This window comes from Mesoplodon bidens, assembly GCF_964165515.1.
Source record: "Mesoplodon bidens genome assembly, chromosome: 5".
Classification (NCBI taxonomy): domain Eukaryota; kingdom Metazoa; phylum Chordata; class Mammalia; order Artiodactyla; family Ziphiidae; genus Mesoplodon; species Mesoplodon bidens.
In genome coordinates, this window is record NC_138161.1 from 88,474,007 (window position 1) to 89,050,722 (window position 576,716).

At 39.9% G+C, this 576,716-nt stretch overlaps 3 protein-coding genes and 1 pseudogene across 7 annotated transcripts in view; 1 reads left to right on the forward strand and 3 right to left on the reverse strand.

Moving 5' to 3' along the window:
* Window positions 1-93,739: 93,739 nt before the first annotated feature.
* On the forward strand, window positions 93,740-444,572 carry FNDC3B (fibronectin type III domain containing 3B; the record flags this gene model as incomplete). Of its 4 annotated transcripts, none has more annotated exons than XM_081235889.1 (26): window positions 93,740-93,957; window positions 162,023-162,161; window positions 194,517-194,592; window positions 279,895-279,971; window positions 299,837-300,080; window positions 303,452-303,739; window positions 341,069-341,127; window positions 349,002-349,153; window positions 353,832-353,891; window positions 367,273-367,411; window positions 370,459-370,512; window positions 383,349-383,473; window positions 384,742-384,916; window positions 386,754-386,840; window positions 388,034-388,172; window positions 390,001-390,072; window positions 392,173-392,291; window positions 394,423-394,528; window positions 395,428-395,600; window positions 397,808-397,921; window positions 398,241-398,390; window positions 404,141-404,421; window positions 416,554-416,766; window positions 428,683-428,849; window positions 431,358-431,485; window positions 441,046-444,572. In XM_081235889.1, the coding sequence occupies exons 2-26, from the start codon at window positions 162,051-162,053 to the stop codon at window positions 441,355-441,357; spliced, it is 3,621 nt and encodes a 1,206-aa protein (XP_081092015.1). In that variant the 5' UTR covers window positions 93,740-93,957; window positions 162,023-162,050. The 4 variants fall into 4 exon arrangements, with proteins under 4 accessions (XP_081092015.1, XP_081092018.1, XP_081092017.1 ...); XM_081235891.1 differs by lacking the exon at window positions 93,740-93,957 and adding an exon at window positions 94,780-94,860; XM_081235890.1 differs by lacking the exon at window positions 93,740-93,957 and adding an exon at window positions 95,028-95,995.
* A 5,522-nt stretch (window positions 444,573-450,094) lies between these two features.
* On the reverse strand, window positions 450,095-450,612 carry LOC308617283 (glycine cleavage system H protein, mitochondrial-like; annotated as a pseudogene). Its single transcript has one exon. The product of its transcript is annotated as a glycine cleavage system H protein, mitochondrial-like (transcript).
* Window positions 450,613-533,597: 82,985 nt separating this feature from the next.
* GHSR (growth hormone secretagogue receptor) lies at window positions 533,598-536,879 on the reverse strand (the record flags this gene model as incomplete). The annotated part of the gene is made up of 2 exons (XM_081235402.1): window positions 533,598-533,902; window positions 536,084-536,879. The coding sequence occupies 2 exons, from the start codon at window positions 536,877-536,879 to the stop codon at window positions 533,598-533,600; spliced, it is 1,101 nt and encodes a 366-aa protein (XP_081091528.1).
* A 26,364-nt stretch (window positions 536,880-563,243) lies between these two features.
* The window catches only part of TNFSF10 (TNF superfamily member 10), a 16,067-nt gene continuing 2,594 nt past the window's right edge, over window positions 563,244-576,716 (reverse strand). The window contains exons 2-5 of the mRNA XM_081234672.1: window positions 572,804-572,941; window positions 569,825-569,867; window positions 566,171-566,272; window positions 563,244-564,545 (exon numbers count right to left, since the gene is read on the reverse strand). Of these exons, the coding sequence (XP_081090798.1) occupies window positions 564,094-564,545; window positions 566,171-566,272; window positions 569,825-569,867; window positions 572,804-572,941 (735 nt within the window). The 3' untranslated portion in view covers window positions 563,244-564,093. The remainder of the gene's footprint in view (window positions 564,546-566,170; window positions 566,273-569,824; window positions 569,868-572,803; window positions 572,942-576,716) is intronic.

The following is a 576,716-nucleotide window of genomic DNA, read 5'->3' on the forward strand; positions in this document are numbered from 1 at the left end:
ATTTACAGTGTTTGTTAATTTTTATGGTATAAACTCCCACCATGGCTGGTTTCAAGCTGAGGATGTAAAGTCATTGAACTCAGAGGTGGGAAGAGATACCATAAGTGGCTCTTGGGACTCTGTAGGATATGGCTTCAGCCCTCACACTACTCAGTATAAAATGCACAAAATGGATCACCTCTTCACAAAACTGCTTTAAAAATGTTCCAGGTCCGATCTTATAGAATGATCGACATTCAGAAGAAAGGAATTCCAAGACATGTCTAAATATATAAAGCCCTTCTAGAATAATGGGGATGACATTTCATGGACATTTGGAAAATAAGTTCAAGACGTTAGCTTTGGTAGCAGAGGTAGATGCTATCATTTTCTGTGTGTGTGTGTGTGGTATGCGGGCCTCTCACTGTTGTGGCCTCTCCCGTTGCAGAGCACAGGCTCCGGACGCGCAGGCTCAGCGGCCATAGCTCACGGGCCCAGCCGCTCCGCGGCATGTGGGATCTTCCCGGACCTGGGCACGAACCCGTGTCCCCTGCATCGGCAGGCAGACTCTCAACCACTGCACCACCAGGGAAGCCCAGATGCTATCTTTTTTTTTTTCAAGATATTGTCATCTAATGTTATATGATTTTGATGGGTGAAACTTCACTAGAAATCTTAAGAACTAAAAAGTATTCGTTACTTTTTAAGAACTAAAAAATTCGTTATTGTCAGGGAATAAGTATCTTACAGGCACAATTTTTGAAAATTAACTAAAATTTATCCCTCTAATCAAAATGTTTGAATATTATTCTAATCATATTACCTTAAAGCTCGGGAAAGTGATAGCAATTCTCTGGCTTCCCAGAAAATGTATTACATTCCTAGTTCTTCATTTAGGACATTAAAAAAGACTTTAGACTGATCTGTGAAGCGCTGCAGTGCAGTAAGGAGTTATTTAAATAAATTGAGCTACAGGGGTCCCCTGCACACTGTTATGTGCTTGAGTATTTGGGTTGGCTTTTTATATTTCTCCCTTTGTTTCATCCATTTCTGCCTGCTGTGAACTGTCACTTGCCCTCTGAGTGAGGGTCTCTGGCTATTTCACTGCCTCCTCATTTCTAATTTGCTTCTTCTAACCTGCTGAGGGCTAGGGAGCAAAGCAGCTAGCCCACCTTCTTTGCCTTCTGAATAAAATAGACTCGGAGAGAGGGCCTGGGGGGGAATTAAAGGGCAACTATTTCAATCCATCAATTTTGACATCTCGTTTCCCTCCTGGAACTTCATCTGTACATTTCCTAAAACAAGGGAAAAAGGTACCTGTGTGACCATAATCCTGTACCATTGAAGCTGGGGCTGAGATCTCTATTGTCCACAAACTAAGATATTACTGTTGTCTCTCATCTTACAACACCTTGAAATATTGAGTGCCTTTTTTTCTATCTCAGGACATCTCAAAGAAGAGACCTGCTCTACTATTCAGAGTTGGATTCCTGACATGAAATCTGTTACCTTTGACTCCTCCTATTCAGGGTTCTCTATTGCCTCTAAATTGCCATCTATAGTCACACAAAGACAATTTCGCTTATAATTTGGTATTATCTTTCTTCCACAGCCTTTCCCCTCCCAACACCCATGGTGAAATTTACATACAGAAATGCACAGATCTTAAGTGTACAGTTCAATGAATTTTGATCAATGTATATACCCAAACATACACCACCTTAATCACAATATAAAATTCCATCACCCCAGAGAGTTGTATCATGCCACTTTCAATCAGTTCCTACCGCTCATAGACAGTACCTGTTCTGATTGCCTGTTCCTGAATTTTGTCTCTGACTTCTTGGGCTCCACATACGGTTTTGCGGATTTAGCTATCTCGTTATATGTATCAGTAGTTCGTTCCTTCTCATTGCTGAGTAGCACTCCAATATATAAATATAATACAATGAACAGCTGTTTCCCAATACCCAGCACCTAAACCTACCAGTAAAATTTTGCTAATTTGCTTAATCACATATCTATTCTCCCATTCATCCATCAATTCATTATATTTTTGGATGCGTTTCAGAGTCAGTTGCAGACATTAGTACACATTACTCCTAAACACTTTAACATGCATATCACTAACTAGAGTTAATATCTGTTTCTGTTTTTTTTTTTTTTGGTAAAATTTATATACAATGACGTGCATAAATCTTTTTTTTCTGCTTTATAACAAATTTAATCAGTTATACATATACATATGTTCCCATATCCCCTCCCTTTTGCATCTCCCTCCCACCCTCCCTATCCCACCCCTCCAGGCGGTCACAAAGCACCAACCTGATCTCCCTGTGCTATGCGGCTGCTTCCCACTAGCTATCTACCTTACATTTGGTAGTGTATATATGTCCATGCCGCTCTTTTGCTTTGTCACAGCTTACCCTTCCCCCTCCCCATATCCTCAAGTCCATCCTCTAGTAGGTCTGTGTCTTTATTCCTGTCTTATCCCTATGTTCTTCATGACATTTTTTTTCTTAAATTCCATATATATGTGTTAGCATATGGTATTTGTCTTTCTCTTCCTGACTTACTTCACTCTGTATGACAGACTCTAGGTCCATCCACCTCAGTACAAATAGCTCAATTTTGTTTCTTTTTATGGCTGAGTAATATTCCATTGTATATATGTGCCACATCTTCTTTATCCATTCATCCGATGATGGACACTTAGGTTGTTTCCATCTCTGAGCTATTGTAAATAGGGCTGCTGTGAACATTTTGGTACATGACTCTTTTTGAATTATGGTTTTCTCAGGGTATATGCCCAGTAGTGGGATTGCTGGGTCATATGGTAGTTCTATTTGTAGTTTTTTAAGGAACCTCCATACCATTCTCCATAGTGGCTGTACCAATTCACATTCCCACCAGCAGTGCAAGAGGGTTCCCTTTTCTCCACACCCTCTCCAGCATTTATTGTTTCTAGATTTTTTGATGATGGCCATTCTGACTGGTGTGAGATGATATCTCATTGTAGTTTTGATTTGCATTTCTTTAATGAGTAAAGATGTTGAACATCCTTTCATGTGTTTGTTGGCAGTCTGTATATCTTCTGTGAAGAAATGTCTATTTAGGTCTTCTGCCCATTTTTATATTGGGTTGTTTGTTTTTTTGTTATTGAGCTGCATGAGCTGTTTATAAATTTTGGATATTAATCCTTTGTCAGTTTCTTCATTTGCAAGTATTTTCTCCCATTCTGAGGGTTGTCTTTTGGTCTTGTTTATGGTTTCCTTTGCTGTGCAAAAGCTTTTAAGTTTCATTAGGTCCCATGTGTTTATTTTTGTTTTTACTTCCATTTCTCTAGGAGGTGGGTCAAAAAGGGTCTTGCTGTAATTTATGTCATAGAGTATTCTGCCTCTGTTTTCCTCTAAGAGTTTGATAGTGTCTGGCCTTACATTTAGGTCTTTAATCCATTCTGAGCTTATTTTTGTGTATGGTGTTAGGGAGTGATCTAATCTCATACTTTTGCACGTACCTGTCCAGTTTTCCCAGCACCACTTACTGAGAGACTGTCCTTTCTCCACTGTACATTCCTGCCTCCTTTATCAAAGATAAGGTGACCATATGTGCGTGGGTTTATCTCTGGGATTTCTATCCTGTTCCATTGATCTATCTTTCTCTTTTTGTGCCAGTACCATACTGTCTTGATTACTGTAGCTTTGTAGTATAGTCTGAAGTCGGGGAGCCTGATTCCTCCAGCTCCATTTTTCGTTCTCAAGATTGCTTTGGCTATTCAGGGTCTTTTGTGTTTCCATACAAATTGTGAAATTTTTTGTTCTAGTTCTGTGAAAAATGCCAGTGGTAGTTTGATAAGGATTGCATTGAATCTGTAGATTACTTTGGGTAGTAGAGTCATTTTCACAATGTTGATTCTTCCAATCCAAGAACATGGTACATCTCTCCATCTATTTGTATCATCTTTAATTTTTTTCATCAGTGTCTTATAATTTTCTGCATACAGGTCTTTTGTCTCCTTAGGTAGGTTTATTCCTAGGTATTTTATTCTTTTTGTTGCAATGGTAAATGGGAGTGTTTCCTTGATTTCACTTTCAGATTTTTCATCATTAGTATATAGGAATGCCAGAGATTTCTGTGCATTAATTTTGTATCCTGCTACTTTACCAAATTCATTGATTAGCTCTAGTAGTTTTCTGGTAGCATCTTTAGGATTCTCTATGTATAGTATCATGTCATCTGCAAACAGTGACAGCTTTACTTCTTCTTTCCGATTTGGATTCTTTTTATTTCCTTTTCTTCTCTGATTGCTGTGGCTAAAACTTCCACAACTATGTGGAATAAGAGTGGTGAGAGTGGGCAGCCTTGTCTTGTTCCTGATCTTAGAGGACATGGTTTCAGTTTTTCACCATTGAGGACGATGCTGGCTGTGGGTTTGTCATATATGGCCTTTATTATGTTGAGGAAAGTTCCCTCTATGCCTACTTTCTGCAGGGTTTTTATCATAAATGGGTGTTGAATTTTGTCGAAAGCTTTCTCTGCATCTCTTGAGATGATCATATGGTTTTTCTCCTTCAATTTGTTAATATGGTGTATCACGTTGATTGATTTGCATATATTGAAGAATCCTTGCATTCCTGGAATAAACCCCACTTGATCATGGTGTATGATCCTTTAAATGTACTGTTGGATTCTGTTTGCTAGTATTTTGTTGAGGATTTTTGCATCTATGTTCATCAGTGATACTGGCCTGTAGTTTTCTTTCTTTGTGACATCCTTGTCTGGTTTTGGTATCAAGGTGATGGTGGCCTCGTAGAATGAGTTTGGGAGTGTTCCTCCCTCTGCTATATTTTGGAAGAGTTTGAGAAGGATAGGTGTTAGCTCTTCTCTAAATGCTTGATAGAATTCGCCTGTGAAGCCATCTGGTCCTGGGCTTTTGTTTGTTGGAAGATTTTTAATCACAGTTTCAATTTCAGTGCTTGTGATTGGTCTGTTCATATTTTCTATTTCATCCTGATTCAGTCTTGGCAAGTTGTGCATTTCTAAGAATTTGTCCATTTCTTCCGGGTTGTCCATTTTATTGGCATAGAGTTGCTTGTAGTAATCTCTCATGATCTTTTGTATTTCTGCAGTGTCAGTTGTTACTTCTCCTTTTTCATTTCTAATTCTATTGATTTGAGTCTTCTCCCTTTTTTTCTTGATGAGTCTGGCTAATGGTTTATCAATTTTTTTTATCTTCTCAAAGAACCAGCTTTTAGTTTTCTTGATCTTTGCTATCGTTTCCTTCATTTGTTTTTCATTTATTTCTGATCTGATTTTTATGATTTCTTTCCTTCTGCTAACTTTGGGGGGTTTTTGTTCTTTGCTTTAGGTACAAGGTTAGGTTGTTTATTCAAGATGTTTCCTGTTTCTTAAGGTAGGATTGTATTGCTATAAACTTCCCTCTTAGAACTGCTTTTGCTGCATCCCATAGGTTTTGGGTCGTCGTGTCTCCATTTTCATTTGTTTCTAGGTATTTTTTAATTTCCTTTTTGATTTCTTCAGTGATCACTTCGTTATTAAGTAGTGTATTGTTTAGCCTCCATGTGTTTGTATTTTTTACAGCTCTTTTCCTGTAATTGATGTCTAGTCTCATAGCATTGTGGTCGGAAAAGATACTTGATACAATTTCAATTTTCTTAAATTTACCAAGGCTTGATTTGTGACCCAAGATATGATCTATCCTGGAGAATGTTCCATGAGCACTTGAGAAAAATGTGTATTCTGTTGTTTCTGGATGGAATGTCCTATAAATATCAATTAAGTCCATCTTGTTTAATGTATCATTTAAAGCTTGTGTTTCCTTATTTATTTTCATTCTGGATGATCTGTCCATTGGTGAAAGTGGGGTGTTAAAGTCCCCTACTATGATTGTGTTACTGTCGATTTCCCCTTTTATGGCTGTTAGTATTTGCCTTATGTATTGAGGTGCTCCTATGTTGGGTGCATAAATATTTACAATTGTTATATCTTCTTCTTGGATCGATCCCTTGATCATTATGTAGTGTCCTACTTTGTCTCTTCTAGTAGTCTTTATTTTAAAGTCTATTTTGTCTGATATGAGAAGTGCTACTCCAGCTTTCTTTTGGTTTCCATTTGCATGGAATATCTTTTTCCATCCCCTTACTTTCAGTCTGTATGTGTCTCTAGGTCTGAAGTGGGTCTCTTGTAGACAGCATATATATGGGTCTTGTTTTTGTATCCATTCAGCCAATCTGTATCTTTTGGTGGGAGTATTTAGTCCATTTACATTTAAGGTAATTATCGATATGTATGTTCCTATTCCCATTTTCTTAATTGTTTTGGGTTCGTTATTGTAGGTCTTTTCCTTCTGTTGTGTTTCTTGCCTAGAGAAGTTCCTTTAGCATTTGTTGTAAAGCTGGTTTGGTGGTGCTGAACTCTCTCAGCTTTTGCTTGTCTATAAATGTTTTAATTTCTCCATCAAATCTGAATGAGATCCTTGCTGGGTAGAGTAATCTTGGTTGCAGGTTTTTCTCCTTCATCACTTTAATTATGTCCTGCCACTCCCTTCTGGCTTGTAGAGTTTCTGCTGAGAGATCAGCTGTTATCGTGATGGGGATTCCCTTGTGTGTTATTTGTTGTTTTTACCTTGCTGCTTTTAATATGATTTCTTTGTGTTTAATTTTTGACAGTTTGATTAATATGTGTCTTGGCGTATTTCTCCTTGGATTTATTCTGTATGGGTCTCTCTGTGCCTCCTGGACTTGTTTAACTATTTCCTTTCCCATATTAGGGAAGTTTTCAACTATAATCTCTTCAAATATTTTCTCAGTCCCTTTCTTTTTCTCTTCTTCTTCTGGAACCCCTATAATTCGAATGTTGGTGCGTTTAATGTTCTCCCAGAGGTCTCTGAGACTGTCCTCTGTTCTTTTCATTCTTTTTGTTTATTTTGCTCTGCAGCAGTTATTTCCACTATTTTATCTTCCACCTCACTTATCCGTTCTTCTGCCTCAGTTATTCTGCTATTGATCCCATCTAGAGTATTTTTCATTTCATTTATTGTGTTTTTAATCGATGCTTGATTCATCTTTAGTTCTTCTAGGTCCTTGTTAACTGTTTCTTGCATTTTGTCTATTCTATTTCCAAGATTTTGGATCTTGGAAATAGAATCTTGGATCATCTTTATCATCATTATTCTGAATTCTTTTTCAGGTAGACTGCGTATTACCTCTTCATTTGTTAGGTCTGGTGGGTTTTTATCTTGCTCCTTCACCTGCTGTGTGTTTTTGTGTCTTCTCATTTTGCTTATCTTACTGTGTTTGGGGTCTCCTTTTTGCAGGCTGCAGGTTCGTAGTTCCCATTGTTTTTGGTGTCTGTCCCCAGTGGCTAAGGTTGGTTTAGTGGGTTGTGTAGGCTTCCTGGTGGAGGGGACTAGTGTCTGTATTCTGGTGGATGAGGCTGGATCTTGTCTTTCTGGTGGGCAGGTCCACGTCTGGTGGTGTGTTTTGCGGTGTCTGCGGACTTTTTATGATTTTAGGCAGCCTCTCTGCTAATGGGTGGCGTTGTGTTCCTGTCTTGCTAGTTGTTTGGCATAGGGTGTCCAGCACTGTAGCTTGCTGGTCGTTGAGTGAAGCTGGGTGTTGGTGTTGAGATGGAGATCTCTGGAAGATTTTCGCCGTTTGATATTATGTGGAGCTGGGAGGTCTCTTGTGGACCAGTGTTTTGAAGTTGGCTCTCCCACCTCATAGGCACAGCACTGACTCCTGGCTCCTCAATTTGGGATGATTTGTTGTCTATTCATGTATTCCACAGATTTAGGGTACATCAAGTTGATTTTGGAGCTTTAATCTGCTGCTTCTGAGGCTGCTGGGAAAGATTTCCCTTTCTCTTCTTTGTTCTCACAGCTCCCGGGTCTCAGCTTTGGATTTGGCCCCGCCTCTGCATGTAGGTCGCCGGAGGGCATCTGTTTTTCGCTCAGACAGGACAGGGGTAAAGGAGCAGCCGCTTCGGGGACTCTGGCTCACTCAGTCCAGTGGGGAGGGAGGGGCACAGAGTGCTGGGCGAGCCTGCAGCGGCAGAGGCCAGCGTGACGTTGCACCAGCCCGAGGCACGCCATGCGTTCTACCAGGGAAGCCGTCCCTGGATCCCGGGACCCCGGCAGTAATGGGCTGCACAGGCTCCCAGAAGGGCGGCGTGGACAGTGACCTGCGCTCGCACACAGGCCTCTTGGCGGCGGCAGCAGCAGCCCCAGCGTCCCATGCCCATCTCTGGGCTCCGTGCTTTCAGCCGCGGCTTGCGCCCGTCTGTGGAGCTCCTTTAAGGAGCACTCTCAATCCCCTCTCCTCGCGCACCAGGAAACCAAGAGGGAAGAAAAAGTCTCTTGCCTCTTCGGCAGCTCCAGAGTTTTCCCGGACTCCCTCCCAGCTAGCTGTGGCACATTAGCCCCCTTCAGGCCGAGTTCTCGCCACCAGCCCCAGTCCTCTCCCTGCGCTCTGACTGAAGCCCGAGCCTCAGCTTCCAGCGCCGCCCGCCCTGGCAGGCGAGCAGACAAGCCTCTCAGGCTGGTGAGTGCCGGTCGGCACCGATCCTCTGTGTGGGAATCTCTCTGCTTTGCCCTACCCAGGTACGTGGGGAGTTTCTTGCCTTTTGGGAGGTCTGAGGTCTTCTCCCAGCGTTCAGTAGGTGTTCTGTAGGAGTTGTTCCACGTGTAGCTGTATTTCGTGCATAAATCTTAAGTGTAACTTTTGATGAATTCAGGTGAATGTAACCCAAACTTATACCAAGATATGGAGCATTTCCATTATGCCAGAAAGTTCCCAGTCAGTCCCTCCCTCCACTCACCATAGGCAACCATTGTTATGAACTTTTTATCATAAATTAGTTTTGCCTGTTCTAGAATTTTATGTAAATGGAGTCATATAGGATGTACTCACTCTTTGGTGAAAGGCTCCTTTGACTTGCCATGTTATTTCTGTTGTTTGTATAAGTAGTTGTTTTTTTTGTTGTTGTTGTTGAGTGTTTTCCATTGAATAGATATACCACTGTTGTTTAGCCATTCTCCTGTTCATGGGTTCATGGACACCTGGGCTGTTTTCAGTTTTTGATTGTTATCAATAAAGCTTCTATTAATTCTTATACTTTTTTTTGTTTTCCCTTCTCTTGGATAAATACCTAGGAAAGGAATTGCTAGGTCATAGGGTAGGTTTATGCTTAGTTTTACAAAAAATTGTCAGACTGTGTTTAAAGTGGTTGCTCCATTTTACACACCTACCAGCAGTGTATGAGTCCCCATTGCTCCACATCTTCACCAACACTTGGTGTAGTCAGTCTTTTAAAATTTAGCTATCCTAATGGGTGCAAAATGGTATCTTATTGTGTTTTTTATTTACATTTTCTTAATGACTGATGATATTGAGCATCTTTTTATGTTCTTTTTGGTCATCCATATATCTTCCTTTGTGAAGTGTTTGTTTGTGTATTTTGCCCGTTTAAAAAGTTAAGTATATTTATTGTTGGATTGTATGAGTTCTTTAAATATTCTGTCAGACATACATATTTAAATACTTTATCCCAGTCTGTGGCTTGCCTTTTTACTTTCTGAACAGTGCATTTTGATGTGCAGAGTTCTTATTTTGATGAAATCCAATTTATTACGTTTTTATGGTCAATGATTTTGGCGTTATGTTTAAGAAACCTTTTCCAATTCCAAGGTCGCAAAGATATTCTCTGTTTTCTTCTGGAAGCCTCATATTTTGAGCTATTACATTTAGCACAGGAATTTTAAAAGCATCTTCTGAAGTCCAGAAAACACTGCTAATATATGCATTGGTAGTATAGAAAAGTGAGAACCAACAGCTAACTTCATTATCTTAATTTTAAGTCTTCTTCTCTCTTGAACTATTTGTTTACATTTCTAAATGCTACTCAAATTGTTGTGTTGTAAATGACAGACAGGAAGGAAGCAATTTATCCTCATTCCCAATATGCCAGGAGAAAATCCATTTTGCAGTCTTGTCCATCTGTTGAATGAATGTTTCCTGGTTTGTGAGCTGACTAGGAACCAGACTCCTTTCTGGATTGGCCGCCATGCCCAGGGCACTCATGCAGTATGCTCAAATACAGGATGGGTTCAGGCACAGTGCTGTAAACAGTGCTGTATGAAGTTTGCCGACTTTGAGAGGCAAACTCAAATCTTGACTAAAACTGTCATTCAGACTCCTGGATCAGCTGTGTATCTTTAACAATATTGTCTTAAAGTTCAGAACTTCCAGAAAGTTTTGTTAACTGAAAATGATGACACTACACTATGGAATGTGTTTAGTAAACAGTGTATGCATTTGTGAGTGTGAGTGTGGGTATGTGTTCACAATAAAATGCACAGAGCATCTCTTCAGTGAGGTCTCCAGCCTTCCTCAGTGACAAATTGTGAAAGACCCTTGAGAATCTCAGGGAATTCTCTCTCAGGCAGATTTTTTTCCTTTCCCATCATGCCAGTCCTGCTTTTTCTGTTGATCCTTTTCTCAGGATCACGCACTAGTTGGTGCAGGAACAATTGCTTCTTTGTCTTTAGTCATTTAACACCAATTGCAGAGAGGGTTCTGCTGTTTGTGTGCATGTCTCAAAGCACAGGTTTTTCAAAATTTTTTTTGACTCTCACCAACCTCTTTTCCATAACCCTAACTAACCTTGTATTAATCTTACAGAGCAAAAGGAGGTTCCCTGTGCCTCCAGTACATTCCGTACAATTCCCGGCAATGACTGGTATTCTGGCCCCCAGAATAGCAGCTGGTTCTCGAGCAATTCTGCTTGTATCTTTACACTATGGCAAGGGGCAGGGTTATACACCTCACTTTGGCCTTTGATAGAAGACAGTTTCTGGATATTACAGATTGAACATGGTTTGAGAGAGTTCTTGGACTTCAGTGTTCTTGAGGGTCACTTTTGACATCCGCTTGATTCCAGTGGCTTTGCCCCTCATTGCACTTCAGTTAATTCCCTGAGTACACAGTCTGTATAGACTAGTATGATTTGCCTAAAAACAGAAAAATATTTAATTTAAAATATATCTTCATATTTTAAGATAAGAAATGGGATTCACATGATCAAATAATCAGCAGAACTGAAATGTTCACTTTTTAACAGTTGTTTTAGCTTTTTACCAACACAGCCTTTGCTGAGATTCTTACCACTTTAATTTATGCAAGTTTGTCATTCTCAAGCCACAACTGGTTTACTCTAAAAATATGGACATTTAATTATACAAAAGTCAGTAAATACAATAGTTTTTCTTTTTTAAGATTTATTTATTTTAATTTATTTTTTTGGCTGCGTCAGGTCTTAGTTGTGGCATGCAGTATCTTTTGTTGTGGTGTGTGGGCTTCTCTCTAGTTGTAGCATGCGTGTTTTCTCTAATTGTGGCACGCAGGCTCCAGAGTGCATGGGCTCCGTAGTTTGTGGCATGCAGGCTCTCTACTTGAGGCGCATGAGCTCAGTAGTTGTGGCACACAGGCTTAGTTGCCCCGTGGCATGTGGGATCTTAGTTCCCTGACCGGGATCGAACCCATGTCCCCTGCAGTGTAAGGTGGATTCTTTACCACTGGACCATCAGGGAAGTCCCAATACAATAGTTTTCTACATGAGAATTCCTGGGAAAACATTTTAACCATCTAAAATATAATTAATTTAAAAACTAATTAGACTAAATAATATTTGGCAAATTCCTACCCTAAAGATAAACCATTCATATATTTTAAAAAATTTGTTCATGCATGTTACCATGGAGACCGTGAATTCAAAACACACCAGCTAGTGCATTGTTCAGCTCTGCACTTCCTACTACAGATTTAAGTAATTCTGGCCTACTCATTTTGAGAGTTTGAGAACATAATATTGTTTCTTTAGTAAAAATCATGGTCAGCATTCAGGTGTGATCAATAAGGCAATAAGAATTAGATCTTACTTGTAATCTTTGCTCTTTCTAATGTGATAAAATTAGAAGAGGTAAATCACTTCCTGCAATTATTTATTTTTGTGGTAAACGTAATACCTCTGATTCATTCCTCGGAGTAACAGGGCTTGATCAGGGCTTCATCTTGTAAAAAGGCTGGAAAAAAAAATGTTTATTTGGTTAATTAGGCAGGTGTCCTTTTTGACTAAAGCACCAAATAAGGCAATTTTGGAGCTCATTTCCTTTGCAAATGTCTTGAATATTATTCTCCATCTTCCTGCTGTACAGAATAGTTAGAACAATAGAAAAATGCACCTCTTTTTCAATGAGGTATATTTGTTGGCCTTTAGGAGACCCGTTCATGGTGAGCTCTCTCATAATAATGTTGCTTCTCTCCCCACTGGGGATAAACCCACTGGGGTTTATCTAGAAAGTCAACATGGTTATTATTTCTCTGTTGCTTCTTTTACTCTGAAAACTGGCAGAATAGACATTCCTAACACTTTAATTCAACCTATTTCATAAAGGAATGATGTTACCAATAGCTAGAAAATATAGGTTCTGCATATGTGAGAACCCCTTCCCCAGCACTTTATGAGGACTTTGAAAGAGAAATGTCTTAGATTTGTTTTGTTTTGTTTTGTTTGTTTTTTAAATGAATTGTCTGAATCCCAGAGAATAGTCAGAGTCCATCCCATTCTGCGCTCCACCCAACACCATCAAAACAAAAGTGGTCCTTTTTAGGGAATCTCTATTTTTTTTTCTCTGCCTCCCAACACTCCTGTGGAAGTTTGAAGCTGACCAATCATAGCAATTGGGCTTCCTAGCAAGGTTTTTATTCAGTAATGGTCAAATCATTAAAACAGCGCAATAATTTTAGTTCTTGTATAAAAATGTTCCTGCCACAGCAAACAATGAAATTGTTTCATTGCAAGTACAGAAAAGACTGGCTCTTTAGGTTTTCCTGCTTGACTCTATATGGAAAATATTTCAATAATAGTTCATTAATATATTTCTTTCCAATAATTAAAATATGAATATTTAACCATATAATTACATCTCACCTCAGGAGAGAGATTATGTGTATACTTTCTTCACCGATTCTTAGAGAAGGGAACATTCTTTGCGATCTCAGAGATGATATTTCTTTCATGCACCTAACTTGGAGCATATACCATGTATTTCTGGTACATCTAGGCTGTAGTTAATCTGTAAATACCAACTTTGAGAGTGAGCTAATGGGAAAGGAGCTACCACTTTGAATCTGCCCCATAGATGGTCTGTTCCAGAGCACAGAGATGAAGTAGGCCTCCTTCCCCATTTTTGCTGGTTTGGACATGGAGGTTAGGGGACCATTTCTTTGCCTTCGGGAAGCCTCAGCCCTCCCCTCCAAGGAGAGCCAGGACAGATGGGCAGTGTATTTGACAAGAAACCCCGCATCCTTGCTTCAACGCCCTTCTACTCCACTTTAAAAGCAGTACTGTATTTTTCAAGTGTTGGAACTGGCAGCTCTGCCGGTCACTGGCTATGCTGAACAATCCTCCATTCAAATCAGGCAGCCCAAACCCAGAGTCAGTGGAAAGCTGTGATGGAGCACACAGAGGGAGGCCTCTCTGCCCTCCACTGTGTGGAGGGTGAGGGTTATGTCAGGCGCCCCGAAGATTCCAGAAGGGAGAATCCAGCAGAGTTCTTATACAGCATCTATTATACTAGTTTCACAAGGAGGGTTTACGAACTGGAAAAAAAAAAAAAAAGTTTACCTTAGTTGGCTTCCTTTCACTGGTGCCACCATGGTCTGAGCCTCCTGAAATCTCCAAGCAGGAGGCCTCAGTCTCTCACCCTCACTCTGAGGCCTCTTCAGCCATGCCAGACTGTGTAGTACTGACATTTCTAAGTAAACATCAGAATAAAATGTTCCTTTTAAAGGAGCCAATGCAGGGCTGCAGAGAGGCGGTAAGGGAGAGTTTAGAAGTTGCAGCAAGACAAGAAAAGGAGGAAGAAAGGATAGGTAGAATCTGCCAATGAGTTTAAGTCATTTTTGACAAATAGTGTCTGCTTAATTTCCTAAGACTCATACACTACCTGTCCGTGACATAAATTCCCTTCTAATACCATCACTGCACATACACACACATACACACCACACACCACACTCTTTCTCTGTGCCACCCACACAGCTCAACTTTGATCCTGTATTAGTTTCCTAGGACTTGCTATTCTAAAGTATCAGAAATAGGGTGGCTTAAAACAACAGATATTTATTGTCTCACAATTCTGGAGACTTAAAGTCCAAAATCAAGGTACTGGCAAGGCCTGGCTCTGTCTGACAGCTCTAGGAGAGAACCTTTTCTTGCTTCTAGTATCTGGTGTCTGCCAGCAATCCTTGGCGTTCTTTGGCTGATAGATGCATCACTGCAGTCACACAACCATCTTCTCCCCGTGTATCTTCATAGCATGTTCTCTATGTGTGTCTGTCTCTGTGTCCAAATTTCCCCTTTTTCTAAGGAAACCAGTCATATTGGATTATGGAACATCCTAATGACCTCATTTTAAATTGATTACTTCTGACCCCACTTTCACCAATGGACAGATCATCCAAAATGAAAATAAATAAAGAAACATAAGCTTTAAATGATACATTAAACAAGATGGACTTAATTGATATTTATAGGACATTCCATCCAAAAACAACAGAATACACTTTCTTCTCAAGTACATTCTCCAGGATAGATCATATCTTGGGTCACAAATCAAGCCTTGGTAAATTTAAGAAAATTGAAATCATATCAAGTGTCTTTTCTGACCACAACTCTATGAGACTAGATACCAGTTACAGGAAAAAATCTGTAAAAAATACAAACACACGGGGCTTCCCTGGTGGCACAGTGGTTGAGAGTCCGCCTGCCGACGCAGGAGACACGGGTTTGTGCCCCGGTCCGGGAAGATCCCACATGCCGCGGAGTGGCTGGGCCCATGAGCCATGGCTGCTGGACCTGTGCGTGCGGAGCCCGTGGTCCATGGCGGGGGGGTGTCACAGCAGTGAGAGGCCCGCGTACCGCAAAAAAAAAAAAAAAAAAAAAAAATCTTCCAACAAACAAAAGCCCAGGACCAGATGGCTTCACAGGGGAATTCTATCAAACATTTAGGGAAGAGCTAACACCTATCTTTCTCAAACTCTTCCAAAATATAGCAGAGGGAGGAACACTCCCAAACTCATTCTACAAGGCCACCATCACCCTGATACCAAAACCAGACAAGGATGTCACAAAGAAAGAAAACTACAGGCCAATATCACTGATGAACATAGATGCAAAAATCCTCAACAAAATACTAGCAAGGAGAATCCAACAGCACATTAAAAGGCTCATACATCATGATCAAGTGGGGTTTATCCCAGGAATGAAAGGATTCTTCAATATATGCAAATCAATCAATCTGATAAGCCATATAACAAATTGAAGGAGAAAAACCATATGATCTTCTCAATAGATGCAGAAAAAGCTTTCGACAAAACTCAAAACCCATTTATGATAAAAACCCTCCAGAAAATAGGCGTAGACGGAACTTACCTCAACATAATAAAGGCCATATATCACAAACCCACAGCCAACATCGTTCTCAATGGTAAAAAACTGAAATCATGTCCTCTAAGATCAGGAACAAGACAAGGTTGTCCACTCTCACCACTGTCATTCAACATAGTGTTGGAAGTTTTAGCCACAGCAATCAAAGAAGAAAAAGATGTAAAAGGAATCCAAATCAGAAAAGAAGTAAAGCTGTCACTGTTCGCAGATGACATGATACTGTACATAGAGAATCCTAAAGATGCTACCAGAAAACTGCTAGAACTAATCAACGAATTTGGTAAAGTAGCAGGATACAAAATTAATGCACAGAAATCTCTTGCATTCCTATACACTAATGATGAAAAATCTGAAAGAGAAATTAAGGAAACATCTCAGTTTACCATTGCAACAAAAAGAATAAAATACCTAGGAATAAACCTACCTAAGGAGACAAAAGACCTGTATGCAGAAAACTATAAGACATTGATGAAAGAAATTAAAGATGATACAAACAGATGGAGATATATACCATGTTCTTGGATTGGAAGAATCAACATTGTGAAAATGACAATACTACCCAAAGCAATCTACAGATTCAGTGCAATCCCTAACAAATCACCAACGGCATTTTTCACAGAACTAGAACAAAAAATTTCACAATTTGTGTGAAAACGCAAAAGAGCCAGAACAGCCAAAGCAATCTTGAGAAAGAAAAATGGAGCTGGAGGAATTAGGCTCCCTGACCTCAGACTATACTACAAAGCTACAGTAATCAGGACAATATGGTACTGGCACAAAAACCGAAATAAACATCAATGGAACAGGATAGAAAGCCCAGAGATAAACCCATACACATATGGTCACCTTATTTTTGATAAAGGAGGCAAGAATATACAATGGAGAAAAGACAGCCTCTTCAATAAGTGGTGCTGGGAAAACTGAACAGCTACATATAAAAGAATGAAATTAGAACACTCCCTAATACCATACACAAAAATGAACTCAAAATGGATTAAAGACCTAAATGTAAGGCCAACCACTATAAAACTCTTAAAGGAAAACATAGGCAGAACACTCTATGACATAAATCACAGCAAGACCCTTTTTGACCCACCTCCTAGAGAAATGGAAATAAAAACAAAAATAAACAAATGGGACCTAATGAAACTTAAAAGCTTCTGCACAGCAAAGGAAAACATAAACAAGACGAAAAGACAACCTTCAGAATGGTAGAAAATATTTGCAAATGAAGCAACTGACAAAGGATTAATCTCCAAAATTTATAAGCAGCTCATGCAGCTCAATATCAAAAAAACAAACAACCCAATCCAAAAATGGGCAGAAGACCTAAATAGACATTTCTCCAGAGAAGATATACAGGTTGCCAACGAACACATGAAAGGATGCTCAACATCATTAATAATTAGAGAAAGGCAAATCAAAACTACAATGAGGTATCACCTCACACCAGTCAGAATGGCCATCATCAAAAAAACTACAAACAGTAAATGCTGGAGAGCGTGTGGAGAAAAGAGAACCCTCTTGCACTGTTGGTGGGAACGTAAATTGATACAGCCACTGTGGAGAAAAGTATGGAGGTTCCTTAAAAAACTAAAAATAGAACTACCATAGGACCCAGCAATGCACTACTGGGCATATACTCTGAGAAAACCATAATTCAAAAAGAGTCATGTACCACAGTGTTCATTGCAGCTCTATTTACAATAGCCAGGACATGGAAGCAACCTAAGCATCCATAGACAGATGAATGGATAAAGAAGATATGGCACATATATACAATGGAATATTACTCAGCCATGAAAAGAAACGAAATTAAGTTATTTGTAGTGAGGTGGATGGACCTAGAGACTGTCCTACAGAGAAAAGTAAGACAGAAAGAGAAAAACAACGTATGTTAACACATATATATGGAATCTAAAAGAACAAACAAAAAGATGGTTCTGAAGAACCTAGGGGCAGGACAGGAATAAATATGCAGACATAGAGAATGGACTTGAGGACACGGGGATGGAGAAGGGTAAGCTGGGATGAAATGAGAGAGTGGCATGGACATATATACACTACCAAATCTAAAATAGATAGCTAGTGGGAAGCAGCCACATAGCACAGGGAGATCAGCTTGGTGCTTTGTGACCACCTAGAGAGGTGGGATAGGGAGGGTGGGAGAGAGATGCAAGAGAGAGGAGATATGGGGATATATGTATATATATAGCTGATTCACTTTGTTATAAAGCAGAAACTAACACACCATTGTAAAGCAATTATACTCCAATAAAGATGTTAAAAAATAAATTAATTAATTAAAATTGATTACGTCTGTAATGGCCCTGTTTTCAAATAAGGTCACATTCAGAAGTACCAGGGTTAGGACTGCAACGTACCTTTTTTTAGGTGACACAGTTCGGCCCATAACACCTCCCACTGCTTAGTACTCACCTCCTCTAAGATTGCCCACCGCAGTAGAGGAGGGAAGAGGAACTTCTCAAGGGAAATGAATCTCTAGATCAGGGTAGTGGGATAAACAGGGTAAGTCTGGTTTCCTTAGCACCCCAAGGTGTAGAAATAAAGGCATCAGGGAGAAATAGACCCTTCATCTCTTGAGGACTCTCTGTGCACAGGCCTGTGTTAGGTGCTTTCACAACCATCTTGTGTCTAAAAAGCTGGATCACTCAGTTCCTTTTCACTTTGCCTTTTCCTCAAACCCCTCCAGAGAATTTTTGCCCCATAGGAGACTATGGATATTAGTTAGAAATCACCCAGACCAAATTCTGAATTTTATAGATGAAGAAACTGATGGTCAGAGGGGCCAAATAATCTCTCCAGTGGTGCACAACTGTTTAGTGTCAGAACTAAGTCTAAAATCCAATTTTATTAACTCTCACTCCAGCAATCTCTGTTTCAATGTTACCTTCTGATTTGACTTGACATTATTTACAGAGGGGAAATAAATTTAACCTTATTTAACTCCTAGCCTTTGAGGGAGATGAAATCCCAAACAGAGTATATAGGAGGGTTGGCAGACCATGCTTGGAACTCTCCCTGGGGTCATGCCACTTCCTAGTTATTTGTCCACAGGGCAGGAGCAGATTGCCTATGACCAGAGTATAATATGTATGTCTTGCACCAAAATATCTCTGCCCTTGCCAGGACCTGTGTAGAAGATGGGAACTCATAGAGTAATGGATACAACCCCTGCCTTCAAGGAGCTCCTAGTCTTGTAGAAGATTCAGAAATTTAAGAAATTAATCCCACTCTAATGGCGTAAGCATCACAATAGAGATTTTAAACAAGTCTGGGTGGGAGTTCAACCATGCCTAACAGTTGAATGGTTCCCAAGGATGAGTTTACCAGGCACTATCAGTGGAGCTGGTGTGTCCAGGAAGAGAGCCTGCCATGGCATCTAGTATTCTGGAGACCAGCAAAGGTCTGCAGTGGCTGTCTGTGTAGGGTCCTTGGGGCAAACAAGTCACAAGAGTCAAGAAAAAAGAGAGGATAGGGACGTTGGAGCCAGTTTCTTAAGATTATTGCATTCTATATGCAATAATTCAGACTTTGTCCATGGGTAGCAAAGGCCCAAAGTTGGTTTTAAAGCAGGGGAATGACAGAAATCGGATTTCTTTCTCAGAAGACAGGGAGAAATTGTGGCTGGGACCAAGGAACCCTTGGAAGCACCAAACTTCACCTCCCTCATCAATGGCTAACACCAGCTCAGGACTTTCCACCTGAAGTAACTGACATCAGGTGACACCCCCAACCTCCAACTGGGTTCCAATCTCACCTTAGTGCCTCCAAGAAAAGCAGGAGCCCCTAGTGCACACTGAATGCCCAGTTTACCTGTGAGAAAACCCAGCTCCACTACCACGAAGAAAAGCCCCTGACAAGTTATTGGGAAAGAGTCAGCAGGAAGGGGTCCCTGACATCTCAGAAATCCCTTTCCCCTCTCTTTGTCCTTCTCAGTCCGTGTCATTAATTTCCAGGCCGTCTCCATAGCAGAGTCCAAAGAGCACCTTGGTATGTATGTGGGAGTGTTATCCGGTGGAGCCCTTTGGAGCCATAGGTATGTTTTGAGTTTGATACCCAAGCAAGCTCTGAGTGGTGGATGAAGCCGCTTTCCCCAAAGGTTAAAAGTAATAAGACCGTCTTTGTGCCCTTGTGGTTTGATTTTTCACAGGCTATTATGAAGGCTGTGGGGGGTGAGGGTTTATCCATATAATTTGCATGTTAATGTTTGGTCTAAAAATATGTGCTGAGAAAGGAAAAAACATACTTTAAAATATGCTTCAAGGGAACAGCACTCAACTATTATGATCCAAGTGCCTTTCAGTAAGTAAAAAGACATCAATTCATTTCATATTAATTTTATTTATTTCAGGCTTTAAGATGTCAGTAGTTACACAGAGTTCCAGTAAAACATTGTATTTATATGCTTATTAAACTCAGAGTAGGTTAAGGAAATTCAAGAAGAGATTCTTTGAGAGTTTTCAGTTTTTCTCCTCCCTTCCTCAACAAACATGTCTCAGCCACTTGCTGTGGGCCTCAGACTGTGCTGGATATTGGGGTTCCCCAACCTGTAGCTCCCCAAGATCTTTTTTTTTATCTAATAGATCTTTATTGGAATAAAATTGCTTCACAATACCGTGTTAGTTTCTGTTGCACAACAAAGCGAATCAGCCATATGCATACACATGTCCCCATATCCCCTCCCTCTTGAGCCTCCCTCCCACCCTCCCTATCCCACCCTTCTAGGTCACCGTGAGGCACCTATCCTAGCTGATCTCCCTGTGCTATGCTGCTGCTTCCCACCAGCCAACTATTTTACATTCTGTAGTGTATATATGTCCATGCCACTCTCACCTCACCCCAGCTTCACCCTCCCACCCCATGTCATCAAGTCCATTCTCTATGCCTACCTGTTTATTCCTGCCCTGCCACTAGGTTCATCAGTACCATTATTTTTTTTAGATTCCATATATATGTGTTAGCATACGGTATTTGTTTTTCTCTTTCTGACTTACTTCATGCTGTATGACAGACTCTGTTAAGTCCATCCACCTCACTAAAAATAACTCAATTTCGTTTCTTTTTAGAGCTGAGTAATATTCCATTGTATATATGTGTCACATCTTCTTTATCCATTTATCTGTCGATGGACATTTAGATTGGTTCCATGTCCTGGCTATTGTAAATAGTGCTGCAATGAACACTATGGTACATGTCTCTTTTTGAATTATGGTTTTCTCAGGGTATATGCCCAGTAGTGGGATTGCTGGGTCATATGGTAGTTCTATTTTTAGTTTTTTAAGGAACCTCCATACTGTTTTCCATAGTGGTTGTATCAATTTACATTCCCACCAACAGTGTAGGAAGGTTCCCTTTTCACCACACCCCTTCCAGCATTTATTGTTTCTAGCTTTTTTGATGATGGCCATTCTGACTGGCATGAGATGATACCTCATTTTAGTTTTGATTTGCTTTTCTCTAATAATTAGAGACGTTGAGCATCTTTTCATGTGCCTCTTGGCCATCTGTATGTCTTCCTTGGTGAAATGTCTGTTTAGGTCCTCTGCCCATTTTTTAACTGGATTGTTTGTTTTTTTGATATTGAGCTCCATGAGCTGTCTCTATATTTTGGAGATTAATCCTTTGTCTGTTGTTCCATTTGCAAATATTTTCTCCCATTCTGAGGGTTGTCTTTTTGTCTTGTTTATGGTTTCCTGCACCCCAGCATCTTATCAGGAGCTGAAATAAAGTTGGAATGGGCTTACTGCCAATCCTTTTCAAAATAAAAGAAAAGGAAACCATATTGCAGTGATCAAATTCATAAGGAATTTTCTGATTTGTGTGAATCAGGATATGAAATTTTTCTCCTAGAGGGGTAAACAGAGAATTCACCTTGAGGAAAATAGTATGTGCAACTAGGAGTTTGGGCTCTCTCCTCTGAAACTTGTCTGAGAGGGTGAGCCTCTTGGGCATTTCTGCAGGGTGGCTTGAGAGGAACTGCTGTTACCTGCTGAATCACCCTCCGCACATCCTGGCCCGCCTGCCTCCTCCCTGGGGGGTGTCTGCCCTTTTAGTAAAGGCCACAGTTGCGTAGAGAAAGATGAGATCACCACCTGCATGAGTTGCAGGGATGGCCAGAGAAAGGTCTCTTTAGATGAATTGTGTCCACCCTCAGGAGGTAGGAAGACTACCCTTTCCTGTGTACTTAACCTAGCCCTTTGGACAAATAATAAATGTAACTTGGAGGTTCTTCACAGCTTTCTTCACAATTTCCATTCCCTCAGTGTCTTGTGGAAAGAACTTTTCATGTCTCTGTCTTCATATATAAAATTTTGTGTGTGGGGGGGTTGTTAATGCATGAAGCTTTAACAATAACAATAAAAAATACAGTGAGAGTGAAAACGCCTGGGAAACATAGATCAGGAAATCTGGATTCTGGGTTTAGTTTTCACCTTCCTATGGGACCTGAGGAATATCATTTGAACTCTGTGAAATGTCCTTCTTCATAGGGATGTTGCATTAATCCATAGGGATATGCGTAGTTGATATGTGTAATAAAAAGAGAAAGGTCACCTAAAAATTTTTTTGATAGCAAACACAGAAATGGACTTAGGAACAGTTAGAGGTTGGGGAAGAAGTGAATCAGGTCGTGGACCAGTGTACAGAAGAGGAGTATGGATAATAAAAGGAACAGTCAGCACAGAACCAAAGGTAGGAAGCCCAACGCAGATTTGCCCCACCTTTATCCAGAATCAGAATAAGCAATATTTTTCTGCTGCTGGATCAAAGCATGAGAAGAAAACAAAACGTTTTTGGAAAGAAAAGATTTTTTTTTTAATGGACACACCAGGATGGTATAATAACATCTTTTTTGAAGCCATATTGACACATGTTCACTCAAGTAAGTTGAATCTTCATCTTGACAGATTCTTCTGGTGAGAACACATGTCAATCGAGAGCCCACACTAACCCATAGGGCCTCTTTAACTAAAGATATTTATGTATGTTGGATTTTCATCTTAAGAATCACTGAAAAGTGCTGAGCTTAGTTTCCTTCTTCCCTATTTAAGAGCAATGTGCATTACTGTCCTCACCAGGGGTTCTGAGTAATTTACATATGTCAGATATGACAGTGACAGATATTCAAGTCAGTAAATATTGATTGGGCAACTTTTAGTTTTGGAGATACAAAGAAAAATAAGACATGGGCCCTGCCCTCAGAAAACTCAGACATAAATAAGTTACGACACAGCATCCTAAATGCCATGACACACTATGACCAAAGCAGGAAGGAGAAGGAAGTGATTAACTCCTTCTGGGAAGACTTCACTGGGGGTAACAAAAGATAGGGGGGAGGGGAGATTGTGTTACACAGACTCCTGAATTATATATAGAAGTGTTGTTGTTTGTTTGTTTTTTAATGTGGGAATGAGACTTTTTCATGATCAGGTAACTTAAATAGGCCCTTTACTGTGAGATTTGCTTTTACTATTAGAGGTGTGATTTTAGGCAAGTTTCTTAATTTCTCCATACCTCCACTCCCTTATTTATAGGCTGGTGATAGTAAAACACACCTTATATAATTATTGTGATAACTGTAGGATACTGCTGTATCTATAGACATAGGTACCCGAGCACACACACACACACACACACGCCCCTCTAATAAGTGGTAGAACTTATGCCCATGCATCAGGAGATACCCAGTAACATAATAATTAGGGTTTGTGTGTGATGAAAAAGTACAAGAACAAAAGATGACAAAGGTTTTCCTAGCAGTGAAGTGGTGTCTGGAATTCTCTTATTTTCCACAGGGAAAGAGGAAATCACTAGAGAGAAAAGAATATCTTAGTGGTGTATATCAACTGGCAAAGACATATTAATATATATGTTAATATATATGAATGAATTTTAAATAGTCTTCTTCAAGATCAAATTCAAAGATGAAAGCAATAAATGCCTTCATTTGTTTATTTTTTATTAAAGTATAGTTGATTTACAATGTTGTGTTTCTGCTATACAGCAAAGTGATTCAGTTTTACATATATATATGTTCTTTTCCATATTCTTTTTCAAATTCTTTTCCATTATGGTTTATTCCAGGATATTGAATATAGTTCCCTGTGCTATACAGTAAGACCTTGTTGTTTATCTATTTTCTGTATAGTAGTTTTTAACTGCTAATCCCAAACTCCTACTTTATCCCTCCCCCAACCTCTTCTGATTTGGTAACCATAAGTTTGTTTTCTATGTCTGTGAGACTTTTCTGTTTTGTAAATAAGTACATTTGTATCATATTTTAGATTCCACATATATGTGATATCATATGGTATTTGTCTTTATCAAACTGACTTCACTTAGTGTGATAATCTCTAGGTCCATCCATGTTGCTGCAAATGGCAATAAATGCCTTCATTTGTATGACCAGATTGATAGATGAATGGGGATAAACAAATGACACTTTGCAGCGCTTTAGATACTGGGTATGATGTAAGCTTTACAAGTGGGGTAATTTATATTTTATCTTATAAGACCCTGAATGAAAAAGTGAGAACTGTTGACTGTACTTTGCAGAAATTCCCTTGAGTAAACTAAAGTTCCACCAAATCTTTAGAAATGAAACGTTGCTAGTTCTAATAGGACAGCATGGGCCTGCTCTAAAAGAGAGAGTGTAATACTAATAGCTTCCATTTATTGAAAGCGTAAGAGTTAAGAGCATTGGCTTTAGGGTCACATATGCCCAGGAGTTCAGATCCCAGCTTTCACTCTTGTAGGTGTGTGATTTTGGACAATTTCTCTCTCTGCTTGTGCCCTCATCTGTAAAATGCAGATAATAAAATTGACTTCACAAAAGATCATGTGAGGATTTAATGAGCTCACACATGTGAAGCACTTAGCATAGTATCTAGCACCCACAAAGTATCCAAAATTAGTTATTCTTGTAATTACTGTATTATATATTCTTGTGAGAGCAGAGTAGAAAAAAGGGTTGAGTCTTCCTGGGAAGAGAAAGAATCAGAGATGAAATCACAGAAGAAAAATATTTATGGTGCCCACTAGAACAGCTACAGTTTTTTCAAAAAGAAAATAACAAGCTGTTGATAAGAATGTGCAGAAATTGGAATCGTGTTTCTGGGGGGAATGTAAAATGTTGTAGCCACTTTGGAAACAGTTTGGAAGTTCCTCACAATGTTAAACATAGAGGTACCATATGATCCAGCAATTCCACTTCAAGGTATATACTCAAGAGAAATGAAAACATATGTCTACAATAAAGCTAGTACCTGTAATTAACAGTGTTATTCATAATAGTGAAAGAGTGGAAATAACCCAGATGTCCATTAATTGCTGAAAGTGAAAACAAAATGTGGTATAGCCATACAATAAAATATTATCCAGTCATAAAAAGGAATAAAGAACTGATAAATGCTACAACATGGGTGACCCTTGAAAAATTACACTAAGTGAAACAAGTCAGTCACAAAAGGCTACATATTATATGATTCCATTGATATGAAATTCCCAGAATAGAGAAATCCATACAGACAGAAAGTAGTGGTTGTCAGCAGCTGGGAGAAAGGGGGAGTAGAAAGTAACTGCTAATGGATACAGGGCTTCTGTTTTGGGTGACAAGAGTGTTCTGGTCGTGGTGATGGTTGCACAACATGTGGGTGTGCTAAAAACCACTGAATTTCACACGTTAAAGTGGTGAATGTTATGTTATATGAATTATTTCTCAAAAAAAAATTTTTAGGTGGGCCTTCAAAGACAAGTAGGGATAGGCCAGGCAAAGCAAGGGGAATGAGGACCCCCAGGCTGAGGGAACTCCTAGGGTCAAAGTTCAAAAGCAACAACAATCAAGCTTTGTTCAAAAAATGGTAAGAATCTGGTAGAATGGCTGTGCTACTCAAAGGCAGTCAGTGGGCTGTGGATTGTTTGTTATGTTCTGTGATGATACAAGCAAAGAAATCAGGAGAACGCTGTAGAAACATGAGCAACTTGACATTGCGTGATTGGTGGCCTCCAGTCCTTGGACAGGATACAGACCAAATGCGGTCACATTCGTGTGGTAGGTAGGTTGCCCAAGCTGCACACTAGTCCTGCAGAGTAGGACCACATAGCTGACCTCGACAGATGGGAAATGAAATCAGCGGGTTCTTCACTTTGTAAAATCTGAGATGTACTGTCATATGGGATGCATTATAAGGAGTAACAGGCTGGAGACATGGGTTGGGAACCGAGTGTGAAGAGCCTTATAAGTAAAATAGTTTGAAATCGCTTATTTGTCCAGAATTCTTTAACCAACTTGTGCTTAGTTATGTACCATGAGTGACACTGTGACACTTCTAAGCATGGATTATCTCTTAGGAGTTGAGAAAATAGAGGAATCAGCCAATTTCAGGGGAAAGAAAATCTTTAAAAACAAAACAAACACACCTGGGAACCAGTGAAGGCACATCTCTTCCAGTTTGGAGCCAACAAAAAGTACATGGAATCCTCACAAGGGGTTAAAAGAGGTGCATAACACACTAATTAAGACCCAAAGATTTGTTTATATTTATGGAATAAGAGAAACCAGAATAAGCCATCCCAGGAAGAGAAACTGAGTTGAGAGCTGGGTTAATGGTAGAGAGACAAATGAGGCAGGCAGAGGACAGGTAGGAAATCTCACAGCTCACACTCTCCCACAAAGGGAAAGAGCCAAGCCAGCCTGCTCCACGTGTGGGAAAATACTTGACCCCTCGGAAGAAGAGCCTATATTGATTCCAGACATTATTCCTGCATGCCGAGGTGGGGGAGGGGGACAAAGAAAGGAAGACAGAAAAAACAGTTTCTACTTTCTCAAATGTCTTAGATGTCACTATGAAGCAACCATAAGACTTCCCCTGTTGTCACATGTTGACTCATTCTTTCCCAAGCAAGGCCGTTTATTTAATGTCTAGTTTCGTTAAAGTCGATGAGATTTTGTTTCAGAATCCGGGGCAGTGCTAATGTAAATGCTTGTTTGTCTGGCGTTGAGCAGAACGAAGCAAGATCATGCTCTGCACAAGTAAAGCAATGTGTCATGTCATATTGCCAAAAGGTTGCATCATTTCTAAACTTTCCAGAAGACTGGATGGATGAGAGGTCATCTATGTTTATTTTGTGAAGTTTGGCCTACCAGGAAATGTGTGGGTACAAGAGATATTTTAGGCCCATGAGACTCTCACTTTAGATGCTTAGTCCAGCAGCATGTGTTATAAGCTGCAGTCTCTAACTAAATCTTTGAAAAGAGTGGCAAGTTGTGAAGTATGCAAGGTTTCTGGCTGCATTAACAGAGCCACGTATAAAATCCGGTTGCCAAACAGAGACTAGAACCAGATGACAAAGACTGAAAACACTCCATATATTGACTTTCTCTATAAAATACTCATTATAACCTAATCCAGTAATATTTATTTCTAGGAAAATTGTATAATCACTCGCCAATCCATATTAATTAAGGCATAAGTTGAACTTGAAGGAAGATTTTTAAACAGAATTTTTTATGTCAGTTTTCTTTAAGAGTACAATAGAATTACTTCACAACAAAGAAGGGAAAAATGTTTTAAGGAAGTAATTTTTAATATACCATTTAACAGATGTGATCATTAATGGCCCACCAGCAACCCTCACATCCTTCATGATCCAGAAGATAACAATATTCCCTTCCCTAGAATAAACTGCTTTTCTCTACTTTTTCATGTGGTTCTGGGGGGCGAGGGGGCTGCCAAAGAAAATATCACTCACACAAACACACTCCCAACACGCACACACTCCTTCCTACCCCCGTCACACACATAAAGCAAAAGGAAACCCAGAAATAGGAGATAATGTTACTAACACCCAGAGGAAGGCAATGCCCAGAGAGGGAAACAGAGGCCAGCTCTGTCCCCAGAATGCACTGGAGCAAGCCAATACATCACCTCTATTGTTTAAGCTCTTTGAGTTGATTTTCTGTTTGAAACCAAAAGAATCCTAACACCAAAACCCAAGATGTTCATCTCCCAAGTAGACAGTATTCCTCACTGTACTATTTCAGGGAGTTGGAGGGGCATTCTGGAATGGTGCAGTGGAGCATACTGGCTAGGTGACTGTCACTCCCTGGAGCACAGCCCCATTTACACAAGCTACATGTGAGTGGTGCCCCCTAGAGTTGTGCAGTGTGAAATATGAAGGTTATCATAAACCCCCCCTTGCTGTACTAATCAGCACCATCAGTCTCTCCACATACCTTGGGTAAGCCAGCTTCCTCTAGAACTTCCTGCCTAACTCTGCTATTCCTGCCACCACCATTCCCATTTTTCATGAAATGCCTCCCAGAGAATGTTTCTCCACTGTCTCCTTTCCCTGGGTCCTCACAATGCAGGTACCACTTTTTCCATGGAGAATCTTTTAGCTCAACCCCCAAGTGGAACAAGGCCACTTCGCATAGCCGATGGATGCCAATTATTTCTTTCTAATTCCTGACTCCATAATTCTTGGCCCTAGAATTCCTTGTATTCCTACTTTCCTAGAGGCTACAAATTCATTTCTCAAAAATCAACCTCAAGTCACATGTCCTTTCATCTTTTCCAGTTCTCTGATGAAGTTTCTTCTTTGACCTTCCCTCTCCTTCCATATCAGATTTGGAATCCATGCTTCCTCTCTGCTTTTAGTATAATAGGAACTCGGAAAATGTACCACCTCTTTTAAAAAAAATATTTCGAGTCTTGGAAGCAGTATTTACCAAAACTGGAGAGTTTCTTTACATGTAAGAATTTGCAACCAGCCAAGCCCTAGATTCTTTTCTTACTGATTGTAGATAAACCTTTTCAACTCATGGTACACGTCTCCAGGGGTCCTGATAATTTACCAATGGTAGAGGGAAAGGGTCTCCAATCTAGAAAGCACTCTTGATGAAAATGAAAAACAGACTTCATTGCCAAGCCTTTAACCAAAAACCATAAAACAAAACAACAAATGGACAATGACAACAACAACAATGAATCATTATAAAGAAAGAGTCATCTTTTAAAGGCATACAGTGCAAGTGCAAAAGAAAATAAGTTGATATATGGGAAGCTAGTCCAGCCATGTGTTAAATATTCTTCCTGGGACCAAGCTGGAAACTCTCCTCTGAGCATCTCAAGGCTTCTGCCTCCCACCTGTTTCTGCATCAGTCATTTTTCAATATCAATTCTTTTTCCACCTGAGTCATCTGTTCATTCAACATATGTTTTATCAAATCCCAGCTGTGGGCCAGGAACCATTGTAGGCACCAGGAAGGCAGCAAAGAAGGGAAGAGACAAGGTCCCTGCTCTCATGGAGTTTGTATCTAGTGAAGGAGAAAGACCATAGTCACATGAACGCATGAACAAGGTAATTCCAAATTGTGGCAGGTATCACAAAGACGGTAAAGCAGGATCATCTTGATCGAAATTTTATAAATTCCCTCAGCTATGCCCTACTTAAGATCCTCATTCCTTCTTAGCTAGCTGATTACAGTCATCTCTTACCGGTCTTCCCATTCCCTGCTTGCTGTCTGATGCATAGCTGATTGTATTATTTCTCAGCTCAGAAATCTCAAAATGTGCCACAGTACCGTCCACGTGAAATACTAGCCCTTCCCCTGCCACTGAAGACACTCATGTTGTGATCCCAAACCCCCTTCCAGGGCCATCTCCCACCATGCCCCTTGCACATTCTGTGTTTTAGGCAAACTAGACAACTCCTGGGGCCTAGACATTCCACGGGCTTTCCTGGCTTCCTTCCCTACCGGGCAAACTCTGTATGGCTCATCCCAGAGGATATCTACCTGTTGAATCTCCTCTCCATGCTCTCCCTTCCTTTCTCCCCCCAAATACAAAAAATATCCTTTCCTTCCTTGGGCTCCCAAAAGATTGTATTTGTCCATGGGACTTTATCTTTAGAGTTACTGCTGCCCTATCTAATCACTCCTGAGAATAGGGATGGTGTCTCCATAATTTCTGTATTCCTATTGCTTGACACTGTGCTTGATAAATAGTAGCGTCTTGATAATATTTATTATGAAAGTGATTTAGAATGAATTGAGTGACTAACAGTAACTTTTGATGATATGAATTATTCCATCATGGCTGCATCTAGTCCCTCTAGATTGAAGTTTAGTGATGCATTTTGCTAAAAGTGAGTCTTACAACACTTTACAGTTAGTGTACAAAACACTTTTGTTGGATTGGTAGCTCATGTTAGGAAGAGAACAAGAACTAATTATTGATCACATACTTATGAGTCAGATATTATACTAGACACCTCACATATAGCATCCTTCGTTGAAGCAAGATCACCTTCATGGCAAAAAGCAGGCATCTCAGTGTACAAATTTATCTTTCAAAATTCAGGACAATTTCATTTAACAAATTCTATATTTACTTGTTTATTGTTTTTTTTTTAATATTGTCCATCTTCACTTATCTCCTTCCCCAGTTAGAGATTTGTCTCTTTCTTCTACTTCTTCTTCTTCTTCTTTTTCTTTCCCCCCTACTTCTGTATTCCCAAGCACCTAAATAGAATAGTGCTGGGGAACCAGAGTAGGCACTCAAAAATTATTTAACAATTAGATAATTTGACCTTTATGGGTTTTTTTTATATCCCTAGTAGGTCTTGCAGTTGGTCCCTGAGAACAAAATGACCATTTTGAACATTTGTATGTGAAGATCACATTCTTCTCTGCTGTAAATAAAACTCAAACATTTGTCCCAAGTGACCCAGCTTCACAGGTGTACATCCTGAGAACCAGAAACATCTGGGTGAAGAGGGAGGGGAAAAACCTGCAATGTTCCAATCCCACAAAACTTTTTAGAAGACAAAATGAGAGAAAGCTTTAAGAACAGCCAAAGCCTTTTGCAAAAAGAATTCCCTTGTGGAATGAGGGAAAATTTTGGAACAGAGGTTTCCCTGGGGCTGGAAGTGTTACTGGCCTCAAGACTGATCTGAAGCAACAGCACTGCTTGAGTCAGTGTGGATTCCAAGTTCAGCGCCTGCCAAATCCAGGATTTCTCCTCCTCAGTTCTGAAGACAAACCAGAGAGAAATTAAATCTGTTGGAGATCTGAGGTGCAAGGGGAAGTACATGTGGCTACAACGAAGAGAAGGAGTCATTTCTATTTATTTTTTAATACCAGGCTGCTCTTTAGTTGGTGTTCCTCAGATTCTTGCATAATAGTGTTTCATTTACTTATGTGTGGGTGTTGCTAGTAACTGTACACTCTTTTCTTCAATAAATAAGGCAGGTGGGACATTGCCATTAGAAAATCTATTGATTTGCCTTTTTTTGAACTTGCAGGATAAAGACTAAGCCTGTTTGTTTCAAGATATCCACCTAAATAAACACTAAAAATACTAAACAGTAAATATTTCTTAAACTTCAGCCCAGAAAACTGCTGCATTTTTAGAGTATTTTCTCCTCTATTTGAGTCCTTACTTCTTTTGCACCTGAACTGTGAAAAGAAAGAAAAAACAATTATTCTTCCCATCCTGGCACAGCCTTTGTTGTTGTTTTTTTTTTTTTGCGGTACGCGGGCCTCTCACTCTTGTGGCCTCTCCCGTTGCGGATCACAGACTTGGGACGCGCAGGCCCGGCAGCCATGGCCCACGGGTCCAGCCGCTCCGCGGCACGTGGGATCCTCCCAGACCGGGGCACGAACCCGTGTCCCCTGCACTGGCAGGTGGACTCCCAACCACTGAGCCACCAGGGAAGCCCCAGCCTTTGTTTTTAATACCATCTTTGAAATGGCAATACCAAGGTCAACAGTGGCTTCTCTAAGTGGCAAATGATTTCCTCTTGCCAAAGGAGATAAAGGGTGAGGATGAAGGAACGTCTGGGGACTTCCCTGGTGGTTCAGTGGTAAAGAATCCACCTTCCAATGCAGGGGACGCAGGTTCAGTCCCTGGTCGGGGAACGACGATCCCACATGCCGCAGGGCAACTAAGCCCGCGCACCACAGCTAAAGAAGAGAAAACCTGCACGCCATAACTAGAGAGAAGCCCGTATGCTGCAACGAGTGCCGCAACAAACATCCCGCGTGCCGTAACGAAGACCCGACGCAGCCAAATAAAAATAAATTTTAAAAAAAGGAACATCTGGCTTTCTGGCCCAAACACATGATACCAGGAGGATTATCTCTTTGATTCTTTATCCCCTTTAAATTCATCTCTTATCTCTCTAATATTCCCCTCCCTCAAAGTTCAGATTCAATCAATATTTACGTGTCCATCATAAGCCATTCATGTGATACATATTAATAGAGTGATTTACTCCTTTATTTAATAGTTAATTATTGAGCTCCTAATATGCACCATGCCCTATCTAGACTCTAAGGTTAAAACCACAAAAAAGAAAGGGTCTTTTCCCTAAAGTCTAAGGATGAACAATTAAAGCATGATTGGTGCTGTGATAGAGGCAAACACAAAGTAACATGATAGAAGAAGGGAAGAACATCTAACTCTGTTACAAGAAGACCATAGACTACATCATGGAAAAAGTGATGAATAGGAGTAAACCCACAAGAGGGAAAGAACAGAGAAAAGCATATGCAAAAGTCCAGAGGCAAGACACAGCAAGCAACCTTATGAAACTACAAATAGTTCAGTGTAGTTGAAGGGTACTTTGCAGGGAGTGGTGGTCAGACACAGTGTGGGAGAGACCAGACCATGAAAAAGCTTTATATCCTGCAGACCAGAGGGAGTCAGTAAAGAATGTTAAACAGGGTTGAGGGAAGGGGCATGATTATAGATTCAGAAAGATCACTGTGGGTTCAATGTGAAGACTGGAAACCAAGAGACCTGTTGGGAGGTTACCATGGTAATCCAAAGAGAAAAGGACACCCAAACTCAGCTAGTGACAGTGCAAGTGGAAAGGCACTGAGCTGAGGAATGTTTGGGGAAGGTAGAATGTTGAGAATCTGGCTACTGATTGGATGTAGGGGTCAGGGCGAAGGAAGAGTCAAGGACAATGCCCAGGAGAAGGAGCAGGTTTGAGAGGAGAAGTGAAGAGAAGAATTCAACTGTGGCCTGACTGAGTGGAGATGCCTGTGGGGCATCCAGGTGTAAACACCTAGAAGACCTTGTGAAAATAGATCTGAGACTCGAGAGAGGCTTCTGGACCACTGGCATGGTTTCAAGGATCATTATTATGTAAATATTCATTGTAGCTATGAGAATGGATGGAATCACCTAGGTAGAGTATGTAATGGAAGGGAAGAGAACCAAGGTCAGAGACTTGAGGACACTGAGTTACAAGAAGGACAAGGGAAACAGTGTCAAAAAGGGGACTGAGAAGGGGCAGCCACAGGTATAGGAGGGAAAGTAGGAGAATGTGGTTGAATAGAAGGCAAAGGAAGAGGACATTCCAACAGAGAAGGGAGAGGTGGACGGTGTCAAATGCTGAGAGGTCAAGTCAGGTAAGAAATGAGAATGTTCATGAAATTTAGCAAAAAGGAGACTGTTTGTGACTTGAGTGAGAGCAGGTTCAGAGGAGAGTTGTGGGCAGAAGCAGACTATAGTCAGTTGAGAAGGAAGGGAGGTATGGAAGCCGCAGCCAATGTGAAGAGTTATTTCAAGAACTTGCGCTGTGAGGGGGAAGAGAGGGATAAGAGAAAAATGGGTGGGGGAGGGAAAGGAGAGTTGGAGGGAGGATTTTTTTTTTTAAGGTTAAAGAGACTTGAGAAGTCTTTAAATGGGAAGGATTTAATGAAAATGTCAATGTTGAAATATAGAGACAGGGTAATTGTTGGAGGAAAGTGCCTGAGGAGGTCCAAGGTGATGAGAACCTAGGTACAGGTAGAGAGGTTAGTCTTAGGGGAAGGTATGCACAGGTATAGAGACAGGTGGCATGGACGGAGGGGTGGCAGGAAGGTGTGGGCATTCTTGTCTGTGGCTTACATGTTTCTGGGAAGTAGCAGGCAAGGTTATCTGAGGTCTGGGTGAGGTAGAAGTATGAAGGGGTGGAGTAGAAGGTTTCAGGTAAATGGAGGAAAAGGCTTATAAAGATGCCGTGGAGACTGAAGGAACAAAGCTGACCAGGGAAGCAGGAGTCCTGGGGCAGTGCTGATGGCCCAGGTGCTGTGGGAGTGAATTGGGAGTACAGCCCTCCCAAGGGTTGGGTGATCTTCTCCAGCAGTGCCCCCAGCCCTGAGCACGGAGAAGGTAGACAGCTGTGAGTGGAAGAGTTTTGCCTGAAATTCCTGATGGAAAGACAACTTGAGAAGGCTGCAGGGGGAGCACAAAGTTCAGGAGTGAGCCAGCTTTCCAGGAAGTGGGGGTAGTGCCCATTATTTTTTGAAAATGATAGACTGATATATTTTTACTCTAACTCCCAAAGCGTAGGTCCTCCTGGCTCACATACAAGATAGGCTGTCAACCAGGCATGAATACAAGCCATGTTGAAAATATTGAGGGGGGCACTTTTGATTATGACTGATTATGAAGTGCTGCTGGCATTTACTGGGTGAAGGTCAGGGATGTTAAATGTCCAACCATGCCTGGGACCGTCCCACCCAACCAAGAACTGTCCTACCACATATGGCAGTGCTGCTCCCGTTGAGGAACACTGGCAGAAAACGTGGTGGCCAGCCTCCAAACCAAGCCCCCATTGATCCCTGTCTCCTGGTGCTCACATGCTTGTCCTGTCCCCGCACTCCCAACGTTGTACCGGGCTCGGTCTGTGTGGTGGACAGAATGTGGCAGAAGTGAGTAACTCCTGGGATTAGCTTATATAAGACTGCAGTTCCTATCTTGGTCATTCTTTCTCGAATCACTCACTCTGGGGGAAGCCCTGTTGTGAGCAGCCCCGCGGAAAGGCCCTCTTGTGAGGAACTGAAGCCTCCTTCCGGCAGCCACATGACTGAGCTTGGAAACACACCCTCTAGTTCCAGAGACTGTAGTCCTGGGCAAGAGCTGGAGGGCAACCCACCCAGCTAAGCCACTTCTGGATTCCTGACCCTCAGAAACCATGTGAGATTCTAAACATTTGTTGTCTTAAGTTGCTCCATCTGGGGAGTAATTTAGTTCAGGGCAAGACTAGACTTGTTGGTCAGACACAGCAGACTCAGTCCATAGAGTTCTAACGTGAGTCATGGGAATGGTAACTCAGGATATGACATAAAGGAAGTTTGTGTCTACTTAAAGAGAAAGAGGAAGTAGCAGCTCTTTGGGGGAGGAGGTGAGAAGATAAGGGAAGGAGAAGAAAAGGAAGCATTCAGGCACCTGGGTCCTAGGTTCTGCCTCACAGGCCACTCTAAGTGTTTGTGCAGCTTGTTTGCTGCCTATGGGTGCCTGGCCAAGGAGCCAAGTGGTCAGTTTGAAACCGAAAGGTATTAAAATCTCTTTAACTGACAAGTTTATGCCCCATCCTACCTGCTCAGGGAATAGACTAGAGAGCTACAGGAAATAGTTTATAGAGAAATTTGTTAAAGCTTTTTTGTTTTTACATTTTCCAATTTGTAATGTATTTCATTTTTGCCCCCACTGAACCATCAGTGCAGTAATTACAGTAATTACCTGATTCTTTTCCCCTGAAATTAAAAAAAAAGGAAGCATTAAATGCAAATACCCCATTCACTTGCCTTTAGATCAAATTCCCAGTGCACTCGGCCACCCCAAAGCATAGTATCTAAATGGCAAAATGAGCAATATTGTATATTCTAGACTTCAAGTAACCTGACCATTGACTATTGTGGATCTCTAGAAAAAATGCCTCTTAATAAAATGTGAGAAAGATCTCAAAGATTAATAAATGTGCTAGCATGGAGGGGGTTGAGGCTCTAAGTGCCTACAAAATTGTCTTCCTCTCCATAGTAGAATGCAAAAAGGAAGGAAGAAGAAGAGGAAAACCAAAGAGGAAGATAATTCCACTTCTTAGCATTTATCCTCATTTTTACTTTGCTCCCTCATTCTTCATTTATATATTATATTCTCCCACCTTATCTTGAAGGAAATAATCTTTCTCAAACTGAAGTCAACAGGCTATCTAGATTTTCAAGTTGTTCTTGGTGTCAAGTCTTTAGAGAAGTGGGGAGGTATTGTACTGGGTCAATGAACAACCAAAGAAAAATAAATCTATGGATGTGTAGGGACCTAGGGAGGCTCCCAAAAGATGAATAATTCATCTTCCTACTGGACTTGGAGTTACAATTAGGAACCAGCAGCTGTTCCCAGGGTTAAGTCAATACTAAGGACTCTATGTCATCAGTAACAAAGTTCTACATCAAACACAGACACCCCCAGGACAGATCAGATGACAGGAGAGAATAGATCCCCACTAGCTAAGGCTTATCAACAATTCCTTAGTGAGAATGAACTGAAGGGTGACAGCAAAACTTTTGTTACGAACTCTTATTACCTTTAGACCCTTGCTACTCGAAGTGTGATCCATGGACCAACCATAGCAGCATCACCCGGGAGCTTGTTGGAAACATCGCATCTCAAGTTCTGCCTCAGACATGCTGAAACGGAATCTGCAAACAGGTGAATAATATGCACATTAGTTTAAGAAGCATTGTTTTGGAGTTCCCTGAACAGAAGCATGTAAGATAATGCGCATGCAGTTCTCAGCACTTTTGAGTGTTCATAGATTTCTGATTAAAGAATCCCTCTAGGTATGGTTACTCATAGAAATCTCATCCAGGTGAACTTTACCTGGCCATTACTGTCGAGATTTTGATATGCAGATGAGCAAAAACAGATAAGCCAACACCCTCTGGAGATTTAGGTTTTAATAAATGTCTACCTGTGTCTGAGGGATGCTGCATGCTGCAAGACTACCTATTAAATACCACCTGGGGAGGGGTGGGATAGGGAGGGTGGGAGGGAGATGCGAGAGGGAGGGGATATGGGGATATATGTATATGTATAGCTGATTCACTTTGTTATACAGCAGAATCTAACACACCATAGTAAAGCAATTATACTCCAATAAAGATGTTAAAAAAATAATACTGTAGTAACAAGTTAGTATTTGTATATTGAACATTCATCCAAAAATCACTCATTGGACATGTACTGTGGGCAGGGATCTAGTCTTAGAACACTGACCAAACCTGAAGTAAGTAATCTTTTTTTTCCAACCTAAACTACAACTCATAAAAGTCAAGATCTACACATAATTGAAAAGGTTAAGGAAATTTAAAAAATTTTACTCTCCTGTTTTTAACACAGTCAATAGGAAAATAAATTTTCTGTAGGGAAAATATTAGAAACCATAAAATATACACTTGAAATACACTTTCTGGTCAGTTCACATGAAACACCTGGGACCAGGAAAAGAAGAAAAATACACAAAACAAGGGAAAAAGCAGGAAGGCTCAAAGAAAGCAGATTAAGAATGTGATAGAGATGAACAGAAGAGAGACAGAAGTATAAATAGAGTGAGGCAGACACGGGTGCAATGGTATGTGAGGTATTAGGCACATTAGAGCTGCTTCTGTGATACCTGATACATCAATACATTTGAGTTCAGAGTAAGAGATCATTTCCTGTCACTTCTTTTTATAAAATTCTGTAACCGTCCACAGCTGATCTTATCAAATATTGTTAACTCTAGTACTGAGGGGATGCAGCAGCCCTTTTGTGCTTAGAGGTACTCAGGTATCACCTCCAATTATAATAGGATGGTTAATTAATTGTCAACATGGATAATTTGTAGAGTTCTAATATTTATTGTGCTCTGAAAGACTCCCTGTAAGGACCTTGTCATCTAACTATTAGTCATCAAAGCAATGATATAATTAGACTGCATCGGCATACTCTAATACCAGACTAGTAATCACCTATTCTTTTATAAAACATATCCAAGAATAGAGGTGACATCTCAGTAAATCCATGTAAAATCGACAGTTAAGATATTCTTCAGAAACCTAAAATTTATTTTAATAGAGGACCACATCAAACTGTCTGAGTGAAGAATAGTAGGACCCATTGGTTTTATTACCCCATGAGCATTAAAAATTTTTTTGTTTTGGGTTTTTTTTTCACTCTTAAGGTAGAAATTTATATGGGCTACAATCTTCTCAAGGCTTACATTGCTCTAGGATGAAGTGGCTCATAGAAGATGGGTGCATAAACCTACTCACCCCCAGATTACATTTCACGCATTGTAACAATAATGTGCAAGGAAGCAAAGAGGCTGGCAAGTTCATAAATATAGAGCAATTTGAGATTTCTCATGCAAGTTATTCTAGAAATGCCAAGTATCTTGTTTATGACAGCCCAAGAATTGAAATATAGGTTGTCATGTTCACTACTGCACAGACAGCGCAGAGTGAAAGGCTTTCATGTTTCAAATAAAACAAGTAGAGGGGGAAACAGGATTCATCTTGCTGAAGCTCTATAAGGCAAAGTTATTTGGTTCGTTGTGAATGGAAATAAAATATTCTATAGAAAGCAGAAAACATAGCTTTTAGGGAGATAGGCTGCTTTTTAAAAGATGAATCTGTGATTCCACAATGATATAAAAGCTGGAGTGTTATTTCCTAGTCCTCTTTACATTTTAACTGTCGCTGAAACTAAAGTAATGGAAAAATTATATTTGTATGTATAAAGTGACTATGAATTATCCATTCATTACAAGCGTTTTTTCCCTTATCTGTTTAGATACAGTTATAGCCTTGCTCTCCATCATTTCAGAAAACAGGATGCTGGTCGATAAAAATTCCAGTTAAGTAAGTACATATTCATTTTCTCTGAGTTAGTCTCTCTCTTATTTTGCCCTTCATTCTTTCCTCCCAAACTGGGCAGAAGATATGTGTCCCAGAGATCTAACTTTCCTTTCCAAAAATTAGCAGGAACAATAAATAACTCTTTAACTAAAATTTCCACTGTTTTTTAGTCTCTGACCTTGTCATTTAGTAAAGAGTTTTGTATGATAGATCACCAGATGTGTTGAATCTAGATAGATTAGTAAAATACTAGATAACAGCATTTGGCTATAACTGCACTTTTAAAAATATTGTTTATATATGCATATTTTATCCATGTGTGCTATATATGTATATTATTTTTATGAGATTGTCAGTTCCATAAGGATAGCGTCTGTCTTCTTCCTTCTGTATTCCTGGAACATAGCATAGTTTCTAGCATAGAGTAAATATGTGATACATTTATTTACTCATTGAGTAATTTTTATTGAGCACCTACTGTGTTCCAGGCACTGTTTCTAGATGTTGGGGATATAGGATTAAAGAAGAAAGAGAAAAAGTTTCTGCTCTTATGGTGTTATATTCTAGTAGGGAATAACCAGCAAACAAATAAGTAAAACACATAGTATATACCCTGAGGAAAAAATTAAGCTGCATAAAGGATGGAAAGTAATGCAAATGAGATGCTACCAGATACTGGGTGGTTATAATAGAAGCTGTGCTGTGCCACCCAGATCTCCCTTCAGCAAGAGACACTCATTCCCTCAGCTGCCATGAATGTTGGATGCTGAGGGTTCATAGCTGAGTCCTCCCTAGGAACTGCTCTTGATAGGAGGAAGCTGCCTTGCCCAAGGTTACCCTCCCCTCTGGGGGCAGCCTGCATCTGATAATGACTTCATGCAGTGGTACAGATCTCTCTTGCCGCAACTGGAACAGGTGTGAGAGTTCAGCTCCAGAGCTCACTATAAGATCAGCTGAGGCCTCTGTTGTAACCGCATCAACAGTCCAGCATCTTCCACTTTTCAATGTTGCTTCCTTCAACCTCAGCCATCACAGATATTGGTCCCATATATACTCCCCAATAAATCTCCTCATGTAAATCTCAGAGTCTCAGAGTGAGCAAGGGGATAACGGCATTTGGATTTTAATCCAAGTACAGTTGTCAAATAGGTACTTAATATGTCATTCTGGAGTTCAGGGAAGAAGTGAAGCTGAGGCTATGAATTTGGGAGTTGTCAGGGTAGCTAAAATAAAAATCACCTGGGGAGTAGGTGAAAGTAGAGAATAAAAGAGGTAGTAGGATGGATTTTGGAGCCTCCAATATTTACAGATCAGGAGGGATGGAAAGAAACAGCGAAGAAAATTGAAAAGAAGCAGCCATTGTGATAGCAGGACCATGGAATGGTGTCCTGGTAACCAAGAGGGAAAAATGCTTCAAGGTGGAGGGGATGATCAACTGTGTTAAATGCTACAGACAGATCTAACTGATGAAAACTGAATTGATCATTAGTTTTCACAGCATAGAGGTCATTGACTGTAGTTTCAGTGGAATGGTGGGAACAAGAGTATAATTTATTGAATGAGTGTAATACGTCTTATAAGTTAAGATTTATTAAATGCCTATTATATTAACAGGATATATTTGTACTTCTGTATTTGAGAAGGTCGGTGATCTGTATTCCCAGTGCCTAGAGCAGTGCCTGGCACGTGGTATATGCTGAATGCATATTTTATGAATGATGAATTACATGCTGCCACTTTTGGTGAGTACACACCATCACTGATCTAATGGTATAGAATTTTAAGCATAAAAGATTATAATTTTTCATCTTAATTCAACTACCCCTTTTTACAATCGTGCAAGCCATGGACTAAGGTGGTACCAGAATTTAAACATCCAAAGTTAAGTTCTTCATTTTATCTACTACAACATCCTGGCATATGAAACATTTGCTTGATGTAACTCTGTGAACCTAAAATCACCTTCAGTTCAAAGTTGAGAAAAATCAAAACATTTTTTCAGAATGTTCACTTTTTTTTAACATCTTTATTGGAGTATAATTGCTTTACAATGGTGTGTTAGTTTCTGCTTTATAACGAAGTGAATCAGCTATACATATACATATATCCCCATATCTCCTCCCTCTTGCATCTCCCTCCCACCCTCCCTATCCCACCCCTCTAGGTGGTCACAGAGCACCGAGCTGATCTCCCTGTGCTATGTGGCTGCTTCCCACTAGCTAGCTATTTTACATTTGGTAGTGTATATATGTCCCTGCCACTCTCTCACTTTGTCCCAGCTTACCCTTCCCCCTCCCTTTGTCCTCAAGTCCATTCTCTGTCTGTGTCTTTATTCCTGTCCTGCCCCTAGGTTCTTCAGAACCTTTTCTTTTTTTTTTTAGATTCCATATATATGTGTTAGCATACGGTATTTGTTTCTCCCTTTCTGACTTACTTCACTCTGTATGATGGTCTCTAGGTCCATCCACCTCACTACAAATAACTCAATTTCATTTCTTTTTATGGCTGAGTAATATTCCATTGTATATATGTGCCACATCTTCTTTATCCATTCATCTGTCGTTGGCCACTTAGGTTGCTTCCATGTCCTGGCTATTGTAAATAGAGCTGCAATGAACATTGTGGTACATGACTCTTTTTGAATTATGGTTTTCTCAGGGTATATGCCCAGTAGTGGGATTGCTGGGTCGTATGGTAGTTCTGTTTTTAGTTTTTTGAGGAACCTCCATACTGTTCTCCATAGAGGCTGTATCAATTTACATTCCCACCAACAGTACAAGAGGGTTCCCTTTTCTCCACACCCTCTGCAGCATTTGTTACTTGTAGAATGTTCAAATATTTATTCACCCAATCCCTCAATGAGACCTCTTAATGCTTCTAAATAGATTAAATTGTATGAAACTTTCTAATTAAAAGTTTACTTTTTAGCAGCAAGGTCCTACTGCATGGCACAGAGAACTATGTTCAATATCCTATGATAAACCATAATGGAAAAGAATATTTAAAAAAAACATATATATATGTATAGCTGAATCACTTTGCTCTGCAACAGTAATTAACACAACATTGTAAATCAAATATACTTCAATAAAAAATAAATTTAAAAAAGTTTACTTTTTGGGCTTCCCTGGTGGCTCAGTGGTTGAGAGTCCGCCTGCCGATGCAGGGGACACGGGTTCGTGCCCCGGTCTGGGAAGATCCCACATGCCGCAGAGCGGCTAGGCCCGTGAGCCATGGCTGCTGAGCCTGCGCATCCGGAGCCTGTGCTCTGCAAGGGGAGAGGCCACAACAGTGAGAGGCCCGCCTACCGCAAAAAAAAAAAAAAAAAAAAAAAAAAAAGTTTACTTTTTAATTCTATGTTTTCATTGGTAAAATACTAAGGAGTCTACATTGTGCTAAAAGTTTCCATTTTACTTAGAAAAGTAACTCTTTGAAATACAACAGTATGGGATTTAGGGCTTATTCTCCTCATCCCAAGCAAAAAGTTTCCTTGCTTGATTCTTTTCAGTTAAATCTTTTTTTTAAATTTATTTTTTATATAGCAAGTTCTTATTAGTTATCTATTTTATACATATCAGTGTGTACATGTCAATCCCAATCTCCCAGTTCATCCCACCACCACCACCCCCCTGCCACTTTCCCCCCTTAGTGTCCATACATTTGTTCTCTACATCTGTGTCTCTATTTCTGCCCTGCAAACTGGTTCAGTTAAATCTTTAATAGGGCAATAAAGCATAAACCTTATCATTTGAACAAACTTTAAAGCTCTTTTGTGTACATGGTAATTCTCTTGAAAAATGATTTTGGATGATGCAATTTGAACTGAGATAAATGTATGTTGTACTAGTCACTTGCACTCCAAAGAGTCTAGTTTATTTTTAAATAATCTAAGTATTTAACATCAAAAACCAGACAGTAAAAAATGCAATATTGTGAAATTTTCTTATTTATTTTATAGAGAGAGATTTTGAATGTTGTACTCATAAAAATACTAGTTGTGGCTAATATCACTGAACCAGCCTTGGCAGAAACTTCAAAAAGCAACTGTCAAGTGCAGAAAAATAGAGATTAGATTAATAAAATTTTATTCTGGTAAGTTTTACTAATCAATGCTGCTGATGCCGATGCCAAAATCAAAAGTGTAATTTACTTGTCTCATTGGCTAATATGTTATAATGTTTTTTTCTGGAAGTGTCAGTCTAAGAGAAAACAGAAAATGTCAGCTGTATTCAGTTTGGTCATGGAGACAATGAGCAATCATGATGTAAGCCTATTTATTTTAGGTCTACCCAGGCCAAGTTAAAGAGAAAGGAAGCCATTATGTAGATCATTCGGCCTTCAAAACTTGCTATGAAACAAAAACAGGGTTTTTATTTTATTTTATTTATTTTTATTTTTGGCTGCGTTGGGTCTTCGTTGCTGTACACGGGCTTTCTCTAGTTGCGGCGAGCGCGGGCTACTCATTGCCGGGGCTTCTCTTGTTGTGGAGCACGGGCTCTAGGCACGCAGGCTTCAGTAGTAAAACAGGGTTTTTTAAATGATTCGGTGTACTTCAACAAAGTTTATCTCAAATAATAAAAAAAGATTCATTTGCAACAACTCAGTGTAATAATTGAATTAGGCAAAGATGCAAAATCCACTGGATTAAAGGTAGTTGGAAAACAAGACATTCATTTGGCTTCAAAGACGCATCCTACATATTACTTATTAATTACAATGGGAAACAGTACTTTTATAATGGAAAGATGCTGTAGACACACACATACATGTTTATACACATATATGTATAAATACATAACTTCTTAAAAATTTACATACTTCTCTACAACTTGCTTTTATTTTTCTTTCTTTTTTTTGAAGTAAAATTGACATGTAACGTTGAATTAGTTTTAGGTATACAAAATAATGATGAGATATTTATATATATTGTGCAATGATCACCAAAACAAGTCTAGTTAACATGTCACAGTACATAGTTACAAAATTTTTTTCTTGTGATGAGAACTTTTAAGATCTACTCTTTTAGCAACTTTCAAATATGCAATACAGTATTAACTATAGTGGCCATGCTGTAGATTCCATCCCCATGACTTGTTTTATAACTGGAAGTTTGACCTTTTGACCCCTTTCACCAATTTTTCCCACCCCCTTCCCCCTTCTTCAACTTGCTTTTCTCAGGCAGTAATACCTGGTAGAATTTCCAGATCAACTAGTATTGCTCTTAATTTGCTGTCTTTAACTATTTCAGTGACTGGAAAACATTTCATGGTTGTGGATATAGTGTGACTTATTGAACCAATTCCTCCTTCAAGGTGCATTTACTTTCTCACCCCCAATTTGCCACCTCTATACTCAATGCTATAAAATAAGCATACTTGTGCATATATCATATGGCTGGTCCTTTTTATCAATGAAATTAATATCTAAGAGCAGATAAAAAGTTTTATCTGTATTAATACATATTACCAAATTACTTTTCAAATGAGATAACAGTTCACAGTATTTCCACAAGAAATATATGAGATTATTATTCTTCCTCAATCTTATACCCACCAACAGTAGGTAGGTATTATTGCTCTGTAATTTTCCGACTTTGATGGAGTAGAAAGAGATACTTTATCAGGGCTTTAATTTGCATTCTCTCATCATGCTTCAGTTTATGCATTTTAAATGTATATTTATTTATTATTTGTCTTTGCTCTTCATATTCTTTGCTAATTTTTCTACAGGATTTTTTTGCATTTCATTAATACCTAAGATTACCTTGTATTACTAGAAATATTCATGGTTTGTCATCTGCTGAAATTTTTCTTTAAATATATTATTTTCTCAGTTGATCTTACTTATGGCATCTTTGGCCATACAAGTTTTAAAATTTTATACATAAATATATGTCTCTATATAGAAATACACCTTACAATTTTCCGTCTTAGTTAAGAATGCCTCCTACACCCATAGAGGGAAAAAATTATTTACCAGTTTTCTTTGTATATGTTCTTTGCTTTCCTTATCCAATTTATTTCTAATTTTTTATATTTCAGTTTTTAATTTTTTAATAGTTTTATTGAGGTATAACATACATACCATAAAATATCCCAATGTAAATGTACAATTTAATGTTTTCAATGAATTTATATAGTTGGGCATCCATCGCCACAAAATTCGATTTTAGAACTTTTCCATCATGCCAAAATGTTTCCTCGTGGCTGTTTAGTCAATTCTTTCTCCCATCTCAGTCCCTGGCAACCACTGATCTGATTTCTGACTATAGATTTGCCTTTTCTGAAAAATTCATATCAATGAAATCATATATAAATAGAATCCTATAATGTGTAGCCTTTGGTTTCTAGCCTTATTTTCTTAGCTTAATGTTTTTGAGGTTGTATTAGTTTCCTGAGGTAATAACAAATTACCACAAAATGGGTAGCTTAAAACAACAGAAATTTATTGCCTCACAGTTCTGGGAGCCAGAGTCCAAAATCAGGGTGTTGGCAGTGCTACATATTCCCCTAGAAGGCTCTAGAGGGGAATCTAGCTTACTTCTTCCAACTTCTGGTGGCTGTCAGCATTCCTTGGCATTCTTGGCTTACGACCACATCACCACAATCTCTGCCTCTGTATTTACACAGCCTTTTGTGTGTGTATTTGTCTTTTCCTCTTCTGTCTCTCAGATCTCCTTCTACCCTTTCTATAAGGATAGTTGTCATAGAATTTAGGACCCACCTGAATAAATCAGGATGATCTCCTCATCTCAGGATTCTTAACTGAATTACAGGTGTAAAGACCCTTTTTGGCTCCAGAAATAAAGACATGAACAATCTTTTGGGGCCACCATTCAATCCACAACAGAGGTTCATCCATGGTGTAGCATGTATCAGTACTTCATTTCTTTTCATTGCCAAATAACATCCCACTGTATGGATATATCACATTTTTTTATCCACTCTTCAGCAGATGGATATTTGGGTTGTTTCTACTTTTTGGCTATTATGAACAATGCTGCTATGAACATTCACATGCAAATTTTTTTGTGTGAACGTATTTTCAGTTCTCTTCGGTGTTTATCTAAGATCTTGTAGAATTGCCGTCATATAGTTACTCTGTGTTTAACCTTTTTTAGATACTACCAAACTGTTTTCAAAGTGACTGTACCATTTTACACACCCATCAGGTTCCAGTTTCTCCATAACCTCTCCAACATTTGTTATCAGCTGTCTTTTTTATTACAGTCATTTTTTAAAGATTTATTTATTACTTATTTATTTATTTTGTTTATTTTTGGCTGTGTCAGGTCTTAGTTGTGGCACATGGGATCTCCGTTGAGGCATGCAGGATCTTTCGTTGTGGCACATGGGCTTCTAGTTGTGGTGTGCAGGTTTTCTCTTCTCTAGTTGTGGCACGCAGACTGGGCGGGTGGGCTCTGTAGTTTGCAGCACGCAGGCTCTGTAGTTGAGGTGCGCAAGCTCAGTAGTTATGGCACGCAAGCTTAGTTGCCCCGCAGCATGTGGGATCTTAGTTCCCTGACCAGGGATCGGACCAGTGTCCTCTGCATTGCAAGGCGGATTCTTTACCACTGGACCACCAGGGAAATCCCAATTACAGTCATTTTACTGGGCCCTAAAGTGCTTTTTGTGGTTTTAATTTGTGTATTAACTAGCTCTATCCACTTAGAGAGCCTGGAGCAGTGATATCTCAATAGCAATGAGCACAACTAGTGCCCAGATCTTGGTTTCTAAATACATTTTCTTTTAAGGTGAATCAAGCCTTCTTCTGGAAATGGCTGATTTCAAGGCCAAGGCAGGGAAAGTAAAAGATAAGCCTGGAACATCTTGCTGTGACAGAAAGTAAGGTCATAATCACAGAAAGATGGGGATCTACCGAAAGACATAGAAACAAGCTTTAGATGCGCCCACTGGCCAAAACATGGAAAAATTTGATCATCAAAATAAATAATAATAGGGCTTCCCTGGTGGCGCAGTGGTTGGGAGTCCGCCTGCCAATGCAGGGGACACGGGTTCGTGCCCCGGTCTGGGAAGATCCCACATGCCACGGAGCGGCTGGGCCTGTGAGCCATGGCCGCTAAGCCTGCACACCTGGAGCCTGTGCTCCACAATGGGAGAGGCCACAACAGTGAGAGCCCTGCGTACTGCAAAATAAATAAACAAACAAACAAACAAATAAATAAATAAATAAAAATAATAATAATAGTAAAGGATTTCAACCTATTGAATAAAATAGGAATGCTTTAGTCCATACTGATATAAATAAATAAATAAATAAATAAATGGAAAGTTTTTCCTTATGGTAGAATGCCAACCAACAAATGTAGAAGAAATTATGGAATTGGAAATTCTCCATTTAACAACCAGCATAGCAATAAACAATTTAGGCAAAAGCATTGCAAGAAACTAGGGAGTGAAAGTTGGACAGGGGACAGGATATTTACTATTGTCAAAGTATCTTGCCACAAAAATACTTATTAATTACAAAGGTAATAAGAGAAACTTTATAGTGGAGACATCTGGGCAATTCCACCTTACTCTAGTGAGCGAACTACCAGGCATGGGGCAAATCAACTTCAAGTGCCCCTCAAGGGGATGCAACATCACACATCGTTCTATGAATATGTGGTTCCTGCCCAATACACATAATCTTCATGTTATTGTGAAGACACATCAAACAAGCACAAACTGGGGGAGTCTACAAAATAACTGGCCTGTGATCTTTTGAAATATTAAGGTCATGAGAGTCAAGGGAGGGCTGAGGACCTGTTCCCAGAGACTAGACAAAGCTAGTTGCAGCACATGATCCTGGATGGATCCCTTTCCTAAAGAATGTTACTGGGAGAGTTGGCAAAACTTGAATAATGTCTCTGGGTAAAGGGTACATGAGTGTTCTTTGTACTGTTCTTGTACTGTTCTGTGAGTTTGACATGATTTCAAATGAAAAAGTATAAAAATTATGTTGTTAGAGTTCCTGAGAGTGTACTGTTGGAATAAACCCTATTCGGTCAAATGGATTACTGTTTGACATTCTCTTTGTTGCAATTTGGTATTAAAATTCTCCTAGTTTCATCAAATGAATTGGGGTGCTTCCTATTTTTTTCTAAGATCTTGCAATTATATACTTTAAGTTTTGTTAGAATTCAGATATGAAGACATTTGATCCTGCTGCCTTTGTAAATGCTAAATCTTAAATCACTTAAAACAAAAAAAACGCTTATATAGCAGTTTATTCAAGTTTCCTGTCTTTACTTGGATTGTTATACATATTGTTTGCTAGGAAATCATGTAGGTTTCAAGTTTATTATGAGTTGCACATAATGTTTTTTTTCTTTTGTTCTCTTTGGTATTTGTCTTTATGTACTCTTTCTCATTCACAATCTTGTATGCTTTTTACTCTCCCTGTTTTCCTTAATCTCAAATAAAAATGGTCTCTCTTTTTGTGTGTTATTCAGATGAAGTGATTTTTGAGCTTTTTATTTTTTATACTATTTTTGTTTTCTATTTCTTTAATTTCAGGATTTCCCTCTCTTAATTCCCCCTTCTTAGTTTTTTTTGTTGTTGTTCTAATTTTTGTGATTATAAAGCTTCTATATTTTAATATCTTTATTCCTTAATAATAAAGAATTTAAGGTTATAATTTTTTTCTGTGAATGTGGCTTTTACCAAATGCCATAAACTTTAGTAGGAAATGTTATTTTCATTGCTTTCTAGATAATTTTAATTTTTTCATTGCTTTTTTTGACGGTTTTTAACATTTCTTTAAATTCAGGAAATATATAGATATATACTTCTTGATTGCAATGTAGTTGAAGTTTTTGTATCCTTTTTATTTATTTTTAAATTTAGTGGGTTATGATCAGGAAATCATAATGAGGACTTCTTTAAGGAAAAACACATAAGTAACTTTTAGAAGTCTTCCATGGAATATATTTTAAAAAAAAGGAATTTCTTTGAGGAACTTAAAGTTCTCTCTAAATCTTAATACAGTTGGTTCTCATTATTCACAGTAGTTATGTCCTATAAAGACACTGTGAAGACTGAACCTTTGCTCCTGTGGGAGATACAGGGCTAGATTCCTGTGAACCTCTGGTTGCAACATCTTTGTCAACTGGTCAATACATAACCTTCCTTATGTGTTTCTGTTTAAAGACTCCTTATTTAATGTGTACTGGTGACTCATTAACATTGATTCCACAGCCAATATCACAGAAGCTCATGCCTAGATGAAGTTTATCTACCATATTTATCGCCTCTGCAAGGCACATCACAGCCTTCTTGCATGTAGGACCCCAGACAGCACTTTGGCACTTGGGGGACCAATCTAAACAGTGAAGTCACCAACAAAAACCACCCAAATGCCCAAATTCTGATATGAAATAGACTGGGAAGAGGACACTTCTATAATATGAGAGTTGAAATAAGAAGGCAGAGTGTCACCTTATTTGACCTTAAATTTTTCACTGCTCTACACGTGTCTGTGAGGGATGGAAAAGTTCTGTAAATATTGATCTGGGGGTTACAAACACATTTTCACAAAGGGGCAAATTCACAAATTCCGAATTTACAAACAATGAGGATGACTGTATCCATATAAAACAAGCTTTGTGGTTGTATTATTTAATTTCTGTATGTCTTTTTCTGTCTGTCTACCTATATCTACTTGTCTGTCTATCAGAATTGGCCAATTCTGATATTCAAGTCCTTTACTGTAATATTTTATTTAATAGTTCAGTTTCTAATAATTAAAAAAATTTTTTTAGCTTCTATGTTGTTTCATGTATAAAAACTTAGGACTGTTTTATTTTCTTCATAAATTATGCTTTTGTGTGTGTGTGTGTGGTACGCGGGTCTCTCACTGTTGTGGCCTCTCCCGTTGTGGAGCACAGGCTCCAGACGTGCAGGCTCAGCGGCCATGGCTCACGGGCCCAGCCGCTCCACGGCACGTGGGATCCTCCCGGACCGGGGCACGAACCCGTGTCCCCTGCATTGGCAGGTGGACTCTCAACCACTGCGCCACCAGGGAAACCCATAAATTATGCTTTTTATCATTACAAAGTGTCCCTCTTTTTTCTGTTTAGAGATTTGAAACTCAAATTCCATGTTCCATGGTATTAGTAACACCACGCCTGCTTTAAGATTTTGCTCTTCATTTACATTTCATTGTTACTTGTCCTTACCCAGCTGTCATAAAATCAGACAGATATTTCCCTAGTATTTCATGAAAAGAAGACACCAACTTTTCCCCAACTGAGAATTTCCACTACTCCATTATTGCTCTTCACCCATGATATTCAACCTGAAGAAGACTTCAGTTGCAATTTCCTCCTTACTCTCCTCCCAAGAGATGAAGCCTTTGGAATATTTTTGCTTCCTTCTTTCTCATGCCCCTCCTCACCACAATTCTTTAGTTTTCCTAAGGTGGTTTAGTTCTTTAAATTCCAGATTATTATTAGAAGTTTCCTTCTTAGTACATTTCTCTATTTCTAGAATCTTTATTTAGTTACACATTCCCCGTCTATCATTGTTCACCTATTTTTAATTAAATATCACAAGTCTGTTGCTCACTGTGGCTTTCTCTCTTCTTCAAGTCTCTGTTTTGTTAGTTTGTTTTTAATTAATAAAGTCTTTTTCTAGTATTTTTCCCAGATGAGTAATGAGATGTGTGACTTCTCTGAATCCTTATGTATCTGTAAACACCTTTCTTGTACCCTAACAGATGAAATACATTTTTTTTTTTTTTTTTTTTTTTGCGGTACGCGGGCCTCTCACTGCTGTGGCCTCTCCCGTTGCAGAGCACAGGCTCCGGACGCGCAGGCTCAGCGGCCATGGCTCATGGGCCCAGCCGCTCCGCGGCATGCGGGATCCTCCCGGACCGGGGCACGAACCCGTGTCCCCTGCATCGGCAGGCGGACTCTCAACCACTGTGCCACCAGGGAAGCCCGATGAAGTACATTTTTAAGTTGAAAATGTATTCCATTGTCTTCTAGCTTCCTAGTGTTGCAAAGGAGAATTTCATGACAGTCTAATCTTTTTCCTTTATAAGTAACTTACAGGGAGTTACCTGGTGGCACAGTGGTTAAGAATCTGCCTGCCAATGCAGAGGACACGGGTTCGATCCCTGGTCCGGGAAGATCCCACATGCTGCAGAGCAACTAAGCCTATGCGCCACAATTGCTGAGCCTGCGCTCTAGAGCCCGCAAGCCACAACTACTGAGCCTAGGTGCTGCAACTACTGAAGCCTGTGCACCTAGAGCTGGCTTCTAGGCTCCACAGCAAGAGAAGCCACTGCAATGAGAAGCCCGCGCACCGCAATGAAGAGTAGTCCCCACCCACTGCAACTAAAGAAGGCCTGCATGCGGCAATGAAGACCCAACGCAGCCAAAAATAAATAAATAACTTACAAACTTTTACACAGAAAGAATAAGACTTTATCTTTGGAGCTCACAATTTTTAGCAGGATATGTCTAGTCATATCTATGTGTATATACACATTTGAAGAAATATTAGATATGCATAAATAGGTATAGATAGATGTGTGTATATATCTATAGCTATATATATGATGACAAAGATAGATATAGACATAGACATAGGCATAGATATAATCTTTTCTCATCATTCCTGCCTGAAACTTGGTATCCTTCCTTCAATCCAGGGAAATATTTTTTGTTTGCATGCTTCATTTTGTTTTATTCAAATATGTCCTCTCCTTCATGTGCATCATCTTCCCTTTCTGGAACTCCAAACAGTCTCATGTCAGTGTCCTTAAACCTCCCTTCCATCTCTGTATTCATGATTTACATTTTTTTCCTCTGAGCTTTGTAATATTCTTGCATCCAGTTTACAGGCTACTAGTTGAATTTCAACAGTTACTATTTTCTTCACTAATGAATTTTAAGTTTAAAAATCATGTTTTTGGGGCTTCCCTGGTGGCGCAGTGGTTGAGAGTCCGCCTGCCGATGCAGGGGACACGGGTTCGTGACCCGTGTCCGGGTCCAGGAAGATCCCACATGCCGTGGAGCGGCTGGGCCCATGAGCCATGGCCGCTGAGCCTGCACCTCTGGAGCCCGTGCTCTGCAACGGGAGAGGCCACAACAGTGAGAGGCCCGCGTACCGCAAAAAAAAAAAAAAAAAAAAAAAAAAAAAATCATGTTTTTGTTGTTGTTTTTGTATCAAGAAAGTCTATTTTGTGTAGCCCTTGTATCTCTTTAGGTAGTTCTATTATCCTTTCTGTCCAAGTTTTAAGTTACGTTCTCTGCCCTCCAGCAACTGTAATTCATAGATAGCCTGTTCTGATTGTTCAGCTTGTTCCTCTCTCTGGCTGCATGGTCTTGAGTGATCTGTTTATCAGAGCTCAGCTCCAGCTGCTGGTATATGTCACGCAGTGACAGTTAAGTGAATGGTGGCCTGCCCAGAAGTCTCTACCCCTGAAGACCAATATGGTGACATCAGACAGGCTGTCTGTGCCCTATCTTCTCATGCTCTCCCAAGAGAGAGATGACTCAGACTACCTCCCTAGCCACACCTGAGAGCCAGGAAGAACATGCACACTTCCCTGGGTGGAGGGCAATCTCTCATGCCTAGCTTCACCCATTTTATCCTTTTGCTTGTGTGTATTTTCTTTGCTACAACTTTATTTGTATGTTTTTGAAAAAGTAATTTAATCTGAAATGCCCCTGTCCCTTTCTTTCTGCTTCTAAGCTCTCTTTTTCCTTAAGATAAGAACAGACGATACTAGAACTCGTCTGCTACCGACCCCCCTCCTTAGTGAACTTAAGGAGGGGAAGAAAAGTTCCTGGGGAAGAAGGAGGTTCTATGTGACATGAGGGCTTATCATTTAATTGAGAAATGTCAGATTTACATGAAGCTTCAGTAATATATTGGTTTAACATGTACATTAAAGAAAGATCGGGGCAGAATTTGAAAGTGGAGCTCAGAATGAACCTACAGTTCATGTAAGGACCTGTTTCTGGAAGAAAACATATGAAAATGATTATTGCCATGTTTACAAGTCTTGTTTTGAATAATGGATTAACATTTTAAATTGGCTTTTAGAAAAAATGAAGCCCAGATAGATTGTTTTGCTAGATTGTGGTCCTACCTACAACTCTGTTAGGAACATCAAGTTCTGTAGCCTCCAAGAAGTGCTAGGTCCTTAGAGGAAACACACGTTATTTCTTTTTCTTTTTCTTTTTTTTACTTTACTTTTTTATTGAGGTAAAATTCACACAACATAAAATTAATCACTTTAAAGTGAACAACTCAGTGGCATTTGCATTAAGTACCTTCCCAATGTTGTGTAACTACCACCTCCATCTAGTTCCAAAATATTTTCATCACCCGAAAATAAAACCCTGTATCCATTAAGCAGTTATTGTTAATTCTCTCCTTTCCTCAGCCCCTGGCAACCACCAAGCCGCTTTCTGTGTCTATAGATTTACCTACTCTGGATACTTCATATAAACAGAATGATACAATATGTGACTTTTGTGTCTGCTTTCTTTCACTTGCCATATTTTCAAGATTCATCCATGTTGTAGCATGTATCAGTACTTTATTCCTTCTTATGGCTGAGACTATCCCGTTGTATGTGTGTAGCACACTTTATTTATCCATTTATCCATTGCTGAACATTTGGATTGTTTCTACCTTTGAGCTATTGAAAACAGTGGTGCTATGAAAATTGGTATACAAGTACTTGTCTGAGTACCTGTTTTCAATATTTTCGGGTATTCAGAAGTGGAATTGATGAATCGTGGTAATTCTGTATTTGACTTTTTGAGGAATTCTATTTGGCTTTTATTTGCTTGGCTAGCGTGTGGCACTTAACCTCTGTTTATTTCTATTGGATCAATGAATCAACAGTTAGTGGTATGGGATTACTAGGAAACTAATGATATATATTCCTCACCACAGTTCGGCTCCTGGAGCATTTTCTCTTTCCCCATTTTCCCTAAAACTACCTAATAAAGAAGTAAAGATCCTAAGAAATCCCGCTGTTCCAAAGTATAGAATAGAAGTCAGATCTTCTGATACAGAACTGAGAAATTTGCTAATAACCAGCAAAGGATTGACAAACGCTTTGAGCTACAAAGTCTGGCATTGTATTAATTACCTAATAATTCCAAGGCTGGCAGGTAGAGAAGCAAATAGAATAAGGAAACATATACAATTTACATGAAATATTAAAATTTAATCCTTGAAGTCAGGGTAGTACCAGTTAATTTTAAATCCACACTCTTTGAAACATAAACAAATGAATGTTTCAGAGCACAGTTTTTAAGGAGAACACCTTTTTAAAATGTTTTTAACCCTTTTTGAATGTTTTTGAGAAAGACACACACATACACGTTAATATATACACATTCTCTGGCTCTTTTTCTTTTTAAGAGAGGGCCAGCATTCACAGACAATTTGGTTTATTTTAGAGGCATAACTTAGAAATTCTATTTCAATTTCCCTTTTCCTCTCCTGTCTCTCTCTTCTCTCTCTCTCTCTCTCTCTCTCTCTCTGGTTGTTTTGAATGACAAGGAAGAAGACAAATCAAGAGTTGTAAAGAGTGCTTCGGGGTAAACTCAGGGGATATAACCACCTAATTATGAATTTCCTGAATATGCAATTTGACCAGTAGCAACTGGACATGATTAGTACCGTGGGCCTCACCTCCAGCTGTTCTACAAAACAAATCAGTGAAGGATTTCCAAGACACATTTTCCTTTGGACCTGTTTTAACGATGCGAACAATGGAGTGTTGCTCTTTTTTTTTTTTAAATAGGTGACAGATTGAAAAGAAGCAAGAGTTTCCTACAACAAAAGAACTAACTATGGAGCATACATTTCTGCTTGAGGCAAACGTGTTTGAATCTGTGTAAGAAAATAAAACCTGCAAATCTGTCTCCTTGTATGTGGAACCAAAGCTGGAAATGTGTGCTCTAGAGGCAACTGTAAAATCATATTTCACTCTGGCATATGGGCCAGTGATTGTGCTGTGTGAGTAATGCATATATGTAATCCATGTGGTAAGTTTCGTGGACTGAGAAGAAGTCAGTGTTATTCACTGAGGTTTGGCAAGCAGGAACCATTTATTTTGAAAAATTTACATGGGCTGAAACAACGTGAAAAATGTACTGTCCATTTTATCAGCTTGTGAACACATAGTAAAGACCACAGCACTCCCATCAGCACGAAGACAGGGAAGAAAATCTCTTTTTGCTGTTTTATACTTACAGAAGAACGACTGCTCTTGTACAACAAGGGAATTTATGCTTAATGCATACTATCTTCCAGCAAATCAAGTCCAAATGAACCAGAGTTCCAAAAAAACTTTGACAGTACAATACACTAAGGGGAGAGCCAAAAACTTCATATATTGTTTTCTCATTGTGTTGTTCAGATCAATTTTTAATTGCTTTTAGCTATGGATTCTTGAGTTTTAAAGCAATTATAAAATATCTTCAGGGACTTCCCTGGCAGTCCAGTGGTTAGGACTCCTCGCTTCCACTGCAGGGGGCACAAGTTCGATCCCTGGTCAGGAAGCTAAGATCCCCATGCTGCACAGCGTGGCCAAAAAAAAAAAAAAATCTTCACTAAGTTCATAGCAGCGTAAGCTGTCAATAGAGGGGAAAAAACTGAAGACAAATGAACTTGGAGGACCCCACTAATCTTTGTGAACAGCAAGATATCATTTAGGCATTAATTTTTTTTTTTTTGATTCAAAGGCACTTAAAAAAATATTCTTGGGCTTCCCTGGTGGGAAAAAAATATATATATATATTCTTTAGGCCATAAAGGGGCCTCAGAAGTGCTCTAGAGCAGGCAGGGGAAGAGGTCCTGGGCAATTGGTGGGTAAAATTGGGAGTGGGGGTGGATGGTATTCAAAATGGTGTTATATATTTTTATTTTTTATTTATTTATTTTTTTGCGGTACGTGGGCCTCTCACTGTTGTGGCCTCTCCCGTTGCGGAGCACAGGCTCTGGACGCGCAGGCTCAGTGGCCATGGCTCATGGGCCCAGGCGCTCCGCGGCATGAGGGATCTTCCCGGACTGGGGCACGAACCCGTGTCCCCTGCATTGGCAGGCGGACTCTCAACCACTGCACCACCAGGGAAGCCCAATGGTGCTATATTTTGACTTCAGTTTCTAAAACCTCACAAACTGACCTCTGGTGTTTCAGTGTCATCTTTCACATTGCTTCCTCTAATGTCTTCTCCTCAGTCTTATCTGCCATGTCAATTTAATGGTTTTAAAATTTTTGAGAGGGGAATTTCCATTTCCACCTAGAAAGGATTAACTGCTAACAGTTAATAAACATAAACAACTAGAAACAACAACCCACCATAAACAACTAGAAAATCAGGCAAAGTTTCAGACATTAGACATCTGGCAGTGTAGAACTGGATTCCTGAAAGAATCCCTATGATTATCCCAGATTACTGCCTTTGGAAAGGCACAGCAGAGGGAAAAGGAACACAGCAACTTGCTGACTCGAGGAAACAGATCAGTTTGGGGAGGTCAGACAGCTATAATCTTAAGAGCAGAGTTCAAAAGAGAGAGAGAGCTCGGACTTCCCTGGTGGCGCAGTGGTTAAGAATCCGCCTGCCAATGCAGGGGACACAAGTTCAAGTCCTGGTCCAGGAAGATCCTACATGCCGTGGAGCAACTAAGCCCGTGCACCACAACTACTGAGCCTGCACTCTAGAGCCCCCGAGCCACGACTACTGAAGCCCACGTGCTTAGAGCCCGTGCTCTGCAACAAGAGAAGCCACCGCAATGAGAAGCCTGCGTACCACAACGAAGAGTAGCCCTCACTCGCCACAACTAGAGAAAGCCCGTGCACAGCAACGAAGACCCAACACAGCCAACTAAATAAATAAATAAAAATAAAATTTTTAAAAAAATGGCTTTAAAAAAAAGAGCTAAGCAGAGAAAGAGATATAGTAATCTGCATAGGAGTCCCCTTGAGTTTTTGCTGAATATCAATCTGCGTATGCATAAGGTAAAACCCTTGTTCTTGTCATGAAAATCTTCTGAGGAAAGACTAATTCCTACAAGAGGTAAGGTGAACAATTCCCAGAAGTCACATAGGACCATAAATGTTTGAATTCCCTTCATCCAGAGTGGAGAAATCTGGTTGAATATTTAGCCATGTAGTAGAGATCTTAGAAGGGCTCTGCCTTAGAAGTGAGGCTAAATTAACTTTAGAATTAAGGATATTCTAGAAGCTTCCTAAAAACGCTTTAAAATAAACCCTAATATGATAAAATCTAACCTGCAAGTAACCTTGCTGCCTACCAGAAGAAGTCTAACATTATTTAAAGGAATACAATAAAATCTAGCACCAAATAATCTAGAATTCATAATCTTTATCTAATTAAAATATCACCAGACATACGAGGAAACAGGAAAATGTGACACATAACCAGGTGAAAAAATAGTAAGTTGAAACAAATTCTGAAATAACAGAAAATGGAATTAGTGGACATGTATGCTAAAATAGCTATTATAAATATGCATTCACAAATTATAAATGTGTTCACAAAGATATGACAACATAAATATAGGAAGAAAAGACATATATGAATAAAGTCTCAGCTAGAACTTCCAGAGGTGAAAAATAGGATATATTTTTTAAAGTCTTTATTGGATTTGTTAAAATATTGCTTCTGTTTTATGTTCTTTGGTTTTTTTGTCTGTGAGGCATGTGGGATCTTAGCTCCCTGACCAGGGATCAAACCCGCACCCCCTGCATTGGAAGGCAAAGTCTCAACCACTGGACCACCAGGGAAGTCCCCAAAATATGATATTAAAACATTCTTTAAACTTACTTATTTCTGGCTGTTGTTGGGTCTTCGTTGCTGCACATGGGCTTTTCTCTGGTTGTGGTGAGCGGGGGCTACTCTTCGTTGTGGTGCACAGTCTTCTCATTGCAGTGGCTTCTATTGTGGAGCACAGGCTCTAGGTGCACAGGCTTCAGTAGTTGCAGCATGCAGGCTCAGTAGTTGTGGCGCACGGGCTTACTTGCTCCACAGCATGTGGGATCTTCCTGGACTGGGGCACGAACCCATATACCCTGCATCGGCAGGCGGACTCTCAACCACTGCGCCACCAGGGAAGCCCAGGAAGCCCCTTTTAAATAAAATTTTGTACTGAAAAAAAGAATCCTGAAGAAGTGGGGGAAAAGGAAGAAAGAAAAATGAAACAAATAGAAAACCAATAGAAAAATGATAGATTTAAATCCAACTATATAAATTATTACATTAAAGGTAAATGGTCGAAACATTCCAAGTAAAAAGCAGAGAATGTGGGATAGAATAGAAAAGCAAAATCCAACTGATATTTTAAAATGTGATATATTAGAATTCCCTCATGGTCCAGTGGTTAGGACTCGGCACTCTCACTGCAGGGGGCCCAGGTTCTATCCCTGGTCAGGGAACTGCGATCCCACAAGCTGCACAATGCAGACAAAAAAAAAAAAATGTGGTATATATATATATATATATATATATATATATATATATATATGCCATGGAATATTATTTAGCTATAAAAAGTAATGAAATTCTGATGCATGCTATAATGTGGATGAACCATGAAAACATTATGCTAAGTGAAAGAAGAAGACATAAAAGAACAAATATTCTACTTTTATGAGGTACCTAGAAGAGATGAATTCATAAAGACAAAAAGTAAAATAGGGACTGGGGGTTGCTGGGAGTGAGAAGTTACTGTTTAATAGGTACTACAGAATTTCTGTTTGGATTTGATTTTAAAATTCTGGAAATGGAAAGTGATGATTGCACAACATTATGGATGTAGTTAGTGCCACTGAAATGTATACTTTAAAAATGGTTAAAATGGTAGATTTTATGTTATGTACATTTTACTACATAATACCGTAATATTTTATGTTACTTATATTTTACATTAGAAATGAAAAAAGGGGCTTCCCTGGTGGTGCAATGGTTAAGAATCCACCTGCCAATGCAGGGGTCACGGGTTTCAGCCCTGGTCTGGGAGGATCCCACATGCTGCAGAGCAGCTAAGCCCATGCACCACAACTACTGAGCCTGCGCTCTAGAGCCCGCGAGCCACAACTACTGGGGCCTGCACGATTAGAGCCCGTGCTCCGCAACGAGAGAAGCTGCCGCAATGAGAGGCCATGGGCGCAATGAAGAGTGGCCCCCCGCTTGCCACAACTAAAAAAAAGGAAAGCCTGTGGGCAGCAATGAGGACCCAACACAGCCAAAAATAAAATAAATAAATAAATTTATTTTTTGAAAATGATAAAAGGCCCAACTATATGCCACCTATAATAAACCCAGTTTAAATATAAAGACACAGATAATTTTAAATAAAATAGTAATAAAACAATATACCATGCAACCATTAATCAAAAGATAGTTGAAATGGTTCTATTTCTATCTGATAAATTTGAATTCAGAACGGGATAAAGAAGACTGCTTCATAATTTTAATGGGGTCAATTCATTAGGAAGATATAACAATCTTAAATATTCATGAACCTTAAATATTCATGAACCTTAAAACAGATTCAAATTACATGAAGCAAAAATTGATAAAATGGAAGGGAAAAGCAAACAAATCTATAGTTACACAGGTTTACAGAGTTATTGTGGGTTTATTTCCAGACCACCACGATAAAGTAAATACTGCAATAAAGTTAGTCACACAGATTTTTTGGTTTCCCAGTGCATATAAAAGTTATGTTTATACTATAGTCTATCAAATGTGCAGTAGCATTATGTCTAAAAAATGTACATATCTTAATTTAAAAAAAAAATTTTAATCATCATCTGACAACACAGCGTTGCCACAAACCTTCAATTTGTAAAAGACCTGATATCTGTGAAGCTCAATAAAGCAAAGAGAAATAAAACCAGGCATGCCTGTAGTTGGGGAGTTCAACACTCCTCTCCCAGTAATATAACAAGTGGACAGCACTAACAGTACTAACAGCTTGAACACTAACATACTATGTAAACACTCCACCAAACAATAATAGAATACACCTTCCTTTCAAATGCCAATGGAACATTCACAGAGATCAACTATAGTTTGGATCTTAGAAGACATCTCAACAAATTTAAAAGCATTGAAAACATACAGTGTATATTCTCAATCACAATAAAATTAAATTAGAAATCAATAAGAAAAAAAATTTTTGGAACCCCCCCCAAATATTTAGTAATTGAGCAATACAGTTCTAAATTACTCAAGAAGGACTTCCCTGGTGGTCCAGTGTTTAAAACTCCACACTCCCCCTGCAGGGGGTGCAGGGTTGATACCTGGTCGGGGAACTAAGATCCCACATGCCACAACGTGGTGCGACCAAAAAAAAAATAAAAATAAATTACTCGAAGAAGTCACAAAGGAAAATTAGAATATATTTTTAACTGAGTGAAAATTAAAACACGATATATCAAAATTTATGGGAAAGAGCTAAAGCAGTGCGCAGAGGGAAATTTATAGTTTTAAATGCTTAAATAAATAATCTAAGCTTCTATTTTAAGAAACTAGAAAAAGAAGTAATTAAACCCAAAGTAAGCAGAACACAGTAATGGTAAAGCTAAGAGCAGGAGTCAATGAAATAAAATAAAGGAAATCAATGACACCAAAAAATGTTTCTTTTAAAAGAGTCAATAGAATTGATATATCTCTTGCCTGAATGACTAAGAAAGAAAGAAGACATAAAGTATCAATATATGGAATGAAATCAGGAATATCATCTAGATCCTCAGATAACAGAAAATAAGGGAATATTATAAACAAATTAAGGCCAATAAATTTGACAGCTTAAATAAAATGGGAAAATTCTTAGAAAAACACAAACTGCCAATATTCATTCAAGAAGAAATATCTAGATAATCTGTATCTATAAAGTAAATTGAATTTGTAGTTTAAAAACCTTCCCACAGGGGCTTCCCTGGTGGCGCAGTGGTTGAGAGTCCGCTTGCCGATGCAGGGGACACGGGTTCATGTCCCGGTCTGGGAAGATCCCACATGCCATGGAGCGGCTGGGCCCGTGAGCCATGGCCGCTGAGCCTGCGTGTCTGTAGCCTGTGCTCCGCAACGGGAGAGGCCACAACAGTGAGCGGTCCGCGTAATGCAAAAAAAAAAAAAACCTTCCCACAGAGAAATTCCAGGTTCAGATGCTTTCACAAGTGAATTTTACTAAACATTTAAAAAAGAAATAATTTCAATACAGTTGTTTTTGTGAAGCCAGTATTATGCTGAGGTTAAAACCAAAGGCACTGCAAAAAAAGACTACATATCAATAGACACAAAAACCTTTAACAACATTTTAGTGTATCAAATTAAAAATGATCATACGTTATATCCAAGCAATGTTTATTTCAGGGATGTAAAGTTGTATTTTGTTTTATTATTTTTGAATTGAAATATAATTCACATACCATGACATTCACTCATTTGAAGTGTACAGTGCAATGATGTTTAATAATTTAGTATACACATAAAGTTGTGTAACCATCACCACCATCTAATTTCAGAACATTTTTATCACCCTGAAAATGTATATTAATGTGTCCATTAGTATTCACTACCCAATCCTCTCTCCCCTGTCCCTGCAAAGCACTAATCTGCTGTCTCTGTATCCCTATTTGGGGCTTTCTGTATCAGTGGATTCATACAATATATGGCCTTTTATGCCTGGCTTCTTTCAACTGGCAGAATGCTTTCAAGGCTCATTCAGGTTGTAGCATGTATCAGTTCTTAATTCCTTTTTACAATCTAATATTTTTCCATTGTACAGATATACAATTGACCCTTGAACAATGCAAGGATTAATCTGCATATAATTTATAGTTGGTCCTCCATATCCGAGGTTCGTCCATATCCACGATTCAACCCAACACGGACCAAGTAGCACTGTACTATTTACTCTTGAAAAATACCTGCGTGTAAGTGGACCCATGCAGTTCAAACCGTGTTGCTCGAGGGTCAGCTGTACCACATTCTGCTTATTTATTCATCAGTTGATGGACATAGGAGTTGTCCAATTTTTGACTAACACTGCTATGATCATTCAAGTTTTCATGTGGACATATGCTTTCACTTGCTTTGAGCAAATACAGAGAACAGAATTTCTGGCTCACAGTGTTTAACTTTTTGAGGAACTGCCAAACTTTTTTCCAAAGTGACTGCACCATTGTACATTCCCTTCAGCAATGCAAGAGGGTTCCACCTTCTCCACATCTTCGTTGACTCTTACCATTGTCTCCCTTTTTGATTAAATGAGACATGGTAATAAGATTGGTTTACCAACTGAAAATCAATCATGTGATAATATACTTAAAAAGAAAAACCATATGATCATCTCAATAGATGTAGGAAAAGCATTTGACAAAACTCAATACTCATTCTTTATATAAAAATAAAAAACAAAAGGGGACTTCCTGGTGGTGCAGTGGTTAAGAATCTGCCTGCCAATGCAGGAGACACAGGTTCAATCCCTGGTCCGGGAAGATCCCACGTGCCGCGGAGCAACTAAGCCCATGCACCACAACTACTGAGCTTGCACTCTAGAGCCCGCAAGTGATGACTATTGAAGCCTGTGCGCCCTTGAGCCCATGTGCCACAACTGCTGAGCCCATGTGCTGCAACTACTGAAGCCCACACACCTAGAGCCTGTGCTCCACACTAAGAGAAGCCACCCAATGAGAAGCTGCACACTGCAACAAAGAGTAGCCCCCACTCGCTGCAACTGGAGAAAGCCTGTGTGCAGCAACAAAGACCCAACACAGGCAAAAATAAATAAAACTGAAAATAAAAACCAGAAAAACAAAATGGAACTCTAAGCAAACTACAAGTAGAAACTTCCACAACTTGAAGAGGGCATCCCTATAGCTCACATTTCCTATAGCTGACATCATGCTTAATGGTGAAAGATCGAATGCCTTTCTCTTAAGACTGGGTAAAAAGCAAGAATGCCTATGCCTTCCCCTTCTATTCAACATTGTACCGGGAGTCCTAATCAGTAAAGGAAGAAGTAAAGGAAGATTGTAAAGGAAGAAGTAAAATTGATTTACTCATAGAGAACATGATCATTCTATGGAAATGGTTATGAAATCTCCAAAACATTATAAGATCTTGCAAGTAAGCTTAGGAAAATTACAAGAAACAATGTCAGTATACAATAATCAATTGTTATACTAGCAACAAACAACTAGAAATTGAAAATTTTAAATACCATTTACAACAACATCAAAAACAACATACTTAAGGAAAGTTTAAACAAAAAATATACTAGACTTAAACACTGAAAACTAAAGACGACTACTAAGAAAATTAAGGAAGAGCTCCATAATTAAAGAGATATACTATGTTCAATATTTTTTATCAATATTAAGATGTCAATTTTCCCCAAATTTACCTATAGATTCCATGCAACACCAATCAAAACCCCAGAAGACTTTTTGTTTAGAAATGACAAGGTGATTATAAATTTTATATGGAAATGCAAAAAATCTAAGATAGGAAAAACAATTTTGAAAAAGAAAAAGTTGGAGGAGCTACACTACCTGTTTCAAGATTTACTCTAAAGCGACATTAATCAAGATTATGGTGCCAGTATAAGAATCAGATATAGAGCTCAAAGTGTAAGAGGTAAAATAATAAGACTTCGAAAGGAAAATCTTTGTGACCTTTAGTTAGACAAAGATTCTTTTAGATAGGATGCAAAAAGCATGCACCAAAAAAGAAAGAGCTTAAACTGTACTTCATCAAGATTAAATCTTTTTCTCTTAAAATGACACTGTTAAGAAAATAAAATTCAAGTCATGGTTTTTGATAAAATATTTGAAAAACATAATCCTGATAGGGAGGGTGGGAGGGAGCTGCAAGAGGGAGGAGATGTGGGGATATAGGTTTATGTATAGCTGATTCACTTTGTTATAAAGCAGACACTAACACACCATTGTAAAGCAATTATACTCCAATAAAGATGTTAAATTAAAAAAATCCTGATATAGGACTTCTATCCAGATAATATAAGGAATGTTACAACTCATGAACAACTCATGAAAAATGGGGAAAAGATTTAAACAGACACTTAACCAAAGAAGCTACGGGAACAACAAATAAACACATGAAAAAATGCTCATCCAAAATCATTAGTCATTAGGGAAGTGCAAGTTAAAACTGCGATGATACACACAGTAGGCCTATGAGAGGGCTCCAATTTAAAGACTTACAACACTAAATGTTGGCAAGGGTGTGGAGCATACTGGAAATCTCATACGTTGCTGGTAGGAATGTAAAATAGCACACCCATTTTCGCATGGAGCTTGGCAATTTCTTAAAAAGTTAAAAATGCACTGACCATGTAACCTAGAAATTTCACTCCTAAGTAATATTTACCCAAGAAAAATGAAAACAGATATCCACAAAAACACTTGCACATGAATGGTCATAGCAGCTTCAAGATAACAAACATTTGGAAACAAGGCAAATGTCCATCCACAAATGAATGGATGCACAAATTTGGTATATCTGTTCAATAGACTACTACCGAGAGGTATATAGAAATGAACAACAAATACATGCTTCAACAGTAATGAATCTCAAAAACATTGTGCTGAGTGAAAGAAGCCAGATATAAAATGTATGATTACATTATATGAAATTCTAGATTTAGTAACACAAATCAGATTAGTGGTAAGCTAGAGCTAGGGACAGGAGCAGGTGATTGGAATGGAGCAAAAGGGAACTTTGTGGGGTGATAGAGATGTGCTATATCTTGATTAGAGTAGTTACAAGTGTGCATTCATTTGTCAAAATTCATGAAAATGTACATTTAAAATAGATGCATTTTTACTATATGTAAACGATACCTCAAGAAAGTTGATTTTTAAAAAATTGTGCAGAAGGCAATCGTTTTGGAGAATGTTTCTGCAGTTGCTCTTCCCAACTACTTGGCTATCTCAGTCTTTCTTCCCTACTCTCATGACCAGTTTCTGCTCTTAAGCCACAGCCTTCTTTCATTTGCTGGCTCTCCAAATATTTGGAGAGGTCTCTATCAGTGGTTTCCTTCACCTACCCACCCACCCCCACTAAAGTCTCCTCTCCCCCAAGTTAAACATTGACAGTTCTTCAGTCATTCACATTTGATCAAGGTTAGAAACTATTCTAACCTTGATAAAAGTGGAACTGGAAAAGTTATATGGCTTGAGCCGGGAGGCAAGATCTGGAAGGGTCATGAATTCCCCCAAACTAAGGAGCGTAGTTGAAGGACTGGGCAACCAAAACAAAGCAAACAAAAATATAAGTGTTTACAGTGGAGAAGTGTACAGGGGCCCAAATCATGCAAGGCCACATAAGCCATGGTCAAGATTTTGTTTCCTCCTAAGCAGGTTTTAAAAGGAAGGAGAGGTGATCCACCCCAGAGCAGCCTCCAGGTGTTGGGCCCAGAGAATTCCCTTCAATTAGTTTCCCCTGCTGCACACTCCAGGGTACTAGCAATCTCAGTAGCTCCACCATCCTTGATACAATTTCTCTTTCAAATTTCCTGCACTCTAAAGTACAGTGCCTTTAAAACAGCATTTACAAGTGTTTTGTCTCCTGTGTTCCCTTCTATTTATTTATCAGCTCTTTTGGCTCAACTATGTGCAGGTTATTTAACTCAGACAGCTTATTCAACTTCTCTGTCTTCTCACCTGTAGTATAAGGATAGCCATTGTAATAGTTTCAAAGTGTTACTACAATGATTAAATGTATTAATATATGTGAGATGCTTTGAATATTTCCTGGTGCATAGTAAGCACTCTTTAAGTATTTTCTGTTGCTATTTGCCCAAGGATAAAGAGGAAAATCTTACAAGCTTCCAGACAGAATGAATAAGTTATCTGTAAAGGGTTGGGGGGAGGGGAAATAGGCTGGCAGTGAAATTCTCCTTTGCAACACTAGAAGGTAGAAGGCAGTGGAACGCATTTTCAAATTAAAAATCCTATGACCAGTTGCTATATATTTCACTTGTCAAAATGAAAGAAAGATATTATTACATGTGTAAAATGCATACCCTGCCACATAATAAGTGCTCTGTGAGGCTTTTCTGTTGTTATTATTATTACACAGGGCCACGATCTGAGACTTGAAATCTCCCTTCCTGGGTGATAACTATCTTCCACCTGCATTCCACACAGGCCATCGACTGCCACTTCTCACCTGATCCATCCTCCTCTCTGTTCTTTCCCCGCTTACATTTCAATTTTTCCAGCCCCAGGAAGCCAGGAAGGATCTCACATTCCATCTAAATTAATAGAGTATCTCTCCCAATTTTGCCGGTTTGTGTTAAATATCAACAGATTTCTATAAGGGGAACAAAAAAAAAAAAAAACAAGAATATACTTAATCTACTCAAAATCTTCAGAAATGTAAGAATCCTGGAAAATACCAGAACCAAAAAAGATTTTGCCTGTTTCATGAGGAAATCTCCCTTGCTTTTACTAAATTTTAAAGCTCCTAACTGTATTAAAAAGGATTTAATATAATTGGAAAGTTCATTATTTCATGATTTGTATTATTTTTCAGTAGTTACCCTGTTCTTTGATGTGACTGGCATTATTTCTTTAAAAACCAAATTGTTTCATTATTGCTAAATTTGAGATTGCTTACGAAAAAGGTAATTTGAAATTTTAAAATTCAGACTTTTTTGAAGAGGAGGAAAGGGTTATGAAACCATCTAAACCATATTTGCCAAGACTTTTATGTCTGAATTTTTATTCAGAGCAATGTAAGGGGGAAAGTAATTCTTATGTTTCTGATTCATTTGTGCTTGAATCATCAAATTGTTGTTTTTCTAAAAGCTATTTGATGTTCCACTAGCTTTTGAATCCTTTAAGACTTTTTAATGTCTTTTTTCCCCCTCGTTATAGACTTTCTACTCTCTGTGGGTTTTATCAGTCAAGTGTGTGCCTTGTATTTAACCCATACTTATCAAAATTGAACGATTTCATGAACAGACTCACTCTTACCTCGGGATCCTTGCACGGGTGCTTTTCTCTGCATGCAACATTCTTTCATGGTTATCTACTGTATTCCCTTTGTCTAAAAGTCATCTTTTCAGCAAGGCTTACACTGACCTCCCTATTTAAAACTACAAAACTAAAATTTAATCTGCGGCAACACACACAAGTAAACATGTAAATTAGCACAAAAACAACTTAGCTAAGTGAAACTTAGAATCAAAAAATATTGGCGGCACCTTGAAGTTTTCCTGGTCCAAATGTCTCATTTTACAGATGAAGCCTAGCGGAGTTAAGTGGCTTCCCTCAGATCAGACAACCCGTTAAATCCAGAAATCTAACAGACGTCTCACACTCACCATGCCCCAAACTGAACTCTTGTTTTCCCCTAAATCCTGTTCCCAGTCTTGGTTGATGGTAACACCATCCTTCCAGTTACTCAGGCCAAAAATCTTGGAATCATTCTTATCACCCTTTCTTTTACACCCCCATATCTAATCTATCAACAAATCCTGTTTGCTCTGCCTTCAGAATAGATACAGAATCCTCCCCCATCTACATCTACCACACTTGACCGTCATCTCACACCTAGATTACTGCAGTAGTGTCCTAACTGGTCTCCTTGCTTCTACTCGTGCTCCCAACAGGCTATACTCAAGCAGTTAGCCAGACTGACCTCTTTAAAGCCATCAGTTCTTGCTATTCTTGTGCTCTGTTCCAGATCCTGTAATAGCTCCCCATTTAAATAGTGCCTCCAGAACCCTCCATCATTTGGCCTCCCATGTCATCCACTCCTCTACCCCTTGCTTGCTGCCCTTTAAACATAGTGATCTCCTTGCTAGTCCTTGAACAATCCAGGCACGTTCCCACCTTATGGTCTTTCACTGGCTCTCTCTACTGCCTGGAACGCTTTTCTTCCACATATGTTTAAGGTATCTTCTTTGTTCAAAACACTTCATTTCAATGAGTCCATGTCGACCTTTTGGTTTCCTTTTCACTGTGGGTCCTCCCCTAACTTTGGACTTTGGCATGATTCTTATTCATACTTGAACCTTTCTTGTTGTACCTCTCCTCAAACCAACTCTTGTATCATTTGAAGAGTTCTTTAAACCATAAACCAAAAATCACCCCTCTGAAGTGGTGGCAGTGGGTGCCGGGAGAGAATGGCTACCTACTGTCTGGGTCAGTGGCATTGAAACAGTCGTCACCTCAGCTTGCTGTCGTTATATGTCCTTGTCTCGTCTCTGGTGACACATATCCCAGTAACACAGGCATATTTGTGAGTATGAAAAGCATTAATTTGTTAAGTGTAAATATGTAAAATAACCCACAATTTTTGTAAGCTGTTTTGCTATTCCTTAATTTTTAATATACCCAGATCCTCAGCAGATGAAAACACTCCTATAGTTAGCTAGGTTCCACCACCAGATGTTACTAGTCTGAAGACAAGCCTGATCTAAGGACTAGAGCTGCACCATTAGTTGGTGGGGAAACCACTGCACTAAAATGGTCCCCCATCCCACCTTCCTTTTTGCCATTGGCTTATGACCTGAGCAATGTTGTAAACATAATGAACTCACCGGCTCCTCTTTCACCCTACTTCTACCAAGAACTTTCATCTAAGGATGCCACTTGGGGAGAATGTTTCTGGGGATGGTCTATTGCTGTTGCTCCCCCTGGTTAAGACTCTGGTGCTTGAACCTCTCTCACCCTCTGGTAGGCCTTGTTTGGGAATCAGAAACCATTTCCATGGAGTGCTGAGAGGAAAGTCTGATTGCAGTAAATTGAGGCTGAGGAATGATTGTGATCCCAGAGACTGTGGTTCTGATGCATGTTCTTTGTTCTAAGAGCAAAATATGTTCTCTTTAGAAGGAGAAAACATAATCAGAAAAAATTGTTAGCTTGGCTCATTACATGGAAAATGTTCCTGTGTTATAACAATAAAAGATTTACTGCAGGCCTTTCTTAACATTCTCTCTATCATGCTCACTTCACGCTTTTCCTTTGCTTATCTATTACTGGAACACCCTCCCCATCCTCTCTGCTTACCTAATGTCTGTTGCCTCCATTCCTCTGTTTCTGGGAATATTTCACCACATTTCCTTTGAGAAGCCTCCTCGCCTGTTTCTGGTGAGATTGACTCCACTCTGAGCTCTAGAGGTGGGTCCAAACCGGTTTAAAGCAATCACTATATCCCTTTGCCCAGGCCACCATGATTGGCTTAAGAATTGACACATACCCTAACCAGAGCCAACGAGGTGCTAGGATGCATTTACTAGGGATATTGGAAAAAAGCCACTTCTTGCTTTCTCTTAGGGCCTACTGGAAAAGATTCTATCTTCTCCTGGACAATGTGATGCAAAGCTATGAGGTCTAGAACTGCTGTAGGCATTTTGCTGCCTGGAGGGAAACTAGCTAAAGAGTAAAGTCAACACTCTCTCAGTCTCTCTACCACAGACTTGGGTACTTTAGTACTAAATGAGATCATTAGAGAATGGACATAGTTATTTATAAATAGTATAATGATGATACTACTAAATAATGTCAATAAAGCACATGGCTAAAGGCCACTAAATTTTTTTAAAATTTATTTTTTGGCTGCATTAGGTCTTCGTTGCTGTGTGTGGCCTTCTGTAGTTGCTGCAAGCGAGCGTTACTCTTCGTTGCAGTGTGCGGGCTTCTCATTGCGGTGGCTTCTCTCGTTGCGGAGCACGGGCTCTAGGTGTACAAGCTTCAGTAGTTGTAGCTCGCCGGCTCTAGAGCGCAGGCTCAGTAGTTGTGGTGCACGGGCTTACTTGCTCCGCGGCATGTGGGCTCTTCCCGGACCAGGGCTCGAACCCGTGTCCCCTGCATTGGCAAGCGGATTCTTAACCACTGTGCCACCAGGGAAGTCCCAGGCCATTAGATGTAAATCCTGGAAAAGACACTTGCTAGGTGTATGACCTGAGGAAAATTCCCTAAATTCTCCATGTGTCTGTTTTCTCACCTGTGAAACAGGAATAATACAAGCATATTAGTTGCAGAGATTTTCACTTCCAGAAAATCAGTAGACAAAGCTAATGGTAAAAATCTACCACAAACACTGAAAAATACTGGATAAAATACAATAACAACAATAAAGAATAAAGTGGGTTTATTCTTTAGCGGGTTAAATGTTGATGTTCATGTACCTCTTTCAGTAACTGATATATCCAATAGAAGAAAATAAATAAGGATATAGAGGTTTCAAACACACTGTCAATGTTTTTGGTCTAATACATATTTGGAACCCTGTACCCAGTAATTAGATATATATTTTTTCTATATTTTCACTGTTAAAAGTTAATTTATCAAATACTAGCTCACAAAAAATTAAAAATCATTAGTAGATAAAATATCACTATATTTGGAAATTTCAAAATATATTTCTTAATAATTTGTATATTAATTAAGAAATAATAATGAAAATTGGAAAATCATTAGGTCTAAATTTCAATGAAATTGCTCTTTATCAAAACTTGTTAGATGCAACTAAAGCAATACTCATGGGGAAGTGTATAGGCCTAAATGAATGTTAGATAGTGATTTAATCAGAAGGTCTTTTCTTCTTTCCTTTTCATTACTTCTGCAAAGAATTTAGGATGTACCATAAGGATAAAGACTTTAAAACCCCCTTTTTTTTTGCGGTATGTGGGCCTCTCACTGTTGTGGCCTCTCCCGTTGCGGAGCACAGGCTCCGGACGCACAGGCTCAGCGGCCATGGCTCACGGGCCCAGCTGCTCCGCGGCATGTGGAATCCTCCTGGACCGGGGCACGAACCCGTGTCCCTGCATCGGCAGGCGGACTCTCAACCACTGCGCCACCAGGGAAGCCCTAAAAAACCCTTTTTGTTGAAATACAACACAGAGGAAAGTTCATAAACCACAGGCAAAAATATCTCTGTATAGATTTTATGTGGAAAACGATCAAATATGAATAAAATTTATAATGTTAAGATTATAGTCCACATCATTTTACATGCCAACAGTAAAAATAAACTATGTTTTCAACGTGTTATCATCATTGGCATATTCTACTTTCTAAGAATAGATATAAACCTGGCAAGCAAAGATGAGATAGCATCCCAACAGAAAATGTAATCTAATAAATAAGCAGAGGAAAAGACTTGTAAAAATAGTCATACCTGCTCTGTACCCCATGAAAGACCAGGGAATTACTAGATATCACCTAGAGTTCTAGCAGAAAACAGGTAGGAAGCAGAAGAGAGTTTAATGAAAGGAATATTTACAAAGTGTGGACAAGGTTAAGGAAAAGCAACGGGGTATGATGAAATACTTGAGAATCTGTTACCACTTCAGGCATCCTGACTGGAGTAGTTGCCTTTGATAGAAAAACACAGTTAAGGCCAGCCTGTGGCTTGACATAGAGGGAGCCTGGAAAATAAATACACAGCCACACAATCTTCCTGTCCTCCCATATCCATTTGTACTTCTTATGGTGAAACTCAACCAGAAGCTAGAGGGCAAGAAAGCCTGTTAATGTGAGCCCAGTGAATGAGGTTGGCCTTCGGAGGCACAGAGCAGGAGAGAGTAGATTTGGAGGGAAATATCCAACACAAGCATTAGCAAGAAATGAAATACAGTTGCTATCCTCTTCAAAATAACACGTTCAATTGGCTTGATTCTTGTTTTCTTGCAGTAAAACCAAAATACCTGGGAGGTCAGCTAGTTTGTTTTCAAAAATTCCAGTGACAGTAGCTAATGAAGTTCTTAATTTTCCATGTTGTGTTAATTTGGGTCCTCTGAGAGGCAGATGTGAACACAGGATTAGACATGCAAGAGGTTTATTGGGAGAGATTCCTGTGAAGAATAAAGGGGGAAAGAGCAGGTAGGTAAGGAAAGCCTCAGAGTTCAGTGCAGTTCTGATACCTGTGAAAGGAGGGGAGGAAGGAAGGAGGACTGGGTAAGAGGAGACTCAGAGACTAGACCTCAATTCTAACAAAGTTTTGGCCAGCCCAGTGAAGAGTCTTTGAGCCAAAGCCGTCCATTATAGGGCCCCATGTCCTGAAGGAATAAGCCTGCCTTCCTACGCCTGCCATATTCAATCACTCACTGGATCGTCTGAAGGAAATGTGGCCTCATAGAATGCGGTGGTGCATCCAGGGGCATGGCAGCTGGAGTTGTCAGTCCACTCTGCTCCTCACAGCAGGAGATCTGAGAGGCTTATTCTTCATGGTCACCACACATGTCATTTATCTCTTTGTGAATTTTAATGGTAAGAGGGAAAAAGTGGAAAGTGCTCATTGCAATTACTGCTATACAGGGAGGAGTCAAACACTAGGTAGACGGGATAATTTGAGGGGCACACAAGACCCTCTATGCTCTTGATTTCTACCATCCTGAAAATCTCTCTCCCTTAGGTCAAGGCTTTGAAGGCATATGTTATAGATCTTCATGGAAGAAAGATTGCTCTTTAGGGCATGCCTAGCCATATCGTCTTTTTGCTCAGAGCATAAACTCTAACCTCTGGCCTAACATGTGTCCCACTGCATGTGATCCTTAATTTACTTTGCTATCTTTCCCACCAGACTCTTAGAGGATAAGAATTATGTCTTATTTGATTTTATAACACTTCTGAACCTGGCACATTGTTGAGTTGTAAAGAAGTGGTGTTTGAGTGAAATGACTGAATGTGTGAATTAATGAGGGTTGGTCACTTAAGAGATCCCGAAGAAATGGGCTTTAGAGCAGACAGACTTAGGTTAGGGCTACAATGGATCCATTGTTGTTGGGTAGTGGAAGCTGGTAAATGCCTGGGAAGTGTGCAGAAGGAGGAGAGCCTTCATTAATAATGTTAGCTTCATAATATTCCTGTGGTTTGACTGTTGTTCAGTCAGCAACTAGTTGTCATGATGATACTTGACCCATTTTTCTCAACTTCCCCATTGCAGTTATGTCTGTTAGAGGTCAAAATAACTTGTCAACTCAATAATTCTAGTAAAAATAAGGAAACAATAATACTGTTAGGGGTAACAGAAGAGCAAACAACAGAATAACTGACTTTCAGCACTCACTTGATTGCTTTGGCACTGTGGAGCCAAAGTTAGTGTAGAAGGATAGATTTGTTAAGGAAAAGATCTTGAGACAAACTTTCTTCACCAGAACTCTGAGGTTGGTCTGAGTTGGAGCTCCTGTCCTGTAAGCTCCAGAGGGACTTGTAAAGAGCTTCCGTGCCGTTGGATTACTGCTTTAGAGGAAAAAGAGAAGCCTGTGGAATATAGCGTAGATAGTACCATTTAGAGTGATAACACCTAGATGCAGGTTGATATTCATCCAGGACATACCTACATGGTGTGAAGGCTGATGTTCGTTCTGATCTGTTGGTTTCAAAGTCATACCCAATGTTAAATATTTTGATTATCATTCTTGCCTGGATTCAAATTAGTTTCCTCAGCTACAAAATGGAGGCAATGATGACAATGATGATAACAGTTGCATTACAAGGTAACGTAAATGAAAGCACATAATAAGCCATAAATAACTAGAAATATGAGCAGTTATTATTGCTTATAATAGTAATTACTGGAGTGCTCCTACCGACCATGTGCATTACCTCTGATGTGCTGAGAGATAAGTACAACAATTATTGACTGAGTAATCATCTTTAAGATGACTTCCTTAAAGCTAGGGCCTTGGGTAGAATGTGAATTGAGAAAGATTTAAAGGCACCAGATTTCCACATAGCTGCCACTCTATTTGCAGTCTTTATGTGGAGGAGACAACTGTTCACATCTTGGTGTTTTCACATGTATTCAGCATCACTGATCATCAACAGTGCCAGCCTTGTTTAAAATTAAAGATAACAATACTTAAAATACTGACAAATGCATACAATGGCTTTTTGTTTGCATGAAGCCTTAGAATGCTACCTTGTACTAATAAAAATCATAATATCTGGGTGGACATTATATTTATTTTATGAATCATGCCATAAAATGAAACATATCTAAATTGTGCTACTTTCAGAAATATTTGGATTTCTAAATTTTTATTTACTTTTCTAAATGTGCAAACTCTGATTTCAAATACCATATATATTTTAAAATAAGGACAGTAAGGTAGGATAAAATCTCATAGACTTAATATATTTCCAATTTGGTAATTCAACAAATATTTACTGAGCATCTATTATTTTTGAGGCGGTGCTAGACATTTTGGGATAAACTCAGACCCATAAATAAGATATCAATTATACTCTTAGTCTAGTTTTACTTTAAAGTACATGTGATGATTTTTATTTGTCAACTTGGCTATTCCATGAAACCCAGATATTTGGTCAAACAATAGTCTAGATGTTGTGAAGGTATTTTTTAGATTAGTTCACATTTAAATCAGTAGACTTTGAGCAAAACAGATTACTCTTCATAATGTGAGTGGGCCTCTCCAATCAGTTGAAGGCCTTAAGACCCAAAAGATGACATCCCCCAAGGAAGGGAGAGTCAGCCTTCAGACTGCTCAGACTCAAGCTGCAACATCAACTCTTCCCTGGATCTCCAGTCTGTACCCCCATAATCACATGAGCCAATTTTTAAAAATCAATCTCTCTCTCTTTCTCAATATATATATATCAATGTGTGTGTGTGTGTGTGTGTGTGTGTATATCTCCCATTGGTTCTGATTAATCAAATACAGTTCATGATCAAGACAAGTATTATATGATATCGCTTATATGTGGAATCTAAAAGAAAACGGTACAAATGTACTTATTTAAAAAACAGAAGTAGAGTCACGGATGTAGAAAACAAACTTATGGTTACCAGGGGATGGGGGGAGGGTTAAATTGGGAGATTGGGACTGACTATATATAAGATAGATAACTAATAAGAACCTGCTGTATAGAACAGAGATCTCTACTCAATACTCTGTTATGGGGACTTCCCTGGTGGTGCAGTTGTTAAGAATCTACGTGCCAATGCAGGGGACACGGGTTCGAGCCCTGGTCTGGGAAGATCCCACATGCTGCGGAGCAACTAAGCCCGTGTGCCACAACTACGGAGCCTGCACTCTAGAGCCCACAAGCCACAACTACTGAGCCTGCATACCACAACTGAAGCCCACACACCCAAAGCCCATGCTCCACAAAAAGAGAAGCCACTGTAAGAAGCAGCCCGCACATTGCAACGAAGGGTAGCCCCTGCTCACCGCAACTAGAGAAAGCCCGTGCGCGGCAATGAAGACCCAACGCAGCCAAAAATAAAATAAATAAATAAATAAGTATTTTTTAAAAAAAAACAGACTAAAAAAATACTCTGTTATGGCCTATATTGGAAAAGAATCTAACAAATAGTGGATACATGCATATGTATAACTGATTCACTTTGCTATACACCTGAAACTAACACAACATTGTAAATTAAAAAATTTTTTTAAAAATACAGTTCATGATCAAACTGTACATTTATTTCTCAGTGTGTGACAATCTCACTTAGATTACAAATTCCTTAAGGAGAGGGTTGTTTAAATTTGTATTACCTTACTTAGAATAATTAATATAAAGCTGAACAGTAAACGTTGTTAGTTAATGTATGAACAGTAAGTGAAAGAATAATCCTAATAAGCATAAACAATGTATTCTTTGATCCATCACATAAAAACTATGGAATTTAAAAAATGATTACAGTTAGTTTCACTTGTATAAATGTTATTACAGGTTAGGAATTTTAAACCAGGTTTAGCATAAGCTGTTTCACTCTAACCCTGATATTTTTTCCCTCAATTTAGTTTGAATTGGTTTCATGTCACTTGAAACCAAAATAGTCCTAAATTTTATACCTACCTCCCATGAGGCTAGAACAGCATATAATAAAACAGAGATAAAATAGGTCCACTAAAATAAAGAAAAAATGAATATGAATTATGCAATGAAAAGGGAGGGAGAATTGTCTTACTAGAAATCCTAGGCTAAGGATAATTGCTATAATTTGGAACAAAATTTATCTCTGACTTCCTGAGCAGCCAGGGCAAAAAGAAATCTCAATAAATTACTTTATTCTCATTGTCAAATAAAGAAAGCCTATTCCTTCATCAAGAAAGATAGATTTTTGCTTGAGCCAAACTGCTGGAATAAGAGAAAGCTGTTAGGGATTTTCACGTAAGGGGCACTGAAATAGATGAAAATGAATGTATAGTTATTTATTGAATCTCTATTATAGGCAGAACGTCAATTTGTCCATTGAAGATCAGCCTCTCTTTACTTTATAGGTATCAGTGTAATTCACTCATAAACTAATACCTTTTTATTATATTGAGTATAATGTTCCAATAATGTTATTTTGACCTGTCTCTCATTTAAACTTTCATGTCGTGATCCTATGACTAATAACTCAAGGTGGCCTGATTCATAGTTAGATTGAATAGGGATGTTATAAATCAAAAGGAGATCAAATTAACTCCCCTTGATTTGTAATATCCCTAATACATGGCTATCTCCTCACAGGGCTAACCCTGTCGGTGCCATGTATAATTCTGATATAAGGTGTATGATAACATTTCCATTGAAAAACCTTCCTTATTTTCATAATGTCGTGAAATTTAGAGAGGTCTCCCAGTCTAACTTACTAAATAGTGCAGCAATCCCCTCTACAGCTCTAAACTATAGAATAATTTGCAGTTGGGCAGTGAGAGGAAATGAGCATGAATCACCAGGAGCCACATAAACTCATTCAAACAGAATATATCAGGTTAACCTTATTGATATGGTTAACAAACTAGCAGAGCAGTCTAGACACAAATGTTGTGATTTGGACAAAATAAGAATGTGTTTGGTCTATCAAAAATATTATACTAGTTAATTCATCCGATTCATCCATAGGATCACAGAAAGTTAGAGGTAAAATGACTTTAGATGTCATCTTATTCTATAGATATGTCGGCTAAGAAGCCTGAAACCCAAATAGGTAAAATTATTTTCCTGATATTACATAGCATGTCAAAGCAATAGTCAGGAACCTGGACTGCTCACCAGTGCTCTTCCTCATAGATAAGGTTAACAGCACCAGCTTTTACTTAATACTACCTTCAACTGAAGGTGGGTCATAAGTGGTAACTCCTAGGGCAACTATAACTTGTTCATTCCAGGGAGAGTTGTTTGGCATATAGACATGGGTCTAAGGTTGGGCTTGTGTCTGAGCCCCTCTGGTGTGTTGGTGTGCAGGTCCTCGGGGACTCTGGGAAAGATCTTATGCTCAGTGAAGGGATCTGTGCCAAGAGTCAGTTTGATAACACTGCCTCAGTCTGTAGAGGAGACTGAGAGGGGAGTAGAGACTATAAGCATGCCATGGCTGTGACTTGGATTCTTCCTTCTGGTGACTTTTAGGAATTTGTGTCTGTGTTCTAAGGGCACAGAGGAAAAGAAAGCAAAAATTGAAAAAGCTTTTTTTCTTTACTCCAAACTTTCCCTCACCTCCGATAACAAATTAGTGGGGTTTGTTAATCTTTACTGCCACCACTGTAGTTTGTGCCACCATCATCTCTCACTTGTAGTGGTCTGGTCCTCCTTGCACCGTGTCCATAAACCAGGATGAGAAATCATAGAAGTGAACCAGGTCTTACAAAAAGAAGAATGAACTAAGCCCAACATTAGCAGAAGGAAGGAAATAAAGATCAGAGCAGAAATAAATGGAATAGAGACTAGAAAAACAATAGAAAAGATCAAGAAAATTAAGAGCTGGTCTTTTGGAAAAAATAAACAAAATTAACAAACCTTTAGCTAAACTAAAAGAAAAAAGAGAGAGAGAAGACTCAAATAAATAAAATCAGAAATGAAGGAGGAGGGCTTCCCTGGTGGCGCATGGTTGAGAGTCCTCCTGCCGATGCAGGGGACATGGGTTCGTGCCCCGGTCCGGGAAGATCCCACATGCCACAGAGCGGCTGGGCCCATGAGCCATGGCCGCTGAGCCTGCGCGTGCAGAGCCTGTGCTCCGCAACGGGAGAGGCCACAGCAGTGAAAGGCCCACGTACCAAAAAAAAAAAAAAAAAAAAAAAGGAGGAGACATTACAGCTGATACTACAGAAATAACTACTATGAACTTGTTATATACTAACAAATTGGATAACAGAGAAGAAATGAATAAATTCCTAGAAACATACAACTTACTAAGATTGAATCATGAAGAAATAGAAAATCTGAACAGACCAATAAATAGTAAAGTAATTGAATCAGTCACCAAAATCTTCCAAGAACAACAACAAAAAAACCCAGGGTCATATGTTTTCCCTAGTGAATTCTACCAAACATTTAAGGAAGAATTAATCCTTCTCAAATTCTAGAAAAAAACTAAAGAGGAGGGAACATTCCCGAACTCATTTTGAGAGGCCAGAATTACCCTGATATGAAAGCCAAGTAAAGACGCTATAAGAAAAGAAAACTATAGGCCAATATCCCTGATGAATATAGACAAAAAAATTCTCAACAAAATATTAGAAAACTGAATTCAAGAGCACATTAAAGAAGGACGAGGGGAAGATGGCGGAAGAGTAAGACGCGGAGATCACCTTCCTCCCCACAGGTACACCAGAAATACACCAGAAATACATCTACACGTGGAACAACTCCTACAGAACACCTACTGAACGCTGGCAGAAGACCTCGGACCTCCCAAAAGGCAAGAAACTCCCCACGTACCTGGGTAGGGCAAAAGAAAAAAGAAAAAACAGAGACAAAAGAATAGGGACGGGACCTGCACCAGTGGGAGGGAGCTGTGAAGGAGGAAAGGTTTCCACACACAAGGAAGCCCCTTCGCGGGCGGAGACTGCGGGTGGAGGGGCGGGGAGCTTCGGGGCTGCAGAGGAGAACGCAGCAACAGGGGTGAGATGGGCAAAGCGGAGAGATTCCTGGACAGAGGGTCAGTGCCGACCGGCACTCACCAGCCCGAGAGGCTTGTCTGCTTACCCGCTGGGGTGGGCAGGGCTGGGAGCTGAGGCTTGGGCTTCAGTCGGTTCGCAGGGAGAGGATTGGGGTTGGCTGCATGAACACAGCCTGCAGGGGGCTAGTGCGCCACGGCTAGCCGGGAGGGAGTCTGGGGAAAAGTCTGGACCTGCCGAAGAGGCAAGAGACTTTTTCTTCCCTCTTTGTTTCCTGGTGCGGGAGGAGAAGGGAGTAAGAGCGCTGCTTAAAGGAGCTCCAGAGACAGGCGTGAGCCGCGGCTAAAAGCGCGGACCCCAGAGCCGGGCATGAGACGCTAAGGCTGCTGCTGCAGCCACCAAGAAGCCTGTGTGCGAGCACAGGTCACTATCCATACCCCTCTTCCGGGGAGCCTGTGCAGCCCGCCACTGCCAGGGTCCCGGGATCCAGTGACAACTTCCCCGGGAGAACGCATGGCACGCCTCAGGCTGGTGCAACGTCACACCGGCCTCTGCTGGCTCGCCCCGCACTCCGTACCCCTCCCTCCCCCCGGCCTGAGTGAGCCAGAGGCCCCGAGTCAGCTGCTCCTTTAACCCCGTCCTGTCTGAGAGAAGAACAGATGCCCTCAGGCGACCTACACGCAGAGGCGGGGCCAAATCCAAAGCTGAGCCCCAAGAGCTGTGAGAACAAAGAAGAGAAAGGGAAATCTCTCCCAGCAGCCTCAGAAGCAGCGGATTAAAGCTCCACAATCAACTTGATGTACCCTGCATCTGTGGAATACATGAACAGACAATGAATCATCCCAAATTGAGGAGGTGGACTTTGAGAGCAAGATTTATTATTTTTTCCCCTTTTCCTCTTTTTGTCAGTGTGTATGTGTATGCTTCTGTGTGAGATTTTGTCTGTATAGCTTTGCTTCCACCATTTGTCCTAGGGTTCTATCCGTCCATTGTTTTTCTTAAAAAAAATTTTTTTTCTTAATAATTACTTTTTATTTTAATAACTTTATTATGTTTTATCTTAATTTTATTTTACCTTATCTTCTTTCTTTTTTCCTTCCTTCCCTCCTTTCTTCCTTCCTTCCTCCCTCCCTCTCTCCTTTCTTTCTTTCTACTTCTAGAAATTCTTTCTTTCTACTTTTTCTCCCTTTTATTCTGAGCCGTGTGGATGAAAGCCTCTTGGTGCTGCAGCCAGGAGTCAGTGCTATGCCTCTGAGGTGGGAGAGCCAACTTCAGGACACTGGTCCACAAAAGACCTCCCAGCTCCACATAATATCAAATGGCGAAAATCTCCCAGAGAACTCCATCTCAACACCAGCACCCAGCTTCACTCAACGACCAGCAAGCTACAGTGCTGGACACCCTATGCCAAACAACTAGCAAGACAGGAACACAACCCCACCCATTAGCAGAGAGGCTGCCTGAAATCATAATAAGTCCACAGAAACCCCAAAACACACCACCAGACGTGGACCTGCCCACCAGAAAGACAATATCCAGCCTCATCCACCAGAACACAGGCACTAGTCCCCTCCACCAGGAAACCTACAAAACCCACTGAACCAACCTTAGCCACTGGGGACAGACACCAAAAACAACGGGAACTACGAACCTGCAGCGTGCAAAAAGGAGACCTCAAACACAGTAAGATAAGCAAAATGAGAAGACAGAAAAACACACAGCAGGTGAAAGAGCAAGATAAAAACCCACCAGACCTAACAAATGAGGAGGAAATAGGCAGTCTACCTGAAAAAGAATTCAGAATAATGGTAGTAAAGATGATCGAAAATCTTGGAAATAGAATAGAGAAAATGCAAGAAACATTTAACAAGGACCTAGAAGAACTAAAGAGGAAACAAGCAATGATGAACAACACAATAAATGAAATGAAAAATACTCTAGATGGGATCAATAGCAGAATAACTGAGGCAGAAGAAAGGATAAGTAACGTGGAAGATAAAATAGTGGAAATAACTACTGCAGAGCAGAATAAAGAAAAAAGAATGAAAAGAACTGAGGACAGTCTCAGAGACCTCTGGGAGAATATTAAATGCACCAACATTCGAATTATAGGGGTTCCAGAAGAAGAAGAGAAAAAGAAAGGGACTGAGAAAATATTTGAAGAGATTATAGTTGAAAACTTCCCTAATATGGGAAAGGAAATAGTTAATCAAGTCCAGGAATCACAGAGAATCCCATACAGAATAAATCCAAGGAGAAATATGCCAAGACACATATTAATCCAACTGTCAAAAATTAAATACAAAGAAAACATATTAAAAGCAGCAAGGCAAAAACAACAAATAACACACAAGGGAATCCCCATAAGGTTAGCAGCTGATCTTTCAGCAGAAACTCTGCAAGCCAGAAGGGACTGGCAGGACATATTTAAAGTGATGAAGGAGAAAAACCTGCAACCAAGATTACTCTACCCAGCAAGGATCTCATTCAGATTTGATGGAGAAATTAAAACCTTTACAGACAAGCAAAAGCTAAGAGAGTTCAGCACCACCAAACCAGCTTTACAACAAATGCTAAAGGAACTTCTCTAGGCAAGAAACACAACAGGGCTTCCCTGGTAGCGCAGTGGTTGAGAATCTGCCTGCCAATGCAGGGGACACGGGTTCGAGCCCTGGTTTGGGAAGATCCCACATGCCACGGAGCAACTAAGCCCATGCGCCACAACTACTTAGCCTGCGTGTCTGGAGCCTGTGCTCTGCAACAAGCGTAGGCCGCGACAGTGAGAGGCCCGCGTACCACGATGAAGAGTGGCCCCCGCTTGCTGCAACTAGAGAAAGCCCTCGCACAGAAACGAAGACCCAACACAGTCAAAAATAAATTAATTAATTAAAAAAAAAGAAACACAACAGAAAGAAAATACCTACAATAATGAACCCAAAACAATTAAGAAAATGGGAATAGGAACATACATATCGATAATTACCTTAAATGTAAATGGACTAAATACTCCCACCAAAAGACACAGATTGGCTGAATGGATACAAAAACAAGACCCATATATATGCTGTCTACAAGAGACCCACTTCAGACCTAGAGACACATACAGACTGAAAGTAAGGGGATGGAAAAAGATATTCCATGCAAATGGAAACCAAAAGAAAGCTGGAGTAGCAATTCTCATATCAGACAAAATAGACTTTAAAATAAAGACTATTACAAGAGACAAAAAAGGGCACTACATAATGATCAAGGGATCGATCCAAGAAGAAGATATAACAATTGTAAATATTTATGCACCCAACATAGGAGCACCTCAATACATAAGGCAAATAGTAACAGCCATAAAAGGGGAAATCGACAGTAACACATTAATAGTAGGGGACGTTAACACCCACTTTCACCAATGGACAGATCATCCAAAATGAAAATAAATAAGGAAACACAAGCTTTAAATGATACATTAAACAAGATGGACTTAACTGATATTTATAGGACATTCCATCCAAAAACAACAGAATACACATTTTTCTCAAGTGCTCATGGAACATTCTCCAGGATAGATCATATCTTGGGTCACAAATCAAGCCTTGGTAAATTTAAGAAAATTGAAATTGTATCAAGTATCTTTTCCGAACACAATGCTATGAGACTAGATATCAATTAGAGGAAAAGATCTGTAAAAAATACAAACACATGGAGGCTAAACAATACAGTACTTAAAAACGAAGTGATAACTGAAGAAATCAAAGAGGAAATTAAAAAATACCTAGAAAAAAATGACAATGGAGACACGACGACCAAAAACCTATGGGATGCAGCAAAAGCAGTTCTAAGAGGGAAGTTTATAGCAATACAATCCTACCTTAAGAAGCAGGAAACATCTCGATTAAACAACTTAACCTTGCACCTAAAGCAATTAGAGAAAGGAGAACAAAAACCCCCCAAAGTTAGCAGAAGGAAAGAAATCATAAAAATCAGATCAGAAATAAATGAAAAACAAATGAAGGAAACGATAGCAAAGATCAATAAAACTAAAAGCTGGTTCTTTGAGAAGATAAAAAAAATTGATAAACCATTAGCCAGACTCATCAAGAAAAAAAGGGAGAAGACTCAAATCAATAGAATTAGAAATGAAAAAGGAGAAGTAACAACTGACACTGCAGAAATACAAAAGATCATGAGAGATTACTACAAGCAACTCTATGCCAATAAAATGGACAACCTGGAAGAAATGGACAAATTCTTAGAAATGCACAACCTGCCAAGACTGAATCAGGAAGAAATAGAAAATATGAACAGATCAATCACAAGCACTGAAATTGAAACAGTGATAAAAAATCTTCCAACAAACAAAAGCCCAGGACCAGATGGCTTCACAGGCGAATTCTATCAAACATTTAGAGAAGAGCTAACACCTGTCCTTCTCAAACTCTTCCAAAATATAGCAGAGAGAGGAACACTCCCAAACTCATTCTACGAGGCCACGATGACCTTGATACCAAAACCAGACAAGGATGTCACAAAGAAAGAAAAGTACAGGCCAGTATCACTGATGAACATAGATGCAAAAATCCTCAACAAAATACTAGGAAACAGAATCCAACAGCACATTAAAAGGATCATACACCATGATCAAGTGGAGTTTATCCCAGGAATGCAAGGGTTCTTCAATATATGCAAATCAATCAATGTGATACACCATATTAACAAATTGAAGGAGAAAAACCATATGATCATCTCAATATATGCAGAGAAAGCTTTCAACAAAATTCCACACCAATTTATGATAAAAACCCTGGAGAAACTAGGCATAGAGGGAACTTTCCTCAACATAATAAAGGCCATATATGACAAACCCATAGCCAGCATCGTCCTCAATGGTGAAAAACTGAAACCATTTCCACTAAGATCAGGAACAAGACAAGGCTGCCCACTCTCACCACTCTTATTCCACATAGTTTTGGAAGTTTTAGCCACAGCAATCAGAGAAGAAAAGGAAATAAAAAGAATCCAAATTGGAAAAGAAGAAGTAAAGCTGTCACTGTTTGCAGATGACATGATACTATATAGAGAGAATCCTAAAGATGCTACCAGAAAACTACTAGAGCTAATCAATGACTTTGGTAAAGTAGCAGGATACAAAATTAATGCACAGAAATCTATGGCATTCCTATACACTAATGATGAAAAATCTGAAAATGAAATCAAGAAAACACTCCCACTTACCACTGCAACAAAAAGAATAAAATACCTAGGAATCAACCTACCTAAGGAGACAAAAGACCTGTATGCAGAAAATTGTAAGACACTGATGAAAAAAATTAAAGATGATACAAATAGATGGAGAGATGTACCATGTTCTTGGATTGGAAAAATCAACATTGTGAAAATGACTCTACTACCCAAAGCAATCTACAGATTCAATGCAATCCCTGTCAAACTACCACTGGCATTTTTCACAGAACTAGAACAAAAAATTTCACAATTTGTATGGAAACACAAAAGACCCCGAATAGCCAAAGCAATCTTGACAACGAAAAACGGAGCTGGAGGAATCAGGCTCCCTGACTTCAGACTATACTACAGAGCTACAGTAATCAAGACAGTATGGTACTGGCACGAAAACAGAAAGATAGATCAATAGAACAGAACAGAAAGCCTAGGGATAAACCCACGCATATATGGTCACCTTATCTTTGATAAAGGAGGCAGGAATGTACAGTGGAGAAAGGACAGCCTCTTCAATATGTGGTTCTGGGAAAACTGGACAGGTACATGCAAAAGTATGAGATTAGATCACTCCCTAACACCATACACAAAAATAAGCTCAGAATGGATTAAAGACCTAAATGTAAGGCTAGGAACTATCAAACTCTTAGAGGAAAACAGAGGCAGAATACTCTATGACATAAATTACAGCAAGACCCTTTTTGACCCACCTCCTAGAGAAATGGAAGTAAAAACAAAAATAAACACATGGGACCTAATGAAACTTAAAAGCTTTTGCATAGCAAAGGAAACCATAAACAAGACGAAAAGACAACCCTCCTAATGGGAGAAAACATTTGCAAATGAAGCAACTGACAAAGGATTAATCTCCAAAATGTATAAGCTGCTCATGCAGCTCAATAACAAAAAAACAAACAACCCAATCCAAAAATGGGCAGAAGACCTAAATAGACATTTCTCCAAAGAAGATATACAGACTGCCAACAAACACGTGAAAGAATGCTCAACATCATTAATCATTAGAGGAATGCAAGTCAAAACTACAATGAGATATCATCTCGCACCAGTCAGAATGGGCATCATCAAAAAATCTAGAAACAATAAATGCTGGAGAGGGTGTGGAGAAAAGGGAACACTCTTGCACTTCTGGTGGGAATGTGAATTGGTACAGCCACTATGGAGAACAGTATGGAGGTTCCTTAAAAAACTACAAATAGAACTACCATATGACCCAGCAATCCCACTACTGGGCATATACCCTGAGAAAACCATAATTCAAAAAGAGTCATGTACCAAAATGTTCATTGCAGCTCTATTTACAATAGCCTGGAGATGGATACAGCCTAAGTGTCCATCATCGGATGAATGGATTAAGAAGATGTGGCACATATATACAATGGAATATTACTCAGCCATAAAAAGAAACGAAATTGGGCTATTTGTAATGAGGTCGATAGACCTAGAGTCTGTCATATAGAGTGAAGTAAGTCAGAAAGAGAAAGACAAATATCGTATGCTAACACATATATATGGAATTTAAGAAAAAAATGTCATGAAGAACCTACGGGTGAGACAGCAATAAAGACACAGACCTACTTGAGAATGGACTTGAGGATATGGGGAGGGGGAAGGGTACGCTGTGACAAAGCAAGAGAGAGGCATGGACATATATACACTACCAAACGTAAGGTAGATAGCTAGTGGGAAGCATCCGCATAGCACAGGGAGATCAGCTCGGTGCTTTGTGACCGCCCGGAGGGGTGGGATAGGGAGGGTGGGAGGGAGGGAGATGGAAGAGGGAAGAGATATCGGAACATATGTATATGTATAACTGATTCTCTTTGTTATAAAGCAGAAACTAACACACCATTGTAAAGCAATTATACTCCAATAAAGATGTTAAAAGAAAACACACATTAAAAAAATCATACACCGTGATCAAGTGGGATTTATCCCTGGAATCCAAGGATGGTTCAACATATGTAAATCAATGAGTGTGATACACCACATTCATAGGATGAAAGATAAAAATTATATGATCATATCAATAGGTACAGAAAATGCACTTGAGAAAATTCAACATCTTTCATGATAAAATCTCTCAACAAATTGGGTATAGAAGGAATGTATCTCAACATAGTAAAGACCATGTATGACGAGCCCACAGCTAACATCATACATAATGGTTAAAGGTTGAAAGCTTTTTCTCTTAGATCAGGAATAAAACAAAGATGCACACTCTCACCACTCGTATTCAACATAGTGCAGTAAGTCCTAGCCAGAACAATTAGGCAAGAAAAAGAAGTAAAAGACATCCAAATTAGAAAGGAAGAAGAAAATTGTGTCTGTTAGCAGATGACATGATCTCATATAGAGAAAGTCCTAAAGACCACCAAAAATCTGTTAGAACTAATGAACAGATTCAATAAAGTTGCAGGATACAAAATCAACATACAGAAATCCACTGTGTTTCTATACAATAACAACAAAGCCTCTGAAAAAGAAATAAAGAAAACAATCCCATTCACAATAGCAACAAAAACAATAAAATACCAAAGAATAAATTTAATGAAAGAGGTGAAAGATCTGTACACTGAAAACTATAAGACTTGGTTTAAAATATTGAAGAAGAAACAATTAAATGGAAAGATAGCCCCTGTTCATGGATGGGAAGAATTAATATTGTTAAAATGTCCATATTACCCAAAGCAATCTACAGATTCAATAAAATCCCTATCAAAATTCCAGTGACGTTTTTCATAGAAATAGGAAAAACAGTCTTAAAGTTTGTCTGGAACCACAAAAGACCCTAAATAGCCAAAGCAATCCTGAGAAAGAAGAACAAAGGCGAAACCATCACAATTCCTAATTTCAAACTATAGTAATCAAACAGTATGGTACTGGCATAAATGTAGATATATAGGCCAAGAGAACAGGATTGAGAGCCCAGAATTAAACGCTTACTTATATGTTTAACTAGTATTTGACAAGGTAGCCAAGAATACTTAATGGGGAAAGGATAGTCTCTTCAACAAATGGTGTTAGGAAAACTGGATAATCACAGGCAGGAAAATAAAAATGGACCCCTATCTTACACCACTCTCAAAAATTAACTCTAAAAGGACAAAAGAGAAACATAAGACCTGAAACCATAAAACTCCTAGAAGAAAACGTGGGGGAAAACTCCTTGACATTGGTCTTGGCAATGATTTTTTGGATATGACATCAAAAGCTAAAGCAACAAAAGAAACAAAAAGCTGCACAACATCAAACTAAAAACCTGTACAACAGAAGAAACAATCAGCAAAATGAAAAATCAACCTATGGAATGGAAGAAAATACTTGCAAACCCTGTATCTGTTAAGGAGTTAATAGTCATAATATATAAGGAACTCATACAACTCAATAGCAAAAACACCAATTAATTAAAAAGTAGACAAAGGAACTTATTAGCCATTTTTCCAAAGAAGACATCAGATGGCCAACAATTAACATGAAAAGGTGCTCAACATCATTAATCGTCAGGGAAATGCAAATCAAAACCATAACAAGCTATTGTCTCACACCTGTTAGAACGGCTATTATCAGAAAGCAACAGAAAACAAGTGTATGTGGAGAAAAGGGAATCCTCATGCACTGTTGGTGGGAAGGTAAATTGGTGCAGCCACTATGAAACACATATGGAGGTTCCTCAAAAAAATAAAGGTAGACTACCATATGACCTAGCAATCCTACTTTTGGGTATATAGCCTAAAAAAATGAAATCAGAGTCTCAAAGAGATATTTGTGCTCCCACATTCATTGTAGCATTATTCACAACAACCAAGATATGGAAACAACCTAATTGTCTGTCTATAGATGAACTGATAAAGAAGATGTGATGTGTGTGTGTGTATATATATATATATATATATATATATATATACATACAATGGAATATTGTTGTTATGAGAAGGAAGGAAATTCTGCCATTTTTGACAACATGGATGGAACTTGAAGGCATTATGCTAAGTGAAATTAGTCAAACAGTGAAAGATAGATACTGTATGATTTTACTTATATGTGAAATGTAAAAAACCTCAAATGAACAAACATAACAAAACATAAACAGAGTTATAGATACAGAGAACCAACAGGAGTTTGCCAGAAGGGAAGGGTGTAGGGGGAGCAAAGAAATAGGTGAAGGAGATTACAATGTACAAACTTCCAGTTGATAAATAAATGAGTCATAGGTATGAAATATACAGTGTGGGGAATATAGTCAATAACTAAGTAATATCTTTTTGTGGTGACATATAGTAATTAGACTTATCCCGGTGATCAATTTGAAACAGTATAGAAATATCGAATTACTATGTTGTATAATGAGAACTAACATAGTATTGTAGGTCAATTACATTTTCAAAGCAAACTAACCAACTAACTCATAGAAAAAGAGATCAGATTCATGGTAACCAGAGGCAGGAGTGGTGGATGGGGGGAGGGGGAACTGGATGGAGGCAGTCAAGAGGGACAAACTTGCAACTGTAATATAAATACTAGGGATGTGATGTACAACATGATAAATATAATTAACCCTGTTGTATATGAAATATTGTACATGAGAGTTGTTAAGAGAGTAAATCCTGAGTTCTCATCACAAGAAAAAAATTTTCTTTTCTATTTCTTTAATTTTGTATTTATATGAGGTGATATATGGTCACCAAACTTATCCTGATAATCACTTCATGATGTATGTAAGTCAAATAATTATGCTGTATACCTTAAACTTATACAGTGCTGTATGTTAATTATATCTCACAGAGTTTGTCCAGAGACAGAGAGAAGTGAGTCTGTCCGAGGGAGGTGCTGGCCTTACAGGGTAACCAGGGTGGGCTCTCCATGGTTTTACCAACAGTAGGAGGCTCAGTACAGTGGGAAGTGCCATATTAGCTGCTCTGGCTGGGTTAACAAGTTACTGAAGCACTCTGAAAAAAACATGCTTGTAAACTCACAGGAGACTTCTAGAAAGAACCAGAAAGAGTACAAGGGTAGTGAGATGTCCTGAAATAATGGTGGCTGTCAGAGTCAGAGCAAGGGTATTAATGTAAATGTGATTTAACTCCCTGAATTACACTGAGTTCTGAGACACAGATTACGTGTGAAATACCAGTGAGTATGCTTCCAAGAACTAAAAGAAATACTGTGGTAACTACACAAAAGATGAGAAACAATTTCAAATATGATATCCAACTCTTCACAAACAGAATGGGCCCAGCTGGCTCTGCAATAAGTTTACTTTTTCCCAACTCATTGCTTTCTGGTCAAATCTCAGAATCTTTCCTTGACTAAAATGGTTTGTAGCTGAGGCATGTAGCCTGAGCTAAAGACATTTCTTTGCTTCATTTCTCTGTGAAAGACACATATATCTACATGTATTTCTATCCAGGGCAAATTTTGAATTTGTTTGAGGAAGATAATATTTAGCATACCTGGTGTGAAGAGACTCAAGTATCATACAAAAGTCTTGACATCTTAGGAAGAAAAAATGATCATAGGAGTAAATCAGGTATGAGAGTGGGCAAGAGTAATAAAAATGACTATGAAGAAAGTCAGACCCAACTTGCTCCACTATTGTGTGGGGTTCAGAGTAAGTCAGTGGGATGGACAAATTCAGAGCTTTTTAAATGACTTTACCTCAAATTTACCTTCAGTTGGAGAAAAATTACTAGTAGTTCTTGGCCTTGTCTTTTTTTGTGGTTTATTAGTGACTTGGATGGCAACATGGAAATCATGCTTGTCATACTTATCAATGTCACAAAGCTGGGAAAGGTTGTCCAGAAAGTACTAGGTAGGCTGGAATGTAAGAATGAAACTTAAAAATGAAATTTAATAAAATGAAATATTCAACTATTTAACAGTAATTAAAACCAATTAAAATAAAATCAGTTGTTTTCCTGATGTATGCCCAGCTTAACAACTTTTCATGGAAGAAGAAAGCATGAGTTAACAGAATGAAGAGCATGCTAAGAAAATTAACACAATATTAAACTGTAACGATACAAGCATTTTGTCCAAATTAAAGCAGCAAAGGGTACCACTCTGGCCGTGTGTTGATCATGCCTGAAATATTATGGACAGAATCTGAATACCCAGCTTTCAGAGCTGTTGAACAAGTAGGTACCTAGAGGTGGTGGAAGAAAAGGATGAAGAGAGATCTTGAAGCCATGTGATGAGATGAAGAGGTCAGCAAGTTAGAGATGTTTATCCAGGAAAAGAGAACAGGTGTGACTGGTAACGTCAATTCGCTGGAAGGGAAGTCATGTGGACGGCGACTGTTGTTACTTTATCTGCCTCCAGAGGGCAGAAAAAAGACCCCTAGGGGAAAGTTGCAAGGAGGCGGTTTTCAGAAGACTTGGTTTGGGTCTAGAGTTGTTGAAAAAAGGCTGTCTTGGAAAGAAGCATTTTCCCTTTTCCTGGTGGTGCTCAGTCTGAGGCTGGGTGCTTAGCTGTCATTGTCATGGGGCAAAGATGCTGCTTTGGGAGAGAGCAGGCGGAAAAACTTTAGCTCTCTATCAGCCCTGTGATTTTATGAGCCCTGACAGCTTATTCAGCTTCTACCTGAATAGTTCTGATAACTGTGGGACAGATATTCTTTTGGAAATGACATTAAATATATATATATGGCTACAATTTGCCCTTGTCTTGCATTGAACAATAGTAAGGAAGGTGAAACTATAGCTTGACTGGTTGAACTGTTCTGGAGAAAAGTGCAGTTGCAATGTTGCTCTTAGATTTTATTGTTGACTGAGCTGGCTAACCTTTACTCTAGTTCGTACTCTAGTGAATTCTAACACTCTTCAAAACAGGATTAATTGGTTTTTCATCAATATTCGTATTGAAGCTGGTATCAGATCTGGCTCAGTACATTAGAACAAGAAGTAGATGCAAAGAGTCAATGTCCTCTAAGGTCAAGATTGTGTTTCAAGATTAGAGAGGCAAGACTGAGCCTGCCTGTGAGAATCTAGCAACCACAGCTGCAGGCAGAGGTAGGATATGGAGACTGAGAACCTGGCTGGGTCTTCTAGATATTAGGTATTACTAGCTATAGTGATCTTTGAGAAAGAGGTTTGAATTTACAAATCTTAGGCTGAGAAGTATTACAGGTTTAATGGTTAGAGACCTTTTCAATGCTAGTTTCAAATATGCTAAATTTGCATTTCTTTTGTTATAAAGTAAGTTATCTAAAGTCAGGAAGTATAACTTTGAACCCGTTATTTATTTAAAAATTTTAACACAACTCAGCTTACATTGCATGGGCGATGGAAGGGTTTACAAGTCTGTATATTTTGTTATAGGTCTTAACTTCTAGGCATCTCAGTTGGATGTTAATTTCTGTACTAGAGCAAGTCCTAAGTTGCTTTTGGAGCAAAGTTATGACTGTGGTTCTATAACTTAGGACCTAGGGTGACAGATGACTTGGGTGTTGTCAATGCAAGACAATAATACTCATTGCCTTAAGTTGAAGCCCTCCTTCCTGTTTGCAGAACTACCTCTCTGGGCTAAGACTTCATCATCTCCCTCATAGGTTCAGGGCATGCCTTTCTGACATGAACCTTGTTTTAGATCCTGCTGCTAGGAGAATCAACTTTGAAACCCACTTCAGTCACTTCATTCCTTTATAATCCTACAGTGATTTCTCATTGTATGAAATTTAAATCTCTCAACACGTAGTTGGGAGCCTTCTTAAAAGTTTCTCGGGCTTCCCTGGTGGCGCAGTGGTTGAGAATCTGCCTGCCAATGCAGGGGACACGGGTTCGAGCCCTGGTCTGGGAAGATCCCACATGCCGCGGAGCAAGTAGGCCCGTGAGCCACAACTACTGAGCCTGCGCGTCTGGAGCCTGTGCTCCGCAACAAGAGAGGCCGCGATGGTGAGAGGCCCGCGCACCGTGATGAAGAGTGGCCCCCGCTTGCCACAACTAGAGAAAGCCCTCACACAGAAACGAAGACCCAACACAGCCCTAAATAAATAAATAAATAAATAAATTTAAAAAAAAAAAAAAAAAAAAAAAAAGTTTCTCTCTAGTAAAGGCATCTTCATTCATTCATTCATTCATTCAAGGAGGAACCAACCTTTATTTATTGAGTATCAGGTGCTTGAGGTTTTTATTCCTCACAATCTTAGCAGGAAGGTAATATCACCACTTAATAAATAAATGACCCAGGCTCAGAGAAATTTAAAAACTTGTCCAATGTCACTGGTTTTTGTCTGATTATAATTTCCGTGCTTCTTCCACTACACCATACTTCCTCTCACTTTGAAAACACTTATTGGGTTTCTTATTCTGTGCCAAAACTGATGTTAGGTGTTAGGATAAGAAGACAAATGAAACACTGAGATTATATATATGAAAATACATTTAAAAATTTAAGGCATTTTGTATCATTGATTCTCTTTTTATACATTTTTTAAAAAATGTGGACCATTTTTTTTAGTCTTTACTGAATTTGTTACAATATTGCTTCTGTTTTATGTTTTGGTTTTTTGGCTTCCAGGCACGTGGGATCTTAGCTCCCTGACCAGGCATCGAACCTGCACCCCCTACATTGGAAGGCAAAGTCTTAACCACTGGACCACCGGGGAAGTCCCAATTCTTCTCAATTGGAACAAATTCAGCCTAGTGGAAGAAACTGGAAGAAATAATTCTGTCTTCTGAATTTCTCTTGCCTACTTTTACCTCCTTTGCCAAGCCTGTCTTACTACACTTGAATTCAAACTTCCACCCTCTGAAGTTTGCCCATTTATCTAGTCATTCAGATTCTTAAAACATACTTTAAAATTAATTTATTCAACAAACACTTATAAGGTGGGTATTATGTTCAAAGCACAGTGCTAGGTTAATGCTGGGGATACAAAAATGAACAAGACCAGCCAAGTGGAAGAGATATACAGTAACTTCAGAGCAATGTGAGAAGAACTGAAAAGAATTATGAGATTGTGGGGAAAAGAGCTGTGAGGCTATGGGAAGGGAGGGGGTAATCAAAGATGACGAAATGATCCTTAGATAGGGTAGAGGAAGAAGTATGCTCCAGACAGAGTGAAAGGATGTGCAGAGGGAGAGAGGTGCTTGGAAGTCATGAGAGTTCAGCTGGGTAAGCCAGCTCAGGGGCAAGCCAGAGAAGCTGAGGCAGGAGCTGGGAGCCTCTGCTTTATCTTTTTTCCCTTCCAATACAGAACTATGGCCTAGGATTGGAACCATGTTCTAGAAAGATGGCTTCAAGAGACTCTTTGGGAACATTTGGGGAAAGAAGCCAGTTAGGAGGGAGGGCCCCATTTGCCCTCATCTCCAAAAAAGAATTGCAAATTCTACAAGAAAAGGAGCTATTTCTCAGTATTCTTTTATGTTCTTCGGGCTTTAATACAGTACTATGGGGCTTCCCTGGTGGTGCAGTGGTTGAGAGTCCGCCTGCCGATGCAGGGGACACGGGTTCGTGCCCCGGTCCGGGAGGATCCCACATGCCGCGGAGCGGCTGGGCCCGTGAGCCATGGCCGCTGAGCCTGCGCGTCCGGAGCCTGTGCTCTGCAACGGGAGAGGCCACAACAGTGAGAGGCCCGCGTACCGCAAACAAACAAAAAAAACCCCCAGTACTATGTACAGTAACTTTATCTGACAAATGGTTGTTATGTATTTTTTAGGTCAATGAAAGTAATACATTGCCTCTGGTTGCTACCTAGTACTGCTTTGTAGCCTAATAATTGAGGCTAATATAATTATTTAGAATACCTGGGAAGCTAAAAAGAGAAGTGGCCTCTCTGGGGTAATTTCTACTTTCTTGTCTCCCTGGATAATTTGAGGGGTGGGATGGGATGCACTTGGCTAACCATTTTTAGTCTGTACAACAGGATACATTACATTTGACTTGATTAATATAACTCAGCAATTATCTAATGAGTTCTACTGTGGCCTATGCATTATGCTATGTTTGATACAGAAATACAGATATGAGTAAGGAACACTCTCTGCTCTTGTGAGCTCATATTGGGTACTGTAGGGGGAAATAGACATTTTAACTTCGGTGTAATAAAATCTGTTCACGCTATGTTAACCATATGAACAAATTGCTGTGGGAAATAGAGAAAGGAGGTGACAAAATAGCTCACAAGGTTGTTGTGGGGATTTTTTAAAAAGTTAATATATGTGTAAATGAAAAATAATGTCATAGTCTTAGCTCTGATTATTACTCAGCAAACCCTGCATTTATATTGGTGTTGGCGATCGTTTGCAGAATATGCAGCCCTAGCCTTTCAGGAGTTGCTAATTCCTCTAAGCTTAAAACTTCTTTAGTCCGGCTGAACCAAAGAGTTTCCGGATAGTTATGCAGGTCTGGGAGGGAAAGGAGGATCCCACAGCGCCTGAGAATCTGAGCTTGTGGAGGCGGTTATACTCGGCAGATTACGGCAGTGGGCGGGCCCCAAATCCCCATGTGGTCCCGACATCATTGACATGGCGGAATCCCCCATCTAACCCTCCTGGTAGTTATTTGAGCGGCGGCGGCGGCCGGAGGACAAGGAGAGCGGCGGCTGCGGCAGCGGCGGGAGCTGCGAAGGGGCGGCAGGGATTCTCGGGGCTGGCGGCTGGGAAGGCGTGGGAGACCCGGTGTGTGGCGCGCCCGGAGCCCCGCGTTTCAGCCCGAGGGAAGGTAAGGCATGCAGGAGCGGGAGAATGGAGGGGACCCGGACCCCGAGTCTCAGACGCCGGGTCAGGGCGCGCTGGAAAGCCCCGACCGGACGCCGAGTCCGCCAAAGTGTGTGCCTGTCCCGGAGCGCTCCGGGCGCGCCGAGCTTCCCGAGGAAAACTTGGCGCCAGAGTGCTGGGGCGCCCCGCGCTCGTCTGGGCACCCCGGGAACACGGGGCCCGGGAGCGGCGGTCGGCCAACGCTTTGGGGCCGCGTCTTACTGGGCTCCGGGCCCCCGCTCGTCCCCCCAGCTGGCCAGGGCTTGGAGGAGGGAAAGAAACGGGTAGATTCTTCTTGATGGAAAAAAAAAATCTGGGCAGTGGTTCCCGGGTTCTCCCTCCCCCCCTCGCCCTCCCCCCTCGCCCTCCCAGGCCTTCCTAGCAGATTTTGTCCGTGGAATCCGCTCCCCCTCCCGGAATCTCCGCGGCAGGAACGCTGCCCGGGAGGGGGAGGGCGGGCGGAGGGGCCGAGGAATCTTCGACGTGTCACTTTCTGAGGCTGTAGATTTCCATATGGTGGAGGGAGGAGGGCGGGTGTGCGAAGTGGGGCTGGAAGTTGGGGCCGCCTCTCCGCGCCAGGCGGGGGCGGGCCGGGACCTCCGACCCGTGGATGCTCGCGGGGAGGGTCCCGAGCCCGCGCCGGCCCCCAGCCCAGGCCTCTCAGGGACACTCCCCGCCTCGCCGCTGGCCACCTCCGTGCGCGCCACGTCCTCCCTCCCCGTCCTGCCCCCCGGGCTCCCCCCGGGCTGGGGGCGGTAACCGGCGGCTGCGGCCGGACTCGGCGAGCAGGCGGCTGGAAGCTCGGGCGGGGGAGTGGGGCGCGGCGGGAAGGAGCGGGCGACCGGGTGTGTGGGCCAGCGTAGCTCCGGTCAGTCGGTCACCCCGAGGGGCGCCCGGGCCGGGGTGGGGCCGGCGGGCGGAATCCGCGCCCAGAGGCGGCCGGGAGGGGCCGCGCGGACCGTCTGGTGCCCGCGGCGGGGCGGGGGCCGGCCGGCCGGCGTGGGAAGGGCCTGTCACTCTGGGCGGAAAGTGGGGCCTCGGGCTGTGCCCGCGAACTTTCCCAAAGGCCCGGTCCCGGCGCCCCGTGGGAGCCCGAGCACCCGGGCCCGGTGTCTCTGGAGACTGGGTTGGGCCGCCCGGCGGCGCCGTTGGCCGGGAGGCTTCCAGGAGTGCGCGGTTGGAGTTGGAGCTTTTCGAACCTCAATTCCCACCCTTCTTTCCCTGACGAAGGGAAGCAATGGCATTTTATCCAGACAGTGCCGTTTGCGGACTTACTTAAAAGTTAAAACTTTTTATTTTTTATTTTCTCATCAGTCCAGCATGTTCTTGAAACAAAATTTGGAATTTGGCCGCGACGGGCCAGCGCTGGGGCCCCAGATCCACGCGTTTATCTCTCCATCGCTGTTGGTTTCTAGTCTTCCTCCCCATCTTCCATCCAGGGTTAATCATATTTTGGGACAGGCGAGGTCGTTTGTTCGGTGGGCACCCCCTGATTGCTTGTCTGTTTATTTTTTAATGTGCAGTTATTTGATTTGAACTTCCTCCAGTTTCCAGGCCCTGGTGGGGAAAGCTAAGGAAGAGGGAATACGCCACCTTTTTTTTTTTTTTTTTTGTGGAGAGAGGTGGGGCATTGGAAAAGGGGAGGCACGGTGGTTGTAGGCAGAGAGGGAGAGGGAGCAGACAGACCCGGAAGAAAAGGAATCTGCTCTGGAATAACACTTTTTTTTTTTTTTTTTTTGGAGGCTTCTGGCCTCGGGCAAAAATGCACCGCTCTGTTCTCATTTCTGCTGCCTGAGTTGCTCTTCACTCTCAAGTTAACTCTGTGACTCTGGGGCCCTGGACAACGCCCGGGGGAAGAGACCCGCAGCCACAGCCAAGAGCAGCCCGTGGCCCTGGTTTTGTGCCTTGCATGGGGGCCCGTGGTTCCCCCTGATTGGAAGCGGCCTCTGTGGAACCAGCGTTCAGTAAATTTCTTGGCTCCCGGGAAGCAGCTGTTAACGAGGGTAAAGTCTTTGGGCATGCTTCTGGTCCTGCAAGGGGACACCCCCTCATAAGGGTGTAATTCTCACTTTGTTTAGACGCTAGAGGGTCACCCACAAGCTGGCTAAGAATGAGGCATAGCTGGTAGAAAGAAAAAGTCTCTAAAAAATGGTACTTAGACTCGTATGTGCTTTTAAAGTGTTTTGGTTTAAATGCTTCTAAGAGAAAAAAATTCTACGTGAAGATAGCGTTCATTTTAAAAGAGATCTTAAAACTGCAAGATACTATATCATGGAATAGGAGTTTTTAGCTTCTAATTACAGTATGTACAATATCAGAAAGATATTCCAGTAACCTTTTAAGACAGACCTTATAAATAGCTCACATCAGACCATGGGCTGGCTGTATTGGAGAGCCAGTCTTCCGGGGTTTCTGGAGGAATGCTTGGGATCCGTTAGGAAGCTGGCTGCAGGAGCCTGAGTAGTAGTTTACTCAGTAGGAGTTTGTGCCCCTTTTGCTTAACACTTCATTTTACGTGGTAAAATTTGATAGCGTCCTTAGAACTGAAAACCTGAAGAACTTCCCAGCTTTTCAGTTTTAGGAAAATGAGGCCCAGGGAGGGGAAGTGACTTGTTTGCTGTTGGCGATCAGAGATTAAAATCCAATAAAGGATTGTATTAATAGCTACTCTTTTTTGGCTATCTAATGTGTACTAAGTACTGTGTATTGTGTTTTTTATATATTATCTCATTACAATTCTAATCTTTCAATTTAGGTGATGTTAAGGACATTTTATAGACAAGACATTGAGGTTCACAGAAATTTAGTAACTTGTGTAAGATTACATAGAATTTTCTTCTGTGATGCAAATGGTTTTATATCTGTGCTGTCCAGTATGGCAGCCACCAGGCACGTGTAGCTGTTGTACCGTTTAAAATGTGGCTAGTTCGATGGAGGAACTGCATTTTAAATTGTATTTACTTTTAATTATTTTAAACTGCTACTTGTGGCTAGCGGTTAGGTACCATATTGGGGATTGCAACGTAGAACTTTCTGACTCTCAAATCTATTCACGTTTAACTGGGTCCTATTGCTTTTAAGATCTTGTAATTCAGTTTTCTTTCTTCCATACCACCAGAGGAAGATTATATTCAACTCTTAAGTGGAATTTAAATACTGGATTACCTATAGCTCAAAAACAAGCAAAAAATGGTTTTTTAAAAATAATTGGATGTCATGGTAAAAACTGATAGAAAAAAACTTAGTGACATTTTCTGTTTGATTGAAATAACTGCCTATAGGAATTGCTGAGAAGGTAGTCAAAGCTTCTTGGTTATTTCAATGTAATAAAAATATAAGTAGGGGGCAGCATGAAAAATTACTGATGGGGAGTTGAAAAAAAATTACCCCCGATATCCATGGTTACCTGTTCATTTGGTGATTCTTTTCAAATGTCTTCATTCAGGTAAATAATATCGCCAAACTATCACTCACTTTTCCTTAACTAGCTGCACAATTAATCTGAAGAATTAAGATCATTGCTTTACTACCAGAGAATGAAATTCAAGTATAAAGCACTAGATCTGTCTGTGAATTGGGAAGAATATGTTTAAGATTGAAACAAACAGCAAGAAAGATTCTTTAGGTGGCATATGGTCAGATAGTTTTCTGATTAGTGGATTTAATTTAAATCTGTTACATTTTAGAATTTATTTGGTAGAAGGAATTTCAACAACTTTTTGATCTTATATGAAATAGTGAAAATTCCAACTCATGTTCAAGTAAGCATTCATTTATGTGGATTTCATCCATAAATATCCAGTAACTCAGTACCTTTTTCTTTCCGTTTTTTTTTTTTTTTTTTTGCATACTGCTTTCAGGAAAAGACAGATGATAAAATAAACTTTTTATTAGAATTTTAAGAGCAGTAACTTCCAGATTCATTATAAATATATCTGAATCTGCTGTATCTTTCATAGTTACTGTACTGCTTAGGGATAATTGCAGCTCATAATCCTGACCCTAGAGCGTTATATGATCCTGAAAGACCTACACAAGTAAGTCAGCTTTAAATTGTTCTGTATTATTTTAGTGTTATGTGAATTGCATGGCCTCCAGCTCTGAAAATTGTAAATTCAACTAAAGGTGAGGCATCAGTTAATTAGACAATCAGCTGAAAAACTCTTTCATACCCATTCCTGACTATTGGGATCATAGTTATTTTCAAGGAACCAACATAAGAACCATGTTATTGGATTATAGTGTTCTTGTGAGTGTGACAAATATTGGAAACATGATTTAACTCAGGATGTATGGTTCCATTTTTAGAACATCAAGGTGCTTAGTACAAATGAGACGTAATTTAAAAGATAAAGATATCGAAATGATTGGCAAAGATTAGAAATCTTATACCCCCTGGAGCAGGCCACATCTGAGTATCAGTTTGAAATCAGAATATCTAATGTGTCAAGGACTTAGTTTACTTCTTGGCTGTGTGTCCCTGTTAGACTACTGAACCTCTCAGTCTGGGTTTCCTCATTTTAGTATAAGGAGAAAACATCTCACCTGTACCATTTTTCAGGTGGTTGTCACAAGGAGTTAATGAGTCAGTGTATTGAAAAGTGTTTAGTAAAGCCTTATACAAACTCCATATTTCATTATATTCCAAAGTTTAAAAACTGAGCTGTTCTTACAGTATTACTTTGTATGTTTTCAGACACCTCCAAACTGTGTTTGGACACTTTGAAAAGTGGTTTATTTTTTCCTTTGTGACGAGTAAATAAAGTTTCAATCTTTAGATTGCAGTTTCATTTTCTCCCTACCCCTAATGTAATAGTTGATCTGTGACCTCTCAAAAGTTGTATTTCCTTACATGTGGTCCATAGCTGGTTAGCATTGCTGAAGTGGACAAGGCAGTCTGCTTGATTCAGGGTCATTCTTGAGGTGGAGGGGACAAAGTGCAATCTCTTATTAGAGGAACTTCCAAAAACAATGATAGAGGCATAGGCTTTAGTTCCTGTATATTATCTTAGTAAGCCTGTTATTTGAGCTTTCAATAATTATAGCTTAGAATGGGGGAAAAGAATCATTTTCTGTGTAGGGGAATCTTTGCATCCTACCTCTGTTTTCACTTCAGAAATCACAATTGCCTTTTCTTCACTTTAACAAGTTTAATCCATTCAATGAGAGTTTTTTGTGTTAAGACATTGTTTTCAAGTAAACCTTAATTCTCATCCTTACAGCTGTTGGGAATGCACTTAGGTGGTTGAGGAAAAGCTTTATTCTTTAGTTGACACTGAATGCCTTTGAATATAGGAAAATATTCATAAGCCCACACTTTTTTTTTACTTTAAAATACACAGTATGGTACAGTATTAATGTGTTTTTTAAACGGCAGAGAATGCTTCCATCACTGTGGCTAGACAGAGGCAGGTTTCTGTAGAAGCCAAATATAGGCTCACTTGGGAGGATGACTTGATGTTGGTACTTGAACTCTTTGCAAGGTACAGCCAATGAGAGGCTGATCTCTAGTCACAAGCTTACCCAGAGGGGAATTGTTTATGGCGCAGGTTTAGTGTCAAGGATGAGTCCTTGGAGACCAGAGGTGGAGACCAGAGGTATGTGGGGTTGGAATCGGGGGTTGGGAGGTTTTTAAACCACCAGGTATAAATCAGGTAAGATAGACTATAATGATCAGCTATTACAGGTGGGGAGGTTTCTCAGTTTAAAAATGGATCAGTCCTTGAATCTCTTTTTGTCCGTAGTTGAGATATGCAAGTTTAGCATTCTGAAACACCTGGATTGTAATTTCACTGGCTGATGAGATGTCTTTGGCAATACTCCCTTTCGGTTCAGTCACTGGCTCCTAATATATTTTGTTTCTATAATATTACAACTGCTTGTCAGTTTTTAAATAACTGGAGGGAGGAGATTTTAGTGAGATGGTGTTCAGCAAAAGCTAGCATTATTTGAGATTCTAGTAAGTATCTGTTTAAAATGTCCCTTGTGTTAAATGATTGTTTGATTTTAAAATGTAATTTTATTTCAATCACTTGTTTATTGACTCAGGAGGCACTTACTGAGTTCTAAACTAGGTTCTTAATGGAATATTCTTATGCTGTCTTAACTTTGGCAAATTCAAGACATTTTTCTGTTTACTTATAGGGGTATTTTGCTCATATTTTTGGAATGTAGTATAGAGAGCTGTGTCTACCACCAAACTCCTAGAGCAGGATAGTGATAACTTCAGTCCTTTGCTCCTTTTCTGAAATTTGAGAAATGTTAAAATTGGAGCACCTATAGGCTATGTTTAAAACTAAATTTATGTTAGAATTTTAGGCTTCCAATACATCTTTGTTTTGACTCTGGAAGATGAAGGTTTTTATAGTGGCAACCAGTTAGAAAAATTTGCTTAAACTAAGTTGATATAATACAAACTCATAGTGTTCAATTATGAAAAGCTTTCTGTTGAAATAATTATCCAGATAATTTTCTTCATACTTGATCAAATGTAGTATGTTTGAGAAATAATGGTAGATTCTAAAATCCCAGGAAATAACATGATTTAATTTATTCTTAAGGAGCTCAGTCAGATTCTCCACAGCTGGTGGAAGAGGGTCTCTGTTAAAAATAACTCCATTGTTCTGGATGTAACTAATTAGGAATTTGCAATTATCCAGGCAAGTCTAGGATAAAGTTTGGCTTCCTACTCTATATGAAAAGGTTTTACCGTGACAGAAGTTTAAATAGATCATGGAAGGAATATTTACCTAAGTAGGAGGACAGACCACTTTAAGCACCTTGGAAAAATCAGTTTACTTAAAAGCAATGTAAAACTGCAGTATGGGTTGAAGCTAGTTCTCCTAGTGCGCTTTTTCTTTTCTTTTTTTTTTTTCATTATTTTTTAGTTAGTGCGCTTTTTCATAGAGGTGCAGGACCGCCATGAAATAAATGTCAATTTATTCAGTGCTATCACATGAACTAGGAACAGTTTACCAGCAAAAGTTAGAACTATATTTTTGTATGCAAAATAACTCACAACAATAAACAAATATCCACCTCCCTATCTCACCCCACCCCCACCAATAGACTCCCAAATATGCCTGTTGATTTGTTTTGAAGGTTTTCTGTTGCCATTTGTTTTGCTACTTGCTGTCTCCTGTAAGCACTTGATGGCAGATTGGTGAGAGCAGGTGTTAAAGGTTTAAGAACATCATTATTGCTTTTAGCTGCCCATCTCCTCCTCCGTATGAGTTTGGGCAAAGTTGTGGAAACTACTGCCAGTGTGGTATTTAGGTAAGCTCATTACACATCCTCCTCTTCTGCATTTACTAAAGCAAGACCTTCTTGGACAGCTTAATTCCAGGCACTGTGTGAACTGACCCATAAGAAAGGTAAATTTCTTTTAAAATATCTCAAGTATTTACATCCACTTACTCAGACATGAGGTTTTCAAGTATATGACTTTTTAGGGTTCAGATTGACGAGTTCTTATGGTACAAGTTTTAAGTGTAGGATCCTTAATATATTTTTAGGGTATTCTCCTTTTTCTCTTATATTTTAAAGTGTTATTTTAAAACACATTTTATATTTTCTATCAAGTCATTTAAGAGGAAAATACTAAATGTCTGCAGATATTACTGTTCCTGATTTTTCTGTTGTGGTTTTTCTTGTGTCAGGAAAAAAATTTAATTTAGGGTAATAAAGGTAAACATTATTCTGAATTAGTGAATCAGAGAATACTTAAGAGTATATTGAATTGGAACACTAGTGTATTGTTGTTGGGAATGTAAAAAGGTACAGCTGCTGTGGAAAACAGTTTTGCGGTTTCTCAAAAAGTTAAATATACAATCACGTAGCAATTCCATTGTTAAGTATGTACCCAAAATAATTGAAAGCAGGGACTCAAACAGATACTTGTACACCAGTGTCTATAGCAGCATAATTTAGAATATCTAAAAGGTAGAAACAACCCAGGTGTCCATTCACAGATGAATGGATAAACAAAATTCGGTGTGTACATACAGTGGATTATTATTCAACCATAAAAAGGAATGAAATTCCAATACCTGCTACAAGATGGGTGAACCTTGAAAACATGCTGAGCGAAATAAGCCAGACACAAGGGGACAAATATTGCCTGTTTCTACTTATGTGAGGTACCTGGAATAGGCAAATTCATAGAGAAGAAAGTAGAATAGAGATTACCAGGAGCTGGGGAAAGAGGAATAGGTGTTATAGTTTAATGGGTACCGAGTTTCTGCTTGGGATAATGAAAAAGTTCTGGAAATGAATAGTGGCGATGGTTGTACAATATTGTGAATGTACTTAATGCCACTGAACTGTATGGCTAAAAATGGTTAAAATGGCAAATGTATGTATATTTTATCACAATAAAAAATTGAAAAAAATTGAAGGAGATTTATTCCACAGGATTTCAGCTTGCCTCTGTTTGCTCCTCCTTGGTCTGCTCCATGCTGGTGTGTCGATGTTTTCCCGCCCTCCCCACCTCCTATTGCAGAGTAAACAGAGATTCTCCTAGGCCAGTTTTGGAGGTCGTTTCCTTATTTTATTAACTGACTTGAATTTAAGAGGAGACTATTTAAAAGTAGGAGATCTCTGGAGGGAAAAAAAAGATATTTTAACATTTAGATGAGCCAGGTAGTTTATTAGTATCCACAGACCACATAGGCACATAAAGGTAATCTATCCTGAATTTCACTGTGAGTCATCCAGAAACCAGAGAGTAGGATGTACAATTAGATCTGTCATATTTTCTAACCTCTAAGCCTTTTTTCCCCCCCAATTTTGTCATCTTCAGTACTTTAGGGAAAACTCTGATTTCCACTTAGAGAAAGGGTCTAAGTCATCTCAGTACTAGTGTTGGAAAAGCATTAGGTGCTAACATTCTTCAATTTGTTAGACCAAAACTTATTGGGAGGGGATAGAGAGAAAGCAAGCAAGCATGTAGTATTGTTTTATTCATCTGAACTTGCCTCTAGCACCTAATAATTTCATAGTGGTGACTTTTCTCTGAGTGTCGGTGTTTTGTTTCTTTTTTTGCTTCTGAGGTATTGATGTTGAGTTTGTGCAGATCACTTATGAAAAGATGGGGCAGGATTTTTTTTTTTTTTTTTTTTGCGGTACGCGGGCCTCTCACTGTTGTGGCCTCTCCCATTGCAGAGCACAGGCTCCGGGCGCGCAGGCTCAGCGGCCATGGCTCACCGGCCCAGCCGCTCTGTGGCATGTGGGATCTTCCCGGACCGGGGCACGAACCCGTGTCCCCTGCATCGGCAGGCGGACTCTCAACCACTGTGCCACCAGGGAAGCCCGGGGCAAGATTTTTGTTAAGTGATTGGATATAAAGCTTAAACGTCAGATGTAAAGTGCATGTTAGGAATACTGAAAATATCACGTAAAAATTCAGATAGAAAGATTTCAGTTTACATACGAATAACAAGTTCAAGGAAAAATTATTCTATATACTGTGAAATATTTGCCATCCATAATAGTTCATTAATTCCTGAACTCCCAGAAAACAGTATAAAGTCGCAAGGGTATGATGCTAGTGTGTATGCATGCTTTGCCATCTATAAGGGTATATTTTCTTTGCTGTGTGTGTAAACGGCTTTCATACCATAGCAGGTCACTTTTGTGGCCTAGAAATTACTCTAGAGATAGGATCATTACGAACTGATTTCAAAAGGTACAGAGAGTCACAGTCTCTTTATATCTGATAGAGATATGAGGAATTACAACACCATGTTCACAGAGCGGTCTTCACTGATTTTTGACCTACTCAAAAGAAAAGAGTGTCATTCTATTTTGCATATCCTCATTTTGTTCCAGAGCCATGATTTCAGGTAATTTATCATTTTCTTTAATTTCTTCTGGCACTGTTTCTATACTTTTCAGAACACTTGTCCTTTTCTGTGTTGTCTGATTGTCTCCTTGTCACTCTTACTTGAGTGTAAGGATAATTACTGATTTAACTTAATGTGTTTGATGGTGAGTGCATAGTAAATGCTCATTGGATGGGTGGATGGAGAGATAGATGAATTCCTAGGTTGAATGTGCCATTTAAACTTAGTACCTCTTCTCAGGTGCTCAAGTCATTATTTCTTCTGCTGAAGTTGATTTCTTTGAAGCATGGGCCATGTTATAGGCATTTTTGTGTTTCCACAGTTTTCCTGAAAAATTTTTTTTTCTCATGGTAGGGATCTAATAAATATTAAAACAAAGGCATGAGTCACCTTCAGTGCAAACCTAGCCTTTCATTTACTGCTATTTTAAAGAAACAAAGTTCTCCAGAGAATACGTGGACTTTTTTCAGGTCTGTATCAGATCACTAATTGATTTTGAAAATACAAATAGAATAAATAGCTTATATTTCTATTCCCTAAAAATGTGGACTTCAATTATGTATGTTTTGCTTGTCTATTGGAGTCAGTTTGGGAATTATAAATTAAGAAAATTATTTTTTGAAAAAGGTGACTTTTCAGAGATCTGTGGTAGTTTAAAATGATCTTTTATAGGGAAATTCTAGAAGGGAGGCATTAAGGGACAGAAAAACAGCAAAAACAATAGCAACAACATATGTCTTGCTGAGATGGTGGGGGTCCAGCAGAGAGAGTTGATTCTGCTGCACTGGTGGCCAGAGTGTTCAGTGCTAAACTGAGCCCTGGAGAAAGGGTCAGAGGGCATGTCATGGAAACCTGAGGAGAATGACCTCAGCCACTTGAAGGTGGAAGTAAAGCACGCCTGGGAAGAGAAGAATCTCTTGGAGCATTATAGGGCTATGTGTATGGGGTGGAGGGTGCACGTGCTCTTATTTATTATGTCTGGGGTGGGATCAGAAATCTTTATTAGATGCTTCAGGTGAGTGATATGATCAGACAAGTTTGGGAAACCCAGTCTTGGGGACTCAGCCCTCTTGGTAATCTGTCCTTTTAAGGTTTTTGACCTGATGGCTGGAAAGAACTGAGGTGAGAGGAGTAATTAGGACACCAGAGGACTCTAGTTAGGACCTAGGGCAGAATCGAAGGGCTCCTCAGAAGAATTTAACATCGTATTCTTTAGGATAAAGTGATAACCAGCTCTTAGCAGTTCAATATAGAAACAAGGACACTTGTCATTTGTGCTCTAAACTTCCAAACATTCTAACTACAAGTCAGATGTAAAATATAACAGTGACCAGCAATTGTTGAGCACCTACCATGTGCCAGGCACTTGTATATATATATATATATATATATATATATATATATATATATATATTCATTCATTCTTCCATATTCATTAAACTATGAAAGGTAGATATTATTTCTGTTTTTCTATGTGTTTCCACCATCTACCACAGAAGCCAGAACATACCTGCTGCCCTATAAATAGTTGTTGAGTGAACTAAGACTAGAAGACATGCTCAAAAAGGTTAAAAAGATCACCTAGATTGACTCCAAAACTTTTTTCCAGCTGTATCACACTGCTGCTTTAATAGTTCACATTAAGTGTCTTAATTGTATATCCAGACTTGGAACAGTGTCTATTTGTGTTCCCAAGTAGCTGAATGCTAAGGCTAAGTATTCGTTGAATGCTTTCCATGTGTTCAACCTGTCTACGGTCCAGAAACCTAAAATTTTCTTTTGAAACAATAATAATAATCTGGACATCTCCCAAGAGGGAGATTTTCCTAGATTGTTTTCTGTAAAAGCAACTTAACCTTGGAATGAGAGAAACCAGAGAATAAAAGTATACTTCATAGACAGTAATATATAAGAAACTCAGTATAGTGAATGGGAAAAATCTAGAGCAGTTGGCTAAGAAATGGTAATGAAGTTTTACCTGACTGAGACATTTGAAAAATTCTATGAAAGAGAGTCCTTTTCACTCAGTGGCCATACAGTTTTGTTTATCTCGCATTCCCTCTCCTCAGTGCCTTCCATTTAAGTTCATTTATATAGGGTAAGATCCTGTACTTATAATTTGCACCTGGATAAGCAAGGCCTCCCATGCCTGATACTAATCCTTTCTGTCCTTTTAAGGCTAATAGTTTGTGGTGTTTGGGTTGCACCGAAGGCAGCCACGGGGACAGGATGAGCCCAGAACTGACTAGAACGTGTCTCATCTCTGCATGCGCAAAGAGCAGCTCCCGTGGTGAATAAGAGGTGACCTCAGGATTCATAGGAGCCCTGTGCTTTCCCAGACGGCCCGAGCTAAACCTGGGGAGCTGGCAGCCCTAAATGCTTCCTTTGTTAGAAATTATTGAGTTCCCTACTCCATCTTTAGAGAGTGAGTTCACTGAAGGTGAGTTAAGGACAAGGCTTTGAAGTGGGACCTGACTTGCTTTCTCTCCCTGTGTTTGTGAGGGGCGGTGTGAATGAAGACACCAATGAAGGCTCAGCGCCCAAGGCGGTATTACCTAAACACTGTTTGTCACTGCTTCACAAAAATGCTGCTCATGGTCTGGAGGAGCTGTGTGCTTGCTTCCCTGGGGATTGTGTTTCCACAGAATGGTGAGGGCTGTTAGAACAACTTTCTCTTGTTTCTCAAAACTTCTGCCCAGGAGGGAGGCTATAAATGGTAAAATGTTCACGACTGGCTGCCACCCCCGAGAAGGGCTCCCCAACACTGGGCTGCCCACGGCCCTCCCCTCGTTACAGCTGGGGGCCGGGAAGCCTTTGTCTTTGCCTTATAACCCGGCTTTCAGAGCTTGCTGGCGGTGATCTTCATGACACAGAGTACCATAGGATCTAACTATAAAAAATTAAAAAAAAATTTTTATTGAAGTATAGTTGATTTACAATGTTGTGTTAGTTTCAGGTATACAGCACAGTGGTTCAGTTATACATATGTATATATATCTATTCTTTTTCAGATTCTTTTCCCTTATAAGTTACTACAAAATATTGAGTATAGTTCCCTGTGCTATACAGTAGGTCCTTGTTGGTTATCTATTTTATGTATAGGAGTGTGTGTATGATCGAACTAACTTTTAAGAGCACTTAATTTTAAGACATCTATTTTATACCTTAAGATGTAAAGAAACTAGTTTTTTTTTTTTGTAAGCACTGTAAAAAAGGAATATGTTTTAATTTTAGGATTTGAGCATTTTAATTTGCTTAACTTTGGTTTAAATTGCTTGGATCCTCTTCTATCTAACCCTTCATACATTTTTACCATTATCACCTGAAGGTAGCGATTTACTTAACTTTGGATAAGAGATACTAAAATTGCCCATGTGTATACTCATGTTCAAGGAAATTATGAAATCAGTAGTTTTGAGCCTCCTATAAAGGAAGTAAGTTCAATTTTTCAAATACTGTCCTTTTAAAATTATGTATTTAACTATTTAATGAATATTCCTCATTATTTATACTTAGTGCATGAAAATACTGGAAATGGGCATCCTTGTTGTTGTGCCACAGGTAAAGACTGGTAATTTCCAAACCCCTAGCTATATCCCTGAGTTCTAGACCTGTATATTCAACTATAGATATCTTTTTTTTTGAAAGGGAACTTTATTTTTATTTATTTATTTATTTATTTATGGCTGCGTTGGGTCTTCGTTGCTGTGCGTGGGCTTCTCATTGCAGTGGCTTCTCTTGTTGGGGAGCATGGGCCCTAGGTGCCCAGGCTTCAGTTGTTCTGGCACAAGGGCTCAGTAGTTGTGGATCGTGGGCTCTAGAGCGCGGGCTCAGTAGTTGTGATGCACGGGCTTAGTTGCTCAGCAGCATGTGGGATCTTCCCAGACCAGGGCTCAAACCCGTGTCCCCTGCATTGGCAGGCGGATTCTTAACCACTGCGCCACCAGGGAAGCCCATCAACTACAGCTACCTTTACGTTACTTTCTCACAGGCATTTCAGACTCAATCTGCCTGCTGTCTTTTTTTTTTTAAAGAGAGTTATGGGAGGAGGGAGAAGAAATGGATAATAATTTTTAAGGCTTGTATTTTATTTCAGGCTTTAATTAACAACAGATATCTTTAATTTACCATAAAATTTCTTTATTAATGAAAGAGTTATTTCCAGGTTTATTTGATTTTGACATATTCTAATCTTGCTGTGTGGTCACTGTGCTGTAGCTTTAACTGTATCTTAATAATACTGGTGACACTGCTAATTTTAAAACATAGCCCTTTAGATTTTGCCATTTGCTCGTTATGTTAAATTTAAGCATGGAAACAATGTCACTTCCTATTTATGTTTTACTGTCTAATTCTCTTAGTTCAGTTTTCTCAGGAGTTCAAACCTATTAAGGCATAGCAGTTGGCTAGTAAGAGAAAATTGAGACTACAAATAAAGTTTTCACTAGATTACATTAGCTGCATTTTGTTTGGAGTAATTTTAGGCTCCAGGTGTTTGCCATTAACGTTCCAGTTTTGCAAGTTTTCCTTTCTTGCTTTTGTGAGAAACAGGGATTGTAGGAGGGAGTAGAGGATAGCAGGCCAGGGTTTGGGAAGGATGTAGTACCACAGAGGTGAGTGAGTTTGTTCCTATTACGTTTTACACGGGATGATAGGTTTTCCAAACTCTGGTTTCCACTAGGTTACCTGTGAATTCAGTAGAGGGGCAATTTTAGTCTGTCAGATGTTCTGCTTGGCAGATTAATGAGGAACCTCTTTTTTAAAGTGTTTTTTTTTTCTTTTAAACACAGATTGCTGTATTTGTATATCCTTAATAAGTGTGCATTTTGGCCAAGAGGTAACTTTTTCATACCATTTTTCATGAAAAAGCATAAATAATTTTCTAGAAAGTTTAATTGCAAACTTTGTCAGATTAAAAGGAAACATCGTTTTAGAGAAACCATTCTTTTTGGGAATTCTTTAGTCCTTGTCTGTAAATAATAGCAGATTATCACATACGGTTTTCATATTTGGGGGGCATGGGAAACTACTCACTTAACTTGGAACTAATATTTTTGGTAAGAAGGTAAATCTTTAGTCATCATTTATAGTGGGATGATTGAGCCCGTGTGCTCTGGAAACTGAGCCCTGAGTTTGAGAACCCAGATTTGTAACTGCAGATTTGAAACTCTGACTTTGGTTAATTACTGAATCTTGCTGGCTTTGTCTGTTAAAAGGAATTGTTAGGACTGTTTAGCTCCGTGTGGTGCTTCGTCAAGTGCTCAGCAAGTGAGAGCTGCTGTTTTATTATTTTATTTTATTCACTGATGACAGACATTTAATTGCTGGACATACTTCTTAATGGGGTGATAGTTATTTAAAAGCATTCCCCTGTTACTTTAAAAGTGTATATGAATGCAAGCCTTGCCACCGACTCCTTGAATGTTCTTGTTCAAGTGACATCTTTGTAGCTCATCTCCAAAGTCACACTTGAGCTGTTAACCTTAGTAAGGTAGTGTGGGCATAAAATGATAATATATGCAAGAGGCACTTTGAGCAGGGTGAGGGTGGGGAAGCATATCTGAATGCCAAGAAGTACTTAATTAAACAAGTGCTGCTTCTACCAGTATTTTTCTTCTTCCTTGCCCCCTCAAAGAAAGGTCGTCTCTTTTTTAGCAGGTATATGACAGCTCTGCTTCCTCTCCCAAGTCTAGGATCAAAGGAAAGTTGTAATAAAGGAGTCACTTGCTCCCATTCCCTCTCCCTTTTTTGTGGATGTTGTTCTAACCGTTTTTAAGAGGGAAGATCAGGCCTTGACTTTAGTGGGCGAAACCATGGGGGCTCCAAGACCTGCCTTTCATCTCTGGGTCATCACCTCGAATGATGTTCTTCATCTCTCTAGTAATGGCATAAAGACACCACTGCTGGGGAACAGCGCACTGCAGGCTAAGACCTTGCTGTCTTTCTGGAAATCTTAGCTACCTGTGCTGCTCACTGTTACGATGCTCATTTCTTTAGAATAGCATAGACTATTTGGCAGAGATGCCATGACTAGAGTAGTTTTCTCTGCTTTGGCAGTGCCGAAGTCTTACCAACTTCTTATAAATTGGAAGGCTAGCTCCAAAAAAGTAAAAGAAAAACAAAACTGAATTTTAGCTCGTTGTTTACTGGCAGGGTTGTTCTAGACATAAACACAGTTGAATGGGAAGGATAGTAGGGGTTGGAGCCTGTCTTGCTCCATGAGAGTGAATGAGCCAGTGTTAAACCTTAACGTTGGAGAAAAAAACAACATTCACTGTTTTAAAAAACAAAACAAAAACAAAAATTAGGCAGTCATTGCAGGCTAACCAATGAAAATTAAAGGTCACTTTCTTCTGTGCCGCACCTCAGTGCATGCCCCGGGCTGTGTTAATAATGGCAATCCTATTATTTTCTTGCAGTAGGCAGGAAATGCTGTCTACACCCATTAGATTTGTTTGAGTGGCCCCTGGCTGGAAATGAAGAAAATTTAATATTCTAACTCGCTAGGAGGAAAAAAAATCATGCAGTGCTGCATAGAGGTTGATTTGGGGGCTGGAATAAGAACAGTGTCATTTAAAAAAACTTGATGTTATTAATCTCTATGATAGGGATGTTTGACCCTTATCCACATTGAAATCATGAATGGACTTATATGCAAGTTATGTGTGTAGGAAACCTTTCTGAATATTGTCAGAACTGGCTCAATTCTGGACTTTTAACCACATGTTTGCAAACTGCCTAATTCCTCACATATCCCACTGGCTGCTGGAAACTTGCTTGAAGGAAGGCTTTGTCACAGGGTTTTTGGTTTTGTTTTTTTTTAGAAGATTAATTTGCTTTTCAAAAGCAGCATTCATTTTGGAGGAATTTGTGTATTCATTAGGGCAGTCAATTACTTTGTAGTTTCAATAGCAAGAAGAAAAAATTGCTATTAATTAATGTTACAGAGAAAGTATGTGAACCTGTCCTTGCCTTTCAGAGTTACACTGGTTAATCTTGGCTCACGTGGCTTCCACTACTTTGTGTCCTTTTATTCAAGAATGAAATCTTTTAAAAAATGTTTTTTTTTTAAAGCAGGTTGATATTCCTCTTACATCTTTACATTTTTTAAAGAGTCAAAAGATCTTTATTGCTATTTTGATGTTTGATTTATTGGGATGTTCTGTTACAGATTCTCAGTTGGTATATAATTCATTTTTCTAGGACAATATCAGGTTTTCCCATGAAATACATAATGAGAGAAGGATCTTAAGTTGAAGGGACTTGCTTAAAATCATAGGAGTATCCAATGCTAGAAGAAGCAAATGTTTCAGTCTTTGTGTGCAGAGGAGGAAAAAGAAACCATTCTATTTTAATGGATCTGTAATTCATATCGAATAGGACCTCTTGTGTTACTTCAGGTCATTGTGTTCGTTTTGCATTGACTATACACTTAGATATTTTTCTTTGTTTCCTGAAATGCTGCACTGGAAAGAAGTTTCTAACATCTTCATAGGAAAGACCAGTGAATCAAGGGAGTTTTTAGGAGTATTGTCCTTTCTTTTTGTCTTAATTCTTTTTTTTTTTTTTTTTTTTTTTTTTGTGGTATGTGGGCCTCTCACTGTTGTGGCCTCTCCCGTTGCGGAGCACAGGCTCCGGGCGCGCAGGCTCAGCAGCCATGGCTCACGGGCCCAGCCGCTCCGCGGCACGTGGGATCTTCCTGGACCGGGGCACAAACCCGTGTCCCCTGCGTTGGCAGGCGGACTCTCAACCACTGCGCCACCAGGGAAGCCCTGTCTTAATTCTTAAAACCTTTAGCAGTTTGCTTCTACTAGTGACCATTTTGCCTCTGACATTTTGCTTCTGGTTGTCATCATTGTGAACATTTTTCATAATGTTTCTTTTCCTCGTTTATTCATCACCATAAGTACAAGAAGAAGCAAAGCATGGGATTCTTGATTTTTGTAGTAACCGTATTATTATAATTATATGTGTGTTTTGTAAAATACATTTTGGCGATAGCACATGACATGGTACATACTTGGGGGGACTTTTTAAAATCCAAATTTATATTTCATTTATGAAGGAAATGGTACTTTCTAGCAGCCTTTTCTGTAGTAAGGGTCGCAGTGGATTTTTTTGACACCTCTGAGATTAGTCCTCCTTAAGGCTCCTGACGGGTAGTTGCACCCCATGGTGTGGGGAGTTTGAAACTTACATACAAAAACAGTTACAGGGCTTTGGAAAATTTCATGTGATATTGGGAGTCAGATGTTTTGACCTAAAAAATTGTTTGCTTGATTGGGAATCTAGGCTTGAAATGTTTGTACGGATTGTTAACTGGCTGGCTGGAATCTGTTATAGACTGGCTAACCTATTTGAAATATATCTGGTGTATTTAAGTTTGACAAGAAATCAGGGCAAAGATACAATTTAGGTGTTATTGTTTATTTTTCTAAGTCAGTAAGGCAATTCATGTTTTGCCATGGAAAAGTAATCATTGAAAACACTACACCTGATAGCCTGTATAAACTTGCTTAACCTTTATTTAGCATAACGATATTTTTTCCAGGATGCTGACCGGATGATTGCGTATAAGGATGTTTATCTATAGTCCAGTGAATTAAAACCTTTAGAGATATAGGGGGCATGTATCGTTTATTCCTAGCGTTGTTCTTTTGAATGATTTGGTTAGTCAGAGCCTTCATTTTGAAATGTTTCAAACCAATTAGGCATCTTTTGACCTAGATCTTCTAGCCTTCAGCTTTAAAGAATACATACTTGGATTTGCAAGAATGTGAAGATTTAGCTAGGTAGTCAGTTCCTATTAGCTGTGAGAGGGCTTAGGCCTCAACTGACTGGTGTTTATTAAATACTTGTTTTTTTGCAGAATGTTCTTCCATCATGAAGAGAAGACTCTCATAATGAAGCCTCATAGTGAACCAGTTTCACTAAATTCTCTAATGTTCTCTCACGATTCTCATGACTCAATCTTGTCATGAACCTCTGAATAAGTATAAGTAATGGAAGATGGTAGGTTTTAGTTTGAAATGATAGATTCTTCTTTTAGATGTTGGTTGGTCCACTTGCCCGGGGGTAGGGGGTGGTAGTGCTATGTTCACAGTTGTAGGTGCCTTCAGGTGAGAATTGGTGGTGGTGAAGGACAGGCAGAGGATCAAGCATGCTTATGAGTTGGATCCACACCCAGGCTTTCCCCTGAGTCCCCCAGGTGATGAGGCTGACTTCCTACTTTGGTGAGAGAAAACCCTAATGGCCCACTCCACACTTTTCATTTCTCCTTTAGAAGTAGAAGGTTGTAGGAACCAGTGAGTTGTATGAACCAGTATCTGAAGCTTAGGGAGCCTTCAATTCAATCAGAACTAGTTTTTGTTTGTGTCTAAGTGTAACGGTGTAGCAAGGAATGGAACAGGGAGACTTCTAATTCCTCTTCATCTTCTCCACTATTACAGAAATTCCATGAGGGCAGGGACCATGTCTTTCCTTTTCTCTTTATTCGGTGGTAAACAGTAAGTGCTCAGTAAGTGTTTATTGAGTACATGACTTAATGACTGAGCAAAGCATAATGTTTTGATACTGAGGTAACGTGTGTTTGAACCACGAGAAAACTTGTTTGATACCAGTTTTCAAGCTCTGTTCTAATTCTTGGAAGAAATACGGAATTTTCAATTTAAAATAACTGATACCTGAAAATAAGTGAAGACTGAAAAATTTTGGGTGTTCAAAGACAGTGAAGAACTATTTGCCTTGAAAGTAACAGAAATACTCAAACCAGCTTAAGCAAAAAAAGATTGGAATCAGTGGAAATGAGGGCAGTGTCCCTGGACCTTGTGAGGCCTTGGAACCCGCTCTGGGAAGTCACTGGGAGCCAAGGCTGCTTTTCTTCCTCTTTCCCTTCTTTTCTTCTTTGATACTTCTTCTTCTGTAGAGTCCATCTTCTATAAATGTTGGATGCTTCTAAACTCATAAAGTTTTTATCAGTTTTTATTTTTCCTTCCAAAATGCCAGTCCACACATTACTTTTTAGTAATGAATTGAAGGTATGGGTGGTAGAAAATCATAATTTATTTTACTTATCAGAATGGCTGCCTGTTAGGGATACTGAGAAAAGTGGGTGCATGAGGTCATCAGGCTGGTAGTCGAGATTTAGTCTGTGCAGTTTTACTTCCTTTAACAGTTTCTTATGCATGCAAAAAAAAGGAGGTGTCCTGAAGCTGGTGACCTGTTGGCATTACCGGGAAGAGCCAGCCTCTGTTCTCTCTCTTCCACATTCTCCCTTGCAGGCTGTTTGTAAATTTGCTCTTTTTCTTTTCTGGGGTTGGCAAGTTGCCACATTCTCCCGGATAATCTAATGCCTGTTACCTATTTCTTAGTACCCCAGTCATCTCCTACTTTTCTCCTTCCTGAAAGTGGGATTTTTCTCTTTATCACCATTTGATGATTCTTTAAGCATTATGATTGATAATTTGCAATTTGAGCAGAGCTGATTTTCTATATAGTACTTCTAAGTACTTTTCTGACTTTGCCTAACTGTTCATTCATTCATCTTCCTCTCATTTTGACTTTCCTGAAGCCTGTATATCACTGAGAGAAAATACAATCTTAAGTAAGGGAGTAACAATAGAGGTCAGATTGGAAGGAGAATGAATGGAGAATTAAGTGAATTTAGGCAGAATCAGAAAAGAGTTCCCCTCTTTAAAACATGAGCTGCCTGTGGTTCCTCTAAAAGAAGTGCAGTTTTGCTGTAGGAACTGCTGCTGCGCCATCACGTTTGCTCTCCTAGCTCCTTCAGATTCCTTTTTTGAATGACCCATTGCCATTCCTTGTTTGCTTGTATCTTTTGCTCTCTTCCTTGTTAGTTTCTTTGCTTGTTAAATACTTTGGAAGAAAGCCTTGATTTGTGTGTGTTTTCCCCATTTTTCTTCAAAGGTTCCGTAGTTCCTTAAAACTTAGTCTTTTCTTGCGGTCTGTTTTTCACCATTCACCAATCACCTCTGTCACCTCAAAATGTCTTCACAAAGTCCTGCTTTTCCTTGTACCTTTTCGTCTTGTTCAGAATCTTGCAGTTGATTCCTCTCCTCCTACTTCATTCCTCTCAGCAGTTTCCTTTGATGGTGATACTTGCCTTGGAATTTCTACTTGAGCCTCTTAAACTCTTTGGGAAAGGTAATTTTGTCAGCATTCACTTTTTTCTCTTCTATTCCAGAAGGTAAGGACAAGGAATCCTTCTTACGCGTTTCTGTGCTGAGGAATCTGCTCTAAGGTTTCTGCTATCATTTTCTTATCAGGGTCTGGATTCTCTGCGAAGGTGCCCGATAAGACCTCCCATCTCTTCCCTGGTCTCAGGGCAGGACACAAGGGTTGCATCTGGAATTGGCTCCAGACACTCAGATACCATGAATTTAGTAATGATTACATGATCCTTTGAAGGCAAACTAACAAAAGAGCTTCTTTAAGAGGTGAGCTGGGTAAAATCAGAATGGGATGATCTCTAATGACTTTTCTTGCTCTCTTATTACCAATCTGTCAATTTATCCTCAAGGAAGAGTTCATCAGAAGGAGAGAACCATCATTCTCCATTTTATATATTTTTTATTTGTAATCTATCTGCAGTTTAATTTTTATTACTATTTTAAAATTTATTTATTTTTGGCTGTTTTGCGTCTTTGTTGCTACATACGGGCTTTCTCTAGTTGGGGCGAGCAGGGGCTGCTCTTCATTGCGGTGCATGGCTTCTCTTGTTGTGGAGCACGAGCTCTAGGCACGCGGACTTCAGTAGTTGTGGCTCGCAGGCTCTAAAGCGCAGGCTCAGTAGTTGTGGCACACGGGCTTAGTTGCTCCGCGGCATGTGGGATCTTCCCGAACCAGGGCTCGAACCTGTGTCCCCTGCATTGGCAGGCAGACTACTAACCACTGTGCCACCAGGGAAGTCCTGCAGTTTAATTTTGTAATCAGTACTTAGCTACTGTTTACTCTGTAAAATTCCTTTTAACTTATCTTTGCAAGAACCAGTTTGCTACCAGATAAAATTTCAGATTGTTCAGTTTTAAAATGTTTTACTTAAAAGGATAAGATAGTTCTCCATTGGAAAGTGTGATTTCAGAGATAACTTTCATGTCTTTGAAATCTAGAAAAAAATTTTATTAAATTAAAATTTAATACATTAAACAAAGATTGAATATTTGTAGGAAGTCTATAGCCATTGCTGACATACCTTTCTACTTGTTGTGCACCAGAGGAAGATCACCAAATTTAAGCCTGTGAGCTTTCAAGTTGCTCTTTTTATCAGTGTCATATTACATGAAGTTGGAACTTTTAAGATTCATTATTTTTGGCAGAGATAATGAGAACTTTGATTTTCATTCACTGTCATCGTATGTACCTGGCACATAGTAGGCACTCCATTTGGTTTATTGGATGAATGAAGAAAGTGATTCTGCTGGTCAGTGGCATATAAAAAGCCTCTACCAAGATCACCGTTGATTGCCCCTGTTGCCCTGTGTATTATGCGACCCCAAGTTTATTGCAGCCTTACAGACATCTCAGTCCCTGCAGGTGACAGACTCTTAAAATTTCTGGTGGAGTCCCATGTCTCATTCTTGGCAAACTGAAGTATAAATCAACATATATAGATTTCACTCTAGTTCAGAAATGGCTCTTTTTAGTGAAACTTGCAAAAGGTCCTACTTCCTGCCTGAGAAATAGGGTAATAGGATCACACCCGAAAAAAATGCTGCCTTGTTCAGAAGTGACATGATCTCTGTTCAGTTTGGAATATTGATAAGTGGGCAGATTTATTTGGAAGCACTTTGTTTTTACTACATGTGTAAAACTCCAGGGAACTCTGAATAAGAGATGAGGTGCTCCCTTTTGGCTGTGCATTAGCAACGTGGCAGTTACTGATCTGTCATTTACTTTGAAAAGGAATTACAAAGTTTTGGCCTCCTGCCTGGAGTAGCTCCAGATGGTCAGAAAAGATTTTTGTACTGAAGTCAAAGAGTATATTGCAGTGATAGAATTGAGCTTGCCATGTTTGTATTAGAACAGGGACTTGCCACTTCATCCCTCTGCAGAGTTTTTCCTTTCATTTTTTTTTTTCCCTCCTGAGGGAGTAAGGGGAAGAAAATGCTGCTTTAGAGTTATGGAATCTAATATTTGGAATACCTTTGTTCTTGGTGATAGTGATGTAGAGGTATGGTATGTGGCCCATAGAATTGCTTTGTTAACCTCAGTACCCCTGGTACTCAGTATCTGCAAAGGACTCATGAAGAATTGTAACCTAGAGATACACCAAGACCATTCTAGCTGATTTGGAAATGGGGGTCAGAAGCTTCATTTGGGTCGCAGGTGCTTGTCTGATAAACTGGCTGTTAGCCCACAACTGTTATTTAGTGGCTTTCCTTTGTCAATTGGCACATCTCTCATGGGCGCTAGGCATTACTGCATCTTTCCTCATGTTTCCCCACGATTTTGTGGTTGATAGGGTAACGATGAAGTGTAGGTGTCCAGTATGGGTGGGAGGTGGGGCTCAGGGAGATGAGCAGTGAGGAGGTCATGGTATTCACCAACAATTCCAAGACTTTGCTCTTCTGGGCACTAGTGCTTAAGTTCCACACATGACCTTAGGTCAACCTTGGAAGGGGAATGATGCGATTCCTGTTTTCTAGGTAAGAAAGCTGAGATTCAGAGTGATAATAATCTGCCCAAGGTAATAACTAGGTAACGCTCTTTTGCCGCCTGCTCGCATACAATTTTGGAGAAATTTATTACAAGTTTCCTGCCCCTTCAGGTTAGAGGTGACTGCAGGCTTCAGGAAATAAAGCTCATTTTCCTCTGGGAAACTTGGGCCTTGTTCAAATTGAGCCTTTTAGTAAAGCTTGGTCACAAGGCTCAGATTAAGACCTAAATCTACAGGCTGCTGCTCCCACACTGCTTTTGGTTACTCTTGTGGTTATTGAGTAACTTGGTGAGTTTGAAGAACATTAACAAAGTTTTATATCTTTGAAGAAAATCCAACACATGGGGAAGTGACATTAAGTTGCATACCACAAAAAAGGAATTTTTATCTCTTTTGACGTATTGGTATATAAATTGAAAACAATGAAAAAATCCATAATTTTGACTCTTGTACTCTTAGTTGATTGTCTGGGTACTTAACACAGGTGGCTGTTTTAAAGCACTTTTATTGAAAAGTGTAAAGACTTGTGTTCTTCACAAATTGGTGCTTCTCTCTGCAGACCTACGACTTGGTCAGCAGTCTCCTCCCCAGACAGTCTTCCACAAACTACCAGAATCCTCCTCTAGGCTGTTATTCTGCTTCATTATTTTGTCTTCTTTTAAAATCTCCACTGTTTAGATAGTGTTCAGACAGTATTATTTTTCTGTATATATTATATGGCGCTGTAATTACTTCATGAGTTCTTTTGGGATTGCATCCTAAACCGCAGAACACCTTGTTCTGGTTGATGTGCTTTTTGAAGTCTTGCTACCTTTTTGATGAAAGTGGAGTGGAGGTGGGTCAGTCTGGCTTAGTATAAATCTGATCTCTGAGGCTTTTCCATATTCACAGAGGCACCAGAGTAGGGCTGCTCTTGTTACTTTATTACAATTATGAATGAAACTTTAATGCTATTATTTTATAAAAGATCATAAAATAAAGGTACATTTCTTAGTGTTTTCCATGTTTAAAAAAAAGGACAATCACCATGAGTCATAAAGCTACAATTACATCAAGAGTTTCTTATATGGGGCTTCCCTGGTGGCACAGTGGTTGAGAGTCTGCCTGCCGATGCAGGGGACACGGGTTCGTGCCCTGGTCCGGGAAGATCCCACATGCCGTGGAGCGGCTAGGCCCGTGAGCCGTGGCCACTGAGCCTGCGTGCCTGGAGCCTGTGCTCCACAACGGGAGAGGCCACAACAGTGAGAGGCCCGTGTACTGCAAAAAAAAAAAAAAAAAAAGAGTTTCTTATATGAAAGAGTCTCTAGTGGATTTTTGGTGCAGTCTTTGCCCCTGTATCAGGGGAGTGAAATGTCATCACCCTTGACAAAAACTTCTTCAGGCTGATTAAGAGCCTATAGAAGTTTGTATCTGCTTAGGGACTTATGGTCCCAGAGTTAGTACTACAGAACAGGCTCTTTCAGTCCTGGGATACCAGTAGTTTTCCCTACTACTTACCCTCACGACTTACTAAATACATTTTAGGGGTTTCCCTCTCCTTTTTGTTTTGAAGAGTCTTCCTCTGAGAATTAATGATAGAAAGCTCATTAATTGAAAAGATCATTTATTGAAAGATCTTCACACAGAGGGTGTGGTATTGCCACTGTTTCAGGTTGTGCTTTGTGGTATTACCCGAAGGCTCCTGAGAGCGGAGAATGTACAGGGCATCTTCTCCCACTGCCTTTGTGCCCACGTGCTCCAGGAACACCAGAAGGCATGCTGCTCAGCGTACGCGCCTACCTGCGTTCCCATTGCCTGGAGTGCCGCCTCTGCTCTTCCTCTGCTCCTCAGGTACAGGGCGACTGCTTAGGGTTTAGCTCTACCTTTCTTAATACTCGGACCCGTGGTGTTGGAACCCATCCCGCAGTCCCTGTTGCTCTTTCCAGGTGCTTCTTCTTTGTCATTAGCTCCCTGTCTGTTCCCCCACTGGACTCAGACTCTGGGCCCTTCTGGAGGGATTGTAGGTTCACCTTTTATATCTCCAGTGTCAGGGCTGATGCTGTGCTGACTGAGTAAGGAAGCACACGGAAGAAGAAAATAAGAAATTAGTAATTGACTGGCCTGAGCACAGCTCTCATACTTGCAGTACTCATCCCTTCTGTTTCCTCAAACACTTTACTTGAATTAGTATGTGATTCTGTCCTTTCGAACCACTGATCCAGTGTTTGGGCGACAATGTGTTTTGAGGAGTACTCATTTATAGCAAGAGTAAAAATGTTTTGTGAGGAAATTTAATAATACTAATAATATTGAATGCCTACTATGTGCACTCTTTTAAGTGCTTTAGTGCATTTCTTTTTTTTTTTTGTGGTACGCGGGCCTCTCACTGCTGTGGCCTCTCCCGTTGCGGAACACGGGCTCCGGACGCTCAGGCTCAGCAGCCATGGCTCACGGGCCCAGCCGCTCCGCGGCATGTGGGATCTTCCCGGACCGGGGCACGAACCCGTGTCCCCTGCATTGGCAGGCGGACTCTCAACCACTGCGCCACCAGGGAAGCCTGCTTTAGTGCATTTCTTGATTTAATCCTCACAGCTTCATGAGGTAGATACTTTATTATCATCTCCATTTTGTAAATGAAGAAACTGAGGCACAGAGAGAGCAAGCAACTTGCTTGAGGTTAAAAGCTAGTAAGTTGTGGAGTCAGGATTTGAACCCAGGCAGTTGTGGTAAAGTGTGTAGGATAGGTTTCAGGAGAGTTTCTCCCTGAAACTGCGTATTGCTTTGTAAATCTTTTCTGTGTTGCATATTACGTTATTCCTTATACAGTTATTTGGGGTCAACTTCTTGTGCTTTTGCTGAGAAACATCACTGTTGGCTTCCTTGACTTGGTAACTGCCTGTTATGATTTGCCATTGTGGGAGGGTAATGCTGGCCTTGCTGTTGGCTGCTCTTTACATTTGAAGTTTACAGTTTTGTATATCTTAATGTGACATTGAATCGAAATTTCCTTGCTATTTATTTGTTCATTTTATTTTACTAAGCAAAATGTTTTTCAAAATGTTTGCTGGCTTTTATGTGGCTAGCACGAGCAAATACAGGGTTAACACTATTAGGCAAAGGTTGATACCTTCAAAGAATTAGTGAATTTTAATAAGTCATTGTTATGTGCCTTTGATCTGATTGACCTGCCTTAGTTTCTGATCTTCAGACTCCCATTCATAGTACCTTGGCAGCCTCACCCAGTTGTGCCTAGATGCTGTGGCCAGGTGGTTCATGTTTCATCTTTACTGGAAGGAAGTTGTGGAATCTGGCTGACAGTTCCATTTAGTCCTCTTCATTTAACTGGCTGTTTTTTCCTTTCCCTTTCTAAGTAAGGGAATAGCCAGAAACCATTTTTAGAGGGGCTGCTAAAGTAGTTCACAAGCTGATGCCTTTTGTTTAAATAGCACTTTATTTAAAAAGCAGTTTTCTGTGTATTATGGAGTCATTCCCACAGGACCCTGTGACGTAAACAAAGTGAGGATTGTCTCAGAGATAAGAAAACCTAATCCGAAAGTGTGCACCTTTCCTAAGGGTGCCTCAGCTAATAAGGGGAAAAATCAGGCAACAGTTCTAATTGCTTGATTCCAGATCTCCCTCTCCTTTTTTTTTTTTTCCATTGCATTTTATTGTCTCAAAATTGGCTAACCTCTAACTGAAAATCTGTAGGTACACATCTTCTTCACTTATAATGATATGAACTTTAAAATATTTTCATCGTGCTAACATTTTCCCAGGCTCTTATTAGAGTATTTTTACATTCATTTTTATAAATGGAGAACAGAGTTAGAAATAACTCAATTACCATAATTGTGTAATTTTAGATGTTCTAGTACTAAACTGGGATCCATCAACAGAATGCAGCCTCTTGATAGCCTTAAAAAAAAAAAAAAAGGCACATCTTGGAGTCAAGAATAGTTATGTTAAAATAAGACCCTTGGCCATTTCTGGAGTGTGTTGGCTAATCAACCTTTTGGTTTTCTTTCCGTGGAATTGGTGAAGAAAGACAGACAAAATCCAAGTCACATGAAAAAATTAATACTCCTCTGGGCATACAGTTGTTTGGGATAATCATAAATTGTGCTGCCTGTAGTGACTGGTGAGGTGGGGGAAGAGCAGAATTGTGGCACTCTGGCTATGGACTGTGAAATGGGTGCACGTTTGTTATGACTTTTAACCTTTCCCTTTTACTGTAAGCCAAAAAACATTATACTTAGGTGAGTTTGTTTTTTAAATATGGTAATTATGAGAAATTTCAAACATATACTACAAAAGTAGAGAATAGTAATGGGTACCCATGTTCTTGTCAACCATCCTCAACATCCATCAACTCATGGTCAGACTTATTTAGTCCTTACCCCATTTCCCACTTCCTGCTATACTGTTTTGAAGCAAACCCCAGACCTCTTATCATTTAATCTCTAAACATTTCAGTATTTTGTTTTTCAGGTAGTTTCTTTCAGAAGTATATTTTCTTCTAGTTTAAAGTTTTCCAATTGAAATATTGGAATTTTTGCTATATAAATTGGCGATTGGTATTGTACAGTTTCTAACTAATTAGCACTTTTCAAGTTGACTTTGGTTTGGACTCACAAACCTTTTTTTTCCCTGAAACAGGGAAAAAGTTACTCATAATAACAGACAAATGAGTGTTTTGGTAGTGTTAAAAATTAACTTATTTTTCAGACTTAACTTTTTTTTTTAATTCAAAAAAATTTAGTATGTTTCAGAAACTTTCAAACTTTAGTGCGGGACCATAATGTTCTTCAGTTTTGTATGTTTTCAATGCTTATATTTCCCAGCTATTTCAAACAGCCTAAATTTTAGTGTACCATAAGCTTATGTGATCATTAATTTAGACTCTACTCGTTTGGAATTTTCATAAAGTTGGATATAACTTTAATAGCAGGTTTCTATTCATGGAACATATTTGCTAATTGTAGATGGTTGTCAAAGAGAATTCTCAAGGTCTTGTAGTTTAAGTGAGTGGATGAGTTATGGGCTCAATTATTTTTAAGTATATATATTTATATACCATAATGTTATGGATTTCACGTTATTTGGAAAAACTAACCTGGTTTATTTATACATATAATCAATTAATTGATTAATTAAATTTAATATAAGTAATGAAATCAGAATTAATCTTCTTTCAAGGTGAAGATCCTACTTTATGAAAAGTGGTCAAACATAAAAGGCAAATTTTGGCTAATGAATCTAATCTTTTAGCATGGAGACCGGCTGTTACAGGCAGTCACACATACTAAAAGGAACAAAATACTCCTTAACTGGAAAAGGCTATGAACATTTTTAAGGCCTTGAAGCATGCTTCGGGCTTAATAACAGCAAATATTTGCTTAGTGCTTGCTGTTCTGGGCACTTAACTAACTCACTTAATCCTTACCACAGTCCTATGGGGATATGTGTTGTAATTATCCTTGTTTTATAGCTAGGAAACTGAGGCATGGAGAGGCTAAGTAACTGGTCCCAATCCCAGAGCTAGTAAGTGGTTGAGCCTGGGTTCAAATTCAGTAGTTGGGCTCCAGAATGTTGGCTCTTAACAACTCTGCTCAAGTGCTTCACTTGGTGTATAAGGGGAAATATTAGTTTTATGCAAAAAACTTGTTCCTCGCCTTTTCATTGGTGTGGATATGGCATTTTAGAGAAGTGCTGCCCAATAGAATTTTGTGAAATGATGGAAATATTCTATCTACATTATCCAGTAGGATAACAACTAATCACATTGAACACTTGAAATGTGGCTAATGTGACTCAGGAACAAAATTTTAAATTCTATTTGTTTAATTAATTTAAATTTAAATAGTCACATGTAGCTTCAGTATTGGACATTGCAGTTTTAGAGTCCAAGAGACCTGGGAGAATTTATAGTTTGAGTTTTCCTGGGGTAATGACAACATCTTGACACTTGATGACTGTCAGTATCTCCACCTCTTCAGGGTTGTCAGTGGTTGTATCATTAAATAGTAACGATTTTAATGAGAGTGAAAATATTTTTACAAATGAGATAATTGAATGTTTAAAACCTTAATGCCTAACAACAAAATACTGTTAGATCACCAGCATAAGAGATCGTCAGCCTACCACATCTGGAGGCATCCTCTTGTTAATTGCTTTGTAGCTGAGCAAAACTTGCTTTGACATTTCCCTTTGCTTCTTAGCTTTGGAGGGGAGTTTTTGCTTCGTAATGAGTCCAGCTCCTTGGTCAAGCTTAGCATCAAGGAGTGATAATAAAATGGTAAAATGGCCTTTCTGGGCCAAAAGCAGCCCTTAAGAAGCAAGCATTCAGCTCATCTTTCTCCTCCGGCCTGCCTCAGTAGAATTGTGTTGACAGAGCTCCCATCTATGAAAATATAGCAAGAAAACCCAGTGGTAATTAAGCCAGGTTTCATTTCAAATGAGACCACATAAACTATGAGTTAGTTGATAAATCATGCCTCCTATAATGTGCTTTCATCTAAGCCTTTATGAGGCACTTAAACCTAATTGTTTTAATCTTTTCTTTATGTTGATGAAAAGGGCCAAAGTGGTTGTTTCCATCAGCAATGGTGGGGATATGAAATGCAGGCAAGCAGAGTCTCCAGATGGTGGCGGGTTTTGGACCTTAGCCACCTGGCAGACATAATTAAACATGTCTGCAGTCCCCTCATTTAGCAGTTCTAAAACAGACATTTTCTTTGTTTATGGGATTGAACTGTTATCATTAGCATTTAAGTGAAGGACTTGAAGTACTATAACCAGGTGCTAAAAGTCAGCCACTGTAGACATGGATCTGGAAGTCTGCTTTGAAAGGTTTGTATGGAGAGGTTTCCACCAAACATTGGGAATTAGCATGGCCATGAGGTGTTTTCAACAGGTCCTGTTGGCTCAGTTCTTATTTGTAATTCTCAAATGTAGCAGAGTTAGGATGTAGAGAACCCAGACTGGATGTGAAACTGGATTGGGACTTAATGTCTTAAGGTAAAAAGTATTGAATGACAGGTGAAACATACTGGGCTCCTGGCTTTAGCTTCTAACTGAAGTTGGGCAAATCATTTAGTTGCTGTGGACGTCGACTTCTCCACTTGGTACACTGCTTTCGGGTTGGGAAACCATGTATCACTAGAGAGTGATTTGACTTCTTGAAAGGAGAATTACGATTTAATTGTAGAATGAAAGGTAACTATGATGAGTGAGTTCCCCTATTTACCTGCCTCACTGCCAGTAAACTTTCCATTTACACTTTCAATGATGATTTAAGGAGCGGTTGAACATTACTTAAAGGCATCTGTGATGAGCTTTTCTCATGCAGATGACTGTACAATATGTTCTGTAGTTACCTTTTTCACTGAAGCTTTAGAACTGAGTTGGCCTTTTGATGGGTGAGTACTTTTATAGCTTAAGTAAGTTTGCTAACTGACTTTGCTTTGTGTCTTCTTCACTGAGAAACTCTTACTAATTTAGCCACAAAAGTAGAATTACCTTTCCTTTGTGCTTTTTCCCCCTGACCTCTTTCCTTACCACATGACCCATATGAACTGGAAGCCAGGCCTTCTGTCATGAATTTAGGATGATGCCGTACTGCATCTTCAAGCAAGGGTTGTAGCACAGGATGATGACTCTGGATGAAAACTTTCTCTGCTTAGGACCTTACAAACGTTGTATTGAAATACAGTTGTCTCCAATTTTGACATACATTGGACTCTGTTTTTCTGGTGATTTAATTGAAAGTATGCCTCTATCCTGAGAGATGCCTCTATATGTTTGATAATGTACTGGTGCTTAACCAAAGCTTGTGACTGTTGTGACTGGCACTGAGGTGGCCCTTCTGCTGTGCAGGAAGCAGCAGCGGTTCCAAAAGTCCACTGGGCCAGTATTCAGGTCTAGTTCTCTATTTACAAATCCTGCGGATCCCATAACTTAGAAACGCGTGTGTGTGCTCACATACATCAAATAAGTCTTGTGCACACACAGAGCAGCCTGTACCAAGGACTTGGAGTGACAATTGAGTCTTGAACTCTTCTTAAAAAGGAAAAATTAGCACAAAGTTAAAACTTTACTAATTTAAAGATGTCATATTAGTTCTGTTTAAGAGCAGCCCTTTATGCTTTTGCTTGTGAGTAACTTGTCTTTGAGTCGGTGAGATTTGTTGCTTGTGACTATGGAATCTTGTCTTCTGGCTATAAAGGATGATTTCATGGTGGAGGATGTCGCAGATATCTTAGTTTGCTGCTTTATAGCGTGAGGTATGCTTTAAGGGCTGGGAGAAAAAATTAGGTAATTTAAGTCTGTTTCGAGACACGTGGAAAGGAAGCTATTTCGTAACTAACTACGGGCATGTGAAACTTGGCAGGACTCAAGTCCATTAGTGACCACAGTCACATGATTGATTACCGGTTGGGGACCTGCAGTTAGCTTATTGCAGACCTACATCTGGCATAATTGATGTTGTCATCAGTATTAAACTACTCACCCTGTTTTGCCAACTTTTTTCCAATAACAAAAGTTTCTTGCTTTGCATGTGTGAAAGTTTTTGTGACTCTAGGTATGTGTATAGAATTAGAGAGTTTTAACCATGATCCAGTCACAACTATTTGAACTTCTTGATTTTAATAAAACATTAGAAAAACTGATGATTCCATTACTTCCCCACTCTCTCTCTTTGGGAAACCCGTGGGCTTCTTCTTACCAAGTTAGTTAAGAGGAAGAGGGAAAGATTGCCCCAAACCATGTTATTCTATATACCTAGTGCCTAAAAGAAATACAGGGACAGATAGGCCTCCAAACTTGGATAGTGACTTAAAAACATGAATTAATATATATTTTAAATGTTCATTGCTGTTTTTTTATGAAGTTAGTGGCTTGTTTTCTGAGGAGTTTGCTATAAGGAGTCATTTTGTTCTCTTATGAAAGGAGGGTGGAGGGTAGTGAAAATATGGGTGGGACTGGACTGGTGGGGAACTGTATGAGCATTTCTCATTAGTGCATCCTTTCTACTTTGCTACTGATACTTAAAGATTAGGAGTTAATTTTTCTCTATGGGGGAAAACATGGCAAGGAGCATTCCAATTTCAGAGATTTTTATTTTAAGTTTTGTAACATCTCAAGGTGGAATTTCTTCCTTTTAAGTTAAGGGTTATCTACTACTTTTTTTGTTAAAATGGTGCTTTTTCTTATCTTTGTGTCTTCTAAAACTTCAAAAGAAGAGGCCTTTGTTTTAATTTTTCCTTAATGGTTTTTATCATGTTTCAAGTCCTGAGCTCTATAAATAATGACATATATGTAAATAAAGTCCCCATTATCTCTTTATCCTGAAAATTTGTACATCTGATTGTCAAAAGATAAGTACAGTACTTATAGTTTTATGTCAAAGATTTTTAATCTGTAGGCACCAAGGAGGCCCTCTAATTCTCCATTCCAACCAGTGCCAAGACCCCCCTATGTGACATCTTGACACATGGTCACCAGCCTACGCTAGAGTCAAGGCAGTTGAACTAGGGGGCTCTGGAGACTGGCTTCCAGGCTTGGCTCTGCCCCTAACTACCAGTTTGGTTTTGGGTGTCTTTACCATTATGATAAATGAAATGAAAGAATTAGACCAGGTGATCACTAAGGTTTCTTTCAGTTCTTGATTTCTTTGAATATTCACTAACAAAGTTTCTTTAAGAAGTAATCAGTTAATTCTTTTTTTTTTTTGACATCTCTCATTTTTATATTGAGCCCAAATTGTCATGGTGAAAGATAGGCTTTCTGTACCACTGTTTTTCCACAAATTTTGACTGGCACGCACATTGAGACACATATTTTACGTTGTAGTCCAGTAAATACACATATACGAAAATTTTAAACATGTATACCTGGATCAAAATAAATCAATACTTGCCTTTATTCTTTGTGATCCAATTCTATGCTATTCAATTCTATCTAAAGGAATGCCAGTCAGTGACCCACTAAATTGATTATATGACCCATAGTTCAAAAAATACTACTCCACAGCAACCTAGAACAAGTTTGTTTCTTCTTTCATGTGACAACCCCTCAAACTCAACTCTAGCCAGCTTGTTTGCCTTTAGTCCTTCTCTTCTACAGGCTGCAGGTCCCCAGTGTTCAAAGCTTTTCCTTGTATGATTTGACATTTTGATTCAACACCATCCTGGTCAATTGCCCCTTAGATACTTGGAGTTTGTGTCACGCTTAAAGTAGTGGTGAGCAGCGGAAGTACAATCTAAAAATAAAATTTAGCTAGTCCCAGCCCTTTCTTCTACTTCCTTTCCTACTAATGTCTACTATGTGTTACACATTTTTTCTACAGATATTATTTCACACGTGTTTACTGAGCACTGCTATGTATTAGTACTGTTCTTAGGGCTTGGGGATACAGCAGAGAGCAAAACCCCAGTCTCTGCTTTTAGAGAGTGTAGGTTGTGGAGAATTATGCTGGCTGCTAGGGATGGCTGCTGTAAGGATGAATCACAGCCAGGCCCTTGCCCATAGAGCTCTCCTTCAGCGCCCAGCTGCACGTGGTCTTTTATGGCTCTGTGTTGCCTGCTTGTTAGGTATTTCCCCTCTGAATTGTGAGCTCTTCCTGCCTTTCCACTTGAGCGCACATCTCGGCAAAGTTGAAATGTCAACTTCTAGGGAGACAGTATATGTATGCAGCTTTAAAAAATGTTAATCCTCTAAAAAAATTAGGTGGAAATTAGAGAGTTTAAAAAAGTATCAGAGTACAAAGACATTAAATTATTTTTCATGAGTTTCAGAGTGGTTAAGGGAAGGTTGAAAGTTTCTTTAATGTTGATGAAAGTCTGTCAATTCCATTCAGGTCACAAGGGCATCAAGAGGGGTCTTTAATTTGGGAGGACAATGAAGTATACTTCTTAAATAAAATTATAACTGTTTCTAGAGTGACTTTGGCATGGATAAATTTGGACCAATGTTAATAGTTTTAGTTTATAGTTAAAAAGTTAATTCACTTAACTAAAATGTCTGCTGTATATAAAGTAATATATCGTGGGGTTGGCAGGGGAAAGCTTTGAGTGGATGAAATGAATAAAAAATTTGGTTCCTATCTTCAAAGTTTGTATTCGAATTAGAAAATCTACATACATGAAGTTATATAAACCGGTGATCAAGCCACATAAGTACAACTTGAATATGATTATAGGTAAGTAGAATTAATCAAGAATGATTAACTGGAGACCTAGAATTTGAAGTAGATGGGAATGGATTGGTAAAAAAGATCATGTCTGTTCTAAGTTGAATGTAACTTAAGGAATCAGGAGCATTAAAAAAACTGCTTAGGTGAAGTTGCAATTTATTTACCTTTTTTTAAAAAAGTCAGAATTTCTTCTCTCTATTTGAAAACTTAAAAATTAGGAATTTTTGTAGAAGATGTAAATACATTTCTAACATGAGAAACTAATGTTTAGAGAAAGAGCAGGGATGCAAGCCTTCAATATGATGTTATTCAGTCAGAATAGGATTGTATTGATCCAGGGGTGAGAAAATGTTTATGGGGTGGTGTTTTCACAGAGGCCTCTTCCTTTACTTTATTCTGAGCTACAGAAATATCAAGTAAAGCTTTCTAGTCCAAGTTAACAGATGGCGATGTATGCTGGATTTATAAACAAAGCCCTAGAACAATACTACACTTAATTGATGAATGCTCTCTCCCTTCTCTGAACAAAGGTTTTGGCCTCCTGTGTGCTTGTCTGAGAGAGAATTAATGAATTCTTTTCTGTGATCTCATGTAGAAAGACTCTCACTATAGAAATATATGATTTTTTTTTTCCCCAACAAGAAAACTTGAATACTTTTAAAGTTGCCTAGTAGTTTGAGTTCACAAAGGTGGACTGAAAAAGTATTTGGACAACTTGTATTAAAGTCACCTTAAAAAAAGATTCATATTTTTGTCTTCAGAGTAGAATGATGCCTCAAAACCAAAAATAGTAACCTAAATAAAATACCCAGGAAAGAACATGTCCAATTAGATGATTTCAGACAAACATGCAAATTCGATCTGTTTTAAACTCTTTTTCTGTGAACTTCCATTTGACATTCTTTAGCATGAAGTGACACTTTATACTGATTCTTAAAATGCACCCTCCCCGTGTATTTAAGATATGTGAAAGTAGCTATTTTGTAATATTGCTATGCAAATGGAATCTTGGGGTTTGGGAGGACGAGCACAGGTGTCCACGTCTAATGGAATGCAGGTCCCTGTGCATGAGAAGGCGAGAGGAGCCATTTGACCAGTATGACAGTGTCTGTAGAAAATATTCATTGTCATTTGTTTGGAAGTGGTAAATTTCAGATTGTGAAGAAGTCCACCTCGTCTCTTCATCCTGCCTTCTTTGAAACAAGCAACAGGTTGATTGAAGTAAATATTTAAATATACAGGAACATTTGGACTGTGGCAGATGAAAACACTGGTGCCTTTGGTTGAAGGCAATCTGTACAAAATGCTTTTGACTTTAATGATAGCTTTCTGCTGGCTGCCACCCAGGTGTCCTTCTTGTGCTCATTGGTTTGAGGAGCATTCCCTAAAATGAGGGAGGCAGTTCACATGAAAGTTCTGGAGGTTCCTGCCCAAGGCAACCTTTTATAGGGAGTTCTCCTGGTGGTGGGTGTCATATGATTGCCTTGGGAATGTGTTTACCTGACTGTCTCTTGACACACTGATACAGGAGATAAAGAACACACAGACCACCCTCCCCCCCCTTTTTGGTTAAGCTCTGATGTAGGTATTATTAGCAACCTTTGAGATAACCTATAGAAATTGTGTGTGGTAGGCTCTTGGCTGGGATTGACATTTGTATAAATCAGTATCTTCAGAATTAGGAAGACATGACATCAAAAATATGAATTCATAATTTCTTATGTCAAGTACTATAAATGTCATGCTGTTAAACTACACAGTTAGAATTTGAGACGAGGCCTCAGAATCCTTTGTCCTGTGCTGATTGGGGTAAAAGACTAAATGTGTATTGAGTTGTAGGAGTCTGCAAGGCCCTCACAACTGTCCAGTCTAGAGCTGGTCTCTGCCTTCCTCTAAAGCTTCCGTTCGCCTTTGATGGGTTTCTGTGTGGGGAGCTGCAGCTCCAGGTGCTCCTGCTAGTTTTATCGGAGGAGAGACCAGGAAGAAGAAACTGGCGAGGGATTTGGGCAGATAGTGATAGAAAAGACTTCAGATAATTGGAAAGAAATTTTGCGGTCAGGACATTTTTACCACCCAAAGATAGGCATCTTGGGAGTATTCCTGTGTTGCCATTGTCAAGGTCTTACTTTAGCACTCAGTTATGTAAACACTGAAATTTGTGGAGGTGGTACATAATGCCTAGGCAGCCAGAATCGGGGAAATTGTCGGTATCCGTTAAGATGAGGAAATTCAATTTCTAGTAAGGAAAGATACGACCTAGAGCATTTTTGAAAGTGAGGTGTTAGGTGAGGGAAGGGAGCGAGGCTGAGTTCTGATCAATGCTGCCCCTTGTTTTTCGGGTCTCTGCTTGTCATGAGAGAAGTATTGTTCCTGGAAATGGAAAGCATGGAGGCAAAAAATCTATTTCTTTAAAAAAAAAAAGATAGCGAGTGGATTTTTGCACTGCTGGACTAGCTGTTGATTTGGCAGCCTTGGTAATCGAAATCCTGTCTGTGTGCCTGTGCAAAATCTCAAATGCCTGGCTTTAAATCTGAAATCACAAACAGATCCTAAAAGGAAAGAATAACATTAAAATGATAGAGGGTAGAGAAAAAGACTGATATTAATAAATAGGTCAGTTATTATTTTTTAAAAACACGTATTAGGAATTTGTTTAAACCCTTAAATCAAGAAAACAGAGCTATGGAAAGATTCAAAACAGAAAAATAAAGTTTATCTTATAAAAAGTTCATACTTCACTCTTAGGCCTAGTTGCTAATGACATTCAATTACCTGAAAGAATTATTTAAAAGGGGGGAGGGGCTACCGTGTTCACTAATTGCCTTGCATCTAGGGCTTTGGAAGATTCGACATTTCCTGAGTTGACCATAGAAGTTGAAGTTGAGTGTGGTTCAGCCTGTTAGGCTGAGAGTTCCCACCCTTCAGGTTGAAGACATCTTTTAGAACCTTAGAGGTTTTGGCCATACCCTTGAAGGGATGGAACCTGCCCATCTGATGTTTCACATTGGCATAAAGCCAGAAGGCCTGGCTCTCATCTGTAATTTGATGATGGTTCACTGATATGCCCATCACAATTTCAAAGTTGATGTTTACTTAGAGCCACCTAGGCCCCAAAGAGGGTTTACACTATGAATCTCCTGTTGATTGTGTTTATTAAGGACACCCCATGGTTACACATAAAATGTATGCATCTGTTAGATTCTCTGCTAGGTGTTTTGAAGTGCTAACTCATTTTTCTTACAGTGACTTCCTTAGGAGTTAGAATCCATTGAGAACTTCAGTTGCTGAAGTTGACTCCCAGTGTTTGGAAATAGTTGATTAACATTCTTCTGAAATTTGATTAAGTGACCATCAGGGTGTCATTTTAATCTAAGGTTTTAGTTTAAAAATTGATATGTAAAGATTGAAAGTTGTGATTTATTATATTTTGCCAAAGATTTGTCTGTCTAAACAGTCAATTTTTTTTTTTATCCCTGTACTCCTTTCACAACTGATTCAAAGACACTGGTTGTTACTAGTAGTTTTCAGTTAATATTAGAAAATGTGGAGTAAGAATCAGATTACCTTTTGGATTCTCCCATTTAGGAACCACGTAAGTTTGCTTCTGTCTTACTTTACCTCTCCAGTCATCACCGTTTTCTCCGTTAATCAGAAATGTAACCCCAGTTTCTGTGGTATTCCTTTTGTCTCGTTAGCTTGCTTTCTTTGTTCTCTTTGTTTTTTCTTTATGTGGAGCAAAACTTATCGACTTTAGTCTGGACTTTTGAGGTAATGGTAATTATACTAATATTGTGGGGTTCTTTATATTTGTATATGGAAAGTGACGATATGTAAAGTGACTTCCTGAGTCTTACATTTTATAGGTTAAAAATCTAAGGATCTAATTCCATATATATACATTTCAACGTAGGGCATTTACTTGATAGGAAAGTTACTTTCTATCTTTTAAAACCTATATACTATATCGAGTACATTTTTAAAGACTTTATTTTTATTGGAGCAGTTTTAGGTTCACAGCAAAATTGAGAGGAAGGTAGAGACTTCCCTTCTAGCCCTTTGCCGCCACAGTGCACAGCCTCCTCCGTTATCAGCTTCCCCCCACAAGAGTGGTGCATTTGTCATAACTGACGAACCTCCATTGACACATCATTATCACCCAAAATCTGAATACATTTTTGAATTCGGAAAATAAAATTTTGAACAGTGTTATAAATTAGAAGACTGGCTGTGTTGGCAAGGTTAGTAATAGGTGACAGATTTTGTATTCATACCTGTTTGCCATTAGTCATGCCTTTTGTCAGTGGTTCCTCAGAGCAATTAGATTAGCACATTAAGTTTTTGGGTTTAAGAAATGAGCTTCAAAGGGTAAGGTGGTTAATGCTTACCTAATTGGCTAGGAAAAGTGTTTATTTCTTTTTAGGAAAATAATTTCCTCTTGTTTCATATTATCCAGCACACTGGTTGAGTGAAATTAATTGTTAACTTGAAACACATTTATTTTCTATGGATGTGAATATTCCCATAGTACATTTGACACTTTGGTAATACTTAATTGTGGATTAGGTTCATGGTTCCATGTGATATGTTGACATGCAAGTCGGAGGAGCCTATTACATTTACAAAAGTTCAATAACAAGAAACTCATCATTAACTAGAACTGCAGGAAATAAGGAAATAGTGTTTTGGCATTTGCGGTCTTTTATGTATGGGAATTCTTTTCTGTAATGGTCTTGTAAATTAATATGAAAGTCTGACCATATATTTTTTCTTTTATAAACATTTCTCCCACCCCAAAATAATTTGAATGAAATCAGCTTTATTCCTGTCTGCCGTAGTCATTTCTTTCTATGGATAAATAGTATTCCTTGTTATTTGCAAGGCTGATGTAACAACACAGCTGTTATGTGCTTGGCATTTCTGCTTCTGGTGAAATGCTATTTGTGCAGATTTATCTGATCCAGATGTGTGACCAGCAGGCTACATTTCTAATTATAAGGATAGCCAAATTCCATTATAAGCACATCATGGGATTATAGAGCCAGGAGGCATCTTGCGAGGACATCTAGTTCATTCTCCAGCTTTTCAGCAGGACCACACTTCATAAACCACTCCAGCACTGAACAAAGCAGCAAAGAATGTTCCACCCATGTATAGGCTGAAAGTAGAATCATCAGAATTACAACTGGAAAAAGAGATGAGTCCCTCTAGTCCAGCCCTCTTACTTTATGGGTAAACAGATTCAGGCCCAGAGAAGTTTGACATAATCTGGACTTTTAGGACTCTGCCTAAAACTTACTCTGCTTTCTTCTGAAGTGGCCTGTGCTGAGGGAGAGAAGGTGGAAGACTTGATTGGAAACGCCAGGTTCACATCCAGATGTAGCTCTCTAGTTCCTTCATTTAGAAGAGGTAATGAATTAGTGACAGCTGGATTCCATTGGAGTTTATTAACTATTTCTGAAACCTAATATGGGGTGAGATATTCTATTGTAGTATGTGTATATGTTTTGTGTATATCAGTGATTAAAGAACAAAGGAAATTTGACATGCATTTAGGGCCTGAGGATTTGCAAGTTTTGTATATAAGCTTACCAAGAATGACATATCTGAATAAATATGTGATTCTTCAACTCCATTTGACATTGTTGAGTCTGGGGTTTGATTTTGCCCTAAGCTAGTAGTGACCCTGTTACTGTGTCATCAGTGCTGGCAGAAGACAAGGGACTCTGGCACCACAGACAGGGGCATACCAAACAGTATGAGCACCAGCACTTGTATCAGTTCCTCCTTGCCCCCAAGTCCCATGGGGGTGATTTGGAGCATCCAGATGGAACTGTGTACACAGTGGGATTGTGTTTCTGCTGAGGGACACTAAACTCGGGGAATCCACTGCTTTTGCAGCATGCAGTGAGGGAACTTTCTCTTTGTCCAGAGGAGAGTCTTACCCCATCTGTCAAGGTAGTTCACTGTAAACAGAACTCTGAGAAATAGCCTGGATACCAAACGGTCAAGGCCTTGCCTTTTTAGCATACCTGGCAGGGCCTGTAAGAGCACAAGAGACCGACGGAGGGTGTCTCACAGCAATAATGTCCTGTAATTTCTGTCCATTTATGTGCCGTAAGGAAGAGATGATCAACTAAAATGCATTACTAGCAATTTCACAAAGAGTAAAAGACATTATGTAGCTGTTAGGAAGCAAATTCATAATAAGAGAAAATGGTAAGTGCTGGATAATCAGGAGAATGAAAATGGGAGGAAAATATGCAGAACTTTATTTCTTCTGTAAATTGACATTTGATTATGAAACTTAGGGATGTGGTCAATTCATATTAAGTATTATCACAACCAAAACATCAGGGATTATAAATATTGTTTCTACACTGTTAAATCTGTACATCTTTTGTGAAATGAAAGTGGTAGCCATGTGGACCCAGGCCTAGATTTAACTCTGTTTCTTCAGTGCATTTTAGCCTTAAGGGTTTAAAAAAAATTATTATTATTAGAAAAGTTATTCGTGTTGTTTGTTTAAAAAAACTGTTTTCCCCCCAAACAATAGGGTGGTATAAACAAGTAAAATCTTTCTCCTTTTCACCGCGTTGTAGCCCAGTCAAAGTTCATAGAGGTTGCCATAGTTCTGTGGCCTTTGGATCAGTCAACATTAGAAGGGAGAAGAAATGTTAATGATTTTAGTGGCTACTTTTTCCTTTTGAAGGATCAGAGTCTAATAAGTGCTTAGGACATTTAAGAGGTATTCTGAATGTCTAGAAGTGATCATAATACTGCATCATAAATCTAACACTAAAATATTATAAGTTCACTTTTCTCAAATAGTAATGAAAGATTATCTTACAATAATGGGCATTAGGTAGGTCAGGTAACAATATCTTTTTTTTTTTTTTTTTTTTTTTTGCGGTACGTGGGCCTCTCACTGCTGTGGCCCCTCCCGTTGCAGAGCACAGGCTCCAGACGCGCAGGCTCAGCAGCCACGGCCCACAGGCCCAGCCGCTCTGTGGCACGTGGGATCCTCCCGGACCGGGGCACGAACCCGTGTCCCCCCGCATTGGCAGGTGGACTCTCAACCACTGCGCCACCAGGGAAGCCCACAATATCTTTGTTTTATGGATAAGGAAACTGAGGCATGAAAGTTTGCCCATTGGTTATATGTGAGCTGTGTTGGGCTTCTTACTACTTAGAAAAGATTTTGGTTGCAACTAAAACCTTCAAAAGACATGAGACTAACTCTGTAGCACTCTTAATTCTACTTATCCTGTTCTTTTTTTCATGTTTTTTTTTTTAACATTAAGTATCACTTTCTTACGTACTACATAACTTCTTATGTTCATGGCTTGTTTCCCCTTACTAGAATGTAAACGCCACCAGAACAAGGGTTTTTTGTTGTTGTTGTTTCTCTTGTGCACCAGTGAATTACCAATCTCTGGAAGAGTATCTAACCCCTAGTAGGTCCTTGGTAAATTTGGTGATTAAGTGAATCAACATGTGGTATATTATATACCTAGTGCTATAAATTGATGAGACTCAGATTTTAGATATCTCCAGCTTTGGGCAAGTGATGGGACATCTCCAGATAACACTGATGGCCTCATCTGATAGGATGAGATTGAATTTGTAAACTGGGCTGGGGGATGTGGCCTATAGATTTTGTTTTTGGCTTTGCACAGTGTTTTTTAAAATTTGGAAGCAACTTTTGAAAATGAAGGGATTTCACATAAAACAACATTTCTGGTTTCTCTTGAAAACCTGGCAGTATGGACTGACGTTTCTGCAAGGTAGTGAAGGTCGTACGCTGAGTGCCAGCTCCCTGTTTAGAAGGGGTGTCTGCTCTGTCTGCAGCGGTCTCCACCCCTCTCTGTTGACTCCTAGATACTGAGGCTGCCTGTCAGTTGTTTTTTGCCATCATGTGCGTACTTCAATTTTTAAAATATGAAAAAAATTTAAATATGAAATATTTCTCTGTAGCCGTGTTTCTAAAACAGGAAGCAAGGAAGGTAGACTACTTTACTCGTTGACATTCCCTTCTTGGCTCTTGTAGGCATTTAGACATCACAGCCCCTTGATGTGATGATTATTTAAAACCTCTCCTCTTTCGGGTCTAGAGTTTTTATGATTTTAGTTATGAGTGCTGACAGTATGCAACAGGGAAGAGATAGCGGCTCAGACTTGGAGGAATGAACTTCAGTCCTTTGACTGTGGAAGTGGCAGCATGGAATGTGAGTCTGGGGGAAAAATGCTTTCTTTGTTGAACTGTTAATGCCTAATTGGTTCAGATGTTGAAAGTGCATGGCCCCATTGCTGAGTGCTCAGGTACAGCATTAGAAGGGCCCTAAAGGTGTGTGTTCGCTATTTGTACTGTTTCCTGTCTACTAAGGAGATTATATTTTTCTTTCTACTTGTAATAGTGGCAGGAAATGCGAAAGATGAGAAAACATCTTGTTGTTTGGAAAAAGTGATCTTTCATCCAGGAAAAGTGAATGTTTTAGATTTGTTGTTGCCTTAAAGACTTGAAAAATTGAGCTTTGGATTCCTTTTAATAGGAAGAAGAAATGGCATACCCTTCCTAGAGGAAATTTGTACAACTAGACAATTTCAAGCCATGTTTAATGTGGAAATGTGACTTATATTTTGACGTTATATGGGTGAATAAGGTTGTGCAGTCCTTTAGACTCATAAATTGTGTAGGGTTAACCATTGGATCCAATTTTCTTTGACTTTTTACCTAAAGATTGGGCTAAGTTCTCATGTGAAGAAACTAGGTGAAGTGCTCCTAACATATCATTAGATAATCTCTATAAAATAGAATTTCACATGATTTCATTAGGAGAGTTGAAAATAATTGAGTAGCTAGAGCAGTGTTATCAAAAGAGCATTATCTGATGAACACCAGCCCTTGGGAAAAGTTTGTGTTCAGAAAAGTTTGACCCTGGAGAGAATCTCGGTACGTATTAGTTCTTTGAAGTCCAGCATTAAAGAACCTCTAGCTATTCAGTCCAGAGTTTTCAGGTTTACTTGATATTAGAATTCTTTTTTCATATAAGACATATTAGCATGAAGCAGAATATTTGTTCCATGGCATATACTTTGGAAATTACACCTGGATGGATTTAGAAAAAACAAAGATATACCACATGTAGTTGGTTCCTGTTTCTGTATGGGTTTTTCTGTTTCCCCTCACTTTTTTTTTTTTTTTTTTGCGGTACGCGGGCCTCTCACTGTTGTGGCCTCTCCCGTTGCGGAGCACAGGCTCCGGACGCACAGGCTCAGCGGCCGTGGCTCACGGACCCAGCCGCTCTGCGGCATGTGGGATCCTCCCGGACCGGGGCACGAACTCGTGTCCCCTGCATCGGCAGGTGGACTCTCAACCACTGTGCCACCAGGGAAGCCCCTCCCCTCACTTTTACCTGAGTTTGCAATTACATTTCTTCCAGGCCACTCCCAGGGATGTCAGGCAGTGACATGGTTGAAACTTAGTGTAGAACCCAGATGGAATGTAGAGGATAGTTTTGAGTGGTCTTTCTTTTGTTTAGAAAACAAATAAATCTATATTGATTTCCGATTTTTTAGATCATATGCTTCTAATTAAGACACATGACTCACCATGGCTGTATTGTAAACGACCATATTAGGTGTGGACATCTTTTCCTTGTGCTGCCATTCTTTTGGAGACTTAGTGTTACTAATGTAGATAACACTTGTCTCCTCTGAGAGCCTCAGTAGTTGCCTGGTTTGGGACTTTGCAGAGAACCTGATAGACTAGGGGAAAGGCAGTGGGATAATTAACATTTTGGAATTTGATAAGTAAGAGTGGGTGTATATGTGTGTGGGTGTTGTAAAGATCATACAGCCTGGTTAGTTTTCCTTTATAAACTTAGGTAGAAAATATGCTTAGAAATTTGAAGTGATTTGAGAGGCAAGAGACCTTACTCTTCCATTAATCAGTGGTGTGACCTCTAAAAAATAAGGGATGGATAAGATTATCTTGAAAATGCTGTTGATTTAAAAAGAAAAACAAACTTTAAAAATTTCACTGCAAATTTTGAATGCTGAGGTTGTGTTTTTGAAATTAGTATAGGTTGTAACATGCTGGAAGGGAAATGAAACCCTTATGGTGGAAAAGTTTATGCTGATGTAAAAATATGATTTGGAATCTTTGGTATTTGCCAGGGGCTACAAGAATTAAATGGCTCTCCATTTGCAATCTTCTTGTACCACATGAGGGCTTCAGGAGAATTTGAGAGCCCCGGGCTGACCTCTTTGAGAGCTCCGCAGGACACAGTCCACGATAGCAGGAAGGAGTAGCATAGTGTATATATACTACTTCTGCCTTTGGATCTTGAACCTTTTGCCATGCATCACCTCTGCCATTCACATTTTCAGAGTAAGTAATGAGAAGCTTAGAACCAGGGAAGTGCTTGCCACGTCTTGTTCCTGAGAAGCCTGCAGCCTAAAAATGCTTATCATTCAAGGTGTGACATGAATGAGTGTTATATGGCTACTGTAATTTTTCTTTAAAGATATGTGGCTAAACACAGTACTTTCTAGGGAAAATATCTTTTAAGTAGAACTTTGTTTATGACTCTGATCCCAAATTAGTGAAATTGCTGTATTAGGATCACAGAATTTAGAATTGGAAGGAAATTTGCAGGTAATCTAGTCCAACCACATCATGTTGCAGATAAATGGAGGCTCGGAGAAACCTAAGTCACACAGCTGCTATTTGTAATAAAACAAATTAAACCAGGTCTCTGGATTGCCACTGAGATCCTCTTTCCTCACATCATGTAGATTTCAGGCGGTGTGTGCAGTGCTAGAATTCCCTGTGAAATGTTTTAAAAATTGAAATATAGTTCAAATACAGCAAATTTAACAAATCTGAATCTTCACAAGTATATTTTGAAGTGTAATTGATCATTTAGAAATCGTTTTAAAAATAAATCTACAAAGTAGAAGTACAATCTCATTAGCTGTGTTGACAGCATTCTCCTAAAAAATATGTGTTGCTTAAAATGATTAGCTTGTATGGAAGGTATAAAAAAGAGTTGTATTTTTATTCACTTATCCAGCAGTAAGACTTTTAAGACACATAGACAATGGCCAAATAATATTCAGTCTTCTGGTTTAAGTGATAGGGAAATTAGCTTTCTTATGGACAGAAAAGGCATTGAGAGAGAACTGACTTGTCATGGTGTAGGATTTCACAGAATTAGCTTTGAATAAATAGGATTTTCAGTGTGCTGTGAGCTTTTTAAAACTCACAGTGAGTAACTAATACCCGTAGAACTTTGCAAAGTAAAAATTAGTTCAGAACAGATTACTTCTTTTACTGATTCTCATTTCTGAATTAAATCTATGAATCAAGAATGTACGAAAACATCTTTTAGAATGTATGTTACAGGAGTACAATATAAGATTGGGGCAAGATGTTTTACTACAGGATTTTCTTAGACCCTGGAAAAAACCAGTACGAATTCATTTGTGAGTGTTGGAAACAGGAAGCAATGGGGCACAGCTGTCTGCAGAGGTTTGGAGGATTTCCCTGTGACAGTCAGTACTGAGTCATCAGTTGATTGAAGGTAGGGGGTAGATGGCAACACACACCACACACAAGTTGAATGTCGGATTTACTAAGCCCTCAGCAGTATGATGATTTTAGATTATAATTTCAGTCATAGCAATATCTTAATACCTTTGACAAAAGGATCTTGGAACATTAAAAAAAAAAGATTCCAATAAGACTGCCTTGTAAAGATCAAGGACGTGGAGATTTGAAAAATCTCACTCTCTGTTCATTATTGGAAGGTATTTTGAAATCTTAGCTCAATTGCAAAGTTAGCCAAATGTGCATAACTGGATTTCCAGTGTCTGTACAGTGCTAGGCACGTAAGATACCCAATAAATGTTTGAAAAACTGAGGGAATAAATTTCCAGATCTGTCTACTCAACTTTATCTGACTTCAATCACACATATGATTTCAACATGTATTATTCATTTGTAGTAGTGCTCTGGTTGTGGTCATCTGTCAGATGTGGTTGTCTGTTAAATGATTTGAGTAGGTGTGCTTAATTCTAATAATTATTAGGTGTTGATTAAGTTTTTTTAGCAATTAGTCAATTTTAAATTCTCAGACATTAATATTGTCTCTGAAATGCCGAACAAATTAGAGGTGGAGACCAGAGGTTTTGTCTCTACAACTCATCCAGCATCAGATGTATCTCCTCTTTTCTGCTACTTGCAGTTCTTGATTGACTGAGAATGATTGAGTAGAGGGGTCCTTGGTGCTTTTTCTAACCAGTGGTTGGCAAATATGTGACATGGATCTCCTCAATCCTTAATCTCACTACCTTGGCAGCCCTCTCTATCACTGAACTAGGGCAGTGAATCTTTCTCAACACTGTAATCCAGGCAGGTACCAGACCAGTTTGAGTGGGCATGTGAGAAAAAAGCCAGGACCCTCACCAAACAGCCCACGTTAAGGAGCTGGAGAGGAATTTGTGCTTAGAGCACAGAAAGAGTTCTTGGTGCAGTCAGAATAACCCAGGTTTCCTGATTCTCCAGTGTAGTATTCCTTATCACTTTGCTTTCTTGTGTAACAGGATAGGATTGTGAAAATAAACTGAAATGATATCCTTACTTAGGGTCCAGCTCACAAAACCAAAGCTAAATCATTATTTACCTTGTTTTATCTGGGTACTGAAGATAATATAGCTAATTTAAGTTTTCATCCTAGTAATCTCTTCAGTGGCTATGAAGAAGTTGGGAAATAATTTACTAAAATAAGACTGGGGTGGAGGACCTAGGGAGAAGGGAGTAGAATAAAATAAAACTCTGCTGAAGTACTTGGGAAAATATATATTTAAAAAATTTTTATTAGAGTATAGTTGTACAATGTTGTGTTAGTTTCAGGTGTACAGCAAAGTGAATCAGTTATACATATGCATGTATCCACTCTTTGTTAGATTCTTTTCCTATATAGGCCATAACAGGGTATTGAGTAGAGTTCCCTATGCTATACAGTAGGTCCTTGTTAGTTATCTATTTTATATAGAGTAGTGTGTATATGTCAATCCCAATCTTCCAATTTATCTCCTCCCCCAACCCCCTGGTAACCATAAGTTTGTTTTCTACATCTGTAACTCCATTTCTGTTTTGTAGATAAGTTCATTTGTACCCTTTTTTTAGATTCCACGTATAAGCGATGTCATATGATGTTTGTCTTTCTCTGTCTGATTTACTTCACTCACTATGACAATCTCTGGGTCCATCCATGGGAAAATATTGTTTTGAAGTAACAATAGTTAGAGGTACAAGTATGTCATATCTGTTAAGTAGAGCAGGTAGGAGTTACACTTGGCAATGCTATTGACAGTTTTAGCTGCATTTATATTTGTTGTTGCAGTTGCTTCTTTTCATATATATAGATGGGATTTTCCTCAATAATTTTGAATCACCAAGGTTTTTATCTATATAATATTAACATGTGAAAAGAACAGTACAGTTTGAAGATGAGGTGCACATTTTCCCTTAATTTGCAAACATCTGAAAAAAACTATTAGAAATTACAGGACTCTGATATTTTATAGATTTAGAAATGGGCATTATAGTATCAAGGGCTGTGTAATTTCCTAGTGTGTTTTCTGAGGAGTGTATATCTATGCATACATGTGTATATGTGTGTTTATGTATATGTGTTTTGGAGCATCTTAATTTCAGCTTTATGAAGCTTTGTCCTTACCAGTTGCTGGAAATATAAGAATGCATTTTTTTTTTTTATAAAGGTGTCACATTTTATTTATTATCTTTGGCTGTGTTGGGTCTTCGTTTCTGTGTGAGGGCTTTCTCTAGTTGTGGCGAGTGGGGTCCACTCTTCATCGCAGTGTGCAGGCCTCTCAGTGTTGTGGCCTCTCCTGTTGCGGAGCACAGGCTCCAGATGCACAGGCTCAGTAGTTGTGGCTCACGGGTCCAGTTGCTCCGTGGCATGTGGGATCTTCCCAGACCAGGGCTCGAACCCGCGTCCCCTGCATTAGCAGGCAGACTCTCAACCACTGCGCCACCAGGGAAGCCCCTAAGAATGCATTTTGCACCTATAAATTGTGATGCAAAAGTTATTAGCTTCTTCAAAAAATTGGCTTTTATTTTAACACATGTGGAATTTTTGTTTATTCATCTTGACACGAGTAGTCACCGAAGAGCAATTTTGAAAACCGTGTTGCTTCCAGGAACATCATCTGGAGTGCTGTGGCGTTTCACTGACCTTGCGTTGTGTACGCGGTGGGAGGCAGTGATGAATGGCTTTAGACTGCTTCAGAAAAGGAGACTGCAGATTGATCACAAGATGGGCCTGTTATTTTGTTCATCTCATGACCATGGAATGCACCTCTAACCTTAACAACTCTTCTTTCAACTGCTTTCATAAAGCCATCGTCACTGGCAGAAAAAACAACATATATTACAGGTCTCTTTGATAGGGGTTGGTAGTGTCTTCTTGGAAAAGAAGAACAGCTACCTTCATATGTCAAACAGAAGCAGTACAGAAGTGACAGGTCTCCCCCATGCAAAAGATCTCTGTAGATAACCTCAGCAAACCTAGAAGTCTGAATAGACTGTAGCTAAAGGAGTGACTTCTTAAGTATCAAGGAATTCATCAAATAGCTGAGCCACTACCACACGCCAGGGCCCTACAGCAGTATCCTGAGGACCTTTTTAACAGGTGCATATTCTCCAGCCTTAAAAAAAAATTCTTCCTCAAGTTATTTAACTTCCCCATACATCAAGTAGGGGAGAAAGTTGCACAAGAGGCATTATTTGGATGTAATAAGTGAATTGAATGGAGGAAAGTTTGCTTGCCTAGAGTGTCTCTTGAGTCTTCAGAGAGGCTCAGACTATCAGATATGGAAAAAGTTCAGCAGTCCATCACCCTCCTTTCACACTTGAGAACAGGAAGGCCCAAAGGGCTCTTAGTGGAGGTCATTGTAAACTGGAGTAATCTTGAGGTAGCTTTAAGCAACAGATAAGGCTTAGACAGAAGGTGGATGTCTTAGGAAAGAGGAGGGGAGTACCAGGAGCAGAGTAAGCAACAGATAAGGCTTAGACAGAAGGTGGATGTCTTAGGAAAGAGGAGGGGAGTACCAGGAGCAGAGTTTCAGCAGTCACATGCTTCTGGAGACTCGTGATGCTGGTAGGAGGGAAGAGTCATGACGCTGGTAGGAGGGAAGAGTCATGACGCTGGTAGGAGGGCGAGTCATGTGGGCAGAGTAGGAAATACATTTATATAGGCAGGGGACTGTGGAGGATCTGTTTGGCTTGAGAAATGTTTTTGAGCTACAGAATATACTATCTTGGGGGCTTCCCTGGTGGCGCAGTGGTTGAGAGTCCGCCTGCCGATGCAGGGGAAACGGGTTCGTGTCCCGGTCTGGGAAGATCCCACATGCCGCGGAGCGGCTGGGCCCGTGAGCCATGGCCGCTGGGCTTGTGCGTCCGGAGCCTGTGCTCCGCAATGGGAGAGGCCACAACAGTGAGAGGCCCACATACCGCAAAAAAAAAAAGAGTATACTATCTTGCCCACATATGTCATATTAGGAAAGATCTAAGACAGTGTTTAGTATTTTCACAGCTTTTCTGAAAATTCCCATCACCTGCCCTTGTCAGAGGAAAGATATCCAGGCCTCCCTCCAGAGATTCTGATTTGGTAGTTCTGAGGTGGAATTGAGGGATCCGTATTTTTTTTTTTTTTTTGCGGTACGCGGGCCTCTCACTGTTGTGGCCTCTCGCGTTGCAAAGCACAGGCTCCGGACGCGCAGGCTCAGCGGCCATGGCTCATGGGCCCAGCCGCTCCGCGGCACGTGGGATCCTCCCCGACCGGGGCACGAACCCACGTACGCTGCATCGGCAGGCGGACTCTCAACCACTGCGCCACCAGGGAAGCCCGGGATCCGTATTTTAAAAGTTTTATTGAGAAATAATTCACGTCATACAGTTTACTCATTTAAGATGTAAAATGCAATGTATATATTTTTAGCATATTGGCAAGGTTGTACAACCATAGCCAATATCAAATTCTAGAACATTTTGTACCTTCTGGAAGAAACCCTGTAGTACCTGTTAGCAGTTACTCTGCCCTGCCATCCCTCTACCCCTCCACCTCCGCCCCAAGCTCCAGGCAAACACCTCTCTGTCTCTCAAAATTCACCTGTTCTGGACATTTCATAAAAAGGAAGTCAGACAATATGTGGCCTTCTGTGGCTAACTTTTTCCACTTAGCATAATATTTTCAAGGTTTATCCATGTTCTGTCTTGTGTCAGTACTTCATTCCTTTTTATTGCCAAGTTCTTTTCCATTGTGTGGCTCTACCATATCTTATTTACTTATTCTAAAGTTGATAGATGTTTGGGTTGTTTCTCCTTTTTTGGCATTTATGAATAATGCTGCTGTGAACATTTGTGAGGAATCTGTGTTTCTAAGCAAGCACCCCACCTGATTCTGTTGCAGTAGTTCCTGCGTCACACCTGAAGAAACACTAACCGGAGCAGTTAGCTCAGTAGAACTCCCACTTGCACACGCGAAGTCCCTCATCCCGCATCTCATGAGAGCTGTTCTGGCCTCTGCTTGAAGAGTCCCTGGTTTGTGAGAGTGAGCGGTGGCCTAGTGGAGGTGACGTTTCACAATGAATTACATGGTCTGCATGTGCAGGGTAGAGTGGACAGAAGAGGGAGATGAGAGAGAGATGGTGGGCAGGATAAGTTGGTTCCAGATGGTTCCAGAATCTAGAAGTGATTTGATTTAATTCCTGAACTAGGGCACTGCTCCTCCTGCTGCTGGTAGTGGAAAGGAAGAGTCAGAGGAACAGACTTTTATTAAAGGAAGAATCCTTTCACTAGTGGTGATTTTAAAATATTCAACAGTTTATATTTTTAACTGACTGAGACATGGTTATGTCTAATTCTGACCTTATCTATTCCTATCATCCTGTTATTCTAAATAAACGTGTTTTTACCAAGTGTTTGAGAGAGGAAATCCGGGAAAACTAACTGAAGGATATAGTATAATAAAAAAAAATGCTGGGTTATGGTATTTTGAAGCCTCTGGTCAATTAGGGATGTTTAGATATTGTACAAGCCTGTGTCAGACTGAACTTTTCAAGGTTCCTTTTTAGATTCAGGTTCTATGATATATCTTGAAACTGAAAATAGTTTCTAGGAGCGGAGTCCTCACCATCACTGTGGGTCGGCCCACTGTGCCTAAGGTGAAGCAGAAACCACACCTGTGAGCTGCTGCACCGATTTAGAAGGTGGGGCTGCCACCATCAGTGACCCTTTTTAGGAAGTCATAGAGGTGTGTTTTGTATCACAGGATTCTCATTGATCAGATATCCATTATCTGTTTCTCATTTTTCCGTTGGATGATTTGACAAATATGGTGAGATTGCCCTTAAGATGCTCTGTGTTCTATATATTCAATACTTTTTTTTTCCCTAGCAAAAGCACCACTAAAAAAAAAAGTCAGAACATGTTGATGAAAAATTCTTCATTCTACCTACTGTGAACACTTTGGTGTATATTCTTTTATTTCTGTTCTCTTGTGAAAAATAAACATATTCCTAGTTTTGCAGAAATAAGACCACAGCGTAGACCTTCTGTTTGTTAACCTATTATTCCTCTATGTTGTTATTTCCCTATAAACAGCGTGTTGTGTGCATCTCTCTTCACTTACAGCATTTGAAATTGGCAGCATAGTCTTACATTGTGTGGATGAGATAGCTTCCAACTTTTCACTATTTTATGCTGAGATATACTTTATACTAAGAGATTTTAGGTCACATCATACACTTTGCCACTCTGGTTTTCTGTTAATAACTCTACTGGCAGCAATACACCTAGATGCTCAGGGTTAAGTTTTTTGGGTCAAAGTGCCATCAACGTTCATGATACGTCTGTTCTGCTGAGAAGATAGGGTAGGTTTATAGTTGTGAAGAAAGTATTATGAACAGTTAACAGAAAGCATCCTATGGCTCTTAGGAAACAGAAAGTAAACCTTTACTTTTTAGAAACTTACATATATGGAAACATAGAAACAAAAAATTGAATTTACAGTAATTTGTGGGGACCATTCACTTTATAATTCTATTTAAATATTTGCACACAATCTAAGTGTATTATGTCATTATAACCTGATATCATATAGGAATAGATTATGCCTTTGGGTACACACTGGTCATGTCAGTTGAATACCATGTATTCCCTAGCTTTGTGCCAAGGTCAAGGACCTGAAGAAGATTTTGCCACCTTCTCTGAAAATGTCACTTAGGAACCAGTTCTTTATTTTTTTAAAGTTGTCAGTGTTATAATCATGAAATATCAAAAATAAAAAATAGGTCTATACTGTGTCAACTGTAGCCCTCTAACTTTATAGATTTCATATGGCTAGAAAAAAATTGAAATGAAACACATCACTGTTTTAACAGTGGATGTTTCTGGGTGATGTGATTATGAATAATCGAAACTTTCTTCCTACTTTTCTGTATTTCCAGATTCCTAGAGTGAACGTATATTATATGTTCTAATATATGGGGATGTGGGAATTAAAATATGGGACAAATATTTTTAGGCTTCAGATGAGGGAAGGTGGGGTGGAGAAAAACCATAAAGATAAGAGTGGGTAGTTACTTTTCCACTGAGAATGAGGCCTGCCAACCCTAAGGGAACTCTCTGGTCCCACCCTGTACTTTTCTTAGCTAGAGTTTTTGAAGTCCTTTGTGCTAGTTAGGGACTAGCATAGTTAGCACAGCTAAGTAAGTATGTAACAGATTTCTATTATTAGTTTATCTTCGCTGAGCCTCATTTGATTGATGGAGAGTTCTCCACCCAGAAAGTTCGATTTATTTTGGCAGTTCAAAGAGGATATTTTGGAGTGCTTGTTATCTAAAAAAAGTAAGGCCGAGGAACCTGCTTTCCCCTCTTCCCTTTAAAAAAAGTATTTGGGTTGGTCCTAGTGAGCATGCCTAATCTAGGGATTACTTAGCAAGCATGACCCAGGGCTGGTTTTGTAAATGTTACCAAATCTATTACTTAACCACAGATGTGCTTCCATTGTTGTGTTCCACATAGTCCCCGGCTGAATGGTGAAAGTTCGTTCTGCGAGACTTGGCTAAATCCGTATCTTTTAGGTCTTTACCTTATGTTGTACAGTGGTTTGGAAATATTTCATCGTGAAAATTTGAACAGTCACAGGTACAACGTAGATGGAATTATATGGGTTTTTAAAAGTTAACTTTTATGATTATAAAAATTATAGATGCTCAAAAATAGTTAAGTACAAAGGAAAAAATGTAACTCATTTCATTATCCATAGGTTAACCATTGTTAACATTTTGGTTTTATTTCATTTCAGTCTCATAAACAATTACATGTACATATATACTCTGTGTACCTTTCACTAAATATTGTGTTATGAGCATTTCTATGTGATTTCTGGTTTACTTTTTCTATATTGCAGTAGTGACTTCCTGAAGCTAGTAAGTGCTGTTATTTACGGTTGGCATGGGTGCAGATGCCTTTTATTTTATGGTGGCTGCCTTAAGTATTAGACTTCCAATAAACTCTTGAGATGTATGTATTAAATGTGATGTTCTTTGTTGCTGTCCCCAAATCGATAGATTATTAGAGCTGGCAGGGACCTTGATCATGGAGTTTAGTCCTCTAATTAGAGAAATGAGAAAAATAAGCCAGAGGAGTTGCCCCTTGCCCAGTGTCATTAAGTTATTTAATGGCCTAAGAATATTCCTCTCTTTTGCACGTTGAGAAACTTGGGTACTGAGAATTTAATCAACATTTTTGAAAGAACCTGGTTGTGTTTTTTTAAAAAAGCTCAGGTAGGGAGGAAGAAGTCAAACTGGTAGTTTTGTAGTGTGGTAGTAAATTGGTAAAACCTATTTGTTAATTGCATTTTCCATCAGCAGTTTGTTAATTTGATGGCATGTGTCACCATTATCTTTATTTCCTCACATATTTGTGCAAAAGTCATTGATATGATGCTGACAATGCCCACTTTCCTATTTGAGGAGTTAAAATAATTATTTTTTTTGCTTTGCAGTTAAGCAAAATGGTCAGTATTTAAGGAACCCTAATTTTCAGTAGAGATAATGAAGTGAGTGTTGAAGTTTTGATTTTTTAAAAATTGCATATTCAATACTAACACCTTTCATTGGCTTTGAAAAGCAATAAGTTCCTGGGAGTATTTTCCAGTTTATTTGAGAGAAAAGTGTCGTGGCCTTGTGATTTTTTTTTTTTTTAAACAAAGTGATACCCTGAGAGATTAGCTAGAAAAATGAAATGCAGTTGTTGACTGTGTCCCTTTTACCTCGGGAAGAACTCGGGGGAATGATTGTGGACAACACCAGCTTTGTTGACCCTGAAGTGTAGGCAGTGGGGGCCTGTGAACATGGCATTTACAGTGGTTCACCGTCCCCTGCCTTGGAAAGTTCTCTCTGGAACAGTTGGAGGTGCTGTTAGCGAGGCCTGCTTCCTGTGTGAGTACCTATTGTGGAGGCCTCCCTTGAATGGGAGGTTTGTGAGAAGTGCTTTTCCACCAGTACACAATGCACCCTCTCGGCAATGTAAATACACATTCCACTCAGGGTCAGGCTCACAGCGACTGGCCAGAACTCCCTTGCAAAGAACGATATTTTGTAGTTGCATTTATTTATAATGGCCGGTGGAAAATTAATATACTTGTTAAATCTATTTTTAAAAATAAAAGGGAAGCCACTTATCTAAGCGTGTTTGCTGAATGTAAATCAGTTAGCTGTGGCATATTTTGATCTTGCTAATTCTCCTGCTCTAGGAAATGAATGTCACCTTCTTACTAACTGTTCTGTCTATATTTGAAACTTGAGGTTCTTGTTTTAAGAGTTATCCTTACGCCTCAGAAAACTCCTTTTGGGTTCTCTGATGAAGGGCATAATAGGCTGTGGCTAAAGAAAATAAAGTAGTGACCCTAGAAAATACTAGATCAAGTCATCTTGGGATTTCAAATGGGCTCTACTGAGCAGTAAATGAAGGTGTAGAGATCAGAGCAGATAAGATTCTTACTTGGGAATGGCAACACAAAATTATTTGTCTTTATTTCCTTGGAGTTGATCGTTTGCTTTGAATCCAGGGCATGGATATGATTACTCGAGAGATTGAACGGGGTCCCCGTCTAATGGGCCTGGATTTATTGGAGTCAGGTCCCACCCGGTCCCTGAATGTTTGCTGACATTCCCAGCAGGGGAGTACCTGGTCCCCAACATCCATTTCCTATCCCCCCAGCCTGTTGCTCTTTTCTCAAGATTTTACCAAATGAATTTGTTTCACCAAGGTACTTTAAAGAGTGTAACATAAAGTCCTGTAGAGAAATCCGTGGTGGAATTTGGATACCTTTTCATTTGGATTAATTATTCTTTGTTCAGACCCTGCCCGGTGAATTGTGGATGTATAGAGTATAAAATATGGACAACAATCTTTGTCTACTAGAAAGTGAGTTTAAATTTTTCTTACATCTAAGGTGCTTGGCATGGAGCAGTGGTTGTCAAAGTATGGTATGGGGGACCCTTGGGTGTTCCTGAGATTCTTTTAATGGGGTTCACGAGGTCATAATTATTAATAATCCTAAAATGTTATTTGTCTTTTTCAATCTTATGCTTCTGAGTTCTTCAATAATGTTAACTGAAAAGTATCTTGTGTCTTTCATGCTTTCACATGAGGAGAAATATGAAAATTGAATTGGAGATCATGCATTTTGTAGCAGAGTTGAAATTTAAAATTATTTTTCTGGAAAGATTTTAAAGCCTATTAGTAGACTCCTTAAATTTAGAATTTGAATGATTTTAGAACAAAAGAGTGTCTTACACAGAGCAGAACCTAAGTGAGTATTTATTAAATAAATGAATGCAGCCCCCTTACATTTTCTTAACAAATTATATTAGTGTAATTAATGATGTCGTCATTATTTACAGGGAGTGTTTAGAATATAGGCAAGCATCATGCTTTACAAACATTTAGATTCGTCTGTTTGCATATAAGTATGTATACACCAATTGCCATTTCATTTATTAAATCTCTTTGATGCTCTATGGTATGTGACAGTTTTGTTTTTTTTTTTTTTTCCCCTGTAAAAGAAAGAAAATGCTTTTTCTGAAGAATTCCACATTTTTGTGTTTTCAAAATATTAGTCTGAATTAGGAAAGTGGTTGCTCATGCTAAAATTTTGTTGTAATGGGCTAAAATCTGATATAGTAAATAGATGTTCTCTTACACAGTGTGTCTTTGCACCTGCTAATTTGTTTCTTTATAAGTGTCATTTCATGTGAATTTTCTGTTTCAGTACCTTGTAAGTTCTAAGGAACACCTGGTATTTGCTTTGTGTTTAGTCACATTAGGTGAAATACAGAGCTGCTTATGAGAATGTCATCAGTTGTAATGATTCTTTAAGAAATAGTTTGTTTTAAAAACATGTTTGTAAACTGATTTTCTGTATCCTATACTATTCTCATTGATTTCTCTATCCTCCCCCACATAGGGGAGGAAGAAATATTTGAACCAACATCTAAAATTAGTAATAAAATGTTAGAAATCTTTGAAATACATATTTAAGTATAAATTGGATAAAACATCAGTGATGCCTCTACCAGGCTGAAGTAACAGCTTCAGAGCTCTTCCTTGTAATGAGTGTTTTATAACATCTATTCAGTTCAACAAAGCTGAGTTTGTTAAATAAACATGATTGAATTCTATATGAGCTGATTAAAGAAACAATTTTAGTATCCTCCTGGCTAATCAGAAATGAAGGTTGAGGCAGGTGGCATGTTTTGAAGACAAATTCATCTTCTGGCACACTCTTAAGAGTAGGAAAGATGCCACCAGCTGGGAAACCAAATTTAGACATTGAAGCTTATGTCAGATGAAAGGTTTCATAGAGCAGGGAGGCATGTTGACTTCGGTTTTGTCAGAAGTATCCAATGTGGATTTGGGTTAATCAAATATAACATTTCAGTGTAATGCTATTTAACAACATGCCTTTATTTCTAGAATCCTAGAATTCTAGTCCAGTCCAGTCCCTGGTACATAGTGGATGCTCAATAAATATTTGTTAAAAGAATGGATGATTATCTCTGTTCATGTCCTTTTGTTTGATGCTATTTTAGAAGATTCCTTTCAGCTTAGTCCTTTTGAGATATTGAAAATAATAGAATCTTGAAACCCTTTGTACCAAATACCTTATTCTAACACTCTCCTCATCGATGACTTGCTAAGCTGCCCTCCTTTGTGAAGTAATTTTACTTTTGTGTTTAATCATGGCATATCTCTTTGAAAATCAACATAGAGGGTGTAACTTTAGTAGTTTATAGTTTGGTTTCTTTTTCTCCCTAATTTTTAACCATCTGGACTACATGATAGTACAGTGGATTTGTTTAACCTTCCTTAAGCTACTTTAAAAAGTGTTTAAAAAAAATCATTAAATCTGCATCTTGGTGAGGATACACCCAAAACTCACAGTTGTTGCCTTTGTGTATGGGGAACTGGGGACTGGATAGGAGAGAAGTGTACTTTGATTGGATGTCTTCGAAAGTTATCTTTTGAATTTTGTACTATGTGCTTGTTTTATCTAATTTTTAAAATTCACTAACCTATGAATTTTTCATCAGTCCTTCCACTTCCATGTTTTGTTGCCAGATTCTTAGATGTTATAATCAGTTCACTCAGAGAGCCTTGACTCTTACCATCACTTTCTGAGTCTCTTTGGGCACCTTACTTAACCTCTGTCAGCCTTAGCTGCAATACCTGTTAAGAGGGGAATACTGCCTCCTTCACACGAAGGTTGAGAGGCTAGGTAAGAATTAGTGTGCAGGGGCTGCAAGCCGTGCCTTTCTTTGCTTTGGGGCTCTTTCTCTCATCCTCTCCCAAAAACAGTCAGTTGTTGGGTGTCTGCACCACATCCCACCCACACGCCGATAAAGGGTGTTACACGTGGCTGTTAGATACCCAAGTGGTTGTAGAAATGTGAATTTAATTAATAATACATCTCTAAAAGCAGAATAATAAAATACATTTTGGATTTCATTAGAGGGGACTCTAGAAGTTGTGTTAAAGCCACCCACATTACAGATGAAGAAACTGAGACCCAGAGGGCCTGTGCAGGCCCACCTTGAGTCACAGCCCTGACGAGCAGTGGGACCTGTCACAGTGCCGTGGGGCTTCCAGGCAGGTGGTAGTAAGTAGCCCAGGGGCTGGGTGAAGAGTGAGCTTCTGGTGCTGGGATGGAGAGGAGAGCGTGTCTTCTGACTTCCCATCTCATCTCTTTCTATATCTGCCCCGCCCTTGCAGCTTGCAGGTTGACTGGTGGGGAGGTGGGGAGACCTGGAGCTGGAGAGGGTTTTAGGAGTGACCTCTTCTCTTCTTGGACTATAGTTTTGTAGACTTGTTTTCAACATCCTATAGAAAAAGATAAAAACAACCACACAATTCCGAATCTCATTGAAAAGAAATATTTTCAGTTCTTCTCATCTTTGGGTAAAGTGTGACAAAGTTAGCTTGGATATGTGTGAAAATAAGGGCTCATAGCTTTGGAATGTTTCTTGTTAGATGCTAGACTGTCATCCTTGGGATGTGAAATTTATTGTGCTGAGTGTGCCTGGAGTCTAGGTGTTCTAATAAAAATGTCTAATTACATCTGCAAACTTCTTCAAACACCGTTTAAAAACACTGAACAAAACAAACGGGCCTTTGGTTGGTAAACTTTTTTTGTAGTTGGGCCCCCTTTCCTTTTTAGTTAATATTTTCAAAACTGAGCTGTTTATGTGTGGATGTGGATCAGAGGTCCAGAGATTGTGTATATGTAGTGATAGAATTTTTTTTTAAGTTTTTGTGTTTCCTTAAAGATTTGGAGTATATTAAGGGGCTATGGAAGCAACCAACCTCTGTATATTCATGGAGAATTACATTGATAAAAGTAACCTCAGGATGCATATAATGCTTACATATGATCCTTAGATATGTAGGTTTTTTTTTTTTTCCTTCTCAGAAAATAGTGCCTTTCCTATATGGTAGTTTTGAGTTCACTCATGACTATACTTTGCCAAATTAAAAAAAAAAGCAAGCATCTATGTATTCTCAAAGGCAGGGCCTATACATTAGACTATTTGGCATCCCTCCTTGGTCTCTGGAGCACAGTAGACAATTCTTTTTTTAATTTGTTGCTTGAATCATTTATTGTTATTTAATCTGTGGCAGAGGTGGCAGCGGTGATTTTAATCTAACTCAGTTTCACGGGATTTCTCTGTGAATTTAAACTTTGCCACCTAATTCTCCTGTGTTTATAATTGGATGCAAAAAGCGAGAGTGTCTTTAAGGTTAGGAACTTTTTCAGACAACTGTGATTTAACTTCACTAATGAACCCATGTCAGACAAGAAGACAAATTCCAGACTATTTGTGCCTCAACCAACCAGCTGGGTGCATACCTCCAGGTACTGCTCATGTCTCAAGAGGTTTTTCTGCATGAACAGTTCTCATCACTCCTTTCATTCAAGTGGCAAGCCATGGCAAGAGTCTTTCTTTCACAGCTGTGTAGAACTCAGCTGTAAAATTAGATTTCATTGGCATAAAAACATAGTGATCTCTGTCACTATTTACTCAATACGTTCTTTTTCAACATTTTACTTAGATTCTTCCTCTTATGCAGAAGGCTCAGATTATACTCATACAAGTAAGAGAAACTAACAGGTTCTTAGAGTTTGAGTAAACCTCTCTTTTTAGCTTTTGTTTAATCTGTATGAAGTGAGCACAGTAGGCAATGGTGTTTTGAAACATAGTCTATTAAGAGCAAAAGGAAACCTTAAAGGCGAATCTATAATCTTGTCATTTTGTAAAAGAAGAAATTTATTGCCCAAATTTAAAGCTAATTATTGGCAAACCTCAAATTAGAACTCATATTTTCCAATACTCAGTCTTGGGGTCTCTTTGCTCTAGTGCTTTTTTGCCATAACATACTGGTCCTTTGAACAGTTTTTAGTGGAAGGGCTGTGAAAAATTCTAATAAATATCTTTAGTTTCTCTCCATATCCTTTTTTTGGGCACAATTTAATTTGATTTTCAGAAAAGTGAAAGAGTGTTTGCCTGGACAAGTACCTTTCCTCATGGTTGCCCACAGTGTACGGGAGAGACGGTACAAAGAGAAGCACTGAAACCACCTGCAGCCTTTTCCTGTCCAATGGCAGTGCCCCCCATCAGGTTCCTAAATGGCCACATGGTAATTCCACATGGTCAGAGCCAGTGCCACGGCCACTGCTTTAGTGTTACCAGAAGGGAAAGAAAAGTCCTGCTTTCATAGTAGCAGGAATATAGTAAAAACAGTCCGATGTGTGTTGATGGATGAGCAGGTTTTTCTCAATTTCAGAGGAAAAGGAGTTTGCACAGTGTTTCTATTTTGTTTTCATCATTTTTTTTCTTTCTATTGATGCTGTTGGTGTTTCCACAGTTATCATCAGAAAGCTGTTCCTAGTTTTGCTCCAAAGGCTAGAACTGTTTTGAGAGTTTCTAGGTCTTGAAATATCATCAGGGGTTTACCTTTCAAAACCAGAACGGAGCAGGAAGGTAAGAGGTTTTTCTGATGAAGAAAATAAAATAGCAAATGATACTTTGATATCTCGTTAGTTGTAAGAATGTGTATAACTTTTTAAAAACGTTTTTTCTTCTCTCTCTTCCTCTCTCAGCGTTTCTCTCTTTCCCTTCCTCCTCTCTCCCTCTTTGTTTTTCTAAATCTTGCTAATAAAACTTAGAGTGGAAGACTACACACTAGGAAGCTGTCGGTCCTTGTGACTGAGGACATGTGTACATAACGGCCACCTGTATGAGAAGGAAGTTCATGAAAGCAGTTTTTCTTTTTTCTGTGCTACATGATTCTCTGTCAAATTTTGACTTTTAAGATTTTTCTTTTTTACTACAGTCATGGCATAAACAAGTGTAAATCAGCTGCACAAATGTTTGTCATAATAAATTAGGTTTTATTAGGCTTAGGTTTTACATTGGAAGCCATTAAGAAACTTGTAATCACTCATAAAACATTAGCTCTCTGATAATTATATTCTTTGAAAAGAGATACAGTAATTTCTTGGTAACCTCTCAAACCCATCTGCCTCAAACACAACACAGCAAAACAAAGCCCCCGTTTTTTTTGTGATTAAGTAAGCTTATCCTGTTGTCATTTTGACTGCTAATGGGGTTTTTCTTGCCATGTTGAATCAGGAAAAAAAGTTCTTTTCCTTATTACTATTTTAAAAAATGGCTAGAACATTTCTCTGGTATGTTTGTGACGATTTTCTGACACCTGGTCCACAATAGATTCTTACTACTGGAAGTCATTTAGTATTTTTAGTAGAGAAGAAACTTTTGTTGAAGTATGAATCAAGCTATGATTTTACTAATGTGCCCCTGAGAATATTTTCCCCAGGCTGCAGAACAAGCATGTAGCAAGCAAAATGTTTACATGCTGTTTAGATTATGTGAAGGTGATTGGTTAATGTATATTTTATTGGAAAAGATACAAGCTTTATGGAATCACAATTAACTTTAGTGATATGAATTCTGAAAATTATTTTATTAGTATTTATTAGATTATTTATTTACCTAATTGTTTCATAGGTCTTAATTGGTGGGTTTCCATCCATTTCGCATTCATCAAGGAACCCATTTCACTTCTGAAAGTGCATTTGAATTGCAGAATGGAAGCAAAAAGTCAAAACTGATGATGTGCATTTTTTTGTGTGTGTGTGGTGTAATTGGCACACATACATTCTTCTTACTGGTTCTCATACCGCTTTTATTTTTTACACACTTCCCCGGGATAGTTTAGAATAGGTCAGAAGAAGCCACATCAGGGTGTAGGTGAAGTGAGCCTGGGAGCCTGCACCTTGGTGCTGGCCTGAGACTTGACTCAGGGAGCCCGTCTCCTTTCACCCAGTAGGACCACCCTGTTTGGCGCTGCTGGTTATGCTTTGCTCCTTTTGGTGCCGTTAGGTTTCTTTTCCTCTTGTCATCTGAAACCCATTTGTGTACCGTACTGCTAACTCACATCTTGAATTAATGTAAGGAAATTCGGGTCATCAGCCTATGGAGTGAGGACCAGGACATTCTGTTACTAATATGAAGGCCAGGTCCACAGACTTAAACCTCCTCCAGCGGTGATCAGGGCTTTGGATTTTTTTCAAGTTAGAAATTCTTCCTAGTATATAATTGCTTTCTCTGGCCTTTGGAAATGGATCTGTGGTTCTCTCCTGAGAATCAGGTTTTTTATGAAATTGGCTGTGTGTTTCTTAGTATAGGCTGGGGCCAAAATACCATGGAAAACCTTTTTGGACTTGGAGTGATGGAAGCAAAATAAAGGGAAAAAGTAATAACCCAGTTGCCTAGAGTAATGTAAAAACTGAAGACCCTTTGCAATATTATTTTAAAATAAGGTGTTCTGTAAAAGCTTGGGGGCATATTTGGACAGAATTAAACGTCTTACCAGCAGTGAGGATCTCTTTTTCAGAGTATGCAGCCCCCCCCACCCATCCATTAGCCTAGAAGTTCTTTGGTTCTGGGTCTTGCTAACAGGTAAGGACGGTAACAAACGACTTGCTTTCAGGAGAGAGGGAAGTTAACCACAAGTGCTCACGTGGCATCCCTTCCCTGTCAATCAAAAGAATAGAACTGGCCAGGCATGAAGCACTTGTGGTTTTAGTGTTCGGATGTGTGGTTAGGGGGAGAGGTTGTGAGGGCCTGTGGTTGTCACCGAATTCTTTGAAATAGAAGTATGGGTAAGAATAAAAAGAATAGGAGTGAAACCTTGGAGCTCTATGTGAAAAAGAAAAAAAAAACTTCAGAGAATTAGAAAAAGCATTGTAGTAGAGGTCATCTATTTTCTATTGGTTTAGTCGGATTAGTTCTGCAGCACATTTATTCTTTATTTGTAAACAGTAGTGGTCTAAAGAATGGATTTATTGCAAGAGCTCAGTTGTGTGTGAGGAGGACAGTGTGGATGTGGTAGAGCCTTGAATGCAATGCATGAGCTCTGTGAAAGCTTTGGCCAGCTCAGATGCACATCTGTCCAAGGGAGAAGGAACCCAGACCAGGATAACGAGGGTTTTGTCAGGGTGATTTCTCATGAGACTTTCTGACTGACACGAAAAACAGTTACAGCTCAGTTATCCAGAGATCACACATCTGGCTCACTCAGCTTCCCTCAGAGCTGGTAATCAGCACGTGGTCAAGGAGGATGGTGCAGGGCACAGAGGGGAGCTTCTGAGACCCCAGAGACCACTCCTCTATGTGTGTATAACTAACCACCTGGCTTCCCAGCCCAAGGAAGATATAAGACGGCAAATTTAGGATATGTTTCTCAGATTTGAGGAGGTGTGGTTTGTGGTACAGCCTAATGAGGAAGAGAGAAAAAAAAAACCCATAGAATTTAAACATAAGAACTCAAAGTAGGGGTGAATTTCTCTGAGTATGTAAGGTCAGAATGCTTAGTAACTCCCTAGTACGTCACCTTGTGACTGAACACAGTATTGTAAACAATGACTCTACATCCCTAAGAAAAAATAAAGTTATGGCCATACTGCCCTATAATGAAGTAAGAAAATGTATAATTTCCATCCACAATTATTGCAAATAAAGTTTTTGGTCCTTAAAGTTAACTGTTTGAATAGTAAGCCTTCCACATTCATGGGTTCATTTTTAAAATTCCATTTGAAAAGTTCAAGTTCGGTCAGCTTTCTTAGGCATGTCACATTCTCCAGGTCTACTCAAGACAGTGGTGCTGAGGCTTAAGCACCTCTTAAGGTGTTTAAGTTGAGTACATGTGTAGTTTTGTCTGGGTTATTGGCCAAAATAGAGGAGACTCACTTTTGGGGGAGCTGTCACCATTAAATGATTGATGCATGGCAAGCCTTCCCAAGTCTCTTGGCCTGACTTAACCTTCTTCAAATGTCAATGGTTAGGGCTGAGTGGTTTCCCCAATTTACAACTTGAACATTTGACTTTCCATTTGTATTTGGAAAAGTCATTACCTCCTGCTACCCGACACCCGTCCCCATCACCAGGGAATAACCAAAAATATGGTAATAACCATAGTAAATACTACTTTGTACCCTGTTTTATGTTTTGCATCTATGGTTTTCATTCTTTTATAATTCTTCCTCCTGCCTTTTCTCTTGTCCAAGCCCACGGCACTAAATTGTTGGTGTTCTATGATAATTTAAGGACTGGTTGGCAGACAATTGCCTTGTTAAAGTAGCTGGGCATTATCTTACCTAGAGGTAACTTATTGCTTTTTCTACATGTCCCTTGAATTCCAGGCAAATGAACATATCCTGTGTATGTGCATGGAGTGTAGAAAGGGGGTTTTAAACATTGTTGGCTGCGTGAACCACCCCTTCTAGATCAGTCTCTTACCTTGTATTGCAGGCAGGATAAAATGTGGTTTACCTTTGGTGAAACTCTTGGGCATTAGAAAGTAAGCCTTGGATTTTAGCAAGCTGGTAGCCTAGGGTAAAGAGGGTTAACAACTTTGCTTATGAGCAGTGTGGCTCTGTGGCTTCATTTTATTCTTCCATTTTTCTCCATGATTAAAGGTACGGTTGTTGCATGGTTGAGTTGAGGCCCTAGGAGTGTACGACGTTTATATGTTCCCACTGTATGCTGAGTTGACTGTACAAGTAGTTGATTTTTTTATGCACAGTTCCCCGTCTTCCCCTCCCTTGTTCCCCTCTCAGTAATCTGCAACAACCACTGCACATCTGTGAGGCGAATAATCCATCAACCAGTAGAAAAGAAATACAGGATTCAGGCATCTTTCTCTGTATCGAATAGCTGCATTGCTCAAAGTTGCCTGTACGATTTTCAAAAGCAAGTACAATTATCTCTTTGTGCCAGTGGACTTGGTTTCTTTGGGGGTTTTTGCAGCTCTCTGTTGGCTCCCACCCTCCTTCATCGTAGATTTATAAGACTTTCATGGAACTGGGGAGGGGCTCTGTCCTTTTATCCCACACTTGCAGAACCTGGAGTTGAACTGCCCAGTTTGGACTTGACACCTGTGCTTAAGAGTGCCAGCTAGTGGGGCTGGATTGCTGTGTTTTGATGATAGCAAGTCCCATTGTTTATTACTACGCCAACCAGAAGGTTTCTTAAATTGGAATTGTCAGTGTTAGACATAATGTTGGGAGTTGAGACATTCTTTGGTATTAGGGATGGGTGGCCAGGAATGCCTAAATTTTATACTAGATCACAATTATGTCCTCCTACCAGTACCTGCGTGCACAGGATGAAAAAAGACCAGTTTCTATCCTTATGCTTGTCTGTGAGATGACCAGGACTGTCCCCCACCGGGAGAGGGCTTTGGTGCTCACTACTTTAGCAGAGGAGAGGGGAGAGGACGGAGCCACAATCTCCATAACCCCACCAGCAAGTGCCTTGGGGCTCTTCCCTGCAGAGGGGTGAGAAAAAGTGGAAGTGAGTGTGGAGTGCTTCTTTCCCCCAGATGCTTTATCCTCAGACCCTTAATGTAAATTAGTAGCCTGGTTATCCAACCTGCACGTTGAAGAAACATTAAATAAAACATTACGCTTAAGAAATAGGCCCGTGTAATATCAATCTGAGGAAAACTAGCCATTCTTTCTTCATGTACTAGTAGGGTTAAGTATATTTGAAATAAAACTGAAATGGACATCAGTACTCCATTAGTAGTACTCAAAATCAAACAGTTGATGCCATGATAGTGTCAGTGGAAGTTATCTTGGTTAATTCTATTGTGGAAGAATCTGTTTCCTACATTAGGAGAAACTACTGGGCTTTGAGTTTTGTACTTTTATTTGCTTAGGAACTGAGTAATTGCCTCATAAAACAGCATGATGGTACTGTTAACACTGCATTATAAGACCTGTTATTATAGAATGTGCTTCCCTAGTTGGGACAAGACTTTGTTGTTTGGTGCTTAAAATAATTAGTTTCTCCAAATGGGGTTATAATGAACAGTGTAAAATTTTACCGATTAAAAATAAAGTTTATAATCTCTTGGGTGGCTTTTATGCATCATTTGATACTCCCAGGGAAGGAGTATCTTTTGGGTGGGATTTGGGGGAGGGAGATATATTTAACATTCAGAATGGAGGTTTTAAGAATGAGAAGAAATATTTTATTTGTCACACCTGAGACAAATTAGAGATAATCATTAAAGGATTTGCCCCACTGTTTTGCCTGATTTGGATATTGAGTATTAAAGGGTTCATTTACCAAATCCTCTTGAATTTGAAATTTTGGGGGACTTTGTTATGAATGAGAAAAAATTTAAAATGAACCACATGGCAGTTTCTTTCTGAACTGACTTAAAATAGTGTGCGTCTGTGTTTGTTTATTCTTCTTTGTCCATGCTGTTAAACGTTTTGTGACAAAAATTTTAGACATGATTGAAGGATATGTAAATACTTCTTAAGGAACATTATAATTCTGAATAGGAATTCATTGTTTTCCTGCTGTTATATTGAAAAGCTAGATGTTGGTGTTAAGTACCATTATGGAATGAAAGTGGGCTTGGCGTTGTTTTGAATACCTGGATGAAAATCGTTTATTCTGTGGAAACAATGGAATGTGCCATTATGCCTTACTCCGTACAAGGTGCCATGGGTACTGTCAAGTACAGGAAAACTCAAGACATTCAGAAGTGATAAAGCTGTAAATATGCAACAGGTTAAATCCAATTCAAGGAGGTGACGGGAGAGAAATAATTAGAACATGATTAATTACCAATTTAATGGCAAGGTCAGAAATCGCAACAACTGCAGTGTAGGCAGTTAACCTTTGCTTATTTGCTTTGTTAACTGCTTTTTTTTTTTTTTGAGGAAAACTTTCCTTATAGCTCATTCTCTTTGGCCTTATTTTCTGGAATTACCTTAAAGATAATGATATGATCAGTGTTCGTTTGACACTTTTAGCCTCTCAAATTGTTATCTCATTTTCTTCTGAGGAAGATCCCTGGGGTTAGGGGGCTTACTATTATGCATAAGTTTTTAAAATTTATAGCTAAATAATGAAACTGAGGAACTAGAGGTTGTGTTCACTTGGCTGCTTAGAGACTCAGGTTTGTGGTCTCCTAATTCAGGCTATTTCCTGGGTTTTGCTTCACCCCTTTTAATACAATACTGTGATTAGAAGAATTTGAGTTTCGTCTGACCTCTTGACGGTGCACTTAAATTACTGACTTGTTACAGGTGAATTTTTTTGGTCTTGAGTCCTTTTCAAAAAAATGGTGATTTTCTTGCAGGAAGCCAGTTGAGGGAAATTCTCCATGAATGTATGTCACAATGATGATGACCGACCAGATCCCTCTGGAACTGCCACCATTGCTGAACGGAGAGGTAGCCATGATGCCTCACTTGGTGAATGGAGATGCAGCTCAGCAGGTAGGTGCACTAAGAAGGAAATTTAAGTCAACTTGTCTAAGTAGGAAACATTAACCCAGAAATTGTTTTTATTTTTTTAAGCTTTTTTTTTTTGATGTGGACCATTTTTAAAGTCTTTATTGAATTTGTTACAATACTGCTTCTGTTTTCTGTTTTGGTTTTTTGGCTAAAAGGCATGTGGGGGTCATAGCTCCCCAACCGGGGATTGAACCTGCGCCCCCTGCCTTGGAAGGCGAAGTCTTAACCACAGGACCGCCAGGGAAGTCTGCTAACCCAGAAATTGTTTTATTTTGAGATTCAAGATCTGTGATTTTGAACCTTTGTAGTTCTCTAGAGGTCAAGTGTTTTTGTTGTAGAATTACTATATGATTTAAAATATCAGAAGTTGTAGTTTTTGAGAACAGCAAACTTTACCTAATCCAGTTGGTATTCTTGAAGCATCAAAAACAAATGTCTGATTTTTGAAATGAATCATTTTGAAAAGATGTACAAGTCTTTGGAATAAAATACTGTTTGCTCAGGTCATATATTGTGCTTGACTGGTTTGCCTGATTGGTCAGAGCAGGATGGCCCAAGCAGGATGCCCAGAGGGTGGATCAGGTTTTTATCTCACACAGGGGGTGAATGACCCCGACAAGAGGCACAGGTCTGTGTGAACCCACCCTGGCTCCTGGAGCAGTCCTTCCAAATGTAGAGCCTGCTGCCCAGAAAATGATGGTACTTGTTTTCTGTAAAAACTCCTTTGCCACTAGTTACTTAACATTACAGAGTTGAAAAGTTATTCCTGAGCTCATTCCTGTAGCACTTGGGAAAAAATTTAAATGGTAAGTAAAACTTTAAAAATTATTAGAGACAAGTATTGTCTCTGATAACATTATTTAAATTTTTAATTGACTACTAAAACTGGGTTCCCTCAGTCTTTTACTAAATAAATGCCATTTTTTATACTTGTGTAGTAGCTCTTTAGAAGCACAAAAGTAGAAGACTTCATTTTATCAAAAGTAGAATTGGGAACAATTGCTTGAAAAATATTTATGCAAAATATATTAATAATTCAGAGAAGTTAATTGGCCATTTATTTGATGTCAGTATGTTGCTCTTCCCCACCCCCCATCTGTCATAGTACATTAACACTCTTTATCCATCATGGTACATTAATACTTTGTATATACCTCTGTTGGATATTGCTTTGCTGCTTAATAGTTTATATATATTACTTTCTCCTGCAATAGACTGTGAACCTCTTAAGAACAAAGAATATCTAATAGGTGCTCAATAAATGTCAGTTGAATAAATTTCTTCCCTTCTTGCCACTGATGCAAGTATCTCTCTTCCTGACTCCTGATTCTCTCTCTTGGCTCATTTCCACCCATCTATTGTAGTATCTTTTATCTTAAACGCACAAATAGCTATACCCCTCGTCCACCCAACAGAAACAAGCTCCCTCCCTTGACTCCACATTCTCCCAGTTACCATCTTGTATCTCTGCTCCCCTTTACAGCAGTGCTTCTCTAAATAGAGCCTCTGCTTCCTTGCCTCTATTACTCTTCATCTCCAGAGTCTCCACTTGTTTCTTGTCATCTTTCTATTCCAATCTGTCAGCAAGTCCTGTTGGCCGTATCTCAGGAACATTGCTGAAACCATACTTTGCCATGTCCACTTCATTTCCATGACCACTCCTGGACTGTAAGCCAACACCTCTCACCAGGGTAGGACAGTTCTTCTCACTGGTCTCGCTGCTTTTACTTTTGCTCTACCAGAAAGCATTTGCCACACAGCAGTCTGCTAAAAACATAAATGTACCATGTCACTGCCCTGCTCAGAGCTGTCCTGTCTGCCTGAGATAAAATCTGAGCGCAGTACCATGGCCAGTCCACCTTCTGCGGTTAGAGCTTGCCTCTCTCCATCATCCTCCCACTGCCCTGCTCCGGCCACTCACGGGAAGGTCTCAAAGTGCCATGAATAGTTTCAAGATGCGGTGTTTGGTCTCCTTTATTTTCACTAATTAAAACAATAAAAAAAAGGGCAAGTTGGGACTTCCCTGGCGGTCCACTGGTTAAGACTCGGCGCTTCCACTGCAGGGGGTACGGGTTCGATCACTGGTTGGGGAACTAAGATCCCACATGCCTCATGGTGAAGCCAAAAAAAAAAAAAAAAAAAAAGCAGGGACAAGGTATTCAAATATGACTAAACTTGGAAAACAATGCAGGTCTCTCAGATGTTGTCACCTGGTTCCACTTTGCATATGTACCTGGGAGACCTGAGACCACCCATCCATGTAGCTGTGCACCATTTTTGTGTTTTGATTTCTCCCTCATTTCTATAATTCATTTTGCATAGAGTAGCCTTTTGTAGTTTTATAAGCCAGCATACAGAGCCCTTAGAATTTTCCAGTTTTTTCTTCAGAAGTAAACTCCTTTGCTCCCAGAAATGACCAGTGACTGAAAAGACTGGATTTCCTCAGAAGGCCTTGTGGTATTTCCTACTCTGTATATCTACCTCAGCTCTTAAGTAGAAGCTGCTTAATAATTTTGGTTAATAAAATCACATTTTGATTTCACCTGAGAAGGTTTCTATAAATCCAAGAAATGGGAAGATTTGTTAATTAATCTGTTTTATAAACAATCACAAACATTGAGCTTTCTCAGACTAGGGTACACTTACTCTAAACAAATCTGATCGGAAGGAAATGTTTCAGTCTTTCTAATTCGCAAATATGTTTGATTGTGCTGGAAGCATTGACATTTAGGCATTTAGGTTATGTGGGCCAAGCTGTTGACTGGCATTAACCCTAAATTTCCCTTAATGGGGCACAGTTGTTAACTGGGCAGAGTGCGTTTGAAATATTCCTCTCAGCAGGAACGGCCCAAGATTTATCATGCCTTGATGTTGTCACTGTGGCTCAGCTGAGGCAGTGGCCTATGTGCCTGACACTTCTTTTTGCCTCTTTATGCCCCCAGAGTCCCCATTCTGTGTCTCCCTCATTCACTCAAGCCATCACTTTTTCCTTTGGGTCCTAACATTTAGTTTTGGCAGACTTAAGTGTGGTAGAATCCCCAGGGTCTGTGTGTGGAACCTGGGCTAAGGCCAGAGAGGAGGTGGGGGAGGGGGAGGGATAGGGGGGTCACCAAAAAGGACAAGGACCAGGAGTGAGGATCCAAGAGTCAGGAACTGCAAGAGTTTTGAGTGCTTGTCCGGGTGCCTGCTGTTGTTTGCTGCTTGCTCTTAGAGCATGTGTGGTGTGATGCTCAGGTGAGTTTGTGTGAAAGGATCAGGAGGCTTTGACTATGCTGTCCCTTGAGGCAATACTTTTTCTTTTTAACAAGGACCATTTGGAGGCACTGGGGTGACTTCAATGATGGACATTGCAGGCACTGTCCCGGCAGACCCCTGGAGTGACGTTTTAAGGGAGAGGCACTTGAGCCACTTCCCAAATTATACCGTTGAAGAGAGGGGCCCTCTGGCTATAGGCTCTGCCTCTACATTTCTGTTAGGAGTGTGTAGGTGAAGCTTACCTTGTATGTGTTTACAACTCTTAATACATTGCAGCTGTGCTGAGGACATTCTAATTATTTCTATATATGCAAAAGAACCACCACAGTTAGGAGAAAGCTCTTCAGTCCCCACAGCCTTCATCCTCCTGATTTCTGTCCTGTTGGTTTCTGGATTTAATTAGGACGGGTTCTTGGCAAGATTCTCTGCTCTGTTCTGGCTCTCTAAATAAGAAACACTGTTAATTTTCATTATCTGAAGTCATGTTAAGTTTGAAACCTTGTTTTGTCATTTTATGTAGGTAGCAGGAAAAGGATCATTCTTTTCTTAAAATGAAAAGCTGTCCTCATTAACTAAGAAATGAACAAGAATAACAATAACAAATACACAAGGTGGATAGAAGGAACTTACTTAACAGCATTATTGAGATATAATCCACATGCCATGTAATTCACTTATTTCAAGTATACAATTCGACGAAATTGATTATATTCACAGAATTGTGCCACCAAGACTACCATGAATCTTAGAACATTTTTATCACCCTGAAAAGAAACCCTTTAGCAGTCACTCTCCATTCCCTTCTCTCCCCTATTCCTAGGCAACCACTCATCTACTTTCTGTCTCTGTAGATAATTTGCCCATTATGGACATTCATATAAATGAAATCATACAAAATGTGGTCTTCTATGTCTGCCTTCTCTCACTTAGCATAATGTTTTTAAGGTTCGTCCATGTTGTAGCACGTATCAGTATAGGCATACCTCGGAGATACTGTGGGTTCAGTTCCAAGCCACCGCAGTAAAGTGAATATTGCAATACAGTGAGTCACGTGAATTTTTTGATTTCTCAGTGCATGTAAAAGTTCTGTTTACACTATACTGTAGTCTCTTAAGTGTGCAATAGCGTGTCTAAAAAATTGTACATACCTTAATTTAAAAATATTTGATTGCTAAAAAATGCTAACCGTCTGAGCCTACAGTGAGTCGTAATCTTTTTGTAATAGTAACATCAAAGATCACTGATTGCAGATCACCATAACAAGTATAATAATAGTGAAAAAGTTTGAAATTTTGCAAGAACTACCAACATGTGACACAGAGATAGGAAGTGAGCAAATACTATTGGAAAAATGGCACTGATAGACTTACTCCACACAGAGTTGCCATGTTAAACCAATTTGTAAAACACAATTATCTACAAAGCACAATAAAGCAAAAAAGCTCAATAAAATGAGGTCTGCTTGTACTTCATACCTTTTTTATTGCCAAATAATATTATAGTTTATGAATAATACTACATTTTATTTATCCATTCATCAGTTGATGGACATTTGGATTACTTCTACTCTTTTTGGCTATTATGAACAATGCTACTATGAATGTTTGTATACAAATTTTTGTGTTGATGTGTGTTTTCATTTCTCTCATATATACTTAGGAGTGAAATTGAACAGCTTTATTCTTAACTCTTGTTTTCTAAATAAAATACTTCTGCTTCTCTCACTATAATTTCTTCTACCTTTAAATAGATCAACATAGCTAAATAAAGTTTGCTTCCCTTAATATGCCTAACCACATACTATTCTTGAGTTATAAAAGTCATGTTTCCACCTGAGCTTTTGTGTGTGGCTGTATAAATTACAGTGAATGCCCTTCAGTAATCAAAATATTGGCATTTCGTACGTTACATTTCAGAACCTGATGTTCTGAAACATTTTAGAACCTAATGGTGTATTAATTTAACTATCTTTGTTAAGTACTTTTAGCACATCTTAGAGATTTTAAGAAGTAGCAGCTAGTTTTGAGCATGAAAGAGTAAGCATCAGCCCAATTTCCAACTTGTTCTATTGGTTTAATATTTCAGTAATCTCTGAAGAGGAATTAGAGCAGCCACCAGTTAAAGAAACTATTAGGTTAAGAGCAGAGTGTTCACCTAGAATTTACTGATTTGCTAATTTAATCTGTGACACTTATAACCTACACGACGGTGGTATGCCACTTTATATTCTTAGTGACACTTCTCACATACGTATTTATTAGGTCAGTGGGGTGGGGAGAGAGTTAGGCGCCTCTGTTCTGACTAGCATTTAGCACACAGAGAGCACCTAGCAAATGTTTTGCCATTTTTTATTTCTTATGTCTTGCTTTTCTTTTTTCTTTTAAGCTTCCTGAATATTAATTGCTAATGAGTATACTTAATGCCTCTTCTTCAGGAAGTAGATCTCCTTAAATGCAAACAGAAAACTGTTTCCGGGATAGCCTGGAAGGCAGGAGGTTAAAGTTACCTCAGTTGTGTCCAGTTGTCTTAACTTTAGCCTGTTTTGGTTGATCAGCATTTAGCACGTCATTTTATTGGGAGTGAGGTTTTTTTTCCCCTTTTGTTTCTTCTTTCTGAAAGCCTTTGTTTCCCTAGACAGAATACACAGCCAGAGTTTTCCTGGATCATTCTTTTGAGTACACATTTCCAGACAGCACATTAAACACATTAAAACTTTCCACGTTCAGATGGTGCTCGTCATCAGCACGTCTTTTACAGCAAATGTACTTCTCCTGCTAATCCAGTGACCTTCTCTGTTCTGGTTGATATCTTCTTAATAACTTTTCCCCTGACGGCTCCCTTCTTGCATTCAGTAGTTCAGATCCTCTCACCACACAGGTTTGCTCTTCAAGCATACTGACGGCCACTGTGTCAGGGGGACCCAAAAAGAGGTTAACAGTCAGTATAGTGTAGAAAAATGAATAAATGGCTCTTAAGAGCCTTGCCCAGGAAAAAGAAGGATATTCAAATGAGAATGGGACTGGCTGTTAAAATATTATTGCTGAATAATATTAGATAACATCTCCTTTTATGACAGAATCCTATTTAGAAGCTGGGGCTTGAGCTAGAAAGTAGGAAAAGTTAGGCTGGTCAAATGTTGGGTTTGGGAAACCAAGTATGGGGAAGCTCAGTTTTGGTCAGACTCTTCAACATCACAATATATGAGAAATGTGTAACTTGTGCAAATATCTAAAGAAAATTATTATTGCAAACTGCTGTCCGCATGCTCTCTACTACTCGAACTTATAAGGTCTGTTGTGTCAAGATTGTCAGCTCTCTTCTTTGAGACTGGGGTAGAAAGAAGGAGTGAGACGATAAGATTTATGACTGAATTAAGGAGTGACTGAATAATAGATTTGTTCATTTTAATAAGCACTTGTCATACGTCTTCTGTGCAGGGCTGTATTAGGTGTTGTTGACACAGACCTGAATAAGACACTGTTTTTGCCCTAAAGGAATGAGCAGTGTAGTTAGGGAGCAAAATGTGGTTTACCAAAAAAAAAGAAAGAAAGAAAGAAAAAAAGGCTGTATTTACACATGTGTAGAACCACAGGAGAAGTGCTTGGATTGCAGAGTGTATCAGTGCCTTGGGAGCGCAGAGGAGGGGTGGATCAGGGAATGGGATAGGCGGGCAGGAAAACAGACCAGGCAGGGAAAGGTGTCTGTGGGGAGGCTGAGCCTGAACTGAGACCTTGCTGGAAGTTATTCAAGCTTTGCATATCATGTAATCAGTTTCTGTTTTATGAAATGTAAATACTGTGTAGGGATAGTATAGTCAATGAGGAGCTAATATTAGTGGCACCACAAGCAGACCGTATCTAAATCTCTTTTCTGGAAACTTTTTTTGCTCTTTAGTATTCTTTCTAGAGAATCTGTCTGTCCTGTGATGCATCCAGCCTGGTGACCCACCCGTGGCCTCTTTTTTATGAATTTATTTATTTTTATTTTTGGCTGTGTTGGCGGGCTCTAGGGGCGCGGGCTCAGTAGTTGTGGCTCGCAGCCCCTAGAGCGCAGGCTCGGTAGTTGTGGCGCACGGGCTTAGTTGCTCCGCGGCATGTGGGATCCTCCCAGACCAGGGCTCGAACCTGTGTCTACTGTGTTGGCAGGCAGATTCTTAACCACTGCGCCACCAGGGAAGCCCCACCCGTGGCCTCTTGATGTCTATTCCTCACAATTACTGATTCTGCAGACGTGCAGATCCTGAGTACCCCTTCACCAAAGCTGCTTTCCAGCAGCACAGGCAGCCAGCCCCGTTTCTGAGGGCTTCCTTTTAACTGTAAAAAAGTGGAGTGAGTTTATCCAGGTCTGTGGTTTGATTTTACAATCCTCTCTGCCTTAGGTTTGCCAATTCTCCTCCCTACAAAGGCTTCCGAAAAGGCATAGCCTATGCATAATCTCTGTCTCATAAAGGAAAATGTTGATGCCATGCAGAGGGTGGTGTTATATGTGGCACTCACAATAATTATGACACATGACATATAATTATGACAGCTCTCAGCTGTCTGGGTTGAGAGACACTTCAGAATTTCATTAGCCAAAGGCAATAATAATAAGATACAAGATGCAGTCAGTATCCTTCAAATGGGAGCTGCCTTCAAAAAGGAGAGGATTAAGGAAAAACACAGGCGTGGCAAGGTTGCACTGCAAAATAACAGCAATTTAAAACGCTATGGTGGTTTTCACATTATGATTGTTTTCAACTTATTGCAATGTTTGACTGTCTGGTTGCACTCTAGACTCCAGGGGAGCAGGGGCTATGTGTCTCTTGTTCACACTGTGCCTGGTGTCTGAGGGTAGCATTCAGTAAGTCCTTCAGAGTGGATAAAGGATAAATGAAATGAACAAATCTAAGTCATCTAAACCAGGGCCTGAAAACTGGCTACCTATTGCATTTGTCATATAGGCATTAAAAAAAAAACTTTATAGTTAACAAAAAATAATTAGGTGCCAACCTTTAAAAATGGGAAGATTGACACAAAATTCTGGATCTTTCTGTTTATGTTGAAAACCCAGAAAATCTGATAACTCGGCTGGCAGCAATTGACTGGCACAAAGTAGCAGCTGCCCGCTTTGGATGGGGAGTGTCGTCCTCAGGCCCCACCTTGTCCACTTCACTCAATTTCCAGACCTGCCTGGGCTCTGTGGTCATCTGAACTTGCAACCTGGGAATTGTTAACTTTTTTTACCTTTGAAATTTCCTCTCGTGCTTACACATATTGGGTTTTAAATATAGCAAAAATACTTAAGATTTTTCAGGCACATTCATTGTGTATCATACTGATGAAGTGATTTTAAGTCTCTTACTTTTCTACTTATGACTTGTAAAATGAACTAGTGTGGACTATGGTTAGTATAGCTTTGTAGAAGGGTTTCAATTATATGTCTTACAACTTAGGACACAGGTATTGGTTGTTTTGGCCTCTGCTTTTCAGTGAACAGTATTTGAATCTCCAATCAGTGCCACACTGAGCACTCCTCAAAGAGTAAGAAGGGCAGAAGAAAAGACCAGGCGCCTTGGTTTTACTGTTTATACACTAGTTAGGGGACATTAAACAGAGATGCAAGGTATCAGCATTCCAGGGGATAGAGATGCAAATACTTGTGTTTACAATCTTTTTTTACAGTCTCCAAGAATTGAGTTTTCGTTAGGTACTTATTGAAACAGAATTATTTTATTCTATTTCAGTAAAATTTCCCTGGTACTACCTAGACGAGACATTTTTATTTAAGTCATTTCTATATTGACTTTCTCTTTGAATAAGATTAAATTTGATAGTAGATTTCCAATCTCAAATTATTATTATTATTTTTTGGAAAATGTATATTTGTCATCTTGAATGTGATATGATAGCCATTGATGTGTCTTATAGTGCAGTAAAAATAACATATGCACACACACACACACAGAGGAAGAAAAGATGGGACTATTCTCCAACCAGAATGTGTTAAGACATATGTTTTGCTTATACATAATTGTTTCATGTTGGCAGACTCTATTTTTTTTTTGTCCAAATGATTGACTTAAAAATATGACCATATAGCAGTTAGATAGGTTACATCCCAAACAGGATAGTAGTGAGCAAGCTGCATAAAATTAGTAACATTAATCTCTAAGTTCCAAATGCAGATGCAAAAAATAAACAGCCTGATGAGGAGCCCGCTGCTGAAGCGGCCTAGTAGTTTTCCAGCCAGCTCCGCTGTTACACTAAATTGAATCTGAACTGTGGTGGACCTCCAGAAGAAACAGTTCAGTGCCACTTTAGTGTTCATGCCTACCTTGGTATTGCTTCTCAGCCCTGGGCCTCTTTTTTTTTAGCAGGTGACCATCAGACAGATCATTGCTGAGAGGAAATCTGTTTTATGTGCAGCATGTGTTTAGTACAACCATTAACTAGAATAATTTGACCTGGATCCATTCTTTATTGCCCATTCCCTTCCCCTTGTGGTATAGTAGATGGGCATTTGGATAAAATGGACAGTCTGCATTTAGAAAATTACTTTGCCAAGTGTTTCTGCTTTGCAAATAACTAGGCAACTAGTTAAGTGGAGATAGCAGAAAGTTGGGGGTACTTGGACTAGTTTTGGGGGGCAGGTTGACTAGAGAGTATTTATATCAGCAAAGGGTTCCATTCCTATTACAGTTGACCCTTGAACAACATGGATTTGACTGCACAGGTCCACTTATACACTTACTTATATTTTTCAGTAGTAAGTATTATAGAACTATAACATCCACCATTGGTTGAGTCCACAGATGTGCAACTGAGGATACCAAGGACCTGCTAATGCAGAGGGCCGACTATAAGCTACAGATGGATTTTTGACTGCGTGGAGGGTCGGTGCCCCTTAGCCCTGCATTTTTCAAGGGTCCTTTGTGTTTTTAAAAAGTGGAAATCAATTCTTCTGAGCTAAACCTTAGCTGTGTAGAGAAATGGACTTGTGTTGTTATCTAGCTGTGTTTCATGACTTCTAATTTTTAGAAGGAGGCGTTAAAATATTCTTGCGTTTTTCTAAGTAGTCAGAAAAATTCCACACTGAGACATGTTACCTGGATAGAAGTTTCTTTGGTCTTTACGTATATTGGAATATTGAGTTGTCCTTCTAGTTCATGAGGGAAACTGTGACACTTTGAAGCATGTGCTTTAGTTATTGATGTTGTTTGGTAGCTAAATTGGCCAAAGTTTTGCAGCTCATTTATCTTTTCTGACTTGTTTTGCATTGGCAGCATGCATCTATTTATAACTCATCTTAATTCTCATCACCTTGGCAAAAGTCTATATAAAAAGCATCATTATAGAATGGCTGTTTCTTTATAATTTATTTGGTGACTTCAGTCATGACTGAAAATAAGTGTAATTTAAATACATATATACATTATATGAATTACAGAGGAATGGCATCTGTATTTTTCTTATAAGATTTGCATTGAGAAATCAGACCTTAGGCTTATATATACCCTGTCTGTGAATAATATCTGTTTTAAAGACCCAGGGAATCAATTGAGCATGGAGCTGGGTGATAGAGCACCTAATCCTTTAATAGATGGGTGTTCACATCCCGTTTACTTCTCAGACTTTCTCTTTTCTTGTTTTCTTATTTTTCAAGTGGTTACTCCAGGTAAGGCCCTGAGCATCTTCCCACTTCTTATTGACTGCCTCTCCACACCATGCTGCTTCAAGTTGCCTTGGAACTTTAAAGAGGCTCCATTAGAGAGACTTGAAGATAGACATCACAACTGGTATATGCTTTTTCTTCGGAGGGAGGCAGTGGCTCATTTTCTAACAGTTATTCTAAAATCACGGGGGAAGTGTAGGCTAAAATGTTTTGTAATATTCCAGAGATTCTAGTGTTGTAACAATGTAAATGATATATTAAAGGTCAGATTTTTGGGCATTGAAAGAATGCCAAGTGTCTAACCTAATTTTTGGCATTTGCCTCAAACTTAAATGTTACTTTTGGACTTCCCTGGTGGCACAGTGGTTAAGAATCCGCCTGCCAATGCAGGGGACACGGGTTTGATCCCTGGTCTGGGAAGTTCCCACATGCCGCGGAGCAACTGGGCCTGTGCAGTGCAACTACTGAGCCTGCGCTCTAGAGCCCGCGAGCCACAGCTACTGAAACCCGCGTGCCTAGAGCCCATGCTCTACAACGAAGAGTAGCCCCCACTCGCCACAACTAGAGAAGGCCTGCGCGCAGCAACGAAGACCCAACACAACCAAAATTTTTAAAAAGTTACTTTTTAAGCTTGCTGATCACCAGAAGGCTTTTAGTCTCAATTTTATGCTCAACTTTTAGTTGAGTGGTTATTTGTTAAATTATTGGAAAGAATGGCTTTTTTTCTCCTCTCTCTCTCTCTCTCTCTCTCTCTCTCTCTCTCTCTCTCTCTCTCTCTCTTTTTGGCTGCACCTCACGGCTTGCAGATCTTAGTTCCTTGACCAGGGACTGAACCTAGGCTACGGCGCCGAGTCCCAACCACTGGACTGCCAGGGAAGTCCCCAAGAATGGCTTTTATTTGATATTTTCATTTCTTTGTTCCCTGTGTGGTGGAAGGAATGAATAGTAACTATTTGAGGGCTTACGATGTGCTAAGAATGGTACTAAGCACTTCTATACATCATTTCTTCCTGTGAACATACACCTTGTAAGGTAGTGATCATTTTTACAGACAGAACCACAGGTGAGAAAGGTTAAATACTTTACAGCTGGCAATAACAGGACTGGGATTTGAATCCACTTATGTCCTACCTTCCAGGAAGGGTGGAGTTGCTTGGATTAGGCATATATCCATTGTTTTGTTCAGGTAAACAGTCAGGAGAGACATGGGACTGGGTTCTGCACAGTAGTAAATTGTAAAGTTTACAAAGAAGAGTATTCCTGCTGTTACCTTATATGATCTTCATATCAACTCTGGAAGATGGCAGCGATTCTGGCTCTGCAGCTTCTCAGAATTGTGGACCAAGCTGTAGTGACCGCGTCTGAAGCCTCGAGGCACTGGCTGAGTTTGGAGGAGAGGTTGGGTTTCAGGCCCAGGCCATCAGAGTAGCTCCCTTTCTTTCTCTAGGGAATGGTTCTTTCCCTGAGGTTAGCTGTAAGGGAGCAGTTCCCTTTGGGGCCAGCAGCTGCTGAGAGATGGTGGTGACTAGAGAAGGGCATCAGGGGTTCCTCATCCTTGGGAGTCTGGGGGTAAGGAGAGAGCCTTTTGTCTGCCTTCTTTTCCTCCCAAACCCCAGCTTTCATTTCCATTCAAAATTTATATCACCCCAGAGGCACAGTTTTTGTGTTTTAAGAAATCTTAATTGTAAGACTTGAACCTATTAGATTTTTTTTTCCTTTCTGAATTTATAATTATTTCTCTTAAGTAATGCCAAAAAAAAAATTCTAAGTTTATCCATCGAAGAGAAATAATTCCATGAGCGTTTCCGAAGTGTCTCACCTCTGCTCATTCCTGTTCTCAGGGGGAATACAAAATTAGGTGTCATGCAGTACTTGTGCCATGAGGCCACACCCCTTTGCTAGTGAGTTCCTCATTTTCTTTGTTTTAGATTGATGAAGGGCTGCTTGGACTTTGACTCCCCTCAAGATGCTAATTATATGTTTCAAAATCATGTGTTCTGTTAAAGATCACTTACGAGTAGCCTTGGAAAGAGAACTGGAAGCAGGGAGGTGCTTCAGGGGTGCAGAATATTGTTTGGAGGCCTTGGGAAATAAATCTTAAGTTCATTTACCACCAAGACATATTTAGTCAGTGTATATAAACAAAAGAAGTCACAGTGTGCCTGGACATTATTTGTCCCAGATGGAGTTTAAACTTGGCTCATTGTACTGCACTGATGTCATGGTGCATAAACTGGCCCGAGTTAGAGATGTGCATAGAATCGGCTGTGTGCTTGTGTGTGCTGAGGGCGTGCGAGGAGGAGGGAGGGGCTGGCTGGAAAATTGTGATCACATTTTTCCTTTGCTGTCTGCAGAGCCTAGTGTCAGTACTGAATTTGGACTTGGTGCAGGATGAGGGAAGAATCGGAATAATCTGTTCATTTGTGCAAGTCGGTATGTGATGCACTTAGGGATGTCCTTCTTCCAAGACTGAGTGTAAGTGCATCAGGCTTTCCAACAGCTGCTTACGATGCTCTGGTACTAAAATCTAGAAAGGAAAATCTTAAAGTACTACATTTTTGAAGAGCATTTTCAGTCTGTTTGCCTTGAAATCTTCAATCTGGATAGTTTCTTTAAATTTTTTAATGGTCTTAAGTATCCAGCTGTATAATTATGTTTTCCTGGATTGAATGGTGGATAACTTTTCAAACTAGTTGCTTAAGTGTTTAAAAAGGCAGTTGCCTGATGCTTTTTAGAGAATCTGGCCAGGTTTAATTCTTCCTGTGTGCTTTGAGAAGGCAACTTATAGGTCAGAAAAGGATCCTCTTCTGGAGTTCTGGGTGCTTAATAGGAAATCTCCACATACCGTGGTGTTACTTTGTTACATTTTATTGCAGACTTTCATTATAATAATCTTAATTAGAAGCGGTTCCAAGTAATTCAAACCATTTTGTGGATATAAAGGGCTTAGATTTCAGAACTTCTGTGAATGGATTCCAAAGTCACTATTGTTGCCAGGATCCACGGAAGCTGAACAGACACCAGAATGTGAATGAGTTGGGAGGTGATCCTTTAAGGAAAGCCAGAACGTTTCTCAGACAGAAAATCTGGTCAGAGGTGAGAATTGGCTGGTTTTAGATTTTATTGAGAACATGAAACGTGGTAGTTTTGATAAAATTTTTTCTTCAGACTTTCTTATTAGAGGCCATATTTTTCCTTAACTGAGAGACTTGTCACTGGTCGAAATTTGAAGAAAAAGAAATATTAATAACAATTATTTACTGAGCACATACTATGTATAAGGCCTTCTACCAAGGCTGCACTGGGGTTGCTCTCTTCCTCAGAGCACACACATAAGGTAGGTGTTTATCTCTCTTTTCAGAGGAGGAAGTGCAGGGTTAGAAAGGTTAAGTGCCCTGTCTGGCAGAGCCGGGACTTAACTGTGATGTGTCTGATTTGCTCTTCTCACTGTGTATCTTTGCTGTCTTAGTTGATTTTTAAACTGTTAGTTAAAAAAAGAATTGCAAGTAAAATGAGATTAGCACAAAGTGACTTAATTACTCAGTATTTACATACTCTATATGATGTTACTTAGAAGACATCTCTGGCCTGAACGCCATCTAATTTTACCGCAACATATAGTGTGTCAGGAAGACAAACATGTAGAAGAAATATGTGCTATTATGTACTTATTTTTTGAAATCTTAAATAGTAGTTAAGATTCATCTTAAATTTAATGATTAAGTTGTAGGTTGTGCTGTTTTCTTATCTGCAATTCTGTGTCCTTAAGTTATATTTTCAAACTTTTTTTGTGTATGTATGATATGCTAAAAGGCAAACTATAACTTAAAGATATAAAACATGAATTAACTAGTCTGAAATGGGATTACCTTGGAATCAGAAAGTAGATGTTTTGGGAATATGATTAACTTGGGACCCTTGAAAACAAGTAAAGATTCTCTTTTGACTCATAAGTATATTTGTTTCCCAATAATCCTACTGTTAGTCCTCCTTTCCTTTTGATCAGCAAACCAATGCACAGCATAGTAGGTGGACAACATAGTCCCCTGTTGGACTGATGAGTTGACTAGAAGTAAAGGAAAAGACTGCTAGGTTGGCTGCTGAGTGCTTTGGGAGTTAGCTTTTTAGAGCAAGAAACCAAAGAGAAGAAAAAGGGTCAGAAAAGTCTAGGAAAAGGTGGAGGCTCAAGAGAGGGACAGATTGTGCAGGCCTGTCAGTTGTCAGTGATAGGAGGGGTGGAAATGGAAATGCCAGAATCACAGTTGGATAACAGAATTAGAGAGAGTGACAGGAAGTAGGAAAAATTAAGTAATTATGTCTGGGAGAGCCATACACTGCTACACCTCTGCAATCCTAGATGCCCCAGCGTTCATAGAGAGGGAGGGCAGAACTCTTCAGCAGCAAACCCTGTGATCTGGATGGTCATATTTAAAGATTAAACCATCGGTTATTTTTGAAAACTCTTAGAACAGTGTAACCCCTGAATTATGTCACAGGTGGATGTTTCACTAATATCTTTGCTGGTGTCTATGTGTTCAGTATCTCCCATCTCAGTTTGAGTTTCTCGCTACTAACAGAGTTATCTTAATAATGTTGCTTTCCTACTGGAAAACTCTGCTCACAGGATAAAGTTCAGACTTCCACGTGGGGCAAACAACGGCTTTTCTGAGGTGGGCACGGCCTGCCTCTGCAGTCTCACCTTTACCCCCTGTTGCGTGCTTATGCCATTACGGCCACACTGGGATTCTCTAGCACATTGGAATTCTAAACATACCATACCGGTCAGGCCTCCATGCATGTGCTGTGTGATTGTTCTTTTGCTTATCCTCTCATTCCCCCTTTAATTGTCACCCCCAACTATAACTTTTCCTGATTTCTTGATGATTTCTTCAGTTTCCATAGCACTTGATAGCAAATAATCATTTTTTATTATAGTTCATTGTATTTTCTACTAGTGCATCAATAAACGGGTAGGATTTCAAAATCTTTCTCATCTTAGAATCATCAGTGCTTACTTAATAAAGTGCCTGGCCAATAGTAACTACTCAGCAAATGTTTGTTGAATGATCAGGGTTTCAATAATTGCGTTAAGTATTGATTTAAATAAGTTTAATATAATCAATGCAAAGGCAAGGCCTGAATAAGTGATGATAATATACTGTGAAGTGGTGGGGAGGGGCTGGGGTCTCTTCCACAAAATCCTTCCAAAACCGTAGGACATTTCATATTTGTATTCATTTCTGATTTTCTGTTAGTGAGAATAAAATATAAGGCAATAGTAGGGTTAATTTTAAGCAATTAAGAAAGTATAGTAGTAAGAAAAGTTAACTCTAGAATGTTTAATGACAAAATATTGGGAACTGATTTTCTGTCAGTTATAGGGATGAGAACATTCTTCATGGACACATTGTTTCTTTTTTTTCTCAAAAGGATTTTTATGGACCTTGACAGGATGTTCTAAAATAATCTAAAAGAGAAGATGCATATGAATAATCAAAACTTAAAGAAGAACAATAAATATATCTAAGCCTTTCCAGATGCCAAAGCATATCATAATCCATAATAATTATTTTTGAATAGTACTAGTATAGAAGTAGATCAACACAGAAATGGAATAAGAAGTTCAGCAACAGACTCATGAATATTTAAAAAATATGTATCCCTGAATATGTGTTAATATAAACACAATCAGAAGAGCAAAGAAAAGCTGGAAAACCATAAGAGGCCTTTTACGTTTATCAAAATGGTTAATATGTTTATAGGAAATACTTACATTTCTCGAGGAATAAAGAGTGAATTAAAACAAACACAGGGAGCTCAGCTCGGTGCTCTGTGATGACCTAGATGGGTGGGGTGTATACATATAGCTGATTCACTTCATTGTACAGCATACACTAACACAACATTGTAAAGCAATTATACTCCAATAAAAAAAATGGAATACAATTTTTGCCCAACACGTGAACATTATTTCTTGATCATGTCTTAGGTGGGGAAGAACTGTTCAATGAATGACATGGCCAACATTGAAATGGGTTTTAAAAATAGTAGAATATTGGGAATGTAGGCAGTTAAATATGTTTCTTGACTGGCCTTTGAGATTCCCACAGTAGAGTTGTATATTTAGGTTTTTATTGCACAGCTTACCAGAGATGTGTGACATTAATTAGCACATCAGTGTGGATCATGTCCCAGCCAATCAAAACCAGACATGAGATAGCTGGATCTAAATGAAGACATGCAAGATTCAGTGTGCAAAACACATTCAGGGTACGACTGATTAGGTGAAAAGTGGCCCAAGTTGCTGATTCCCCATCAGTGTGGCCAGAGCCCAGCTTGGAGGTGTGGGGTGTGTGGATGGAATTGAGGGGCAGAAAGGGGTTTTAACCTCAAATGGTGGACTTTTTAAATAAGGATTGATCCTGAAACAGTGATGACAGGAACGAAAATTTGTTCTCAGTGAATATAATTTTCAGCTAAAGGAGGAAGTATCTTTTTGATACTCAACAACTCTGTGAAAATATATTTAATAAAATGAAAATAAATTCATTTAAATAAACGTAATGCTGCTCCAAATGCACAAGGATATTCGGTAGCCATTACTCTTAGCCAGGGAAAAACTACACTTACGCTTGTATGGAATTTTGGTCTTTAATGTTTTTGGTTTTTATCTTGAAAGTACTGTAGTTGAAACTTCAGACTTGGCCATTTGTGGCTCTCTTAAAACAGGTTTTTAACCTAGTTTGGGCCATCTATATTACATTTTGCATTTTTTCCATTTAAGTTAATGCTATATTTTTATTCTTAGCAAACAGCTCTTTTTGTAATAGAATCTCTTTATTCAGGGCAGAATACAATTAGAGGGAGTAGAAATATATAACTTCTTACAAGCTGCCATTGTATTTTCTTTATAGCCCTTACCACTATCTGTAAATGTTTTATTTTTATTCAAGTGATTCCCCACTCCCATCCCATGCAAGTTCCATTTGTCAGCCTGTGGTAGGGAGAACTTTGTGTTGTCTAAGACTCTATTTTGTGGCCTGGAGGAATGCCTCACCCTTTCTGGGCAAGCATTAATATTTGCTGCATTATAACTGAGTAGAGTAGTAATTCTTCTAAGGACACTTATTTGAAATGCAGTTATTGAACTCATTTGAATGTACAGTTTACCCTTGAACAGCACAGGTTTGAACTGCGTAGGTCTACTTATATGCAGATTTTTTTCACTAAATATGTATCACAGTACTACACCATCTGCAGTTGGTTGAATCGGAGGATGTGGAGGGCCAACTGTAAAGTTATGTGCAGATTTCCAACTGTGCAGAGGGTTCAAGGTCAAATGTATATATTTTCAGCAGACACTGGTGTGATTTCAGTGCATAAAAATGTTCTTTTTGGTTCATCTTATTTCTCTTTCCTTGGTTACCTGTTAATCCATTCCTATCGTTTTTGTTGATGACAGGTGACTTTTGGGAAGCATAGATGCCTAAGACCCAGTCTTTTCAGGAGTAGTCTTTTATTTTTCTTATGCCTGTTATTAGGCCATGAGAAATGGCATCTAATGATTGTGATAATCAAGTGGTTAGCTTATTGGTGTGTCTGAGGTTTCTAGGGGAATTCAAGGACTTGACAACGAATTTATGAGAATAAATCCTGCCCAATATAAAAACAACTGTTTGTTGTCAGTTAAGGGATGGATTCCTTACCACCCAACTGCCATATTAGGAGTAAGGGGCTCTGCCTCAGGGAGTGAGCACAGCTTTCCTAGGAGTGAACTTGTCCTCAGTTTTGGGGACAGGCCTTTGACCCAGTTCAATGCATTCTCTCCTTGTAACCATTCACTGAAGTTTCTCCATAGAGAACTGACTGCGAAACCCACACCTACTGGGGAGGCGGGGCAGGGACGATGTGCGGTAGAAGAGAAAAGCATGCGTTTTGGTCAGGCAGGGCTGGATTCTAGTGCTGGCTCAGTCATTTTGTAGTTTTGTGACTTTAGACAAGTTACTGATCCTCTTTAAGCCTCAGTTTTTCCCCATCTCTAAAATCTGGACGTCCTTTTGCCTTGACCTAGTGTATAAGTACCCTGGGAGGCTCCCTAGTCTTATGTGTTCTTTTCCTGCCAGCTTTGGATTCAGGCTTCAGGTTGGACATGTGAACTGGTGAGTCAGTCAATGCTTTCCCATTATCTTCTAGGACCTTCCTGTTTAACTGCTCACATTTTTTTTTTTTTGATATTTCTAAGCTGCTTTTTAAAAAAATTTATTTTCTTTATTTTTGGCTGTGTTGGGTCTTCGCTGCTGCACGCAGGCTTTCTCTAGTTGCGGCGAGAGGGGGCTACTCTTCATTGTGGTGCATTGGCTTCTCTTGTTGTGGAGCACAGGCTCTAGGTGTGCGGGCTTCAGTAGTTGCAGCACATGGGCTCAGCAGTTGTGGCTCGCGGGCTGTAGAGCGCAGGCTCAGTTGTGGCGCACGGCCTTAGTTGCTCCGCAGCATGTGGGATCTTCCCGGACCAGGGCTCGAACCTGTGTCCCCTGAATTGGCAGGTGGATTCTTAACCACCGAGCCACCAGGGAAGCCCTAACTGTTTACATTTTAAATCTTGGGACATTTTCTTTGTGTATGTTACTACCACAAAGGTAATTATCGTTCATTTGCAGCTCATCATCTCCCTTTTCCTGATTTGGAGAAGAGACAGAGAGCTTAAAAAACAAATGATGCTACTTTTCAGTTTTGCTTGAGGCCAGCTGTGGTCTTGGCACAGAGACCAGGGTCTCGAAGGTGTGTCTTGATGGATGGTTTGGGCCCTTCAGGGCCTGGGCAGATCTTGCCGGGATTTTTCTGGAGTTTGGGAATCTGGAGTAAGAGTGTGTGTATGTGTGTGTGTGTGTCCAGAAGGAAGGTGCTACTATTCCTTTCCTGGAGTCAAAGGTCACTTTTTAACTTATTAGATCTTCCTGGATAGAATCTGTCCTTACATGGAACTCTTATGCAGCTTTTAGGTCGTATTATTTTTTTCCCCTGAAGATATCTGTTGGATATTCATAAATGCTGGCTCTAAGTGAGAATGTTCATTCATACATGAAACAGCTAAGACAAGCCTCACAGAATGTGGCAAGTGGGAAAAGCTCTGAAAGTGAAATGGGATCTACTCTCCTAGCATAGCTTGTATCTCGATTGTCTGGGTATGGGATTTAACTTTTAAGAATACTGCAAATGTAACATTTCATCTTTGGTCAGTCAATACTGCTCTCCTAGCAGAAGCTTTTGTGATGGACTCTCATACGTGGCAGTGATTATTTAGTCGGGTGGCTGGTAGTATTTTATTTGAGGCATAAATCAGGAATTTGCCTCTAGAGGTCTTAGATGCTAACCGTCTTCTGGTTAATCAGCCACCCAAAATTTAAATGGCAAATGTAGCTTTCCTTTTGCTCTTCTAATGAGTTAGAAACAGAGTTAGATTTAGATTTATACCTTTAAGGTAAGATGTGTTATACCTGTTTCAGTTGTCTTGTTGGGTAAAGCTTTCCCAGGATGCTGTGTTTAGCCTTTTGCTCAATTATGTTAATTCTACTTCTGGTTTTATTGTCTCTTTAGACTTTGGAAGAATGGTCACTTATTTTCTTTAAGCCTTAATGAACTACCTTTGGTTATTTTGGGCTGCTTGGTTCGTATAGCACTAATAGATTTGAAAGAAATCTGATGAAGCAATAGTAGACTGAAGTATGCTCTTATGATTTGATTAACATGGTTCTATTTTAACATCTCTGGGGAAAAAACATCAGTGGTTAAAATCTTTGTTCTTTCTTTTTTTTTTCTTCTCCTCTGACAAGACACAGAATACAGCATGACTTGTTTTAATGCTGACTTCAGAAAAGCAGGAAATGCTTACTGAGTGGACAAAAAATGAGGTTTGGACAGTGATGTTATGTTTTACATTCTGTGTTTAAGAGAAATTGTAACCGTAGTGTCTGCTTTGTGGCTAAAGAGAGAAAGGAGGAGGGAGGGAAGAGGGGTGGGGGAGGGGGGGAGAGAGGGGAGAGACAGATTGAGAGAGAGATATTCAGAGAGGGAGACAGACATACAGACTGATTGACCTGTATGATACAAAAGGTTAAGTGCCAGGGAGCCTTTGGGTGTGACTTATGCTCCTCAAGGCTGTGTGATGCATGGCTTGCTGCCGCCATCTCATTCATGTCTCTGGTCAGGGACAGATCATTGGGCTGGTGTGTGTCAGAACTTTATTTTATTTTTTTTATTTTATTTTTTTTTTTGCGGTACGCGGGCCTCTCACTGTTGTGGCCTCTCCCGTTGTGGAGCACAGGCTCAGCGGCCATGGCTCACTGACCCAGCCGCTCCGTGGCATGTGGGATCCTCCCGGACCGGGGCACGAACCCGTGTCCCCTGCATTGGCAGGCGGACTCTCAACCACTGCGCCACCAGGGAAGCCCCAGAACTTTATTTTTATCTCTCCTTTATTGACAGTGAAAACAGCAAGGTAGTCAGTCTGCTTCAGTATAATAAAATGCTTTCTTTTAAAATATCTCGGTGCCAAGATGAATACGGTGTGCTCAAATAATGACTTTTGCTCTTACTAAGAAAAATTGATATTGGGACACAGGAGATTTGCCTGGTTTCTGAGGTAACTTGGTAGATTATAATCTGGTTGCCATAGCAACACAGCAGCAGGGAAAATTACAGGAACTAAACATTTGAAGAGAGGTATTTTAATAGGATGTGTACAAGCCCTTTACCTATCATCTTTCTCCCTGAAGAAATGGGGTGGGGGTCAGGAATGGGCCTCCTGTGAGCAGAGAGGGGAAGGCATAAACGGTTTTTGGAGGCTGGATGCCTCCAGGACAGCCATTCTTGGCATTGTGACCTAGTGTCAGTGACCGCTGAGGAACTGCTGCAGACACTTTTCATGCAGTATGATAAGCAGATGATGCGACAGGACCTGGAACATACTCCGATTCAGAAATCCCTTTTCTCGCCTGGGATTTTCCCTAATACTGGTGAGTTGCACTTTTAGAACCAGCATTTAGGACACACTGTCTGACAATTATGACTGTAGTGGAAGAGAGTATATAAATTTGGGATTGTCAAAGAATATCTGGGTCATAGTCTTAGTGTCCACTGTTTTTTTTTTTTCTGACTAAATAATTCCACAGGCACATATCATAGGCCCATCCATACGGGCTTAACAAAGCAGGTGCTTTCTGCACTATTACAGTGATGTTAGAATTGGTTTAAGGACTTTAAAAAAAACACGGGTAATTTTCTTTATTGGAGTGTTTGATTCCATTGTAGTCGACTTGTGTTCTATGTGTACATAAAAATAAAGTAAAATCAAAAATATTTTCATGTTAGGAGTGACTTTAAAAACTCAGTTTCAAGAAAGCAATTGGAATGTCTTAATCAGTCCATAGAGATCTGAAAGGGTTTCCTTTTGAGTTCTTAAAATGACAAAGTGTGTTTACATTGGGAAGAATTTGAATACTTAAGACTGAAAGATTATTGACACAGTTACTGTACAGGAAAAATAAATTGCCTTGAAATAACCGTTATATTTCAAGATAACAAGAAGCACTGGGGATGAAGCTTGTACTGCTTTTCCCTGAAAGATCCTGTTTTCTCTAGTTAATGTATTTCCAGATTAAAAAAATTTTAATACCCCAGCAGTGTTTTTCCTGTGGTGAATTATTAATAGAAGCAAAATACATGGAAGTTAAAGGTTTAGTTTTTAAAGATGAAATGGTTTTGATCTTAATAAATAGTTTTAAAAAGCAGATAAATTATGGTCCATACAGTAAATAAAGTTGACTTTTAAAGTTGCATATTCTGAAAGCTTAATATCCAAGTTAAAATAATTGTTGCAGTGGTTTTTCCCTGTGTTTTGTGACTTCATTCATTCAGTAAATATATTTCTTTTTTTTCCCCTCTTTTTTTTTGAATTTAATTTGTTTTTTTATACAGCAGGTTCTTATTAGTCATCCATTTTGTACACATCAGTGTATACATGTCAATCCCAGTCTCCCAATTCATCCCACCACCTCCACCGCCACTTTGCCCCCTTGGTGTCCATATGTATGTTCTCTACATCTGTGTCTCAATTTCTGCCCTGCAAACCTGTTCATCTGTACCATTTTCTAGGTTCCACATATATGCGCTAACATACGATATTTGTTTTTCTCTTTCTGACTTACTTCACTCTGTATGACAGTCTCTAGATCCATCCACGTCTCTACAAATGACCCAATTTTATTCTTTTTTATGGCTGAGTAATATTCCATTGTATGTATGTACCACATCTTCTTTATCCAGTCGTCTGTTGATGGGCATTTAGGTTGCTTCCATGACCTTGCTATTGTAAATAGTGCGTCAGTGAACATTGGGGTGCATGCGTCTTTTTGAATTATCGTTTTCTCTGGATATATGCCCAGTAGTGGGATTGCTGGGTCATGTGGTATTTCTATTTTTAGTTTTTTAAGGAACCTCCATACTGTTCTCTATAGTGGCTGTATCAATTTACATTCCCACCAACAGTGCAAGAGGGTTCCCTTTTCTCCACACCCTCTCCAGCATTTGTTGCTTGCAGATTTTCTTTTTTTTCTTTTTAACATCTTTATTGGAGTATAATTGCTTTACAATGGTGTGCTAGTTTCTGCTTTATAACAAAGTGAATCAGCTATACATATACATATATCCTCATATCTCTTCCCTCCTGTGTCTCCCTCCCTCCCACCCTCCCTATCCCACCCCTCTAGGTGGTCACAAAGCATGGAGCTGATCTCCCTGTGCTAGGTGGCTGCTTCCCACTAGTTATTGGTTTTACATTTGGTAGTGTGTATATGTACATGCCATTCTCTCACTTTGTCCCAGTGTACTGTGTCCTCAAGTCCATTCTCTAGTAGGTCCGCATCTTTATTCCCATCCTGCCCCTAGGTTCTTCATGACCTTTTTTTTTTTTTTTAAGGTTCCATATATATGTGTTAGCATACAATATTTGTTTTTCTCTTTCTGACTTACTTCACTCTGTATGCTGGTCTCTAGGTCCATCCACCTCACTAGAAATAACTCAATTTCGTTCCTTTTTATGGCTGAGTAATATTCCATTGTATATATGTGCCACGTCTTCTTTATCCATTCATCTGTCGATGGACACTTAGGTTGCTTCCATGTCCTGGCTATTGTAAATAGAGCTGCAATGAACATTTTGATACATGACTCTTTGAATTATGGTTTTCTCAGTGTATATGTCCACTGGTGGGATTGCTGGGTTGTATGGTAGTACTATTTTTAGTTTTTTTAGGGAACCTCCATACTGTTCTCCATAGTGGCTGTATCAGTTTACTTTCCCACCAACAGTGCAAGAGGGTTCCCTTTTCTCCACATCCTCTCCAGCATTTGTTGTTTTTAGACTTTTTGATGATGGCCATTCTGACCGGTGTGAGATGATACCTCATTGTAGTTTTGATTTGCATTTCTCTAATGATTAATGATGTAGAGCATTCTTTCATGTGTCTGTTGGCAATCTGTATATCTTCTTTGGAGAAATGTCTGTTTAGGTCTATTTAGGTCTTCTGCCCATTTTTGGATTGGGTTGTTTGTGTTTTTGATATTGAGCTGCATGAGCTGCTAGTAAATTTTGGAGATTAATCCTTTGTCAGTTGCTTCATTTGCAAGTATTTTCTCCCATTCTGAGTGTTGTCTTTTGGTCTTGTTTATGTTTTCCTTCGCTGTGTAAAAGCTTTTAAGTTTCATTAGGTCCCATTTGTTTATTTTTGTTTTTATTTCCATTTCTCTAGGAGGTGGGTCAAAGAGGATCTTGCTGTGATTTATGTCATAGAGTGTTCTGCCTATGTTTTCCTCTAAGAGTTTGATGGTGTCTGATCTTACATTTAGGTCTTCAATCCATTTTGAGTTTATTTTTGTGTATGGTGTTAGGGAGTGTTCTAATTTCATTCTTTTATATGTAGCTGTTCAGTTTTCCCAGCACCACTTATTGAAGAGGCTGTCCTTTCTCCACTGTATATTCTTGCCTCCTTTCTCAAAGATAAGGTGACCATATGCGCATGGGTTTATCTCTGGGCTTTCTATCCTGTTCCATTGATCTATCTTTCTGTTTTTGTGCCAGTACCATACTGTCTTGATTACTGTAGCTTTGTAGTATAGTCTGAAGTCAGGGAGCCTGATTCCTCCAGCTCCGTTTTTCTTTCTCAAGATTTCTTTGGGTATTCGGGGTCTTTTGTGTTTCCATACAAATTGTGAAATTTTTTGTTCTAGTTCTGTGAAAAATGCCAATGGTAGTTTGATAGGGATTGCATTGAATCTGTAGATTGCTTTGGGTAGTAGAGTCATTTTCACAATGTTGATTCTTCCAATCCAAGAACATGGTATATCTCTCCATTTCCTTGTATCATCTTTCATGTTTTTCATCAGTGTCTTATAATTTTCTGCACACAGGTCTTTTGTCTCCTTAGGTAGGTTTATTCCTAGATATTTTATTCTTTTTGTTGCAGTGGTAAATGGGAGTGTTTTCTTGATTTCATTTTCAGGTTTTTCATCATTAGTGTATAGGAATGCCAGAGATTTCTGTGCATTAATTTTGTATCCTGCTACTTTACCAAATTCATTGATTAGCTCTAGTAGTTTTCTGGTAGCATCTTTAGGATTCTCTATGTATAGTATCACATCATCTGCAAACAGTGACAGCTTTACTTCTTCTTTTCTGATTCGGATTCCTTTTATTTCCTTTACTTCTCTGATTGCTGTGGCTAAAACTTCCCAAACTATGTTGAATAATAGTGGTGAGAGTGGGCAACCTTGTCTTGTTCCTGATCTTAGTGGAAATGGTATCAGTTTTTCACCATTGAGGACGATCCTGGCTGTGGGTTTGTCATATATGGCCTTTATTATGTTGATGAAAGTTCCTTCTATGCCTACGTTCTGAAGGGTTTTTATCATAAATGGGTGTTGAATTTTGTCGAAAGCTTTCCCTGCATCTATTTAGATGATCATATGTTTTTTCTCCTTCAATTTCTTAATATGGTGTATCAAATTGATTGGTTTGCATATATTGAAGAATCCTTGCATTCCTGGGATAAACACCACTTGATCATAGTGTATGATCCTGTTAATGTGCTGTTGGATTCTGTTTGCTAGTGTTTTGTTGAGGATTTTTGCATGTATGTTCATCTGTGATATTGGCCTGTAGTTTTCTTTCTTTGCGACATCTTTGTATGGTTTTGGTATCAAGGTGATGGTGGCCTCGTAGAATGAGTTTGGGAGTGTTCCTCCCTCTTCTATATTTTGGAAGAGTTTGAGAAGGATAAGTATTATCTCATCTATAAATGTTTGATAGAATTCGCCTGTGAAGCCATCTGGTCCTGGGCTTTTGTTTGTTGCAAGATGTTTAATCACAGTTTTATTTTCAGTGCTTGTGATTGGTCTGTTCATATTTTCTGTTTCTTCCTGGTTCAGTCTCGGAAGGTTGTGCACTTCTAAGAATTTGTCCATTTCTTCCAGGTTGTCCATTTTATTGGCATATAGTTGATTGTAGTAATCTCTCATGATCCTTTGTATTTCTGCAGTGTCAGTTGTTGCTTCTCGTTTTTCATTTCTAATTATATTGATTTGAGTCTTCTCTCTTTTTTTCTTGGTGAGTCTGGCTAATGGTTTATCAATTTTGTTTATCTTCTCAAAGAACCATCTTTTAGTTTTATTGATCTTGCTCTCATTTCCTTCATTTCTTTTTCATTTATTTCTGATCTGATCTTTATGATTCCTTTCGTTCTGCTAACTTTGGGGTTATTTTGTTCTTCTTTCTCTAATTGCTTTAGGTGCAAGGTCATGTTGTTTATTCGAGATGTTTCCTGTTTCTTAAGGTGGGATTGTATTGCTATAAACTTCCCTCTTAGGACTGCTTTTGCTGCATCCCATAGGTTTGGGGTCATCGTGTTTTCATTGTTATTTGTTTCTAGGTATTTTTTGATTTCCTCTTTGATTTCTTCAGTGATCTCTTGGTTATTAAAGTAATGTGTTGTTTAGCCTCCATGTGTTTGTATTTCTTACAGATTTTTTCCTGTAATTGATATCTAGTCTCATAGTGTTGTGGTCGGAAAAGATACTTGAAATGACTTCAATTTTCTTAAATTTACCAAGGCTTGATTTGTGACCCAAGATATGATCTATCCTGGAGCATGTTCCATGAACACTTGAGAAGAATGTGTATTCTGTTGTTTTTGGATGGAATGTCCTATAAATATCAGTTAAGTCCATCTTGTTTAATGTATCATTTAAAGCTTGTGTTTCCTTATTTATTTTCATTTTGGATGATCTGTCCATTGGTGAAAGTGGGGTGTTAAAGTCCACTACTATGATTGTGTTACTGTCGATATCTCCTTTTATGGCTGTTAGTATTTTCCTTATGTATTGAGGTGCTCCTATGTTGGGTGCATAAATACTTACAATTGTTATATCTTCTTGGATTGATCTCTCTTTTTTTTTTTTTTTGGTGATACGCGGGCCTCTCTCTGTTGTGGCCTCTCCCGTTGCGGAGCACAGGCTCCGGACGCGCATGCTCAGTGGCCATGGCTGACGGGCCCAGCCGCTCCGCGGCATGTGGGATCTTCCCAGACCGGGGCACGAACCCGTGTCCCCTGCATCGGCAGGCAGACTCTCAACCACTGCGCCACCATGGAAGCCGTTGGATTGATATCTCGATCATTATGTAGTGCCCTTCTTTGTCTCTTGTAACAGTCTTTGTTTTAAAGTCTATTTTGCCTGATACGAGTATTGCTGCTCCAGCTTTCTTTTGATTTCCATTTGCATGGAATACCTTTTTCCATCCCCTCAGTTTCAGTCTGTGTGTGTCCCTAGGTCTGAAGTGGATCTCTTGTAGACAGCATATATATGGGTCTTGTTATTGTATCCATTCAGCCAATCTATGTGTTTTGGTTGGAGCATTTAATCCATTCACGTTTAAGGTAATTATTGATATGTATGTTCCTGTTACCATTTTCTTAATCGTTTTGGGTTTGTTTTTGTAGGTCCTTTTCTTCTTTTGTGTTTCCACTTAGAGAAGTTCGTTTAGCATTTGTTGTAGATCTGGTTTGGTGGTGCTGAATTCTCTTAGCTTTTACTTGTCTGTAAAGCTTTTGATTTCTTTATCAAATCTGAATGAGATCCTTGCCGGGTAGAGTAATCTTGGTTGTAGTATTTTACCTTTCAGCACTTTAAGTATATCATGCCACTCCCTTCTGGCTTGTAGAGTTTCTGCTGAAAAATCAGCTGTTAACCTTATGGGAGTTCCCTTATATATTATTTGTCGTTTTTCTCTTGCTGCTTTCAGTAATGTTTCTTTGTCTTTAATTTTTGCCAATTTGATTACTATGTGTCTCGCCATGTTTCTCCTTTGGTTTATCCTGTATGGGACTCTCTGTGCTTCCTGGACTTGGATGGCTCTTTCCTTTCCCATGTTAGGCAAGTTTTTGACTATAATCTCTTCAAATGTTTTCTTGGGTTCTTTCTCTCTCTCTTCTCCTTCTGGGACCCCTATAATGTGAATGTTCTTGCGTTTTTTTTTTTTTTTTTTTTTGCGGTACATGGGCCTCTCACTGCTGTGGCCTCTCCCGTCGTGGAGCACAGGCTCCGGACACACAGGCTCAGCGGCCATGGCTCATGGGCCCAGCTGCTCTGAGGCATGTGGGATCTTCCCGGACTGGGGCACCAACCCGTGTCTCCTGCATCGGCAGGCGGACTCTCAACCACTGTGCCACCAGAGAAGCCCTGTTCTTGCGTTCAGTGTTGTCCCAGTGGTCTCTTAGGCTGTCTTCATTTCTTTTCATTCTTTTTTCTTTATTTTCTTTTGCAGCAGTGAATTCCATCATTCTCTCTTCCTGGTCACTTATCCGTTCTTCTGCCTCAGTTATTCTGCTATTGATTCCTTTTAGTGTATTTTTCATTTCAATTCTTGTATTGTTCATCTCTGTTTGTTTGTTCTTTAATTCTTCTAGGTCTTTGTTAAACATTTCTTTCATCTTCTTGATCTTTGCCTCCATTCTTTTTCCGAGGTCCTGGATCATCTTCACTATCATTTTGAATTCTTTTTCAGGAAGGTTGCCTATCTCCACTTCCTTTAGTTGTTTTTCTGGTGTTTTATCTTGTTCCTTCATCTGGTACATAGCCTTCTGCGTTTTCATCTTGTCTATCTTTCTATGAATGTGGTTTTTGTTCCACAGGCTTAAGGATTGTAGTTCTTGCTTCTGCTGTCTGCCCTCTGGTGGCTGAGGCTATCTAAGAGGCTTGTGCAATTTTCCTGATGGGAGTGACTGGTGTTGGGTTGAGCTGGGTGTTGCTCTGGTGGTCAGAGCTCAGTAAAACTTTAATCCACTTGCCTGCTGATGGGTTGGGCTGTGTCCCCTCCCTGTTGGTTGTTTGGTCTGAGATGACCCAACACTGGAGCCTACCCCAGCTCTTTGGTGGGGCTAATGGCAGACTCTGTGAGGGCTCTCGCAAAGGAGTAGTTCCCAGAACTTCTGCTGCCAGTGTCCTTGTCCTCATGGTGAGACAGAGCCACCCCCCCGCCTCTGCAGGAGACCCTCCAACACTAGCAGGTAGGTCTGGTTCAGTCTCCTATGGGGTCACTGCTCATTCCCCTGGGTCCCGAAGCACACACTACTTTGTGTGTGCCCTCCAAGAGTGGAGCCTCTGTTTCTCCCAGTCCTGTCGAAGTCTTGCAGTCAAATCCCCCTAGCCTTTAAAGTCTGATTCTCTAGGAATTCCTCCTCCCGTTGCCAGACCCCCAGGTTGGGAAGCCTGACGTGGGGCTCAGAACCTTCATTCCATTGGGTGGACTTGTGTGGTATAACTGTTCTCCAGTTTGTGGGTCACCCACCCAGCAGTTATGGGATGTGATTTCATTGTGAATGTGCCCCTCCTACCATCTCAGTGTGGCTTTTCCTTTGTCTTTGGATGTGGGGTATCTCTTTTGGTGAGTTCCAGTGCCTTCCTGTTGATGATTGTTCAGCAGTTAGTTGTGATTCCAGTGTTCTCACAAGAGGGAGTGAGAGAGCACGTCCTTCTACTCTGCCATCTTGAACCAATCTACCCAGTTAATATATTTCTTGAGCACTTATTCTGTGTCAAATCTTGACCTTACAGAGCCTAGATTAAAGGAAAGAGAGACACAAAAATAATTCCTTAGTTAATTAATTGCAGTTGTATATTTTAGGAAGGAGTAGAGTTTTGTTTGTTTGATTTTTGAGAACACACAGTGCAAGACCTGGCCTGTGCTGGCAGTCAAATACCACTTCTTAATCTGGCAAGGATGAATGGGCGTTAGCTGGTGGAGGAAGGAATAAGGTGGGCAGAGATGAAGGAGTGCAGAGAGAGCATTGCAGACAGAGGGAACAGTATGCTTGATGGTTTCGAGGCAGGGAGGAACAAGGCTTGCTCTAAGAACTATAAGATGAATGTGACACTGACATCCTTCCAGTTTCTAGAAATATATAGTCATTATTTTAATAGTGTTAATCTCGCACATGGTAATTTTTTTAAATTTCAATAGGTAAAATTTAATTCTTATTCATGATTTTTTAAATACATGTATGTTTGGATGAGGATTATTAAAACACACACAAACACACACACCTAGCATCACACTTAATGGTAAAACTGATGCTTTCCCGCTGACAAGCATGGTCAAAATGGTCATGAACAAGACAAGAATGTCTTCTATTCAACATTGTCCTTGAGATCTTAATCAGTTTTTAAAAGAATTTGGCTGCGTTGGGTCTTTGTTGCTGCGCGCAGGCTTTCTATAGTTGCAGCGAGCAGGGGCTACTCTTTGTTGCGGTGTGCAGGCTTCTCATTGCGGCGGCTTCTCTTGTCGCGGAGCACGAGCTCTAGGCGCATGGGCTTCAGTAGTTGTGGCTCACAGGCTCTAGAGCGCAGGCTCAGTAGTTGTGACGCACGGGCTTAGTTGCTCCACAAAATGTAGGATCTTCCCGTACCAGGGCTCGAACCCATGTTCCCTGCACTGGCAGGCGGATGGATTCTTAACGACTGCACCACCAGGGAAGTCCCTCTTTGGGAGAGGTACTGAATAGGAGGGGCAAGGGTCTTGTAGGGTGCTGAGAATAATTTATATTTGATTGTGTTGTGAGTATATGAATGTATACATTTCTGTAAGTTCTTCAGGCTCCATTCTTCGGATCTGTGGACTTTATTTGTATGCAAGTTATACCTGCTAGTGTTGGAGGGTCTCCTGCAGAGGCAGGGGTGGCTGTGTCTCACTGTGAGGACAAGGACACTGGCAGCAGAAGTTCTGGGAAGTATTCCTTGGCATGAGCCCTCCCAGACTCCGCCATTAGCCCCACCAAAGAACCCGGGTAGTGCACATGGTAATTTTTAACTACAGGTTTTTTAAGCTTTGTTATGTCCTTTAATTTACATTTAGATATAAGTTAGTGATTTTTTTTTTTTTTTTTTTGCGGTACGCGGGCCTCTCATTGTTGTGGCCTCTCCCGTTGCGGAGCACAGGCTCTGGACGCGCAGGGTCAGCGGCCATGGCCCACGGGCCCAGCTGCTCCGCGGCATGTGGGATCCTCCCGGACCGGGGCACGAACCCGTGTCCCCTGCATCGGCAGGCGGATTCTCAACCACTGCGCCACCAGGGAAGCCCGTGATTTTTTTTACTTTTGTTATCTAAAGGAACTAAATGAGATTAGAACTTAAAACTGAGGTTCTTAAAAGAACATACTTTGCCATGGCATCCGTGGTTTAGTCTTTCGGAAGTTGTCTTATGATAACTAAATATCTATGTTATATGACTAAAACACTGACATTTAGGTAATAGATTCAAAAATTTGAGTGTTTGGTGGGTCTTATTTGTAATATTTATTTTATACTGTTCATTGTTATTTCCAGGTTCTATACATGCTTTTTTTTCCCCAAAAAACATTTTTCTTATAAATTGCTTTCTATTGTTAGACACAGTAGACTCAGGTCAGTAATAGATACTTGGGAATGGTATGCAACAGTGTTAGGTCAGAAACTCATTTCTCTTTCAGTTTTCCTTTGTAAGTTATAGTTTCTGGTCCTTTTTCTTCTTTAATTGTTGTTTCTGACTTAGTGAAAGGGAAAAAGGAATTGTCTGAAAGAAAAGGTATCTTAACATTGGGTTTTTGTTTTTTTTTTTAGTTATATAGCATAAGCAACACAGGAGAATTCACTTAGCTAAATTCAAATTCATGAACTTACCCCCCTCAAATTTGAACCAGATCTAAGACATATCCTAAGTTTTGTGTTTATACAAGATTCTGTGCCACATACTTCTTGTCTAGTACATAAATTTAGGTAATGAAACCGTTGAAGAGAAATCCCCAGGTGTTCTAGTATTAAATTGAAATTACTGTGTTATTTTGGCAGGTTATTCTCGTTCAAGTTAATCCAGGTGAGACTTTTACAATAAGAGCGGAGGATGGAACACTTCAGTGCATTCAAGGTAAGGAAGGTTTTTGTAAGCTTTCTAATCAAAGAAGTTTTCCTTTATTTATTATTTTATAGAAGTAGAGTTTATTTATCTCTGAGTCTGCATGTGTGATTTTCTAGAAGTAAAATTTATCTTGGATTTTTTTTTTTTTTTTTTTTGCTTTTATTAGGGGCTCCTTAATGCTGATGTGGGCCTGTGATATACAAGTGACAAAGTTAAATATCTTGAGTATTCTATTGACTTTTAAGTGAATTAAATAAACTTGGGAAAGCTTACATTGTTTTCATATATTATGGAACTTGGTAGTCCTGAAAAATGCAGAGATTTTTAAGAGAGCTTAAAATTCCAGATGAGAACAGCAAGTACTTTTTCAAATTAGATAAAAGTTTCAAATACATATTGTGATGCTATCCAAATGATGCTTTTAGAGGTAAAAATATGTATTTAATATCTGTTATTTATTACTGAGTAATAAATTACTCAAATTTAGTAGCTTAAAACAGTTCTTGCCTACAGTTTCTGTGGGTCAGGAATTTAGGCACAGCTTAGCTGTGTCCTATGGCTCTGGGCCTCTCAAAATGCTAAAATCCAGGTGTGGGCTAGATAGAGCTGCAGTGACTGTAAGGCATGTCTGAGTGTCAGTCTGTTTCCAGGCTCGCCTAAGTGGTTGTTGGCAGGATTTAGTTTTTTTTGTGGGCTAGTGGCAGGTGGCTTCCCTCTGTTCCTTGCTAAGTGGCCTCTCCATGGGGGTGCTTACATTATGGCAGCTTCATCGGAGCAGCAACTAAAGGGCAAGAGGAAGTGGTATGTCCAGCCCACTCCTGAAAGGGGATTACACAGAGTATGAATACCAGCAGCCAGCTTTTAGAAAGCTGCCCACCACAGTCCACCCTCGGCCCTCAGTAATTCATGTCTCTCCCATATGCAAGATATGCCCTCCTAAGATCTCCAGAAGTCTTATTCCAGTACAGCATCAGCTCAGAGTCCAGAATCTTGTTATCTAAATAAGCTCCAGGAGTAGGTGAGGCTCCTTGGGTGTAGTTCTTTAAGTACTGCTCCTAGGGCATTTCAGTTAATTTCTAGTTTGTGTAATACCGGTGCCTCTTCTCTATAGTTCACTAAGGAAAGAAAGACGCTTAGGTACTCTGATCCATATGGGGTTCTGTGTAGGAAGATCAATCCAGATATGGAGTTAGTCTATAAATACTGCTGTGTTGGAGGGCACTGTGTGACGGCTCTTTTTGGCAGTGATGAGGATTATGGGGCAAATGGTAAATTGGCCTGTAATTGAGTTCAGTACTAGGTTATTGATTAGACTGGAATCTGAACAGAGGTCTTATTTTAATACTTGGGCTTGCTCACCAATATATAAAGAAAATGAAGGGAAGTACCCTTTAGTTTTAGTTTTCCATAATGAGCTGCATGGAAAAAGGTGATCTTCCTACTGTTTTGCATAATAGCAGAGTGTGCTGCTGTGTCGTTTCATTACTTGTTTTTGTAACTGTAAGAACAAAAATTTAGGAAAAAAATTAAAACTCATTAGGCTAGAATCCTAGTGAGTTTTAATTGCAGTTAATCTGAAATGATTTAACCATTTCGTTAATGATTTTTTTCTGATTGCATTCATTGTGTCCCTGAAATTGATCTTGGCGTTTTAAACCATTTAAAAACCAAACCTAGTCTTCAGTGATAGGTCACACAAAGGAACTTCAGGTAAAAGAAGAGAGAAAAATATTTTAAAATAGTATGGGTTACAGAATCTTCTACCTACTTGTAGAACTGTAACAGATATTATCAACAAATAAAACCTCAAAATTCACTCTGTGCCTTAAAAAAAAAATCACACTAGTAAAACTAGATGAAAAGTTATTTTACCTACATAGAATGAAGGGATGTTTCCAGTTCAGTAAGAGAATAGTTGAGCTTCTGGTCATGGTAACATTGGAACCTTATGCATTGGCTAGAAGACTGTGTCCCTCTACAGCTGAGTATGTGTAATAGAGTCTATAAAAGCAAATTGCCGAATGGATCAACATATATAAAATCCACTTTTTCATGCCACCTGCTTTTACTTTTGGTGTCTGAAGAGTGTGTGTGTGTGTTCATCTAGTTAGCCTCTTCCTCACTTTTTGTGGGTCCAATTCCTAACTGGTATACTCTGCAGGGAATTTAGCAAGTATATTGCTCTGTCCACAATGGAAGCTTTGTATTATTCATGATGGTACTTGGAGATAAGTGACACTAACACCCCTTTCAGTGATTTAAAAAAATGCCATTCACTAAAGAAGAATTGTAGAGCCATTTATCTTTGGCTTACTGAGCCTTCCTATTCTTTGTTCTCTTCTGAACACCCAGGTACTGTGGTTATCTTTATTTGGACATGTTGGTACCTGGCCCAACTAATTGAAATGACACAGGACAGGATGAGGGTGACCTGGAACCCCAAGAGGTTTGCTAGGGCTTAGGAGGCCCTGGGACAACAGGATCAACTGCAGGAACTGGAAGGAACCTCAGTCCAGACCCATTGTTGACCACTCATGCATAATAGGCAGCCACTCAGCCCAGGTGCTCTCATCCCCCCCTTCATCTGAGTTCCAGTGTGAGTTAGTGAATGCTTCACTCCAGGTAGGCAGAGCTTATCAACATAGAATGTGGGAATAGGCAATATGTTTATAAGCTCCAACACAAGTTGTTATTATCCTTTCACTGTGATTAACATCCCTATCATTGCTAATATTTATTCAACTCTTAGCCTTATGTATTCTCTCATTGAATGGGTATGACAGATACACATGAGGAAGCTGAGACCTGTAGAGGCTAATTCACACATCTAAAGTCATATAGTGCAGCTACATGTAAAAGAATGAAATTAGAACACTCCCTAACACCATACACAAAAATAAACTCAAAATGGATTAAAGACCTAAATGTAAGACCAGACACTATAAAACTCTTAGAGGAAAACATAGGCAGAACACTCTATGACATAAATCACAGCAAGATCCTTTTTGACCCACCTCCTAGAGAAATGGAAATAAAAACAAAAATAAACAAATGGGACCTAATGAAACTTCAAAGCTTTTGCACAGCAAAGGAAACCATAAACAAGACGAAAAGACAACCCTCAGAATGGGAGAAAATATTTGCAAATGAATTAAGGGACAAAGGATTAATCTCCAAAATTTACAAGCAGCTCATGAAGCTCAATATCAAAAAACCAACCCAATCCAAAAATGGGCAGAAGACCTAAATAGACATTTCTCCAAAGAAGATATATAGATTGCCAACAAACACATGAAAGAATGCTCAACATCACTAATCACTAGAGAAATGCAAATCAAAACTACAATGAGGTATCACCTCACACTGGTCAGAATGGCCATCACCAAAAAATCTACAAACAATAAGTGCTGGAGAGGGTGTGGAGAAAAGGGAACCAACCCTCTTGTACTGTTGTTGGGAATGTAAATTGATACAGCCACTATGTAGAACAATATGGAGGTTCCTTAAAAAACTAAAAATAGAACTACCATATGACCCAGCAATCTCACTGTTGGGCATATACCTGGAGAAAAGCATAATTCAAAAAGAGTCATGTACCACAGTGTTCATTGCAGCTCTACTTACAATAGCCAGGACATGGAAACAACCTAAGTGTCCGTCGACAGATGAATGGGTAAAGAAGATGTGGCACATGTATACAGTGGAATATTACTCAGCCATAAAAAATGAAATTGAGTCATTTGTAGTGAGATGGATGGACCTAGAATCTGTCATACAGAGTGAAGTAAGTCATAAAGAGAAAAACAAATACCGTATGCTAATACATATATACGGAGCCTAAAAAAATAAATGGTTATGAAGAACCTGGGGGCAGGACAGGAATAAAGATGCAGACGTACAGAATGGACTTGAGGACATGGGGAGGGGGAAGGGTAAGCTGGGACGAAGTGAGAGAGTGGCATGGACATATATACACTACCAAATGTAAAGTAGATAGCTAGTGAGAAGCAGCTGCATAGCACAGGGAGATCAGCTCGGTGCTCTGTGACCACCTAGAGGGGTGGGATAGGGAGGGTGGGAGGGAGATGCAAGAGGGAGGAGATATGGGGATATATGTAAATGTATAGCTGATTCACTTTGTTATAAAGCAGAAACTAACACACCATTATAAAGCAATTATACTCCAATAAAGATGTTAAAAAAATAATAAAGTCATCTAGTGAGAAACAGCAGAGCTCTTTATTGCCTTGCTCCGTGGCTTTACATCAGGGAATCATGAACTCAAATCGACTCCATTTTCTTGGGCACGTGACAAGAGCAAGATGGGTTCCTATTCCTTGAGTAACAGGATTCTGGGAAGGATGCTAGGTGAGTACTCAGGTGACCAGAATGAGATAGAGATGGTTTGCAGAGCAAAAGTGGATGGTGGAGACTGGGTCTTTGGAATAAGACAGGTACCCTGTTAACAGAAGTGGGAGCAGGCTAGTTTGATACAGGGAGTATTGATTTAGAAGTCCTTAAATTATCTCTGTCCAGAGTCAGGATTGGACCCAGAGTTGGGGTGGGCTGAGCTTCTAGGTGGGGCTTCCAGCTTCAGTTGCTGGAAGAGGAGGGGTACAATGGTAGAGGACTGGTTAGGAAAAGATCTGAAATTGAGTCATATTGTAATGGAAACTTCTAAAAGAAGCATTTGTATTTTACTAAAGATTAAAGTTAAGAGAATGAAGCTCTAGTTGTGCTTTTTCAACACCAGCTGGCAGATGGGGAGGTGTTTTTTTCGGCGGGGAAGGGGAGTGCGGCGATTGGTGGTGGTGGCCTTCCAGGGAAGTTTGAAGTCATCCCCATTGCTTACACCGTGGTTGAAACTGTCAGCTTGATAGCTTTGCTATTTCAGCACTAGCCAGCATGGTAAGAATTGCTGGGGGCTGGGGGGTGGGGTTAGGGGGAGGGAGTGGAGCTGGTTGCAGGCCTTCCTGGAAACTTTGAAATTACACCATATGAGGTCAACCCCCTCTGCTTGTAGTCGAATTTGTTAGCCTAATAATTTTCTCTCTAGGACATTTATGACGTCACTAGAAAGACCCCAGAAGCTCATTGTGATGCCACGAAAAGGCAGTCTGGAAATTCAGAGCACATCAATGTAAAGCATATGGTTACTCTGGGGAAAAAACAAGATTTTGTTTTCATGGGAATGTCCTTGGTGATAATAAAGGAAGAAAAACACAGGAAACATACAATATGCTGTGAAAGCAGATTCATTTCTAATGGACTATTTCTCAATATTTCCATGAAACATGAATCATAGGTCTTGAAGGGGCCACAGAAGGTCATAGTTTATTCTTACTTGGAGGCAGCACTATACCTGTGGCATCCTGGACCAAAGATTTTTCTTTCCTAGGCCAGGCGAAAGTGTATAAAGAGCTAATTGTAAGGGAAAAAAGACTCTTAGCAATCCGTATGAGTTTTTTCCTTTCGTGAACTTCAGGACTTAATAGAGGGCAGCTGCAGGTCTCTCGCGTTACTTTCATGCCCTTGTCCGGGCTGAGGTGCCGGCAGCGCAGCCTTCCTTCCTGTCCACGCACGCCGTCTTTGTATCTGGGCCATTGCTCTGCTCCCTGTAAACCGCTTCAGCCGCAACAAATGCCACACTTCCTTTAAGCTCTAGGGCTCTCTCCTTCGGCAGGGGTCCCCAGCTTCGCCCCGGACCATTTCAGTCCATTCTGACCTTTCTCTGCGTTCCTGGAGGAGCAGGTAGACGTAGCACTGCATGTAACTATCTGGTTCTATGTGTAAACCTTTCCTTAGCCCTTGAATTAGACTGTGAGTTCAGTTGTGACAGGAAACACTGTATCCTCCACCCTACCTACCTCTAGCCGCACAGCCTGACAATAATTACTGTCTACTAGGCCCTCGACTAGCTCTGGCATTACATCAGATGTGATGATTTTTCTTTTAACTTTTACTATTGTGCCGGGAACTTAAAGATATTTAGTTAAGTGCTTTTAGGGGCCTTTAAAATCTCTATAGAAGAACTTTCCAATTTCAAATCACATTATAATTAAAGCTAATCAGTTTCCTTTAAAAAAAACATGTGTAAGTCTAAAGAACTTTCATATTGACCAGTATTAATGCTGCAGTTTTTGTCTTTCAAGACTTATATTTCAAATCATGAGCCTGAAGAAAACAGGTGAATGTCCTGGTGATAACAGCAAAAAACAGGTTAAAGTGAAATGCTTGGGAATCACCATTATTCTAATAAAGAATAATATTTAAAAATATTTGATTACTGGGCTTCCCTGGTGGCGCAGTGGTTGAGAGTCCGCCTGCCGATGCAGGGGACACGGGTTCGTGCCCTGGTCCGGGAAGATCCCGCATGCCGTGGAGCGGCTGGGCCCGTAAGCCATGGCCTCTGAGCCTGCGTGTCCGGAGCCTGTGCTCCACAACGGGAGAGGCCACAACAGGGAGAGGCCCGCGTACGGCAAAAAAAAAAAAAAAAAAAAAAAAAAATTTGATTACTAATGTTTCCTGTCCAGAAGAACCTAGACATCTTTAAAAAGATTATGTACTCGGCTCATTTGTGGTGAGTAGAGACCTTGAAATGACAGCAGAATGTATGGCAGGAGGGAAACTTGAGGAGAGCCTTACTCTGAGACGACTGTAGTTTGGGTTCTGTCAGAGTGTGAGACTTTCTCCCTCTCCTGCTTACTCTCCTTAAGCCTTCTTCAGCTCTGTGTCTAAGTCCCCCTGCCCCACTGAGTGTGGGAACCTATCATTGATGAACAGCATGCTCTGCTCACAGACCCCTGTGAATGACACCATTGAGAGCCGTTCCACATTTTTGAATCTCCTCGTTTGTCTCCCACCCTGCTCCCGGCCATATTCAGAATCCAGACTGTCACTGGGACCTTAAAGTTACTTTTTTTTCTCATTTGGTACTTTAAGTGCATTTATTAGACTTGTTTGGCACATTAAAACACCGACCTGTCATTCTTTCTAAGAATTTTATGACAGGTCCTAGTGGACTCTCATTGTCTCTTGCTTTGTTGATTGAGAAATGACTTGAGTGATGTCATAGGTAGGGCTTGCAAGCTGAGGTAGACTATCATTTCACAAGCAAAGCTTCTATACGGTCTACGCCTTTAAAGAAAACTCTGCATATAAGTGAGAAATTCCTATTTTACTGGCTTACAACCAAGGAAGAGGGCCTGTTGCAAATGAAGTCTGTCTCCTAAGAGTGATTGAACCCTTGCCCTGGCTTAAGTTTGCAAACAAGTCTTTTATCCAAACTATTTGGGTGATTTGAAAGTGAACTTACTGTCCTATGACTGCCTTTGAATCATTGAGAATCTTTGCAAACTTTGATTACATTGAATATGTAATTGATTGTTATTTGATTGTATGTAATTACTTATGGAAAGTCTGTATTATGAGGCAAAAGATTTTTTCCTGTTACAATTTTCTTATTTTGAGAGCTTCTTTTTCTATACAAGAAACTGCTTTGAAAGTCAGTTCCTTTTGCATTTGGGGGTTTGTGAGGGATCGCTAATCTGAAATGTTACTGTGATCAGTTAAGGCCTCACTTGAGAAAATCTTTTAGAATTGAAAATATCTTTTAGAATTGAAAATACCAAGTCTTTTGTCCAGGCTAGCCCCAGTGTCCTGCCCATCTTTCTGGCTGATCCAAAGCTATATTTGGTAAGACTTAGTACATAAGTTTCCAGTGAGGCTCTAGGCTGAGAGAATCTGAGTTTCTAGGAATATCTGAATTATTCCACCAACTTGCCAGATCATTTTATAAGTTAAATATTAGATTTGGGACAAATCAGTCTCTTACCTGTGTGTGTGTAATATTGATGAAATGTTGATGAAAAATCACTTTTAGCATTTTGGAGAATACCTGATCTCTGAAATGTTTGAGAGCCTTATTTTGGGCATGATGATTTGCCTTTTTTCTCATACATGGACATGCATAGCTGTTTGTGCAAATAGGAGTTCTGTATGCTGACCTGATAGGCCCCCTTTCAGACAATAGCTCGCTGCCGAGTAACTGGAAGTTTCCCACCAGAATAGTCTCCATAAGGGTCGGTGAATACTGATGGGCCCAGAACAGAAAGTCCAGTTTATGGAGGGTGTGGGAGGAAAGTCTGTGATGATAAGTGTGGCTGTCATCATGCTGGGACTGAGTAATGTCATGAGACTGGGTTACATCAGTATCAAACCATGCTGCTTCCCAGGAGGTGTGAGTCCATCTCAAGGGAAAATATCCAGTGTGTCTGCTGCTTTCTACCCTTCCCATTTATCTCGATTGTTTTTAGCTATTGTTATGTATCCATAGTTAGGACAAAAACTTTACACAAAGTTATATTGTCAGACTTTCTTTGGCCTTTTTCTTCAAGTAAAGCTTGAGTGATTTAATTGTTAGAAGTTATAAAGGTTATGTTCTAAGAGTAAAGGCTCTGTAGTGAGAATCCCTGGTTGTTTGCTAGATAATCGTTAAACTCTTAGCCTCAGTTTCTTTCCTCTCTTAAAATGGGGATAGTGGGAATACCTATCCAATAAGGTTGTGAGACATTCCATTGTAAGTACCAGCATCATCATCATCATCATCTAGTAATGTACACAGCTTTGCTGATTATTTTTGTTCTAAAGAGATGCCATAACCAATTGTGGGCAATGACTTGGTTATCAGTCAAAGTTCGAGCCTCCATTTCATTGCCTACTTAACAATAGGTTTGCTTTCATGGGTTGATGGTGATGGCAACATTTCAGACATTTCAGATGAAGGTTTATGGGGATGTATGTATTGTTCAGATAAAGAATTGTGGATAAAACAGTGGTTCCACTGTTTCATGCATTTAAAGTAAGTTTTGTTGTAGTTGAAGCTTCAGTTGTTGTTTTTTTTTGGATGATAAGCTGTTAACTCTCACACTATGCCTGAGAGGCCATATTCAGACAGGCCTATAAAGTAGTTCCTATGGGTATGCCTTCCCTCCTTTAGGCCTTGTCGTTCACATTTCAATTAAATTCCATACTTCTTTTAATCTTTATTTAATGTGTCGTGCTCTTAGGTAGTACTGAAGAGGCAGTAAGGCATATTGGTAAGATCATGATGGGTTTTTGAGTAAGATTGGCTGACTTAGAAGCCCCCTGCATGTTAGATGTGTATCGTAAAAGCAGTTACTTCCTACACCTACACCTAATCTGTAGAATGGGAATAATAATATCGGTCTTAAAGAATTGCTATGGGGATTAAATGACATATTGGGTAGAAAGCACTTAGAACAGTTTCTAAGGCAGTGTAAGGGTCCAATAAATAGGAACCATTATTAGGCTCCCAGTCTCCATTACAGCTAGACATTGAACCACCCTTTATTTTTGTTACTTGTCAGTTTAAAGCATTTCAGGGAAGACTCTGTGAACTTGAGGTATTGGTTAGGAGTTTTCAGGTGTCTTCACATTTTAGTCGTACTGCTTCATAATATGTTTAAAAATTATGCAGTGGGAGTTTAGCTTCTGTGCCCTTTTTTGTTTGTTTGTTTGTTTTGCGGTACGCGGGCCTCTCACTGCTGTGGCCTCTCCCGTTGCGGAGCACAGGCTCTGGACGCGCAGGCTCAGCGGCCATGGCTCACGGGCGTAGCCGCTCCGCGGCATGTGGGATCTTCCCAGACCGGGGCACGAACCCGTGTCCCCTACATCGGCAGGCGGACTCTCAACAACTGCGCCACCAGGGAAGCCCTGTGTCCTTTTTCTCTTGCAAGCTTGTTCAACAGTGGTTAAAATGTCATTTCTGAGGGTACCACTGCTTGGAGTTCCTTAAATGTCACAGATCTTTGCATGACAGATAATTCCGAAGAGCTAATTGTCACATTACCTCGATTGTCCACCACATTTTATTTCACAGCTTATAATCTTTTAGTTCTTGCTTTATTCCTTCTGTATTTTTTACGTTTGTGTTTTACACTTACAATTTGAAATGGAAAATTTCATGTTGGAGGTGTCTTTAAAGAAGTCTGTAAAGGGTTCTTCAAGGGTAGGGGTCAAATCTTAGTGATCTTTGTATCCCAGTGCCTATCCAGCACCTCCTAGATGCTCAGAAAAGAGGAAAGTCATTTCCTGATTTACTGCTAAAAAATCATGTCAAAATCATGGAAAAGTCTCATAGTTAATTCACAGAGGTAATTTTTTGTTTTTGTACTTACGTAATTAAGTTTGGTTATTTTTACTCTCCGTTCCTCAAGTTAAGATAATGAATACAGGTATGAGCTTGTTTCCAAAAACACACAGTAATTCTGAAGAAGTCCAATATATTGGTTAGCTCCCTTGCTTTTAAAAAGCATGAGGGAGTGATCATTATATCCATTCTTTTGATAATTTTTTTCTTTTGTGAGGAGTAGGCTGGGAACACCTTGGAAAATATTTTTAAGGCTATTTAATAGTGAAAGATAGACCAGCTTTATCTTTTATGTTATTAACAAGTAATTTAGATTGTTCATTAGTATTTTATTGTTTTCGTGTAGCTAAAAATTATAGCATTTATCTGTAGCAGTAAACTCTCAGGAAACTCCATGTCAGACCCAGGAATAGACAGAGTACACTTTAAATTGTAAACAAGTCTGGTTACTGAAGTAAGTGGAGTTGGCAGGCAGGAGGCGAAGAGAGCCTGGGTGAGGGCATTGGTGGTGGGTGTGGAAGCAGGAACAGAAATTTGAGATGTTTAGGAGATAGTCATGACTTGCTGACCAGTGGGACACACACTGAAGAGAGGGAGTGAGCTATGCACTAGATGTTGTATGTTTCCCTAAGATAGGTGGAATCCGGTCCTTTAGAAAAATGTTTGTCCTACAGTGTAAACAACAGTTTACAAACTAAACATTTTGTATCCACTCTGTCCTAATTGGACAAGCATTAGGATTAACAAAAAAGGATAAAAAAAAGCAAACTTTTTTTTTTCTTTGAGTAAGTGTGTTTTTTCTGCTCATCAACTTGGGTATTGCTTCTTGGAGGAGAGTTTTCAGTGACTTGGAAGGTATTTTGCACACTATTTTTTGAGGATATGAAGACAGTTGGGTAAAAGGAGAGTGTGTTTTAATACTTCTTTCTGGACTCATCTAAATATGGAGAAGACTGTCCTCAAAACTGCCCACAGGGACTTCCCTGGTGGCGCAGTGGTTAAGAATCTGCCTGCCAATTCAGGGGACACGGGTTCGAGACCTGGTCCGGCAAGATCCCACATGCGGCGGAGCAGCTAAGCCTGTGCACCACAACTACTGAGCCTGCGCTTTAGAGTTCGTGAACCACAACTCCTGAAGCCTGCTCGCTTAGAGCGGGTGCCCCGCAACAAAGAGACGCCACCGCAATGAGAAGCCTGCGCGCCGCAACTAGAGGAAGCCCGCGCTCAGCAACAAAGACGCAACGCAGCCAAAAATAAATAAATAAATAAATTTATTCAAGACAAAACAAAAAAACTGCCCACATCAGCGACTTTCCTTTATGACTCCTGGTTCGGGGTTCTTTGCATATACCCACATTTCTTGTGTGGCTGCATATAACTCCCCCACCCCCTTTAGCAATTGGAGAGAGAAGTTGAGGTGTTGAAAACTCTTCAGGTCTTTTTGTGTCTGAGTTAAAATGGAAGTGTTCCATAATTCAAATATGACATCTTTATGGACACTTTATATATGGCAGTGCAGCAGAGCCAGAATTAACAGGCTTTGTAGTATCTTTCTGGCTATAGGAGTTTCCACATTTTCACTTAATTTAAAAAGCTTCCAGTTATTAGGAAGTTAAAATTTCTAAACTGATAAGAAGAGGAGGCAAAACATCAGGGAAAGAAAAGTCTTTGGGAACAGAAGTGGAAACTTAAAAAGATAAATATAAGCAGTATTCTTAGTGTGTTTCTGAGTGAAAGTGTTATTCTAATGTTAGAGGATCGACTAGATGAATTTTATGTTTTGTTCTGCAGTTCTCAGTAAAGTGGATATACACACTTACACAGTTATCTCATGTAGATGTCAAATTAAACTCTGCCTGTTCGTTGCTTGAAGTGCCAAGTCTTTAACTGTTGTCTGGGGTTGGATTATTTTGGTTATCTGGGATTGGATCTTTTAACATCGGTCAGTGTGTCTTATGCTAGATCCAGCAGTGTCAATTTTCTGTGCCTGCTGTACCAGGATACAAGCAGTGCAGACAACACGAGTACTTTGGCACAGCTAGAACTTGTCTCCTCCAACTGAGGAAGAACAGTCTTTGCAGGCAGTATAATCAAACCTTTATACTTAAATTGCCTGAGTGTAAGCATGAAACAGTCACAAAATGTTAACGTACTGCAAAAGTGTGGCTTGTTATCCCATAAATTAGAAACCAAGATCTGAGATTAATTGGTTAATTTATATTCTCAATGATCAAGACATTTCTTATTCTGTGGGTCAAGCATTCACATTTTGAGTGACATAGTTCTTGCATCATATGCTTAAGATAAAGAACATCTCTAACACCTCAGGATTTTAAGGCTGGTTGTATTAACATTAGTGGTTTGTAACTTTTGCACATCAGAATTACCGGGGGAACTTAAAAAAAAATGCACAAGTTGACCTCCAGGCTAATTGTAGGGAATTGTCAGATTGTCTAAGCCAAGGGGAACTGTCAGATTGTTTTGGGGGCAAGACCTTGGCATTAGTTTTGAAAAGCTTCATAGGTAATTTAATACGCAGTGGAGACTGAGAATTTCTGGTTAACCTAACCCTCAGGATAGTTTAAGAAATTCTCATGGTGTGTTTTCCCAAGTACCATCACACTGCACATGCTGTGTACCTGTCTGTTCATCCAGGTTAGTCTTCTTTAAGAAGGTTTGAAAAGTGCTTAAAGATCGTTTATCTTGTAATCATATACTTAATAAGTAAACTGTATGTGGTGGTTGTCTTTATTGAACCTATTAATTGAAATTGCTCTTTTTGTTATAAACTTCTGTAAGTAGTAAATAAGGGTCATCAAACAGAAATTTGAGTTTATTCCTTTCAGCAGAGAATAGATCTATTTTACCTTTACTTAGATGTAAACACAACAGCTCACCTATTATAAACTATTAAAATTCAAAGTTGATTAGAATAGGTAAAGATTGTACAGGGTGGATGAAGCAGAAAAAGTGAGATGAGAAAATAACCATCTTACAGCTTGCTGCTTGCAGAAGCTGCTTTTAGCACTCTTTCCACTTGACTCTGTGGACGAATTGGGCTGAAACTATTGCTTCCCTCTTTGTTCCCTTCATAGATCTTGCCTCATACTTTGAATGATATAGGTGCCCAGGAAACAGGTTGGTATTTGGCTCAAGTTGTCCCCCCAGCATAACTGAATCCAGGGTATTACATCCTGTTTCAGATGCTGACAGTTACCAGTAACTTTAGCATAGATTAGAATCACCTGGAGGGCTTGTTAAAACACAGATTGCTGGTACCACCCCCAGGGTTTCTGATTTAGGTCTGGGGTAGGTGAGATGGGTCCTGAGAATTTGTATTTATAAGGAGTTCCCAGGTGATACTGATGTTCGTGGTTCTGGGTCCAGGCTTTGAGAACAGCTGAGGTAGGAGGCTTTCTGGAAGAGGGGCACTTGTAAGAGGGGACTTTTAGAGAAGTGCCCTTAAACAAAAGCGAAAACTCAGGATTAAGTTTGGTCACAAAGTGGACAAAAGGGAGAAAGTCCATGTAAATGAAGAAAAATAAAAAAGAATGATTGGCTTAAATTCTTCAGTTGTAAGCTCAAAGATAGAATTTTTTCTTGGTCTGAAATTTTTTCCCCTTCCTCCACTATAGGTTTAATGAACTGAGGTTTGAATCAGGGACTCTTTTCAAAGGATTTGTTTGTAAAACTTTCCATTTACACCCCCTAATTCAATTGCCATTTTATCAGGAATTCCTTTTTCTTCTCTATGCCTCAGTTCTGACATAGCGAGAATAAATACGATTGCCAGAGCTATTCCAGGAATATTTTAGAGTTTAATGAATAGTATTATGTAGTATATGGGGATCACTGAGTTAGGAAACTTATGCAAATATGAAAATATTCTAAACAGATGCACAGTAACTGATACTGTATTCAAGTAATAAGCTAGTACATCCCTCCCCCTAGACAGCTGGGTGGTAGTAAAAGAAAAAACCAAAAGGGGAGGATAAAAAGTCAGGGAACCGATATGGAAGTTGGCTTCACTCTATGAAGTATTCTAAAGAAACAGTATGATTTTTAAAGTATAAAACTAGGGGAAAAGGAAGTGACTCAGAATTCAAAATAGATAGGACTACAACAGTAAAGATCTGGAATGGGAGGAACGTGAGGAGAAGCAATCCATGAGAAGCAGTTGGGGTTAGTGAACGACTCCATAGTAACATGAAAAACAGGATTATACATATTCCCTTTTTTTTTTTCCCTGTGGACAGGGCACCATTGTAGAAATTAGAAGGTTGTGCTGTGTTTTAAAAATCTGTTTCAAGGGTCAAATTGAATTCCAGACCAATTGTTAGTAATTAAAGTTACAGCTCTTGAGGAGTTTTCTCATGGTCTCCAGATGAGTTCTGCCACTGTTCTGTGAGTTGAGTTCATTGATCATTTTTCTACTCATTGCACCTGTCATGCTGGTATCAGCAATTAACATTCCTCAGAGGTGAATAGAATGCCAGCCTCCATCTCAGATGGAACTCGAGAACAACAGGTGCATTCTACCTATTTCTTGGCTATACCCAGGGTAGTGAGAAGGCACGTAATTAACCATAGAACAGACTTTGGAGAAAATGAGATTCTTTAGAAATTGAGCCAGAGTGCTGAAAAGTAGCTCTGGGTAATGTATTTAGGGGACATAGGAAATGGCTCAACATGAAGGGTGAAATAGCCTTGCTAATCTGGCCTCTTTAAATTTATTTCAAGCCTATTCCCCTTCCTTGATACAAATCTTCTTTACTGTGCACCTTCCATAGACGCAGTATTTTGTGCAGCTTTAAAAAAAAATGGTTTAAGTTCACATCAAAGGTCATTGGACTTGAACTCATTCAGTAAAAATCAGTTGATTATATTGTTAATTTTTCTCTTCCCCTTTAAATGAAGAAACTGATAAAACCTTCTGCCCCTGATTAAAGGCAGAGAATGCCCCATACAGTTTAACAACCTTTCCATATGGTTTCTGTGATCAAGACTTCACTTTCCTCACCTCAGAATAAGAGGATTGGACCAGATCGTATCTAAAATTCTTCTTACCTCCCAATTTCTCCTTCCTCTGTCACTTTTATTCCCCTAGAGTTTTCTGCCATTTAGATCTTCCTAATTTCATGAGAAGACTATAACTTTACCTAAATAGGTTCAAGTGTGGGTAGATCTCAAGAGCTCAATTATCTAGAATTTTCTTTTTGAAAGTGAGATGTTAAAATATCATTTAGGACTCTTACTTTAGGTACTACATTAATTTCTCTAAAATCTTATTAGCATAAATCTTGACTAGTAACCAAAAAAAGGAAAGAAAATTACCCAGGGTGTATTTTTTTCCTTGTTTTAATAATTGCCACTTTAAAAAAAGTGCTCACCTATTGTATGCCAGGTACTTTCCATCACTTGTCAACCCTGGCTGCACAGTTGAATCACCTAGGATTAAAAAAAAAATGCTTGAGTTCCCACCTCCAGAGGTTTGGATATAGTTAGTATCCAGTTTTTTTTTTTAATTTTTGTTTGTTTTGTTTTTGGCCGTGCTGCGCGGCTTGCCAATCTTAGTTCCCCGACCAGGGATTGAACCCAGGCCCTGGCAGTGAAATCGCTAAGTCCTAACCACTAGACCACCAGGAAAATCCCCCCAGTATATTTTTAAAAATAGAGCTGTCATAAGTATTTAGTTAACCTTGTTTTCAGCAAAACAGTTGGTGGATTTTATTTTCATGTCACCTGATATTTAGGGCATTAAATTATTTGTGAATGGAAAAAACCCTAAAAACATAAAAAGTGATACTTTCTCCTCCTAGGTGTACTGCCTCAGCTGAAGGATCTGTATGTGCCTTTGCTCCCCACCTTGTGCCCACTGCTTATCCATGAACTGGCTAAGATCACCTTGCTGCCTGTCTCTTATCTCTGAAACAGCACACATGGTTGTCCTTTTTGCATTGGTTTCATAGGTTACTTCCTATCATTTGATTGAATCTGTGATGTGATTGATTTTGAGATACACCAGCATTTTACACATCTCTACATGAGAAAATACCATCAATTAAACTGACTTGCCATTAACTGTAAGATGCTTTCCTTTTCTCGAGATGTTAAAATGAGAAAAAAAAATTACTTGGAATCAATGAAATACATTTATTTAGTTTTCAGTTTCTCTTCCAGATTTAATCAGGTCTTTAAAAATCACAAATTGATACGGGTTTGTCCTAATTTTGTGTTTGCATAATCATTTTGTATGTGCATGTATGTAAAAATTGAAATAGCTTACTATTCTATGCACTTCTCAGTTGTAGAAATATGACTCATTTGTTTAAACATCATATCCTCTAAGTACACCCTGGAGGATTTTCATACACAAGTCATAATCTTGTGATGCTCTTTGTTAGTTTTAGCTTCTCACCAAATGTCTCTGTTTCACTGGCCAAAAGGGTTATTTTTTCCTAATGTGTGTATATGTATGCATACATATGCACACACATGCAATGTATATGAATGTATGTGTTTGCCAGTGTTATCACTTGTGTCTTCTCTGTTTTGTCTAACCTTTTGGTAAAAGCTACACTTTGGGTTTTAAAAAATTTCAAGGCTCTTCTGTTCTTCATCTCTGAGCTGGTTGTTGTAGCATTACCTTATTAAAAACAGTATAGCCAAGTTCATCAATCTTATCATGTACTTCTAATATTTATATGAAAAATACTTCATTTTCTCTACCTATTCCCCCCCACTCTTTTTCCTATTCCTTTTCTTTTCTTTTCCTCCCTCCCTCCTTTTAGGTGCCGTCCTTTCCTCCCTCCCTCCCCTCCCCTCCCTCCTTCCCTCCCTCCCTCCCTTCCTCCTTCCCTCCCTCCCTTCCTTCCTTCCTTCCTTCCCTACAGTGTTACCCAAGACATATTATTACTTTTGGATCTAGACCATCTACCTCTAAAAACTTCCCTGGTATAATAACGAATTTAACTTTATTCCAGATGTATAAGCAGCATATATGATTTGATAGTTTTTATTTTTGAGATGATTTTAAAGCTTTATTGTAGTTTATCAGGGCACTAGGGTATTTTCTTTGGTCAAAATGCTATATGGATTTATTTGAAGCCTGTGGTAGCCAGTTAAATTTGGAATATTTGTTTGGTTTTCAATAAATTAGTAGGTAGCCAGATCTAATATTTTCTTTTCCTCCCATAACGAGGTGCTGGTGATACTCAGTCCCTGTCTGAAGACCAGGCTTTATGATGTGGCCCTTTAGATTAGATGTGCTGTTGGTGTTCATTTTCACAAATGGTAGAAATAAAAAAAGAGTACCTTTTACATCACTAAATCTCTAAGTACCTATAAGATTTGATTTTGTTTTGTCCTCTAGTTCCTTTTCATTAGAACGTTAGTTTTGCAGCCACGTGTGGTCTCCTGGCTTTGTGTGTTCTTCCTTTTCTGGTTTGCTCCTAAGGCCTCTCTTGCTATAGACTCCTTTCAGAAGCTACATGTCTCTTTTGCACTTGGGTTTGTGTGTGCACGTGTGTGCTTGGGGTAGTTAATGCCTTCTTTCTACATAGTAGCTCAGTCACCTTCCAGAATTGTTAGGGTCAGACTGCCTTTTCTGTGTCTGCAGTGTTTGTGTGTTACTTTGTCTGCTCTCCATCCTGTGCCTCTTTCATAACACCCTTCTCCATGTCGTGAACTACTCTCTCTGTCTTCACCTCCTTTCTTTCCTGTTTCTTTTACCAATACTCTCCATGGGACGGGATATTTTCTTTAGCACACCTGGTATTTTTGGAGAGAAAGATTCGACCTTTGGGCTGTCCACCTACGAAGATCTTTCTCCAAGAGTGGAGGGGAGAGCCCTGAACTTAGGAGATTTCTGAGAAAAATCACTTTTTTTGTTTGTTTTTCTTTTTACAGTATTTCTGGTCTACATTTGCAGCAAGTTAAGAAGCTCCTAGGTATCCTGGGTGCATAGGAGCTGCCCTGCTATTTTAGCATGTAACCTTAATCATGTTGGTTTACATGAGCAGGATTGGATTTGGACCTTACTGAACCAGCTGCATAAAGTATGGCATTGTCACTCATGCAGCGTATCTCTTTGTGTAGGGTGAATTGTTCGCTTCTTGTCAGGAATCCATCCTGCGAGATACCGTGATAACATCTGGCAGACCTTATTTGTTTACTGTTTTTAGTGTGTGTGCTTAGAAGAAAAAAAGGCCCATAGTGATCACTTTTGTGTGTCAGCCCTTTAGGTCAGGTTTTCCATCCTGACTCAACGTGTGTGTCAGGGCTGCGGAGATTGGTGGGTTGGGTGTGCAGAATTTCCTCTTTTGGACCCAGGAGCCAGAAAGCCACGATGAAGTTTGAATTGGCTTGTGGCAGCCTTTTCCAAATATGAATTTGGATGCAGTACAGTACGTCCTCTAAGAAAAGGAGGAGAAACCAATAACTCTGTAACTGGAAATATTTGGGGCACATTTCAAAATGGGGAAACTCTAACCTGTAGTATTTGGAGTCTCCCCTCAGCTTGTGTCGCTGTGGCGCACAGAGGCTGGTCTTTTTGTCCAGGCTGAGCGCTCCCTTCACTGGGGGAAACCATAGAGCAGCCTCTGTCCTGCGGGTGCTGCATGCTGCCTTGCTCCAGACGGTCTTGAATGTGACCTGGCAGCCAGCTCTGTTTCCTGCTGACGTGGCCTCCCACGGCTGAGCCCAACAGAGCGCCTCAGTGTGCTGAGGAAGGAGCGGCCCAGGGCGTGAATCACCAGCGGGATAAGGAACAAATTAAGAGGGGAAAGCGCCTAGCTGTTCAGGTTTCCTTCTAGATATACTTGAAAGACACCTTTTTTATAGGAAGGGAGGAGGAGGAAGAAAAACAGGAGGGAAGAATGCTACAAGAATCAAACAGTGATTTGTTTGGCCGTAGGAAGCGTTTCTTATCAGCAGGAGTTAACTTCTGGGGTGAGACCCAGTCTGCAGCAGACATCTGAGAGGAGGCTTTAGAAGGCCAGACGAGGCTGCATCCTGCAGCCTGCTCGCGCCACACTCCTGCAGAGGTGTGTGGGAGTACGAGCTCCCAGTCATATCCTGCAGACAGACATTCCAGAAAACAAAACAAAGCTGTAGTTTGTGTCTTGGTGGAAAAAGCTCTCGCAGCTTGGTAGGAACTGAAGAATGGGACTCTTTGGAGAAACTGTTTTAGGAGGAAATCCTGTTGAATGGTTTTCCCATCAGTGGTGTCAGCATCCCATTGGATGCTCAGTATTGGCTTGTGTTTCAACCACTGCTTGGTACTTTAAATTCGCTTATTTGAAAAGGTCCAAGTATAGCTCCTTTTACCTTCTAATGGGGCCAGAAAAGTCAAGCTGTTATGGAATTTTAGAGTGAGTTGGGACTTCAGTTCTGATCTAGGCCTTCAGTGGGTTTGTCTGTTTTGGAAGGTTGTTGTAGAACCTATTATTCAGTTAATCTTACATGGACCTCCCCTATACAAAGCAAATGGAGCTCATTGAGGGTGGAGAGGCCTGAGGCACACCTGCTCCTCTTTCTTCTGATAAAGGCTCTTAAAACTTTTCTCCTGATCACCCTGCCCTCCTAGCATGCATATGTTGGAAAAACCACTGATGTAATCCACGGTTTCCATTTTATGGGTGAGGAAATCTTGCCTCAGGTAGGTCAGTTTGTTAGGTAATATTGTAATGACTTTCAGAGTACCTTAGAGTAAAAGTTCTTTGATCTGTCTCTTGCTTTTGAGCCTTCATAATCTCTTAGTTAGCTATTGTAGCCTTCCACACTTCCCTGCCTCTAGCACAGCTTTAGGGCAGGTGGTGTAGTAGTGCGCTGTGTGTGTCTGCAGGCTGGAGGAGCTAGTAGTCACTGAGTATGACCCAGATGGTATGACTACGATCCAGATGGTGGCACTAGTGTAGGTGTGAGACGAATTGGCGGTGGCAGTAAGACTGAAGATGAAGGGAACCATTTGAAAGGAAGAGCCATCAGCACGTTTTAAGCATGGTTAAGTTTTAAAGTATGGTTTAAGTTACAGAAATTGGATGTGGAAAATTAACCAAGAGAACTTAGTCAAAATGATTCTCAAATACCCAGCCAAGGCAATAGGAAGAATGTGGAGCCTGTCTGCCATAGATACTAGGAAAACATACTTTTCAGTTCTCTGGGCCGTTTAAACTTCTTTAAGATCCAGCAAGCCCTTCTCGTCCAGGACTAATTCTCTGGAGGTGGCCGACAGTTTGAGCCCTGATTTTCTTTACTGTTTCAGCATCCCTACATGATTGCTGGGTGGCTTTTTTTTTTGGGGGGGGGTGGCTTTTGACATATGGTGTAACCCTTAATTCCTGGTGTATCATTTATTTATATAATTCACTTGAATTTGTTTGGTGGGTTGTTTACTCTAGATTATGGGACAAAGCTGAGGCAGATTCAGGTCTTGTATGGGTTTCATTCCTGGTTAAGCACTGGCTTTCCTACATAGCGCCCAAGTCCAGTAGGTGGGTGGACTTGGACTTAAACGTTTTGTTAATTATTTACATTGGCCATATAATCCAGTGTTTCCTCTTTCCTGCAAGCCACTTTCTTCCGTTGCTCCCCAAATTACTACCCTCAGCCCATCAGGGTAAACAGAAGCCTCTGCCCGTAGCAAATGAGTTCTCAGTAAAACAAGCAAGATAGGAATGGAATGGAGAGGATGGGATAGTAAAAGTATAATAGATCTACTTACATTTTCAGTAAAGTCTTCTGACTTCCTTTAAAGAGGCTTTGATTTTCATAGGCCATGCTTGGGTGGAACTAGGAAGTTATTCAAATCGTTTGTGGTGTTCTGCTGTTGCTGCTGTAGGCTGGGTTTACACTTCATGAAGACCAGAAGGGGAGAAACAGTTTCATCTGTCAATCTTGTTTCAGTGGCAGAGGTACTGTATGTGTATTTATATGCATTCCCCTCCTTAGTTCATACTGGGAAAAAAAATACCGAGACGGTTTTTTCACAGTTCTTGATAGATCTATTCTTCAAGTACAACTGTGAGTAGGAAGCCAGGGCAGTGGGAGTGATTGTTCTTTTGTGTGATGTTAATGAGATAATTTCTGCATTACAAATTTTCAGCACACTCTTTGTTTAAATGAAAGTTCAGAGTCTTTGCAAAGCCACTTTACCAAGTCTCTTTGCTTCATTAAAAAAAAAAGCCTTTATTAATTTCATATGTTTTGCTGTCATCAGTTGCACAAACTAATACAATTGTTTTGAATGAAAGAATTCAGGCCATCATTTGTTTGGTGCCTTGTCTTTTCTCCTTCTCTCTCCCAAACATAATTTGACCGAGGCAAGTTAAGCTGCTGCTGTTCCCCCCAACCAGCTACCCACTCAGAGTGGTAAGTGCCAAGTGTCAGTTCATCCTGGTATTGGACGAGAAGTCAAGAGGAAGTGTCCAGGGTTGACTGCAGAATTATTGCCAGGGGCTGGGCAGCTGACAGCGGGTGGGCCTTCACTGGGGCTGCCAGCAAGGGACGGGCACAGGAATTTCCGTTGCACTGCAAGAGGGAACAGGGTAGGCCTGAGGGTGTCACAGTGCCAGCCAGGATCTTGAGCGGTTCTTTGTATTGGTTGTTGATGGAACCTGGAAAGCCTTATTGTGGAGGGATCTACAGTGAAAGGTGGCCATTATGATTTTTGAAGTATTTTTCAGTGATCATTCTCCGAAGCAACGGGAGTTTCTTTGGTTAAAAGCAGCTAATTAATCTGTTTGATCTTGATGTGGAAATGAACCGTATCAAATTCCAGGTCACATCGCTTTCCTTTGTGGAATGTTTGCTTAACCTTTTGAAGTATATTTCATCAGATTACGGACTATAGGAAGTTGATTTGTCCTCAGTTTTCTAATCTATATGGTGGCATGGCTATTATTCTAATAATGCTCTTAAATATAAACCTAATTTTGTCTACAAATAAGAAAAGTCACATTTACAAATGGATTATAAAAAGTTGTAGGTACAGTTTGTAGCTTAATCATACAAGCAGTCCCATATACGGCGCTATTTTTGAAAAATACTTTGCCATCTGGTCTCGTTTATCTCAGATGAAAAAAACTGCTTTTTCTTTCTTTTTTTTTTTTTGCTCATTTTAATTCTCATTAAGCCACCAGTAATATTATTATCCTTAAAACATGAAGAAACAAAAGTTCAGAATGGCTAAATAACTTATCCACAGTAGTGTAAGTAGCAGAACCAGATTTTGATCTCAAGATTCCAGAGCTCCTGGTATTAAAAACACAAAAACCTTTTTATTCTGAAATAATTGTAAATTCACAGGAAGTTGGAAAAAATGTACAGGGAGATCCTATGTATCTTTGACCCAGTTCTGCCTAATGTAGTAACATCTTGTATAACTATAGTACAGTATCAAAACCAGGAATTAACATTGGTTCAGTCCACAGAGTTTATTCAGATTTCACCAGCTGTACATGTTTTTGTGTGTGGGGGGGGTAGATTTGTGTAGTCACTACCACAATCAAGAACTGTGCTTTTGCCAAAAGGCTTCCCTCTGTTATCCCGTTATAGCCACTCCCCTGTTCTCCCACCATCTCTAAGCCTTAGCAGCCACTAAACTGTTCTACATCTCTATGGTTTTGTTCAAGAATATCATATAAATGGACTCATAATATTTAATTTTTTGAGACTGGCTTTTTTTTTTTTTTTTCCTCTGAGCATATAATTTGAGATCCATCCAACTTGTGTGTGCTAACAGTTCCTTTTTATTGCTGAGTAGTATTCCATGATATGGACAAATCACAGTTTAACAGTTCACCTATTGAAAGACATTTGGTTCTAGTGTTTGGCAGTTACACATAAAACTTCTGTGAACATATGTGTACGAATTTTTGTGTGAACATGCCTTTTCATTTCCCTGCGATAAATGCCTAAGAGTACAGTGCTACATTGTTATAAATGCATATTTCGTTTTGTAAGAAACTGCCAAACTTTTCCAGAGTGGCTATACCATTTTACATTCCTTCTAGCAACGTATGAGTGATCCAGATTCTCCTCATCTTTGCCAGCATTTGGTCTTATCACTAAGCTCCTCCTCTTCTTTTTTTTTCCTATTAACGTCCCATTGCTTCAGCACCATTTGTTGAAAAGACTTACCTTTTTCCTTTGCATTGCATTTGCACCTCTGTTGAAAATCATTTGGGTATACTCGTGTCTATTTCTGGGTCCTCTGTTTCTGTTCCATTGATCTGTGTATCTAGCGCTTCTCCAGTACCACACAGTCTTGGTTACTGTAGCTATATAAAGTAAGCCTTAACATTGGGCCCTAGTATTTTTTAAAATGAATTTTACCATAGGTATTTAGGGTAAATAAAGGACCCAATAGAGATATGTCAGTTCTCCTTAAATGGGTACTTGTAAATAAGAGTTTTCATTTAGAAGTGTTAGTTAAGCTTTGACTTAATTTGAGAAAATCAGTAGAAAAAATACAAAGTAAGTATGCAAAAAAAAAGACAAATATTAATTGGTTTGTAAGTGTGGAGTTCTATACAGCTGTCAGCAAGGTCCCCAAGGACTTTAAGGCTAGAATGATCATAAAGTCTAGATCTTTGGGTCTGTTTGGCCTGAAATAACAGCTATCGATAATCAAAAAAGGAGCCACATGAGCAGAAAGTTAAAAAAAAAAAAGTTAGGATCCAGATTCATTAAAAAAAAAGATTTTACCACTCATTTGTGTATTTTAAGACACCTTACACTCACTGAAGCCTTCTGTATGTTTTGTAGTCTTTAGCAAAGGTACTACAACATTTCAGACTTGGAGAGGAGGTAGAAGTCAATTAATTTAACCTTCATATTTTACAAGTAGGAAATAGGGTTCTTTTGTAAATGGGCTGGTCCATCTGCAGCATGGCAGACAGCCTGTCCATGTGAGAGAGCATCTTGATCCAGGGCAGTCAATCACTTTCACTTCATCAGCTTTTACATAGAGAAGCAGATCCTTCGGGCCCAGCTCAAGTTAACTGATATTCACTAAAAGTTGTGGGAAGCCCCATCATTGCCTGCTGTATCCCAGCACCATTCCATCTGTCTTGAGTCATAACCTAACTGTTGGTGTGGAAACTGTTCAGGAGCCTCAGCCTCATGAACTTGAAGATTTGAAATACTGTTCTATGGCTCTAAACCTCAGGGTCAGAGGCTAGGAGGACAGCTTCATTGGTCAACTCTGCATGAAGGTGAGTGCCTTTTTGGATCCATGTTCCTCCATTTACAGAATACATATTGGGGTCCAGTCTGCATATCTGGGTCTTCTACTGACTTGGGCTCTTTTGTGTCCTGGATCTCTTGCAGGGTGTGTATATGTGTATGGGAGGTGGGAGGGAGGAGAGAGGGAGGTGGACAGCTCTTACCTTGCGGGTGGAGTACGTCAGTCTTCTGCCTCACTGTAAGCTGCTGTTTTTCATCTGACATGGTCCTGAAGCCAAGGGCAGCAGTGAGCATCACAGTACTACAGTATTATACGAGTTCCCTTGAATGGCATGCTCTGTTCCTAGACCTGTGTCTGGAGTGAGACTGAAGTTTGGTTGTGCTCCCTGGGCCTTGCCTATTGTGGATTTGGCATCCCACCTGCTGGCGAGGAGCTGCGTTTTGTGTCCCCCAGGGCTTGCCTTTTTATTTCTTCAGGTTTCTTCTCTATGGCTTTGTTCTTTATGCTCACCACTCTGCCACTTAGGCTGGTCCTTGATGTGGTCTATGTTTGCATCTTCCAGAGTTTAGACCCCAACTATAAGAAGTGATATTAAATTAAAAAAATTTTTTTTGTTGAAATATAGTTGATTTACAAGTTGTGTTAGTTTCAGGTGTACGGCAAAGTGAGTTTTATATATATGTGTTGTGTATATATATATTTATTTATTTATTTATTCTTTTTTAGATTCTTTTCCATTATAGGTTATTACACGATTGAGTATAATTCCCTGTGCTATACAGTAGGTCTTTTTAGGTTACCTATTTTATGTATAGTAGTGTGTGTATTTTAATCCCAAACGCCTAATTTATTACCCCCCCGTTCCGCAGAAGTCATATTAAATCTTATGGAAGAGCTGCTAAAATTCAAGACATTGAATTCAAGACTGCCTTCTAAATAATATTGGTCTACTCTTTTCAGAGTTGTCATGGAACAGAGAAATGAAAAAATCAACTATAAATCAGAAATCTCAGTTTGTGCTAGGGAGGCGTGATCCAATAGTGGAGCAAGATTAATAGAAAAGTCTATATAACTATATTTTAAAGTATGCTCACTGTCTATAAAGATGAGAAAAACTTTTATAATGTTGGCTTTTGATTTTTTATTAGGTTTTTAAAATAAAGAAGCCACGTAATTGTAAACTGTCTCTAAACTTTTATCTTGGCTGTAACTATTATAAATCCAGAACAAAAGAAGGAATCCCTATTTTCATTTTTAGATTTTTTTTACCCCAACTTACTGTTGAAAAGATTGTCGGCAGCATACAGATATGTATACTACATATGGAGATAAAATAAATTTAAAAAGTGAAAAAAATGATGCAAAGAAAATAAGGTCACCACAATAAGAGGGAGCCAGGAGTGATTTTGACTTTTTTTTTTTTTTTTTTTTTTTTTTTTTTTTTGCGGTACGCGGGCCTCTCACTGCTGTGGCCTCTCCCGTTGCGGAGCACAGGCTCCGGACGCACAGGCTCAGCGGCCATGGCTCACGGGCCCAGCCGCTCCGCGGCATGTGGGATCCTCCCAGACCGGGGCACGAACCCGCGTCCCCTGCACCCACAGGCGGACTCTCAACCAGTGTGCCACCAGGGAAGCCCTGATTTTGACTTTTATAAGGCCCTTAAAATAAATCTCATTCTTGTTTTTGTCAATCATTATTCTTGATACAATATTTCTATAATTTTTCAGTTGTGTTTTTTGACTGTTATGTAGAACTCTCATTAGAAATAGGATTGAATGACATTGGAAGTGTTTTACTTTCACGTCTGCATTTGGGCAGGCTGTTGGACATTGGTGGGCTGGAATGTGAACTAACTGATGACTTTTCCAATCCTGTTATTTTCCAGTGTGGTTTGGAAAAAAATTCTCTACATATGAAGTCAAGAAAGCACACTTCTGGTTAAGGAATTTAGTGAGTTTCAGATTTTCCTCTCATGGAGAGTCCTGGAAAATCACTTCAGTAAAGAGGTTATGGGTCACTTATAGAAGATACTGCTTTGCATGCAAGACTTAGCACATTCTGCAGGCTACCATGGATTCTTGCCCAACCTCTGATGGGTAAAATCAAAACCTATTGATTACTGTACTAAGAACTGGAAACAAAGCCATTTTGTGCAGGATTTAGGTTTATGACTAGTCAGATTTCTCCCAGACTTTGGGGCTGAATGTAGAAGTTTATTTGACACATGCATGTGTTTACTGAACTCTGACAATTTCAGAGGACTGTTGTGTATTATTTATGGCAGGGATCACCTGTAATGCAATTTTTTTATAATAACAGTTTTATTGCAATGTAATTCACATACCCTGCAATCTGCCTATTTAAAGCATACAATTTGGTGGTTCGGTGTATTCACAGTTTTGCAGCCATCACTGTAATCAGTTTTGAAACATTTCCATCACTTGGAAAAACCCTAACCCATTAGCATTCACCCCCAATTTCCCCACTTCCCTGGCCCTAGGCAACCACTAATCTACTTTCTATCTCTGTTGAGTAGCTTATTCTGGGTATTTCATATAAATGGAATCATATACTAAGCGGTCTTTTGTGCTTGGCTTTTTTCACTTAGCATCATTTTTAAGTTTTATCCACTTTGTAGCTTGTATCAGTACTTTGTTTCTTTTTTTTTTAAATTAAATTAATTTATTTATTTTTGGCTGTGTTGGGTGTTCGTTGCTGCACGTGGGCTTTCTCTAGTTGGGGCAAGCGGGGGCTACTCTTCGTTGTGGTGCGCGGGCTTCTCATTGCGGTGGCTTCCCTCATTGTGGAGCACGGGCTCTACGCGCGTGGGCTTCAGTAGTTGTGGCACGCGGGCTCTAGAGCGCAGGCTCAGTAGTTGTGGCACACGAGCTTAGTTGCTCCGCGGCATGTGGGATCTTCCTGGGCCAGGGATCGAACCCACGTCCCCTGCATTGGCAGGCAGATTCTCAACCACTGCGCCACTGGGGAAGCCCAGTACTTCGTTTCTTTTTATTGCCAGATAAAATATTCCATTCTGTAGATATACCACATTTTATTAATCTGTTCATCAACTGATGGACATTTGAGTTGTTTCCACTTTTTAGTTGTTATTAATAATGCTATCAGTACTATCTGTACAAGTTTTTGTGTGGACATATGTTTTTATTCCTCTTGGGTGTATACCTAGGAGTGGAATTGCTGGGTCATATAGTAACTCTATATTTAACTTTCTGAGGAACTGCCAGACTGTTTTCCAAAGTTGCTGCACCATTCTGCATTCCTGCTGGCAGTGTATGAGCTTTCTCAGTTTTCCCACATCCTCACCAACACTTGGTTATTATCTGTTTTTTTGGTCTTTAATGCAATTTTAGGTTTTTGTTTTTCTTTCTTTTCTTTTCTTTGCATTTTTCACATTTGTTCCTTCAGGGGATTGGTATTTATATACCTAAGGAAGTAGGATGTGGTTAGTTCTGCTATGGCTGTGAGCTATAATGAAGCTTCTTGCTAGAATCAGCATACTTCCTTGTTTTTGACCTTGACCCCAAGTCACAGCATTAACCAAACCACATACGTACCACGAAAAATAATTCTTTTCAGAAGCTCACATCTGATCTTTTGATTTAATCTGGAAATATATCATATATATATGAGAATACATAAAATATATGTATAGTTAAAGAACAATTATAAAGCAGACAGTAAATCCACCTAGATTGTAAAGTAAAAATTTATAATTCTAGGTAACTGTTAATAATGAAGATGGCTGAGAGAGTATATAAATATTATTAACATGAATAATCATTAAAAAATTTCTTCTGTGCCTTTCCTTTTAACATCCCCCTACCCACCCCTCACTCCCAGCCCCTGAAATCACTAACCTTTTAGGATAGTAATTTTTCATGTTTTTCCTTGTAGTTTTACTGCATGCATATGAGTGTGCGCACGCATGTACACATATACACACACACAAGTGTAGGTTAGTTTTGCTGGTTTTCAAACTTTATATAAATGAAACCATACTATATGCATTCTCTTCTGACTACTTCTGTGAAACATTAATTTATGAGTTTCAAAGATATTGTGTGTAGCTGTTCATGTTTTTGTTACCAGATAGTGTTCAAATTCCTTATTTCTACACTCGTTTCTTTTTTTTTTAACATCTTGCTTGGAGAATAATTGCTTTACAATGGTGTGTTAGTTTCTGCTGTATAGCAAAGTGAATCAGCTATATGTATACATATATCCCCATATCTCCTCCCTCTTACGTCTCCCTCCCACCCTCCCCATCTCACACCTCTAGGTGGTCACAAAGCATGGAGCTGATTTCCCTGTGCCATGTGTGGCTGCTTCCCACTAGCTATCTATTTTACATTTGGTAGTGTATATATGTCCATGCCACTCTCTCACTTCATCCCAGCTTACCCTTCCCCCTCCCTGTGTCCTCGAGTCCATTCTCTATGTCTGTGTCTTTATTCCTGTCCTGCCCCTAGGTTCTTCAGAACCTTTTTTTTTTTTTTTTTTTTTAGATTCCATACATATGCGTTAACATACGGTATTTGTTTTTCTCTTTCTGACTTACTTCACTGTGTATGACAGACTCTAGGTCCATCCACCTCACTACAAATAACTCAATTTCGTTGCTTTTTATGGCTGAGTAATATTCCATTGTATACATGTGCCACATCTTCTTTATCCATTCATCTGTCGTTGGACACTTAGGTTGCTTCCGTGTCCTGGCTATTGTAAATAGAGCTGCAATGAACATTGTGGTACATGACTCTTTTTGAATTATGGTTTTCTCTGGGTATATGCCCAGTAGTGGGATTGCTGGGTCATATGGTAACTCTGTTTTTACTTTTTTAAGGAAGCTCCATACTGTTCTCCATAGAGGCTGTATCAGTTTACATTCCCACCAGCAGTGCAAGAGGGTTCCCTTTTCTCCACACCCTCTCCAGCATTTATTGTTTGTAGATTTTTTGATGATGGCCATTCTGACTGGTCAATACTCGTTTCTTGATGAACATTTGGGTTGTTCCCAGTTTGGGGATATTTTGAGCAGTGCTGCTGTGAATATTCTTGTCTGTGTCTCCAGGTCTGCGGGAGTTTCTCTGGAATATTTAGTGAATAATAGAATCGTAGGTTACTAGATAATGCCAAACTCTTTTAAAATGCTGTAATGCTTTTTTCTACAACCTTATCAATCTTTAATATTTTCAGCCTTTAAACATTTTGCCGGTCTGGTGGGTGGTTCTTATAATGGTGTCTCATCATGGTTTTAATTTGCATTTCTGTAAGTGTCTCATTACTTTTAAAGTTTCACCCAGCCCATGTGCAGTTATATTTTTTATTTCTTTGTAGAAAGGTGGACACTGGGTTACCTGAAAATCCTATGTGTTATTGAAAAATCATTGAGATGGTATATTCCTTAGATTATTATAACTGAGAACTAGATCTCTTACATGAATACTCTCAGATTTTTTTCAATCCTAAGATTTTTCTCTTGCCATGTAAATTTTTGTATAATAAAGTTAAAAATGTATGGAATTGCTTATTTAGGTTACCAACTTGATACCTTTTACTTGATATATAGGCAACTACAAGCAGTAAGTTTGTGGTTTGCTAATATTGATTCTCTGAGCCCAGTTTATATAAATTGTCACTGGCTTATGGTGAATAGAGTACTTCAGAGGAATTCACAACATCTAGTTTAAAAGATTCTAGATATTTGGAAGTAGTATCTTTTTAGTGTGTGCATGCTTATGTGTCTGTGTGTGTATGTGTGGAAGGAAGTGCTGAAAGACATGCCATTTTGATCTTTTTGACTATTTTTTTGTGCTGGAGAAAGAAAGTTACTATTTGTTTGTTTATTTATTTATGGCTGCATTGGGTCTTCATTTCTGAGCACGGGCTTTCTCTGTTTGCTGCGTGCAGACTTCTCATTGCGGTGGCTTCTCTTGTGGAGCATGGGCTCTGGGCTCATGGGCTCAGTAGTTGTGGTGCACGGGTTTAGTTGCTCCACGGCATGTGGGATCTTCCCAGACCAGGGCTCGAACCCGTGTCACCTGCATTGGCAGGCAGATTCTTAACCACTGTGCTACCAGGGAAGTCCCAAAGTTACTATTTTTAAAGGGTAAGCTAGTATTTTGAAAACTTAACATTAACCTAAAAGTGAATCTTGCTTAATTTACTGAGAAAAAGTAAGACTGTCACTTTAGGTACGAGAGGAAATGGGCTAAAAGCAGAACTTTAGGTAATAAATGTTAAAAAATGTATTTATGAATACTTATTGTACGACTCCTATAAGAGGGAAGTCTCATTGTAGTACACACTACTTGGAGGGTTTTTTTTTTGTTGTTTGTTTTTTGGTAAACTTTAAAACATAGCTACAGGTTCAGGTGATGTATCATCCTGTCGGGTGATTTATATAGTGCTTAGGAGACAAAAATTAACGAATTACTGCCTTTAGTCCCAGTTCTTGAATATAGGTGAATTTAGGTTGTTATTTAGGGCAAAGATATTTTGTCTCATCATATCAAGTATCTTATTATGTTGTTATCTTATGAGTTAGTAGCATAATTATTTACATACTCTGGAGTATTATATATTTTTCTAGATGTCACAGGAATATTTGCACCCCTTATGGGTGAATTCTGTGTTTCACTGAATTTGGGGCGGTAAGGAGGGGTAGTTGCAAGGAAGAGCGAAGCAAGTAGTTTCTCCCATTGATACTGGAAATCGAAATAGGAGTGTTGAATCGCTTTACATTCTTTGTTTTGTTTTTATAATTGAATATACTTTAGACCAAATAACAGTTTGTTTCCCCCTGTATACAATTGCAGTATCTTATAAACTTACTCTAAATTGAATTTTCATACTGTACCATGCAGACTGGAAATGAGTCTTATTTTTTTGTTCTGTTTTTTAGTACACTAAATTTAAGTTCTAAAGTCATAAATCTTTATTTTGTTTTGTACGAGTAAAATCCCATTTTATAAATTGTCTCATAAAGATGTCCACATCATAGAACCATGTTTACAAGTGGTGGTGGGACGTACAAAAAAGAGAAGCTGCCAGAAATTGTTTACTTAATGCTGGGGGTGTTCACCGCCTTGAATTTTGCTGTAATCTTCATGAATCACATTAGGTTGAGGAGTCCAGGATATATATATATTTGTAATATAACTTGGTTATCAGGAGAGATTGTTTCATTCAGTTCTTTTTAGAAACACTTGTTTTTATGCTTTGGAGGTATTTCTGTTTCCTAGGTGAATACTCAAGCACGGTGGGTATTCGAGGCTGGAGGAAGTCTTCTCAGTCTTCCTTTATACACGAAGGGCCTAAAGTGCACTGATTTATGTTAATACATATATGGACACTTTAGGAAACTATATTTAATTCATTTCAACGTAGAATTTATTTAAGATATATTGCATTTTGCCAGGGCCAGGCGTTGCTAGACACATTTCAGACTCTTGAAGTAGAAACCAAAGAGGTTAAATTGTACGGAATCAAGAGACTTTAAAATATGTACATTTCAGAGTTAGCATTTATATGAAGTTTATTGCAGATTTTATGTCCCAGATTTATTAATCTAGATCAGAGTGTGTGTGTGCGCATTGACTCTGGGGGAAAAATAGTCAGCATTTCAAGGCTACCCATTTCGTTCTGAATTAGGATTGTAATTCAGCCAAGTTTGTGAATCTTTACTTTTTCCAGTATGTATTGGACTGTTTTGATCACTGCTGTGTTTCTTGTGCCTCATTCAATACCTGCTGCAGGATAGCACTCTAAATTTTTGTTGAATGACTTCATGAAATGAATGAATGCATGAGTAATTATTGGCCTTTTGTCAATTGTTTGAGAGCATATAAGCTACGTTGAGTCTGATCTCTCCTGATTGAAATGGTTCTAACAAATTACAGTCAGAAGTAATTCAGTTGAAGAATGCATGTGCTCTTGTCATGGTCTGCTTGTTCCAGACACTCTGGAATATAGATCCTAAGTCTCCTATGTGTTCATTTTTCTTTTAAGAATAATTGTGACTGTCTAATGGCTAAAGAATCAGAAGCTGTAAGAACTCTTGGTAGTCCCAACAGTCATTTCTTTCTATACCCATTCAAATGGCTTAGAATTTTGGAGGCCCATTCATCTCTGTTTCTCTTCAGATCTTCCCCAGAGATGATAATAAAAAGAGATTGAAAATGTTGATGTCATTTACTTTTCTACAAAAGGAACACATTTAGATAGTGACAGAAAGGAGAAGAGTGTCCTTTGTGCCATTTGCACTGTCTCATTTAATTATTCTAATAGGCCTGCAAGGTTGGAATAGTGATTAGCCCACTTTATAGATCAAGAAACCAAGGCTCTCAAGTCTACATTTGCTCCCTAGAATATGTACTCCATGAAGGCTGCAGTTGCGTCTGTTTTGTTCACCATTGTGATTTCATTATGTAGTACAGTGCCTGGCACATAATGCGTCAGTACTGATTGGCTTTACTTCCTGGGGATCACATGACTAGTTAGTGGAAGCAACTCAGCTTACATGCAGTTTTCACTCATTCCACAGCCTTTGAGCTCTTTTCCCTGTAGTTCTTTTAGTTCTCTAAGAGGTGATCGTGAGTTACACATCTCTCAGAAAAAGTGGTGATAGTCCAGTGGCATGCTTATCTTAGACTTCCCAGCCTGGGCAGGACTGTGGCCTGGCACCTGTCGTAATACTACAGGGAGGTGGAGGTCTTTTCTCTACACGGAACATGCTAATGACTATCCTTGGCTGCTCATAGTGTGTTTACTAATTTTATGTAATGTACTACTTACCCTCAGTTTTCAAATTTTTTAATGTTTTTTCAAATTGTTATATTTTCAAATTGTTACAGCAAGTGAAAATAACTAGAAAAAAGTATAACTAACTGGCCATTAGTTTGTTTATTTTTTACAAGTAATAAACTTTATTTGAAGTTGAGTATCTGCTAATTAGCAGGCAGCTATATAACTTAACTATAAAGCCACTACAATTCAAACATTGTAGCATTACTACATGAATGAGCACATATACAAATTAAACAGAAAAGAATATACACAAATAGTTCTAAGTATGTCTGGGAAGTTTGATTGTGACAAAGTCAAGGTATAATCTTTAAAATTGATGCCTAGAAAACTACACACCCATTTAAAAGTAAAGTCTATACCTCACACTACATACCAAAATAAGTTAAACCAGTTGCACATGTAAGAAGCTTGCAAGTTGCCACTTTATCCTAACAAGATGCGTCTTTTACAAATGTTTTCTCCCACTCTGTGGCTTGTCTTTTCATTATCTTTTTTTTTTAGTTTATTCATTCATTTATTAAACATTCATTTATTAAACAAATGTGATTTTTTTTACATCTTTATTGGAGTATAATTGCTTTATAATGGTGTGTTAGTTTCTGCTTTATAACAAAGTGAATCAGTTATACGTATGTTCCCATATCTCTTCCCTCTTGCGTTTCCCTCCCTCCCACCCTCCCTATCCCACCCCTCTAGGTGGTCACAAAGCACCGAGCTGATCTCCCTGTGCTATGCGGCTGCTTCCCACTAGCTATCTATTTTACGTTTGCTAGTGTATATATGTCCATGCCACTCTCTCCCTTTGTCACAGCTTACCCTTCCCCAGAGTGTTGCTATCTTTCCAAGTCCATGTTCAGGTATGTTGTGTTGCTGGGTTGATCTTGGCCATGGCGGGAACATTTGTACCACGGAAACTGGCAAACACTACAATCCAGGACATACCTCCCCCCTTTTTTCCTGGAGAACCATTTGTTGTTAAACTGGCCATTATTATACACATTGCCGAATCTTAGCATGATTTGCTTCTATGAGCCCAGTAATTACATACTGCCTCTACTACTCTCCTACTGATCTTATAAAAGGACTCTACAGGTTAGCTCTCTCTTCTTTCACTCTTTGATTTTTGCTATTTTGAAGTTGTGGGAATCAGGGAAGGTGTTGCTGTTTTTCTGCCATTCTACTGCACCTTTGCCCAGGGTGATGTAATGGAACTGAGCAGACCATGACAGTGGAATGCTGGAGATGGCTTGTACCATCTCTCAAGAGCCGATTGTCAAATTTTCAGATATCTTGGGCCCTGGTTGTTAAGCGCAGCCATTATTAAACATTAAGATATACAAGCTTACAATTTAAACTGTATTTAATAACAAAGATAATAGATACTTGAAATTCCTCCTTTCCTGGTCTTTTAGTACATGTTGCTGTTATCTATACTCTTGAGGTTCTTTAGGTCTCTTGTGTCTACATGATGGAAATGCTGCATAGCAGAGTGTTGCTGTCTTTCCAAGTCCATGTTCAGGTATGTCGTGTTGCTGGGTTGATCTTGTCCATGGCGGGAACATTTATACCATGGAAACTGGCAAACACTACAATCCAGGACATAACTCCCCCCTTTTTTCCTGGAGAACCATTTGTTGTTAAATATTTACAACCACACACTCTGTGGGATGCCTAGAAACAAGGAGATTGATACTGCTATACTTTGTGTTATTTGTTTGGTTATCTTTGTAATATTTAGTCACAGTGAGGGAAAAAAATAGCTAGGCGATAGAGAGACAACAGTGAGGAAGAAAGTTGAGGTACAGAGGCGTGCCTTAGCCTAGAAGCAAACATAGGACTAACTCAGATAATGTGTATGGTAAAACTATACTGATTTACTTACTGGTATTGCAGGTTATTTTTAGAAAATTTTCTTTTAAAAAGGTACAGCTTTATAAAACAATTACCCAACATCTTATTCTCAGCTAAAAGCCTTTTATAATAATTATTTAATTTTGTGTGGGTGTAAATGTTATTGCATATAAGCTGTTCTAGAATAATTTCATACATTTTTAGAGCTCAGAGAGTGAGGTTTGCTTTTGAGACAAATTTTTTGAGGTGCCTTCACTTGTGTTTTTAAAACTGAGGTAAACTTGGTGTGAAATGAGTTTCAGATGCACAAACTTTCACTCATTTTTAATCACATGGTGGTGGTGATCTATATTTGTGTGTGCGTGTGTATGACGAATAATTCAGCATTTCATAATTTAGGCCCACTTGTAGATACTTACACATAGGCCTTGCAGCCAACAGCTAAGCTAGATTGCTCAAGGTTTCCCCTGCCTCCTACCTTGATGTAAAAGTTTTACTTGTGCTAAGCTGTCATGTTTTCTTGGGTGACACCCCAGAATGCATTACTGATCTTCACCAGCAAGCCCATGCCAGCACTCATCGACACTTCTGTTACAAAGGTACCTTGAGCACTTGTGGAACACTGAGAGCTGCATCCATTCTGTCAGAGGTGCCCTTTAGAGGAGTAACCAAAGGGGTTGCCTGAGCAGGTCTCTGGGTTGTTGTGCAGCCTTCTGCTGAATGCACATTGCTGAGATTGAGGCCTGCCTGTAGAACCAAGCCAGTAGGTGTGTTTGGGGATGGAGAGGTGGGACCTGGTGCTTGTGTGTGCTCACAAAGTAGTTACTAAATATTAAAATAGATGCAAGGGTTAAATGCTTCCTAAAAAGATGTTTTTCAAGCCGGATGGTTTTGTTTACTGCAGGGATTGCACATTTGTTGGAAACAGCATTGAAGTACAGTGGAGGTGAGTCATACATTTCCTAGCCACTTAGCCGATATCAGATGATTAAAAACCATTTCATGGATAGGGCCATGCAGCCAGAAGAACTTACAGGGACTGACTTGATGATACCCACTTTTAGAAAAGAATTGGCTGAGTTTAACTTGTCCTCATTAGGAAGCATGCCATGTAACAATGATGAAAGTAGCTCATGTGCAAGTAGATTGCTCTGGTCCATTCACTTCTACTGGGCGAGTTACTTTGTGCTGAAAGTTCACTGTTAATATTTCCATTTAAATAGCACTTTATGAAAAATCTCATAGTATCTTCACATTTTATGTGTACCACAAAGAGGGAAATTCATTGCTTAATTCAACTTAAAAACAGAATTTTTAGGGGCTTCCCTGGTGGTGCAGTGGTTGAGAGTCCGCCTGCCGATGCAGGGGACACGGGTTCGTGCCCCGGTCCGGGAAGATCCCACATGCCGCAGAGCGGCTAGGCCCATGAGCCATGGCCGCTGAGCCTGCGCGTCCGGAGCCTGTGCTCTGCAACGGGAGAGGCCACAGTAGTGAGAGGCCCGCAAAAACAAACAAACAAACAAACAAAAAACAAAACAGAATTTTTAAAAACTAGGCAACCCTAGGGTGGGATAGGGAGGGTGGGAGGGAGACGCAAAAGGGAGGGGATATGGGAACATATGTATATGTATAACTGATTTAATAAAAAAAAAAAAACAAAAAACAAAAAACAAAAAAAACTAGGCAACCCTAAAAGGCTGACTTCCACACACCAATGTAAGCCACTGCATTCAGTTTCCATCCTGCCCCTGATGTTTTACACAAAACTGGCTTCCTATCAAGGTTTGCTACTTACCTTCCTTCAGGTAGAATTTTTAACACTCAAATCTAAGTTTTTGGTTTAAATTTTATTATCTTTGTTATTTAATTGATATGTTTAAAAATATTAGCCAAGTTCTCCTCCTCCTTCCCCTACTTTTATTAAAAGTAGAAATGCAAGTCTAGAGGGGTTAATTATTTCCTAATTCCATAGATTCCTCAGTATTTTCCTCCCAAGGAGCTGGCTGTACCTTGTTTGTCACTCTTGAGTGCAGAATATTCAGGATTGTGGACAAATCATGTCCCCTTCCCCCGCCTCACAAATAACAAATCACAGGTACCATACAGAAGACTTTGGTGGGTCAGGGCAGATGCCACACTTCACCTTTGCTGTGATAATATTTGGGGTTGGAGGCAAGCGAGGTTACGATTCATTGCTTACAAGTGAATCCTTTCTTACCTGCCCGGAGTTGCCCCCGGTCTCCATTCCAATATGGCTCCCATGGTGATAGGGAGAGAGGAAGGAAGGAAATAATGATGTGTTCCCCTCCTCCTTGCTCCAGAAGCCTGCTAGGCTGGCTTGCTGGAGAAGGTGAAGAAGGCAAGCCTCCAGTGGCTGGAGACTGTTGAGAATGTTATACAGAAACAGGGCTGTATATAGTTACTACTCCTTTCACTTGATCTTCTCTGAGCTTCCTAGGTAAACTAGGAGAGCTCAGATGAAACACATTCTGTAAATATAACTTTCAGCTAATGAAACATGCCCTTCCCGTGATTGACCTTTTTTTTTTTTTAAACAGTTTTGAGTTCAAACCAAGACAGTAGAATTTCATTATGCAAATCTTTGAGCCACTTTTATAGCATCACTGTCTTAGTATTGCTCTAATGTTAAAAGTCTTCTCTGTTTACTGTAAGATAAAACCTTTGTGTTTGGTTGGAAAAGAAAGGGACTCCTTGGGGGCCCTTGCCAGTGGCTGTATGAAGCTAGGCGGCTGAGACCTGTTCACAAAGGCCTTCTGTGCTGTGTCTCTGTGGCCCTACAAAGGTGGTAAGACGAGCCCAGAGGGAAGTCTACGGAAATGCAAAGCTGAAGCTCCTGTGTTCATTATTTCAAAATGAAGTTGCTCCTTTATTTACAAAACAAAGTGACACACCAGCAAGTCACAAACATTTCATATGACTATATTAAGACAGGCTAAGAACATACTTTAAAAACACATGGTTTAGGGCTTCCCTGGTGGCGCAGTGGTTGAGAGTCCGCCTGCCGATGCAGGGGACACGGGTTCGTGCCCCGGTCTGGGAAGATCCCACATGCCGCAGAGCGGCTAGGCCCGTGAGCCATGGCCGCTGAGCCTGTGCGTCCGGAGCCTGTGCTCCGCAAGGGGAGAGGCCACAACAGTGAGAGGCCCGCCTACCGCAAAAAAAAAAAAAAAAAAAAAAAAAACCACATGGTTTAAAAGCACATATTCATCCTCTCCAAAACTGTTGTTTTGTGTATGATCTAGTACCCATACGTCTTATTTGGTAGAAAATTTTGCTGGATTTCTGTTTTTTCCTTGTTGTGGAGGTGGCACATACTACTACTGGAAACTTGGATGTCCAGCATTTTTTCCCCTTCTATTCATTTTATTAAAGAATGGGATATCTTTTTAAAACTCTCTTCATCTATTAGTATGAGCAGGTAACATAATACTGGTGGAGGTGGGCTTGGGGGAGGTTTAGAGGGAGGAATTGCATTCTTATGGCATTCCTGAGAGGAAAACAGCTGCATTAACCATTTTTGGGGGGGGAGGGTTGGGAGGGGGTGGTACAGGGGCATCTCCCCGATGCTCAGAATTTCAGCATTTTACAGCTGAGCACAAACAGCTTGGCATAGTTAGGCCTGGAGTCAGTGTGCGTGTGTTAGAGTTCTGATTATTAGCCAACAGAAGACAGCTGTATACATTACTAATGAAAGTACTTTGAAATAAAAAAAAAATCCAATAGTGGAGTTTCCCCTATAAACACCAGATGTGTACAGTGGTTTTTGCCCTGTGTCTGCCCTGTATTTTAGCACCATTTTTCAGGGAAATAAAGGGAAGCCAGCATTTGAGAGGTTGGACATGTGGTGAAAGTAGATATGTTTGTAGCAAAATAAGGTATGTTGTGGTTGACTAGAAACATTTTCAGGTTTATTATTTTAAGAGAGTCATTGCTGCCCCGGCCAGTCATTCCATTCCTCCTCCTTTGCCTCTTATAAAAAGAAAACATTGTGTGCCTGCAAACATATGCTCCATTATCAGGCTTCAGACACACAATGGTCTAAATCTTTAGGGGCTTTGAGTGCTTTCAGTAGGTAAATGGTAGTGTAAGGGGTTTACTATTTGATATATGTCTTCTAAAGCATCTCTGGAAATGGACATTTTGTTTTTGTTGCCTGTGGGAATTTCTGTACTTTTTTTCGAGTACATTTAACCCATGACCAAAAATTACCTAGATCTCAGTTTCTGGATTTTTTTCAAAAAGAGTGATCAAGTAAGGAATGTCTAAGGCTAGGAGTAGGAATATCTGGAATTACCTAGATCTCAGTTTCTGGATTTTTTTGTGTGACAAAGTAAGGAATGTCTAATATTACAAGTCAGAGGGAGAATTCAAAGATCCTGTCAATTTTTTGTTCCAAAACAGTATGTTTCTTGGGGGAAGGAAAATTCCTGACTGGTCCTGGGGAAGAAATGAAGTAGAACTGGTATTGAAGAGATCTTTCTCTGTGGGAACACAGCAAAAATACATTTCCAAGAACATGCCTGGGGAATTCCCAGATTCTTTTAAACCTTTACATGTCAAGTAGCTTAATATAAATACAGGTTTAGACATATTGGTTTGATGTTTCAATACCTATTTTTAATACATAGTTTTATCATCCAGGTCTTCTGTTTTCCACTTGTTCTATCAAGTCATGGTTTTCAAAACAGTCACAATTTAAATATAAGGAGCCTATTTCTTTTCCTTCCTTTCATTTAAAAAATTCTCCAGTGAAAGATGAGAGCTCAGAAGTGGGTTGCTAAGGGTTTTTAATATTCTGAGTGATGTCACTTTTACCACAGCTTTATTTAATCTTATATTTTAATGCCTCTTATCCATGTAATATGGGCATTGAAAAGGTTCTGTAGTTTGTTGTGAGAAAATCCCAGTAAAATCATTTGTAGAAAACTTTTAAAGTTAAATTATTAACTTTTCCTAAGGAGTTTCTTGAGGGAATTTTCCTTTCCCCATTTCATAAGTCAGCGAAAAGGAAACTGGAATTAGTGTATAGTGTTAAAATACACTAAAGTGAAGGAGGGGAACATTATGAGAATTTTGCTCTGGGGTAAATGACAAGCCAATTTGTAGAATTCCTTTTTCTGCTTGACAGAAGGTAATCTGTTTCTTCTTTCGGATTTCTTCCTGGTGGTGGCCCCAAGCTTTGTATCACAGATTCTTTTATCACAGGGTCCTAAACTTGACTCTAACTATTTTAAAATAAAGCTTAAGGTTACCAAACACCTTAACAGAGATTTCTCTATTAAGATACAAGGGGTAAACAGTTCTGATGTGTTCTTCAAACCCACTGCTTCAAGGAGGAGTCTTGATGTGTGGTTTCTGAGCTGCTGTGTGAATCATACTGAAGACATTTGAAGCCTTAGGTACTCTCAGAAGAGAAGGCTGTGGCAGAGAAATGGGGATGGTGGTCGCTGCCTGTGAGACTCATCAGTGTTGGTATATAGCACGGCTCAGGGATGGGTTATTTACAGGGGAACTGTGAGTCCGTCAGCAAACTGCGAATCCGTTCATGGGTGCAGCAAAAGATACCCATTGGGGGAATGTTTCTGAGCTCTGTGGGCACCTCCTCAGACTGGGGGAATTCGGGCTGCTCTTGGCAGGGGCTGTGAAAACTGCTATTTTCACACCTCTAGGTGCAGAATGACTCCCATTTCCCTGACCACCAGGTAACTTCATCATTCAACTTGTTATGACCGAAAGAATTTGAGAACATTTGGGAAAGACCATTCTCGTTCCCTAGTGGGAAAATGCTAAAAGATCAGAAGTTTCTAAATACTGAACCTTACTCTGGAGGTAGTTTTTTCTGCCTGCTTTGTTTTCTACTCCATGTTGGGACTCCCACTTAGTTTTTAGTCTTGTGATTTGAAACCAGTTTTTGCAACGTGAAGTCTAACCTACAGACTATTATATTTAGCCTGAAAATCATCTGTTTAAAAATCCCAAATCTGAACAGTTATCTTATCTTGCTTAAAATTCTTTCTAGTACTTTTAAGCCAACAGAAGGGAAAATGTAAACAATTTGTTAATTGCAGCAGCTGTTCCCTGAGTATCTTTATGTTAATGTTTTGAATTGGCAGATTTGAAAGATTTTTAGAAAGAGGATCTGGATTAATGTCCTATTCAAACCTCAGTCTTGAGAAGTGGAATCAGCCTCTTCAAAACAAACAAACAGAAGCCTTACACAGATTGAGAGGGCGACTGCAAAGTCATGGTGAAATTTCTATAAAATTGTAGAGGAGAATGAAGACAAATGGTCTTGGTTATTAGGCTGTGGGTAAAGAGCCTCTTATTGGATTTACTATGGTGTTTATCTAGCTGCCGTGGTAAATGAAGTCTTTTGCGTATACAGTTAATTCCCAATTATTCATACATGCTTGGGCCAAATTGCTGATTCTCTATGGACTTTGGAGACCTTTCCTCTGCCCCGCCCCATTTGTTGTCCATCCGGTCCCATGGCCTGATTTCCTCTTTCGCCAGGCTTTCTCAGAGGGGTTTCCAGCTGCTCTCCTCATTTCCATTTTTGTTTCCTTATCAGGCTCCTGCTGCTTTGCTTTCTGTGCTGTGTTCCCTGACAGTCCAGGATTCTTGTCTGATACTGCTTTTCTTAGTTATCTCAGATCAGTGATAGAGAAACTAGTTACCTGTTAGGGAAAAACTCTGTGGAAGATGATGTCTGCTGCTCCTTGCTTCTGTCATCTTTGGGCTTTTGTAGAATGAAGGAGTGGAGATAAGTAGAGAAAGGGTTTTCCCTAAAAAACGTTTCCAAGCTGTTCTTTTAAGTGGTTTCTTCAGGATTTTACAGTTCTATGGGGGAGGTGTTAGAGTTAAACGCTTAAATAGTCTTTTCATCCTTCTTTTTCCTTTTTTGTTCTCAACTTAGACATTTCTTCCCATTGCAAATCATTAGACAAGGGCCCTTTAGAGGATGTGTATCTGAGGAAAGTTTAACTTTGGGATAGAGTTGGAGCTACAGTGGTAAGAATGACCTTAAATGGCTCTTCATTTAGCAAATATCTGATTTATTGAGTTCTTATATTTTGAATATCGTGGAAGATATAAAATAAATTTGACTGAGATTCTGCCTTTAAAGAGATTTACATAAGTTTAGGAGAGGAGTCTACACAGAAAACCATAAATCTAAAGCCGATACATAAACACATGATTAACAAATGTGAGAAACTTGTAGATGTAGATGAAACGTTGGGGCTCTCCCAGGAGGTTATTGTTTCTCCGGGAGAGGGACCAGAGTTAGTAGAGATGTAAAAACTCTCCCCTGGTATTCCTTGCCTGCACTGAGGGGATGGAATAGTTTTATCTATACAGTTTCTTTTTTCTTTCTTTTTTTTTTTTTTTTTGCGGTACGCGGGCCTCTCACTGTTGTGGCCTCTCCCGTTGCGGAGCACAGGCTCCGGATGCGCAGGCTCAGCGGCCATGGCTCACGGGCCCAGCCACTCCCAGCATGTGGGATCGTCCCGGACCGGGACACGAACCCATGTCCCCTGCATCGGCAGGCGGACTCTCAACCACTGCGCCACCAGGGAAGCCCTCTATACAATTTTTATAAACCTGTTTTTGTTTCTTTTTTGAATATTAAATGTCTGCATAGAATATAATTTTCCCTTATCAGATGAGAGCTTAATATAGGTATTCAGGCCCTACTTGGCAGTAATATTGGTTAAAGGAATGTGATTCTGTGTTCAATTCCCAAGCCAACCCCAAGCCAGGCAATTGGTTTAAAAGGAAGGCCTTTGATTAGCCAATCAGACTTCAGATAAATCAACTCTTAAGCATGTGTGCACTAGATTCTTAGAAGAGCCCTTTATTCTCTCACCAGCGGCTGATGTTATTTATTTCTGGTTCCAGTGAAGCTTTTGGTTTCTCAGACCAACTGAGATTAAAGTCAGCAAATTTTAAGGAAGGGGAACTATCAGAGAGAGAGAGGTATAATAATAACAAGGCTGAAACTATAAGAAGTGGATACAAGAATGCCTAGAGCATGGTAGTTTTCAGTGAGATTTCTGTTTGAAGTGTTGGGACTTTAAGAGGCTTAACCTTCCATGGGATACCTCAACTCATTCTTTATATTCATGAGATGTTTTTTGTTAGTTGCCCTTAAATAAGAGCCAAATAAAAATGAGCTCTGAATTGGGTTTGAAAACTTAGTTCCTGCTGTAGCTGCAGATTTCGTGGGGAGGATGAAGGAGGGGCCGGTGATTAGAGATGATTCTGGAGCTTCTCTTTAGAGTTCTTCCCCAAGTTGATGATGGTCAAGTGAGATCATGTGAGACTGTTTTATGGTTGGAGAGTGCTGTAGGAACCATGAGTTCATCTGAAACTGTAGATGTTTATTAAAGTGACGCTGATAATACTTTTCTGAATGACCTGCAGTGCCTGTTAAATATTCAGATTCCTGGGCCTAATCGTAGGCCTACTGAATCAGATTCTCTGAGAGCAAGGATCTGAGAATCTGCATTTTAACAGCCTCCTTGGGCATTTCTACTGCCCTTTACCCTAGAGCTACTTACACTAGAAGTTGCAGCCTTTTGAAGTTTGAAGTTGCCAGCTGAGAAACTTTGCTTTTGGGTAGCAGGGGAGTGTTCATGTGGTGGCTCAGTCAGCAGTGTTACTAAGTGAAGCGGTTCCCAAGCATCTCTACTGTCTTGGAAATAAGGGTGAAAGGCTCATGTCTTGAACATTTATTATCTGCTACACTTAATTGATACAATTCTCCTAATAGCCCGGAGGAAGGTATAATTTTTATCACCCCTGTTTTTTACCCAGGGGCAAATCAAGGGTCAGAAGGGCTAGGTAACTTGCTTAGGACTACACAACTAGTCACCAAGGAGCTGAACTTGAACTCTTATCTGTTTGAGCCTGAAGCTGAACTTCTCAGCCTCTAGCCATTCTGGATTGCCAGGTGCAGATGGTTACAGCCGGTAGCAGGGGTGGCTAAGACCTCACTGCAGCAGTGGATTGGCATGCTCAGGATGCTGACCCATGGAAGTCAGACAGACTGAAAACCCAGAAAACCCAGGAGGCACGATATCCTGCTGTGTGAATTCAAGGCCTAGGAGAGACGTTTGTAGGAAGCTACCTGCTTTGTCACCTGAAAGCTCTAAAGCAAGGTGGAAGAGAAGATCACAAGTTCTACTTATAACTGCCTGTGAACTTTTCATAAGACTTTGCAAATCAATATACAGATGCTTTTTCTTGACAGATGGTAAGTTGCAGACCGGTAAGAATTAAGGGGCCGGTGTAAAGGTTTGCAGGGAATCAAGGCTACAATTGCAGGAAGAACAGGGGAAAAGGGAGGGGAGAAAGCACCAAAAGCTTGATGTGTGGAGACCTAGTGAGCCAGGATGTTCCTGTAATCCCACGTTCTTGTTATTTTGTTATGTCTTGGAACAAAAGATAGCTGGAGAAAGTGATGGTAAGGGTGATAAAAATGTGAGTTATAATAGAAGTCCACAGATAAGGACAGTTGGAAGAAGCTGAAGGTAGTTTGGGGGTGAAAAACCTGTGCCACCTTCTGAGAACCTCAGTCTTTTATTTCCACATTGCCCCGTTCAGTTCAGCTCCCTCACATACCCAGTGGATGAGCTCTAGTATCCCTGATCTTCATATTTCTGCCTTGTGATTAAACATGAATACCATAAACTTTAGCATCTGACCAGGAAATTGGTTTGTCTTTGGAAGGTATGGGTTTGAAAAGGTTTACTGCATGGCCAGTGGACCGTGGAGTCTCATAAAAATAACAACTGTGATCAAGAGAAATATAGGATGTAAGTTGCAGAAAGTACTTTGAGGCAATTAAAACATCTATGTTGGGCTTCCCTGGTGGCGCAGTGGTTGAGAGTCCGCCTGCCGATGCAGGGGACACGGGTTCGTGCCCCGGTCCCGGAGGATCCCGCGTGCCGCGGTGCGGCTGGGCCCGTGAGCCATGGCCGCGGAGCCTGTGTGTCCGGAGCCTGTGCTCCGCAGCGGGAGAGGCCACAGCAGTGAGAGGCCCGCGTACAGCAAAAAAAAAAAAAAAAAAACATCTATGTTAAAACGTTCATTCCGTAGATAAAGGGAGGATGGTATGAACTGGGACACCTGGGTTTTTGTGTCAAATCCTCCCTGGTAACAACATACATGCATACACTCCCCAGCTGTAAGAGTTTAGACAGGTGATTTTTATCTCTTGGGCCTTAGGTTTCCCCACCTGTTTGATGAGAGGCGTTACTGGATGACCTCTTTTGGGTTTTACATTCCACAGTCATCAACCATAGTTTGTGGTGGCCCTGACTAGCCCCATTCTGACAGTGACTCATGGAAACATTTCTCTTCTTCCTCCTCTCTTCATATTAGCATGTTTTTAATTTATTTATTTATTTATTTATTTTTGGCTGCGTTGGGTCTTTGTTGCTGCGCGTGGGCTTTTTCTCTAGTTGCGGTGAGTAAGAGCTACTCTTCGTTGCAGTGCACAGGCTTCGCAGTGCGAGGGCTTCTCACTGTGGTGGCTTCTCGTTGCGGAGCATGGGCTCTAGGCACACGGGCTTCGGTAGTTGTGGCTTGTGGGCTCTAGAGCGGAGGCTCAGTAGTTGTGGCACACAGGCTTAGTTACTCCACAGCATGTGGGATCTTCCTGGACCAGGGATCGAACCTGTGTCCCCTGCATGTGCAGGCGGATTCTTAACCACTGTGCCACCAGGGAAGTCCCGCATTAGCATGTTTTGATTGCACTATTCCTTGTACTTAGTGGGGCCACAGGCAAAGCAAGCGTGTCTTCCTCTGAAGCACATAGAAGTGGGTATGGACAGGCATGTTGTCCCTAGTCTCCAGCTGTGCACGTGCTGTCCATCCAGCTGGATGGCATTTCTCCAGTGTTGAGTGTGGCTCTCCTGAGTGTTAAGTAGAAATGCAGAGTTCTGGACCTCTTGACAGATCTACTGAGCAGGAGTCTCTGGAAGTGAGGCTCTGGAATCTGTATTTTAACAAGCCTCCAAAGTGATCTTTGGGCTCACTACAAATTGAGAGCCTGAATGATTCAGCTTTCAGTATGTGCTGTGGTCTTTAGATATAGCCCCGGTTCTCTGAAGTCAGGGGCCATGCTGTATGTGTATATATGTCTGTATGAATAAAACTTCTCAGAATAAGTTGTAATCATCTGGTTTGTTCATTCATGTAACAAATATTTGTATGCTTACTGTATACAAAGTCCTGTGTTAGTTGTTGTCCGAATGGGGGCAGAACAGACAGATCTCAGTGACTGATGGGACACGAGGGACTTGTTTTTATAGCCAGGTTTATAGCCGGGTGTTGGGAATCTAGTTGTGCCATTAGGAGAAATGGGCACACATGCAGAGCAGGCAACAGCTTCAGGAGAGAAGATGTAAATGGGAACCTATAGAGTGATGATAAAATGTGCCTGAATTTCGGGAACCAGTTTTAAGACTGGTACCACTTACAGATTCATAATATTTTAGAGTTGGCGGGGATCTTTTAGATGCTGTTTCAGTCTCTTCAGAAGCAGGAAACACTGATACCATTTGGAGGCTGTGGCTTAGGTCGGAGGAAAAATACAGTGAGGCAAGCCATTATGTATAAAGGTGACCTTTCCTCTCGGACTTGAGAGAAGCTGGTTTTATTAATAATCTCTAATTGATTTTGAATCTCTGCCAGAATGACCCCTAGAAATAAGATTTGAAATGATACAGGCATTTTATGCAGATAGATTCACTTGGTGTTTAAAAAATGCCTTGGTCAAGTAGAGTGTTGGTGTGTCATCTTTAAAGATAGCCACAAAGTACCCCTCTCACTCCTTAGGCTAAGAGTGGGGAGCACAGACTGCTGTTCTCACCCACTGAGTGGATTTCCTCGGGTAGTCTCGTATTGTTTGCCCAGACTGCTTGACAAATGAAAGTTTACATTATTCCTTTTTCCTTACTTTGGCCTGTGGGTGAGGCAGAGTGGCCTGTTGAGTTTCTAAGGGTCTTGGAATTCCACACCATAAGTAGTTTTAAGCGTGTGTGCCCTTCTTAACAGCAGTGGCTTCAGCATTGAGTTGTTTTTGCACTTGTGGCTGTGAGTTCCCTTTGTCCCACCAGAATCAGCATGGTAAGTTGGGAGAGAAATCCTTTGCCAACAGGACCGGAAGTAGCAAGTGAAGGCTGTGCTCAGGGGAGGAGAACAATTCAAGGAGCTGATGTGGTCACAGGAAGGATAGAGTCAGAAAGAAGCATGAGTCAGGCTGGTGGCTGTCCGTGGTCTTCTCACAGCAGCAACAGCTGGAGGTATGGGGCCAAGTGTTGAGTCAGAGCTGCCTGGCCGGAGATCTGGGCAACAGAGTGGATGCGGTGTGCCAGACACCAAGAGGACTTCCTTAGGCTCAGAGCTTCCTGGGCTCTTCCTGTTGTGTGGGAGCCAGTGATCAGCACCTCGCTCCTTGCCCCACCCCGTTCACAGAGAGTCAGCCCTGGCAGAGCCCTGGAGGCAGTCCTGGGTGCACTTTTGCCAGAGGCCCTTGCGGGATGTGTGGTCACGGTGTGATTTGCATTTGGCATGATCAGCAGTGCTCATCAGCTGCCGCCTAATGCAAATTGTAAGAACCTGTTAAGGGCCAGGGGCTCTAACGTGGAGTCTTGAGGAAGTTTCTGTACTGTACTTTGAGAGTATTATTCATGTTTTAAATGCCAATGGAAGTCAAAATGTAGTGATAATTTGGAGTAAATTTTAAGGGTTCTTATAGTAGCATCTGTTTAATTTGGTGACAGGACGTAATTAACTTCGGGTATCTGAATGAGAAATAAAGATGAAGTATTTTGTTTGTTTGTTTGTTTAAAAAGGGGTTAAAAAGGAACTCTGAGTGTTACACAAAGCTTTCTGCTCCAAAGCCCCACCCCTTTGCCACTCTAGTGGCAGAAAAATTACAGAAAGCTGATTGTGTTGTCTGTTTGGCAAGTCAAAGCAAGATATAGCAAGCTAAAAGATGAGTATTCTAGATTGCTTTCACTTTCTGTGACATGAAGGTTCTAAATATAAGAAATAAGAAGCCCCTGGGTGATTGCTTTTTGGAATTTGTGTGGACAGATCCAGGTCATCCTTGTACTTCTTTGTGCCTTTTTTTTTGCGGTACGCGGGCCTCTCACTGTTGTGGCCCCTCCCGTTGCGGAGCACAGGCTCCGGACACGCAGGCTTAGCGGCCATGGCTCACGGGCCCAGCTGCTCCACGGCACGTGAGATCCTCCCCAACCGGGGCACGAACCCGTGTCCCCTGCATCGGCAGGCGGACTCTCAACCACTGCGCCACCAGGGAAGCCCCTCTTTGTGCTTTTTAAGAAGTGAGACTTTCTGATTAGTGAGTCAGAATTTCTGTCTGATGGCTTTTAAGTTTGATGATTTAAAAAAAAGATGTTACACAAAATTTAAATTTATAATTTCCAATAAAAAAGGTAATGAAAATTGTACTCTTACTCTCAATTTCGTTATTAGAGGTTTACAGTTACCATGTACTAAAGCCTGGAATTTCTCCTCTACTTTACAGATGCATTAAAAGACTCTGATTTTTATTTCTCTTTTGCTCTGTGTCATTAAAACATTTGTTTTAATTAATTATATGTCCAGAATGGTTATTAGAGAGGGAACTTTGTCAGAATGTGTGCCATTTTAACCTTCTGGTTGTTCAAATATAATTAAGTTGCTTTTTGGTCTTACTGACTGCATTATAAGAAAATGCAATCTATGTTTTGTCTTTGAATGACATTACATTTCTTTCAGGCTGTAGTGGCATTTTGTGCTTTCACTTATCCAAGTTTTGCTACTCTTAGATAGCAGTTTATGTGCCTGGTCTGTTAGTCTTTTTGACTAGATAACCCTTTTAAGTATTACTGAATCCAAGTACATTGTGAAATTATTACACTTTTATTCATTCTTACTGTATGCTAGGCACATAGCTAGGTGTATAAGCTGCTTCTGATCTCCGTAATTACTTTAAGAGATAGGTGCTATTATTTAAAATAGAAATAGAAGGATAGAAAATTTAATTTATCCAAAGTCAAGTAGCTGTGAAGGGATGGAGTGGAGACTTGAACCCAGGTCTTTATTAACCTCAAACCCCTGACTTTTAATTTCTGCTCTGCTGCCTCTTGCACTGTTCTTTGTATTCAGCTTGTATTAGTGAGCACTGACCGTGCCTGGTTCTCTCTGCATGTTGAGAGGACAGAAGAGTGGAACAACCAGAGCTGGGAGTAAATGGACAACAAAAGATTAAATACACATATAACATCACCAGAGGTGGTGATGGCTATGAAGGAAATACTGGGTAAGAGTAATGGAAGGAGAATGCTTTCTGGCAAAACTTTCAAAATATATATGTTGTTCTAGTCATTGGTTCTGCTTAGAGCCTAGGACAGTATGAAGAAAAGGCAAGAAAAAAGTAAATCAGACTTTCTATAAAGTTTCACATCTTACTGACAGATGGCTTATCAGCCTGTGCACTGGAAAGCCTAATTGTTTGTATACCTCACAGGGGAGTGGGGCCAGGCAGGAGGTGAATGTGAAGGAGGTTGGGGTTAAATGTGGGAGCACCAACATTCCAGTTATTCCTGAGTTACAATACCAGTCTTTCCGATAAGGGTTGTGAGGAATTATCTTCTGGGGCTTTCCTTTTCTGTAGGAAATACTGTTTTAAAACTGTTTCACTAAGAAGTGCTAATTAGCAAAGGTCTTTTCTTTTATCCCTTTTGATAATCCCCGCAGATGAACTTTTAAAGATTCAGAAGCAAGGGAAAAAGTAGACTAAGAACTCAAACATTAAGAATGTTGTGACTGTTTAGAAGCCAGTGTCCAAGCACTGAAAAATTATCTATAAAATTTCTTTTCAGGAGAGTAGATAAAAGCTATCACTATTTGCCACTTTGAATTTGTGTGTTTTTATGAATGACTACTGTCATGGACTTTGATCTAGCACCGAAGACCATAACAGCTCAGAAGAACCCACTGTTTGGTTCCTCTCTAGTAGGTTCTTGTCAAGTTCATAATGTCTTTCACATGACACATAACCTTTTCATTTATAAAAGGTTGGAGGAAGGATTTCTCATTTCTTCCTACCAGGTGGACTTAAAAAGTGTCCTGGCCTCTTTCTGGTTCATTATCTTTCTTCCATTATACCCACCGATTGTCCTGATAGCCTAGAAATTGATTAGAATCAAGCAATCCAGATAGACATGGAAGACACCTAGTCCTGTGCAATCCTGTCTGAAGAATTCTTTGTGCTATAAACCCAAGCATTTCTATTTTCCTTCCTTTCATTCTCATTTTGGGAAAGGTTGAGACATTCAGTTGAGACATTCAGTTGAGACATTCAGTTCTTCTACAGAATGCATTTACTCTATTTTTAAGTGTTTAAAGATTGAATTAGTTCTTTCGAAGCAATCTTATTTCTTACTGAGATTTGAAAGAGAATGTTTTGATTTAAAAACTTATGAACAAAAGTTAATTTCTTTCTGTTTGCAATATGTCATGTTACTTGGTATCATTTTATTTAGAATGTTTATCAGAGTTGCAGGAAAGTTTAACTGCTGTTGCCAGAAAACAGGCCAATGGATTCTGTGAACTTTGTATTGGTAATTTAATTCCTTACAAAGAAATAATTTGTCTAATGTAGTCACTGTGTTTTCTAATTACAAGGAAGTAATTATACTGCACTAATTTATTTTTTATAAATTTATTTTATTTATTTATTTTTGGCTGCATTGGGGTCCTTGTTGCTGCGTGCAGGCTTTCTCTCGTTGCAGCAAGCGGGGGCTACTCTTCATTGTGGTGCGTGGGCTTCTCATTGCGGTGGCTTCTCTTGTTGCGGAGCATGGGCTCTAGGTGTGTGGGTTTCAGTAGTTGTGGCACGCGGGCTCTAGAGCACAGGCTTGGTCGTTGTGGCGCACGGGCTTAGTTGCTCCGCAGCATGTGCGATCTTCCCGGACCAGGGCTCAAACCTGTGTCCCCTGCATTGGCAGGCGGATTCTTAATCACTGTGCCACCAGGGAAGCCCTACACTGCACTAATTTAATGTAGGGTTTGTTTGTTTGTTTGTTACATCTCTTTAAAAAATTCAATACAGTAAGTGTGTATCAAATTCTCACTGAATTGCTAGCTCTTGGGAGCTATCGCTGCTTTTGGAGACCACATCTTCTGTTTTACTTAGTGTCTAAGACTTTAAAAGACAGGCAATAAAGAGGAGAGTGAATATAATTGACAAAAAGTGATTGCAGATGTTACAAGTCTCTGGAGATAGGCCAGAAGTGGAAGAGGGTGTTGAAAGCTGAAGTTAGGCTTTCAAAAGTTGCGAAGCTTAAAGAATTTCCATGAATTAAGCATTCTTAGAGTTACTTTCATCTCTCTCCTTTTCCAGCATTGGAACTTTTTCTGTGATGCTTTGTATACTATAGCTTTTTAATTTATGGAACCTGGAAGATAAATAATTGGGTTCATATGCTGTCATCTGTTTCTTTTTGGTGTCTAAATAAGATTTAGGATTACATATGCTTTTCTCCTCACCTCCATGATAATATTTTTGTAAAAAAACCTCCAAATTTGGGATTTGAGCATTGTGGCAAAGTATTTCTAAAATTAGCATCTGAATGGCTAAAGAAGATGTGGCGTGTGTGTGCGTGTGTGTATGTGTATATATATACGTATATATGTATGTATACACACACACACGCACACACAGTGGAATACTCTCGCCATTAAAAAGAAGGAAATACTGCCATTTGCAGCAACATGGATGGACCTAGAGATTGCCATACTAAGTGAAGTCAGACAAAGACAAATATCGTATATCACTTTTATGGGGAATCTAAAATATGATACAAATGAACTTATTTACAAAAGAGAAACAGACTCACAGACATAGAAAACAAAGTTATGGTTACCAAAGAGGAAAGGGAGTGGGGGAGGGATAAATTAGGAGTTTGGGATTAGCAGATCCAAATTGCTATATATAAAACAGGTAAACAACAAGGCCCTGCTGTACAGTGCAGGGAACTATATTCAATATCCTGTAATAAACCATGATGGAAAAGAATATGAAAAAGTATATATATACGTATAACTGAGTCAGTTTGCTGTACACCAGAAACTAATAAATACTGTAAATCAACTATACTTCAATAATAAAAAAAAGAATTAAATGAGACCACGGAACGTGACCAACCCTCCCTTATTTTCCAGGTGAAGAGACTAAGGCTCAGAGAAGCCACATAATTTGCCCAAGATCACACAGCACAGAGCTGACTGGAGCCCAGGTCCTGTCAGCCTCATATCACTGAGTCTTTGAGTGTGTGTGTGTGTGTGTGTGTGTTTATTGTTTTTAATTTAATCAGTGTTCTCACAAAATCACTTTTATGTCAGTATTTTGTATATATACTATTGTTGATATCAATACATTGGCATAGTCTGTGGGCTGTGGAAGTGTCTTAGAAGAAATTAACATTATATTTGCTTTGTGCGTGGCAAGTTATACTTTTAATCTCAAATAATCATCACTGTTAATGCCACAAGAAATGATGTTATTATTGTCATTTTTGTCCTCATCATCATCCCCATTCTAGAGGCTGGAAGGCCTGAGTTAGTTTCTCAGTGCTTAAGCAGGGTATTCAAGTGGTAGGTCTAGGTTTCAAATTCTTGTTTAACTTTCAAGTACTGTCTATTTTGCAGCAAGGAAAATGAGGTTTCAGCTCGCCTGCCAACCAGTTGATAGTGGCTCGCTGGAGTGCTGTGGGCAGGATGCAGAAATGGCCTCTGGGCCCAGGGGGAAAGGTGCAGTGCTCGGTGATGTTTACCCCAGCCTTGGAATGGGTTTGGAGGTGGCATATGTGACATAAACTGTCAGACCTGTTTCTCCTAAGTGTAGCAAGCTGATTCTTAGTTTCACAGGATAGGAAACACAGTTTTAAGTTTACATGGGAAAATGGAGTTAGGGTTGGTGATCAGACTCTGGAAAACCAGCTCGTATTAACCGAATTCACAGAAGACGTTTTCCCCCCTCTGCTTTATTTTATTTATTTATTTATTTATTTGCTCGCTCTTTATTGGAGTATAATTGCTTCACAATACTGTGTTAGTTTCTGTTGTAGAACAAAGCGAATCAGCCATATGCATACACATGTCCCCATATCCCCTCCCTCTTGAGCCTCCCTCCCACCCTCCCTATCTCACCCATCTAGGTCATCGCAAAGCACCAAGCTGATCTCCCTGTGCTGTGCTGCTGCTTCCCACCAGCCAACTATTTTACATCACAGAAGACTTTTATAAGCACTAATACCAGTTCAGTAATTTGCTTTCTGTTGCTTGGTATACTTACATGTATTTATTCAGGGAGGATTGATTCTATAGATAACTTATTTCCTGTTTTATTTTGACTGTCTCGACCTCCAGTTACAGGGCATGAGGATTTTTGATCTCATTTTAATTTTGGAATTTTTCCCATAAGGAGCCTGTAGCCTCTGGTGCACTTACTTTTGTTACAAGGACTTAATTACAGAGGTCTGGAACTATAAATTATTATTCATCCGGGTTGGCTGTATCAAATGCGATTCATTTCAGTCTGGAAAGAACAATGTCTTTAAAATATAAACTCAGATAATTATCTGAAAGAATTCATTATTTGGAATTTCAGTATCAAGAAAAATGCAGTTAATTTGCAAATAACTGAATGTCTTAAATGTCTGCTTGTGATTGTCTATTAATTCCTCATTTCTGTCCTTTTGCCCCTCTCTCTAAATCTGTAGTCTTGTGTTAACTGTGTTAAATGCTAGGCCCCAGTCTCTCTTTTCTCTGTCCTCTTTCTATTTTTGCTGTCTCACTTCTTTTTGACTTGCACTATCATTTTTTTCCATATTTGGGTTGGTAATCTCAAGTATATTAAAAGGTATTGCAAAATACTATCCTAATGCAGAGAATGAGGTCATATTACTAAATTTTTCATCAACTAATTATTTTGAACTCTTTTTATTTTGTCTCGCACCCCGTAGTTCATTGTTGATTTGAAATCTTGGGCTCAGTGGTGTTTTCTGCTCCACATGCTCCCTTGCATTTTGGTTGCTGGCTGGTGGCACTTTGTCTAGAATTAGGGAAGCCTGGGTTTGTCTGGCTTTGCTTGGCATGGCATCTTTCTTTCTTCTCATGCTGGCGCTCTGTGAGGAAAGGGAGATGTTTTTGATGTCTAGAAATGGAACCTTGTGAGGAAACTGTAACAACTCAAGGTATCACCAGAGAAGGAAGACCAATAAAAGTTTTCAAAAATTGCATCAACTTTATAATAGTGGAAGTGCTCACACTGAAGTGTGAGTACAAAAAATAAAAGGTTAATTATGGGTGAGCAAGCAAAATTTCAAAACCATGTTAACACGTTAGCCCATTGTAGCGTAGTACTGATTCACGCATTTGTTCAACCAGCAGCCATTAGTGAGGTCCTGCTCTTTGCCACGTACTCCAGTAGATATCTTGAGAGCTACAAAAATGTAAATATGTGATTCTTGTCTTGTATGACCTTACCTGTCATGTGAAATAAGACATGGATAGGAATGGTACTATACAATTAGGAATGAGATTATATGTCACTATTGTAGATAATAGTCATATTTGATCATCAAACCTGTGTTTCTTTTGGAGTATTCTTTCACTGGGAAGGGTGAGAAAATTCCTTGGCGGTCCAGTGGTTAGGACTCAGCGCTTTCATTACCAGGGGTCTGGGCTCGATCCCTAGTTGGGGAACTAAGATCCCCAAGCCACGTGGCGTGGCCAAAAAAAACGGGGAGGGAGACTGAGACACTCCTAAGATGAAGGTATAGCATTTGTGGAAAACATTCTGTTTGTATGAGTGCTAAGTAATCTTCGGTACAAGGGAGATGACTAGCGTTGCAAGTACTGTAAAATTAAATAGGTCATGTAGCTCTTGGTTGCAAATTTAAGTATATTGTCCCCATCACAAACAGTGTCTGTGTGCTGTAGATTTGGAATGTGGAATTTATGTAAATTCTGAATTTGTTTCTCTTCGTATATAGAACATTTATTAACCTTCTATAATATATGAGCAAATACTTATATAAAAATTTGACTTTAAAAGCAAATTATCATTCTTTTGTTTAATAGACTTTTTTTTTTTTTTTTTTTTTGCGGTATGTGGGCCTCTCACTGTTGTGGCCTCTCCCGTTGCGGAGCACAGGCTCCAGACACGCAGGCTCAGTGGCCATGGCTCACGGGCCCGGCCGCTCCGCGGCATGTGGGATCTTCCTGGACTGGGGCACGAACCCGTGTCCCCTGCATCAGCAGGTGGACTCTCAACCACTGTGCCACCAGGGAAGCCCTTAATAGACATTTTAATAAATTGAAAACTATTGTCATTTCTTTGTCATTTGTTTGTTAAATGGAATTTAAGAATGCTTTCATACACACTTGAAAGTTTTGTTTTCCATATTTGAATTATAACTTACTGCTTCTATATAATCATCTTATCATGGTTAAAAATATACATGGTACTTTTCTATTGAAAAGAATCTAATTGTGGCATAGGTCATATACCTAGCTCCAAATTTCTTTAAAAAAAATGAAAAAGAAGTATTAAGTGCATTAAGGATTGATTTAGAATTTGTAATTATGTTTGTATCTACTCATCTAGTCCAGCACTGAAGAGTCACATAAGAACTTAATTTCATAGGTGAATCACAAATAGCTTTAAAAATTTTTGTGTTTTTCTTGTTATCTTGGGCCTAAAGATTTAATGAGTTTAAATTATTTCTTTGGCCTCAACCCGGGTGGTTAGCCTAATTCTAATACCATGGTGAATGGTTACTGTGACTACCATGTTGCTAAGAAACCTGTTATGTTATCAAGTTGCCTTGGTGAAGCAATGGCTTCTTGGGCCTCCTCAGCCCTGCTGGGAGGTGGTTAATCAGAGCTACGAAGGATCTTAGAGAATTTGTTTCCCAGGTTATAACTAATTTTTCATCAGGAAAGGAAACAAAACTGGGTCTAAAAACTGACATAAAAGAAAGTCCAAGTTATTTTAAATTAAATTATGATCTTTAGTTATTGACAAAAATAGTTGTGATCCAAGATAAAAAGCTATTTTTGTAATAAAATTAGAACAATTTGTGTATTGAATGGTATGTATTTCTCCCCCTCCTTAACTTTGCCTTCTATTTTTGTTTTCTTAGATTCTTGGAAATGCATTTATAATATATAGATGAATGTTTGAATTGAGATTGTGAGAGAAAAATATATGTACAATTTGTCACTTGATATAAATTGCTCTTTGCTATGAAATGATTCAACGTTTTATTTAAAAAAAAACTACACTATAGAACTTTTTTTTTTTAATGCACTAAGACTTGTTACTAGGTTAAGAATTTCATTCAGGGCAGAAACCTGGCTTTCGCTAGCTTTGCTTCATGGCAAAATGTTTCCATCTTAGATAAGTTTGGCATCATTGCAGATTCTTAGAGCTCCACATGTAAGTCAACATAGTAGTGAAGAATCTGAGAAGTTGTGCTGTAAACTGTTTATCATTTTGGATAACTTAGGTTTCTTCCATATTATTTTCTTCTAATACCCACCTACATTTTGAGATGCTTGTTTTCAGCAAATCAGGTTTTGATAAACCCTTTCTTGACTGTTGTCCATATGGAGAATATAGAAGGGGTTCTTGCCCATTTGACACCAGTTTTCTTAGAGTAGTACCAGTTAAATCACAAGCCGGCCTGCAGAGCTGGGGGGAGCAGTTCGGGGCATACAGGAGTTGGGTACAAGCAGTTAAGAGCCCAGGCTTGGATGTCAGATTGTCTGGGTTCATTTCTGAGTCTTCTGCCTCAAACTTTCTGACCTTAAATGAGTTAGGTAATGACTGTGATCTTAGATTTCCTCCACAGTAAAAGAGGGATGATAACAGTTTCTACCTCAAAGAGTTGTGAGGATTAAATGAGATTATGTGAAATGCTTAGGATGGTTTCTGGCACTTATTGTGAACCTTCATAAATGTACAATGTTAATTATCATAGAGGATATTTTGGGGGGACTATGAGAGTTTCTTCAAATCTTAAAAATTTAGGTAGTTGACATTTGACAAGGCATCCCCCAGAAAGCTTTTAATTGCTGGGAAGAGTTTTCAGATTTAAACATTTTTATTTTATGTTACACTTTTTATAGCTTATTTCCATTTATTCTTTTTCCTTGAGTTTGGAGTTGGGCATTCTAGGTGTTGCCACCAACTCTTGTTCTTTCTGGGGCTTCAGTTTTCTTATCTCTAAAACGGAGGGGTGGAGGTGGGATTTGGTTGTCTCAAGTCATGCCTAGCTCTGTGATCTGAGCTCAGGGTGTGCATAGTGAGAGGTTCCATTTTGAACAGAAGGGGGTCTGGAGTTTGAGGACAGCCTGAAAATCTGAAAATCAGAATGGGCCACATGAATGATAGCAGCAAGAGCTCTCGGAGGCAGTAAGTAAGTGGACATTCTTTATGTTTGGGTTAAATATATGCTTTAAGCTATCATTTTAGTCTTAAAAAATAATTGCTTAAAAATTTGAAACAGCCTCAAACTTACAGAATTATTGCAGATACAGTGCCACAAAATATCTTATGGCACTAGTTAGCTAAAAAAAATTTATTTTTGGGAAATAATTTGAATGGTACAAAAACTTTGTGTGTAAATAGTACAAATATAGTTTGAATACTAAAAAAAAAAAATTCACTGGAGAGTAAATTGGTCTCCTGATGTCCATCACTCCTGAATACCTTAGTTGTATTTTCCTTACAAACAAGGGCATTCTCCTGCATAACAACAACACAAGCATCAAAATTAGGAATTTTGATGGTTGTGTTTTTATTATGTCCTGTCAGGAGGTCATGATTTTGACTTGTCCCATACTGATGATGATCATTTTGATCACTTGATTAAGGTGCTATCTGCGAATCTTCTCCACTGTAGACTTTCTTATTTTCCCTTTGTAACTAATATTTTGTACTAATAAGTATCATTTTGATCACTTGATTAAGGTGGTATCTGCCAGTCTTCTCCATTGTAGACTTTCACATTTTCCCTTTGTAACTAATAAGTATATTCTGTAGGGAGATATTTTAAAGTGATGGAAATAAATCAATATCAAAATGTCAGTTTATTCATTTATTTACTTATACAAATGCATGGTTTGGTTTGGTTTCAATTTAGTGGGTTATAATCCATTACTAACATTATTTTGGTGCTCAAATAAAATCTCTTCCAGCCATATTATGTATCCTTTTAATACATCCCCATCATTCTTTGAGTACTTCTTTTCTGGTACAAAATGTTCCAGGTTCTTCTGTTTTTTTGCGATACGCGGGCCTCTCACCGTTGTGGCCTCTCCCGTTGCGGAGCACAGGCTCCGGACGCGCAGGCTCAGCGGCCATGGCTCACGGGCCTAGCCGCTCCGCGGCATGTGGGATCCTCCCAGACCAGGGCACGAACCCGCGTCCCCTGCATCGGCAGGCGGACTCCCAACCACTGCGCCACCAGGGAAGCCCCAGGCTTTTCTTGAAGTTTTCCTTCCTTAGTCCTCAATTAACCATTTGCTTATGAAACCCTGGTTTCTTTTAGTAGAGAATGATATTTAGAATCCAAGATCTGGGTAGTATGTGGGGCCATTACTATTGGGGTTGTACCTCTCCAAGACTTTCAGTGGACAGAGCTGGAGAATACTTGAATTGTATATATGTACATACTTAACACACTCATAGATATACATATGCATAAAAACACACATAAGTACACATTTTATATGTATTTCTACACTTACTGTATATATTGAAATCTGTGAGTTTACACTGATACTTGTAATTCCAATCCAACACAAGGGTTCTCATTTTCCTCACCATGTTTGTGAATCTCCCTTCTATTATAGTGAGAAGTCTGACTCCCTGTATATGTAACCAGCCTCACAGTGTTTCCCCTGCTTTACCCCTTTGGCTGATACTGCGTGTCAGATGGCCTCACTGCATGGACACCCTTCTTGCCCAACGCCAGGCTGCCAGCATGAGTGATATCTTCTTGCACCTGACCTGTCTCCAGATCCCCATGCTAGGCCACCCTTTTAAGTGGTTGCCTTCACACCTGGACATCCTCTTTACCCCACTCCAAATATCACTCCCCATGCCCAACTGACCCTCTAACCCTGGGATGCCTACCTTGTGGGGAGAGAACAGGAAGAGAAAGAAGTAAATGAAGAACTATGTTCATGTCTTTCACATGCCTAGTGAAGGAGTGGTAGCTGTTAGGAATATTTATTTATGATGACACTGTTGTCCTAATCACATCAAGGAAAAAGTTACATATATAATTATTTTTGTCCTTTGGGTTGCGTTTAAATAAATGAATGCAGTGGTGTATGTGCCCACAATTCACTGGCTTAGTCTGGAGCATGAAACTGAGTAAAATGATCTTGTAGTTTGGAGAGAGGAGACAGAAGCATTTGAAGAAGTAAATTTTCTTTTTCTCGAAAGTGCACCTAAGTACCTTGGCCTTTATTTAATTTTTAGTGAAAGGGCTGTCTTTGTGGCAATTGTTGCCAGTATAATTGCTGCCATATGCATATGTGGGCAGGAGGAAGTTGAATAGCATTTGCTAGCTAAAACCAACTTCTTAGTGAATTTATTTGAACAACGATTCATAATTTTTATGCTTATGATCTTATTCCTGTGTGGATGTTCGGGCCAGCCATGTTTTCAGAGCTCCCTGTTCCAGGCAGCCTCTCTAAGGGCTCCTACAGTGAAGTTCTGTTAGCGCTTCCATTGGAAACCTATCACAGGGCCGGGTTCTGGCCGAGTGCCCTTCTCAAGAAAGCCACAACCCCAGCGGGGAAAGCACAGGGTGGAGTTTTTCCACTCGGATTCTGGCGGCTCTCCAGAGGCTTTAGCGTCTGTGAGGTTTCTTCTCTTTCCTTTCTTACTTTAAAAAATACTGTAACACTACTACTTGGACATATTTGGGATGTAGGCTGCATGTGTGTGTGTGTGTGTGTGTGAGGGTGGGGGTGGGGGGTGGAGGGCCAGAGGTGGACCTTTTAGTTGGCTCCCCAGCAGTGCTCTCCTACCACTGCCTTTCTGGTGAGAGTGACCTCATGAGAAGTAGTGGCAATACTATAAGGTAAGTCTGTACCTCTAGAGGATTTCCCTGTCATGGGCATTTTATTTCCCTGTGGTTGTCTGAGTAAGGCAATGGGAATCTCCTGCTGGGTCTTTAACCTCTTTTCTATAGCATTCTTTGTACAGATTGCTGACATATTGAGAGACAAAGTCATTCATATCAGTTTCTCACCCCCCAGCCTATGGAGTATTACAAAATGGCAGCTGTTTAACCTTCATGTCTTCATAGCACCCAGAGTTGGACTTCCGATGTACAACAAATAATTTTTTAGTGTGAACATGTTCCTTGCAGTATTTGGAACAAATTATTTTGTATCTGAAATTCAAATTTAGCTTAGTGTGACCTGAGTGTGTCTTTTATCTGGCAACCCTACTTCATGAGTTCTTACTTGATGCAATAACTTGGATACATATTATACTTAGAATAATATGTATGCATGATCAATTTCTAAAAAATTGGCAGTCTTCACAAATAAACCCTTGAGTGGATGAAAATTTGAGGCTTGATCTTAACCCTCCTTAAAAGGCTACTGAATTGCAATTGAGCTGGCAAATCACATTTGTCAGGTTCTCAGACTAAGTTAAATCAGCCAGCTTGAGGTAGGAATTTGAAGTTACAGCATCCAGAATTTCTGATTACCTCTTTTTTCCTTCCTTCTCTTTAATGACTTTTCAGCTTATAGGTTAGAAATTTTAGCGACGCCTTCCCTGCATAAAAAGCCTCTTTTCTTTATTCATTTAAAAAGATAGCTGTCTGAGGTTGTCTTTGTGCTTATAGGAAAAAGAAAGAGTTTTATAACGTCTTCCGCCTTGCTTTGTCTTTTATTTGGTCAGTATTTCCTTTGGCATATTCTACAAGAAGACAGGAGAGCCCCGTGCAATACAAATAAAGTTCTCTCCCACCCTCTGTGAGGGCAAGTGGTTATTAAGGAATTCTCCCAAACTGAACGATTTATTAGGTACCTTCCCAGATACCTTTCCCAGAAAAAGAGTTTGTCTTATTATGACATCTTAAGATTGCCTTATGAACCCTTTGTTGTTGAATGAGCAGAGTCCTGGTGGGGCCCTTCTATCCTCAGCTCCGACATTTTCATCTTCCCCTGAGTCTGGTCCATGACCCCTGGAAGAGATTATTTGAAAGCACATTCATAAGTTGGCTCCACATTCATGATTTGGCTTAAATAGAATCAGGAGTTACTTGAGGCTTTTTACTGCTTTAGTGCAGGGTTGGCAAACTTTTTCTGTAAAGGACAAGATAGTAAATATTTTGCTTTGCAGACATATGGTATTTGATGCATATTCTTTATATCTTTTACAACCTTTAAAAATGTGAAAACCATTTTTAGCTCCTATGCTGTACAGAACCTGGCCATGGGCTGGCGGTAGTTTTCCTAAGAGTGTTTGCTCTCAGAAGTATGTTACATGGAGAGTTCTCTGAGTTCTGAGATTTACCCTCCACTTCCAACTTCTATAGAAGTGATGTTGGTGGGGAGATAAGGTAACAAATGAATACTTAGTAATAAGAATATGTTAGTGTTATAAGCTGTGGGAAATGTCATATCCTGGAGGACACTGCGCCCTCTTCCCCCACCCTTCCCTGTGACATGTTTTTATGTCATACTCATATTTTTATTTGATTTCATCCTTATACTAAGAAAGATGGCAGAATTCTGTTAGCAGGTCTGTAGGAACAACTGGTCAAACAGCAAGTTTATGCCCACAGTGGGAGAAAGCAAGATAGGCCATGCGTTTGTCTTCTGTCTTTGTGGGGTTGTTGTTTGTTTGTTTTACCCATGACAGAGAGGATTTGGTGAAAGTTTGGGTAGAACCAGATGTCCTAACCAGTCTTGCTGTCTTTCTGAAATGACAAGTTTTAAACTGCGTATTATTTTGCAACCTTATGGGGAAGGGGTGTCATACTCACGTACACTCCACAGTGTTGCTATTTGATTTGCTCTACCTTTTCTCTTGACTATTGCTATTTGATTTGCTCTACCTTTTCTCTGACTGCTATTTGATTTGTAACCAAGTTGCTATTTGATTTGCTCTACCTTTTCTCTGACTTCCTGTGAAAGGTTATACTTGGTGTTCTTCCAGATTGCAGTGCTAACAACATCCATGATCCCAAAAGCACCTTAAGGGGATTGACAGCCCTTTAGATTCATCATACACTTCATACCTTTCCTGCCGTTCTTCTTGCTGATTGTATAAAGCCATTCAGTCACTCCTTGTCTATTATTATAAATAGAAATTGGGTTTTTTTCCCATCACTTTTTTCCTTTAGACCTTTACAAATGATTTTTGGGCCCAAATGCAATTGTGAATAGACAGGCATAGCTTCTAGGAAAGCTGTTGGGACGCACTGAATTGTGACTGTTGGACAAAGGCATTTTGTTTAGAAGGCTTGTCCCAAAGTGGTGTTGGAGTCTGAAAGAAGGGCCGCCAGCGTCTGGTTGTTTCTGCTGTGAACTAATAGGGAAGCTGATGTTTGCTGAGTGGATGGCTGTGCTCACTGTCCAAACAGATCTCTGTTTGCCAACTGTGAACATATTGCTGCCTCTGTGGGGCACTCCATCATGCCTTGAATGGGTCCTCTTGTGTTCAGAATTTTCTGACTCAGAGAGACGGAGAGAAAAATATTTCTTTCAGAATTAAGCATTCACTGTGGCACCCATAGTCTCATCAGACCCTTAGAAACCAGGCATGTACCAGAGATGCTTCTTAAGGAGAAGGAGAAAGGGGGTAGAGAAAAAAGGAAGAAAGCAAAAGACAGCCCTATTGAAATGCCTTGATTCTGGCCACTTGTGGCCAAGTTTTTATAAATAAACCAGGCTGCCTTGGTAAACAGAAAGAATTGTGAGAATATTCCTGATTTCCCCTGAGCAAAATAAAACTTTCGGTACTGAGTTTCCAACTCATGGCTCATTTCTGTTCACTTCTACACATTCACATCTCCCAAAGCATATAATGCATTCATAATATGTTACTACATGGGTAATAGAGTTTCATTCTACCTGAATAATGCCTTAAGAAAAGGTTAATTGATATATAGGAGTTTTAATTACTTTATAAATTTTTTGTAGAGTTCCAAACTTATTCTATAAAATAAACTGGAATTTTTGTTGTCATTTTAGTCCCTTTATTGAGTCATTTTCTTCACTGAAGTCTGCTTTTGGGGCAAGATCTAGTATTAGCTGCATGAATTGAGGACACAGCTCATAGGACAAGGTTAGATATTCTTTGCAAATTACCTGTTGTTCTATGTTCTAAGGTTTAGAAAGCTGGGATGAGTGGTGGTGGGAGAGAACCAAAAACATTGTCTGGCAATGCAACTAAACGAGTACATGGCACATACAGGAAACATCCATTTTGGCCTAAGTTATTCGTCAAGTGCCTGTTAAACACTGGGCCAACTTTGCTTGGTATTGTGGGGGAAATGAAGAGGGTTTCTTGTATCTGATGGGAAGGACAGTGTTTTTATGAATGGAAATGTAGATCCCATGCAGCAATAAATCTGTTGCTTTCCCTCAGCCAATGAGAAACCAATATTGATTTGCCTAGTTGGAGTGAATGATTTTTTGGCTTAACCTGATAGAAGGCTTAAAACCAGGATCATCACCCCATCCCAAGCTATGGTATTAACCATTTTTATTGATGGATAGGTATTAATCATTTTTATTGTCTGGATATTGGTATTAATAGTTTTTGTTGTCTGGATAATTTTATTTGTTATTACCTATACTCACAGAAAAATCTGAGTCTGTTACCTTACTTGGTTAAAACTGGAGTATAACAGGAGTAATAGGGACCGTTGGGATGGAGAGGAAATGGCAGCTGTGGCTGTGGTATAATAGTAATAATCCCAGCTGACCCATCAGGGAGCTAAGCACGTGTCAGGCATTCTTCCAAGAAGCATTTTACATCTACTAACTCACTTCTTCCTCTGGTAATCTTGTGAGATTGGTACTATTACCTTCTTTGTTTTGCAGATGAGGAAACTGAGGCATAAAGAGAGGTTTAGTAATATGCCTAGGATCACACAACTAGTAACTGGTAGAGCAGGGAATTGAATCTGGAAGAGTAAGGCCCAATATCCATGCCACAACTACTCCTCTCTGGTTAGCCAGTAAATAAATCTGCATTCTCCTTGCAGAGTTTCAATTTATCTTTTCTTTATTTCTTGCAGTGTGTTTTGGAGAAGTGTCTAAAGTTACTCAAAATCCAAATTCTAGGAAGTAAGATCACTTCAGCAAGATAATATGTTCTATAGGTAAAGGAATTTGCCCTTCTCTGATATCTGTTTTTATCACAGAGAAAAGTTCCATGTTTAATTTGTTCCTTGGTAGTTACTATACATTGATTGAATTACATTGTGGTTTAGTAGGTAGGTGGGTAATAAATTTTGTTCAGCCCTTAATTGGCATTTTTATTTTAAATTTGAAGGTAATGAATCGTTACCAAGTATCTTAATGTAAAATCAGGGTATTTATATATTCTTGTATACTCTGAAACATGAAAAGTAGATATATAAATTATTCAACCATTTATTTCTTATAATGTGATGAGGGAAAGAAAAAGAATAAGGATGAGGCTTGGAAAGAATGTTTTTAGACTAATTTTTATTACTGTAAGGTAATATGATGATTGGCAGCATTAGTTTTTCTCAAGGGACTGTAGGGCTGATTGAAATTGGCCAGTTTAAGATGATTTTTTTAGGAGTTACTTTTATTGCAGCTCATGAATGCTACGTTTAGTAGTTACTGGTCATCTGAAATGGTGCACCAGGTGAAGAGGAGGTCATATGGCTCCTGAATAGGAGTCAAAATAGTGCATGAATAACATAAGGCAAGTTTTGTCATTCATTTCTATGAGTCCATCAAAAAGAAAGTTCGTTTAGAAGTATATTCTAGAGAGTATATTCCAGAAAAATCAGTTATTTAAAAAAAAAGTAGATCATACTGTACTGTGATGTTTTATGTAGTTTATAAACCTATCCAGAAGTTTTAGAATTGAGTTTGCTCTCTAAAATGAGAATGTGTTCAAATTTTTCTTCTTTTGAGAGAGAAATTATGACAGAAAAGAGTAGCTTAGCTTTCCACCTCTCCTGATTACTTATAGGACTCTTTGTTTTGGCCTTCGTTGCCTTTGCTAGTTTTGTGTATTTTGTATGTCTTGGGTCTGTTTTGCCTGTTTGGGACCTGTTTTTGAGGGGCTCACAAACTCCCTACTAAAGAGCTCATTAGAGAGTGGCAACTTCATATCCAGAGAATTCCCAGCCCCACCTTTCTGAATGACACCTACGATCACCACCTTAATATTCTGGCAACTGCCATCCGGTAGTTTTCAGCCGTCTTTTCTGCCGGGTTTAGGATTAGTCTGTAAATTTCGGCTAAGATGTTAATTTGTGTGAAAACCTGGAGAAATTGGAAAACTTGTTTGGTGTTACTTTTTTTTAATATCCACTTAAATGTAGAAGTAGAAGTAACTTATAACATTTTAGGACTTGTTTCCCAGTCATTAAGAGTAAATCATTAAGAAACAATGAATATCAAATGAAAAATAGAATCTACAGGGGGAAAAAGGTGACTAAAGCACCCCGTGGATCACGTTTGGCCACTTTCTACTTTTGTATACATACACTTCAGATTGTTAGGTTTCTGTTTGATAAGTTTTGATAGGCTAGACTCTTGCAGATGCATTCAATCATTTTGTGAGTAGTGGATTTAGTAGAATTAGGGCATTAAAAGATAACTAAATAAAACGTTATCAATAACACTGATTCTTTTTCCAGAGTCTTTAGAGAGAAGATTTGCTTTTTTAACTTACTGGTAAATCTCATCCTGTAAAGCCCGGGTTAGGACCATACATTGTCATTTAAGATCTTAACCTTTATTTCTTCCTTTCCTTTGGCTGACTTTAATAAGAATATTGTGAAGTGACCCTCTGGGATGAAGAAAACAGAGGGAGTGATGAAGCACAAATTAAAGGAATCTGGCATTTCTCCGAACTGCTGGAGAACAACAGTAGTTAGAACTTTAATTACTATGCAGTCATAGTTTAGCTTGACATACTGTCCACTGTCAGAAGTGGCTTTTCCAAAACATGGATAATAATAGGTGAATTTGTCTTAAGCTCCTCCCCATGTAGCTTTCTTCCAGAGATGTGGGGCTGGGGTGCAGGGAAGGTGGGAAGCAGATGGAGGAGACAGAATATAATTTATTATTTTAAGCGGAAAGTGTTGCTTATTGGTTATTCCATTACAAGAATTAACGAGACAAAGGGGAATGTAGAACTCCTTAAAACATGGGATAAAGCAGTATTTTTCGTTACACTGAGAATGAGTTTTAGAAAACACATGTTTGTAAGACATTGCATTTTAATGCAAATCAGATGTATTGCCAAGTCCATGGGATGACCAAACCTTCCTAGCACTGTTTACGCTCAGTCTTTCCGGAGGTATCCACTTGTTTCGTTTGTTTTTGGCCGCATTGGGTCTTAGTTGCCGCGCGTGGGATCTTTCGTTGCGGTGTGCGGGCTTCTCTCTATTTGTGGCGCCTGAGCTTCTCTCTAGTTGTGGTGTGCGGGCTCCATAGTTGTGGCGCGAGGACTTGCCCCGCGGCATGTGGGATCTTAGTTCCCTAACCAGGGGTCGAGGCCGCGTCCCCTGCATTGGAAGGTGGATTCTTAACCACTGGACCACCAGGGAAGTCCCTCAAACTTTTTTAAAGTAAAGTTTTTTACTTTGCTAAACACTTGCCCTAAGAGTTCTGAACCAGTGGTTGTATGCCTTCAGGATATGAGGAAGCTAGAGATTCATGGCTGTTATCAGAAATTGTCTTCAGTCTTAGGTTTAATGCGTAGTGAGACTGCCAGTCTCTTCAAGGGGACAGTGACCAGTGGCCTGCCTTTTTTTGTGAATTTTGAACATTTAAAGATGAAAACTTGGTTTATGTTTAACTGAAGTAAAGCAAATGCACAGGAATACTGAGTTCAACTAACATGCAGTGAATTTGAATTTAAAGGAAAAAGGAGGGGGTAAGGTACATTTATTTCAGTGAACTACTCTGTAATTCCAAGTTGGAAGTTTTTGTGCAAGAAATGAATTTTGGTAGTTTCTGGGACATTAGACTTAAAGCTGGCTCTTTTTTTCTTCTTCTTCTTTAAATTTTTTAGCTATACCTATACATATATCACCATATTGCCCCCCTCTTGTTTCTCCCTCCCACCCTCCCTATCCCACCCCTCTAGGCGGTCACAAAGCACTGAGCTGATCTCCCTGTGCTATGCGGCTGCTTCCCACTAGCTCTCTGTTTTACATTTGCTAGTGTATATATGTCCATGCCCCTCTCACTTCATCCCAGCTTACCCTTCCCCCTCCCCTTGTCCTCAAGTCCATTTTCTACATCTGCATCTTTATTCCTGTCCTTGCCCCTCTGTGCTTCATAACCATTTTTGTTTCTTTAGATTCCATATATGTGTTACCATGCGGTATTTGTTTTTCTCTTTCTGACTTACTTCACTCTGTATGACACTGGCTTCACTCTGTAAAGCTGGCTCTTAATGATTGTTCCAAATCGTGTTATTAATGGGAATTTTGTGATTATGTTCACAAACTTCTTAATCATCCACTGAGCCATTGGATAGGTCTACAGATTGGGATTGTGAACTCTCTGATTTCTTTCAGTTTCTTCTCAGACTATCCCATATTTCATGAATTTTAAAAAACATATTTCTACTCCCATTTTAACATCTTTTGAATTGTTATGCATCTTATACTTGATTGAATGTCAATTGAAGGCAACATTTTTTCTTTTTTAGTAGCATATGAAATTATGTTGTCTTATGGATGGTATCTTTGACTTGGCGAAATATGATATTTATAAAAATATGCCCCTATGCTACACATAATAAGATGCATCATTTGTTTTTCTTCTTCTTACTCTGTTGAGCCACAGTAGGGATTCTAGACTTTGGACCACTAATAAACGTAGATGAATTTAAATTTAATGTTTTGAATGGGTGATCCCTTTGGGAACCTCATTAGTTGAGAGTTCTTTAAGTTGTTACAAGCCCGTAACAATATGGTTATACTGCTAACAGACCTCATGAAAAACCTGAAGAGTGGGGTAAAATGAGAAACTGAGTTCTTCTCAAAAAAGGAAAATTTTGTTTTTTAAAACAATAAATTCAAATAGAATCAAGAATCTGTGAGAAAACCTTTCCAGAATATTTCACAGATTATATTGGCACTTTCAAAAAAATTAATGAGATTTAGCTAAGCTGGAAGGTGGGTACAAACTGTTATTTTCATTCTTTTTCTTGGGGAGGAGAGCTGGGTAGGGAGTGATGGAATAAAGGCCATCAAAGTTACTGACATGTTGCAGTAAAATGAATCAGTATTATTAGGTTGCTTTAGGATTTAAGAAAACCTGAGTATTAATTTTTCGTAAGATTCTTCATTTTTGTAGTCCTCTTTAAAAAACTTTGTAGCTACATGCAAAAAATGAAAAAATTTGCTTATGAATACCCAAATGGGTATAAATGTTGAGAAGAATAAACTAAAGTTTTAGGGAAGAAAACATTCTCTTATCTGGCTCAAGTGAGAGAAATATCAGCTGAGAAGTTACCTGCTTTTTAGATGTTTTACCCACGTGTAGAAATTTTGCCACTGACACATTTGCAAAAGTTGAGATTGAAAACGAGAAAGTATCTTGATTATCAGACATGTCATTTAATGCCTAACTATTCTGTTACAAAAACCTTTGGGTTAATGATAATGAGATTACTTCATATGAAGTGAACTTTATATTATGATTTCATTTGACAATACACTCACATACACCTAAAAACGTATAAACTATAGTGTCTAAATGATTTCATATAATATCACATAAAAGTTACTCATAGCATGTAAATGTGAAGATATACATATTTAAGTAATGACTATAGTGCTGATTCTGATACCAATGATCTCAATAACCTAGTATAATCCAGAATGCAAAAACAGTGAAATCATGATCTCTCTCAGGTTTGAACTTAGCAGTTCCCTGTTGTTTGGGCTTTGCCAAATGCCTGCAGTGGGTTGAGTTCTCAACTGCAGAGGCCCATGGGTCACTAAAGGCATGGAGCACTCAGGGATTCATCCTCATTGGTCAGCTGGCCTTGGTGTGGAGGAGAGGCCAGTGGTCTTATTTCTGTCTGAGCTCGACTGTGAATAGACCAGGCCAGTGATGATTCTCCATACCTTGTGCTTACAGAGTGATGAAGTGTAATGTTTTTATTTTATTTTTAAAAGTATTTATTTATTTGGCTGTGTCAGGTCTTAGTTGCGGCATACGGGCTCTCTAGTTGTGGCGCACGGGCTCTAGAGCATGTGGGCTCAGTAGTTGTGGTGTGTGGGCCTAGTTGCCCCGCGGCACGTGGGACTTAGTTCCCGACCAGGGATCAAACCCGCGTCCCCTGCATATGAAGGTGGGTTCTTAACCACTGGACCACCGGGGACGTCCCTAGTGTGATGATTTGAGAATCTAAGAAGTTTTAAAAGGGCTATAGACAAGGTAGATTGTTAGGATGACCAATGGGGATGCAGTTAGAAGCTATGACAAAGAAGGAGAGGGTAAAGAAATCCCAAGTAGTTTTGTCTTTAGGAGGAGGCCTGATGAGATTTAACTCTCCAAGTATCTGAAGTATTGTTTTATGGGATTGAGATTACATTTAGTCTCTATGACTCTTAGGAATAGAATTCAGATTTCTGCTTATTAAAAGGGAAAACCCATTCTCAATTAAGATTCCTAAAAAATGGAATTTGCTGCATTTTCAGAAGGTGAACTCTGTATTGCTTGAAATATTCTGGCCACTTGCTAGAGATTTTGATCAGCAGTTCAAGCCTTAAGTAGGGAATTGGACTGAATGACCTTTAAGATGGTTGCCACCCCTAAGGGAATTTTGATTCTGTGATCTTGGCTGTCAACTAAAAAGAGTTACAAAGATTTTATCAAATGTTCTCCCTGTTTGTTTATTTTTAGATGCATAGAGTTTCATATTAAACTGTCACTGATGTCCTGTAATCATATAAATAAATGTAATACTTGTATAGACTGCTTAATAGAATGCTTGTTATTTTATATTATATAAAATTCTGTGATTATTTTGTTGTTGCCATGGAAGTATAATAATAGTAGCTTTATTATGACTAAAGCTGGAGGACTGTTTTTAGCCAAATTATAGTCATCTTTGTTGATATATATTTAATTAAATACCCATCAATTGGATAAAATTTATGGAACTTGGCTGTCTCTTTTCCCTCTTCACTTTCAAGCATTGTGCTGAAATTAAGACTCAGCTAATTTGGCTTAAAGTAAGTACAAATGAGATGTGCTTCAGGCAGGGATCTTGAATGTGATTATTTTTTTCGCCCTTTTATTTATTTTATTGCGTTCTTTCTAGGTCATTATTCCTCTGACTGATCCATAGAACATCTACATCAAAATCAATGGGGTGTATAGTTGAGGGGTAAGGAAGGGAGAGCTGGTCAGCCTGTGAAAGAAAGCAGGTTCCAGAGGTCCTGGAAATCTACATTTTCAAAAGGCCCCAGAGATTCTAATGTAACTCACATTTGAGGCTCACAGCTGGAAGGATTTTAGAGATTGTCAACTAATAGCTCTTTTCTAGAATCTGCAAGCATAGGCCTAAATGACACCAATGCTACTGCTCTAGAAGGAAGCATGGAAATCATCATGTTCCTTTTCTTTTACATTGCATTTGAGGCAGTTATTAACATGCACAGTTAAGTGACTTACCCAAGGCCTTGTGGATTGGATCCCATATCTCCGCTGAGCTTCAGTTGGTTTCCATAGGGTAGGTTGAAGGGAAGAGTTTTTAAAAATACCACTTGAAAGCTGAAATGGATCATTGACCAGCCTCTAGATTTCTGTGATGCTTTTTTTGAGTTGCTATTTTGAATATCATGCGTGTGCTCTCACCACAGACCTTTTAATGTATCACACTGAATTGGAAAACAATTCAGTAGAGATTGATTGGGGCCATATATTTTCTGGGTGTGATTTTTCTGCCTGGTTTGAGGTTTTCTCCCCAGTCCACCAGATTACTTCCTCCTTCTATGTTTTGTTTTTTTTCTTTTTCCTTCTTGCATATTCAGTATATGTCTAGTTCCTCCTCTCTTTTCAAAGAGAATGTCATCTTGCTGCTGCAAACCTTTCTTTCTCTTTATTATCAGATCTTCACTTTGTTCTAGCAACACATTACCTAACAGACCTGACCTCATATCTGTGACCAGGAAATTTTTAATCAAATATTTTGACACTGTTTTACTCTTCTAAAAGTGAAAGTGATCACTTGGTAAGTATGAGGCTTAAGGTATGGACTTCAGGCCATGTGCACATGGGGATTATTTCACAGGTGATGTCAGAGGGAAGAGAAGTCACAAAACACAACGGTTTCTCAAAGGCAGTGATGGAGATAAGGAGTTGAAAAATATTCACAGCTTCTGATGCTCACAGTTTAATATGATAGGGATGTCTGGACTGGAAGCGGTGTTAATATGAATGTTTTGCCTTGAAGGGATTTAGTAGTTGCTCATGTTTGTATATTGTGTATACTGGTTTTGGTTATGTTGTTTAACCACTGATGGTAGTATAAGTGAAATTACTGTTTTGATTTTTTTTTCATTGAATATATTGATAATTTTGCATTTTCCATTTTTTACCTATCCCAGTATGGTCTAGTCTTGGATATTCCTGACTGGCTGGTAGTTGTCTGGATGGGGTGACTTTAAAATTTATCATTCTCTTGAAAAGCTTGCTTTTTTTTTTTAAGCGAGGGAGAAACAGCAGTTAATCAACTAGGAGATCTTTCTGGTAACGTATTCCCCAAGCTTAGACCCTCCAATTTCATTTGTCTCAGTCCCCTTTGTAAATGGAGGGTTGATACTTGAAAGTGAATTTGTAGCCTGCTTAGTAAAATTTTTTGTTTCTGTTGAACCAGTGTGCCAGGATGAGAAAGCATCTATGCCATAAAGCAGTTGTCTGCCCCTCAAACAGTAACTGTGTCAGCTCATTTTTATAGCCGAGAAAATAACTGGCCAGGGTGATCCAACCTTCCTGCAGTTACTTGGAGGTGTTTACTGACTACCTTTGATCAGACTTCAAATGGGAGAGTCTAACCTATTTGTAGTTGTTGTTTACTGTCAGTCTCAGCCTGCCCTTTGTTTTTCACATACAAACAAAAAAGAGTAAAGCAACAAGCTGTGTAAACGTGGCTGGTCTATAGGAACTCTCACTTACTCTCTTGGTCTCCTCTACATGGTTTAGGTAAGGCAGAGATTAGAACTATAAACTGAGTTAGTCTTCTCAAAGCCCATTATTAGGTCTGAACTGCTGGACAATTTAGAGAATTTTTTTTAGCAATCAAAACATTTTTGTAATATTAAATTAATTTCAGAAGATTGCTGGTCTTCTGTTGAGAAGCAGCTTCCAAGCTGACACTGTGTGATTGTGAGTGAGTGAAAAGAATAACCTTATAGTTGGAGGAAAAATGGCATCAGGTAGATAAACTGATTTCTGTTCTATGGAACATTTGGATTATTTTTTTTCCATTTCCATAATAACTGTAGGTTTTCTTTAGCAGTTCTATGCCATGGATCCCAGACATTTTTCTCTTACCTTTGTTTTTTTGAGGTGCATGAGTTAAAAGAACCAAGGTAGTAAACCATGTTGGGATGTTGTCAATAAAATGCCTTTCCTTTATGGGAAGCATGCTCATGGTGGGAGGGCAGGGAGCGGAAGAGCCAGCCTTGAGGGCAATTACAAGGTATCCTCTGTGGTTGGCTTTGTAAACCTCATCAGAGCAATGGATAATTGAACTCCCCCAATATATTGTATAATGATATGTTGGTAAAGCTGTACCTTATTATTTCTGTAATTCAGCTTTCAGGTGCGTGATGTTTTAATAGTCTTTCATTTCTAACAGATGAATAATGTAAGACAGATCTTGAGAGGAATGCAATTACATATTGTTCTCGGGTTAATCATTTCAGTACTATTTTCAAACTTGCTCCTCTGCAGCATGACCTTGGAGTTGTAAAGAGGAGCCCAGATTATTTTATTTAGGAAGTGCACATTTGCCCCTGAGTTCTTCACAGAGTCGGTATGAAAATATCTATTTGCTGTCCTATCTTTTGTTTGCTGTTCTTTCCTTCCCGGGAGAAAACAGGCTTGTGGGGCAGCCAAACGGGGTGGGAGTTGAGGTCTGGAGAAGAGTAGTAGACAGGGTTTTATTCATCCCTGTTCCCTTTCATAACCCTTTCCGAGAGCAGAGAAAGCTCGTGAGAGAACGAAGGCAACCCTTTTAAAATAACTCAGTGCCACAGTGAGTAAGTTCTGCCGCAGTCCTCCTGGCACGGTGCTTAGTTGCTGTCTCTGCCATTGCCTTTTAATGAATAATTTTTCTTTCTGATATTTTTCTCTACAAAATTAATAGGCTTATTTCTTAAAAATACCAGTTTTATCTCAGGACATTTAAAATGAAATTAAAATACTCTGCTCTAATAAATTTTTACCCTCGACAAGACTATCTTGGAGGGTTCCACGGAAGTTATGCTCACCCATTCTGACTCAGTTTTTTGGACAACTTCCTCTTGAATTTGTGATTAGTTAATGCCAGTAGTTGGCAAAACAGTCCTCATTACCCTGTATAAGAAAGTGTGAGGGGCTCTCTCTGATGCCCTTGATGGGCATAGAGAAAGCATGCTAGGAAAGATTTGCTTTAAAAGGCTTTGAAGTGAATGCCCTTTTGATGACTTGATTTTAATTTTGCTGCTAATATTTGCAGGGACTTTTTTTGGTAAAATATCAGAAGCTCATTCTCAGTATTATTGAGTTGTATTTGTATCATTCCTCAGAGCTTTGAAGTTTATAAGGTCCTAGTTTCAGTATAAATAAGCAAATCCATGGATTATCTGCCATTAAAACCTGACATTAAAAATCAAACAAAGACGGACTGAGTCTTAGTGTTCATTTAGATAAGTTTAACTGGAAGGGTGACACTGAATGTTTTTCATTTGTGGACTGGTTAAGCTATGGTCCAAATTTGGAGAGGGTGATAAATTTTAACATGAAGAGCAGGGCCCTGAGACCTAGGGAGGTCCAGCTTCAACATCAGGCTGGATCTGTGAACTCACTGGCTTGTGTTTTGTTTTTTCCAAAGATGAACTTTTGGAACCATTTTTCATAGGCCTCCTACCTAATTGTTTAATCACTTCTATTGCTAGACTAGACTCTTACCAAATGCTCACGCTGCTTGAGATGTCTGGACTATGTGCCTGACTCCACGCCGAGATACGCAGTGTCTGTCGCAGAAACCTCAGGCCCAAAGCAGGACACAAAGCTGGGTTTCCCCCTCTGCCCCTCACCCTATGCACCTGTGCATTACTCATTCTGCATGCCATTCTCTCCGTAATTAAGAGCAGAAATGCTTGTTCTCTTCAATGTCATTGTGTCCTTGGCATCCTGTGCCGGGTCTGGCAACTAGACCGGGTTCAGCAAAGGTTTGTTGAACTGAACAAAGCAACAACCAAGAGCTCTAAAATCAGGCGTCGAAGGCTGTATCACTGGCCTCTCTTATGGTACCTAATGTCTTTGACAGTCTTAGAGCTTGTATTTCTGTAGGCCTGAATTTAAATCAAGTTCTTTTTAAAACTGTTAGCCATCGTGCCTGTTGTGAATGGATTCACCGACTTGCTTTACCATTCACCGCCAGTCACTGGAAGTGTTAAATATGCTCCTGCTACCTACCCACTCTGTGGATGATTTTTTTTGTCCAGCTCCAGAGCTCTTGGCCACTAATAAAACAGTTGCTGCTTATTTACGTAGTAGTTTGTTAGTAACGTTTCTGTTGTAGAATCTTCTGTGTGGCTTTTAATACCTTACAGCATCTTGTACAATAAATGTTTATTGAATTGAATGCAATAAAATATTAACTAATATAAGAAAAGCACTCTATAATCACTCAGTAAGTATACAGATTTTATTAACATTTAAGCCTAAAGACAACTTGATAAAGTGGGTAGATATCTCAGTTTTATTGAAATTAAGGAAAATTGGGATTGATGAAGTTTAGTCTTATGTGAGAATTAAACTCTTTCTCTACTCCTGATGCCCTTATAACAGCTAAGTAGCAGAACAAGTTCGAAGAGGAATATTTGGAAAGAAAAGACTTGCATTTCAAAAGTCGTAAAACATTTAACTAAAGTAGCGCACCTCCTTGTGTTTTGAAATGGTTAAATGATAAGATGGTGGTGACCCATTATTTATGAGTTCTATCAGCAGCTCAGTTTTGCTTCTTGGTGTAGTGGTTTACTTCAGGAAGACTTCAACAGGAATATTTTAGTCATCACTGGGCAATTTGTTGTTACGGTCACTTGCTACTTTTAAGGACAATAGCTGAGCCAGACTAGAAATTCTTGTAATAAAGCCAATGTCAGAGAGATGCAGAGGATTGACTTTCAGAAAACAAGGGCTGATCCTTTGATTTAGAGTTGTCCAGACATTCAGAAAGTTAGGCATACCCAATTTTCTAAGGTTTCCTAGAAATTAGGAAAAGATAACAGGTGGTTTTGGGAGAGGTAGAGGGCTAGTATTAGACATGGGAAAGTAGACGACTATGGGAAAGCAGCCATCTTTTCCTTTTTTAACAATTTGTTCCTTGTTTTTAAATCATAATTCATATATCTTGAATGCTTTATATTTTTAAAAGGAGAATATTATTTTGAAGCTACAAGATGGAAACACATTTTTAGAGGGAAAAAATGTGAAGGACAAGACAACTGACTTGCTCATTTGAGAAAGCATATAACTCTTCATTTGTCTCTCTGATAAATGCTTGGTCTCTATTAACCTCTTTGTTCATACAGTATTTTTCTTCGTGGCACAATGTTACAGTTGTTTTTTAAATACCATTATTTGACAAGGTACTGTGCTGGACACTATATGCATTATTACAACTTCCAGTCCTCAGAACAACCCTTGAAATGAGCTCTTGTCATCCTTTTTTGTAGGTCAGAAAAGTGCTGATCAGTCAGAGTTTAAGTAACTAGCCCAAGGTCATGCTAGAAAGTGGTAGAGCTCACATTCAAACCCAGGCCTCACTAGCTCCAAAGCTTTTGTTCTTTGCACTGCTCAGATTCTGCTCTTCCCAGTTTGCTTCCTTTCTGGCAGGATGCCTTTGGGAAGAAGTAGTTACAGTTTGGAGAGACCAATATATCTGAGCCAGAGAAATGTGCCATCTATACCTGGCTCTAAGTGAAAATTACACCCTGAGAGAAAATGACTTTGCAGCAGCATTTTAAGAAACAACAAAACTTACTCCTGAAGGAAACCACATTGGGCTGAAAACTAGAAAAACTGACTTCTAGACCCTGTTGTTCCATCACCTGCGAGCTTCTCAGTTTGCTTCTGGGCCTCAGTTTCTTTAGTTGTAAAACAGTGAGCCCTCTACTAAATCCTAAGGGCCTTCTAACAGCTTATTTCTGTAATTACTAATGTGTCCATAGGATGTAATGATTTAAAATCTTGCTAAATTTAGACAGTGCCTGAAGTGCATCCTTGTGTGTGTTTGTTTATATACCTGTTCCCCGTAATTAGACTATGAGTCCTTTGAGGACAGAGAATGCACCTTACTGGTATTTTGCATAACACAGTGTCTAGAAATAGCATCTTCCCAGAAATTAATGTATGAGGAATGAAGATGTGCTCTAGGAAGTTTATGTTCAGTTGCTTTTTAGTAGTTTATTAGTAACCCCAGTTTTACTATCTTATAGTTCTTTGGTTATGTGCTCATTATTATTATTTTTTAAAATATTTTTGTTGAGGTGAAATACACATAACATTAACTATTAACATTATTAATTAGATAAAATTAACTATTTTAATTCATTGGCAATTTAGTATATTTATGGTGTTATGCAATCACTACTTCTTTCTAGTTCTAAAACATTTTCATCACCCCAAAAGGAAACCCTGCATCTATTAAGCAATTGCTTCCCAAACCCCTCCCATCCCTCAGCCCTTGGAAACCACAAATCTGAGTTTCATTTCTGTTGATTTATTTATTCTGGATATTTCATATACATGGAATCACACAATATATGACCTTTTGTGTCTGGCTTCTTTCACTTAGCATAACGTTTTTAACCTTGTAGCATATATCAGTACTTCATTTCTTTTTACGGCTGAGTAATATTCCCTGTGTGTATTATGTCACATTGTATTTACCCATTCATCCCCAAATAGACATTTTGGCTGTTTGCATGCACCTTTTGGCTATTGTGAATAGTGATGCTGTGAACGTGTGTGTACATGTATTTGTTTGCGTCCCAGTTTTCAATCCTTCTGGGTATATTATACCTAGGAGTGATATTGATGGGTCATATGGTACTTTCCTGATTAACTTTTTGAGGAAGAGCCAAACTGTTTTCCACAACAGCTGTATCATTTTACATCACTACCAGCAATTGTACAAGGGTTCCAGTTTTTCCACATCCTCACCAACACTTATTTTCCATTTTTCTGAGAATAGCCATTGTAGGGGGTGTGAAGTGGTACCTCATTGTGGTTTTGATTTGTGTTTCCCTAATGACTAATGATGTTGTGAGCATCTTCTCATATGTTTGTTGGCTGTTTGTATATCTTCTTTGGTAAAATGTCTATTTAAACCATTTACCTGTTTTAAAAATTAGGTTGTTTGTCTTTTTGTTGAGTTGTGACAATTATCAATATATGTATTTGGGATACTAGTTCCTTATCAGATACCGAATTTGTAAATTTTTTTTCCCTATTTTATAGGTTGTCTTTTCACTTTGTTAATAATGTCCTTTGGACAAAAGTTTTTAATTTTTATGAAGTCCACTCTATTTTTTTTTCTTTTGTTGCTTGTGGTTTTGGTGTCACATTTAAGAATCCATTGACAAATGCCCATGAAATATATACCCATGTTTTCTTCTAAAAGAGTTTTATGGTTTTAGCTTTTATATTTAGATCTATGATGAGTTAATTTTTGTATATGATGTCAGGTAGGGGTCCAAGTTGATTCTTTTTGTCTGTTTGGGGCCTCTTGCAATTTCATATGAATTTGAGGGTTGGCTGTTCCATTTCTGCCAAAAAGACCGTTGGAATTTTGGTAGAGATTACATTGACTCAGTAGATCGCTTTGAGCGGTATTGCCATCTTAACAATATTAAGTCTTCCATTCCATGTGTTTGTTTAGGTGTTCTTAAGTTCCATTTATTTAGGTCTTCTTTAATTTCTTTCAGCAGTGTATTGTAATTTAAGTGCATAAATCTTTCACCCCCTTGATTAAATTTTTTCCTAGGTATTTTATTCTTTTGGATACTGTCATAAATAGAATTGTGTTCTTAATTTCCTTTTCAGATTGTTCATTGCTGGTGCATAGAAACACAATTGACTTATGCGTTGCTCTTGTACCCTGTAAATTTACTGAATTCGTTTTTCAGCTCTAATAGTTTTTTGTCTATGGAATCTTTGGGATTTTCTATATATAGGATTATGTCTTCTGTGAATATAATTTTACTTCTTCCTTTCCAATTTGGATGCCTTTTCTTTTTCTTTTTCTTTTTTTTGCCCAGTTGTTCTAGCTAAGACTTCTGGCACAATGTCAATAGTGGTGGTGAAAGTAGGCATCCTTGTTTTGTTCCTCATGTTAGAGGGAAAGCTTTCAGTTTCTTAACCATTGAGTGTAATGTTTGCTGTGTATGCTTATTGTCTTTTAACCTACTAAGTCAGAGGTTATCACCTGAGAACTTGTTAGAAATGCTAGCTCTTAAGACCCACCCCCAATCTTCTGATTCTGAAACTATGGGAAGTGGAGTTTAGCAATCTGGATTTTCAGAAACCCCCTGGATGATTTTGATGCACACTAAAGTTTAAGAACCACTGCACTAGAGTTTAAGCTTAGGTTAGAACCTGTGCTTTATTTTATTACCTTTGTATTCCTTTTAGTTCTCTTGTGGGATTAATTAGTGTTGAATAGCTTTAAAAAAATCAGTGTTCCCCAAAGTGCCTACATAATCTCCTCGCTCGTCTACATGTCTTGAATCACCATGAATAACTGGAGGTTCATTATTAGGCATTCACACAGTTCACCAGAAGACCTCACATTTTGTTTTCAGTCTTAGACCCTTGGCAAACAGCGCAAGTGTACTTTTATTTATTTATTTATTTATTTTTGGCTGCGTTGGGTCTTCGTTGCTGTGTGCAGGCTCCTCATTGTGGTGGCTTCTCTTGTTGCAGAGCACGGGCTTCAGTAGTTGTGGCACGTGAGCTCAGGTGGCTCACGGGCTGTAGAGCGCAGGCTCAGTAGTTATGGCACATGGGCTTAGTTGCTCTGCGGCATGTGGGATCTTCCCGGACCAGGGCTCGAACCTGTGTCCCCTGCATTGGCAGGCGGATTCTTAACCACTGCACCACCCGGGAAGCCCTGAAGTGTACTCTTATTTAGGCCATTTGTTTTGATAAGTGCTTTCACCGTAATTATCTGGTTACCTATTAGCTGTGGCCTTATCCATATGACTACTTCAACGAGCAAGAAATTATCTTTTGGTTATTTAGAAAGACTCAGGTGTCTTTTTTTTTTTTAAATAGGGTTCATTGGATTTTTTCACATCAGTGTTTTCCCTTTGCTTTATTTTTCTCATTAGTTTTCCTTTATCTTGTGTTGTGATCTCAGCCCTCTTACATCCTTCCCCCCCCCACCCCTTTCATCTTCTTTGAACAAAATAATATTTAAGTTAATAAGCTAAGAATGTGATTTATTACTACTAATGGCTGTTGTTGAAAGTAGCCATTTGGACACACAAGTACCAGTTTCTAGACAATTACAATCATAACATTCTACTTATTCACTACTTGTTTACCTACTGGCGAATATTCAGTTTATAAAAAATACCATTTCAAAATGTCAAAATTGTGGTATAATTAATTATTTATAGCTAATCTATTTCTGAGACTAATTAAAATGATAATATATACCCCAGATTCCCATTTTCCACCACTTTCAGATGTCTAAACCTCATTTGTACATTCTCCTCGAGTCAGTCTAGTTAACTCTTCTCCCAGGACAGGTGAATATTCTGAATATAGTATCAGATTAAGGGGGTATCTACATGTGTGGGCTCTGGGGGGATCCCTGGTAGCAGAGCAGAAGCACAGAGTGAAGCAGAATGGTCGTACAGCCATGGCAGGGGCTTAGAAGCTCTCCATGAGCTATGTGTCCCTAGGAATACAACATTGCTGGACTTTCCTTCAGTCTCTTTGATGTGAGAATAAAGTTGTAGGATCATTACATGAATTACTGTTGGTTGAATAATTAAGCTGCTCTCCAACCTTTCTTGTTCACAGTTTGCTGTAAGTAAATGAAAAATCAATTCATTAACAAATGCTAGCAGACTTTTAAGATGCTAGACCATGTACTTGCATATTGTAGTTAAATTTTTTAATGACTATAAACTGATCATAGTTCTTGTTTGTGTCTCACATCTTGTTCAATGAAAAAAAGGGAATGTTCATTGCAGTACTATTTACAGTAGCCAGGAGATGGAAGCAACCTAAGTGTCCATCGACAGATGAATGGATAAAGAAGATGTGGCACGTATATACAATGGAATATTACTCAGCCATAAAAAGCAACGAAATTGAGTTATTTGTAGTGAGGTGGATGGACCTAGAGTCTGTCATACAGAGTGAAGTAAGTCAGAAAGAGAAAAACAAATACCATATGGTAACACATATATATGGAATCTAGAAAAAAAATGGTTCTCATGAACCTAGGGGCAGGACAGGGATAAAGACGCAGACTTAGAGAATGGACTTGAGGACACGGGGAGGGGGAAGCTGGGACGAAATGAGAGAGTGGCATGGACTTATATACACTACCAAATGTAAAATAGCTAGTGGGAAGCAGCACCATAGCATAGGGAGATCAGCTTGGTGCTTTGTGACCACCTAGAAGGGTGGGATAGGGAGGGTGGGGAGGGAGATGAGAGGGAGGGGATATGGGGATATATGTATGCATATAGCTGACTCACTTTGTTATACAGCAGAAACTAACACAACATTGTAAAGCAATTAAACTCCAATAAAGATGTTAAAAAAAAAAGAAAAAAGGGAAGGGATTCTTGACTGTTGAAGTCACAGCCTGAAATTGATCAGATTTCCCAAGGCATTTTTTTCATGGAATTACTTGGGTTTTAGCAAACATTCTAGTTCCAGTTCTAGAAATTGTACGTGTGACATCTTTCATCTGTCTGTGGAAGAGTTCATGTGGTCTCTAGCTGAGCTTCTTAATTAGTTTCTCAAAAAAAAAAAATCTGAAGTAGTTTGGAAGTGTATGTTTATGTTCAAATTATTTAATCTATGTGTATGTATATTTGTGTAGACCTACCTTTATGTAACAAGAGTGTTTAATAAAGAGGGTTCCAGATATCTTAAGAGATTTAAGAAGTTTTTTTCCAAAAAGTTTAATAGATCGATGATTTCCCAATACAGTCAGAAAGGAAGTTAGTTTGGGGAGATCGTGTGCCTTTTTTACCTCTCACATATCCGGTGTTGGTGGTTTGAACAAGAAGAGAACCATTTTCCACATATTCTCAGGGCTATATCCTTTCAGTCTTCTGTGTCACGAGATTATCTATTAAAAATCAAAAGGAATCTAGTAGTCCTAAAAGTTTAGGAAGAGAAGTTTGTGTTTTAATTAGGGAAGAATCATAATAGTATCAGGAGGTTCTCAAACACAAACTGTTGAGCAGAGGCAGTAAACTCACTGATTGGGAGATAAGTATTTAGGGAGACAATAACTTTTCTCATACCACCATTGTGAAAGGGATTTTATTTTCCTAGCTTTTAAACTCCTGAATGCCTGTGTATGCAGTGGTTTATTTCAGAAGGGAGAGAAACCTTAGGGTTCTAGGGCAGAGCTGAGTTTCAGAAACCATTACTGTATATTTCGCAAGGCTTTTTGAAAGGGTTTTGATGACAGTGACAAGAGAAAGGGGGAACAAGCATGTTAAAGTCATTTGGCTACTTTCGAAACCAAGGCCAGGAAGAAAACATTTTCTGGCTGTAAATCATTTACTTGTCCTACATTCTTTAAAGCATTTTATACAAATGACTTTAACAGTTTTAGGGGTCATGCCTGGGGTTAAGAGACTGTTTGCCTGGTATACATTTTGGTGATTAAAAGTAATCCTTTATTGAAGTGGTAGCATTTCTGTTCACACTCTGCACTATGAAATATTTGATATTTATCTGATGAGGAAGGTTTGCCTCGTAAGTCAGTATTGTACAAAGAGTATGCGTGTTGACTATGTGTTACAGGGACATGTACTGTTAAAAAAATAGTGCGTAAAATGTAATTGTAATGAAAGAACAGGAAAAAACAAAAAACTATAAATAAAAAAAGAAAAATTGTAAAGATCGCTAACATTTTGATGAGTGATTACTATGCCATGCACTGCCCTAAATGCTTTTACATGTATTATTGAATTTAGTCTATAAACCCAAATCTATGAGGTAGGGATTATTATTCTTATTGACAAGTGAGGCATAGAAAGGCTAAGTGAATTGTCCAACATCACCCAACCAGTGTGAATAGTGAGGTGGGAAATGAAACCAGGCAGAGGCCACGCTCTTAATGCCTGCTTATAGAGCTGAGTGCATTGACCCTTGGATTTCAAAGACAGTATTCAGGCTAAGAGTGAAATAGTTGTCTATGATTTTTATGTGAATCAATTCAAATAGAAATATTTAGTAAATACCTAAATGTCTTAATGGCTGTGGCAAAAATGCTAAAGCTGATGAGAAAGATGGATTTGGAAGATGAATTTGGAAAGTACCTTCAGTGATTACTGGATGTATTAGTTGGAATCATACTTAAAAATACAGTGGAAGGGCTTCCCTGGTGGCGCAGTGGTTGAGAGTCCGCCTGCTGATGCAGGGGACATGGGTTCGTGCCCCGGTCTGGGAAGATCCCACATGCCGCAGAGCGGCTGGGCCCGTGAGCCATGGCCGCTGAGCCTGCGCGTCCGGAGCCTGTGCTCCGCAATGGGAGAGGCCACAACAGTGAGAGGCCCGTGTACCGCAAAAAAACAAAAACAAACAAAAAAAAATACAGTGGGATCGTGGAATTATCCATTCTTATGCCATTGTCATCCTCTTCTTTAACTGATTACCAGTGTGTTACTATGTGAGAGACTACTGTGGAATTTTTATGAGTTCAGAGATTATCAGATAGTTTAGTACTTTGGCATATTGTCCATGAAGTTGCAGCGACTCTAGTCATGTGGAATGTTACATGAATACTCAGATCTTTTCTGCGCTTCTCCTATATGTTTTTCCTATACTTGTAGACCTCTTGATGGGCACCCCAGCATCCCTGTCCCTCCACACTTTTCCTGAGAAGTAGTTGTAACATTGGATTGAACTGTGAGGTGAAAGATGCATTGTGCTTATATGTAAGTGCAGCACTGGGTGGCAGGGTCTGTCTTCTTTTGCCAAGAAAAGTGTTGTATTTTTCTTGGTTTTTGTTACAGCAGAGCCATTTTCATTGCCGGCAGCACAACACACATCAGGAGAAAGCAAATAAACAACACAGGGCACTTGGAGCCAGGAAGTCGCATCTCAAGACTAGAAACACAGCTTTGGATTGACATTTGGGACATGGGTTGCTAGATAGGGGAGCCACCTGTCAAACTGAAAACCAGTGACCTGAGGTTCTTATACTTCCAGGGAAACCATTTAGTCATAGGATCTTTGGAAGGGTGTCAGAAGTTGATTTTGATGTTATGACAATCAGTTTCCTTGTAATTAAATATTAACTCAAACTATGTCTTAGGTAACTGAGCTTTGCCTTGCCTTTCATTGTTTCCTAAGACATGCGATTAACATTTGTTGAATTTATTATTTTGAAACTAACCTCTTGTTAATTGAATGCTTTACTTTGAAATAATCCAAGTAAATTTGGTATGAGTATTCCTAATAGTGTCTAGTTTTAAAATATAATCTGTTTTTACCCCCTGCCTTATAAGAGACTTGTCAAATTCAGTTGGTTTGGAGTATTTTAAAGGTTTCTTCTATGTCAAATTAATGGCATGTTACAGTAACTTATTGAAAATAATAATCGAAATGAAAATTATAAACCCAAATTCTATAGGAGCTTTTTAAACCAGAGGAGATAAACTCATTAAAAATTTAGTTACTTAAGCATATATTGATAATACATTCTTTTAAAGGGAAAAAAGGAAACTTTTTGCCCTGCTTTGTTAGACTACTCTTAACTGAGCAGCCTTAATTTATGGAACTTGAGGCTTTGGTAATCATTAAATATTTATAAAGATGCTCATAGGGACTTCCCTGGTGGTGCAGTGGTTGAGAATCCGCCTGCCAGTGCTGGGGACACAGGTTCGATCCCTGGTTAGGGAAGATCCTACATGCCGTGGAGCAACTAAGCCCCCGTGCTACAACTAATGAGCCTGTGCTCTAGAGCCTGCGAGCCACAACTACTGAGCCCAAGCGCCACAACCTCTGAACCCTGTGCACTCTAGAGCCCGTGTGCCTCAACTACTGAGCCCACGTGCTGCAACTCCTGAAGCCCGTGTGCCTAGAGCCCTTGCTCCACAACAAGAGAAGCTACCGCAATGAGAAACCCCTGCACCACAACGAAGAGTAGCCCCCGCTCGCCGCAGCTAGAGAAAGCCTGCGCACAGCAATGAAGACCCAGCACAGCCAAAAAACAATACTAAAAAAAAAAAAAAAAAAAAAAGATGCTCATAGCTGTTCTCCCACCCCCACCCCCTTGACTTATGCAGCTGGAGAATTCCTTTTCATTTGTGATTTCAGGTCTAAGGCACGAGGTACCAATTACTGAAGAGAAAATAGTCAGTGATTCTCTTCAGTTTTGATAATATTTTAAAATACCAGTGATTAGTTTGAATAATGTATATTTCATCAGTTGTTAACATCTTACTCTTGCCTCTTTTAGGGCCTGCTGAAGTTCCCATGATGTCACCCAATGGATCCATTCCTCCCATCCACGTGCCTCCAGGTTATATTTCACAGGTAAACCATTTAATAGACTTCTCTGCTCACTATGGGCACTGTCATTATTCCAAAACAATATATGGCCTCAAAACCTTATTCCAGGATTAATTTAGTTAGGATAATGCTAGAGTTGTGGGGTTTTCTTGTTTTCCTGTTTTTGTTTTTGTTTTTGATTTTTGTTTGTGTGGCACCACATGGTCCTTCCTGAATCTTGCCGCTTGATGTGCCAGAAAGTCAGTGGGAGGGAAACACAGCAGGGTTACCAGGCTGCCTTCCTCTGAGGTGGGTTTCACACTTGACCATTTGACAATGGTTCCTTCGTTGAGTCTACTGCCTTAGAGACTTCCTTCTACCTGTACCACAATTTGCTAGAAAAAGAAAACTTGTAGACTTAATTAGTAAAAAATATCAAAGGAGACATATAGTTAACATAAATAGGGTCTGCCTTCTGTTATAGGAGTCCCGTTTTTCTGTAATGTGGCATGACTTGGGCTTGATAAATTACTGAATGTGATGTGAGAACTTCACTGTTAGCACTTAAATTTCTCTGAAATTGGATTATTTCTTAAGTAAAAAAAAAAAAAAAAGCAATAGCTGTTTAAAAAGTAGTAGCAGGGGGGCTTCCCTGGTGGTGCAGTGGTTGAGAGTCCGCCTGCCGATGCAGGGGACATGGTTTCGTGCCCTGGTCTGGGAGGATCCCACATGCCGCGGAGCGGCTGGGCCCGTTAGCCATGGCCGCTGAGCCTGCGTGTCCGGAGCCTGTGCTCTGCAACGGGAGGGGCCACAGCAGTGAGAGGCCCGCGTACCGCAAAAAAAAAGTAGTAGCAGGACTTCCCTGGCAGTCCAGTGGGTAGGACTCGACGCTTTCACTGCCGAGGTTGCGGGTTCAATCCCTGGTCAGGGACCTAAGATCCCACAAGCCTCTCAGTTCGGCCCCCCCCGCAAAAAAAAAAAAGTAGCAGCAATTTCAGAAGTGTGTTGGAAAGATTAAAAAAAAAAAAGTTAAAGGATAAAGTTGTACTCCTATTCCTGGGTAAGGTTTAAAGTCTTCAGGGTGCCTGGAACATGGGCATCTGTATATACTTTTGTTTTTTGTCCTCAGCTCCTAAAACAACTTGAACTCTCCCTGCACTACTTCCTCCCCAAATACCTAACTAACCAACTGTTTTTCTCTCTTTCTGCCACTATTGTACTTTTTTTCTGATTATAATGGCATCTTATATTCACTGGAAAAAATCTGAGAAGGCAGAAGAGTAGAAAAAAAGAAAATATTTGTAATTTTACTACCCACAGAAGACGATAATCTTTGTGTTAACATTTTTTGGGTTATAGTCTTCCAGATTTTTTTTTCTTTCTCTCTCTGTCTGCTTTTAAAATGGTTTAAAAATCTGTAATTTTCATTTTCAGTGATTTTGCTGGGGTGAAAAAATTGGCAGCTACATAGGAAAATTGCTGAAGTGCAGGCAGGAATCAAAGAAGATTTATCCTTCTCTGATGTAAAAACTTATCCATTTCTTCACTGTCTAAGCCATAGTGCAGCCACTATAATTTCATTTTTTCCATCCCTACTTCTTTTATGTGAGCCAGTTTGACATCTTTTTTTTTTTTTTTTTTTTTTTTTTTGGAGGAGCCAGAATGTTGGCCCATCTTCCCCCTGTTGCAAGTAAATGGCTTGTTTTACACAAGTCTTTGTAAATAAGGATCACTGAAGGGGAAAAGGGTGCAGAGCAAGTCCTTCCAGCCAAGACACACGATGGTGGATCACATTCACGTCACCAATTAACAGAAAAGAACAAGGAATGTAGAATTCCATTATGTCTCCCACTCATTTATTTGAGGAAGTGTTTCATTCCCTTGAACCAGAGTACAGTTCTCACCATTGTGATGGCTGAAATAACACCTCCTTTTATGCTAAATGCCCATTTAAGGAATACCAGTTAAAAATTGAACATTCTAGTGGAGAGAAGCTGTAATGTGCTTTTTATTGCTAGTGGTGTTGCTGTGATTGTATTAACTGCCAAACATTTATTAGGATTCCTAGGAAAAATAGAAACTTTTAGATCGTGGTGTATTTCTGATTCTGAAAAACTTCTATAGAAAATCTAAGTAGAAAGAGGAAAAACAGAACTGTAAACTTACTTTCATAAAGCTGATGATGGAAGCATAGTGAAACACTTTCTGAACTCAGAATTATGGCAGAAAGTGCTAGGAGATATTTGAAGAATAGGAAAAATGGAATAATTTGGATTCCGAATTGAAAAAGAACAAGAAGCAGTCTGTAAGGCACATATTCAACTCTTTTTAGACTGGGCTGTCTGCTCAGAAGATGGGCCCAGAGTTAAATAACCTTCAGTGGTAGCATTATAACTTGAATGATATTTGACAGTGAAGTGTCTTAAGTAAAAGTGATTATTATAATGAAGAAAATTGAGAACCTGAAGAGGTACAACATCGTCTTTAAGGCTGACCGTATATACACTTGAAAGGAATGAAGAAGGTTGGAACCAAGTATAAAATGTCTTAGGAGACTTGTGAAGGAGCAAAATACATTTTTGTTATGCAGTTGTGGGAAGAAATAATCACTTAAAAAAAAATCCCCCTCCTGGCTAGACATATGTGAGAATGCCCAATACTAGTCTGTCCCTATGCAATACAGTCTACATCTTAACCCCACCGTCCTTTTCCTCAAATACATGTGGCTTCCTTGTTCAGATCTAGAGTTGGGTGTACATTGTGTAGCAGTATAGTTAAAGGTCTCTGTTGTAGTATATGGATTCTTAATATTCAACCCTGTCCTCCTTTTGAGAATCACCTTTTCCTATTGCCCCACATTGCTACCACCTTAAACCTCTGTCCCCTGGCTTTTTCTCAACTTCATACTTTTGTGCCCATTATTTCTCTCTTCTTGGAGAACTCTAGAGCCCTTCTTTGTCTGACAGTTCAATAATTCTTCTACTCAAATACCCCTCCTCAATGTGACCACTTTAGAACCTCTAACACAGAGATGGTTGTTTTGGGGGTTTTTTTGTTTGTTTTTTTCCAGAATCTTTGGTACTTTGTTCCCATCTCTGTCATGAAACACAGTACATTTTATAACCATCCCCAAGAATCTTAGTGCTTCATTGGGATTATATCTGAGAATTTAGAATACTGCCTGGTACATAGTAGGTACTTGATAAGTGCTTTTAACTGTAAGTGATTGGCCAACTTGAAATAAAGTAAATACAGGATAGATTCATAGGTTTGGTTCAAAGATTTGCAGGTTCAAGTAGAGTAGTAATATGCCTGATAGCTGGAAAATTAGCAAGATGAGAGTGATGTATACCTGCAAGGAATGAAATGCTCTGAATGTGGATTTAAGAGAGAGAAGTGCCAAGATAGTTCAGTAGAGGAAGGAATAGTCTCTTCAACAAATAGTGCAGGGACAACTGGTTATCCAGATGCAACAGAATGAAGTTGGACCTCTACCTCACACCATATACAAAAATTAACTCAAAATGGATCATAGATGTAAGAACTAAAACTGTATAACTCTAGGAGTAAAATTTTATAACCTCGGATTAGGCAATGGAATCTTACATATGACACCAAAAGCACAAGCAGGAAAAGAAGAAAACAGATAAATTTGACTTCATCCAAATTACAACTTTTTGTGCTTCCAAGGTACCATCGACAAAATGAAAAGAGAACTCATAGATTGGGAGAAAATATATGCAAATCATATATTTTAGAAGGGACTTGTATCTAGAATATATAAGGAAATCTTAACGGCTCAAGGGTAAAAAGACAAAAAACCCAGTTTAAATATGGGCAAAGGATCAGAATAGACATTCTCCAAAAACAATGTACAAATGGCCAAATAGTACATGAAAAGATGGTGAGCATCATTTAACCATCAGGGAAATGAAATCAAAACCACAGTGCAATATACTTCACACACACTAGGATGGCTTTAATCAAAGAGACAAGTAGGAACAAGTGTTGGCAAGGATGTGGAACAATTGGAACCCTCATGCACTGCCTGTGGTAATGTAAAATGGTACAGCTGCTTTGGAAGATAGTCTGGCATTTCCTCAAATGGTTAAATATAGAGTTACCATGTGACTCTGCTATTCCACTACTAGATAAATACCCAAGAGGAGAGAAAACATATGTTTATACACAAAAAAGCTTGTACATGAATATTCATAGCAGCACTATTCATAATAACCCCAATGTGGAAACAACCCAAATGTCCATCAGCTTATGAATGGATAAACATGTTGTGATATATCCATAAAATGGACTATTATTCAGCCATAAGAAGGAATGAAGTACTTATACATGCTAAAAAGTGGTTGAACCTTGAGAATATTGTGCTAAGTGAAAGAAGCCAGACACAAAAGCCATATACAGTATCATTCCATTTATATATAATGTTCAGAACAGGCAAATCCATAGACACTGATAATATATTAGTTGTTGCCAGGGGCTGGGGGAGAGAGTATTAGGGAGTTGCTGCTAATGGGTGTGGTATTCTTTTTGGGGTGCTGACAGTGTTCTGGAAATAAATAGTGGTAATGGTCACTCAACTCTGAATATACTAAAAACCAACTGAATCAGACACTTTAAAAGAATGGATTTTGTGGTATGTAAATTATACCTCAATAAAGTTATTACAAAAGAGGAGGGAGGGAAAGATAGTGACTAGTCCTAATTATTAATCAGCAAACAGTGGCACAGCTGGGAAAAATGGCCCAGCCTGTCTTGGTGCCTGTGTTGATGGTGGTAGTAACTACTGTGTATGCTGTGCACTCTGCTAAATGCTTTATTTATGTTTCTAGTTTTCACCATCCTAACTTTACATACGAGGAAGCTAAGGCCCTGAGTTGAACCAGGATTTCAACCCAGGCATTTCTGAACTCACTGACCTTTTCCCCACTATGATGTGATCTCTAAGTCATTGACAGAGCCTACTTTGATGGATATACAGTTGACCCTTGAAGAACATGAGTTGAAACTGTGCAGGTCCACTTATACGTGGATTTTTTTCAGTACTAAATACTCAGTACTACACTATCCGTGGTTGGTTGAGTCCATGGATGAGGAGCTACAGATAAGGAGAGCTGATTATAAGTTATTTGCAGACTTTTGACTGTGAGGCGGGTCTGTACCCCTAACGCCCACCTTGTTCAAAGATTAACTGTATTTGCTTCATGTTACATTGCTTTTTGACAATGTGCGTGTGGATGTGTGGTGTGTCTACTTGTGCATCTCTAATACTAAAACCCCAGCTCCTCATATATGAGATGGTACATTATTGTAAGAAAATTGAAGAGAGAGGCAAGTAAATGATTAAAGACATTACAGTAGTCACTCTAAACTGAGTCAATGGGGAATTTCTTGGTTGTAGCATTCATTCCATACTTCAGTAGCTAAAAGTGCTTTAAAGATAAATTGATAAACTTGATCAAGTTGACAAAATACCAGTGTCAGTAATGAGCAAATGATCTTATAGAAAGACAAACATGTGGAGTTGAGACAGCTCTGCTGTGACGCACAGTCAACAGCACAGCCTGTATTTTCTTAGGTTGGGAAGGACTGACCCTGTGGGCTTTAGAGATAGTGTGGACTAGGGCAGGAGAACAGTGGAATCTTCTCTGAGATAGTAAGCTTTTCTTTGTTGTAGTGTGAGTGTGTGTTTTACTTTTTGGTGGGAGGCTGGGGGAGGTTTGAGGAAAATGTGAGCTGACATTTTCAACTTGAGAGAAAACACAGGCTAAGTTTTTGTGTTTTTTTTTTTTCCCACCTGTGAGAAAGTGGATTTAGGTGAGAGGGAATTTAATTTAGCCTTATCCACTTATCACCATTATTTCCATTATGTAAAAGCATTTATTAGTGTCATTAGGGTTGAAGCTATGGGAAAAGAGGGTGAGCTAGGAAGAACATGGACATTACTTGAAAAGGCCTGCCTTCGTATTCCACCATGGCTACTTCCGTGTAGCTTCTACAAACTCTTTTGCCACATAGGTGAATGCCTACCTGATGTGGCAGAGGGAAGAATTAAGAGAAATGCTGTGTAAGGTGTGTAGTCCACAGTGGGCATTCACTAAGTGGTAGCTATTAGAATGAAGAAGCCTGTTAGAACAATTTCAGTGAAAGTTTGGCAGAATTTGCCTTCCTCAATACATATTGAGATCATGCCATATGAAGCAAATTTTTCCTTTCATTGTACACTTCCCTGGTTTTTCTTAAATTTTTTTTAACCTCATCATTAACTTTTGAAGAATTTATATATAAAAATTTCTTAAGCACATGCCTTGAGTTTTATGTTCCATGCTTCCATAGTAATTTATGAAACATTTTCAAAAGTTACAGGGAAAGGATTCATGTAGACCCCCAGATTTAAAAAGAATATGAAGAGACAAAGTGAAACATCCAAGTTAATGTTCCACCATTTGAGAAACCACTCTTCTTTTTCCAGGTTAATTGATGTAACCTAAAATCTTCAGAGTAGTCAAAATAAGTGTTTCTGTTGTTATAGCAGAAGTACACATTTTAACCCATTCCGTTGTTTTGGGGATTAGTTAATAGGTAAATACCTGTTGAAATTATATATATTCCATTTCTCTTGACAGGGGAGAGACGAGAAATCTATTTAAATACATGTTTAAATTTTGGTTTGGTTGATCATTCTCCAGTGAGGCTTGTTTTAAGAGTTGGCCAGAAATCAGAGCCTTGTGGAGAAACAATGGGGCCTGTTAGGTGGAAGCCATGGAATGCTTTTCTCCGTTTTGTTCAGTCAAGTCGGCTGAGCTATGAGCATTAGCCTCAACTGCTTCCCTTTGGTAATTACAACCTAGTGTTAAACTAATGCTGTGCTTTACCTTCAACGTTGTAAAAATGATGAGCAGGAAGGAACATGGGGCATTGCCCTGTGCCTGGGTAGACCAAGAATCAGACCCATTTGGCGGCCAATAATAAGAAAATTGGAATCTCTTTCAAAACTTTAAATCCTCTAGAAAAATGGACTTTTCTATAGGAAGTTAGGAAGATGTTTCACAGTGAACAGTGTGTGTGCACACAGTGTGTGCACGGGTGTCGTGAGCTTCTGTGGAAAAGAGCAGAGGACTTAACATACCCATTCTGTTTTTGTTTCTATCATCATCAGATTTAACTTTATTTTCATTTTATGGCTTATTTTGTCTGAGGAGCGATTACAGACAGGGTTGGCGATGCTAAATTAAAGAGCTGTACCCTCCCCTCAAAGCATTTTGCAAGTTCTCTCTTTCTGAGTCCTCTGTCTCCCTGTTCTGCATTTTCTTTTGGATTTCTTCCCTTTGTTTCTACGATCCTGGCATTGCGACCTAATAGAACACAGGATTAGCAGCATGAAATATGTGTCCTGTTCATCACTGTATCTCTAGTTCCTTGAAAGGTGTCAAGCACATACTAGGTATTTATCAAAATTTGGCTGACTTTTGGAGTCATTTTTATCTTGTGGAGGGAGGAGGGCAAAGGAAAGTGTTTGAGGATCTCTGAGGTTCTTTTCTAATCTAAAATTAGAGGATTCTCCTGTACTGTTCATACTGCTCCTTAAGAAGGAGACCAAGAGAGAATATAAGTAAGTTTCCATAAGCAATCACTACCAAAACAGTGGGGCACACTTTTTTGGGATTTAGCATTCTATTGAGTAGAATGCTATTCTTCACTTCTACAGAAAAATGATAGTTGATTTGATAGTTGATTTTCATAGTAATAATATTGAGAAGATGTCACATCTAGAAATGACTTCTGAATCATTGATAAGGATTAAATTATGCACATTACATTATATATGATTTTATCACACAATTATTGTAGTCTGTCTTTCTAAGTTAATAACCCACTTTTGTCATATGTAACGCCCAACCTTTGGGCACAAAACTTAACCAAGGTTAAGTGGTTATATTCCTACACACTCTTTGAAACTCATCAGGTTTACAAACTTGGACTTACAGTTGTTTTGCTTTGTAATAAATATCTGATTATCAACAGCACAGATTCTTTTTTTTGCCGTACGCGGCGGGCCTCTCACTGTTGTGGCCTCTCCCATTGCGGAGCACAGGCTCCGGACGCGCAGGCTCAGCGGCCACGGCTCACAGGCCCAGCCGCTCCGCGGCATGTGGGATCTTCCCGGACCAGGGAACGAAGCCGTGTCCCCTGCATCGGCAGGCGGACTCTCAACCACTGTGCCACCTGGGAAGCCCCCAGCACAGATTCTTAATCCTTTCTCGTGCCATGGAACCCACTGCCAGACTGATGAGCATTTTTGAGTGTAAAATATAAAATTCATAGACACAATCTAGAACAACCTGCCTGTGTTTCCATTGATGTAAATGTGTCTGAGAAGCTGGACTGAAAAGATGTTATTGGCTTTGTCTTCTGTGCTGGTCAATGGAGAGGTGCTGGAGGAACAGCAACAGTTATTCCCGTTGATTCCTGCTGTTAATAGCTTTATTAATATCTTTTTTAAAAATTGAAGAACAGTTGATTTACAGTGTTGTGTTAATCTCTGCTGTACAGCAAAGTGATTCAGTTATACATATATATATATATATATATATATATATATATACATTTTTAAAACATTCTTTTCCATTATGATTTATCTCAGGACATTGAATATAGTTCCCTGTGCTATACAGTAGGACCTTGTTGTTTATTATTAATATCTTAAAGGCAGCTCAGTTTGGCACAAATTAAACCATCAGATTGCTACTTACTGTTTATCTTCTAACAAATATTCTGTTCCTTAAAACAGCATTTCCATCTAGTCTGAAATAATTGTTTGGTCCATTTTATTAATTGGAACTCTATGGATGTAACTCTTTTCACTTGTCCAATGTTCTCATGCTCCGTACAGATACTGGGGAGTATTAGATTTGATTTTTGATCTTCAAATGTGGTTCTTTTTGGTATTTGGGTTGGTAATATACAATAAAATATGACCAAAGGCACAGTATTTCTAGTGAGAGTACTTGGGTATGAATCTTGTCACCCATTTAGCAGGCCTTAGGTTAATTACTTAATTGCTCCTGAAGATTCTTAATCCAGAATTTAGGACTATGATGTTGCCTATGTTAGAGGATCTTCTGAGTATTATGCGAGTTATGTGCCGAGCACTTTATACGTTATTAAGTTGCTTAGCTCTCTCTAAATAGGGCCTCTCTGTCCCTCAAGCTAGGGTAGCCAAGATATGGTAATGGAGCTGGCACCAGCTGAGGACCCAACACCAGTTCTGTGGTTCATAAGATGTGTCTCAAACCTTGCTGGCTTCCTTCTTAATGTCCCCTCAGCTATATAGCATTCCATACTTTACTGAAGAAGTTGGATTAAAAGAGATACCACAGAAGATGTACTTGTTTCCATACTCCTCTCCAGCCTTCAGTGGTTTTAGTTATAAATCACTTGACAGTCACCTGGAAGGAGCCCTGTCTGTTTAGTAAAGTACTAAAAGTTGATTTCATTTATATATGCCCTAGCTGTGCTTCTTTTTCCAGATTAAAGATTTATGTAAGTGTCAGTGGTTTTTCTGTGTATAAAAGTGTTAGTACCTATAAAGCCACCAGAGTGAGGCTTGCCATTTATGAGGGTATCTCCTTATATTGGTCACCTCTTTTTATTTATTTATTTTTTAACATCTTTATCGGAGTATAATTGCTTTACAATGGTGTGTTAGTTTCTGCTTTATAACAAAGTGAATCAGTTATACATATACCTATATGCCCATATCTCCTCCCTCTTGTGTCTCCCTCCCTCCCACCCTCCCTATCCCACCCTTCTAGGTGGTCACAAAGCACCGAGCTGATCTCCCTGTGCTATGCGGCTGCTTCCCACTAGCTATCTATTTTTCATTTGGTAGTGTATATATGTCCATGCCACTCTCTCACTTCATCCCAGCTTACCCTTCCCCCTCCCCATGTCCTCAAGTCCATTCTCTACATCTGTGTCTTTATTCCTGTCCTGCCCCTAGGTTCTTCAGAACCTTTTTTTTTTTTTAGGTTCCATGTATATGTGTTAGCGTACGGTATTTGTTTTTCTCTTTCTGACTTACTTCACTCTGTATGACAGACTCTAGGTCCATCCACCTCACTACAAATAACTCAGTTTCATTTTTTTTTTATGGCTGAGTAATATTCCATTGTATATATGTGCCACATCTTCTTTACCCATTCATTTGTCGATGGACACTTAGGTTGCTTCCATGTCCTGGCTATTGTAAATAGAGCTGCAATGAACATTGTGGTACATGACTCTTTTTCAATTATGGTTTTCTCAGGGTATATGCCCAGTAGTGGGATTGCTGGGTCGTATGGTCACCTCTGTACAAGCTTGTCTCTAAGATTCATGCTCTAAAATATTGAAGACAAGTGCCATATCAATACCTTCAACTTGTGATTCCCCGTTCAGCAACCTAGGATTTGTTATCTGGATCTAACCATTCCCCTGTCACTCTATACTTTAGCCATTGCCTGAAGTTGGCATGTGCATTAAAAATTATGCACCAAAGGACAATTTAAGGTTTCTAGGTATAAATGAGTGTGTGGGTAAAATGTTTGGGGAATTTTTATTCATTCATGAATCACCTTATTACTTAAATCCTTAAGTTTGGTTACCTGTGAAGCATATGAAATTAGTTGTTTACTTAGTCATTGGCAAGAACTGTTTCAGAAAAGTAGCTGGAATTTTCAAGGAACTTTTTTCTTCCTTGATTCAGAGAGGATGTTGATTATCAATCTGCAACTACTCTGCAGGATAATCCTTTGATATTGTATAAAGGTCTTTTAGAAACCCAGAAATATCACCAATAATTTATTTTTCCATTCTGCTACAAAAATAACCATGCTGTGCAGCAAGAGGAGCTGGTCCTAAACCTAGAGGGTTTATTGTCTCAGACCATTCATGATAATGTTACACTGGAAAGAGCAGATAGTATTTCATCAGTGTTGGGCTGTAACAGATGTGAAGAGAAAGGAGATTGAGAACTAACATTTGATGTTTTCAGCCACAGTTGTGATTATTCAATTTGAACAGACAGAAAAGTAAGTCAGGAGATTTGAGAAGTACATTGAATTCTGCCACGTTTTTAAGTCAAGTAACTTAACTTCATCTGCAAAATAGAATCACTACTTGGCTCCTGTAATTCTTTGGTTGCCCTTTGAATATTCCTTTATCCTAATTTTCTCTTTCTTCTAAGGTATTTGGGGATGGTGGTAGGAGTTTCATCCATCCATAGCAGCAAAACGGGGGTTGGTCTGGGGAAAGTACAGTCCATATGTTTTTTTTTTTTTTTTTTTTTTTTGCGGTACGCGGGCCTCTCACTGTTGTGGCCTCTTCCGCTGCGGAGCACAGGCTCCGGACGTGCAGGCTCAGCGGCCATGGCTCACGGGCCCAGCCGCTCCGCGGCATGTGGGATCCTCCCGGACCGGGGCACGAACCCGCATCCCCTGCATCGGCAGGCGGACTCCCAACCACTGCGCCACCAGGGAAGCCCAGTCCATATGTTTTAAGTCTCTACCCTCTATGAAGAACAAACTTGCTTTTCCTCTTTTGTATTGTTTACTATATTAGAAAATGCCTAGTGAGGAGTCAGTGCAGAAAGGAAAGGCGAGAAATAATGCTTCTTTATTCCTGGTTGGTGATGAATAAAGTAAAGTCACTCAACTGCATTTGGATTTGAAGTAGAACTTATATAGGAAATGTGTAAGTTTTCTGTGTCTTTCGTACAGTAAAATCATACTTATTTAAAATAAGAGTGTCAGGGATAACAGATCTGGAATGAATTGAGTTTAGATTATCTGAAAGTTTAGAGTATGATGTCTAAACTCAGATATATACCTGAGTTATGCGGTGGGTTGAATTTGATAAAGAATGTGTTAATAGCTTTTGCTAGACATCAAATCTAAGAGAGAAAAAAATTTTTTTTTGCTTGCTTTTTCATTCATTTTTTGGTTAGCTAACATATATTGAGAGCCTCCTGTGTGCCTGGGTGTCTTGAGGGACTTGGAGTTGGTGGGAGACACAGATCTGTAATCTGCGTTACAGGACAGAGATGCTGGTGGAGAGGTGAGCACCAGTCTGGCTGGCAGAAGCGGGGACTGTTTGCCTGCCCGTCCCTCTGTCCATGCGGCTGTTTCATGTTGCCCAGCCTTTTCTTCTCCTTGTTCACTGCTCAGTTTTAGCTGAGACTTCTTCCCTTGCCAGAATGGCCTGGGAGCCCTCTTTTAAGTATGTTGGCCACAGTTAGGAAGTGAGTCTGAGCCCAACTTTCCCAAACACATTAGGTCCCAGTTTTCTGTGTGCAGCGGCTCACTCAAGCAGTCCAGATTTGCACGCTGCCTGCACGCACGCGGGCTCACGTGTGTCCACACGCAGTCTGTTCTGCCTGCACCTGGGATCATCACTGACCATTGGGGCAGCCTGCTAAAATTTTTCTTTTGCCTCCTACCATTGAAGCTCTTTTGATTCTTGTTGTTTGCAGCCCAGAAGAAGTAGAAGGGGAGAGTTTTAGGAACTCTAAAGGAGTTCCTAAAGAAGGCTTTTAGTTTGTTAAACTAAAAAGAAGGAGGAGTTTGTTAAAATTCCTGTGGAGCATTTCAGTTCAGTAAGGAGAAGAACTACCTTCTCTGTTAACACGAGAAAGGATCATCAAGACATAAGTGTTTTTAAGATGTCCATTTTAGTTCTTGGACTCAAAATTGCACCCCATCTTCCTCCCCCGCCACTTCCCCCCATAGCTCTCTGACCTTGTGTGTGTTAGCTTAACTTTACTGAGCTTCATTCCTTTTCTCTCTCAAATGGGGATAACTGTATTTGCCTCCCAGGGTTGTTGGGAAGATTTAGTGAGGTGGTAATATTTTTTTTTTTTTTTATGGTCTTTAACATTTTTTATTTTATTTTATTTTTTTTTTTGCGGTACGTGGGCCTCTCACTGTTGTGGCCTCTCCCATTGCGGAGCACAGGCTCCGGACGCACAGGCTCAGCGGCCATGGCTCACGGGTCCAGCCGCTCCGTGACATGTGGGATCTTCCCGGGCCGGGGCACGAACCCGTGTCCCCTGCATCGGCAGGTGGACTCTCAACCACTGTGCCACCAGGGAAGCCCGGTAATATTAATAGTAGTAATTGCTAGGTAAGGTTTATCTATTATGTATCAGTTACTGTTCCAGGACCTTAACATGTTGTTGCCTTATTTCGGGTAGAAGATATTAAAGCAGAGCAGCAGGTATTCAATAAATATTGTTTGTATCTTGAATCCTTTCACATCTCTTAATAACCTATTTCTAACAGTTCATTATTTACATATTTATTTCGCAGCATACCTAACTCCTGTATGATTCTTTACGTAATGAAAACTTGGGAGTATAGACCAGAATGAAAATCTGGTTCTGCAGTTGAACTAGTTGTACATTTTAATCATGCTGTGCCTTGGTTTTCTCATGTACAACGGGATGCTAATATCTAGTTCTCCAGTAGTTAAGGAAGTCACATGAGGTGACAGGTGACAGCAGCTGGCAGGCCACAGGCACTGGCTGTGACTTGCCTTCTCCTCTCCCTCCCTGCTGCTCCCGTTAGCCCTTCCTCTTGCTGTTGCCCCCAGGCTATCTCATTTTGTTTTAACCGTTCTCTTGGTCATACTTCTAAAAACACTGGTGTAAGGAAGGCATACATTCTCTCGGTTTAACCTTTTGTGCCTCATTTTCTAGCCTCTCATCCATGTGTATAAGCCACAGGATAGCAAAGGATACTAGGCACATAGAAGTTCCTCAATAAATACTTATTGAGTAGAATAAAGGGACGTGATAAAGATTCAAACTAGCTGCTGTTTGCCATCAAGCTTTCCTCCTTAGCTAGAGGAAGGTGGCTGGGTTTTAGTCCAGGAGGATAAATGCATTACTTTTTTTTTTTTTTTTTGGGTACATGACTCTTTTTGAATTACGGTTTTCTCAGGGTATATGCCCAGTAGTGGGATTGCTGGGTGATATGGTAGTCCTATTTGTAATTTTTTTTTTTTTTACATCTTTATTGGAGTATAATTGCTTCACAATGGTGTGTTAGTTTCTGCTTTATAACAAAGTGAATCAGTTATACATATACATCTGTTTCCATATCCCTTCCCTCTGTATTACTTTTTGAAGAGAGGTTTTTTTTTGTTTGTTTTTTGTGGTGCGGGGCGGGGGTTGTTTGCTTTGTTTTTTGTTTTTGTTTTAAGCAGACAAGAATGGTAGAACTTAAGATAGGAGGCTCTGAGAGGTGGCGTTTTAATTTGCTAAGGCCACCATAACAAAGTGTCATAGACTGGGTGGCTTAAACAACAGAAATTATTTCCTCACAGCTCCTCAGGCTATCAGTTTGGTTTCTTTTAAGGCCTCTCTCGTTGACGGCCTTCTTCCTTTGCTGTCCTCACATGGTCTTCCCTCTGCCTGTCTGTGTCCTAATTTCCTTTTCTTATATGGATATCAGTCATGTCTGATTAGGACCCACCCATATGACCTCATTTTACCATAATTACTTCATTAAAGGCCCTATCTCCAAATACAGTCACATGCTGAGGTACTGCGGGTTAGGACATAAATATATGAATTGGTGTGGGGCAGGGAGGAGGACACATAATTCAGTCCATAACAGGTGGCAACCTTGAGGACCTAGCACAATGATGTTTTCCAAGGATCTGTGCTCTCTGGAGAAGGTGGGTGTTCCGTTGGGTCACAGGGTTAGAAAAAAATCTAGATGAAGAATACTTGGTTTTCATTTCTGAAAAAACAGTACTTTGTTCAGATTTCTGAACAGAACTCACTAGGACTCAATCTAATTTTTCTCTTTATTTTTAGGGTAGACAAATCTTAATGTTTAGCACCTATTTTTTTTTCCCACTTTTGAATATCCAGTGCTTAGCTCATAGTATGTATCAGGAAATAGTTGTTGAATTGAATACAGGTGATTTGTCTGCCTCTGGACATTGTCCCAATTTCATTCACCCCAAAAGGAAATGAATTGTCTTTTCCATGGTCGTTTATGAAGACTAAAGGCACGTTTTTATTGTCTCAGGATTTTTAGACTGAACTCTTTCTGATGTCTGAATTCTTCTGCTACAGTAGTATATTTCTTTATGAACCGTATTTTTTAAAGAATGTTACTGCCACCATTTCCTGAGTTGCTTATTATTTTGTGCGTTATTATCGCTCCTCAGACTTTCTTATTCTTTGGAGGAACATAGGCATAATTTCCTTAGACATAGATCAAAACTGCATTTGATAATTAAATATGCTACAGTTTGTGTTATGGAAGAACAATAAACAAAATAGTACAAATTTTTTTGATTTTTGTTTCTGATTATTTCAGAATATTTCATTTCATAAAAATATTTTTAGTCATAAGGTAGGCTTTGATTGGCTAAGGAGCAGATTTCCAAAAGTATCCCATCACACATGTACATGTAAATAGACTTCTTTCACAAATAACACAGAATAATTTAAGATAATTAAATATGGGACTATCAAACAGTTTTCATATATGCAGGCAGTTTGTGGTTTCAAGAAGCTACTTAGTTCTCTAACTGGAAATCCATTTTTTGGTGAATAGTAATTTATACTTCATATTTATTAATTTTTGTAATTAGTGGACATATTTATTCTTATAAAATATAGTAGTAAAAAGATAATGTTTCAGCTCTGTATCTCTATTTTTTTTTTTCCCCTTGACTGGAATTCTTACTTTTGTTAGTGCTTTTTGCTCAACTTTTTCTTTTTAAGCACTTTAACAAGTCAGAAACTATATGATGAAATGAAAGTAATTTCTCTTCATTGTAACTACCCCTGTTTATAAGCCCAGGGTTGTTCTTCATATTTAGTGAGATCCCTGTTCTTGCACTACCTCAGTCGAGTCTGTATAGCCTGCTTGATCATTGGAAGTTTTACGTAGACTGTAATAATGAACCTTGTAAGCTTCTAAAACAAATACTTTGCTTTTGTGCCCTTCCATTGTCTAGCACAGGATTGAAAGAAGATTGTATGAAAGAGGGACATCTGGAATATGCCTTACTTTTTTCTTAATAGCTAGTGGCAGGGCCGAGGGAAAGAAGACACTATAGAATAATGCATGTTTATATCAGATGGTAAGAAAAACCCATATTTATACTAAAATTATAAAAAATGTGCTACCATATTCATGCTCTGCATGTTAGACAAAATAGAAGATGCTTGAAATAAACAAGTGGGACCTAATCAAACTTATAAGCTTTTGCACAGCAAAGGAAACTATAAACAAAACAAAAAGACAACCTCTGAAAGGGGAGAAAATATTTGTATAAGTCTGTAAATAACAAATGCTGGAGGAGGGTGTGGAGAAAAGGGAACCCTCCTACACGGTTGGTGGGAATGTAAATTGGTGCATCCACTATGGAAAACAGTATGGAGGTTCCTTAAGAAACTAAAAATAGAGTTGCCATATGGTCCAGCAATCCCACTGCTGGGCATATATCTGGAGAAAACTGTAATTCGAAAAGATACATGGACCCCAATGTTCATAGTAGCACTATATACAGTAGCCAAAACATGGAATCATCCTAAATGTCCATCGACAGATGAATGGATAAAGACGATGTGGTATATATACACAGTGGAATACTAGTCAGCCAAAAAAAAAAAGAATGAAATAATGCCATTTGCAGCAACATGCATAGACCTAGAGATTATCATACTAAGTGAAGTAAGCCAGACAGAGACAAATATCGCATGATATCACTTATATGTGAAATCTAAAATAGGATACAAATAAACTTACTTAGAACAGAAGCAGACTCAGGCTTAGAAAACAAACTTGTGGTTACCAAAGGGGAAAGAGGGGGTGGTGGAGGAGGGATAAATTAGGGTTTGGGGATTAGCAGATACAAACTATTGGGTTGACCAGAAAGTTCGTCCGGTTTCCTCGTAAGCTGGCTCGAGTAGCACTTAGTTGTCTTTAACTTCATTCAAAACAATGTTAGATTGTATTGTGACAGCTGTCATATCAGCATGCAATTTTTAAAAACTTATCAAAATTGGTGAATTTTTGTGTAGCCATTTTAATATTGAAGATGGGAGGAAAAAAGCAACATTTTTGGCATATTATGCTTTATTATTTCAAGAAAGGTAAAGATGCAACTTAAACGCAAAAAATTTGTGCAGTGTATGGAGAAGGTACTGTGACTGATCGAACGTGACAAAAGTGGTTTGCGAAGTTTCACGCTGGAGATTTCTCGCTGGACAGTGTTCCACTGTTGGGTAGACGAGTTGAAGTTGATAGCGATCAAATCGAGACATTAATTGAAAACAATCAACGTATATCACATACGAAATAGCTGACATACTCAAAATATCCAAATCAAGTATTGAAAATCATTTGCACCAGCTTGGCTATGTGAATCGCTTTGATGTTTGGGTTCCACATAAATTAAGCGCAAAAAACCTTCTTGACCATATTACCTCTTGGGATTCTCTACTGAAACGTAACGAAAATGTTCTGTTTTTAAAACAAATTGTGACAGGCAGTGAAAAGTGGATACTGTACAATAATGTGGAACGGAAGAGATCGTGGGGCAAGTGAAATGAGCCACCACCAACCACACCAGAGGCCGGTCTTCATCCAAAGAAGGGGATGTTGTATATATGGTGGGATTGGAAGGGAGTCCTATATTATTAGGTCCTTCCAGAGAACCAAAGGATTAATTCCAACAAGAACTGCTCCCAAGTAGACCAACTGAAAGCAGCACCTGATGAAAAGCATCTGGAATTAGTCAAGAGAAAATGCAGAATCTTCCATCAGGATAATGCAAGACTGCGTGTTTCTTTGATGACCAGGCAAAAACGGTTACAGCTTGGCTGGGAAGTTCTGATTTATCCTCCATATTCACCAGACATTGCACTTTCAGATTTCCATTTATTTCGGTCTTTACAAAATTCTCTTAATGGAAAAAATTTCAGTTCCCTGGAAGACTGTAAAAGGCACCTGGAAAAGTTCTTTGCTCAAAAAGATAGAAAGTTTTGGGAAGATGGGATTATGAAGTTGCCTAAAAAATGGCGGAAGGTAGTGGAACAAAACAGTGAATACATGGTTCAATAAAGTTCTTGGTGAAAATGAAAAATGTCTTTTATTTTTACTTAAAAACCAAAGGAACTTTTTGGCCAATGCAATGCTATATATAAAATAGATAAACAACAAGGTCCTACTGTATAGAACTGGGAACTATATTCAATATCCTGTCATAAACTATAATGGAAATACATATATACGCATATGTATAACTGAATCACTGCTGTACAACAGAAACTAACACAACATTGCAAATCAAGTATAATTCAGTAAAGAAAAAAACAGAAAATGCTTTGATGATAATTATTAGTGTATACATTAGAATTTCTAGTGTCATGGTTTAAGCACCATTTCACATATACCTGTAACTTAGCAGCCTAAATGAGGCTAATGTGATTAACTTGCCAAGGCCAGGAAGAGGTTACATTTAATAAAGAATATGTAAAAAGCTACATCCTGATCTTTAGTAGGGAGTATGACTCAGAATCTTAATTTTAAGGAGTTACTATTGCTTTATTAATAAACTATTAACATAGTAGTTAACTCTGAAGCTATTATATTAATAGGTTCATTAATAAACAGTTTTTCTTAACATAAAGATTAATGGCTGTTAATTAAAATTAAACCTATCTTGTTCACTGAAGTACAGACTAATGCTGATAAACTTGCCATTTTGTCTCAAGCAGTATTTTAAGAAACAAAGCTTAGTATATTTTTTTTATTAGAATGCTTTAGACATGATTAAGTCATTTTATTTTGGCCTATAATCAGCCTCCTGAGAGGTAATGGGAAGTCTATTTCAATACACAAGTTTAATTTTCAGTTTTTTTTTTTTTTAAACAAAATTTCCTATCAGTGTATGTACCTGATTGTCTTAAGCTAGATTAGGCCATCTGGTCTCTTTGGAAGCCTGGTTCCAGCTTCCAAGTTTATTCTTGTGGTGTCATTGTCCCCTTCTTTGCAGGGCTCTAATGCAGGGGCCATGCTCTCACCTGTCCCAGCCCTACCAGTTCTTTGAGGTCCCTGAAGCCTGCTCTGATTCTGCCATTTCATGCTCTTGTTCTCTGTACCCCACAGCTTTACCTTTGGATTATGGTTTCTGTTGTATTTTTTCTTATCTTGTGTCTCAACAAAATTGTTTGCTCCTAGAGCAGGTAGCGTGCAGTTGGCCACAGAGGCAATAAATACTGGCTTTGTACTGCCTTATGTTACCTTCCTTGGTTGAATTTTTAAAAAATCATTTGAAGAAAGTATAGATAGAATGTTGATTGGCTCACTCTGCGCACAGCAGGTCCCCGGTCACAATGTCTCCTTCACAACACTCGGTACATCGTCAGGACATCTTGGCAGCAAAGGTGTCCTAGATTTGGGATTGCTCAAGTGTTTGAAGGGTTGGGATCCCTCATTTCATCCACAACCTTGGTTCCAGATTAAATGGCCTTTAGGTACTATTATGGGTTCTGAAGTTAATGTTACCTTGGTTTCCTAAAGCCCCAGTGTCATGGAACTGTGCTTGCTAAAGCAGGAATGGGGTTGGGTGTTATGGGGCAGACGTGGAAGCTCAGCCCTCTAAGGCATATTTACGTGGCCCAGAAAGTCTCTTCTTTTCGGAAAACCACCAGCTAAAATTCATTTAACTAGTTGAATTAGAGAATCAGAATTCAACATGCACTAATTTTTTTTTCCTATGGAGGAGAGAAGATTAAAGTTAAGGAGGAAGTAATTAAATACCATATACATTCACAGGATATTTACTAATAATGCATACTACATTCTTTCTGCTGTTTTCTTTAGGTGATTGAAGACAATACTGGAGTCCGCCGGGTGGTGGTCACACCCCAGTCTCCTGAGTGCTACCCCCCAAGCTACCCCTCGGCCATGTCTCCAACCCATCACCTACCCCCCTACCTGACTCACCACCCGCATTTTATTCATAACTCACACACAGCTTACTACCCACCTGTTACTGGACCTGGAGATATGCCGCCTCAGTTTTTTCCTCAGCATCATCTTCCCCCTACAATATACGGCGAACAAGGTGAGTAGATAGATTGCTGGCATTGGGAGCTGTTGGAACTGGTTACAACATTTAAGTAGCTTAAGAGAGCCAGTGAGCAGCTTTGTTTCCTCTGTAATAAACATGGTAGAGGAGGTTCTATCTGCTGTATAAAGCTCATGGTAAATTCCTAGCTTTCTTTGTCCTGAATTGTGTCTTGCAACTCTTTCTTTCTTTATATGTTTTCAAATTCTGCCCTCATCCCACCCCACAGAGAGCAGGTAGTGGGAGAACCACTTCTTATTTCAGAAAAGAGGCAGTAACCTATCATATGTTCCCATGTCCTGATAACATATTTTTATGTGAGCGTGGCCCAAGACAGAACTGCTGCACATTATTTCTTAGGCATCCATATGGTCTAGCAGTAGAAGGGAATTTACAGAGGGTTTTGTGCCCCTTTTCCAGCGATAGAAGACTGCGAGGTCTTGGTAAACTTTGGGTTTCTTGGATGCTCTGTTGCAATCTTGGCGGACTCAGAATCCCCTGACTGTTGATGTGGTCTTCCTGAACACTGTTTTTAGTTTAAAAATAGCCATTAGTGCAGCCACAGTTTCACTGGTTGTTAGGCAAATATTTACCTTGAAATGAAAAAGAGTCTCAGAGATGCCGACATTATTTCTTTTTAGTTTTGGCCTTGGTGTTGGTTTAGTCTAAAGCCCTTCTCTATCAAAATGGATACTAAGAAACCAGATAAGTGAGGATAAAATTAGACTTCAACCTCTAGGACTTTGCAAAGGGATTTTCTTCTGTGTCTGACTATGAATTGAAGTGTTTTATTGTTTCAAACACTTATTACATTGGTTTACAGATAAATTGTATGAGAAATGCCTGTTAGTTTTGGAGGAAGTTATCACCTTACTTTCTCTCATCAATTTTATACATACATATATATATATATATGTATATGTTTCCCCCTGTACGTTTATGTCACATTGGAATATTTTCTTATTAACAAAAGAAAAATTTGAGATGGGTATTTTAAGTGAAATACCCTGTATCCTGTTGTAACTTAGGGATAGAATTTGATATTTTGTAGTTGTAGTAGTAGTAGTTAGAAAGAAATTTAATATAATTCAAAAGGAACAGGTGCTATTATAATGGGGTATGGAGAGATGATAGCAAAAGACGAATCAATACTTTAATTGCATGGAGGCATCAATAGCTTCCTATTGCTAAAGTCTTTTTGCCTAGTAGCATAACACTGCAAAACATCAGAGACTGGGCATGTTCCATGAAAACATTTTGATAAAAACTGAAAAAATTCAGTTAATTAAGTATAGTTTTTTAAGAAGTATTCAGTACTCTGACACAGTACACATTAAGTATTTGAGCATTTGTCAGAATTTTCTGGTTGGTTCTGAGCTTAATGACAGTGTGAAAAGCCTTGGCTACTGACTCATTGCTTGATGAAGAGTGTCTGACCTGCCTTATTTTAGCAGTCTTTTAGTAGGATGCCACACAGTTACTGTTTTGTGAATGGTGTCCTCTGTAATTTTATGCAGCAGTATGATTTAAGTCATCACTAGAATTAAGCAAAAAGAGAAATTATATTGTCTTCATTGAATAGGGTATTTTGGTTTAATTTCATTAAAATAACACAGAGCAATAATGTAAGATAAAAGTGCCTTCATTGATTCCAAATTAAAGAAAGCAGAAAACAAAAATCCTTTGCTTTATAAATAAAAAGCCTTTTATATATTGTCTTACCTTAGTTCTCAGTGTGCATACACCTAAAAGCAATTTAAACATTTAATTTCCCAAACCATGTGAGTTTAAAAGTTCTTGATGTTTTAAAATATTATTCTGTCAATACCCATGGTGAATATTTTAAGTCTCAAGTGTAATGCATTGTGATATTTAAAGCCTTTTTACCATTCTTTTTGTATGTTTAGACATAGTTTATTTGGGCATGCACTTTTTGAATAGGATTGTGTTTCTCTAGTGCAGATTGGTTATCTTGTAAAGATTTGCTTTTTAAAGGTCTTCCTCAAGCTATGTGAACAGAAAGAAAATGAAAAGTGGAGCTTTACCATTGAACAATTGAAACATTAGTCATTAAGTTATATAGGGTGACCATACATTCCTGGTGTGCCTAGGACAGTGCTGGTTTAGGTCTCGTGTCAAGAGAAATAATTAGAAATGCTCCCTAATCATGCTCAGAAATACTCAGATTTGGATGGTAATTTATGTGGTCAATCTGTGCACATGGGGCCTTTTTTTCTTATAAACATGTAAGGACCCAGTGTCTGTGTTATACATTACCATTTTTATTAATGTCTAAATAGAATTTTTAATTGCTTAAAAAATTTAAATTTAAAATAAATGTTTTCCCTAAGATCATGAGATTATTTTGCAGGTTCCCATTTTCTTTTTTTTTCTTTCTTTTTTTTTTTTTTTTGCGGTATGCGGGCCTCCCACTGCCGTGGCCCCTCCCGCCGCGGAGCACAGGCCCCGGACGTGCAAGCCCAGCGGCCATGGCCCACGGGCCCAGCCGCTCCGCGGCACGGGGGACCCTCCCGGACCGGGGCACGAACCCGCGTCCCCCGCATGGGCAGGCGGACTCTCAACCACTGCACCACCAGGGAAGCCCCCTCCCATTTTCTTTTGAGCCATGTAAAAATATGGATAGTGAAGCCAGGTGACATTCTACTGGTCAGTTTGTCTTACCTCCTGATTACCCCAAAATACTAGTTTATGACCGTAGATTATTATGCTTGGCACCGGGTTGCAGAGGTGGCTTATATTTATCACTACAAGATCTCCTTGAACATTTCCCCTGATTCTGTGAGCTTTGATTATTTTTAATGGAAATTTCTCATCTTTTCATTTTAGTAGGTTTTGTTCAAATGTTGGCTCTTCTAGATGGCACAAATAACTCCTTATATTCTAGTTGCTGTATACTTTCTGATAGAAATGCTATTCTGTCCGTAAGGATAAGCATACTTTCAAGTATCTTGATTCTAAGAACACATTACTTAAGGGGGTATTTTATTTGTTAATTCTAACTTTTTTTGTATGTTGCAACTACTAAAAATAACTGACAGGCAAATCAAGCTTAGTTATCTATTCAACTAAAATATGAACTCTTGGTGGACAGTAACCCTTCTTCAGTATTTCCCATAATTTCTGGAACATTTCTGAACATACAATATAGTTTTTTAATGATTAACTATTCCTTTATTGGTTAGAAATAAATGGGAATATTTTAAACATGTATAATCTGCGTATCGCTTTTATACTGTATTTAGTAATATGTTAAACTTCTTCCTTCAGGCGTCAGGTCATTTGACCCTATAATAATTTGTTATTGGAAACATAGACTGAGCTTGCATTTGTCATAATCATCATTTTAGAAATTATACCACTCTATGGAATGTCGAGTTATATCACCCGAGAAGACCAGTACAGCAAGCCTCCGCACAAAAAGCTGAAAGACCGCCAGATTGACCGCCAGAATCGCCTCAACAGCCCTCCTTCTTCGATCTACAAGAGCAACTGCACAACCGTGTACAACGGCTATGGGAAGGGCCACAGTGGTGGTGGCGGCGGAGGCGGGGGAGGAGGCAGCGGTGGGCCGGGCGTTAAGAAAACAGAGCGGCGAGCAAGAAGCAGTCCGAAGTCAAGTGACGCAGACTTACAAGGTAATGTTCAAAGACGTTTGCCGTGAAAGACTGAGACGCCGAGTTTTATGTCAGGGTGTTGCATGGCAGTTGGTCTTTCTGCTAGGAGTGATAGGGTAGACCTTCTCTTATCTTTTGCTTAGCAAGGACAGGATGTTGTATCATCTCTTTTCTATTACTGCTTCATGGCAGAAGTGTTACTTCTTCGATCACACGTGCTGTGTCACATTCTACTTAATCTCAGTAACAAGTACCTGAAAGTGTTTTCACGTTAGCTTACTTCCGTTGTTTCATTCTAAGTAGACAAATGTGGAAGAGATCCTAAGTAAAACAGGTAAACTTTCTAAGAAGTGTAGGGCTAGTTTAAATCTCAAAATAATTATACCTCATAAAACCAGATGTAATTACTTCCATACTGTAGTGAAATTTGTCATCGTGTAAGGGAATATATTTCTGTCTCCCTCATCAGTTATTGTTTTCAATGCCACCTTTGGCATCCTGAATGAAGTATTCATAGACCAAGGATGAGAAGGAAGAATTAGGGGCACCACAGATAGATAGAGAGACATCAGTTCAAAAGGGCATTTGTTTCTTTGTAGATTAGTCTTGTGGCTGTAGATCAATTAATATGGGAAGAAGGTGCGTGTGCTTTAAATGAAGCTTTTAGGTAAGACTTAGACACAACCTGTTCTTAAGCCACAGGAGTTAAAAACAGAAGCTTTTTATATAGGCATATGTAGAAGGCTGACTTAAGGGAAGCAAAAGAAGAACATTTTGATAAGCTAGGTGAGATGACAGATAGAAATAAACAAAGACACGTGAAAGACAAGGTAAGAACGGATTATAACACTATTAAATACACTCCTTCCTTATCGGGCCTCATCCAGGTAGAAACCGGCATTGTGTATGTGAGAATGTGTTTGTGAATGAAAAAGACAGAATTAGTCTATGGTTGATTGTGTAGGGAAGACTGGCCTCTGTCAGGGCAGAGGAAAATTAGGTAAAACCAGACACTGGCGGGCTTCCCTGGTGGCGCAGTGGTTGAGAGTCCAATGCAGGGGACACGGGATCGGGCCCCGGTCCAGGAGGATCCCACATGCCACGGAGCAACTAGGTCCGTGAGCCATGGCCGCTGAGCCAGTGCATCAGGAGCCTGTGCTCTGCAACAGGAGAGGCCACAACAGTGAGAGGCCCGTGTACTGCAAAAAAAAAAAAACCAGACACTGGCATCAACATTTCCTCCCATGTTGTTCATATGAGTGAACTATAGCACGAAAAAGAGCAATAGTAAGATACAGTGAAAAGTGAACAGTAATTTCTCTGTGAGATATATTATAGGTGCTTTTAATTTTGTTCTTTATTCTTTTCTGTATTTTCCAACTTTTATTTAATTACCATGCATTATTATTATAATTATTAAACAAAACATAAACGAGTATATAAGAGTGACCCAAGATTTAAGAGGCTTTCAAACAGCTCCTAGTGGAAAGTGCTGTGTCTGCCGTATAAAATGATTTTTAGTCAAATAATACTATAATTTCTAAGTTTGAAATTCAGTTATTAGCAAGTTATAATTTTAAATCTTGGGCATTTAAGAGAGAATTCACACACAAAAAAATTAGAAATAGGTTTTCCTAAGGAGAATTTTAGTCTACAGAAAAGAGAAAAAGAATGTATAAGCTGTCTTCAGAGAGCTTATGAAGTTTGAACTACCTTGATTACTTGATGCATTCTTTAATACTTTTTGTTCTGCCTTGCATCAAAAAAGATTTAAGGCAGATGAAATAGATAAATATAATAGAGGCAGATAAAACAAATTTGAGTAAGATCTAAGAGGCAGAGAGACAATAAGAGAAGGGAAATAAGATGAAGCAGGGTTGAAGTTAGCATACAAAATTAGTGTAGTTATGAATTACCTGGCAAAAGTAAACCTTCCTTATATATGCAATTATTTCCTTTTACATATACCTAAATGTGTAAGCTGCCCTATATTTTAATATTCTCTCATAGCTGTAAGAGAGGAAATGGATTTGCATTGAAATCAACACTGAAATGTTTGCTAATGTACATATGTTTATAAGCATTTTGGCATTTTACATTATGACAGAGAGTATAATTATCCTGAGCACCTTAAGCTCTTTGCTGTTGTGTAGAAAACATGTTATTGTGTTGGTAACAGTGAGATCTTTTTCGTTATGGGCTTCTGGGAGTGTGTGTTTCACAATGAAAAGAGTTAGAAAATATTTTTATCTCACCTTCAGTTCAAACTTGGTGCATTGTTCCTTTTCTCATCACAGTATTTGCCTACTCATAATCACTCCAAGTGCTACTCTCCACATGGTTTAGCCATGAAATATAGAGTCAGATGGAGTATTATTTTATGTACTCTAGCACATTCCAATAAGGATCTGAGGGGGTTTACATGTTGTATAAAAAAATAACCACTTGCTGACATGAATTGAAAACTTACATCCTCACAAAAAAATACACATGGATGTTTGGAGCAGCTTTATTCATAATTGCCAAAACTTGGAAGCAACCAAGATGTCCTTCAGTAAGTAAATGGATAAATAAACTGGTTCATCCACACCTGGAGTACTACTCAGCATTAAAAAGAAATGAGCTGTCTAGCTATAAAAGACATGGAGCCACCTTAAATACATGTTAATAAGTGAAACAAGCCAGTCTGAAAAGGCTACATACTGTATGATTCCAACTATCCAATAGGAAAAGGCAAAACTATGGAGACAGTGAAAAGATTCATAGATGTCAAGGGTTGGGGAGTGAGGAGTGACCAGGCAGAGCACAGAGGATTTTTAGGGCAGTGAAACTACTCTGTCTGATACTGTAATGGTGGGTACATATCGCATACATTGGTCAAAACCCATACAGTGTACAACACCAAGAGTTACGTACACCCTAACGTAAACTATGGACTTGGTAATGGTGGCATGTCAGTGTAGGTTCATCAGTTGTAACAAATGTACCACTCTGGCGTGGACATGATAGGTGGGGCAGGCTCCGTGCATGTGGTGGGTGGGGTGTATAAGGGCCTTCTTTGCATCTGCTCAGTTTTGCTCTGCAATTAAAACTGCTCTGAAAAGTAATGTATAAAAAAATAAATATCTGAGGAAACTGAGGACAAATAAGACGGAGACACGAGTAAGCTTGTACATAAAGAATCCCGAAGAGTTGCTTGATGTAAGCCATCTATTTGGCTTTGAGCCTCCAGGTTGTCAAAGCAAAGAGGAAAACCTGAATCAGGTGGAATAGGTGAACAAAAGCACCTCTTGTTCCTGGAGTCCATAATGTTGTTCATAATGGTTCAGCCCTGTCTGCCTCAGTATGTGATTGTTGGCTGAAAGGATCCCAGAAGGCTTCTTCTGCCTTCTCGTACGTAAATGGCAACATTCTCCCAGGGTATCTTTTTGCTTGAATGTACTGCAACTGACTTCTGTACCCAGAAATTAAGTTTCTCAAACAGTTCTTAAGTTTACAGTGCCATCTGATTAATATGAAGCTACAATTAATTCTAGTATGTTGATCTGTTTACATTCATATGTAGTTCACACAAGATTAGGGTTTATAGTTAACCATGACGTACAGGTTGTGGTATTTTTCTACATTCTACTTAAGATGCCCACATTTGCCAGAGGAGGCCAACTTTTAATCTCAGAATTCCCTAGTTTTTGAGGGAATCTACTTGAATTACTTACCGCCTTTTTACCACTTAGAAAATACAAATGTAAAAGGAAAAGGGCAAACTTCAACTTTGTACCTGGTCCTGTGATAAGCAAACAAATTATGTTAATCTAAACAAATAAATACATTTAAAAGATGGAGATTGATTAATTATTCTCTGGAATCTTGGTTCTCTTGTTTGTATTTCAGAAACACTGGTGGAACTTCCAAAAAATGCAGACCCCTAACCCTCATTTCAGACCTGCTACAGAATCTCTTCACCTGATCTGGCTTCATGTTTTTTATTAAACTTCCACTGAGAATGATGGCCAGCAAGATAGAGAACTACTGTTCTCATATCAAGGATGGTTATGGAAGGTGTGGTTTGCTAGTTTGTATATGATGTGAGGTAGGAACTTTAGCTCACCACCACCTAGGACTGTGTGTGGCACATAGTATGTACTTAGTAAATATTTGTGGAATGAACCCTGTGTTCTTAACTGCCCTGTTCTCTAAAACAAGCCATCTGCTCTGCAGCCAACCCCTCCTTTCATTTACTGCTGCTACCTTCAGGAGAACAGCTTAGGCAGGACAAAGTCTACGGTACCATCAGGGAAATGTAGGATTCCAGTTTTCTTGTACACGTTGGAGTTGATGGTGTGATGTGGGCAGAGAACAGTTGGGGCTTTGGTATCAGACACACTTGGCTTAGAATCAGGTTTTGTCACTTGCTGACTATTTGCTTTTAGTATTCCCTGAATCTCTGTATCCTCATCTGTAAAATGGGTATTTTAATTCCCAGTATTAAATATTAAAAGTAGTCTATCTCGGTTCTTAACACCTCAGTATAATGGTCACCCTTGTTACTTGAATATTCTTATCATCTCCCCCCTGTAATCTTAGGATCAACTCTCATCAAGATATATGCCCTTCTCAAAACAAGTATCGCTATGTGCCCCTGCGCCCCTTTCTCCCCCTCCCGCCATCCGATGCCATCTCTCTTGCCTTCATGCCCTCGCCCTGCAACTCCTTCGCCTGTAAGCCAGAAGTGGCTTCCTTCTGCTTAAACCCGTCTTCATTTTGAAAGCTCAACCCTGTACTCCTGGACCTCTTGCATCCAGGCTCTCTAAGAGAGATTGCTACTGGGGTAAAAATGTGCTGCCTACCCAGAGGTGCCAGATTTCACACATCTTCTCATCACCCCATCACGGACACTTAAAGTTCCGAGTGAGTGAGAACTCTGGATACCCTCTTGGGGCATCCTTTCTAATGAACTCTGTTTTGGCATCTCCTCATACATTTTTTAGAAACCTGAGTTAGGATTCCCAGTGCTCAGTCTGAGAAGGACCACCTTATGTTTTAAGAAATGGGATTATCCATCTTCCTCTCCATCCCATCCTCTGATTACGGCCGCAGCTACATCAGATCTGAATATGCTGTTCCCCTCCTTAAGGAACCTCCATGGTGGTCCCCATTGTCCAGAGAATAAAGTCTAAGCTGCTTGATGCTCACCTTCCCAAGTACTTTAGATTTCCCCACCAGCTGCCCAAAGTTTTGCCCAATTTCAAGAATATGCCTCATCTTCTCTTCTTGGCTTTTCCTTCCAGTCCCTCTGCCTAGCACACTCCAACTCAGTCCTTCAAGAGCCAGCTCAAATATCATCTCTTTCTGTGGAGACTGTCTGTCTCCCCAAGGCATAATAATGGCAGATTGATTAGGGGAAAATATTTCAAGAAAATTTCCCTTCTCTTTCTTTTCCTTAACTGGCATTTGATTTTAGTTCAGTGCCTGAGCACCATGTCCATAGTTGTTCGAGGACAGGATGACAGGATTTGTTTTGTCCTTGTGTGCAGAATATACAAGAAGAGCTGGGCCTTGAGCCTCTTCTGTGGCCCAAACCAAGTTAAGATTGTCATGTTCCTTTTACCACAGAGGCTACAGAAGTTTCTGTTGCTCTTCATTGAGTGAGAGGGAAGTTTCATCCTTCCATTTTATCCTTGGTAAAAACCGAAGCATATGATATCAAGGAAGTATTCAGAGGATACAGTTTTGTAACTGAAATCCCCTAGTTTTCAGCCAGCGCTGTAGTCCCTGTGTCATTGATATATCCTCAGAAAGGAGAGTTAGGTTATCTGCTAGTACTGTTTTAGAAATGATTATGTGAAGCCAGAGTGAAAAATGAAAACTTTGGTGAGGATCCACTGTCTGATAATATGAAAAGACTTAAGTAAGCAACCCCATTAATAATGGGGGGGGGCGTTGTTTAGGTAGGGGAAGGAGAGAAAGAAAGAACATCAAGAGTGTTTATAAGTCACAATCTCCAAACACCTTTTGTGTGTGTGTGTGTGTGTGTGAAAGTATTTTGTGTGTGCAGTTGATACTGCTGACCTTTACCTCATCCCTGGGTTTATCTTTTTCACTCATTACTTAAACATTTTAAAACCTTAATGGATTTGTAACATAACAGTTGTTTGTGTTTTAGATTACGTGATACATAACAAGTCATTTCACTAGGCCTCAGTTTCCCTTTCAGTAAAATGAACAGGTGAGTTAAAGTCAGTGATTTTCAGGGCTTCCCTGGTGGCGCAGTGGTTGAGAGCCTGCCTGCCGATGCAGGGGACAGGGGTTCATGTCCTGGCCCGGGAAGATCCCACATGCCGCGGAGCGGCTGGGCCTGTGAGCCATGGCCGCTGAGCCTGCGCGTCCGGAACCTGTGCTCCGCAACAGGAGAGGCCACAACAGTGAGAGGCCCACGTACTGCAAAAAAAAGAAAAAAAAAAATCAGTGATTTTCAAAATCTTATCAATGAACAGGTCTTCCTTTTTCAAAAAATCTCATGTGGATCCGCAATGAAATACAGTATCCTTCCTCCCCCACCACCATCTCTCTCTCTCTCTCTCTCTCTCTCTCTCTCTCTCTCTCTCTCTCTCTCTCTCTCTCTCTCTCTCTCTCTCTCTCTCTCTCTCTCACACACACACACACACACACACACACACACACACACACACGCGTTGTTTCAGCAGATAGAGTTGGTGCTGCTGTGCTTGGGGCGGGAGATATGGGCACTTGTCATCCACAAAGCTTTCCTCACCCTCACTTGGACTCTGGCTATTCAGTCTCAGGCCACAGCTTCGTCGCCCTCTAGGAGCTTGTAAGACATGTGCCCTCCTGGCCTGCCCCAGACCTGCTGGATTACAGTTAGTGGAGGTGGGACCCAGCAACCTGTGTTTTGTTGAGCTCTCCAGGTGGTAATCAGGCACAGTAGCATTTGAAAACCACTGGCCTCCTGAATGCCAAGCAATTTTGAAGGAAGATTTTTAAATGAGGGGTATGGGAAGCATTCAGTTAAAACACTCGTTTTAAGTTGAAGCTTATTCCTTTTGTAGTACCTGCATAGTGATAAGCTTATACGGGAGGTGGAGAGAGTCCCTTTTATGTTGCTAACGTATAAGTAGTAGTTTACGTGAAGATCTCTAGAACTTACAGTGCCGTATGGGAAAACATTGGGACAAAATGGTAAGAATTCCAAATATAGAAGAAGATGAAGATACAGCGTACTTTTGGCATTTGACCTTTGGAATTGTTGACAATCCAGAGATTCAGTTACACTGTTGATAAAATTCCATCACATAGAATGATAGTTTCTGATTGTAACATTGAAAGCCGGTGACAAAAGCATTATTCTGATGCTTTTCTCCTTCTGACCCCCAGTAGTAGTATTCCTTATTACCAGGTTTTTGTGTTCTGATTTCTTCTCAGATGGCCTTCCCTGACATTTTTTCTCTTTCTACATTTTGCTATTACTGGTCAGAAACCAGAATCTGACCCCAATATGTATGTACTGAAATTAGTATGAAAGTTTATTCATTCTGCAGATAAGAATTACTGTAGTGAGGGTGAGGACGGCCTTTTCCTCCGGAGGTCTGAGATTGTGGGCAGTTGCGGGTTCTTGGAGGCTGTCTCTTGCTGGGTGGCTTGGCTCTGGGAGGGGCGGCTGCATCCACCTGTGCAGGGCTGACAGTCATTTCCTTTGTTTGGAAGGACAAGCCTAATGTTAATAAGGTCTGGAATGTGACGAGTCAAGGCAGATTTTCGTTTGGAGTCTCTTTTGGTCCTGGCTCCCCATAAGAGATAACACTGGTGCTGTTCTGTTTAAAATAAGGTGTTTAGTGGGGCTTTAACACTTCCTAAGTGGCTCATTTCTTCTTTCACCTGCAGCCTTTTTCTCTCATGAGCACATACCTCCTAGGCATACTCAGACTGGGTGTTTTGGAAGAGAGTTTACTTGTGCAGGGGGCAGGGGTCCTTTCTCCTGGTGTGCATGCTTTCCACACTGCATTTGAAAATGTACAGTTTGTAGTTGGATTTTCATTATTGCTTCATCTCAAGTCTTTGGTGATGATAAATCCCGTGTGTTTTCACCTGTCTGCAGCTGCATATGAATCCTGTGCATGGCAAAAATATCAAGAAAACATGAAAAAAAAATGAGCTCAAGTCAGTGGAATTTACCCATTCTTCTGCCAAGTACAGTCTGAAAAGTGAAAATAGTCCAGACAAACCCAAATGACTTTTATTTTTTTAAAGAGACAATGTGGACCCTTGGATCAAAATGCAAGATACACTCATTTTGGCAGGAAACTGGGCAATTAACACCCTTACTTCCATTTCAGACATAGATTGCCAGATCTGTCCCCTAGTCTCGAAGGCCCCTGAGTGATGCTGGGAGAGGTCTGAGCAGGTTTCCAGGCCTTGCAACAACTGCCTACGTGTGGGATGGAAGGGAGGGAGGCTTGAGGACAGAAGGCTGTTTTCAGGAGGAGGGTGCTGCTCACTGACATGTGCTTTCTGACCTGGGCACTATCCTCTGAGGGCCAGAGCTGGAGAAATCCAGCAATGAATAACTTTTTTCAGTAAGACCCCAGTGTACTGATTTTTTTTTTCCTTCCAGAGGCATTGACTTTCCTGATACAAAGGCAAAATCTGCGGCTCAACAAAGAGGAAAATGTGGTGGCCCAAATTTTTGCTAATGAGTAGAGTGTATAGTTGTCTTTATCAGGTTCCATCACTTATCTTTTTGCCTTTTGCCCTTCCCCCCTGTATTTCTGTTGCAATCTGGAATGTTTTAAAGACGTTAACTACATGGTTCTTTCAACAGACAGGATGAGATATTTTTGTCATGTCAGTTTAAAAAGTCTTAACGCATTAACTCATACTTGAAGCTTCCCATTTTTCACTTACATGTAAAAAGACAGACAACATGCAAAATTTTTTTTGAGTTTTCTCTTGCAGTGAATGTTCACCAGAAGATTGAGGGCAGAATTTTGATTAGTTTCTACCATATGTAGTACTTAACTCTGTGAACCCATATTATTTTCTCTGCCTTTTTTTGCTTTCTTGGGAACTGATCATAGAGGCATTTAGATGACATCAGAACCCATGTGGGTAAAATACATGTCATCCCAAAGAACCCTTTAAACAGCAGGTATAAGTGATGACATGGTTTGTTTCTGGTACATATATAACCTTCAATTTTATTGAATTGAAACTTGTACATGTTATTCTCTCATTTAGCTAAGTTGAATTCTGAATTTAACTGGGTCAAAGGGCATCATCACAAATGTGCCATACTTAGAAGCAAAATAACATACTAGTCAGGACCTTGCAGATCTGGGTTTAGTCCCACCTCTGCCCCTTGTGAACCTTGGGCCTTTGGGCAAGATAGTTAATCTCTCAAAGCTTCAGTTTCTTCGTGTCTGTATAAAATGGGGACCATTAATAGCACCTATTTCAGAAGGCTGTCATGAGTTCTTAATACAATTTTAGAGGCACTAAGTGCTTTAGAAATGTTAAAGAATATGGATAAAGAAAGACCATGGCATTTTTCTGCTTAAGAGAACTGCCTCATGTGGGTCATGTTAACAGAACCCCCGGCCTGGGAGCGCACCCCCTGGAGTGCTGCAGGACAGGGCCTCCTGTGTTCTGAGTCAATGTCGAGTAACTTTCAGTGCCAAGGATTTGAGATATGAGGGGAGTCAGAGGGGCATCCAATCCCGAGAAAAGACCGTGACCGTTTACCACCAACAGCCTGGTAAATCCTGGGCAAGAATAAAATTCAGTTCCCTCCTTCTCTCTTCTGCCTCTTCTCTGGGCTGGATTCTCTGGTGAGGCTCAGGAGTAGAGCCTAATGGGCCAGCTTGATTCTGCGTCTGAACCTTCTCAACACACGGCTGTAAATTACTTTGCTCGGTGTCAGAAGTGCTGCAAAAGGAGGAGTAGCTGGAGATGACTTGGGCAAGCCACGACTTCTCTATATTTTGCTAACACTCATATTACTTGCTGTAGGGCCGTTAGTTAACCCAGACGGATAAGCTTGCTAGGAAAGCCACTAAATTTCAAGCTCTTTCACGGTTCTTCCTTATACCTCAGACGTCATACACGTCCACATTCTGTTGGTCGCATATTGTACCTACTGATACGGTGTGGAAGGTGTCTACCCCGAGGTGGGATGATGGTGGGGTGAGGTAGGGGACGGGTCATCTCAGAGGCTGGCCACCACATGGTGTGTGGAGTCGGGGACCGTGCCTATTGATACTCCATCTGAAATAGTCTCAGCATTTGTGATGGAATTTTGGCAACTTTCCAGCTGTTATGTCAACATTGATTTTGTCGCTTCATCTCCTGTGGAATGGTCCTCTAGGATTCCTGTATGTAAGTGCTGTATGAAGAGGCAGGGTATCGAATCTCTGGGTTTACAGGACCAGTTTCTTGTAACGTGACGATTATAGGCAGTATTGCAGATATGCTAATTACAGGCCATCCTTTCTGCTCTGACCAGCCTTGGCTTTTCTTTTCTTTTTTTTTTTTTTTTTTTTGCGGTATGCGGGCCTCTCACTGTTGTGGAGCACAGGCTCCGGATGCGCAGGCTCAGCGGCCATGGCTCACGGGCCTAACCGCTCCACGGCATGTGGGATCTTCCCTGACCAGGGCACGAACCCGTGTCCCCTGCATCGGCAGGTGGACTCTCAACCACCGCGCCACCAGGGAAGCCCGGCTTTTATTTTCAACTTAATTTGCCCAACCATGCACACCACAGTGCAGCCGATTATATCATGCTGTTCCAATCTTTGGTACTATAATGAGACCTTGAAATCCTATTAAGGATTGAGTAGAGAACACAAGGGTAAAATGGGTAAGGTCCATGAGAGACAGCAGTGATACCAGCTCATCGCTTGCGATTTAGGATTTACAAAGTAAAGAGTGTAAATGTCGCTGTAGTTGACCATAAAATCTCCTCTTCTTGTCTTTTGGTGCTGAGTTTGCATTCTTATATGTGCCTCATGCCCCACCACCCCTGATTGTAGCTGCTGCTTCCCAGCTGCATCAGAAGAATGGAGCTTTCCACGCAGACAGGCGTTGAGCTCAGAAAAGGGGCAGGAGAGAGCAGGTGATAGTGGTGGGGATGATTTGCTCCAGGCACAAAAGGGAATTGTGATATCCAGAAAACTGGAAAATGAGGAGGCGGGAGTGAGAGGAGAAGGGCCTCAGAGGAATGGCACATTGAAACAAAAGGAAGTGGCCAAAAGGAAAATAAGTAGAATGAAAGGAGGAAACGTGGTGGACAGGGAAGATTCTATGGATTGTGGAATAAAGATAATTTGGCAAAAACAAGAGGAAGAAAAGCAGAGAGGTTTCATGGTTCCATTTTCATAGATTGCATTCCACCCACTCAGTCAGCATTTTCCAGAGGAGTAGGTCACAGCCCTTTTGCCCTGTTGTGGTCCATGAGCCCTTTTATTGGTGGCTCCACTTTGGGCAGCTCCACTTTGACCAAATCTCCATGTAAATAAAACTCTTACTCTTTCCCCTTTGGGCTTTCCTGAAGCTTATGTCTTCCTCCTGTGCTGAGTTAGAACATTCACTGCCACTGTACATTCGATAAGTGAATTAAAAATGAAGCCTTACATAGGACTTCAGTAGCGTTAGCAAAACACTAGATTGAAGTATTGGGTTTTTGAATAGTGCTGTGCAGTTGTTAAAGTGATGTTTTAGAGTTTGGGTATGCTTACAAACTGGAAATTTAGAAAAAAAAAATTTCCTCTTTAAACTTTAACTTGGAAGTTAAGAACAAGAAAGGGGTTTACCTCTACCCTTGGGTTAGTGTGCCTTTGTTAAAAGCAGCCTGCTTTAATCAAAGGTTATGATTATTTTTAGGTCCTCTAACAAAGTGAGGTTACTTTTTGTTTGTTTGTTTTTAGTTTAGATTTATTTAAATTATAGAAGTAATATTTACTGATTTTGACAATGAAAAAACTACAGACATGTAGAGCGGTTGTCTCGCTCCCTTTAGCCATCTCAGTCTACTCCCTCGGAAATAGTTTGTGTCTTTTCACATCCTTTGAAGTAGTTTTCATCCTGTTCTTTTCTTTTTTTAAAAAATTCAATTTTAACATCTTTATTGGAGTATAATTTCTTTACAATGTTGTGTTCGTTTCTGCTTTATAACAAAGTGAATCAGTTACACATATACACTTGTCCCCATATCTCTTCCCTCTTGCATCTCCCTCCCTCCCACCCTCCCTAACCCACCCCTCTAGGTGGTCACAAAGCACCGAGCTGACCTCCCTGTGCTATGCAGCTGCTTCCCACTAGCTATCTGTTTTACGTTTGGAAGTGTATATATGTCCATGCCACTCTCTCACTTCGTCCCAGCTTACCCTTCCCCCTCCCTGTGTCCTCAAGTCTATTCACTGAGGTTACTTTAAAATGCAGTCAGCTCTTTCCGAAGTCAAAAAAGGAAGCTCACTCTTAACTTTACATTTATATATAATAAAAAAGAATATTGATGGCATTTCTAGTAAGTGCTCAGATCTTGCTTCCTAGGCTTATTAGATCTACCCCAAGAGAGCAACATGAGGAAGTGAGAGGGAAGAACTAAGCCTACAAACAATTTTTAAAAGATTTTCATAAACGCCTTTGTTACTGCTGTGCTTAATTCACATGGTGAACTTACATTGACCTCTTTTTCCCTATTATTTGAAAAGACAAATTATTATATGGAACAGTAAGCTCCTTAAAATCAAGAGGGATGGAGAAACTGCCATATTTTAGGTTCACTGAGTTCCTCAAAACCATTTAAGTATATTGCCAAGCACATTAAAAAAATAATATTTAGTCTTTCAGGAAGATTTTTTTTTTTTTTTTGGTGGAATGTTGCCCCAAGGAACTCCATAAGATATCAGCGTGTTTTGAAAATTCGGGTTAAGAATCATGTGTTACTTAAATTAAAATGGTTGTTGGTGCTTTAATTCTTCAGCTATCATGTTATTTTATTTCTTGAAACACACTGACACTATTAATGTTTACTATTCACACTGTTGTCCACAAGAGGGTAGCTCAAATTCGATGGCAGACAGTATTCAATTTGAAACTGCGTTTCCCTTTTGTAGAAGATTTCCGTGTCTGTGAAGTATTATTCTCCACAGATTTCAATCTCTGGTTTTAGTGAACTCAACGTATCTCGAATATCGTGCATAAGGGCAAAAATGTCTCTATTAATATTTGATAAGTCTCTACTATATTAGTATTTTATAGAAGAAAGATTATCTTTTTCGTAGTAAGGATACATGCGTTGTAGAATCAGTAAGACTTTCTATTGCTTTGCCTGATTCTGCAGTTGGATAAATGCCTGTTTTCTGCACCATTTATTTTAAATAATTTCAGGGCCAGTTGGTGACCATTCTGCAGTCATGCTACTTTTAGTTGGAATGGGAGATACGAGTAATCTTTTATATATTAGCCTTTATTACTTAAGCTTTCAGAACTTTGGTTGTCTGAACTTGGTAATCTGTGGAATGTTTTGTACCCAGAAGTTAGGATTCTCATTTATTCTTCTCTTTTTCTTCTGTTTTATACTTTTCTTTATCCCTTGCGTTTTAAAATTCTGCGAATTCTCTCCCCTGCCTCCCCCCCTCTGAATACCTGGCTTTCATGATCTGCCATATTTGTCATCACTGATACTATGAATGGACCTTTAAAATTTAGAATTATTTCTTTATTCATTCATCTGTTCACTTATTTACTACTGGGGTATTTTTGTTTTGCTTTTGGAGTGGGAAGAAGCAGGAAATGATAGATGAGGAGAATGCTTTTAGTACTCGATTTTTATCATAGCTCTCAACCCATTTACTTTTGAAGAAGAAAGGTTCAAGACGTGCTCTTATTTTAAGACTATGTTACAAGCTCATTGAGCACATCTGAGGAAGAGGATAGCACTTGAGATAAGTTCATGGCCCTTCTTTAAAAGAGCATGATCCACTTGGTAGGTTTTCTGTGTCCCCTTATTTCCATTTCCTTCTTGCTCACCACCCTTGTATATGTTTATCTTCAGTGAGCTCCTCACTAGCGGTAGCCAGTTCTAAATTAGAAAATAAGGGAGAGTGTGTCCAGGTTACTGCTGTTAATAGCTGGTAAAGCTTTGGTGTGTGAGGAGAACCTGAAACTTAAAATGATACTCAGAAATTGCCTATAGGGTTGATTCATCATATTGGGGAGGTCAATAGAAAACTGCTGTTTTCTTAAGGTCAAAAACAGTTGAGTAGTAGAAATTTTATATGATTCAGTCTAATATTCCAGGCTGCTAATATGATTGATAATTGATAAGAATCTATACAGTGTATATCTGTTCTATTTTCACTTGTTGCTATGGCAGAGTTAATTTTTTCCCCTTTTTCAGTGTTAAGAAAAAAGAAGAGAAAACAGTGAACACCAAGGAACGTAAACGATTTATCCACTGATAGGTTATTTTTGCAGGCAGCATATCAAAAGTGGTATTTTGGGGGAGCAATGAATCAGTTAACTCTTTAAGGCAGGATGTATTGGATTTTATAAAGATACCAAGGATTACAATGGAATACGGTTGCAGTATCCAAGATGTTTACTCAAAATGGTGGCTAGAGTCCTATTGATTAATGCTGGTGAATGAGACACCAAAATTGAAAATAAACCATCCCTAGACAAGTGGTAATCATAGGTGACAATTATGTTAATTATTCTTTATTTAAGTGGTGTTTTTGTTACTAGAAAATTGCTTTTTTTCAAGAGAAATTTGAGGCATTTGAGAATTGGATGTTCTGTGGAAGCTCTTGAGTGTAGTTTTTCAGTTTTATTCAGTTTCATAAGTCTTCAGGGAATCTTTTCAGGCCTAGATTTATGGACATTGTATATGGCATCAGCTACCACTCTCCCACCAGGAGTATTGGAAAACATATTGTCTGTCTTCCTGCTACACTGTTGTGAGCAGGTGTTCCCTCAGCATTTTTTAAATCATTTTCATGCATGAGATGGGAAAAACAGGAAATCGAAAGATTGACATTAATTTATTTGACCAGGAAATGGCATCTGAGCAGGGGTAAATGCCAATACAATCAATCTTTTTTTTGTCCCTATGCTAAATTTGGGGTAATACCTAATCTGTTGTTGTCAGACACCGCCCCCACCCAATTCAGCAAATTTCAGTTCCATATTAGTAGGAGAATGGATTAAAAATAAAAGTTTGTGATAAACTCTGACACAGTCCTGGCATGTAGTATGAACTCAGTTCATTTAATTTGGCTTCATTTTCTTTGCTCTGTCTATTCGTATTGAAGTTACTGTTGTCCATGAAGAGGTTAGCTCAACGGATCACACCTCTGATGGGCTGTAACTAACAAATTACCACGAAGTCAGTGATTTAAAACAACGGAAATTTATTCTCTCCTGGCTCTGGAGGGAATCTGAAGAATACGATTTCAGAGGTCAGAAGTCTGAAATCAGGTGTCACTGGGTTGAATTCAAGGTGTTGGCAGGGTAATGCTCCCTCCAGAGGCTCTAGGGAAGAATCTGTTTTTTTTTTTTTTTATCTGTTCCAGCAGGGGATGCCATCATTCCCTTTGCTTGTGGCTGCATCACTCCCATCTTGAAGACCAGCGTCTTCAAGTCTCTCTCTGCTCCATCTTCACATTGCTTCGTCCTCTGTGCATGTCAAATCTTACTTTGCTTCCTTCTTATAAGAATACATGTGATTTCATTTAAGGCCCACTCAGATAATTCAGGATAGTCTTCCCATCTCAGAATCCTTAACTTAATCGCATGTCTGAAGTCTTTGCCATGAAAGGTAACATTCACAGGGTCCAGAGATTAGGATATGGATATCCTTTGGGGGCCATTTTCAGCCTAACCCATGCTGCTTCCAGTGTCCCCATTGTAGTAACCTGGTCAGGACCAGCTCATTACCCTTCATGGTGTTTAGGTCTGATTGCAGGATTTGTTCACCTTTCTCAGCATCCACCACAACTTTTTCAGTGTGTTACAGTTTAGTATAAATGTCTAAGAGCAGCTCTGAGCATCTGTCTCTGATAACGCAGGCCAAGAATCACTTACCAGAGCTGCATCTTCTCTTCATGGTAGCAGTTTGCATCAGGGATGTCTCTGCACAGTTAATTAAGCTAGTTGAGGCAAGTCAGAAAGTTGAATGCTGTAATTGTTCATATTAACTGTGGAAATCGGAATGAGTTGTCATGTGGATATGTGCGTGTATATGCATGTAAGTGGTGGATATGTATTTTCAGTACCTATTAATGGAAGTTAAATATAAGGATCTGTATAATTCCTTTTAGAGTTAATGGCATTTTCCAAAAACAAGTGAAAGGAACCTATCTTAATTTGGAACATATATTTTCTTCAAAAAGGAAACTGAGGTAGGGTAGCTTTCAGCTAGCATGAGGTAAGACTAAGAAGACTGTCAGAATAATTAATTCTTTATGAATCTAATGATTCTATAATGATTAACAATCATTATAAAACTCCCCCAAGGGGCTTCCCTGGTGGCGCTGTGGTTGAGAGTCCGCCTGCCGATGCAGGGGACACGGGTTCGTGCCCTGGTCCGGGAAGATCCCACATGCCACGGAGCGGCTGGGCCCGTGAGCCATGGCCGCTGAGCCTGCGCGTCCGGAGCCTGTGCTCCGCAATGGGAGAGGCCACAGCAGTGAGAGGCCCGCGTACCGAAAAAAAAAAAAAAAACCCAAGAAAATTCCATAAAAGCTGATGCTTGTTAGATATTGACTGGATTGCTAGTGCTATAGATTGATTACATGTGTCCTTTCCTTGATGGCTATATCTAGTTGAGGTCTAATAATTAGTTTAATTTTGAAAAAGAGTTACAAGGACCCCAAGGTATCATATGAGCGATAAATTCTAAACTCTCTTATCTGCCTTGCTATGTTTTTAATAATTATTGCCTGTGTAATGAAACTTGTGTCTTACAGATTTCCTTTTTTACCCTCGTGTGGGTGTTATGCCTAAAATAGACACAGAAGATTTTAAGTACATACAATAGAAGATAGTACTTGAAATCAGTTAAGATTCTTTCCTCTAACAGAATTCTGTGATTCTGTGAAACTTGGTAGGAAATATATATCAAAGTTAAGTTTATATCACTGTATAAACATCAGCAAATTATTGCTTGGATGAACAAATTAGTCAGAACTGTATCTGTTTATATCTCATTGATGAGAGTAATAAAGTTGAGGTACAGAGCCCAGGTTGTGTAAGTGAAGATGAAAGAAAAAGTAGGGGAAAAAATTTTTAGTCAAACATGAGAACTCAGCTGGATTATATAGTATTAGCCAAGATGGTAATTGAAAAAAAGACAGCAGGGAGCAGGGGGACTTCCCTGGTGGCACAGTGGTTAAGAACCCGCCTGCCAACGTCTGGGACGCGGGTTTGAGCCCTGGTCCGGGAAGATCTCACATGCTGCGGAGCAGCTAAGCCTGTGCGCCACAACTACTGAGCCTGCACTCTAGAGCCCGCCAGCCACAAGTACTGTGTCCCCATGCCACAACTACTGAAGCCCACGCGCCTAGAGCCCCTGCTCTGCAACAAGAGAAGCCACCACAATGAGAAAGCCCTCACACCACAAGGAAGAGTAGCCCCCACTCACCGCAACTAAAGAAAGCCCGCATGCGGCAACAAAGGCCCAGCACAGCCAAAAATAAATAAATAAATTTATTTAAAAAAAAAAAAAGACAGCAGGTACAGATGCCGTGATATGGAGGATAAAGTACTAGTCATGCGGATCGCAGTTTTCCTTACGTTCAAGTCACTAGATGTGCTAGTTTAGCCATATGATCAACTCTTGTGATGTTGCTATAGGACCTTAATGAGGGGAGAAAGAGACTGAGGGGGTCACATCATGTTACCTTTCTTGAACAGCTTCCCCGGTCTTATTTTCCATGAATTTAAAACATTAACTGTCTCATTTAAGCCATTTAACTGTACCCATAGTCATGAGCCTTTAGTTTTAGCTATTTACGTGTTTTTTCCATAAGAGTATCAATCACTTACAGCATATACTATGCCCTTGCCAGTTCCTTTTGGAACCAATTTAAATGAGAAAAATAAAGGGCTTTGGGAAGAACTGTTTAAGTATGTCTGGTCGATTGTTTTTCTGTTTGAGAACAGCTCTAGAGACTGCAATACGTTTTCCATTTAGTAGAATTTGGCTTTTTTTGTGAGTCACAACATTCATGGAAATACATTGAAATCTTACATGTAGAGACTATGACTTACTGCTTTTGGTATTACTTGCTGTCTAGAATGATGTTACGGTCTACATTACAATATGTCTCTGATCAGCAGTGTTTGAAACAAGGATAGCTTCAGACTACAGGGAAGAGTGCATATCATGATCCACAACCTCATGTTCTGGATTCTTTACATTGTAGAGCAAGTGTGGTACAAACCTATGCTTTTCCATTAGACATTTCATCAAATGCATGTTCTTGGTCACTTGAGTTGCAACTCTTCTTGGATATTAATATCGTGTACTGAAACCTAGATCTAGAAAGTTACTGTGATAAATTCCTGTATATCCAAAACATATCTCATTAAATGTGACTCTCCTAATTTCCAGTATTATTGTAGCGCTTGTTTTCATTTTAAGACAGATTTTTTTAGAGCAGTTCTAGGTTCATGGCAAAATTGAGAAGGTACAGAGATTTCCCTTATCAGTGCTTACTTTTTAATGTGTGTGTGCACGTATACTTTCATAGAGATTTTGTCCCCTGAGCTAGTCTCTCTCCTTTAACCTTTGTTCCCTCACAATTCATTCTCTACACAGCAGCCAGGTGATCTTGTTAAAACTCTCCTCGTTTTCCTTTCGAACTTAGCGTACAGTACAGACTCTTTACCCCGGTGACCAAGTCTGTGTCAGCTGACTGCTCCCTCAGCTCCTCCGAGCCCTGTTCCGGCTCCCTGTGCTCTGGACGCAGGCTTCCTTACCAGTCCTCTGAGATGCCAGGCCCTTCCTGCTTTCACTCTTTCTGTTATCTCTGCCTCCAAAGTTCTCTTGCTCTTTGTATGGTAGGGTCCTCCTCATCTTTCCTGGAGTAGCGCAGATGCTTCAGTCAGAGAGGCCTTCTCAGACTACTCCATCATATCACCCTTTAAAACATGTTCTTCGTGGCACTAACTGACCTCATCCTGTTTGTTCATGGATATGTATGCTGTCTATATTGTCCCACCAGAGCTCACCCCTTGAATGTATTGGAAACAGATTAGGCTTGTCAGAGGTTCAAGTGCAGAGCTCATTCAAATGGACTTCCAAACGTTTTTATAGACAAGATGAATTGCTGAATTTATTTTTTATTTTAAAATTTTCATTTTATAAGGCTTGGGTTAAAATACAGAATTCCATTGCAGTTGGAAAGAGTTACCAGATAGTTATCACGCATGTTTGTATGCCAGAATTGCACAGTACGGAGCACACAAAAGGATTTTCTGAGGAACTGAACTGCCAGGTAAGGATTTTTTGCTGAGCTCATTTCACCCTCACAGATGAAGGACTTCCCTGTAAGTGAAGTCTTATATTTCCTTCCCACCGAATAAATGTTATAAACTTTCACCACTGTTTCCCTCATTTGTGTTCAGTAGGAATTAGCCTGTTTTGGTGGTTGCAAAGTCACTTTTGGCAGTCCAGTATTATTTCTGTTACCATTAGCTTGTTTACCCTTAGGCAGAATCTGGACTTTGTGTTTTCCCCTATCCAATTTACATTGAATAAATGTAAATTTCATGTAATTCATGGAATTAAAATTCACTTGGATACTCTTGACTGCATGGTAATAAAGGCATTTTGGAATATTAGAACAAGTTTTAATATGGAATCTGATTCAGTCTTTAAACTATTGATTTTTCCCATAGCTTGGGGATGTTTTTCAGACAATAGCACCTAGTAGTCTGATTCTCTTAGTGCTTTTATGTTAGAGCATTTTAAAACATGGTATAATAACTTTTGTATTACTCATTACTCTTGGCACTCAGAATGGTTTTGTATGCTCTTATTCTGTTGAAAGATGAGATGAAAATATTCTTTTCTGATTGTTGGGAAATGTCGTGAAACCTGACTTTTTGACCACTTTGTACTAGTACTAGGGACTGTTTGCCTATTTGCTCCCACTTGGCTCTCCCAGCCAGGGCTAACTCGACTGGTCACCGTGCTCTTACGAGGGAGCTCTTAAGTAAACTTCAGGTCTGTGCCAGAAATAAAAATGGGGTGCCATCACCTTCTAAATGTTAATAGAATGAGAGGCAGAACAACAGATTCTTCTTTGAGAATTATTAGTGGAGATTCTATCCACATATGAAAGCATTCTCTACCAGACGATATTGATACATTGACATTTTGGAACAAGGATGGATTCTGTCATCTTGGTTTAGAGAGCCCCTTAAAGATTGCGTTCTAAGAAAGGAAGCCTCTGTGATTTGTAGCCTAGAAGATAAGCTTGTTCTGGTAGAACACATCTGAGTAGGAAACAAATCCTAGTGCTTGTGATGTTGTCACTGGGTGCCGATCCCTATTGGGCATAAGTGTAGACCCCTAATTCCAGCTTTTCTCAAAGAATTTCAGCAGTCGGAACTAATGGTAGAGGAGATGTTGTAAACCTGTGTTTGCCTGGAAATCAGGTTGTTGCCAAGCTTGAGTTACAAAGGAATCATTTCTTCTCTTACTTTCTCTACAGTAACTGTGTGAGGGTGGGAGTCAGAAAGATTTTTGACTATAAAAGTAATAAAACATATTACTGTGAGACCTGCTTGCAACTTTAGTAACGTTTGGGTATTTTCTTTAATAACACACCTTTACTATTCCTGAATTAAGCTATGGTGACCACCCGTATGGAGCCTAGCTAGAGACTGCCCTATGTATCTTATAGAGAAAACAAACTAATGGCTACCAGTGAGGAGAGGGAAGGGGGGAGGAGCAAGATAGGGGTATGGGATTAAGAGATACAAACTTCTATGTATAAAATAGATAAGCAACAAGGATATTACGTATAGCACAGGGAGTTATAGCCATTATCTTATAATAACTTTTAATGGAGTATAATCTGTAAAATACTGAATCACTATGCTATACACATGAAATTAATATGATATTGTAAATCAACTTTAGTAAAAACAAAAAAGATACCTTAAGGAAAAAGTAGCTGAGCTTTGTTACAGTGGGGAACAGTTCACAGTGCTGTGACCCTATCTCTAGTCGGTGACCAAAAGGCAGAAGTCACGGATTGCAGTGGGGAAAAGGACTGACTTCTCCAGAAGATATAACCTCATTCTAGGGACAGCTGGATATAATCTTTATTTTAGATGTTGCCTTTGACAAGTTTTAGGGAATTTTTAATTTCACATTTCAGGTGAATATTCTTAATTTGAGCTTTTGGGCTTTGCTAGAGAGCATAGGACCCTCAAAACTCAATGTGATGATCTTGGAACCTCCCTGATTTCTTTCTTTCCATTCTCAGTCTCTCTTCCCACTTCCTTTCACTCTTCTGAAAATTAGCACCTGCCAGCGAAATCAACTTTATGCTGCTTTCACTGGAGGCTGGTGTCTAAAAATCAATCCTGGCAACTAATGTAAAGTGAAATTTGGAAGACGCCTGGGTTCTCATGGAGTCGTGCAAGCTGAAGTTATTAAAGAGGATTAGAGACCACAGCTGGTGAGCAGATGGAATGCTTATAATTTCACAATCTTAGGTAGCTTTAAAGCCAAATCTGCACAAAACCTATTTGCTTTTTCTCTGGTTCATTTCGCTTTATCCTGCTGGAATATAACCCTAGTCAGTGTGATACTTTAATTGTTGTAAATGATGAGCCTTAATAGGTCACTCACTTAGATGAAAGCATTTATGGTTCTGGTCATGCAATTTCTTACTCAATTGCATTTCAGTAACCACTATTTAATAATGTACTATGAGAAGCTCAGTAGATAGGGAGGAGAGAATAAGACTTGAAAATTTCATTCAAAATGTAGACATGAAGACTAGTTCACAATAACATTAATAATATAGTATAATCACATTATGATGAAGACTAGTTCACAGTAATTACAGCTAAACGGTTCATCCGCTTGCGGCTTAAAGAAACTTGCCAATCAGTTTCCGCAGCTCATTTTCTGTGTCCCTTTTGTTAGAAATTCTTTTGTTATGCAGTCAGACAAGTCACCTGGACCAGCCGCCTTCAACTGCTGTACCGCCTAATCACAGCCCACTGCCCCGCTTTCCCCATGTCCTCCTCCCTCTTTGTTCTGGCTCATTGTTACATGGGCGTCTTGTATGTGCGTAGAGCAACTGTAAGCTCCCCAGAAACGCCCTTTCCTGCACGTCCTGGTAGATTGGTGTCTCCTACACAAAGGAAAGTGTTTGTGAGGCTTCTGCTCAGTAACTGTTAAGAAGGTCAAACTAGGACCTTTATTCTACTAATTTAAAGAGATTAATTTATACCTTAATGGCTGTTACTTTATCTAAGGATAGAATTAGTACCCACTATACTCTTAGCAGTTCTTTTATCCTTACCGAAAGACTTCAGAAAAATGGCTGCTTCACTCAAGCCATTGCAGAATGTCTGAAAATACAGAAAAACAGCTGGAGCCATAAATAAGTGAGTAGTCTGGATACACTCTGTACTAGCTGGTTGGGAAGAAAACAACACACAGATATTTCAGGTGGTGCCACACAGCAAACAGCTGTAGTTTATGGTCCGTCATAGTCTCTGTTCTTTTGGAGCCAGTATGTGCTGCTTCTGTAAAGCCACAGTCAGCTGCAAAAATATTGTAACATGTGTTTTGGAAGCAATTACTGCATAATAGTATTCTAGCCTCAAAACATCCTGAATGATATATTTCTATACGTGGGGAGAAAGGGAAGAGCATATTGTGTTACTGATGCATTGGCACGAAATAGTAGAATTGTCATAGGAAGTGGTCTTTTTTTGGATCAGCTTTTCAAATGATTTTCAGTCGCTTCTTTTTTGGACTTCTAAATTGGCCTTCTGTAATTGGATATGACCTCTTATAAAGCAAGTAGTATAAACACATTTTAACTTCCACTGTAATTATTTTGTACTGAACCAAGTAGTTTAGCAATCCCTTCAAGCTGATAGATTTGTACATCTATCATAAGTAAAATTGTTCTCCGTACCCTTCCCTTGTTCCCTTAGGTGGAGGGGATGGCAGGGTGAAAGGAGGTTTTGGAGGCCCCCTAAGAAGAAAAAGAATTAGGCCAAGAATTAGAAGACCTGGGGTTAATACTGGGTTCTTCTAGATTTGCCTTGTGTGATATTGACCAAATTCTGAAAATTCCTAGTTTGTAGGATCCATATCTAGTAAATGAGTATAATAATACTGAATATTTTCGGGCTTCCCTGGTGGCGCAGTGGTTGGGAATCTGCCTGCCAATGCAAGGGACACGGGTTCGAGCCCTGGTCTGGGAGGATCCCACATGCCACGGAGCAACTAAGCCCGTGAGCCACAACTGCTGAGCCTGGGCGTCTGGAGCCTGTGCTCCGCAACGGGAGGGGCCGCGACAGTGAGAGGCCCACACACTGCGATGAAGAGTGGCCCCCGCTTGCCACAACTGGAGAAAGCCCTCACACAGAAACAAAGACCCAACACAGCCAAAAACAAATAAATAAATTTAAAAGAAGAGTATTACACCTTTAAAAAAAAATAAAATAAAAAAATAAAATAAAATAAAAAATACTGAATATTTTCATATATGATACACTTATTAGATTACTAGGGCTGCCATAACAAAGTACCACAAACTGGGTGGCTTAAGTAACAGATACTTAACTTTCTCATAGTTTCTGGAGGCTAGAAATCTGAGATCAAAGTGTCTGCAAGGTTGATTCCTACTGAGGACCATGAGGGAAGGATTTGTTCCAGGTTTCTCTCCTTGGCTTGTGGATGGCTGATTTTTCCCTTTGTCTTCACATCATCTTCCCTCTATATGTCTGTATCTAAGTTTTAACTTAATTAAAGACACTATCTCCAAATACAGTCAAATCTGAGGTACTTGGGGTTAAGACTTCAATATATGGATTTTGAGGGGAATACAATTCAGCCCATAACAATACATTACAGAGGGCTATCTAATTATAAGCGATATACTGTAGTTTATAATTCTTCAAATTGCTCTGTGTATTCAAAATATTTTAGTACAATTTTATTCTGCTGGACACATTGATAGAAAAAAAATGCACTTTCCTTCTTTAAAACCTAAAACTTAATACCCAACTGTGTTTTCATTCCATATGGTGAATTTGCAAGTGAAAAGATACATCTTTTGCTCTGGAGGAATAAGATGGAACTGTTGTATACACCACATACACCACTCCGGTTACTATCTCTCACTGTTGCGGCCTCTCCCGTTGCGGAGCACAGGCTCCGGACGCGCAGGCCCAGCAGCCATGGCTCACGGGCCCAGCCACTCTGCGGCATGTGGGATCTTGCCGGACCGGGGCACAAACCCGTGTCCCCTGCATCGGCAGGCGGACTCTCAACCACTGTGCCACCAGGGAAGCCCTCTTAGGGCATCTTTTTGTTTGACTCTTAGTTGTAGAGTGTTGTTTGGGAAGTTATTAGGAAAGCTTCGCAGGAATGGGTGAGTTGAATTGCTATTGCCATCAGGGTCAAAGCATTCTAAATTAGTCTTTTGCTAGAGAGTAAATAGACTCTTGCTTGGAAGTTTTGAGCCAGTGGCAGTGTTTTACTCAAAGTGTCTTAACTGCTAGACTGCTTACTATAGGTAGTAAGCCATAAAGACCGAGTCCACAGTAAACTCCAAGTGTGACTTTGTGGGCCTGAGATAGAGGGCAATGCAAAGGAGATCACTCAATAGAAAATGCCAAGTTTTTCGTTCAGTGGGATTGCAATTGGAGGACTGTTAATTATGGGAAGAAAGGCAACCAGACAGTCACATACTCCAAGGCAGAAAGGAGAAAGGGTAGTCAGGCCAGTTGGAAGCATGCATTAAGATTGCAAAAAGGGAGACTTGCAAATACTTTTGCAGGTCAGACTTTCCTATTTGGCTGAGTAATTAATCGGTAAATAGGCATAATAGAGTCATCTCAAATGGTTCTTTAGAGATGCATGATTTGTACACACAAAAAAACTATTGTGGAACAGGGAAGCTGGAAAACGACTAACTTGGCTAAACAAAACCAAGGCATTTTAGCCTCTAAAAACAACTTTGTGCATTCTGATTTAATTTTCTGGAATGAGATTAGTATGTAGCAGATTAAAAGGTTACCACTAGTAGGTAAAATGCTCCATTCTTCTTCAGGATACTATCCAGAGTGAGATCCAGGAATTCTCAATTGCTTAATTAGTTAACATGCTCAGTTGCATTTTTGTCATCACAGCAAGCGTGATGGCTTTATTGAGGGTTTTTTTTTTTTTTTTTGCCAGGCAGACTGTTAGCTTTGGCTGTTGAAATATTTCTAATCCTAAATATTGAAATATTTGAAATATTTCAAATATGAAATATTTGAAATATTTCTAATCCTAAAAGAATTTAGGATTCTTACTGAATTAATTTAGTATGTGCATACTGAATTCCTATGCAAAAATGGAGAGGTATATAGATCTTTGACACAGGTTTATCATAATGTGTTATTTGATGTAATATCATGATCTATCAAGATGTCATCCCTTTTAACCATCTCCACCATGATGTCTGTCATGTGCTTGTTTGTAAACATGCAGAGAATAAAAGCACAGTAGGTGCATTTGTGCATAAGTGGTCTCTGACCATTTATTCAGTCATACATTCAAGACATACTCCTGTGCAGGTACTAGGTACTGGGGGAATCAATGACACATAGCAGTGATGTGATTCCTGCACTCATGAAGCTTACCCTTGCCATTTTTGGAGAAGTGGAGGCTATACAGTTGACCCTTGAACAACATGAGTTTGAACTTCTCAGGTCCGGATTTTTTTCAGTAGTAAATACTATAGCACTACACGATCTGTGGTTGCTTGAATCTGCGTTGATGGAGGAACTGCGTTTATGGAGGAACTGCGTTTATGGAGGGACGACTATAAGTTATACATGTATTTTCAACTAAAGGAAAAGTCGGCCCTGCTAATCCCCACGTTATTCAAGGTTCACCTGTACTGTGAACAAGACCATGCAGTGGGATATATACTTAAATATGGAGAGGAGGCTGGGATGTTAGGGGAGATCCTACAAAGAGGACCATTGCAGGTGCTGGGTGATAAAGGCAACACTGCCTGGAAGAATTGATCGCTCAGCAGAGGCATGAAGGATGAGAAGAGTGAGCTGGACCAGGAGGGAAGGCATAGACTCTGTACTGTCCTTTCACCCTTGGGTAACTAAAAGGTTTCTCACAAATTAACCTTTTACATTTTGATGTCTTGTAATAGAAATTTTATCACTATAAGCTCTAGGAAATTATTTTAAAATCAATTAGCTGGGTAAAAAAATGTCAGTGTAATTGCTGGGAGCCATATTTGAAATCTTTTTATCTCTGTCACTCATTCCTCTTTTGCTGCCCCTCTTTTTCTTTTCTCTTTTTTTCATCTCTTCTGGGTTTTTTTTCTTCTGTGCTATCTTTTATATTTTCATCTTGAGCATTTTTATTTCTTGTCCAGTTTGATACATGACCCAAATGGCTACTTTTGCTCATGGGTTTTCCCTGGGAGCCTGATGAGCTCACTGTAGTCCAGGAGTTATATACCTCAGCTGTTAGGATATGGAGTCCAGGTGAGCATGATTTATCATCTGCAGACTTTAAAATGTGGCTGGTAAAGTGTGCCATTTATTGAGCTGGTTTGGGGTATAAATGTAATATTCCAGTTCTCAGACCTTTTAACTGATTTTTAAATATACATGCAGAACACATTATTAATAGGCCCATGACTTTCCTGTTTTGAACAACCAGGGCAACCCATTTGGACAACAGAGATGTCATCTGTGTGGCTCAAGAGAGTCCTTTATTTTATACAGAAAACTGAAAATTTTTAATTCCAAATAATTTCATTTTATAAAAGACTTAGAATGAGATAGCAAGATCAGTGCCATATGACCTTAGTTTGCTTGTAAACAACTTAAGACTTCTTTCGCATTGACCTTAAGATTTGTGGGATGTCTGCTCTATTATACATGTTTTGGAGAACAAAAGGAAAACCTTTAAGAGCAGAGGGCTTCTGGCCCTCAAAATGATCCCAATTCTGGAGAAAAATTTCTCATAGATAGCATTCTCCATGTAGATGTTTCCTGCTCGCTGGCCCAATCTAACTTTTCATTTTAGTTTTTTTTGCTCAGTTTGATGCATTTAGAATACAGTACATTTTCTTTTCTGGATTGGGGCAGATGGTGCTGTCTCTTTTGATTATCTATGTTTTAAAGGAAACGTTGATTAGGAAGAACAAGAAATAAAACATGGCCAGATGAAATTGAGAGCAGAAATTATATAATCCAAGAAGAGCCATATGTATTCTATGTTTTTCTACTCAAAGTTTACCATGATTCATGTTTGAGTTTCTAGAGTTCAAGTTTGCTGTATTTTAAAATGTCATTTAGGATGGTTCTTTGGATTATTGGTTTGTTTTAACTTTAATTTCTAAAAGATACAGAAACGAGAAATAGATGGGGGTTTTTTCCTTCCTAGTCACATTTAAATAAGAAAGTTCTTGAGTAGTAGTGGCTTTTGACAAATCCAAAACTTTTGGATAAATTCTACTTAATGCTAATAAACTCCGTCACCTGCAGTCTGCACATTTTCGCACAGTTGGCCAAGTGATCTTAAACCAGAATATTTAACAGGTGTTCCAAACAGAAGCCTGAAGGAAATGAACAAAGGGGCACAGAAAACAGCTTGAAGGGTCTCCTACTGGCTATATTTGAGAGAGTTTTAGCATTCAAAAGAATGATGGCAAAGAGTATGACATGTTTTATTGAGTGGAAAAAATAATCCATGACTTCATAGATAATTAATGTGGGAGAGGGAACTAATTAACATAGAAGGATTGATAGAATTAGGAATATCACCATCTTACAAGTATCAATATAGTAATATCTTCTGGCAAAGATATTAGTGTTTAACCATCAAGTGAAAGGGGAAGAGGGTGCTTTAACAACAGGGAAGTATGTCACATAATACCAGAACTAAGTGATCAAAGTGCTGAGTATCACCAGAAGGTTCAAATTGGCACTGTGTGCTTCCTTAAGTGATGGAATGGGAAGTACATCCATACAGAGCTCTTGATAAACATTTTTAGCCTGAATCTAATTATGAAGAAATAGTCACACAATCCAGATAGTTGTACACGTTATAAGAAAACTGGTCTGGGGACTTCCCTGGTGGCGCAGTGGTTAAGAATCTGCCTGCCAGCGCGGGGGACATGGGTTCAATCCCTGGTCCGGGAAGATCCCACATGCCTCGGAGCACCTAAGCCTGTGTGCCACAACTACTGAGCCTGCGCTCTAGAGCCCGCATGCTGCAACTACTGAAGCCCGTGCACCTAGAGCCCGTGCTCTGCAACAAAGAGAAGCCACCGCAATGAGGAGCCAACTTGCTGCAACTAGAGAAATCCGTGTGCAGCAACCAAGACCCAACGCAGCCAAAAATAAAAATTAATTAATTAAAAAAAAAGAAAACTGGTCTGGACACTTCAAAAATATTAACTTTAGCAAGACAAAAAATATAGGAGATTTTTATTCTAGATTAGAGGAGACTAATGCAACACATGTTCCTTGATTGGACCCTGGACTGGGGGCTGGGGGGAACATTAAAGACATATTCGAATGACTGGGGAAATGCGAACATGTAATATAGATTAGATTTTATTCTGTCAGTGTTAAATCTCTTGGTGTGATGTTGTGGTTACATCATCACACCAACAAGAAGGTCCTTGTTTTTAGGAAATACATGCTGAAGTTTTTGGGGTGAACTGTCATAAGATCAATAACTTCAAATAGTTCTGAAAAAGATGTGTGTACGTGTGTGTGTATAGAGAGAGAAAATGTGGACATACAAGTATAGCAAAATGTTAATAATTGGTCAGTGTAGGTGAAGGGCATATGGCTGCTCATAATACTGTTCCTTCACTTTTCTATACATTAAAAATGTTTCAAAATATATATTTTTACAAATCAGGAAATTTCACAGGAAATTTTTCATTTCCACATTCTCTGGAAAAATGGCAGTCTGTCAACCTGAGACTCCTTAGATCCTGCTTGGCAATAATTGATTGGCTACATAGCAGCTGCCTCCCTTTAGATAGGGTGAAGGCATTTTCTGTTTTCCACAGTCTTTACCCTTCCCTTTTGCCTGATATGTCCACCATCTTTTACTCATTGACATTACCTGCCAGGTGACTATATGCATTTGTTGATTTCCTGGCTGAGGTGGGTTATACCATGAATAGTAATGCTATTTCCATATGTCAGAACGCTGGTGAGTTATTCAGAGCCCTAGCACATGAAGTTAGTACTGGATTTGATTCCTATATCAGCTGATGAGCTTCACTGGGTTCTTTGGCCATAGACTGAATTCTGTCCTCATCCCCAAATGCATATAATTTCATCATGTGAGACATCAAATTTTAAAATGTGGGTGTAAAAACTATTCAGAACTTGCTCCGATAGGTGGTATAAATAATAAAATTATCTTTCAGATTTAATGTTACAAAATTGTGCTGTCTGGATTCTGCCTTACAAAATCAGTTGAACAGTCTTGCAAAAGTATTGAATAAGCTGCTTGAAAATTTTTCAATGTGACATGCCAAACCTTAATGAAAAAACATTTTGTGGAAACATTTATAGATGCCAGTGCAGAAAGTAGGGTATAAACTTTAATTACCTTTGTAAGTCGTTCTATCCTGTGTTTAAGCGATTGCTTTCCTGTTACACACCCAGGGAGGGTACTGGGTCTTTCTGGGTAATCATGGAGCTGAGCCTTCCCCCAAAATAAAAGAGCTATATCTGGCACAGGTTAGGGTTCAGTTAGCCAGTGACACAGTTCAAACATGCAGAGGGAAGGAAAGAGTAGGTCTAGTACTAGAGTCAGGCTTGCCAGGCAAGCATATCTACCTCATACTTTATCCATTTTTGTGGGTTTTTCATCCCTATATAATTTGCTGTTCTTAAAAATGCTAGCTGCTTCTGTCCAGTTCCATGTGTCTATATGATTTTTGCCTTGTGAAGTAAACAGGAGAACTTTTCTTAGAGACTTTGACAGAAGTGAGCATAGACTCTCCTAGTATTTTAGGTAGAATCCAATTCAGTTGGCATCACAGGAGGAGGTTGAGAGAGAAACTGAGACCTGCGATTCAGCAAGGGTAATGGATCTGGTGCTTTCGCTTTTCGTTAAAGCCCAGACCTCGCACTTTTGTATCTTATTAACTAAAGTGTAGTACACCTTTTGCCCGAATGGGACCCGTTTTGCCTGTGGGTAAACTAATATGAATGTTCCTAGTAGGGCTTTGCTCAGATCTTGGGCTAGGACAGAAGATCACTCTTTCTTCTGAATTCCAGAAATAGCAACAAAAGCCCAGAGGAAATCAGCCTCCCTTGTACCATTTACATTCTCTGGCCTTCCCTCCTATCCAGCTGGCCACTCCATCTGCAAAAGGAATTCATCTCTCCTCTTCTGCTTTCTCTAAGGTTCCAGAATCTGTCTGGAACCCATGTCGCTCTTGAAAATATTTTCCTAGACTGGAAGGCAACTTCCCACAACGTATGTTCGCCTACCTGCTGCTTTCTTTTCACTGTTGAGAGTCTGGTATTCCCTTGTCTGTCTTTCAGGATTTCAAATAGTGTAACCACTTAACCAGCTAAATGGCTAGAAAGATGTTTGTCTTTGCGTTTTTAGCATCAGGATGATTGATATCTGAAGATATTTCTGGCATATATGTCTTTGGGGATTCCTTGTGATTTTATACATTTTTAATATTTGTATTTAACACCGCTAACTGTGGATCATAATCACTAAATGGAGATTGTTAGGTAGTTAATCTAACTTTCGTATGCAATTATTGATGCCTCTTTTTTTCCCCAGGATAAGTAATATTTTAAAAATGAAGATGATAGATTTATTTTTCTGATTAGAAAAGCAATTCAGCAAGCATTCGTAAACTGTCTTTCCTTTACCTTCATTTGTTCTCATCAGCATTAGTAGGCATTGTCTAGATATCCAGTTTGTCCCTATTATTGAGCCGCTTTTTTTCTTTTTCATCCAAAAGTACTGTTTATTTCTGTTCATTTAGTTCTTATGTTGAGGGTTTGCTATTGATTTTAAGCCTCTTACCTTAAAAATGGGCATGACCAGAAGTCGTGTATTTTCCACACCCTTAGTTTATTATATATAATTTTTGAAGAGAGTAGCTAAGGCAGCTCCTTGGCAAATCTGAGAAAGCATATTATGTTATGCTGGGCATATCTGTAAATGAACCCTGTGGATGAGAACTAGACAGAAGCGTTACAGAGAAATAATGCTGATGTCATTTCATTGGAATGCAGGGGCTGCCGTCAACAGCCATAAATACATTCTATAGCTAGCAGCTAAGTGTCTAGCTCTGTTTCTTTTCTAAGAAGGAAAACAGTGAAACAAGCCAAAGAAGTAAGTTGTGTTTATAAAGTGGGATATTTTAATTAGTTTAGGCCTTACAGTTATACAGACAGTGTGAACTTACAGTTCTTTTTGGAGCAAACATGAAAACCATTATTTGTGGAAAGTTTAAATTTCACGTGACACATATTCTGTCTACGTGCGTGGGGTTTTTGTGGGTTTTTTTGTCCTTTTTCAAAAAAATGTATTTGCTTTGCTAGTGTATTTTTATTTTAACCTTCCCTGTGCTAAAAATGCTCTATTTTCTTGGGTGGAGATGTGCGTTTAGGAGGGAAGAAGGGTATAAGTTGCTGAACTGAATCTCTCCTTCCTTTTTGTTTTTGGCATGTCCAAATAGGGTAGTTTTCACCTCAATTGGGGCATGTTTAAACAAGAGGCTTCCATCTTAATCCCTTTTCAAGAAATTCCCTACCCCCAATGTGTCTATATCTACAAAATAAAATGCTCCCTGCCCCCCTCTGTTTGGAAAGCTGTCCTGAGAGCGCCCTGTAATCCCTTTTTACTGATCAGAGTCTTCACCACAGGGGAAAGACTTTCAAATATTTAAGGAGGTGGTTATGTAAAAGGTGGGTTGTCATGTCTGCCCACTTCAGCCATGGTCACAAACAAAATTGAAGCAGGTGGAAAAGTGGTTTTAATTTGATTGCTTACCTCATGGCAGCTTCAATGTGGGAAGAAAGAAAGCTGGCTTATAAGATTTGCCTCTGGATAAATTTACTTGCTGCAAAACCAGCGGGAGGAAGGCAGCCCTGATAGTGAAGAAAGAGCACCTTGCCCTACAGCCTTGCATTTCTTCCTCTTCTGGACAATCTCTTGTTCAGTTGGCACGCATCAAACTCTTGGGGGTCAGGGGAGGACAAAAACAAATAAGGCGTAGTTTCTTTTTAAACTTGATATAAAAGGTATCCTAACAGCAGACCACCAGAACTGTTCTTTCTTGTTTTGTTAATTTTCGTGAGGGGATTAGTTAGCTTTCTAATTTTTTTCTCCTTTGCACACACTCATGGTGTGTCTGTGAGAGAGGGACAGAGACTGAGAAAAAGAAAGCACGTGAGCAGGCAGAAGCCTGACCCAACTGCGAAATGTACTCTGTAGAGCTGGTCTCTGTTTTATGGAAAGGGTAATAATTCATAGACTACTCCGAGGCACAGTTAAATCTGGCTTAGGGAGAGGTAGGCCAAGGTCTGAGTTAACTCAGCTATTTAGGTAGTAGAACTGTGAATTTTGGCATTTTCATACCAGAAAGTTAGCTTTCACACGAGAGTTTATTTTATATGTGGTAAGTAACTGTCACTTTAGCTCAGTTAAACAAATTTTATTTTCGCTCTTGTTTGTGCAAATTGTGTGCCTGGCATTTATTTGCTTTTTTTCTCTTAGTCTGCGGTAGCACACATGGAAAAGCGTTAAATAAATGTGGTGTGAATGCATTTTCCTCTTCTTTTCCGTATTCACAATTCAGAACCTTGAAAGAAAGAAGGAATCCAGTCTGGCTTTGATACCACATGTCTCTTGGTATAATAGGGTAGTGGCTGTCCTGTCACTGCCTTTCCTCCTCAGGCCCTGCCCTCTTTATTTTTGATCTTCGCAGAATCCTTTGTTTATCTGGCTCCATTCATGGCCTACTTTTTCTTGTTCTTCCTTTCCTCACATGCCTTGTCCCCAGATCCAAATGCCTTTGCTCTATTCATTTGACAGCTTTTTCAGAGTTTAAGAAAGAAACCCAAGAACACAAACCGTCTCCTGGGACTTAGGGGGTCTCTGCTGCCACCTCCTTTCTCCCGTCCGCCTCAGGGCAAACACCCCACCAGTCCCAGCCCTCTGGCCCTCCCTCTCGCTCTCCCTCATGACTCCTAGTTCGTCATGATGCAGCCAGAGGCTCTGCTTGCTTTGGGACATGTACGAGACTTGTGGTCCTGGGGAAACCTCCTCGTTTGTCCCTCAGCCTCATTCCTCGGTCGACAAAGACACCTTGCAGATGCTGTGCTCCGAACTGGACACGAAGCTGTGATGTGCAGAATAGACTGCAGCCCTGCCTCCTGCTGTAAAATGGAGCAGAGAATGTCCATCTTGCCAAGGAGGCTGTAAAAATCAGCCAGGTGATGGTGCCTGACCAGCACATATCTAGGTGCTCAGAAAATAGCAGCTTTCGTTATTACAGTGAGACAGACAGGGCAAGTCCTGACCTCTGTTTGGAAGTTGTTTAGTTGGGTTTTTTTTGTTTTTTGTTTTAATGTTATTTATTTTTATTTATTGATTTTTGGCTGCGTTGGGTCTTCGTTGCTGCGCGCAGGCTTTCTCTAGTTGTGGCGAGCGGGGGCTTCTCATTGCGGTGGCTCTTCTTGTTGTGGAGCTTGGGCTCTAGGCATGTGGGCTTCAGTAGTTGTGGCACATGGGCTCAGTAGTTGTGGCTCGTGGGCTCTAGAGCTCAGGCTCAGTAATTGTGGCGCACGGGCTTAGTTGCTCTGCGGCATCTTCCTGGACCAGGGATCGAGCCCGTGTCCCCTGCATTGGCAGGCGGATTCTTAACCACTGTGCCACCAGGGAAGCCCTGTTTAGTTGTTCTTCATCTCAGACAGAGCCTTTCACTTGTATGTCTGGCTCTTACCTGAAACCCATTTTTTTCAGTTTTAAGCAGACTCCCTCCCCGCCCCACCCCTTCTAATTCAACCTCCTTTCCCATTTTTCCTTTTTCTGTCAAAAGCATAACCATTTCTTCTATCATCCTTGTGTGTTTGAAAGCTGGCTGTGGGGAGGAGGTCTTCAATTTTTTTTTTTTAACTCGCCTTTCTTTCATGTCGTATGTCTAGTAATAGTCCAGAGGATTCTTCCTTTGGAGAGCTCTTCAATTCTTCTCTTCTTTCTTTGTTGGATAGGCGATCATCTCTATTCTAGTCTAAACTTTTATTACCTCAAGGATAGGGTCTGGCTTCTTGCCTTCTAAGACACTTTAAATGTCAGTCATGGCAGAAGGCAATAAAGACCTCCTTCAGCTAGCAGTTTGAATGTATCTAGTGTTTGAATGTATCTCTGTGAGTGTTTGAAACCATAGGGTGCTTCAAACTCTGGAATAACCAGTGATTCAGGAAGTATTGTTTTTAACAAGTGAACCAGTTCATTTATTGCAACTGTGCTTATGTGTTTTTTACTGACAACTAACTTCTGAGATACACAGTATTTACAGTTGACTTAGTAGGAGTTCCCAGAAAATGTGAGGGTATGTTTTGACTTACGAGTATAGTCCGTTATCTGTATCTTAACACGAATACATGATTATAAATGAGCTTGGGACATTAAGTCTTTTGAATGTGAGTTTTCTTTTAGTTGCAGTTTTTACAAATATGATATTGCCACCAGCCCCTTTCTTTTTCTCACCAAAATAAAAGTAAACATGTTCTACTAAGCAGAATGCAGTGGGAAAGAACGAAGAACCGATCCTTTTGAAGTTCAGGGTGGAGCCAACTAGAAGTTCTTGTTATTTTTTACGTATGCTTGGTTGATTGACTGAGTCAACAAGTAGGTATCGAGCTGTGAGTCTGCAGGAACTGTGCGAGGCGCTCTGGGCTGAGTGGTGAGCACGTCCTGAAGCAAGGCCAGGAGCTGCAGCCTGCCCTGTGGCCTCTTTTTTGTGTCCCTCACCCACTAAGCTGGGGCTTACACTTTTTTTTTTTTTTTTTTTTTGCGGTACGTGGGCCTCTCACTGTTGTGGCCTCTCCCGTTGCGGAGCACAGGCTCCGGACGCGCAGGCTCAGTGGCCGTGGCTCACGGGCCCAGCCGCTCCGCGGCATGTGGGATCTTCCCGGACCGGGACACGAACCTGTGTCCCCTGCATCGGCAGGCAGACTCTTAACCACTGCGCCACCAGGGAAGCCCTGGGGCTTACACTTTTAAGTGGCTAGAGAAACAAAGAAGACTGTGTGACAGAGGCCTCTACATAACCCACAAATTAAAAAAATTTACTATCTGGTTATTGACAGAAAATGTATCTGCTCTGGACCTCTAGTGTCTCTGCCTTCCTGAAGCTTATATTTTAGTAGGAAAGAAAAGTAATAAATGAGTGAACAGTAAGACAGGAGAATTAATGTCCAATTCTGATGACTGCTGGGAAGGAGCTAAGTAGGGTACGACAATGACGGGAGGGAGGCCGGGACAAGGGGGTGAGGGCTGAGGGAGGATTCTTGGAAATTAGACCTGAACATTGTGAATGAACGGCCTGTGAAGAGCTGGGCTTACTAACCTGCTCTCACCCCTAGTCCACTTCCCCCTTCACCTCCAAATGCCTGCTTGCCCACAGGACTCAGCTGGGTGTTGGTTCCTAGGAGGCTTCTAGAGCAGTCTCTCTTAGAGGGCCTTTACCACAGCGCCTGTCACTTTGTAATCTCCTGTTTGCTTCCATTCCTTCCCCCACCCTCACCCCCCAAGACTTGAAATATCTTGAGGTCAAGGACATGTCTTGGTAATCATAATATCTCTAGTTATATAGTTCATAAGCTGGTTGAACAGTTAAATAAATCTGTAGGGCTTCCCTGGTGGCGCAGTGGTTCAGAGTCCGCCTGCCGATGCAGGGGACACGGGTTCGTGCCCCGGTCCGGGAGGATCCCACATGCCGCGGAGCGGCTGGGCCTGTGAGCCATGGCCGCTGAGCCTGCGCATCCGGAGCCTGTGCTCCGCAACGGGAGAGGCCACAACAGTGACAGGCCTGCGTACCCCCCCCCCACAAATAAATAAAATAAATAAATAAATAAATAAAAATAAATCTGTAGACTCAAAATTAGATTCCATCAAGCAGGTCGTGAAAGTCAAATGTTTCTTTTAGCAAAACAGATTAAATTTATCCTATTTTTACACATCCTTCCCACCGCATGCTCCCTGCTCCAAGTACTTTTCCTGTTTCATCTCAAAAACAATTCTTGCTGCACACCAAAACTTGCCCATCTCCCCATCTTATTAAAAAACACCATCACCCTTTCAGTTGATTAAGCCCCAAACGAGGAATTAGCCTTGATTCTTCTCATTCCCTCATCCTTGCCCATCATACCCAACCCTTCAGCACCTATACCTCCAAAACCAGACCTGTTTTTAGCATCTTTACTACCACGCCCAGCCCAGGCCGGCTAGCTCCATCCTTCTCCTGGACCAGTGTAGCAATGTGCTGACTGGTCTTTCTGCTGCCACTCTTAGCTTCCATGTATCCATTATTCATGCAGACACCAAACAGATCTTTTCAGACTCAATAGTATGTCAGTCCCTCCACTTGACACTCTAGTGGTTGCTCATCAAACTTAGAATAAAACTTGAATTAAAAAATCTGTACTCACAGCCCTTCGTGAACCGGCCTCTGTCTTCAGCCTCATCTCTTCATTGCTCTCAGCTTCTCATTGCACTGGTCTCCCCTGTCTCCTCCTCAGGGTACTCTGTTCCCTGTTGCCTGTTGAATTATTAGGTAGAATTCAGTGTTCATCTGGTCAGCGTTGTGACTGTGTAAACCAATAATAGTGGCAAGTTAACACAACCACAGTGAAATCCCTACCCCAAAGACATCCCCATTCCTGACTTTCATTATCATGTTTGTGGTACCAAAAGTTCATGGTTAACAGGCAACTGACTTCATGATAACCCTTGTTAAAGGCTTGGGAAAGGAACTTGACAACCTTACTGACTTCTAATGGCATTAACTGTTTTTCTTTTTTCCTCTTTTTGCCACGCAGAGTATGAGTTGGAAGTAAAGAGGGTGCAAGACATTCTTTCGGGAATAGAGAAGCCACAGGTATGTCTTCTGGATTTCTCAGCGTAAATGGCGCTTTTAAAAGTATTTCAAACATGCTTTTCTTTTACCACACAGTAGGTAAGCAAAAGGGCCCCTTTCCATTGCGGATTCCTCATAAACTGTGAAATAGTGTTGTTATTAATGGAGCATGAAAATATAAAACAGCAGTCTTCTGTTCAGTCATCATCCACCAAAATGTCTTCTTCATTTAGATATTCGGGATGCAATTAGGAATTCATCCTAATTTCCAGGGGTACCCCTACCCCCACCCGCTAAGGCTACAGAACAGTTTTCTTTTGGTAATTTCCCTTTACCTGGGTAAATGTAATAATAATAAATTTTGAAAACCTCAGTAACTCAAAGTATTTTTCCAGGTAAATTTCAAAAAGATACCTAAATATTAGCTGAGTAAAATAAGTCCAAAGCGTAATGGCAAGGAAAAAAGTTGGTGGGAGTAGTGATATTGTGAGGTTTTAAGTTTGATTTTGCCAGATGCTTTGAAATTCAAGTGAAAAATTCCAAATGTTGATTCAGCCTTTCATCTGAGTTTAGAGAGCCAAAGTTCTTTGGAGTGTTTTCTAGCTGAATGGGAAAACCTTGATTCTTCATGTGTTTCAAATACTGAGGCTTTTTAACAGAAGGGTCCAAACATGCCTCAGGGCACATAGTTGAGTTTGACTAAACCTAAAAACATGAGGTGTGCTGGACTACGGGTGCAGTAGGGCACTTGCAGAAGTGTAGGGTGTTGATGCTGGGTTGGGGAGTCCGCACTTGATCTGGTAAGGAGCGGGTTGCCATTGAGAGTTTATGAGCAAAGAAGTTATGTTTCTTATAATCAGGACTGTACTTTCAGGAGGATCAGACAGCCGGCAGGTGCATTGCAGTGAGAAGGGCATGGACCCAGGGAGACAAATGTCTGGCATCTGTTATTGTAGGGCTGGCGAGAGGCTGTGGGAATCAGAGTTAGGGCGGTGGCATCAGGTATGGCAAGGAGAGGATGGATACTAGAGCCATTCTAGAGCGAAATCAGTCAGGCATTACAGCCTACTGGCTATCAGGTGTCACGGGTTAACTGGTCTTTCAGGCTCAGATGACGCCTTTCAGGAGTTGCTTCCTCTGGGCAGGCTGCCCTGATTTCTGTCCCATCAACTGGGATACCACTCCTCACGGTATTTGGTACCACTGGTACTACATGTGGTACTACAGCTTCACTGTGCTCTGCATGTATTTAATACACTGTACTCCATTTACTTGTGTTTGTGTCTTTCCCGCTAATCTGTGAGTTCCTCTAGAATAGGTTCGTGTCTGTGTCCTCTTGGTATCTTCAGTGCCATTCTTAGACATGTGGAATTTGTTTTACTAGCAGGGTATCCAGGAAGACGAATAAGTGGGTGGTTGAGTGTGTCTGATAGATCAGTGCTGTGGAGAGGGCAACAAGATATACCTGGGGAGAGCACATGCATCGGAGTGACCATTGGAGTCGTAGGAGTGGATGATAGCTTTGGGGATGGGGTAGAGCATAGGGAGAGTTTAGAGAAGGCTTGAGGGCAGAATCATGAAACAGGCTTACATTTATAGTGCAGCAGCAAGAAGAACCCATGAGGGGCACACAGAAGTCATAGTCAGCGTGAGAAGGCAGAGCAGCAGCTTAGTTGACTATCCTGGATGTAGTCAGACAACTTCATCGTCTGGTCTCTGTCCCGTGTACACACACACGGTGTTTTTCTTGAGTTATACTGGTCATTTCTTTACTGCAGAAGTGATAAAGTCTGTTTCTGAGGATCATGTGGCTCTAGAAAGATAAAAGCAATATTTATATGTATTGGTCCTTTCCTCCTGATTCAGCATTTATTAAGTGCTTAGCTCTTTACAGGTTTTAGAGCAGGGTAGACAGGGTTTTGTGTAAATAGTCACGATGTTAGGTGTAATATAGTCAGATTGTCATCTGAGAGGTCAGAAAGTCCAAAATGAGTCTCACTTGGCTAAAATCAAGGTATCGGCTGGGCTACATTCCTTTCTGGAGGCTCTGGGGGCAAATCTGTTTTCTCGCCCTTTCCAGCTTCTAGAGGCTGCCTGCATTCCTTGGCCCACGACCCCTTCCACTCTCGTATCTCCTTCTCTGACTTTCCTGCCTCCCTCTTTTACTTACAAAGACCTGTTACTCATACTTGTTACTATATCAGGCCCACCCGGATAATCCAGGGTAGTCCCTGCTTCACAAGATCCTTCACTTAATCACATCTGCAGAGTCTCTTTTTACCTTGTAGGTTCCGGGGATTGGGATGCGGACATCTTGGGGGTTGGACATTACTCTGCCCACCATACCAACCCCTGGTCCCCACAAAAACCTCCTCTGCTGGATGACAGTCCACCCGTCCTTCCCAGCCCTGTTCGGTCTTCACACCATTATTCTCCCTTCTTTCCTCTCCTCCCCCCTCTGCCTGAATCTCTTACTTGTGGTTGTGCCTTATTTATCTTTGTGGTCCTAGTACCTAGCACTGCCCTTGGCACGCTGTGAACCCTTAACATGTATTTGGTAAATAAATGCGTGGCAGCCTGCAGTGGCTGTAGTGAGGTTCTGCCAGGTGAGACAGATACCTGACGGCTGGCCAGCATCGCACGAGGCTCAGCCAGCCTGGTGGGATGTGGGCGCGGCTGGGAGCCAGAGTGCAAGGCAGCAGCGTGCAGAGGAGGGTCCTGTGAGTTGGAGCCCAGTGTGGCCATTAACTGGCTCTGTGACCCTGAGCCACAGTTTCCTTACCTTTGAAAGGTCGGATAATAAATACCATGTGGGACTATCTGAAAAGTAAATTGTATGCTATTTATAGAGTCCTTGGAATGGAGTATTTTCCTAGAGTTTTTAGCATATCATTAGGCAAAAGGGAAACTCCCTGCTATACTCTGAAATGGGAAGGAGGGGCTGTTCACCTTCTAGGAAAAGAAACAGCTGCAGAAAGTTAGGCACACAATTGTCTAAAGGATTGCTGTTGTAAATTTTTTTTTCTTTCAGCTGCAACTGGTAACACCTCCAAATAAAACACATATACTTTTCTTCAAGGTTTTACGGATGGTTTGTTTTAGGTGTTAGAAACATTACTGAGGACTTGTAGATCCCAGTCATCTTTCTAGGACTTTGGGCACCTGAATCAAGCAAGTCACTTACTCTTCAGAAACCCAGATACTATAAATATCCAAATACTTAGCCATTAAATAAAACAGGGTACAAATATACAAGGTTTTTGTCCCGAGACTGTAACAATTAGGTGCCTTGGGGACTGTGCTCACACAGCCACTGCTGTACCAGAGAACTAAGCTGATATGATTCTAAGGGGTTTACGGATTAACCTCTGCTAGTACCAGCCAGCTCCAACCTCATGTGGTTTAATCTGCTCTGATGGTGGTGCTAGATGAAGTCTCCCACATACTGGGCTGTTTATTTTCAGGATGTAAATAAACGTAACTTGGAATTGTGGTTCTGCATTGTTTCTATCTGCTAATGTTCAGCTTGTAGAAACAATTGACTTGTTGGCTCCAGAAGTGAGTAAACTGACCTAAGAAGAACAACTGTCCCTGCAAGAAGCAATCCCTTGAATCATAAACAGCAGTAGATCTGGAAACAGATTTGAGGTTCTTAGCACTAAAGGAATTATAGTAACAGATGATTCTGAAATTCCTAGATCTGAGCATCCACTTCTTTGAATAATGTTCTCTTTGACCTTTTCCTTTTAAATTTTCCTTTATGTTATTATTTTTCATGATGGTACTTTAGAGTTGAAGCCAATATTTCTATGGTAATATTTTCTTAACATACTCCCTAAATTGGATCAGCAGACCTCCCACATAGTTAAATCCAAAGACAGGCCAAATTTAGAAGCTACTAACTTACATAGAAATATTTTTGAACACGAGAGTAACAATTTAGTAACTTTATGAGAGTAAATGGTGTTTTTGATCCAAATAATGAATATCATTTGCATATAAGATAGTCTGAAAATTAAGACAGTAAAATTTCACAGAATAGTATTAAAATACTGGGATGAACAGGAGAGAAAGGGGAAAGGAGAAAGAGAGCTAAGGATTACATACGAAATAGGTACAAGATAATGCAGTCTTATCATTTGCGAATATGTGTATGCATATATATATGCTTTTAACTAGCAGCTGTTCTCAAGTTCAAATCTATATTTAATCAATACATAGACAAAAATGACTTCTACTCAGTGTGTAATCATTTAGAAGTAGATGGTTTTATGAGTCCTTCAAAGATACTTCAAAGCAGTTTAAGTAATTTCTATGCAGACTTAACACTAGTGCTGAAACAAATGTCACGTTGGATCTTGTCCAATAACTTTGTAACTAAAAATCACCACTTTTATCACCATTACAAAGGAGATTGATTTCTGTTTATGGTAGAATCGTTAAGCATCAGCAAGTCAGTTAGTTTTATGGCTTCTAAACTTCCTTTTTTGGATCCCAGCCATGACAGTCACTGTGATGGTCAGGTTAGCCGTGCCCCATTTCAGTTCAGTGGTCACCGCTGGTGAGAAAGTTTCACCAGAGAGAGAGAGACCGAATGAATGAAGGTGAAGCTTGTGTACGAATACTGTCGCTCTGAAGTAGGCTTGAACCCAGCCTAGTTCCCAGAGTTCTGAATCTCTCATTTAAGTTATCACCTCCCTGGATGCTTGGCTTAAAGGTATCTACTGCTGAGGATTCCCCTTTACATGACACTCTCTTGAAAGGCACCGTGTAATTTCCTGGCATCAACCTTGGAGTGGAAGTGAGTTCCAAGTTCTAACAGAGACAAAGCACTCTTTCAGAATTCCAATGCCTGAAGAAAGGAAACCTGAGGCCCAGGAGTCAGTGAGAGGGAGGGAGGGAGGGGGGAGCACAGGAGGGAACGGGCCTCTCAACTCTGGTAGTAATCTAGGTGGCAGGCTGCTCAGATCCAGGAAAGAATTCCCAGAAGCCGCCGTCCTTTGAAAATGATGCTGAGTTCTCCAAGTGCACTTCTGATAGGCTGGCTGATGGGAAGGATGCACTTGCACAGAGCTCTGTGTTCAGATGACAGTTGGCCTTCCTAAGGCTTGCTCAGGGAACCTCGGGGAAAGGTGAGCGTTATTTTAGTTGATGCTTCAGGTGTTGTACATCACTGTTGAGTTAAGTAATAATTTAACCAAGTCCTAAAGGAAAGACAGTAAATTCTTTTTTTTTTTGGTTTGATTTATGTATATCATAAAATGATTATCACAACAGGTGCAGCTAACATCCGTCATCTCATATAGATGCAATATAAAGAAAGAAAAAAAGAAAAAATTTTCTTCTTGTGATAAGAACTCTTACTAAGAACTCTTAATAGCTGATGAAAAAAGTAGAGTTTAAAAGGATGTGAATTTATGGATACCTGTTCAGTATCTAAAGTGCTGGCATTTGACTGAGCTATTTTGAGATGTGGTGTTATTTCACACCACCATTCATAGAATCAGTGTTACTACACACTGTGCTCTTGGAATTGGGCCACGTATTACCTCAGTTGAATGTTCCTCTGTACCTAATCAGCATCTTTTTAAGTTATAAACTGAACTCTTCATAGCAAAAGATCTTGTTTTAAGTTAAAAATCAAATATAATATCCAGTATCTCAAGGTTACTCATTAATGGTGTGTGAAGGAATTCAGCAAATACAATGGTGTATGTGGTAGAAATACTGCCTTAAAATCTAATTAGGGGAACAACACACAGATAACCAGGTAAAGCAGAGTATAATGAAATGAGTGTCAAATACAGGTGCCCGCGCAATGTGGTTGGAGCACAAAGAAAACAGTTGCTGATCCTGAGCAGGGAGTCAGGCAGCACCGTACAGAAACTTTTCCTGAATTGGCCTCAAGCTTCCATGGGCCCCTCTGTGCTCAGTGTATCTGCCGTGAGGCCCCTCACGCATCTCTTCATCAGGCAGAGGTCATATCTTAATCACCTTTGTGTCCACAGCCCCTCACAAGTTAAGGTATGAGGATTAAACGAATAAGCAAAGGCAGCATTTGAACTGGGTCTAAAGGAAGTTTGTTAAGGGCAGGAAAGTGGGAAAGTCCAGAGCTAAGTCTCAGGGGCATGCGAGGGGACGGCATGCTGAAGGGGGGTCACAGCCGTCACAGGAGGAGTAGGCACAGAGTTGCTGCTAGTTTGGAGCCATAGCAAGAAGGGTCGAGTTCGATTCTGTAACAGCGTCTCCCCAGGTTTTTTTTAAAGATGTGTAATGCTGGTCTGCCATCCACTGTGTTACCTGTATCAGAAACTCAGACTGTCTTATTCCCTTTGATTTTTATTTTTCATTCAACATTTACTAGGCAGCCACTACTCACAGTTGAATATGACTTAGGCCTTTTCCTTAGGGAGTCCCACGGTCCAGTGGGGAAGGTAGGCAAATGCTATTAACATGATTAGCAATGAGTAGAGATAGCAGCAAGGTGCTGTGGAACAGAGAGATGATAGGATATTTCAGGGAAGGCTACTTGGGGGTAGTGAGGCCAGCCTAGGGTCTTGAAGGATGAGTAGGAGTTTGACTAAATAATTGGTTAAATATATAATGATGCTGTATCTATATGGAACAGGAATGATATGGAGGGATCTCTGCTCAAAATGGAATGCATGATAGACTGAAAAGGGAAACTCAGTATTCATTTCCATATTAAATTCATGCTTTTAAATTAGCTTATATTTTAATACCCTTTATTTAGATCAGATAGTGACAAAAATAGAAGAAAAAAAGAGACTTAGTAGTTTAGACATCTCCATCCACAGCCTACTCTAATCTACAGCTATAAAGTCTTGTATGAACATTATGCTTTAAAGTATGTTTTAACTCTCATTTTGTTTTAATGTTATCCAGACCAATATCTAGAGAGCAACAAAATAAACTTTAGAAAATTAGAACATTAAAATGCATTGACAGGTTTATTTTAAAGAATTAGACTGCATTAGATTAGGTTTCTCCAGAAACAGACTCTGAAACAAAGATTGGAAGGCAAATGGTGTAAGTGCGGAGGTGCCCCAGGAAGCACGGTTAGAGTAGAGACGTGAGATTGCAGAGGAGAAGCCAGTACAGGGCCTGTTAATGAGCAGGTTACAGCTGCGGGCAGCTGGGGCTCAGTCCTGCCGAGGATGCCTGGGAGATAGTGTAAGAACGTGCTTCAGAGAAGCCCTAAATAAGAGGGAAAAGTTGGGGCGTTGAGAGTCCCAGACTCCTTTGTTCAAATGAAGCCTTGAGCGGAGGCTAAAGCGAAAGATAAAAGCAGAGCCTAGAGAGGTGAAACATCTCCACACATTTTTCTGCCACCTGTCAGCCTGGGCCATGGTTCCGTTTCCACCACCCCCCGCCCCGTACTGGGTTTTCCCAGGAACCTGCAGGACTTTGGGGAGCGTGGTTTGAAAGGTCTCGGCTTTGCAGGAGAGTTCGACATCAAGCAAAGCTTGGAGGCCGCTGGAAAGTACCTGTGGATGTGGGTTGCTTCCACATAATATGACGGCCATCATGGGGATTATTGAAGTATCACGTTCAACTTTTTACCTTTAGAAAAATTCTCAAACGTGACATTATTTTTACTTTCTGGAGGACCAAGTGTGAATTGCATCAGACTTGGACATAAGTTTGCATAATAAGGACAGATGTTTTAGGAGCTGTAGTTTGGACATCAGGACTTTGACAAAAGAATGCCATATAGGATGGGTGGGGTTTTTTTTGGTAATTAAAATAAATTTGTAAATTAAAATAAATTTGTTTTTCTTGAGTTAAATCTGAGCCATTTTAATGCTACTACTAACAATCACAAAATGTTCTGGGGAGAAGTGTAGTGTCTGATTCATGTTTTTCTTCCTCAGGTTTCTAATATTCAGGCAAGAACGGTTGTGTTGTCCTGGGCTCCCCCTGTTGGACTTTCGTGTGGACCCCACAGTGGTCTTTCCTTCCCCTACAGCTATGAGGTTGCTCTGTCAGACAAAGGACGAGATGGAAAATACAAGATAATTTACAGGTAGCGTATATTTCCATGTGTTTTTCTCAGCTGCCAAACTGTGAAATTGGTGTTACTAAGGAGAATAAAAAACAAAGGAAAAATTTAATGGCTTTCCAAATTTTCCTTTAAATAGTTCTTTTTAAGAATTACTGATAATTGTAATGTCAAGAGTTAACTTTGTCCAGAGTAATTGCTAATCAGAAATGACTTTTATACAGCTATTTGGTGTTGGTCAAATATGTCACTTGGTTATGTTAGCTTGCCAGTGTAGTACTAAAGAAAATTTTCCATTAATGTTGTCAGAGTAAAAAGTGAGCATGCCTTTTAGTTTTTACATATATCATGCACTTCTATGATCACCTCTTTTTAGGCCCAGACCTTGTGCTAGTCTTGTTTTTCAAAATTCTACAATGTGGTTTCCATTTCACCCTCCTTCTTATCCTCTACAGTAGTTTTCCAGTCTGCAGAAAAGCTTTTCATTCGGAGGCTATCTTAAATCGTCAGAAGTTTAGCACACCGAATTAGGGATTATCCCCTTCCACTTTATGGACTCTCAGATATTAACCATTTAAGTGATTTATAGCTGTGTTCTAAATGTGATAAAAAATTTTTAGGGTCAAATCTTTTCTCTTTTGTAATTGCTGGCACTGCTCAGATTTGCAGAGTAGGAAATCAGAAGCCATCTTGTTCTAACTACTTGTTTGACCTCTCTGTGACTGGCCCTGGGAACTACTGCCCAAGCCCAGTGTAACATGGTCACACAAAGCCCACCTCTTCCTCTGCTAGAGAAGCTGCTTTTCTCTTCTGTTTCCCTGCTGCAGACCTCGCATCTCCCTAGCCCCATTCCTAATTCTTAACTTGCTCCAGGGACTTGTCTTTTTCTGGACAAAGAAAAGGGGGAAAGAGAGACAGAGGGAAGCCCTTTAGTCACTCTCTCCTGTTGCCGCCCCGTAGGGCTCTGTCCTCTCTTCCTGGACTCCTACAAGAGTCTCCTCAGGCTCCTCCAGCACCCACTCTTGCTCTCCTCCCATCCAGCCTCCACGCTGCAAAAACAGAAGTCAGGCCAAGTCACCCCGCTGTGGGAACACTACAGTGCTTTTTCACTGTGCTTAGAATGTAGTCCTAACCCCTTCCTCTGGCTCACAACCATTGGGTTCTATTTTGAAAAGTCAGAATTGGTAGTGACCTTAGCAAAATATAGAGCACCATTTCCCCCAGCCCACCAAGAAACACTTAGATTCTATCAATGCATGATGGTCATCGGTGGCAGGAGCTAGAGTCCCAAGTGCCCAGTGAGGCAGGCAGGTAACATAAGTGAGGAAGTACGAAGCTTGGGAATGAGGTGAACGGTGAAGGTGAACGGGAACACTCCTGTCTTCATCAAGAAAGGAGCAGCTGGGGCTTCCCTGGTGGCGCAGTGGTTGGGAGTCCGCCTGCCGATGCAGGGGACACGGGTTCGTGCCCTGGTCTGGGAGGGTCCCACATGCCGCGGAGCGGCTGGGCCCGTGAGCCATGGCTGCTGAGCCTGCGCGTCCGGAGCCTGTGCTCCGCAACGGGAGAGGCCACAACAGTGAGAGGCCTGCGTACCGCAAAAAAAAAAAAAAAAAAAAAAAGAAAGGAGCAGCTGGCAGTCACCTAAAGTAGGTTGTTGCATAAGGGAATGTAGGCCTAGATTTGCTGATTCCTTGGAATTTTTTTTAAAGGAAATGCTAAAAATCTGAATTGTTATGTAAACCTTCCTAATGTTAAACTAATTCAGCAAATTCAAAAAATTTGAAAGATAAAGTGCAAGTCAAACAACATAACTGCATGCAGGGTGTGGACATTAGCCTCCAGTTTGCAACTTTAAGAAAGTATTTTTATTTAAATAATTTCAAACTTATAAAATGTTACAGAAATAAAGAGATCAAGGAATATGTGCATATCCTTTACCCAGATTCACATATTATTAACTTTTTACCCTATTTGCTTTACTATTTGATTTTCTCTCTTGCCTTTTCTCTCCTCTTAATCTGTATTTTTTCCTATTAGTTTTATACATCATGGTCCTTTACTGCTAAATACTGCAGGGTGTTTCCTAAGATGTTTTCTTAAATAGCTACAATGCCATTACTTCATGACTTTACATCAATACCATACTTTTATCCAATCTATCGTCCACATTCCAGTTTTGTCAGTTGATTAAATAATGTCTTCGGTAGCATTTTTCTTCCCCTTGTAGGACAAGATCCATTCTAGGGTCAGATACAGCAGTTGGTTGTCATGTCTCTGTAGCTTTCTTTAATTTGGAGCACTTCCACAGTATTTCATTGTCCTTTATCACACTGACTTTTTTTTTTTTCCAATCTTCTGTTTTAATAATGAAAACTGACATGTATACATACTTTTTCAAAAACAAACATGTTAAATATCTCTAGCAGGGCAATAAGTTAAAAATTTTTTTTTTAATTATGGCTATGGCTAAATTTCAAACATACAGAAACATAGAGAAAATACTACAATGAACCCCCAGATAACCATCACTCAAATTTAACAATTATCAAGATTTTGCCACATTTGCATCATATCCCCTTTATTACTATTATTATTGTTGTTGTTGTAGTTATTGTAGCATTTGGTAGCAACTCACAGATAACACATCAGTTACTCCTACATAGTTCAATATGGATCAACATAGATATTTTTTTACGTAACTGCAATGTCATTAACATCTAGGAAAACTGACAATAATTATACCAGGCATCATTTAATACCTTGGTCATATTCAGATTTTCCCAGTTGTCTCAAAAATGTGTTTTAATATTGATTTCTCCTTCTGGGAATACAAATGAAGTTTACTCATTGCATGGGATTGTTAGGTCTCATAAATTTATTTAAGTCTAGAATAGTCTCCCTTTCATCCTTTATTTTTTTGGAAATGGAATAGCTACTTTATATTTTAAATTTTAATTAAAAAATTTTATTGACGTATAGTTGGCATACAATATAGTTTTCAGGTGTATCTCCCACCTTTTTAAAAATTCTTGATCAGTTGCAAAAAGTGAATCACTTTTTTTACCAATCTGAATTTGTGGTATCCTTTAACTTAATCTTCCTCCCCCTTATTTCTTATAAGTGGATAGTTAGTTCTGAAGCTTGATCAGATGCAGATTTAACATTTGTGGGAGGCTTTCATCAAGGTAGTTCTATGTACTTCCTCTTCCAGCACATTGGGAAGCAACAGTGTTTGGTGGCCTCACTGTGATTAAATCGTTTGGGAATTATCCAATGCCCTTTTTAAAAATCTTATTTATTTATTTGAAATATAGTTGACATACAGTATTAGTTTCAGGTATGCTACATAGTGATTCAAACTTTTTATAGATTACACTCCATTTAAAGTTATTATAGGCTTTCCCTGGTGGCTCACTAGTTAAGAATCCGCCTGCCAATGCAGGGGACACGGGTTTGAACCCTGGTCCGGGAAGATCCCACATGCCGCGGAGCAGCTAAGCCCGTGTGCCACAGCTACTGAGCCCACGTGCTACAGTTACTGAAGCCCGCGCGCCTAGAGCCCAGGCTCCTCAACAAGAGAAGCCACTGCAGTGAGAACCCACGCTCCGCAACTAGAGGAAACCCACGTGCAGCAATGAAGACCCAACACAGTCAAAAATTAATTAATTAATTAAAAAATATAAATAAAGTTATTATAAAATATTGGCTGTATTCCCTGTGCTGTGTATTACATCCTTGTAGCTTATTTACTTTATACATAGTAGTTTGTACTTCTCAATCCCCTACCCATATCTTGCCCCTCCCCAGTTCGCTCTCCCCACTGGTACCTACTAGTTTGTTCTCTATATCTGTGAGACTGTTTCTGTTTTGTTATATTCATTTGTCTGTTTTATTTTTTAGATACCACATATAAGTGCTAGCATACAGTGTTTGTCTTTGTCTGACTTATTTCACTAAGCATAATACCCTCCAGGTCCATCCGTGTTGTTACACATGGCAGAATTTCATTCTTTTTTGTGGCTGGGTAGATACTGACATTTGTGAAGATTACAGTTATGCCCCCACACACCCCTCTCACGTTTAAAAATTTTTTTAATGGGAACATTACTTATTTTCTGGAATGTTGGTGGTTTCCTTATGATTAAGTCAAGGTTCTGTTGCAGCTTCTGGTCAAATAAATGGTTTTATTTTGTGTAAGAGAGCTATTTATTGGCATGCATCTGTAAGAGAGCTGTTTATTAGTATTGATATGTGAGGGAAGTAGATTGAGGTTTCTTGAAGAGAGTTGAGAAGTTGAAGCTATTGGGGTTCTTGCCAGGACAAGTCTGGGAGCCACCTTCAGTTGACAGCTGGTGCTGTTATTTACACGTACGTTTATCTAGGTATCTTTCTGTTCAGCTTGCTTCCTTATTTACTTATTTTTATGTAGTCATTTTGAAGAAGTGGTAAGATATTTTGGAATTTTATTCATAAGTTAGCCTTGCCATTTTCCAGATCCAGAATGACACCATTTCAAGGAATCTCATTTACTAGTCCAGAAAAATGATAATACCAAGCAGGACTGACTTATTTCTGACTTAAGGTGGAAGTAGAAATAATAGTTCTTGAATCGCTGTTGGTACCTGACTATGAGACCCAAATCCAAAAGCTGTTTTATTTTTGAAACTGGTATCATTGACTAAGAAATGATTTTTCATTGCAGCGGAGAAGAATTAGAATGTAACCTGAAAGATCTTAGACCAGCAACCGATTATCATGTGAGGTGAGTATTGGGGAATTCAGATTGCTAAAATAAATAATATGCTCCTTTTTAAAAGTGTTTGGTTAACAGCACTTGCCTAACTAAAAGTGTCAGTACCTTTGCTCATCAGCCATTCCTTGATGTCCTACACTTGAGAGCACAGAGATTGGGAGTCCACAGAAGTGCTCTGGTAATAGAAAAGTAGATGATACCCTGAACAGAATTTAAAAATTATTTTTGTGAAGTAATTTTTATTTTACATAGTCTTCTAAGATCCGTTGGAATGCGTGGTTTAATATATCATATTTTTTTCTATAAAGCAATCATTTTTTACCATGGGTATATCTGTTATTAGAGACCTTCCATGTAAACTATATGTTCAGCCAATATGACTAAATAAAGCCCTTCCCATGTTTCAAGTTTGGACCTAAAAGGCAATACGTTTTGAAATAAGTAATGCAGATATCAAAATTATCTCTAGCAAGAGCTAATGCAGTTTGCCGAAACAACTCACATAGTTTGCTACCGAGTCTGAACTCTCTACCATGACTGCTCTGGAAGGCAGGGATAGCTGATCTCAGGGAGAGACCTGGCCAACCACAGACCTGCGAGGACGAAAGTATCATCTAAATGTTTACAGAGCTCATCTGATTACTCAAAGATACATCCATACATCCATCTGCAAACAGGCAGATTTTTTAATCTGAATGTGATCCATAATATCGTCTAAATTTTCATTTTAATTTAAACTTTCATTTTATTTAATTTTTAATTTGATCAGAAATTCTCATTTTATCTAATAGGGTGAAAAACAACAAATTCTCCTTTCTTCAATTATATATGTGTATATCAAGATTATGTAATAAAATTGCAAGCATCAAGCACACACCCTTTATTACACTTTCCAAAGGTTAATTCACACCACCCGTTCCCTTTGTGGTAGAGTAGAGGCAGGGTAGCCTAGCAAGAAGAGCATATGTTAATTATTAGGAAGCTTGAGGTCTAGTCTGGTTCTGCCCATCGATTGACTGTTTTAACTTTGGTCAATCACAGAGAATCCATGCCACAATTTTCTCAGTAACAAAAGTAAGGAAAGTAGTGGTGTGTTCAGATTATAGTATCTTATTAGCTGCACAAGTGTTTAAAGCTAGGTTTAAAGCAATACATAAAAGAGCAAGGTTTTTATATTCAGTCATAAAGTGTATATCTGCTTAGCTATTGTTTTGTTTAGATGAACTCTGTTGCAACCATCTTTTCCTATTTGCATCAAAACTTTTGGATTTTGAGTGAATTAGCTTTAGCCCAAACATATTGAACTTTTCACACCATCTGTACAAACAAAAAAATTTGTATAACTTGTGAAGCTGAGATGGTAATAGTTTAACCATTCTTTGAAATGGTCGATTTAACAGCAAACCAGAAAATGTAACACAACATAGGGAGTCCTGTAAATGTTCTCCATTAGACGTTGTTAACATGTGTTTCCTTTTTTCTCTTTTACTGTTCATTGTCATTGCTTTACTAAAGGTTTACTTTATTAATTTTCTGCTCATCCATGAGTTGACAATAACTTAAAAAAAATTTTTAAATGTCACAGTCTGCCCTTTATTTACTGTCCTATCTGTTGTGTTGCCCTTTGTATCTTTTTAATGCCTCTTACAAAGGGTAAACTTGAGAATACTTGCTCATTAATTGTTTTTACATATCTTATGAACACCTTAAACTTCTGGGCAGATAAAAGGAATAATTAATGGATTCCCCAAAAGACATAGGAGCATGAGGTAGTTACCATCTAGAGGCCTTGGGTCCAAGACTTCCTCCTAACACATCGGGGATCCCACCCTTGTGACGTGTATATATATATATATATATATATATATATATATATATATATACACACATATATATATATATATTTTTTTTTTCTGGTACGCGGGCCTCTCACTGTTGTGGCCTCTCCCGTTGCGGAGCACAGGCTTTGGACGCGCAGGCTCAGCGGCCATGGTTCATGGGCCCAGCCGCTCCGCGGCATGTGGGATCTTCCCGGACCAGGGCACGAACCTGCATCCCCTGCATTGGCAGGCGGACTCTCAACCACTGCGCCACCAGTGAAGCCCCCTTGTGACATATTTGACACTTGTGTGACACCACACATAAACAGCCTAAGGCACCACCAGCTGTTATTTGGTCTAGTGCTCTGCTGGCCAGAGAGATGGAAAATTCTCCGTCTCTTTGATCCTGATCTCTTTACATTTTTATACAGCAGGTTCTCATTAGTCATCTATTTTATACACATCAGTGTATACATGTCAATCCCAATCTCCCTATTCATCCCACCACCACCACCACCACCCCATTGGTGTCCATACGTTTGTTCTCTACATCTGTGTCTATTTCTGCCTTGCACACCTGTTCATCTGTACCATTTTTCTAGATTCCACATATATGAATTAATATATTTGTTTTTCTCTTTCTGACTTACTTCACTCTGTATGACAGTCTCTAGGTCCATCCACGTCTCTACAAATGACCCAATTTCATTCCTTTTTATGGCTGAGTAATATTCCATTGTATATATGCACCACATCTTCTTTATCCATTCGTCTGTTGATGGGCATTTAGGTTGCTTCCATGACCTGGCTATCGTAAATAGTGCTGCAGTGAACATAGGGGTGCATGTGTCTTTTTGTTTTTTGTTTTTTCCACATCTTTATTGGAGTATAAATGCTTTACAATGTTGTGTTAGTTTCTACTGTACAACAAAGTGAATCAGCTATATGTATACATATATCCCCATATCCCCTCCCTCTTGAGCCTCCCGCCCCCCACCCTCCCTATCCCACCCCTCTAGGTCGTCACAAAGCACCAAGCTGATCTCCCTGTGCTATGCGGCTGCTTCCCACTAGCCATCCATTTTACATTTGGTAGTGTATATATGTCAGTGCTACTCTCTTATTTCATCCAAGCTTCCCCTTCACCCCCATGCCCTCAACTCCGTTCTCCATGTCTGCGTCTTTATTACTGCCCTGTCACTAGGTTTATCAGTACCATTTTTTAAAATGCCATATATATGCATTAGCCTCATATACAGCCTTTATTATGTTGAGGTAGGTTCCCTCTGTGACCACTTGCTGGAGAGTTTTTATCATAAATGGGTGTTGAATTTTGTCAGAAGCTTTTTCTTCATCTATTGAGATGATCGTATGGTTTTTATTCTTCAATTTGTTAATGTGGTGTATCACATTGATTTGCATATATTGAAGATCCCTTGCATCCCTGGGATAAATCACACTTGATCATGATGTATGATCCTTTTAATGTGTTGTTGGATTCTGTTTGCTAGTATTTTGTTGAGGACTTTTGCATCTATATTCATCAGTGATACTGGTCTATAATTTTCTTTTTTTGTAGTATCTTTGTCTGGTTTTGGTATCAGGGTGATGGTGGCCTTGTAGAATGAGTTTCGGAGTGTTCCTTCCTCTGCAGTTTTTTGGAAGAGTTTGAGAAGGATGGGTGTTACCTCTTCTCTAAATGTTTGATAGAATTCACCCGTGAAGCCATCTGGTCCTGGACTTCTGTTTGTTGGAAGATTTTTAATCACAGTTTCAATTTCATTACTTGTGATTGTTCTGTTCATATTTTCTGTTTCTTCCTGGTTCAGTCTTGGAAGGTTATACCTTTCTAAAAATTTGTCCATTTCTTCCAGTTTGTCCATTTTATTGGCATAGAGTTGCTTGTAGTAGTCTCTCAGAATGCTTTGTATTTCTGCAGTGTCTGTTGTAACTTCTCCTTTTTCATTTCTAATTTTATTGATTTGAGTCCTCTCCCTCTTTTTCTTGATGAGTCTGGCTAAAGGTTTATCAATTTTGTATATCTTCTCAAAGAACCAGCTTTTAGTTTTATTGATATTTGCTATTGTTTTCTTTGTTTCTATTTCATTTATTTCTGCTCTGATCTTTATGTTTTCTTGCCCTCTGCTAACTTTGGGTTTTGTTTGTTCTTCTTTCTCTAGTTCCTTTAGGTGTAAGGTTAGATTGTTTATTTGAGATTTTTCTTATTTCTTGAGGTAGGATTGTATTGCTATAAACTTCCCTCTTAGAACTGCTTTTGCTGCATCCCATAGGTTTTAGGTCATCGTGTTTTCATTGTCATTTGTCTCTAAGTATTTTTTTGATTTCCCCTTTGATTTCTTGAGTGATCTCTTGGTTATTTAGTAACGTATTGTTTAGCCTCCATGTGTTTGTGTTTTTTACATTTTTCCCCCTGTAATTTATTTCTAATCTCACAGCATTGTGGTCGGAAAAGATGCTTGATGTGATTTCAATTTTCTTAAATTTACCGAGGCTTGATTTGTGACCCCAGATGTGATCTATCCTGGAGAATGTTCTGTGTACACTTGAGAGGAAAGTGTATTTTGTTGTTTTCGGATGGAATGTCCTATAAATATCAATTAAATCTATCCTGGTCTGTTGTGTCATTTAAAGCTTGAGTTTCCTTATTAATTTTCTGTCTTGATGATCTGTCCATTGGTGCAATTGAGGTGTTAAATTCCCCCACTGTTACTGTGTTACTGCCGATTTCCTCTTTTATAGCTGTTAGCAGTTGCCTTATATGTTGAGGTACTCCTATGTTGGGTGTGTATGCATTTATAATTGTTATATCTTCTTCTTGGATTGATCCATTGATCATTATGTTGTGTCCTTCCTTGTCTCTTGTAACATTCTTTATTTTAAAGTCTAGTTTATCTGATATGAGAATTGCTACTCCAGCTTTCTTTTGATTTCCTTTTTCATGGAATATCTTTTTCCGTCCCCTCACTTTCAGTCTGTCTGTGTCCCCAGGTCTGAAGTAGGTCTCTTGTGGACAGCACATATATGGGTGTTGTTTTTGTATCCATTCAGCAAGCCTGTCTTTTGGTTGGAATATTTAATCCATTCATGTTTAAGGTAATTATCGATATATATGTTCCTATGACCATTTTCTTAATTGTTTTGGGTTTGTTTTTATAGGTCCTTTTCTTCTCTTGTGTTTCCCACTTAGAGAAGCTCCTTTAGCATTTGTTGTAGAGCTGGTTTGGTGGTGCTGAACTCTCTTAGCTTTTGCTTGTCTGTAAAGCTTTTGATTTCTCTGTTGAATCTGAATGAGATCCTTGCTGGGTAGAGTAATCTTGGTTGTAGGTTCTTCCCTTTTATCACTTTAAATATGTCATGCCACTCCCTTCTGGCTTGTAGAGTTTCTGCTGAGAAATCACCGTTAACCTTATGGGAGTTCCCTTGTATATTGTTTGTCATTTTTCCCTTGTTGCTTTTAATAATTTTTCTTTGTCTTTAATTTTTGTCAGTTTGATTACTTTGTGTCTCGGCATGTTTCTCCGTGGGTTTATCCTGTGCTTCCTGGACTTGGGTGGCTATTTGCTCTCCCATGTTAGGGATGTTTCTGACTATAATCTCTTCAAATATTTTCTCAGGTCCTTTCTCTTTTCTCCTTCTGGGACGCATTATAGATGCGACTCTTGGTGTGTTTAATGTTTTCCCAGAGGTCTCTTAGGCTGTATTCATTTCTTTTCATTCTTTTTTCTTTATTCTGTTCTGTGGCAGTGAGTTCCACCATTCTGTCTTCCTGGTCACTTATCCGTTCTTCTGCCTCAGTTATTCTGCTATTGATTCCTTCTATTATATTTTTCATTTCAGTTATTGTATTGTTCATCTCTGTTTGTTTGTTCTTTAATTCTTCTAGGTCTTTGTTAAACATTTCTTACATCTTCTCAATCTTTGCCTCCATTCTTTTTCTGAGGTCCTGGATCATCTTCACCATCATTATTCTGAATTCTTTTTTCTGGGAGGTTACCTATCTCCACTTCATTTCATTGTTTTTCTGGGTTTTATCTTGTTCCTTCATCTGGTACATAGTCCCCTGCCTTTTCATTTTGTCTATCTTTCAATGTGGTTTTTGTTCCACAGGCTGCAGGATTGTAGTTCTTCTTGCTTCTGCTGTCTGCCCTCTAGTGGATGAGGCTATCTAAGAGGCTTGTGCAAGCTTCCTGCTGGAAGGCACTGGTGGTCGGTAGAGCTGGGTGTTGCTCTGGTGGGCAGAGCTCAGTAAAACTTTAATCCACTTGTCTGCTGATGGGTGGAGCTAAGTTCCCTCCCTGTTGGTTGTTTGGTCTGAGGCGACCCAACACTGGAGCCTACCCTGGCTCTTTGGTGGGGCTAATGTTGGGCTCTGGGAGGGCTTACACCAAGGAGTACTTCCCAGAACTTCTGCTGCCAGTGTGCTTGTCCCCACGGTGAGCCACAGCTGCCCCCCGCCTCTGCAGGATGCCCTCCAACACTGCCAGGTAAGTCTTGTTCTGTCACCTGTGGGGTCACTACTTCTTTCCCCTGGGTCCTGGTGCACACTCTCCTTTGCATGTGCCATCCAAGAGTGGAGTCTCTGTTTACCCCAGTCCTGTTGAAGTCCTGTAATGAAATCCCTATAGCCTTCAAAGTCTGATTCTCTGGGAATTCCTCCTCCCATTGCCAGACCCCCTGGTTGGGAAGCCTGACATGGGCCCAGAACCTTCACTCTAGTGCGTGAACTTCTGTGGTATAATTGTTCTCCAGTTTGTAAGTCACCCACCCGGCGGTTATGATTTTATTGTGATTGCACCCCTCCTACCATCTCATTGCGGCTTCTCCTTTGTCTTTGGATGTAGGGTATCTTTTTTGGTGAGTGCCAGTGTCTTCCTGTCGATTGTTCAGCAGTTACTTGTGATTCCGGTGCTCTCTCAAGAGGGAGTGAGCACATGTCCTTCTACTGCGCCATCTTCCAGAACACATCGCTTTTAGTATTTTTAAAAAATTCTTTCCTAAGAAAAATGTCTACAGTCCCAATTGTAGTTACTTTGCTCTGGCTATTCCACAGTCCATATAGGTCATTCATTCTCTTTCCTTATACAGCCTTCCATTTTTCAACCTAGAGAATACTCTTAACACTTCCAGCCCCTATGTAGAGTCAGTCTCTTCTGCCTTGAATTGCTTTGGGAGGCAGCTTGATAACATAGTAGGCAGACGTTGGAATTTGGAATTAATGACTCAGGCACTTACTGAGGGTATGTGATTAGGCAAGCCATGTAAGCTTCAATGTCCTTGTTTTCTCATTCGTAAAATGAGGATAATAACGATACCGGCCTCAGAAAGATGGTGTGAGAGCAAATGAAATATATGTGCAAATCTATTATAAATCTGTAACACCTATAAATGTTTTGTTGTTGCAGATTTTCCACACTAAAAATAAAAAGGACTTCATTATGAAGCTTGACAATACCGCTCATTATTTTATTGAGATAAAGATATATCACAATTGGAACTGAAAAAAGCAGACCAAAAATCTCTTTTTATGATGTAGTTAACATTCTCAAAATCTTAGTTCCAGGAATGTAAGCTTTTATCAACACAGTAGCCTCAAATATCATTTTAAATTTAACAGTCACCTATAAGGCCTCAAAAAGCTACATGGAAATATTTCCTCACTTTTCCACAACAGAAGCTCCAAATGAATTCCATTACTGTACAGCTGCAAAACGAACAATTATACTTATTACCGTTTTCATTTATTTGTACATTACCAATTTAGAAAATGTCACCTTTTAGGAAGTCTAGAGAGCCAATCATGAAAACAGATGTTCTTTTAGCAGTGCCAAGCAGGCTGTATTCTCCTTCTAGTTGTTAATAGTGCACATTTTCACAAAGGCCTGCAGAAGTCTCTGTTCAAATCACTCTTCCGTAGAGTGAAAGGTTTCTTTCTCAGGTCAAGTACTGACATCTCACCTAGGGCTCCTTTCTTGTTGCTTTTGGTTTTGCTATTCTGATTTCATCCCCTTCACACTGCTTGCTTGATATCTTTATGGAATTCTTTTTCTCATTTTCAGTTTTTTCCTCCCTCATGTTAGTGAGTATTGTCTGAGTTCACCAGTCAGATACACAACCATTTTTTAAAGTAGCAGCCTCTCAGTCATGGAGTTCTGTCATTGAACTGTATAGTGCTTGGCATCAGTTCCTAGGCAAGAATAGCTCTTGAATTCTACTTGCCATCACCTCAGTGTTATTGGGAATAATTTATTAAGAGACCAGCGGCATCCTTGAGATGGTGCTCTAGGTTATGTGTCTGTAGCTGTTCAGGTTGGCGCTTGCTATGCCCTTTAGTCCAAATTCCACATTGAAAATTGTATACTGAGACATTTCAGGTTTTAAAGATTATTTTCCTCACTTTTTGCTATGTATTTTCGTGCCATTGCTCCACATCTATCCGACCACTTTTTTTTTTCTCCTAGTGATTGAGGAAAGTAATTCCTCTATTATGTTGATTTAAAAAATTTAGGTGTTGGGTCCTGGGTTATTTTTATTAAAGTCATCACTTTTATATTAGTTACCCAGTTCTTACACAGATTGCTTTTTTTGGTTTAATGTTGGTTGAATGTTTAAAAGGAATCAATTTGTAATTGTCAAAGTGTATTTATTCAGTGTTTCCATATAGGGTATTGTGTTATGGAATGACGCCACCAATGCAGAGTCTCCTCTGTGTGTGTGTGTGTGTTGAGGAAGAGAGAGGAATGAGAAAATCCAATACATACATACATACAAATAAATAACATTCTGTTTTATAATACTTACGCATAAGTACGTAACTTTACAATCACAAACATTTATATATTCATTTATTTATACACATACAAAGAAAAGCATATTCCTCTTTTTTTTTTTTTTTTTTTTTTGCGGTTCGTGGGCCTATCACGCCGTGGCCCCTCCCGCCGCGGAGCGCAGGCTCCGGACGCGCAGGCCCAGCGGCCATGGCTCATGGGCCCAGCCGCTCCGTGGCACGTGGGATCCTCCCAGACCGGGGCATGAACCCGCGCCCCCTGCATCGGCAGGCGGACCCTCAACCACTGCGCCACCAGGGAAGCCCGCGTATTCCTCTTTTAATTGGTAGTTTTATAATTAATAGTCGCATTGAAACAATCATTTTACTGTGGGAGTCAAGAATTTATATTTTTATCAATGATAGGATAATCAGGAATTTGAGTGTTGGAATGGATAGCAATTTCAATGCAGAATTTGAGGCCGTTTTCCAGTCATTGTCATAAACAATTTGGCAAAGAGGTTGCCCAGAGATTATATCATGTAATAACATTTCCCAGAAAAATTATGTGATGAAACATTTCCAAAAATATGTGGTTGACCAGCTCAGTGTGGAGTTATAAAATAGGTGTTATTTTATTTTTTTAACATCTTTATTGGAGTATAATTGCTTTACAATGGTGTGTTAGTTTCTGCTTTATAACAAAGTGAATCAGCTATGCCTACACTTATATCCCCATATCCCCTCCCTCTTGCATCTCCCTCCCACCCTCCCTATCCCACCCCTCTGGGTGGTCACAAAGCACTGAGCTGATCTCCCTGTGCTATGCGGCTGCTTCCCACTAGCTATCTGTTTTACATTTGGTAGTGTATATATGTCCATGCCACAATCTCAGTTCGTCCCAGCTTACCCTTCCCCCTCCCTGTGTCCTCAAGTCCATTCTCTATGTCTGCGTCTTTACTCCTGTCCTGCACCTAGGTTCCTCAGAACCATTTTTTTTTTATTCCATATATATGTGTTAGCATACGGTATTTGTTTTTCTCTTTCTGACTTATTTCACTCTGCATGACAGACTCTAGGTCCATTCACGAAATAGGTGTTATTGACTAGAAATTGCAGCTCCTGGTATGTTACAGATGTGCTGGAGGAAGGGGGAGGCAAACTTCTGAAATTTTTGGAGCACCTGTTCCGTACACATTTAGTTGGTACTTAAACTGAAACGAATGTGCAGACCCAACACAAGATTAGTTATATCCTTAGAAAAGTGTACTCCTCTTGGCTGGTATCAATGCTAAAAGAACTGAATTGTTTGCTGATATATTTAACTTAGGACACTTGTCCTACTCCACAGATCTTCCTGTCACATCGTGGTATTTAGAGAAAACACATCAGCATCATGTGAGAAACATGATTGCAACATTCTTCAAAATGTAATGTCATTTACAGAGACTTTTCTGTGAAAATTACTGGTAAAAGCGGAGCAGGTAGTTATTACAGTTATTAGTTGCTATCTATTTACTGAACAATTTGAATTGACAGATGTAATCATGAGGTACTTAGGGATCATGTCAAGTTTTAGGTACTGAGTGCAGCACATTTATATTGCCACGTAAAGTAGATCTTGTTTCCTTTGCAGAGACAGACTTTTTACAAGTGCAGAGCATTGACTCCTCATTTAGACAAACTATAACATTCTCTGAGTTTAAAGATAAGGGCACTAACTCCTGCCGGCCTGTACACTGTCCATCCTCAAGTACCTCAGATTTTTACTTGTGCCATCAAGTTCCTTCATTCCTACTGTCATCCTCCCAACCTGGCTGTCAGGAGCCTCCTTCTCTCATGTTTCTCTAGCCCGATAAGTATGGATTTGTGACTCTAAGAATCTCATTGAAAAGAAAGAATGAACTTGACTGAGTCCAGCTCTCCCCAGATAACTAACTGTGGTCTGCTAGTCCTTGGCAGGGTCTTCCCCTACCTCCTTTCCTCTGCTCTATTACCCAATGGATTTTTGGTGCTGACTGTTTTTGTGGATATTTAGGACTTGGTCTGTCTGAGTATAGTCTGAATTCATAAGCAAATGCCTAGTGACCGCAACATGAGATACCTCCTGGGAACAGAAGTGGGTAAAGAGGATTGGGTAAAAGGCGTGAAAAAGCAGTCTCAGTTCCGGGGAGCAGTAGGGAGTGGTGGGGACTCTGAACTGAACAGCACCTGCCCATCTAAAGGTGGAGCTGCTCTCAGTTTCATTTAATTCCTGTCATTCAGGTCTGCAGCTCAGTGTTGCTAGAACTTCTGGTTTTTAAGAGAAGCCAGAGGTTCATTTTTTTAAACAAGAGATCTCCATTTTTTTCAGCATTGGCTTAATTTTTAACTTTGTGTTTCTGAAGATTTCAGTTATAGTCAAAAGTGGACAGTAATTTAATGAACTCTCATATACCCACCACCCAACTTTTTATTTCCTTGGTGCCTTCTCCTACGCCCTCCCCCAACAGTTATTTTGAAGTAAAGTCCAGACATCGTATTATTTCACCTGTGAACCACATTACCATCATCACACACCCCATGCCCATCCAAAATAAACAAAAATGGTAAATTCCTTCATGTCTTTAAAATCCAGACACTGTTCCCATCTCCTCAACTTTCCTAACAGTGAAGGTTTTATTTCTTCAGTTTGTTGTAATTGGAATTCAGACGTGGTTTGAGTATTGTGTTTGGCTTATAGCTCTTAAATTTCTTTTAAGCTATAGGTTTTCCCTCCATACCTTTTTTCTCTTCTTGCAATTTATTTGTTGGAATAAATTTTTTTTTTTTGTCCTGTAGACTTTTCCACACTGTGAATTAGCCTGATTGTATCCTGTAGTGTTGCTTAATAATGTTCTCTCCATGTTTCCTATAAAGCAGTGAAGAGGCTTAATCAGATACAGGTTCAGTTTTTCTGGCAGGGATTTTATAGATAGCGGCATGGTCTCTCATTAGGAGTGCATAATGTCTGCTTGTCTCTTTTTCGGAGATCGTTGCCTATGTCCTTTAATTCATAGGTGGCGGTAATATTTTATTTTTTATTTTTTTGGCGGTAATATTTTAAAACACTATATTCCTTCCCTCCCCCCACATGTACTTTGGGCAAAATACAGTCGATAAGCCATCAGTTGGAGAATTCAACTGATCTGTTAAAGTTCAGGCTGGAACCCTGCCCATGTCTGGAACATTCTGTGATTCATTTTTAAGTAACTTACTCCCAGTGAACCTGTCCTGATTGATACACGGAAATGATCTTGCCGAGTCTCCTGTTTCATTTTCTGTTATCATGTGCCTACTTACAGTGAATGCAAAAAGGAACATTTCTGTCACCAGGTTGGGTGAAGAGCATCCTAATGAGAGGTATCTTTTGTTTGGATCAAATATCATGGTGTCCTCCCCTTAGGCAAACAAGTCAAATATCCAGTAAATATGTATTTTACCTTTCAGAATGGAAGGTAGGCATATCTGTTAGTACTTTTGACTTGCATGGCCTCTATAAATTTTTTGTGGTAGACTTCAGGTGTATGATTTTTAAAATCCTTTCTCCTCAGTTAGGTCCTATTTTCCATAATGTTATCTGTAGCTGTTATTTATTCTTTGGGCAGAGTGAGGGGAAGTGGATTGCAGGATGAATAGGACAGTAGGGAATACAGTATAGCAGTTAGATCTCCATGACTGAGTACAATTGATCCAACTTTCTAGCTGTGTAGCTTTGGGAAATTTACTTCACCTCTCTAGTCTGAGTGTTCTTCTGTCTTTAATGGCAGCTCATAAAGAGTTGTTTAGAATTAAGGACTTGATGTATTTACAAATTCTGAATAGCTTAATCCATGCATCTTTTTTAGGCAACAAAGGTTTCTTTATTGTCTTTTTAAAAGAGTATGTTTTCAAGTTTTTTTTTAATGCCCAATATTTAAAAAATGAAAAAGTAGAAAAGAAGATGGTAAAAAATCAGCATAATCCTATTTTATGCTATTTGAAAGGAGTGTAGTTTTATAATATTGTGTTATATGCTTTTTTTCCACAGCTTCTCTGGAGAAATCAGGTCCATATGTTGAGTATCGAGCCATGCATTTTAATGTGCAGAATTCACATCCTTAATCTTGGCTCCAGGTGTAAGAGTTAGATGTTCACATGGATAAACTGTACCTGAACCATGTTTTTAATGAGTTAGAAGAGAGATGCATTTGGCAGTAGCAAGCCTGTTTCTGTGTGTGAAATGTCCTTATTGCTAGCTAAATATCTGCAGTATTATCAACAGTTCAAAGATGATATCTACTTTGTTGTTTGCACTTCTACCTCTCTCTCTCAGTTTGTGGACTCTCATCACTGTTTCTTGTCTCCTTTGACCCAACCCTTATCTGTACTTTTAGCCTTTTTCCAGACAAAGTCAACCAGAGAGTGGCTTGATGGATTTTAGAATATATATTTGGAGGCCATTTGGGGGAATAAGTATATTTCCTTATTGAGCATATTCTTTTCCAGTCAGTAGACTCTGCCTGTCTTAAATGGGGCTGGGTGGCTCTGACAGTTAGTGGGAGGAGAGAATGCACTGAGGCACATCGCCTGCTGGGATGATTTTCCCCTGAAAATGCTGACCATAGTTAGGTCAGGACAAGACCAGTAAATAAGAATAAGGGTCATGGTGTGTACTACATAAGAAATTCTGTTCTCTGTGGTAAGTCCTGGGACAAAGCTGAGATAAAAACCCTGGTCTTCTGTGATGGGCCTCTGCCATTGACTGTATTTGTCTGTCTGTTTTCAGGGTATATGCTATGTACAATTCCGTAAAGGGATCCTGCTCTGAGCCGGTTAGCTTCACCACCCACAGCTGCGCACCCGAGTGTCCTTTCCCGCCTAAGCTGGCACACAGGAGCAAAAGTTCACTAACCTTGCAGTGGAAGGTGGGTAGCACAAAGTGGCAGGAATATTCTGAAGTCTGTAGCCATTTGAAACGTTTATTTAGCAGTATTCCAGTTTGGTGATGGTGTTTCATTTTCTGCATAGTGACTATGTGAAACAAATTATAATGATATCAAAAGTTGCCATCTCTATAAAAATTGGGCAAAAGAATGGGAGAGGGAACTGTGAAATCAAGTTTTAGCTTTCTTTTCAGGGTCATGAGCAACACTTTATAAGTGATATAAATACTTAAGATACCTAAATGTCATCACTTTCTAATAGTTTAATTCATTTCAGTAGACATTTGAGGACTTGAGTAAAAAGTTTTTGTGAAGAAAGATTTAGAGATAAAGTAGGTTTATGGGTCCATTGGCTTCTTTCAGTGGTGACTCTGCAATGTCTAATATTTAAAACTGCCTAGAATGTTTAGTGTTCTAAACTACATTAAGGTTTCATTAATTTTGACTAATTAGGCCTTAGGTCAGTTAGGATTACTAATTATTTTTTTAACATCTGAATCATGTAGTAGTTTTCATGAAATACAACTTTTTGGCTACAAATAACTCTTGTCAAAGAGAGGTCCTTAAAGTAGTATATCATTGGCTTATCAGTCACAGTTGTGTGTTTGTAAGAAAATAGTAGATTATGTTATCAATCTCTATAGTAATTATTTCTGTATATTTATACTTTAAAATATAGTTCAAAATGTAAAATTTATCGAGGTAGAGATAATAAAGATTTGTGGTATTGGGGGAGAACACCGGTGTGCAAATAAGATAACTAGGGAGTTTCCTTATTGGTGAACAAATACTTTGTCCTTTTGTTCTTAGACCAGAGGGTCAAATTTATCATGGGAGTTGATAAAAGCAGTTGAGAGTAGTGGTTAGCAACAAAGCATGGACTTCTGTAGACCCCTCTCGTAGCCAGTGGCCAACATTGAGTGTGTTATTTGGACAAAGGCAAAGTTGTAGAATCTGAACTATTTTATTTTCCTTCCTGGCTTCCAGGGATAATCCAGGTCAGTGATTCCCTACCTTTTCAGAGTTTTAACACCCAACTGGTGGTCATCATTGTTTAAGTCCTTGGAGCATATACATCCATTTTAAAATGTGTTCTGTATTTATACATATACGTATGTAAATATGTCTTAAGGAAAGAATTAAAATCCATTTTGTTTGGAAAGTAGAAGAAATCTTAAAGATTACCAGAGGGACCCTGGGGTCTTATAAACCTAAAGTTGGGAATCACTGATACATACTCTGCTTAAAACCTGGATGAAATTCAGGCCTCAGGCAGACGCGCAACTTCAAGAAAAAGATTTCTTACTAGGAGGAAAATGTTTCACAATTTCTTTCTCCCTTTATTTAATTGTAAATCAGAAGCATATTATTGTTCCATTCAGTTACGTGCAAAGTTGAAAGTTCTGGATTCAGTTCAGTTTTCATGTTCTTAGAACAGATTTTCCAATAACGGTGTTCCAGTTGGGGGTACAAGGACTGCGCGACCATGCTCTGGCTGCCCACCTGTCCTTGAAGCCACGAAGACACTGAGAGAGCTCAGGGACCTCTAATGTCATCCAGTTAGCGCCAGGAGATAGGGCAACACAAACACCAGGGGCTGTGTCCCCACCCTCAAGGAATCAGGGACTCGGTGGTGGGGCAGGACATCAGAAAGGAATATATGAGCATCATAAATGTAGTTTTTACCTTAGAAATGGGTTCTCAGCTAAAACCTTGATTTTGTCCGTTATTTAGAATTTTAAATGTAACCCTATTCTATCTCCCAAATCGAGCCCACAAAAGCCTGAAATTACAGTTTCGTAGAACATACAGCACTCACCCGTAATTGGGGCTTGGAACTCTAAGATTATATGACTCAGAAGAAAGAAGGAGGAAGGAAGGAAAGGCCAGGGTGAAGAGTTTCTTTATTAAGTAACTAATATATACTGAGTCCTCGATGTTAATGCATTTATTATTAACAATAATAATGCAACAGCTACTGTTTACTGACTGCTTCCTGTAACACCGGTGCCGTTTTTTGTAAGTGATTTACATATATTCTCCTAATTCCCTATCACACCCATCCATTCTTGGAATAAGAAACTAAGCATTGATATTAAGCAACTTACATCAGACCACTCGTGACAGACAGCCGGGAGGGGCTTCAGTGTAGCTCTGGTGACCTGGCTGCCTTTGCTGGGGGCAGGTCACCACATTCTATGGGGCCCTGGCTCTTTCCTGGGAAGAGCCAGGCCCAGGTGTGTTTGTGCTTGGGAGACATGGTCTTACTACCCTAGTGCTGTGAGGGACTCCACAGTAGCACCCCCTTCTGGCAGCTCTGACCCTACAAAGTACTCTTTTCTCCAGAGTTCTTTACTCTTCTTCCCATTGTCCAAAGCCTGCTTTCTCAGTAAAGCAGATTACAGCATGCTTTTAGGAGGAAAGCAAATGATGAAACTTCTTTTTGCTAATATGCTAAGGGCTAATTGCCCCTGGTAATCTATCCAGGAGATCTGGTTTTTCTCATTTTTAAAAAAAGGGCAACCTTAATGCCGCAGAAGGCTTTCTAATCTTAAACTCTTAAAACAACAACAAAAACTGTATGGGGGAAGTTACAAAAATATGGACTTTAGACTCCTGAACCTAGGTGGGTCAGCTTTATCTTATCAGACCCCAAGCAGTGCCTCTGTTTCTCCCCTGTCTTTTTTCTCCTCCACCCTTGAACTTAACATGCCTCTTAAAAGTTTTATCCCCAGAGGAGGAAGTAAGGCACCATGTGGGTGTAAAGGTAGTGGTGGTGGGGAAGGCGGGCTTGGCTGTTTGTGGGGTACGATTTATGAATAGTGGGGCTCTCTCTACTAGTTGACTTGTATTAAAATTGGTTTTGTGATAATGTTTGAAGAAGCAAATGCAGGAGGTATCCAGGGTTATCCCCCTGCAGGGAGAGTACAGTACTAGCATGGACATTGTATCTGAACCAAGTGGAGAGCTCATAACTTTTGACTGTGAACAACTTTCTCTAATCTCATTTTATTTACTTATTTTTTTAGGCACCAATTGACAACGGTTCAAAAATCACCAACTACCTTTTAGAATGGGATGAGGTAATCATATTTTTATGTTCATCCATCTAAAACACCTTTTAAAAATGAAATTGCTGAACAAATGCCATTTTATTCTTTTTTTGAAGATATGCTAAACACATGTAGAGAAAAATTGAAACCAATAGTGATTGACTGTGGAAAATGAAGATGAACTGCAGTGTAGTGAATTGTACATTAAAATATATTTACTTGACTTATTTGCAAGAAATGCTACTGAAAGAAAAGATAGGATCTTACCTATTCTGGAGACCCTAGTTTCTGACCAAGAATTGACTTCTTTGTTATCTTGACTGCCCAGGGCCAGCCTGCATAGATGGTTTCCATAAGGTAACCACACTGCAGCCTGGGGAGCCTAGTTTGTTTCTCTGTGGGAGCAGGGCAGGGGAGACAACAGCACCTGGAGGTCTCACCCGCCTGCGAGCACCCTACTGGTTAGCCCATCCTACAAGGGGGTGTCCCCTTTGCTGTTTCTGTCACCAGAGGCCTTGGATGGTATCCGTGGTGAAGGCTTCGTACACTCCAGGCCACTCTCTGCTGAATGGTGACCCAGTGCTTTCCTGGCCTCACTAACACTGCACAGAACCTCAGGCAGGAACACGGGATGCAGAAATCTTCTGTTACTAAAAAGCAATGATACTCTTCTTGTATATCTTAATTCCGTTCATTCATTTACCCGTGTTTTATTCTCTTTCTGGGATCAAGCAAACAGACTAAGGATTTTAAGAATAGGAAATGTTGACTTTGAAGAGTAATGCAAGTTAACTAGTCTTTGTGACTTAAATTTAGGGGCCCTGAAAGACTCAGAACACAGGCTTAGGCAAAGAGCCACTTGTCAAGTGTGGGAAAAATATTTTAACCAAATGTAAAATGAAAACGGATGAAATTCTCATGACGAAATTTTGATGTGGAAACGGGGCTCTTTATCACTTTTTGCAGAAGCGTATTTTCCCATCTGGGTTGCATCTGAACAGCTAGAGCTCCAAGTTACCAAAGACAATGATCTATTGTTCTTAGGATCCTTGTGAGTAGTTCCTATGTACAGATTGGTGAAATCTCAGACTTAACCAGTATATTTTACAGATTAGGTGGATTTCATTTTAAGGCGGCTTGATTGGAAAGTGAAACCACCCCCTATGGCCCTTGTTTTATATCGAGATAGAGTTTACCCAGTAAAGAGGAGCTTTTATCCTCTCCATATCTTCTCAGAGCACTGGTGAGTGAGTGAGTGAGTGAGTGAGTGTGTGTGTGTGTGTGTGTGTGTGTGTGTGTCTGTGTCCTGTGTTTTTTGCTGCTTCTCTGTCTTGGACCATGGCTTCATAAGTTAAGTAAGGTCAGTGGGAAACCTCAAGAAAAACCCAGGTGCTGCAGGAAATGGTAATGGTGACTCAGTTGTTGGCCACCTTACCTTTGCATTTGACTTGAAAGTGTCCTGGCGTGATGCTGGGAGGAAACCTGCTACAGCCTCACATGAAATGGAGAAGCTCTGTCTGATGATCGTTTGTACTCAGTAGGACCCACTATGGACGAGTGACCACAGAATGTGAAGTTGTTTATTTGGGGCCTTCTCCTGCCTTTCCCGTCCTTGCTCTCCTTCCATCTTGCCCTCACTTCCATCCTAATTCTTCTATCTTCCCCTTTCCTCTTTATATTCCCTCCCACCTTTGAATGCCTGCTGGTGTCAGCTCTGGTGAGCTTTCCTGGAAATTCCAGGGTAATTGACTATAGGCCTTTTGCCAACACAGGAATCCTTTTATGTCCTGTGGCTTAATACTCTTCAAGGAGGAAAATCAAATGTACAAACAGAGAACAACACCTGACCTGCAGGAAGTGAGAGCAGGTGAGGCTCTGGCTCTCCCTCCAAAACCTTCTGCTGGTGGTGTCTGAGCCAGGTGCACCTGGTACAAGTCTCTTTCCAGACCGTGCCCTGGTGGAGTATGGTGGGGCAGGAGAACAGGAGGGGTGTTCAGCTGGAGTTCCTCTCTACAGCCAGAGGTCGCCTCTCCCAGCCATGGCCTCTATGGCACCCAGGGGGCTGTAGAAACAAGCTTAAAGGGCAGAAAGGTGGGTGGGTGCACAAAGGAGCAGATCCTCGCCTGAGAGGGAAGCAGGTATTGTTCAGTCTCGAAGAAGCTTTTGTTCAGGAGTCTCACCGCGCCCCATTCTTGCTGTGGCTCCTGGTCTGAGAATCACAGCTTGGGGTGAGGTGACCCCATCTACATACATGCCACCACGAATGTCTCATCCCATATTTTTATTATATCAGCCCTGGCTAGAGTTCCCAGAATTTATTCTTTTGCTCAATTTTGTTTTAAACATTTATTATTATTATTTTTTTGGCTGCGTCAGGCCTTAGTTGTGGTACGCGGGATCTTCATTGGGCACGCAGGCTCTTTGTTGTGGCACACAGGCTTCTCTTTAGTTGTAGCGTGCAGGTTTGCTTTCTGTAGTTGAGGCGCAGGCTCAGTAGTTGTGGCGCGCGGTCTTAGTCACCGTGTGGCATGCGGGATCTTAGTTCCCCGACCAGGGATCGAACCTGCGTCCCCTTCATTGAAAGGCAGGTTCTTTACCACTGGACCACCAGGACAGTCCCTCTTTTGCTCAAATTTTTAATCACCATTCCAATAAAATAATTAGTGTAAAATTCTGAAGGTGTTAGTAAACTAGGAGCACAGGGCCTCAAGTCCTACTGTCAAGTTTCTAGAAAAAGAACTTCATGAACGAAAGAGCAGAAGCAGGGAGGCCAGTGAGTACCTGGCCTTTATTTCTCCTACGACTGGGGATGCTGTGCTGAGTTGACCTTGGGAAAAGCCACCTTTAAATCAAGAGCTAACCGCCTGCTGGTCTCTGAAGGCAGGTGTGGCCCTAATGGGGAACAGAAAACAGAACTGTGAAGCGCGGGGGGGAAGCTGATATACCCTCTCTCCTAAATTCATTGTCAGTAATGTCACATCACTGTTCACAGACTTCACTTGGGAATTACTCACTAATAGTTCTTCAAGGGGGCTGGATGCCTACTTTTCTCCATGAGTAATTGTGCCTAGCCACTCCCTTAACTTTTCCATCACTGCAGTAAGTAACTGTGACTACGAGATGGTAATGAGCAACTAAAAATGGAACACACAGGTGTCACTGGCTTTTCAGCTATAGCCATCAGTTTCAGTTTTCTCCTGAAACAGATCAATTTTCATAACTTGGAAAGGTGTGGCCTTTCCTGGCCACGTCCCTTTGTTGGGGTGACTCAGATAAGTGGTAGTGTGAGTTCTACTCTGAGATATTGTTTTAACGCGTGCTCTACAGAAATGCTAACTGGTGCTATTGGCAGCTAGTTCCTCAGCACAAACGCAGGTCTCCTAAGATCTCACTGTGAACACATGGCGTGGATTCATGCTTACGTGTTCAGTGACATGGTGTTCACCCAAAGAGAACTGGATTGTTTCTGCTTTGTCTCTAACTAGTCAAACAAATCATTTAACCCCCAAGTCTCAGCTTCTCCACTCGAAAAATAGCGTCTGTTATCTCACAGGTAGGTTAAAATTGAATGAGATAACTTGGACAATGACAGATTCTGTGTAATGAGTATTTCAGACCACCTAAGCACATTGATGTTAAGATGGGGGATAGGAAAAGTCAACAATTACAGAAGGAGTGTATGAAAGGAATATGACATTTTTCTGTCAGGAACTTATGCAGGAGCTCTGAGGTTAATAGCTCTGGTTTGAACTAAATAAAGATGGATGTTAGTGCTATATATAGATGCTAATTTGCCATTAGCTTTGCTTCCAGACATGACATGTTGGGAATATACGAAAGAACCAGAAAAATAGCTTTGTGGGCATGTGACTAGTGGAGTTCCCGAGACTCTCCCTCACATGTGACTCAGCTAGCCCAAAAAGGAATGTCACATTTGGCTTTCCTGGTGACTAATGAGTGAACACAACTGTAGAACACAGCAGACCGAGAATGACATAAATACTGCAGAAATCAAGGGGAGTATACTCTGAACTCGAACAGAAAAGGCTGGCAGCAGGTAGAGCCCAGAAGCCCATGGGGAACCATTAGGCAGCCTGGCCCGGGCTCAGCAGCTCCACTGCAGAAACCTAGAGTAGGCGGCAGGCCCCAGACTGTCGCTTTATGGGCATCTAGTTCCAGAGCAGCCAACCTAGCTCATAAAGAGAAAGAGCTGGCTCCGTAGGAGGTGCTTGGTTCCTGCTTTATTAATCAGATTCCTGTTTAACTTAGGCGTTAGTTATATTGATAATCTTTCAAAAGGCTTCTTGGATGAGTGAATTTGCACGGGGCTTTTCTGGTTAGACAGCCCTTCTTGGAAGAACCGTAGCATTGGCAAGCAGAGTGACTTGCTGGCCTCACAGAGCGGACAAGGAGAGCCTCGCCGAGAGTGCAGCTGACGCTGTCTCTGAGGAGCCCTGCTGCCCGAGGCTGCATAGCCTGTTGTTCAGTGGAGAAGACTGGGAAGGCCAGTGCCTACTCCCCAGCCCATCGCCGATGCCTGGCTGAAAGTCAGGGGAAGGTGCCACTTGCCCAGGCCCACGAGCTCTTTGCCCATTCTCGGGGAGTGCCCTCTTGGAGATGGGAGAGTGGGGTCCCAGGTTCGTTTGTCATTTGTCCATCAAAAACCATATTTTATGTAAGGGCCAAATCAGTGACCTGGCAGAATGACAGTGTTTTGCCACATCCCAGATCTTGACCACCTCCACGTCAAAGGGTGGTTTCTGAGGTCCCAGGGAACAGCTTCCTCCACTATAGCCCCTATGGAAGGAAACTAGGCAAGGAAGGATTTAATAACTCAGAGAAGTCCATAGGTATCAAAGACAGAGCTGAGTTAAAAGGAGCCCTCTCTTTTAGGGACCCCAGACATCTGCACACCGGAAGCAGATTCTCCATGATCTTTACCATTTGTCACGTGTACAGGAGGGGGTTATCATGTATTAGGGCAGCAGACTTTGTGGGGAGCTTCCAGCTGAGGCTATATTACGTATGCGCATCTTGGTCCTTGGCGCCTAATTTATCAACTCATTTGTCCTGCTTGTTGGTTGCCAGCTAGAGGATGGCCGCCTTGGGCCTTGGCTAGGTGGGTGAACTGAGCCCATCCGTCCCTTGGTTCATCCCTTGTAGAGGCAGCCTGCTCTAGAATCACCCCCTTCCCTCCACCGGGATAGTCTCAATACATTGATCCTATCAGAGCACTCGACATCAGGTGAGCCTCCGTATTTGGAGAGATATATAAGAACATTGTGTTTGTTTGTTTTAAACCAGAGGAACATCCTTGGCTATTTCAGATAGCCAAGCCTCTCCCACTAATATAAAAAACTAGTGTGCCAGGGGATAAAATGCATGCAGTATTTATTTAGTAATATGCAGCCACAAACTACGCTACCCGCTTTTCTTACCTTTGAAAATTCCTCTGTGCCAGAGTGGTCAGTTAAATGAAAGAGGCATCACTGAGGGGAGAGTGAGGTTTGGTGCAGAGAACTTTGGAATCCACCCAGATGTGGGGTGTCCCCACCTCCCTGTTATGAACCCTTTCTTATATATGGCTATGCTGAACCCATACATGCTTTTATATCTCAAGCCAACATTTATATTTGATGTTACCTAGGGTCGGCCAATGCTGGTACAACTTCTAAATATAGATGTACTAGCAGACTAAACCTTCGAACCTGGTAGTAGTTCAGTTGGCCAGTGCAGCCTTATTTTTTATTTGATTTATCGTTGATGTTTCTGACAGGTTGAACTATGCTGTTACAGGGAGTGCCCAGCCCAGAATCACTCAGCCCATGTCTGGATCCAGCAGCCATGGGCCATGAGCACATGACACCTGACAACCAAATGCATGTTATTTATTTAGCAGGCAGTTATCAAACATGGTAAGAGCAGCTTGGGAAGGCAACAGGCATGGCTGTGAAAGAACCTGTAAGAGAAGGAGGTCAGTAGATCAAGAAAACATCAGGAAGAGTACAAGCCACATGACCACAGGGCACCCTGGTGTTGGCCATTCTCATTTTCTTGTGCCAGGAAGAGGAGCCGGAAGGATCTCTTCCAATCTATTAATCTGAAGGCAATTGAAAATATCAGCCAACTTCATCTCGTAGTACCAATGCTGGAAATACCAGCTTCCAAGATTGTTAGTGCAGTCCAGGGGAATTGGAAATGTCAGCCAGAGAAACCACAGCAACCTCAGTCTACAGAATTACTCCTGGCAAGAAAATACTGTGGCCTGAATTAGTTGGAGTATGCGTGAGTTGTATGTATAGAATTGGCCATAGATGTGTTAAGTTCCTTAGCAGGAAACAAACCCATTTTAAGGATTCATCTTCCCAAGTGGTGAGGACAATGTTATGAAGATACTAAGTTTATAAAGAAGGAAAACAGATTTGAAAAAAATATTTTTGTTTGTTTTCAGTTACATAGTTTTACAAATTAACAACTACTTTTAAACATTTTAACTTTAAAAATTAGTTGGCATGTTATGAAATAAATACTTTTTATATACTTAGGTTCCATTTTTCAAATAGGCAGACCTATCTGTAAATTGATTTATCCACTAGAACTTTATTCCATTATGTGTCATAAACAGATACCAAACAGAGGTAGAAACACGATTATATGCGACAGTCCTTTGAAAGGTTATTTAATTTGCTCACTCCTGAGGCTTTAGGCTATGTGGTACCTGAACTGCCCAAAGACTTTTGCATGTCTGTATTTAAAAATATTCCCAGGGTTCTCTACAACTTTGGGGATAGCATTATTAAAAATTTTAATTCTCTAAAATGTCACTCTGTAAAATGAAGTAACTGCATTGCCATTGATTAACAATTTTGGTTGATCTTAATAGGAATCTTGTTACATTTTTAGCTTCTACAGAAATAATTTTTAAGATCTATTCAGAGAGGCCTTACTTTGTTGGACACTCTGAGGGACAAAAGCATGTGCTAAGTGCATGTAGAAAATAGAAGCCTTTATCCCGGCATACTTTAAACATTGGTTTTGAGTACGAGCAAGCACACTTCTGCTCCCTTACCTCCTGGCTATTTATAGTACAGGAGGAATTTATAAAAGTTTACTGAAAAACTTCATATTATAGACACCTGTGGACATCAAAATAGATGACTGTAACATTGCATAACAAATTACCTCAAAACTTAATGCCTTAAAACAGTCACTTTCTTATCTCATGGATTCTGGGCTGGGAATTTGGACAGGGCACTGGAGGAGTAGCTAGCCTGTGTTCCACAATTTCTGGCGGTTCAGCTGGGAGGGCTCATTGGCTGGGAGCTGGAACCTTCTGGTGGGGTCCTCACTCACAAATCTAGTGGTCACTGCTGGCTGCGGTGGGACCTCGTCTCAGGCTCCCTCAGAGCATGGCAGCCTCAGGGGAGTCAGAATTGCAAAAGTGAGCATTCCAGGGAAAAGACAGAAACTTCGTCATCTTTTCGACCTCACCTTGGTAGTCACACAACTTCATTTCCACTCCATCTGTCAGTTACAAGAGAGTCACGAGCCCGTGCACATTCAGGGGAAAGGGTCATAGGCTTTCCTCCTCACTGGATGGAGAATCAAAGAATGTTTGGACATGTTTAAAATTGTCTCCGTGTGACATAAAAGGTTCTCTTGACTCTCCTAGTCCATTCATCTTTTCCCCTTTATCTTTGTGTAGCACATACAGTGTTTTAGGTACTATGCCCTAAGACTTATATGCAAGGGCATGGACGTTGAAAGTACAGCGTAACTCTTTTCCTACCCCTGCTCTCCTCTGAGTGTTCTGGGAAGAGGGGAAGGAAGACAGCTGTGCCCCAGAGATGCAGTGGTAGGATGGGACTCAGACCCCGTGGCCAGCGCGGCTCGCTAGCCAACGGGGTGTGACTCAGCGGTGCACAAACCCGGCCCTTCTCACTAAACAGATGGGAGAGATTACTGCCTATTCCCTCAGTGATAAGGAAAGGGAACCCATGAGAAAAACTGCTTTCCTGCCAATTAATGTCTCTGCCTCATTGTTGTACTACATGTGTCCTCTTCCTTTGGGCGACTCACAGGAGGTCAGCAAAGTGCTCCCTCCCCCCTTTTTTGAGGGGATAATATATTTATAATCTTATTTAAGGGCTAATTTAAAATTTTAAACTAGATTAGAAAGAAAAATACTCAAGTAGGTAGTAAAAGGGCAGAAGATAAAATGAGAAAATAGAGAATATATTCCTTAAAGTATTTTAAACCTTTTATTTATCATTTATCCCCAAATTTCATTTTAAAGAGTGAAATAATGTTTGAGAATATCTTTGTCCCTGAAGGTTATATGAACTCATCTTGAAAAATGTTTCCAAGGGTGAGTCACTGTCTGCTGTGTAGCCACATGGGTTACATTTTACACACTCCCCCATGCTTCCTTCTCTCACTCCTGCCTTTCTAAGGTTGGGTCCTTTCACAGTCTAGCAAAAAGTTGACATTCTTCAGAGTGTAGCAGGAACTTTGTAGGACCTAAAAGAACATCCGGACTCTGATTATTATTAGGAGTGGTAACCAAATGTATGACCCTTCTGCAAAGGGAGTGAGGATGAGGATGGAGCAGGGACAGATGTGGGTGGAGTACGTAGCTTTCTGACTGTGGTAAGGCTGCGACTCGCCCCCGAAGGTGGTGCCCCCACTTCACTGTGTGCATCTAGGACTGAAAAGAAGCACTTGTTCACCAAGGATCAGATAAATGAGACATGCAGACTAGGCCCGGTGAACTCTGTGGTAAATAGAGTTGCAGTGGCATCAGGGAGCGGGCTGCCTGGAGGGATGGAGATTAAGCTGACCCAGTGGGGTCTAGGATGTAGACAGTATGCAGTGTATTTTTGTTCAATGGTAAGAGAGGTGATGGAGGCAAAGCAGGGGACCTCAGGACTGGGGCAGGACTAATCTGACATATGCTCTGTACATGATTCAGCTGCTGGCAAATCGAGCACTTTTAACCAGAATCGGAGGACAAGCACCCTGGACCCTGGGCGGAAAACAGTTCATTTGTCTCAGCGCCCAGGGTGGTGAATGTGTGCTCTCAGGCTAGGTCTAGGTGCAGGATGATGGCAGATTAGCGAGAACCGTGAATTCATTTGAGCGAGAAGAGGAACTCAGCTGAAAAAGGAGGCAGCTGGGTTTGTAATGCCTCACTCCCTGCCAAAGTGAGCACCTTGAGCTCTGTTGACAAGCAGTTGGTTTGTATTCCAAGATTTCTTCACATTCTAGTAAAGATGAATCTTGTCCTTGAATGAACCCAGTGTGTGTGGTAGAAAAAATCATTTGGGCATGCCCAAGACTATGAAATGGAAACAAGTGGGGGAACCCTGAAAATCTGCCCTTTTGGGCTTGTGGACACTGGCAGTAGCAAGTTAGTCCAGAACACGCTGGGGCTTTATGTCCAATGAGGTCAGTAGTCCAGTGGCTAGGTCTGCTCCACGATGATCAAGGGTGTGGGCTTCCAGCCTCCTCTCACCTCTTTCTCTAGTTGGGGTGAAGTTTTTGTTGCTTCCCCGGGAGAACAGGAATTCAAGTGCTCATCTTAGGGAGGTTCTGATCCTGATTGCTCCCATGCTGCACGTCCGTCATCCCCCAAGATGCAGAGTCAGGGTGCTGCTGGGCATCCATACCTCAGATCTTGGAGACCAGCCAACTCCTAGACCTTTGGAACCCCCCTCTATGTAACACCCCACAAGTAGCCTAGCAGCAGTAGCTGACCAGGACAAGGCCTTGGCCACAGGTGTCCCTGCTGCCTGTGTTTGACCAGATTATTGATGACAATAGCCCTACAAAGTGTCGAGAGATTATGCATTTCCATTAGGACCATGTTTTAGTAGGAGATTTTGCATGAAGCTAACTTTAAATTATTAAAAAGTAAGTTGTCCTTCCAAGTAAAGCAGTTATGTCTTGGTAATCCTGTGTACTTTAAATTAGATTTTATTAAAAGAGGGAACATGCCATAAATTATAATATCTCAAAATCATTTGGAGCCACTCTCCCTATCAAACATGGAAGTTGTGATTTACCATTTGTGAAACTTAAGACAGTAGTGGCTTGGACATATTTAATTTCTGATAAATAAAGATAAACATTCACATTATCACTCCTGTCCGTTTCTCTCAATCTTTTACCCTTCTAAAGCATTATCTTTTTTTTTTTAACCCTATCCATTTCTGTCAACAAGAAGAGCTGTGTAATATTTTATTTATAAATGCTATCTGCAACCTGGGATCACGCCTGGTTTACAAACAGATTCTTCACATCGCCTGTACCTTTGGACGTGTACTTACTCTAAGGCCTAAGACTAAAGCCATTTGAGAGCCTGGCCTGGGCTTTCACGGGCGAGCAGGGGGACGCGGGAGCCATCCCACACTGGCATTCGCCATCTTCACCTGCTAACCTCTCAGCCGTAGATTACCTCTGCACTGCAGTGACTCTTCTGAATATTAATTTCTTTCTTCTCAGATATCCCTTTTATATTAAACTCCATGTCATCCACGAGTATTTTCTTTTATTCAGAAGCTTCTCATGTCCGAAATATTTTGTTAACCTACTCCCACCCCCCCTTTCTTTGTTTTATACTCAGTGACTTCTAAAAATTCACCAATAAGCTTTACTTTTTTAACTCTGTGAAATAGTTGTACTCTTACCCCCTTCAGATTCTACAAATACTGTTTCTAAAACTTGATTCTGAAGTTCCAACAACTCTGGGTCATTCTCTGTGTTCCTGAGGTCCATGCACATAGTTGTATATCTTGGAAGGTATTAAGATGGAAAATTTGGCATGATTTATCTAAGCAAGTTGGAGTTCATTTAGTAATTGTTCTTGATACTGAAGTAGAAAAAAATTTTTTTAATGTTAGCAATATAGGAAAACATCTTGAAGGTCACAGAATGCCTCTGTCCCCATTCTTTAGTGAGCCCCAGTACTCTGGCCTCTTAAAATAAAAGTCTAGTTTCCATCATTGATGCCTCCCCTCTCTTTTTTTCTCATTTAAACCACAGCCTGGTTTTCACCGAAGTAAAGCAGATCAACCTAGTAAGGAACAGACTGCTTTTATTTACTGGCTGTAGTTCTGAGCACGAGAAATGGGCAAAGGAGACCAAACAAAGAAATAGGAAAAATGAGGCATTGAAGGGGAGCCAACATTGGGTTTGGAAGGGATGAGGCTTCCGTGGCAGCAGGATGTGCCTTTCTTGCACTGTTTACTCTGAGCTCAGAAATAGAGGAGGAAAGAAGGTAGATCACGCTACTGCCTGAAATGGATACAGAACATACCAGGGCGTGCGGCGCATAGAGTGTAATCAGACACTGGATGTAATTATGCAAATGTATGCGTAAACGGGTTTTCTGTGAATAAATTGTCTGCAGCAACCTTAACACTCAAGGTTAAAGTAAGCATAAGGGCGTGATTTGCGAGTCACAGGGTGACTTTGCTCAAGTAGCCGCTGAAAGGCATTATTTTTGACTGCCTCCCCACCCCACTCCCCATTTTCCGTAGTTGCACCTGAATGTACTTTGAATCCTTGATAAAATGAACTTTGGATCTTAAGGACTGTTAGGGCTTCTACTCCCTTCCTTGGAAAAAGGGTACCACCTTGCTTGTGAGGGGAGAGTTGGGAAGAGTTTGAGGATGAATGTGGCATGGCGGGTTTTTAATCTGTTCAACCTACTGATACGTCAAGCTAGTTGTATATTTATTTTTAACTAGACTTCACCTGGAATGTTTCTTTCAGTAGAAAGCATTTGGAGACCTGCTTTAAGGAAGGAAATGCTTAAATTTGCTTAGGAGAAAAATGTGCTTTCTTTGTTTTTTATGTAATAAATTGAGAATTTCAAACATTCCTGAAAGTCCTGGGCCTGGCTGTCTGATTAAAATGCTAATTCATCCAGTGTTAGCATGTGGTTTTCTTTTGCATAAACATAGATAAAGTACTGTGGATTATGGGTATGATATATTCTAGAAAACTGCCGATGTGAGTATTCCATGCCTCTGAGCATGGCACAGCATAGTTAAGTTATGTTTTTGTTTTTGTTTGCTTACTTGTATTAAGAGAACCCACTGGAGTGTTTTCTTTTTCCTTCGAGGAATTTGAAGCATCATGTAAGGCTAGGAAGGCATTAAAAATATGTTTCCAGCCTCATAAGAAACTTAAGGATGGCTGTAATACGTATAGATGAAGTGCCTGTCAGACATTCAGTTCAACTCTGCAAGCCTTGACAGAACTCCCAGATTGTCCAAAGCACTGCCTTGAGGAGACCAGATGTGGACAAGATGAGTCAAAGGCATGCGCCCAGTATTTAGGGATGAGTAGACAAACAGCTCACTAGCCAGAATGTACACGTGTGGGCTTGGGGGCTGCCACAAGGCGGGAGAGGAGAGAGAAGACCAGGGAGGACTTTCTGTGGCTTGCAGAGCTGCGTAGACTGGTCCTCAGGTGCTGGGCCATCTGGGGGTGGCTGTGCAGCTCCAGAGTTAGCAATCCTGTGAGGCTGCAGACTCACTCCTCCTATGAGTCAGATCAGGCAGTTTGACCAAGTAAGGAAGAAGATCTGAGAAATTGTGATCCTTAACTTGAGCACTGCCTTGTGCCTGAAAGGGCCTTTTTTATTTTGTTGACAAAATACCACAAGGACCATGCATTATCCCTCTCAGTAACACAACTTTCTGTAGTGCCTTTGTGTTAGGGATGGCATTTCATTGTGGAGCACTTTCCTTCTCTTGGTTTTCTTCATCCAAACTAGGAAATTAAACAGTTGTTCAAAATACTCCTTCATTCTCTTACTATGTTTTTTTAAACTTCTTTGCATTGTTTCACTGTTTTAGGGGAAAAGAAACAGTGGTTTCAGACAGTGCTTCTTTGGGAGCCAAAAACACTGCAAATTGACAAAGCTGTGTCCGGCAATGGGGTACACATTCAGGCTGGCTGCTCGGAATGACATTGGCACCAGGTATGGCGTTTCCTGGTCCTCATGCCTTTAAGCGTCTGTGTGGTGTTTCTGAGTCTTCTGTCACGTTGCCAAAAGGCGCAAGGTCACCTGCTGCCTCCACACCGAACCAGTTAGAGATTTTCTGAAAGGGAATCCTAATCAGAGGCTAGAAAGCCCCTTCTGAGGTGATAAATGCCATTGTGTGGCCTCTTTGCAGCCTTGCAGGCTGTAATGCAAAGGCCCACTAGGGGTCTCTGAGAATTAGGAGGAAGGTAACTACAGATTTTGAAAGGAATCCTCTGGGGGCTTTATTTTTTTCAGATTGTGTGCCTTTTCCTTTCATCGCTTTAGCAAGCTACTCATTCAGTTGCCTTTTTTCAATTATGTCTGAGTGTTTCCTGATACAAAGAAAGAGTTGCTGGGCCATCCACTGTTGTCAAGCCCAGGCAGATACTCACAGGACTGGAGAAAATCTGGGCTGGGTAGGACACACGGCTTGCCTCCAAGCTGCTAGAGAAAGGCAAGAACAGGTTTATGGTGAAGCATCAATGGATTAAAGGTGCTTTGAAAAGACCGTATTTCAGTTGCACTTCTTGGGTAACTGTTGATTAAGGGAAAAATCTTTTTCTTTCATCACTGCTTGTTGAAAATCTTCTTAAAGGTTCAACACACCATTGGTCCCAACCTTTTTTCCAGCCTAAAGAACTTCTTAAGACCACAAGGTTTACAGCCCTCCTTCCCTACCCATGATAGCCATTGTATTTTTAGAGTGCCCTGGTTGAACGGTCATAATGATACAGGCTTCGACAGTTCAAGAATTTGTAGCTGAATTAGAAGCATCTACAAACTTTTGGAAAATAGCACCATATGTATTTGTAAAACATTTATTTTATCAATAGACAGTTATTTGCTCTCACGTGGATTTGAAGGCTCCTTGGTAGCTGTGGCTCATAGCTTGTCACCATCACACTGTGCTGTGCTTTCTGCTGGGTGCTTTCGGGGGGAAATAAATTTTTAAATCTACTGTCCTGTAACGTGGCATGCTTTTCTAGTAGCGGACCTAAGCAGAGCAGTGCAGGGGGCGGTGGGGTGGATTGGGGCAAATTGAAGTTGTGGTAGGGCATATGACATAAAGGATCCTTGCCTTCCTTTGCTCAATGATCCTGTCAGGCCCCAGACTTTCCCACCCAAGCAAGTTGCGCAGCAGGTAGGCTTATCTCTGCTCTTTTGAAATGCCGAGAGTCCTCCCGTGCTCCTAAACGTGTCTCACCGGGTCTGTTTCTCTCCAGTGGGTATAGCCAAGAGGTGGTGTGCTACACATTAGGAAACATTCCTCAGATGCCCTCTGCACCAAGACTTGTTCGAGCTGGGGTCACATGGGTCACATTGCAGTGGAATAAACCAGAAGGCTGTTCACCTGAGGAAGTAGTCACCTACACCTTGGAAATCCAGGAGGATGAAAATGTAAGTCTGGCACATTTTATACCCTTGTGTGTGTTTGGTAAAGTCAGTTTTATCATAACTACAGGATGCACTGGTGAAATTAGATTCGCTGCCTAAATTTGAAACCAAGCTCTTAATTTCTACCACTGTAACCACTAGCAGAAACCTGGTCTTCCCACCGTCTTCCCCCTCCAAGTAGATGGCATCCCCATGCTTTCATTTGGGGAAGCCAGAAACCCATGGGCTCTTCCTTGACTTCATATATAGTCAGTCAGCAAATCCTTTCAAATCTCCCTTCAAAAGTTATCCAGAAATCTGACCGTTTCTCAGCATCTGCACAGCTGCTACACTTTTTGAACCACCATCATCTCGCCCCTGGGTTATTGGAATGGCCTCTTAAGTATTTTCCCTACTTTAATCCTCACTACACTACAGTCTGTTCTCCACACGAAGCCAGAGTGATCCTGTTAAATACAAATACGGTCATGTCAGTGCTCTGCTCAGAAGCCCTCGCATCTCAGTGCCTTCCCTTCTCTTCCAGAGGCAAAGCCAGTGCTCTTACAGTGCTTTCCAGGTCCTCCCCGTTCAGGGTCTTCGTTCCTGCCCTTGTTCCCGCCACTGTAGTCTCACTGAGCCTACCAGCTGCGCCGTCCCGCCCCACCTTTGCAGTTCCGGTGCCCTCTGGCTCTCATGCCCCTTCCGATACCTTTGAGTGACTTCCCTCATTTCCTTCAGGTCTCTTCTCACATGCCACCTCTTTGGACGACCCTTTCCTGACCACCCTGTGAAACAGCACTGTCCAGGAGAAGTTTCTGTGATGATGGAAATGTTCTGTATTGTGTGCTGTCCAATACGATAGTGCCTAGCCACACGTGGCTGCTGAGCCCTTGAAATGTGGCTGTAAGCCCAAGGAACTGAATTTCTAATTGTATTTCGTTTAAATTGGAGGAGCCATATGTGGCTGCCTTAAGGAGCCTGCAGAGCCGCAGGAAGCAGTGCTTCCGAGCTCCACCACTCCGTCCTCTTACCCAGCTTCACTTTTCGTCTCATAGCACCTAACACCACACAGCGTGCTTCATATTTGTCTGTAGGTTTTTTTGTTAATTGCTTTCTCTGGCTGTTATATCAGTTTCTGATGGGCAAGACTTAGTCTGTTCTTGGGCAGTGCTAAACCCCTAGAGCGTGGACGAGAGCCTGATTGCATAGAAGGTGCTCCGAGATGAATGGGTGGGTGGATGGATGGATGTGTGCATGACTGAGAATATTATTGAATGAATTCTGTACAGTCAGCTTTCAGTAGGATATTTATCCCGTTGAAGGGTTATGTCTTCCCCATCCAAGCGCTGCTTTCCCGCTTGGCCAGAAGAGGGCACTGTGTCAGAAACCCCAGCCAGTGGATTGCACAGCACATTGCAGCTTGACAGTAAGGATCTCCGTACAAGAGCCTTTTTTCATGACAACATTGTTAGATAATTTTTTTAACTACATAAGCTTCGTTCATCTGGTGGTTAAATTCATTGTTTAAAATGCTTATTGAGTAACCAGAAAAATTTGCTCTGTGAGAAAAGTATATGGTGACATCTGTTCCAAAGCAAATTTACACTCTCTCAAAGAGAGAACATTGTTCTCATTCAAATTAGTGTTATTCTCGCAATAAAAATACCCAGATCCAGGACCAATTATGATGTGATAGAGTTACATGTTTTCTTGAAGCACCATGGCCCTCTTTTTGGTGTAGCTGCCAGACTTCTGGCCCACTGGTGATGATGGAAGGAGGCAATATAGAAATCCTACGGACAAGGTATTTAATCCCCAGATTTTATGATACTGATGTTTCTTTCTGGCTTTGCCTTTTCAGGATAACCTTTTCCACCCAAAATACACTGGAGAGGATTTAACCTGTACTGTGAAAAATCTCAAAAGAAGCACACAGTATAAGTTCAGGGTAAGTCAGTCATTTTGGTACCTGAAGTGCTTAAAAATGAAGCTGTTTTATGTTTCATCCCTTCACCATTTTAAATCTACTGTACAGGTTAAAAGATTTTTAAGTTCGCTGCACTTTACACTTCTAAGGTAACATCTGTAAAATACACACCCAACTTTAATTTTAAAACCCACTTTTGAGAAAGAAACCTGTTGCCATAATGTGCTGTAATAAATTGCATCACAGTGTGGCCAGATGCCCTTGCCTGGGAAGACCCAAACCACGTGCCCAGCGCACCTGTCTCTCACCTGCACGTCACACCTTTCTATTCAGAGTTTCTTCTTTTAATCACATTTCCCTTTTCTCCGTTGCCCTTTGCTCTTTTGCCCATTTTCTTTTTCTCAGCTGTTTTCCTTTCGCTCTTCTGGTACCCAACCCCTCCCCACTTGGGCTCTGCATTGGGCGACGTTGTGTTGAGTCGGAAGACAGCTTTGTGAACTCTTGGCGACTTCGTTAGGAGAGAAGGGAACAGCAGGCTGCCTTGTGTGCTGCCCACTGTTTGTTGATTCTAGCACAGCACGGTGTTTTCTAGTGTGACAGTGTGCCTCCTGGAGAGACGTGGTTGTCTTCTGATTCCCCCTTTCTTTCTCTTAATTTGTGAGCCAAATCATGTTATTTAACACGTAGTAGTCACTCAGTAAGTAGTTGTCGGATTATCCAGTGGCATGTGTGACTATTGAAGGAAAATGGTAGTTTTTGATATTTTTAAAAATCCTTGTTACTCGATGCTGGCTATGAGATCATAGGTATACTGCTAGCATTTCTCCACAAGGTGGCGTTGCCCTACTCCTAAATAAGCAAGGCTATTTTTATCTGCGTTTCCCCCGTATTTTCCTTCCACAAAACACTGCACTGGGTGGTGACATACTAGTTTTGTTTTGTCTTCTTGAAAGAGTAAAAATGTCTTTGGCTAAAACCTACCTTGTTGTTTTATTTTTAATTGTTAATAGCTCAACTATATAGAAAATAAGTACTCCATTAAAGAAACACTTATAAATTAGTAGTTTGAGACCGTGAGACAGGGAGAAAGAGAATATGTGAGTGTGTCTGTCTGTGTGAGTTTATGGATACCTTGATCTTGCCATATTGAAAGTCACTACTGGTTTAAGACCTGATATCTAAAGCATATTAATGTTTTCTCGGTTGTGTTATAGCTGACTGCTTCTAATATGGAAGGGAAAAGCTGCCCAAGTGAAGTTTTGGTTTGTACGACGAGTCCTGACAGGCCTGGACCTCCTACAAGACCCCTCATTAAAGGACCAGTTACATCTCATGGTTTTGGTGTTAAATGGGGTATGTTTTGTTGCTGTTGCTGCTGCTGCTTTTTTGACAGGTTTTTAAAAACTTGATTAATTTCAGTAGTGACAAACCAGTAAACAAACAAATCATATTATTTGAGGGAGTTTTACACGTTTGGAATATATGTATGAGAAACATCCTGAGAATTCTACAAACTGGTAAAACTGACAATTGTAAGAGCATTTCATTTACTTCATGATTTTCCTGTAAGACACATTTTTTTCTCCTATAGTTTTAATGTATTATTGATTTGAATGTGGTAATCTCTGAATATATTTCATTCTTCAATAGCTTGCCCTTAAAATATAGCAATATTTAATATAAAATTGATTTATAAACTTAGTATTAAAAATAAATTTCAAAATTTAGGTAATTCATATTAACTTTTACAGAATGTTTAAGTTACAGTGAATTTGGAAGACTAGTTTTTGTTGTTTGTATGTCTTTGGAAGTCTTGGACTTCAGGAAGTTTTCATATTGAAGTTCGTCCTGGTATTTGTGGGGATCTGGTAGAGGATTTTGTGGCTCACCTGCTGCATGGATTATTTCAGTGAAATGAATGCCATTAGAATGTTGATAAACATTTGCAGTTGTATGTGAAACATAATATGTTATCACTAATGTCATATAATAATAGTAACTACCAAACAGGCAAAAAAGAAATCTAAAATAAGATTTTACCTGGCAGTCAAGTAATGTAAAGGGAAGTTAAAACATTATTAAATTGTTATTGGAGACCAACCACTGAGACATATAACTGCTTCAAGTTATGTGGTAATTTTGAGGCAGAATTACCCCCTAGAAGATGGATACGATTAAGAGAAACAAAAAATCTAGGTGTGCTTTTTTGCCAGATCTAAAGCTTTTTTTCTCAGAATATCCTAGAAAGTTCTGTCAACACTGAGTATTTACTTTCATTAGCCATATGCTATATTTTAATTATTGCTGTAAATATCTATTACCGAAGTTTGCATACATTAATGGAAATAACAGGTGAAAGGAGACGGGAATTAAAGTTTCTAAATCTATATGAGCAACCTGAGGGTATATCTAAAATACAGAGGTGGCCAACTGATAGTAGAAGCAAATTCTGTGTAGTCTTGCAAAAAGGTATTTTCCTGCTCAGAAAAGAAAACTCTTGCAGGCACCGAGTTAGCAATAGACAGACATGATACCTAAGGCGCACAGGGCTCTAGTAACAAGCCGGAACCTCCTCCTCAAACCGGCTCTTTGGTACAGGTTCTTATTGATCCACAGCTCTGGTTTTATATTATGCTCATGTGGGATACAAAGTTTGCTTAGTAGCAAACTGTGATGGAACAGATTTGTTATATTCTGATCTTTTATTTATTTTGTCAGTAAGTTTTGCACCTCCCTTTTCTTCCTTCTCCGTCTCTCACTGATGATATAAGTGAAATAAAAAAAGAATAAAGTAATTTTAAAAAAGAAAAAAATATATATTTTGTCTTATATAAAAACCATCAAATATTGAAGAGCAGGCTTCAGAATCTCAAAATAAATAAATGAACATAACTCTTAGAAAAATAAATCCATATTTTGAGTTTTGTTCATGTTTCACTAAATAAATGCTAACTTTTTGACATTTCTAGCTGTACGAACTTTGATAATCAGGTTTTGTGGTGTTTTTGTTTCTTTTGTTTTTCGAGAAAGGAGTTGGGTGAAATAATATATTAATTATTGTGCCTTTTGGTTGAATCCAGAATTTAGACAGTATATTATATGATTCTATGTGTTCTAATAATATTTACTAACAAAAATCAATACACTTTTATAACTAATAAGGCATTTGCTTACTTTCCAGATCCTCCAAAGGACAACGGTGGTTCAGAAATACTCAAGTACTTGCTAGAGATTACTGATGGAAATTCTGAAGGTGAAGTTTGTAGAAATTGTTTTGTTCAAGTCCTGTTTTCTAGTAAGATAAACATTTGTATAATAATAGCGGGCAATCATTAATTCTATTGATAGAGGTACTACAATAAACAAGCCTTAATCACATATTGACAGTTTTTTCTTTCAAACACAGCATCGGGGATCAGAGTCTGCTTGAAATGTACGTTTTTGTCGATCTTAAAATTTCCTGTCATTTCTTTAAACCGGAGGTCCCAATTAATAGAATAAATATGTTTTTCATCTCTCTTGGCACGCTTTCTCTAGAAATTCTTATAAGCAGAGAAAGTGTCCGAAGCAATCAGCAGGAAGGATAAATTGGAGACAGCAAATGAGTTTGGTGCACAAAGGATGACAAAATATAGTGTTGCTGTGGCTACTGACAAGTGTCCCACTTTGTCACAAGTTCAGAAAATGTCTTCATTTTTGTTGTGATTTCTGAGTCATATTATTTCTTCATTACTAGTCACACGAGGTGAATTAAAGTGGGACAGTGTTAGAGATCAGCTTCCCTTTATAGTGTCTTTTAAACAATTCTTAGATCTTCTTTCTGATAAAATTTATTAGGCTTTAATAGAAAAAAGTATAGTCATCCGAACTTTAAAAATGACACCCATCTCACCACTCTAATAATCCCTGTAACTTAAATTTTTTTTTAAAAAGTGATGCATATGGGAGAAAAGGAAAGAGTTAACAGCAACTTCTACAAACAAGCAATGCAGGTGTGTGGCTTGCTTTTTATTCTGTGCCACGATAGCCACCTGGAGTGTTTTGTTTTTCATGTCAGTTGGGCCCTATTTTAAGCTGAAAAACATGAAAATGCTTTGAGATGGGCACAGCTGTTCTTAACATAAAATCACATTCTGTGCTAAAAATCTGACCTAGGAGAGAAGTCACGGATGTGCAGTGGCTCATCGTGAAAACCTAAATACATTTTGAATTTTTGTGGCTCTCTTGACCACTGGTGACAGATCAAAAGTAGATGCCATCTGTACTTAAAAGTTAACAACTTTGCCAGTGCGTGACATCAACGATTAATTGAATCTCCTCGGTAGTCCTTGTTCCCAGTTGCCTTTTCAGTGCAGGTTGTTTGATCGGTAATGTCAGGATGACTGTCTTTAATATTCCCCCTTGTCATATGGCCCTGGCGCATGTGGCTTCATTGTGAATCTGACCTAATAAGCAGCTGAGGGCATTTGTGGAAGTTAGTAACTATCATGGAACAGGGTAAAAGTATTTTCCCTAAAACAACTGCATGGAGTAAAAGCCTCCTTTAAAATAGTCTGCTGGAAACATTGTGTTAGTGGGAGCAAAACAGAGGAGGATAAACATCCCAGATTTGTGGGGCAGGCAGGCAGGCAGTCGAAGCATCCCCAGTGCTCTTCACCTGGTGGCATCAGCTTCACCCAGGCCCCTCCAGTGGCTCCGCTTGCTTGCTTTATTCCCCAGAATTGGTCAGATAACCTGGGTCACACTGAGTGTTTCATTTTTAATGTCACTCCGTCAGGTGTTTTTGTCTTTTAAGTGGGGCTCCATGGAGACGGCAGGCCTTTACCCAAAGGACCTGGTCTATATGGGGAGGGGGAGGTTTCACTCACTGTGACCTCCAGGCAGATAAGAGCCAGGAGAAACTCTTCAGTGGTGCCCTGGTCTGACGAGGAACCTTGAGGAACCTTGTGGCCGAGCAGCCTTCCCCTTGCCCAGCTGGCCTCAGGGGCTTCTCACACCATTACCACTTCCTAGCTTGCTCAACACCGGCCGCTGTCTCCTGCTGCGGGGCAAACTACAGATTTCGTGTGCTTTCCAGCATCCCAACCTCACAGTCAGCAAATGTAATCATGGTGATATTAAGTAGCCTAGCCAGCAGTACTAAGTATTAAAAATGACTCCATGTTATTTTAGTATTTAACTTTGTAAAGGAGATGGAAAGAGAGCACTGTGGCTGTTTAGGAAAAAAAAAAAAAAAAGAATAAGAGATGCTGGTTTTCATGGAAACCACTTAGAGCTTTTTCTTATCAGGAATGGTTGGTACTGTTACGTTTTTACAAAAGGCATAATCTCATACACGGGTCTTGTTTTGCAGCGAGTCAGTGGGAAGTGGCCTACAGTGGGTCGGCTACAGAGTACACTTTCACCCACTTGAAACCAGGCACTTTGTACAAACTCCGAGCATGCTGCATAAGTACTGGTGGACACAGTCAGGTTGGTTTTGTTTCAGTATAAAAGTAAACATCTTTGGTCCAACTCGACAACCTATCTATAACATCAGAATAAATTGCTGTTTAAAAATGTACCTTGGTGGGCTTCCCTGGTGGCGCAGTGGTTGAGAGTCCACCTGCCGATGCAGGGGACACGGGTTCGTGCCCCGGTCCGGGAAGATCCCACATGCCACGGAGCGGCTAGACCCGTGAGCCATGGCCGCTGAGCCTGCGTGTCCGGAGCCTGTGCTCCACAACGGGAGAGGCCACAACAGTGAGAGGCCCGTGTACCACAAAAAAAAAAAAAAAAAATGTATCTTAGTAATGCAGCCTGCCATGGTATCACATCATGAATTCAGAGTTTTCCGAATTGTGCTTTAGTGGGTATAAAAAGATAGACCCAAATCTTTCTCAACTGAATTGTGCTGCTTTCCAAGTGCATCCCTCACTTAATTTCTCAGAAGACTTTGGCATGATCACCTGACAGTTGAAAATTGAGGGTAGTCTGCAATTTGCATTAGCTAATAAATAAGGGGGTGAACCTCAGTTATTGCAATGATAGAAAAACGTAGAATTTAGAGCAAAAAAAGATATGGCCTCCAGCACAGCTTTTTTTAACCACATCTGGCAGTTTTGTGAAAATGAGAGACACACCTTCCTTGAGATACTTTACTGCCATCTGCTGGAAAATTATTGTAAAAGCCACATAAATCTATGATGACTGAGCTGAAAGGCACTTCCTGTGATTACGCAGTGCCCAACCTATATATCTGTAGGCAGCAGCAGTTCTCTTGCTGTCTCCTTTTTTTTTTAATTGAAGTATAATTGACTTACAGTATTACATAAGTTTCAGGTCCACAACATAGTGACAATATTTTTATACATCACAAAAGGATCACCACCATTGTCTACAATTTATATGACCTTAGACCAACCATTGAACACGTCAGGAAACTTGGTTTCAACTTCACAGTGTTCTCATAGGCTCAAAACAGCATAACAAGTACACATGAAGTACTCTAGAAATGAGATATCAGTAGTTATTATCTAAATGGTGTTAACATTCAGAAAGTGAGTGAGAGGCAATATGGTAAAAGATGTTTTCATTGTAGGGATATTTAACATTGTGGTTTTGAAACCATTAGTGTTGAGAGAGAGCGCGCGTGCAGTGGTGACTTATAACCCTGTTACCCTGTACTGGGTTGACTTTTCAAGAGAACACCTGCCATTAGGTGCCGAATTTTGCCACTCAGCCCACCTCTGACGTCGTTTTATGTTGATTTTCTTTCCCCCCCAAGCTAGTGGTGCTGTGATGTCTAGACTGTCCGTATAGACAGACTTCTGAGGTAAAAAAAAAAAAGGTCCACCTAGACGACGTTTATGCAGTGCCTCCCAGAGTGGGGGTGTCCACATCAAAGCTACAGATGATCAGCGAGTTCCTCTTACATGCGAGGTGCTGCACAAGCCTACACAGAAGTGGCAGCGCTCCTTGAATGCTTAAGTACATCTCCTCTGCACTTCATCTCCTCAGGATGGAGGCTGAATCTGGTGGAGCTGCATTAGGTCTACCATGCTCCTCCTGTCTCAAAAAGGGGTCAGCTTCTATACCACCAGGCTTACGCAACCAGATCCTGCAAAAAAGAAGGCCTGCTGATTTTAGTATTCACAGAACCTGCTGGTTAATGTCAGACTCAGTTGATTAATATTGACTTTATTTGCTTTTCTGCTCTGTATGTGGATGGTTGGCCATTTATGGCACCATTTAAAAACTTCATCCAGCTGTTGTTTTGTGTTCTCTTCTGTCCTCATGAAGGGTCTCTAATTTTTGTTTAAAGGAAAATAACCGTGTGCTTAGGATACACAACACTCAGAAAGTCAGCCTACAAATCTGACATCAGAAATAATTATTTTTATCGTGCTGTATGCAGTGTATGTCCATACTTAAAACAAACACATACACACACACACACCACACACACAGAGACGAAGATCTTATTGCATAAAAAGTGTAAACATTCAATGTGTAACCCTCTTTGGTAGCATTTGCAGGTATGGGGTGGAATTTGCTTGGTATATAGAGCTCTAATAAATTCAAAGTAACTAAGAGATGATTCTCTCCTGTATTTCTCCTGCAGTGTTCTGAAAGTCTCCCTGTTCGCACACTAAGCATTGCACCAGGTCAGTGTCGCCCACCGAGGGTTTTGGGTAGACCAAAGCACAAAGAAGTCCACTTAGAGTGGGGTGAGTGAACACATCTTCACGTTGCCAATTTGGACAAGTGGAGATTGAGTTTAAGACTTAATGCTTTGTAATCAAGTTCCGGGTCTTCCTTCTGAAAACCATATTTGTTTCTATTGAAAATGCCCATATTCTGTTCAATGTACATGGGCTTGGGTTTGTATTCTCCCCGCGTTGTCACTCACCCTTCTATTCCTGATGGTGCCACACGTGCTGTTCATCCTCTACCCTCAGAGGGCACTTTCGTAGAAAATGTTTCAGAGCAGCCAGTCTTTTCAGGAATTTTTCAGCTTTATTCATAAAATAAAAGTTGTGCTCAATTTAGAGGTTAAACCAAGAAATAGTTCATCAGGTAACATCTGATTCCTCCTCATCTTTGCTGCCTTGTTATGTGTGGGTCCTGGTGTTTTACTGTATCGACTCAAACTGTATTAGCATTTCCTGTCGGGTCAACAATTTACAAGCATGTAAAACGGCAAATATAAACCTGCAAAACACTGTCAGACAATTGTTCCCCATCACTTATGCCTAAAATAAGATAGTGTGCCAGTTTTGGGTCCTCTAACTTGATTTAATGTGTCCTTTGGTTTCAAGTTAAGGAGAAGATTTTCTCCCCTCTATTTCTTGCGTTTACCTGGCATTAGGATATAAAGGAATTGCCTAAAAGTTCTACGGTTTTGGAATTTTGTTAATATCATTAAACGTACTTGCTTTGGAAAGTATGGATAACATCATTCAGAAACTTTCTCTGTATATCTTTTTTCTGGAGTGGGGTTTCTTTTGTAAATATCGAGGACAGGCCACCTACATGGTGTTTTGCAAACCTTGTGGAAAGTGAGGTGTGATAGGGTCAACTGGAAACACAAAAGTGTTCTGATATGAAAAACATTCTCCTTTCCCAGATGTTCCTGCCTCTGAAAGTGGCTGTGAGGTCTCGGAATACAGCGTGGAGATGACGGAACCTGAGGATGTAGCTTCGGAGGTGTACCATGGGCCCGAGCTTGAGTGCACCGTTGGCAACCTGCTTCCCGGAACCATGTATCGCTTCAGGGTGAGAGCTCTGAATGATGGAGGGGTGAGTACAGGCTTATACACCGTAACGGAAATATAAGGTCCCGGCACTTCCGTTTCTACCCTCCTAAAATCTTTAGCAGTATCTGTCCAACCTTGACAACCATTAAAGAAGTGTATGTAAAATCTAATTTCTGAAGATACACTGTTTTGATTTCATGTAGACCCAACACTGGAAATTTTGTTTCTTTTGTCCTCATATCATTCTATTAAGATGGAGTTCAAGGTTAATGACAACATTACCCTTCAGATGCTTTTGGTAGTTTTTAAAATAATTTCCTATTTTCTCATCAACTGTATAAATCAGTTATGGGAAACTAGGGCTACGTAGTATTTCTTTATCATATTGTCTAAATTACCCAGCAATGTCTTAGGTCAGTTCTTAAAACTGGACTGGGATAGAGGCTAGGGAGGCCAGTATATCTTTTTTCCATTTATTTCAAGTGAAAACTGTAGAACTCTCTGGTCCTTCTTACTACTCCATCTGAAGTTGTCGAGGTAGGCTATTAGAGATTGGAAGAGTATGTCTGTATTATACCCACAAAGGTGATTGGTTTTTGTTTTTTATAATTGCAGAGTGATATGGATTGGGGGGCAATTCATAATGAGAGTGAAGTGACCCAGAAACTACAGGGCTTTTTGATGTGTCAAAGATGGGCAGAAACATAAAAGGAGGTAGAAGGGTGTGGGTAGAGCAAACCGCTGCTGAAGCCCCACAGAGCGCCAGTGGTGTGTATACATGCACTCCATGCACATAAATAGATGTAATTAATGGATGAGATTTTTACAAGTAAGAAAGCCCACTGACAGCGACAAGAAGTTGACAATGACTCTTCTAGTTCTCGGGGGTCCTGTTCACGCCTTTCAGAAGCAAAGTATGTTTGTCTTTAGTCTGTTTCATGTTAGCCATGCTGACTATGAAAACATTTGGTCTGAAGTATGATCACAAACCTTTAATAGGAGCTGGATTTCTTCTAATTGCCCATTAGGAAAGAATTTCAGATACAGGTATTTAAATTAAAACACACACACACACACACACAAAACTAGACAATAAAAATGTATTGGTGAGAAGATAAGAAAGCCTATGCACCCAAACTTTTATAAGTAAAAAGAGGATGGATGGTGATGATCACTGATGCTGCAGAAGAAATCCTATTTTACTGTTGATCTGGTGCTTCTCCCCATCAATTCTTCAGAGGGATTTTTTTTTATCTTTTCATGAGAAAGATAAATGTGCAACTGGGCTGACTTGACTTTTACTTTCTCCTTTCACTAATTTATCATAAAAAGAAAGTATCTTCAGCCTTGTTTTTAAATTCTGTTGTATTGGAAGTTAACCATATATTTGACTCATAATCACCTTCTATGGGCCACTTCAGAGAGCTTCTCCCCCACCCCCAGTATATTTGCAGGTTATATTGTTAGAAAATGTGAGAGGTTTTGGGGTTTTTTTTTTTTAATCTTTTTTTTCCATTTTGAAAAACATAGTCACATACTTCATTAACCTGAAAATTACTTTACTCTTTGCCCCAACTCATTGAAGTATCACATATTCCACTGTTAACATGGTGGTGATGGTTCTCTCGACGTGTTTTAAATCTGTAGTGGTGGTTGGCTCTGAGCAGTTTGGTCACTGATGGTGGTGGAGGAGAGGAGTGCAGTGTAAACCTTCAAATAGTTGAGATGGTGGGAGACATGCTGAGAAAACATTAACAGGGCCATTGGTTTTCAAAATGGAAAATACCAGTAACTGGAAGAAGTACTCAAAATTTGATAACCAACAATCCCACGAAGATTTTTGTGCATTAAAAATTAAACTGCAGTATGCATCTGACTTAGTTTTCTTTGAAGCCTTCTGAGAAATTAAAGCAGAATGCTGTGATGTAGCAAAAGTCAGCATTTTTTGTTTCTTAAGTCACAGCAAAAATGTTTAGTAAACCAACTTTCTAATCCTTTTGAATTTAAAAAATATATATGTATTTATGAAATAGACATACACTACTTCGGGAATGTATGTTAGAAGAAAACCTACATATTCAACTGAAAGTGAACACCATTAGGTAATACTTTTAATCAATTGTAGTGATGATGGCATTAGCTTAGCCCTTGTTTGGTTATCTCTCACACACACACACACACACACACACACACCTACAAGCACACACACACACACACCCCTACAAGCACACATATGTTTTTCTCTTTCAGTATGGTCCCTATTCTGATGTCTCAGAAATTACAACGGCTGCAGGGCCTCCTGGACAGTGCAAAGCACCTTGTATCTCTTTTACGCCTGATGGATGTGTCCTAGTGAGTTGGGAGGTAAGTCAGGCACGTGTTCTGCATCAGTTTGTTTCTTGTACTTTATCTGCCCCCCAGTGCAAGTTATGAGGAGCTCACAAAGCTTAAGTTCACATATAGGTTTTACACAGTCATCTGCCTTGGTGCTTGCCAAGAGTTATGGAAATTTTACCACTGGTCAGAATTGAGAGGAAATTGAGTATCTTTTTCATGCTTTTCTTTTCATGTATTTGAAATATCCTAAGGCATGTTGCTCTCTTTCTCGGTTTAGTTAATTGAACACAAACATCATAGCATTTTCTTCTCAATGAAATTAACCACTTAAATTTCTGTTTTCCAGAGTCCTGAAAGCTCTGGTGCTGATATCTCAGAGTACAGGTTGGAGTGGGGAGAAGATGAAGAATCCTTAGAACTCATTTATCATGGGACAGACACCGGCTTTGAAATGAGGGATCTGTTGCCTGCTGCACAGTATTGCTGTAGGTTACAGGTAGGCTGACACTATTCTCTCACAAATACTGGTGTTCCATGATAGACTCTTTGGGAAACTTAGTCAAAGGCTCGTGATGGAGGCCATCAGGAGGGGCGATATGGAAAAAAAGAGTTCTTTTAAATAAAAACAAATGTAATTGTTTTGGTATTTTACAGTTAATTTTTGCTTCTCTAAGAGGTCCTAAAAAGTAGGAACAAAACCAGAATCATCTCCAGTGTACTTGTCACCACGCTTGCATCTTGCTTGCTGGTCAATTCACTGAATGAAGGACCGAGTCCAAGGCAAAGGTGGCACAGCTCCTTAGGGAAGATACCTTCTGTCTGAATTTTCTGAGATGCACATTTCGGTGGGAAAGCCACTTAGACAAAAGGCAAAAAACATTTAAAACTTCCCATTCCAGATGTTAAATGGAGCCGAAAACAAACACTAGAGTAGTTAGAACCAGTCTGCGTTAAGACCCACCTCCCACTTCCCAGTGACCATTAACAAGGCTGGTTATCCGTAAGCTTCTGCTTGGGTGTCCAAATAGAATAACGTGAAGAATAATTGGCTCCTAGCCTAACCCCTAAGAGTGACAATAGTCATGGGTTTACTTTCATTTTATTGACTCGGGTAAATATTTTTTTTCCCCTTTGAAAAACCATATTGTCCTGAGAAATCAGGGTTCTTTGTTCATTTCTTTCCATTTGTTCAGTAACATTTCTTGAGCACCACTTTGTGCCAGAATCAAAGGATGATCCCGATGATGAAAAGGAGAGATACAAAGATTAATCAGTTGTGGTTCTTGACCTTGAAGAATTCTTTCTTCATACATGTTTAGATTTAAATAGATAAAGAAGCAAAGATGCCAGATTTAGGTTTCCACCTGATTTAAGTCATGGATCATATTGCTTATTACAAGCCCATCTACTCTCAGTGTCTCTGGGCCTCGGGCCTCTTTGGAGAAAATATTCCCTTCTTAATTTAACTTTCCAGATCAACTGAAGCTGTTCCATTGAATTCTGAAGGCTGTTTTGTCATAAACATTTCTGGCTAAACTCTTTCATTATGCACACCTTCCTTCTCGAATGGAGGGCCTGGGACGTAATTAACCATTCTTCAGTGAGTCAGGGTCATAGCACGTTATCTGAGCTTTATAACAGCCATGATGAGTCATTGGGAAGAGGTTAAATTATGTGCTACACTCCTGTTTTTGGAACAAGGCAACATATAAATAAAAACTGTCTGCCATCACAGGAAATAACTTCAATCTGCTTTTGAGTTTTGGTTTCTCTTTAAAATGTTCTACTTCCTTTTCTTCCTTTCAGGGTATATGTTGTCACTTAGCATTAACTTCCCAAAACTGCATTTTAAAAGATACATTGGTAAGAGTAGAGCCTGCATAATAATCTTGCCTCCCTGTCAACAACAGTAAATATTTTCAAGTGTCTATACTTAATCGTCATAAAATGAGTCAGACCCTATGAAGGGGATAGCACTTTCAAGGCCATTGCTATGCTAAAGAAGTATTGCCAGGAAAGGGGTCTCCCCAACCTGTATTGATTTCTTGATACCTAAAGACCAAATCTGAATTGTTTTCATTTGACATTGCTACGAAGTCAGGTTAAAGATGAATATTCTTTTAACTATTTGGTGCCTTAAAAATTAAATCACTGTGATACCTATATTGTGTTTTATAAAAATTGCGTGGAGCATTTCTTGTTTGAATATTTTAATTACCATGTACCCAAGTAATTCTATTCACATGAAGCATATTGTATATTATAGGCATACTCTTATATTTTAGTAAGATTCTTTTGAATTGCTTCCTTTGTAAACTGGTAATATAATAAGTGATATAACTCGAGAAAGCTAGAACAAAGCTAGGCAGGATCCTGGAATAGAGAAAGAACATTATCGGAAATTGGTAAGATTTGAATCTAACTACATAAAGTCTGTACGTCGTTAATACCGTTGTACCAATGTTAATCTCCTGGTTTGGATCATTGTTTTATACTTATGTAAGGTATTAATATTAGGAGAAGCAAGGTGAGCAATTATATGGAAATTTCTCTGCACTATTTTTGCAACTTTTCTGTAAGTCTAAAATTAGTTCAAAATAAAGTATTTCGTTGTTGTTTTGTTTTAAGAAAATTGGTTTAGGAAAATTGCTATTGCTATTTTGTTCTTGATTTTCCCAGGGAGAAGGAGGGAAGTGAAGCACTGACAGCTGGCCTGATATACTCTGCCAGGATTTGACATGTTAACAAATTTAATCTTTACAATAACTCTGTGAATTATGTGTTACTATCCCCATTCTACATCGGAGGAAGCAGAGATGTTAATTTGCCTAAGATCACACAGTTAGTGAATAATGGGATCCAGATGTGAACAGAGCTCCAACTCTAAAAGCCATGTTCTTTTCCTTCTGTTACATGGTGATTAAAGCCTCAGTTGATATGAAAGTTGGGCTCCACAGTATCTTATTTTTCTGCCCCTGTGATAAATTTGTATCCAAAAATAAAATCTCTAAATATATACAGTAAGTCCCCTACATACGAAACTTCAAGTTGCTAACTTTCAAAGTTGCGAACGTGCGTTTGCACGACCAGTCATGTAAATTAGGTCATGTGAAATTGCAGCTTGCCCTCCGTCTCCTGTTGCTGACGACCCTTCAGCTCTACCATCTCCCACCTCCCCTCCCTCCTCCAGTCAGTAACTCTTCTTGCCTGTTCACCCGATGCCAGCCCCTGTATGCCAGCTGTTGTACTGTACTACTGTACTTTTCAAGGTACTGTACTGTAAGATTAAAAATGTTGTCTTTATTTTTTGTGTTTGTTTGTTTTCTATGTATTATTTGTGTGAAAAGTATTATAAACCTATTACAGTACAGTACTACATGGCCGATTGTGTTAGTTGGGTACCTAGGCTAACTTTGTTGGACTTACAAACAAATTGGACTTATGAACACACTCTCAGAACAGAACTCATTCATATGTAGGGGACTTACTGTACTCTTAATTTGTGACATAAAAATTTTACCAGAAAGAAAGTTGGTGTTGTCATGAAATAGGACTTGATGTAAAAAAATATTACAGAAGGGTTTCAAAAGTGATTTGATAGCAAATGAATGCTCTTAGCTTGCTTCTTTGAAATTAACTGATACACAGACGTTATAGTGAACCTTTCATTTAAGAGATCAGATTACTTTCCTTTTGTATTATAATTTGTCCTCATCAGCTCTCCCATGAAGTAAACGAGATTTTAGAGTATTTCACCTTCATTTTTTTGTAAGGAGGTTGCCAATTTTTTTTTTTTTTTTTTTTTTTTTGGCTGCATTGTGTCTTTCTTGCTGTGCGTGGGGTTAGAGGGGGCTACTCTTCATTGCGGTCCTCTGGCTTCTCTTGTTGCGGAGCTCGGGCTCTAGGCGTGCGGGCTTCAGTAGTTGTGGCATGTGGGCTCAGTAGTTGTGGCATGTGGGCTCAGTAGTTGTGGCTTGCGGGCTTTAGAGCGCAGGTTCAGTAGTTGTGGCTCACGGACTTAGTTGCTCCACGGCATGTGGGAATCTTCCCAGACCAGGGATCGAACCCGTGTCCCCTGCATTGGCAGGCGGGTTCTTAACCACTGCGTCACCAGGGAAGTCCCCAAATGTTCTTATAAGGAAAAAAATATTGTTAATAACATTTATTGAGCACACACTCTGTGTCAGGTACTGTTCTAGTTGCCCGGGCTACAGCAGTGAACCCAAGAGCCTTGCCCTTGTGGAACTTACCTTCTAATCAAGGGAGTAATTAAATGAAATATATACTATTCTGGTGACAAATGCTATGATGAAAATAAAAGCAGAGAAGGGAAATAAGAAATGAGGGGGGTCACAGGAGTTGGAGTAGGGGTGACTACAAGTTTTAATATGGTGTTCAAAGAGGTCTCCCTGAAAAGGCAACACTCGAGAGAAGCCTGAGAATACGATTGAATGGGCTGTGTAGATGTCTGGGGAAAAGCTCTGTGGACAGAAGGGGCAGCAAGTTGCAAAGGCCCTGAGATGAGAGCAAATTTAGTGTCCCTGTGGAACAGCAAGGAGGCCAGTGTGGCTGGAGCAGAGGCAGTGAGAGGGAGGGTAGTAGACGATGAAGGCAGAGCGGTCCTGGGTTCTTTGGGAAGGTGGTGGCGGTGAGCAGATTAGATAGGGTCTTGTAGGCAGTTGTGAGGACTTCAGAGGTTATTCTCTATCCGGTGAGAGGCCATCGAAAGGGACAGTGAATACAGACTGTGGGGCAAGGGCTGACACAGGTACCAGTTAGGAGGTCATTACAGCAGCCAGATATGAAAGAGTGTAGTTGGACTAGGTTGGGAAAGGATGTGCTGATGCTTTGGGCAGGGGTATGAGAGGAAGAAAGATGTCCAGCAGTGACTCAGAGATATGACTGGAACACCCAGAAGGATGGGGAAAGCCACAGGAGGTACAGTGGGGTTTTTAATGAGCAGGGATGGGGTGGAGTCTTAGAGCTGTACAGACACTTGGGTTTGAGATGCCTGTTTGACATTTAAGTGGAACTATTCAGTAGGCAGTTGAATACACTAGCCTCGCATTCAGGGCAGAGGTCTGAGCTACACAAATAAATTTGGGAGTAGGATATAAATGGCATTATATTTCCCTGAGACAAGATGAGATGTCCAAGAGTTTAAGCAGAGATGACAAAGAGGTGTGCAAGGCCCAAGGCCTGGTGCCCTCTAGTGCTGAAAGGTCCCGGTAATGAGTAGCAGCCAGGAGAGGTGACTGAGAAGCAGCAGCAGCAAAATAGAAACAAGAAGATGGTCCCAGAGACCAAGTGAGTGAGGATTCGAAAGCGGTGAGTGATCAGGTGTCAGTGGTGACACACAGGTAAAGTCAGATGAGGGCTGAGCATTGACTTCAGATATGAATTTAGCATTCACATGGAAAACAGTAGGTATCTTTTCTAAAATTCCTATAGCTCTTCCAGAGCAGCACTTGAGTTAAAAGTCAGATTACTGAATTTTGGTCCCAGCTTGGCATCTAAATCTGGGGCCTGAGTACTTAATTTGACTTTGAGTTCCCTCCTCTGTGAAAGGCAGATAAGAATACCTGCCATATATTATCTACCTCAGATGTTTATTGTGAAGATTGCATAAGACAGTACATAAACTGAAGCGGGCTATGCAAATATAAAGTGTTATTTTAAAACTATTTTCCATAAGAAATGGTGATGACGATGTTCTCTCTTATTAGCAGAGAAGGTGTGATTGGTATTTTTTATTTTTTTAAGAAAATGTTGGGGGTAGGAGTTTATTAATTAATTAATTTATTTATTTTTGCTGTGTTGGGTCTTCATTTCTGTGCGAGGGCTTTCTCTAGTTGTGGCAAGGGGGGGCAACTCTTCATCGCGGTGCGCGGGGCTCTCACTATCGCGGCCTCTCTTGTTGCAGAGCACAGGCTCCAGATGCGCAGGCTCAGTAGTTGTGGCTCACAGGCCTAGTTGCTCCGCGGCATGTGGGATCCTCCCAGACCAGGGCTCGAACCCGTGTCCCCTGCATTGGCAGGCGGATTCTCAACCACTGCACCACCAGGGAAGCCCTGATTGGTATTTTTTAGAAAGTGGTATTAACATGAACATCGTGGAGGATTTATTTCTACCTCCATTTCTAGCCGTAATCGTATGTTACTTTAGACTTATTTAATGCCTCACGTGGAGGCATTAGAATGTGCTCATGGGGTAATGTGGACTTTGTCTCGCTATTATGTTTTTTAGGCTGTTAATCAAGCTGGAGCAGGACCATACAGTGAGCTTGTCCTTTGCCAGACGCCAGCATCTGCCCCTGACCCTGTCTCTACTCTCTGTGTCCTGGAGGAGGAGACCCTCAACGCCTATCCTGATCCGCCTTCTGTGTGCCTTGTACTGAGCTGGGAAGAGCCGTGCAATAATGGATCTGAAATCCTTGCTTATAATATTGATCTTGGAGACATTAGCATCACCGTGGGCAATACCACCACCCACGTTATGAAAGATCTCCTTCCGGAAACCACCTACCGGTGAGTGCAGGAAAGTTGAAATAAAGCTGCGTGGACACGTCAGCACTTGGGGCTACAGACCCTTCAGGTCCTAAAGGCCAAATGGGTGAATTCTAGCCACTCTTAATATATTTGAGTACTAAATGCTAATATAGCTTAAAAACTTGTACTACTTTTTACTTTATGAGTCGGTTATAAATTGATACAAATCCTAATCCTTGAGGGGGAATTTCACCTCACTTCAAATCAGTTCCTCCTTGTTGGTTTTTTGATAAACTACTTTTCTTCATGTTTTTACTGTGACTCATCACTCTATGGACACCCTCTGTCCCCAGCATGTACTTGGTCCACCTCTGAAGTAGGGCTCTGCCATTCTTCTGATTCCCCCAAAGCAGACACACTGTTACAGAGCATTTGTGATGGAGCTTTTACTCAGGATTTCATGAGGGGCCAGTGAAAAGACATTACATCATGCTCCACCCAGCAAAACTCAGTTACCACTTGCGTTCTTTCTTTTCCCCAGAGTTCCTGTCAGGGAGCCAGCACCTTACCTTCCTCTTCTCACACACCTTTTTCTCAACATAGCCTCTTAAGATTTCAAGTCATTTAACTCTGTCCCCAGGGTGCCATAGCTGGGGGACCAAAACAGAAGTTTAGGGTTAGTGTTAGAGGAGTGCAGGAACCATCTGGTTAGTCCAGTGCCCTTTGTCAGATTAAACGGCTTCTCAAGGAGGTGCAGTAGAGCACAGATTCAGGTACAGGTCCTTAGGTGTGTCTTTGGGCAAGTTACTGAACCTCTCAGTGTCCCAGCTGCTTCCACAGGGTGAGGAGAACAAGATTGCTTACCTCAAAAGCATGTTATAAGGAGTAAGCAAACAAATAGTAAATGCTTGTATAGAGCCCGGCAGTACACAGCAAGCGCACAGTAAACATGTGTTGTGATTTTCATCATCACCAAGATCTTCACCCTGGAAAACTAGTTCTTCTTGGGGTAGGGCAGGGGGAATGAAGAGCAGGCAGGTAAACTTGCTACTAAAAAAGGGTTTATCATTTCACTGATTTTTTTTCTGCAGTGTTTTCTAATGTTATAATCTAATAGACTACCTTTTTTTATCCCCAGAAACTGAAGAAAGAAACCAGCTTAACAGCTGTAAGATACAAAAGTTCTATCCTGCCTAAGCATGTTACCTCTGCTTTCCCTCTCTTACCAAGTCTCTTGTGAATGATGCATATAAGTGTATTCATTGTGCTTTTCAAAACAGTGACAGTTTTTTGTTTAGTCTTTCCTTCTTTTAAGAAATCTCTGGGGCACAGTACTTACACACTGTGGGTCTATGAAATAGTGATAAACACTATCCTTGCCCTCAGAGCACTCAGGGAGTTGGGGGACACTTAACAGCAACCTAAGATAGCAGATGCTTGTGACCTCACAGGCTGAAAATAACACTGTACAGAGTCCTGTTGGCTTTTCAGAGAGGAAGACCCAGGGTTCAGAATGATCAGGATGGTTTGAAGTGGGAGTCAGGTTAGAAACTGAATAAAGGCGGTATGACTTACTATAGATGAAGAGGCAGGCCAAGGGCATTTTTTCATTTTTAGCATTGTAGCCAATCTCAGAAAACCAGCCACCACCTTTGTTTGCTAACCAAATACTGACTGACCATTGTGTCCAGAGCACTCTAATCAGGTGCTGAGGAAATCCAGAGGTGAATTAAACCCAGAGCTTGACCTCAGGGACATTCCCCAGTGATGATGCTCTAAGGAGACCTGACCATGAGGTGTATCTCTGGGGGGAAATGACCAAGTGAATGTCATCCCCTAGCTGTTTCTAAGAGACTGCATGTCCAGAACATTGCCTGACTTGGATTCCTCAGGCCAGAAAACCTATGAAGAAGCCACTGGCTCAGGGCTCACTGGAAGGTCTTTTGTCCAGTGTGATCCACCCCATGTCTACGCAGACTGGACTCAGATCCTCAGGTCAGTCCTCTGAACATTCGGGTCAGAAATCATAAAAGGCTTTTAGGGCAAGGTGTCAGCCTGATAATTTTGATTCTTCCTGCCATTATGCATACCTTAAAGGTGGCTTAAATGATTATAAAACTTTATGGTTTTTAGAAGGTTGATACTGGAGGAATGCAGATGTTTATTAGTCAACATATAGTTGAATGACTTCAAGAAAGAAATCTAGAGGTCAAAAGCTCAAATGAAAGAACTGACGAAGGGGATCTTTGCTTATTGATGAAATGCCAGTTACAGTGGAAATTATCAAGAATATCTTCCACATAAGTGGTTGATGAAAGACATGTTAAAAAGTACCTCAGAGATTAATTCTGTTTTGGAGAAGATGAAATGGTTTAGTAATGTACAGCGTTTAGATTTGGATAGTGAAACCTCAAGAATCTATTTTAAAAGTACTTAATAGATGTAGCATAAATAATTCATTTCAGTATTAATATGCAAGGCTAGCTATATTGAGCTGAACATGGAAAGTCACATTGAGAGGATGTCACCTCTTAACCTTACAGGGTAGCTTGGAGGACACCATTTTAGACAGATTGCATGAAAAATATACAGCTTTAGAAAAGACAGATCTTTGGCCCTAAGTCATATTGTGTTATTGGCAAAAAAAAAAAAAAAAGATTTAACCAGAGGATTTGCTGGCCAATCAATAAATAAATTGGATGTTTCACATTTAAGGTCATCTTTGTCCAACTTAAGGAATTTTATTTCTATAGTACCTAATTGGATTCTCTGTAGTAGAACTCCAGTCAACCCATAGTCTTGTTCTTTTATGTTTCAAAAACACAATTGCAGTAACTGTGGTGAAATACAAAATGAGTATTTCAGGGAACTAAGGGTATAATTTTAGTCCAATCAACTTTTACCTCACCTTTTTTTGTCCCATAAATTGGTTAAAATATAAGTGAACAGATCATGATGTTCTAGATAAAAATGTGGAATGAAACATTTTAAGCGGCAATGGGGCTTGTTTCTTTTGGGTTTTTTTGTTGTTGTTGTTGTTTTTAACGTTTAGCAGTTACACATTGTTCTCACACAGAGTATATTCTTTCTCTGTCTTGCTGGGACAGAAATGTGCCCTCTCCAGCAAACCTACTGACACAAAAATGGGTCCATCCCTTCTCCACTGGTGCTTGCCAAACTATCCACTGGCTTGCTGTATAGAATTTGGTTGGAATTACAATGATTTTTTTTTTTTTTTTTTTTTTTTTGCCGGCCTCTAACTGTTGTGGCCTCTCCCGTTTTAGAGCACAGGCTCTGAACGCACAGGCTCAGAGGCCATGGCTCACAAGCCCAGCCGCTCCGCAGCATGCGGGATCCTCCCGGACTGGGGCACGAACCCGTGTCCCCTGCATCGGCAGGCGGACTGTCAACCACTGTGCCACCAGGGAAGCCCTACAATGATATTTTTAAAGACATTACTTTTAAGCTTAGAACTGAGTTTTTGTTTTTGTTTGCAGAGAAAAAAATGTTATTGAAAACAGAGACGTAGCTTTCCTTTGCATGCTTCCTGCCACAGGGAACCATAGGCTTTGTGAGCTGAGACAAGATTACCTGGTGTCACCCCCTCCCAGCACCCTGGCGTGAGCATCTCCAGTGATGGAGCAGTGTTTTCAGCTTCTACTCGCCAGGCAGTGCATTCCAGTCGTGGATAACTCTATTGCTATAGAGGTTCCCTTATATTTTGTCAAAACCTCTCTATAGCTAAAATCTACTCAGTTGATCCTGGGCTCTCCCCCAGAGCAGTGATATTCAAAGCATGGTTCCTGGACCAGCAGCCTCAGCATCACCTAGAAACTTATTAAAATGCAATGTATCAGGCCCTACTGGAGGCCTACAAATCAGAAACCCTCGGGGTGGGGCCCAGCACTCTGTGCTTTAATTAGCCCTGCAGGAAATTCTGATGCATGTTAAAAGTTTGAGAACTCTGCCCTAGAGCAATGATTCTGGAATGCTAATGTATTTCGGAATCACCTGGAGAGGTTTTGCAAAATACAGAAGTCTGAGCCCCACTCCTAGGGCCTAGACATCATTATCTTATTATTTCAGCTGTCTCCTACTTAACCATCTTCACTTCATTCAGATCTGTCTTCACTGGCATGGGTTTTCTATAACCCCCTCAATCCTCTTCATCGGGTGATTTCTGTTTCTTGATGGCCTCTTTAATGAGTAGTGCCCTGACCTCCAGGAACGTTCTGGCTGGCTCAGAGCAGAGCAAAACTGTCACCTTCCTTGTTCTCCATACTGAGCAGTTAGTAAGGTTGCCTAAGATTACTTTTTTTGGCAACCTCATTATATGTCTGACTCATATTGAGCTGTCAAATAACTAACACTTAAGGTAGATTTGTTTGCTGTGCTGTTTTTGCTAGGTAAAATGGGGATGAAAATAACATTTGTTGAGTCCTTAGTATATGTCAAGCACTACATAAACCTGTCAAGAAGTGAATCATAAATCATTTCGTTCTAACAAGATGAAGTGGGCTTTATAAGGGGACAAGTTCTAAGTAGTTCAAAAGTAGTGGACTGGAGTCAGACAGACTTGACATCAATCCTGAGTCTCTCACTTGGTGCCTCTGTGACCCCTAAGCTATCTAGGCTCTCTGTGCCTCAGTTTTCTGATCTGTAAAATGGGGATAATTACATAATAGGGTTGTCATGTTTTAGACTTCAGGCACCTTGTGTGGGACCTGACACCTGGTAAGTAAGCACTCAATAGATTATCTGTTGCTAATGCCTGGTAAGGTAGGGAAGAAAGGAGCCGGCAGGTGGGTTATGACCAGATTACAGATAGAAATGTGTGTGGGAATCTGGCATTATCCTTTAAGCCACAGGAGACATTTAAGGTTTCTTTCCTGTCAAGACAGGGCACGAAGAAAAGCAAGTCTAAGTGCCTGGAGACGGAATGTGGCACTGGTCTCTGAGGAGCTGTCAGAAGTAGCTTGGTTGAAGGGAGGGATGACTCTGAGCTAGCTAAGGTTACCCTTCCAGGGAGCCTTCTCCGAGTAACTTTACTCTGAACACATCTTTTCCCCTAAAGAGGTTTTCTGTATTTAAGCTACTATTTATTATTTCCTCAGAAGTTATCTGAAGATGATACTACTCCTTCATATTTTTCTCTTCTTAATTGGATGATTAGGTAGATTGGTGGGCTAAAAAGCCCATCTTTTGCTTCTTAGGCCTGTCTTACCCCAGCTCTTCATGGAGGAAGGGGGGGCGCTGTCCTCACTGTCCCCTCACTCGAGGCATCCCGAGTACTGGGACGGCTAATTGTGATTGAGAAGTCACCTTCCCCAGTTTTCAAAGTCGTTCTTCTTTTAGCATACGTAGTGTCATTTGACAGAGAGAGTGTGTAAAGTGCATTATGTTAGGCTATGATCTTCTGAAGCAGTAATGTATTTGGCATCTAAAATTAGAAGATATTATTTTAATAGTGGATTTTCAATCAAAATTTATAAAGAATATACTTCTTAATTTATTTAATCAGTATTATCAGTGTATTGATGGATATTGCAGACTTCTAGATAAAGAGATTTTTCACATTAGTCCTGCCAAGATAGAGCTTCTCAGAGTTAAGTCACTTCCCTGAATTGGAAAGCAAAATTCCATTTCCCTTGTACTTACTTTGCAGAGCTTAAGATTTCAGAAAATGATACACATTGCATGTTAAAAGAAAAAATGCAGATCCTATCTAAATGTCAAGATTAACATGTTACTTCAGTTAAAGAGAAAATGTCTCAAGTTTGGGTTTGGGATAGACTAATTTAATAAAACTTGAAAATTATTTTTTTCTGAGGCAAATTTTTAGGATTGTTCCTCAGGTTAGTGTTTGTTTTTGTTTTTTTTTTTATCAGTCCTGGGTGAGCTCTCACTGGGATTAGGAAATTATTTTCACACACTGCATTTTTCATCCCAAGACAAAAGAAATATTAACTACCTTAGTCCTTGTTCAGTTTTCTCTGCCTCCTAGACTAAGAGTTCTTAATATTTTGAGAAGACATGGCCTCATTTGATCAGTTCCTCAGTTCTATTTCAGTTTTGAGTGCTACTGTATCATTAAAACTGATTAACATTAGTTCAGTACATCAGCTACATGGAAAAATGTTTTCCATGCATTTTTACTGGAACACATTTTGTTATTTGAATAAATTGAAGCAAGTATTTTAAAACCTAGGCAGTTCATTCCAAGGCCCAAAGTTGTTTTACTAATGTGAAAATAAATTTGACTGTTCTAAATGTCTGTTTCATTGGCAAAAGGCAGTTGTTGAACTGAAAGTGTGGTTTGAAATAAAATTATCTTTTGGTTGGATTAGAAGCTGCGTTTGGCTCAAGTTATGCTTGGAGGGAATGGTGTGTCAGAATGCACAAAGACTTTGAGCCTAGAAAGACCAGGTTCACACCCAGATCTCACCTATATCTGCTGTGAAGATTAGTGCAAATGACTGAACCTAGCCGGCCTCAGTTCCTGCACTTGTGAAATAGAGTTAATTCCTTCCTCATGGGGTTGGGGTAGAAATTAGAGACTATCAAATCTAGACTTCAGCACCTAGTAGCCACTGTATCAATTAGATGGAGTTATTTAACCTGAGTTTAACTGCAGTTTCCTCATCTCTGAAAGCAAGAGAAGGGACTTCCCTGGCGGTCCAGTGGTTAGGGCTCCGCGCTTCCACTGCAGGGGGTGTGGGATCAATCCCTGGTCAGGGAACTAAGATCCTGAGAGGCTCGTGGTGTGGCCTAGATAGATAAGATAGATAGATAGAAAGAAAGAAAGAAGAGAAAACAGTCATCTCACCACATCCACGGGTACAGAGGGCCGACTGAACTGTGCCATTTTATATATGGGACTTGAGCATCCATGGATTTTAGTATCCACAGGAGTCCTGGGAACAATCCTCTGCAGGTCCTGAGGGACAACTGTACTAGTTCCTACTCCATAGCATAGTCCCTTGAACAGAGCAAGTTCTCAGTGCTGTTTGCTGCAGTGGTTATTAACATTTTCATCAGTTTCTAAGCTGTTATCCCACCTTCTGAGAAGGCAGTCCTTTTAGCTATTGCTGGGTCCTTGGCCATAATTTAGAGCAAGGAGAAACATGGATCGTATCAGCAAATTCCTCAAGTAGTGAAGTGCAGTGGTGGTAGTAATACAACTAAAACGAAGATATACGTTTGTGTGCCCAGTACAGTGCCGCTCCTATAGATGCCCAACACATTTTCTTCACTGCTCTAGGGAGGAATACGGTCTTAAAAGAAGTCATAAAAATAGTAACTCCATAAAGTAGCACTTTAAAGTTCACCAAAGTGCTTTTAGCCACCTTGAATCCTTTTCTGATTGTATGGCAAAGTATAAAATATTAAAAATAGAAAGTACTGGGCTTCCCTGGTGGTGCAGTGGTTGAGAATCTGCCTGCCAACGCAGGGGACACGGGTTCGAGCCCTGGTCCGGGAAGATCCCACATGCCGCGGAGCAACTAAGCCCGTGCACCACAACTACTGAGCCTGCGCTCTGGAGCCCACGAGCCACAACTGCTGAGCCCGCGTGCCACAACTACTGAAGCCCACGTGCCTAGAGCCCATGCTCCGCAACAAGAGAAGCCACGGCAATGAGAAGCCCGCTTGCCGCAGCTAGAGAAACCCCGTGCGCAGCAACGAAGACCCAGCGCAGCCAAGAATAAATAAGCTAAATAAATAAATTTATAAAAATTAAAAAAAAAGAAAGTACTTCCCATATTCCTTATCTTAATTAAGTAATCCTATTTGTAAATGCAGCGAAGATATTACTACCTGATTTCATACAGGAGGAAACTGTTACTTAAAGGTGTTAGATACTTTCCCCAAGGTCACCAAAGTGATGAGCAGAGTAGCCAGAAAGACTTCACTGCTAAAGAGAGTTAAAATGCTACCATAATATTCTTGTTCTTGGTGTGTGTATGTGTATGTATGTATGGCTAACATTCGATATGCCTACCAAATACTTCCCAGTTAAAAGGTCAGAGAGCCCTAGAGCTACAGATATTAGGAACCTAGTACCTATCAAAATACTGGGGAGGCCTTGTGAAGAAAATGAATTTACAAAAGAAAGTAAATGTTAAATCTACATTTCTTTCTTCATCTTGATACTTGTGTATTATAAACTATTTTTTAATTCTTATAAATGATTCAGATCTCATAATTTTTTGTCTTGAGCAGAACAACAATCTGAAGCAACCCATTACCTCCCTTCCTTTTACTTATTAATGTAGCTAAGGGCTGTTGAGGCTGCATGGAGCAAAACAGTAGGATCACCTTGAATACAGGTGAGCTTGGCTCTGAAGGAATATGGGCAAGCAGATGGAAGGAAGCATCTTGGCCTCTGGGCTCTAGGAATACCTCTGCCCAGAATAAAGGGAAGGAATGGCAGTCTGGACAGTGGAAAGACATTGATATAAACCTTGTAGGTGAGGAAATTTGTACAACATTGAAAAAAGACTGAGACTTAAAGTCTGGCTTAATCCCCTTTTCCTGAGTAGGGAAAAAAGGTAGTAATTTCTACCACAATGATGACCACCTTTTAAAAAAGATTTTTTCTCTCCAGTTGCAGAAAAATTTCTTACTTTTCAAATCATAGGGAAAAAACTCTTATCTTAATACTATGCAACTATTTTACAAGACTCATGCTGGGAAGCAAAGAAGACTTTATTGTAGTCTTTCAATGCTATGTTGAGAGACTGACATTGCATTATCTATAAGAGACCTGATGTAGCCCTAGTTTAATAGAATCTGGGAAAAGTAAGGCTCTTTGTAATGGAACTTTTGCTGTACTTTATCAGCGATAAGTGTTTGCTACATTCCAAACTGTGAGGCAGATATTCATCCAGTTTTGGGTGATTATGAATAGAGCTGGTATAAACGTGTATGTGCAGGTTTTTGTGTGAACGTAAACTTTAATTCCTCTAGAGTAAAGTCCAAGAGGTGTGATTGCTGGGTCATATGATAAATGTATGTTAAAGTGTATAAGAAATTTTGTAAGCAAATTGTTTTCCAATGTAACTATACCATTTTGCATTCTCACCAGCAAAATAGGAGAGTTTCAGTTGTTCCTTATCCTTGCCAGAATGGTATTAATAAGCATTTTTTATTTTGGCCATTTTAATAGGGATATAGTATTACCCCATTGTAGTTTTAATTTGCATTTTCCTAGTGGCTAATGATGTTAAACATCTTTTTGTGTGCATATTTGCCATGTGTATATCCTCTTTGGTGGAATGTTTGTTCCAATCTTTTGACCATTTTTTAATTAGTTGGGTTGTTTTGTGTTGTTTTGCTGCTGAGTTTTGAAAGGTCTTAGATGCATTCTAGATACATTCTTTTCACATCATATCTAAAAATTCTTTAATTCTAGGTAACAAGTATTTCCTCCTGTTTTCTTAAGAGTTTTATATTTTACATTCTACACTTAGATCTGTGATCCATGAGTTAACTTTTGAATAAGATCTGAGGTTTAGATTGAGATTTATATATTTTTCCTTTTGATATCCAGTTGTTCCAATACCACTTGTTAAGAAGACTATTCTTTCTTCGTTGAATTAATTCTGCACAGTTTTGAAAATCAGTTGGCTATATATGTGTTGGTTCTGTTGGTCTATATGTCTGTCTGATACCACACTATCTTGAATACTTTATAGTAAGCTTTATAGTAAGTTCTAAATCAGATAGTGTGATTCTTCCAACTTTATTCTTATGTTTCAGATTTGTGTTAGCAATTTTAGTTCCTTTATCTTGCCACGTAACTTTTAGAATCAACTTATCTATATCTACTAAGAAGAATCCTGCTGGAATTTTATTAGAATTGCGTTGTATCTATAGATCCAGTTTTGGAAGAATTGACATTTTTTCTGTGTAGAGTCTTCCAATTCATGATCACAGTATATCTCTCTCTAGTTAGGTGGTCTTCAATAGTCTCAGCAGTGTCTTGCAGTATATCTCTTTATTTCCTATCTCTGTGCCTTCCCCACCCCCCCCACCCCCCACTGGCTGGGACTGGTACCTGACATTAAATAGGAGTGGTGAGAGTAGACATCCTTGCTTTGTTCTGATCTTTCATTTAGTCTTTCACCGTTAAGTGTAATGTTAGCTGCAAGTATTTCTATAGATGCCCCTTTTGGGTTGAAAAATTTCCCTTCTATCCCTAGTTTGCTGGGAATTTTTATTATGAACATATATTGGATTTCATTAGATGCTTTTTCTGTATCAATGAGTATGATCATATGGTTTTTCTTCTTTAGGCTGTTAATATGATGGAACAGGCTAAGGGTTGGAGAATGAGACAGTGTAGAAAAGAAAAAAAAAAAGAGGAATGGGGGAATTTTCCCCCATTCACTCTGACCATTCAGAGACTCTGCTTTCTTTTGCGCCAGGCAGCTCTCTGCCCATGCAAATGTCTGGTCCTGGGTTTCAGGCTGCGTTGAGTCTAATCCAGTGAGTAATGGAGGGGAAAAATGGTAAATTCACTGCTGGTTTGGTGATAGTTCAGATTCTTCCCCAAATCCTTCAGCTACTATTTCCTTTTTGGACTTCTTAAATAGCTGCTCTGTTTATTTTGTCCAGGTTTAATAGCTGCATTCAGTGAGAGAGACAGGGTGGAGTGTGCCTACTCCATCTCACCTGGAATTAATCTATTGTTTTTTTTCCTTCTTAACAACTTACAGATGTGTCATTAGATTGACTTGCTGAACTATGTAATTTTAAATTTGAAGAATTAAGGTTAACTTGAGGTCATATGATGGATTAAGGTATTGTAATACCTAAATGATATTTTCTATTTAGATATAAGCAATAATTGCTGTAAGTGAGAAGTACATAAAACTAAATTATAAGAATATTTTAAACAGATCTGTTTCCTGAGAATTTCTCTTTGACTGTATTTTTTATTATCATGTGTTTTGAAGCACTGTTTCAAACTCAAATCAAGTTTAAATGTTGAAACTTTTAGAACTAGTGACACCACACTGCTCATTCAGCCCAATAAGATGCCTGTGTACCTAGCAAGGGATCTGGGTGAAAGTTTCTACTAGAGGCCTAGTAATGAGACATGAAGAGATGGAGGAGAGGCAGACCTGGGGAAGATCTTAAGTGGATGAAGCTCTGGAATGCTGAGGTTATTGAGAGGACTGTCCATATCGTCCAGAAGAAGAGAGGAAGAGCAGAGGGTGGGGTGGGAGCTAGTGTGAGACCTTTGGTCCGAGAAGCAGAGGAGAAAGGCCTCTGCAGGGGTCTGCAGGTCACTCAGTGCCAGGAGGCAAGCTTCAATAACATGCAGTCACTGCGGGAAGGAGTGTTGAGGATGAAGGTGGAGCAGTGCCATCAATGTGTTGTGTGATGACCTTGGAGAACTTTTTCAATCAACTAGTAAGGAAGTAGAGGAACAAGAAAAACAGGAATGATAATAGGAAATTTTTTCTATATACATTTTAACTGTTTGATTTTCAGTTCCTAGGCCATGAGAGCAGTGTTAGTATATCTTTATTACCCATAACACTGCACATAGTAAATATCCAGTTAAGATAATTGCACATCTGAATGACACTCTGTTACCAGCAGTGCCTGCACACATAGCACTGGTTAAGGACTAGCAGAGGTTGTTGGGTGAGGCTGGAGAAAGGGGAGGAAAATGTGCTGTTGAAGAGCTGTTATCCTTTGTTTTGAACTTTGAAGGAGACTTTCTTGTTCTCCTATTTCATTTATTCTTTATAGCTCACTTGCTTCCAAAACTGACTTTGAGGCAGCTGAAGGGTGGCTAGAACAAAATATGAAAGTCTTTAGTATGTTTTCCCTTTGCTGCCATTCTTTTTTTTTTTCTTTCTTTTTCTTTCTTTCTTTCTTTCTTTCTTTCTTTCTTTCTTTCTTTCTTTTAATTAAAGAACTAAGGGATATCTTGCTAATGTGGTTTTTGGGGGCTATTTTTTGGAATGGAGAGGATAATCTGTCTTCCGAGCTGCCCATTTCTCTATTTGTCTTGAATTATTTTTAACTTGTTTTCCTTTATTCCATGACACTGCTTATAGGGGCAAGTAAGAAATACACCACACAATGTTTATTTCAAATGAGGAATCACTGCTTCTTAAACCAACGATCTTTGTGATTTTTTTTTCCTTTTTCCAGGATCAGAATTCAGGCCATAAATGAAATTGGAGCTGGACCATTTAGTCAGTTCATTAAAGCAAAAACTCGGCCGTTACCACCGTTGCCTCCTAGGCTCGAATGTGCCGCTGCCGGGCCCCAGAGCCTGAAGCTGAAATGGGGAGATGGTAACGCCAGGACGCACGCGGCTGATGGCACGGTGTACACACTGCAGCTGGAGGACAGAAACAAGAGGTGAGGGCCTGAGGCTTCATCCGAAAATTCGATGGCTTTGGGTTGTGGGGTGGAATCTTCCTTGTTCATTTGTCCTCTGAAGCACTCTTCCTCCTTGTTGAAAGACTCCCTAGGTATTTGGGTCCTGCATTTAATACCCAAAGTTGCACCCTCCATTTGGAATTTTCTAAATTAACATTCTCGTGATCCTGATTTCCCTACATGTGATAATATATGTGTTTTTTTCTTTCATAAAGCCAGAAAATGGAAAGAAATTATCCAAAAAGAAAATGGTCGAATTCAAGTCCATGCTGTTTAATAGTGTTATATTAGTCACGAGTGCAGAGGGAAATAAGACTCAGGAAAAGATGTTAACCTCTTTAAATATTCAGTAACCATCCGGACAAACATGTTTACCAGTCTGAAATAGCTGTGGTGATGTACAGATGGGGATTGTGCTCTGTAACTATGGGCAATGCAATATAATATCAAATTAACTAGAGCAAATAGGAGATTCTTTATAAAACTCCATGCTCAGGAACACTCTTGGCTACAGAAATCAAATACAGCCTTTCACATAGTTATTTAATCTAACTTTATTTCCTCTGAAAATGGCCAATCAGAAGATGGGCAGCTGAACTGTATTTAGGAATAATTCAGATGTGTAGCAAAAGTTAATGACAGAAAGTTCTGTTACCAAAAGTTCAAATGAGAGAATCAGCTGAAGGAGGTAGGAGATGAGCATAAAACCAAGACAGCCTGATGGAGTAGACATGCTCCCCCTTCCTGTGCATACCTGCCAAAGCACAAACCAGTGTATGTGGAAGTATTCCTGTTATTTCCTCTTCATGCATCACAGTATCCTGCTCTTTTATATGGGGAACTGGTTCTAATTAGCACAGAGACCCCGTCCAACCTCTACCTCTGCTCTGTACTCGAGTACTCGGATTCATGTGAGCTCAGTAGGGTCCTGCTGTGTGGAAGGCACTGTTTGAGGTAGGCCCTCGGGGACACCAATCTCAAGAACGAAAGCAAGGCCCTGCTTCCCCCTCTAGAAGCATAATATCAGCCTACAAATAGCCGTAGAACACTAGTGCCATTGGAGAAAAGTGCTCTGGGAGTTTGAAGGAGGCAGACTTAGGGAATAAAGTGCAGAGACTGGTTGGTTGCAAAGATCAGGAGCAGCTTTTTGAAACAGATAACATTTGAACTTGACATTGGAGGACCTGGAAAACACAATAGTTCGACTTAGAAGAAAAAAAGTGATCATCCTTTTGGGAATGAGTCCCAGTGTAGAAAGGACAGAGAAGGTAAGGCTTCTTTTGGGGAGGTTCATTAGAGATTAAATTCATACTCATTCACAGACAAGACCATTTATCTTACTGTGCTGTGTGCTTTTGGATGCATTTTTCACAGGCTCATTACTTTACTGGTAGGAGACTCCTTGACCTTACTGGCAAGAACAGGAATTATGTACTAACAGAAATCATGATAAATATATAAAGCTAGCATTTGGGGAAATTTGTACATGAGTCTCTTTTTTTCCTGGGCTTTTGGCTTACATTGTTGGCAGGGAGAACCTTCCTTAGAAAATACCTTCTAGTTGTACTGTTTAGAAGAAGTGAATCCCAGGAACATTTTTGAAGCTGGTGGCAGAATTGGGATCAGAGCCAGCACCTCCTGACTTCCCCATGCAGCTGCCTCTACTATTACCTCCAAGAATATGGGAAGAATGACAGCTGTCCACCAAACCTGCCATCCCCAGTGTGCTGCAGTCCTGCCCTCTGCAGGGCAGCCACCTGAGGTGCCTTGTACAGAGAACTGAAGAGATGCTTAGAACAAAATCTCCATGAGCAAATAAGAATGCTGGTCCAAATAAGAATGCTGCTGTGAGACATTTAAATATGCCAGACAGAAAATAGTGCAGAGTCTAGTAATCAATACAGGCTCCTTCCTCATAAAAAAAAAAAAAAAGAAGAAGAAAACAAAAAGGGGTGGGGGTGCTGGCTTGTTAATCAAATAAATGACTTGCCTAAATTTAAATGGCATTTTAAGAAAACTTACCATTAGGAGCAGTGTTTTTCTTAATTTTATGGGCTAGAGTCCAAATTTATCTTTTTCTAAATTAGATTTGTCAGTGCTTCCAGAAGTTATTAAAGTAATAGGAATACAGAGCATAATAAATTCTCATTCCATTTGTGGAATTATTTTCCTGGGATTTAAAAGGATGAAATTGACCTAATTTCAGTTTGAAGATGACCTTCCTTAGTGTCTTGAAACTGCGCTCTTGTAGTGAATGGCCCCCTGAATCCAAGCCTTTAACTTTGGCTCTTGAGTAGTGAAGATCAGGGAGAAACACTTTGAGTTGGATAGATCATAATACTTGTTCTTAGACAGCTCTTTGTCAATTCTCATCCCCTTGAGGTTCTTTAGGACTTGGATCTGGCCTGTCCAGTGTTTTCTTCCAAAGTGACAGCTGTCTTTTTCATTGAACTTGTGGTTGCAAGAGTGGTTTCTAGTTGTGGCTTTGGGGAAAAGTGTACACATTCTTTAGCGTGTGTATTGATTTCATTAAGTGCTAACAAGTTCCTATTATGGATGTGGCAAAAATACTATATATCCTGCTGTGGCCAAGGTGAGAATCAGAGTTAGGTCTGATTGTGGTTTTAATGTACTTTCTTAGCTGTCAGCTCTCAAAATATTTCTTTTGCCATGTTCGCTTGTCTCACCAGTCACTGTGGGCATTTAGAAGGAGGGCTGCGGTGTCTGAGTCTTGTCGCTGTCCTAGCCAGCCAGTGCAAGAAATCTGAGTCTTTAAACATGTTTTGCAACAGAAGCACAGTGAAAATGAATAACTCCCTGCTTGGTAATTGTCAGATTAAAGAGTTGAGTTGATTTCAGCTGGTAAACTATTGCTCCTGCGTTTTCTGCATCCATGAAATACAAAGGGGTTGAACTAGAAGCTGAACTCTGAGATCCTTGCCACCTTTTCACCTTAAAGCAGTGAATCTTTGTAGATTATTTGTGAGCTAAATCCTATATAAAAAGATGTCTTTTGTAAATGATTAGAGAATGTTATCTCTTTTTTTCTTCATGTTTAATTTCTGCTTTTGACAAATAAGAAAATAAGAAGAAAGATACTAACTTTCCTTAAGAGTGACCACTTACTGGGCAAAACCGCTAAGGTTTTACATCTGTGATCTGCTGGTTTATTATGTTTAATTTATATACCTCATAATCAAAAAAATCTGAAATGACCCAGAGATTTCTAAGTATACCGTTTGGCCAAAAATATATTTTCAGACTTTCTAAAGGACACTACTATTTATTGAGCACCTACAAAGTGCCAGGCATTGAGAGCTTTATCTACATTATTTAGTTCTTGAATAGATCACAGTCTGGTCGGGGATAGGTAGAAGAGGCAGCAAATCATGGTGTGGAGGGCTTAAAGATTGACACATGCACAGAGTGTTGAGGAAAGGTAGAAGAATGTCGTGTACTTTAGGCTTAAAATTGAACAGAGAAGGCTTATTAGAAAAGGTAACAAGTTGGGTGAGTCTTAAAAGGGAATCAATCTTATAGCCTCATGCTGGAGAGCCTTAGGATGGAGACCAGTGATAAGGACTCAGGATTGGGTGGAAACCGAGGATACAATCTCCAGAGAACAGAAACATGCGCTGGGTCTTTGTCCATGTAAATGCCTTTCTATTCTGGTACTTTTACACTTGGATTTTTTTTTTTTTATCTTAAGTTTGGGGCTACTTCATGTAAATAAAAGGGATACCAGAAGGGCACCTTGCCCAAATCCTTGCCCCAAGGTAAGTCAACCTAGAATTCATCCCAATCACCTGGAATTGCTGTGTAGAAAGTTTTCCCCCTTGATGAGTACATTTGTTTCCCATGCATTCAAGATTTTGACCCACAAGATTCCCAGTCCAAGGTCACTGACTACATATTTACGTAGCAATCTCAAAGTAGGACTAAGTTTATCCGTAGCAGTTATATTATGATTGCTCAGTCAATTTTTTTTTAAATTACCGCAGTGTGCTAGGTCTTGTGAAGTATGTAGCCTGTCTATAAGGAGCTTATCTTGCTGAGAAATTAATGTGAAACAGTGAGCAGACAGTACAAGAGTTTTTATTTAATTTCAACAGAAAAACAAAAATTATGTTAGTTTGGCTAAGAGTGATTAAGTCTATTATTCTTAACAGATCTAGCAGAGATCCAAATGTCTTTGGTTCCTATGTATGCAAGAAAAATATATACCCAAAAGTAAACATTTTCATAATGCTGTGCTAACCGAATCCAGGGATTAGAATAACAACATCAGCTCATGCATTTTAAGATTATAATGTGTAATGATGATTTTGAAGATGCATTTGTCTGTGTTATTGAAATGAAATGTTATGCTGCCCTAACAGAATTTGAATTGATGCTGATTCTCGTCCTGACCCTGTGGGTCCCTGTTCCTGATAATTGTACACAGCACTGAGGCAAGAGGAACTTAAGTTCCAGGAATACATTTATGGTTAATCTGTTGTTCAGGTTACCCAGATAGCCAACGTATTTTAAAGCAAGGCTCCAGCAAAATGGGGATGGCCTAGAGGGCTCTAATAGAATGGATAATTGCCGCTTGCTCTCCTTTTAACTCAGCCCTTGTGCCTGTGACACTTTTACCTTTAGCCAGCAAAATTGGAGGGGCTATGTAATGTGTACAGTATGACTGCCTGTTTGCTATTAGAGAGGGATGGAAAATAATCTGCATAAAGAAACCCTAAAAAATTATACACCAGGCAACTAACAAAAGTGGCCGGGGTATATGAGCACTACAGGAGTGAACTTTCTTAATGTATGCCTGTTATAGAACAAACTCCTGCTTATACTTCTCAGAGCATACTGCTGAATTAATGAAATAGATGTAACACGACTAACTCAGTGCCCACAAAAGACCCTCGATATTAGCTTCCTTTGCTTTTCTGGAGGAGTCCCCAACGCACATGACCACCCTTGTTGGATAAATGGCATTTTTATATTGCTTTCAGTCACCAGAAGGCAGTTATGGTTCTCGACAGGGGTGTTAATTCTCTGTTGTAATCCCAGATCTGTTACTGAGTTTCTAGATGACTAGAGGCATGTCCCTTAACTTCTTTTTGCCTTAGTTTCTCCCTTTACAAAATGCAGCTAGTGATACCTGTCTTCAGTCCCTGATTGATGGGAAAAAAGCATTTTAATTTTTTTAAAAAGGAGCATAAAGATTCATCCTGCAAAATAAAGACTATCGCTAGCTTATTCAGTTTCAGGCTAAAATGTTCTAAGGACAGCCCAAGGTGAGGATTGGTAAATGAACTATTTGAGATCTTAGTTAGACCAGAAGTAGAATTCAGACTACAGTTTTTTCTTCTATTTAAAAATAAGTAAGTAACAGAATGGAATTGGATAGCATTTTCCTCTCCATTTTTCCTAAATGAGGTAAGATTGAGATAAGGCCACTAAAATAAAAGTAGGCTAACAGAAATTTGGAAGACTCTGCGAAGACTATGCCTGAAGATGAGATTCACTGCACGTATTTGAAAGCAAAGTAGAAGAATGGAAAGTTTCAAGGTTCTCAGGTGGTCTTTAGAGAGTCTAGTTATACTTTCTTTGAATATAAATAAATTTCTTTTTTGATGTATATCAATAAGTGCAGTGCAGACAAAAAGAATCAAAAGTAGGAATTTTATTCTATGTACAGATTTTCATCAGTAGCTATGGTGACATTTTATTTCTTAGAAAAGGATCATAACCAAAACATATTGCGGCCTGATTACTCACAAGCCATGTGGAGCTGGGGACATGGGGGTTAGGAAATTAACTCCTTTTCTCAATGGTCTTTTGGAAATTGCTCTCGACACTTGAGCATTCAGTCTCCAAACTGGGACTCTCAGCAACATCAGAACCAGTTTTGGAAAAGCATTTCTTTGCCTCAGGTGTCCTCATGTGATGCCATCTGCTGCCATCTGCTTCTGCATAGACATGGTGGGACTCAGTGTTCTTTGTGGAGTGAGGGCACATACTATTCATTCCTGTTTTGAACATCCTCCATTCCCAAACGTCACTTCAGTAATGTAGGAAATTCACACACACACACAATCCATGGAGCCCAGGGAAATTAAGAAAAAATAAAGGCAATGACATGTCATTGCTAAGGAATATAGCCACATTGAGCTTACTAAGAGTGTTAATTTGTGATGTTTTGAAATGTGCCATTTGCAGCCATTTGTGGACCACAGGCCGTTTTAGGTCAGCAGGTTAGATCACTTTGAGGAGTAAATATTAATGGGCTTCTGTTAGCCTGCACTGGGTAGACAGCAACGAGGAAATAAACATACAAGCCTCAGCATTCTCTCTTATTTTCTACTGTGAATTTATTATACTCCATCCAGAGAATTCTTGGACGTTTCTTTTGAAACAAAGCTGTTTTAAGGAAACATTTTAAAATTAATTCTTTGTATATCATCATTTTCCCCTAAAATGATTTTTTTTTTTTTTTTTTTTTTTTTGCGGTATGTGGGCCTCTCACTGTTGTGGCCTCTCCCGTTGCGGAGCACAGGCTCCGGACACGCAGGCTCAGCAGCCATGGCTCACGGGCCCAGCTGCTCTGTGGCATGTGGGACCCTCCCGGCGTGCCCCTGCATCGGCAGGCGGACTCTCAACCACTGCGCCACCAGGGAAACCCTAAAATGATTTTTAAAAACATTTAAAGATGTAACATGTCTGAATTTCTTCCTTCAGTTGCACTTCAGTGCAAAAAAGTTATCTTTCACAATATTAAAGCCTAAAATACTGAGGTTGAAAGAATTTCTTGAAAATCTGGTTGTTTTGCCTTCCTAGTGTATATTTAATAACAAATCATAGAATTTACTTGGTCCTTTCATTTGGATCTCAGAAAAATTCCTGCCAGGTGAATAAGACAGTTATTATCCCAAGTGTCCAGAAACAGCCTGGAGAGTTATCCATTTGTTCATCATGAAGGTAACAGACTCTGCATTGTGGTCAAGGTCTTTGTACCTCTTTGTACCCACCATGGAGTACTCTGACAGGCAAGCCGAATAAGCATATTCATTTTCTATTCATAGATATGTAAAATATTTTTTAAACCACTGCCAAATTACCAAACTAAAGCCAACATGTTTTTGTTACCTTCAGAGTGTTTAGTTTCAAGAAGACATTATAGTCAAAGCTGAAGCCAGTTGGGGGCAGAGCCATAAAGAATTCATTTAGACCGTAAACTTTCAGTGACCCACCGAACGTTCTGCCTTGTTTATGCTTCCCCTTCCAAGTAAACATTTGTTTTAGTACATGAGAGCATTTCTCTCCGTTTTTCCTCTCCCTAAGTAAAAATGCCCAAATTTCCATAAATGGCCAGCATTTCTAGAGGACCTGCTGCTCCATCTTCATCTGTTTTCCACAGCTGTTCTCCGCCTGGGTTTTCCAGGACAGGGTGGATGGTATTCACATGCACAGCTTTCTCTCCAGCTCCGGAAAAACTAAGGGAATGTAAGTGAGAGGGATGCCGTCCGGGGACATCCTCAGGTTTCTCCAGTGTTGAGAAACGAGGTAAATCATTCATGAACCTTGGTGCTTTATTATTATAAACAGTAACCACTAATATTGATCTAGCACTCACAAGTGCTAGGCATTTTGTAATGGGTTCTCTCTGCATTATCCCATTTAATTCTCACAACAACTCTCTAAGGGGGTCAGCACTGTTATCGTGCCCATTTTACACAGGAGGAAACAGCTTACTTGGCTATAGAGGTGAAGACCACCAGGCTGTTGAAGCTGAACTCAAATCCAAGTCTGCTGTCTGCAATGATTGTTATTACCCGCTGTATCTTCAGCCCCTGCACCAGTGGGGCAGCACTGTAGTGGAGCAGCACCACAGCGGAGCCCCAAGGTGTTTCCACACCTGTCCTCTTAATTGGCCTTCACAAGAGCCCTAGGTCATGGGGCTGATGCCTCCAAATGTATGTGGCTCTGGGCATCAGGGGTTGAGGATGGAGTACAAGACCTCTCAGAGGCACTGCCGGTGTGGGCCCAGGGCTCCAGGGAGACCTATAAGGGGCTGTGATACCACAGAGGGTCCCTGTGGCTACACATGCCTCAGCCTGAACTGATACTAAAATTACTCAGTGGCTTTATTGAGCATGAACTACATTCTAGGAACCATACCTATATATTGATATAATTTCATTATGTTTCTCTAGCGTAGGAGCATTCATGTAATAAAAATAACAGTGAGCATTTCATGTACACTCCTTGGTCACCAGATTAGATTAATTTATTGGGGGGAGAGCTATATGTCTAGCACAGGCCATAACAGATGTGGCAGGACAAATTCAGATGGACCTCTTCCTGCTGGAGCATGAACTGGTTGTGGCCCCAGCAACCTGGAGAAAGGCCTGCGTGGTGGGAGTTGAGAGCCACAGTGATCCTCAGGGCACCTTAGCCTGATCAGGATGGTTGGTGGTGCTCACGGTGCAGGGTCTGGAGCCATTGGGTACCCTGTATTGAACTCTTACTACGTGTCGGGCACAGTGCTAAGCTTTTTCCCCACATTTCTGCATTTGACTCATCAAAACGATCTATGAGGTGGATACTGTCCCTGTTTTGCAGATGGAGAAATGATTAGCAGGTGCGAGCTATTTGGCAGCCTTACGGGCGGAGCTGAGATTCATGGCCAGTCTTCCTGGGTCCAAGTCCCCATGCCCCACCCCTTGACACCAACAGTGTGGAGGCGGCAGGGGGAGAGGTGAAGGGTGGCCGTGTTTACCAGGCAGCATAGACCAAGGGGTGGCCCAGGGGAGCGCAGACTCCCCACATAGTGCATCCCTTGTCACCTGGGCCACCCCCATGGGATTGAGCAGTCGAGGGAATCACGTAAGGGGGAGGAATAGCCGTCGGGACGGCTGGATGGCCACTGTTCTCCTCCTCTTCATGGCAAAGCCTTGCTCCAAGCTCTGAGTCCTTGGTTGTTTTAAAATGTGGAGTCTTCAATCATTGTGTCTTGGGACATGTAGCATGTTTAATTCTGTCACCAAAGGCGTCTGGCTTACTTATTAATGAATTTTAAAATTAAGTTGGCCTTTTTAAAACAAATATTTGATGAATATTTTTATTCCCTCCTGGAGTGGTTCTAGCCACAGGGTGTTAACCTATGGAGCCTCCCAGAGAGGCCATCACGCAACTGGCTGTAAATCACTGGCTCTGAAGAAAGAAGGTTCTTTCTTCTCCTGCCTCTTGGAGTGATGGAAAATAATTACAGAATTGGGGTGAAAAAGGGATTATATTTTTTGTGTTGGCTTGTGTGCTTTTATTTCGTTTTAGTTGGCCTTTATTGTTTGAAAGAAGTTACTGTCAGCATGTACAGAAAGAAGCTTAAGATCAACAGATATTTATTTGAGGCCTACTCTGTGTAGGAACTGGGGCTTTTACATGAGTTTTCACATTGAATCCCACCAGTCTCGCGAGGGAGGTGCTCTTGCCTGCACTTCACTGACAGGTCTGGTGGGAGAGGGTAAACAGCCAGTGTGTGCAGAGCAGCCTCTCACCACGCGGCTGACCCGCCACCTGGGAGGAAAGAAAATAACCTCAGTGTTAGCTGTCTTCTCAGCATTATGAAATGATTATAACTAACACATATTGAGTGATTATTACATGTCAAGACTATTCTAAGCACTTGTATTAACCCATTTAAACCTGGGCTGGGCTCTCTCACTAGCTTTATTGCACTGTCCCTGGAGGCAAACAAATGCACTAATGGCAACATTGTAAAGTTTTTCATTGTAAAGGTTTTCAATCACCTGTTCCACGGTGCTTTTTCTAAATAGGAATGCAATTTTAAACCATTAACAAAATGCTGTGGTACAAGAGGAAAGCAAGAAAAAGGAACAAAATAGCTATTCCAAAAACAGCGGGTTTTGATGAACTTGAAAATTGAAATATTTGAAAATATGCTATTTGCTCAGTTTAGATTATACTACAAAATTAGAGTACTGAATCTGCTTCAGTAAATTTCTTTGTGAATGTGAGTGCTGCTGCCTACATAGATATACTGAACTTATTTCAGAAGGAAATACTCTTCTCAGAGCAGCACGGATGAGGAAGCAGTACTATTGCTAGCAGTCCTCTCCAGACTCCTTTAAAAACCTGGCTTTACTGCAAGTTTGTAATGAAGATGTAACACTTTTACTTCTTATACCATGTCTTCCATTTTGCGGTATAAGTAAGGGCAATTACTCTGGTTAGAGATTCTAGCCTGGGTGAGGCTGAGTTAATAAATAGCCTCTAGCATTAGCAAGGGGTATCTTCATTAAGGCGGTAATGTGTCAGGAGTGCTAAGTAGGTTACCATGGTATTTGGGTTTTAGCCTGGACTCTGTCTTTTCCTGAAATTAAAAATGTTCATTCTTCAGTAAAAGGTGCTTCCTTACACAGCAAAGCAGAGGAACATTAAATAGGTGAAATGACTGGGGCTCAGGAACTCAATTGCAAAGGCTGATTAATGCATGGATACTTTAAGTATTGACTCTGACAGGTTTTGTAAAAAAGCTGTTTAATCTCTGTATCCATCCATCCATCTGGAGGGAATGTTCGCTAGCATGTGGAAAAGCTGCTGCTCTCCTTCAGAAAACCCTGCCCACACACAGGACCAACTAACCCACAGGATTAAGTCTCATCCATCTCTGAGTACACAGAGTCTAGCACACAGCAGATGTTCAAAAAATGTTTGCTAAATGAGTGCATAAATTCTGCTTACCCTTAGGCCAAATCAGCCTAAGAGACATTTTGAATTGTGTGTGATTCTATCACTGCCTGACTTCGAGCAGTATTTGAAGACAGCGGATTGTCTTCAGATGCTGGGACGAAGCACTGCAAACTGGGAGAAACAGTTGGCCTGTGTAGGAACAAGGCAGTGTGGTTGAATTAACTCATATAGAAGTTCTCAAAGTGTCCCTCAGGCCAGCAGATTCAGATTCTGAATCTACTAAAGATCCTGGATAACTTATGGGAAGTTACATTATTTCCAAAATTTTACAGTCAACTATAAAAAGACAAACGGTAACATTATATTGCAGTTCTAAGTAATCTCGTTTCACTGTGAAAGTATTAATTTTCCAAAACCTGAGAGGAAACACTCAAAATGTAAGGCCTGTTTTTTTTATCCTCATGCCTCTTATGCCTGTGTCTCATGGAAATATTATTTAGCAGAGAAGTACAAAATAGTCCTGATGGGAGGGAGAAGGATCCAGAAGCTGCCAGTCTAAACTGTCCAGCCCACCTGTGCTGTTTTTCTGTTATTTTGAATAAGCTGATGGATGATTCTGAGCAAAATATATTTTTTCTTTTTATATATTTTCTCAAAGATCTATAATCGTAAATGTTATCTTACTAGTTTGAGAAAGGGGCTTTGAAAGCTCTTGGAAAGATAAAGGTTAAAATTTAAAGAATTTTCTAGGTAAACCTCAGTTATTTAGAAAATTCTGGTAAAGAGGACATTGTATTTCTCCGGTGCCCAATTAACATTAACTTCGTTGCCTAGTACATAGTGGAAGGTAAGGTAACATATCAGATTATATAGATATTGCCATTATGAAAAATTTGAAATTTCTGTTCTTTATCAGTAAACAATAGCATGAACAACTGATGTCTCTAGAATCTATAACATAATTAAAGGAATCTCATTCTAAGCTTTATATGTTCTTAAATTTGTGTTTTTCTTTTATGTAAGCATATATTAGACATTAAACTTAACAGTAACATAGCAACTGGTTGATTATTAATTCAGATGGTATGAAAAGCATTTACCAAGTTGGTCTAATCTGTTCCACATTTGTATCATAATTTCTTGTCACTAATAAAAGTTCAGGTGGCTAATGGATTCTGCTCCTTTCTCTAGGTTTATTTCAATCTACAGAGGACCCAGCCACACCTATAAGGTCCAGAGGCTGACAGAATTCACATGCTACTCCTTCAGAATCCAGGCAGCCAGCGAGGCTGGGGAAGGGCCTTTCTCAGAAACCTACACCTTCAGCACAACCAAGAGTGTCCCCCCCAGCATCAAAGGTTTGTGGACCGTGTATTCGGTCACGCTCTTCTGTGAGAGTGAGGAAATGTTGGGATTTAAGAGGAGGAGGCTCGATTCTGACCTTGAATATGCTCTTCTAATATTTCTCATATCAGCAAGATAGAATCAAAAGAACTTTCTATAAGAGATGGTTGAGAAATGGGTTCTCTAGGGGAAATGAGAGGCCTTAAGGGAGAGGGCTTACCGGTAATGACTTTTCTCAAGTATGTGTACATTATTATCACAAATAATTTAATGGTGAGACAGTTTCTTCCCCACGGAGGGTAGATGGATAAGAAAAGAAGCCGACCTGAGTGACAGATGTTGGGTTAGGAACGAGGGTGAATTCCTGGTGATGTAGCGCTTATGGCAGTTTACCAGGAGAGGTTTGAGTGTCTCTCTTCAGCGGATCACATGCATCTTTGGATGACTGTGGTGCATCAGTAGATTAGAGGCTGGTGTAGGCAACATCCACAGCCTTTCCTCCAGTCCGCAGCTCTCACTGGAAAGCTGTAGCAGTGGCCTGTTCTCACCTCCTGGAGTATTTGTCTTGAGGTTTGTGAATGACTGGTTTACCCTCTGCCCCCTTCACGGGATCAGGGAGTGAGCGAAAGCCACTCCCCCAAGGCTCTCCCTCCACCGGGTCTGCTGAGCCCTCATCTCCCATTTTCAGCCACTGCACAGCCGATTGGCCAAGCCGGGCAGACAGCAACAGGGCAGAGCTGGCTCAGCCCTTCCCACCTAGCGTTGGGCCCAGTCCCAGCCTGCGCCCTCCCCTCCCCGGTAGTGTGATTCTTGTGAGGGTCCCTGCTGCCTGTCTTTGCTTTATCCAGCTGCTGCCCGAAATGACTCTGAGGCTGACAGGTAAGCAGCCCACCTGAACCAGGTTTTACATGGGGTAAAGTGAGGGTTGGCTGTATTATTTGGGTGGCTAGGCAGTGAGCACAATTTGTTAAGAAGGTTCTGTCTGTGTCTGGCCCCAGGAGAAAGGCCATTTGACTTACTGCTTCTGCACAGAGGCGCTGTATCAGCTACACCAGGGCACGGAGTGCGTTACAGGAGGGTGCGGGGCTTCCAGGGCCTGGGTCAGGGTCCGACCACAGTCTGGTTGCATTCTGTGAAGGTTTCCCATAGTTCCTTTCAGGGCACTTTATGGTAAATACCTTCCCCCTGCTCCCCTGCCCCTCGGTGGTCCAGAAGCTCTTTGGCTTCTTCATGTGACAAAGATAACTGGTATAAATGGATGTATACTTGCTGGGTCACTTGGGCAGTAAATGCCCTGGCCCTTTGGTGTAGCTTCACCTTTCGGCTCTAACAGAGGAGATTCCTGAGCACACTGTGGCTGATAGGGTTGTTGTTGTAACAGGAAGGTTTGCCACATTTACCAATTAGCTAAATAACTTCAGGGGTCTTCCCAGCACTACCTCTGCCTCTGAAGGTGATTATTTTGGGGAGATTCATTTTGTGGAAAATACAACACCAAATTGATAGCCCTCGCAGGTCGTGGTACATTTTCTTCAGGAGGACAGTGTCCTCACACTGCCACACGATCAGGTGTTCTTCCTCTCACTCTTCGATTTAGGAAATTGTCTTAGCTGGAGGACTGTTTGGTCTGATGAGATTATTTAGTTTTCCATAAATTACAGTTTTGGCCAACTAATACAAACTTTTTTTTTAAGACAACTTTTATTTTTCTGAAACAGCGTTGTACAGAATTGAAAGTAGAAACAACTGCCTCTAAAGAATTCATGTAATTAGAAATTAAAAATAAGGGCATTCAGCAAGAGCAGTTACACATGCTAGTTACAAAATGGAAAAATATCAGATATTGAATTAAGCTGTAGAGATACAGTATAAGCTGTAAGAAAATATTTTAAAATTCTACAACATGTAAGTGCTTTGCTACAAACTAACAAAATTTCACTTTAATCTGGAATGATGAGTCCAGTAGGTAAAAAATAAACTAAAAAATATAAACGTAAGATAACTTAAAGGCTTACCTCAAATGCCACCTGCTCCTCAGACCTTTCTTAGACTCTCACACGGATATGACTTCCTTCCCCTGGGACTCCCCAACATTTTGTTTGTACCTCTCATTTTAATCTCTCTTACATTTATGTTTGTTTGTACTTGTTTCATACCTTTCTCTCCCCTTCCCTCAACTAGATCTTCATTTCCTTGAAAGCAGTATTTATGGAACCTATTTTTGCATTCCCCAAAGAACCTAACACAGGGCTTAATCGTAGAAGATGCTCATTAGCCATCAAAAAAATAACAAAAATGCAACCCAGGCCAAATAGGTATTAATGGGACAGTGAGCAACGGGTTCTTCGCCAGTGGCTTGCTAGGCATGGAATGTCTTCTCTGGGTAAAGGGTACCCTGCTAGTTTTCTAGGAGGCTGGGCAGATAAACTCCCCTCTCAGGGTTCTCACTAATATTACTAAAATATTGGCTATTCATATGATACTTTGAATTTTGAGCTTGGATGTGTGAATTTGTATTTCAGCACCTCGAGTAACACAGTTAGAAGGAAATTCATGTGAAATTTTATGGGAGACGGTACCACCCATGAAAGGCGATCCTGTCAACTACATTCTGCAGGTATTGGTTGGAAGAGAATCTGAGTACAAACAGGTAAGAACCAGCGTGCATGGCACGTGTGTGGCCTATCAGGGTCAGGCTGGCTCCTTGCCTCTGCGGTGAATAATTTAGTAGCCAGTGAACTACATTTTTCTCAAAATTTGTCATAGAAGCTGCCTCACATGTACCCATTACCTAATTCTTTAGGGTAGAGTAGCTCTAGCTTACATTTTATTTTGTATGTGGTGGTATTCTTAAATTTTCAGTTCCACAAGCATAATCTTGTGAAGGGTTTTAACTTCTATATTTGTATTTGATATTCATATGTATTGAAAACTAAAGTGCCAGTGGTTTTACTTTATAGGGAAGTAGTGTCAACCTAATTTACTGAAGCCCATGTCTGTTTGCCTTTTTTATGGAAGTTATAATTGAAGGATAAGGAAAATGACCTATCAGCCCTTGATGCCTGTGATTCAGAAGCTCTGGGTCACTACTTGTCACCCTTCAATGTGCATAGGATCACCTGAGTATCTGTTAAAAATTCAGATTCTGATTCAGTAGGTCTGGGGTCGAGGTTCAAGCTCCCAGGTGACATTGATGTTGCTGGCCCATGGATCGTGATTTGAGTAGCAAGGCTATACAGTTCACGTGATAAACCTATACAAGAAAGAATGTGATTGGAATATAACCAGATAAAGAATTTGGGTTTATCATTCTTGACACCCTTTTGATCCCAATTCTTCCAAAGCCACACATTATCTTGTCACTGGATGTGAAAGATTCAGAGACTCTGTGGCTTTCCATAATGTTCCCAGGAACTTAATAATTATGTGAAATCAGAATATAACATTGTTACTCCATTAGAAAAGCTGAGGACCCACTCCTTACCAGCACTTTTAATAGAGGAGTGTATTTATGTCAAACTCAAGAAGTTGAAGATAAATGCCACTGCCTTCCGAATCATTAACATAATTTGTAAACACTTCTTTGTATTCAACTATTGAGGCTCCAGATACACAAAACAAGTAGAAAATAATTTGATTCAGAGTTTTTGTTAATTTGCTGGTTAATATTCCTCATATAATAATAAATAATACTTGTAAATAAAAATGTGTAAAAGGAATCAAAGAAAATTTTAGTAAATTCTACTGTACTTTGTTAATATGAAGTGCCAGATAAAAGAATGAATTGCTTTAAGCACATTTTGCAAAAACTTGTTTTAAACATGACAGGCACCACCGGTATTAACATCAGTGGATGATTTCACCAGTTTCCACCATTCCTCTGAAATAAGAGCAAAACCACTCTTGTTTCCTTTCACCTTACAATCTCGTTTTATACAGTATATTTCACTTCACAGTCAGTAATTGTATGTGTGCAGTTGTTTCACCTTACCACAAATATATTACTGGTTTCAGAGTCTCAGCGCACATGAAGAGCAGAGGATTTCCCCTGCTAGATGTAGTCATCTTTAACACCAGTAGCATTGTCCTGTCGCATAGCAATGTAACAAATGGCTAAAGATGAAATGTTACCCAATTTTACAACATATCACTTGACACTTAACAATATTCACTTCCCAGAAGTACATTCATTGCATGTTCATCCTTGTATTTTATAAACCTTTTTATTCCACCACCACGCTTTTCCAACCTGTTCTTGGAAAAAATGTTCTGCTTCTCAAAGCACACTGATTGCTGATTTACATTGAAAAAGCATTGTTTACTCAATATCTATACATTAGGCATTGCCAGAATATACGTTAATCCATTCATAAATTAGATTTCACTGGCAGATTGGCTACTTTGAATCTTGCTATTTGTTTAATGTTATATATTTTGTCTCATGAACATACAAATACTAATACACAATTACATACATGCTTCAAAATATATTTCTTATTGTAAACAGCTATAAATAAGAGTTTCTTGTTGAAAGTAGATGAAAACACAGTACACCAGGGCGGGCTCAGTAGCTGGGGAATTAGCATTCTTCTCGTAACCGTGTATTTCCTGCATTTACCAAGAAATGATTAAGGCAGGTAGTGGTACTTGAAAAGCCACCGTTGAGTCAGGGACAATTTGTACTGAGTTTTTTGCTTCTCCCTATTCAATAGACATTAACTTAAACATGATGTTTTGAGTACTTCATTCAGTTGTTCTGGACACGAGATAGGGAATGAAATCTATTTATCTTATGTGTGCAGAGTAATGGTTAAAATAATTATAGTCCAGAGATAACAGGCTTTGAATTCATAGAGGCAAAGCAAAAGAAAATGAGAGGTCATCAGTGCAGAGCATACACCACGGCAGAGCTATGGGCTTATATAGGAAGCACTGTGTATAGTTCAATTACAGCACTAATCAGGCAGGATCCACTAATGTGTGGGCTTGTGGTATTCATTTTTATTTTCCCAGGTCTGGCACATAGCTAGGCACTCAGTAAATGTTTCTTGCGTGCGTGAAAGAGGCAGTTTCATGGGAACAGGGTGATTTATACTTTGCAGTGGTGAGAATCAGTAAACTTCACCATAGGGGGGATTTAGAAGTGATGTTTGTAACTGAGGTGAAAAAAATCACCCATAATAGAACAGTGTCCTTCTGTTCCCCTAGCTCATTTTTACAGGTGACATATGGCAAGGGCCAAGTCTTTTTCTGATATTTTGCTGGAAACATTGACTTTAACTCTGTAATTAGCTTTCTTTCGTTGAGCTATCATGATGTGGGGCGAGCATCTGGTTCTAATTATGAGACAGTCTGTTAAAGTATTAAGTCCTCACATAAAGTTTTACTCTGTATTAGAATGCATGCATATATTGATTTGGCTTTTCTGCCATTTAAAAAACCTTTCAAGCACAAGCTTTTTTCAAGAAGCTTAAAACTTCTTTTCAAACAGTATTAATTGTAAAGCATTCTTAAAAAGAATGAAAATTGTATGTATGTGCAGGTGACTGATTTCTTTTTGCCTCACAAGACAAAACATAAACAGTTTCATATATACATAAGAATGTAAAGCGAAATGATGCACATTCATATCCCTGTTCAGACAGCAATGATTTTTACATAAAGTATTTAAATATAAGCACTGAAGATGAGAAAAGGGTAACAAACTGCAAGAAATTATTACCTATTGGAAGTCAAAATTTGTGTCAAATTTTTAATATTGCTGGTGCTCAGATTTGTTGCATTATGAAAACCTTTGAAGCATCTGAAAATTTATAGAGCTCCACATTTAACTTGATGGCATCTCTATAAATTTATTTTTATTTTGTATCATTTTTAGAATATAGTATTGGGATGTGTATTGATTCTTTGTGGTATCACACAAGTTACTGAGGAGAGATCTCTTGACCTTGAGAGAACTATTTTAAAGACTTGGAGCCTACATATTTTTTAATAGTTTGTGATTTAATTCGCTAACACAGAAGTTAAATAGGCTGTGACCATCTTATTGCACATTTTCTTCAGCTTTGTGTAAATAAAGGGTCAAATCCAAAGCAAAGTAAGAATAGAGCAAGGTGGGAATATCTAAAAGCTATCATTTGTCTTGCTGATTCTTAAATTTTTTAGGTTTATAGGTCTGTTTAAGTATCTGATGAAGGATATGACCCATTCTGTCAGAAAACTATTCATGCACACATCCATTTTAAATTGCATATGAAACAAATTTATATTCAGTTTCATGGCGCTCAGGTGTAGGGCCCCTGGTTCATTGAGAAACTGTTAGGTGCTGTGCACTGTGAGGTCTGCCTGGCGTATAACAGAACAGCATAGTCGGTGCTCTCAGAGCTTCTGGGCCCATTGGGGTGGAAACAGCATGCCCCCCCAAGAAGCAGTTCAGTAACAGTACCATTGCCTGTCCTCTTTGGCTCAGGAGCAACAATTCCTGCCCAGCATTGCACCCTCTACAGAGGAAGTCTGCAGGTTAGTGAATCCCCACTCTAGCTGGGGGCCAAGGGAGGTGAAATCTGCCTTCTGTAGTCATGTGATATTGGAGGAATTAATTCACCTCTCTGAGCCTCAGCTGTCTTGTCAAAGTGGAGATACTAATTCTCTACCTCAGGGTTACTGTGAGCATCAGATCTGTTCAGTCATGAGAGGGCGCTGTGTAGACGGCAATGCTGGGCAGTTATGTCTCCCTCTCCAGTTCCTGGGAGAAGGATGGCATTAGTAAAGAGATGCAGGCGTTGGCCCAGATCCCAGCCTCCAGCAGCCTCCCCCAGAGGCTGTTTCAAAGATTTCAACTACACAGCATGTTACTCTGAATTAAGGGTCACTGATTCCTCATTTCGATTATCTGGTTATTACTTTAAATCCTCTCATTTGGAACAAACATGTCAAAATTACTTTAAAATATATTGCACATCAAATCAAGGACAGAAATAGTCTTTGTAAAAATAATATTGCTTGTATACTTACTGTGATATTATGATTGGTTACGTCAATAAAGATAATCTTAAATGGAACTATGCCTTTTAAATTGGGTTGAGGCAGGAGGAAGAGCCCGTAATGGTGCCCCTGTCAAAATGAATGAAAACAAAGGGATAAGAGGCATGGCCTGCTGCCCTGCCATGGCGAGAGGCACAGTCTGGTGAAAAGTCACCTCAGCTGTGCTGCAGGCCTGATGACCTTACTGATTTTGTGATCTCGTGGCTGTGATTATTTACACAAAAACAAATCAGTTATCTCAAACCTCAGGAACCAGAATCCTCAGGAGATGGAGTATTGGGATTGTTTTAATTTTTCCTTAACTAAGATCCAAAAGGCTTATTAATAAGCATTGTTGACTACTATCAATACACTGAAAACAACTCAATCCTTGTTAACGATTCCATTTTGTATAATCATGACTGTACCTGTTCTAAACCCTGTGGTTTGTATGCGGGTTCTGATACTTAATGTTCACATGTACTTGCTTCTGGTAATTTTCCTCTCTTTTCAAACAGTGTGGTATAAGCATATCTACTCTAAAGTATTTAAGGGTTTTAATTAGAGAACATTCACTGAGCATCTGCTTTGTTAATAGCCATTGTGCTGGTTGCTCTGGAGATAATAGAACACAGTCCCACACTCAATATATTTATCATATATATACTTTTAAAGATAATGTTAACATTGTGTTGACAGTGCTTGTGAAAAGGGGGAGCTCTTCTAATTAAAAAGAATAGCTAGGGCTTCCCTGGTGGTGCAGTGGTTGAGAGTCCGCCTGCCGATGCAGGGGACACAGGTTCGTGCCCCGGTCTGGGAAGATCCCACATGCCGCGGAGCGGCTAGGCCTGTGAGCCATGGCCGCTGAGCCTGCACGTCCGGAGCCTGTGCTCCGCAATGGGGGAGGCCACAACAGTGAGAGGCCTGTGTACCGCAAAAAAAAAAAAAAGAATAGCTAAAAGAAAAACATATTTACAAATTAAAGCCCAACTTTCGATTGGACTTGTCATTGAGGAAGTTCCCTTCCATTAGATATTCATTTTTCCTTCACTAAGGTTTTTGCTTAATGGTTATGAGAAAAGTGGCACTCCTTTGCTTTCAAAATATCAGTACATTTTTAGGGATCTTTAAGGAGTTAGGAGTTGGGAAGTACCATCAAAATTAATATATAAAGTCTGTGTTCAAGATTCCATGAAGTGGGTTTCTGGGAAATTAAATATACTTCTGAGCCAACTTTCTTAGAAGGAGCTAGCCATGCAAATTCTGGAAACCATAGAAATCATTTAATACTAGATATAAATGAACATTTATATCTACTTTCCAAAAGTCTCTCAAACATCTGTAGGGATAGGTTATTAATTAAGTGATTTTCAGCCATGAGGTCATTGTTTGGCATAAATTAAGAGGCCACGTCACAGAAATGCTGCCCAAGCCTTTCCGTGGCACAGACTGGGTTGGGGAGCTGCTTTCCATACATCAGATAGGAAAGGCAGTGCTTTCCTTCTGGGGCAGTGGACCCAGGGTGGGGTGATCGGGAAGTGTTTCATGGAAACACCAGGGAGGCTGTGGGACTCCCGGGGAAGACAAAGTCAGAAGGTCAAGAGAAGTGGGCGTGGTATCACACCGTAGTCATTCGATGAGGACTGAAGTGGGGAGGACGGGTTCCACCAAAGACGTGGAACCAGTGGAGCTGGAGCAGTTCCAGTGGTGAGCAGGGGTGTTTGAGTTAGATGTGGGATCTCGTCTGGGGTCTACCACTACCCTTAGTCACCTGAGACCTTGAGAAATTAACAGCTTTCTGATCCTCAGTTTTATCGTCTCTAAAATGGGAGTAATACTCACCTGCCAGAGTAATCAGGAGGATTAAATTTGATAAAGATGACTTACCTCCAGTATATTCCTTTCACAAAGCATTTTTCACATAGTTTCTCATTGAATACTCAATCCCCCCTTGGGGCTAAGTTAGGTACTGTAACTGTCCCCATGTTAAAGATGGAAAAAAATAAGGCTCAAAGCTGTTACTTGCCCGAGGTGACAGACCTAGAAAGGGTCAGAGCAAGGACATAGACCTGGAATCCTGATGCCAGTTCCTGGTCCTGCCGTTGAGAAGAATCTGCCCAGTGCTTCCCAGTGACCAGGTCAGACTAGACCCAGTTCCCCGGGGTTGCACAGAAGAGCTCCAGCAGCTACAATATTTCACCCTTTGATAAGGGTAAACATTCAAGAGGCGAGGCCTCCAAAAGAATTGATGAAAGAGGTGTATCAAGAAACCTTGCAGCTAAGGCTTAGATGGCAGCTTTTCTCCAACTCCATAAACAGCCTGACATTAACTTATCACCACCATAGAGACAGAACAGATTGTATACCTGGGCCATTGCAGATAGGAACCCAAAGCTCAGATGGCAAAGGGATTGGTAGTATGCTGGTCCCAAAGGTTGCAAATCATTCCCTTCGTGAATGGTCCCAACAGTTTCGATGAAAAGACTTGTCTTGGAAAATACCAACTTGAGCATCTAAATTTGGGAAATTAAGAACATTCACAATGAAAAGTTCTCTTTAAAGAAAAAAAAAGTGTACACCATTGTTTTCCTGAGACCACCCACATGTTGGGAGATAATTCACAGACAGTGCTCTCATGGTGTACTCTGAACTCCTGAATAGCTTGGGGCAGTCACCATGACAACGAGCTCATCTTAAAATAGCCATTTAACTAACTCATCATTGGAACAGTGACCTATGAGGAAAGAGTGGTCTCTCAGGATCGCTGGGGGTTTTCTTACAGCTCTTTTGTTCCTGGTTGCTCCAGCCCCGTTCTGTCTGTAACCCCAGTTGCTAAGACACATGCCACAATCTTAAAAGAAACAGTAACTCACCAGGAGGAACGTGCTTTAAATCTTATAAAGGAAAATATGAGAAACAGAATTGGTTTTCTGGGGCTTAATCACTAAACGAAAGTACAGTAAGACTCTTAAAAGTCTACTTCTAAAGTTTGAAAATGGGGGAGGAAAAATCTTTAAAAAGCTGAATATCAGGTGAACACTGGAAGTCCGATCCCTTTTCTAAACTGTGATCCTCTTGCTGTCTTTCAGTTTGCTCAACGCTAAGTGAGTGGCCAGTGCACTTAGGTTCTCTGGTACCATGTCCTGCTTCTTGTAGAAGTTTACGTGCCAGGCTTTAGAGACACTGAATGTTTATAGATTCCCACCAACTCTCTATAGCTGGAGAGTATTTCGGACAAAGTTGAAATTGTTGGAAATACTCTATTTTCTAGGGAATTTGTATTAATGGGCAAAATTCACAGCTTTACTTAAGGTGGCCTGTCGCTAGGTTGAAAATGCCCCTGTCACTTTTAATCACTGTATTTTAAGAATATATTTGGAGTTGTTTTTAAGTTCTAAATAGTAGTAGTAGTAATAATAGCTAACTTTTTCTCTGCACTTACCCATGTACCAGGCATGTTTTAAGCACTTTACAGAGGCTAACTCAGTGCCACTCAGCTACAAAGTGTTCAGTTAATTTTAATTTCTTGTTTAATTATTTCATCAGCCAAATCTCTTTACTGATTTGGTTGAGTTCCAGCTAGTTTTTTCCTATCTCTATTTCATATAAGACATGGATTTTTATGTAATTTTAAGGTGGTTATCATTTCCTCTGAGTGTTTTGAGGATCAGTACCACTTTCATTGAAGAACCACGTGAGATCTCCCTCTACCACCCTCCCTCAAAGATACCTGTTTTCTTCAGTCAACTCAAAGGTTGATAATCTCTAAGTAAACTGGTAGATTTCAAGTCCTCATAGTAGTAAGCCTCATGGTGATTATATCAGTGTTAACAAAGGGGAAGAAAATATCCTAGATTCTTAATGGAAAAAGGACAGGTTGGTCAAACAGACAGGAAACACTTAAGACAGACCATTAAATTAATTAAATATTAATTTGTGATAAATAGGACTGCATCAAAAAATTTCTTAAGCAATGATTAGGCAATGCACAAAACTGGGAGAGAATATTCACAACACATACCTGACAAAGAACTTACATCCATATTAAAGAGCCACTACAAACAAAAGCAAACAAATTAAAAATAGGCAAAACAGTTGAACACACTCCTCACAAAAGAAGGTATGTGAATGACCAAATAAGCCTATGAAAAGGTGGGAAACACTTAGGCATCAGGGAAATGCAACTGAGGTACCATTCTCACCCATTTGAATGACTAAATATATATGACTAAAATGACTAAAATATAAATGTAACAAATGTTGGTGAGGGTGTGGAACAACTGGAACTCTCATGCTTAGCTGGCAGGAGTGCAAAGGGATGTGCTTGGGACAGCTTTCTCGTGCAGTTAGATGTAGACTTATACCCAGCCCTTCTACTCCTAGGCATTCACCCAAGAAAAAGAGAAACTTAAGTCCTCAAGATCTGTACAAAAATGTTCATAGTACTCTTACTATATAAAAACTCCAAACTGGAAACAATGCAAATATTTGTCAAAAAGCAAATGGATACATCAGAGTATAGGCATATGATAGAGTACTTATTCTTCAGTAAAAGGAACAACTACTGAATCGATTACATGGATGAATCTCATAGGCACAAGAGAGTGCGTAGTGTTTGATTGCATTTGCATGAACTTCTAGAGTAGGCAAAACAAATTACAGAATGAGAAGTCAGAATAGTGTTTACCTCTTAGGGGTGGAGGTGGGCTATCTTGATGGAGTAGTGTTAGATGGTGTAGTCAGTAGTCAAAGAATCATTCAACTGAGACTTTGCACTTTATTTCTATAATTTGTTTTTAATTGTCTGCATTAAAAATATTAATTCTTTGCAGCAAGATCAGAGAGCCCTTTGTATGAATTAAGTCATCTGCTGATTTATAGCCTAAATTATTAAAATTTAGCTAGATGCATCATCATTACTTGTACCAGCTGTATTTCTTTCTGGTCAGTGCCTTATCTCCTGTCAATAGCAGAGTCACTGAATTTTTTATTTTATTCAGAGTAGGTCAGAATACTTTACAGATGAAATACAGACTGGGACAAATGCCTCTCCATGTACTTTTTGTTGTTGCAGAGTTCACATAAACCACGCCAGGTCTACAAGGCCTCCAACGTTATACAGTTATTACTTTAGAGACCACAATGTTGTTATAAATTTATTGACCAGGACTTTTCTTTTTCTTGAAGGTGTACAAGGGAGAAGAAGCCACATTCCAAATCTCAGGCCTCCAGACCAACACAGACTATAGGTTCCGCGTGTGTGCGTGTCGTCGCTGTTTAGACACCTCTCAGGAGCTAAGCGGAGCTTTCAGCCCCTCTGCGGCTTTTGTACTACAACGAAGTGAGGTCATGCTTACAGGGGACATGGGGAGCTTAGATGATCCCAAAATGAAGAGCATGATGCCTACTGATGAACAGTTTGCAGCCCTCATTGTGGTTGGCTTTGCAACTTTGTCCATTTTATTTGCCTTTATATTACAGTACTTCTTAATGAAGTAAACAAACCCAACAAAACTAGAGGTATGAATTTAATTAATGCTACACATTTTAATACACACATTTATTCAGATACTCCCCTTTTTAAGCCCTTTTGTTCTTTGATTTATATACTTGTTTTACAGATTTAGCTAGGAAAAAAATATCAGTGTTTTGGTGCACCTTTTTGAAATGCAAAACTAGGAAGAGGTTAAACTGGATTAAAAAAAACAAAAAACAAAAAAAAGAAGCAAACCAGATACCAAAAGCTAGCTTACATTTTCTTTTAAATTTTTCAGATTTGCCTTTATTCTGTTTTCACTGATGTCTTTTGCAAGCCTTTGATTTTTTTTTCCATGTCACCATTTAGTAATTTATATTCACCTGTCACTTCTTATGTCTTGATCATCTGTACCTGTGAACATGAATCACAGTGTGTGTAGTTACAGGGCTAGGATTTCAGTGTTGTCAGAGTATCACCACACAACAGCCAAACACAGAAGATGTGTTCACTCAGATAAGGCTGCCCTAAACAACCATTTTGTCACTCAGTTATTTAACTGTGTTTAGCTCATTGAGATCAAAATGTGTACTTTAAAATGTTTTAATAATCTGTATTTCTTATGATTTTAACACTATGAGCTGCCTGTCTAAGAAATCAAGTAACCAAAATGCATCTATAAATTATGGAGCATTGTAGATTTTACCACATCAATTCATAGCAGTAACTTTTCGAGGGCATTGTGCAATAGTTAGTTGTTTCCTTGTTCAGCTATTTTAAAAGCTGCTTTAACTTGTTTGTCTGTCTTTGTATATAACTACTTCTGATCTAATCACTAGAGTTATTATATTCTGTTATGTTTGACCAGAATTATATGACGAGAACTGGTGACAGTTTAGTGCCTCTGCCCATTGTCCATGACTTACACTAATTGTGATCAATCTTCTTACACATCAGCTCATTATTTTTGAAAGATTTGCCTTTAGGCTATTCAATGAAGTATCAATGAAGTGATTGAATTTCAATAGCTTAATTCAGTGCACATAATACTAATCTAACAGCAGGTGAAAATTGATAAAGCCCGAAAGAGTCATCTCAATTTGTAGTTCCTATTTTTGTGGGGTTGACCTGGCCATGTGTGGAGAGGGAATGGTATTTGGTGGTAACAAGCACAGGGTGTTTGGGGGTCAAGGAGCCTAGATTATCTCCCTGGATCTGTCACTAACTTGCTGTGTGATCTGAACACGTCACTTTACCTCTCTGTGCCTCAGTTTTCCCATGCATTAAAAATAAAAAATAAAATGGGGATTCTAATGTTCATAAGTGCTTTGAGATCCTTGATCTATAGGTGCTATTGGAGTGCAAAGTGTTACTCTTGTATGTTTATTCTGAGTCATGAGATAATCAATTTTAACCCAAAGTCATTGGATTATTTATATGAAGTCCATAATGTTCGCGTACCTCAGGGACATTTAAGAGTTGGAGGTGCAAATATATTCCAAAAGGGTGCAACAGACACAGTGTATCCCCCTGCTTCTGTTTTTGTATATTTTTGCTACTTGGTTTTTCTTGATCATAGCTATTTTGTGCTTGGTCTGTGTTGTCTTAAAATGCAGTATCCTGTACTAGCTTATAATATTCCCATACCAAAGTCATGGGGAAACCAACATTATTTTGTTTTTGGTTTATTTATACTATATTCTGCATACAGTACTTTAAATGCCAATTACAGTGCAATCTTTATTTATTGTAAAATTTTTTAAATGTACTTATGTACTAATTTTCCCTTGTAGCATGTTATTTTTTTGTGTTTTATACTTTTGTAATTTTAGGTCAGTCTCATTCCTTGGCAACATCTGTAGTATTGTCATTCTTCTGACATTCTCTTGTGTTTTTATTTTTAAAGATAAAGAGCATCTAGTGCATTAAATGCCAAAAAAAATCCATTGTCAGCGATTGAAACGTTTACATGTACCCAAGAAAAACATAATCATCTCTTGAAAGAAAGTGCTAAGATCAACGAATTATTCTGTGTGCCTACGTTGATGTAATAAGTACTACTAGAAAGTTCTGTATTTTGTTATTGACTATAATAATTAGTTTAATTAGCCTTGCAAACTGATGGCATCAAGGTGAAATTTTTTTGCCAAAGTTCTGGCCATCCAAAACTCATCCCTCTATTTAAATGTGTATTATGATCCACTGTAACACTGCATCTGCATTTTCTGAAACAATCTCATGCAGGTGTTTTGGGGAGAAGGCATTTTTTTAAGCAATGTAGATTCAACTGAGTACGAGAACCCTGTCTGCACGAGAAAAAAAAAAGTCCCTTTTTTGGAAACACTTCAGAACTGCTGCTATAAAGAAATTCTCTGAATTGGTTGGATTTTTTTTTAACGAAATAATACTTTAAGCCAAAATTGCTATGAATATTTGATCTTTGAGATTTTCATACTATCTATCTGTTTAACCACCAGAAAGCTGTTGTGTGTGAAACACTAGCTGACGGCACTTTATTTTATTGCTCTCCGTTATTCGGTATCATTATAATCCCTTGAGTCAAAAAGTTATTACACTATCTGGCACTGTTTTCTCTCACAAATATGTATATGTGATATTGATATATAACTATATATATATTGCCATTACACATGAACAATAAAATAAAGTGTTATGTTAACCTTCTCTCTTTGCCCTTTTGCAATATGTAGGAACGAGTGAGTGGCTTTCTGATGCTCTATATGTCAAACTCCTCCCTGGCACAAGAAATTCCAGTCATGTGAAGCAAAATGCCCTTTGTCCTCAAAGAAATTGTTTAAAAAGAAAACAACTTTAAAGATTTTTTTGCATATTACCTGCCTTGTTCTTATCAACTTGAAACGTTGGCATTTTCTAACCGTGTTTTGTTGGCTACAGTAATTCAGTATTCCTGTCAAAATTGAAAAGTGCCCTAACTGAATGTGTTTGAATGTTATCCTTGCACAATTCTTTAAATTGAAAGACAAAATGTTTTACCTCACTGTTGGACATACATTCCAAGCTTTTCAACTTTAGGAGAAAAAAAATAATCATATGTTTTCCTGTAAATTTTAGACTATTTCATATACATTGTATTAAAACTGCCATATCAATTTTAATGTATAGATTTTGCAAATACTATGCTATATGTAATACCTAACTGTATCTGTAGTGTATATGTAATATATTTATGCCCAATAAATGTTTTAATTCTTTCTGACTTAAGTAGGGTTCTTCTACCATGAATAGGATTGCTTTTATTGTTGTTACTTTTTAAAAACTTAAACCACATCCCAGAAGTTGTCAATTCAAATGCGTTTATAGGCCAGGCAAGTGGCATAGCGCAGGGTGCTTGCTGTACCATCTAAAGGGGCGGCTGCCACCCTGCTCCTGGTTGAGGTCCTGCAGGATTGCCACCCACAATCACGTAGGCTGATGTTTCAGAAGTAAAGCAACTACACCCCAATTAAAAAAAAAAAAAAAAAAAAAAAAGCAGCAGCAGCTACAAATCCAGATCTCCCTAAATGGGCCAACTAACATGGGATTGCGGACCGTAAAGGCCCATGGGCTGTCAGTCCTTTGTCAGAGTCTGTGGGGATAAAGAGTGTGTCTTTAACATTTTATCTATATGCCAGACTCAGGAGCCCAGGTCTAGCTCTTTTCACTTAGCACCTGGGGTGCACCTTCTCCATGACGGACTCGCACAGTTTTGACCTCCTTCCCTCCTCCGGGTCTCATTCAACAACAACAATAGCAATAAAGTGTAGTGTTCCTACTACAGTCATGGTTTCACCCCGATGTTTAGATTGTTTTGCTGGGAATCCCTACTATCTTTTTTTCCCCCTGAGGGAAAAATGAATGGGGGAACCGATTGTTTATAACTAAAAGCTTTCTTTCACATAAAGAATGGTGATAATCATTCTTTTGGATAAAAGTGACAAGTTGAACACATCAAATTGTGCATGCTCCTGACACTCCACTCCTGAAAACACAGTAAAGGATTTTTTTTTTAAGTCATGACTGCTCTCAACACAGAAGAATGGGAATTGTTAGCACCAGAAGTTTGGAAACCTGACTGAAGAAAGCTGAATTCTCATTTAGCGGGGGAGAAAATGAGCACCAACTCAATTTACATGCAGAATACACTGAAGGCTCGAAAACTGACAGAAGCATGTCACTTTAAAGTGAGGGTGAAGAGGGAGAGGCGCCTCAAATAGTATTGGTAGAAAGCTGCTAAAAGTGCCATTACATCTATAAAATCCCTCCCTACTTTCAGCTGGACAACTGCTCCTCCACCCTTGAAGAAACCAAAAGTTTATCCACAGGAGAAGGTAAAATAGGCCCCGGACTTAGAGAATGTTAGTCTTACCGGAAGATGAAGTGGTTCAGCCAAAGCACCCTTTGGTGATACTTCTCAGCCTTGGCTACACAGTGACACCACCCGGGAAGCTTTTCAGAATCCCTGTGTTCAGACCCTACACCAATAAAATGAGTATTTCTGGAGTCTCAACGTTTTTTAAAGCTCCCCAGGTGATTCCATTGTACAGCCAAGATCGAGAACCACTGTCCTAAAGTGAAGCTCTTGGTCAACAATCCTCTATCAGATTTTTAGTCCTCCAGCTTAGCCAAAGGTAACCTGACATCTGATGAAAGCTGCTAACATGAATGAAAAGTCCAAAGCCAACAACTTGGAAGAATCAGAGGCTATGGGAGAAGAACCTTCAGAAAATGATCCTATCCCCAGAGAGATGAGAAAAAAAACAAGTCATCTGTAGACTAAGGATAGGACGCTACGGAAGAAGGACACGTGAAGAACATGGAAACGTTCTTGGAAATTAGAAACTCAGCAGAAGGGTTGGAAGCTGGAATTGAGACTAACCTAAAAATAGAGCAAAAAATGCAAAGATAAGATCAGGATCAGACCAGGACATTCAATATCTAAATAATAGGAACTTCAGAAAGAATAGAAAGTGTAGGGGAGGAAATCATCAAACATCTGAGTTTCCAGAGTGAGAGGGCACGAGGGAGCTCACCACAGCGGATGGGACTAGAGCCCCTGTCAAGGCACACCGTCTTGAAATTTCCAAACAGTGGGACCAAGAGAAGTTCCCCAACACACTGAAAAACCGGTCACATGGAAGCTCTAGAAGTCAGAGTAGATGTGTGCTTCTCAGTAGCAACACTGGAAGCAAGGAATCTGTCAGGCAGGTATGTCAAGATTTTGAAAGAGAAAGATTTCCCACCTGCTTACTCTCAGTCAAGGATAAAGTATCATGAAACCATTTTTAGAAATTGGAACCCTCACAACTTTGCCTCCCATGCACCCTTCCTCAGGAAGCTGCTAGAGGGTATGCTCCCCTATATGAGTGGACAAACCAAGAAAGAAGCATCCATGGGATTCTGCCTTCAGTGCTGTTCACGCAGGTCGGAAGTTGGGTTCTCTGGCCCTTTGCCTCAGAAGGATTTATGCAGCTTTCTTTTTATCCCTTTCCTACCCCCCAGTCATGGTGGGCGAGCACACGCACGCACACACACACACACACACACGCATACACTTCCCTCTACAGAGGAAAGACAGAATGACCCTTTTAAACACTTTACCTTGGGCTAATTAAACCAACAATTAAATCTGTGTACCGGCACTGGTACCCTTTATTCAGGGTGGTAACTTAAAAAAAGTTCCCACCTCCACTGCTAGACTCTCAGTGCCTCAAAAGCTGGGGGAAGGGAACATGTACCCAGGGCATCAAGTCTCAGTCAGCTCTGAAGCACACAGCATGTTCTCTGGCACATAATAGAAGCTAAAAAAAGGTTTGTTGAATTCAGTTGACTGATTTGGTCGGAAAAGTTCACATAGCAGTGATGAGAGCCATAAGATACTCGCTGCTCCAAACTGTAGTCTTTTGCCACGGGGTGTTATTTAGGGTGCAGTATTTTGATTTTTTAAAAATTATAGTCAATAAATTAAAATGTGGCAATTTCCCACAAAATACTGGGATTCCAGGTTCCACTGAAGTTTGAGAGACCCGGCAACTCTAAGTCTTGTTCTGGAATGGTGCTTATGGACAGGGGTGAATAGTAGCTGTCCTTGTTGGTTGGCATTTGCTCTGCATCTGACCACATTTCCCACCAAATCCCGGACATGGATATGGATGATGATGTCTCGTCTAACAGAAGAAAAATGTTTGGCCTTGTTTCCATCAACAGTGAGAAAACGGGGGGCGGGACTTCCAAGAATGATGGAGTGAGGGTGTCTGTAAATCTGCTTTCCATAGAAGCAACAACAACAAAAAAACGTGTCCCGAAAGTTCTGAAAATTTTTCAGAGCCCTAGAAATTAACCAAATGCTTATAACAATCTGAACTTTGGTAAGAATGGCAGGTTTTGTGGTATTTTAACTCAGTCTACACCCCACACCCTACCCCACCCCAGCTCCACACTAGTCTTGAAAAACAGCAGCCCTGCAACCACTAGAGGGAGCACCCCGGGTTTGGAGCACCTCAACATGGCTCATCCCAGCGCATTGTCACCATCTAACCTGTCTCTCAGGCTCTCTGGAAAGGCCCCACTGGCAGGGTTGTATTTAACCTGCCTCAGAGCTCACTCTGTGGGAAAGCCTTATACCCAGGGCATTTGTTGAAAGATAGTCAGTGCAATTGTTTAACCCTGCAGCTACTTTAGGCTGCAGTACCAGTGGGGGTAAATAAGAGCTGGCCCCAAACTGCAAGATCTGGGGAATGAGATGTCCTCGGGGGCTTTTAAAAGCTTGCAACAGAGTTCTTGGGGTCTAGAAGGCCATGTGCATGTGCAGGGCTGTGTGCATGCTCAGCAAAGACCTGAGAAGGCCCCCATTTCACTTCTGACTGATCTTCAGGCCTTGTGCAGTCAGGGAGTGAAGGTTAAGGCAGAATGGTAAATTCCCTGTGCATTTGAAGGTGCGTTCCAGCATACAGAGCCCCTTGACTTTGTCAAGGGAGACTGACTGGCTCAAGACATTTAAGGAAATCTGTGAGCATTCTTTAACTGACCATTAAACACAACAGATATTCTAGTGGCCAGACTCAAAGAAAGAAGTCTGGAAGGATACAATCTGAATTCATAACTTGGATTAACTAGTGAGGAGTCGGGAGGTGATTGATAATCAAAGAGAATTTTAGTCTTAACTGCAATATGTTCGTCTTTTAGATGAAAGATGAGTTTATGTATTGTGTAATAAAAATTAGTTTTATGGTAAACAAAACCATACAGAAGAAATAAAATTCCTCCCCCTTTTCTGAGCCAAAGGATAAATAAAGATGCTCCTTAATTTTTTCCCCTAGGACAAAGGTACAGATTTTGTTTTCTATCTGAACAAGTTATAAGAGAAATGTGTTCAATTTGGATAAACACAATTTCTTGCAGTCATGAGCCATTGAATGCTTATGATTTTCCACTATAGCATTGTTTCCCAAAGTGAGCAGGCATAGAAGATAGCTAAGTGGTTATTGTCAACACCTTTTAAATTATGTAGTTTTTGTCATCTGGGCTAGGGAAAATTGTAACTAGCATATCAAAGAGAAACATAAGATTAAAGTGGATATTTAAGTTTACAAAAGAAACAGAGCAATAGTGTAGGTGCTACTCAGATATGGCAGAAATCATAGGTCTGATAAGCAAATGACTAAAGTTTGAGAACAATGCACTGTGGAACCCTGCCTCCTAAAAATACAAATGGATCTATGCAACACAACACGTTTTATGGTAGCGGCTGCAAATATATTCTTTTTTTCCTCAGGTGAAAAGAGTTATTTTAGGGAAAAAGGAGTGGGAATAAAAATCACAATCCACACGGAGTTGGAAATTGAACTGAACTAGAAAGTGCATATAGCTGATCCCTACCAGCCTCAATAACCTGCTTTTACCTTCCTGTCTTACTGTGCATATCTTCACATTTGATACTTAGGAATATTCACAAGTCTAAGAATTAGCTTTCCTTTTTTTTTTTGCGGTATGCGGGCCTCTCACTGTCGTGGCCTCTCCCATTGCGGAGCACAGGCTCCGGACGCGCAGGCTCAGCGGCCATGGCTCACGGGCCCAGCCGCTCTGCGGCATGTGGGATCTTCCCGGACCGGGGCATGAACCCATGTCCCATGCATCAGCAGGCGAACTCTCAACCACTGCGCCACCAGAGAAGCCCTCCTTTTTTTTTTTTTTTTAATTAAGAAGTTGAATATTTTATTATTAAACTGTTTCTTATTTTCCTGCAAGGCTATTGCTTCACTGTATGAAAATAGCACCCACAAACACAGTATATTGCAAAATTAAGATAGTAATGTTCTGCATTGGACACTATACAACTAACAAACTTTTCTCCACTGCCAGTTATTTCCAGTGGGAAGGTGGTTGAGTATTTTGACCCAAATCCAGGGATGGCTGTAAGCAAGTTACAATATCATATAAGGCTTAAGATAGCAATGTTATCCTTGAATTACATAATTTTTATAACTAGTTTTACCACAGATAATTTCAGGAACTCTAAATATTATAACTGGAGACTAGCCTAAAAATCATAGGGTGTTGTGAAAAAGATGCATAGTGTTTATCTGAAGTCATTAGGAGGTTAAGGGGTATTTTCTTCAGGAAACATTGTTGCAAGTAGTTTCTTTTGCTAAAAATTGCCTTTTAAAAATCTTTCCACCACTAATTTAAGACAACTATGCGAGATTAAGTTGTTTCAAACTAGTATCTTTAGGAGTTCCATTTTCACTCAATAGATTTTATGTATTTGTCATACACTCCTTCACTCATTAGTTCATCTAGTTCTGAAGGGTTACTGAGTGTCAATCTTGATCAGCCAACCATCTTCATAACAAGATTTGTTGACAAGTGCTGGATTTTCTGCTAGAGCTTCATTCATTTCAGTTACTTCTGACAGAGGAGAACAGAGTTCACTACTAGCTTTCACACTTTCCAAAGCACCAAATTCCTCTTGTTTGTTCACTTTTGTCTCAACTTCAGGCAGACTACAGTAAACAACAACTCCTAAAGCTTCCTGTGCAAAATTGCTGATTCCCACTGTTCCAACACTGTTTTCTGTTGGTACCCATTCATGTTTGTCTGTGAATTTATACACCAACACCAGAGCAGGGCTGGTGCACCGAGCCTGGAGGGTGCCCACCCACAGTCCCCAGGGCCACAGCGGTCAGGGGCGCACTGGGCACAGAGATGGCCCATAGCCTACAGACCGCAGCCTGCACGCTCCGCGCCACTTGCAGTGCCATGTTCGCAGTAAGAATTAGCTTTTCTAAAGTTGCAGTGTTTTGCCAGAACCCTGAAGGTTCAATAATGTTATCTTTGCAGAGCCTGAGATAAGATATAATAGATTTTGGTTTTGCAATAGTCATGTGGGAGAGAAGGAAAAAATAATGGGTCTCTATTGATTTGTCTGCCACTGCCTCCTCTGGGCAGTGAGCTAGGGGCATCCTGTCCCACCTCCAACTCCATCCACTTGGTTCTCCACAAGTTGCTGTGTTTTTCAAAAAACCCCTTGCCCAGACTTAAGGACATTATTCTAGGAATGGGTCCCTAACCATTTGGGATTAAGAATCAAGTTAGTCTTGCTCTAATGCCAGAACTGCAAGATGAAAACCTTGAAAATTTTGAGCAACTGGTTTGCTTGGTGTAGAGTAAGCCAGTGGTCGGTAAGAGAAAACATGCGGGCAGGAAAAGAGAAGCAAAAAAGAGGGGCAAAGATGTGATAGGAGATCCCTAGTTAAGGCCCCGTTTATTCTGTCCTTAGGTTCTCTGAGACCTCTTCCCCGCCTTCCTTATGCCCCTTTGTGTTTAAGCTACTTGGACTTGGGTTTCTGACACCAGACACCGGAAGGTTCCCAACTAGGATAGAAAGCACGTAAGACCTATCTCGTATTGCAAAACAGGTTTGTTTAAATTATTATATACGAGAGTGATCAAGATGGCAGAATTGTAGGACGTGAAGCTCACCCCCTACCACAAACACAACAGAAATACATCTACATGTGGAACAATTCTCACAGAATACCTACTGAACTCTGGCAGAAGACCTCAGACTACTGAAAGGACAAGAAAATCTCCACATAACTGGGTTGGAAACAAGAAAAAAAAAAAAGGCGAGAGAGAAATCGGGATGGGACCTGCACACCTGGGAGGAAGCTGTGAAAGAGGAAAGGTTCCTGCACCCTGGGAAGCCCCCTCTCTCTGGTGGGGAGATCAACCAGGACAGAGGGGTAGTTTCAGAGCCTCAAAGGAAAGCACAGAAGCCGGTTTGTGGCAGCTGGAACAGAGGGAGAACTGCACAGTCAGTGCCGCCACCCTGCACTCCCCAGGCTGATGCGCATGTCCGCCAGTGCCGGCAAGGGCTGGGTGCTGGAACTCAGGCTTCGGAGGTCAGAACCAAGGAGAGGACTGGGGGTGGCTGTGTGGAGACAGACGCAGGGGGCTGGAATTCAGTGTGGCTTCTGGAGGGGGTGTACATAGAGGAAGTCTGGGCCGCCTTAGATGCCAGGCGCCATTGTTTGAGGGGGTGGGGCCCGAGGGGAGTGGCGGGACCTGGATTGTAGCCTTTTTCCCTGTGCGTGCACTCACAGAGAGGAGGACACTGGCTGCACAGGCTCCAGGGGCAATGGCAGACCCCTGCCACCTCCCTCCCAAACCCTGGAAGCAGTCTCAGGTCACTGACACTGCCCGCCTGGATGCCAGGAGTGGTCACAAGCCCCTGCCACCTCCCTCTCAGACTCCAGGAGTGGTTGCAAGCCATGTCCACATGCATAGCGTGTCCCTGGGGCAGGCCTGAGCTGCCTGCCACTGCCAAGAACCCCAAGACTGGGCACCAGCCATCGCATCTGCACACCCCATATCAAGGGGATAATGACCAGCACACACTGAGGAAAGAAGTGACAAGCATCCATACTAAAAACAGCCCTCACATCAAATATATTAAACTCACACAAGCTACACAGGGATGATCCCACATATAAACAGCCCTCCAAGACCACAGTAGATAAATGTTTCTCCTAAATTCACAGAGTAAGAGAAATATAAGTAAAATGAAGAAACAGAGGAACCACTCCCAGTTAAAAGACCAAGTGCACTCCGCTGAAAGAACCAACAATGAAGCAGACCTCCTCAGTCTAATAGACACCAATTTCAAAAAGGCAATAATGAGAATACTGAAGGAATTAAGAAAGGCTATCAACAGAAATGCAGAGTACTGTAAAAAGGAACTAGAAACTATAAAGGGGAACCAAGAAGAATTAGAAAACTCATTTGCAGAGATGAAAGCTGAGCTATAGACAATGAAGAGCAGAATGAATAATGCTGAAGAACAAATAAGTGACCTGGAAGATAGAATAATGGAAATCACCCAATCAGGACAGCAGACAGAAAGCCAAATTTAAAAAAAAAATGAAAGCAATATAAGACACCTATAGGATAATATAAAGCATGCCAACCTACACATAATAGTAATTCCAGAAGGGGAAGAAAGAGAAAAAGGGATCCAAAATGTACCTTAAGAAATTATAGGGGGGGACAAGGGGAAGATGGTGGAAGAGTAAGACGCGGAGATCACCTTCCTCCCCACAGATACACCAGAAATACATCTACACGTGGAACAACTCCTACAGAACACCTACTGAACGCTGGCAGAAGACCTCAGACCTCCCAAAAGGCAAGAAACTCCCCACGTACCTGGGTAGGGCAAAAGAAAAAAGAAAAAACAGAGACAAAAGAATAGGGACGGGACCTGCACCAGTGGGAGGGAGCTGGGAAGGAGGAAAGGTTTCCACACACTAGGAAGACCCTTCGCGGGTGGAGACTGCGGGTGGCGGAGGGGGGAAGCTACAAAGCCGTGGAGGAGAGCACAGCAACAGGGGTGTGGAGGGCAAAGCGGAGAGATTCCCGCACAGAGGATCGGTGCCGACCAGCACTCACCAGCCCGAGAGGCTATTCCACTCACCCGCTGGGGCGGGCGGGAATGGAAGCTGAGGCTCGGGCTTCGGTCAGATCCCAGGGAGAGGACTGGAGTTGGCGGCATGAACACAGCCTGAAGGGGGTTAGTGCGCTACGGCTAGCTGGGAGGGAGTCCGGGAAAAGTCTGGACCTGCCGAAGAGGCAAGAGACTTTTTCTTCCCTCTTTGTTTCCTGGTGCGTGAGGAGAGGGGATTAAGAGCGCTGCTTAAAGGAGCTCCAGAGACGGGCGCGAGCCGCAGCTAAAAGCGCGGACCCCAGAGACGGGCGTGGGACACTGGGGCTGCTGCTGCCGCCATCAAGAAGCCTGTGTGCGAGCACAGGTCACTATACACACCTCCCCTCCTGGGAGCCTGTGCAGCCCGCCACTGCCAGGGTCCCGGGATCCAGGAACAAATTCCACAGAATGAACGCACGGCACGCCTCAGGCTGGTGCAACGTCACGCAGGCCTCTGCCGCCGCAGACCCACCCCACACGCTGTAACCCTCCCACCCCTCGGCGTGAGTGAGCCAGAGTCCCTGAAACAGGTGCTCCTTTAACGCCGTCCTGTCTGAGTGAAGAACAAATGCCGTCAAACGACCTATGTGCAGAGACGGGGCCAATTCCAAAGCTGAGCCCCGGGAGCTGTGAGAACAGAGAAGAGAAAGGGAAATCTCTCCCAGCAGCCTCAGAAGCAGCGGATTAAAGCTCCACAATCAACTTGATGTAGCCTGCATCGGTGGAATACCTGAATAGACAACGAATAATCCCAAATGGAGGAGGTGGACTTTGAGAGAAAGATTTATTATTTTTTCCCCTTTTCCTCTATTTGTGAGTGTGTATGTGTATGGTTCTGTGTGAGATTTTGTCTGTATAGCTTTGCTTTCTCCATTTGCCCTAAGGTTCTGTCTCTTTTTTTTTCTTTGTTTTTACTTAAAAAAATTTTTTTCTTAATAATTATTTTTATTTTAATAACATTATTTTATCTTACTTTATTTTATTTTCTCTTCTTTCTTTCTCTCTTTCTTTCTTTCTTTCTCTCTTTCTTTCTCCCTTACTTTCTTTCTTTCTTTCTACTTTTTCCCCCTTTTATTCTGAGCCGTGTGGATGAAAGGCTCTTGGTGCTGCACCCAGGAGTCAGTGCTGTGTCTCTGACGAGGGAGAGACAACTTCAGGACACTGGTCCACAAGAGACCTCCAAGGCCCACGAAATATCAAATGGTGAAAATATCCCAGAGATCTCCATCTCAACACCAACACCCAGCTTCACTCAACGACCAGCAAGCTACAGTGCTGGACACCCTAGGCCAAACAACTTGCAAGACAGCAACACAATCCCACCCATTAGCAGAGAGGCTGCTTAAAATCATAATAAGGCCACAGACACCCCAAAACACACCACAAGAAATGGATCTGCCCACCAGAAAGAAAAGATCCAGCCTCATCCACCAGAACATAGGCACCAGTCCCCTCCACCAGGAAGCCTACACAACCCACTGAACCAACCTTAGCCACTGGGGGCAGACACCAAAAACAACGGGAACTACGAACCTGCAGCGTGCAAAAAGGAGACCCCAAACACAGAAAGATAAGCAACATGAGAAGACAGAAAAACACACAGCAGATGAAGGAGCAAGATAAAAACCCACCAGACCTAACAAATGAAGAGGAAATAAGCAGTCTACATGAAAAAGAATTCAGAATAATGGTAGTAAAGATGATCGAAAATCTTGGAAATAGAATAGAGAAAATGCAAGAAACATTTAACAAGGACCTAGAAGAACTAAAGAGGAAACAAGCAATGATGAACAACACAATAAATGAAATTAAAAACATTCTAGAAGGAATCAATAGCAGAATAACTGAGTCAGAAGAACGGATAAGTGACGTGGAAGATAAAATAGTGGAAATAACTACTGCAGAGCAGAATAAAGAAAAAAGAATGCAAAAAACTGAGGACAGTCTCAGAGACATCTGGGAAAACATTAAAAACACCAACATTCGAATTATAGGGGTCCCAGAAGAAGAAGAGAAAAAGGAACTGAAAAAATATTTGAAGAGATTATAGTTGAAAACTTCCCAAATATGGGTAAGGAAGTAGATAATCAAGACCAGGAAGCACAGAGAGTCCCATACAGGAAAAATCCAAGGAGAAATACGCCAAGATGCATATTAATCAAACTGTCAAAAAGTAAATACAAAGAAAACATATTAAAAGCAGCTAGGGAAAAACAACAAATAACACTCAAGGGAATCCCCATAAGTTTAACAGCTGATCTTTCAGCAGAAACTCTGCAAGCCAGAAGGGACTGGCAGGACATATTTAAAGTGATGAAGGAGAAAAACCTGCAACCAAGATTACTCTACCCAGCAAGGATGTCATTCAGATTTGATGGAGAAATAAAAACCTTTACAGACAAGCAAAGGCTGAGAGAGTTCAGCACCACCAAAGCAGCTTTACAACCAATGCTAAAGGAACTTCTCTAGGCAACAAACACAAGAGAAGGAAAAAACTTAAAATAACAAACACAAAAAAATTAAGAAAATGGGAATAGGAACATACATATTGATAATTACCTTAAATGTAAATGGATTAAATGCTCCCAGCAAAAGACACAGACTGGCTGAATGGATACAAAAACAAGATGCATATATATGCTGTCTACAAGAGACCCACTTCAGACACATACAGACTGAAAGTAAGGGGATGGAAAAAGATATTCCATGCAAATGAAAACCAAAACAAAGATGGAGTAGCAATTCTCATATCAGACAAAATAGACTTTAAAATAAAGACTATTACAAGAGACAAAGAAGGACACTACATAATGATCAAGGGACTGATCCAAGAAGAAGATATAACAATTGTAAATGTCTATGCACCCAACATAGGAGCACCTCAATACATAAGGAAAATACAGCCATAAAAGGAGAAATCGACAGTAACACATTCATAGTAGGGGACTTTAACACCCCACTTTCAACAATGGACAGATCATCCAAAATGAAAATAAATAAGGAAACACAAGCTTTAAATGATACATTAAACAAGATGGACTTAATTGATATTTATAGGACATTCCATCCAAAAACAACAGAATACACATTTTTCTCAAGTGCTCATGGAACATTCTCCAGGATAGATCATATCTATCTATCAAATCAAGCCTTGGTAAATTTAAGAAAATTGAAATAGTATCAAATATCTTTTCCGACCACAACGCTATGAGACTAGATATCAATTACAGGAAAAGAGCTGTAAAAAATACAAACACATGGAGGCTAAACAATACACTACTTAATAACGAAGTGATCACTGAAGAAATCAAAGAGGAAATCAAAAAATACCTAGAAACAAATGACAATGGAGACACGATGACCCAAAACCTACGGGATGCAGCAAAAGCAGTTTTAAGAGGGAAGTGGGGCTTCCCTGGTGGCGCAGTGGTTGAGAGTCCACCTGCTGATGCAGGGGACACGGGTTCGTGCCCCGGTCCGGGAAGATCTCACATGCCGTAGAGCGGCTGGGCCCGTGAGCCATGGCCACTGAGCCTGCGCGTCCAGAGCCTGTGCTCCACAACGGGAGAGGCCACAGCAGTGAGAGGCCTGCATACCGCAAAAAAACCCCACAAAAAAACAAAAAAACAAAAAAACAAAAAAAAGAGAGGGAAGTGTACAGCAATATAATCCCACCTTAAGAAACAGGAAACATCTCGAATAAACAACCTAACCTTGCACCTAAAGCAATTAGAGAAAGAAGAACCAAAAAACCCAAAAGTTAGCAGAAGGAAAGAAATCATAAAGATCAGATCAGAAATAAATGAAAAAGAAATGAAGGAAACGAGAGCAAAGATCAATAAAGCTAAAAGCTGGTTCTTTGAGAAGATAAACAAAATTGATAAACCATTAGCCAGACTCACCAAGAAAAAAAGGGAGAAAACTCAAATCAATAGAATTAGAAATGAAAAAGGAGAAAAAACAACTGACACTGCAGAAATACAAAAGATCATGAGAGATTACTACAAGAAACGCTATGCCAATAAAATGTACAACCTGGAAGAAATAGACAAATTCTTAGAAATGCACAACCTGTAAGACTGAATCAGGAAGAAATAGAAAATATGAAGAGACCAATCACAAGCACTGAAATGGAAACTGGGATTAAAAATCTTCCAACAAACAAAAGCCCAGGACCAGATGGCTTCACAGGCGAATTCTATCAAGCATTTAGAGAAGAGCTAACACCTATCCTTCTCAAACTCTTCCAAAATATAGCAGAGGGAGGAACACTCCCAAACTCATTCTATGAGGCCACCATCACCTTGATACCAAAACCAGACAAAGATGTCACAAAGAAAGAAAAGTACAGGCCAATATCACTGATGAACATAGATGCAAATATCCTCAACAAAATACTAGCAAACAGAATCCAACAGCACATGAAAAGGATATACACCATGATCTAGTGGGGTTTATTCCAGGAATGCAAGGATTCTTCAATATACGCAAATCAATCAACGTGATACACCATAATAACAAATTGAAGGAGAAAAACCATATGATCATCTCAATAGATGCAGAGAAAGCTTTCGACAAACTTCAACACCCATTTATGGTAAAAAACCTGCAGAAAGTAGGCATAGAGGGAACTTTCCTCAACATAATAAAGGCCATATATGACAAACCCACAGCCAACATCGTCCTCAATGGTGAAAAACTGAAACCATTTCCACTAAGATCAGGAACAAGACAAGGTTGCCCACTCTCACCACTCTTATTCAACATAGTTTTGGAAGTTTTAGTCACAGCAATCAGAGAGGAAAAGGAAATAAAAGGAATCCAAATTGGAAAAGAAGAAGTAAAGCTGTCACTGTTTGCAGATGACATGATACTATACAGAGAGAATCCTAAAGATGCTATCAGAAAACTACCAAAGCTAATCAGTGAATTTGGTAAAGTAGCAGGATACAAAATTAATGCACAGAAATCTCTGGCATTCCTATACACTAATGATGAAAAATCTGAAAGTGAAATCAAGAAAACACTCCCATTTACCACTGCAACAAAAAGAATAAAATATCTAGGAATAAACTTACCTAATGAGACAAAAGACCTGTATGCTGAAAATTATAAGACACTGATGAAAGAAATTAATGATGATACAAATAGATGGAGAGATATACCATGTTCTTTGATTGGAAGAATCAACATTGTGAAAATGACTATACCACCCAAAGCAATCTACAGATTCAATGCAATCCCTATCAAACTACCACTGGCATTTTTCACAAAACTAGAACAAAAAATTTCACAATTTGTATGGAAACACAAAAGACCCCGAATAACCAAAGCAATCTTGAGAACGAAAAACGGAGCTGGAGGAATCAGGCTCCCTGACTTCAGACTCTACTACAAAGCTACAGTAATCAAGACAGTATGGTACTGGCACAAAAACAGAAAGATAGATCAATGGAACAGGATAGAAAGCCCAGAGATAAACCCACGCACATATGGTCTCCTTATCTTTGATAAAAGAGGCAGGAATGTACAGTGGAGAAAGGACAGCCTCTTCAATAAGTGGTGCTGGGAAAATTGGACAGGTACATATAAAAGTATGAGATTAGGTCACTCCCTAACACCATACACAAAAATAAGCTCAAAATGGATTAAAGACCTAAATATAAGGCCAGAAACTACCAAACTCTTAGAGGAAAACATAGGCAGAACACTCTATGACATAAAGCACAGCAAGATCCTTTTTGACCTACCTCCTAGAGAAATGGAAATAAAAACAAAAATAAACAAATGGGACCAAATGAAACTTCAAAGCTTTTGCACAGCAAAGAAAACCATAAACAAGACCAAGAGACAACCCTCAGAATGGGAGAAAATATTTGCAAATGAAACAACTGACAAAGGATTAGTCTCCAAAATTTATAAGCAGCTCATGCAGCTCAATAACAAAACAAACAATCCAAACCAAAATGGGCAGAAGAACTAAATAGACATTTCTCCATAGAAGATATACAGACTGCCAACAAACACATGAAAGAATGCTCAACATCATTAATCATTAGAGAAATGCAAATCAAAACTATAATGAGGTATCATCTCACACCAGTCAGAATGGCCATCATCAAAAAATCTAGAAACAATAAATGCTGGAAAGGGTGTGGAGAAAAGGGAACACTCTTGCACTGCTGGTGGGAATGTAAATTGGTAAAGCCACTATGGAGAACACTATGGAGGTTCCTTAAAAACTACAAATAGAACTACCATATGACCCAGCAATCCCACTACTGGGCATATACCCTGAGAAAACCATAATTCAAAAAGAGTCATGTACCAAAATGTTCATTGCAGCTCTATTTACAATAGCCTGGATATGGAAACAACCTAAGTGTCCATCATCGGATGAATGGATAAAGAAGATGTGGCACACATTTACAATGGAATATTACTTAGCCATAAAAAGAAACGAAATTAAGTTATTTGTAATGAGGTGGATAGACCTAGAGTCTGTCATACAGAGTGAAGTAAGTCAGAAGGAGAAAGACAAATACCATATGCTAACACATATATATGGAATTTAAGGGGAAAAATGTCATGAGGAACCTAGGGAATAAAGGAATAAAGACACAGACCTACTAGAGAATGTACTTGAGGATATGGAGAGGGGGAAGGGGAAGCTGTGACAAAGCGAGAGAGAGGCATGGACATATATACACTACCAAACGTAAAATAGATAGTTAGTGGGAAGCAGCTGCTTAGCACAGGGAGATCAGCTCAGTGTTTTGTGACCACCTAGAGGCGTGAGATAGGGAGGGAGGGAGATGCAAGAGGGAAGAGATATGGGAACATATGTATAACTGATTCATTTTGTTATAAAGCAGAGGCTAACACACCATTGTAAAGCAATTATACTCCAATAAAGATGTAAAAAATAAAAGAATAAATGATATAATGGGGTGGTGACAACTCTGATGAAAATATTTTCACAGCTATGAAATACTGTAAATAATTGTAAGCATTATAAGCAGTGATTCTATTTCAAAATTATGCATACTGCCTAAGGTTACATTTCTTATGTTTTCTGAATATTCATCTCCTAGGTCTACAGAAGAGATCCGAATGACAAAATTATTAGTAAATCTATCAAGTGGAAGATACTCTGTTATTACTTAATATTTCTGAACACAATCTATCTGTTTTATAGTCATTCTTGGAACTCTCACTAGTTGCCAAGCGTTGCTCTAGGCTTGGGGTTTATGGAGATGGATGAACCAAGAAGCCCTGCAGTCTCACCATGAAGCTGCCAGTTCTTTCTCAAAATGTGATCCATAAGAAGTTTAGGACACTTTGGGATTTACATCCCAATATTTGAAAATTTGTTAATCATAAATAATCTTGATGCATTAGGTTATTACTTAATGACACAGAATAAATAATGTTGCCTCTGGAAAAAGAATTATAGCTGAAAATTTCCCAAACCTAAAAATGGAAACAGATATCCAGGTACAGGAAGCTTGGAGGGTTCCAAACAAGATAAACCCAAAACAGACCTACAACAAAACATATTATAATAAAAAATGGCAAAATTAAGATAAAGAGAGGATTTTAAAGGTAGCAAGAGAAAAACACAGTTAATTACAAGGGAACCCCCATAAAGCTATCAGCTGATTTCTCTACAGAAACACTGCAGGCCAGAAGGGAGTGGCAAGATATATTCAAAGTCCTGAAAGGGAAAAATCTGCAACATAGGATAATCTACCTAGCAAGATTATCACTTAGGATAGCAGGAGAGATAAAAAAAAAATTTCTCAGACAAGCAAAAACTAAATGAATACAGCAATACTAAACCTATCCTAAAGGAAATATTAAAAACTCTTCTCCAAAGAGAAAAGAAGTAAGAATCTATAGGAAAGAGAAAATCACAATTGGAAATCACTTAAATAAGCCAGTACACAGATTTTTTAAATTGAAAAATTTTCTGTGAAAGTGATGATAGCCACAATAAACAGCAGAAGGATGAACATGAAGATGTAAAAGACGACATCAAAATCATAAAATGTGGGGGAGGAGAGTAAAAAAATGTACTTTTTTGGTTTTGTTTTTGTTTTTCCTAGAATGTGTTTGAGCCTATATGACTACCAGTCTAAGGTAAATAGATATAGGAGGGAGTTAACAAACTTGAAAAACAGAGTAACCACAAATCAAAAACATACAACAGAGTCACAGAAACCAAAAAGAAGAGAACATAGGTATAATACAAAAGAAAATCTTCAAGCCACAAAAGGAAAAACAAAAAGAAAAGGAAAGGGACAAAGAAGAAATATAAAATCAATGGGAAAACAAGGTTGAAAATGGCAATAAATACATATCTATCAATAATTATGTTAAATGTAAATGGAATAAGTGCTCCAATCAAAAGATAGAGTGGCAGATTGGATTAAAAAAAACAAGAGCCGGGCTTCCCTGGTGGCGCAGTGGTTGAGAGTCCGCCTGCCGATGCAGGGGACACGGGTTCGTGCCCCGGTCCGGGAAGATCCCATATGCCACGGAGCGGCTGGGCCCGTGAGCCATGGCCGCTGAGCCTGCGCATCCGGAGCCTGTGCTCCGCAACGGGAGAGGCCACAACAGTGAGAGGCCCGCGTACTGTAAAAAAAAAAAAAAAAAAAAACAAGAGCCTACAATATGCTGTCTACAAAAGACACACTTTAGGGCAAAGGACACACACAGCTTGAAAGTGAGGGCATGGAAATAGATATTTCATGCAAACAGAAATGACAAGAAAGCGGGGGTCATGATACTCATATCAGACAAAATAGACCTTAAAACAAAGGCTATAAAGAAAGATAAAGAAGGACACTATATAATGATAAAAGGATCAATACAAGAAGAGGATTTTACACTCATCAACATACATGCACCTAATATAGGAGCACCCAAATACATAGAACAAATACTAACAGACATAAATGGAGAAATTTACAGGGATACAATAATAGTAGGAGACTTTAACACCCCACTCACATCAATGGACAGATCTTCCAGTTAAAGAATCAATAAGGCATCAGAGATACAAAATGATGCAATAAAACAGTTAGACTTAATTGATATTTTCAGGACATTACATCCAAAAAAATCAGAATACACATTCTTTTCAAGTGCACATGGAATATTCCCTAGGATTGCCCACATACTAGGGCACAAAACAAGCCCTAACAAATTTAAGAGGATAGAAGTTATTCAAGCATCTTTTCTGACCACAACAGTATGAAACTAGAAATCCACCACAGAAAGAAAATTGAGAAAAAAACGATTACATGGAGACTAAACAACATGCTACTAAAAAACCAATGGGTCAACGATGAAATCAAAAAGGAAATTTAAAAATATTTTGAGAAAAATGACAATGAAAACACAACCATACAAAATCTATGGGATGCAGCAAAAGCAGTCCTTAGAGGGAAGTTCATAGCAATACAAGCCTTCCTCAAAAAACAAGAAAAATCTCAAATAAACAACATAAGTTACCACTTAAATGAATTAGAAAAAGAAGAACAAACAAAACCTAAAGTCAGCAGAAGGAAGGAAATATAAAGATCAGAGAGGAAATAAATAAATCAGAGATTAAAAAATAATAGAGAAAATCAATAAAACCAAGAGCTGGATCTTTGAAAGGATAAATGAATCTCTGGCAAAGCTCACCAAGAAGAAAAGAGAGAAAACAAATAAACAAAATAAGAAATGAAAAAGGAGACATAACAACTGATACCACAGAAATACAAAAAATAAAACCTGTAAGGGACTACTATGAACAATTATATACCAACAAATTCAACAACCTAGAAGAAATGGACAACTTTCTAGAAACATACAGCCCACCAAAACTGAATCAAGAAGAAATAGATAATTTGAACAGACCAATCATCTGAAGTGAAATAGAATCTGTAATTTAAAAACTCCCTATAGGGCTTCCCTGGTGGTGCAGTGGTTGAGAGTCTACCTGCCGATGCAGGGGACACAGGTTCGTGCCCCGGTCCGGGAAGATCCCACATGCCACGGAGCGGCTGGGCCCGTGAGCCATGGCTGCTGAGCCTGTGCATCCGGAGCCTGTGCTCCACAACGGGAGAGGCCACAACAGTGAGAGGCCCGCGTACCGGAAAAAAAAAACAAAACAAAACAACTCCCTACAAACAAAAATCCAGGACCAGATAGCTTCACAGGCAAATTCTACCAAACATACAAAGAAGAACTTATACCAATCCTTCTCAAATTCTTCCAAAAAATTGAAGAGGAAAGAACACACCCAAGGACATTCTATGAAGCCCCCATCACCCTGATACTGAAACCAGACAAAGATACCACCAGAAAAGAAAATTACAGGCCAATATCTTTGATGAATATAAATGCAAAAATTCTCAACAAAATATTAACAAACCAAATCCAACAGCACATAAAAAAGATCATACACCATGAACAAGTGGGACTCATCCCAAGTTCACAAGGATGATTCAACATATGCAAATCAATCAATGTGATATACCACATAAACAAGAGACAAAAACCACATGATCATCTCAGTGGATGCAGAAAAAGACTGATAAAATTCAGCATATATCCATGATAAAAACTCTTACCAAAGTGGGTATAGAGGGAACATATCTCAAAATAGTAAAAGCTATTTATGACAAACCCACAGCCAATATAATACTCACTGCTAAAATCTGGAACAAGACAAAGATGCCAGCTCCCAAGACTTCTATTCAACACAGTATTGGAAGTCCTAGCCACAGCAATCACAGAAGAAAAAGAAAGTAGTTATATCCAAATTGGAAGGCAAGAGGTAAAACTGTCATTATATGCAGATAATATGATACTACATATAGAAAACCCTAAAAACTCCACACAAAAACTACTAGAACTGATAAATTCAGCAAGGTAGTAGGATACAAGATTAACATAGAGAAACTGGTTGAATTTCTTTACACCAAAAATGAAATGTCATAAAGGAAAAGCAACCCAGAAAATAAAATACTTAGGAATAAACCTCGCCAAGGAAGTGAAAGAGAACTATAAAACATTAATAAAGGAAACTGAAGATGATTCAAAGAAATGGAAAGATATCCCATGCTGTTGGATTGGAAGAATTAATATTGTTAAAATGGCCATAGTACCCCAAACAATCTACAGATTTAATGCAATCCCTATCAAGTGACTGATGACATTTTTCACATAACTAGAACAAATAATCCTAAAATTCATATGGAACCATAAAAGACCCAGAATTGCCCAGGCAATCCTGAGGAAAAACAACAAAGCAGGAGGCTTAACCTTCCCAGACTCATACAATACTACAAAGCTACAGAAATCAAAACGGCATGGTATTGGCACAAAAACAGACATATGGATCAATGGAACAGAATAGGGAGCCTGAAATAAACCCACACACCTACAATCAATTAATCTTTGAAAAAAAGAGGTAAGAATATACAAAGGGAAAAAGACAGTCTCTTCAGCAAGTGGTGTTGGGAAAGTTGGACAGCTGCATGTAAATCAGTGAAGTTAGAACACACCCTCTCACCATACACAAAAATAAACTCAAAATGACTTAAAGACTTAAACATAAGACATGACACATAAAACTCCTAGAAGAGAACATAGGCAAAACATTCTCTGACATAAATTGTACCAATGTTTTCTTAGGTCAGTCCCCCAAGGCAATAGAAATAAAAACAAAATTAAGCCAATGGGACCTAATCAAACTTACAAGTTTTTGCACAGCAAAGGAAACCATAATAAGAAAAGACAGCCTACAAATGAGAGAAAATACTTGCAAACAATGCAACAAACAAGGGCTTAATTTCCAAAATATACAAACAGCTCATACAACTCAACAAAAACAAAAAAACAAACAACCCAATCAAATAAATGGGCAGAAGACCTAAAGAGACATTTCTCCAAGGAAGAAATACAAATGGCCAATAGGCACATGAAAAGATGCTCAACATTGCTAATTATTAGAAAAATGCAAATCAAAACTACAGTGAGGTACCACCTTACACCAGTCAGAATGGCCATCATTAGAAAGGCTACAAATAACAAATGCTGGAGAAGGTGGGGAGAAAAGGAAACCCTCCTACACTATTGGTGGGAATATAAGTTGGTGCAGCCACTGTGGAAAACAGTATGGAGGTTCCTCAGAAAACTAAAAACAGAATTACCATATGATCCAGCAATCCCACTCCTGGGCATATGTCCAGACGAAACTATAATTCAAAAAGGCACATGCACCCCTATGTTCATCACAGCACTATTCACAATAGCCAAGACATGGAAACAATCTAAATGTCCTTCAACAGAGGAATGGATAAAGAAGATGTGGTACATATATACAATGAAATATTACTCAGCCATAAAAAGAGAATGAAATAATGCCATTTGCAGCAACATGGATACAACTAGAAATTATCACACTAAGTTAAGTAAGTCAGAAAGAGAAAGACAAATACCATGATATCACTTATAGTGGAATCTAAAATATGACACAAATGAACCTATCTATGAAACAGAAACAGAATCACGGACATAGAGAATAGACTGATGGTTGCCAAGGGGGAGGGGGGTGGGAGAGGGATGGATTGAGAGTTTGGGATTAGCAGATGCAAACTGGTATATATAGCATAGGTAAACAACAAGGTCCTACTGTATAGCACTGGGATTATATTCAATATCCTGTGATAAACCATAATGGAAAAGAATATGAAAAAGAATGTGTATATGTATAACTGAATCACTTTGCTGTACAGCAGAAATAACACAATACTGTAAATCAACTATACTTCAATAAAAAATAATAAAAACAATAAATAAATTAGGATACACAATGTACCAAATGCACAACCTCAAAGATTTCTGTGCTGGGAATTTATTCAGATTTGGCCTTTTCCTTTGTGTGTTTTCATTTTGTTTTTACTTTTCAAATCATATATGCTGAACTTAAGAAATCTATATTTTTTTATTTAACAAAATGATGCTGAATTGGAGCACTAATTGGTGAGCACTTGACATGCATCATATCATTTATGCCTCATAACAACCCTTTGAGGCAATTATAGCTATCTCCCCTTGAAGCACAGGGTGCTCAAGTAATTTGAGCATATAAGTGTTGATGGAGAATTCAAGCCTGGCTCTAATTAATTTCTGAGGCCAGTATACTCTAACCCTGTGCCATGCTGCCTGCCAGAACCCTTCAGGACCTCTCCTCTTGTGGTTACCTTTAACTGATGTGAACAACAAAGGTACCAGCATTGAACTTCAATCTCATAAATAATGTGGTGTTAAAACAAGGTTTAAAAAAGTATTAAAGGAGGAGCAACTGTAGTTTTGACCTTCAGGCTTGAGTCCATCCCTTCACTGCCATCCTCTCCCCTCCTGAAGAAGGCACCAGGGGTATTCATACAAGAGTCAGATGTTTGACTAAGGGGTGATCGTACTTCTAAAAGACAGACTGAGACTCCTCTGAAAAAAGGAGTAAAACCTCTGGGTTCTGAGCTTTGGTTTCCTCCAATGTAAGGCAAATTTTGAACTACATAATCTGAAGTCCTTAACTTTATGATTCTATGAAGACTGGAGTCTTCTGAGGTAGGTGGACTTCTGTCCAAACTACAATTCCTTGACTGATATAATCAGGGGACAAGGTCCCCTTGCAAGGTCCTCCACATATGCACAACCTTAGACTTTGAGAAAATTGGTACCAAGCCAACTGTAAACATCTGCAATTTGGATTGCAAAACTGCCAGTCAGGAAGAATGCCCAGCCAACACCAGTACTCTCACTGCTCAGGGAACACACTACATTTCTACAAAGCTTATTTCAGATGCTACCACACAGCAGTTAGGAAATTGAAAGCGATATAGGGAGGGAGATCAAGATGGCAGAGGAGGATGTGAAGCTCACCTCCCTCCACAAACACATCAAAAATGCATCTACATGTGGAACAATTCTCACAGAAAACCAACTAGAAACTGGCAAGAGATCTCCTACACAGCCAAAGCTGCAAGAAAGATCTCTATATAACCAGAGTAGGATGGGGAAAAAAGTCATCAGGATGGGACTTTGCCCCTGGGAGTGATCTGTAAGGAAGAGAAGGTCCACGTGGGCAGACCTTCACCCTGGGGAAGCCCTGTTGCCTGCTGAGAAATCTTCTGGAACAGATAGAGGGGCTGGAGAAGCATGCCTGTGTGGGCTTCCTAACATCAGGATGGAGAGAGACATGCACCAATGGCTGGCTGCTGACTTGCCAAGCTTCCCAGTTGGAAGGGGCAAACACCCGGGGCCCCTTCACTCCACACTGCAACATGGCGTGAGATCATGGCAGAGATCTGGTCTAGCTGCGCAGAGACAGACAGGGCACCTGGGGTGTGACCTGGGCCAAACCATGGAGCCCATTGTCCATGTGTGCATGGCACAGGTGTGGCTGCAGTGTACACTGTCGGTGTACACCAGGTGGCACCACAGGAACAGGCAGGCACTGGGTGCTGAGTCTTGGATGGACAGGCCCTGGGCAGGAATACATGACTGTTCATTTCCCAGTGGGAGTGCTCCAGCTCCACCCACTTTACACCACATCTGGGGCAGACAGATCCTAGGAGAGGTCTACCACAGAGGCAGCGCAGGTCCCAGGTGGCTGCACAGTCATCTCCATTCCTGTAGCCACAGTCCACCAACCCCCGCCTACTCCACACCACAGCCTAGCACTAAGTCTCGGTTGAACAAAATGGAGAAAGTGATGCAACTTTGGGCTGCTTCTGGGAGGAACTGCAGACACCTACACAGGTGACGCATAGGTTCACTGTGACCACAGGGGCCTTACTTGCTTTAGTGAACACCAACTTTGGGGCAAGGCATGCACTCAAGGACAACAGAGCCTGATCAAACCCGACCCTCAGGGCTTCTACTCCAACAATGGGGGAGGAGACCCTGCCCCTGACAGGGCAGTGACAGCCATGGAGTAAAGAGGAGGCCCCACCCCACATCCAGCACAGGCTCTGGGCAGTATACCACCACTCACACTCCCCATCAAGGGGATAATGGCGAGCACACTCTAAGGAAAGATGTGGCTGGATCCATACCAAAACAAGACCTCACACTAAAAATACTGGACAACAGTCTACAGAGGGATGCTCCCACATTAAAAAAAACAAAACAAAACAAAACAAAACAAAAAAACCTCCAAGACCACAGTAGGTAACTATTTCTCCTGAATTCATAAAGACAAGAAAGTTAGGTAATATAAAAAGCAGAGGAACTACTCCCAACTAAAAGAACAAGAGAAGTCCCCTGAAAGAACAAATGATGATCAGGCCTCATCAGCCTACTAGACCCCAAGTCCAAGAGGAGATAATAAAAATGCTAAAGGAATTAAGAAAGATGATCAATAAATGAAGTTTATTGAAGTTTCACTTCAGTGAAATGAAGTTCACTGTAACAAGGAATGAGAAACTATAAAGAGGAACCAAACAAAACTAGACAATTCAATTGCCAAGATAAAAACCAATCTAGAAGCAATGAATAGCAGACTAAAAGACACAGAAGAATGAATGAATCATCTAGAAGAAAGAATACTGGAAGTCACCCAATCAGAGCAGCAGACAGACAAAAAAAAGAAAAGAAAAAAAAGAAAGCAACATATGAGATTTATGGGATAATATAAAGCATGCCAACCTATATGTAATAGGGGTTCCAGGAGGAGAAGATAGAGAGAAAGGGATTGAAAATGTATCTGAAGAAATTATGGCTGAAAACTTCTCAAATCTAAAGAAGGAAACAGATATCCAGGTACAGGAAGCACAGAGGGTCCCAAACAAGATAAACCCAAACAGACCCACACCAAGGCATATCATAATTTAAATGGCAAAAGTTAAGGGGAGGATTCTAAAGGCAACAAGAGAAAAACAAAATGTCAGTTAAAAGGGAACCCCCATAAGGCTATCAGCTGATTTTTCTGCAGAAACTTTGAGGGCCGGAAGGGAGTGACAAGATATATTCAAAGTCCAGAAAGGGAAAAACCTGCAACATAAGATACTCTATCCAGCAAGATTATCATTAAGAACAGAAGGAGAGAGAAAGAATTTTTCAGACAAGCAAAAACTAAAAGAATTCAGCAATACTAAACCTACCCTAAAAGAAATATTGAAAGGTCTTCTCTAAATAGAAAAGAAGCAAGAATCTATAGGAGAGGGCAAATCACAGTAGGAGAGGCAAATATATAAAAGGATTGAAGATCACTTAAATAAACGACTACATAGACTAAAAAAAAATCAAATTTTATAAAAATGATTATGACTACAATTAACAGCAAAAGGAAAAACATGAAGATGTAAAATAGGACATCAAAATCACAAATGTGAGGAAGGGGAGTGTTAAAATGCAGATCTCTTAGAATGTGTTTGAACTTGTATGACTATCAGTTTAAGCAAGTAGCTATAGCTATGGGTCAACATACTTGAAAACCAGGCTAACCAGAAATCAAAAACATTTAATAGATTCACAAAAACCAAAAAGAAAGTAACTCAAGCATACTACAAAAGAAAACCATCAAACTACACACACAAAAAAAATGAACAAAGAAGAACTGCACAAACTGGAAAACAAGATTTAAAATGGCAATAAATATGTACCTATCAATAATAACTTTAAATGTCAATGGACTAAATGCTCTGATCAGAAGACAGTGGCAGATTAGATTTAAAAAAAAGAACCTACAGTATGCTGCCTACAATAGACTCACCTCAGGCAAAAAACACACAGAGACTGAAAGTAAAGGGTTGGAAAAATATATTTCATGCAAATGAAAATGACAAGAAAACAGGGATAGCAATACTCGTATCAGACAAACAAAGTAGACTTTTAACATGTCTTTTTAAATTGAAGTATAGGTGATGTACAATATTATGTAAGCTACAGATGTACAATATAGTGATTCACAATTTTTAAAGATTATACTCCATTTGTACTTACTGTAAAATATTGGCTATATTCCCCATGTTGTACAATATTTCCTTGTAGCTTATTTTATACCTATTACTTTGTACCTCTTAATGCCCTACACCCCTAAATTGCCCCTCCCCTCTCCCCACTAGTAGCCACTAGTTTGTTCTCTATATGCAAGTCTACTTTTTTGTTGTATTCACTAGTTTTATTTTTCAGACTCCATGTATATGTGATATCATACAGTATTTGTCTTTCTCTATCTTACTTATTCCACTTAGCATGACACCCTCCAATCCATCCATGTTGTGGCAAATGGCAAAATTCCATTCTTTTCTATGGCTAAGTAGTATTCCATTATATATATACATATATATGTACACACATATATATACACATACATATATATGTATATATATATATATATACACACATACCACCACTTCTTTATCCATCTACTGATGGACTCTTAGGTTGCTTTTACATTTTAGCAATTGTAAATAATGCTGCTATAAACATTGGGGTGCATGTATCTTTTCAAATTAATGTTTCTGGGTTTTTTGGGGGATATATACCCAGGATTGGAATTGCTGGGTCTTATGGTATTTCTATTTTTAGTCTTTTGAGAAACCTCTGGACTGTGTCCACAGTGACTGTACCAATTTACATTCCCATCAACAGTGTATGAGGATTCCCTTTTCTCCACATCCTTACCAACATGTTATTTGTGGTCTTTATGATGATAGCCATTCTGACAGGTGTGAGGTGATATTCATTGTGGTATTGATTTGCATTTCCCTGATGATTGGCAATGTTGAGCATCTTTTCCTGTGTCTGTTGGCTATCTGCATTTCCTCTTTGGAAAAATATCTATTTAGTTCTGCCCATTTTTAAGTTGGGCTGTCTTTTTTTTTTGATGTTGAGTTATATGAGCTGTTTATATATTTTGGATATTAACTTTTTGTTGGTCATTATTTGCAAATAGTTTTTCCCATTCAGTAGGTTGTCTTTTCATTTTGTCAATGGTTTCCTTTACTGTGCGAAAGCTTTTAAGTTTAATTAGGTCTCATTTGTTAAGTTTTGCTTTTATTTCCTTTGCTTTAGGAGACAGAACAAGAAAACTATTTCTACAATTTCTGTCAAAGAGTGTTTTCTGCCTATGTTTTCCTTTGGAGGTTTATGGTATCTGGTCTTATATTTAGATTGTTAATCCATTTTGAGCTTATTTTTATATATGGTGTTAGAGAATATTCTAATTTCACTCTTTTACATGTAGATGTTCAGCTTTCCCAGCACCACTTACTGAAAAGACTTCTCTTGTTCATTGTACATTCTTGCCTCCTTTGTCATAGATTAATTGATCATAAGTGTGTGGGTTTAGTTCTGGACTATTATGTTCCATTGTTGTTCCATTGTTCTATGTGTCTGTTTTTGTACCAGAAGCATTCTGTTTTGATTACTGTAGCTTTGTAGTATAGTCTGAAGTCAGGATGCATGGTTCCTTTATCTCTGTTCTTCTTAAGATTGTTTTGGCTATTCAGGGTCTTTTGTGTCAGTGACCATACAGATTTTAAAAGTATTCTAGTTCTGTGAAAAATGTCATTGGTATTTTGATAGGCATTGCACAGAATCTGTAGATTGCCTGTAGTAGTATGGTCATGTTAACAATATTAATTTTTCCAATCCAAGAACACAGTATATCTTTCCATCTTTTTCTGTCATCTTCAATTCTTTCATCAGGGTCTTATAATTTGAGTATAGATATTTTACCTCCTTAGGTAGGTTTATTCCTAGATATTTTATTCTTTCTGATGTGATGATAAATGCAATGGTTTCCTTAATTTCACTGATAGTTCATTGTTAATGTATAGAAATACAACAGATTACTGCTGCTTTTGGATAGAATGTTGTATATATATCAATTAAGTCCATTGGTCTAATGTGTCATTTAAGACCCATGTTTCCTTATTGATTTTCTGTCTGGATGATCTAGGCATTGATGTAAGTAAGGGACTTTAACACCCCATTATTATTGTGTTACTATTGATTTCTCCACTTATGACTTAATATTTGCTTTATGTTTTTAAGTGCTCCTATGCTGGGTGCACATATATTGTGCTATTCCCTTCTGGCCTGCAGAATTTCACTGAAAAGTCAGCTGATAGGCTTATGGAAGTTCCCTTGTATGTTACTTGTTGCTTTTCCCTTGCTGCTTTTAATAAAGGATACATGTATATGTATAACTAAATCACTTTATTAACACAACATTTTTAATCAACTATGCTTCAATATAAAATAAAAAATTTAAAAATATTCTTTGTGATTAAAATGGCAAAAAATTAAAGGTAGTGTGTCTTGATGTGTCCTCTTTGGGTTGATCCTCTATGGGAGCTTCCACACTTCCTGGACTTGGGTGACTGTTTCCTCTCCCAGGTTAGGGACAGTTTCAGCTATTATGTCTTCAAATATGTTCTCAGCCCCTTTCTCTTCTCCCTATAATGCAAATATTAGTGCTCTTGATGTTGTCCCAGAGGCCTCTTAACTGTCCTCATTTTCACTTTTTTCTTCCTGTTCAACATCAGTGATTTCCACTACTGTCTTCCAGTTCACAGATCCATTCTTCTGAATCTTTCTTTATACAGTTGATGCCTTCTGATGCATTTTTCCTTTAAGTTATTGTATTCTTCATCTACTGTTCTTTATATTTTCTCTTTTTTAAAGACTTCTAACTTCTTGCTCTGTACATCCTGCTCTGTATATCCATTCTTCTCCCCAGTTCTTTGATCATCTTTATATATAATCAATCACTACCCTGAACTCTGCCTCAGGTGGATTGCCTATCTATACTTCATTTAGTTCTTCTGGGGTTTTATCTTATTCCTTTGTCTGGAACATGTTCCTCTTTCACCTTGTTTTACATAAGTGCTATTTGTATTTTTATGTGTCTAATAGGCTAGTTACATTTACCAAGCTTAGAGAATTTCCTCTCTGTAGGAAACATCCCATATGTTCTAGCAGTGCACTCCCCTCTATATGCTCTAGGGGTTCCCCCATGAGGGCTGCATGGGTCCTTCTATTGTGGAAGATTAAGTGGGCAGTCTGGTAGGTGTGGTTGGTCCCCAGTCCAGTTGGTTGCCAGGCCTTTCCTTGTGAAATGGCTGTGGCTGATGGTTGGCAGGGCCAGGTCACAGGTTGGCTGACTGCAGAGCCCCAGGGGACCCTGGGACTACTACTGGCTCACTGGTGTGCAGAGTCAGGGCCCAGAAGACTCCAGGGCTGTTACCTGCCCATTGGTGAGTGAAGCCAGGTCCTGGGGTTAGTGCCGGACTACCGGTAGGCAGAGATGGATCCTGGAGTCTGGTTGCAAGGCTCAAGGGTCCCAGAGCTGGTGTCAGGTTGTTTGTGGACTGGGGGTAGTTCCTGACACAGTTGGGTATGTCATCTTGGGTGTCCCAAAGCTCGTGCTGGCCTGCTAGTTGGCAGGGCTAGGGCCCAGCTGGTTCTGAGGCAGGGTCTGACCTGCTGGTGGGCAAGCTTTGTCTGGAGACTATAGGTTTGTGGTTTTATTTCTCCCAAAATTAAGTCCTGCTGGCCTTCGAAGCCAAATGCTCTAGGGGCTCATCTTCCTGGTACAGGGCCTCTGGGCTGGGGAGCCCAAAATTGGGCTCAGACATTTCCTGTGAGAGAACCACTACAATGTACTTATTTTCCAGTGTGTGTCACATACCCCCGGTGTATAGGACTTGACTATTTCGCAAATCCACCCCTCCTACCCATCTCATTGTGGTTCCTTATGTCTTTAGTCATAGAAGATCTTTTTTGGTAGGTATGGGTCTTTTTCATCTATGGTTATTCTGCAGATAGCTGTGATTTTAGTTGTGAGTTTGGTGTGCTTGTGAGAGAAGGTGAGCTCAGGGTCTTTCTACTCTGCCATCTTGGCCAAATTCTACTAAGATGTATTTTCTTAACATTCTATGTTTGAAGTAAACTAAACTGAAAATGAGACAGGAGAAAATACATGTAATCAGGGGCCTGTGGTCAGGTCTCCCTTCTTAAGTCCATTTCATCTAATCAAGTAGAGACTTGAGAAAACAAAACAGCTTCACTGAAAAAGAGAACGTGATCCTCAGACAAAATACTTTAAAAGAGAGGCCATAAAGACAAAGAAGGACATTATTTATTATATAGTGATAAAGGGATTAATACAAGATGAAAATATACTCATTAACATATATGCACGCAATTTAGGAGCACCTAAATTTAAAACAAATACTAACAAAGGGAGAAACTGACAGAGATATAATAGGAGGCTTTAATATTCCACTGACATCAGAGGACACATCATCGAACAGAAAGTAAAGCAACAGAGGTCCTAAATAACACAATAGACCAGTTGAACTTAATGGCCATCTACAGGACAATACATCTAAAATCAGAATATACATTCTTTTCTAGTGCACATGGAACATTCTCTAGGGTAGATGACATAATAGATCAAAAAACAAGCCTCAAGAAATTTGAGAATACAAATTATTTCAAACATTTTTTTGACCACGACAGTATGAAATTAGAAATCAACCATAGAAAGAAAAACCGGAAAAGAATGAACAGTTGGAGACTAAACATTCTACTAAAAAAAAATAAAAAAAACAGTGGGTCAGTAATTAAATCAAAGAGAAAATCAGAAGATACCAAGATAAATGACAATAAAAACACTACCAGAAGTTCTTAAAGCTGTCTCTGGGAGAGAGGGTGAAGATGGCAGAAGAGTAAGACGTGGAGATCACCTTCCTCCCCACAGATACATCAGAAATACATCTACACGTGGAACAACTCCTACAGAACACCCACTGAATGCTGGCAGAAGACATCAGACCTCCCAAAAGGCAAGAAACTCCCCACATAACTGGGTAGGGCAAAAGAAAAAAGAATAAACAGAGACAAAAGAATAGGGACGGGACCTGCACCAGTGGGAGGGAGCCGTGAAGGAGGACAGGTTTCCACACACTAGGAAGCCCCTTCGCGGGCGGTGACTGCGGGTGGCGGAGAGGGGAAGCTTTAGAGCCGCGGAGGAGAGCACAGCAACAGGGGTGCGGAGGGCAAAGCGGAGAGATTCCCGATAGAGGATCGGTGCCGGCCGGCACTCACCAGCCCGAGAGGCTTGTCTGCTCACCCGCCGGGGCGGGTGGGGGTTGGGAGCTGAGGCTCAGGCTTCGGTCAGAACGCAGGGAGAGGACTGGTGGTGCGAACACAGCCTGAAGGGGTTAGTGCACCACAGCTAGCCGGGAGGGAGTCTGGGGAAAAGTCTGGACCTACTGAAGAGGCAAGAGACTTTTTCTTACCTCTTTGTTTCCTGGTGTGTGAGGAGAGGGGGTTGGGAGCGCCACTTAAAGGAGCTCCAGAGACGGGTGCGAGCCACGGCTAACAGCGCGGACCCCAGAGATGGGCATGAGACGCTAAGGCCGCTGCTGCCACCACCAAGAAGCCTGTGTGTGAGCACAGGTCAATCTCCACACCTCCCCTCCCGGGAGCCTGTGCAGCCCGACACTGCCAGGGTCCTGTGATCCAGGGACAACTTTCCAGGGAGAACGCGTGGCATGCCTCAGGCTGGTGCAACGTCACGCCAGCCTCTGCCGCCGCAGGCTTGCCCCGCACTCTGTATCCATCCCTCCCCACTGGCCTGAGTGAGCCAGAGCCCCTGAATCAGCTGCTCCTTTAACCCCGTTCTGAGTGAAGAACAGACGTCCTCCAGTGACCTACACGCAGAGGCGGGGCCAAATCCAAAGCTGAGCCTGGGGAGCTGTGAGAACAAAGAAGAGAAAGGGAAATTTCCCCAGCAGCCTCAGGAGCAGCAGATTAAATCTCCACAATCAACTTGATGTAGCCTGCATCGGTGGAATACCTGAATAGACAACAAATAATCCCAAATGGAGGAGGTGGACTTTGAGAGCAAGATTTAATATTTTTTCCCCTTTTCCTCTTTTTGTGAGTGTGTATGTGTATGCTTCTGTATGAGATTTTGTCTGTATAGCTTTGCTTTCACCATTTGTCCTAGAGTTCTGTCCGTCCTTTTTTGTGTTTGTTTGTTTTTACTTAAAAATTTTTTATTTCTTAATAATTATCTTTTATTTTAATAACTTTATTTTATTTTATCTTACTTTATTTTATTATATGCTCTTTCTTTCTCTCTTTCTTTCTACTTTTCCTCCCTTTTATTCTGAGCCGTGTGGATGAAAGTCTCTTGGTGCTGCACCCAGGAGTCAATGCTGTGCCTCTGAGATGGGAGAGCCAACTTCAGGACACTGGTCCATAACAGACCTCCCAGCTCCATGTAGTATCAAATGGGGAAAATATCCCAGAGATCTCCGTCCCAACACCAACACTCAGCTTCACTCAATGACCAGCAAGCTACATTACTGGACACCTATGCCAAACAACTAGCAAGATAGGAACACAACACCACCCACTAGCAGAGAGGCTGCCTAAAATCATAATAAGGCCACAGACACCCCAAAACACACCATCAGACATGGACCTGCCCACCAGAAAGACAAGATCCAGCCTCATCCACCGGAACACAGGCACTAGTCCCCTCCACCAGGAAGCCTACACAACCCACTGAACCAACCTTAGCCACTGGGGGCAGACACCAAAAACAACGGTAACTAAGAACCTGCAGCCTGCAAAAAGGACACCCTAAACACAGTAAGATAAGCAAAATGAGAAGACAGAAAAACACAGAGCAGATGAAGGAGCAAGATAAAAACCCACCAGACCTAACAAATGAAGAGGAAATAGGCAGTCTACATGATAAAGAATTCAGAATAATGATACTAAAGATGATTCAAAATCTTGGAAATAGAATAGAGAAAATGCAAGAAACATTTAACAAGGAACTAGAAGAACTAAAGATGAAACAAGCAATGATGAACAACACAATAAATGAAATTAAAAATACTCTAGATGGGATCAATAGCAGAATAACTAAGGCAGAAGAATGGAAAAGTGACCTGGAAGATAAAATAGTGGAAATAACTACTGCAGAGCAGAATAAAGAAAAAAGAATGCAAAGAACTGAGGACAGTCTCAGAGACCTCTGGGAAAACATTAAACGCAACAACATTCGAATTATAGGGGTCCCAGAAGAAGAAGAGAAAAAGAAAGGGACTGAAAAAATATTTGAAGAGATTATAGTTGAAAACTTCCCTAATATGGGAAAGGAAATAGTTAATCAAGTCCAGGAAGCACAGAGAGTCCCATACAGGATAAATCCAAGGAAAAACACACCAAGACATATATTAATCAAACTGTCAAAAAGTAAATACAAAGAAAACATATTAAAAGCAGCAAGGGAAAAACAACAAAAACACACAAGGGAATCCCCATAAGGTTAACAGCTGATCTTTCAGCAGGAACTCAGCAAGCCAGAAAGGAGTGGCAGGACATATTTAAAGTGATGAAGGAGAAGAAACTACAACCAAGATTACTCTACCCAGCAAGGCTGTCATTCAGATTTGATGGAGAAAATAAAACCTTTACAGACAAGGAAAAGCTGAGAGAGTTCAGCACCAGGAAACCAGCTTTACAACAAATGCTAAAGGAACTTCTCTAGGCAAGAAACACAAGAGAAGGAAAAGACCTACAATAACAAACACAAAACAATTAAGAAAATGAGAATAGGAACATACATATCGATAATTACCTTAAATGTAAATGGATTAAATGTTCCCACCAAAACACACAGATTGGCTGGATGGATACAACAGCAAGACCCATATATATGCTGTCTACAAGAGACTCACTTTAGACCTAGGGACACATACAGACTAAAAGTGAGGGGATGGAAAAAGATATTCGAAGCAAATGGAAATCAAAAGAAAGCTGGAGTAGCAATTCTCATATCAGACAAAATAGACTTTAAAATAAAGACTATTACAAGACACAAAGAAGGACACTACATAATGATCAAGGGATCGAACCAACAAGAAGATATAAAAATTGTAAATATTTATGCACTCAACATAGGAGCACCTCAATACATACGGCAAATACAAACAGCCATAAAAGGGGAAATCGACAGTAACACAATCATAGTAGGGGACTTTAACACCCCACTTTCACCAATGGACAGATCATCCAAAATGAAAATAAATAAGGAAACACAAGCTTTAAATGATACATTAAACGAGATGGACTTAGTTGATATTTATAGGACATTCCAACCCAAAACAACAGAATACACATTTTTCTCAACTGCTTATGGAACATTCTCCAGGATAGATCATATCTTGGGTCACAAAACAATCCTTGGTAAATTTAAGAAAATTGAAATTGTATCAAGTATCTTTTCAGACCATGACGCTATGAGACTACATATCAATTACAGGAAAAGATCTGTAAAAAATACGAACACATGGAGGCTAAATAATACACTATTAAATAACGAAGTGATCACTGAAGAAATCAAAGAGGAAATCAAAATATACCTAGAAACAAATGACAATGGAGACACGATGACCCAAAACCTAAGGGATTCAGCAAAAGCAGTTCTAAGAGGGAAGTTTATAGCAATACAATCCCACCTTAAGAAACAGGAAACATCTCAAATAAACAACCTAACCTTGCACCTAAAGCAATTAGAGAAAGAAGAACAAAAAAACCCCCAAAGTTAGCAGAAGGAAAGAAATCATAAAGATCAGATCAGAAATAAATGAAAAGGAAATGAAGGAAACCATAGCAAAGATCAATAAAACTAAAAGCTGGTTCTTTGAGAAGATAAACAAAATTGATAAACCATTAGCCAGACTCATCAAGAAAAAAAGGGAGAAGACTCAAATCAATACAATTAGAAATGAAAAAGGAGAAGTAACAACTGACACTGCAGAAATACAAAAGATCATGAGAGATTACTACAAGCAACTCTATGCCAATAAAATGGACAACCTGGAAGAAATGGACAAATTCTTAGAAATGCACAACCTGCCAAGACTGAATCAGGAAGAAATAGAAAATATGAACAGACCAATCACAAGCACTGAAATGGAAACTGGGATTAAAAATCTTCCAACAAACAAAAGCCCAGGACCAGATGGCTTCACAGGCGAATTCTATCAAACATTTGGAGAAGAGCTAACACCTATCCTTCTCAAACTCTTCCAAAATATAGCAGAGGGAGGAACACTCCCAAACTCAATCTACGAGGCCACCATCACCCTGATACCAAAACAGACAAGGATGTCACAAAGAAAGAAAACTACAGGCCAATATCACTGATGAACATAGATGCAAAAAATCCTCAACAAAATACTAGCAAACAGAATCCAACAGCACACAAAAAGGATCATACACCATGATCAAGTGGGGTTTATTCCAGGAATGCAAGGATTCTTCAATATACGCAAATCAATCAACGTGATACACCGTAATAACAAATTGAAGGAGAAAAACCATATGATCGTCTCAATAGATGCAGAGAAAGCTTTCGACAAACTTCAACACCCATTTATGATAAAAACCCTGCAGAAAGTAGGCATAGAAGGAACTTTCCTCAACATAATAAAGGCCATATATGACAAACCCACAGCCAACATCGTCCTCAATGGTGAAAAACTGAAACCATTTCCACTAAGATCAGGAACAAGACAAGGTTGCCCACTCTCACCACTCTTATTCAACATAGTTTTGGAAGTTTTAGCCACAGCAATCAGAGAGGAAAAGGAAATAAAAGGAATCCAAATCAGAAAAGAAGATGTAAAGCTGTCACTGTTTGCAGATGACATGATTCTATAAATAGAGAATCCTACAAATGCTATCAGAAAACTACTAGAGCTAATCAATGAATTTGGTAAAGTAGCAGGACACAAAATTAATGCACAGAAATCTCTGGCATTCCTATACACTAATGATGAAACATCTGAAAGTGAAATCAAGAAAACACTCCCATTTACCATTGCAACAAAAAGAATAAAATATCTAGGAATAAACCTACCCAAGGAGACAAAACACCTGTATGCAAAAAATTATAAGACACTGATGAAAGAAATTAAGGATGATACAAATAGATGGAGAGTTATACCATGTTCTTGGATTGGAAGAGTCAACATTGTGAAAATGACTCTACTACCCAAAGCAATCTACAGATTCAACGCAATCCCAATCAAACTACCACTGGCATTTTTCACAGAACTAGAACAAAAAATTTCACAATTTGTATGGAAACACAAAAGACCCCGAATAGCCAAAGCAATCTTGAGAACAAAAAACGGAGCTGGAGGAATCAGTCTCCCTGACCTCAGACTATTGTACAAAGCTACAGTAATCAAGACAGTACGGTACTGGCACAAAAACATAAACATAGATCAATGGAAGAGGATAGAAAGCCCAGAGATAAACTCACGCACATATGGTCACCTTATCTTTGATAAAGGAGGCAGGAATGTACAGTGGAGAAAGGACAGCCTCTTCAATAAGTGGTGCTGGGAAAACTGGACAGGGACATGTAAAAATATGAGATTAGATCACTCCCTAACACCATACACAAGAATAAGCTCAAAATGGATTAAAGACCTAAATGTAAGGCCAGAAACTATCAAACTCTTAGAGGAAAACATAGGCAGAACACTCTATGACATAAATCACAGCAAGATCCTTTTTGACCCACCTCCTAGAGAAATGGAAATAAAAACAAAAATAAACAAATGGGACCTAGTGAAACTTAAAAGCTTTTGCACAGCAAAGGAAACCATAAATAAGGCCAAAAGACAACCTTCAGAATGGTAGAAAATATTTGCAAATGAAGCAACTGACAAAGGATTAATCTCCAAAATTTACAAGCAGCTCATGTAGCTCAATAGCAAAAAAACAAACAACCCAATCCAATAATGGGCAGAAGACCTATATAGACATTTCTCTAAAGAAGATATACAGATTGCCAACAAACACATGAAAGAATGCTCAACATCATTAATCATTAGAGAAATGCAAATCAAAACTACAATGAGATATCATCTCACGCTGGTCAGAATGGCCATCATCAAAAAATCTAGAAACCATAAATCCTGCAGAGGGTGTGGAGAAAAGGGAACACTCTTGCACTGCTGGTGGGAATGTGAATTGGTACAGCCACTATGGAGAACAGTATGGAGGTTCCTTAAAAACTACAAATAGAAGTACCATATGACCCAGCAATCCCACTACTGGGCATATACCCTGAGAAAACCATAATGCAAAAGGAGTCATGTACCAAAATGTTCATTGCAGCTATATTTACAGTAGCCAGGAGATGGAAACAACCTAAGTGTCCATCAACAGATGAATGGATAAAGAAGATGTGGCACATATATACAATGGAATATTACTCAGCCATGAAAGAAATGAAATTAAGTTATTTGTAGTGAGGTGGATGGACCTAGAGTCTGTCATACAGAGTGTAGTAAGTCAGAAAGAGAAAGACAAATACCATATGCTAACACATATATATAGAATCTAAGAAAAAAAAATTTCATGAAGAACCTAGCAGTAAGACGGGAATAAAGACACAGACCTACTAGAGCACTTACTTGAGGATATGGGGAGGTGGAAGGGTAAGCTGTGACAAAGTGAGAGAGTGGCATGGACATATATACACTACCAAATGTAAGGTAGATAGCTAATGGGAAGCATCCGCAGAGCACAGGGAGATCAGCTCGGTGCTTTGTGACCACCTAGAGAGCTGGGATAGGGAGGGTGGGAGGGAGGGAGACACAAGAGGGAAGAGATATGGGAACATATGTATATGTATAACTGATACACTTTGTTATAAAGCAGAGACTAACCCACCATTGTAAAGCGATTATACTCTAATAAAGATGTTAAAAAAAAAAACCACTACCATACCAAATCTATGGGATGCTACAAAAGCAGTTCTAAGAGTGAAGTTCACAGCCATACAGGCCTTCCCCAAGAAAGACGAAAAATTTCAAAACAACCTAACCTACCACCTAGAAGAAAACAAAACCCTATGTCAGCAGAGGAAAGGAAATAAAGATCAAAGAGGAACTAAAAGAGAGAACAAAAACAGATCAATAAAACCAAGATCTCATTTCTTGAAAAGATTAAAAAAGAAAGAAAAACAAACAACAAAGAAAGAAAGAAAAATGACAAACCTCTAGCCAGGTTCACCAAGAAAAGAAGACCCAAATAAACAAAAGAAATTAAAGGAGAAATAATTGATGCAACAGAAATATCAAAAATAAGAGATTACTTTGAGCAGTTACATGGCAACAAATTGGACAACGTGAAGAAATGGACAAGTTTCTAGAAACAGGCTACAAAAGCTGAGTCAAGAAGAAACAGATATCTTGAACAGACTGATCATTTGAAGTGAAATCCAATCTAATAAGCAAATTCCCTGCAAACAAGAGTCTAGGACCAGGTGGCTTCACTCGGGAATTCCAAACATACAAAGAACTTATACCTATCTTTCTCAAACTATTCAAGAATTGAAAGGAGGGAAAACTCTGAAATTTATTCTATGAAGCCACCATCACCCTGACGCCAAAACCAGATAAAGACACTACAAAAAAGATTACAGGCCAGTATCTTTAATATAGATACAGAAGTCAGACAAGAAAAAGTAAAAGACATCCAAATCAGAAGGAAGAGGTAAAACTGTTACTATCTGCAGATGACATGACACTCTAGAGAACTTTAAAGTCTCCATGTAAAAACTATTAGGACTAATAAGTGAATTCAGCAAGGTAGCAGGATACAAGATTAATATACAGAAATCTGTTGCATTTCTTTACACTAACAATGAAATACCAGAAACAGAATGTCAAAAAAGTCCTGTTTAGTGTCGGGTCAAAAAAATACATAGTGGGTTAACATACTTGAAAAAGCAGGATAACCACAAATCAAAAACATACAATAGACTCACAGAAAACAAAAAGAACACAAGTACAATACAAAAGAAAACCATCAAACCACGAAAGTAAAAAAAGAAAATAGAAATGAAGAAATATAAAATAAAAGGGAAAACAAAGTTTAAAATGGCAATAAATACATATTAATAATTATATTAAATGTCAATGGGCTAAATTCAAAAGATTTTATTATCCAATCTGCCACTCTGTAAGAGCCTACAATATGCTGCCTACAAGAGACTTGCCATAAAATAAAGGACGTACATAGGTTGAAAGTGAGGGGTTGGGAAAGAAAATGTAAACAGAAAGAAAGTGGGGGTAGCAATACTCAGACAAAATAAACTTTAAAATGAAGGCCATAAGTAAAGACAAAAAAGGATACTATATAATGATAGAAGGATTAATACAAGAGCATATTACACAATACAAGAGGATATTACACTTGTTAACATTATGCACCAAATATAGGAGCACCTAAATACATAAAACAAGTACTAACAGACATAAAAGGAGAAATTGATGGGAATACAATAATAGTAGGAGACTTTAACATTAATCACATCAATGGATAGATCTTCTGGACAGAAAAAAATATCAGTAAGGCAACAGAGATCCTAAATGACACAACAGAACAGTTAGGTTTAATTGATATTTTCAGGACATTACATCCAAAAAACCCTAAATACGCATGCTTTAAGTGCACGTGGAACATTCTATAGGATAGACCACATACTAGGGCACAAAACAAGCCTCAAATTTTAGAGGATAGAAATTACTTCAAGCACCTTTTCAGACCACAATGACATGAAACTAGGAAAATAACCACAGAAAGAGAAATGAGAAAAAATGATTACAGAGACTAAAAAACATGCTACTAAAAAACCAATGGGCCAACAATGAAATCAAAGAAGAAGTTTAAAAATACATTGAGACAAATGACAATGAACACATAACCAATCAAAATCTATGGAATGCAGCAAAACAACCATACAAGATCTGTGGGATGTAGCAAAAGTAGTCCTTGGAAGTTCATAGAGATACAGGCCTTTCTCAAAAAAAAAACAAAAAAAAAAAACCAAGAAAAATATTAAGCAACCTAACCTACCACCTCAAATAATTAGAAAAATAACATTAAAAGCCTAAAGTCAGCAGAAAGAAGGAAATAAAGATCAGAGAGGAAATACAATAGAGATTAAAAAATAGTCAAAAACCATGAGCTGGTTCTTTGAGAAGGTAAATAAAATAGACAGACCTCTGGCCAGGCTCACCAACAAGAAGAGAGAGGACTCAAATAAAGGGAGTGGAAGAGGAGTAATTGTTTTTGTATTTCTGTGGTATCAGTTATAAGAGAGCACTAGTAATAATTATATGCCAACAAATTGGACAACCTAGAAGAAATGGACAAGTTTCTAGAAACATACAGCCCACCAAAACTGAAACAAGAAATAGATAACTTGAATAGACTGATCACTAGAAGTGAAATACAATCTGTAATTTAAAAAACTCCCTGCAAACAAAAGTCCAGGACTAGATGGCTTCACTGGGGAATTCTACCAAACATACAAAGAAGAACTTATACTGATCCTTCTCAAACTCCTCCAAAAGAGTCAAGAGGAGGGAACACTCCCATAGTCATTCTAGGAAGTCACCATCACTCCAATACCAAAACTAGACAAAGACACTACCAGAAAACAAAATTACAGGCCAATATCTTTGATGTCCATAGATGCAAAAATTCAATAAAATATTAGCAAATCGAATCTAGCACCACATGAAGATCATACACCACAACCAAGTTGGATTCATCCCAGGTTCACAAGCCTGGTTCAAAATATGCAAAAAATCAACATGCTACACCACATCAACTAAAGACAAAACAAAAACCACAAGATCATCTCAACAGATGCAGAAAAAATTCAACATCCATTTATGATAAAAACCCTTACCGAAGTAGGTGCAGATGGAACACTTCTTAACATAAAAGCTATTTATGACAAACCCACAGCCAATCTAACACTCAGTGGTGAAAAGCTGAAAGCCTTGGGCTTCCCTGGTGGCTCAGTGGTTAAGAATCTACCTGCCACCACAGGGGACAGGGGTTCAAGCCCTGGTCCAGGAAGATCCCACATGCCGCAGAGCAACTAAGCCCATGAGCCACAACTACTGAAGCCCACGGTCCTAGAGCCCATGCTCCACAACAAGAGAAGCCACCAAAATGAGAAGCCCACACACCACAATGAAGAGTAGCCCCTGCTCACCACAACTAGAGAAAGCCCGTGAGCAGCAACAAAGACCCAATGCAGCCAAAAATAAAAATAAATAAATTTATTTTTTAAAAAAGCTGAAAGCCTTCCAACTAAAATATGGAACAAGACAAGTATGCTCATTCTCACCACTTCTAATCAACATATTATTGGAAGTCCTAGCCACAGCAATCACGCAAGAAAAATACAAGTATCCTAATTGGAAGGAAAGATGTAAAATTGTCATCATACACAGATGATATGATACTCTATGTAGAAAATCCTAAAGACACCACACAAAACCTACCAGACTGATAAACAAATTCAACAAGGTAGTGGGATACAAGATTACACATATAGAAATCTGTTGCATTTCTTTACACTAACAATGAAATATTAGAAAGGGAATGCAAACAAACAATCCTTTTTAAAATCGCATCAAAAAATAAAATAAAATTCTTAGAAGTAAACCTGACTAAGGAGGTGAACGATTTATATGCTGAGAACTATAAAACATTGATAAAGGAAGTTGAAGATGATTCAAAGAAATGAACTCATGCTCTTGATTGGAAGAATTAACATTGTTTAAAAGGCTTAATTTCCAAAATATACAAACAGCTCATACAACTCAATAACAAAAAGACAACCTAATCAAAAAACTGGGCAGAAGACCTAAACAGACATTTCTCCAGAGAAGATACAGATGGCCAACAGGCAATGAAAAGATGCACAACATCGTTAATTAGAGAAATGCAAATCAAAACTACAATGAGTAAAGACCTAAATGTAAGACCAGACACTATAAAACTCTTAGAGGAAAACAAAGGCCGAACACTCTTTGACGTAAATCACAGCAAGAACTTTTTTGATCCACCTCCTGGAGTAATAAAAATAAAAACAAAAATAAACAAATGGCATCTAATTAAACTTAAAATCTTTTGCACAGCAAAGGAAACTATAAACAAGACAAAAAGACAACCCTCCAAATGGTAGAAATTACTTGCAAATGAAGCAACTGATAAGGGATTAATCTCCAAAATATACAAAGAACTCATGCATATACATATATATATATATATATGTATAACTGAATTACTTTGCTGTACACCAGAAACACACTGTAAATCATTATACTCCAATAAAAACGTTAAAAAATCAAAACTGAAAAAAATACATACAAATAAACTTAAAGAGGTGAAAGACTTATATGCTGAGAACTATAGAACATTGATAAAGGAAATAGAAGATGATTCAAAGAAATAGAAGCATATCCTGTGCTCTTGGATTAGAAGAGTTAATATTGTTAAAATGGCCATACTACCCAGAGCAATCTACAGATGTAATGTGATCCCTACTAAAATACCCATAACATTTCATAGAACTAGAACAAATAATCCTAAAATTTACATGGAACCACAGAAGATACACAACAGCAAAAGAAATCCTGAGGAAAAGAACAAAGCAGGAAGCATAACCCTCCCAGACTTCAGACTATACTATTAAGCTACAGTAATGAAAACAGTGTCTTATTGGCCCCCAAACAGACATATGGATCAGTGGAACAGAATAGAGAGCCCAGAAATAAACCAAAACACCTATGGTCAGTTAATCTTTGTCAAAGGAAGGAAGAAAATACAATGGAGAAGAGAGTGAGTCTCTTCAGCAAGTGTTGGCAGCTTCATGTAAATCAGTAAAGTTAGAATACTCCCTCACACCATACACAAAAAGAAACACAAATTTGTTTAAAGACTTAAGCATAAAACATAATGCCATAAAACTCCTAGAAGAGAACATAGGCAAAACATTCTGACTTAAGTTGTAACAATATTTTCTTAGATCAGTCTCAAGGCAAAAGCAAAAAATGCAAAAAACAAATGGGGTCTAATCAAACTTAAAAGCTGTTGCACAGCAAAGGAAACCATAAACAAAATGAAAAGAAAACCTATGGAATGGGAGAAAATATTTGCCAACAATGTGACAGACAAGTGGTTAATATCCAAAGTATACAAACAGCTCATACAACTCAGTATTGGAAAAACCCGATCAAAAAATGAGAAGACCTAAGCAGACATTTCTTCAAAGAAGACATACAGATGGCCAACAGGCACATGAAAATGTGTTCAACATTGGTAATTACTAGAGAAATGCAAATCAAAACCACAGTGAGGTATCAACTCACACAGGTCAGTATGGCCATTATCAAGAAGTCTACAAATAATAAATGTTGGAGAGGGTGTAGATAAAAAGGAACCCTTCTATACTGTTCATTGTAGTGTAGATTTGTGCAGCCACCAAGGAAAACAGTATGGAGGTCGCTTAAAAAACTAAAAACAGTGCTATCATATGATCCAGCAATCCTGGCATCCTGGGCATATATCCAGAAAAGATGAGAACTCTAATTCAAAAAGATACATGCACCCCAATGCTCATAGTAGCACTATTTATAATAGCCAATATGTGGAAACAACCTAAGTGCCCATCAACAGATTACTGGCTTAAGATGCAGTATATAAACAATGGAGTGTTACTCAGCCATAAAAAAGAACGAAATACTGCCATTCGCAGCAACATGGGTTGACCTAGAAAATATGATACTTAGTGAGTCAAACAAACTTTATAGTATCACTTATATGTAGAATCTAAAAGATACTAATAAACCTGTATACAAAACAGAATCACTCAGACATAGAAAACAAACTTATGGTTATCCAAGGGGAAAGGGAGGGTGGGGAGGGATAAACTAGGAGCATGAGATTAACAGATACAAACTATTATACATGGAATAGATAAGCAACAAGGATTTACTATATATTTACTATATTTACTATATATCACAGGGAACTATATGTCTTACAATAACCTATAATTGAAAATAACCTGAAATATAAATAACTGAATCACACTGCTGTACATGTGAAACAATATTGTAAGTCAACTATACTTCAGTAAAGAAATAGTAATGAAAAGAGTAAAAATGTGAAACTTAGCATGTAAAGGGAAAGGAAATGCAGGGATGAGTTCTGAAGATTCTGAAGTCCCTAGTGTTGGAAGGCCAAGGGAGTTTGCAGAAGCAACACACAGGTTCTTGCTAGGTTTTCCCAGAGGAGCCCTGATCTTCAAGAAATGGACCTGTTGGGCTTCCCTGGTGGCGCAGTGGTTGAGAATCTGCCTGCTAATGCAGGGGACATGGGTTCGAGCCCTGGTCTGGGAAGATCCCACATGCCGCAGAGCAACTAGGCCCATGAGCCACAACTACTGAGCCTGTGCGTCTGGAGCCTGTGCTCCACAACAGGAGAGGCCGCAATGGTGAGAGGCCCGTGCACCACAATGAAGAGTGGTCCCCGCTTGCCACAACTAGAGAAAGCCCTCACACAGAAACGAAGACCCAACACAGCCCTAAATAAATAAATTAATGAAGGGGGAAAAAAGAGTAAATACTATTTAAAAAAAAAAAAAAGAAAAGAAATGGACCACTTCACCCATGTGCCTGCCCTTCCTAAGGTCTTCCGTCTTGCAGCAATGTCAAGTCCTTCACAATCAAGCCCTGGGATTTTCTTTCCCTCTGTCAAAGCAGATTTTCACAAGCACCTTCTAAGCATCTATATGGATGAGAGAGGGACTGTGGTCGTTTGTTATAGCAGCAATAGAAAGCAAATACAGTATTTTTTTAAAGAGTATAGACAATATTTGTATAACTTTGGGATGGGTTAGGTGGTACGGGTAAAACGAAACCTAAAAAGCTAGAAAGTAAAAAGTTGACATATGAACTAATTAAAAATACAGAAAACTGCAAACATCACTGACAAAAGGTTAAAAATCCTAAATATGGGGCCTCCCTGGTGGCGCAGTGGTTGAGAGTCCGCCTGCCGATGCAGGGGACACGGGTTCGTGCCCCGGTCTGGGAGGATCCCACATGCCGCGGAGCGGCTGGGCCCGTGAGCCATGGCCGCTGGGCCTGCGCGTCCGGAGCCTGTGCTCCGCAACGGGAGAGGCCACAGCAGTGAGAGGCCCACATACCGCAAAAAGAAAAAAAAAAAAAAAAAAAAAAAATCCTAAATATGCAAAAGCTCCTATACGTTAATAAGAACAAAAACCCAATTAAAAATGCACAAAGGGGGCTTCCCTGGTGGCGCAGTGGTTGAGAGTCCGCCTGCCGATGCAGGAGACACGGGTTCGTGCCCTGGTCCGGGAAGATCCCACATGCCGCGGAGCGGCTGGGCCCGTGAGCCATGGCCGCTGAGCCTGCGCGTCCGGAGCCTGTGCTCCGCGATGGGAGGGGCCACAACAGTGAGAGGCCCACGTACAGCAAAAAAAAAAAAAAAAAAAAAAAAAATGCACAAAGGAAATCAATGGGCAGTTTAGAGAAGAAATGTTAATTGCAAATATCTTAGGGAACAATGTTCAACTTTGGCACATGTTAGGAAAATTGAAGTAATGAGAAATATTTGACCCTTTGGCAAAAATTTAAAATATCAGCATCTTATACTGGAGAAAGTATATTATAATCACATCTCTGGGAATAGGTAGAGTGCTGCATTTTTGTAAATATTTATTAAAATTTAAAATGAACATACACTTTGACTAAGCAGCCTTATATTTAGAAGTGTACATAAATAAAATGAATTTGTATGTAAGTAGGTGAAAGGGTGTTTATTTTAGCCGTGCTTATTAGAGAGAAAAAGCAATTTAAGTATTTCTCAATACATAGTCCATAATATGAATGTATTGTTCTTAGGTGTATTAAAAATGACTTATCATAAGATCAATATTCCTTATGACTATAGATGCAAAAAATGCACAAAGTACTGGCAAATAGAATCTAGTAAGATAAAAATGAATATAAACATTGACAAATGATTTCCAAGGAATACAAAGGGGGTTCAACATATGATAAATTAATCTAATACACCATATTAATAAAATAAACGACAAATATGATCTCAATAGACCCATAAAGTGTTAGACAAAAATCCAGTCTTTCATCATAGAAAGACTCAAAACAGGCATAGACAGGGACCTCTTCAACCTGATAGAGAGGATCTGTGAAAAAGCTACTGTAAACTTCATACTTAATGGTGAAAGTCTGAAAGCTTTCCCTCTAAAGATCAGGAAAAAATCAGGGATGTTCACTCTTGTTACATCTTTATCACTGTACTGAAGGTTTGAACTAGAATTATTAAAGAAAAAAATAAAAGTATCCAAATTGCAAAGAAATAAAACCCTATTTGCAGTTGTCATTTATCTTATATATCGAAATCCTAAACAATCTACACAAAAAATTAAATGCTAATAAACTAGTTCAGCAAGACTGCAGGATACAGTTACAGTCAATTATATGTCTATATACTAGTAATGAACCATCCAAAGAAATAAAATTGATAATTCTACTTATGACAGTACCAAGAATTCTTAGGAATAAGTTTAATGAAATGGTACAAGACTTGTACACCGGAAACCAGAAAACATCATTAAAAGAAAGTAAAGACCTAAACAAATGGAAGGATGTCTCATGTTCATGGATTGAAAGTCTCAAAATTGAGGTGTCAAAACTTCCCAAATTGACCTACAGATTCAACGCAATCTTCATCGAAACTCCAGATGCATTAACGAAATTGACAATCTGAGTTTAAAATCCCTGTGGAAGTTCAGATTAGCCAAAACAATCTTGAAAAAGAAAAAAAGTTGGTGGTCTCACACTTCCCAATTTCAGAACTTATTACAAAGCTATAATAATCAAGATAATCTGGTAATAACATAACAATAAACACAGATACATGTGATAGAATTGAAGAATCCAGAAATAAACCCATAGAACTATGGTCAATTGATTTTCAGCAAGGTTGTTAAGACCATTTAATGGAGAAAGGACAGTCTTGACAAATGATGCTGGGATAAATGAAAATCCATATGCAAAAGAATAAATCTAAACCCTTACTTCATATCATGTAGAAAAATAAACTCAAAATGGAATGACCAAGTGTAAGAACTAATGCTACAAAATGTCTAGAACGTACAAGTCTCATGACCTTGGATTCAGCAACAAACTCTTAGATATGACAAACATGCACACATGATAAAGGAGTTTATTAAAATTTTGAGCCTTGTGTGCATCAAGGACACCATCAAGAATGCAAAAAGAACGGGAGAAAACATTTCCAAATTATATATTCAATCAGGGACTTGTTTCCAGAATATACAAAGAACTATTGCAATTCAAAAATAAAATCAGACTAGGGCTTCCCTGGTGGCACAGTGGTAAAGAATCCACCTGCCACTTCCGGGAAAGATGGCGGAAGAGTAAGACGCGGAGATCACCCTCCTCCCCACGGATACACCAGAAATACAGCTACACGTGGAACAACTCCTACAGAACACCTACTGAATGCTGGCAGAAGACCCCAGACCTCCCAAAAGGCAAGAAACTCCCCACATACCTGGGTAGGGCACAGCGGAGAGATTCCCGCACAGAGGATCAGTGCCAACTGGCACTCACCAGCCCGAGAGGCTTGTCTGCTCGCCCGCCGGGGCGGGCAGCACTGGAAGCTGAGGCTCAGGCTTCGGTCAGAGCGCAGGGAGAGGACTGGGGCTGGCGGCGAGAACTCAGCCGGAAGGGGGCTAAAGTGCCACAGCTAGCCGGGAGGGAGTCCGGTAAAACTCTGGAGCTGCCGAAGAGGCAAGAGACTTTTTCTTCCCTCTTGGTTTCCTGGTGCGCGAGGAGAGGGGATTAAGAGCGCTGCTTAAAGGAGCTCCACAGACGGGCGCGAGTCGCGGCTGAAAGCGTGGAGCCCAGTGACGGGCGTGGGACGCTGGGGCTGCTGCTGCCGCCGCCAAGAAGCCTGTGTGCGAGCGCAGGTCACTGTCCACACCGCCCTTCCGGGAGCCTGTGCAGCCCGCCACTGCCGGGGTCCCGGGATCCAGGGGCGGCTTCCCTGGGAGAACGCACGGCGCGCCTCGGGCTGGTGCAACGTCACGCTGACCTCTACCGCTGCAGGCTCACCCCGCACTCCGTGCCCCTCCCTCCCGCCCGGCCTGAGTGAGCCAGAGTCCCCGAAGAGGCTGCTCCTTTAACCCTGTCCTGTCTGAGCAAAGAACAGACGCCCTCCGGCGACCTACACGCAGAGGCGGGGCCAGATCCAAAGCTGAGACCCAGGAGCTGTGAGAACAAAGAAGAGAAAGGGAAACCTCTCCCAGCAGCCTCAGAAGCAGCGGATTAAAGCTCCACAATCAACTTGATGTACCCTGCATCTGTGGAATACATGAATGGACAACAAATCATCCCAAATTGAGGAGCCAGGAGTCAGTGCTGTGCCTCTGAGGTGGGAGAGCCAACTTCAGGACACTGGTCCACAAGAGACCTCCCAGCTCCACATAATATCAAACGGCGAAAATCTTCCAGAGATCTCCATCTCAACACCAGCACCCAGCTTCACTCAACGACCAGCAAGCTACAGTGCTGGACACCCTATGCCAAACAACTAGCAAGACAGGAACACAACGCCACCCATTAGCAGAGAGGTGGCCTAAAATCATAAAAAGTCCGCAGACACCCCAAAACACACCACCAGACGTGGACCTGCCCACCAGAAAGACAAGATCCAGCCTCACCCACCAGAACACAGGCACTAGTCCCCTCCACCAGGAAGCCTACACAACCCACTAAACCAACCTTAGCTACTGGGGACAGACACCAAAAACAACGGGAACTACGAACCTGCAGCCTGCAAAAAGGAGACCCCCAAACACAGTAACATAAGCAAAATGAGAAGACAGAAAAACACACAGCAGGAGAAGGAGCAAGATAAAAACCCACCAGACCTAACAAATGAAGAGGTAATAGGCAGTCTACCTGAAAAAGAATTCAGAATAATGATGGTAAAGATGATCCAAGATTCTATTTCCAAGATCCAAAATCTTGGAAATAGAATAGACAAAATGCAAGAAACAGTTAACAAGGACCTAGAAGAACTAAAGATGAATCAAGCATCGATTAAAAACACAATAACTGAAATAAAAAATACTCTAGATGGGATCAAGAGCAGAATAACTGAGGCAGAAGAACGGATAAGTGAGGTGGAAGATAAAATAGTGGAAATAACTGCTGCAGAGCAAAATAAAGAAAAAAGAATGAAAAGAACAGAGGACAGTCTCAGAGACCTCTGGGACAACATTAAATGCACCAACATTCGAATTATAGGGGTTCCAGAAGAAGAAGAGAAAAAGAAAGGGACTGAGAAAATATTTGAAGAGATTATAGTTGAAAACTTCCCTAATATGGGAAAGGAAATAGTTAATCAAGTCCAGGAGGCACAGAGAGACCCATACAGAATAAATCCAAGGAGAAATACGCCAAGACACATATTAATTAAACTGTCAAAAAGTAAACACAAAGAAATCATATTAAAAGCAGCAAGGCAAAAACAACAAATAACACACAAGGGAATCCCCATCAGGATAACAGCTGATCTCTCAGCAGAAACTCTACAAGCCAGAAGGGAGTGGCAGGACATAATTAAAGTGATGAAGGAGAAAAACCTGCAACCAAGATTACTCTACCCAGCAAGGATCTCATTCAGATTTGATGGAGAAATTAAAACGTTTATAGACAAGCAAAAGCTGAGAGAGTTCAGCACCACCAAACCAGCTTTACAACAAATGCTAAAGGAACTTCTCTAGGCAAGAAACACAACAGAAGGAAAAGACCTACAATAACGAACCCAAAACAATTAAGAAAATGGGAATAGGAACATACATATCGATAATTACCTTAAATGTAAATGGACTAAATGCTCCCAGCAAAAGACACAGATTGGCTGAATGGATACAAAAACAAGACCCATATATATGCTGTCTACAAGAGACCCACTTCAGACATAGAGACACATACAGACTGAAAGTAAGGGGATGGAAAAAGATATTCCATGCAAATGGAAACCAAAAGAAAGCTGGAGTAGCAATTCTCATATCAGACAAAATAGACTTTAAAATAAAGACTACTAGAAGAGACAAAGAAGGACACTAAATAATGATCAAGGGATTGATCCAAGAAGAAGATACAACAATTGTAAATATTTATGCACCAAACATAGGAGCACTCAATACATAAGGCAAATACTAACAGCCATAAAAGGAGAAATCGACAGTAACACAATCATAGTAGGGGACTTTAACACCCCACTTTCACCAATGGACAGATCATCCAAAATGAAAATAAATAAGGAAACACAAACTTTAAATGATACATTAAACAAGATGGACTTAACTGATATTTATAGGACATTCCATCCAAAAACAACAGAATACACATTTTTCTCAAGTGCTCATGGAACATTCTCCAGGATAGATCATATCTTGGGTCGCAAATCAAGCCTTGGTAAATTTAAGAAAATTGAAATTGTATCAAGTATCTTTTCCGACCACAATGCTATGAGACTAGATATCAATTACAGGAAAAGAGCTGTAAAAAATACAAACACATGGAGGCTAAACAATACACTACTTAATAACAAAGTGATCACTGAAGAAATCAAAGGGGAAATTAAAAAATACCTAGAAACAAATGACAATGGAGACACGACGACCCAAAACCTATGGGATGCAGCAAAAGCAGTTCTAAGAGGGAAGTTTATAGCAATACAATCCCACCCTAAGAAACAGGAAACATCTCGAATAAACAACCTAACCTTCCACCTAAAGCAATTAGAGAAAGAAGAGCAAAAACATCCCAAAGTTAGCAGAAGGAAAGAAATCATAGAAATCAGATCAGAAATAAATGAAAAAGAAATGAAGGAAACGATAGCAAAGATCAAGAAAACTAAAAGCTGGTTCTTTGAGAAGATAAACAAAATTGATAAACCATTAGCCAGACTCATCAAGAAAAAAAGGGAGAAGACTCAAATCAATAGAATTAGAGTAACAACTGACACTGCAGAAATACAAAAGATCATGAGAGATTACTACAAGCAACTCTATGCCAATAAAATGGACAACCTGGAAGAAATGGACAAATTCTTAGAAATGCACAACCTGCCAAGACTGAATAGGAAGAAATAGAAAATATGAAGAGACCAATCACAAGCACTGAAATGGAAACTGTGATAAAAAATCTTCCAACAAACAAAAGCCCAGGACCAGATGGCTTCACAGGCGAATTCTATCAAGCATTTAGAGAAGAGCTAACACCTATCCTTCTCAAACTCTTCCAAAATATAGCAGAGGGAGGAACACTCCCAAACTCATTCTACGAGGCCACCATCACCTTGATACCAAAACCAGACACGGATGTCACAAGGAAAGAAAACTACAGGCCAATATCACTGATGAACATAGATGCAAAAATCCTCAACAAAATACTAGCAAACAGAATCCAACAGCACATTAAAAGGATCATACACCATGATCAAGTGGGGTTTATTCCAGGAATGCAAGGATTCTTCAATATATGCAAATCAATCAATGTGATACACCATATTAAAAAATTGAAGGAGAAAAACCATCTGATCATCTCAATAGATACAGAGAAAGCTTTCAACAAAATTCAACACCCATTTATGATAAAAACCCTGCAGAAAGTAGGCATAGAGGGAACTTTCCTCAACATAATAAAGGCCATATATGACAAACCCACAGCCAACATCGTCCTCAATGGTGAAAAACTGAAACCATTTCCACTAAGATCAGGAACAAGACAAGGTTGCCCACTCTCACCACTCTTATTCAACATAGTTTTGGAAGTTTTAGCCACAGCAATCAGAGAAGAAAAGGAAATAAAAGGAATCCAAATCGGAAAAGAAGAAGTAAAGCTGTCACTGTTTGCAGATGACATGATACTATACATAGAGAATCCTAAAGATGCTACCAGAAAACTACTAGAGCTAATCAATGAATTTGGTCAAGTTGCAGGATACAAAATTAATGCACAGAAATCTCTGGCATTCCTATATACTAATGATGAAAAATCTGAAAGTGAAATCAAGGAAACACTCCCATTTACCATTGCAACAAAAAGAATAAAATATCTAGGAATAAACCTACCTAAGGAGACAAAAGACCTGTATGCAAAAAATTATAAGACACTGATGAAAGAAATTAAAGATGGTACAAGTAGATGGAGAGATGTACCATGTTCTTGGATTGGAAGAATCAACATTGTGAAAATGACTCTACTACCCAAAGCAATCTACAGATTCAATGCAATCCCTATCAAACTACCACTGGCATTTTTCACAGAACTAGAACAAAAAATTTCACAATTTGTATGGAAACACAAAAGACCCCGAATAACCAAAGCAATCTTGAGAACGAAAAATGGAGCTGGAGGAATCAGGCTCCCTGACTTCAGACTCTACTACAAAGCTACAGTAATCAAGACAGTATGGTACTGGCACAAAAACAGAAAGATAGATCAATGGAACAGGATAGAAAGCCCAGAGATAAACCCACGGACATATGGTCACCTTATCTTTGATAAAGGAGGCAGGAATGTACAGTGGAGAAAGGACAGTCTCTTCAATAAGTGGTGCTGGGAAAACTGGATAGGGACATGTAAAAGTATGAGATTAGATCACTCCCTAACACCATACACAAAAATAAGCTCAAAATGGATTAAAGACCTAAATGTAAGGCCAGACACTATCAAACTCTTAGAGGAAAACATAGGCAGAACACTCTATGACATAAATCACAGCAAGATCCTTTTTGACCCTCCTCCTAGAGAAATGGAAATAAAGACAAAAATAAACACATGGGACCTAATGAAACTTAAAAGCTTTTGCACAGCAAAGGAAACCATAAACAAGACCAAAAGACAACCCTCAGAATGGGAGAAAATATTTGCAAATGAAGCAACTGACAAAGGATTAATCTCCAAAATTTATAAGCAGCCCATGCAGCTCAATAACAAAAAAACAAACAACCCAATCCAAAAATGGGCAGAAGACCTAAATAGACATTTCTCCAAAGAAGATATACAGACTGCCAACAAACACATGAAAGAATACTCAACATCATTAATCATTAGAGAAATGCAAATCAAAACTACAGTGAGATATCATCTCACACTGGTCAGAATGGCCATCATCAAAAAATCTAGAAACAATAAATGCTGGAGAGGGTGTGGAGAAAAGGGAACACTCTTGCACTGCTGGTGGGAATGTGAATTGGTACAGCCACTAGGAGAACAGTATGGAGGTTCCTTAAAAAACTACAAATAGAACTACCATATGACCCAGCAATCCCAGTACTGGGCATATACCCTGAGAAAACCATAATTCAAAAAGAGTCATGTACCAAAATGTTCATTGCAGCTCTATTTACAATAGCCAGGAGATGGAAACAACCTAAGTGTCCATCAACGGATGAATGGATAAAGAAGATGTGGCACATATATACAATGGAATATTACTTAGCCATAAAAAGAAACGAAATTAAGTTATTTGTAGTGAAGTGGATGGAACTAGAGTCTGTCATACAGAGTGAAGTAAGTCAGAAAGAGAAAGACAAATACCATATGCTAACACATATATATGGAATCTAAGAAAAAAAATTTCATGAAGAACCTAGGGGTAAGATGGGAATAAAGACACAGACCTACTAGAGAATGGACTTGAGGATATGGGGAGGTGGAAGGGTAAGCTGTGACAAAGTGAGAGAGTGGCATGGACATATATACACTACCAAACGTAAGGTAGATAGCTAGTGGGAAGGAGCTGCATAGCACAGGGAGATCAGCTCAGTGCTTTGTGATCACATGGATGGGTGGGATAGGGAGGGTGGGAGGGAGGGAGACGTAAGAGGGAGGAGATATGGGAACATATGTTTATGTATAACTGATTCACTTTGTTATAGAGCAGAAACTAACACACCGTTGTAAAGCAATTATACTCCAATAAAGATGTAAAAAATATCAGACTAAAAAGGTTTGAATAGACATTTCTCCAAAGAAAATATGCAAGTGGCCAATAAGCATGTGAAAAGACGCTAGACATCATTACTCATTTGGGAAGCATAAATCAAAACCATAATGAAATATCACATTACACACACTGGAACAGTTATAATCAAGATGACAACAAATATGGTCATGCATGTGGAGAAATTGGAACCCTCATACACTGCTGGGAATGTAAAATGGTGTAGGTGCTTTGAAACCCAGTTTGACAATTCTTCAGAAAGTTCAACATGAAATTATCATATGACCCAGCAATTCTACTCCTAGGTACTTACCCAAGAGAAATAATAGTTAAGACCTGTGTACACACAAGACTTGTATACACAAACGTTCATAGAAGTATTATTCATAATAGCCAGATGTCCAACTGATGAATGGGTAAACAAATGTGGCCTATCCTTATGATGAAAGTATTTGGCCATAAAGAATGTACTGATACATGCTACAAAGATGAGGCTTGAAAACATTATGCTGAGTGAAAGAATCCAGACACAGAAGGCTACATATTGTATGATTCCATTTATATGAAATGTCTAGAATGGGCAATCTATAAAGACAAAGGAGATTGGTAGTTACCAGGACTAAAGAGAAGACTAAGAAGTGACTGCTAATGGGTCAGTCTCCTTTTGGGGTGATGAAAATGTTCTAAATTAGGTAATGGTGATGGTTGCATAACGTTGTTCAATATGTTATGTTAACCACTGAATTGTGTACTTTAAGAGGTTCCTTTTACGATATACCAACTATCAATTTAAAAATGGGAAAAATTAGACCACTTTTACTTACCTGGAAATATATCACTGATAAGATAAAATAAATGTTAGCATAAAGTATGGAAGGTTTATCAAACTGTTACAATTAATTACCTCAGTAGAAAAGGAGGTTGAGAATTTTTTTTTAAACAGACCTCTGTATGGCTTGACTTGCTATAAACATGTATCCAATCATTTTTTTAAAAAAACACATAAAAATAAACCCATATATACCTAAAAACTGAGTACAAAATTCCTGGCATTTTAGCATGTTTGACACTTTAAGGAAGTCATTTGGCTACTCTAGGCTTCAGTTTCTCCCTGTGAAAGAATGTGTTGGTCTGGACTCCAAACATCCCCAACTACCTTTATGCCAGGGAGCAAATTACAAAAGAGCTGTGAGAAAGTAGAAGACAGGCACATGTTTTGAAAAAGCTTCCTAAGTGATTCCTTTAAAACTCTGTCCCCCATTCCCTCTATATACAATACTCCTTAATGTAAGACTTTCAGATTTAAAAAGGCAAAAAAAAAATTCTAAATATTTCCTATGACTCCTTCACTTGAAAGTCAAAGTCCCCGCAAGAATGCATTAGCCTTACTCTCCATGACCTGCTGATGTGGAAGGACTGGGCTTTGCAAGCATCACATGGGTCAAGATCCTGGACTGATCACTGTGTTAGTTAACTACTATTGTCCAACAAGCCACCTCAAAACAGCAACTTAAATCAGGAAGCCCCAAGTGTCCTTTGCAAGAACAGCTTCTACAAAGACAGAGCAGGAGACAGATTACAGGGAGTAAAGAATGAATGGTGACGAGGACTTGGAGGCAGTGAGGCCAGCGATGAAGGAGAGGAGAGTACAGCAGCTTGACAGGAAGCAAGACTGAAGAAAGGGTATAGCTGGTTGATTTTGCTTTAGTAACTGGGAAAGCCTTTGGCATTTGACAGACTCAAGGGAAGGTGACAATCTCAAGGAGGCCGTTGAAGCTATAAGAGAAGGCATCGTCAGTGTAGCGATGTTCCATAGAAGAGAAAAAGGATGGGAACAGACTGCAAGACTGAGGTACTCAGCCTTCAAAACCAGAGATGTGTGTCTATATTTTGAGACATTAGGTGAGAAGAAAAGGCTGGGCGCAGGTGGGACTACATGTGGAAGTGGAGAAGATGGTGATGAGAAAACTCCTATTTGGAGGGACCTCTACTCTTAGTGACGCAAGGAATTCTTTTCAGGGAGTGAAAGGCCTGGAGGAGTAGTTTGGATCTTGGGCAGAGAAGACAGGGTTTAGAACAGAAGAGGCTGAGCAGCCTTTGTGGGAATGCCTACCACAGTACGTAAACTTCTCTGGCAAAGATGAGACTCAAGGAGCAGTGTCAAGAAAGTGAATGGAGGACTTCCGGGTAAGATGGCGGAAGAGTAAGACACGGAGATCAGCGTCCTCCCCACGGATACACCAGAAATACAGCTACACGTGGAACAACTCCTACAGAACACCTACTGAACGCTGGCAGAAGACCCCAGACCTCCCAAAAGGCAAGAAACTCCCCACATACCTGGGTAGGGCAAAGCGGAGAGATTCCCGCACAGAGGATTGGTGCCGAGTGGCACTCACCAGCCCAAGAGGCTTGTCTGCTCGCCCCGGCGGCGCTGGAAACTGAGGCTCGGGCTTCGGTCAGAGTGCAGGGAGAGGACTGGGGCTGGCGGCGAGAACTCAGCCGGAAGGGGGCTAATGAGCCACAGCTAGCCGGCAGGGAGTCCGGGAAAACTCTGGAGCTGCCGAAGAGGCAAGAGACTTTTTCTTCCCTCTTGGTTTCCTGGTGCGCGAGGAGAGGGGATTAAGAGCGCTGCTTAAAGGGGCTCCACAGACGGGCGCGAGTCACGATTGAAAGCGCGGAGCCCAGTGACGGGCGTGGGACGCTGGGGCTGCTGCTGCCGCCGCCAAGAAGCCTGTGTGCGAGCGCAGGTCACTGTCCACACCGCCCTTCCGGGAGCCTGTGCAGCCCGCCACTGCCGGGGTCCCGGGATCCAGGGGCGGCTTCCCTGGGAGAACGCACGGCGCGCCTCGGGCTGGTGCAACGTCACGCCGACCTCTGCCGCCGCAGGCTCACCCCGCACTCCGTGCCCCTCCCTCCCGCCCGGCCTGAGTGAGCAAGAGTCCCCGAAGAGGCTGCTCCTTTAACCCTGTCCTGTCTGAGCAAAGAACAGACGCCCTCCGGCGACCTACCTGCAGAGGCGGGGCCAAATCCAAAGCTGAGACCCAGGAGCTGTGAGAACAAAGAAGAGAAAGGGAAACCTCTCCCAGCAGCCTCAGAAGCAGCGGATTAAAGCTCCACAATCAACTTGATGTACCCTGCATCTGTGGAATACATGAATGGACAACAAATCATCCCAAATTGAGGAGCCAGGAGTCAGTGCTGTGCCTCTGAGGTGGGAGAGCCAACTTCAGGACACTGGTCCACAAGAGACCTCCCAGCTCCACATAATATCAAACGGCGAAAATCTTCCAGAGATCTCCATCTCAACACCAGCACCCAGCTTCACTCAACGACCAGCAAGCTACAGTGCTGGACACCCTATGCCAAACAACTAGCAAGACAGGAACACAACGCCACCCATTAGCAGAGAGGTGGCCTAAAATCATAAAAAGTCCGCAGACACCCCAAAACACACCACCAGACGTGGACCTGCCCACCAGAAAGACAAGATCCAGCCTCACCCACCAGAACACAGGCACTAGTCCCCTCCACCAGGAAGCCTACACAACCCACTAAACCAACCTTAGCTACTGGGGACAGACACCAAAAACAACGGGAACTACGAACCTGCAGCCTGCAAAAAGGAGACCCCCAAACACAGTAACATAAGCAAAATGAGAAGACAGAAAAACACACAGCAGGAGAAGGAGCAAGATAAAAACCCACCAGACCTAACAAATGAAGAGGTAATAGGCAGTCTACCTGAAAAAGAATTCAGAATAATGATGGTAAAGATGATCCAAGATTCTATTTCCAAGATCCAAAATCTTGGAAATAGAATAGACAAAATGCAAGAAACAGTTAACAAGGACCTAGAAGAACTAAAGATGAATCAAGCATCGATTAAAAACACAATAACTGAAATAAAAAATACTCTAGATGGGATCAAGAGCAGAATAACTGAGGCAGAAGAACGGATAAGTGAGGTGGAAGATAAAATAGTGGAAATAACTGCTGCAGAGCAAAATAAAGAAAAAAGAATGAAAAGAACAGAGGACAGTCTCAGAGACCTCTGGGACAACATTAAATGCACCAACATTCGAATTATAGGGGTTCCAGAAGAAGAAGAGAAAAAGAAAGGGACTGAGAAAATATTTGAAGAGATTATAGTTGAAAACTTCCCTAATATGGGAAAGGAAATAGTTAATCAAGTCCAGGAGGCACAGAGAGACCCATACAGAATAAATCCAAGGAGAAATACGCCAAGACACATATTAATTAAACTGTCAAAAAGTAAACACAAAGAAATCATATTAAAAGCAGCAAGGCAAAAACAACAAATAACACACAAGGGAATCCCCATCAGGATAACAGCTGATCTCTCAGCAGAAACTCTACAAGCCAGAAGGGAGTGGCAGGACATAATTAAAGTGATGAAGGAGAAAAACCTGCAACCAAGATTACTCTACCCAGCAAGGATCTCATTCAGATTTGATGGAGAAATTAAAACGTTTATAGACAAGCAAAAGCTGAGAGAGTTCAGCACCACCAAACCAGCTTTACAACAAATGCTAAAGGAACTTCTCTAGGCAAGAAACACAACAGAAGGAAAAGACCTACAATAACGAACCCAAAACAATTAAGAAAATGGGAATAGGAACATACATATCGATAATTACCTTAAATGTAAATGGACTAAATGCTCCCAGCAAAAGACACAGATTGGCTGAATGGATACAAAAACAAGACCCATATATATGCTGTCTACAAGAGACCCACTTCAGACATAGAGACACATACAGACTGAAAGTAAGGGGATGGAAAAAGATATTCCATGCAAATGGAAACCAAAAGAAAGCTGGAGTAGCAATTCTCATATCAGACAAAATAGACTTTAAAATAAAGACTACTAGAAGAGACAAAGAAGGACACTAAATAATGATCAAGGGATTGATCCAAGAAGAAGATACAACAATTGTAAATATTTATGCACCAAACATAGGAGCACTCAATACATAAGGCAAATACTAACAGCCATAAAAGGAGAAATCGACAGTAACACAATCATAGTAGGGGACTTTAACACCCCACTTTCACCAATGGACAGATCATCCAAAATGAAAATAAATAAGGAAACACAAACTTTAAATGATACATTAAACAAGATGGACTTAACTGATATTTATAGGACATTCCATCCAAAAACAACAGAATACACATTTTTCTCAAGTGCTCATGGAACATTCTCCAGGATAGATCATATCTTGGGTCGCAAATCAAGCCTTGGTAAATTTAAGAAAATTGAAATTGTATCAAGTATCTTTTCCGACCACAATGCTATGAGACTAGATATCAATTACAGGAAAAGAGCTGTAAAAAATACAAACACATGGAGGCTAAACAATACACTACTTAATAACAAAGTGATCACTGAAGAAATCAAAGGGGAAATTAAAAAATACCTAGAAACAAATGACAATGGAGACACGACGACCCAAAACCTATGGGATGCAGCAAAAGCAGTTCTAAGAGGGAAGTTTATAGCAATACAATCCCACCCTAAGAAACAGGAAACATCTCGAATAAACAACCTAACCTTCCACCTAAAGCAATTAGAGAAAGAAGAGCAAAAACATCCCAAAGTTAGCAGAAGGAAAGAAATCATAGAAATCAGATCAGAAATAAATGAAAAAGAAATGAAGGAAACGATAGCAAAGATCAAGAAAACTAAAAGCTGGTTCTTTGAGAAGATAAACAAAATTGATAAACCATTAGCCAGACTCATCAAGAAAAAAAGGGAGAAGACTCAAATCAATAGAATTAGAGTAACAACTGACACTGCAGAAATACAAAAGATCATGAGAGATTACTACAAGCAACTCTATGCCAATAAAATGGACAACCTGGAAGAAATGGACAAATTCTTAGAAATGCACAACCTGCCAAGACTGAATAGGAAGAAATAGAAAATATGAAGAGACCAATCACAAGCACTGAAATGGAAACTGTGATAAAAAATCTTCCAACAAACAAAAGCCCAGGACCAGATGGCTTCACAGGCGAATTCTATCAAGCATTTAGAGAAGAGCTAACACCTATCCTTCTCAAACTCTTCCAAAATATAGCAGAGGGAGGAACACTCCCAAACTCATTCTACGAGGCCACCATCACCTTGATACCAAAACCAGACACGGATGTCACAAGGAAAGAAAACTACAGGCCAATATCACTGATGAACATAGATGCAAAAATCCTCAACAAAATACTAGCAAACAGAATCCAACAGCACATTAAAAGGATCATACACCATGATCAAGTGGGGTTTATTCCAGGAATGCAAGGATTCTTCAATATATGCAAATCAATCAATGTGATACACCATATTAAAAAATTGAAGGAGAAAAACCATCTGATCATCTCAATAGATACAGAGAAAGCTTTCAACAAAATTCAACACCCATTTATGATAAAAACCCTGCAGAAAGTAGGCATAGAGGGAACTTTCCTCAACATAATAAAGGCCATATATGACAAACCCACAGCCAACATCGTCCTCAATGGTGAAAAACTGAAACCATTTCCACTAAGATCAGGAACAAGACAAGGTTGCCCACTCTCACCACTCTTATTCAACATAGTTTTGGAAGTTTTAGCCACAGCAATCAGAGAAGAAAAGGAAATAAAAGGAATCCAAATCGGAAAAGAAGAAGTAAAGCTGTCACTGTTTGCAGATGACATGATACTATACATAGAGAATCCTAAAGATGCTACCAGAAAACTACTAGAGCTAATCAATGAATTTGGTCAAGTTGCAGGATACAAAATTAATGCACAGAAATCTCTGGCATTCCTATATACTAATGATGAAAAATCTGAAAGTGAAATCAAGGAAACACTCCCATTTACCATTGCAACAAAAAGAATAAAATATCTAGGAATAAACCTACCTAAGGAGACAAAAGACCTGTATGCAAAAAATTATAAGACACTGATGAAAGAAATTAAAGATGGTACAAGTAGATGGAGAGATGTACCATGTTCTTGGATTGGAAGAATCAACATTGTGAAAATGACTCTACTACCCAAAGCAATCTACAGATTCAATGCAATCCCTATCAAACTACCACTGGCATTTTTCACAGAACTAGAACAAAAAATTTCACAATTTGTATGGAAACACAAAAGACCCCGAATAACCAAAGCAATCTTGAGAACGAAAAATGGAGCTGGAGGAATCAGGCTCCCTGACTTCAGACTCTACTACAAAGCTACAGTAATCAAGACAGTATGGTACTGGCACAAAAACAGAAAGATAGATCAATGGAACAGGATAGAAAGCCCAGAGATAAACCCACGGACATATGGTCACCTTATCTTTGATAAAGGAGGCAGGAATGTACAGTGGAGAAAGGACAGTCTCTTCAATAAGTGGTGCTGGGAAAACTGGATAGGGACATGTAAAAGTATGAGATTAGATCACTCCCTAACACCATACACAAAAATAAGCTCAAAATGGATTAAAGACCTAAATGTAAGGCCAGACACTATCAAACTCTTAGAGGAAAACATAGGCAGAACACTCTATGACATAAATCACAGCAAGATCCTTTTTGACCCTCCTCCTAGAGAAATGGAAATAAAGACAAAAATAAACACATGGGACCTAATGAAACTTAAAAGCTTTTGCACAGCAAAGGAAACCATAAACAAGACCAAAAGACAACCCTCAGAATGGGAGAAAATATTTGCAAATGAAGCAACTGACAAAGGATTAATCTCCAAAATTTATAAGCAGCCCATGCAGCTCAATAACAAAAAAACAAACAACCCAATCCAAAAATGGGCAGAAGACCTAAATAGACATTTCTCCAAAGAAGATATACAGACTGCCAACAAACACATGAAAGAATACTCAACATCATTAATCATTAGAGAAATGCAAATCAAAACTACAGTGAGATATCATCTCACACTGGTCAGAATGGCCATCATCAAAAAATCTAGAAACAATAAATGCTGGAGAGGGTGTGGAGAAAAGGGAACACTCTTGCACTGCTGGTGGGAATGTGAATTGGTACAGCCACTAGGAGAACAGTATGGAGGTTCCTTAAAAAACTACAAATAGAACTACCATATGACCCAGCAATCCCAGTACTGGGCATATACCCTGAGAAAACCATAATTCAAAAAGAGTCATGTACCAAAATGTTCATTGCAGCTCTATTTACAATAGCCAGGAGATGGAAACAACCTAAGTGTCCATCAACGGATGAATGGATAAAGAAGATGTGGCACATATATACAATGGAATATTACTTAGCCATAAAAAGAAACGAAATTAAGTTATTTGTAGTGAAGTGGATGGAACTAGAGTCTGTCATACAGAGTGAAGTAAGTCAGAAAGAGAAAGACAAATACCATATGCTAACACATATATATGGAATCTAAGAAAAAAAATTTCATGAAGAACCTAGGGGTAAGATGGGAATAAAGACACAGACCTACTAGAGAATGGACTTGAGGATATGGGGAGGTGGAAGGGTAAGCTGTGACAAAGTGAGAGAGTGGCATGGACATATATACACTACCAAACGTAAGGTAGATAGCTAGTGGGAAGGAGCTGCATAGCACAGGGAGATCAGCTCAGTGCTTTGTGATCACATGGATGGGTGGGATAGGGAGGGTGGGAGGGAGGGAGACGTAAGAGGGAGGAGATATGGGAACATATGTTTATGTATAACTGATTCACTTTGTTATAGAGCAGAAACTAACACACCGTTGTAAAGCAATTATACTCCAATAAAGATGTAAAAAATATCAGACTAAAAAGGTTTGAATAGACATTTCTCCAAAGAAAATATGCAAGTGGCCAATAAGCATGTGAAAAGACGCTAGACATCATTACTCATTTGGGAAGCATAAATCAAAACCATAATGAAATATCACATTACACACACTGGAACAGTTATAATCAAGATGACAACAAATATGGTCATGCATGTGGAGAAATTGGAACCCTCATACACTGCTGGGAATGTAAAATGGTGTAGGTGCTTTGAAACCCAGTTTGACAATTCTTCAGAAAGTTCAACATGAAATTATCATATGACCCAGCAATTCTACTCCTAGGTACTTACCCAAGAGAAATAATAGTTAAGACCTGTGTACACACAAGACTTGTATACACAAACGTTCATAGAAGTATTATTCATAATAGCCAGATGTCCAACTGATGAATGGGTAAACAAATGTGGCCTATCCTTATGATGAAAGTATTTGGCCATAAAGAATGTACTGATACATGCTACAAAGATGAGGCTTGAAAACATTATGCTGAGTGAAAGAATCCAGACACAGAAGGCTACATATTGTATGATTCCATTTATATGAAATGTCTAGAATGGGCAATCTATAAAGACAAAGGAGATTGGTAGTTACCAGGACTAAAGAGAAGACTAAGAAGTGACTGCTAATGGGTCAGTCTCCTTTTGGGGTGATGAAAATGTTCTAAATTAGGTAATGGTGATGGTTGCATAACGTTGTTCAATATGTTATGTTAACCACTGAATTGTGTACTTTAAGAGGTTCCTTTTACGATATACCAACTATCAATTTAAAAATGGGAAAAATTAGACCACTTTTACTTACCTGGAAATATATCACTGATAAGATAAAATAAATGTTAGCATAAAGTATGGAAGGTTTATCAAACTGTTACAATTAATTACCTCAGTAGAAAAGGAGGTTGAGAATTTTTTTTTAAACAGACCTCTGTATGGCTTGACTTGCTATAAACATGTATCCAATCATTTTTTTAAAAAAACACATAAAAATAAACCCATATATACCTAAAAACTGAGTACAAAATTCCTGGCATTTTAGCATGTTTGACACTTTAAGGAAGTCATTTGGCTACTCTAGGCTTCAGTTTCTCCCTGTGAAAGAATGTGTTGGTCTGGACTCCAAACATCCCCAACTACCTTTATGCCAGGGAGCAAATTACAAAAGAGCTGTGAGAAAGTAGAAGACAGGCACATGTTTTGAAAAAGCTTCCTAAGTGATTCCTTTAAAACTCTGTCCCCCATTCCCTCTATATACAATACTCCTTAATGTAAGACTTTCAGATTTAAAAAGGCAAAAAAAAAATTCTAAATATTTCCTATGACTCCTTCACTTGAAAGTCAAAGTCCCCGCAAGAATGCATTAGCCTTACTCTCCATGACCTGCTGATGTGGAAGGACTGGGCTTTGCAAGCATCACATGGGTCAAGATCCTGGACTGATCACTGTGTTAGTTAACTACTATTGTCCAACAAGCCACCTCAAAACAGCAACTTAAATCAGGAAGCCCCAAGTGTCCTTTGCAAGAACAGCTTCTACAAAGACAGAGCAGGAGACAGATTACAGGGAGTAAAGAATGAATGGTGACGAGGACTTGGAGGCAGTGAGGCCAGCGATGAAGGAGAGGAGAGTACAGCAGCTTGACAGGAAGCAAGACTGAAGAAAGGGTATAGCTGGTTGATTTTGCTTTAGTAACTGGGAAAGCCTTTGGCATTTGACAGACTCAAGGGAAGGTGACAATCTCAAGGAGGCCGTTGAAGCTATAAGAGAAGGCATCGTCAGTGTAGCGATGTTCCATAGAAGAGAAAAAGGATGGGAACAGACTGCAAGACTGAGGTACTCAGCCTTCAAAACCAGAGATGTGTGTCTATATTTTGAGACATTAGGTGAGAAGAAAAGGCTGGGCGCAGGTGGGACTACATGTGGAAGTGGAGAAGATGGTGATGAGAAAACTCCTATTTGGAGGGACCTCTACTCTTAGTGACGCAAGGAATTCTTTTCAGGGAGTGAAAGGCCTGGAGGAGTAGTTTGGATCTTGGGCAGAGAAGACAGGGTTTAGAACAGAAGAGGCTGAGCAGCCTTTGTGGGAATGCCTACCACAGTACGTAAACTTCTCTGGCAAAGATGAGACTCAAGGAGCAGTGTCAAGAAAGTGAATGGAGGACTTCCGGGTAAGATGGCGGAAGAGTAAGACACGGAGATCAGCGTCCTCCCCACGGATACACCAGAAATACAGCTACACGTGGAACAACTCCTACAGAACACCTACTGAACGCTGGCAGAAGACCCCAGACCTCCCAAAAGGCAAGAAACTCCCCACATACCTGGGTAGGGCAAAGCGGAGAGATTCCCGCACAGAGGATTGGTGCCGAGTGGCACTCACCAGCCCAAGAGGCTTGTCTGCTCGCCCCGGCGGCGCTGGAAACTGAGGCTCGGGCTTCGGTCAGAGTGCAGGGAGAGGACTGGGGCTGGCGGCGAGAACTCAGCCGGAAGGGGGCTAATGAGCCACAGCTAGCCGGCAGGGAGTCCGGGAAAACTCTGGAGCTGCCGAAGAGGCAAGAGACTTTTTCTTCCCTCTTGGTTTCCTGGTGCGCGAGGAGAGGGGATTAAGAGCGCTGCTTAAAGGGGCTCCACAGACGGGCGCGAGTCACGATTGAAAGCGCGGAGCCCAGTGACGGGCGTGGGACGCTGGGGCTGCTGCTGCCGCCGCCAAGAAGCCTGTGTGCGAGCGCAGGTCACTGTCCACACCGCCCTTCCGGGAGCCTGTGCAGCCCGCCACTGCCGGGGTCCCGGGATCCAGGGGCGGCTTCCCTGGGAGAACGCACGGCGCGCCTCGGGCTGGTGCAACGTCACGCCGACCTCTGCCGCCGCAGGCTCACCCCGCACTCCGTGCCCCTCCCTCCCGCCCGGCCTGAGTGAGCAAGAGTCCCCGAAGAGGCTGCTCCTTTAACCCTGTCCTGTCTGAGCAAAGAACAGACGCCCTCCGGCGACCTACCTGCAGAGGCGGGGCCAAATCCAAAGCTGAGACCCAGGAGCTGTGAGAACAAAGAAGAGAAAGGGAAACCTCTCCCAGCAGCCTCAGAAGCAGCGGATTAAAGCTCCACAATCAACTTGATGTACCCTGCATCTGTGGAATACATGAATGGACAACAAATCATCCCAAATTGAGGAGCCAGGAGTCAGTGCTGTGCCTCTGAGGTGGGAGAGCCAACTTCAGGACACTGGTCCACAAGAGACCTCCCAGCTCCACATAATATCAAACGGCGAAAATCTTCCAGAGATCTCCATCTCAACACCAGCACCCAGCTTCACTCAACGACCAGCAAGCTACAGTGCTGGACACCCTATGCCAAACAACTAGCAAGACAGGAACACAACGCCACCCATTAGCAGAGAGGTGGCCTAAAATCATAAAAAGTCCGCAGACACCCCAAAACACACCACCAGACGTGGACCTGCCCACCAGAAAGACAAGATCCAGCCTCACCCACCAGAACACAGGCACTAGTCCCCTCCACCAGGAAGCCTACACAACCCACTAAACCAACCTTAGCTACTGGGGACAGACACCAAAAACAACGGGAACTACGAACCTGCAGCCTGCAAAAAGGAGACCCCCAAACACAGTAACATAAGCAAAATGAGAAGACAGAAAAACACACAGCAGGAGAAGGAGCAAGATAAAAACCCACCAGACCTAACAAATGAAGAGGTAATAGGCAGTCTACCTGAAAAAGAATTCAGAATAATGATGGTAAAGATGATCCAAGATTCTATTTCCAAGATCCAAAATCTTGGAAATAGAATAGACAAAATGCAAGAAACAGTTAACAAGGACCTAGAAGAACTAAAGATGAATCAAGCATCGATTAAAAACACAATAACTGAAATAAAAAATACTCTAGATGGGATCAAGAGCAGAATAACTGAGGCAGAAGAACGGATAAGTGAGGTGGAAGATAAAATAGTGGAAATAACTGCTGCAGAGCAAAATAAAGAAAAAAGAATGAAAAGAACAGAGGACAGTCTCAGAGACCTCTGGGACAACATTAAATGCACCAACATTCGAATTATAGGGGTTCCAGAAGAAGAAGAGAAAAAGAAAGGGACTGAGAAAATATTTGAAGAGATTATAGTTGAAAACTTCCCTAATATGGGAAAGGAAATAGTTAATCAAGTCCAGGAGGCACAGAGAGACCCATACAGAATAAATCCAAGGAGAAATACGCCAAGACACATATTAATTAAACTGTCAAAAAGTAAACACAAAGAAATCATATTAAAAGCAGCAAGGCAAAAACAACAAATAACACACAAGGGAATCCCCATCAGGATAACAGCTGATCTCTCAGCAGAAACTCTACAAGCCAGAAGGGAGTGGCAGGACATAATTAAAGTGATGAAGGAGAAAAACCTGCAACCAAGATTACTCTATCCAGCAAGGATCTCATTCAGATTTGATGGAGAAATTAAAACGTTTATAGACAAGCAAAAGCTGAGAGAGTTCAGCACCACCAAACCAGCTTTACAACAAATGCTAAAGGAACTTCTCTAGGCAAGAAACACAACAGAAGGAAAAGACCTACAATAACGAACCCAAAACAATTAAGAAAATGGGAATAGGAACATACATATCGATAATTACCTTAAATGTAAATGGACTAAATGCTCCCAGCAAAAGACACAGATTGGCTGAATGGATACAAAAACAAGACCCATATATATGCTGTCTACAAGAGACCCACTTCAGACATAGAGACACATACAGACTGAAAGTAAGGGGATGGAAAAAGATATTCCATGCAAATGGAAACCAAAAGAAAGCTGGAGTAGCAATTCTCATATCAGACAAAATAGACTTTAAAATAAAGACTACTAGAAGAGACAAAGAAGGACACTAAATAATGATCAAGGGATTGATCCAAGAAGAAGATACAACAATTGTAAATATTTATGCACCAAACATAGGAGCACTCAATACATAAGGCAAATACTAACAGCCATAAAAGGAGAAATCGACAGTAACACAATCATAGTAGGGGACTTTAACACCCCACTTTCACCAATGGACAGATCATCCAAAATGAAAATAAATAAGGAAACACAAACTTTAAATGATACATTAAACAAGATGGACTTAACTGATATTTATAGGACATTCCATCCAAAAACAACAGAATACACATTTTTCTCAAGTGCTCATGGAACATTCTCCAGGATAGATCATATCTTGGGTCGCAAATCAAGCCTTGGTAAATTTAAGAAAATTGAAATTGTATCAAGTATCTTTTCCGACCACAATGCTATGAGACTAGATATCAATTACAGGAAAAGAGCTGTAAAAAATACAAACACATGGAGGCTAAACAATACACTACTTAATAACAAAGTGATCACTGAAGAAATCAAAGGGGAAATTAAAAAATACCTAGAAACAAATGACAATGGAGACACGACGACCCAAAACCTATGGGATGCAGCAAAAGCAGTTCTAAGAGGGAAGTTTATAGCAATACAATCCCACCCTAAGAAACAGGAAACATCTCGAATAAACAACCTAACCTTCCACCTAAAGCAATTAGAGAAAGAAGAGCAAAAACATCCCAAAGTTAGCAGAAGGAAAGAAATCATAGAAATCAGATCAGAAATAAATGAAAAAGAAATGAAGGAAACGATAGCAAAGATCAAGAAAACTAAAAGCTGGTTCTTTGAGAAGATAAACAAAATTGATAAACCATTAGCCAGACTCATCAAGAAAAAAAGGGAGAAGACTCAAATCAATAGAATTAGAGTAACAACTGACACTGCAGAAATACAAAAGATCATGAGAGATTACTACAAGCAACTCTATGCCAATAAAATGGACAACCTGGAAGAAATGGACAAATTCTTAGAAATGCACAACCTGCCAAGACTGAATAGGAAGAAATAGAAAATATGAAGAGACCAATCACAAGCACTGAAATGGAAACTGTGATAAAAAATCTTCCAACAAACAAAAGCCCAGGACCAGATGGCTTCACAGGCGAATTCTATCAAGCATTTAGAGAAGAGCTAACACCTATCCTTCTCAAACTCTTCCAAAATATAGCAGAGGGAGGAACACTCCCAAACTCATTCTACGAGGCCACCATCACCTTGATACCAAAACCAGACACGGATGTCACAAGGAAAGAAAACTACAGGCCAATATCACTGATGAACATAGATGCAAAAATCCTCAACAAAATACTAGCAAACAGAATCCAACAGCACATTAAAAGGATCATACACCATGATCAAGTGGGGTTTATTCCAGGAATGCAAGGATTCTTCAATATACGCAAATCAATCAATGTGATACACCATATTAAAAAATTGAAGGAGAAAAACCATCTGATCATCTCAATAGATACAGAGAAAGCTTTCGACAAAATTCAACACCCATTTATGATAAAAACCCTGCAGAAAGTAGGCATAGAGGGAACTTTCCTCAACATAATAAAGGCCATATATGACAAACCCACAGCCAACATCGTCCTCAATGGTGAAAAACTGAAACCATTTCCACTAAGATCAGGAACAAGACAAGGTTGCCCACTCTCACCACTCTTATTCAACATAGTTTTGGAAGTTTTAGCCACAGCAATCAGAGAAGAAAAGGAAGTAAAAGGAAAACAAATCGGAAAAGAAGAAGTAAAGCTGTCACTGTTTGCAGATGACATGATACTATACATAGAGAATCCTAAAGATGCTACCAGAAAACTATTAGAGCTAATCAATGAATTTGGTCAAGTTGCAGGATACAAAATTAATGCACAGAAATCTCTGGCATTCCTATATACTAATGATGAAAAATCTGAAAGTGAAATCAAGGAAACACTCCCATTTACCATTGCAACAAAAAGAATAAAATATCTAGGAATAAACCTACCTAAGGAGACAAAAGACCTGTATGCAGAAAATTATAAGACACTGATGAAAGAAATTAAAGATGATACAAATAGATGGAGAGATGTACCATGTTCTTGCATTGGAAGAATCAACATTGTGAAAATGACTCTACTACCCAAAGCAATCTACAGATTCAATGCAATCCCTATCAAACTACCACTGGCATTTTTCACAGTACTAGAGCAAAAAATTTCACAATTTGTATGGAAACACAAAAGACCCCGAATAGCCAAAGCAATCTTGAGAACAAAAAATGGAGCTGGAGGAATCAGGCTCCCTGACTTCAGACTCTACTACAAAGCTACAGTAATCAAGACAGTATGGTACTAGCACAAAAACAGAAAGATAGATCAATGGAACAGGATAGAAAGCCCAGAGATAAACCCACGGACATATGGTCACCTTATCTTTGATAAAGGAGGCAGGAATGTACAGTGGAGAAAGGACAGTCTCTTCAATAAGTGGTGCTGGGAAAACTGGATAGGGACATGTAAAAGTATGAGATTAGATCACTCCCTAACACCATACACAAAAATAAGCTCAAAATGGATTAAAGACCTAAATGTAAGGCCAGACACTATCAAACTCGTAGAGGAAAACATAGGCAGAACACTCTATGACATAAATCACAGCAAGATCCTTTTGGACCCTCCTCCTAGAGAAATGGAAATAAAGACAAAAATAAACACATGGGACCTAATGAAACTTAAAAGCTTTTGCACAGCAAAGGAAACCATAAACAAGACCAAAAGACAACCCTCAGAATGGTAGAAAATATTTGTAAATGAAGCAACTGACAAAGGATTAATCTCCAAAATTTATAAGCAGCTCATGCAGCTCAATAACAAAAAAACAAACATCCCAATCCAAAAATGGGCAGAAGTCCTAAATAGACATTTCTCCACAGAAGATATGCAGACTGCCAACAAACACATGAAAGGATGCTCAACATCTTTGCTCATTAGAGAAATGCAAATCAAAACTACAATGAGATATCATCTCACACCAGTCAGAATGGCCATCATCAAAAAATCTAGAAACAATAAATCCTGGAGAGGGTGTGGAAAAAAAGGAACACTCTTGCACTGCTGGTGGGAATGTGAATTGGTACAGCCACTATGGAGAACGGTATGGAGGTTCCTTAAAAAACTACAAATAGAGCTACCATATGACCCAGCAATCCCACTACTGGGCATATACCCTGAGAAAACCATAATTCAAAAAGAGTCATGTACCAAAATGTTCATAGCAGCCCTATTTACAATAGCCCAGAGATGGAAACAACCTAAGTGTCCATCATCAGATGAATGGGTAAAGAAGATGTGGCACATATATACAATGGAATATTACTCAGCCATAAAAAGAAATGAAATTGAGCTATTTGTAATGAGGTGGATGGACCTAGAGTCTGTCATACAGAGTGAAGTAAGTCAGAAAGAGAAAGACAAATACTGTATGCTGACACATATATATGGAATTTAAGAAAAAAAATGTCATGAAGAACATAGGGGTAAGACAGGAATAAAGACACAGACCTACTAGAGAATGGACATGAGGATATGGGGAGGGGGAAGGGTAAGCTGTGACAAAGTGAATGAGCGGCATGGACATATATACACTACCAAACGTAAGGTAGATAGCTAGTGGGAAGCAGCCGCATAGCACAGGGAGATCAGCTCGGTGCTTTGTGACCGCCTGGAGGGGTGGGATAGGGAGGGTGGGAGGGAGACGCAAAAGGGATGGGATATGGGAACATATGTATATGTATAACTGATTAAATTTGTTATAAAGCAAAAAGTAAAAATTAAAAAAATTAAAAATAAAAAAAAATGATTTAAAAAAAAAAAAGAAAGAAAGTGAATGACCAGGACTTAATGAGTATTTTTTTTTTTTTAGATGTTGAGGGTAGGAGTTTATTAATTTATTTATTTATTTTTGCTGTGTTGGGTCTTCATTTCTGTGCGTGGGCTTTCTCTGGTTGTGGCAAGCGGGGGCCACCCTTCATCGCAGTGCGCGGGCCTCTCACTATCGCAGCCTCTCTTGTTGCAGAGCACAGGCCCCAGACGCGCAGGCTCCGCAGCATGTGGGATCCTCCCAGACCAGGGCTCGAACCTGTGTCCCCTGCATTAGCAGGCAGATTCTCAACCACTGCACCACCAGGGAAACCCCTAATGAGTATTTTGATATTGTCACAGGAGGTCAGACCCTAGGGAGGAGAAAAGAATCTCCTCAAGGATATGTAAGAGGAGAGTTAGAGGTACTTATAATTTGAAGATTACAAAGAGATATGGCATGATTTTGTACCCTAGTCTTGTAAAAGTGGGAGCTAGAGTAAGCACCCCGAGTTCCACGACTGTTAACAGCAAACATTGATGAAAGATTCACTGGGTTTCCAGCACCAGGCTAAGTCTCTTATAAGTGTTATTCTTTTAGTTATAATCTTTATTAAAATTAATTTTTATTGGAGTATAGTTGCTTTACAGTGTTGTGTTAGTTTCTATGGTACAGCAAAGTGAATCATCTATATGTATACACATATCCCCTTTTTTTGGATTTCCTTCCCATTTAGGTCACCACAGAGCACTGAGTAGAGTTCCCTGAGCTATACAGTAGGTTCTCATTAGTTACCTGTTTTATACAGAGTGAAGTAAGTCAGAAAGAGAAAAACAAATATCGTATATTAACGCATATATGTGGAATCTAGAAAAATGGTACAGATGATCTTAGTTATCATAATCTTTCTTAAAATATTTTTATTTTCATTTTACAGACAGGTAAACTAAGCTTTAGAGATTATTTTTCTCAAGGCCACTGTGGCAGATTTTTAGAAAGATGGCTACAACCATATCGCCCATCCTCTAAAATGTGGCCTTGCCACTCCAGTCAAATGGCAGAATCTAATTCCCCCTACCCCTGGGGTTGTGACTACTTCCACCAACAGAGTATGACTGAAATGACTGACTTCCAAGGCGTCATTATAAATGCCATGCATCTACCACCAGCTTCCATTAGAACATTTGCTCTGGCCAAGAACAATCAACAGGTAAGAAGTTTGCCATCCCAAAGGATGCTATGCTGGAGCATCACCTGAACATGGCTGAACTCCCAACCAACAGCCCCCATCTTGCTCTCATGTCTGGCTCAACCTCAAGCTTTCAGATGATGGCAGGTCTAGCCAACGTCTAACTGCAACCTCATGAGACCCCAAGTAAGAACTACCCAGTGCAGCCCTTCCTGAAGTTCTGCCCCATAAGATCAGGAGCAAAATGAAATGGCTTTCACTTTACAAGTTCTAGGGTAATTTGTTATGAAGCAACTGTAATCAAAATAGCCTCAACATCACAGAGCAACAAAGCTAGGAATTACCTGCAAGGCTGCCTGCCTGGCTCTGGAGCCCAGCTCTTGCTGGCTTCCTTCCTGATATTCTTCTTTGTTTATCTCCCATCTCTAGCACAGGTTCTCTCTCAGAGCATATGCCAGACAAACATTTGACCTACTTCTTAAACAGATGCATTCTTACCTCTGTTTTCTCCTCCACTTCCTACCAAGTTTATACAATATAATGTGTCATCATCCACCACTTTTAAAACGTAGAAATGGTTATTAAAACTTTTACCACATTATTGCCAAGTAAATCTTCAATTCAATCAATCACATTCTATTATTTTTATGCTTTGGCAAGGCAAAAAGCTTTCCATTTTTTAGCTTTTAAGATGACTATGTCTTCCTTTTATACATATTAACCAGAATTACCTGAGTCTTCATCTTTCCCCTCTGGATTTCTGCCAGGCATATTAAACTTGAGGCCAAAACCACAGTAGACACTGCGTCCATAAATGACCTATTACAATTGAAAGAATCATGAATTAGATAGGGTTGTAAGTTTAAACTTGTACAGCACTTAGATCTTACCCTTTTTTGCTTTCTTTTTAGTATTACCACCTCTTTAAAAAATAAGGCATCTTTTTGAATGATCTATCCATCCTGAAAACACCTGCATCAGATAGAACATGCTAGAAATCATGCAACAAATTAAATGTCAAGCAGAAATGAGTCAACATGCCCTGTGTTTCATTAGCACCACCCAGTGAAGTCACAAATCCTGCCTGAATTGAAATCTAAGCCACACCAAGATCATGGGGCCTGTGCCCGTATCTGTTTTCCTCTTGAATTTTAAAGGGCTGAGTTGTTACTACTGAACTTAGAAACAAGACTCTCCTTGAGTCAACAGTGCCTTTTTAAGTATCATTTGTTCAGTACCTCCCTCCCAGTACTCCCTTGTTTCTAGGGTCTAAATGGGCAGCTTGTCTTCATGTTCAAAGGTAACAGAATCTTTTGCTCAAACACTTCACTCCCTTCCCTACTTCATTACTGTTCCATCGCTAGATTTCTTCTCTAACATTCCAGAGCTATGCCCCTAATGTTGACATGAGTCACTGGCACTCCTTCATAGAAGATGTCTTTCTCATCAGCCAAGGTTGGTCATTCTCAGTGGGAGCCTCGCCTGAGGAGTGACGCTGTGTTCTCCTTTGTGCATGAACTACTCCAGGAGAGTTGAAGGTCTGGAGCCCACATGAGCCACCTGAGACCAGGATAATGGCTTTAGTGTCAGAAGTAGCATCCAGCTCTTCATCACATTCCCAAATCCTACTTTTTTCTGCTTTGATTTGTCCCCTGCCCCTACTAAGATAATGGCAGACTTCTAAAAAGGCTGTTAAGAGTAGTGAGATATTATTGTGAAATTGCAAGCATACATCATTTGATAATCATAAACAGAGTAGGTCTTGGGGAACAGTCACACACCATTCCATGTCTCATGTTTTATTAGCTGATGTTTATTACTTTGCCACCTGGAGATTTGGGGACAGACTATAACAAATGACGGGAATTCTGGAGGTAAGTTCCAATTTATCTATTTTGAATATGACAAAGTCAGTCTTGTTTTTCTTCCAATTCTGCAAAGATGTTCCTGGGTCCTGGATACCAGGTGTTGGGCTGCACCCTACAGAGGTCTGCAAACCTTGTAGATGCCCAGTCTCGAGACTGAAGAAAGAGTCCAGATACAGCAACAGGGACATCAGTGGTTTACTGGACAGGGGATCCTACATATCTGAAGCAAAACATTCTGGAGTGACATCCCACCATATGCAGCAGACAACTGGCAGGACATGATGGCAGACTTTGCTACTCAGGGGAGAAGGAGGCTATCATTTATGGGGGAGGGGGAATTGATGTCAGGTGGGCTCATCAGTTGCCAGGGAAACCAGGGGCTGGGGCAGGGGGCAAGCATGCAGGCAGTTACAGATGAAGCCCAGTAATTAAGAGGATTGGAGAGTCATGTGAGTGAAGCAGGGCCTGGTCGAGCAGGGGATGGACGGAGAGCAAGAGAACAGCCATCTTGAGTGGCCTGACCATACCCTCCACCCCTACAGGCCCTGCACCACCCTTACAATCTTGGTCCACCTCTCTTCTGTGATACCCTTGGGGTCAGGTACAGAGAGGGCACTGCAACCAAATACCACAAATGCGATACAGGCAATAGCAGCTAAGGAGTATCAAGAGTCCAAGAAGTAAGCAAACTTTGGAGCCAGCTGCTTATAAGGTCAGTTTTTCATGAAAGGCCAGAGGAGAATGCAATGGCATCTCGCTGTCGACCCAGCACTCAGACTCGTTTTGCAGTGAGGCCACCACTGTGCCCAGTTCATGAATAGGGACAAAATGTAAGATGTTCATAGCAGGCACAGTGCAGGGAAGATCATGACCGTTAAACAAAATACAAGCAGTGACAGCATTCTGAGATCGTACCACCCCTGCCTGTGGCTCCTGTCCTGGGGGGCAGTACCATCCCGCCTCTCCCCCCTCCGTCCCTACAGCCAGTGCCGAATCCTGGAGAGGCCCACGGGGTTAATATGATGGTGCCTTCCTTCAGTCAGGGCCTGGATTCATTACCTCAGTGGTCTTAGGTGGGGCCGGGCAGGAGACAGGTGAAATCTGTAAATCCCTTTCTAATCCTATTCCCCACGAGGCAGCAAACCCAAACCCGCAGGGACTTACCTGCCAGTCTCAGGGCCAGTTTTATAATGTGTCCCCTGGGGGTAGATGCCATGGCCAGGGCGACAGCGACTTATCGTCCTGACCGACAGCTGGCAACATCCCTCGGCGGTCAACAGCTGAACTCGGCGGACATGGACTAGCGGCCTCTGGGTTCACGTGGCACGGGCACTGGGCTCATTGCTCCTGGGCGTGTCCACACGTTGAGAGCGGCTTTCCCGTCTCACCTGTTGCTGACGCAGCTCACTCATCCTCTGCATTAGCCCGGCAGCAGCGGGGCTGTAAGGCACGTGGAAATGCCAGCACGTTTCATTTGCATCGGCCCTTTCCTGAACTTCACAGTCAGTCACGTGGGTTCCTTGGTCACTGTCGACGTCCGTGGGTCCCGTAGGTCACACACACAGCTGTGCTCGACCCCAAAGAGTGGTCTCGCGTTGCTCCCTGACGCGGGTAGGCCTTTTGGCATCGTCCTCCGCCTGTTGTGCGGCATTGTAGACACACGTCGCTGCTGTTCCGTCACACTGTATCAGGGCTCTGCCTTCTTCCTCAGGTGGGACCAGAAGCCCGAGGGCACCTTATGATTATGCCGTTGCCACAGGCCCAACCAGACCCTCCGGGTAACTGGCCACTCCGGTTCCCAATCCTGTCCCTCAGTTAACATCCCTAAAGCCGGTGCCTGTAGTCGTGGAGCGGGGGTGGGTTGGGGGTACGCTGGCATTTTGTAGATAATCCAGGTCCTTGTGTTCTGTCTGCATTCACCAGCCATCCTCGTGCAGTCAGATGAGCCACGAGCGTGGGGCTGCTACTTTTAAAGTGGAAAGAGACTCCGAGGTTAACAGGATATCATCACTCTAATGGAAGAGAGAGACATCTGTCATGGTAGACAGCTGCCACAGGGTCTCACAGGCTAGTGGGCGGCCACCCCAGGATCACATCTGCAACCTTCCGTTCCCCGAACTTATTTCCTGACATTTCTGTGCTCACGGGAGCTTCCTCGGCCCCCTGGCTGGCTCAGTTGTTGGGCCACCCACCGCAGGCCTGCAAACCTTGTAGTTGCTCAGCTTCGACACTAAATAAAGAGCCCACATACAGCGACAGAGACATCAACGGTTTATACCAGACAGGGGCTATTACATGTCTGAAGCAAAAGGTCCTGGAGCGACGCTCCCACCACGGATGGCCGACAGCAAGCAGATCACAGCAACAATCTTCCCTGCTCGGGGGAGAAGGAGGCTACCATTTATAGGCGGAACTGGCGTCAGGTGGGCTCATCAGTTACCAGGGAAACCAGGAGCTGGGGCAGGGGGCAAGCATGCAGGCAGTTACTGATAAAGCTCAGTAATTAAGAGGATTGGAGAGTCATGTGAGTGAAGCAGGGCCTGGTTGAGCAGGGGTATACAGAAAACAGGGGAACAACCACTGTGAATGGCCTGACCATACACGAGGTTTCCTACTTTGTTTCAGGGATTTGGGGTTTTAGGTAGAATAGGATGGTGACTAAGAGCAAGGATCTAGAGTCACACTGCTGAAGCTTGAATCACTGGCTGTTATTTGGGCAAATTCCTTAAGGCAGATAAATGTTTATCTATCCTGATTCTTCTTCAGTAAAATGGAAGTACCACAAGAGCATAAACCTTGTCTTTTCACCACTGTATTCCTAACACCTAGTACCTTGTCTGGAACACAGTGGGCATTTAGTAAATATGTTTTGAGTAAGTACGTTTATATATGAATGTATGAATACTGCTTACATAGGAATTCTTTTTGTTCATACAATTATCCACTATGGCAGAGGATGCCCCACTCACCTTTTGGTTTCCCACAGAACTTAACCCAGGGCTTTGGACTGAAGTATCCATCAACATTGATGAATTTGAGGGCATTTGAATTGAAACACATCACTGCATAATCGAAGTATCTTTCTATTCCTTCCTGGTGGACAGAGGAGGGGTTACAGGGGATCAAGAGAAGATGATGGTATGGCAGAGTGACATCAAGTCTCTCCTTGCCTCTGGCGCTTTTCATCTTGGATTTTGCCCCTGAGGGGTAGAGCCTAGATCTTCTCTTCCTGAGTACCCTGCTTAGCCTTCAAAGTCAATAAAACTGATCCCTAGATGACGAGCATCTTTCAAAACAATCAGGCACTAATCCCAAATTCTAATTCTGATTCCTCTGTAACCAACATACATCACCCTCAGAAAGTCACAACACCGTGTAGAACTGTGCTAGGCTTCATGCTCATTCTGAGGAGGAATCCTAGTTGGCAGGGTCATTGTGGGACAGATGAGAGAGGGAGTGTGAAGGCCCTGTGAAAAGGATGACGTAGGTAGCAATGCTCAGTTTTTTTAATTAAGAGATGAAACTAGAGACTCGTTTCTCTATGAGATTTGGAGTACATAATAGTCATGACAAGCCATCACAAGTCAGTCAGCCGTGTGTAAGATTGTGCTACACAGACCTCAACAGAGAGACTTCTAGCACTACTGCACAATTTAAAAATTATGGTTTCTTTAGTATTGTTCCCTCAATCGTTCCACAAATATGTATGGAGAAGTTTGCTTATGTCAAGCGCTGTTTTAAGTACAGAGAAAAATCAGGGAGGAAAACTCCTGATCATGTGGGTTTACATTCTAGTGGTGGAGCCAGACATGTGAACAGATAATTACCTCTGTGAGATAAATAGAATAAGAGAGGAATGGTCAAGGACACTTGTACTCTAGTGGCCTTGAGAAGTGCCCTTTACTGGTGCTGGGGAGGTGGTGTCGGTGATGGAGACTGGGAAGTAATACCTGACATGTGTCTTAAAGAATAAGTAAACATTCAGGAAACACTGAATGGATGAATGGTGCTTATGCCATTCTACTTGGTATTCAATTTCCTGGAAGGCAGAGCCTAGCAAGGCAATGAGGAAAGAGGGAGATACTTCATAATTACCAGCATTCCATTTTGAAGATGCTGAACAGGAGGCTGGAGTGGAGAGAATGAGCACAAGAATTGATTCAGGATATAGGAGACTACACTTTGCGGAGGACTCAGACATTATCCTACTGGAGATAGGGAGTCATGTTCATTTATATTTTTCCAGTCTGAAATGCCTTTTCATTCATTAACAAATAGTCATATGGCTTGGTCCCTCAGTTCCTTCAGGTCTGTGCTTTGAAGGAAAATAAAACAGAGGGACAGGGAGAGGTAGTCTCTTACGTAGGCTACCCAGGGAATATTTTCTGATATTTGGGCAGATGGCTGAAGCAACTGAGAGTTCGAGTCATGTGAATATCTGTTAATGAATGAAAGAGCATTTCAGGCCGGAAAAATAGAGAAGGACGGAAAATAACATAAAGGCCATTAGAGAAGGTTAAGTAAATTATAGTCAATACAACTAATAGAATACTATACATATATGACGATCCCTATTAGTACTCAGTGGCATGGAAAGATTTCCTTAATAATTTCTTGAGTTGTAAACAAAGTATAGTTTATCCTATTGATGTAAAAGTGTGTGTGTGTGTGTGTGTGTGTGTGTGTGTGTGTGGCAGGGGAGGTGCATGTATAATATAGAGAGAGAAATGTCTAGAAAAATGGTCACAAATGTTCACTGTCATGGTTTCTCAAATGGTACAACTTACAGTGAATTAAACTTTTTTCTCAGACATACAGAAAAATAAAGATGATCAAATGATATTTATGACCTATCTCTCTCACCAGAATGTGAACTCTGTGAAGCAGGAACCTTGCTTTCTTCACTACTTTATCCCTATTATCTAGGTGCATAGTAGGTGCTCCATAAATATTTCTTGAGTGAAAGAGCAGAAACAAGGAAATGCAGAGCCCAAGCAGGGACCAAAATAATAGTTCAGACTGCTGGAGTTCAGGGGCACGCAGGGCAGCAAAGAAGATGCAAAAGACAGCTGAGCAGATCTGACTGGCAGGGCCTTCAAACCCAGCATAAAATTCTAGACTTCATTCTTCAGGAAATGGGTAGTGCTTGCTCATTGAGATGAAGGGGTAAAGGATGAATAGTGTGTGATTTAGCACCAGCCCATAGACTGAATCTTTTCTATAAAGACTCAGGCTATGCTACAAAGAAAGGAAGGAAGAAAGAAAGAAAGAAAAAAAGAAAGATAGGAAGGAAGGAAGAAAGGGAGAGAGAGAGAGAAAGGAAGGAAGGAAAGAAAAAGAAGAAAGGAAGAAACAAGAAAGGAAGAAAGGAAAGAAGGAAAAGAAAATACTCTCCATGAATAAACAAGATATTCTAACATCTCCTTTGGGGCTCCTAACTGATGGAGAATTTCGAGCCAGCTAAGGCTCTAGGGGCTTGACGTTCACTTGCTGGTTGACAGAGGCCTTGAAAACAAAGTGAAAATGCTTCCATTTCCCCATTCCAATCTGCGCACCACCATCTGCTGTGTTGATTCCCAGGGTGTCTGCCTCAATGGGGACAGAATATGGATGGCTCAGGAAACCAGAGACTCATCCATGCCAACGCAAGACAGACCCACAGCCCTGAGGTCAAGAGGAAGCTTCTTTCTGACAGTTTGTCTTCAGCAATGCTAGGACCTTTCACTTGTTACACTGAGGCCTTGTGTAGGCAAGCACAGGCCACTGCATTGGTTGTACCGATTCACACTTTGATATCAACATGTGTGGAAAAAATACTGCACATTGTCTCAAAGACTTTTCTCCCTTTGGGAAAAGTTTCCTGATATTCACTCCTTCCTCTTCAACCCCACTCCACCAGGAGACAAGTGGTCTTCTTTAAATGCAAATGCTACCCATCACTCTCTCACTCCAAACCCTTCACTTGTTCTACTTTGCTCTTAGAATAACTATCAATTCCCTGGCATGGCCTTTGAAGCCATATCTCTCGGGCAGTGTCCACCCTAGGCCACTCTTTCCCTCACCCATGACACTCCAGTCCTGTGACCTTTCACCTCCTCAGATCTGACATACTCCTTCCCAACTCGGACCATTTCCATACTATTTTTATGCTTGGAGTTATACTCTCCCCTCTAGCAATCTGATCAGCTCCCATTTTTCCTCCATATTATGGTATAAACATCATTACCCCAGGATGCCCTTATTAGTCTCGTGCCCCAGACCAGGCGGGGTGAATGTACGGGGGTTGCACAGTAACCCCCATCCCGGCACTTCCTCACCAGAGCACACAACTCAATTAGGGTTAAGCAGTTCTTAGGGAGCTATTTGTTCCACATTTGTTTTCCCCACTGAACAGACCAAGTCGGTCCTGGCACAGTGTTGGCCTGTGTGACCCTACTGAAACTTTCTTTTTTTCAGTCCTAGTATAACCCTCTGATGTCAGTGGGTTAATAAATGGGTGGAATGAGAGAAAGTGGAGAATGCACATTTCAACAGGTTTGGCTGTAAAGGGGAGGAGAGAGCTAGGGTGGCAGCTGGAGGGCACTGCATGGTGGTTGTAGTCTGCTTGCCCTGGGTAACCAAATACCATAGACTGGGGGCGCTTAAACCACAGAAATTTATTTATCACAGTTCTGGAAGCTGGAAGTCCAAGATCAAGGTGCCAGCATAGTTGGTTTCTGGTGAGACCTCTCTTCCTGGCTTGTAGGAGGCTTTCTTCTTTCTGTGTCCTCACATGGTGGGGAGAGAGAGAGAGAGAGAACAAGCTCTCTGGTGTCTCTTCTTATATGGGAACTAATGCCATCATCAGGGCCCCATCTCCAAACACCATCACATTGGGGGTTAGAGATTCTACATACAGATTTGAGGGGAACACAATTGGGGCCATAGCAGGAGTTAAGTGAAGACTTTTTATGACAAAAAGTCCAGAGCTCGCTTAAGTGCTGATGGTAGATGCCAGCAGAGAGGGGAGGGATGAAGCTTCAGGAGAGAGGGGGTACAGAGGAGAAAAGGGCTTTGTTTAAGAGGGCGCTGCTCCCACTGTGACACAGAGGAGGGGCAAAGAGCACGGGTGCCTCCATGTGGTCTTTTCCACGTGGTGACAATGAGCTAAGACAGTTCCTGCCGAATGGCTTATTTCCTTTCTGAAACAACATGCTAGGGTGTCCGCTGAGGAGCTGGCATAGTTTGAGGAGAACAGAGAGGGTCTGAAATAGGTTCTGTAGAGAATAAATGAGCCGACTTCTGACACACCACCATGGAGTGCTGATGGATCAGGAGAGTTTGCTCACCTTGAATGTCTGGAGGCACCGAGCGCTTGGCACTATGAGATGTTTCTCCACATCGCTCAGCATCCGGACTGTGAAGCAGAGAAGGAGGACATTTTCTGAAAAGTGGCTGCTGTGAGGGTCATGGGTTGAATGAGGGTCATGGTGATGTGACCCAGAGAGGTTAATGCTAAGTGATTGCCCAGTGTCACATGGCTGGTTGGTGATGAAGCCAGGAGTAAATCTTGTAACGTTTGGGCTCCAAGCCTTGCTACACCACTTTGTATGCTTTGTTCCTGGAGGATAAATTTTGAAAGAAAAACGTTGTTCAATAAAGATTCTGATGTAGCTAAGCAGGCCTAGGTATTGAACATGTGGCCATGACTAGAGCTATCCTTTCAGGAAACCAGATGCTCTTGCCCCATCTATATTGCCTCCTGTTGACTGAGGCTGAAATTATTTTTTCATTCCCCAAACAGAGGTGCAAATGTCCCCCAGGAGAGGGTCCAAGGGATCACTCCAAAATATGTCTGCTGCATATTGAAAAACCTGCCAGAACCTTGTCAACACCCTGGCCACAGCAATTGTCTAGTGTTGCTAAATTTGCAGCTGTTTTACCAGCCTCTCTAATTTCTGTAAATGATCCATGAAGTTGCTGGGAGACCTCTGCCTGGCTGGGGTCAGGGCAGATAGAGAAGTCAGGAGAAAGGTTCTAGGCTGCAGAGCACCTAGGGAGGGGGGCCTAAATAGGGGTTGTCTCATGCTTTGCCAAGTGACCAATGATAATAGTGGCCATTTTGTGAGCATTTACCAGCTTCTGGTAGTTTCCATGGGGGGGAGGGGAAGGAACTTGTCTGAAGCCACACAGCTCCAAGGGCAGGACTGGAAGCCAAGCCCAATGTTGGCTGGCTTCCCTCTTCTACCACCTCTCTGAAACTTACCCCTGTGGAAGAGCAGGTGTCCCAACGAGGAGCTGCACAGGTCCAGGGGTCAGAGTTAGTGCTGGGTAAGAAGACTTTGCCCTGAGGATGGTGCTCCCCACAGAAGCTGGGCAAACCCAAGCTGCTAGAGGCAGAGAGAAGAGGGTGAGTCCCAGAGCAGGGCTGAGAAGGAAACCAGTCTCTGAATTATAGTAACTCAGTTTACCATTTGCCATTATTACAAGAGTAATGAACATTCTTTGTAGAAGTATTGGAAACCACAGAAAAATAGGAATAAAATAGTTCCATGAACCAGAGAAATCCTGTTAGGACTTTAGTGTGCTGTATCTTTCCAGTTTTCTTGCTCTGTGAACATGCATTTTTTTAAAGATGGGACAATATGCTTTTTCACTTACTAATATTGGGTAAACATTTTCCCACACTATTAAAATTCTCCCACAATAGTGCGTAATGCTCTAGAATAGTGGAAATGAGAGCACTAGCACCTAACGTGGTCTGGGATCTAATTCTAGCTCTGCCGTTTCCTGACCATGTGACAAAACTCTGGTGTCAGTTACCCCTCTACCCCATAGGGAGAACAACAGACCCTCCTCCTAGGTATGTTGGCACGATTATATGAGAAAAGGAATTGAAAGACCTTACTGCAGTGCTGCCTATATGCAAACTAACTGTTATCATTTCTGGAATTTACTTTGCAGATTCCCTATTCTCCGACAGTTAGGTTTTTCAGGTTTTCACAATTATAAATAAGATGCAATGAACACTGTTACATACAAATCTTTGTGGTCCTCCATAATTACATCTTAATATGAAATTACTGGATCAAATGGTATGCAAAGTTTGTATGCATTTGATACATAGTGTCAAACTATTCTTCAGGAGATGTGTATTGCTTTCTAATTAATTTGATGGCCCCCTGAAAAAGCTGGCTATGACATCAGAAACTGATGATGAGTTATGAGTGGGGAAGCAAGAAGCATCCAGCATTTGTAGGTTGACCCCAGAATGTGAGACCTACCAAGTCCTGGGCAGGCCTGCTGGTCTCTCCTCTTCCATCTTAGAGTCAGGCCCAGGGTATGCCATAGGGAGGGCCTGAAAGAATGTGACAGGCACTGAATTGAAGGAGAGGTAGACAGAGGAGATTAGAAGACAATGGGAAAAGCCTTAGCAGATCAATAAAAACAAATCCCATGATTTGCTTCTTTGGATTACTTTAGCATGTTACTAATTATTGCCAAGTACTACTTCTACATTTTTAGATACTGCTTCCAAATCATAATTAACTCATATTAACAGCATACATATATAATTTTGTGGGATGTTGAATTTTCACACTGTGATGGTTCCTTATTCTGAGATTATGTCCTTTTTACTTTTTAGTTTAATCTTCTTTTAAAATGGAAATGATGGTAATAATGGGTAGTAGGGTATTTTAAAGTCTTTTAATTGGCAAATAAAAGTTGGCCACCTTTACTGGTCTTCTAATTTTTTGTCTTACATTTTATTAGCACCTGGAATCCATATGTCTGGAAGCTAATGTCCAGGTGACACATAATCTGGTCTTTAAACTTTCATTTGTCCAGCCAACATTCAGTGAGTGGCTGCTGAGTGCAAGATGAACAGGAATCTCTGGGTCACACGTTAGTGTAACACCATGGAGGTTACAATACCCTTGGATCTGTGGTAACAGGCTGTAAGTGACAGAGAGCTGGTGGAGCATGGGGATCACAGTGCATCACAGGGTCCCCAAGTCTTCTTCATACTTACAGGATTTTCTTACCTCATTATTAAATGTTGGAGCCCCTGGGGAAATAAAACTCACTACAACAAACACCTCCTCAGAGTTGCAAAATACATATTTCCGAAAGTAAAAGGACAAAATAGGACTGAATCTAGAAGAGTAGAGGTAAAATAACCCAGACACCTAAGATTTATTCCTGTAAGTCGAAGAAATTAGCTGTAGTCTTTCAAAAGATATTTATTAAGCAATTGTTTGGTTAAGGACACCCGAAGGAAGGAAAACCAATGCCTAATTTCATAAGACAGGTACAAGGAGAGCTAGAGTAAACTCTTTAACATTCACAAAAACCTTAAATATAAAGAATCACAAAAACGAAGTATCATTAATGACATTTAGAACATATTGAAACAACATAAATCGACCAAGCTGTAAGTTCTGCACAGACCTAAAACAGAGCAGGTATCAGTGAACCAGGAGATTATGCTGTTTGAATATAGTTATACGAGCAAGAGCTCCTTAGTATCCTAAATCTACAGAGTTAAAAGTGAAAAATATAAATGTTTTTGTTACTTGAGCCAGAGAAATGTTTAGATTTGAGATGTTTAAATCACAGAAAGTCTTTCAAACTATTCTTCCCAAACACTTTCTCTGGGGCTGGGAGGCAGAATAGCTCTTGTGGAAAGAATATCTGTAAACATTTTGGTAGAATTTTCTGAGTGTTTACATGAGGCATGCTTTTTGCAGGCCTTAATGGTTTGCCAGTTCTGAGGGTAGTCAGTAGTCCTTTGAGGATATGTGTCACAGCCTAAGTTATTAATTGGAATTCCAGCAAATATCCAGGCAATTGGGAGGGACATAGGCATGGCAGCTTTTTTTTGGTAAAGGATGATAATTCTCTCAACCAAAATGGCTATTCCAACACCCTGCAAGAGTTTACATTCAAAAGGAAAAATACAAAACAAGCCTCATCCAAACCTTCCCCATCACCTCCTTCAAACAGATTATTGTCAAGAATTAACATGACTGAATTCACTTAACGTGAATAAATAAGTGACATGAACTTAGAGCAGTTAGCGTTTGCCACCAGCACATTGCTTTCTGTTGGTTTTGACATGGAGTTTATTCTCTGGATAAAAAATATTTGTGTTATCAATTTATCAAATTAACATTGGTCACTAATCATCTAGTTAAGTTCCAATCATATATATCCTGGATAGTGTTGTAATTTAAATTGTAGAGAAATCATAGGAGGATCATTAGATAATGTACCATGAATGACAGTGTCTTTATCTTTTAATGGCATTATTTACACTAAATACAGTGTTTCTGAAATCAGAATGCTTTATTCTATTCACTTAGACACTGTGACAAGAAATTTTGATATATGATTACATGTATGTCACATTTTAAAGATGTACACACTCTTTTAAAAGATGGGGGTATTTTCAGGCACCAGTCTTGCAAAAAGTCTCACAGTTTTTTTTTTTAATGTTAAATTCAAGTACATCAATAAATGAAAAACAGCAAAATAAATTATAGCTAAAATTGTCAACGTTGAACTAGCAATTGTAAATTGTAATGATTTCAGGTTCTTAATAAAAGCATTAGAGCGAAAAACCTGGAAATTCAAGTCAAATCCCATCACAGCAACCTTCATTGCAATAAAAAGTTGATTATAAAGAAATGGGTTCCAAGGTCTGTCCAGACATTAGAAGTGTTTCTTATTCTCATTGCCACAAAACTTACAATTTTAAATAATTCACGGCAATGGATGTTTTCCTAAAAGCAATTATTCGAAAGTTCTTTCTCATACAACAGTCACTTCCTATAATGAAAATAATCCAACCCTTGATTTTGTGACAGTGTGAGGTATGGTGATAGAAACCTCACTTCCAGGTAACCAGAAAAATGGAAACACAGATTATAACTGAAACTAATTTCTTTACTTTTCTTACATTGATGAAGAATGCACTGGCAGACATATTAGCTACATCTACAAATTTGGTTTGTGTAAGAACAGCCCATTTTGAATTTATTTTGAGTCAAATACACAACAATACAGGGAGATGAACAGCACAATGTCAACTGGAGATGTTTACTTTATAATTTAAAGATATTAGTACTATGACATATACATATACTACAGTGCATATACTATGACATAACATGCAAGTGGTCATGAACTCATTAAGGATAAAATCCTTGGCTTATGAATCTCTAGAGCTTAGAACATAACAGGCACATACTAAATGTGAAATGATAGACTTTTAGGAATATTTTTCTTCATATAAGTTCCTCTTTTCCCTGAGCTTTATACAATTTATGGAGCAGGATGAAACGAAGAAGTTACAAACAATAAAAAGGCAATCGTATAAGAATGCAGTTAAAGATCCCTTTCTCTAAACCTATTCTCTGAGATCCAGTGAAGGACAATGGTGGTCCGTGCTATGGAAACTATTCCCTTTGAGTGAGTTATGCTGACACCGTGGACATGAACCCACAAGAAATTGGTGGGTGGGGGCATTAAATAATTAACAGTTAGGTTTGTTTTTCTCCAAAGCAATCAACTATGTGATAGAAGTCAAGCCTTTTTTTGCTTGTTTCCTCTCAAGTAGGATGTATTTGTAGACAAAAACTCTAAGGTTTCAGGAAATTGAATTACCTCTTTGAGATTTACTGGGCCCCCCTATTTAGGACAATAAGGCTGAATGACCTAATTAGTATTCAATGGGCTTAAATGAATCAGTATTTTTCAAAAAATATTTATGCACTCCCAAGAATTAACTGAATAATCAGTTTGCTGAAATTCTGCATTTAGACTAAATTGATAGTACAGTTTTATTGTCAGGAAGGATTTTAGAAGTATTTCTCTGGAGAAATTATTCTAATTATGATTATGTTTTCATTTTTTAGAAATGAAGAGTCAATCAATTATTTCTGCATAATAATCTTTACTTTTCGCAGGGGAAAATCAATCATGGCAATAATTTCCCTAATTAGTTCAATCGGTTCCATAGGTGGACCAATAATTTCATGAAGGAATTGTTTATATGACTTACAGGGGAGTACAAAAAAATCATTTCTGATTGTATTTAATATGTGAAGAGTTGACTATAAAGGAGTAATGTGAATATAAATGAAAGTTTTAGATTTATAACCAAAATGTACAATATTTAGTTGAAGGTGTCTAATCATTCATAATTATGATTACAAGGCAGACTGGAAATCCAAGTAAACATATCTATCAGATAAGCAGTGGGATGTAAATAGCATGACTAATTTGGAGATAGGACATGGCATAGGCATTTTGAAAAAAATGGCTGTAAGATTTTTTAAAGTTTTGAATGTCAACAAACAGTAGCATTGAAGGGATTCTGAATTTTTCACCATTTGAAAAATTACTATGTTCACTAAGTTTCTGTAAACTTTTCAGGATAAGTTATAACTTATTTCTTTATTTGCAAATCAAAGATTTATGATTGGCTTAAGTATTTTTGATAAGCCAAATAAGGTAATTTGTGATTTTCTATCATTTTTATAGCCTCATTTCCTGAATATTAACACATGTAATCCAACCTAATTAAAAATGCATACATATTATAGTTCATATCCATTTTCTTCCAAGCAGAAATTATAGGGTATTTAGGTATAATTTTTAGAATTTATCACTCTAACACTCTGCTATGCTAATATCACTATAAAAAGATTTCAGGGAATGAGTATTTATTTTTAAATATTTTTTAAGATTAACAATAATTTTACATATACTCTAGAGCTGCATTGTCCAATATGGTAACCAGTAGCTACAGTTGGCTATTGAACACTTGAAATGTGACTAGTACAACTTGAAGAAGTGAATTTTTAATTTCAATTAATTTTGAAGTTAAGAACTCACAGTTGTTTTATTTATTAGGAAACTTTTAAGTGTGTTTGGACAGCTTAGGTTAATGAATCTACTTTTTCTTCTGCAAAATTTATGAAATCGCAATAAATCAAGTATTATTGATGAACGCTCCATGTCCAAATTAAGATGAGCTGAAAATCTGAGACAAGCCAGATTTCAAAGACTTTGTATAAAAAAAGAATGTAAAATTCTCATTAATAATTTTTATATTAATTACTTAAGTAGCTTGTACTATATTTCTCCTGGACAGCACTGATCTGGTGCTCTATGAAAATTGCTAGTTTTTGAAAGTCATGTTTTAAATTTTTTATTTTAATGTCATTCTTTTAATCAAAAAAATTTTATCATTATGAAAAAGAAATCAGAGTTAGAATTTGTCTAGTAAGAAGTGACCTAATTGCCCTCTCTACACCACCTCCCTTCTCTGAATTGCAGAGCCTTTGCTAGCACCAACAGCAGAATGCAAAAATCATAGGCAGTGAATATGCAGAAATCGTGTATGAGAGCACTGATGAGTGTGCAATCAAATCAAACTGCTCACACATTACAAATTCTGTCTTTTCTTTCCCCCCCAATTGTTTCCAGACCTATGTGTCCCTAATTCCAAAATTAACCTTCAACTTCCTCCCAAATTCTGCTGTGCTATGGCTTCCAGTTTAGAATAATAAGCAATGACTTTGCTGAGCAATGTGCTTGGTCATGTATTAATACTAGATTCTGTCCAGGCCCTAGAACTTTCATCCTTCAGAGTGGAGAGCTTCCTCTGGGAGAAGGGTTCAAATCCCAGAAGTTTGAACACTGCCACCCGGTACTTCTTGGACATGATGTTGTACAGAATGGGGTTGATGGCGGCGCTGAGGTAGAAGAGGACGAAGGAGACGAGGTTGCAGTATTGGCTGATCTGAGCAATCTCCAAGGAACCAGGCTCGAAGGATTTGGAAAATAAATATCGCCCTACATGGAAGGGCAGCCAGCAGAGGATGAAAGCAAAAACCACTACAGCTGAAAGGACAATGAGAAAGAGAACGTCAAGAAATATAGCAAAATTCAAGAAATATAGCAAATCACAATCGATTTTGAAGACATGGTTTGGTTTTGATTATGTGTGGTATGACCACTGACTTCAGAGAAATATCATTTTCTGCTCTTTCCTATATTTTAACCAAGATTGAGTCTGTCTGGATCAACAATTCAACCATTTTTACTGAGCTTCCCAGTAATTTCTAGTTAACAACCATTTGAGTGATTTTGTGCTTGAGTTGACATGTTGACTCAAGTAACTAGACAATCTAGTCACAATTGTCCACCATTTTATATGTGTTAGATCAAACCTATATGAGACAATGTGGTTTTACTCAACCATAGTTATGTATCAGAGTTTCCTGCGGCACAGATTCCTTGGATATAATACAGACTCACTAAATTAAAATCTCTAGGAAGGAGACCAGGACACCTGTTTCCTTTTTTCTTTTTAAAGTTTTACAGACGACTGAATATGCAGTCAGGATTGAGAATCATTGAGATGAATGAGCTTTTCCACTTAAAACAGACATAAGTAAGGTAGAAAAGGCCATAAAACCAACTAACATTAATTATCATCCATCCAGGCCTTAATTTTGCCCATGTAAGGTTGCTTTCTTCAAGACCTCTGCATTTTTAAATTAAGTTTTTAAAATTCAGAAATCAGAGGAAAAATAACAGAAAATAATATTTTAGTACTTGTACCACTTTAGTGATTCCCTTCCAACTGTCAAGGCAAAAGAGAGTCACCAGTGAAGATAATTAACAGCTTAAAAATAAACTTAGAGAAAATTATTAAACGTATTCTCAAAACTAATTTGCATAGTAGCAACTGACTGCCCCAGCAGCAACATGAATATTAGAGTCCCCTGGGGGGCACTAGCAGGTTTACAATCTATTAGTCATATTGTGAGAATCACTGGTCTAAAAAATTTTTTTAAACTTGACATTCTTTGAATAAACGCTATCACTTTAATATACAGGATTTCAAGAATTGTAAAATTACAAATCAAAATTATCGTAGAATAACTTCTAAGAAGTACTATATCTGCAAATAAGTACAAACTGTTGACTACAATGTCCAAATAATAAAATGTGAAGATTCTGGTTTTGAAAAAAGCAAGGAGAATTAATATTTTGCTTGGATGTGAACACAGTTTGTATTACTTCACTTGTACCAAACACATATACTTAAGGAAGCTGAATTTATGCAATAACGATTCAGCATACTCCAGTGTGACACTGCACCCAGATGTTCTCTGAAGGACCATTTGGGGAGGGGTAGTAAGTTCTGTCATCTCCCACAAATTCTCCTTTTCTCAGTTTGGAAGCCTGCCTATCCTAGCTTATCTAGCCTATCCTACTTGGAGAGAAAAGTAATCATGAAAACAGAGACCCCCAGCACTGATTTGTCACTGATTTCCTTACAAAGCTGTATAAACAGCATCAGGGTAAACAGAATTGATGCAATTATCTGGAAAAAAAAATGCAAGTCATAAAGCAAATCACAATGTTGAAAGAAAAATGAATCTTCTCTGATAGAATTATCCACGATGATCACATCTTTGGTTACATTTACCAATGAATACTTTCTTGAATCAATGCCTGCTCTTTTTCACCCTTAACACCTGCTTTTCTTAAGGCAACTTAGATATCTACAAATTGAGGCAGGAAGCTTAACATCACCTTTAACACATTTTAACACCACAATATACTCTTTAATGAAAGATCTCATTCCGAAGCAAAGTTTCTGGGCCAATATAAAACACATTTTAGAGAAATGCGAAGGTGGGACATTTTTCCATGAAAGAGAGAAAGGTGAGACCAGGAGAAAGAGACACAAAGAGATAGAAAGAGAACAAAGAGATAGTCAAGGGGTGGGAGGAGGGAGGGAGAAAGGAAGGGAGAGAGCAAAACATAGATATAGAGAGAGATAGAGCAAAAATGTAAAACCAGAAACAAAAATAGAGAGAGAGACCAGACAGTGAAACTAGAGACCAAAGATAGAGCTCAAGACGGAAAAAGGAGAGAGTAATTGAGAAACTTAGAGGGAAACAGAGACCTAGAGACACTGGGGAGAAAGGCAGACTCAGGAAGAAGGGGAAGGGCAGGGGAAGAGGAGGGGATCCGGGAGAGAGAGCTCAAGGGCGCACCGAGACCCACCCAGCATCTTCACGGTTTGTTTGTGGTTCTGGTCCCTGAGCGAGGCGCCCACCGCTGCCTCGCCGCGTCTCCTCCTCCACAGCTTCCTGCCGATGAGGCTGTAGAGCACAGTGAGGCAGAAAACAGGGAGGAAGAAGAAGACGCTGGACACCCACACCATGACGGTGAGCAGTCCCGAGCGCACCGCGAACTCTGTGGCGCGGCACTCGTTGGTGTCCCGAGGGTCGGTGCCGTTCTCATGCTCCACCCCGACCAGCACGAAGATGGGCCCGGCGCTGCAGAAGGCCACGGCCCAGATGACCAGGATGACCAGCTTCACCCGGCCCTTGGTGACCACCACCTTGGCCCGCAGCGGGAAGCAGATGGCGAAGTAGCGTTCGACGCTCAGCGCGGTGATGGTGAGCACCGTAGCGTAGGTGCAGCTCTCGCTGACGAACTGGAAGAGTTTGCAGAGCAGGTCACCCAAGTTCCAGGGCCGGTAATGCCAGAGGCGGACGAGGTCGAGGGGCATGCAGAGGAAGATGAGTAGGTCGGAGAAGGCCATGCTGGACAGGTAGAGGTTGGTGGTGGTACGCAGCTCGCGGAAGCGCGACACCACCAGCATGGTGAGCAGGTTGCCCGCGATGCCCACCACGAAGAGCGCCACGCAGGTGGCTGTGACGCCCGCCAGCAGCGGCGCGGGGAAGAGCGGCAGCAGCTCGTCGACCAGCGAGTCGTTGTCAGGGGCAGCGTCCCAGCCCAGGTCCGGCAGCGTGAGGTTGGGCCCCGGCTCCTCGCTCGGCGTCGCGTTCCACATGCTGCCGGCCCTGCTTAACTGGCTTTGGGATGCGGCTGCCCTGAGAGGCTGGATCGGGCGCTGGACCGGAAAAGGTCTCCTTAGGCGCAAGAGAGTGCGAGGGAGGAACGGGCGCGGGCTCTCAGGGAGGATGCTTGGGAGGAAAGAGAGGGGAGAGGCAGCAGCCGAGGGAAAAGGTGAGACTGAGAGCCTGGGGCGGGGAGGAGGGGAAGAGAGGGAGGCGGGAAGACACACACACACACACACACACACGCACACATACACACGCGCGCACACACACTGATGGAGAGATGGACCGAGTGACCCACCGCTCTTTCTGGCACCTCCCCTTTTCCCCGTCCTCTCCCCCAAAGTCCTTCTCTCCCAGCCCAGCCTTTGGCCGGCCTCCACACAAGTACCTGTCACCGGGGCAGCCCCGCCAGCCCTGCCTCGCCTTTGCGTTCTGTCTCCAGATGCATCTCGCACTTCCCAAAGCGTCCCGGAGCGTGGGCACAGAACAGACCCGGCACCGCGAAGCTGGAGCGCGAGGGGCCTCTCCCCAGCCTTGGGTGCTGCCTGGCTAGGGTGGCCCAGAAGGGCAGATCACACCCGGGGTCGGGGCCGGGCACGGTGGGGAGAACACCTTCAGTTCCCGCGACCTGAGTTCTTCCCCAACAAGGGACAGAGTTGGCTACGGACCTGGTGGGGAGAAGTGAGCGTGCACAACCGGGCTTGGAAAAGGGAGGTAGGGAGTGTTCCGACCTGAAAGGAGACCAGTGCGCACCTGGGAAGAGCCTCACGCAGTCCTAGAACCTATCGCCATGTTAGCGAGGAGAAGCAGGTTCAGAGAGGTGTGGCCGCTTGTCCAAGATCACACAACGAGTTGGGGGCTCAAGATCTAGACTTGGCTATCCCACCCGGTGGACTACTGAGAGCGAAGGGGCAAGATGTGTGAATAAATTGTGTTCGGATTTCCAGCCCTTTGTACGGTTCCCCAACTCGGCAGTGGAAGGGGATATGCTGTGTAGATTACTTTTGCCTGCTGCAAACCTCGGGGGAAGAGGAAGGGCTAAGGGGCGTGTTAGCGTGGCAGGGCGTGGGGGGTAGCTGTCAAAGGGGGAGCAGCAGAGGCTGTAAGGCTGGCACGTCGAGGGCGCACAGTAAACATTTTCTGAGGCATGGACGAGAAAGATCAGCCTTTGGGTAGCTGTGTTCACTTGGACAAGTCATCAACCTTTTTGTTTTAAATTTCGAGGATGTTGTGATGACCACTGGGAATGGATGCCAAATGCTGGGGACAGAGTTGGAGCTCCAGAAATAAATATAGGCGGCGTTGCTGTTATTGGGGTTGCTATTGAGGAATGGGTCGGAGGCTGCCCCTACGCTCTCGAGGTGACTCTCCTGGACACGGCCTGTGCGTCCCCTGCCCGGAGCCAGGAATCGACAACCTAAGGCGCGAGACTGGCGGTTACCCGCTAACTCACTCACCAACCCGCCGGGCCTCTTCCCGCGGGCCACCCTGGGGGCAGCCCGGGAGCGTGTTCAGCACCGCGGCTAGCGACCAGCCCTTTCTACCTCGCCCCACAGCTCTCCCTAGCTGAGGCTGCCCGCCCTCACCTTTTTCAGTTCTTGCCTCAGCACCACAGTCCTGCTCCACGAGGGAGCCGGGGAGATTTCTCCCAAACACAGACCCGTATTAAGCGGCTGCGCTGGCCGCACCTATTTACTCTCACTTACCTGTGGCCTAAAATCACTGTGTATGAGAGAGGGCTTTCCTGAAGGACTTTAGTGGGTTTGCACATGCCTTTGCCAGATGGTTTATGTCAACTCTGCCAACTAAATGGTTAATACTTAGAAGTCCACAAAAACCTAAGGATGAATATATGCACACGTGCATGAAAGATTCCACCCATAGTGAGAGACTGAATGAGGAAGTTTAATACAGGCAACTTACTGGAAAACACGCTACATAGGTTTCCAGGGCTGTGTGACAGAAAGTGTACCAAAAATCTGTTTCAACTACTTAAAAAAAAAAAGATTACAACTAAGTCAAGCCACCAGTCACAAGTTTTTTTTTTTAAATCAATTATTTGACTTTAACACTTCCCACCCTACATTATCAATAGATTTATGTGTGCAGACAAGTCTCTAGGGGGAGAAAACAGACTGGGATAAATAAAAATACCGTAGGAAGCTATTGTTTAAGAATAAGAATCAGGAAAATATTGTGGGACATATTTCTAGTCTACTGAGTGCTAAAGCAATAAATAAGATTTAGCAATAAGCTAAAGCTGATAAATGGGAAAAATCTTCTAAAAAATCTATCATGATAAAAATTTGTCATGTTGGCTAAAATAGACAGATATTTAACTGCATTCAATCATTTTCCAAAATAAAGACAAATCTGTATTGTGTCATGAAGAAAAAACAGGGGATAGTATTGAAATTGATTCATTCATTTACAACCCATAATATTATAAAAATATATAAAACTGTCTATTAGTATGTGTTAGGCACTGGGAATAACAAAATAAATAAAAGTCAGAAAGGTCCTATATTTCAATTCCAGTACAGTTTGATACGTGCATTTAAAGAGGCGTGTACAATGAGCTCTGTTGAAATATGGAGAAACAATGAATTGCATAGAGGTTCTGCCACCTGAGTTGGATATTCAAAGTTGAGCTCCAAAATGTGAAGCAGAACATACTAAACTATTCAGATGGGCACAAAACCATATTGGAGGGCTTCCCTGGTGGTGCAGTGGTTGAGAGTCCGCCTGCCAATGCAGGGGACACGGGTTCGTGCCCCGTTCCGGGAAGATCCCACATGCTATAGAGCGACTGGGCCCATGAGCCATGGCCGCTGAGCCTGCGCGTCTGGAGCCTGTGCTCTGCAACGGGAGAGGCCACGACAGTGAGAGACCTGCGTACCGCAAAAAAACAAAAAACCACATTGGAGCATAAAAGCCCAGCATTCCTTGTCCTGTGAATGGTATGAGAAGTATTATTATGGATTTATGGATTTTTATATATTCAGTGAGTACCAACCAAAATTATGGTTATTTTTTCTTTTTGATGCTTAAATTATCCTAGCTTTGTCCAATGAGATCCCCTCCAAGCTGGCTCCAGAGTCTTTTGACATGACTTACTTAGATTTTTTTTTTTTTTTTTTGGTTGTGCCAGGTCTTAGTTGCAGCACATGGGCTCCTTAGTTGCAGCAGGAGGGCTTCTTTGTTGTGGCTTGCTGGCTCTTTAGTTGTGGCATGTGAACTCTTAGTTGCAGCATGCATGTGGGATCTAGTTCCCTGGCCAGGGATCAAACCCAGGCCCCCTGTACTGGGAGCGTGGAGTCTTAACCACTGCACCACCAGGGAAGACCCAGACTTGCTTAGATTTTGAGAACTTCCTTGTCAGAATTTGTGGCAGCGTAAGATACCCCTTGCTCACCTTGGAAGTTCCCTACTCTATACCTGGGAGCAGCCATTTCTCCAATAATCCCTGGTACCTTATAGTGGGGAATGGCATTTAGAAACTTAAATTTGGGAAGTAAGGGTGTTTATTGCCCCTGTAGTATTATGGACTAGACCCTGTCAGTGGACAGAGCTAGGGTATATGTTTTTTGAAAAAATCATGAGATAATAATGATGATACAGTAGATAAATCAGACACACCCTTAGCAAGTGATCAAAATTAACATCACCAGTGTGATACTCTGGGAAGGACACAAAGTCACTTACATGGTATTCCAGCTAGGAATGCACAACCTCAATCTAATTGCAGGAAACATCAGACAGACTCAAAATGAAGAATATTCTATTTTTAAAATTCTTCCCTAAAATGTCGATGTTATACAAGACAAAGACTGGGAAAATGTTCCAGACTAAAGGAAACCAAAGAGATGTAACAGCTAACTATAATTCCTAATCCTAGATTGGATCCTAAACTGGAGGAAAAAGACTTCTATAAAGGACAATATTGGGTGAAGTGACAAACTTAGAATATGGATGGTAGATTAGATAGCAGTATTGAATCAATGTTAAGTTTACTGCAGTTGATAACTGTGTGAAAGAAAATATTATTATTCTTAAAAATACACACTTGCCATGATTTATGCATCTGTTTCAGAAAAATAATTATGTGTGTGTAGATAAACAGAGCCAATGACAAAGCAAATGGGGCAAAATGTTAATAATAAATGAATCTAGGAAAGAGGTAGAAAGATTTCCTTTGTACTATTTTTGCAACTTTTCTTTGTTTGAAATTATTCTCATACAAAATATTAGAAGTCATAAGTTTATAGAGGTATTTCAATTCAACTTCCAATTATATACTTAATGTACTTGATTTGATTTATTTTTTTTTCTTTTTTAAAATTTTTTTCTTTTTTTTTTGGAAATTTATTTTATTTATTTATCTATGGTTGCGTTGGGTCTTCATTGCTTCGCCCGGGCTTTATCCAGTTGCAGCGAGCAGGGGCTACTCTTCATTGCAGTGCATGGGTTCTCACCGTGGTGACTTCTCTTGTTGCGAAGCACAGGCTCTACGCACGTGGGTTTCAGTAGTTGTGGAATGTGGGCTCAGTAGTTGTGGCTTGTGGGCTCTAGAGCGCAGGCTCAGTAGTTGTGGTGCACAGGCTTAGTTACTCCACGGCATGTGGGATCTTCCTGAACCAGGGCTCAACCCTGTGTCCCCTGCATTGGCAGGTGGATTTTTAAACACTGTGCCACCAGGGAAGTCCCTGTACTTGATTTTACATTCCTACTGAACATCCTGGCTTCTAACAACATATAGATAATTATTTATGTTGTAATATGCATTAAATAATTTCAAACTAATAATGGCATTACCATTAATAGTAAACCTGACAAATAAAGCTTGAGATTTTCTTGCCGTTCTCTTTGTCCTTAAAATATACCCCACTGTGTACAACTACGTGTTCTAAAATTAATTGAAATAATGCTTTTTTATGTGTGGTTATGTTATTAATTTGATATATGGTTAGATTTGTTTCAGTTACCTTAAATTTTAGGAATTATTTTAAAATTTAAATTTTATTTTTGAATATATAAATCATTCATGTGATTTGACAGTGAAAACTTTAAAATAAAGTATAGTCTTAAATTTAAAATGAGAAACCAAAGAATATTCAGGAAAATGTTACACCTTTTTTATACTCCTCAAATGACATCATTAAAAACAAATTTAGCTTCTGGTTTCCCTATCCTGTGTGTGTTTCCGTAAATACATGTGTATGTGTGCGTGTGTGTGTGTGCGTGTGTAGCCTACAGAAAGGGTAATATACTATATACACTGTACACTATCTTGATTTTTTAATGTAACACTGTATCCTGGAATTCTCTTATATCAATATTCTTTTCTTAAATGTTTCTGTAGTACTCTATCTTGAGAAACTTACATAGTTTTGGAGATGTAACTTAGTTTTATTCAACCAATGTTTTACTGTTTTTATTTGTTTGTATGTTGTAATAATCTTTTACTGTTATAAATAATGCTGCATTTTACATGCCTACAGGTATATTACAGAATAACATAAAAATAAAATTACTGTTTAATAGTTTAATAAAAGAAGAATGTCCTCTTCCCAGCCCTGGCAACCACCATCTACTTTCTGTCTCTATGAATTTGACTCCTGTAGGTACCCCATGTCAGTATTTGTTCTTTTATGACTGGTTTATTTCATTTAGCATAATGTCCTCAAGGTTCATCTATGTTGTAGCATGTGCCAGAAGTTTCTTCCTTTTTAAGGCTGAGTAATATTTCATTGTATGTATATAGACCACACTTTGCTTATCTGTTCATCCGTCAATAGACACTTGAGTTACTTCCACCTTTTGGCTATTGTGAATAACGCTGCTATGAACATTGGCATACAAACATCTGTTTGTGTCCCTGCTTTCAATTTTTTTATGTAGATACCCAGAATTGGAATTGCTGGGTCATATGGTAATTCTATATTTAATTTTTTGAGGAACTGCCATACGGTTTTCCACAGCAGCGGCACCATTTACATTCCCACCAGCAGTGCACAGGGTTCCAATTTCTTTACATCCTTGCCAACACCTATCCTCTGTTTTTTTTCCTGTTGTTTGTTCTTTGTTTTGTAGTAGTCATCGTAATGGGTGTGAAGTTGTATATCATTGTGGTTTTGATTTGCATGTTCCTAATGATTAGTGATGCTGAGTACATTTTCACATAGTTATTGGCCATTGGTATATATTCTTTGGAGTAATGTCTATTCAAGTCCTTTGCCCATTTAAAAATCAGTTTTTTGGGGGGTTTTTGGTGGGCTTTTTTTTTTTTGCTGTTGAGTTGTCCTTTTGACTCTTGAGATTGTTTGTTTTCTTGTCAATTAATCTTCTAATGATTCTGAAAGCGTTGGAAAATAAATAGGAAGAAGACAAGTTAGTAAAAAGTAGTATTCTATTTTAAGGGATATGATTGTAACATCCAAGGCAGTTTCAAAGCTTCAACAGATGGTGCACAGCAATTGTGCTTTACTGATAGAGTTAAAACAAATTCTATTAAATTAAAAATCCCACTTAGCAGATGCCTTCAACAGTTGTCCTCTCTGAAGCTAATCTCTGAAGCAAAGACATTTTTTTGTTGTTGTTTGTTATTTGTAGTGTGTCTGGACCTTTGAAATTCTAAATTTTCTAAAAAATACTCTATTGGTATTTAGGTGGTAGTTTACTTTAGGAGCGTTGAGGGGTAGGAGGATGGAGGGATAGAGAGGACTTTAATCTCTGATAAAATGTGGGTTATTAATAAACTAGAGAAGATTTGTAAATGAGACATGAGTATATGAATTTCTTTATAAAGTATATCCTGAATCTGTTTTGCTATAGATTGCAGTGTATATTAATTTTAATGGACGGACTTCCCTGGTGGCACAGTTCTTAAGAATCCACCTGCCAATGCAGGGGACATGGGTTTGAGGCCTGGTCCAGTAAGATCCCACATGCCGTGGAGCAACGAAGTCCGTGAGCCACAACTACTGAACCCGTGTGCCACAACTACTGAAGCCCGCATGCCTAGAGCCCGTGTTCTGCAACAAGAGAAGCCACTGCAAGGAGAAGCCCGTGCACCACAATGAAGACCCAATGCAACCAAAAATAAATAAATAAATTTAAAAAAATTTTTAATGGAAGTTAAACACTATAAATTATTTATCTCACGAAGCTCACTAAAATAGGAGTCTACCTCTGGTTCTAATTTCCTAAAAATCCACACTTACTTATTAAACTGGTAAAGAATACAGAAAAATCTATGACCGGGCTTCCCTGGTGGCACAGTGGTTGAGAGTCTGCCTGCCGATGCAGGGGACACGGGTTCATGCCCCAGTCCGGGAAGATCTCGCATGCCACGGAGCGGCTGGGCCCGTGAGCCATGGCCGCTGAGCCTGCGCGTCTGGAGCCTGTGCTCCGCAACGGGAGAGGCCACAACAGTGGGAGGCCAGCATACCGCAAAACAACAAAAACAAAAACAAACAATCTATGACCGTTTGGGCAATTCAATTTTATTATGGCAAGATATTATTTAATATGCAATTAAGATAATGTATCAAAATATTTCATTTTGTAAAGGCTTGCCAAGTGCTTTAGAAAGGAGAACTTTTCCCTTGTACAAATCATGGAACATGCCTTCTGAGAATGCTAATGTGGAAAGACAACCTGGGATTGTAAGCAGTGCAGAAGAATACAAATAAAACCACCCAGTCTGTATTGCCTACTGGACATTTATTACTGGAGAGCTCATCACCATTGCAAGCTCATTTTATGTCTAAAGCAAATTCATCATCTCCAACCCAGTGAATGTTCCTAATATCTGTCCCTCATCTCCATTCTTTAGTTTTTAATTTTAATACAATTTTTAAAGGTTACTTTCCCTTTACAGTTATTACAAAATATTGGCTATATTCCCCGGGGTGGTACAATACTTCCTTGAGCCTTTTTTTACACCCAATAGTTTGAACCTCCCACTCCCCCACCCCTATACTGCCCCCCCCACCCCACTGGTGACCACTAGTTTGTTCTCTGTATCTGTGAGTCTGCTTCTTTTTTCTTATATTCATTAGTTTGCTGTACTTTTTAGATTCTACAAATAAGTGATATCATAGAGTATTTATCTTTCTCTGATTAATTTCACTTAGCATTATGCTCCCCTAGTTCATCCATGTTGCAGCAAATGGGAAAATTTCATTCTTTTTCATGGCTGAGTAGTATTCCATGGTGTGTGTGTGTGTGTGTGTGTGTGTGTGTGTGTGTGTGTGTGTATATATACATATACCATATCTTTATCCATTCATCTGTTGATGGACAATTACATTTCTTCCATATCGTGGCAGTTGTAAGTAATGCTGCTATAAATGTCGGGGTGCCTGTATCTTTTTGAGTTAGTATTTTTGTTTTATTTCAGTTAGATACCCAGGAGTGGAATTGCTGAGTCATATGATAGTTCTATTTTTAGTTTTTTTGGAAACTTCCATACTGTTTTCCACAGTGGCTGCACCAATTTACATTCCCACCAACAGTGCACAAGGGTTCCCTTTTCTCCACATCCTCTCCAACATTTGTTTCTTGTATTCTTTTTCATGATAGCCATTCTGACAAGTGTGAGGTGATACCTCATTGTGGTTTTGATTTGCATTTCCCTGATGATTAGCGATGTTGAGCATCTTTCCATGTGCCTGTTGGCCATCTGCATGTCCTCTTTCGAAAAATGCTTATTCAGTTATTCTGCCCATTTTTCAACTGGGTTGCTTGTTTTTTTTTTTTTTTTTTTGATGTTGAGTTGCATGAGCTGTTTATATATGTTGGATATTAATCCCTTTTTGGTCATGTCATTTGCAAATATTTTCTCCCATTCGGTAGGTTGTCTTTTCATTTTGTCGATGGTTTCCTTTGCTGTGCAAAAGCTTTAAGTTTAATTAGGTATCATTTGTTTATATTTGCTTTTATTTTCTTTACTATAGGAGACAGATCCAAAAAAATATTTCTGTGATTCACGTCAAAGAGTGTTCTGCCCATGTTTTCCTCTAGGCCTCACCTCCTTTCTTAATTGTCAACAGCTAAGTCCAGTCCCCCACTCAACAACCATGCAGGCAGCAAGTTCTTCTCAGTCTAATTAACCACAAGAATTTGGTAAAACTAAACTTCTTTAAAGCTTACTTTCGTTTGGTATCCTTCTTATGTAAAATACTTTTAGTGGCTCATTCTCATCTCACATCAAGTCTTTCAAACTCTGACCTTCTCAAGTTCTCATAATTTGGCCTTACCCTGCATATCCAGCAAGATTTGTTCTTCATCCCATTGTGCCATCTCTGCTCCTCCCCTCACTGCCCTGCCTCTTGCCACCTCTTTCCTCTGGCCTCTCTCTCTCCAAATCCTAACCATTGGAGTCCTGGCCCATTTCTTGCTCTCAATTCCTATGTCCCTCAGTTGATCTCTTCAGTTTACTTCCTAATTATACACTGTTTCTGTGACTTCATACCCATGAGTTGCCTCTTCAACTACATTATAAGCTCCTTGAAGGCAGCTGAAGTGTTTTGTGGGGAGCTCAGTGAGTTCAGATGTGTTTCAGCCACTTCTCAGCACATCCTCCATTAATGCCCTGGTCCGAGCCTCCCTAATCCCCACCAGAACTGCTGCAATAGCCAAAGGACTGCTCTCCCTGTGTTTATTCTTCCCATGCTAAGATCCTTGTGCCCTCTGCAGCCAGAGATCTTTCAAAAATACATATTTAATCTTGACACTCCTGTGCTTAATTAAAACCCTTCAAATGGTCCCTCATTGTTCTTGAGCCCACGATGGCTGGCAAGTTTTTCTAGGATCTCTTGGAAAATATTAGGTTGGCCAAAAAGCTCATTCAGGTTTTTCCAAAACCCCAAGTGAACTTTTTGTCCAACCCAGTAGATTTCCCTGGAATATAGATTTCAACTTGGAACTCTTTCCCTCTTACTCTCTGCAACCCAGATGGGTCAGTTCCCCACACTTACAAAGATTTACATTTCTTTCCTACTGTTCCGCTGTTAATTTTGTACTCATTTATGTGATTATTTGTTTAACATTTATCTTCCTCATTAGATTGTAAGGCTTATGTGAGCAGGGCCCAGGTCTTTTGCAAGTCATTGTTGCCTGGGATTTAACAGATGCTTAATAAATGCTTGTTTAAATGAATGAGTGCACTTTTTATTAAGGCAAATCTCTCCAAACCTAGGGCTTCCCTTCGGATCCCAGAGAACACTACACTCATTCCAGAACAAAGTGAGAATTCAGAGCACTTGATCCTTGTACACTGATAGCTATATTCTGCTTTATTCACACACAAGTGGTTTATATAAATTATAAAATATAAATATGCTTGTAATTTCAGATAGTTTAAAGGGAAGATATTTTGCTTTCATGTATTTCATCTGTATGTTTTATCTAAGAGAAATATTTACTTAGAAAAAAACCTATACAAATCAAAAGCTATGTAACACTTAAAACACAGGCTACATTATCTCATTGCAAGAGGGACTTAACTAACTACTTCAGATTACAAATTCATTTGAAGCTGAATGTATTGGTAAAGCCCCGATCACCATTGGCATTCTCTGTTATGCAGTTATAGAGCAGAGATAGGTGCGTATAATGGCTGGAGCCGTGGTGTGCTGGTAAATATTTAACAACCAGATCTTCAGGAAAAAAAAAAAAAAGAACAACGAACAATATCAACTTAAGTGTCTTCCAATTTCTGTGCTGTACCTACTCCCTACCATGGTCAATTTCACACCACCAAGGTCGCTGAAGGCAGAGTTTGAAAGCCATGCCAGCAAATAGTTCTTACAAGTCAGTACAAACTGGGTCCAGCACACCACTGACTGGATCCTGTATAAACAGCATAAACCTGTTGGGAGAGTCATTGACTTGACTTTACGTAGGTATCTTATGTAGACTAGGTGTCTTCAATTTAAAAACTCACAAAGGAAATTGATAAAATATATCTAATCATACAACTACAGATAAGATGAACATAGGTTTCACTCCGTAATAGGGTTCTCCAGAGAAACAGAACCAATAGGGATAGATAGATAGACAAATAGATAGATAGATACAGTATATATAAATGAGAGAGAGAGAGAGACTTATTATGAGGAAGTGGCTTGTGTAATTATGGAGGCTGAGAAGTCCCACAGTCTGCCATCTGCAAGCTGGAGACCCAGGAAAGTCAGTGGTATAATTCAGTCTGGTCTGAAGACCTGGGAACCAGGGGAGTCAGTGGCATAAACCTCAGTTTGAGTGGAAGGAAAGGATGAGATGAGATGTCCCAGCTCAACAGTGAGGCAGGAAAAGGGGGTAAATTCCTCCTTCCTCTGCCTTTTGTTCTATTCACACCCTCCCTCAATGGATTGGATGATGCCCACCAACACTGGGGAGGGCAATCTTCTTTACTGATACCACCAATACAAATGCTAATCTCATGTGGAAACACCCTCACAGACACCCGCAGAAATAGTGTTTAATCTGGGCAATCCATAGCCAGTCAAGGTGACATAAAATTAACCATCACACACTCCTTCCTAGAATAATAAAATTAAAAGTTGCCACTTTCAGAAGGTAGGATAAAGCAAATAAAAGAAAGTACTGCAGTTAACTTTAGATCAGGGTAGGCAAACTTCTGTAAAGAATCACATAGAAAATATTTTAGGCTTTGTAAGTCATATGGTCTCTGTCACAACTGAAATGTCATTATGGCATAAAAGCAGCCGTCAACAATACATTGAAAGCAATGGATGGGGCTGTGCTCCAATAAAACTTTAAAACTTTAAATATGTGGTGGGCCGATTAGTTTGCTGACCGCTGATGTAGATTAATTAGAGTTATAGAGGTAAAGGATACTGATTATTCCAACTACAGTGCAAACCAACTTGCAGTTGGAATCCTCACAGCCTAGATGTTTATTTAGTCAGCTCTCCAAGCAGTGATGGACTCAGGAATGGACATGTGACCTAACTCTGGCCAGTGAAACAGGAGGGGAAGTATGCTGAGGGGCATCTGGGGAAAGTCTTCCCATTCCTCATGGGCAGCTGTCATTGTGCCCCTTTTGGACTTTATCTTGACTAGCTGTGACACCTAGAATCACTCCAACCACCAACCTGAGGATGAAGCCAACACTGAGGAAGACAGGGCCAAGAAGTGGAACGAGCCAGATCAACCGACCCTGGAGCCTTCCCCACCTCTGGACTTCCTGTGATGAAAGATGAAGTTTCCTACTGCGTATGTCTGTCACAGATGGGTTTCTGTAAATTGAACTAAAAGATTCAGTTTTGTTCCCCCTTCCCCCCAAATTTCTTTTAGTTACAAATGTAATACTGAACCACTCCTCCATGTAGGGAATTTCTTTTCTCTTTTAAAAGGCATAATCACAATATTTTCTCTTTCCCTGAAAGTCATCAGGGGTTGAGACTGCCATGACAAATCAGAAAAAAAGGGATAGGGCTTCCCTGGTGGTGCAGTGGTTGACAGTCCGCCTGCCGATGCAGGGGACGTGGGTTCGTGCCCCGGTCCAGCAAGATCCCACATGCCGTGGAGCAGCTGGGCCCGTGAGCCATGGTCGCTGAGCCTGCGCGTCCGGAGCCTGTGCTCCGCAACGGGAGAGGCCACAGCAATGAGAGGCCCGCGTACCGGAAAAAAAAAAAAAGGGATAATATTATCCAGTTATTCTTCAGTATGTATTCTCCTTCCACAAGGCAAATACCTTGAAGGTCCCAGCCCTGCTTGGGGAGCCATTCCTTCTAGGGTCTTCCTGACTCAACATGGCGGACACTGTCGACCACTTACTTTGCAGCAGTTCCACACACTCATCCTCCCTGAGATCAAAACCTTGACAATGTCCAGTTGTCGGGAGACTGCATACTGTAGAAAAGGCTGGACCTTTCCCCACCCCTAGGGAGGATAATCTTAATTTATCTCAGCCAATCATGGAAATCCCATTTTCCTTGCCAGGGGATGATTTAGGAATGGGCATGTCTATAATTCTGAACAGTGAGTGCGGAAGAGTTTTTCTTATTCTTAAAAAGGGATACAAGGGGGCTTTCCTGGTGGCGCAGTGGTTGAGAGTCCACCTGCCGATGCAGGGGACACAGGTTCGTGCCCCAGTCCAGGAAGATCCCACATGCCGCGGAGCAGCTAGGCCCGTGAGCCATGGACGCTGAGCTTGCACGTCCGGAGCCTGTTGCTCTGCAGCGGGAGAGGACACAACAGTGAGAGGCCCGTGTACCACAAAAAAAAAAAAAAGGGATACAAGGGAGCCTTTAATGTTGTGAAGTACTTACTTAAGCCTGCTGCAGTCATCCCGCAAGCCCGTGGTCAAAAGTCAACATTATGAGCAAAGCACAGCAGAAGAATGAAGAGACCTGTCTCCTCAGTGATGGCAACGAGCCACTGAATTAACCATGCCTGGAATCACCCTACCTCAGGCTTTTTATGCTATTGGTGCCAACTGAGCTGATCTTCTGTTAAAAGCTACTGAAAACACACCAACTGGAACACTCACTAAAAAGCTGCTTTGGGCAGATTTCATCTGGTTTCCTCCACTTGCCTAAACAGTTTAAGAAGGAAGAGCATGATGTTTCTTCTGCACTGATCTCTCTCTGAGAGATGCACTGGCAAGTGATTTTAGGGAATCTAAGAAGACTGTATGGCTGCAGACTTATTTTAAAATATTAGGCTAGGGACTTCCCTGGTGGTGCAGTGGTTAAGAATCCACCTGCCAAAGCAGGGGACATGTATTTGAGCCCTGCTCCGGGAAGATCCCACATGCCGCGGAACAACAAAGCCCGTGTGCCACAACTATCGAGCCTGCACACCACAACTGAAGCCCAAGCGCCTAGAGCCCATGCTCCACAACAGGAGAAGCCACCGCAATGAGAAGCCCATGCACTGCAACGAAGACCCAACCCAGCCATAAATAAATAAATAAATAAAATGAAATAAAATATTAGGCCAGCCTAATAAATAAGCCAGAATGTTTTATACTTCCAGGACAAATCCACATTTGTATATACTTTAGAGTACAGGCTGTTAAATCAATCACTTTAAAATTTGCACCAGAGATTATATTAAAATAATGAAGTGTCTTAATAAATTTAGAAAATTTATTATGAGATAATTTTCTCTCATTGCTTCACTCACATTTTCAGGTGATTTGTTGTTACTTAATTCAGCATTCCTTAACTGTCAAAGCAAAATATGAGAACCAGTTTTTGGTAAAGCAGTTTTGTTCCTATTGTCCCATCTTTACCAGCAGGAAATGTTTTCAGTTTGTTACAAAGCCTCTTCTCTAATGCTGTATATGTCAAATACTTGCTTTTATTCTTTTTTGTTTGGACACATTTTAAAGTCCTTAGAATGTGGTGATTATGACTTCATATTGCATTGTCACAAAGAATAGTAAAAATAATTATTATCTCATTAGTATAAAGAATATAGAAAATCAGATCTATCTGATGCCAATGTATATGCTAGCACATTGCACTAAACAGCCTATTTTCTAAGAGATCATATTAAAGGACTTTGTTTTTGATTGGGGGCAAGTGTCACAGAAGTAGGTTATGCTCATCGTCGAGTTGGTGGAGCTTTGCTAACACTGCTTTTGTTTGTTTCCCAGAATTACATTGAAATGCTCATCTTCACCTAACCCCTTGCTTCTTTTCTAACATATTCCAGCCCAGTGGCAGTTCAACACTTGAGCTGCAGAATCAGACCAACCTAAGGTCAAGAGTACCCAGAATAGAGAAAATGTTCAATAAATAGTTCCTCTTCCTCTTCCACATTATTATTATCTCCCTAGAGTGAAAGCTGCCCCCAGTGAGAAGGCTGCCCAAGTGTAAACAGCTTTTGCTTTTGTACTGTATTTCCTCCAGGGCTTTTGTATTGTATTTCCTCCAGGGCTTTTGTACTGTATTTCCTCCAGGGCTTTTGTACTGTATTTCCTCCCAATCTTCATCCACTGTCTGCACCTCTCCTGAGGGAATTTGGAGACAGAAGCATGGGAAGCTTATAGGAAAGGAGAAAATCTACAAAAGGGGAAGCAAAGGATGCAGAAGGCAAATGATCAACTTCACAATTTATTCTGAGGATACCTTCAGTTCACAGAGCAGTCAGGAGCAAATTAAATTTAGTAAATTGAATCAAATTCTTAAGGTAGAAAGGAAACTTATCTTTTAAGGAAGATTGTGATGAATCTCTTTTTAAAATAAAGACTCTTTTGCAATCTCTTGAATTTATCCATTTCATAAATTTGGGGGTTCTGTACATTGGTTGATTTTCATTCGAAAGAGGAAGTATTTGAACCCTGTTTTCTAGTTACATATCTATTTTAACTAGGTCATTTTTAATTTTGACATAGATATGACTTTGTAGAGGATTTTAAGAATAAACAGGAAACTGAAACGGAACTCAGCATAAAAACAATTAACATGAGGTTATAATACTAGAGGTTTTCTTTAACTTTTCATATTTTAAAAGGAGCTTACTGAGTCCTTAAAACCAGCTAGGCAGGGTCTCAGCACTTCACATGTATTAAGCATTTCCTCACAATTCCCCCTGCAAGGTGGGTGCTCTTATCTGAGACACTGAGAGTCTGTCATTTGCATCCTTGCCCCCTTCACTTTGGGTTTTATCCAAGTTGAGAATTTGAAGTCATTTATTCTCTCCCACCCTTAAACACTTCGGGCTTTGAGGAAAATAAGAGAACCTCGCCACCTGGTGGCTGCTCCTGGTATGTGGTAATAAGGCAGCCCCTTTCTGGTCTCAAGGAGAGAGGAGAGAATTGACTCCGCCTTTGCTACTCAAGTCTCTCAAGGCACCTCTCAAACAACTGTGCTGGCCTCTCCTTCAGAGTCACTGTCTTTAACAATCCCTTGCCTTGACCTGCCCAGATACATCCTAATAAAAACTGAAGTAGCAAGGTTTTTTTTCTCTATTCTTCAAGTGAGGAAGTTTCATGAGACAGAGTCCAGCAATGATGGGCCAGAACGCCCCTAATTTTATTTCATTTTCAAAAAGATCAGACATTCAGTATTCATGCTCTTTAAGAAGGGATTCACAGTTGGCCAGGAAATTGTCATTCTAAAATATTCACTTCATAGCTGCCTCCTATCTTGGGCTTTAATCTCTAAAGCAAGGAAAGGTCCATGTAGGTATCCCTTGTTTTAAACAATTCATGGAATTAAAATGTTGCACGTAAATTGACTTTTTGAATTTCTAACCATAATGATTACCTGGGTACATTGTTTTCTTAAACACTTAACTAATAAATTGCAGCTTTTGAAGTTTAGGTTTCTCAATTCTAGATAGAGGTTCTATTCATGATTTCCAAATGCCTGTTGATGGATATGTGCCCAGCTATATCAGAGTCACTTGGGGAAATTAAAACACAAATACAAAAAGATTCCTGGGCTCCTCTCCAAAGATGTTGATTCAGTAGGTCTGTGGTGAAGCCCAGGCATCAGCATTTCTAAATGCTCCCCAGGAAGTACTGATAAGCCTTGAACTCAGCTTCGCTGACCATAATAAACAAAAATAAGCTCAAAATGGATTAAAGACCTAAATGTAAGGCCAGAAACTATCAAACTCTTAGAGAAAAACATAGGCAGAACACTCTGTGACATAAATCACAGCAAGATCCTTTTGGACCCACCTCCTAGAGAAATGGAAATAAAAACAAAAATAAACAAATGGGACCTAATGAAACTTAAAAGCTTTTGCACAGCAAAGGAAACCATAAACAAGACCAAAAGACAATCCTCAGAATGGGAGAAAGTATTTGCAAATGAAGCAACTGACAAAGGATTAATCTCCAAAATTTATAAGCAGCTCATCTGCTAATAATAACAAAAAACCAAACAACCCAATCCAAAAATGGGCAGAAGACCTAAGTAGACATTTCTCCAAAGAAGATATACAGACTGCCAACAAATACATGAAAGAATGCCCAACATCATTAATCATTAGAGAAATGCAAATCAAAACTACAGTGAGATATCATCTCACACCAGTCAGAATGGCCATCATCAAAAAGTCTAGAAACAATAAATCCGGGAAAGGGTGTGGAGAAAAGGGAACCCTCTTGCACTGCTGGTGGGAATGTGAATTGGTACAGCCACTATGGAGAACAGTATGGAGGTTCCTTAAAAAACTACAAATAGGGGCTTCCCTGGTGGCGCAGCGGTGGAGAGTCCGCCTGCCGATGCAGGGGACGCGGGTTCGTGCCCCGGTCTGGGAAGATCCCACATGCCGCGGAGCGGCTGGGCCCGTGAGCCATGGCCGCTGAGCCTGCGCGTCCGGAACCTGTGCTCCGGAACGGGAGAGGCCACAACAGTGAGAGGCCCGCGTACCGCAAAAAAAAAAAAAAAAAAAAAAAACTACAAATAGAACTACCATATGACCCAGCAATCCCACTACTGGGAAAATACCCTGAGAAAACCATAATTCAAAAAGAGTCATGTACCAAAATGTTCATTGTAGCTCTATTTACAATAGCCAGGAGATGGAAGCAACCTAAGCGTCCATCATCGGATGAATGGATAAAGAAGACGTGGCACATATATACAATGGAATATTACTCAGCCATAAAAAGAAATGAAATCGAGTTATTTGTAATGAGGTGGATGGAACTAGAGTCTGTCATACAGAGTGAAGTAAGTCAGAAAGAGAAAGACAAATACCGTATGCTAACACATATATATGGAATTTAAGAAAAAAAATGTCATGAAGAACATAGGGGTAAGACAGGAATAAAGACACAGACCTACTAGAGAATGGACATGAGGATATGGGGAGGGGGAAGGGTAAGCTGTGACAAAGTGAATGAGCGGCATGGACATATATACACTACCAAACGTGAAATAGATAGCTAGTGGGAAGCAGCTGCATAGCACAGGGAGATCAGCTCAGTGCTTTGTGACCACCGAGAGGGGCGGGATAAGGAGGGTGGGAGGGAGGGAGACGCAAGAGGGAAGAGATATGGGAACACATGTATAACCGATTCACTTTGTTATAAAGCAGAAACTAACACACCATTGTAAAGCAATTATACTCCAATAAAGATGTAAAAAAATAAATTAAAAAATAAGGTCACATGATTAAAAAAAAAAAAAGAGTGTTGGTGCTTTACACACAAATTAGATAGTTTTCACTCACCAGGTCGGCAAACAAGAGAAGTAGTAAATATCCCCTTCTAATGATGATGTAGGGAACAGAGCATTCTTGTTCCTGCTGCCCAGGCTGCGAACTGCAGCAAAAGATTAAGAAAGTAATCAGACAATTATTTTTAACATCTAAAATGTTAAATCGGCCTGGTAATCCCAATTTAGGACCCAGAATATAAGGACCAAGGACAAAGAAGTTCATTGTACAATTAGGTGTAGTGAGAAACAACTGGGAACAAACTAATGGTGGACTAAATTAGGATCTAGTCATTCAATGAGGTATTATGCAGTATTTAAGAAGAATCAACTAGACCTGAATGTTTTTACATAGAAAAGGATCCAAATACTGTTAAATCAATGAGTCACTGAGTTTTATACACACACACACACACACACGTGTGCACATATATATAATTATATATATTCCCATTTATAAAATAAAAGAAAAAATAATAAAGCTGGAATATTGACTATATATGCTTGTGTCAGCAGAAAGATGTAAAAGGACACATCATTTTATCGTTGGAATCTTCATGGTGGGAGGAGAGAGGGAAGATTTTTAAGTTCTCTTTCATACATTTCTACATTTCACTCATCACAACCAACATGGTTTTTTTGGTCTTTGCAATTCATAAGACCCAATAAAGTGTGTTTTTTAAAAACACATTGGTGGATCAAAGAGTAGTGTATTCTCCTCCCAGATCTCTGGTTTGGCATGATTACCAATACCATTCAGATAAATTATATTTAAATTATAAAATATTAGTAATATATGCATAAGGTATGAAAAATTATGCTAAAGGGAACTAACACAGTGAACCCATGTCCAGATTAAGAAACAGAGCATTACTGTTACCTCTGATGCTCCCTTGAGATCCTCTGCACTTCCATCCCCTCCCTTCACTCTGAAATTGTATCTTTTTCATACTGGTAATTTTCTTTATGGATTCATACATACGCACCTTAAACAATATATATCTGGCTGAGTAATATTTCATTGTATGTATATATCACATTTTGTTTATTCATTCATCTAAATAAAAATGTATATTTGGATTTTTTCTTCCTTTGATCTACTGTAAATAGTGCTTCTATGAACATTCACGTCCAAGTATTCGTTTAAGTATCTGTTTTCATTTCTCCTGGAAATACACTCAGGAGTGGAATTGCTTGGAAATATGGTAATTTTATGTTTAACTTTCTGAGAAACCACCAATTTTTTCACAGGAGCTGCACCATTTTAAATTCCCAACAGCAATGTATGGTGCCAATTTATCCATACCCTCACCAATACTTGTTATTATCTGTTGTTGTTGTTTTTTAATAGTAGCCATCCTAATGGGTATACATTGATGTCTCACTGTGGTTTTGATCTTTGTCCAATTTTTAATTGTGTTGTTTGTCTTTTTGTTGTTAAGTTGTAAGAGTTCTTTATGTGGTCCGCCTGTTAAGCCCCCTATCAGATATGTGATTTGCAAATATTTTCTCACATTCTATAGGTTGGCTTTTCACTTTCTTGATAATGTTCTTTTTATGTACAAAAGTTTTTAATTTGATGAAGTCCAGTTTGTATATTTTTTTCTTCTGTTGCTCTTACTTTTGGTGTCATATCTGAACTCCATTGCCAAATACAAATACAAGAGAAGATTTACCTCTGTTTTCTAGAATTTTATAGTTTTTTTTTTTTGTTGTTGTTGTTTTGCGGTACGCGGGCCTCTCCCTGTTGTGGCCTCTCCCGTTGCGGAGCACAGGCTCCGGACGCTCAGACTCAGCAGCCATGGCTCACGGGCCCAGCCGCTCCGCGGCATGTGGGATCTTCCCAGACCGGGGCATGAACCCGTGTCCCCTGCATCGGTAGGCGGACTGTCAACCACTGCGCCACAGGGAAGCCCTAGAATTTTATAGTTTTTGATCTTATATTTAGGTCTATAATCATTTTTTAGTTAATTTTTTATATGGGTTAAGGTAGAAGTCCAAGTTCATCCTTTTGCATATGGATATTCAGTTGTTCTAGTACCATTTATTAAAGAGGCTATTCTTTCCCCCATTGAAGGGCATTGGCACCCTTGTCAAAAATCAACTGGACAAAGATGTATGCATTTATTACTGGACTCTCAGGGGGTTTTTTGTTTGTTTTTTTGCGGTACACTGGCCTCTCACTGTTGTGGCCTCTCCCGTTGCAGAGCACAGTCTCCGTACGCACAGGCTCAGCGGCCATGGCTCACGGGCCTAGCCGCTCCGCGGCAGTGTGGGATCTTCCCGGACCAGGGCACGAACCTGTGTCCCCCGCATCGGCAGGCGGACTCTCAATCACTGCGCCACCAGGGAAGCCCTGGACTCTCAGTTTTATTCTATTGGTCCACCTGTCTATCCTTATGCCAGTACCACACTGTTCTTGATTATTGTAATATATTTTGAAATCAGGAAGTGTGATGCCTCCAGCATGGTTCTTCTTGCTCAAGATTGCTTTGGCTATTCAGGGTCATTTATGGTTCTGCATAAAATTTTTAAAATATTTTTCTATTTCTGTAAAAGATGATATTAGAATTTTGATAGAGATTACACTGAATCTGTAGATCACTTAGCATAAAAGTGACATTTTAACAATATTAAATCTTTCATCTCTTTGGTTAAGTTAATTCCTAAGTATTTTATTCTTTTTGTTACTATTGCGAATGTAATTGTTTTCTTAATTTCCTCTTTGGATAGTTTGTTGTTTTTGTATAGAAATGTGACTTACTTTTGTATGTTGATTTTGTATTCTGCAAATTTGCTGAACTCATTTATTAGTTCTAAAAGTTTTGTTGTTGTTGTTGTTGAGTATTTAGGATTTTCTACGTATATGACAATGTCATCTGCAAACAGAAAATTTTACTTCTTCCTTTCCAGTTTGGATGCTTTTTAATGTTTCTTTTTCTTGTTTAGTTGCTCTGGATAGGACTTCCTGTTCTATGTTGAATAGAAGCATTGACAGGTGTGAGGTGCTATCTCACTGTGGTTTTGATTTGCATGTCTCTGATGATTAGCAATGTTGAACATTTTTTCATGTACCTGTTGGCCATCTGTATATCTTTTTTTTTTTTTTTTTTTTTTTTTTGCGGTACGCGGGCCTCTCACTGTTGTGGCCTCTCCCGTTGCGGAGCACAGGCTCCGGATGCGCAGGCTCAGCGGCCATGGCTCACGGGCCCAGCCGCTCCGTGGCATGTGGGATCTTCCCAGACCGGGGCACGAACCCATGTCCCCTGCATCGGCAGGTGGACTCTCAACCACTGCGCCACCAGGGAAGCCCTGTATATCTTCTTTGGAAAAACATCTATTCAGGTCTTCTGCCCATTTTTAACCAGGTTGTTTGGTTTTTTAAAAATATTGAGTTGTATGAGTTGTTTATATAATTGTGGATATTAACCCCTTTTGGTCATATCATTTGCAAATATTTTCTCCCATTCAGTAGGCTGTCTTTTCATTTCATTATGGTTTCCTTTGTTGTGCAAAAGCTTTTAAATTGAATTAGGTTCCGTTTGTTTATTTTTGCCTTTGTTTCTTTGCCTTAGGAGATAGATCCAAAAAAATGTTGCTGTGATTTATGTCAAAGAGTGTTCTGCCTATGTTCTCTTCTAGGAGTTTTATGGTTTCAGGTCTTACATTTAGGTCTTTAATCCATTTTGAGTTTATTTTTGTATATGGCATGAGGAAATACTCTAATTTTGTTCTTTTATATGTAGATGTCCAATTTTCCCAGCACCTTTTATTGAAGAGACTGTCTTTTCTCCATTATATATTCTTGCCTCCTTTATTATATATTAATTGCCCATGGATGTGTGGGTTTTTTTCTGTGCTATTCTGTTCCATCGATCTATGTTTCTGCTTTTGTGCCAGTACCATACTGTTTTGATTACTGTGGCTTCGTAGTATAGTCTAAAGTCAGGAGTGGGATACTGACAGCTTTCTTCTTTTTCTCAAGATCTTTTTGGCAATTTGGGGTCTTTTATGGACATTTACATTTTAGGATTATTTGTTCTAGTTCTGTGAAAAATGTCATGGGTATTTTGATAGGGATTGCATTAAATCTGTAGATTGCTTTGGGTAGTATGGACATTTTATCAATATTAATTCTCCAATCCAAGAACATGGGACAACTTTCCATTTCTTTGTATCATCTTCAATTTCCTTCATCAGTGTTTTGTCAAACAACAAAGTCAGTTGTTTCTTTATTGATTTTTTGTCTAGGTGTTCTGTCCAATATTGTAAGTGGGATATTGAAATCTCTACTATTATTGTATTGTTGTCAATTTCCCCTTTCAGATCTGTTGGTACTCGCTTTATACATTTAGGTGTTCTGATGTTGGATATGTACATATAATTGCTATATCTTCCTGTTAAATTGACCTTCTATCATTATATAATGACCTTCTTTGTCTCTAGAGACAGTTTTTGACTTAAAGTCTACTTTGCCTAACATAAGTGTAGCCAACCCTGCTGTTTTTGGTCACCATTTGCATAGGATATCTTTTTCTGTTCCTTCACTTTCAGCCTACGTATATCTTTAAATCTAAAGTGAGTCCCTTGTAGACAGCATATTGCTGGATTTTATTTTTAATTCATTCAACCACTTTTTGTTTTCTGACTGGAGAATATCTTAGTCCATCTGGTCTGCTATAACAAAATGCCACAGACTGGGTGGTTTATAAACAAAAGAAATTAATTTCTCACAGTTCTGGAGGCTAGAAGTTAAGATTAGGGTGCTAGCATGGTCATGTGGGGACCCTCTTCTGGGTGACAGACTTCTCATTGTATCCTCACATGACAGAAGGGATAAGGTACCTATCTCAGGCTTTTTTAATATAAGGACATTAATCTCATTCATGAGGGTGGACCCCTTTGTGACCTAATCACTTTCCAAAAGCCCCAGCTCTAATACCATCACATAAGGCATTAGGATTTCAACATATGAATTTTGGAGGGAAATAAACATTCAGACCACAGCATTATGTCTCTGGCTCCCCAAAATTCATGTCCATTTTGCTTGCAAAATATGCTCATTCCATCTCAACAGTCCCCAAAGTCTTAATGTCTTCTAACATTAACTCAAAAGTCCAAGTTTAAAGTCTCATATACATATCCCCTGAATCAGATGTGCCTGAGACTCAAGGTATGATTCATTCTGAGGTAAATTGCTCTCCAGCTATGAACCCATGAAATAAAACAAGTTATGTGCTTCCAAAATACAATGGCAGGACATGCAATAGGGTAAACTCTCCCAGTCCTAAATGGAGAAATAGGAAAGAAGGGGGTGGCAGGTCCGAAGCAAGTCCGAACCCAACGAGGCAAACATCAAACCTTAAGGCTTGAGAATAATCTTTCACCCAATACTCTGCCTGCCAGAGCCCCTGGGATATGGGAATGACCTTTCGTGCACACTGGGGCATCCCTGCCCCACAGCTTTGCTGGGGGCCGTCCATGGAGCAATTTTCACTGGCTTGATTTGCATGCTTGCAGCTCTCCCTGTCTGGAATTGCATACCAGTGGCTCTACTGATTTGGGGTCATGGGAGCAGCCACACCCTCATGGCTCCATTGGGCATTTCCCTGGCAGGGGCTCTCTGCAGTAACCTCATCCTCTCTGTGGTCTTCTGCCTAGGCTGGATGCCCAGAGCTCTAGACAGCTCCATTCTTTGACATCTAGGCAGAGGCAGCCTTGCCCAGGGGCTCTGCTGGGCAGGGGTCTGGCCTCCATAGTTTTGGTAGCATTGCTCCCATGGCTTTGGGTGGCACCACTCACATAGCAATGGGCAAGAATTGGTCTGTTAAAACTGAAGTGATAGATTCCCACCTTTTGATACCAAGGAAGAAGGCTTAATGATCTCTAAATCGTCTTTGGGATCCTTCCTCCTTGTCTTAAAGAATATCACATATCCATAGCTCAATAGCTCTATGAGCCCATCCTATAAAGTCTAAGAAGTCTGACTGTTTTCCTTCATTCCTTCCTATCTCCTTCCCTGTTAGTTCAAATGGGCTGTTTTCCTTCTGGGTGGCAATAGTCATTATTCAGACTGTTCAAAAAGTTTACATGTAGGGACTTCCCTGGTGGCGCAGTGGTTAAGAATCTGCCTGCCAATGCAGGGGACACGGGTTCACATGCCGCGGAGCAACTAAGCCCGTGTGCCACAGCTACTGTACCTGTGCTCTAGAGCCCACGAGCCACAACTACTGAGCCCGTGTGCCGCAACTACTGGAGCCCGCACGCCTAGAGCCCATGCTCCACAACAAGAGAAGCCACCGCAATGAGAAGCCCACGCACCACAATGAAGAGTAGTCCCTGCTCGGCGCAACTAGAGAAAGCCCGCGTGCAGTAACAAAGACCCAACGCAGCCAAAAATAAATAAATAAAATAAATTTATATTAAAAAAATAGCTTACATGTAGTTCTGACACTGTATCAACTGTATTTGGAATGTAATTTGAGGCTTTTCCCAGAATATTTATTTAAACTGCCAGATGTAACTTTTTTCCTTCTAAACTTTGCCTGAAAATGTCATAATGAAAGATACTTATGTTGCACAAAGTTTGTGAATTAAAAACCAAAATGCCCATGCTATTTTGAAACAGAGGACTAAAGAAGGAGAACATACATACAAGACATCAAGATTTACAGGAAAGCAAATAGCAACCACTAAAGCCAGAGTATGATCAACAGATAAATGAATAAACAAAATGTGGTATGTATTTTCCAACAATGCAATATTATTCAGACTTAAAAAGAAATGAACTTCAGAAATTAATATAATATTGTAAATTAACTATACTTAAATTTAAAAAATTTTTAAAAAGAAATGAAATTCTGATACATACTTCAACATGGATTGAACCTTGAAGACATTATGCTAAGTCAAATAAGCCAGACATAAAAGAACAGATATTGCATAACTCTATTTACATGAGGTACATAGGACAGTCAAATTCATAAAGAAAGTAGTATGGTGATTACCAGGGGCGGGAGGAAAGGAAAATGAGGAATTATTGTTTAATGGTTACAAAGTTTTAGTTTGGGATAATGAAATGCTCTGGACATGAATAGTGGTGATGGTTGCACAAGAGTGTGTATGTACTTAATGCCACTGAACTGTACACTCAGAAATGGTTAAATGGTAAATCTTATGTTATTTATATTTTTTCACAGTTTTTAAAAAATGGATGGTATGGGTGCAAGGACGGACAACCAGGCCAATAGGAAAAGAAAGTGAGCACAGAAACAGACCCCCTGGGATGTTGGTATATGATATTAAACCTTAAAATCAGTGGGGAAAGAGTGGACTAGCCAATGAACAGTGCTGGACAACTGGTCCCTGATATGGTAAAAGATAAAATTCCATCCCTAGCTCATCACACACGAATTAAATTACAGTTGAATCCCACTATCAAACTATGAAAGGCCAAATTTAAAGATTTCAGAAAAAAATATAGATGGTGATATCTGTGCACATCGGTAAAAATAGATTTCTTGAACATAGTGTACAAAGCCGTATTAGCTTCCTCGGGCTGCTGAACCAAAGGGCCGCAGACTGGGTGGCTTTCAACAACAGAAATTTATTCTCTCACAGTTCTTGAGGCCAGAAGTCCAAAATCAAGGTGTCAGTAGATTTCTGAGGCTATGGGTAGAATCTCTTCTTGTCTCCCGAACTTCTGATGAGGGCCGTCAATCCTTGGAGCTCCTTGCTTGCAACTCCCTCACTCCAATCTCTGCCTCTGTTGCCACAAGGAGTTCTCCCTGTGGGTCTCTGTTTCTGTTTCCAAATTTCCTTCTTTAAATAATGAGGACACCAGTCACATTATACAATATTAAGGACCCAGCCTATTCCACTATGACCTCATCTTTACTAATTATATCTGCAACAAACTTCTTTCCAAATAAGGTCACATTCTGTGGTACTGGGGAGGAGGACTTCTACATACCTTTTGTGGGGACACAATTCAACCTATAACAAAAGTATTAGCTATAAAGGAAAGGACTGATATATTTTAATCACATTATATAAAAAGTGAGCAGTTTCTTTCTTTCTTCTGTAAGACATGTCAGATAAACGATACCATGAAAAAGAGATTAGAAGTCCTTTCCCCCGCCCCCCGTCATTAGTAATCTTGTTACTATAAAACATAAGTACGAGATACACAAAAACTACATATTTTAACATGTTTTTATTGAAAAAGGAACACATATTTTTAAATTTTAGTATAAAAATATAAAGTCATAATTAATTCTTGCCCATCCTTAAGTTACATTATCAAACAGTTCTTTTTTTTCCCCCACTTTCCCAGTTCTCCTGCTCACAAGGGGCCAAATTCCCGATTTCTGATTAGCTTATCATTCATTTTAGAGTCTTTTATCAAAAAAATCTTCAGTACTTTTGGTCAGCTTGACTTTTGGGAGTGAAAAGCACAAACCATTCAGAAATATCGGGATGGCAAAAAAGTTCGTTCGGATTTTTACATATGATTACATGAAAACCCGAACGAATTTTTTGGCCAACCGAAAATAGTTCCTTGTTCACTAAACATAAATTTAATTTGTTTAGTGAAATGATAAGATTTCGAATGGAATTTTCTTATTTCCAAGAGTACAAGGGTACAGGACAACTCCTACAAGGCCCCACACTGCACCAACTCCCCTGGCACACAGCATACCCTGACTGTGACCTTTCAGTCTTCTGGTATCTTCGCAAGAGTAGACGGTTAAGGCAGAAGATGTTAATTGCTACGCAAATGTTTGTAAACCGAGAACCTTTTAGATTTCTGCTAGCAAGCTGATATCAGGTAGAGTCTCAGGAGGTCTTTCATCAGTTTCTCTTTCTTGGAATAAGTTGGTCACTTTTTAGAGATACCAGAAAATTTGTGTTGTAGAGTCTTGTGACTGAGGCTGCTCTGCTCAGGCTGCCTTATTTTGTCAGCTCTTTTGCAGTCTTTTCACAGTATATCACTCTGAAAAGTGAAAGGTCTCTCTGGGGGCACTGTTTTTTCTTTGCAGATCATTTAGCCAATTAAAAAGGCCCCGAAAAAACTGGCTTCTTGGTCCATGTCAATCAATTGCTCATTAGTTACAGAGACAAAAATTCGATCATTTTCCTTAAGCTCAAATATTCCACCTTGATAGATGGAATAGAGTCCATATTCTGAATCTTTAGACCAACAACTATTTCTAGCACTTTTCATCAGCAGTATGGGGTCAGGATAGCTTGTGCATTTGTAAATATATTGTACCATTTGTTTGTTTTTCTTTCTGTTCTCTTCTGTTGAAACTGTTCCCAAAACCTCCTCAGTTTCCTGAAATCGAAAGTATGTTTGGGAATAGATGTAATAAAACCCTGTTTGGTGGATAACCAGCTCCCCATTCCTCAAGTGCAAATTATTCAAGAATGAATGTCCTTTTCTTGACGACTCCCAGGAATTTATTTTCTGGCCCAAAGCTTTTTCATTCCTGGAGCCTGGGATGAAGTTTAGAGAAAAATAAAGTTAGCTTGTAGCAAAACAAGACGTTTCCCAATAGCTGTGGCTAGCCAGTGCTTGGTTGGGATTGTAAAGAATTTTTTATAATAAAAACTTCTTGCTCCTTCAATCTTCCAAGGATTCTAAATTCTAGTCATATAGAAATCTGGAGGCTCCCGTATCACTGTGATCTGTTGGAAGTCCCTTACTTTTCTGTACCTCATCTACTCTGAATAGTAGCACGGGAATGGTTCACTAAGATGGCAATCTTTACTCCTGCGAAGAATTTCTATACGGAACCCCTGCCTCCTTTCCTGTGCTGGTGAGCTCAGATCAACGATGTAGATGGAAACCAAAAGAAACTTATCTATTTCCTCAAGCCTAGAGCTCATAAATTCCTGCTATTCTTTTAGGTCTTTTTGGATTCCTCCTTGGTCTTTCTCTAACCCAGTGTCAAAAGCACCATCCAAGCAGAAGGCATTTCTAGTCCAATAAGACAGGGTACAAGGTTTGGCAAAAAGAGCCCAGATTTAAAGATCTTCAGATCTTTGGATCTTTAAATCCCAAAGACTTTGAATGAAGATGGGCCTTACTAAGATATGATACTCTTCTAAACTTTGGGCTCATCTCCATGATTGACGCAAAATTGAGTTTTTCAAGAGTTGAAAATAACTATCATATTAATTGATGAATAGTAAACAGGAATAGTGAAATAATGATCTCACTCATAGGCAGAACATGTCAACGATTTACAAAACATGAGTTCAGGAATACCATGAAGGCAACTGCCCAGAAAAAAACAAACAAAAACCAACCAACCAACAAAAAAACCCCAACAGCCTTTTCATTCATTAACTAATGCCTGAAATTTCTTTAGCCCGGGACAAAACTTTTTACAATAATAAAAGCACTACTTATTGAGTACTTACAATGCAACAGCATTTTGCATTAATCTTCACTGTTTTATGAGTTAAAGATTATCTCTACTTTGTATATGAAGAAAATGAAGCTTGATTGTGTTAAGTAATTTGCTCAAAACAAAGAACTAGGTAAGGAGTAGCTGGGATTCCAATGTGGGTATTTAGATTACAAGACCTATGCACTAACCACAGCAGTATATGGACACCTGTTCTACAGCTAATAATTAGGCTTAACCTATTTGGTTAAACCATATGAAACTGACATTTCTGTAAGTGCAAAGTGGTCAAATATTGGCCAACTTTTTATGGTTCAACCTAATACAAATGCCACTGGGAGGCCTTGGTGACTCATGGGGAAAGTAGATGATTGATTTAGAACCTTTGAAGAGGAGAAAGATTTGATGAAAGAGAGAGAAATTACTTTAAAAAAAAAGAAGAAGAAAAGCAAAACTGGGGGCATGGGAAACTCAAAGTTCTCCCACTTCCACTTCAGAATTTTCTTGAAGCCAGTTATGCCAGGGCAGTAACTAAGCTATTCATCTTGTAAACTTGCTTCCAAAAAGAGTCCATCTGAGACTTGATTACTACTGAGCATGTTGTAGATAGCCATATAAACATTTCTGATACAAGCTAAAAGAATAAATTATTTGGAACAAATTCTTCCATTCCCTTCTTTTAAACCATATATTCATTGTTTCTCTTACTTAGAACTGAGAATGTGCTTTTCCGATTGGTCCCAGTTATGTGAGCAGCTACCCTCTGAGGACCTTTTTCTCTTTCTAGGTGAGGAATATTTTGTTGCTTTTCTAAAAGAGAAAAGACAAAGAATCATCAGCACTTGTCAAACACGTCTCAGATACATTGCTGTTCACAGCTCTTATCAATCAAGCACTGTAAGCACACTGGGCTCCCAAAGTTGATTATATGGGTTTTCATAAAACCAATTTACATTTTAGTATTATAATCAGTCTACTTCAGCCTATGTTGAACTTGAAAAGTACTTTAGATGGGAAGGATAAGCAGTAACTTGGGCTAAAATGTATCGGCATCTCAGGGGTAGGGTTCAACTAGAATATAACAAAGTGAAGATTCTGACCCTTTTCCTAAACTACAATAATAACAACAAAACTGTGGACTTATAATATTCCTGCTGAGGCATTTAAAATGCACCAATAACCAGGTACTGGCAAATTTCCACTTTGAGTTATATATAGAAACAGAGTGATACCAATTTTTATCATCTCAATTATTTTTTCCTCCCTGCTAGATACTACCTACTCTAAAGGAGTAGCAGTGATAACAATTGTCCAGAGATGCTACAAACTGGTATCCAACAGTCATTTCCCTCACCTCCCAAAGGGAATATGAAATGACATAATGGTCATGATAACCAGTATATGAGCATAAAAATCACTGGTTCACTAGATTATCATAAATAAATAACATTTATTGACCACCATCCGAAGTACTTTGGAGCAGACTGAAAGACTACAAATTCAACAAACTACTCTTTAAAAAAATCAGCTCAAACTTCCCAGGATGTTTACGTTCATTGTTGAGATAAACTATACATTTTCATCAAGCAAATACGTCCAGGGACAAGGCAGTGCTCCACAGGGACTTCAAAGATTAATCACTGATTACACTGACTGAGCCCTCAAGGGGCTTACAGCTTTTAGGGAAGACACAAATTAGAAAGTGAAAATTAACCTATAAGAAATAGAAATGAAGGGTGGTGGGTGTTCAGGGGAGAGAAAGATTCCTATTTATTGGAGAGCTGAGGTCAGGGGAGGGTTTGGACTAAGGCCCTTTCATTCATGTACTCCAGCAAACCAAAGTGCCCATCACATCTATACCTGACACTCTTCTAGGAAGATGGAGAAAGAACTATAAACAAATGAATGCAAGAAAGCATTTGAGGGGCAGGACAATTCTCTGAAATGGGTGGGGCTGGGGAGGCTTGGGACCCACAGCAATGGGAAAAGGGCATTCCCAGAGGTCTAGAATAGTATCCCCAAGGCAGGATGCACAAAGCATTCCTGGGACACAGGCATCAGAGGAGTTCAGTTTCAGGCTTGAATGAGGATTTAAACTATAGAGGATCTGAATGTTAGACTAAGAGATTTGAATTTTTACAGACATGGGAAGACTCTGGAAGGTTTTGATCAGGGAAGCAAAAAGATATGTGTTGTGCTTTAGGTTAAACTACCTCATAGTAAGGTTTGATGGGTAGAAAGTGAGAGGGCTGGAGATTGGCGAGTTAGCAGACGGCTGTAATTGATCAGGTCTGAGAACAGGAAGCTTTAATCTAGGCTAGTAGTAGAAGAAACTGAAAGGAGGTGATAAAATTTCATAGGAGAGGAAGGAATGCTAAGGAGTCTCTCCATCTATCTGGTGTTGTTACTTATTCAGGATAGGTGGGTGTGTGCAGGATACTGAAAACCAAACACAGCTTGGGGAAGTACAGTCAATTACATGTTACTCTCAGAATGCTCAGCTTTCAAGGTTGATGTGTCCATTTACTTTTAACCACCATTGATAAATAATTCATAATGCCTTGACTTCCCCTAGACTGTAACACTTTATTTTAAAATATTCAGTCATGGAATCCAGTTACAAATATCTTGCATTTGAGGTCATTGCAAGGATATGGGAGAGCCTGGCTTTAAAAGCAAATTCTGAAGAGAGGACATTTCCTACTGGCTATAGCAAACAGCTCCTGGAAAAGAAGTCTGTGAATATGTATATTTGGGTGTCATGGATACATCTTGGTATACTGAGGAGTATATGATTTCTACGCCCCACTGGGATGAACAGAAAAGAATATTTTTCTTCCAACACTGAAAATAGTACATGCATCTACTGTAGACCACAGATCTGTTGTTCCTCATTAGAAGAGAAGTAGTGTTCAACATTCCTACTACTGTTTTTGCCTTCGGGGAAATGACCAGAAAGAATGCTTAGACCCTGGGACCAGGTCTTGCCTTCGTATTTAATAAAGCCCATTTAATAAAGGATGGTGGGGATTGTCAAGTGATGAGGAAGCTTATTGTAATGGAAAAGGATAGCTGAAAATTAGGAAGACATCATTAATAAAATATCTATTAAAAAACTGATTCTTCTCTGCCAGGCTGGTGTACCCCAGGACTGTAAGTCTCTGGTACACATATGCAGGCTGGTATGATTATTAACAGGGGAAAATGGGGCTATGGTGAGCCAAATGCAAAGCAGCAGTAAATTTAATTCATCAGTTGTATTTACTTATGTATTGATTTAAAAAACATGTATTAAGAACTTTCTGTGTAGAGAGGGATGGTGGCACAAAAATGTGAATGTACTAATGGCCACCAAATTGTGCGCTTCACAATGGTTAGTTGTATGTTATGTGAATTTCATCTCAGTCAAAATACACACCCACACATGCACATGAACACACACACCAAAGGCGGTGCAGGTAAGGACCAGGGGGATAAGAGAGGATCTACTAGGCTTGAGGTGTACAGTTAAGTCTAGGAATAGAGCGGTGAGAGAAAGAGGCATGTTTTCTGTCTTTGTGGATCTTTCCTCTAGTAGGGAATCAGACAGAACACAGAGAATATTTATATATTTTCCTTTGATTTATATATATATCAATCAAAGGAAATGAACAAGGTAAGTGTGATAGAAAAAATAGGATGTGGGTGAACTTACTTAGAAAGTTGGTCAGGAAAGTTCTCTCTGAGAGGTGATGAGTAGGTGATGAGGATGGAGGGTGAGAAGGAGGTGGTTATGTGAAAATCCAGGAATGGAAGAAGCCAGTTGCAGGACTAGAGAAGCCGGCCTGGGCAATAACAATGAAGGGGGCTGTGGGTCAAGAGCAGGCTGGTGACCATCAGCGGAGATAGCCAAGGTGTGGGGACTGCAGGATGAGGATTTCGGGGTGGGTAGAAGGATTGCTGGGAAAGAGATGACGGAGCAAGAGGCTTTTTGCATAAAGAAAGGCTTCGAGCCTAGGGGTGGTCAGAAGCAGAGAAGATGGGTAACTTGGGTGCCCTTTTTTTCCAGCTATGCTCCAGAAAGTTACCCACATTAGAAGGTAAAAATAAAGAATCAAAGAAGTTGAGGTGAAAGGAAAATCCACGTTGGAAGAATAAAATTCAGATGAAACGAAGTTCAGACCATAGGTGGGTCACAGATTTGCTTCTGAGCTTTCTAGCTGCTAGTGCAAGGGAGGAAATAGAATTAAGCAGCTTGAGACACTGAGCAGTGGTCAGAGGTGGGATGTGTGGATGGGAGCAGAGAGAAAGAAGATGGAGAGCTATTCACCCTATCACAAGGCTGACAGTAGAAAATTAAAATAACAACAAAAAGAATACTACCTGGAATTGAAGGAATGGCTTCCTCATAGGTTCTCAAAATGATCTGCAAATAGTATTGAATAAAGCTTGTTAATTTCCCTAAGCATTTAGACTGACTATAGAATGTCTGTGGCTCTTCTTGCTGACGTCTAACAGAAAATTTCCACCTAAGATATCAACCTAGGCAGCTTTAAGTTGTCCAAGCATAGAGTGTGTGGGGCAGGGTGGGAGCTGGGATGAATATGGAGGCAGCTGTCCCTACTGTGGATGGAAGGATGGTCCTCTGTCTGGGAGACTTCTGTTTCTGGATGAAGTCTTTGAAAGCCCACACCTGGAGCAGCACAGGAGCAAGGAGTTATCCTTCTCCAAGTTAGGTCAGCCTAACGTTCCCCAGGTCTCCTTCTGGCTGACGGATTTGGTAGCCATGTCACCGCACTTTCTGGGTGTGTGTGTCTGCGTGCATGCATGTGTAGAAGTGCATTGTCTATGTGTGTCTGCATGTATGTGTGTGTGTATAGTGCATTTTGTGTGTAGCTGCATGCATGCGTGTATAAAGGCACTGTGTCAGAGTCCAGGAGCTTTAAATTATCAGACATACCCAAGACTCAAGGTGTAAGGCACACTCCCTCTCTCTCATGGTGCCCACAGACACACACAACCCATCCAGCGGTGACCTGGTAGCACCATGTCACTCTCTCATTTCTGAGAATGTGGCTGAGACACTGTCAACATAAAGATATTTTACCAAATTCTCATATCCTACTAAACACTTCAGATCATTTTCTTTGTGCTAACCAGTGGGGAAAACCAGTAATAAAGAACGAAATCTAGCCTTTCTGTTAAATGAGCCCACCCTGACGTGACTCATCCATGGCTTTAAATGCCTCTCCACTCAGTTCTGTCACCCCTGGGGGCTTTTCCCATCCTTGCCCACCTTTCCCGTCACTGTAGTTAATTATACAGCCGTCAGAAACTCCCTTCCTCTGCACTCCCGCTCCAAATCAGAAGCTCTCTTCTTTTTCCTCTGTCAAAAGCTCTGACCCCAGATAATGGGGGGCTGCCTGTAGGGCAATGGGCACTGGCGTGTGGGAAGGGAAGCAAGGGGTGGCCTCAGCACATTAGCTCCCTCACTCTCATTCTGGGCCAGAAACGAAGGAAGGAAGGAAGGAAGGAAGGAAAAAGGAGGAGGAGGAAAGGCAAAAGGGTAAGTCCTACAGTGTGGTCCTTAACACGGTGCCACCAAGAAAAAAAAAAAAAGATTGTAGTACAATCAGATGGACTGGATTCAAATCTGTTCATTAGCAGCCCTGGGAAACTTTACCCAAGTTACTTAACTGATATGAACTACTTTAATTTCTTCATCTATTTTTTTTTAAAGAAGATAATAATGATTCCTTCCTCACAGAGCTGTTTGAGGATTAAGGGAGATAATATACATAATGGGCATAGGATGTTTATGGGAAATTGTCTGTTCACTTCACGGTTCCTGGAAAAATGGGGAACTCTTTTCCCCTCCTACACTCTCATCCACGCTGTGTGCCCTCTCTTCTCTAGTCAGTGACAGGATGTGAGAATGGGAGGGATGGGGGAAGAGCAGAAAAGAGACCTGTAAAAACCACCCACACGGCTTCTCTCATCTCGCCACTCCCAGGCCCAGCACCCAGCCCCCTCCTCGGTCTCCAGATTTCTACTCTAGTTCTGAGTTTCTCTCCTCTGCCACCAGTGGGTTTGCCACCCTCCCTCTAATCCTAGGAACCGTGGGGTCCCATTCCTCAGGTTCCTCAGGACACTTCCCCAACCCTGGGTCTTTCCTGGTGTTTTTCACTTGGGGCAATGGAGTCCCAGCTGTTCCAGGACAGCTTGTGCATGGCAGGTGTCCTGCCCACGATTCCAGGGCAGCCGTGGAGCAGATGTGTTTCTAGGACAACCAGGTGGAAGTCTGATTTCATTTCTCATAGGAATAGCATCACAGGTGATGCTGGGCTTTACTGCGAGGACTGCTTAGGGTTATAAATCAGAGCCTAACCACCGACGTAACACTGTTTCTATGGAAGGGCACACTGAGTACCAGACAATAGACTTACAATCATTTCTTTAAAACACATCCTCCTCCTACCCTGGGAATATCCCCAGTAATTTTTTTAAACAATGAGGTTTACAGTTTTCATGTTTGTGTTCACAGCTGGCCTTTCCGGATATGCAGAAGGTAAATGTTATTAATGCCATCTTACAAATAAGGAAGCAGCCTGAGAGAAGAAACTATATTTGACATGTCCTGTCACTGAAAGTATAATTAAGTAATCATATTTAGTGAAATAAGCTGTTAGCTAACAAAGTTTCTGCTGGAGATCCTATTTAAGCAACTTTCACAAACAGAAAATAATATTTTGTAACGTGTCATTTATTAACTGTATATTGAGATGTCATCACCTTCAATTTCTCAAAGTACCTCTTTCTTCCTTCTTCCTTTCCTCTTTCTTCATCTCTATATGCATACAAAAATAAATAAAGACTTAATTCCAGAGAACCACAATGTGGCGACACAAGGGTTTGTAAAAAAAAAAAAAAAAGAAAAGAAAACAAAAACAAAAGAAAAAAATAACAGAGAACAACAATGTGGGAAGACTATAAAACACCATTGTTTGGTTTCTCTTGTCTTCTGAATAAAAAAAGAAATCACACACATCCTTTATTGTTGTGTGACCTTGAACACATTGCTCTGTCCGTGCCTCAGTTTCCACAAGGTGAGATAAAAAGTTTAGACTCGATGAAGGAGGTCTCTGGAGGAGAGGAATAAACTCTAGACCAGGAGTTGATCAGGACCCACTGTTTGGTGTTGTCCCGTCTTTTCCTAGTTCAGTGAATTTGGGGGCAATCACTTAAACACTCTGGGCCCCAGTTTCCTCCCTTACAAAATAAGGACTCTAAGCTTGATCTAAAATAGTCCTTCTCCTCTGACCTTCTATGCCTGCTGGTAAAGCGACCCCATGGTTCACTTACCTTTCTAACAAACTGACGGAGTTGCCACTTCACATGCCAGCAGGGGTTGATCATACTCTCGCCATCACTGGCATCCCAAGAACTGTCATCGTCCTTTAAGAAGCAAGTGATGCCACTTTTGGAGTACTTGTCCTGCATCTGGGTTGAGATGAATATAACACAATATTATGCACAAGTGCTTTTTCTTTTTGTTCATTTACAAGTTAAAACAACAGAAGCTGATGACGGGTTCAGAGAAGGCTTAGCACCATGGAAAAGCTCATTGCCTGAAGTAAAAGTAAGCATGCCGTTCTTTGTCCGTTGAATAAAGGTAAGCAGCTGGATGTGGTGGAAGGGAAACAGGTATGGGCCAGGCATCCAGGGTCACAATGCCCTTTGCTGCCCCTGCCCTTGAGCAGTCGTATGTCCCTCAACAAATTGCTTCTACTCTGCGACATCTCTTCTTCATCTGCATTTTGTGCTGGCTCACCGTGGTGATCTTTGAGGTTCCTTTCAGCTCTGACATAGTGTGACTCCCATCCTACAGCTAGAAACCTACCAGGTACAAAGTAGGCAGTGGAGTTTGTTTACATTCCAGGATCCTAAATAAAAAATTAGCCAAAGCCTCTAGGGTGCAGGTAATATTCTGTTTCTTGATCTGAGCTTTGATTGTCTTAGTAGATTCTAGTTATTGTTGTGATTTCTACTCCTCTGGATGGCAGAATCCAGACTACATTGCCACTAGACGTTTGAATGTCCACACCAGCAGAGACTCGAAACACCATTTGAAGGTTTGCTTCCTTCTTCTGATTGAGGGTAAACATTTACAATGGCTAGATCATTGCCAACAAAGTCTGTGCTTGATGTTACACACACACACACACACACACACACACACACACACACTCCAGAGCACTCCAGAATGACAACTGATTAATCTTACGAAGAAAAACAGGATGTTCATGCAAGGTCAGATTTTTTTTTTTTCCTGTTTTCATTTTTAACAACTGGGATTCAGGAGATGTTATTTCTCTGTACAAATCCATTGAATTGCCTTTCTCTGGGGAAATAAATGGGAAAATAGCCAATTTTATCTGTTATTTGAACTTAGGGGACTTCAAAGCTTGAAGGAAAGCTCAAACTTAACGATGCGCTGCTCCCTCCTATAGAAACATGATCTCATTCCAGATCAAAATAACTTAAATATTTACGAGAGCTTTCAGCCAGAATCATGCGGGTCCGTACTGTCAGCCATGTACTCCTTGGACATTTGATCAGTTCTCTCAAGCATAAAAGTGACAAACCTGAGTTAATTAATTCCTTCCCCACACTCTGGCATAGAACATTCATTTACTTTTAAGTAAATGTTTGTTTTCTTTCTTCCTCTTTAAAATTCCAAGAGTAAAACATTGGCCTAGTAGATGTAGTGGGGGTGACAGCTGGGACCACCTGAGTTATGACTGGCGATGAAATTAGACACCATTCCTTTGATCCTACCCACCTCCATGTTCTTCTACTGTAGACATTAATTTTCATCTGCAATTTATGTGAGCTTAAAAAGCCTTTCCAAGGAAGGAACTCAATTTAGAAATAGAAGAGCATGTCTAGCAAACTGAGGGGAGGATCAGGGAAGAAGAGCTGGATTCACCAACAAGGCCTGAGAGTAGTTCCAGGAAGAACAGTTGTATTAGCCATCGTCCCAGCCCAGCAGGACTGGGTGTGCCTTGGCCAGGCATTGACTTGATGAAACTGAATAAACAGGCTTAACTGATTTTCGTAACCTGTTGGGACAAAACAATGTGCATGACACAGAAGGGAGGGAGCAACTTGTCATCTTACTTCACAGCAGTTGGAAGCTGTCTCAGCATGAAAGGGCTGAGTGCCCGGGAGGCTGAGGCTGGGGGCAGGATAGGGCAGAGTTGAGAGGTGCTGGGATCAGGCGGTCAGGGTAGCTGACAGCCCCTGTGAAGTCAAGTGGAGTTTGAGAGAGTGGAAGAGAGCAGGGGCCAGCCCAGGTCAGGACCAACTGCTGGCCTCTGGAGATTTTCCAGAAACACTTTCAGGAGGTGGGGAGGGAGAACCTTGAAAACTAAGGTCCTAAGTAGACGTGGGAGGGAGTCTGACAAGCTAGTGAGACTGCAGTGTTAACCCAGATTGAATGAAGCCTAAAGATGCTGAGGATACACAGGCAGCCTGGAAAATATAGAAGATTATAGAATACTCTTCTAAAAGTGAAACAAATAAAAACCTCTGATCCACCCTCATTCCACCTCCTAGTTAACCTTTGGATGTTCTTTTTTTTTTTTTACAGGGTTGAGATTAGACTGGGTGTGGGCAATTTTGTATATGGTTGTTTTCTCTTAAGACTACAAAAATGTCATGCTCTTTAGATCTGTATGAAAATCATATGGATAGCATAGATATTTTTACAACATTAGCTGTAGAAAATTGATAAAATATAGAAAAATTGAAAAGTGGCACCCATAATTCTACCCTCTAAAGATCACAACTTATTTCTCCTTCTAGATATTTTTAATGCTTGTATTGGGTTGGCCAAAAAGTTCGTTCGGGGTTTTCAATGGCAAACTCTGAACGAAATTTTTGGCCAACCCATATTGACTTCAGAACAAAAGAAAGCCCCAGCCACTCTGCATCCCACCCCCACAAGTTTCATATTTAGTAGTTTCCTCTACAGACCTAGGCCAACACAGGTAACTGACACATGGGCAAGGTGGTGCTATGGTTATTCCAAGAATGATTAATATGATGTCTCTCTGCCCCTTGCCTTTTCACATCCTTTCACACTTTGAGGTTGAATTTCCTACAGCACTTCTCAGGCTGGGGCTGTTCTCTTGCTAACCACATCTGGGTGTTGGGGGCAGGGGGATGAGTGTGCTATTTTTATCTGGACAACTCTAGAAGGAGAGAGATGGCTATTGCCCTTGGTTCTGAGAAGTGGATTCCACTCGACTGCTGCTGTTGCCATCACAAACAGTGTGACTGTCTAGGCCAGGGCCAACCAGTCCTTGGCAGGGCATGAAGTCAGCAGGGTGGACTCCTTTGCTGGCTGGCTCAGAGACTTCAAGGTGGCAGCACTGACCCTCTCTGCTGCCCAGACATTAGTCTCTGACAATCAGTTTCTGCAAACCACAAATAGCATAAAGGATCATTTATGGACATCAGTGGATAAGGGTCTCCTTCTCCTTTGTCTTCCCCATCTATAATGCCACAGCAATAGGTAGTCCCCTTGTCATAAAACTTTCTCAGAGTCATGGACTTTAGAGGCTAAGCCCATATTTATTGTCCATGCTCGCAGGTCTACAGGCTTAATTGTGAGGGTCCAATCCAACATCCCTCAGCCCGGCTCAACCCACACTCCCTATAATCCTTGCCCACTGTATCTTCTGCAAATTTTTGCTTGCCAGAGTGAAACCTGTGATCTGATTTAGGAAATTAATACTTGTGTTGAATATGCTTTTCCAAACTCTACACAGTCACCCAAAGAGATTCAGATTCATTTTCCCTTGCATAAATTCCTGATGAAGAGGGTGACAACTCCAAGAGACTTCTCAATGCTGATTACAATGGTTACCATTTACTGAGCCCCTATTTAATGCCTGGGTTCAAAATTGGGCTTCACCTTTTACCTAACTTCCCTGAGTCTTAGTTTGTTCATCTATAAAATGGGATAATTATATTTACTTTCTAGAATTGTTATGAGGATTAAATAGGGCAGTATTTTGAAAGTTTCTGGAACAGTTTTTGCTCAATATCTCTTAATTCTCTTCTTTCTGATACTCTTAATAAATTCTTCTGCATGTCTATACAGAAGTGTACACATATGAACATGCAATCAGGAAAAATGTGTGCAAGTGGGGAGATGTTAAACTTTGAAATTTCCATTTTTATAGAATTCAAAGAAACTTGATCATGT